Source organism: Oncorhynchus gorbuscha, linkage group LG02 (genome assembly GCF_021184085.1).
Source record: "Oncorhynchus gorbuscha isolate QuinsamMale2020 ecotype Even-year linkage group LG02, OgorEven_v1.0, whole genome shotgun sequence".
In the NCBI taxonomy this organism is placed as follows: Eukaryota; Metazoa; Chordata; class Actinopteri; order Salmoniformes; family Salmonidae; genus Oncorhynchus; species Oncorhynchus gorbuscha.
The window spans coordinates 35,890,559-36,467,274 of record NC_060174.1 but is presented as its reverse complement, the minus strand read 5'-3'; the positions used below and the strand labels follow the sequence as shown (position 1 = coordinate 36,467,274).

At 44.1% G+C, this 576,716-nt stretch overlaps 16 protein-coding genes, 1 long non-coding RNA gene and 1 pseudogene across 31 annotated transcripts in view; 4 read left to right on the top strand and 14 right to left on the bottom strand.

Moving 5' to 3' along the window:
- Positions 1-1,817, bottom strand: part of bend7 (BEN domain containing 7) — a 7,697-nt gene extending 5,880 nt beyond the window's left edge. For both annotated transcript variants that reach the window (XM_046294001.1, XM_046294010.1), the window contains exons 1-3: positions 1,512-1,817; positions 225-302; positions 1-135 (exon numbers count right to left, since the gene is read on the bottom strand). The exon at positions 1-135 is cut by the window's left edge and continues 210 nt beyond it. In XM_046294001.1, the coding sequence (XP_046149957.1) occupies positions 1-135; positions 225-302; positions 1,512-1,581 (283 nt within the window). In that variant the 5' untranslated portion in view covers positions 1,582-1,817. The remainder of the gene's footprint in view (positions 136-224; positions 303-1,511) is intronic.
- Positions 1,818-33,565: 31,748 nt separating this feature from the next.
- On the bottom strand, positions 33,566-43,563 carry zgc:77752 (uncharacterized protein LOC393862 homolog). 3 transcript variants are annotated; one of them, XM_046308782.1, is made up of 14 exons: positions 43,514-43,563; positions 41,693-42,445; positions 41,494-41,574; positions 41,276-41,394; positions 41,003-41,140; positions 40,788-40,852; positions 40,581-40,703; positions 37,266-37,568; positions 35,097-35,360; positions 34,881-34,997; positions 34,530-34,631; positions 34,357-34,437; positions 34,129-34,242; positions 33,566-34,048 (listed from the first exon to the last, which is right to left on the bottom strand). In XM_046308782.1, exons 2-14 carry the CDS (start codon positions 41,866-41,868, stop codon positions 33,908-33,910), a joined length of 1,824 nt encoding a protein of 607 aa, XP_046164738.1. In that variant the 5' UTR covers positions 41,869-42,445; positions 43,514-43,563; the 3' UTR covers positions 33,566-33,907. The 3 variants fall into 3 exon arrangements, with proteins under 3 accessions (XP_046164738.1, XP_046164721.1, XP_046164730.1); XM_046308765.1 differs by having other exon boundaries at positions 40,581-40,852; XM_046308774.1 differs by having other exon boundaries at positions 34,129-34,239; positions 40,581-40,852.
- A 20,142-nt stretch (positions 43,564-63,705) lies between these two features.
- On the bottom strand, positions 63,706-70,957 carry LOC124001726 (CD9 antigen-like). 2 transcript variants are annotated; one of them, XM_046308744.1, is made up of 8 exons: positions 70,446-70,957; positions 68,172-68,274; positions 67,566-67,663; positions 66,392-66,466; positions 66,170-66,271; positions 65,961-66,047; positions 65,187-65,270; positions 63,706-65,049 (listed from the first exon to the last, which is right to left on the bottom strand). In XM_046308744.1, exons 1-8 carry the CDS (start codon positions 70,512-70,514, stop codon positions 64,984-64,986), a joined length of 684 nt encoding a protein of 227 aa, XP_046164700.1. In that variant the 5' UTR covers positions 70,515-70,957; the 3' UTR covers positions 63,706-64,983. The 2 variants fall into 2 exon arrangements, with proteins under 2 accessions (XP_046164700.1, XP_046164709.1); XM_046308753.1 differs by lacking the exon at positions 70,446-70,957 and adding an exon at positions 68,819-69,043.
- Positions 70,958-83,724: 12,767 nt separating this feature from the next.
- Positions 83,725-99,047, bottom strand: LOC123992648 (cadherin-related family member 5-like). Of its 2 annotated transcripts, none has more exons than XM_046293978.1 (17): positions 98,869-99,047; positions 96,594-96,800; positions 93,401-93,478; positions 90,685-90,887; positions 90,056-90,112; positions 89,868-89,960; positions 89,565-89,651; positions 89,340-89,450; positions 88,995-89,165; positions 88,809-88,899; positions 88,616-88,722; positions 87,701-87,901; positions 87,473-87,604; positions 87,281-87,359; positions 85,635-85,828; positions 85,490-85,510; positions 83,725-85,231 (listed from the first exon to the last, which is right to left on the bottom strand). In XM_046293978.1, the coding sequence occupies exons 2-17, from the start codon at positions 96,679-96,681 to the stop codon at positions 84,068-84,070; spliced, it is 2,877 nt and encodes a 958-aa protein (XP_046149934.1). In that variant the 5' UTR covers positions 96,682-96,800; positions 98,869-99,047; the 3' UTR covers positions 83,725-84,067. The 2 variants fall into 2 exon arrangements, with proteins under 2 accessions (XP_046149934.1, XP_046149943.1); XM_046293987.1 differs by lacking the exon at positions 98,869-99,047 and adding an exon at positions 98,447-98,675.
- Positions 99,048-108,777: 9,730 nt separating this feature from the next.
- Positions 108,778-127,232, top strand: LOC124001679. Of its 2 annotated transcripts, none has more exons than XM_046308686.1 (18): positions 108,778-108,882; positions 108,984-109,133; positions 115,944-116,036; positions 116,172-116,428; positions 116,537-116,712; positions 117,394-117,532; positions 117,692-117,832; positions 117,967-118,086; positions 118,170-118,275; positions 118,387-118,507; positions 118,640-118,923; positions 119,058-119,310; positions 119,383-119,642; positions 125,473-125,691; positions 125,830-126,312; positions 126,522-126,626; positions 126,716-126,807; positions 126,919-127,232. In XM_046308686.1, the coding sequence occupies exons 1-18, from the start codon at positions 108,874-108,876 to the stop codon at positions 127,019-127,021; spliced, it is 3,111 nt and encodes a 1,036-aa protein (XP_046164642.1). In that variant the 5' UTR covers positions 108,778-108,873; the 3' UTR covers positions 127,022-127,232. The 2 variants fall into 2 exon arrangements, with proteins under 2 accessions (XP_046164642.1, XP_046164637.1); XM_046308681.1 differs by having other exon boundaries at positions 118,625-118,923.
- On the bottom strand, positions 127,223-138,855 carry LOC124001720 (dnaJ homolog subfamily A member 2-like). Its single transcript, XM_046308732.1, has 9 exons — positions 138,667-138,855; positions 137,962-138,021; positions 137,207-137,442; positions 137,032-137,112; positions 136,745-136,878; positions 136,445-136,641; positions 136,071-136,215; positions 135,861-135,988; positions 127,223-128,810 (listed from the first exon to the last, which is right to left on the bottom strand). The coding sequence occupies exons 1-9, from the start codon at positions 138,742-138,744 to the stop codon at positions 128,622-128,624; spliced, it is 1,248 nt and encodes a 415-aa protein (XP_046164688.1). The 5' UTR covers positions 138,745-138,855; the 3' UTR covers positions 127,223-128,621.
- A 59-nt stretch (positions 138,856-138,914) lies between these two features.
- Positions 138,915-164,059, top strand: LOC124001695 (serine/threonine-protein phosphatase 6 regulatory subunit 2-like). Of its 4 annotated transcripts, none has more exons than XM_046308696.1 (25): positions 138,919-139,489; positions 139,789-139,858; positions 140,217-140,352; positions 140,471-140,569; positions 140,982-141,168; positions 142,334-142,471; positions 142,553-142,618; positions 142,713-142,825; positions 143,009-143,122; positions 145,651-145,771; positions 146,037-146,228; positions 146,315-146,539; positions 146,636-146,700; positions 146,853-146,968; positions 147,069-147,154; positions 147,251-147,328; positions 147,442-147,539; positions 147,631-147,685; positions 147,827-147,951; positions 153,790-153,995; positions 154,172-154,529; positions 154,616-154,701; positions 154,781-155,003; positions 161,013-161,126; positions 161,201-164,059. In XM_046308696.1, the coding sequence occupies exons 3-25, from the start codon at positions 140,225-140,227 to the stop codon at positions 161,232-161,234; spliced, it is 3,027 nt and encodes a 1,008-aa protein (XP_046164652.1). In that variant the 5' UTR covers positions 138,919-139,489; positions 139,789-139,858; positions 140,217-140,224; the 3' UTR covers positions 161,235-164,059. The 4 variants fall into 4 exon arrangements, with proteins under 4 accessions (XP_046164675.1, XP_046164652.1, XP_046164661.1 ...); XM_046308705.1 differs by having other exon boundaries at positions 139,764-139,858; XM_046308711.1 differs by having other exon boundaries at positions 138,922-139,489; positions 153,790-153,971.
- A 4,135-nt stretch (positions 164,060-168,194) lies between these two features.
- On the top strand, positions 168,195-177,534 carry LOC124001672 (MOB kinase activator 2). The gene is made up of 6 exons (XM_046308674.1): positions 168,195-168,335; positions 168,436-168,566; positions 175,482-175,627; positions 176,148-176,244; positions 176,339-176,463; positions 176,732-177,534. The coding sequence occupies exons 2-6, from the start codon at positions 168,493-168,495 to the stop codon at positions 176,974-176,976; spliced, it is 687 nt and encodes a 228-aa protein (XP_046164630.1). The 5' UTR covers positions 168,195-168,335; positions 168,436-168,492; the 3' UTR covers positions 176,977-177,534.
- Positions 177,535-196,405: 18,871 nt separating this feature from the next.
- LOC124001617 (C2 domain-containing protein 5-like) lies at positions 196,406-238,131 on the bottom strand. The gene is given in 29 exon segments (XM_046308571.1): positions 196,406-197,415; positions 197,553-197,699; positions 197,876-198,072; positions 200,330-200,461; positions 200,742-200,777; positions 201,352-201,444; positions 203,146-203,218; positions 203,379-203,468; positions 203,591-203,689; positions 203,784-203,845; positions 203,922-203,985; positions 204,289-204,429; positions 205,645-205,809; positions 205,932-206,118; positions 207,561-207,752; positions 207,948-208,121; positions 208,287-208,401; positions 217,212-217,320; positions 219,865-219,953; positions 220,644-220,859; positions 221,300-221,436; positions 221,438-221,455; positions 230,080-230,329; positions 231,397-231,552; positions 231,653-231,748; positions 232,436-232,607; positions 232,761-232,847; positions 232,970-233,078; positions 237,829-238,131. Coding segments are annotated over 28 exon segments (3,513 nt in total). The 5' UTR covers positions 233,060-233,078; positions 237,829-238,131; the 3' UTR covers positions 196,406-197,289.
- Positions 238,132-258,206: 20,075 nt separating this feature from the next.
- On the bottom strand, positions 258,207-288,870 carry LOC124001623 (beta-1,4-N-acetylgalactosaminyltransferase 3-like). 3 transcript variants are annotated; one of them, XM_046308585.1, is made up of 20 exons: positions 288,328-288,870; positions 283,328-283,398; positions 283,111-283,185; positions 270,689-270,784; positions 270,505-270,595; positions 270,165-270,265; positions 269,953-270,020; positions 269,314-269,392; positions 269,170-269,236; positions 268,931-269,083; positions 268,753-268,862; positions 268,535-268,635; positions 262,869-262,936; positions 261,441-262,761; positions 261,105-261,358; positions 260,863-261,016; positions 260,293-260,365; positions 260,029-260,182; positions 259,639-259,765; positions 258,207-259,503 (listed from the first exon to the last, which is right to left on the bottom strand). In XM_046308585.1, the coding sequence occupies exons 1-20, from the start codon at positions 288,464-288,466 to the stop codon at positions 259,392-259,394; spliced, it is 3,414 nt and encodes a 1,137-aa protein (XP_046164541.1). In that variant the 5' UTR covers positions 288,467-288,870; the 3' UTR covers positions 258,207-259,391. The 3 variants fall into 3 exon arrangements, with proteins under 3 accessions (XP_046164541.1, XP_046164550.1, XP_046164559.1); XM_046308594.1 differs by having other exon boundaries at positions 283,343-283,398; XM_046308603.1 differs by lacking the exon at positions 288,328-288,870 and adding an exon at positions 276,932-276,993 and having other exon boundaries at positions 270,444-270,595; positions 283,343-283,381.
- Positions 288,871-296,807: 7,937 nt separating this feature from the next.
- Positions 296,808-303,688, bottom strand: LOC124001647 (peptidyl-prolyl cis-trans isomerase FKBP4-like). The gene is made up of 11 exons (XM_046308627.1): positions 303,251-303,688; positions 301,855-301,999; positions 301,630-301,772; positions 301,394-301,514; positions 301,132-301,288; positions 300,682-300,772; positions 300,440-300,523; positions 300,161-300,346; positions 299,904-300,047; positions 299,687-299,782; positions 296,808-297,926 (listed from the first exon to the last, which is right to left on the bottom strand). The coding sequence occupies exons 1-11, from the start codon at positions 303,341-303,343 to the stop codon at positions 297,858-297,860; spliced, it is 1,329 nt and encodes a 442-aa protein (XP_046164583.1). The 5' UTR covers positions 303,344-303,688; the 3' UTR covers positions 296,808-297,857.
- Positions 303,689-313,425: 9,737 nt separating this feature from the next.
- LOC124001660 (WASH complex subunit 1-like) lies at positions 313,426-338,411 on the bottom strand. Its single transcript, XM_046308654.1, is given in 12 exon segments — positions 313,426-314,309; positions 314,439-314,507; positions 315,172-315,327; positions 316,960-317,019; positions 317,022-317,102; positions 317,217-317,409; positions 317,576-317,711; positions 317,790-317,926; positions 324,856-325,002; positions 325,100-325,211; positions 332,482-332,622; positions 338,322-338,411. Coding segments are annotated over 12 exon segments (1,458 nt in total). The 5' UTR covers positions 338,399-338,411; the 3' UTR covers positions 313,426-314,160.
- Positions 338,412-357,562: 19,151 nt separating this feature from the next.
- LOC124001638 (IQ motif and SEC7 domain-containing protein 3-like) lies at positions 357,563-429,174 on the top strand. The gene is given in 16 exon segments (XM_046308615.1): positions 357,563-358,454; positions 386,916-386,981; positions 389,870-389,999; positions 390,664-391,008; positions 391,129-391,239; positions 391,241-391,878; positions 396,064-396,225; positions 401,908-402,030; positions 410,479-410,645; positions 413,143-413,282; positions 415,583-415,714; positions 422,922-423,021; positions 424,430-424,588; positions 424,879-424,974; positions 425,055-425,098; positions 426,862-429,174. Coding segments are annotated over 16 exon segments (3,387 nt in total). The 5' UTR covers positions 357,563-357,918; the 3' UTR covers positions 427,300-429,174.
- A 659-nt stretch (positions 429,175-429,833) lies between these two features.
- On the bottom strand, positions 429,834-490,414 carry LOC124001597 (phosphatidylinositol phosphatase PTPRQ-like). 4 transcript variants are annotated; one of them, XM_046308525.1, is made up of 49 exons: positions 490,322-490,414; positions 489,518-489,683; positions 488,861-489,021; positions 484,391-484,502; positions 483,366-483,474; positions 476,250-476,364; positions 469,206-469,275; positions 468,923-469,122; positions 468,236-468,464; positions 467,945-468,073; positions 467,686-467,832; positions 467,186-467,349; positions 458,180-458,711; positions 454,028-454,189; positions 453,758-453,937; positions 452,488-452,595; positions 452,089-452,370; positions 450,279-450,387; positions 450,021-450,193; positions 449,427-449,547; positions 449,092-449,246; positions 448,794-448,939; positions 448,475-448,643; positions 446,576-446,926; positions 446,218-446,493; positions 445,942-446,093; positions 445,680-445,821; positions 445,269-445,550; positions 444,973-445,190; positions 444,675-444,837; positions 442,584-442,702; positions 442,316-442,502; positions 441,947-442,188; positions 440,020-440,089; positions 439,700-439,858; positions 439,258-439,576; positions 439,095-439,168; positions 436,937-437,036; positions 434,386-434,514; positions 433,959-434,003; positions 433,329-433,355; positions 433,018-433,099; positions 432,833-432,923; positions 432,660-432,736; positions 432,367-432,501; positions 432,142-432,267; positions 430,851-431,132; positions 430,578-430,701; positions 429,834-430,487 (listed from the first exon to the last, which is right to left on the bottom strand). In XM_046308525.1, exons 1-49 carry the CDS (start codon positions 490,334-490,336, stop codon positions 430,450-430,452), a joined length of 7,764 nt encoding a protein of 2,587 aa, XP_046164481.1. In that variant the 5' UTR covers positions 490,337-490,414; the 3' UTR covers positions 429,834-430,449. The 4 variants fall into 4 exon arrangements, 3 of the variants coding, with proteins under 3 accessions (XP_046164481.1, XP_046164490.1, XP_046164499.1); XM_046308534.1 differs by lacking the exons at positions 488,861-489,021; positions 489,518-489,683; positions 490,322-490,414 and adding an exon at positions 484,725-485,156; XM_046308543.1 differs by lacking the exons at positions 448,475-448,643; positions 448,794-448,939; positions 449,092-449,246; positions 449,427-449,547.
- A 10,073-nt stretch (positions 490,415-500,487) lies between these two features.
- On the bottom strand, positions 500,488-501,954 carry LOC124001668. Its single transcript, XR_006832830.1, has 3 exons — positions 501,783-501,954; positions 501,074-501,615; positions 500,488-500,796 (listed from the first exon to the last, which is right to left on the bottom strand). It is a non-coding gene; the product is annotated as an uncharacterized LOC124001668 (long non-coding RNA).
- A 10,595-nt stretch (positions 501,955-512,549) lies between these two features.
- LOC123990106 (otogelin-like protein) lies at positions 512,550-565,662 on the bottom strand. The gene is made up of 56 exons (XM_046290751.1): positions 565,526-565,662; positions 564,934-564,976; positions 564,663-564,708; positions 564,379-564,457; positions 560,966-561,058; positions 558,774-559,050; positions 557,784-557,989; positions 557,166-557,560; positions 556,916-557,022; positions 556,609-556,715; positions 555,280-555,405; positions 555,084-555,192; positions 554,964-555,010; positions 554,695-554,840; positions 554,465-554,597; positions 554,130-554,307; positions 553,867-553,991; positions 553,525-553,734; positions 552,368-552,536; positions 551,768-551,842; positions 551,596-551,639; positions 551,125-551,308; positions 550,214-550,321; positions 548,918-549,056; positions 537,863-537,994; positions 537,412-537,558; positions 537,114-537,233; positions 536,469-536,585; positions 526,427-526,583; positions 526,053-526,079; positions 525,641-525,820; positions 525,275-525,553; positions 525,058-525,175; positions 524,846-524,925; positions 524,088-524,764; positions 523,919-524,056; positions 523,599-523,776; positions 523,338-523,480; positions 523,176-523,199; positions 522,992-523,084; positions 522,700-522,889; positions 521,961-522,320; positions 521,613-521,798; positions 521,237-521,449; positions 519,233-519,337; positions 519,032-519,139; positions 518,778-518,879; positions 518,492-518,596; positions 518,277-518,317; positions 518,112-518,175; positions 517,852-518,030; positions 516,896-517,000; positions 516,671-516,790; positions 516,549-516,594; positions 514,393-514,472; positions 512,550-514,316 (listed from the first exon to the last, which is right to left on the bottom strand). Exons 1-56 carry the CDS (start codon positions 565,608-565,610, stop codon positions 514,116-514,118), a joined length of 8,046 nt encoding a protein of 2,681 aa, XP_046146707.1. The 5' UTR covers positions 565,611-565,662; the 3' UTR covers positions 512,550-514,115.
- A 2,469-nt stretch (positions 565,663-568,131) lies between these two features.
- Positions 568,132-570,182, bottom strand: LOC123990090 (annotated as a pseudogene).
- A 536-nt stretch (positions 570,183-570,718) lies between these two features.
- Positions 570,719-574,436, bottom strand: calub (calumenin b). The gene is made up of 7 exons (XM_046308641.1): positions 574,310-574,436; positions 573,555-573,781; positions 573,267-573,460; positions 572,990-573,156; positions 572,845-572,905; positions 572,469-572,668; positions 570,719-572,375 (listed from the first exon to the last, which is right to left on the bottom strand). The coding sequence occupies exons 2-7, from the start codon at positions 573,776-573,778 to the stop codon at positions 572,271-572,273; spliced, it is 951 nt and encodes a 316-aa protein (XP_046164597.1). The 5' UTR covers positions 573,779-573,781; positions 574,310-574,436; the 3' UTR covers positions 570,719-572,270.
- Positions 574,437-576,716: the final 2,280 nt, after the last annotated feature.

Sequence of the window (576,716 nt, the reverse complement as noted above, 5' to 3'; positions counted from 1 at the left end):
CCTCCTGGGGCTCCTGTTTGAGGCTGTTTCCCTCTGCTCCCACACGCTGGTACATCCGGCCGGCCTTGTCACTCAGCAAACGCATCATGCCTGTGATCTGTCTTTTAATCTCCACACCCTCATCACCCAACCAGGCTGGGGAGGAAAGAGAGGAGTTAGAAAGAGAGGACGTGTGTGTGTGTGTGTATTTTTCCTGACTAAAATAAAGAGCATGAATATCATACCTTCTGGCATGGCAGTCTCTTTTGATGCTCCATTGACATGTATATTGACGGCATTGTCAAAACTCCTTGCGTCAAAATCTGTGAAAATAAAAACACCAGAGATCTGTAATATCTAGGGTACAATCAGGGTAGTTTGGTGTAAATCCAAAATAATGACATTAAAATAAATAAAATTATGTTTGTATGACTGATGATAATATACATATGAGGGTTGACATACAATGAATGTACAAAACATTAGGAACACCTTCCTAATATTGAGTTGCACCACCATTTTCCCTCAGAACAGCCTTAATTCATCGGGTCATGGACTACAAGGTGTTGAAAGTGTTCCACAGGGCTGCTGGCCCATGTTGACTCCAATGCTTCCCACAGTAGTCTCAAGTTGGCTGGATGTCCTTTGGGTGGTGGACCATTCTTGATACACACAGGAAACTGTTGATCGTGAAAAAGCCAGCTGCGTTGCAATTCTTGACACACTCAAACCGGTGTGCCTGGCATCTATACTCCTTTCAAAGACACTTCAATTTTTTTTCTTGCCCATTAACCCTCTGAATGGCATACATACAAAATCCATGTCTTAAATGTCTCAAGGATTAAACTTCCTTCTTTAACCTGTCTCCTCCCCTTCATCTACACTGAATGAAGTGGATTTAACAAGTAACATCAATAAGGAATCATAGATTTCACCTGGATTCCCCTGGTCAGTCTATCATGGAAAGAGCAGGTGTTCCTAATGTTTTGTACACTCCGTGTATGTATGAAAACATTGCATTCCTCTGTCTAGGCCCACATCATACACTATGATGTGGTAATTATGTGGGCTGTGATGTAAACCAATGATTCTCCACCCTCATCCCATTCAGCCCAGAATCCACCACCTGTGGGTGGTATTGTATGACGAAATCTTTCTCACTAAAAACACTCTCTCAGCTCTCAGAAATATTATTCTCACTAGTTCACAAAAAAAAGTGCTCTAAAGGCTAGACAAATACAAGATAAAATAATATTATAATCATATTCTGTACAAAATCACTGATCCACTGCCTAAATGCTCTCTGGGTTTTCTTAGTTCGTTGCGTTGGTTGAATTTCCTTTTTTAAATACTCACTCACCTATCTATTTTTTGAAAACCATGACGAGTGAGTTATACATGCATAACAGGTACATACCTATGTACTGACGTAGCCATCTCTATCCTATTGTTTACAGTGTAGCACTGACTTGCTCACAGCGCCAGACGTTCACAGACACACAGACAGACACGCAGTCTCCCGTATCCCCTACCTTGCTCCTGCTCATGGACCAGTTTGAAGCTCTGAGATTTCCTTCTTCTTTTCCTCTCGCTAAACTCCATCTTTACAGGATCTGTGTGTTGAAGAGCCGAGGATGCCTCATCAGAAAGCGAAGCGCGCAGTGCATCCGCACACAGAAGATCACTGACCGTCTGCCCTAATAATGCTCCGTTAAAATTCGCCTTCAAGATCTTTTATAGTTCCATCAAACATTCACTCTGTAAAAGCTCTTCAAATAATAACTGAGGAACTAATTATTGTTTTTCATCACAGTCATCTTTTAAATGGGTTGTCCTCAGAGGGCTGTCCGTTTTTTGGCTATGTAAATAAATAAATGACTTAATTCTTACAAATTCGTCACATCTATGCCTTTGCGCCACCTGATGGTCGCAACAATCCAGTTCTCTGCTATATTCTGGACTGGAGGGTCAACACTTAAATGATAATGCCCGAGACGCCGGCTTCGTCTCCGGCCTAACTACACCAGTGCCAATATATTCTTTAAACAGCGGCATCTCGGGGATTATCACTTAAATAACAATTGAACAAATTAATAGGATTGAGAAATTAGAATAGCTACATCAATATATTATATTCTATATTCTGTTGGCAATAGAGTATTGTTCTGTCTTGTGATGTAAATTATTTTATAAGACTTGATTATTCAGTCTTAATAACACATCATTCTTAATGTCATATTATCATTATTTTATTTTTCAACACTGTTGGCTCCTGCTACATTAGGTAAGAGTTTTGGTGAACGATGTGGCTGCGGCTTCGGATTTTCTGGAACCTGATTTGCAGTGGCTAATTATAAATACATTTCTGCACGTGTGTGATTCTTATGTAGCTACTGCCTAGCTAGAAACAAGTACTTGGCCCAATCGTGGCCCTATTCTGGCGAGCCAGAACTGATTTAATCAGTCGAATCCGGGTGCCATATTGAATGACTGCCCAGAATCGGGTTGATTCTGTCTACCATAACTTTGTTGTATTGTTTATTTACATAGGCAAGTCAGTTAAGAACAAATTTGTATTTACAATGACGGACAAACCCTAACCTTGAAGAAGCTAGGCCAATTGTGCGCTGCCGTATGGGACTCCCAATCAAGGCCGTTATGATACAGCCTGGAACCTGCAAAGTCATATTAATAAATTCATATTCATAATACCCATCCACCCCCTCAAAGTCGACATGGTGTTGGTCCAGTTGACGACACTCAATGCTGACTCTCAGCTGATCATGCCTTCACCCAACCGAGTGTGGCCTGAGTCCTGGTGCTAGCTGGGTGCCCAAGTAGGTGCTCAGTGCACCCACTACTCAGCTGTCTCTTCCACTTATTGACACGGAGGGGGAAACTTCATGTTGTACACTAAAGATATTGTCAACATGTTCGATATATGCATTCCATGGCTCAAGAGTGATTTTTTCTCATATTGTAGCCTACACAAAATACACGATAATGTTCGTACAAACTTTATTGTAACAGTATATTTAGGCAAGAATATCAAACACAAGCAAGACACATACAGGCAGTCAAAATAGCGATGATTTTCTATACGATTTTATTTCGGTATTACTGGGCTATATTGTTAAGCAATAAGACATATGACCTATTTACCACAGCTAAGGGAGTGCCTGGATACAGCCCTTAGCCGTGGTATATAGGCCATATACCATTAACAGGTACCTTTATAGACCGGTTGCCAACACAGTATGGCAAGGAACTACACATCTAAATTGAAAATGTTGCTTTAATAAATCAATTCCGCCAGAAAAAGTAGTCCGGACAAAAGTCTCATTACTACGCAACAACCACAGGCTAGCTAGCAAGCTTACATTAAATGTAGGCAAAAACCGAGCATTAGCGCCACTTCTAAAGTGACCAACACATTCAAATGATTTATTCATGTTGATCTGAATGTTGCTATTTATTGTGTACAAATGAAAAAAATTGTCATATGTTATCGTTTGTTGTTGGCTCCACGCTGCTGGAAATGGAAGCTGTTATTTTAGATGGGGGAGCTGCTGCTGTGCTGTCTGAGAATAATTCTTCCAGATTTGGCCTCCAGTATTTTTGAAGAGATTGCGAATCTGTGTCCTCTTGACAGAGTATTCCTCGCGCCTATAGTCAAGCAATCGCACAGGCGATTTTAGCATGTATATCTGGATGGCAAAGCCACTACACAACACATGAATTGCATTATAACGGTGACAAACGGAGCCTACAAACTGTTAGGGCCTACATAAAGCTGTCCCAACAGCAGAGTTCATTCCAACTGCTAAACCTGGCTTTCAGCTGAGCCTTGTCTGGCAGCGAAACAGTTCATTCAGCCTCATTTAATGCCTTTAAAAAATGCATAGCTGATATGGCAGACTTGCTGAAACAAATGTGGTTTCTACTGACAATTGAGATGTACAAATTATGGTATAAGACTACACACTGATGAGAAGCAACCCGTAATTTCGATTAAGACGTTCACTATTGTCTACTGCCAATCACACCACCACAGAAAGCACTGCTCTAGGCTGAAACGCCTGCATTTTCTTAGCTGCATTACGCAAGCAAGCAAGAGACCATGTTTGTATGCGGCTTTATTAACTCAATTACATTTTTTTGTTACATTGTTTGCAAACTGATATAACATATATTAATGCCAAAATAGCAAAACAGGCAAGCCCCGCACCCCCTAAAAAAAAGTGTGTCGCTCAAAACAGGTGGGGCTGCCCCACCTGTCCTGAATGACCGGTCGCCATTGATCATCCGACAGTTTCTTAACCACTGTGGTTCGGAGGCAGTGGTTTGTTTAAATCTGCGACGGGACAGGTATTTTGCAGTCAGTGAAGCAGGCAAGTGCCCATTTAGTTTGTTTCGGTTTCTATCAAGTTGATCGAAAGGCTTATTTTCTACATCGGCATGTCGAACTATTGTTGTTGCCATTTTATCGACGTGAAAAGGCGCAACGATATCAAGGAGACAAGCCTAAATAGTCATGGTATACCGTCTCACACACAGCTAAATGCTGTTTTAGCCAATCAGCATCCAGTATCCAAATATGCGTGATCAATATTTACTTCTAGGCAATGTAGTAAACTAAAGCCTAATCATATGTAGGAAGTAAATGTCCTAGGAAAGCTAACTGCCCCGTGCTAACGCATACAAAGCAGAAAGACGAACATTTTCAAATAATCTACGGGACAACAATATATTTGAATCGCAAAATTGCCCGCTTCCAACTGCAGCATGAAAAATGCCAACCATGCTGCAATGTTCTCTGTCGGGAACCGCAGGTACTACAGCCCTCTACTACCGTGGCCCTACAGTAGGCAAACAACATTTCAAAAATAATAGGCTGCTAAATTTGGTAAAAGGCTAAAAAATATTTTAAAGGCCTATGAAGTTTAGTAAAATGCTAGAACTTATTTCAGAGTCCTGCTAAATTTGGTAAAAGGCAGTAAAATATGTCGGCCTGCTAGTTTATTAAAATGCTGCATAATATTTCAAAGGCCTGCAAAATGCTTTAAGAAGCATTTGACAATGGTCTGAGTACATGTGTTTTGTTCATAAAGTCACTCTTGGGTCATCCCCAGAGAACAGTTTGAAAATCCACTTTCTCAGTGAGGCAAAAACGGCAACAATGACAAGCACTAAATGATTCCACAAAACCAAAACAGGCAATGTTTACCAAGATTATCTCCAGTTACTTGGACAATACTGCCATGTATATGACCACTGAAGAAGGGAACTTCAATACCCTCAGTCTCAATCACTTTCAAATCACTTACTATTGGCTTAAGAATGGAATCAAATCCATGCATTTGAAGGTCCTGATATGGAAGAGTGCACATAAGGGAATATTTACCAAAATGTAATTAAACTTTGGGGTAAAATTATTCAAAGTAAACTCAGAAAAAAAAGAAACATCCTCTCACTGTCAACTGCATTTATTTATGAACATAAGATTCAACAACTGAGACAATGAACAAGTTCCACAGACATGTGACTAACAGAAATGGAATGTGTCCCTGAACAAAGGGAGGGGGGGTCAAGATCAAAAATAACAGTCCGTTTCTGGTGTAGCCACCAGCTACATTGAGTACTGCAGTGCATCTCCTCCTCATGGACTGCACCGGATTTGACAGTTCTTGCTGTTAGATGTTACCCCACTCTTCCACCAAGGCACCTGCAAGTTCCCGGACATTTCTGGGGGGAATGGCCCTAGCCATCACCCTCCGATCCAACAGGTCCCAGACGTGCTCAATGGGATTGAGATCCGGGCTCTTCGCTGGACACGGTAGAACATTTCCTGTCTTGCAGGAAATCACGCACAGAACGAGCAGTATGGCTGATGGCATCGTCATGTTGGAGGGTCATGTCAGGATGAGCCTGCAGGAAGGGTACCACATGAGGGAGGAGGATGTCTTCTCTGTAACACACAGCGTTGAGATTGCCTGCAATGACAACAAGCTCAGTCTGATGTTGTGACACACCGCCCCAGACCATGACGGACCCGCCACCTCCGATCCCACTCCAGAGTACAGGCCTTGGAGCAACGCTCTGTCCTTCGACGATAATTGCGAATCCGACCATCACCCCTGGTGTGACATAACCGCGACACCGAAGAACACTTTTTGCCAGTCCTGTCTGGTCCAGCGACGGTGAGTTTGTGACCATAGGTGACGTTGTCGCCGGTATGTCTGGTGAGGACCTGCCTTATAACAGCCCTACAAGCCCTCAGTCCAGCCTCTCTCAGCCTATTGCGGACAGTCTGAGCACTGATGGAGGGATTGTGTGTTCCTGGTGTAACTCAGGCAGTTGTTGTTGCCATCCTGTACCTGTCCCGCAGGTGTGATGTTCGGATGTACCGAGCCTGTGCAGGTGTTGTTACACGTGGTCTGCCACTGCGAGGACGATCAGCTGTCCGTCCTGTCTCCATGTAGCGCTGTCTTAGGCGTCTCACAGTATGGACATTGCAATTTATTTCCCTGGCCACATCTGCAGTCCTCATGCGCCCTTGCAGCATGCCTAAGGCACTTTCACGCAGATGAGCAGGGACCCTGGGCATCTTTCTTTTGGTGTTTTTCAGAGTCAGCAGAAAGGCCTCTTTAGTGTCCTAAGTTTTCATAACTGTAACCTTAATTGCCTACCATCTCTAAGCTGTTAGTATCTTAACGACCATTCCACAGGTGCATGTTCATTAATTGTGCATGTTAATTAATTGTTCATTGAACATGCAATGGAAATGGTGTTTAAACCCTTTACAATGAAGATCTGTGAAGTTATTTGGATTTTTAGAAATTGTCTTTGAAAGACAGGGTGCTGAAAAGGGACATTTCTTTTTTTGCAGCGTTTATATACCTCCCAACTTGTGAATACCCTTTTGATCCCAATGGATTAGCAGTGTCAAAGTCATCATACAATAGTTGAATTTGCAATGCATTTCTCTCTTTAGGAAAGAGAGGATGTCTCTTCATATACATTTACATGTAAGAGCGGCCGCTTTAGCTTGACTCTCTCTCTTGAACTGTTTCTTCCATGGAAGTTACAAAACTATTTATAGTCGTCTGACCTACACCTGCAGTTGTGCAATAGCAGACGCACACATATCAAGTGTGTTCTTGTTAGATATTGGTACCACATGGTTACAACTAGAACTTGAAGGAAAATCAGCATGACTTGGCTGATTATCAACTGCTATATTAGCATCCAAGTTAGCGTAACAAAATTGGATAGTCTCTGGAATGTGCCAAATGTACCAAATACACAACATTAATCTGCTTGACCACATTTTAGTCTAAGAGTTCTAACAGGGAACATTCCATGCATCAACTTGAGATGCCTCACGAGCAAGTTGGTACTTCCATGACAAGCTTGGCAAACAAAACATATCATCATAACTTAAATTGGCATTAGTGCAGGAGTCTAGCTCTGAGCTCAGAAACCATTGGAGTCTCCTTAACCTTCCCAATGTCTATGTTGTACACAGTTGTCTGTATGAAGGTGTACATGTTGCACAGCATTGTACTGTAAGCAGTACCAAGAATAAAGTGAGTCTTAAAGCTCTTCGAAGGCACCAAGATGATGAGCAGCTTTCATGCTTACTTCTTCCTGGTCCCGACTGCAAGAAGATATGGTTGGTGGCTCTGGTCAATCGCGTCAAGGTGCTCCTGGATACTGGTTCCTGCCTAAAGACAACAAAAATGAACACCATCATTAGTTCATCATAACGGCTGCAGCACTGTCCATGAATAAGAATACCAATACAAACCTTTTGGATTATCACATGCAATGGCCACAGTATTTATCTATAAGCATCACCCACAAGTCGAAAATGCAGTTATAATTTGGCTAAATAAACAACTCACCCTAAATTCGATTAGTCCTCAATATTTTTGTAAGCAGCTGAAATAAAGAGAACAAACTAAGCATGAGGCTAAAAAAACCTGGTGCTGAAATGAGACACGCGCCCATGGAACCACCACGTGGAGCAGACTAACAGCACAGGACAGGGGAAAGCTAGTTAGCTAACGTTAGCATGCTAGCAAAGACGTGCAAAAAGTGAAACGCAAGTAACTCATTAGCTACACACACAATCAAAACTGTTACTTTTTATGTCACACGGCAGTCTGACAACCAAGTATAAAGTATTTAAATTAAAATAGCAAAATAATATCAGTGAATTAATTGTTTAAAACTCACTTGTCGTGGAACAAATTAGGATTTTGTTGATCCAACAATTGTGTCGAGAAAAGGACATTTGAACGCAGAAACTGAATTTATGGGTGGGATTGTGATGCTGTTTACACTTACTGAGTAAATGTCTATTCTAATAGAGTAAAATTGTATACCTTAGCAATTAACACCAGGTTATCAGCACTGACGCTAGGAGTCATTTGGCACTGCCAGTTGCTAAAACAATTATGGGAGTCATCACTTTTGTCACAGTGAATATAACACTGGTGATTTTACTGTGTATAGTAAGTACTCTACTGTACTTTTCTTTACTTTAGTGTTATGTACTATACTTTTCTTTACTCTACTGTTCTGTACTGTACAGTATATAGTGCTGGGAATTGCCAGGGACCTCACGATATGATATTATCGTAATACTTACAATGCCTTCAGAAAGTATTCATACCCCTTGACTTATTCCATATTTTGTTGTTACAGCCTAAATTCAAAATGGATTAAACTGATGTTTTTCTCACCCATCTACACACAATAACCCCATAATAATAAAGTGAAAACATATTTTTTGAAATTGTACAGAAATATCTCATTTACCTCATTATTAACAACCCTGGGTGAATACATGTTAGAATCATGTTTGGCAGCGATTACAGCTGTGAGTCTTTCTGGGTAAGCCTCTAAGGGCTTTGCACACCTGGATTGTACAATATTAGCACATTATTCTTGTAAAAATTATTCAAGATCTGTCACTGATCCAGGTTTTCCAGTGACCACCATGATTGAAAATACAATAATATAAGAGTGGTACTCAGTGATGTGTTGTGTTGGATTTGCCCCAAACATAACTTTGTATAAAAAAATTTAACACATTTTTTCCAATTTTATTTTAGTGCCTTATTGCGAACAGGATGCATGTTTTGGAATATTTGTATTCTCTACAGGCTTCATTCTTTTCACTTTGTTATTTAGATTAGTATTGTGGAGTAACTACAATGTTGTTGATCCATCCTCAGTTTTCTCTGCCATTAAAGGTATACTTCCAGATTTAGGCGATGAGGCCTTTTATCTACTTCCCCAATGTCAGATGAACTAGTGGGCACCCTTTTTATGTCTGTTTCCAGTAGAAAGGAAGTTAGTTTCGTGAGCCAATGCTAACTAGTGTTAGCGCAATGACTGGAAGTCTATACAGTAGGTACAGTGCATTTGAAAAGTATTCAGACCCCTTCCCCTTTTCCACAATTTTTGCAAATGTTTTTTTTATTTTTTTACTTACATCACATTTACATTAGTATTCGGACCCTTTATTCAGTACTTTGTTGAAGCACCTTTGGCAGCGATTATAGCCTCAAGTCTTCTTGGATATGACGCTACAAGCTTGGCACACCTGTATTTGGAGAGTTTTTACCATTCTTCTCTGCAGATCCTCTCAAGCTCTGTGAGGTTGGATGGGGCGCGTCGCTGCACAGCTATTTTCAGATCTCTCCAGAGATGTTCGATTTGGTTCAAGTCCAGGGTCTGGCTGGGCCACTCAAGGACATTCAGAGACTTGTCCCGAAGCCACTCATGTGTTGTCTTGGCTGTGTGCTTAGGGTCGTTGTCCTGTCAAAGCTGGGACCGAGAGACTGAAAAACAGCTTCTATCTCAAGGCCATCAGACTGTTAAATAGCCATCAATAGCACATTAGAGGCTGCTGCCCTATATAGACTTGAAATCATCACTAGTCACTTTAATAATGTTTACATATTTTCAATTACTCATCTCATATGTATATACTGTATTCTATCCTATTCTACTGTATCTTAGTCTATGCTGCTCTGACATTGCTCAGCCAAATATTTATATATTCTTTATTATTCCATTTCTTTACTTTAGATTTGTGTGTATTGTTGTGAAATTGTTAGATATTACTGCACTGTTGGAGCTAGAAACACAAGCATTTCGCTACACCCGCAATAACATCTGCTAAACACATGTATGTGACAAATACAATTTGATTTGATGTATGAGGAACTTGGTTTGTTATGGTACTTGACATCTGTGAATATTCCAGAAGAGGGCAGCAGTTACTCACAAGTCTGTCAGTTCATTCCAGTAGATCTGGGGTGTAATCATAGTTTCTAACATTCTACAATAGTTCCAAAGATTTGCCGGTCCTGGGCATAAGTGACAAGCGGTCACTTATGGCCCCAAACCGCTAGGGCACCCTAAAGCAAAATAAAGTATTAAAAAATATATTCCTACATTTGGTAGTGGAGCAGTTTTTCTCTTGTAATGTCAGTTACTGACAGTCACTCGATGTGCCCATGTCAGCTAATGTTTAGTCTAGCCAGTTACAGTATCTACACCTTGTAGTTATCCTAGCCCAATTACTGACCAGACATACAGGGCATGTGCCCAGGTGTCCTGACCTCCAGAGGGCCCCCAATGATTGTGTTAGTCACTCTCACTCATATAACATATGACCATAAGAAAATGTGTAAAAATTGTAGGAAATGTGATTTTAAACTGCAAATTGTTCTGTCTGCCTCATAGCACAATGAGTAGAAATACATGAAATTAGCTTTAAAGCCACAACATTTTCTTTACACCCCATGTCACAATGCGTAGAATTGCAGGTTACCAACTTTAATTTGTATACTTTAAACCTTAACATTTTTTCACCACCGTCAAGAGGAGACTACTAAAACTGTTTTACCCACAAGGTGTGGGGCCCCAAAACCAAATCTCACTTAGGGCCCCCAAAAAGCTAGGGCCGGCCCTGAGTAGGCCAGTGATGGTGTCTCATATTCAATAGTATCTAAAATAGAATTGAGGTAATCCAGTTGACCTTTTCAGTTGTATTTAAAATACACCAGTGATATGCCTGATTTATGTTATTCTATAAATAATCCTCACTGGTTATTAATCCTTCAAATTATATGACAAGCCTGTCTTGATGTGGTCTGAGCAGGAAGATGTGTAATATGGAACAGAAGCTGAACATCAGAAAGTGTCTATTATTAGCTCCTCAGTTCTCAGATCTCCTTTAGATCTGGTTGATAGTGTTTTCCTACAGTATGCTAAAAGAGTTTAGCAGACTATAGCACAGTCTAATCATAATTTGATACAAGTAGCTTTTGGTTTCAGGTAGTTGAACCAACAAGTTTTGTTGGATTTGTTTTATTTAACAACAGAAAGTAGTCCTGTTGTAACACAGTGTCGTAAGTATCATACATTCTGATATGTGTCAATATTAAGTGTGAAATTGCTTTCTGTTACTACACTACACAATTACAGGACAATAGGCCAACAATACTTTGCGATGATTTGTGAAAAATGTACACGGACTATGTACTGTATGTGTAACCATACAGCACTCATACGATACAACAATCTAATTACATGTATATGGAATTACCATGGTGTCTTCCTCTGTTCTTTTCTTTTATTAGTCTGTCCTCCAGCTGTCAGATTACACATCACTGTTGCATTGTATGCAGGGACGCAACTTTGGTTTTAGAAGTGTGGGGAACATAATTTGGTGGGGGGGGGTCTGGGGACCTCCCATTTTTGGTGGCATCTAAAGCTAATTTCTTACATTTCTAAACAATCTTAAATGACTCATGGTCCTTCTAGCCGTCTCTTTTCAGAACAACATAAAGTAAACAAATGCCCAGTCATGAAGATAGATAAGAGATCATTATTAAATATGTTTAAGTGATTGGTAAGACTGAGCTAAATCAATGATAATTCAATAATCAATATTGTGTTGCACCTTTAAGCAATAGCCTAACAAATAAACACCTCCCACAAATAAAGGAAATACTTTTAATTGTCTTTATTAAGACATCCTCTATATCAAATTTCAGCTAGACCGCCCAGCCAGTTCGAACCACCTAAACGCCCAACCCCCACCAGTCTAATCAAATAACTCAACTCTCTCAAACACAACTTCCTTCCCATATTTTTTGTTTATGACACAAGGAAAGGTTTGGAAAGCACACAGAAACAGTACACCCTCCATATAATTCATGTCATAGGCCTGTACAGTACTGTAGAGCTCTGTTTACTTGCACACAATATAGCTGGGTCACCCCGTCCTGTCCCTAGGGGTCCATGGCCCTGCAGCACTCTTAACTCAACACACCCCACTCAACTTTAGGATCTTAGTGTAACAATCATTATTGGTTTCAGGTGTATTAGGATAAGACCAGAGTGTCAACCAACAGTACAGCAGACCCCCAGGGCCAGGACTGACCATCCCAGCAGCTAGGAATTGCTTAAATAGGTATCTCCCCTGACGTAGGCATGCTTTCAATACAAACTCCTTTTGTCGTTGTCAAGGTGTGGGTGTATGGTGCATTGGAAGTCAGGCGCAGGAGAGCCGAGATGAGTGGACAAGGCACTTTACTGAGGCAATATGAGGCAGCACTAAGTACAAAAATAACAAGGTACAAAGTACAGGCTGTCAAAAAGCCCGGGTGTAAAATATAACCCGGTGAAAACCAGCCGGAAGAGTGCCAACCTGACAAATAAACAATACACACACAGACATGGGGGGAACAGAGGATTAAATACACGACATGTAATGAGGGAATGAATACCAGGTGTGTGGGAAAACAAGACAAAACAAATGGAAAATGAAAGGTGGATCGGCGATGGCTAGAAGACCGGTGACGTTGACCGCCAAACCCACGCCCGAACAAGGAGAGGGACCGACTTCGGCGGAAGTCGTGACAGTCGTACTATATTCCATATTTTTATTGTCTCAGCCTCCAGTATTTATGCTGCAATTGTATTGATTTATTTTATTTTTATTTCACCTTTATTTAACCAGGTAGGCCAGTTGAGAACAAGTTCTCATTTACAACTGCTACCTGGCCAAGATAAAGAGTTACACATAAACAAACGTACAGTCAATAACGCAATAGAAAAATCTATGTACAGTGTGTGCAAATGTAGAAGAGTAGGGAGGTAAGGCAATAAATAGGCCATAGCGGTGAAATAATTACAATTTAGCATTAACACTGGAGTGATAGATGTGCAGATGATGAAGTGCAAGTAGAGATACCGGAGTGCAAAAGAGCAAGACGATAAGTAACAATATGGGGATGAGGTAGTTGGGTGTGCCATTTACAGATTGGCTGTGTACAGGTACAGTGATCATTAAGCTGCTCTGACAGCTGATGCTTAACGTTAGAGGGAGATATATGACCGCAGCAGAGAACTGGAAGGAAAGGCGGCCAAAGGAAGTGTTGGCTTTGGGGAAGACCAGTGAAATATACCTGCTGGAGCACATACTATGGATGGGTATTGCTATGGTGACCAGTGAGCTGAGAAAAGGCGGGGCTTTACCTAGCAAAGACTTATAGATGACCTGGAGCCAGTGGGTTTGGCGACGAATATGTAGGAAGGGCCAGCCAACGAGAGCATACAGGTCGCAGTGGTGGGTAGTATATGGGGCTTTGGTGACAAAACGGATGGCACTGTGATAGACTACATCCAGTTTGCTGAGTAGAGTGTTGGAGGCTATTTTGTAAATGACATCGGCGAAGTCAAGGATTGGCAGGATAGTCTATGTATGTATGTTTGGCAGCATGAGTGAAGGAGGCTTTGTTGAGAAATAAGAAGCCAATTCTAGATTTAAATTTGGATTGGAGATACTTAATGTGAGCCTGGAAGGAGAGTTTACAGTCTAACCATACACCTAGGTATTTGTAGATGTCCACATATTCTAAGTCAGAACCGTCCAGAGTAGTGATGTTGGTCGGGCGGGCGGGTGTGGGCAGTAATTGGTTGAAGAGCATGCATTTAGTTTTACTTGCATTTAAAAGCAGGTCGGGACCAAGGAAGGAGTGTTGTATGGCATTGAAGCTCAGTTGGAGGTTTGTTAACACAGTGTCCAAAGAAGGGCCAGATGTGTAGAGAATGGTCTCGTCTGCGTAGAGGTGGATCAGAGAATAACCAGCAGCAAGAGCGACATCATTGATGTATACAGTCTGCCGATAAGAATGCTGTGATTGACAGAGTCGAAAGCCTTGGCCAGGTTGATGAAGATTGCTGCACAGTACTGTCTTTTATCAATGATGGTTATGATATTGTTTAGGATCTTGAGCGTGGCTGAGGTGCATCCATAACCAGCTCGGAAACCGGATTGCAAAGTTGAGAAGGAACGGTGGGATTCAAAATGGTTGGTGATCTGTTTGTTAATGTATGCCTTAATATATATATATATATAATATAAGGCATCCAGACTTTTGGAAGTTGCACAGACACAGTATACCCTTAATCTTGTAATAAATCAAATCTTAATCAAATCAAATCAAATGTATTTATATAGCCCTTCGTACATCAGCTGATATCTCAAAGTGCTGTACAGAAACCCAGCCTAAAACCCCAAACAGCAAGCAATACAGGTGTAGAAGCACGTGGCTAGGAAAAACTCCCTAGAAAGGCCAAAACCTAGGAAGAAACCTAGAGAGGAACCAGGCTATGTGGGGTGGCCAGTCCTCTTCTGGCTGTGCCGGGTGGAGATTATAACAGAACATGGCCAAGATGTTCAAATGTTCATAAATGACCAGCATGGTCCAATAATAATAAGGCAGAACAGTTGAAACTGGAGCAGCAGCACGGCCAGGTGGACTGGGGACAGCATGGAGTCATCATGTCAGGTAGTCCTGAGGCATGGTCCAAGGGCTCAGGTCCTCCGAGAGAGACAAAGAAAGAGAGAAAGAGAGAATTAGAGAGAGAACACTTCAATTCACACAGGACACCGAATAGGACAGGAGAAGTACTCCAGATATAACAAACTGACCCTAGCCCCCCGACACATAAACTACTGCAGCATTAATACTGGAGGCTGAGACAGGAGGGGTCAGGAGACACTGTGGCCCTATCCGAGGACACCCCCAAACAGGAAGGATATAACCCCACCCACTTTGCCAAAGCACAGCCCCCACACCACTAGAGGGATATCTTCAACCACCAACTTACCATCCTGAGACAAGGCTGAGTATAGCCCACAAAGATCTCCGCCACGGCACAACCCAAGGGGGGGGCGCCAACCCAGACAGGATGATCACATCAGTGACTCAACCCACTCAGGTGACGCACCCCTCCCAGGGACGGTATGAGAGAGCCCCAGTAAGCCAGTGACTCAGCCCCTGTAATAGGGTTAGAGGAAAGAGGGGAACCGGCCAGGCAGAGACAGCAAGGGCGGTTCGTTGCTCCAGAGCCTTTCCGTTCACCTTCCCACTCCTGGGCCAGACTACACTCAATCATATGACCCATTGAAGAGATGAGTCTTCAGTAAAGACTTAAAGGTTGAGACCGAGTTTGCGTCTCTGAAATGGGTAGGCAGACCGTTCCATAAAAATGGAGCTCTACAGGAGAAAGCCCTGCCTCCAGCTGTTTGCTTAGAAATTCTAGGGACAATTAGGAGGCCTGTATCTTGTGACCGTAGCGTACGTGTAGATATGTACGGCAGGACCAAATCAGAGCGATAGGTAGGAGCAAGCCCATGTAATGCTTTGTAGGTTAGCAGTAAAACATTGAAATCAGCCCTTGCTTTGACAGGAAGCCAGTGTAGGGAGGCTAGCACTGTAGTAATATGATCAAATGTTTGGTTCTAGTCAGGATTTTAGCAGCCGTATTTAGCACTAACTGAAGTTTATTTAGTGCTTTATCCGGGTAGCCGGAAAGTAGAGCATTGCAGTAGTGTAACCTAGAAGTGACAAAAGCATGGATTAATTTTTCTGCATCATTTTTGGACAGAAAGTTTCTGATTTTTGCAATGTTACGTAGATGGAAAAAAGCTGTCCTTGAAATGGTCTTGATATGTTCTGCAAACGAGAGATCAGGGTCTAGAGTAACTCCAAGGTCCTTCACAGTTTTATTTGAGATGACTGTACAACCATTAAGATTAATTGTCAGATTCAACAGAAGATCTCTTTGTTTCTTGGGACCTAGAACAAGCATCTCTTTTCTGTCCGAGTTTAAAAGTAGAAAGTTTGCAGCCATCCACTTCCTTATGTCTGAAACACATGCTTCCAGCGAGGTCAATTTTGGGGCTTCACCATGTTTCATTGAAATGTACAGCTGTGTGTCATCCGCATAGCAGTGAAAGTTAACATTATGTTTTCGAATGACATCCCCAAGAGGTAAAATATATAGTGAAAACAATAGTGGTCATAAAAAGGAACCTTGAGGAACATCGAAATTTACAGTTGATTTGTCAGAGGACAAACCATTCACAGAGACAAACTGATATCTTTCCGACAGATAAGATCTAAACCAAGCCAGAACTTGTCCGTGTAGACCAATTTGGGTTTCCAATCTCTCCAAAAGAATGTGGTGATCGATGGTATCAAAAGCAGCACTAAGGTCTAGGAGCACGAGGACAGATGCAGAGCCTCGGTCTGATGCCATTAAAAGGTCATTTACCACCTTCACAAGTGCAGTCTCAGTACTTTGATGGGGTCTAAAACCAGACTGAAGCATTTCGTATACATTGTTTGTCTTCAGGAAGGCAGTGAGTTGCTGCGCAACAGCCTTTTCTAAAATTTTTGAGAGGAATGGAAGATTCAATATAGGCCGATAGTTTTTTATATTTTCTGGGTCAAGGTTTGGCTTTTTCAAGGCTTTATTACTGCCACTTTTAGTAAGTTTGGTACACATCCGGTGGAGAGAGAGCCGTTTATTATGTTCAACATGGGAGGGCCAAGCACAGGAAGCAGCTCTTTCAGTAGTTTAGTTGGAATAGGGTCCAGTATGCAGCTTGAAGGTTTAGAGGCCATGATTATTTTCATCATTGTGTCAAGAGATATAGTACTAAAACACTTGAGCGTCTCTCTTGATCCTAGGTCCTGGCAGAGTTGTGCAGACTCAGGACAACTGAGCTTTGAAGGAATACGCAGATTTAGAGAGGAGTCCGTAATTTGCTTTCTAATAATCATGGTGGATAGAGAGCCGTTTATTATGTTCAACATAGGACGGCCAAGCACAGGAAGCAGCTCTTTCAGTAGTTTCAGTAGTTTAGTTGGAATAGGGTCCAGTATGCAGCTTGAAGGTTTAGTTCCTCAGTTAGGTGGTTAACTGATTTGTGTCCTCTGGCGTCTAGTGATACATATCTTGACATTTCAATAAGATGGCGCCGACAGATATGGCAGCTCTGCTTCTAGCTCTGAAGCAACTCTGCAGTATATACTTTTTTTTGTGTGTTATTTCTTATATTATTAGGCCAGAATTTTTTCGTGCTATTACATACAGCTGTAAATAACTTTTGATATCAGAGCGGCGGTAACTCATGTGTTAATTTCTTTACTATCAAATGAGGAGAGACAAACTTATCACACAAGTCAGAATTATACTTATTAAACTAAATCTTTATTCACCCTATTAATAAGGGAGCAGGTCAATACAACACATACATATATAGTGAATCGATTGAGTGCTCTACGTTAATGATGGCTGGTTGACAAATCACCCTCAGATAATTCGTTGAGAGCCCCGAGACAAAAGTACAAATGTCTTTTATAGCCAATATACACCCCCTTCAGGCTACATGACAAACAATAGATGTATGGAATTGGTCACAAGGTTAAGATTAGTATGAAAGATGCGTATATTTCACAGCAGACAGTATGTCATTCTCTCCCTGGTACCTTATAGAACAGATACATTAACTCATGCTCTGGAATGCGGTATCACCCAAAAACTTTGTAAATCTTCCAGAGGCTCATCCTCAGTAGAAAACACACAGATGAGCATTCTAACAGCCCCTTATTCTGTTGCACAAGACAACCATTCAATGCAATAATAGCGCTATAACATAATCTTGTTATATCTGTTTTGACACTCACCAGCATTACGACCAGGAATACGACTTTCCCGAATTGGATAATTTAACTTATTCCAGAAGCTGCTCCAAAACCATCAGTGGAGAAGAGGTATTCGAAGTGGACTTCTAGTCTGACTCAGGAGGCATGCACACCATCTACCTCTTCCGAGTATGTTACTCGCTAATGTTCAGTCTCTGGATAATAAAATAGAGGAGCTCAGGATGAATCAAACAGGCAAAATGTCAGTACAGAGACAAAGTGGAGTCGCAAATCTACGGCTCAGACATGAGACATATGTGGCAGGGTCTACAGACAATCACGGCTACAAAGGGAAAACTAGCCACGTCGTGGTCACGGACACTGACGTCTTGCTTCTGGACAAGCTAAACACCATCTTTAACCGCTTTGAGGATAACACAGTGCCACCGACGTGGCCCGCTACCAAGGACTGTGGGCTCTCCTTCTCCATGGCCGAGGTGAGTAAGACATTTAAGCATGTTAACCCTCGCATGTCTGCCGGCCCAGATGGCATCCCTAGCCACATCCTCAGAGCATGCGCAGAGTAGCTGGCTGTATTGTTTACAGACATATTCAATCTCTCCCTATCCCAGGCTGTGGTCCTGACTTGCTTCAAGATGTCCACCATTGTTACTGTACCCAAGAAAGCAAAGGTAAATGAAGTAAATGACTATAGCCCCGTAGCACTCACTTCTGTCATCATGAAGTGCATTGAGAGGATAGTTAGGGATCATATCACCTCTACCTTACTTGACCCCCTAGACCCACTTCAATTTGCTTACCGCCCTAATAGATCCACAGATGATGCAATCACAATCGCTCTGCACACTACCCTTTCCCATCTGGACAAGAGGAATAACTATGTAAGAATTATGTCAATTTACTCAGAATTCAACACCATAGTACCCTCCAAGCTCATCATTAAGCTTGGTGCCCTGGGTCTGAACTCCGCCCTGTGCAACTGGGTCCTGACGGGCTGCCCCCAGGTGGTGAAGGTAGGAAGCAACACCTCCACTTTGCTGATCCTCAACACTGGGGCCCCACAAGGGTCCATGCTCAGCACCTTCTTGTATTCCCTGTTCACCCATGACTACGTGGCCACAGTGCCTCTTCAAACTCAGGAGGCTAAAATAATTTGGCTTGGCCCCTAAGACCCTCAAAAACTTTTACAAATGCACAATTGAGAGCATCCTGTCAGGCTATATGACCACATGGTATGGAAACTGCACCGCCCGCAACTCGCAGGGCTCTCTAGAGTGTGGTGCGGTCTTCCCAACGCATCAACGGGACAAACTACCTTCCCTCCAGGACACCTACAGCACCCGACGTCGCAGGAAGGCCAAAAGATCATCAAGGACGTCAACCACCCGAGCCACGGCCTGTTCACCCCTCTATCATCCAGAAGGTGAGATTAGTACAGATGCATCAAAGCTGGGACCGAGAGACTGAAAAACAGCCATCACTAGCCAGCTTCCACCCAGTTACGCAACTCTGCACCCACATTGTGGGAGGATAATCAGCTATCCAATTAATGGCAATGCATTTCTTACCCGCTATAAATGCTAGGTTACACAGCTTCTTCTGATAACAGTCTCCAGTATCAACATTTCCAAGCAAAGAAAAACAGGGAGAAGGGGGGATCTGTAGACTTGCAGAGATAAAATAATATACTCTTTGCGAGTATTCAGACAGCCTTCACAAGACCATAACATTTGCAAATACAGTATGTCTCCTTTTGTTTTTTACACCTCCAGCAGAATAATTACATTTCTGTGTGCAGGAAATTCAGTTTCACTGACATATTGTGCATTCCATGAATGGTTTTAAACTGCATTAATTTATGTCTGAGATTAAATGAGCATGACTAGGCATTTTAACATATCTTTATCCATTCATCATCATCAATAGTGTCTCCCAAGTCTTCCTCACATTTTGGATTTACATTTTTTGTGTCACCGGGAAAAGCCTCTATCAACCCTTGATACAGTTTGGAAATCAACTTTAGAGGTTTGTCAGACTGCCTCAAAATAGTTTCAACCTTTGAAGCTTCTTGCTTGTCCAGTGTTTTATCTGCAAAAAATTACCTCAGCTACGTCACACACTGGTCTTCTCTGGCTGCCTGACCTACTCAGATGAGTCATGACAAAGAATTCAATTGGTGTACATTTATAAATTATATTATCCATATAATCAATGGTTTAACAGATCCCAGACTGTAGCTTACACATCAGCTCAAGATGGAACTTTGTATCCATTCACTGATTGTTATAATATACTGAAAAATTCACCTGAGCTCTGTAGGCTGGTCTTTCCTGGCTGTCTGACCCTGCTGGGACAACTGTCACCATCTAATCCTGCTAAGACATGATGAGCATAGTGTTGTGTACTAACTGTGAACCATGACAGTGAAGCCCGTAGAGCTGTTTATACCATGTCAGTGTGAAAAGTAGGGAATTAGTTAGGGAAACTGACAGATCAATAACATTACATTGCTATACTGACTAATAAAAACTCATATTTCGCTGAAAAAATATCAGAATATTGGTCTTGCTTGGATGCTGGTATCATGATTCGATTCAGGTCTAGTGTGATTGAGGCAAAAATAATAGCTAAAGTTAGTGAGCTAGCTAGTTAACATTAGCCAACTTTTGTCTATCTTTGCCAGCTAATGGTACAATGGTACCTCATCAAATTTACTTCTATTGAAATGGGACAAAACAAAGGCTACAAAACATTTACATACACACAACAGCTGGTAGATATTTCTACCTGATATTTCTACCACTGTAGATTACTGAGACACACCCTAAAACAGAGGACAGCAACAGGCGACCCATGGGATTTATTTTGGCCCACCAAAGTTTTTAGCCCAAAAACATTGTGATTAAAATGTTTGGTTAAAAATAAAAGAAAACCACCAATAATTCAGCAAAGAGTTTCATTTAGGAAATTGATTCCCCAAGTATTCCCACAAATAAAAAAAGAGACATGTGATTGTGTCTCAATGTAATCAAATACAACCTATTTTTGGGGCTTAGTTATGGTTAATTTGTAGAGTACAAATTGTTATAATTATTTTCCCGTCCCCCGACCATCCACTCTGACAAAAATCAGCCTGCGTCTGGATTTAGAACCCCTACCCTAAGATATCCCTGAAATAATACACTGACACATTGTCGTAGCAATTTCCTCTATTACCAAATGAGGAGAGTTACAAACCACACACCAGTCAGAGTTATACTTAAACTTCATCTTTAATAATATGAGCTTTACCATAGCCCTGTGACTTTCAACAATTCACTATCTATAATTAATTGTTGAGAGTCCCAACATAATGGCAACTGAGATCTTTTATAGCAAAGATACACCCCTCTCAACTTTCATGACGAACCACAGATCTTAGGAACAGTTCACATAGAAAGACTTTTACTTGAGAGAGGAGTAACCCATCTGGAATTCTCTTTAGGCTTTATTGGCCAAAGACATCGTAAATCTCCTCTGTCAGTGCTATCTCATAGAGGCCCATCCTCAGTTGAACACTGAACACACAATAGTCGACAGATTCTATTCTGTCGAATAAAACAACCATTCTTATGCAATACAATGATTATAGTATAATCTTACAAGCACTATAACATAATCTTGCAATTTTCCACGACAACGTGCACTTTGGTCCTCACCACACAACGTGCACAAAGGCTATAGAGCTTGTTCCCGGTCAGGGCTAAGCCCCAGTGGTCCCCTTATATATATCTTCTAAGTCTCCTTCCTTTCCTCATCTCCTTTCCCTGTCTTCTTCCCCACTGATTTGACCCGGCAGGGCAGGTGAAAGCCCTATGATGGGAGTCAGTCCAATCCATAGCCATTAGCATTTGCAAAGTCTCCATCAGCACAGTTTCACACACATCTCCAGCTGTCACTCAAACATGAGCCCCCATTAATTCATAGAGTTTCCTGGCCAGGTACTCCCTTCACTCGCACAGAACCCTCTTTGTGCTCCTGATCCATGGGACAACAATTGCAAAGCAACTTTTTTACATTTAGTGTGAAAGCCACATGTTTTATCCTTGCTGTGAGGTCAGTATCTATCAAACACACACTGCCGGTCAAAAGTTTTACAACACGTACTCATTCAAGGGTTTTTCTTTATTTTACTATTTTCTACATTGAAGAATAATAGTGATTACATAAAACCATGAAATAACATATGGAATCATGTAGTAAACAAAAAAAAGTGTTTAACAAATCAAAATATATTTTATATTTGAGATTCTTCAAATAGCCACCCTTTGCCTTGATGACAGCTTTGCACACTCTTGGCATTCTCTCAACCAGCTTCATGAGGTAGTCACCTGGAATGCATTTGAATTAACAGGTGTGCCATCATAAAAGTTCATTTGTGGAATTTCTTTCCTTCTTAATGTGTTTGAGCCAATCAGTTGTGTTGTGACAAGGTAGGGGGGTATACAGAAGATAGCCCTGTTTGGTAAAAGACCAAGTCCATACTATGGCAAGAACAGCTCAAATAAGCAAAGAGAAATGACAGTACATCATTATTTTAAGTCATGAAGGTCAGTCAATACGGAACTTTGAACATTTCTTCAAGTGCAGTCGCAAAAATCATCAAGCGCTATGATGAAACTGGCTCTCATGAGGACCACCACAGGAAAGGAAGATCAAGTTACCTCTGCTTTTCTACTTTTAAACTCGGACAAAACAGAGATTCTAGTTCTAGGTCCCAAGAAACAAAGAGATATTCTGTTGAATCTGACAATTAATCTTGATGGTTGTCCAGTCGTCTCAAATAAAACTGTGAAGCAGCTCAGTGTTACTCTGGACCCTGATCTCTCTTTTGACGGACAGCTTTTTTCCACCTATGTAACATTGCCAAAATCAGAGACTTTCTGTCCAAAAATGATGCCGAAAAATATATCCATGCTTTTGTCACTTCTGGGTTAGATTACTGCAATGCTCTACTTTCCGGCTACCTGGATAAAGCACTAAATAAACTTCAGTTAGTGCTAAACATGGCTGCTAGAATCTTGACTAAAACCCCAAAATGCGATCATATTACTCCAGTGCTAGCCTCCCTACACTGGCTTCCTGTTAAGGAAAGGGCTGATTTCAAGGTTTTACTGCTAACCTACAAAGCATTACATGGGCTTGCTCCTACCTATCTTTCGGATTTGGTCCTGCCATACATACCTACATGTACGCAGGCCTCCTTACTGTCCTTAGAATTCTTAATCAAACAGCCGGAGGCAGGACTTTCTCCTATAGAGCTCCATTTTTATGGAATGGTCTGCCTACCCATGTGGGAGACGCAGACTCGGTCTCGACCTTTAAGTCTTTATTGAAGACTCATCTCTTCAGTAGGTCCTATGATTGAGTGTAGTCTGTCCCATGAGTGTGAAGATGAATTGAAAGGCTCTTGAGCAACAAACCGCCCTTGCTGTCTCTGCCTGGCCGGTTCTCCTCTTTCCACTGGGATTCTCTGCCACCAGCACTGGCTTGCTGGTGCTCTTTCATTCATGCCGTCCCTAGGAGGGGTGCGTCACTTGAGTGGGTTGAGTCACTGACGTGATCTTCCTGTCCGGGTTGGCGCCCCCCTTGGGTTGTGCCGTGGCGGAGATCTTTGTGGGCTATACCCGGCCTTGTCTCAGGATGGTGAGTTGGTGGGTAAAGATATCCCTCTAGTGGAGTGGGGCTGTGCTTTGGCAAACTGGGTGTGGTTATATCCTGCCTGTTTGGTCCTGTCCGGGGGCATCGTCGGACGGGGCCACAGTGTCTCCCGACCCCTCCTGTCTCAGCTTCCAGTATTTATGCTGCAGTAGTTTATGTGTCGGGGGGCCAGGGTCAGTCTGTTATGTCTGGAGTATTTCTCCTGTCTTATTCGTTGTCCTGTCTGAATTTAAGAATGCGCTCTCTAGTTCTCTCTCTCTCTCTTTCTTGCTTTCTATCTCTCCCATGGACCATGCCTCAGGACTACCTGGCCTGATGACTCCTTGCTGTCCCACCTGGCCGTGCTGCTGCTCCAGTTTCAACTGTTCTGCCTGCAGCTATGGGACCCTGACCTGTTCACCGGACGTGCTACCTGTCCCAAACCTGCTGTTTTCTACTCTCTAGAGACAACAGGAGTGGTAGAGATACTCTGAAAGATTGGCTATGAAAAGCCAACTGACATTTACTCCTGAGGTGCTGACCTGTTGCACCCTCAACAACCACTGTGATGATTATTATTTGACCCTGCTGGTCATCTATGAATATTTGAACATCTTGGCCATGTTCTGTTATAATCTCCACCCAGCACAGCCAGAAGAGGACTGGACACCCCTCATAGCCTGGTTCCTCTCTAGGTTTCTTCCTAGGTTTTGGCCACCGTGCTTCTACACCTGCATTGCTTGCTGTTTGGGGTTTTAGGCTGGGTTACTGTACAGCACTTAGTGACATCAGCTGATGTAAGATGGGCTTTATAAATACATTTAATTGATTGATTGCAGAGGATAAATTCATTAGAGTTACCAGCCTCAGAATTTGCAGCCCAAATAAATGTTTCACAGAGTTCAAGTAACAGACATCTTAACATCAACTATTCAGAGGAGACTCAGGCCTTGGTGGTCGAATTGATGCAAAGGAACCACTGCATTTTGCAGTGATAGGCCATACCATCTGGTTTGGGCTTAGTGGGAATATCGTTTGTTTTTCAACAGGACAATGCCCAACACACCTCCAGGCTATGTAAGGGCTATTTTACCAAGAAGGAAAGTGATAGAGTGCATCAGATGACCTTGCATCCACAATCACCTGACCTCAACCCAAATGAGATGGTTTGGGATGAGTCGGTCCACAGAGTGAAGGAAAAGCAGCCAAAATGTGCTCAGCATAAGTGGGAACTACTTTAAGACTGTTAGAAAAGCATTCCAGGCGAAGCTAGTTGAGAGAATGCCAAGAGTGTGCAAAGCTGTCATCAAGGCAAAGGGTGGCTATTTGAAGAATCTCAAATATAAAATATATTTTGATTTGTTTAACACTTTTTTGTTTACTACATGATTCCATAATGTTGATGTCTTCACTATTATTCTACAATGTAGGAAAAGTTCAAATAATGAAAAACCCACCGGTAGTGTACATAGTAAAAAGAAGAATCTGAAATAATTAGGTCTTGGGAGAGATACAGTACGTTATAGTGTACTCTTATCAAATCAAAATGTTATTTGTCACGTGCGCCAAATACAACATGTAGACCTTACCGTGAAATGCTTACTTACTTACAAGCCGAATACGCTGATTCGGTGTGCGAGTTCAATAGAATGTGCATCGAAGATGTCGTTCCCATAGCAACGATAAAAACATTCCCTAACCAGAAACCGTGGATTGATGGCAGCATTCGTGTGAAACTGAAAGCGCGAACCACTGCTTTTAATCAGGGCAAGGTGTCTGGCAACATGTCTGAATACAAACAGTGCAGCTATTCCCTCCACAAGCTAAGCGTCAGTACAGAGACAAAGTGGAATCTCAATTCAATTGCTCAGACACAAGAGGCATGTGGCAGGGTCTACAGTCAATCACGGACTACAAGATGAAATCCAGCCCAGTCACGGACCAGGATGTCTTGCTCCCAGGCAGACTAAATAACTTTTTTGCCCGCTTTGAGGACAATACAGTGCCACTGACACGGCCTGCAACGGAAACATGCGGTCTCTCCTTCACTGCAGCCGAGGTGAGTAAGACATTTAAACGTGTTAACCCTCGCAAGGCTGCAGGCCCAGACGGCATCCCCAGCCGCGCCCTCAGAGCATGCGCAGACCAGCTGGCCGGTGTGTTTACGGACATATTCAATCAATCCCTATACCAGTCTGCTGTTCCCACATGCTTCAAGAGGGCCACCATTGTTCCTGTTCCCAAGAAAGCTAAGGTAACTGAGCTAAACGACTACCGCCCGTAGCACTCACTTCCGTCATCATGAAGTGCTTTGAGAGACTAGTCAAGGACCATATCACCTCCACCCTACCTGACACCCTAGACCCACTCCAATTTGCTTACCGCCCAAATAGATCCACAGACGATGCAATCTCAACCACACTGCACACTGCCCTAACCCACCTGGACAAGAGGAATACCTATGTGAGAATGCTGTTCATCGACTACAGCTCGGCATTCAACACCATAGTACCCTCCAAGCTCGTCATCAAGCTCGAGACCCTGGGTCTCGACCCCGCCCTGTGCAACTGGGTACTGGACTTCCTGATGGGCCGCCCCCAGGTGGTGAGGGTAGGCAACAACATCTCCTCCCCGCTGATCCTCAACACGGGGCCCCACAAGGGTGCGTTCTGAGCCCTCTCCTGTACTCCCTGTTCACCCACGACTGCGTGGCCACGCACGCCTCCAACTCAATCATCAAGTTTGCGGACGACACAACAGTGGTAGGCTTGATTACCAACAACGACGAGACGGCCTACAGGGAGGAGGTGAGGGCCCTCGGAGTGTGGTGTCAGGAAAATAACCTCACACTCAACGTCAACAAAACTAAGGAGATGATTGTGGACTTCAGGAAACAGCAGAGGGAACACCCCCTATCCACATCGATGGAACAGTAGTGGAGAGGGTAGCTAGTTTTAAGTTCCTCGGCATACACATCACAGACAAACTGAATTGGTCCACTCACACTGACAGCGTCGTGAAGAAGCGCAGCAGCGCCTATTCAACCTCAGGAGGCTGAAGAAATTCGGCTTGTCACCAAAAGCACTCACAAACTTCTACAGATGCACAATCGAGAGCATCCTGGCGGGCTGTATCACCGCCTGGTACGGCAACTGCTCCGCCCTCAACCGTAAGGCTCTCCAGAGGGTAGTGAGGACTGCACAACGCATCACCGGGGGCAAACTACCTGCCCTCCAGGACACCTACACCACCCGTTGTTACAGGAAGGCCATAAAGATCATCAAGGACATCAACCACCCGAACCACTGCCTGTTCACCCCGCTATCATCCAGAAGGCGAGGTCAGTACAGGTGCATCAAAGCTGGGACCGAGAGACTGAAAAACAGCTTCTATCTCAAGGCCATCAGACTGTTAAACAGCCACCACTAACATTGAGTGGCTGCTGCCAACACACTGTCATTGACACTGACCCAACTCCAGCCATTTTAATAATGGGAATTGATGGGAAATGATGTAAATATATCACTAGCCACTTTAAACAATGCTACCTTATATAATGTTACTTACCCTACATTATTCATCTCATATGCATATGTATATACTGTACTCTACATCATCGACTGCATCCTTATGTAACACATGTATCACTAGCCACTTTAACTATGCCACTTTAACTATGCCACTTTGTTTACTTTGCCTACACACTCATCTCATATGTATATACTGTACTCGATACCATCTACTGTATGCTGCTCTGTACCATCACTCATTCATATATCCTTATGTACATGTTCCTTATCCCCTTACACTGTGTATAAGACAGTAGTTTTGGAATTGTTAGTTAGATTACTTGTTGGTTATCACTGCATTGTCGGAACTAGAAGCACAAGCATTTCACTACACTCGCATTTAACATCTGCTAACCATGTGTATGTGACAAATAAAATTTGATTTGATTTGATTTGAAAAAAGAAAAAAAAGCCCTTAACCAGCAATGCAGTTCAAGAAATAGAGTGAATAATATATTTACTAAATAAACTAACTGAAATTATAAAACAAATAACACAAGACAAATACACAACAATAACGAGGCTATATACAGGGGGTACCGGTACAAAGTCAATGTGCAGGGGTACAGGTTAGTCGAGGTAATTCGTAAAGTGACTATGCATAGATAATAAACAGCAAGCAGCAGCAGTGTAAAAAAAAGGGGTGGGGATCAATGTAAATAGTCCGGGTGGCCATTTGATAAATTATTCAGCAGTCTTATGGCTTCGGGGTAGAAGCTGTTAAGTAGCCTTTTCATCTTAGACTTGGAGCTCCGGTACCGCTTGCCCTGTGGTAGCAGAGAGAAGAGTCCATGACTAGGGTGACTGGAGTCTTTGAAAATGTAGTATATATGTCGTGGATTTCAGGAAGCTTGGCCCCAGTAATGTACTGGGCTGTACGCACTACCCTCTGTAGCGCCTTATGGTAAGATGCCGAGCAGTTGCCATACCAGGCGGTGATGCAACCGGTCAGGATGCTCTCGATGGTGCAGCTGTAGAACCTTTTGAAGATCTGGGGACCCATGCCAAATTGTTTCATTCTCCTGAGGGGAAAAGGGTTTTGTCGTGCCCTCTTCACAACTGTCTTGGTGTGTTTGGACCATGATAGCTCGTTGGTGATGTGGACACCAAGGAACTTGAAACTCTTGACCCACTCCACTTCAGCCCTGTCGATGGTAATGGGGGCCTGTGCAGCCTTCCTTTTCCTATAGTCCAGGATCAGCTCCGTTGTCTTGCTCAAATTGAGGGAGAGGTTGTTTGCCTGGCACCACAATGCCAGGTCTCTGATGTCCCTATAGGCTGACTCATCGTTGTCAGTGATCAGGCCTACCACTATTGTGTCGTCAGCAAAGTTGTTCTTGGCTACTCAGTCGTGAGTGAACAGGGAGAACAGGAGGGATCTAAATGCACACCCCTGAGGGGCCCCAGTTTTGAGGATCAGAGTGGCAGATGTGTTGTTGCCAATCCAGTTGCTGAGGGAGGTGTTTAGTCCCAGGGTCCTTAGCTTAGTGATGAGCTTTGTGGGCAATATGGTGTTGAACGCTAAGCTGTCGTCAATGAGTAACATTCTCAGGTGTTCCTTTTGTCCAGGTGGGAAAGGGCAGTGTGGAGTGCGGATGAGATTGCCTCATCTATAGATCTGTTGGGGCGGTATGCACATTGGAGTGGGTCTATGGTTTCCAGCATGATGGTGTTTATGTGCGCCATGACCAGCCTTTCGATGCGCTTCATTTATACCGACGTGAGTGCTACTGGACAGTAATCATATAGGCAGGTTACCAATGATTTCTTGGGCACAGAGACTATGGTGGTCTGCTTGAAACATGTAGGTATTACAGACTTGGTCCGGGAGAGGTTGAAAATGTCAGTGAAGACACTTTCCAGTTGGTCTGCGCAGTCTTTGAGTACACATCCTGGCAATCAATCTGGCCCCGAGGCCTCATGAATGTTGACCTGTTTAAAGGTCTTGCTCACATCGGCTACGGAGAGAGTGATCACACAGTCGTCCTGAACAGCTGTTGTTCTCATGCATGCTTCAGTGTTGCTCGCCTTGAAGTGAGCATAAAAGGCATTCAGCTCATCTGGTAGACTTGCGTCACTGTGCAGCTCGTGGCAGGGTTTCCCTTTGTAGTCTGTAATATTTTTCAAGCCCTGCCACATCCGACGAGCGTCAGAGCAGTTGTAGGATTCAATCTTAGTCCTGTATTGACGCTTTGCCTGTTTGATGGTTTGTCTGAGGGCATAGCGGGATTTCTTACAACCATCCAGCTTAGTGTCCCGCTCCTTCAAAGCGGTAGCTCTAGCCTCTAGCTCGGTGCGGATGTTGCCTGTTATCCATGGCTTCTGGTTGGGAAATGTACGTGCAGTCACTGTGGTGACGCCGCCATCGATGCACTTAATGATGAAGCTGGTGACTGAGGTGGTATACTCCTTAATGCCATTGGATGAATCACAGAATTGCCTAGTTAAATAAAGGTTAAATATATTTTTTAATGAAGCCTGTAACATATTCCAGTCTGTGCTAGCAAAACAGTCCTGGTGTGTAGCATCCACTTACCTTCCGTCATCCAACCCATTCTGTAATTTCAGATAGATGGATGATGGAAAGGAAAAAGAGTATCAAGATGTTAAAGAGTATCAAGATGCAGTTTTGCTCTAAGTGTTCTGTGGGTTGAACTGAAACTTGAACCATATGATAGAGTTTCTTTGCTGTCTTGTGTATCTTTCTTTCTCCGATACTGTCACGAATTACTAAGGTGGGTGGAATCAGGCGCAGAGAGCAGGTTTCAGTTATTAGACAGTTTATTCTCCGGCGCACAAAACAACGGTCAACCCAACACACAGGACCAAAATAGTCCGGAGAATGCAGGACCAAAATAGTCCGGAGAATGCAGGACCAAAATAGTCCGGAGAATGCAGGACCAAAATAGTCCGGAGAATGCAGGACCAAAATAGTCCGGAGAATGCAGGACCAAAATAGTCCGGAGAATGCAGGACCAAAATAGTCCGGAGAATGCAGGACCAAAATAGTCCGGAGAATAAAACTCATGAACACCACCAAATAACAGGAATACAATAAACAATCCCGCACAAAACAAGGGCGGGACAACCTACTAAATATAAGGACGCTAATTAAACTAAAATACACACAGGTGAAACTAATAAGACAAAACCAACAGACAAACGAAAAAGGGATCGGTAGTGGCTAGTAGGACGGTGACGACGACCGCGAGCCAACTTCGGCGGAAGTCGTGACAGATACAAGCATCATGAAACCTCTTAACACAATAAATAATTTTGACTTGGTGAAAATCAGTGTTTTGGACCTAATACATTACTACTTTTTCCATGTGGTTTTTTCCTTTACAGACTCCATGAAATGATGACCTCATCCGAAATATTTGGTGAAATTATACATTTTGTGTATGGTTTCCTAGAAACAAGGGTGGCTCAAAATACCCATTTGGCTCAATTTACCCCACTCTCCATCACAGTATGTTCTATTCTGTGTTTTTGACACATTTAGAAGATGTTACTTACAGTATGTGCCTGGTGCATCGTAGAACTCATAAACCTTGGGCATTAACCCGAAACAAATGGTTTCTGTTGTAACAACACCTTTACTGCTAAATAATCTATGAATTGCTTTGAAGATTTAGAACTGAGAGACATAGAACTGCCTCTGATCAGGACTTGTAGTGTTGTTGAGTGGTCGGCAGCTGGATCTATCTCAAAAGTCTAAAGTAGCTCACTCTCCTCATCTTCCCTCCTCCATCTTTACTAGTGTCAGGTTTTACATGCACAAGTACATTGAACTGTAAAAAGACAGGATAGGTGAAAGTAATATGTGTAGATGAAGGGAAGGAGACAAGAAGAGAAAGCCAGTTCAGACTATTGGGATAATGCACCCATAGTAACAAAGGAAAATGTTGAGGGAGCTTATTGTGACCTTGGGGATGAAGAGGAGTGAGTAAGTAGTAGCACAGGTGGGAGAGGGTATATCATGTTGAAGTGCCATAATAAGTGGCTTACTCAATCATTACCATACTGAACTGATACAAATTAAGAATGTACTCATTCTATGTATATTGTTTGTTTAATAAAAAATATGGTCCGTCAAATAACAGGTTTCCATGTCTGTAGTTCATGGTTAGGTTATAGTGCCATCGAGTGATACAGTATGTTAGACAGGATATATTCTGTATCACAAGAGACACATACAGCTTTGTACTTTGAAAGGTGAGGTATTACTCCCTCCACCGACTGTATCTAGTCAAAAATAACTACACTAAACAAAAGTATGTGTCCTGTTGACATGAAGAGATTCGGAAGACAGGTGCAGGAATGCGTAAAAGTTTTTTTTATTAAGCCCCAAATTACGGCATGAAATTACGACCAAACAAACACGTAAGAAAAACACAGGGTTGAAACCCAAATCAAAGCGCGAGGAGTACCTCAAATAAATAACACTAGTGCACAATGATTATCACACAGGATAAGACCCGTAATCATCTGCCCAATCCACAATGGCATGAAAGCCAAAACACACAGCACAGGTACTCACACGCACCAACGGAGGAGGAGGGGGGGGGGTGTACTGTCACGGATCCCTTTGGAACATTCATTGCACTCATCTGGCCCCTATCCCCACTGATTGTATTTATATATATGAGCCCTTTGTTTACCATTGTTCCAATGTCCGTTGGTGCGTGTGATAATCATTGTGCGCTAGTGTTATTTATTCGAGGTGCTCCTCACTCTTTTGTTTGGGTTTCAACCCTGTGTTTTTGTTATGTGTTTGTTTGGTCTTTGTCCCCGTGCCTTTACACAGCACGCCGTAATAATACTATTACGCATTCCTGCGCCTGTCTCCCGAATCTCTTCATACCATCGTGACAATACATAACATGCAACAACTTCAAAGATTTTATTGAGTTATTGTTCATGTAAGGAAATCAATCAATTTAAATAAATGCATTAGGCCTTAATCGATGGATTTCACAGGAATACAGATATGTATCTGTTGGTTACAGATACCTTTAAAAAAAGAAGGTAGGGGCGTGGATCAGAAAACCACCCACAATATCTGGTGTGACCACCATTTACCTCATGCAGTGCGACACATCTCCTTCACATAAAGTCGATCAGGCTGTTGATTGTGGCCTGTGGGATGTTGTCCCACTCTTCTCCAATGGCTGTGCGAAGTTGCTGGATATTGGCAGGAACTGGAACACGCTGTCATACACGTCGATCCAGAGCATCCTAAACATGCTCAATAGTTGACATGTCTGGTGAGTATGCATGACATGGGAGAACTGGGACATTTCCAGCTTCCAGGAATTGTGTACAGATCCTTGCGACATGGGGCCGTGCATAATCATGCTAAAACATGAGAGGATGGCGGTGGATGAATGGAATGACAATGGGCCTCAGGATCTCATCAAAGTATCTCTGCATTCAAATTGCCATTGGGAAAATGCAATTGTTTTCTTTTTCTGTAGCCTATGCATGCCCATACCATAACCCCTACTGCACAATGGAGCACTCTGTTCACAATGTTGACATCAGCAAACCGCTCGCCCACACGAAGCCATACAAATTCTTCCATGAAGAGCACACTTGCCCAGCGTGCCAGTGGCCATTGAAGCTAAGCGTTTGCCCACTGAAGTCAATTATGATGCCGAACTGCAGTCAGGTCAAGACCCTGGACAACAAGCATGCAGATGAGCTTCCCTGAGACCAAAGTCGCTCTGGATAAGAGCGTCTGCTAAATGACTTAAATGTAAATGTAATTTCTGACAGTTTGTGCAGAAATTCTTCAGTTGTGCAAACCCACAGTTTTATCAGCTGTCCGAGTGGCTGGTATCAGACGATCCTGCAGATGAAGAGGCCGGATGTGGAAGTCCTGGGCTGGCATGATTACACATGGTCTGCAGTTGTGAGGTCTGGTTGGACGTACTGATTCTCTAAAACGACGTTGGAGGCGGCTTATAGTAGAGAAATGAACATTCAACTCTCTGGAAACAGCTCTGGTGGACATTCTTGCAGTCAGCATGCCAATTGCACACTCCCTAAAAACCGTTCAACATCTGTGGCATTGTGTTGTGTAACAAAACTGCAATTTTTTTGGATGGCCTTTTGTTGTCCCCAGCACAAGGTGCACCTGTGTAATGATCATGATATTTAATCAGCTTCTTGATACGCCACCTGTCATGTGGATGGATTATCTTGGCAAAGGAGAAATGCTCACTAACAGGAATGTAAACAAATGTGTGCACAAAATTTGAGAGAAACAAGCATATGGAACATTTCTATGATCTTTTATTTCAGCTCATGAAATATGGGACCAACACTTTACATTTATTTTGTTGTTCAGTGTGTATGTAAGATTTGAACAATAATACACGCCGGGATGAGGTCAATGGTACAAATATTTGTATTGTGTAATGTGCAGAGAGAATATACTCCAATATCAGGATCGTGGCCATGCTTCATAGAATCTACACCCATCCAAGCACCACTAAAACAGTAAAGAGCTTACTGCACCTAGTCATAGAAAAGAAAACACAGAAATTGAACAAATATTTGACCCTTCATACAAATGGTTATGAAGTAAAGTTTGTACAACCAATAAACCCATCAACCAATCAATCAATTGTTTCCTCTTCTTGAGCAGGTGTTTGTGTAGTCTGAGGTCTGTGTGAGGGAGTTATGGTTATGGAGTGTTTGTCTGTTGGTGGACTTGAGGATTCTCATCAGGACTTTATAGCTCTCCATCTCCTCCTGAGGGTGCTATTGAAAACAGAGAACAATAGTTAGACTATTTGAACTATGACTGCCACACACACTCACGCACACACCCACAGACTCACCCTGGTGAGTGCTTGTATCAGGCGTCGTAGCACGGCCTCCTCTCTCTGAGGACACAGACTGGTCACCTGACCCACACAACCCAGCAAACAGGACATGGTGTGGCGCTGGGGCTGCTGGGACAACATGCACACACACACATACACAATAGTTGCTGAGGAGGTTGAAGACCCCGAAGTAAGCCATGACACGATTAAACGTGTATCAATGGTCTGACTGGTGGGTCTCACCTTCGTTAGCACACTTAGATGGTTCACGTGTTGAGATACTGAGGTCAACCTCTCTACGTCATCTGCACTCAGAACAGGCTCCTGGAGAGAGATAAAAAGAGAGTATAAAAAGCAGGAGAGTGCAAGAGAGTGAGAGTATAAAGGGAGAGAGATCTTTATCTGAGCCCTCTGACCTTGAGTTTCTCCAGCCAGGTCCACAATAGACAGCTGAGTACGTGCGGATCAGACTCTGTGACCAGTAGGGCCCAGGCACACTCACTGCTGTTCAGCTCCTCCTGTCAGTCAACACAGACAAAACAGAGTGCAGTCAGGATTCCGGTTACTGGTAGGCAGCCCATGACAGATTAAGGTATCCCATTCCAATATGTTGTAATCATAGTTATGGTAAATTCCATTTCATTTAAGTCAATTCAGGAGGGCCCAAATCTTGAGATCCGCAGAATAAGCTTCAATGTAACTTAGTAACTTCCAGACAGTCTACACTACACCTCAACTTGTGATAACTTGCTGTAACAGTTTATTACCTGTAGCAGTGCTGTCCTCTGTAGAACTGTCTCTCCAGGGGGGTTTAGATCTGCCATCTCCTTGGCAACTGCCCGAGCCACTGAGGCCTGTCCGGACTTACGCTGGTTTTTACATACCTTCAGAGCACAGGAAATAGTGTATTAAGAAATGTGTTTTATATTTAAAAAATAGACACTTTTACTAGTATGCCCCCAGTAACACAGTCTGATACTCACCTCAATGTAGGAGTTGAATTTGTGAAACGCTGGCGCCCTCTTGGCAGTGCACTTTAAACTCTTCGAAGAACAGTTACTGTTGGTTGCCCCACTGCCTGCTGGGAGGTTGAGTCTTTGTGAGTCCTCAGGACTGGAACAGATGCCAGCTGTAGGGGTGGGCAGGACTGGACTCATGGGTCTCACGTCAGGTCTAATCTGCTCTAATCCAGACCAGTCTCTCTTACTCCTATCTAGTACAGTACAGTATGAGCCCAACTCAAGATCCTGGAAGAAAATAAAGCAATTTGGTTAATATCAAGGCTCTGAATGTTGCCAGTACCAATGCAGATTTCTCTAACCTAATGTTCAAGAATGTTCCACCTGTAACCAGTAATGCCGGGGATACACTACTCAATTTAGCCACAAATTTGCTTTTGCCAAAACAAATTGTATTGAAATCCTTTGAACTTGGGCTATGATCAGTACGTCAGGACTCACATAGTTTGAGTGGGTGACACGAGCCTCCCAGACAAGCTAAATTACTTACTTACTCGCTTCGAGGCAAGCAACACTGAACCATGCATGAGAGCATCAGCTGTTCCGGACGACTGTGTGATCACGCTCTCCATAGCCCAAGAACACTAAGGTAACCTGCCTATATGACTACCGGCCCATAGCACTTACGTCTGTAGCTATGAAGTGCTTTGAAAGGCTGGTCATGGCTCACATCAACACCATTATCCCAGAAACCCTAGACCCACTTTAATTTGCATTACCGCCCCAACATATCGTCCCTGTTCACTCATGACTGCATAGCCACGATTCCAACACCATCATTAAGTTTGCAGATGACACAACAGTGGTAGGCCCGACAACGATGAGACAGCCAATAGGGAGGAGACCTGGCCATGTGGTGCCAGGATAACAACCTCTCCTTCAATGTGATCAAGACAAAGGAGATGATTGTGGACTACAGGAAAAGGAGGACCAAGCACACCCCCATTCTAATTAATGGAGCTGTAGTGGAGCACGTTGAGAGCTTCAAGATCCTTGGTGTCCACATCACCAACAAACTATCATGGTCCAAACACACCAAGACAGTCGTGAAGAGGGCACAACTGATTTGGCATGGGTCCTCAGATCCTAAAATAGTTCTACAGCTGCAACATCGAGAGCATCCTGACTGGTTGCATCACTGCCTAGTATGGCAACTGCTCATCCTCTGACCGCAAGGCACAACAAAGGGTAGTGCGTACGGCCCAGTACACACTGGGACCAGCTTCCTGCCATCCAGGACCTCTATAACAGGTGGTATCAGAGGAAGGCTCTAAAAATCGCTGAAGACTCCAGTCATCCTAGTCATAGACTGTGCTCTCTTCTACCTCATGGCAAGAGGTACCGGAGCACCTAGTCTAGGTCCAAAAGGCTTCTTAACAGCTTCTACCCCCAAGCCATAAGACTCCTGAACAGGTAATCGAATGGCTACCCAGACTATTTGCATTGTCTACCCCCCCCCTCAATTTCTTCTGCTGCTGCTCTATGTTTATTACCTATGCAAAGTCACTTTAACTCTACCTATATCTACATATTACCTCAATTACCTCGACTAACCTATGCCCCCACAAATTGACTCTGTACCAGTACCCCCTGTATATCGCCTCGCTGTTGTTATTTTACTGCTGCTGTTTAATTATTATTATTATTATTTATTTATTTTACTTATCTATTTTTTACTTAATTAACACTTATTTTTCTCTTGGTTATTAAGGGCTTGTACACATGTTGTGTTCGGTATGTGTGACAAACACAATTTCATTTGATTTGACTGAGATGATGGACAGGTTTGTGGAGCTGTGGAGAGAACACAGCTGCCTTTTCAATATTAAATGGTTTATATTACCTCCAATTCCCTCTATAGAATAGAAAGTGCCCACAGCTGCCCAACCATTTGCGGGTCTATATTCTGCACATCCATCTCTTTAAAAAAAATGTTTCTTCACAAAATAAAGTGCACATTAATAAAGTAGCTTGCTGTTTGCATGTCTGTATTTTTTTCCTACGACAACCGAGAAACGTGGGCAGGGTGGACTAGGAAATCATCCTGTAATGTGAGCACCCTGGTCCAAGGGTTGCTCACATTAGATTTTAGAAGACGTGTATGCCCAGTCTAACCCTGATGTTAACCCTTACCTGTTTTACAGTGATCTTGCTGAGGTCTGAGTCACTGTAGCTGCGTTTATCCAGCAGTACCTGTCTCTTCCTCTCCAGAAAGCCCTCTGGTTCGTCCCAGGATGACACTGAACCTGACCCTCCCCAGGACCCCATATGGACCTCACGGTGCAGGGGCAGGTACTGCTTGGCCACCAGGGTCTCCCTCACAGCCCTGCCCAGGGCCCGCAGTTCTGCCCTTCTCTCCAGCTCAGCATGCACCTCCAGAGAGGCAGGCAGGCCCAACGCCAGGGCAGTAAGACGGCCACACAACAGGTACACCACCTAGATGATGATCATCATGAAAACAGATAGCTTTTAGAAACAGATACAGGAACCCATGGGATACTGGAGAGAGTGGAAGATGGAGAGAGAAAGAGCAGAGTGAATGGGTGTGATCTGTCTGTTGGACCCAAAGCCAGACCCTCCAGACAACCACAAAGGAGGTAGGGGAGAGTGGGGTAAGTTAAGTCATTTTCTTCATTCAGTATCACTCCGTCAAGGTACATATAGTATTCTTTCTAACAATGATGTCTACTAATATTTCAGGATATTGTGTATCCCTGAGGGGGGGGAATCAGAATTCATGTAAATATTACAGGTTTTGAAAATATAGCTTGTCCCCCCTAAAGAAATTGAGCCGCGGGATAGGCTAAATTAAGCCGCCTACACATTTCTGTACTGAATGAGATATTAACACTACCTTTTAATCTTTTTATTCAATACAATCACAAACACTTTTTGTCTTTTAAGAATTTTAAGATTTTTTTAGCACAGGCTTAATACCCAACAAACACTACTTTAGGCCAAGCTTTGCTGTTAACTCATATCCCGGCTATAATGCCTTGCATTATGCCTGGGAAGAAAACACTTACATTTGCCATTGGCTCATCTCACCCCAAGGCAAACATTTTGACTATATTAAACCCACACAGCTACAATGATGTACTTCCATGCTAGGTTTAGGACCTCATATCTGACTCTACATGGAACCCAGACCCTAGCAGTGGAGCAGGTCCCCACATGTCAAACCTCACTAGTATGGATGACTGTGGGAGTGCTCCTAACAGTAATGTCCCACCCACCAGCAGCCAGTGCCTAATGACAGTGACCATCGAAAGTGAAAAATAAAGGACATGCATGTGGATGACAAGGGCATTGAAAGTGTCTGTAATAATCATGGAGAGAAAGGTGATGTCAAAGCAGAGAATCAACCATGTCCCACTTTAAATGTAAGTGCAGGGATATTTGATATCAAAACACCTGCTGGAAGAGAGAATTGAAACATGCAATTTGCAATTTTAAAACACAAGAGCAGCAGACTTACTTTGGATGATAAGGTTGTACAGAACAATCTTTAAATTATATACTTTGGTTTAGATACAAGCATCATGTCTGTTACATTTATTGGGGGTCAATTAATGAAGACATCCTCTTCTACAAACCACTGGAAACCAGTACAACAGGAGAGGGTATTTTTAAAGTACTGGACCATTTTGTGACATCAAATGGACTTTGGTGGTCAAGATGTATTGGTATTGGTACTGATGGAGCAAAAGCCATGACAGGGGGACATAGTGGAGTGGTAACGCGCATGCAAGCAGTTGCTCCTGACGCCACATGGGTACACTGCAGCATCCACCAAGAGGCTCTTGCTGCCAAGGGAATGCCTGACCGCTTGAAGGATGTTTTGGACACTAGAGTGAAAATGGTTAGCTTTGTTAAAGCAACTTTTGTGTTTTTTCTGCATTATGCAATGATATTGGCAGTGACCATGTAACACTTCTACAACATACAGAAGTGCTCTGGTTATCAAGGGGGAGAGTATTGGCATGTTTTTTAAATTGAGATACAAAGTTTTCTTTACTGACCATAATTTTCACTTGTCTGACTGCTTGCATAAGTTTCTCACACGACTGGCTTATCTGGGTGATGTTTTTTTCTCTCCTGAATGATCTGAATCTAGGATTACAGGGACTCTCCCCAACTATATTCAATGTGCGGGACAAAATTGAGACTATGATTAAGAAGTTGGAGCTCTTCTCTGTCTGCATTAACAAGGACAACAGACAGGTCATTCCATCATTGTATTATTTTTTGTGTGCAAATTAACTCAAGCTTATGGACAATGTCAAATGTATATATAGCGATATAGCGAAGCACCTGAGTGAGCTGGGTGAGCAATTACACAGGTACTTTCTCAAAACGGATGACACAAACAACTGGATTCATTATCCCTTTCATGCCCTGCCTCCAGTCCACTTACCGATATCTGAACAAGAGAGCCTCATTGAAATTGCAACAAGCGGTTCTGTGAGAAACAAATGTAATCAGAATTTAATCTGGATAGGGCTGAGCTCAGAGTATCCTGCCTTGGCAAATCGTGCTGTTAAGACACTGATTCCCTTTGCAACCACGTACCTATGTGAGAGTGGATTCTCAGCCCTCACTAGCATGAAAAGTAAATACAGGCACAGACTGTGTGAAAAATTATTTAAAACTGAGACTCTCTCCAATACAACCAAACATGGCATCCTTTCAAGCACAAGCTTCTCATTAATCTGTGGTGAGTTATTCACAATTTTTGATGAACAAATAAGGCTAAATAAAGAGCAAAATTATTGATCATTATTATATTATTTGTGTTCTTTGTCATTTCCCACGAGCCGGGTTGTGACAAAAACTCACACTCATTCTTATGTTTAATAATAAATGTATCATATAGTGTGTGTGTTTGGCAGGCTTACAATGATGGTAAAAAACAACATTTGAGAGTGTGCTGACCCTGGTGCAGCAGGAGGTTGAATGTTTGAAGGGGTAATGGACGAAAAAAAGGTTTGGGAACCACTGCTCTAACACAATGAATTCATTTGACTTGGTGAAAATCCTTCTTTTTTTTTACCCAACTTGCTTTCCACTTTTTCCATGTGGTTTCTTCCTTCACAGACTCCATGAAATGATGACTTATTGCTCAATTTTGTAAAATGATTCATTTTGTATATGATTTCCTCAAAGCAAGGTTTTGCTCAACTTACCCCACTCTCCCTTACATGACACATTACCCCACTCTACCCTACTTGACAACTTACCCCACACTCCCCTACTTGACACCTTACCCCACTCTACCCTACTTGACAACTTACCCCACTCTACCCTAAATGACAACTTACCCCACTCTACCCTACATGGCACCTTACCCCACTCTACCCTACATGACAACTTACCCCACTCTACCCTACATTACTTATTACCTAAAAGAAAGATAGTGTTGCCAAAATAATTATACAAAACAGACACCTTGGGAGTGTGCCTGAGGGTGCGGGCCTCCTGGCCATGGAGGAGGAGGGCCTGACGGTGCAGGTACTGCAGCAGGGTGAACTGGGCCCCGTGGCGCAGGCTGAGGTCAGGGAACTGGGCCAGCTGAGGGCCCAGAAGACGAGCAAAGTCAAACACCAGGCTGATCTGGTCCCGGGTCTGGATGGAACAGGGACGTTTGATACGTACGTAGTGGACAGCCTCACTGGGGCTCACACGCAGAGTGTAGACCAGGTAGCAGGCTATCAGGACACCTGTCAACAATGACAGGAGGTGTGCCAATTTTTGCAGGATCGTTTATGGACAATGGGTTTCTGATTGCAGTCAATGTATATTCTAAATTAAGTGAACAATGAAGACAATTGATGTACTGAGAACCGGATTCTCCAAAAATATACACACACCTGTCCTCCCCAAGCCTGCGTGACAGTGCACCGCCACCTTCCCTTCTTTCACAGCGAAGGCTAACACCTTTACTCCATCCATCATCCCCACAAGAGACGACACACCGAAGTCCGGCATGCCAAAGTTGAAGAAGAAGACTGCACCACAAGCACACACACACACAGAAGGAAAGACAAGAACACATATTTCATTTACGAAAGGCCACAGAGACAATCCTAAAGTAAAGTGTGTGTTGTAGATATACTCTAGGTATAAATACAGTATAGTCTTACTATTATTCTCCATAAAGGTTTGTGGGGAGTAAGTAAATCCAGTGTCTGGCTCCAGTGGAGGGCCACAGTGAGCATGCTCCCCAGGCAACTGCATGTTGATGATGGACTTGATGTTCAGCCTGGTCAGAGAGAACCAGATCAATTAGAGGAGAAAGAGGGTGGACACGCGAACACACGTTGGCAGACATGCAGACATGGACATATACATGACTATTTACCGTTGGAACTGCTCTATGATGTTGTATTTCTTGATGAGGTGAGAGGAGGGTCGTGCCATGGCCACAATGTCATCTGTCACCCTGCGAACAGAACAGAAGTGAGCTTCCAATCATCACTCCCTTCCCATGCAGATCTCTCCCTCCCCACCTCTTTCTCTTCTGTATTTCTTTCCCTCCTTCCCTCCCCCCCCCTCCTCACCAGTGTGAGAAGAGTCCCTGTACAGCTTGTTGGCTGGGCCTCCAGCAGGCTGGTCCTTCATAGCGGCAGTCCCATCCTCCGCAGGCCAGTAGGCAAATGATCTTGGGTGGGATGGCCTTCACCAGATTTTCTCTGGCCTGGGAGTAGGCTGGACGAGGCACCGGCACCGTGGGCATAGTGGATAGTATGTACCGTAGTGGGGGTTGTTCACAGAGTCAGTTTAAACTTTAGAACTGAAGTCAATTGTTGAACCCTATGGAGGACAAGCTAGCTCCTTGGTCCAGTGGACAATATTATATGATGAAGTGCAGGGTTATAGTGTGTAGTGTACTGTGGTGGCTGGCCTTATGCAGACACCTGAAGTCATTTGTGACTAGAGGGACAAGATAGCCTCTTGGTCCAGTGGACAATATGATATGATGAAGTGCAGGGTTATAGTGTGTAGTGTACTGTGGTGGCTGGCCTTATGCAGACACCTGAAGTCATTTGTGACTAGAGGGACAAGATAGCCTCTTGGTCCAGTGGGAGGGGAGAAACAGGTGTGGTGCAAGTACCAGGAGTAGTTCACAGACTTAGCTCAGCCTCATGCAGAGATGTAAAGTCAATATGCCCTCAAGAACAACAAGTTGGTTAATTTGGAAGTATCCTACTGTATATACAGTATGCAGGTGGCTAGGTCTAAAGTTACTGACAGGGTTACAGAACTGGCAAACTTTACCTATGGGACTGTGTGGTAAATGAAGAGTCCAGTAGCTGGTACAATTGGAAAAGTAAAGAAAATATAGTCAATAAATGTTGCAGATATGTCTCTCTATCACAGTATTATAAACACTCTAGTGACTAGATTGACCAGCATCGTACCAAGATAGTTGATTGCTTAAAACCCTTTAACTGACTCTTGTTTAAAACATATTTAACCTTAAATTCCTATTACTAAAAACTCAAATAGGAACTTCTGATAGTTTTTTTTTTTACACTATGATTCTTGAAAATCCAATATCTTAAAAACTTGACTGCTGAAATTTAAAATATTTTGAGATTGTCAACAGGTAGACACATTTTTTTAAATCTAAAAGATAGTTTGAGTGGAGTGCCCCTTTAAGTCTGAATATTGATTAATTGACCCAATAGGTCATACAATGTGGTTTAACCTATTTATGTTGCCAATTCAATCATATTTTCACCAAAATAAATGCACCCTATTCTTAGTCCACCATACGTTTCCACTGACATATCAATCGCCTGGTTGAGCACATTTATTTTTTAAGTATTGCTTTTTAGCCTTTTTACATTTGAACTATTTATTTTCATATTCATACTTTTCAAGGTCTCTACTAACAAAATATTGCAATATAAATCTCTCAACAAATTAAATCCTGCCATTTATCCTATACCTTTGGTGACTGATTTTGAGTTTTCTTACAGCCATCTTAATGGGCAAAGTTAGAGTGCCACAACACTGAACTGCAGCAACCAAAAAGGATACAAATGATGTAAATTGATACAGGAGGGCTGGGGTAGTTGATCAATCAAGTTCAAGTGAAGATATTTTGTCCCCAAAAAATAAGTAATTGTCAAACATGCTCTACCAGCTGGTTGAGAATAAGGTTAAAGTAAGGTGCAATTATTTAATAAATCGAATTGGATGATAATAACAATATATTTTTGTGCAGCACCACACCATACAACTTTACTTGCATTAAAGTGCCATTAATGAATTGACTGATAATAATAATTAATTGACTGATAATAATCATCTCTTTCTGATTCATTTTATGTACAATAATGTAAAACAATACCCTTCTCTGTATCGTGTCTTACCTTTGTGGTGACATCTCGGAGAGAGGCGAGCTCCATTTCATACAAACACACACTGCTGTGTGCCGGCCCAGGATCTCTAAGCCTTATTAGCTGTCATAATAACATTAGAACAGACATTCACAAATCATAGTAATCTCTGTTATATAAGATCTATACTGTACTCCTGTCCATGCCTTGCCTACATGATCCTTATCCTTCTCAGCCATCTGGACATGTTTTGATTATGTCTTTAAGTGTTGCTGTGATTGTGATATTGCAACATACAGTATGTGCACAATTGGAAAGCTGAAGAAGATATTATTTCACTATTGTTGACTTGACATTAGCACAATAAAAATGATTTATTTCATCTTTCAATTAAAAGTGCATTACTATTCTATTCCTAAATACAAGACAATTGAATAGGTCAATTCTATTCCAATAGAGACATACATAAAGATGAGTGTATACATTTTATTGAGACCACATGCAGCATGAGGCAGTGTCCATGAGAGGTCAGTTATGTATCTGTTGTGAAAAGGGTTTTCAAAACAGCCTGAAGTCCAGTGGCGCAACTTTCACTGGGAACGGTGTGGACCATGCGGATGCCTCAGAGCGGTCAGGTAGGCTGTTTGGCAGTTTCAGCCAGCTGAATTTAGGACCGTGGGGACACCACAGAGTGTGCAGACAGTCTGTGTGAATGCAAAGCTTCTGAAAAGGCACAGTGTTGCTGTCTGCAGTTGCTGTCTGTGTGTGTGTTGCTCAGAAACTGGCTAATCTTTATTTGACTTGTGTAGCTGGCAATGTAAACGCTGTTTGACTTAACAAAAAAAAGTATTTATTTACAGCGCTGAGCTAGTTGTGTAACTGACATGTAACGTTAGCTACAGTACTGTTTCATCCCCTCTCGACTGAAGTTCTGTCTGAAGAGAATGAACTAATTTAGTGAGCTAATAGCTACCACAGCCAGTTCAGCTCTAGTCTCTAGCTATCTGTCACGTAGCTGTTTCTAACAGCTGTTGTGTGTATGAAATGTTTTGAAGCCTTTTAGTCCCATTTCAATGGAAGTAAATTAACTTGGATAGTTTTCGTCAGCTGTTGTACAATTATAGCTAGCCAGGATGGCTAACGTTAGCTAGCTAGCTCACTGATTTTAGCTATTAGTTTTGCCTCCATCACACTAGACCTGAATCAAACGATGAAACCAGCAGTCAAACGATTTGAAGACCGATATTCAGATGTTTTTTTTACAGCGCAATGTGAGTTTTTATTAGTCAGTATAGCAATTTAACATTATTGATCTGTCAGTTTCCTTAGCTTAAGTCCCTACTTTTCACACTGACATGGTATAAAGAGCTCAATAGGCTTCACTGTCATGGTTCACAGTACACAACACTATGCTCATCATGTTTTAGGAGGATTAGATGGTGACAGTTGTCCCAGCAGGGTCAGACAGCCAGGAAAGACCAGCCTACAGAGCTCAGGTGAATTTTGCAGTATATTATAACAATCAGTGAATGGACACAAGTTCCATATTCAGTTGATTGGTAGGGTACCGTCTGGAATCTGGGAATAATGATAATTTCAAATACTGAACCATTGATTCTAATCTTGGATAATATAATGTATATATGTACACTACGGTGATTCTTTGTCATGCTTCATCTGAGAAGGATCAGATTGTGACAGGGGTTTCAGCAGGGTAAGGTAACCAGGGAAGTCCAGTCTGACGGTGCTGAGGTGAACTTTTGTAGATACTTTATTCTCTCTGTGCAGAAAACACTTGACAAGCCAGAGGATTCAAAGATTGAAAGTATTTTTAGGCAGTCTGACAAACATCAAATTGATTTCCAAACTGTATCCAAGCTTGAGAGGCTTTTCCCGATGATACAAAACATGTCAAGAAAATTTTGAGGAAGACCTGGGAGACACTTTTGATGATGAGGAATGGATACAGACCCCTTGGAATTTTCCACATTTTGTTAGGTTACAGCCTTATTCTAAAATGGATTAAATTGTTTTTTTTTCCTTCAATATACACACAATAAATACCCTATAATGACAAGGCAAAAACGTTTTTTTTTTTTACAAATGAGTGCAATTTTATAAAATCAATTAAAAACTGAAATATTGCATTTACGTAAGTATTCAGACTCTTTACTCAGTACTTTGTTGAAGCACCTTTGTCAGCGATTACAGCCTTGCGTCTTCTTGGGTATAATGCTACAAGCTTGGCACATCTGTATTTGAGACATTTTTCCCACTCCCGCAGATCCTCTCAAGCTGTCAGGTTGGATGGGGAGCGTTGCTGCACAGCTATTTCCAGGTCTTTACAGAGATGTTGGATTGGGTTCAAGTCTGGGGCTCTGGCTGGTCCACTCAAGGACATTCAGAAACTTGTCCCGAAGCCACTCATGTGTTGTCTTGGCTGTGTGCTTAGGATTGTCCTGTTGGAAGGTGAACCTTCGCCCCAGTCTGAGGTCCTGAGCCCACAGGAGCAGGTTTTCATCAAGGACCTCTGTGTACTTTGCTCCTTTCATCTTTACCTCGATCCTGACGAGTCTCCCAGTTCCTGCCGCTGAATAACATCCCTGTGGCATGATGCTGCCAGCATTCAGGCCAGAGATTTCAATCTTGGTTTCATCAGAACAGAAAATCTTGTTTCTTAGTAACTGAGAGTATTCTATCAAAGAGTATCTTCTTTTATCTCAGAATGTCTACAGATTCAGTTTTTGTTTGCTTGGAAATGTTGATACTGGGGAATATTATCAGAAGAAACTGTGTAACCTAGCAATTACAGCGGCAAGAAAGGCATTGCCATTAATTGGAAGGGTGGTTATCCTCCTACAATGTCACAGTTGATGGCCGAAATGTGAATTTATGTATCACTAGATTTGATTTATTACAAGGTTAAGTTTATACTGTGCAACTTTTATAAGGTCTGTGTGCCTTATATGGAATACTGTATGACAAAAGGGTTCTGTATTGAAAACATTCAGGGTTTTTTGTCCAGCAGTCACAAATATATATATTTTTTCATGGCACACGAGACTCCTGTCTGATTTGCGCCTGTCTCAGTGGACTAATCCGAGGAGGCCGCAGGGATTTCACGATCCAAGAATATTGGGATTGTAGCTCAGATACACAAGACACGTCTCTCTCCAGAATGCGTTCTCTCCTGCCATTTCGTTGTTTTATAACTTTATTGTGTGCACTGTTTGCCGTGTCTATCAATTTCTAATCTGTTTGTTTGGTTATGGTCATTTCTGTTAATGCATTCATTATTACAGTTATTTACCGTTCTCGTTGTCAAATTGGACATGTGTGTTGCAGAACTCACAACCTATACTACACTTGTGAGAAACAAGTTTTTGTTTATTTCATGACCTTTATGAGTTATGGCAATTTTTTGATAGTCTTTTGTTTGAAATGCTCCTGTCAACATTGAGTAAGGATGCGCTCATGATTACGCATATAGAAGTAGGACTAGTCTACCTGGCCTGCGTGCAAATGTAGCCCTATAAATGTTCCCATTTGGGGATGTCTGATAGTATTTCTGATTGTCTTAACTCACCACCACCAATGAGCTGTGGAGCTTCTCAAAGTAATTTTTCTTCACCTCAAACAGCATGAAATGGAAAAATGTAGTTCCCTGATCCAGTGGAAATGTCATAAAATACCTGCTGACTTTTTATCCCTTGGACAAATAGTCTACAGCTGTCTGTCCCGAGCTCACTGGCCCGGGAAACTCTTGGGGACACAGAATATTTTATACAATGTTTCAAGTTTGCTAGCATGAGTTTTGGGCATCCCAGTTGATAGTTGATACAATGTTTCAAGTTCTTTGCAGACAGGCCATGCGTAGTCAATGGATATTTAATTTTATCAGGATATTTCCTACCAGGCTGCAATGTTTTTATGTGTTGGCTTTATATAGTCTATTCTTACATAGTTGGCAATGGCAATAAAAGTTACTTTTAGATTTGTATAATTTTCATTTAGATTTAGACAGATTGTAGATTAACCACAGACAATGCTTTTGAAATACAAGACTATTATAAATTAAATGAAACTTTTCCACGAATATGTGCCTATATAAATTATAACTGGCACGCAGGTTGGTAGAAATGGTAAGATAAATTGGCTCCAAATGGAAAAGGTTGCCGACTGCAGCTTTAGCCTATTACTGGCAACTTCAGGAGCTTAAAGGCAATCTGTTAAGGCCAGGAGGAGGGTCGGGAACAGGTTGTTTTTTCTAGTTAAGCTATCTTGATCTCTGGCTCCCTCTTGAGACATGTGTCTTAATTATTTAACCAAACAGCGTAGTAAAAGTATCAGACAAGTTCAGTACATATAGCCTAGTTGATTTTAATAAAACACATGGGGTATACACCTGTATATGAAAAAATACACGTGTAAAAATGTTGACCAATTGATTGGTCGAAAGAAAAAAACTACTCTTGGTCGACCAAGATAATTTTTTAGTCAAGGACAGCCCTAGTAGAAATGCAGGAAATTAGCTTTAAATGCCACAAAAAAATTGATGAAGGACCCTCAACACTTCTAAAACCAAAGTTGCTCCCCTGAGCTGAATTCACACATGATTAGGTGTGATTAGGACCATTTTTAGAGTAACTACTTTAAATACAATGTATAACCACTCTAGGGTTAGGGTAAGGGACACAACATGACCAAAAGTATGTGAACACTTGCTCATCGAACATCTCATTCCAAAATCATGGGCATTAATATGCAGTTGGTCCCACCTTTGCTGCCTTAACAGCCTCAACTCTTCTGGGAACGCTTTCCACTAGATGTTGCTGCGGGGACTTGCTTCAATTCAGCTACAAGAGCATTAGTGAGGTCGGGCAGTGATGTTGGGCGATTAGCCCTGACTCACAGTCGGTGTTCAAATCCAGCCCAAAGGTGTTCAATGGGGTTGAGGTCAGGGCTCTGTGCAGGCAGTCAAGTTCTTCCACACCGAAACCATTTATTTATGGAACTTGCTTTGTGCACGTGGGCATTGTCATGCTGAAACATGAAAGGGCCTACCCAGAACTGTTTTCACAAAGTTGGAAGCACAGAATTGTCTAGAATGTCCTTGTATGCTGTAGCGTTAAGATTTCCCTTCACTGGAACTAAGGGGGCCTAGACCTAACCATGAAAAACAGCCCCTTACCATTATTCCTCCACCACTAAACTTTACAGTTGGCACTATACATTGGGACAGGTAGTGATCTCCTGTCAACTGCCAAACCCAGATTTGTTCGTCGGACTGCCAGATGGTGAAAGGTGATTCCTCGCTCTAGAGACCGCATTTCACTGCACCAGAGTCCAATGGCGGCGAGCTTAAGACCACTCCAGCCAACGTTTGTCATTGCGCATTATGAGCGCCTGTACTGCTGCTCAGCCTTGGAACTGAGCTCTTCAGTAAGGCCGTTATACTGCCAATGTTTTTGTTTATGGAGATTGCATGGCTGTGTACTCAATCTTATACACCTGTCAGCAACGGGTGTGGCTGAAATAGCCAAATACATTAATTTGAAGGGGTGTCCACATACTTTTGTATATATAGAATAGTTTTATTTGTTATTATTTATTTATTTTTGATAGACAGTTTTATTCAGTACATTTATGTTGTTCAGTTCTCTGTGTAATAAACAGTGGGCAGAGAGCAATTCCAATTAGGCATACAAAAGTTAACACTTGGTCAATTTGAAATGAAACAAATCATTTTCTAAAGAGTACTCATAATAATAAGTGTTTTATGCCATTATAGGATGAGTATTGTTTTATATAAAGGTGTGATTGTTAGTATAGCATTTTTTTTTTACTAAAACAACAACAATACAATAAAAAAACAATACAAATGGCTGTTTAATACAAATGGCCGCTCCCATCAGTGGGTGCTCTCATCAGTGGGTGCACTCGCCCCAACTCACCCCGAAATCGTCATTCTACCACATCCCTCCATTCTACCATGGTGTCTCACTAGGAACTTGAACCTTCATCTGCAATATCTCTGCCGAAATTGCCCCCCCCCCCCGAAAAGCACAATGATATTTTCCTGTTGACAGACTGTGGTCCTTCAATTCCCCCAACAACACAATTTACAGGTCCAACCGAGCCCCAATATTATGCATTGATAGAAAGTACTTAAGTAAAAGTTGTTTTGGGGGGTATCTGTACTTTATTTGATTATTTATATTTTTTCACAACTTTTACTTTTACTTCATTGCATTCCTAAAGAAAATGCTGTATATTTTACTCTATACAGGATAAGGACTCTAAGCACACAGCCACTACTGTGTTTTCTTGGCTTCGGGACAAGTCTGACTGTTCTTGAGTGGCCCAGCCAGAGCCCAGACTTGAAACCGATCTAACAAACCCTGGAGAGACCTGAAAATAGCTGTGCAGAGACACTCCCCATCAAACCTGACAGAGCTTGAGAGGATCTGCAGAGAATAATTAGAGAAACTCCCCAAATACTGTACAGGTGTGCCAAGCTTGTAGCATCATAGCCAAGAAGACTCAAGGTTGAAATCTCTGCCAAAGGTGCTTCCAAAAAGTCCTGAGTAACGGGTCTGGATACTTATGTAAATGTGATATTTCTGTTTTTTTATACATTAGTAAAAATGTATAAAAAAATGTTTCTGCTTTGTCATTATGCGGTATTGTGTGTACATTGATGGGGATTATTTGTTTTTTTAATCCATTTTAGAATAAGGTTGTAATGTAACAAAATGTGGGGTTTGAAAAAGTCAAGGGGTTTGAATACTTTCCGAATGCGCTGTATATTGGTAATTTTAATTAAGACATTTATGATTTTTAATTGGTGGCAGACAAACAAATTCCTTTCTTTTTTTAAGTAATTGCCTCTTTCATTTTTTGTGGCAGAGTTGCATTGAGTTGGTTATAATTTTGTTTTGAGCATAGGCTTACATCTCCATACACCTTAATGAATTGCTAGTGTGATAATTTTACCATCGTTGTTTACAATGTCATTCATAAACATGATACCTTCATTATACATTGTCTCCAAGGAAAATTGGTTGATCCTCTATCAGTACATTAGAGTTTAGCCATATTATTTTCTGTAATATACAGTGGGGCAAAAAAGTATTTAGTCAGCCACTAATTGTGCAAGTTCTCCCACTTAAAAAGATGAGAGAGGCCTGTAATTTTCGTCATAGGTAGTACACTTCAACTATGACAGACAAAATGAGAGAGAAAAATCCAGAAAATCACATTAGGATTTTTTTATTTTTTTTATTTGCAAATTATGGTGGAAAATAAGTATTTGGTCACCTACAAACAAGCAAGATTTCTGGCTCTCACAGACCTGTAACTTCTTCTTTAAGAGGCTCCTCTGTCCTCCACTCGTTACCTGTATTAATGGCATCTGTTTGAACTTGTTATCAGTATAAAATACTTGAAAATAAAAGAGAGCCGCACACTCTAAAAATGTAATTACCAACGTTTCGACAGCCAAGCTGTCTTCATCAGGGTATAATCACAAACACGGGATGACTCGTTTATATAGTGTCAAAAGACACAGGTGTCTGTAATCATGGCCAAGAGTGGCCTAATATCATTGGTTAATTATCAAATATTAAAATATCATACAAAGAACAGCATACAAACAACAAATAGATAGCATAAAATCATAGACAAATATGACTACACAAGCTTACAAACAATTACAATGGCAAAGTCACCATAATCCCAACTCATGACGTTACTACCCTGCATGAATCTGCAGGTAGCTAACCAACCAGGTTCAATTAAACCAGTTTCTGTCAAAATTACAAATGTGTAATATCTGAAAATGTAGCTAGCTAGACTATCATGGTTGGACGCATCTCCTGTCGGATGCCATGCTTGCCCTTAGTTTGAAGATGTAATCCAGAGACAGGTGTTTTCTCCACCTCCTGAGCTAGCATACTCGAATTCCACTGATTTCAAAACTCGGTCTTCCAGAAAGTGGAGAGCGACACTTATGCAGTTTTACTACGCTATGCAGTTTTACTACGCTATACATTTTCTTTTAAAGCTGCATTAGACAGGATTACCTAGACATAGTGACCAGCTCAAATAGACAGAAAAGTGCTATATGGCAGATCAATCCAAACTCATCACCTCGCATGTCCAGCCCACTCATTACCTTAGCCAATCATGGCATGTGGGAAGGTAGCTCCCCTTTCTGTGGCTAAACCAACTAGGGTCGTAATTTAACAATTTTATTCGTATTTACAGACGGCATACTAGTTTGTTAATAAGGCACATGAAAGTTCAAGAAGGCATTTCTGCTCAAAAATACATTTTGATTTAAAAAAAGTTTATGTAGTGACCAGCGATATATGCCTAGTTTTCTGAAACAGGTCACATATTATGTCAAAAACAGCTCAAATAAGCAAAGAGAAACAACAGTCCTACTATAAGACATGAAGGTCAGTCAATAAGGAACATTTCAAGAACTTGAACGTATCTTCAAATGTAGTCGCAAAAACCATCAAGCGCTATGATGAAACTGGCTCTTTTGAGAACCGCAACAGGAAAGGAAGACACAGAGTTACCTCTGCTGCAGAGGATAAGTTCATTAGAGTTACCAGCCTCAGAAATTGCAGCCCCAAAAAATTATTCACGGTGTTCAAATAACAGACACATCATAACATCAACTCTTCAGAGGAGACTGCATGAATCAGGTCTTCATGGTCGAATTGCTGCAAAGAAACCACTACTAAAGAACACCAATAAGAAGAAGAGACTTTCTTTGGCCAAGGAACACGAGCAATGGACATTAGACCGGTGGAAATCTGTCCTTTGGTCTGATGAGTGTAAATTTGAGATTTTTGGTTCCAACTACCATGTCTTTGAGACACGCAGAATAGGTGAACGGATGATCTCCACATGTGTGGTTCCCATTGTGAAGCACGGAGGAGGAGGTGTGATGGTGTAGGGTTGCTTTTTTGTTGACATAGTCTGTGATTTATTTAGAATTGAAGACATACTTAATGAGCATGGCTACCTCAGCATTCTGCAGCGATACGCCATCCCATCTGGTTTGCGCTTAGTGGGACTATCATTTGTTTTTCAACAGGACAATGACCCAAAACACCTCCAGGCTGTGTAAGGGCTATATGACCAAGAAGGAGAGTGATGGAGTGCTGCATCAGATTACCAATTGAGATCGTTTGGAATGAGTTTGACCACAGAGTGAAGGGAAAGCAGCCAACAAGTGCTTAGCATATGTGGGAACTCCTTCAACTGCTGGAGAAGCATTCCAGGTGAAGCCGGTTGAGAGAATGCCAAGAATGTGCAAAGCTGTCATCAAGGCAAAGGGTGGCTAATTTGAAGAATCTAAAAAATAAAATATATTTTTATTTGTTAAATGTTTTTTGGTAACTATATGATTTCATATGTGTTGTTTCATAGTTTTGATGTCTTCACTATTATTCTATAATGTAGAAAATAGTAAAAATAAAGAAAAACCCTTGAATGAGTAGGTGTCTCCAAACTTTTGACTGGTACTGTATATTTTTGAATGATAACATATTCACTTAGGATTTCACTTGGTGAAGTTCACTGGAACAAAAATGGATGAATGCAGCAGCCATGTCTCTGTCACTAACAAATACAGTTATGGGCATTAACTCTGCAATTTACTCGAAAGGTACACTGGGAAATATTTGAATATGACTTTACACTAAGCAGTGTGTTAATTTAACACTCTTCCGGTGTCTATATGCAACACAATCTCACACTCAAATTGTGCAAATATGTACAAAATATTTCTGCATATTTCGTGTGTTTTTTTGTGTGGTTTAATTCATGTAAAAAGACTAAAACATTTGTGCGACTTCATTCATAGGAAAACATTTTAGGGCGGGGGGCTTCAGAACAATCTTTTGAAGTTATTAGAGCAAGGGGGGGGCAAAGTATTGCCCACGGGACGTATCCGGCCCGCCAGGCACTTAAATCTGGCCCGCGAGACAAAATTGGATACCAATTGGTAGTTATAGTTTTGTCCTATCACTGCAACTCCCGTACAGACTCGGGAGAGGCGAGGATCAAAACCCCTCCTCCGAAACACGACCCAGCCAAGCCGCACTGCTTCTTGACACAATGCCCGCTTAAACTGGAAGCCAGCCACACAACTGTGTCAGAGGAAACACCGTACACCTGGCGACCAGGTCAGCGAGCATGTGCTCGGCCCGCCACAGCAGTCGCTAGAGCGCTATGGGACAAGGAAATCTCGGCCTGCTAAACCCTCTCCTAACCTGGGCCAATTGTGCACCGCTGGATCTCCCAGTCACGGCAAGTTGTGACACAGCCTGGGATTGAACCCAGGTCTGTAGTGAAGCCTCAAGCACTGCAATGCATTAGACTGCTGTGCCACTAGGAAGGACCCCGCAAATTGATTTTAACAAACAATTGGTCCCCAGAAAAATGCCATCCTCCATTGAATTCCAAAATCCCAATGTGGCCCTCGAGCCAAAAAGTTTGCCCAAGTTTGTATTAGAGCAATGCATGATAAACAATGGTGTTCTAAACTGCCTTTTTTTGTGCCACATGTATTTATATAAAAAATCTAGCGTGTTAACCCAATATTGTTAACCAACCAGGTTGTCGCCAAAATAATTATGATAGAATAGTAGCTTTACGTTTTTACATTTTTATTAATGCCAATACTGTTTTCTATGCTAGTTTTCGCTTAATACTCTGGGATACTGGTGAAGTTGGGTCAGAAAAACCCTTATTTTGTGTAGGCATCAGTAGGACTACACAATTTTCTTCATAACACATTTCATATTTCATGGAGCCTACTTTACACAATTTTCTTTATAATACATGTAAAACAAACCTCCACTTTTTGTGTACATTATACCATTTATTTCATAAATGCATTTTATACAAGGCAATGTCAAATTTTATGACAAAATGCATTTTCCTACTAATTAAATTGCACAAAAATGTGTATTTTCACACAAATTATGCCACACAGAAACACACAAAAAGTGGTGCCAGGAAAATTATCTCCCACTCAACGTCAACAAAACAAAGGAACTGATCTTGGACTTCAGGAAACAGCACGCCCCAATCCACATCGATTGGACCTCAGTGGAGAAGGTGTAAAGCTTCAAGTTCTTCAGCGTACACGTCACTGACAATTTGAAATGGTCCACACACACAGACAGTGTGGTGAAGAAGGTGCAACAGTGCCTCTTCAACCTCAGGAGGCTGAAGAAATTTGGCTTGGCCCCTAAAACCCTCACAAACTTTTACAGATGCACAATTGAGAGCATCCTGTCAGGGCTCTCCAGGGGGTGGTGTGGTCTGCCCAACGCATCACCGGGGGCAAACTACCTGCCCTCCAGGATACCAACAGCACCTGGTGTCATAGGAAGGCCAAAAATAAATATCATGGACAACAACCACCTGAGCCACGGCCTGTTCACCCCGCTATCATCCAGAAGGTGAGGTCAGTACAGGTGCATCAATGCTGTGACCGAGAGACTGAAAAACAGCTTTTATCTCAAGGCCATCAGACTGAACCTGTTGTGACTAGGGGCAGTATTTTCATTTTTGGAAAAATAACGTTCCTATAGTAAACAGGATATTTTGTCAGGACAAGATGCTAGAATATGCATATAATTGACAGCTTAGGATAGAAAACACTCTAAAGTTTCCAAAACTGTAAAAATATTGTCTGTGAGTATAACCGAACTGATATTGCAGGCGAAAGCCTGAGAAAAATCCAATCCGGAAGTGCCTCGTGTTTTGAAAGCTCTGCGTTCCAATGCGTCCCTATTGAGCAGTGAATGGGTTATCAACCAGATTACTTTTTCTACATATTCCCCAAGGTGTCTACAGCATTGTGACGTAGTTTTACGCATTTATGTTGAAGAATACCCGTAAGCGGCTACATTGTGTAAGTGGTCACCTGATGACTCTCAGAGTGATTCTCGCATAAAATACAGAGGTAGCCATTTTTCCAATCGGTCCTACTGAAAAACCAATTGTCCCGGTGGATATATTATCAAATAGATATTTGAAAAACACCTTGAGGATTGATTATGAACAACGTTTACCATGTTTCTGTCGATATTATGGAGCTAATTTGGAATATTTTTCAGCGTTTTCGTGACTGCAATTTCCGGTCGATTTCTCAGCCAAACGTGAAGAACAAACGGAGCTATTTTGCCTACAAAAATAACATTTTTGGAAAAAAGGAACATTGGCTATCTAACTGGGAGTCTCGTGAGTGACAACATCCGAAGCTCATCAAAGGTAAACGATTTAATTTGATTGCTTTTCTGATTTCCGTGACTAAGTTACCTGCTGCTAGCTGGACAAAATGCTATGCTATGCTATCGATAAACTTACACAAATGCTTGTCTAGCTTTGGCTGTAAAGCATATTTTGAAAATCTGAGATGACAGGGTGATTAACAAAAGTCTCAATTTATTTCAGTTATGATTTTCATGAATAGGAATATTTTCTAGGAATATTTATGTCTGTTGCATTGTGCTAATTAGTGTCAGTCGATGATTACGCTCCCGGACCCGGGATGGGGAGTCCTTAGAGGATAGCTATCACTAGCCAGCATCCACCCGGTTATCTAACCCTGCACCTTAGAGGCTGCTGCCCTGTATACATAGACTTGGAATCACTGGCCACTTTAATAATGGCACACTAGTCACTTTAATAATGTTTATATAATTTCACATAATTTCACATACTCTATTTTAGTCAATGCCATTTCGACATCGCTCAATCTAATATTTATATATTTCTTAATTCCATTATTTTACTTTTAGATTTGTTTGTATTGTTGTGAATTGTTAGATACTACTGCACTGTAGGATATTGGCCATTTGCTCCCTGCTTCAATAGTAATGTAATCAGTCCCTCTCCTTATGTTGTTGATAGTTCCCCTTGTTCAAAGGAAAAATTAAAGCAGATGAGCAAAGGTTCTATGACTTTTGTAAAAAATACTCTGTACAGGTCAAAGCCGAGAGATTTACCAATTAGAAAATACTTAAATTCCATTATTCGTTCATCCTCAGCGATACACCCCGGGATGCTTTTTTGTATTTCTGTTACCTGGTTAAGATGTTACAGTCAAGTTCTGATAATAGCTGCTCATCAAAATAAAAATAGTTAAAAAGTAAAAAATAAAAAGTTATACTGAAATATTGTACTTGCTTCTGCAATATCTGGTGGAGTGATAATAAATTAAGCCCTTCAGAGAAAAGCAGTTTTGTGACATTTTTATTATGTTGATTCCTTTGGTTCAACCTAGGAAACACTTTTCCACTTTTTCCATTGAAGCTACCCTTGATTTATAAATAATATACCATCTGCATAAAGACTCTCAAACTCATGTTGTCTACTCTTGATCAGAAGAAGCATTTCAATCGGAGAGTCCACTCAATTTGTTTATGCTTGTCATTTAGCTCTTCAGTTAATTCATTTTCCCTTCTAAGATATAGCTCCGCCCCCCATGATGACCACTTGATTGAATGGCATCTGAATACACATTTGAAAGTGTCCCAGACAACCTGAGGATTAGCTAATCCCACATTATTTTGGCAAAATCATTAACAAATTCTTCCTATTTTAGCAGTGATCGATTGAGTTTCCAATAACCAGGTCCTCTAGGATATTCTACTGTAGTCAGAGACTAATAAATAAGTCCATGGTCTGACAATGAACGGTCAACAATAGTAGACTGTGATATCTTTGAGACCAGAGTGAAGGAGATAAGGAAGTAGGCAATGCCACTAGCTTGCCTATTTCTATGCCACGTCTATCTAGTCAGATCAGGGGTTCTTAATCTCCAAACATCTAGCAGATCTAAAGTGGACGTTCATTCAGAGATTGCAGAAAGTGCTTTTGGATGATAATTATACAAATGAATCCATATGGATTTCTATTCTGCACACTATTAAAATCACCAACAATTATGAATTGATCATTGTTTGTTACATTAATCATTACATAAATAAATACCTAGGTGTCTGGCTAGACTGTAAACTCTCCTTCCAGACTCATATCAAACATCTCCAATCTAAAATCAAATCTAGAGTCGGCTTTCTAATCCGCAACAAAGCTTCCTTCACTCACGCAGCCAAACTTACCCTATTAAAACTGACTATCCTACCGATCCTCGACTTCGGCGATGTCATCTACAAAATAGCTTCCAATACTCTACTCAGCAAACTGGATGCAGTTTATCACAGTGCCATCCGTTTTGTTACCAAAGCACCTTATACCACCCACCACTGCGACCTGTATGCTCTAGTCGACTGGCCCTCACTACATATTCGTCGCCAGACCCACTGGCTCCAGGTCATCTACAAGTCCATGCTAGGTAAAGCTCCGCCTTATCTCAGTTCACTGGTCACGATGGCAACACCCACCCGTAACACGCGCTCCAGCAGGTGTATCTCACTGATCATCCCTAAAGCCAACACCTCATTTGGCCGCCGTCCGTTCCAGTTCTCTGCTGCCTGTGACTGGAACGAATTGCAAAAATTGCTGAAGTTGGAGACTTTTATCTCCCTCACCAATTTCAAACATCTGCTATCCGAGCAGCTAACCGATCGCTGCAGCTGTACATAGTCCATCGGGAAATAGCCCACCCATTTTACCTACCGCATCCCCATACTGTTTATATTTATTTACTTTTCTGCTCTTTTGTACACCACTATCTCTACCTGCACATGACCATCTTATCATTTATCACTGCAGTGTTAATCTGCAAAATTGTAATTATTCACCTACCTCCTCATGCCTTTTGCACACAATGTATATAGACTATTTTTTTCTGTGCTATTGACTTGTTTATTGTTTACTCCATGTGTAACTCTGTGTTGTTGTCTGTTTACACTGCTATGCTTTATCTTGGCCAGGTCGCAGTTGTAAATGAGAACTTGTTCTCAACTAGCCTACCTGGTTAAATAAAGGTGAAATAAAAAATAAAATACAGAAATAAGCCACGTGAACAACTCTTCTTTTTTGCAGAATTTGCAAGACCATTACAATTATAATTGGCATTACCTTGGTCATTTCTTTTTTACCATAGAAGATGCTTTGGGGGCATCTTAGTTGAGAAAGCACAGTTTTTTTTCTATAGCTGGGATGTAACTTCATAGAAGGGGTAGCCATAAATAGTCTCATAGAAAGCTTGACAAGATATTTGGATGTCTGGTTGTCAATAACATACAGTGTCCTCCAGAATTATTGGGACAATTAAGCATTTTTTTCTTCTTTTGGCATAAATAATGATGAGTGAGAAAGTTACAGATGCACAAATATCATACCCCCAAGACAAGCTAACTTCTCACCATTACAATAACAGCGGAGGTTAGCATTTCTTGGGGGGGTATGATATTTGTGCGTCTGTACTTTTCTCAGTCGTCATTAGTCACAATTCATTCAAGATTATCCGTAATCATGGTAGCATCCACATTCCTTTTCAAAGTGTTAACAACAATATAGACACAGCCAGTTCATCTATTTTCCTTAAGCATTTTGGTTATTTATGATTTATTTTGGAAACTGGTCATTAAGCCCAAAGTTTGTCCATTATAATTCTCGACCCTTGGATTTACCCGGCACTTTTTCCTTGTAATGACCAATTTGGCCACGATGAAAAGAGGAGCACCAGGTCTTTTGACTCCCAAGCCTCCCATTCCGTGGACTCGGTCTCCAAAAATGTTTATGCCTCATCTGCTGGGATATGTAGTTTTGGTCATATGAAGTCTAACAATTTCCTTAGCATTTTCATCATTCTCAGAAAGACCTGTGAAAACCAGGTTCTCTCTCATCGAACGGGACTAATAATGTCTCTTTGAGCATTTTATTGTCACTTGACGATGAATTAATGGTAGTTGTGAATGTTTTGACGTTACCTTTGAGCTGTTGGCTGTCTTTGATCAAGTCTTTTATTTGGACCTGGCTGAATTCCAGACTCGCTTTTAGGTCAAAGACCTAACTTCTAGCATCAATCATTTCTTGTTGATGGACTGTAGTACATAAGTTTCAACTGGGTGTAATTCCAAGTCTGTAGATGAGTTTCATCATCTTGAGAAGCTTGTTCTATTAACATGGTACTGTCCATGGAGATATCGGTACCGGTTATGCTGTCCATTCCCCCCAATGACCCTGAAGAATGCATTTTCAATGAAAAGCTTGAGTTCGTCTAATTCAGTCTTGTGCTCCAGGATGAGAAGCTAAGATTTCGCCTAAAATAAATATCAATACATGTACCTTTGCATTTTAACCGTGATCGTAGGCTACATCATAGTAAGTAAGCTATTGTGCGTTTTCCTTTGCAAGGTGTGGAAAAACAATATTGGGTCAATCTACAAAAATGGTGGCTTTCACCAGGAAAAACACTGAAAAGTGTGAGATAATGAAACAACATTTATTTTTTGGGGGGGGGTTAATTTAAGTGTTTTAATATTAATAAAATCTTATGAAATCTGATATTATTTTTCATAAAAAATATTACAAATACATTGATAACTTTTTTTTTTTATCTTAATTTTGTCATCAGTTTCACATTGCCACTGGTGTTACCGTATGGCATATTGGTGTTCTGGCATCAGAGTTGGCTTTTGTATCTACCTAACTGTTACTACATTAATTAGTAAACATTTTAAGGATATGATCATTCAACAACAAAAAAACAATAGTATAAATGGAAAAATGTCAGACAATAGAACTTTACACATGCATGTTTAAAGTCAATTATTACTAATCCAAACAATTTATTAGAAATTGAATGAACCTTTTGTCTTTGATTTTATATGCAAATTCAAGTCTGAAATTACATTATAGAAAGCCTGAATAGTCGTCTAAAATATAGGTAACACCAGTGACAAGACGGCAGCGCAAGCATTTTTTATGTAACGTCATAAAAATATGTTAAGATGCCATTTATGTTGATTTATAATGTTAAGGGGTTAACTATTATCTGACTACAAGATTAGGTTTTGTATTTAATGTTTTCAGGAAATGGAGCAAGGTTTCAGAAATTGTGTTTTAGCAATTGAGAAAAACTGTAACATTCCCTAAAATACAGCTTAAATTTGCCCTTTATGACGATTTCAAGGTCTTTGCTGTGTCGAGGTAGAGAGAGAGAGAGTAGAGAGAGAGAGAGAGGTAGAGAGAGAGAGAGAGAGAGAGAGAGAGAGGTAGAGAGAGAGAGAGGTAGAGAGCGAGAGAGAGAGAGGGGTAGAGAGAGAGAGGGAGATGTAGAGAGAGGTAGAGAGAGAGAGAGAGATGTAGAGAGAGAGAGAGAGAGAGAGAGAGAGAGAGAGAGAGAGAGAGACAGAAATGTAGAGAGAGAGAGAGGTAGAGAGAGAGGTAGAGAGAGAGAGAGGTAGAGAGAGAGAGAGAGAGAGAGGTAGAGAGAGAGAGAGAGAGAGAGGTAGAGAGAGAGAGAGGTAGAGAGAGAGAGGTAGAGAGAGAGAGAGGTAGAGAGAGAGAGGTAGAGAGAGAAAGGTAGAGAGAGAAAGAGGTAGAGAGAGAAAGAGGTAGAGAGAGAAAGGGGTAGAGAGAGAAAGAGAGAGAGAGAAAGAGGTAGAGAGAGAGAGAGAGAGGTAGAGAGAGAGGTAGAGAGAGAGAGCGAGGTAGAGGGAGAGAGGGAGAGAGAGAGCGAGGTAGGGAGAGAGAGAGAGAGAGAGGTAGAGAGAGGTAGAGAGGTAGAGAGAGAGAGGTAGAGAGAGAAATAGGTAGAGAGAGAAAGAGGTAGAGAGAGAAAGAGGTAGAGAGAGAGAGAGAGAGAGAGAGAGAGAGGTAGAGAGAGAGCGAGGTAGAGGGAAAGAGGTAGAGAGAGAGAGGTAGAGAGGTAGAGAGAGAAAGAGGTAGAGAGAGAGGTAGAGAGAGAGGTAGAGAGAGAGAGAGAGAGAGAGAGAGAGGTAGAGAGAGAGGTAGAGAGAGAGAGGTAGAGAGAGAGAGGTAGAGAGAGAGGTAGAGAGAGGTAGAGAGAGAGGTAGAGGTAGAGAGAGAAAGAGGTAGAGAGAGAGAGGTGGAGAGAGAGGTGGAGAGAGGTAGAGAGAGAAAGAGGTAGAGAGAGAAAGAGGTAGAGAGAGAGGTAGAGAGAGAAAGAGGTAGAGAGAGAGAGGTAGAGAGATAGAGAGAGAGAGGTAGAGAGGTAGAGAGAGAGAGGTAGAGAGAGAGAGAGGTAGAGATAGAGAGAGAGAGGTAGAGAGGTAGAGATAGAGAGAGAGGTAGAGAGAGAGAGAGGTAGAGAGAGAGGTAGAGATAGAGAGAGAGAGAGGAGAGAGAGGAGAGAGAGAGAGAGAGAGAGAGAGGTAGAGAGAGAGAGAGGTAGAGAGAGAGAGGTGTAGAGAGAGAGAGGTATAGATAGATAGACAGAGAGAGAGAGAGAGAGAGAGAGAGAGAGAGAGAGGTAGAGATAGAGAGGTAGAGAGAGACAGAGAGAGAGAGAGAGAGGTAGAGAGGTAGAGAGGTAGAGAGAGAGAGGTAGAGGTAGAGAGAGAGAGAGAGAGGTAGAGAGGTAGAGAGAGAGAGGTATAGATAGATAGAGACAGAGAGAGAGAGAGGTCGAGAGAGAGAGAGACGTAGAGAGAGAGGTAGAGAGAGAGAGAGAGGTAGAGAGAGAGGTAGAGGTAGAGAGAGAGAGGTAGAGAGAGAGAGGTAGAGAGGTAGAGAGAGAGAGGTAGAGGTAGAGAGAGAGAGAGAGAGAGAGAGAGAGAGAGAGAGAGAGAGAGAGAGAGAGAGAGAGAGAGAGAGGTATAGATAGATAGAGACAGAGAGAGAGGTAGAGAGAGAGAGGTAGATAGATAGAGACAGAGAGAGAGGTATAGATAGATAGAGAGAGAGGTAGAGAGGTAGAGAGAGAGGTAGAGAGAGAGAGGTAGAGAGGTATAGAGAGAGAGAGAGAGAGAGGTATAGATAGATAGAGACAGAGAGAGAGAGGAGATATAGAGAGAGAGAGGTAGAGAGGTAGAGAGAGAGAGGTATAGATAGAGAGGTAGAGAGAGAGAGGTAGAGATAGATAGATAGAGAGAGAGGTAGAGAGGTAGAGAGAGAGAGAGAGAGGTAGAGAGAGAGAGGTAGAGAGAGAGAGGTAGAGAGAGAGAGATAGAGAGAGAGAGAGGTATAGATAGATAGAGACAGAGAGGTATAGATAGATAGAGACAGAGAGAGAGGTAGAGAGAGAGAGGTATAGATAGATAGAGACAGAGAGAGTAGATAGAGGTAGAGAGAGAGAGAGAGTAGAGAGAGAGAGGTATAGATAGATAGAGACAGAGAGAGAGGTATAGATAGATAGAGAGGTAGAGAGGTAGAGAGAGAGAGGTAGAGAGAGAGAGGTATAGATAGATAGAGACAGAGAGAGAGGTATAGATAGATAGAGACGTAGAGAGGTAGAGAGGTAGAGAGAGAGAGGTATAGATAGATAGAGAGAGAGAGAGGTATAGATAGATAGAGACAGAGAGAGAGTATAGATAGAGAGAGAGAGAGAGGTAGAGAGGTAGAGAGGTAGAGAGGTAGAGAGGTAGAGAGGTAGAGAGGTAGAGAGGTAGAGAGGTAGAGAGAGAGAGGTATAGATAGATAGAGAGGTAGAGAGGTAGAGAGGTAGAGAGGTATAGATAGATAGAGAGAGAGTATAGATAGATAGAGAGGTAGAGAGGTAGAGAGAGAGAGGTAGATAGATAGAGAGGTAGAGAGGTAGAGAGGTAGAGAGAGATAGATAGAGGTAGATAGATAGAGAGGTAGAGAGGTAGAGAGAGAGAGGTATAGATAGATAGAGAGGTAGAGAGGTAGAGAGAGAGAGGTAGAGAGAGAGAGAGAGGTATAGATAGATAGAGAGGTAGAGAGGTAGAGAGAGAGAGGTATAGATAGATAGAGAGGTAGAGAGGTAGAGAGAGAGAGGTATAGATAGATAGAGAGGTAGAGAGGTAGAGAGGTAGAGAGAGAGAGAGAGAGAGGTATAGATAGATAGAGAGGTAGAGAGGTAGAGAGGTAGAGAGAGAGAGAGAGAGAGGTATAGATAGATAGAGAGGTAGAGAGGTAGAGAGGTAGAGAGGTAGAGAGGTAGAGAGAGAGAGAGACAGATTTATTTTTCAGGTTGTTCTTTTCCACAGTGGCAGGAAGCTGTGGAGGCTGACAGACATGTTTTCCTCTCTTACTCATTACATACACACAGGATGAAGATCAGAATACACACAGAATGAAGATCAGATGTTACATTTTATTTGGCTAATTTGTTTTGTGTAAGATGGCAAGGGTGTTATAAAAGTTTCTTATCTAGAGGAGACCTAGATATGCTGTAAAACTGACTACAACTCACCTAGATAAAAACAGTCAGAGACTTCAAGGCATTTTCAAATTGGGTAGAGAAAGAGACGGAGAGGATGAGTGGTAGTCAACCAGGAAAGACTGGCATGCATGTTGTTGATGTTATCATCATGATGGTTTAGGAGGGTCAACCTGTGCACTGGGCAGATTCACTGTGTTCAAGAGGATCAGCCTGAGAAAAGCACTGTGCAGATTAGCTAATCTAGATCACTTCATGACATTAGATCTTTTTCAGAGCTGATCTGATTGGTCAAAAAACAAATGAGTGATAAAAATATCAGAATTGTGCAAACACAGCCAAGGTGATTTGTGAGGCGCTGAGATTAAATGCTGCCTAAACCGTTTCAACATTGATTTTGTCTATCCCTACCAGACGCGTTAAAATACCAAAACCAACTGTCGACCAACTATAGTAATTATGGGACATGTCGAAACACACATGAAACATTCATAGACATTAAGCTAGATTGCTGTTTCTGAAATGCATATGGTATTTTTATTAGCTGGATCTTTGTAGACTTTTTACCCATTTTGAGTCATACAAAGTCGTGTGTTCTCTACTTCGACAATTAATCCACTCATATAAAGGAAAACCTAGTTAGTTCTTAGTTAGTTTTCTTTGATTAATCTCTCCTCATTCATAGTCCTTCTTCCGTGGATTTTATATGGCGGTTGGCAACCAACTTCAATGTGCATTACTGCCACCAACTGGACTGGAGTGTGGACCTCATCTTTCAATCACCCACGTGGGTTAGTATGCTCGTAAAAACTAATGAATAGATGGGAGAGGCGGATCTTGCAGCATCAAGCATCTAAAATAGAACCAAGTTCTATTTTAGTGCCTGGATACACAGACGCCAGTTGATACGTGCAAGCAGTTTGTATGAAATTACTGAATAACATGCATGTTTATATTTATTTTGCAACGCTTGCGCACTTAATGCCAGGTGAACCAGGTGTAGCAGATCCTTGTTACAGAGGTTAGCGGCTCTAACTAAATGGCAGTTGGTTGGCCAGTGGACCTGAACGGCTGCTAGCGCTCAGGCCGACCGTTCTCAACACACAGCCTCTCTATTGGTTGACAGAATTCATGTGACTAGGAATGACATCATGCAACATTAATGGCCACCGTCATGGTAACGATGACATCCTCAGACAATCTCCCGTGACTTCCTGATGGCACAGCAGAGCAGCATGCTGAAGATCATCCCAAACATCTGTGGAATATAATGGGGAATGCAGAGTAAATTAAGAGTTCTTTACTGTAGGGAAGTATCTCTGTCAACCTATCTATCTGTAATGGAGCGTAGTTGGATAAAATGGTCTTCCGTTGTACTGTGTGTGTGTGTCTCACCATGATAACTCCAGTGGCGATGCCCATTCCTCCTATGATGTGCAGCTTGGATTCAAACAATTCATCTATAGCATCAGGACAGCTCTGCAACACACACACACATAATAAAGAGCGAATGCCCCTAAAAAGCAACTTTTCAGTTTGAAAATGTGGCATCTATGTGAGTCAAAAACATTTATTTGAGTGACAAAATTTACTACAAAGTTTAAAAGTAATAATTTTGGTCAGTCTTGTCCAAAACTGAAATGTGAAAGATGATAGGAAACATGCATTTACAAATATTGAAAGCATTTATTGAGACAACTAAAATACTGTCCCATTTACATTGTGTAATTTATTGACGGTCCCTAACTAGCCTCAGAGATAGGCTACCCAATGTCAAACCAACTTTACCACGGTCACACACCAACCGGCTGAAGCTAATTGGCGAAAGAACTTGGCTAGCACAAGCTACGGCGACTTCAAGATGCAAGAAATGTTAAGACTGCTTCAAGTTATCTAGAAGGGTGAGTGACTGTAACTGTGTACTGTTTTGGCAGAGTGACTGTACAAACACTTGCCACGTGTGATCACATACACAAGAGATGCCTGCATTAAACCACCCCCTCAAGACAACTCTCATTTTGCTTCAAAAATAGCCGCTGCATTTATTAATGGCCAAGCTCAAAAACGAGGCCAAATCAGGCGGGGCTGTAAAGATACAGAAGGAGGGACTGTAGAGATACAGAAAAAGGAACACCTGAACACAAACACAAAGACAGAGCAGGGGGTTACCTTGGTGATGAGGCTATCCAGCCCGTCTCTTGGGGGACAGGTGTCTTTGGCAGAGTCCACAACGGAACCTGTACCACAGCAGTCCAACTGTAACAAATAAGGTTGAATTGTAATTTAGTTGTCCATCTGTTTTTTATCTGGAAATATGTATATTGTCTCTGCTCCCAACCCCCCAAACATGGCTGCACACCAATTAAACACATGATTACCCCAGTCTGTATGAGACGGAGTGTCTCCCTCAGTGTGTCCTGTCGAGTGTTCTGGTAGTTCTGATATGTCTCCATGTAGAATTGAGTGATGTCATCAACCACCTGTAGGGGAAGGGTTGCAATGTGACACAAAGAAAGGAAAGTCATTTAATGCAACACAGATAATAGCAGGGGAAGGGCTTTAATGTAACACAGAAAAGGGGATGTAATGTGTTTTGGGACCTTGCTTTGGTTGGAAAAACACCAGATTCCAGCGGCGACCTCAATGGCAAATATGATGAGGAGGAAGAAGAAGAACTGCAAGAGACCAATATGCACATGAACCGCTGTGTATTTCATTTGACAAGTGCCCTTTGACACAAAGCACTCCCCGGTCAGAAGGGACTTAGGACACACACACATGAGAGAGAGAAATCGAGAGAGACAGAGAGATACAGAGAGAGAGGGACCAACCAGGTCTCAGTGCAGTTCATATTATCCTGTATGTAAATCAGAGACACTTCATTTAGTATGATATGTTGCGTATCGTATGTAATAATTTGTGGATGTCCATCCCCCACTTCATATGAAATGTTACAAATGACAATTCGTATTATATGTTACGAAATTGTAAAACGTACAATATGTTACGAATTTGCTAAACTTTTGAAATATTACAAATTCTAGCTAGGTTGCTAAAGTTAGCTAGTGGCTATCATTAGCTAAGCTAGGGGTTAGAGGTGAGGGTAAGGGTTAGCTAAAAATGATTACGGGTAGGGTTAGGGGAAGGGTTAGATAACATGCAGAGTAGTTGCAAAGTATCTAAAAATGTGTAAGTAGTTGAAAAGTTCCTCATTAGCTAAAATGCTAAAGTTGTCCATGAGGAGATTCAAACTCACAACCTTTGGGTTGCTAGACATTTGCTTTATACTGCCACCCATCCACCCCAACCAACAACCCTACTTCCTTAAGTAACCACCTGTCTTCTGTAACCATACCAACCGTAACGTATCATACTAATTTTAGTGTCCCGTTTTAAATGTACTATTTTACGAATAGTCTATGAAGACAGACAGACAGACAGTTAGACAGACAGACAGACAGACAGACAGACAGACAGACAGACAGACAGACAGACAGACAGACAGACAGACAGACAGACAGACAGACAGACAGACAGACAGACAGACAGACAGACAGACAGACAGACAGACAGACAGACAGACAGACAGACAGACAGACAGACAGACAGACAGACAGACAGACAGACAGACAGACACTGAGTTCTGGCCTTGAATCTGTTCTGTAAACAGTTTTATACTGAAACAAAGACTTACATAGTATCTGACTACCAGCCCCATAACAGACCAACTGAATACCAAAGGGAAAGAAAAAGAGGAGAGGAGGTATAACTCACCAGCCCCAGCATACAGGGAGACTCCTGAATCGCACCACAGCATCCCAGGAACCCCACCACCATCATCAACAACCCTGCTATTATCAGGATATACACACCTACACACGCACACGCAACCACCAACAACATCAGATACTCTGCAGAGATATTTGATTATGTACTGAGAAAAAATACATAAACAAAACATGTAAAGTGTTGGTCCCATGTTTCCTGAGCTGAAATAAAACAAATCCCATACATTTTCCATATGCACAAAAAGCTTATTCTCTCTATGTTTTTGCACAAATTTGTTTACATCCCTGTTAGTGCGCATTTTTCCTTTGCCATGATAATCTATCCACCTGACAGGTGTGGCATATCAAGAGGAGTATTTTTGTCTGAAATAAACTCATTCTGTTTGGCTGGGCCTGGGTAACCCATGGCTGCACCCCTGCCCAGTCATGTCAAATCCATAGATTCGGGCCTAATGAATTTATTTCAATTGACTAATTTCCTTATATGAACTGTATCTCATTAAAATCTTTCAAAATGTTGCATGTTGCGTTTATATTTGTGTTCAGTATATGTGTGAGTGCATGCGTGCTTGCATGTGAGTGTTTGCAGTACCTGTGAAGAAGACATAGGGAGATTCTGTTCCTTCAAACAGTCCTCTGGTCTTTGGGTCAAACCTCAACCACAACCCTATAGCCAGCACTCCTGTACCTGCAAGCTACCACATACAGACACAAAATATTAGATATCATACACACACACCTATCCCAGGGCATGGATAACCAGGTGAGAGAGCATGTTGAAAAACAGGGTTATGTCAGGTTATGCATGTGTGTGACTTGGGGGTAAGCTAACACACAGAGGAAAGAAGAAGAGGAGGTCATCGGCCTGATTCCTTCATACAGTATAAATTCTGCTACAGACTTACCACCAGAGCCGCAACCACAGACACAGACACACATTCCTCAAACTGCCTCCTCAGTCTAATTAATTATTCACTTTAGCAAAGAACCTTGATGTAGAATGGTGTTCTGCTCCATGGTGTGTGTGTGTGTGTGTGCGTGTTCTGCAGTGGGAACAACATGTCTGATCAGACCAAACCTAACGAGGCCAGATAAGCTCAGTGAGTCGGGGTAGATTACTCATGCCTTGTTCTCAGTTCGGGAAAAATGGCCTAGTTAAAGAGGAAGGGAACATTCACCACACACACACACACACAAACGCACTCACACACGCACACAATCTAACTAAAGTAGACCTACCCAGAAGACGAAGTTGAAGATAAACATGAGGTACTTCACACACCTGATCCTTCCAAACACTTCCATGTTGCTAACGTGCTCTCTGTGTGTAACAGAGCAATAACTAACTCATTAACACTTCTCTCCTATTTCCCTAGACAGTATCGCAGAGCGTGACAGGGATAAAGCAAGACGAGAGATGAAGAGAGCATAGAGTGATACAAAGAGAAAGCAGTAGGGAGTAACTGTCACGCCCTGGAGTCACCTGATCAGAAAGGTAGAGGAGGTGGGCTGGGGGAGGGAGGATAGCGCAGATCACCTGAATTCTACTCTGTGAATGATTGAATTGGTTTACTCTGTGAATGATTGAGTTGGTCTATTCTGTAAGTGATTGAGTTAATTTGTTTAATCTAATCATGCTGCTCGCACTACACAACTACACTACTGCTAATACACCCTCACCAGCTGCAGAATCTAACACACACACACCCATAGATACTGTAGCTACCTACAATCATGGACACATGTTCTGAATCATGCAACAAGGGGAGCTCTGTTCTTTCATCTGCATTGGGGCTATACGCGTCACACGCCGCCACACACCCCACCAAGACACAACACAAAATACAACACACAAACACACAATATCACACACACAGACATACAAACACGGAGTTATTGAAATGCTGTGCACACTGGGTCACTCGGCCACCAGGGATTATTTGGCCAGTGTGTGTTTGTGTGTGAGATTATTTCATTGTTCACCAACAAGAGGCCACTTCTTAGTCCAGTCATGGCCAGCTAAATCACTGTTCCACTTTCCCCAAGCAGATACTGACAACCCCCCTCAGACAGATACACACATGCACACACACACTAACTGAAAACGGTAAATTATATGTCATTTTTTTGTATTACCAACAGTGAAATACTCTGAAATGGTTTAAATAATGTAAATGATGGTGCATTGTGGGGAAAGTTTGTGGACAGGGAAAGAATTGCTGTATTTCGAATGGTACTGTAATTACACCCCACATAATACAGTACCGTATCATATTTTTTGGATTGCCCAAAACCTTTTTCCCACAAGTGGGAGCATGGTATTGTTGTATCTGGCGTATTAACACATTTGTAAACACTTTACCCAACCGCCAACCTGCTTGCACCAATCCCTTGTAATTACAGTAAAATACTGTGAAATACAAACTCCTCCCCTCAATGAATTTCATTAATTCATCCATTCATATATTAATTTATTCCGATTACGGTAGTATTTACTTTTACAGTATAATAGTTTCAGTACTTGCTTTGAAACCGTATTTATAATTACAGTAGGTGTACTGTAATATGAAATACAGAATTATACTTGCCACAAACTGCCTGTAAGCTACTGTCAAATTATCGCCAACCCCTTTACAATGCACATATAACTTTAATTGAAGATGAAAGAAACCTGGAGAGGAACCAGACAGATTCACTGGGGAATCTTCCTCCTCTGGCTCTACACTACCTCTACCCTACATGTGTGGAATAAACCCTTACAAAGAGGCTGTAATTTATATGAATCTAAACCTGCTGTTGTCTGCCAGCCAAAACAACACACACACACACACACAAAGTCCCTTTAATAGCATAAGTAGTGACTCACCCAGAAGATGAGGTTGAAAGCAAACATCAGGTATTTGACGCACATTTCTCCTCCTGATAGAGCGGCCATAGCGACTACAGTGGCACAGTTCTCCTCTACTCTCCCTATAGTTTAAACTGTTATTAATGACGAACCCACCAAACGACAATTGTAGGATTACTAGCCTACTAATAATAATTATGGAGTACACAAAGAGGAATCCGTTCTCGGCTCACTCTTTCTCTGCCGCTGCTCTGCCGCTTCTCGTGCACGTGTAGCGGTCGACCCCCAGAGCGAGACCAAACGGCTGTCGGTCTGTCGTGTCCTGTTCTTTCTCTGAATGTCTCTCACTCTATCGTTTCTTCATTTAACGTAACACCACAACCTGTATTTAAAAAAGCCACATAATATGACAGACGTAAACTATATTATGAACAGATTCGGCTATTAACAGAAGAAGTTAAAAACTCTATGCTTGAATGTATGAACATTCTGTAGCCTATTTAATATCAATCAGTATTGGGATTCCCCAGCCACCGTTGCATTACGTAATGTATAGGCAATGAAATCGCGTAATCTCTCTAGACAACGACAGAGCGCGTGATAGTAATGAAATAGATAATCTAGTTTTATAAATAAATAGATAACATAGGCTAAATTAACAAACGGATGAATGGACAGCGAGCACTGATACTGGTGGGCTGGCTGCTTTAACATCGTCCCGAAAGAGAATTCTCCATCACACATTATCACAAACAAACAAACATGTATGTGATAGCCTACTTCTTTGGTTGGTGTTAAAGGGCCAGCGTCCCCTTCTGTCGCTTTCTCTTGTAGCCTCAGTCAGAGGAGGAAGAGAAGGACCACCATACTCAGTGAATTTCAGAAATATTACGTCAAAATTTTATTTTTTAGATAAAACCATACTAAATATATTCAAGTCCCAAAATACCTGATTAAAACACACTGTTTTGCAATGAAGATCTACAGTATTCTCTACAGCATCCTCTAGCACCAAGGTGTAGCCAGAAGAGCTATTTTCTGTCCTCCTCTGGCTACATTGGCTTCAATACAAAACCAAGGAGATTCATGCTCCTTTCCCCTTCCATAGACCTACATGGTAATTAGGACGACTTCCAGAGGACATCCTCCAATCAATCAAAGCTTTTGCATTATGAAATAACATGTTGTCCATCCAATCAAAGGATCAGAGTATGAACCAAGTAGTACGCATGTGTTATTTAGAAGCTTGGTTGGTAACAATATTGGATAGATTGAGATTTTGATAGTGAATAGTGATAGTTGGCCATTTTTAGGATATTATTCCATTTAAATTAGTTGCTTCAAACTACAGGAGATGGAATGTTAGATGATATATTGTTTTCTTGGTTACAGAACTGCATTTTTGTGTAGAGTTTGTGTAATTTACTTCAATTTGCATTGCTAACTTCAGTAGCAAGTAGATAGCTAATTACCAGAGTGCAGTTTTCTAACAACGATGTAGCGGATTTTTTGTTGAAGAACCCCTTTCATTGCCCATATCAGAGTCACGCTTCTGGGAAAAAGCTGCATAGATCATGTAATGGACAAAAGTCTGAGTGTTCAAACTGTGCAACACAACAAAAAAGGAAATGGAAATGGATGTTCTCAAACAGCATAACAATACTACCACATTTTCGGGCATGCAAGAGTTGGCTTTTACCTAAGGGCACAATGAGAGGGAAAGTTTGGCTAGCAAGGGCAACTAGTTACATAGAGCTTGCAAAGGTAATTGCGCATTACGATGCTTTACTTGTTGAGCATATGGATGTTTCTACTGTCTTCTCTGGGATGTCAATTCAGAATGATTTGATAGCTTCCAGTCCTTCATCCATTAAAAGTTATATTGAATGAGAGGTTGATGCAATGCTTTTTTTGCACAGTGCGTGCTCAAGTGCGCTTTCCACTTTAATCCAGTATTTATTTAGGAAAGGTGATGATACTGTAACCAGGGTTGGTAGGTTACTTTCTAAATGTAATCCGTTACAGTTTCTGGTTACCTGTCCAAAATTGTAATCAGTAACGTTTCTTTTGGATTACCCAAACTCAGTAACGTAATCTGATTACATTCAGATGACTTTTCCCTTTAGAGGCATTGGAAGAAGACAACCATTTATGTTGCCAATAGAACGACATCTATTGCAGGATAAATCAATGTTAAAGTTTACATAGCTGGCCCTATATGGGTGTTACATTTTACTTTATGGGTTGGTTATGTAGGCTTCTTCCAACCAATCGCTGTGTACTACATACAGTAATATAACTAAATGATATCTTTACATTAATAACTAAATTATATCAGAATTTCAGTCATTCCAATAAATGTTATACCCCTTGATCTTCAAGAATAGGACTTGGAAATATGGAAGTATAGATTAGCCATATTGTTTTACCTGAGCAGGACCCTAAAATTAAGGACTTATTAGCCAACTCTACTCTGTTGTTTATGATTTTGTTGTTTGAGGGCTAATTGGGCTCTTTGATTCGTAAGCTTTGAGCACTTCTGTACATGTAATAGATTAATGCAAAATGCTACATTTGCTATAGGCCTATTGTTTATCTTTTTGTTGGTGACACTTTGATATCTTGATAATATGCAGCTGTTTAAAGGGCAAATCCACAGATGAAACTATAACAAAATGGCCGCCCCGCCTCTGTTTTGTTAAAAAGCTGAGGGATGGGCCTGGAGACATGTAACCGTTCTCAGATTAATAGACAGAGCTATGGACTGACCATCCCATGATGTAAAAAGGATTGTTTTAACCATGTTATGAGGCTATACAATGTTTGTTTACATTTATGATGTTTATAAACATTGGAGAAAAACAAGCTTATATTTTGGGTTTTCATGGAGTTGTGACAGTTGAGCTAAGCTAATGAGGCGTTTCTAATTATATTCTTCAAGAATCAATGGATATATATATATATATAGGCATTTATAAGTTATTTTCATCAAGGATCTCTCTGTGCTTTGCTCCGTTCATCTTTGCCTCGATCCTGACTAGTTTCCCAGTCCCTGAAAAACATTTCCACATTATGATGCTGCCACAATCATGCTTCACCGTAGGGATGGTGCCAGGTTTCCTCAAGACGTGACACTTGACATTGTCATGTTCGTCGTAAGGATCGAACCAAGGCGCAGCGTGAGTAGAGTTCCACATAATTTTAATAAATTGAAACTCACTGAACAAAACAACAAACAACCAAACGAAATGTGAAGCTACGGATGTGCACTAAGGCAACTATACATAGACATACAAAAACCCCTAGACATACAAAAACCCCTAGACATACAAAAACCCTAGACATACAAAAACTAGAGTACCCACCCTAGTCACACCCTGACCTAACCAAAATATATATTCTATTCTCATTATAGGGCTGTGAAACCCATAACCAAATGGCTTCAGAATGATAATTGCTCACCCTTTCTGTTTTATAACAGGTAGAGTCAATTTATTTACAGTAGTGCATTGATTAATTATTGTTTTCTTCAGTAGAAATACAGAATTGGAATAATAATAATAATAATAATATATGCCATTTTTTTATCTTCAGTGGAAATTCTACGTATGGGTGGTCCTACCCACTATGGCGTTAAAGCGCCATGCTCTACCAACTGAGCTACAGAAGGAAATGGCAAATATACCAAAAGCTATTTAAGACTATTTAACCATGTTATCATTACTGAAGCATGCAAAGTACAAACATTTAACAAGTTAAAGATAATGAATACATGACAACTAGATACAAATATTTGATTAAAAGTAATTCATACAAAAGTATTGAGTTTGCTATAACATGAGTACAAACAAAGTGAGTGGGTAAACGTGTGTGTGTGTGTGTGTGTGTGTGTGTGTGTGTGTGTGTGTGTGTGTGTGTGTGTGTGTGTGTGTGTGTGTGTGTGTGTGTGTGTGTGTGTGTGTGTGTGTGTGTGTGTGTGTGTGTGTGTGTGTGTGTGTGTGTGTATTATGGTGGGTATTAACATGTCCCATCATAAAAATGTATCCCTATTCCCCAATCAAACATCTTCATCAATACCACAATTATTGTTTGTTTTTTTAAATCAATATTGTCTCCAACATGGCAACCCTCATAGAATTCAACATTGCCTTCTATATGAAAAAAATAAAATAAAACTGGAGCCTTGCATTACATGCATTATGTCTACTCAAAAAAGAGCCTTTCAGACAAGTGCACCAGTATCCCAAAGTATTACGCATAAACAAGCATAGAAAATAGTATTGGAATTAATATACATATATATTTTAAACCTTAAGGCTACTATTATATTATAATTATTTTAGTGACGACTTGGTTGATGAATAATATTTGGTTGTTAACACATTTGTTTTTTATATAAATAAATGTGGGACACAAAAATAAGGCAGTGTAGAACACCATTGCCCATCATGCATTGCTTTAATAACTTTCAATAGATTGTTTAGAATTTTGCCCCCCAAAATGTTTTTTTTCTAACAAATTAAGTCGTACAAAAATGTGAATCTTTTCACATTATTTGAGCCAAAAAAACACACAAACTCTGCTGAAATGCTTTTTGTACATAATTGCACGACTTCAGTGTGAGCTTGTGCTGCTGATAGACATGAGCTTGCAGCTCTCATCTCTCCATCCTTGCACTTCATAATTGATTTCCTAATAGAATAATAGCCACATGAAGGGTTCTGGAGGTGCTGCCCCTGATCAATTGAAATACATTTGCCAAATTTATAGAATGATCAGAAATAAATGAAATAATTCTGAATACTACACCAGGAGTAGGCTTATAATTTAGCCACAGATGATAAAACATTGTCTAGATGTGGATTGTGTGTAGCCCAATCACGAGGCTTCCCTACAGTCGGGAATGCACGGCTAATCTGTCAGCGAACAGCGTTTAGCCAAAACAGGCTTTAGCAAATACAATTGCAGGTAAGTATGCCAGCAGCATACCACCCTGCATCCCACTGCTGGTTTGCTTCTGAAGCTAAGCAGGGTTAGTCCTGGTTAATTTATTGGGCGGCAGGTAGCCTTGTGGTTAGACTGTTGGGCCAGAAACGAGAGGTTACTAGATCGAATCCCCGAGCTGACAAAGTAAAAATCTGTCGTTCTGCAACTGAACAAGGCAGTTAACCCACTGTTCCTAGGCTGTTGTTGTAAATAAGAATTTGTTCTTAACTGACTTGCCAATCACGAAAAACAGTCCCTGTTGGAGGGCCAGTAGGAGGCACCTTTTCCCTAGGTCTAAAAAAATATCCCAATCACCCAGGGCAGTGATTGGGGACATTTCCCTGTGTAGGGTGCTTATTTTCAGATGGGATGTTAAACAGGTGTCCTGACTCTGTGGTCACTAAAGATCCCATGGCACTTATCATAAGAGCAGGGGTGTTAACCCCGGTGTCCCGGCTAATTTCCCAATCTGGCCTTCATGCCATAATGGCCACCTCAAGTGAGCCCAAGAGGGGGGTGACCCAGTGTGCTCTGAGGTAGCAGAAGGCATGATAAAAATATCCTTTATAATAAAGCATTGCATGTATTATCATTGTTTTTGCTTACTGGTATAGATCAGTAGAGTAGAGGTGATTGCAGAAGTTGCACACATGGGGATTTTTTTGTACTCTAGGGTTTGGGGGAAATGTGGCCATTGTAAATGCATTTCATCCAATTATACATCATTTTAGATGATGAGACTTTAGCTGAATATTTTTTTAAACTTCTCAAATGATCAAAATGACAGGTTACTTTGACACTGACAAACTGACAATGAGATAAATAATAGCAAACTTGTCTATAACTTATCAACAACCTAGACCTACTGTAGGTGTGTGGAGACATTCATATTGTACAATATGAGAAGGAAATTATAGTCCTACATTTTTTTCCTGTTTCACTGACTCACCCAATGACGCTCAGCTCACTCACTGGTGCCCCCTGATGCACTCATATCAAAAGCTATTCTCTCGCTTGGTAAAACAATGCTGTTCACTCAATAGGCCTATTTGGAAGTTGATAACTTGATAGTTTACAGATAGAATAGTCTTCTCTTTTCAGCAGGATCCATTTGCCTTCCAACCTGTAGTTTGACCTGTTTTGTTCATGTAATATTAAACATGTATCGCTGACTAACCCCATCAAATATGGTTAATAAAAATAGCTGCAACAACAGCAAAAACATAAGCAATGCAACACTTCTTCTTCTACCATTTCACTCCAGCCTGTGTGTGGTGTGTGTGTTTCTGTTCAACCAAACAAGATTTTCTGGTTTATCTTGTCAGAACAGAAATTAAAGGATTATGTTTTAATGCTGTTATTGCATCAAATGATTGTTTTATTCAACCGAATAAGGGGCGGTTAGAATGCTCATCTGTGTGTGTTGTACTGAGGATGGGCCTCTGGAAGATTTACGATGTCTTTTGGTGATACCGCGTTCCAGAGCATGAGTTAATGTTTCTGTTCTATAAGGTACCAGGGAGAGATGGCTCCAGGGACAGACCCTGGTCTCTACACAATGAGATGCTGTCTGCAGTGAATTATAAGTATCTTGCATACTAATCGTAACCTTGTAACCCATTCCATATATCTGATTCAACGTGCTGGCATCTTTCTGGGGTCCTGCAGCTCCACGGCTGTACTCTCGTATTTACTGAAGTACAAAAGACTGCTTCCCTCATCAGTGGCTCCATGTCTGTTGAGCAAAGTAACAGAGACACACTTGGGCCCATCTCACATTGAATTCAGGAAGACCTGTGCCAACTGTTATGCAACAGTAGTTGACTGCAAGTGTGCCTCAAGGTTGAGAAGGCACGACATCACATCAGACAGTGACTTGCTGTCCATTTGAAGTTGGTCAGTGTGAATTGTGAACGGTTCCAACAACTTCACAAGCTGCTCTAGCTTGGCCATGTTACAGGTCAGTAAATGGATTGCGAACGGTTCCAACAACTTCACAAGCTGCTCTATTTGTCATGTTACAGGTCAGTAAATGGATTGTGAACGGTTCCAACAACTTCACAAGCTGCTCTATGTTACAGGTCAGTAAATGAATTGCGAACGGTTCCAACAACTTCACAAGCTGCTCTAGCTTGGCCATGTTACAGGTCAGTAAATGAATTGTGAACGGTTCCAACAACTTCACAAGCTGCTCTAGCTGCTCTAGCTTGGCCATGTTACAGGTCAGTAAATGGATTGCAATCGGCTCCAGCAACTTCATAAGCTCCTCTAAGCTTGACCCAGTCACGCTCCATGCTCGTGCTCGGATTTCATCCTTATTAGCTAGTGATAGCTAGTGATAGTGATGCACCAGCTAGGCCTATTTGAAACATTGGCTTCTACTGGTAGCATTTACCCGCAATATTCAGAAGCTTGAAAACCCTATTTGAAAAAAATGTTTCAAAACCCCATTACATTTTTGCCCAAAGTTTAGAAGAAATATAAATATACGTTTTATCTCAATCTCTTCATTCAAAGAATCAATCATGGACACTGTCACTGACAGTTGTGTCTGCTTTGCATGATGTATTGTTGTCTCTACCTTCTAGCCCTTTGTGCTGTTGTCTGTGCCAAATAATGTTTGTACCCTGTTTTGTGCTACTACCATGTTGTGCTGCTGCCATGTTGTGTTGCTCCCATGTTGTTGTCATGTTGTGTTGCTACCATGCTGTGTTGTCATGTGTTGCTGTCATGCTATGTTGTTGTCTTAGATCTCTCTTTATGTAATGTGGTGTTGTCTCTCTTGTTGTGATGTGTGTTTTGTCCTATATTTTTATAAATGTATTTTTGTTTTTAATCCCAGCCCCTGTCCCTGCGGTAGGCCTTTTACCTTTTGGTAGGCTGTTATTGTAAATGAGAATTTGTTATTTTCTAGTTAAATAAAGGTAAAATATTTTCAGTTTTTTAAGTACTTTGTTGAAACACCCTTGGCAGTGATTACAGAATTGAGTCTTCTTGGGTATGACGCTACAAGCATGGCACACCTGTATTTGGGGAGTTTCTCCCATTCTTCTCTGCAGATCCTCTTTATTAACTTCTTATGGTTGCATGGGCAGTATTGAGTAGCTTGGATGAAAGGTGCCCAGAATAAACGGCCTACTCCTCAGTCCCAGTTACTAATATGTACATATTATTATTAGTATTGGATAGAACACACTCTGAAGTTTCTAAAACTGTTTGAATGATATCTGTGAATATAACAGAACTCATATGGCAGGCAAAAACCTGAGAAGAAATCCAAACAGGAAGTGAGAAATCTGAGGTTGGTCGATTTTCAACCCAGCCCCTATTAAATTCACAGTGGGATATGGATGAAGTTGCACTTCCTAGGGCTCCCACTAGATGTCAACCGTCTCTAGAAACTTGAATGAAGTTTCTACTGTGTTGTGGGGCTCAATAAGAGCTGAATGAGTCAGGTTACTGGCAGAGAGCCATTTCCTGGTCATGTGCATTTCACATGATGATCGACCTGCGTTCCATGGCTTCTCTATACACAAAGGAATTCTCCGGTTGGAACCTTATTGAAGATTTATGATAAAAACATCCTAAAGATTGATTCTATACTTTGTTTGAAATGTTTAATCGACTTGCAATATTACTTTTTGAAATGTTTGTCCGAAGTTATGTGGGACCTGCACGAGCGTTTGGATTTCTATACCTAAGCCCTAACAAAAGTTGCTACTTGGGCATAAATAATGGACATTATTCCTGGGAGTGCATTCTGATGAAGATCATCAAAGGTAAGGGAATATTTGTAATGTGATTTCTGGTTTCTGTTGACTCCATGGCGGATAATTTCATTATTTTTCTGAGTGCCGTCTCAGATTATTGCATGGTTTGCTTTTTCAGTAAAGTTTTTTTGAAATCTGATACAGCGGTTGCATTAAGGAGAGGGATATCTATAATTGAATGTGTATAACTTGTATTTTCATCTACATTTATGATGAGTATTTCTGTTGAATCGATGTGGCTATGCAAAATCACTGGATGTTTTTGGAACTAGTGAATGTAACGCGCCAATGTAAACTCCGATTTTTTATATAAATATGAACTTTATCAAACAAAACATACATGTATTGTGTAACATGAAGTCCTATGAGTATCATCTGATGAAGATCATCAAAGGCTAGTGAATAATTTTATCTCGATTTCTGATTTTTGTGACTCCTCTCTTTGGCTGGAAAAATGGCTGTGTTTTTCTGTGGCTTGGTGGTGACCTAACATAATCGTTTGTGGTGCATTCGCTGTAAAGCCTATTTGAAATCGGACATTGTGGTGGGATTAACAACAAGATGACCTTTAAAACGGTATAAGATAAATGTGTGTTTGAGGAATTTTATTTATGAGATTTCTGTTGTTTTGAATTCGGCGCCCTGCACTTTCACTGGCTGTTGTCATATCATCCCGTTAACGGGATTTCAGCCCTAAGAAGTTTTAAGCTCAGTCAGGTTGGATGGGGAGCGTCGCTGCACAGCTATTTTCAAGTCTCTCCAGAGATGTTCAATCGGGTTTAAGTCCGGACTCTAGCTGGGCCACTCAAGGACATTCAGAGACTTGTCCCGAAGCCACTCCTGTGTTGTCTTGGCTGTGTGCTTAGGGTCGTTATCCTGTTGGAAGGTGAACCTACGCCCCAGTCGGAGGGCCAGAGCGCTCTGGAGCAGGTTTTCATCAAGAATCACTCTATACTTTGCTCCGTTGATCTTTCCCTCGATCCTGACTAGTCTCCCAGTCCCTGCTGTTGAAAAACATCCCCACAGCATGATGCTGCCACCACTATGCTTCACCGTAGGGATCGTGCCAGGTTTCCTCCAGACGTGACGCTTAGCATTCAGGCCAAAGTGTTCAATCTTGGTTTTATCAGACTAGAGAATCTTTCTCATGGTCTGAGAGTTCTTTAGGTGCCTTTTGGCAAACTCCAAGTGGGCTGCCATGTGCCTTTTACTGAGGAGTGGATTCTGTCTGGCCACTCTAAAGGCCTGATTTGTGGAGTGCTGCAGAGATGGTTGTCCTTCTGGAAGGTTCTCCCATCTCCACAGACGGCCTCTGGAGCTCTGTCAGAGTGATCATCGGGTTCTTGGTAAGCTCCCTACCAAGGCCCTTCTCCCCCAATTGCTCAGTTTGGCCGGGCGGCCAGCTCTAGGAAGAGTCTTGGTGGTTTAAGAATGATGGAGGCCACTGTGTTCTTGGGGACCTTCAATACTGCACTATTTTTTGGGTACCCTTCCCCAGATCTGTGCCTCGACACAATCCTGTCCCGGAGCTCTACGGACAATTCCTTTGACCTCAAGGCTTAGTTTTTTTGTGACATACACTGTCAACTGTGGGACCTTATATAGACGGGTGTGTGCCTTTCCAAATCATGTCCAATCAATTGAATTTACCACGGGTGGACTCCAATCAAGTTGTAGAAAAAATGCAATTATGATTAATGGAAACAGGATGCACCTGATCTCAATTTGAAGTCTCAAATCAAAGCGTCGGAATAATTATGTAAATAAGGTATTTCTGTTTTTTATTTTTAGTACATGTTTAAAAATTTTCTAGAAACTTGTTTTCACTTTGTCATTATGGGGTATTGTGTGTAGATTGATTAGGAAAAAAATGTAATACATTTCAGCCTGAGGCTGTAACATAATAAAATGTGGAAAAAGTCAAGGGGTATGAATACTTTCCGAATGCACTGTATGTGTTCAGATAATGTGTCTTGCGTACAATTTAAAATGTTGCATCAAGAAGTAGGGGAGGGGTGCGTGGCAAAGACATGGTGCGTCTCTCTCCAGAATGCATGCATATGTACTAAAGTGCCCATTTGGCAATGTCGGATTGTCTTAACTCACCACATACACCACTAACTAGCCGAGCTCAGTCATTTTTCTTTGCCTCACACAAGTCAATGAAGCCTTTGCGAATGATAGTTACTCAGTATTTGAAAAATCTTTCCAACACTCACAGCCTCGATAATCACCAAGTCTCAGTGTGAAAGAACAAAATATCATGATCTGATGATCCCATATAGAGTGGGGCAAAAAAGTATTTAGTCAGCCACCAATTGTGCAAGTTCTCCCACTTAAAAAGATGAGAGAGGCCTGTAATTTTCATCATAGGTACACTTCAACTTTGACAGACAAAATGAAAAAATAAAATCCAGAAAATCACATTGTAGGATTCTTAATGAATTTATTTGCAAATTATGGTGGAAAATAAATATTTGGTCAATAACAAAAGTTTATCTCAATACTTTGTTATATACCCTTTGTTGGCAACGTTTTCTGTAAGTCTTTCTGTAAGGTTTTCACACAATGTTGCTGGGATTTTGTCCCATTCCTCCATGCAGATCTCCTCTAGAGCAGTGATGTTTTGGGGCTGTTGCTGGGCAACACGTACCTATGATGAAAATTACAGGCCTCTCTCGTCTTTTTAAGTGGGAGAACTTGCACAATTGGTGGCTGACTAAATACTTTTTTGCCCCACTGTATCCAGTGTAAATGTCCTAAAAAACAGCTGTCTGTCCCAAGCTTACTGGCACAAGAAACTCTGAGGGCCCGAAATTGGCTAGTTGATACAATGTTCCAAATTCGCTAGCAACAGTGCCCACCTATGGAAATAAAAGGTCCAACTGATTTGTCCTGCTGCTGGCCCTGACTATCCATCTTTAATTTCACCTGCCTCACAGTCTAACACTTTTTGTGCGCAAAGATGTTGTCACTGGGTGGAGAACATTGACAATAGGCTACTTTTGTTCGTAAGAACCAACTGATTAATTTGACCCCCCCCCCCCCTTCTCTAGGCTATCTTGAGATGGACTCATGGGTATGACTTTCACTTTTATGGCTTTATGGCTGCCCATATATGGTACTAAGTCATACCAAAGACTGTATGGTACGGCTGGATAGGAGACACCCTGTATTGACGGATACCTATTCAAATTTTAGATGACATTGAATAATGGGTGGACCTTAATTTTTAAGTGGTTAAAAATATAATTTGGTAGGCCATCCTAAAAAGATTCAACATTTCAACAACGTGGTAGGCTATTAAACATGGACCTACCTGATATGCTGCAGCTGTGTTAAAAAACTGATTTTTCTCTAATCTATTGATTATCAGATTCTTCAGTTGTAACTGTCTCTGTTGTGCTCACATTTTACAGTTGATAGACTCCTCTTTTCTTTAACAATAGTCTATATAGAAATCAAACGTCTCTGGGGCTTCTGCAGGCTGTGTGACCTATTTCTTGGTCGACTATCAACATCTCTGTGCATTAGTGGTGGGTGAGCTAAATAACAGAATAGGCCCAATTAAAATAACAGTGATGAAGGAAATGAAAAATGCTTGGCAGAGCAAGCCCAGAGCAGTACTGGAACAAAATCAGTCCGTCCAGCCATGTATGCTATTTTTATTTAACTCGAGTTGTGTTGAGATTATGAGGGGGTCCCTGATGATTTTTCTCAAGTTTGAGAACCCCTGGTTTAGGTACTCTCTTAGAAAAAAGGGTTCCAAAAGGGTTCTTTGGCTGTCCTCATAGGATGACCCTTTTTTGGTTCCATGTAGAACCCTTTTGGGTTCCATGTAGAACCCTCTGTAGAAAGGGTTCTCCTATAGGGATAGCCAACAAACCCTTTGATTAAGCTTCTAGATAGCACCCTTTTTTCTAAGAGTGTGGTCTGATTTGTTCTTTCTAACCCTTGTAGTCATTCTCATTGTGGGATTGTGGGAATCCACTCTGGATGAATTCCAATAGGAATTAAACATCACTTGGTAAACCATCATAATGTGACTTGATGTGACTTTAGTTTATGCTTGTCACCAGTGTCCAATACACAGTGATGCCTGGTCACCAGCAAAAAAAACACAACAAAATCTGGTCACCTGCAAAAATACAACAACAAGGGCTGGTCCCCAGGGAAAACACAACAAAGTGGTCACCAGCGAAAACACAACGATTGCTGGGCTGCCATCGAATACACAACAAGGGCTGGTCACCAGGGAAAACACAACAAAGGCTCGTCACCAGCGAAAACACAACGAAGGCTGGTTGCCCAGCAGAACCAACTAGACCAGACCAACCAGGTCAGACCAGCTTGACCAGCTGGATCATGCTGGTCATACCAGCTTGACCAAGATCCAACAAGCATTGACCAGTATAGACCGGAATGGTCTAGCATGGAACAGCTTGAAATGTATGCTGGTCTGAGCTGTTATTTTCCATCAAGGATCACAGGGGTGTTTTAGTTCCAACTAAATAAGAATGGTTATAGGGGTTGACAATAAACAGATGCACGATACATATTTATTTGTAAGTAGGCCTACACACAGTGTGCAGGAGTCCATTCAACACAATAAGAACAACAACACAGCAACACAACAAACTCAAGTCATAGGCCTATGTTACAAGTGAAGTGTAGCCTATATCTCAGACACATGGCCTGTTGTGTTGTGTTTCATTTACACTTGGTTGAGGCAAGTCTAGGATGTTCCTATGTCATCAGTGTACTGTATGTGTGTGTGTGTTTCTGTGTGTGTTTATATGGGTGTGTTTCAGAGCGTTCCGACATCTTTGGCCTCAGCAACTCACCAAAGATACTTTTAGTTAGAGAGTGTTGCTGGGTTACTGTCTATCTCTCCTCTGATTGGCCCACTGATACTTCCTGCTCGGTATTACAGGGTTGAGATGATTGATTCCCCTGTTTCAAGCTCTCTGCTTCGCTCTCCAAATGACCCCCCTTTCCTTCCATATAATCACTGCCTCTCTCTCCCTTGTCTCCCTCCATCAATTCCATCGCTCTCTCCACTCCTTCGCCATTTTCAGTCCCCTCGTCCTCTCCACTGCTAGGGGGGATCTCAGTAGTGATGTCATTGTCATAGTCTGTTATCAGGAATGTGGGCTGTACTCGAAAACAGAGTCTCACCAGCTCTTCATCCTCATCATCATCACTGGTCCTGATGGCCTCCTCATCCCCCAGGAAGCAGTCATCATCCCAAATGGAGGCTGTCTCAGGGCTGTGTGTGGAGAGTTTGCACTTCTCAGGGTACCCTGGTGGTCCTACCTGCTCTGGGGTGGGCGTGGTCAGTACAGGTATGTGTGCCTGCCCTGTAGTGGGTTTAGGTGGGGGTGTCCCAACGCTGTCCTGCTCTGGACAGGGTGGAGTAAGTAAAGGTGTGTGAGTATCTCCTGTACACTCTGGAGTGTGTATTGGGTCTGCAGCAGGTGAAAGAGGGAGAGGTGTGGTAATTGAGGTAGGTGGGGTGGCATGGGGGGGTGAGTTGATAGGAATGGGAGGAGGTAAAGGTGTGTGTACCTGCTGTTGGGTAGGTGAGGTAGGTGGGTGGGTGTCTTTAGGAGTCTCTTCTACCTGAGTGGGTGTACCTACCTCTTCTGCAATAGGGAAGGGGTGTGTATGTGAAAATCTGTCTGTAGATAAAGGTTCATCCATCAGATTCGGGGTAGGTGTGGGGAGTGTGGGTGTGTTAAAGCTAGAGTTGTCCAAGGGTTGAGTGGATGTTGTGAGTAGTTCAGGTGTGGTGGTTGTAGCAGGTGTATGGGAGGAGTTGGGTGAAGCAGGGCAATGACTGGGGTCTGTAGGAGTGGTGCTGGGTAGTATAGGCTGGATGTAGGTCGTTGAGGGTATAGCTACAGGTAAAACATTGAGTGGAGAAGAGTTGAAGTCTGCAGGACTGTAGATGCTCTGACTGCCCAGTAGCTTGGAGGTGGAGCTGCTCAGACCCTCTTTTTTAAATTTCACCTCATCCAGTACTGGCATGGGACTACTGTGACTCACCTGGGGAGAAAAAACACACACACAACAAGATGGCTACACTATGCCCTGTATGACACACACACAGGCGCACACACACACACACACACACACACACACACACACACACACACACACACACACACACACACACACACACACACACACACACACACACACACACACACACACACACACACACACACACACACACACACACACACACACACACACACACACACACACACACACACACAGGGGCTGAGAGGAGGAGAGACTCACCAGTTGGAAGCATTGTAATCTCTAAACCAGCAGGGGAGAGGAGACAGAGAGACACACAGGTCAGAGCACAGGACCAGAATGTGTAAATGTTAGAGCTTAAAAGTTAAAAGGTTAGGGGTCAGGGTGAGGTGTCAGTGTATCCCACCACGTTGGGGTGCTTCCCCTGGGCTATACAGCCCCTGTCCTCTGGGTCCTTCAGTCCTCTGTATGTCTGGAGTACATGCTGCAGTGCATACAGAGTGCAGCCTAACAGAGTCAGCCCCAGGATGACCATACCCATAGCCTTGCCCACTGCACAGCTACCAGGAAGAAGCCCATCCCCCAATTGGCCCTGAGGAACTGCACCCACACACACACACACACACACACACACACACACACACACACACACACACACACACACACACACACACACACACACACACACACACACACACACACACACACACACACACACACACACACACAAAGTGTACAAAACATTAGGAACACCATTTATACTGACTCGAGACACAGGCACACCCACTCACATATAGTCATATACGCTGCTGCTACTCTGTTTATCATACACTGAATGTACAAAACCTTAGAAAACATTACTAATATTGAGTTGCACCCCCTTTTTCCTTCAGAACAGACTCAATTAGTCTGAGCATGGACTTTACAAGGTATTGAAAGCATTCCACAGGGATGCTGGCCCATGTTGACTCCAATGCTTCCCACAGCTGTGTCAAGTTGGCTGGATGTCCTTTGGGTGGTGGACCATTCTTGATACACACAGGAAACTATTGAGCGTGAAAAACCCAGCAGAGCTGCAGTTCTTGACACACTCAAACTGGTGCGCCTGGCACCTAATGCCATACCCGTTCAAAAGCACTGAAATATTTAGTCTTGTCAGTTCACCCTCAGAATGGTACACATACACAATCCATGTCTCAATTGTGTAAAGGCTTAAAAATCCTTCTAAGGATAGAACCCTTTATTTAAATTTTCGCCTAAAATTACATACCCGAATCTAACTGCCTGTAGCTCAAGACCTGAAGCAAGGATATGCATATTCTTGATACCATTTCAAAGGAAACTCTTTGAAGTTTGTGGAAATGTGAAATGAATGTTGGAGAATATAACACATCAGTTCTGGTAAAAGATAATACAAAGAAAAAAACATGCATTTTTTTTTTTTTTGTACCATCATCTTTAAAATCGAAGAGAAAGGCCAAATTGTATTACTCCAGCTCAGGCACAATTTAGATTTTGGCCACTAGATGGCAGAAGTGTATGTGCAAAGTTTTAGACTGATCCAATGAAGCATTGCATTTCTGTTCAAATGTTGTATCAAGACTGCCCAAATGTGCCTAATTGGTTTATTAATACATTTTCAAGTTCATAATTGTGCACTCTCCTCAAACAATAGCACGGTATTATTTCACTGTAATAGCTACTGTAAATTGGACAGTGAAGTTAGATTAACAAGAATTTAAGTTAACTTTTCTTGTTTTCTGTAAACATTAGATATGTCTATGTCCTGGGAAATGTTCTTGTTTCTGACAACCTCATGCTAATCGCATTAGCCTATGTTAGCTCAACCATCCCACAGGGGTGTGTAAAAATGATCCTGTAGAGGTCCCTGTCATCCACACTTGTTGAAGTGGATTTAACAAGTGACATCAATAACAGGTCTTCACCTGGATACGACTGGTCAGTCTATGTCATGTTTTGTACATACAGACACTGATGATGAACTGCAGAGCAAGTATGACCACACAGATTCCCATTATGTGTGTGTGTTACCTGTTTGTCCTTCAAACAGCACCTCCACCTTTATGAGAGCCGTGTCCATTTCACCTGACTCCAAATCCACAGCCACTACCTGCAGGATATCATTGTCATCAACATCAGCTTCACCAATGCAGCTTGTCCATCCTCAATAGAGAGTAATTAGGTTGTTCTCTGGTACTACTCTTCTGTCCAATCAAAGCCCACCTTCAGACTGTGTGTCTGTGATGGCCATAGCTGATTGGTTCTGGCGATCAGAAGCCCCTCCTGTGTGATGTGGTAGAACTGTGTGTGATTGGACGAGGACCTCAGGGAGTAGTGCATATTGGGATTGATGCCCTACCGATTGAGAGAAGAGAGAGTTGAAGTTACAGAATATTATATTATGCATGTATAGCTGTGTGTATGTGTGTGTGTGTGTGCGTGTGTGCATACATCAGAGAAGTCCCTGTCCTGTGTCTGTATCAGCAGCACAGTGTTGCCGTAAGTGTTGACCAGTGAGGCAGGGCTGTCGCCTTCAATGACAAAGCCATGGTATTCAGGCCAACTGAACTGAGGAGGAAAGTGGTTGACAGCAACAACACAGACCACCACTGTGGTAACTGAATACTTCAAAGGGTCATTCCTCTGGTATGCCTGAGGAGGGGGAGAAAGTTTCCATTAATAATGGTTTTGTTCAGTAGCCATACTCGTTTATACACTCAGTGGACAGTTTATTAGGTAGACCCATGAAGTACCGGGTCGGACCCTCTTTTATCTCCAGAACATGCTGAATTCTTCAGGACATGGAAACATTGCTCAATTGGAATCAAAGGACCTAACATGTGCCAGGAAAACATTCCCCACACCATTACACCACCGCCACCAGCCTGTACCGTTGACACCAGGCAGGATGGGGCCATGGACTCTGCCATCAGCATGGCGCAACAGGAATCTGGATTCGTCGGACCAGGCAATGTTTTTCCACTCCTCAATTGTCCAGTGTTGGTGATTGCATGCCTACTGGAGCCGCTTCTTCTGGTGTGGTCGGCTGCTGCAATAGCCCATCCGTGACAAGGACCAATGAGTTGTGCGTTCCAAGATGCCGTTCTGTTCACCACCGTTTTACTGCGCTGTTATTTGCCTGTTTGTGGCCCACTTGTTAGCTTGAATGCTTCTTGCCATTCTCCTTCGACCTCTCATCAACGAGCTGTTTTCACCCACAGGACTACCACTAACTGGATACGGGATGTTTTTTGTTTGCCTCACAAGTCTTGGTAAACCCTAGACACTGTCATGCGTGAAAAGCCCAGGAGTACCTTATAAACTGTCCACTGAGTGTAAGTCTGCATAAGTGTGTGTGTGTCTCACCATGACTTGGAGGTGTAGTGTGGGTGTCTGTAGTCTGTTCTCTACTCCTCTTGTCAGACGCACCTCCCCTGTCAGCTCATCCATCACGAAATGCCCGCCATCAGCCCCTGACAACATGTAGCTATCTATGTTATCAGCTCCTAATATTATTCTGCATTTCATTGTAAAGTTAAACGATGTGTGTGTGTGTTACCTGACAGGATGCTGTAGCTGAGAGGTGTACTGAGGCCTCTGTCTCCATCCACAGCATTGATTGGCCCGGGAGAGAAGTCCAGAAGAATGTCCTATAACAGACAACATTAACACAATACATCAGTCCCTAACCGCTAACCACCGACACCTACCACCAACACCTACCACCCGAACCCTGGTCACTAACCTGTTCGCCTTCTGTGATGTTAACCATGTAGATGGGATTGGTGCAGACACGATTTGATTGGTTGTTGGAGATGGGCGTGCATGGCAGGAAATGTGGGTACTGGTCGTCTCTGTCCAAGATATTCACGATCAGGATGGCACTGGTGTTGAACTTCTCTGCAGTGTTAATCTCCTACACATACATAAATAGACACACACACACACAGACCGTATCAGACTGAAACAGACTGGTTGGTGGAACAGTTCCAGTCATGCAATCTGATTGGTGTGCATTATTCACAAAATATATCACGCAGATTGTAGGAGCAGCCAAACTCTTTCAGTAGCAGTAGGTCTATTAGTATACCAAAGCGGATATGGTAATCTCTAGTTGTGTTTTGGTCTCGTAGTCCAGAGGCTTGGCCAGTATCACCTCTCCACTGTTAGGAAGATCCACTCTGAAGTATGCAGCATCAGGCTGGAACAGATACCACCCACAAATACTGTACACACTCATTTAAATGCACAACATTATTGATGCAGTAAGGAGACCTGGTGTATATTTATGTATAAAACGTTATTAATACTGTACCGAGGTCTGGTCGATGGAGTACATGATGGTGTCATCATCTGCATCTGTGGCCTGGACTGTAAACACCACTGTATTCACCTCAGCCAGCTAGACAGCACGCAATAGTCTGTGTCAGTGTGTGTGTGTGTGTGTGTGTGTGTGTGTGTGTGTGTGTGTGTGTGTGTGTGTGTGTGTGTGTGTGTGTGTGTGTGTGTGTGTGTGTGTGTGTGTGTGTGTGTGTGTGTGTGTGTGTGTGTGTGTGTGTGTGTGTGTGTGTGTGTGTGTGTGTGTGTGCGCGCGCGCTTACATGTGTAGTCTACTTACCTCACTGATGCTGCGAGGCTGAATGGTGCTCTCCACAAACTCAGGAGTGTTATCATTCTCATTCAGAATCTCCACCATGATCCTGTACTCACTCTGAAACACACACACACATTTCAAAGTTTGGGATCCATAATAAAATCACTGTGGTAAAAGGGACATATATATTTCCAGAAATGAATAGTCTCTACCTGCACAATGTCCTCCTCAAAGCAGGTCAACGCTGCCATCAGGACTGGGCCCTGAACCTGAAACACACACACACAAATACACACAAAAATGGTTATTCCAACCATAGGAGCCTGCTCTCAATGTTCAAAAGAATATGCAAGGAAAATGCACCCCACACCATAACGTAATCTTCGCTTACTCAAGTGTTTCCTTTATTTCGTCAGTTACCAGTATGCCTACAGTCGGGAAGGCCGCAATTTGGGCAGCATGCACGCCAGATATACAGCTTGTTGCAATGTGGTCAAATAGACATACTATTACCCTGGCAATATGACTGTTACACTCATAGGTACACTCATGGGTACACTAACAATGGCTGTCAGTCCTGATTTAAATGGAAACTACCACCTATGATTTCTTAATCTGGCCCTGCTAATTTTAACTCTAACCTTAACCACACTGCTAATCCTAATGCTTAACCCTAACCTTAAATTAAGACCAAAAAGCTACTTTTTATTATCATTAATGTTAACAATTTTGACTTTGAAGCTGCCCTATCTGGCAGAAATCGCTCAGTTCTACCTGTTCCAAACCAAGACCAAATCCTATCATCATTGTAACAAAATTGCAATAACATTTTTAAGATTACCTCCCGGTCCAGAACTCTGTCCAATGGGGCCTTGAGTCTGATGCTCCGCCCTTCCAGGAAGAACCAATCAGCATCCTCCCCAGTTAGGTTCCAGACAACATCATTGGCTGTCAGCTCTGTGTTAAGCTCAATGATAAATTCTCCCATCATGCTGTTCTCTCTAACCGTGGAAAACACATCCTGGCCCTCCAGACATGGGTTCCCTGCCAGTCAGACAAGTCTATGATTAGCACAGTAGCCAATCAGACAAAGTGCTGAGCCTTTGGGATATAAGCCATGCAGGAAGGACAATTTCTGCTGACAACAAACACCTTTTCGGTAGATATTTAAAGGTTATTTCAGCTAATGGATTTAATCAATAAATACATGAATTCTGGCAAAGCAATAACAGAACAGCCTACAAGAAGGTGTACCAACCCTGCTGAAAAAAACAACACAGACTGCTTGTAAATTTCAAGCTGGTCCATGCTGGTCAAGCTGGTCTGACCAGCAGATGTGGAGTGGAGGGTATACCCAGTATACACCGTATACCCACTTTTCTTGTGGGTATTGCGGTTACTCACAATGCTTATCAAAGTAGTGTGGTGTAGTGGAGGTATACAGTGTATCAATTAATAAGGCTGATGGAACAGATCAGAATGTTTAGCTTAAAATGTTGATAAACTATAATTTCTTCACATTTTAAGTGCAGCAATATGTCCACAGTGGTAGGCATACTCGCAAATGTTCCAAAATGCAATTGGCTGCAAAACACTTCTAAAATGCGCACAGCTCATGCAAAAGGTTTCATGTACAGAGATAAAAATATCTTTAGAAATTTTGAAAGAGGGGAGTTGCAACATCTATCATTGGTTGCTAATATGACTAGGTTAATGCCTTTGGCTGCTAGACAATGAAAGAAAGTTGATTTGAAAACCAATAGGCATGCACACACATATATACAGTGCCTTCGGAAAGTATTCAGACCCCTTGACCTTTTCCACATTTACAGCCATTACATCCGTATTCTAAAATTGATTCACCTGTTTTTTCCCTAGAAAAACAACACACAATACTCCATTAGGACAAAGCAAAAACAGATTTTAGCAAATTTATATTAATTTATGAAATAATAAATGCTGAAATATCACAGCTATCTTCAAGTCTCTACAGAGATGTTCGATCGGGTTTAAGTCCGAGCTCTGGCTGGGCCGCTCAATGAAATTCAGAGACTTGTCCCCAAGTGTTGTCTTGGCTGTGTGCTCAGAGTTGTTGTCCTGTTGGAAGGTGAACCTTCGCCCCAGTCTGAGGTCTTGAGCGCGCTGGAGCAGGTTTTCATCAAGGATCTCTCTGTACTTTGGTCTGTTCATGTTACCCTCGATCCTGACTAGTCTCCCAGTCCCTACCGCCGAAAAACATCCCACAACATGATGCTGCGACCACCGTTCTTCAACGTAGGAATGGTGCCAGGTTTCCTCCAGATATGATGCTTGGCATTCAGGTCAAAAAGTTCAATCTTGGTTTCATCAGACTAGAGAATCTTGCTTCTCATTGTCTGAGATTCGTTTAAGTGCCTTTTGGCAAACTCCAAGCAGGCAGTCATGTGCCTTTTATTGAAGAGTGGCATCCGTCTGGCCACTCTACCATAAAGGCCTGATTGTTGGAGTGCTGCAGAGATGGTTGTCCTTCTGAAATGTTCTCCCATCTCCACAGAGGAACTTCCCTGACCAAGGCCCTTCTACCCCGACTGCTCAGTTTGGCCGGGCGGCCAGCTCTTGGAAGAGTCTTTGTGGTTCCAAACTTCTTCCATTTAGAAATGAAGGAGGCCACTGTGTTAATTTTTTAGTACCCTTCCCCAGATCTATGCCTCGACACAATCCTGTCTCAGAGTTTTACAGACAATTCCTTTGACCTCATGGCTTGGTTTTTGCTCTGACATACACTGTCAACTGTGGGAACTTATATAGACAGGTGTGTGCCTTTCCAAATCATGTCCAATCAATTTAAATTTACCACAGGTGGAATCCAATGAAGTTGAAGAAATGTTGTTGGGCCCTGACCTTAGAGAGCCGTTTTATTTCTCTATTTGGTTAGGTCATGGTGTGATTTGGGGTGGGCATTCTATGTTGTCTATTTCTTTGTTGTTTTTGCCTAGTGTGGTTCCCAATCAGAGGCAGCAGTCTATCGTTGTCTCTGATTGGGGATCATATATAAGTTGTAATTTTCCGTTTGGGTTTTGTGGGGTGTTGTTTTCCATTCAGTATCTGTGCCTGACAGAACTTTTCGCTTTCGTTTTTGTATTCGTTATTTTTGTTTGAGTGATTCTTGACAATATAGATCATGAACACTTTCCATGCTGCGCTTTGGTCCACTCTTCCTTACGACGACGAGCGTTACAAAACATCTCAAGGATGATCAATGGAAACAGGATGCACATGAGCTCAATTTAGACTCTCATAGCAAAGTATCTGAATTCCTATGTAAATCATTTCTGTCTTTTCTTTTTAATAAATATGAAGAAAAAATGTAAACCTGTTTTTGCTTTGTCCTTTTGCTTTGGCGTATTGTGTGTAGATTGACGAGGGAAAAAATTACTCATTGCCTTGGGCCCCTGGGGCCTGTGTGTGCATGTGTGTGTATTTTCAGTTTTTCTTCAGCAGGGAAGGAAGAAGCTTATGGAAACGTGGTGATGGGTGTATTTGCCATAAACATATACCGGTACACTACAATTACTTACAATTTTCTCGTCTCACAGTTTGGTCACCACTCCCGGCCTCCCAAGGCAAGCCCTCTTCTACAATTGTATAGGGATGCCCTGCATAAACCAAAACAGCTCACTTTTACACACAGCTTCATTGGAAACTCTGTCTAAATTAAATTAAAGTACTTACAAATTCGTAACATATTGCACGAATTGACATTTTTAACATATCATACGATATGAATGGTGTTGTCACGCCCTGGTCGAAGTATTTTGTGTTTATCTTTATGTATTGGGTCAGGCCAGGGTGTGGCATGGGGTTTTTGTATTGTGGTGTGTTTTGTCTTGGGGTTTTGGTATATAGTGGGATTGTAGCTAGTGGGGTGATCTATCAGAGTCTATGGCTGTCTGGAGTGGTTCTCAATCAGAGTCAGGTGTTTATCGTTGTCTCTGATTGGGAACCATATTTAGGCAGCCATATTCTTTGGTTGTTTTGTAGGTGATTGTATTCCGGCGCCGACAGAGATGGCCGCCTCGCTTCACGTTCCTAGGAAACTAAGCAGTTTTTTTTACGTGTTATTTCTTACATTAGAACCCCAGGTCATCTTAGGTTTCATTACATACAGTCGAGAAGAACTACTGAATATAAGATCAGCGTCAACTCACCATCAGTACGACCATGAATATGTTTTTCGCGATGCGGATCCTGTGTTCTGCCTTACAAACAGGACAACGGAATGGATCGCATGCAGCGACCCAAAAAAACGACTCAGAAAAAGAGGGAAACGAGGCGGTCTTCTGGTCAGACCCCGGAGACGGGCACACCGTGCACCACTCCCTAGCATTCTTCTTGCCAATGTCCAGTCTCTTGACAACAAGGTTGATGAAATCCGAGCAAGGGTAGCATTCCAGAGGGACATCAGAGACTGTAACGTTCTGTGCTTCACGGAAACATGGCTCACTGGAGAGACGGTATCCGAGGCGGTGCAGCCAACGGGTTTCTCCACGCATCGCGCCGACAGAAACAAACACCTTTCTGGTAAGAAGATGGGCGGGGGCATATGCCTTATGGCTAACGAGACATGGTGTGATGAAAGAAACATACAGGAACTCAAATCCTTCTGTTCACCTGATTTAGAATTCCTCACAATCAAATGTAGACCGCATTATCTACCAAGAGAATTCTCTTCGATTATAATCACAGCCGTATATATCCCCCCCAAGCAGACACATCGATGGCTCTGAACGAACTTTATTTAATTCTTTGCAAACTGGAAACCATTTATCCGGAGGCTGCATTCATTGTAGCTGGGGATTTTAACAAGGCTAATCTGAAAACAAGACTCCCTAAATTTTATCAGCATATCGATTGCGCAACCAGGGTTGGAAAAACCTTGGATCATTGTTACTCTAACTTCCGCGACGCATATAAGGCCCTGCCCTGCCCCTTTCGGAAAAGCTGACCACGACTCCACTTTGTTGATCCCTGCCTACAGACAGAAACTAAAACAAGAGGCTCCCACGCTGAGGTCTGTCCAACGCTGGTTCGACCAAGCTGACTCCACACTCCAAGACTGCTTCCATCACGTGGACTGGGATATGTTTCGTATTGCGTCAGATAACAACATTGACGAATACGCTGATTCGGTGTGCGAGTTCATTAGAACGTGCGTTGAAGATGTCGTTCCCATAGCAACGATTAAAACATTCCCTAACCAGAAACCGTGGATTGATGGCAGCATTCGCGTGAAACTGAAAGTGCGAACCACTGCTTTTAATCAGAGCAAGGTGTCTGACATCCAGTAACATGTTTTAATCAGAGCAAGGTGTCTGGTAACATGACCGAATACAAACAGTGCAGCTATTCCCTCCGCAAGGCTATCAAACAAGCTAAGCGTCAGTACAGAGACAAAGTAGAATCTCAATTCAACGGCTCAGACACAAGAGGCATGTGGCAATACAGTCAATCACGGACTACAGGAAGAAATCCAGCCCAGTCACGGACCAGGATGTCTTGCTCCCAGGCAGACTCCGCCCTCAACCGTAAGGCTCTCCAGAGGGTAGTGAGGTCTGCACAACGCATCACCGGGGGCAAACTACCTGCCCTCCAGGACACCTACACCACCGGATGTTACAGGAAGGCCATAAAGACCATCAAGGACATCAACCACCCGAGCCACTGCCTGTTCACCCCGCTATCATCCAGAAGGGGAGGTCAGTACAGGTGCATCAAAGCTGGGACCGAGAGACTGAAAAACAGCTTCTACCTCAAGGCCATCAGACTGTTAAACAGCCACCACTAACATTGAGTGGCTGCTGCCAACACACTGACACTGACTCAACTCCAGCCACTTTAATAATGGGAATTGATAGGAAATTATGTAAATATATCACTAGCCACTTTAAACAATGCTTCCTTATATACCCTACATTATTCATCTTATATGCATACGTATATACTGTACTCTATCATCAACTGCATCCTTATGTAATACATGTATCACTAGCCACTTTAACTATGCCACTTTGTTTACATACTCATCTCATATGTATATACTGTACTCGATACCATCTACTGTATCTTGCCTGTGCTGCTCTGTACCATCACTCATTCATATATCCTTATGTACATATTTTTATCCCCTTACACTGTGTATAAGACAGTAGTTTTGGAATTGTTAGTTAGATTACTTGTTGGTTATTACTGCATTGTCGGAACTAGAAGCACAAGCATTTCGCTACACTCACATTAACATCTGCTAACCATGTGTAAGTGACATACAATTTGATTTGATTGTTCTTAGTGTCCTTGTTCCTGTCTGTGTTAGTTTTCACTAGTATAGGCTGTTTTGGTTTTCGTTACGTTCTTTGTTTTGTAGTGTTTGTATTTTAGATTCGTGTTACGTTTTTTTTTGTTCATTAAACGTGGATCGCAATCTACACGCTGCGTTTTGGTCCGACTCTCCTTCACCACACCTAGAAAACCGTTACAGGTGTTGTACAAAATGTGCACAATATTCGGGACCCGTTTTGGCTTGTGGGTGCTACTTTCAGTACTAATAGCTAAAAAGTATATACAGAACCTCTGGAATGCATCTTTAGTTACAATGTGGAAACAAACACACACACACCATTCAACAGAACTGTCCTCCCTCCCTACTTGTGTTTTTTTCTTTTTCTATGAGACAGTCAGGGTAAGAATAATACAGTTGTGGTGATGGGTCTTTACCTGTGACTCTGAGGGGACTGAGGAGGAGTAGTGTGGACCAGAGCAGGACCCTCCACCTGGACAAACAAGGCCTCTGTGGCTGCATCATTACAGCCTCAATCCAACACTAGGTCTTAATCACAGCCCCTAGCCTTGGATCTAGAACCTTCCTTAGCACAGCTCCATGCTCCGGGCCCAGTCCCAGCCTCTCACACCACAACCCCTGGCCTGGAACAGAGAACGATAAGTGTGGTAACATAAGAGCCATTTTGTTGTTGAACAACAAATAGTTTTGCCACTGATCAATGCTAGACTATCTGTGGCTAGCTAGCAGTATTAACATGTCTGTCAATGAGCAATGCTAAGCTAACTACGACTAGACAGCTGTCTTTATTGTCATTGGTGTAACTTAAGTGAGTGATGCTAGGCTAACGATGGCAAGCTATATGTCTGTATTTACATAGGCAAGCTGTCATTGAGCAGTGCTAGGGAAGCTACAATTAATTGACACAGTGGCCACTGGGCAAAGCTAAGCTAACTATGGCTAGCCAGCTGTCTGTATTGACAAGGCTGTAACTGAATAATGCTTGGTTAACTATGGCTAGCTTGCTGTCTATCATGGTGGTCACTGTGACTAAACGATGCTAGGCTAACTATCTAGCTTTCTGTGTTGACATTGCTTGATTGACTGTGGGCTTGTGCCATCAGTATCCATCACCTTTGCACATTACACTTTATTCAGTGGCTAATGTTAGCATTGGGCACATTGTAATTCCTGGTCCTGCTTAACTGATCAAGTTAAGGTCTTTACTGAAGCTGTAATTAATGTTTAGTTGGCTGAAGATAAGCTCTAAGGGTCAGGACTTTAACACACTTATACACACTTGCATGCACGCACATACGACACAGACACACACACCAGTAAGTGTGATTTTGTTCAGCTTTCCCTGTCTGACAAACCACCTCACCTCTAACCCCTGCTCTCCCCACCTCAGTCCTCCCTGAACCCCTCCCCTGCTTGACTCTGAGACAGACAACCACCCTTCACCCTTCCTATAACCCTCCCTCTCTCTACTGACACAGCAGTACCTTCTAGATGTGAATGTGTTATTGCCCGGTAAGTGATTGAGAGTCACGTAAGGTGACAAATCAGGTCAGGCTAAACAACATTGTCAGATCTGTATAGTATTTAAAGACACATATCCATTCCTGGAGTCTAAATAATGAATTCTGTCTTTTTGCTGTGCTGCCAACAAACCTTCTTCCATGGGGCCTAGTTCTGGTTCCTGTTAGGGTTTAGGATCACTCCATTCTATTTCAATTCCAACAAATAAAGCATCCATGAGTAAATTTGAAATCACACACACACACACACACACACACACACACACACACACACACACACACACACACACACACACACACACACACACACACACACACACACACACACACACACACACACACACACACACACACACACACACACACACACACACACACACACACACACACACACACTCTATGCATAGTCACTTTACCCCTACCTACATGTACAAATTACCTTGACTAACCTGTACCGGTACCCACTGTATCATAAGTAACCATTTCACAGTAAGGTCTACTCTACACCTGTTGAATTCGGTGCATGTGACAAAACAAATTTGATTTGATTTTGATGAACTCAAAAGTATTACCCTGCACACACACAGACGCATGCACGCAAGCACACACACATAAATCATATTCCTTGCTTTACTATCCTTGTGGGGACTTTTGGGGTTTTCCGGTACCCACAAGGATAATAATACAAGCCCCTCCCACCACACACATATACACATACAGACACACCATCTTTACTTGTGCTGACTGACCTTTCGCTGTTAGATCATCTGTGCGTTATGTTCTTAATGCCTAGAGAATACAACATATCTGCTGGACGGACTGTAGGAACACATATACATACACAGCCTTCCAAGCTGACCCAGGGAGCGTGTCCTCACAGCAATAAGCACACACTAAGAAACATAAGCACAGATACACAAGCAGACACCGCCAAACGTACAGAAAGAAACACGGACGCAAACACACACAGTACTTGAACTCTCTCTCACACACCAGACAGACAGCAGCTTAAAAGGCATTTCCTGAGGATAACTGTCGGCTCAGGGGGAGGGATTTTCCTGGTGACAGTCCGATAAACAAAGAGGGTACTTCGAGAGCACTAGCCAATCGAGGTGCCTAGAAAGATCATACTAGAACAGCATGGAGGTTAAAGACAGGAGTCAAATCTCACCTTACTGTCCCTTTTGACTTCCTCCACACACACCTCTGGGATCCCTGGTGGTTGAATATGGTTTCCATCAGGCATTACAGGTCCGGGTTGTGGTGTGGATATAAAGATGTGGCTGATTAAGCCTATTGATGATCTAGTCACAGTGGAGGCAAGGGACACACGTCTTATAAGGGTGTTGTTTGAGCCAGTGTGCGAGTGCGTCAGATGTTCAAGCTTTAGAGAGAACATGCTCTTCGCTAATCAGGCTTGACAAGGGATTACCAATCAAACATAGGATTTTAAGCATGACACCCATGCCCCACTTCTCCACACACACACACACACACACACACACACACACACACACACACACACACACACACACACACACACACACACACACACACACACACACACACACACACACACACACACACACACACACACACACACACACACACACACACACACACACACACACCAGACCCAGAGAGAGAAAGGCAGAGAGTAAAGCCTCTTTCTATTTCTTTCTCTCTCAATTAAATTCAAAGGACTTTATTGGCATGGGAAACATACTGTATGTTTACATTGCCAAAGCAAGTAAAATAGATAATAAACAAAGTGAAATAAACAATAAGAATTTAACAGTAAACAAGTTTCAAAGGGATAGAGACCTTTCAAATGTCATATTAAGGCTATGCACAGTGTTGTAACGATGTGCAAATAGTACAAAAGGGAAAATAAATAAACATGCATATAGGTTGTATTTACAATGGTGTTTGTTCTTCACTGGTTGCCCTTTTCTTGTGGCAACAGGTCACAAATCTTGCTTCTGTGATGGCACACTGTGATATTTCATCTAATAGATATGGGAGTTTATCAACATTGGATTTGTGGGTCTGTGTAATCTGAGAGAAATATGTGTCCCTAGTATCGTAATACATTTGGCAGGAGGTTAGGAAGTGCAGCTCAGTTTCCACCTCATTTTGTGGGCAGATCCACATCAGAGCTGAAGACCGGCTTAAAGCTAGTTGGAGGTCTTGTCTAGTATGTGGTTGTGGCTGCCTGGTTGGTCAGGTAGACTCACAGCTTTCAGGTAGATCAGATGCTGGCCCTTTCAAGGGGTACAACTGATAACAGGACCTTTGTGTCTGCACAGCTAAATCAAGGGTGTACATTTAACTTTAAAGGTGTCAAGTGTACACTAATTTCAGTGAAGATATGAGTCCCACTGTACTGGGGTTAAAATAACAATTTTGAAAATGTTAAAGATTGAACTCTGTTGCAGTTTTGCCCATTTATCTCTTAAATGTAAGCATCTGCCTCTGGCGCTAAAGATTGCACATTCGAATCTACTGATAGAAAGTTATTTTTCCCCAAAAAATCTGAGCCTATCCCAAACCTTAACCCTTACCTTAACAATTCAGAGTTAATGCCTAAACCTTTCCTGAAACACTTTGAATGCCCCTGACCTCACTCCATCACACCCCTCCCAGGGACCTGTTGCCGAAACAACTGTAACAGTACACACACACATGCCACACACACGCACTCAGGAATATACACACATATATACAGCATACAATTCTCAGCAGATCCTCTCAAACTCTGTCATGTTGGATAGGGAGAGTTGCTGTATAGCTATTTTCAGGTCTCTCCAGAGATGTTCAAGTCCCCATCTGCAAAGGTACCACACACGCACAAGTGATTATTTTGCAACAATGATAACATTCTATACCTACAGAGATAAAGACAAGCTGCTCCAACTGTTCCTGTCTAAATGGAGCAGTGGTGTGTACACACACACACTGTCCCCCCACCGCCTGCACACCCCCACCAAGGTAAGGTTGGTGCTGTGCAGAGTGTGAGTGCTGTACCTTCAACCAGTGTGTCTATAGCAGACAAACCTTTACACACCAGACCAGCCTTGTCCTAACCTTCACTCCCAGGACAACACAGTGCAGTGTGTGAGGAGAGCCGGTCCCCCCCTGAACTGTTCCAACACACACACACTGCACAGAGAGTGCTGCCCTAAATGCATAAGTATAACACGTGTGTTTTTGCTAACACGTGTGTTTCTTCCAGACTGTTCCTTTGAGAACAAAGTGTTTGAGGATGGCGAGGTGTTCCCCTGCCCGGTGAGTGTGTGTGAGGGGTGTGTGTGTGTGTGTGTGTGTGTGTGTGTGTGTGTGTGTGTGTGTGTGTGTGTGTGTGTGTGTGTGTGTGTGTGTGTGTGTGTGTGTGTGTGTGTGTGTGTGTGTGTGTGTGTGTGTGTGTGTCAGGGAGGGTCGACTGACACGGCTCAGAATGCCCCTGGCTTCACTGCACCACACCCCTCCCAGGGACCTGTTTCCAGAACAACTGTAACGGTACACACACAAGCCACACACACGCACTCAGGCATACAAACACATATGTACAGCACATAATTCTCAGCAGATCCTCTCAAGCTCTGTCAGGTTGGATAGGGAGAGTTGCTGCATAGCTATTTTCAGGTCTCTCCAGAGATGTTCAAGTCCGGGCTCTTGCTGGGCCACTCAACGACATTCAGAGACTTATCCTGAAGCCACTCATGCATTGTCTTGGTTGTGTGCTTAGATTTTTTATTCTATTGGAAGGTAAACCTTCACCCCAGTCTGAGGTCCTGAGCGCTCGGGAGCAGGTTTTCATCAAGGATCTCTCTGTACTTTGCTCTGTTCATCTTTGCCTTGATCCTGACTAGAGAATCTTGTTTCTCACGGTCTGAGGGTAAGGCCCAATGCTGGAGATGAGAAGCAGGTACGAGGAGTTAAACATTTAATGAGGAACCCGGGCGGTGTGTTTGGGATCATTGTCATGCTGAAAGACCAAGCCGCGTTTCATCTTCAATGCCCTTGCTGATGGAAGGAGGTTTTCACTCAAAATCTCACGATACATGGCCCCATTCATTATTTCCTTTTCACGGATCAGTCGTCCTGGTCCCTTTGCAGAAAAACAGCCCCAAAGCATGATGTTTCCACCCCCATGCTTCTCAGTAGGTATGGTGTTCTTTGGATGCAACTCAGCATTCTTTGTCTTCCAAACACGACGAGTTGAGTTTTTACCGTGGAGCCCCAGATCGAGGGAGATTATCAGTGGTCTTGTATGTCTTTCATTTCCTAATAATTGCTCCCACAGTTGATTTCTTCAAACCAAGCTGCTTACCTATTGCAGATTCAGTCTTCCCAGCCTGGTGCAGGTCTACAATTTTGTTTCTGGTGTCCTTTGACAGCTCTTTGGTCTTGGCCATAGTGGAGTTTGGAGTGTGACTGTTTGAGGTTGTGGACAGGTGTCTTTTATACTGATAACAAGTTCAAACAGGTGCCATTAATACATGTAACGAGTGGAGGACAGAGGAGCCTCTTAAAGAAGTTACAGGTCTGTGAGAGCCAGAAATATTGCTTGTTTGCAGGTGACCAAATACGTATTTTCCACCATAACTTGCAAATAAATTCATTAAAAATCCTACAGTGTGATTTTCTGGATTTTTTTTTTTCATTTTGTCTGTCATAGTTGAAGTGTACCTATGATGAAACAGGCCTCTCTCATCTTTTTAAGTAGGAGAACTTGCACAATTGGTGGCTGACTAAATACTTTCTTGTCCCAATGTATATAGGCAGGTGTGTGCCTTTCCAAAATCATGTCCAATCAATTGAATTTACCACAGGTGGACTCCAATCAAGTTGTAGAAACAACTCAAGTATGAACAATAGAAACAGGATGCATCTGAGCTCAATTTCGACTCTCATAGCAAAGGGTCTGAATACCTATGTAAATAAGGTATTTCTGTTTTTAATTTTTAATAAATGTTTTTATTTTTATTCTAAAAACCTGTTTTTGCTTTGCCATTATGGGGTATTGTGTGTAGATCTCTGAGGAAATATTTTATCTAATGCATTTTAGAATAAGGCTGTAATGTAACATATTGTGGAAAAAGGAAAGGGGTCTGAATACTTTCCGAAGGCACTATATAGTGTCCATGCCTATGTAACCATGTCAATAAAATTGACATCCTACTGTAGCTCAAGGTATGTGTGACTCTCCCAAAGGCATACAGATGTCGGATCTTAATTTGAGTCATTTTACTACAGCAGGTAAATAATCCTACAGCAACAGGAAATGTGAATTATTATAAGGATTATAATTGATGGACATTTATGTAGAGGTTGATACATTTTTCATAAGGGAAAATCAAGTATGACATTTCTAAGTGGGAATTGCAAACTTCAGAACCATTTTTAAACCTCAAATGTGTGTGCACCTGTTTATTTACATGCGTGCATACATGGACCTGTGTGTCAAGATTTTGATTGTGTGACTTAATTTGTTTTCCTGCAACAGGATGATCAAATTAAGATCCTACATCTCTGAGTGTTTCAGGCTGTCCATATGGGGGTTGGGTGTGGGCCAACGGGGAATCTTGGGATGATGTGTCCGGCCCGTGTGAAGTGTATGCGTGTCGCGATGGGTTCAGTCCTCTGTGCGAGGAAATGCTGCCCTGCTGTCAGTTGTCCTTACCCAATACAGAGTGAGTGCTGCCTAGCATGTGATGGTGAGATGGTGTACTTGCCAAGTAGCACACACACAAAATGCACACACGTTATTCAGTACTTAATACAGTGTTTAATACCTGTTTGTACAATGGAAAGAAAGTATACCCAAACCTGCATCAGCCCAGGTTGAACAAAAAGGGATTCAGGTGTTCAACTGAGGTGATATAAAATCCCTCAAAAAAATCTCACTCAGGACACTTTTATGGGTGACTATCTAGGAAAAGAAAGACAAAGGAGTACTCTGTTTCTGGATAGATCTGATTATTTGTTGACGGAACATACAGTCACGCACACACAGATCCCCCAGTTTACACACCTACTGTACCTCAGTACACACACACCTACATAGGTAGTATATCAGTACACATACACTCTCTCTCACTTCAAGGCTTCCAGTAACGTGCATGTGTGTATAGCCACTCAGTAACTGCACAGCAACTCTGATGAACCCTGCTTCACCTGCCAGTGCAAGGTACCTTGACCACTGTTCAGTGTTCCGTCTGGTCTCTCAATATTCCGTCTGGTCTCTCTGTCTTCTGTCTGGTCTTTTAGTGTTCCGTCTGGTCTCTCAATATTCCGTCTGGTCTCTCAGTGTTCCGTTTCACTTGTGTGTGACAGGACAAGCCTTCCGCTGTGATCCCAGGTGTGTGTTGTCCCCACTGCATTCCACGGCCAGCCACCTGTGTAGCATTCGGGGATTCCCACTAAAGGACCATCGATGGCCGCATGCCAATCAGAGTGTGTGTATTAGAGGTAAGAGCCAATCCGAGGCGAGGTGTTTTTTTATTCCAGGTAATCACCCTGCCATTCCTCAAGGAACCATACATCTACCTGGAGCGCCGGACAAATGCCATCCTACTCAACATTATAGGAATAAAGGTACTGGAACTACTATCTATTTACTCTTAGCTGTCTTAACACTTACCGTGTTCACTCATACATGTCTGAACTCCCCTCCCCCTCAGGTGTTGTGGAGTGGGCGGTCCCACTTGGAGGGAGGTGTTCCGGGATCGTATAAAGGTCACACCTGTGGCCTGTCGTGTCTTTACTATCATTAAATGAAGACTTTTAGTTTTTATCAAAGATTCTCTGTAATTAGTATTACGCGATTAAACTGATTAATCATGTAACTGTAATTAACTAGGAAGTCGGGGCACCAAGGAACATATTCAGATTACCAAGTTATAATTTTCCTAATATAACTTTTCAGATATTTTCATATCTGATCAATAGTCTTCTGATTAATGAATTATTCTTATCCTCACGTTAGTCTCATTCCAAACGTCGTAAATTGTTGGTTATCTGCACGAACCCAGGATTCACTATGAGTCATCCATACATCAATTGTCTTAAATAATTTATTTACTAAATAAGTAATTCACAGAAATGCATAAACAAACAGCAGATAGTTACAATGAAATGTTAATGAATGTGCCCTAGTGGGCACATGAACGCTCACTCATTCGGGAACAATTGCAATCAATATATACATTTACGCCCAGTGTGTCGTCGGGGTCTGTTGCAGAGTTTGTCCACCCTCTCTGTCGTGGTTAGAATGGATAGTTCAGAGTGACATTCATTCACGTCGTTATGGATAGATGTTTCGGCGGTTGTCGGTCTTCGCGTTCAATGATACCGAATTTCTAGCTGCAGACTAGTAATTCATATCAAAGACTTGTTCTTATTCTGTCGGTATCGATAGTCTAAGAGTTTAACCATGTGAGATGGGGAAGATATTCAGCAGTCTGGTCTCAAACCTTGGCCCTCTCGTTATCGAGGTAAGCTGGTCTGCAACCTTTCTCCTCTCGTAATTGAGAGCAACATGGTCTGTTGAGAAATGATCAAGGTGGGGGTTATATACGGAATTGCACAAAAGGGCCTGTCCCCGGATGCCCGACCATAACTGTGCTCATGAGCGGTCCTCTGATTTAGTTAAACGCCAAAGGGAATCGGAGTTTCCTTCATTAAACAGTCCAAAATCACATTACATAATTTCACAAACAGTATCATCCTCACTCATTCATCTTATACAACAATTAGATGTAAGCCTCATATCTGAGGCTATTATATAAACAGCGTTATGGTAATGTGGCAGTATTGGCTCCCATGAGTTTCACAAAATTGTACCAAACGGACCAGTTCGTAGCTGGATTCTTCACCAATCTTTTATACCTTCTCCAGAACATAAATGTTGTTCGGACCTCAAGTTCTGTGAGGTGGAAGAAATTCCTTTGTTCTCTATGAAAATTCACTCTGTCTCTATACTGTGGCCATGTGGATATAATCTCCTCCAGGAATGTACGACCTCTCTCTGACCACAGCAGCCTGGGTGTAGGGGGGCTTGTTGTACCCAAAGAAGGCCACGTCATGACAGGTCTCTGTGGCAACTTCAACAACTACCTCCAGAGTGACCTGCGAACCCCTGCAGGAAAAGTCAGCCAATCAGAGGCCGCCTTCGGAAACAGCTGAAAGGTCTGTGTCTGTCTTGTAGTGTTAACCACAGCTCGTGTAGGCACAGGCAGGCAGGCAGGCAGGCAGGCAGGCAGGCAGGCAGGCAGGCAGGCAGGCAGGCAGGCAGGCAGGCAGGCAGGCAGGCAGGCAGGCAGGCAGGCAGGCAGGCAGGCAGGCAGGCAGGCAGGCAGGCAGGCAGGCAGACAGACAGACAGACAGACAGACAGACAGACAGACAGACAGACAGACAGACAGACAGACAGACAGACAGACAGACAGACAGACAGACAGACAGACAGACAGACAGACAGACAGACAGACAGACAGACAGACAGACAGACAGACAGACAGACAGACAGACAGACAGACAGACAGACAGACAGACAGACAGACAGACAGACAGAGAGGCAGGGGCTAGACCGTTTCCGAGGAGCTCCTCACTGTGTGGCAAATACACACACAAACAAAACCACATTATAACACATTGTTTTCCAACATTATTTTCCAACATCTGTCTGTGTTGACATAATCTCTCCCTCCATGTATACCCTCCACATCTCCCCCTTCCTCCCCCCCTTTAAACCCTGTGTACCCAGATGCCAATGTCCTGCTGGACTGGTACTACTCAACAACCCAACAACCACTGTGTACCGCCAAAGACATGCCTCAAGGTCATACACGGCAAATCCTAACGCACAGACATATACATACATTTCTAAGGACTGCATGGACCTCTCCCAGCTCTGACAGTGTGAATGAACTTTCTGAGGAGGAACCTCACTCACTCCCTTGTTGTTGATTTATTATGATTCTGTGAGGATGAATGAATTTTTATCAACCTTGTAATGAATGCTCTGTATTTTAGGATTGTTTGGTAAGTGTTTGTGATGTGACCACTGCCTGCCTCTGTAGCACTCAGGATGTTGACGGACATATTCAATCTCTCCCTATCCCAGTTTGCTGTCCCTACATGCTTCAAGTTGGCCACCATTGTTCCTGTACCCAAGAAAGCAAAGGTAACTGAACTAACTATCAACCCGTAGCACTCACTTCTGTCATCATGTGCTTTGAGAGACTAGTCAAGGATCATATCACCTCTCCCTTACCTGACACCCTAGACCCACTTCAATTTGCTTACAGCCCCAATAGATCCACATACGATGCTATAGCCATCACACTGCACACTGTCTTATCCCATCAGGACAAGAGGAATAACTATGTAAGAATGCTGTTCATTGACTATAGCTCAGCATTCAACACCATAGTACCCTCCAAGCTCATCATTAAGCTCGGGGCCCTGAGTCTGAACCCTGCCCTGCTGTACAACTGGGTCCTGGACTTCCTGACGGGCCAACCCCAGGTGGTGAAGGTAGGAAACAACACCTCCACTTCATTGATCCTCAACACTGGGGCCCCACAAGGGTGCGTGCTCAGCCCCCTCCTGTACTCCCTGTTCACCCATGACTGCAGCCACGCACGCCTCCAACTCAATCATCAAGTTTGTAGACGACACAACAATAGTAGGCTTGATTACCAATGACGAGACAGCCTATAAGGTGGAGGTGAGAGCTCTGGGAGTGTGGTGCCAGATAAATAACCTCTCACTCAACATCAACATAACAAAGGAGCTGATCGTGGACTTCAGGTAACAGCAAAGAGTGCACCCCCTATCCACATTGACGGGACCGCAGTGGAGAAGGTGGAAAGCTTCAAGTTTCTCGGCGTACACATCACTGACAGACTGAAATGGTCCACCCACATATACAGTGTGGTGAAGAAGGCGCAGCAGAGCCTCGTCAACCTCAGGAGGCTGAAGAAATTTGGCTTAGCACCTAAAACCCTCACAAACTTTTACAAATGCACAATTGAGAGCATCCTGTCGGGCTGTATCACCGCCTGGTATGGCAACTGCACCACCAGCAACCACAGGGCTCTCCAGAGGGTGGTTTGTTCTGCCCAACGCATCACCGGGGGCAAACTACCTGCCCACCAGGCCAAAAAGATAATCAAGGACAACAACCACCCGAGTCACTGCCTGTTCACCCCGTTATATTCCAGAAGGCGAGGTCAGTACAGGTGCATCAAAGCTGGGACCGAGAGACTAAAAAGCAGCTTATATTTCAAGGCCATTAGACTGTTAAATAGCCAACACAAGCATGTTAGAGGCTGCTGCCTATTTACAGTACATAGACTTGAAATCACTGGCCACTTTAAGAACACTAGTCACAATTATTTTATTTAAAAAAAAACATATTTTGCATTACTCATCTCATATGTACAGTATATACTATATTCTATTCTATTCTAGAGTTTCTTATTCTATGCCGCTCTGACATTGCTGGTCTATATATTTATATATTCTTAATTACATTCCTTTAATTAGATTTGTGTGTACTGTGTGTATTGTTGTGAAATTGTTAGATATTACTTGTTAGATATTACTGCACTGTTGGAGCTAGAAACAAGCATTTCGCAACACACACAATAACATCTGCTATTTGATTTGATTTGATAGGGCTGCTGGTACACTATGATGCTCTGCAGGGATGTAGTGGGAAAATAAAAAGGTGGATAAACACTGTTATTAACATGTTGTTACTCCACTACATCCCAGGAGCTTTTACTGTAGAAACCCTGTTGTATCCACAGGGAATTATTGGAATATGTTTGAACATATGATTTTTCTTCGTTACTTAATGTGTATGTAACATGTGTTATGCTGGACACAGACTGGCAATATTGGTCACATTCCCTCTGCCATTTCACAACAAAGAAAGATGACTGTTCAATGTGTGGTTTCTGTGCGTGTTTTAATACTTTATACAGGCCAGGGGAACTAATTGCTCCTAGGTGAGACCAGTAACATGGTCAGGTGTCACCTGTCTGACTTAGGCTGGCAGACAACTTTCGGTATTGTTGCCTGGAAACCTAATCCGACTGTTGTCGGGGCGACTGGCGTAATAATGGCGATAGTGTGTATAATTCATCAGTCTACAGCGTAAACATGGAGCAGGTAAGACACTATGGCTGATAATATTTATTTTCTTCAGTACTGTCTTATTAGTATTGTGTTTGTGTAATGTGTGAGGTGTACTGTGTGTGTGATCTCTCCAGGGTGTGATGGAGCAGTGTGTGGCTGGTCTGTACCAGTCTTTAGGTCGTTCTCTTGGAGGACAGCTTTCTCCTCAGGAAGTGTGTGTTCTGTTCCACAAGGTGTTCCATCTACACACCAGCTTGGAGGATGCACACACAGCTATAAAGAAGGTGACACACACAGACAAACACACAGCTATAATGAAGTTAGAAGTACACACAAACAAACACAGTTATAATGAAGTTAGAAGTACACACAAACAAACACAGTTATAATGAAGTTAGAAGTACACACAAACAGACACACAACTATAATGAAGTTAGGAGTAAAAACACAGACACACAGCTATAATGAAGTTAGAAGTACACACAAACAGACACACAGCTATAATGAAGTTAGAAGTACACACAAACAGACACACAGCTATAATGAAGTTAGAAGTACACACAAACAAACACACAGCTATAATGAAGTTAGAAGTACACACAAACAGACACACAGCTATAATGAAGTTAGAAGTACACACAAACAAACACACAGCTATAATGAAGTTAGAAGTACACACAAACAGACACACAGCTATAATGAAGTTAGAAGTACACACAAACAAACACACAGCTATAATGAAGTTAGAAGTACACACAAACAGACACACAGCTATAATGAAGTTAGAAGTACACACAGACACACAGCTATAATGAAGTTAGAAGTACACACAAACAGACACACAGCTATAATGAAGTTAGAAGTACACACAAACAAACACACAGCTATAATGAAGTTAGAAGTACACACAGACAAACAGCTATAATGAAGTTAGAAGTACACACAGACACACAGCTATAATGAAGTTAGAAGTACACACAAACAAACACACACAGCTATAATGAAGTTAGAAGTACACACAGACAAACAGCTATAATGAAGTTAGAAGTACACACAGACACACAGCTATAATGAAGTTAGAAGTACACACAGACACTCAGCTATAATGAAGTTAGAAGTACACACAGACACACAGCTATAATGAAGTTAGAAGTACACACAGACACACAGCTATAATGAAGTTAGAAGTACACACAGACACACAGCTATAATGAAGTTAGAAGTACACACAGACACACAGCTATAATGAAGTTAGAAGTACACACAGACACACAGCTATAATGAAGTTAGAAGTACACACAGACACACAGCTATAATGAAGTTAGAAGTACACACAGACACACAGCTATAATGAAGTTAGAAGTACACACAGACACACAGCTATAATGAAGTTAGAAGTACACACAGACACACAGCTATAATGAAGTTAGAAGTACACACAGACACACACACAGCTATAATGAAGTTAGAAGTACACACAGACACACAGCTATAATGAAGTTAGAAGTACACACACACAAACACACAGCTATAATGAAGTTAGAAGTACACACAAACACACAGCTATAATGAAGTTAGAGGTACACACAAGCAGACACACAGCTATAATGAAGTTAGAAGTACACACAAACAGACACACAGCTATAATGAAGTTAGAAGTACACACAAACAGACACACAGCTATAATGAAGTTAGAGGTACACAAATACACAGCTATAATGAAGTTAGAAGTACACACAAACAGACACACAACTATAATGAAGTTAGGAGTAAAAACACAGACACACAGCTATAATGAAGTTAGAAGTACACACAAACAGACACACAGCTATAATGAAGTTAGAAGTACACACAAACACACAGCTATAATGAAGTTAGAAGTACACACAGACACACAGCTATAATGAAGTTAGAAGTACACACAGACACACAGCTATAATGAAGTTAGAAGTACACACAGACACACAGCTATAATGAAGTTAGAAGTACACACAGACACACAGCTATAATGAAGTTAGAAGTACACACAGACACACAGCTATAATGAAGTTAGAAGTACACACAGACACACAGCTATAATGAAGTTAGAAGTAAACACACACAAACACACAGCTATAATGAAGTTAGAAGTACACACAAACAAACACACAGCTATAATGAAGTTAGAAGTACACACAAACAGACACACAGCTATAATGAAGTTAGAAGTACACACAAACAAACACAGTTATAATGAAGTTAGAAGTACACACAAACAAACACACAGCTATAATGAAGTTAGAAGTACACACAAACAGACACACAACTATAATGAAGTTAGGAGTAAAAACACAGACACACAGCTATAATGAAGTTAGAAGTACACACAAACAGACACACAGCTATAATGAAGTTAGAAGTACACACAAACAAACACACACAGCTATAATGAAACACACAGACACACAGCTATAATGAAGTTAGAAGTACACACAAACAAACACACAGCTATAATGAAGTTAGAAGTACACACAAACAAACACAGCTATAATGAAGTTAGAAGTACACACAAACAGACACACAGCTATAATGAAGTTAGAAGTACACACAACAAACACACAGCTATAATGAAGTTAGAAGTACACACAAACAGACACACAGCTATAATGAAGTTAGAAGTACACACAAACAGACACACAGCTATAATGAAGTTAGAAGTACACACAAACAGACACACAGCTATAATGAAGTTAGAAGTACACAGCTATAATGAAGTTAGAAGTACAAACACACAGCTATAATGAAGTTAGAAGTACACACAGACACACATAATGAAGTTAGAAGTACACACAGACACACAGCTATAATGAAGTTAGAAGTACACACAAACAGACACACAGCTATAATGAAGTTAGAAGTACACACACACAGCAGACACACAGCTATAATGAAGTTAGAAGTACACACAGACACACAGCTATAATGAAGTTAGAAGTACACACAGACACACAGCTATAATGAAGTTAGAAGTACACACAAACAAACACACAGCTATAATGAAGTTAGAAGTACACACAAACAGACACACAGCTATAATGAAGTTAGAAGTACACACAAACAGACACACAGCTATAATGAAGTTAGAAGTACACACAAACAAACACACAGCTATAATGAAGTTAGAAGTACACACAAACACAGACACACAGCTATAATGAAGTTAGAAGTACACACAAACAGACACACAGCTATAATGAAGTTAGAAGTACACAAAACAAACACACAGCTATAATGAAGTTAGAAGTACACACAAACAGACACACAACTATAATGCTATAATGAAGTTAGAAGTACACACAAACAGACACACAGCTATAATGAAGTTAGAAGTACACACAAACACACAGCTATAATGAAGTTAGAAGTACACACAAACAAACACACAGCTATAATGAAGTTAGAAGTAACACAAACAAACACACAGCTATAATGAAGTTAGAAGTACACACAAACAAACACACAGCTATAATGAAGTTAGAAGTACACACAAACAAACACAGCTATAATGAAGTTAGAAGTACACACAAACAAACACACAGCTATAATGAAGTTAGAAGTACACACAAACAGACACACAGCTATAATGAAGTTAGAAGTACACACAAACAAACACACAGCTACACACAGCTATAATGAAGTTAGAAGTACACACAAACAGACACACAGCTATAATGAAGTTAGAAGTACACACAAACAGACACACAGCTATAATGAAGTTAGAAGTACACACAAACAAACACACAGCTATAATGAAGTTAGAAGTACACACAAACAAACACACAGCTATAATGAAGTTAGAAGTACACACAAACAAACACACAGCTATAATGAAGTTAGAAGTACACACAAACAGACACACAGCTATAATGAAGTTAGAAGTACACACAAACAGACACACAGCTATAATGAAGTTAGAAGTACAAACAACACACAGCTATAATGAAGTTAGAAGTACACACAAACAGACACACAGCTATAATGAAGTTAGAAGTACACACAAACAGACACACAGCTATAATGAAGTTAGAAGTACACACAAACAGACACACAGCTATAATGAAGTTAGAAGTACACACACACAGCTAAAGAAGTAAACACACAGCATATAATGAAGTTAGAAGTACACACAGACACACAGCTATAATGAAGTTAGAAGTACACACAAACACACAGCTATAATGAAGTTAGAAGTACACACAAACACACTATAATGACAGCTACACAGCTATAATGAAGTTAGAAGTACACACAAACACAGCTATAATGAAGTTAGAAGTACACACACACAGCTATAATGAAGTTAGAAGTACACACAAACAGACACACAGCTATAATGAAGTTAGAAGTACACACAGACACACAGCTATAATGAAGTTAGAAGTACACACAGACACACAGCTATAATGAAGTTAGAAGTACACACAGACACACAGCTATAATGAAGTTAGAAGTACACACAGACACACAGCTATAATGAAGTTAGAAGTACACACAGACACACAGCTATAATGAAGTTAGAAGTACACACAGACACACAGCTATAATGAAGTTAGAAGTACACACAGACACACAGCTATAATGAAGTTAGAAGTACACACAGACAACACAGCTATAATGAAGTTAGAAGTACACACAACACACAGCTATAATGAAGTTAGAAGTACACACAGACACAGCTATAATGAAGTTAGAAGTACACACAAACAGACACACAGCTATAATGAAGTTAGAAGTACACACAAACACACAGCTATAATGAAGTTAGAGGTACACACAAACAGACACACAGCTATAATGAAGTTAGAAGTACACACAAACAGACACACAGCTATAATGAAGTTAGAAGTACACACAAACAGACACACAGCTATAATGAAGTTAGAAGTACACACAAACAGACACACAGCTATAATGAAGTTAGAAGTACACACAAACAGACACACACTATAATGCTATAATGAAGTTAGAAGTACACACAAACAGACACACAGCTATAATGAAGTTAGAAGTACACACAAACAAACACACAGCTATAATGAAGTTAGAAGTAAACACACAAAACACACAGCTATAATGAAGTTAGAAGTACACACAAACAAACACACAGCTATAATGAAGTGAAGTATAATGAAGTTAGAAGTACACAAAACACACAGCTATAATGAAGTTAGAAGTACACACAAACAAACACACAGCTATAATGAAGTTAGAAGTACACACAAACAAACACACAGCTATAATGAAGTTAGAAGTACACACAAACAAACACACAGCTATAATGAAGTTAGAAGTACACACAAACAAACACACAGCTATAATGAAGTTAGAAGTACACACAAACAAACACACAGCTATAATGAAGTTAGAAGTACACACAAACAAACACACAGCTATAATGAAGTTAGAAGTACACACAAACAAACACACAGCTATAATGAAGTTAGAAGTAATAATAATTATTAAGTTAGAAGTACACACAAACAAACACACAGCTATAATGAAGTTAGAAGTACACACAAACAAACACACAGCTATAATGAAGTTAGAAGTACACACAAACAGACACACAGCTATAATGAAGTTAGAAGTACACACAAACAAACACACAGCTATAATGAAGTTAGAAGTACACACAGACACACAGCTATAATGAAGTTAGAAGTACACACAAACAAACACACAGCTATAATGAAGTTAGAAGTACACACAGACACACAGCTATAATGAAGTTAGAAGTACACACAAACACACAGCTATAATGAAGTTAGAAGTACACACAGACACACAGCTATAATGAAGTTAGAAGTACACACAAACAGACACACAGCTATAATGAAGTTAGAAGTACACACAAACAGACACACAGCTATAATGAAGTTAGAAGTACACACAAACAGACACACAGCTATAATGAAGTTAGAAGTACACACAGACACACAGCTATAATGAAGTTAGAAGTACACACAGACACACAGCTATAATGAAGTTAGAAGTACACACAGACACACAGCTATAATGAAGTTAGAAGTACACACAGACACACAGCTATAATGAAGTTAGAAGTACACACAGACACACAGCTATAATGAAGTTAGAAGTACACACAGACACACAGCTATAATGAAGTTAGAAGTACACACAGACACACAGCTATAATGAAGTTAGAAGTACACACAGACACACAGCTATAATGAAGTTAGAAGTACACACACACAAACACACAGCTATAATGAAGCTAGAAGTACACACAAACACACAGCTATAATGAAGTTAGAGGTACACACAAGCAGACACACAGCTATAATGAAGTTAGAAGTACACACAAACAGACACACAGCTATAATGAAGTTAGAAGTACACACAAACAGACACACAGCTATAATGAAGTTAGAGGTACACAAACACACAGCTATAATGAAGTTAGAAGTACACACAGACACACAGCTATAATGAAGTTAGAAGTACACACAGACACACAGCTATAATGAAGTTAGAAGTACACACAGACACACAGCTATAATGAAGTTAGAAGTACACACAAACACACAGCTATAATGAAGTTAGAAGTACACACAAACACACAGCTATAATGAAGTTAGAAGTACACACAGACACACAGCTATAATGAAGTTAGAAGTACACACAGACACACAGCTATAATGAAGTTAGAAGTACACACAAACACACAGCTATAATGAAGTCAGAAGTACACAAACACTCTTTCTGTTTCTCCTCTCTAAATACAATTAGTCTGGTTGACGTCTCTGTTCAGCTATTACATTCCACTCCTTGCCACTCCTGTCTTTGGCAAATTAAAGAAGTGACAACCCACTGGGCACAGACCGTCAAAACAACATATTTTCTACGTTGGTTAATTGTCATTTCGTTGAAATTTCATGGAAACAACGTTGATTCAACCAGTATGTGACCAGTGGAAAGGAGTGGAATGTTAGCGAAAATGACTGGTACCCAGACAAAAATGATATAGGTTTGACAGGCTGTGTGCTACTATTGCCAAGGTGTATTGTTTAAACCTCTTCCCCTGCCTCACTTAGGTTGCAGGGGATGATGAGAGTTGGTCCAGCAGTGATGGAAAGGTTTTAGAAGTTCTCCTTGAGATGGAAAGAGAGAGAGAAAGGAGAGACGAGGTATAGTAGCTATCACAGCTCTGTGTGTATGTGTGTGTCTGTGTATTACACCTGTGTTCAAATATAATTCAAATTCTTAATGTTTGAGCTTAAAAAACTTTGAATGATGTTTGTTTCTGAACCCTGATTCTACAGATCTACTGGGACCTTCAGTTGCTCAACACAGGAAAACTCAGAGACTTGTACCACACAGACACACACACACACACCACAGACACACATACAAGAGACACGCACACCATACACCTCAACCAAGACCTGTACCACACCACCAGTCAAGCGCAGTACGACAGAGACACACAGCACATACCCACAGAGAAGGAAAAGGAGAGAAAAGAGGGAGGAGTGTGTGGGTGGAGACTGAGGAGAGCAGTTAGACAGCGCTGGGCCAGGTAAGCTGTTAGTTTGTAAGACTCTCTCTGTCTCCCTCCCGCTCTCTTTCTCTCCCCTTATCTGTCTGACCCCCTCTCATTTCTGTGTGTGTGTGTGTCTGTCCCCAGACTGGTGCAGGAGGGTGTGTGTGGAGCCCTGCCGTCTTTAAGTGGTGGTCGGGGGTCAGGGGTGAGAAGTCAGGCATTGGGGTGTGTCTCTCTGTCAGAGCTACTCCTACTGGTAGGAGTGAAGTATGATGCCGTCACACACATACTCTTCACAGAGATGCTGCAGGAACACCATGGTGAGACACACACACACATACTCTTCACAGAGATGCTGCAGGAACACCATGGTGAGACACACACACACATACTCTTCACAGAGATGCTGCAGGAACACCATGGTGAGACACACACACACATACTCTTCACAGAGATGCTGCAGGAACACCATGGTGAGACACACACACACATACTCTTCACAGAGATGCTGCAGGAACACCATGGTGAGACACACACACACACATACTCTTCACAGAGATGCTGCAGGAACACCATGGTGAGACACACACACACATACTCTTCACAGAGATGCTGCAGGAACACCATGGTGAGACACACACACACATACTCTTCACAGAGATGCTGCAGGAACACCATGGTGAGACACACACACACATACTCTTCACAGAGATGCTGCAGGAACACCATGGTGAGACACACACACACACATACTCTTCACAGAGATGCTGCAGGAACACCATGGTGAGACACACACACACACATACTCTTCACAGAGATGCTGCAGGAACACCATGGTGAGATACACACACACATACTCTTCACAGAGATGCTGCAGGAACACCATGGTGAGATACACACACACATACTCTTCACAGAGATGCTGCAGGAACACCATGGTGAGATACACACACACCACATTTGTATACTCAGTACATATCATCATGTTTATGATATTACAGGGCTGGTTGCCTGGAAGGCACTGTTGCCTTGGGAGCGTGAGGAGAAGGAGGCGGAGCTAGGTTTGCTATGGGAGGAGACTCAGGAGTCAGATGACATGCTGAGGCTGTCTGACCTACCTGGAGCCTTCAGGATATACAGGTAACACACACACTTAGGATAGTTTTAGGCTGTGCATAACAAAGATGCACACTGAGTTTATATTGAGGAGTGATCTAATTCATTGGCAAACCTGAGGATGAGCAGGTATATGTGCAGCAGATGGCTATGCCTCTGACCAGGTGATGATATGATTGACAGGTGCAGTGAGGGTGTGTCCTTGAGAGGCTGTCCTGATTGGGTGAAACCCAGGGAGCAGTCTTGGTCGGCCATCACTCTCCTCACTGAAATACACACCAGCCTTGAGCACGAGACAAACACTCTCACTGCCCTGGCCAAGAGGTACAAACACATACAGACACACACACCAATTCCACAATAACAGCCCTGACGAGAGGCAAGCACAACATTTTCCAGGTCCTGCAATAAGCCAATTACAACCTTGACTATCAGATCATGTCCTTCTGCCCCTGCAGACTGGACAGGGAAACCCTGCAGTTGATGGGTCTGTATGCCAGCCTGGCCACCATCAGAGCTCAGAGGGAGACACTGTCCCATGGTGCACTGCTGGCAGCCAGACAGGACTGGGAGACATGGTGAGGCCTTCATCACAACCACAATGGGAATAAGTCTCTGACTTTAATGTGTCAACGATTTCCTACATCCGCCTTGTTTTTAGGCCCAGGATTATAGGGTCCTGCAAGAGAGATCAGGCCCAGCTCTGGCTGCAGGAGAAGGAGGAGGAGGAGGAGGAAGAAGAGGAATCCTCTGTCTTTCAACAACAGGTTATGTCTAGTATCTGTCAGTAACACTGCTGTTGCCTCTTTGTTTTACTGTTATATGCCTCCCTCCTGCCCTTCTCTGCTACTGGAGTTTGACCTCTAGCCTCTGACCAGGTGGTGCTGAGGTGTCTGGTACTGAATCAGGAGCGGGAGAGAAAGTGTCTGCTGAGGCTGCTGCACGGGGACTCCCCAGACAAGCTACAGGGACCAGGAGAGCAGAAGTCACCTATAGAGGGTCAGTCTGCATATCAAATATAGCTAAATGACTGCTTGTATCTATCTGGATCTCTCCTATTATCTGTAATGTAATCAGTGATGTCCAGTAACCAGTTGTGTGACTGTGATCTGTGAGGTGTTGTGTTGGCAGAGTGGGTCCAGCAAAGGGAGGGGGCGCTGAGAGCGGGGTGTATGAGCAGGCTGAGACACACACACACCTTCCTGCTGACTCAGGCCCAAACACATGCCCAGCTCCAGTCCTGTCTTCAGCCCCAAACCCTGCCAGAACAGGGCCCTGCCCAGCCCCAGTCCCAAACCCAATCCTCCCTCCAGCACCAGTCCCAGTGGGGAGGCTGTGCTCTGGTCCTGCTGGTTGAGCTGATGGATCTCCAGGAGGCCCAGGTCTCTGCAGTGCTGTCAACTCTACTGGACAGGGTCAGTCACAACACTGTGTTAAAATCAAAGCAACTTTCCATTGTGGCTACACTGGCAGATCTATTTGGTCCACCATTTGAAGTGTGTGTGTGTGTGTGTGTGTGTGTGTCTGCGTGCATTGCGTCCGTGTCCAGGGTGAACAGTGCCTGCTGTCCCTGATAGAAGAGTATGAGTCTGAACTCAGAGAGCCTCGTCTCTCCTGCTTGCTCACACTGCTCACCTCTAACCCCTGCCTGGCCTCGGACCCCAACACACCACTGACTGTTGTTGACCCCTGCCTGGGGCCTTCTGACTCAATCTCAGTCCAGAACATCTCCTCAGCCTCCCCGCCCACAAACCTGACCAGAGGTGACCCAGAACACCAACACACAGGGGACCTCTGCACAGGTAATACACAGACACACAAACACACAAATCATGAAAAAAGACATCACATATTGTGTGCATGTGTGTCTCCAGGCTGTGGGACGGCCCTGGCCCCGGAGGACCTGCCCTATCTGGAGATCCTGTGTGTTTCAGACACCATCCACTCCCTCGACACACACCACACACCCTCTGCCTCCAATGAATTCTCTGCAGAGCGAGAGGTGTGTGAAGGACGAGAGGTGAGGGAGGGCAGCCACGGAAAGACTCCTCAGAGCTATGAGAAGCAGGGTTCTCTCATCACTCTGGCCTGGAGCAAACCACCGGATGGAGACACTGAGCAGCAGACAGGAACAGTAAGATATGCTACATTACCTCACATACAGATCTACGATCAGAAACACATCCTTGGCTCACACAGATCTAGGATCAGAAACACTACCTCACACAGATCTAGGATCAGAAACACTAACGCACACCAGACCTGGCATAGTTTTAACTATGCTTAATGGAAATGAACAATTTTTCCAGGGGAACAAATAGATCCCAAAAATGACTACTTTTCAAAATTATTTGAATACAGATCTGAGAAAGCAACAACATTTTCAAAATGTTAAAATAACAATGTTAAAATATCTGAATACAGATCTCAGGAAGTGACTACTTTTCTGAAACTATTGGGTTGATTTCCTTCAACTAATGGCAGGGCTGTATCTGGAACTGCATGTTGAAGATAAAAATATATGAAAGTCATATTTGATCTACACAATACATTTCTATCTGAACATTCTGTAACTGTCCATTCTCCTGAATGTCCACTGCCCCACGTGTACATAATCAAGTCAAATAGGTTGTGATGCTCAACTACTTTATGACTCTATCAACATGCCACTGAATCTGTCGAAAGCTGCAATTCATTTTATGATACCAAAAATACTTCAGAGTAATTCAAAGCCAATTGCAAACATTGCAAACAGCAAGTTGGATGCTTACAGAGTTAAATCAACACTGACAGTGTGGAGTCTGTGGACCCATATAGGCACTGAAACAGTGTTAAAATTAACACACTGTTTAGTGTAAAGTCTTATTGAAATATTTCCCAGAGTGCCTTGCCTTTCGAGTAAGTTGTAGAGTTACCACCCATGACTGTATTTGTTAGTGACAGAGACATGTTTCATAACACCTTGTTTTGAGGGGCTGGATTTACCCTAATACAGGGGCCAGAAACTATACACATCACATTGAACCAAAACCACACCCATCATTATTACATTGTTTCAATATCTATGTGTGTGCATGTACATTGATTGATTGATTAATCTTATGCGACACAAATACTTTTTTTCTAAACAAATCCAATGAAGTTAGATGTTTTTTTGCACCCCTTATTGAAATGTTTGTTCCAGTTTAAATGCCTTAGGTCATTCTAATCCATACATTTAGCTAGTGTGGCCATGAAGGTAGGGGTAAGATGGTGGACAGGGAAATAAATAGTCATCGGAAGCCGAGGCTTTCTGAGAGCTTCGGTGCTTTCACCAAATTGTGCTGAAAACCGGTTATTTTGTCGGTGCTTCGTTATCTATTCACAATGCACATTAGAGACATCTGCTGGTCAACAATAAATAGCAGTGTGTGATCATTTACAAAATATATATTTTTAATCCATTTCATTATAATACGGTGGCGCACCGGTAAATCGTTGCCTTTAGTAACCTATAATGGTTTGCATCTTACATTATGCTTCCCTTTTTCACCTACAAGTTGACTATATTTCAAAAACTGAATCTATGACATTATTTAGGATGCTTAAGACATGAGCTTATATACTACACTAAATACAAATAATACTTGAACAACAGTGCAGACAAAACCATTTCAAACTAGTGTGCCTTCAACGCCATTCAACCTTATACCTTTCACGTCCCTGTTCCACAGTCCCCTACTCTACCTGCTATGCTACTAGTCAGGTGAAACTTTATATACAAAATCCTAACTCTATTTGAAAGTACAGTGTCCAGTAGAGGACAGTGTCTGAAAGCAGCTTGGAATGGGAAAAAGCAGTGAAACCATGGCGAAATCAGTGGGATCTCACATTTTGCAACACACGGGATGCAGTCCAAACACTTAAAAGAAACATCCTCATCCACTTACCCACCTTATGCCCTCGGGGGAATCCCCGTCGGCCATCTTGGAGGGCGGTCCAAATGGTTAGCGCAGCAAGTTTGCAACGTAAGCCCCTCAGCGCTCGATTTTAGTCGGCTTTGCGAGTGTACAATTATGTTCACTCCGGGGCCTGAAACTCCCCATAATTCAATTTGCGACGATTGTACATCCGCTAAGAAAAGTCAGCGAAGTGTATACTCGTCAGACGTCATGATACATCATCAGAAGTGTCTTCTTAATTTGAGGGCTGAGGGGATAGGGTGTGTCTTTTAAGTGTTTGGACCGGTATGAAACAGCATGTGATCAAATTAAGCTTTGTATGTTATTGATGACGTACCTCTGATTAAGCGATTTCGACACATCCCTCATACTGTAGCTCCAGTATCAAATGTAACATCACTAGAAAAAAAAGAGAAAATAAGTAAATATGGAATGGGAGGATGAACAAGCCTTCTAGAAGATCTTATGAAGGAGAACATGGTGGATGGAAAAAAAAGTACAAAATTGGAACATGTTTTGAGTGAACATGGAGTGGTGGATCACACCGAACTTTTGGAAAAGCTACAGAAGGAAATTGAACGTGACGAGAGTGAGGATGAATCAATTGTGGTGGCAGGTGAAGACTGCCAAGTTTGAGCCTCGTCCTTATGATGACAAAGACGATTCTGGCCCAGTGGGAGTGAGATTGTCGGAGAGAAGGTATCATTGTCTTGTGGCCAAGGGTGATCCATTTAAAAAGGATTATTTTCTCACTCGCCCCTTGCCCTGCAAGTGTATTCTCGTCACACGTCATGATACTTCATCAGAAGTGTCCACTTAAATTTGAGCTTTTGGACCGCAACCTGTGACTTGCTTTCCTATCTGGAGCAGGACGCGGTTGAAAGTAGTGGTAAGTGGAGTGGCGTTAAGTGTTGAGGAGGATCAACTGAAGTTGAAAATTCCCGGTGTGTGACTTGCTGTTGGGTGCGATGCAGACCCAGTGGAGAGCGTGGTGAAACAGAGAAGACACTGTCTGTACTACTCAGTTTTTCCATTTCACATTACCGTGTTTTAGTTGTTAAATTTATGGTCATGTGGCAGTAGTGTGCAAGAGGGAGATTCCTATATGTTAGAAGTGTGCATGAGGACTTGAGACAATGGAATGTGTATTATCGGTGGAAAAAGATGTGTGTAAACTGTATGTAAACCATGCTTCTCTCTGTGTGTAAACATGGTGCTGGTTGTCAATTGTACCGCAGAAACTGAATATAAATCACAGAGGATAGATGTTGTGGTAGCAGCTGCAGAGAAGTACTTGGGTGTACGAGATTTTACTGCATTAAATTTATAAGTTTTGAACAATAGAGTCCCATTCTCCCAGGCTGCTGGCCTGGAGTAGGATCAGGTAGGACCAAAGTAGTTGAATAGTGGTGAGGTTTTAATGGGTGCAGGTTTAGTTGGTAGGGCAGTTTTTCTCAACACGTAATGAATTCATACTACAGAATAGTAGGCAGCCAATACAGTAGTTGGCGGCATGCACCTTTAATATTTGTTTGCAGACCACCATAATACAGAAGAGGAACAAGCCATACAATTTATGTAATAACCTCATTATTATGGAATTCTAAAGCAATTTTTTGTGTCATGATGTGGCCCTCTTTGGGTATAGCGTGCCTTCCCCCCCTCTCTCTCGTCTACACCCATGCTGCTGTTATCTCAGGTCGTAAATTCCTGGAGGAGACTCTCTTCCTCATGGCCAGACAGTATAGAGAGAGAAACGGTTTCACAGGAGAACAACGGAACCTCTTCTCCAGCATAGAACTTGAGGACTGAACAATGTACATGTTTGGAGAAGGTGTACACGGTCGGGGGAAGAATCCAGCTACGACCGATCCATTTCTTTTCATGTTTGTGAAACAATACAGCCACATTACCATAACTGTTTATACAAGAGTCTCAGTTAGGAGGCTTGCATCTAATTGTTGTATAAAATGAATGAGTAAAGATGAAACTATTTGTGAAATTTTGTAATTTAATTTTGAACTGTTTAATGAAGGAAACTCCAATTGCCTTTGGAGTTTAACTAAATCATTGGCCCGCCCCATGAGCACAGGCTTTAATCTGACGTCATGGGACAGCCCCTTTCTGCTCTCCCGCATATAACCCCCACCTTAGGAATTTATCTTCAGACCATGCTTCTCTCAATCATTAGAGGGCTAAGGTTTGAGTAGTGACCATGCTTCACTCAATTACGAGAGGGCTAAGGTCTGAGTAGAGACCAGCTTACCTCGATAACCACGAGAGGGCTAAGGTCTGAGTAGAGACCAGCTTACCTCGATAACCACGAGAGGGCTAAGGTCTGAGTAGAGACCAGCTTACCTCGATAACCACGAGAGGGCTAAGGTCTGAGTAGAGACCAGCTTACCTCGATAACCACGAGAGGGCTCAGGTTTCAGACGATTGCGGAATTCTTAACCATATCACGTGTTTCAACTCTGAGACTATCGAACCGACAGAATAAGAACAAATCTTGGATACTAATTACTTGTCTGCAGCTAGGAATTGTGTACCATTGAACGACAACCGCCGAAACATATATCCTATAACAACATTGCTGAATGTTACTCTGAACTATCCATTCTAACCACGGCAGAGAGAGAGAGAGAGAGAGAGAGAGAGAGAGAGAGAGAGAGAGAGAGAGAGAGAGAGAGAGAGAGAGAGAGAGAGAGACAAACTCTCCAAAAGAAACAAACTTTCCAACAGAGATTACAACGACACACTGAGCGTAAATGTATATATTGATTGCAATTATTCCCGATGAGTGAGTGTTCATGTGCAAAGGATTAGCATTTCAATTGTTATAATTATCAACTTTGTAGTGTCTTTTATCTTTCGCGCCCTCCTCAGTCCCTTTGTCTAACAAGCCGCCATGCCGGTTTAGCCCACTAGGGAACATTCCCCTATCATTTACTTGTAACCATATCTACTTATTTGTTTTGTGCATTTCTGTGATTATTTAGTTAGTTAGTAAATAAATGATTTAAGACAATTGATGTATGGATGATTCATAGTGAAGACTAGGTTCATGCAGATAACCAACAATTTACGACGTTTGGCATGAGACTAACGTGAGGTAAAGAAAAATGTATTCATTAGAAGACTAATTGATCAGATATTAAATGATCTGAAAGTTACATTAGAAAAATTATAACTTTGTAATCTGAATATTTTCCTTGGTGCCCCGACTTCCTAGTTAATTACAGTTACATGATTAATTTAGTTTAATCACGTAATAATAAGAACTTTTTATAAAAAATAAGTGTTCAGTTTAATGATGCCAAGGACGAGACACTAGCTAAGTCTTATGTAACAACAATGTTGCTATTGTTATGATCAAAAAGTTACTACAGATAAGAAATTGATGTCAAGTGTTACTGTATGTCTCACTTATTTTGAAAATATGTTGTCATTTTGATGCTGCAAACGTGGTCTTCTCTAATGTTGAGGCGATTCAATGTACTTCAAGTATGTCATTCTAGCTATAGTCTATATTCATATCTAAGAACCCTCCAAACCATATGCTTATGATAATATATTTAGACTAATTCAACTACAGTGCCTTGAGAAAGTATTCATGCCCCTTGACTTATTCCAAATATTGTGTTACAGCCTGAATTCAAAATGTATTACATTCATATTTTGACTCACTCATCTACGCACAATATCCCATAATGACAAAGTGAAAACATGTTTTTAGAAATCTTAGCAAATGTATTGAAAATGAGGGCGAAGGTTCACCTTCCAACAGGACAACAACCCTAAGCACACAGCAAAGACAACACAGGAGTGGCTTTGGGACAAGTATCTGAATGTCCTTGAGGGGCTCAGCCAGAGCCCAGACTTTAATAGTGAATCTGAATACTTTCCGAATGCACTGTATATAAACTATATTTGGCCCAGGTCCGTCTCACACACAGATCTAGGATCAGAAACACTGTCACACAGAGATCTGAACTGTGTATTCTTTGTGTTGTGGTTATGTAGGTCATGTCTACTGCAACAGAGCAACAAGAGGAAGTGGGTGAGGTGAGTGTGCTCTGTGACACACACAACACCCCTGGATACACACCTGGACACATACACTACAACGACACAACCAGAGACACAGACCAGGGGAAGGTGTTGGACTCGTCTCTGTTCCAGTACAGCTCTGAGGTTGAACAGCTCTTACCGCCTACAGACCAGCACCCCATCACGGGCCAGGTAGTCTGTTAGTCTCTCTAAGATTCCGTCTGGCTCTCAGATTCCATGTGGCACTCTTAAGATTCTGTTTGGCTCGCCAATGTTCCAGCTGGCTCACTAAGGTTCAGATTATAACTGTGATGACTGTGTGTGTTGCAGAAGGAGTTGGTGATGGAGCAGTCAGAGAAGACAGAAACACTTTCTAATGTGCCCACACACACCCCTATCATACAAACTGAGGAGCCTCCAACATGGGGCAGAGCCCAACAGGAGGCTAAGAAAAGGTGCGGAAGTCCAACTGTCGATGAGGAATACACTGATGACCTCACTGCTTTGGGAGCCAATGGAAGTGCTTACCCGCCCTCTTTGGGAGGGGAGAGGGAGGACATGACAGAGCTCTGGGCCCCGAGTAGACCTGCACCCCTTACATCAGCCCAGGAGACCCTCAACACCCCACACACTACTCTAGAGGGAGACAGATCAATGGAGGGAGAGAAAACAATGGGGAGTGTGATGGAGAGAGAGAGGACATTGGAGCCAGTCTCTATGATGGAGAGAGAGAAAACAATGCGCAGCTTGGTGGACCTGCAGAGGAAGGTGGAGCAGAAACAACAGCGAGACAGAGAGAGACAATTACTGAGGGTGAGACAACTACTGAGAGTGAGATGGAGGGGGGGGTGATCAAGAGAAGGGAGAGAGAAAGAAGGAATGGAATAGACAGGGACAACTAATGAGGGTGTGTGAGAGAGCGAGAGCGATGTACAGAGGGTGGGTTTTAGGAAGAAAGGCACAGAAGAAAGATTTTTTTTTATAGATGTCACTAAGGCATGCGACTACTTCCTGTGTGTCAGGTCCAGGAGCGGCTGTCAATCATTCAGAACAAGAAGTCCCAGGAAGACCTGATGGGCCTCAGACAGACTGACAGACTCCGACACCTCACACATAACCTGCCCCAGGTGACAAACACACACACAACCACATGTAATATACCCCATTGTCAGGCAATGGAGCGGGTGTGTGATTCTGGACTGTGTGTTTCTGTCAGGCGGATAAGAGTCAGCAGAAGACAGTGGTCAGAGAAAGACTGGAGCAGCTGAGGAGAGAACGCTCCTATGTCATGCAGTCCAAACGAGACAGGTAACACACACACACTATGTAAGAGATACAGGTAACAAACCAGACTGGTGTCAAGTTCCACCTTTCACTCGTTCTTTATTCCCCCTCTTTCACTTTTGCTCTCCCTCCCAGGAATACAGCAGGCTTCAAGGAGCTGCTGGGTCCAGTGAGACTCCACAGTGCAGAGACAGACGACACTGCTGACTCACTCAGGCTAGCCACCAGCGCAAGCTAATTATGCTATTCCTACACAGCTGTCTCACTAGAAATCTACTGGTATTTGCTGGTTAAAGTCCCACCCCAGCTGATCCCCCCTCAATCTGTCAGTCACTACACTACTACCCACCCTGTTTACAAGCCACATTAGCCATTTCTGGCTTCTTCTGTCATTGGCTTATACTGTAGCCTGATAAGTGGATGAACACAAAAACAGAGCTGATGGTGACAGTTTATTATACAGTTTAATTGTCATCCTAACAAACATGAGCATCAAACAATAATAACATCATTTACTAAATAAAGCCCCTGTCTGTAGCGTGTCCCTCCAGTGGCCTATATAGCATATATACAGTGACAGTCAGATGACTACATCTCTACAGTTTAAAGTAGCCTCCTATCCACTCCATCTGTACTGATCTGACAGAACGACATGAGAAAGGAAATCCATGTGTGGCCTAGTAAACCATGCTGCTTTCACCTGGATCATGTTCAATAGTGCACACTAATGCAAAATGTTCAAACAGTTTTTCCAGGTAGTGTTCCAAAACATTTGTACCAACTGACCATGACCATGCGGTCTTGTCCCATCAGTGCAGATGAAGAACAGGAATTTGGATAGGAGGGAAGGAGGCAACTGTAGAGTATTGAGATGTGACCGTGCACAGGGGCTGGGGTTGGTATTTACAGAGCTAAGGGAATGGAAGCTGAGATGGCATGTGTGACAGTTGTACTGGCATGGAAAGTTGTGTATAATGCACAGGTCAGAGGTTAGGGGCTAAATGTTACATGGTCAAGGTGGGAGAGAAGTTCAACACACTCAATTGTTTTTATCTTTAATTGAACATAAAACGAGGTCTCCATTCACATTGGCGATACACACAGAACACACACCGCTATGAGCAGAGAAGCCAGAACATTCTACAGCAGCTCACACACACCCAGCTCCTAAATCACACACGCGCACACACACTCAGTTTAGAGTATGCTACTCAAGACAAGCTCTGTGGTCACACGCACGCATGCGCAAAAGCACAATCCTTACACAGAAGAGAAACATGTTGTTTTCTGACAAAGGTAAATAAGCCTAAAGATTCAAGCTATTTTATTGGTGGAGAGAAATCTGACCAGGTAGTCCCGATGTGCCTCAGCGATGGGAGACGTTTGAGCTTACAGGAAGCAATACAATAGCTTTCTGTGTGGCTCAGCAGGCCGCCGTGTAGACCAGGGGCTATGGTAGGTTTGTGTTAAATGTGTTTTCAGCATGCGCTGGTGTGTGACTAAGACTAGACTACAACACTGAAGCCTGTTAGAAGATAAATTAATAATTTCACTAGACAATATTTTCATTTTGTACACTAGGTTCCCAAATGACAACGTTTCCAGACAGATGTAGAGCCTACAAACCTAAGATGTCAAATGGTCACTAAACATCCATCACAGCCTGCTGACCACACTCAAACACACACACTGATTGGCTGATGGAGGAATGAAGAGGAATGAAGAGGATTGAGGGTCCTGATGGGACCTGGGGGAGGGGCAGTGGAGGGGTGCCCTTCCCTCAGAGTACTCAACAGATGGGCACACAGACCAGTGAGAGAAGTGTGTATGTATTCAGTCTACTGGTGGGCACACTGTACCCCTGGGCCATGTGGTCCACCCTCCTCATCAGAGCTGTCGTTGTAGGCCTCTCTCCTGGCCCCCGCTGACCCCTGACCTCGGACCTCACAGTCCTGGAGGTCAACCTCTTCCGCCTCCGATGAGATAACTGGAACCTCCGCACGCCCAGGCAGCAGATCCTCCAACTCCTAAAGAAATACAGGCAAAACACACATTCTGCATATCTCAGTACCAGGTTAGCTAGTAATAGCGGTCTTTTGGATGATACAAAAATGTAATCAGCCTATAGGTTAATTTGCATAATTTAGTGTAATTAAATTGGCAGGTGTATTTTTGTTAGTTTCAAGATGATTATTTACACACGCACAGCATACAGATACAGAGCCAAGTTTATGCAGAAAATTGATCAGACTGTGCAAGAGCTGCAGCTACAGCTCCTGTTGCTGCTGGAGTGAAACACGCCCGATCATTGCATTAAAAATAGGTACTATTTTTATTTATCAACTGGTAATTGAAGTGCACTTCCCATTCAAATGCATATACAGTGCCTTCAGAAAGTACTCACATGCTAACTTTTTCCACATTTTGTTGTGTTATAGACTGAATCACCTTTGTCAAATAATCACTTAACAATCAGATGAAAACATCATGACTGGTTGTTTATGCCACATGTCCATAAGGCTAGAGGAAGCTAACAGGATGACTACACTGTGAGCGTTGCAAAATAAATGTAGAAATTTATGTTTTTCAATTATTGCACCCACACTGCTCCCGCGCGCCAACGAGCGTCTGCGTTGCCAAGGGCTAAAATAGAAGTCAGTTCTATTTCTGACGCAGATCGCGTTGCAAGTCCTGCCTCTCCCATCTCCTCATTGGTTTATAGAAGCAGGTACCCACGTGCCATCTCCTCATTGGTTATACCCACGTGGGTGACTGAAAGACGAACGAGGTCAGTGGCGGTAATGTACCTAATTTATGAAAGTAATCAATCGCAATATAAAGTCAAGAGAAGAAAAAGCATGGAAGGAAGAGCGATGACTAGAAAAGAGTCGGGTTGACCGTTTTATGTCGGAGTAGAGGACCTTGTGCACTTCAGGTAAAATAACAACTCAATGTTTATATCCCAGGACATATTAGCTAGCAACAGCAAGCCAGCTAAAATTGACAAATTAGCTAGCAAGTGCAAGCTAACTAGCCATAAATGTTTAATGCTTTTTGACCTAATTAATATAATTGGTTCAGTTTGTTTTGAAATTTTAACCTGCGTGTCGTGATCGCGTTTGGTGTGGGGGGACAAAATAAATATATAAGTATGCAAGATGGCGCACACGAGCAGCCAGTTTGGGTTCCGTGTAATTTTTTTTTTTTTTTTTTTTTTTAAGTGACCGTGCACTTGGGTGTCCCGTAGCAACACAATCTCACATGCAATTTGTGCATATTTCTCCAAAAAGTATTTCAGGAGATTGTGTGGCTTAATTCGTGTGAAGACACATTTTTGTGCGACTTCATTCAAAGGAAAATACATTTGAGGGCAAACTTCGGAACAATCTTTTGAAAATGATTGGAGCAATGCATATTGTGCAATGGTGTTTTACACTGACTTGTCCCACACTTGTTTGTATATGTATATATATATATATCTCACACGTTTACAAAACAATATTGTTAATCAACCAGGTTGTCATCGAAATACTTATAATAGCAGCCTTACGTTAATGCCAATGCTGTTTTCTTTGCACGTTTTAACTTAATACTTTGGGATACTGGTGCTGTGTCGGAGTTTATGAGGGTTGCCAGATTGGAGTAAAAAGCTGTATTTGTCAGATTGTAAAACAAATCTGTTTGGTTTAAATCCCCTGGTGAAACTGTGGTATTTGTAAATATGATCAATTAAACAGGTTAATGTAAAATAATGAATTATGTTGGCTTACACTTATGGCAGTTTCATGATGATTATTACAGTCGTGTCAATCATGTTATATACTTAGGCATTGTTGGCTAGACTTTCATGGCAATGGCCATTAGAGCTCACTTTTCCACTATGAGCCCTGGTTAGAGTCCCTATTGCAGCTTTCACTTTATTCCGCTATATTGGTGGCAGCGTTTGGATCACCTCCAGCTCACATCTAGTTATGTGATCTAGAGGTGGGAAGCATTCGGTTTTTCAACATTGTGTTAGGTGTAATCAAGCCTTACATCAAAGTTGCCCGAAGCTGAATGGAAAGTCCAATGCCCTGACCAGTTATTCAGAAGAATCTCCTCTGTGATCCACATCATATGGGCAGACAAATAACGTAAGATTGTTATGCAGCAAAACACAACTATCCTTTTTTAGGATGCAGACCAGTAATATGAATCACTGTTGATCCATCCTGTTCTGATCTAATGAGATGGATGTAGGATTTTCTACGGCCTAGAATCGAGGCCTTTCACAGTCATGGAGGACATTGCTACGCCCTTCTTGATTCTCATTGGCGAAGACTGAACTCAAGTTAGGGGTCAGACTCTTCTATACTACTTTGTCCAACATGTTATACCCCAGAGGTTGAAAATAAACCCTTTTAAAGGGGATATAACTTGTATCATTATTATAGGGCTAGGAAAGCCATAGCCTAAAGGCTTCAGACAGAATTTCTCACTATTTATTTACGGAGAGCAATTTCTGTTTTATAACAGGTAGTATCCATTTATTTACAGTAATGTGTCAATTAATTATTGCTTTCTTCCTTGGAAATACAGAATATGTATAAAATGCCAAATATACCAAAAGCTAAATCAAGCAGAGATTTACAACTATTTAACCATGTTAATCATTACTGAAACATGCAAACTAAAAACATTTAACCAAAGATAATGAATACATGACAACCATAGCATTGAAGGCAAGGAAGTCAGCCAGCATCTGGCCTCCCTTGATAAAAATTTAAAAAAGTATACAAAAACTTGCCAATCAGCGTTGAGCTAAACTGAGCAAGTTCAATTGTGAATGGTACAGGAGCACCCCAAAAAAAGTGTCAGGGGAAACTAGCTTAAATGTTGGCGTCACTCCTATCAAATCCCATTGAGAGCACACATCATTGACAGAAAAACTTGAGTTGCTGCATCTCCTTGTGTTGTTGCCCTCTGGTGGCTGGCTAGCTAGCTAAAATTGTCCCGTTCCTAAATTAGCCATACTGGAAATAGGGATTTGAACTTGTGGTTTTGCTGAAGTTTATGTACTGGCCAATGATTAAAACGGCTCTTCTGATCCAACCATTCATTCATACATTGTTGTGCCCCTGGCCTGAGAGGATGGAAGTTCAACATGTAGCTAGATGTAGAAGGCTAATGTAGCTAACATTGCCCAAGAATGGAAGTTAGGCTAGTGAGCAAGCATTTTAGCCAGGTAGCCAACAAAAAATAAAACTGTGTACTGTATGACAGAGTGATAGACTGTTTTGTCTAGGCATATGCAAGGCACACAGGTTAACAGGTTAGAGAACAAACAACGCAATTATCACAACACATGTTGTAATATGGATTTTTTTGGGAGGGGGTTATCACCTATAGACCTTCCAAGTGGCGCAGTGGTCTATGTGCTGATGCGTCACAACAGCTGTATCACAGCCGGCCGTGACCGGGAGACACATGAGGCGGCACACAATTGGCCCAGCATTGTCCGGGTTTGGACTGGGCTTTACTTGGCTCATCACACTCTAGCGACTCCTTGTGGTGGGCCGGACGCCTGCAGGCTGACTTCGGTTGTCAGTCCAAAAGTGTTTCCACTGACACATTGGTGCAGCTGGCTTCCGGGTTAAGCGGGCAAGTGTTAAAGAAGCGTGGTTCGGCTGATCATATTTCGCAGTGCGCATGACTTGACCGTTGCCTCTCCCGAGCCCGTTGGGGAGTTGCAGCAATGAAACAAGATCGTAATTGCATCACAATTGGATATAATGAAATTGGGAAGGAAAAGGGGGTACATTTTGTTTTGTTTTATTCATTGATATGACAGTTTCAATAAATTACTTAAATGGCAGCGTTTTTTTATTGACCGAATATGAGACAATTTAGCAATTAGGATTCGTTATCTATAATGGTAGCCAGAAGCTAGCCAGAAGCTGGCCAAAAGCTGGCCAGAAGCTTGTTAGCTTCTTTACTGGCTAATCGATAGTATTCAGCTAACCACGGTTTGTGGTCATCAGCTATCCTTTAGCTCGAAAATCTACGCCAGACCGGAATATACCGGACCCATTTTCTCTCCATGTCCCCGGATTTCAACCGCAAGCTCTGGACATTTACACCTGGATCTCGCAGCTAGCTAGCTGCTATCCGTGTGACTATCGGCTTACGTCGATCCCGGAGCAAACATAAATTATTCCGGAGCTAGCCAGCTGAAGAGTTCCATCAGCCACTCCTGGGCTACAATCACCTATCTGGACCCGTTTTACTGCCAACGCGGAACCCCACCGGGCCTTCACAACTGGACTACCGACGTTATCTGCCCGAGGGAGTTATCCAGCTGGCTCCTCCGTCGCGACGTTACCTGAACGCCCATCTGAGGCCCGCTTATCGTTAGCTGTCTTATCGGCTGCTATCTGAATAGATCTATCAGACATTTTTTCTTCTTATTGGGCCTCTATAACTATATCTATTTTTTTGCGAATTGGATTGATCACCTCTACCACACGGAACCCCACTAATCCTACCGACGGAAAAGCACAAGGTGGCTAAAAACAGACCTCCATCCTATGCTAGCTTGCTACCGATGGCCCGGCTAGCTGTCTGAATCGCCGTGACCCCAACCAACCTCACTACTCACTGGACCTTTTTGATCACTCGACTAAGCATGCCTCTCCTTAATGTCAATATGCCTTGTCCATTGCTGTTCTGGTTAGTGTTTATTGGCTTATTTCACTGTAGAGCCTCTAGTCCTGCTCACTATACCTTATCCAACCTATTAGTTCCACCACCCACACATGTGATGACATCTCCTGGTTTCAATGATGCTTCTAGAGACAATATCTCTCTCATCATCACTCAATACCTAGGTTTACCTCCACTGTATTCACATCCTACCATACATTATACCTCGTCCCCAGAAACCTCCTTTTACTCTCTGTTCCAGATGTTCTCGACAACCAATTCTCATTGCTTTTAGCCCTACTCCTCTTTTCCTCTGGTGATGTAGAGGTGAATCCAGGCCCTGCAGTGCCTAGCTCCACTCCTATTCCCCAGTTGCTCTCTTTTGATGACTTCGGTAACCGTAATAGCCTTGGTTTCATGCACGTTAACATTAGAAGCCTCCTCCCTAAGTTTTTTTATTCACTGCTGTAGCACACTCTGCCAACCCAGATGTTCTAGCTGTGTCTGAATCCTTGCTTAGGAAGACCAACAAAAATTCTGAAATTTTCATCCCTAACTACAACATTTTCAGACAAGATAGAACTGCCAAAGGGGGCGGTGTTGCAATCTACTGCAAAGATAGCCTGCAGAGTTCTGTCCTACTATCCAGGTCTGTACCCAAACAATTTGAACTTCCACTTTAAAAAAAATCCATCTCTCTAAAAACAAGTCTCTCACTGTTGCCACCTGCTATAGACCACCCTCTGCCCCCAGCTGTGCTCTGGACACCATATGTGAACCGATTGCCCCCCCATCTATCTTCAGAGCGTGCTGCGAGGCGACCTAAACTGGAACATGCTTAACACCCCAGCCATCCTACAATCTAAGCTTGATGCCCTCAATCTCACACAAATTATCAATGAACCTACCAGGTACCTCCCCAAAGCCGTAAACACGGGTACCCTCATAGATCTCATCCTAACCAACTTGCCCTCTAAATACACCTCTGCTGTCTTCAAACAAGATCTCAGCGATCACTGACTGCATCCGTAAAGGATCAGCGGTCAAACGATCTCCACTCATCACTGTCAAACACTCCCTGAAGCACTGCACCCCCCCACAGCAACTCGCCAAAGTCTTCCCCATTTCTCCTTCTCCCAAATCCAGTCAGCTGATGTTCTGAAAGAGCTGCAAAATCTGGACCCCTACAAATCAACCGGGGTAGACAATCTGGACCCTTTCTTTCTAAAATTATCTGCACAAAATTGTTGCCACCCCTATTACTAGCCTGTTCAACCTCTCTTTCGTGTCATCTGAGATTCCCAAAGATTGGAAAACAGCTGCGGTCATCCCACTCTTCAAAGGGGGGGGGGGGGGACTCTTGACCCAAACTGCTACAGACCTATATCTATCCTACCCTGCCTTTCTAAGGTCTTCGAAAGCAAAGTCAACAAACAGATTACCGACCATTTCGAATCTCACTATACCCTCTCAGCTATGCAATCTGGTTTCAGAGCTGGTCATGGGGGCACCTCAGCCACACTCAAGGTACTAAACAATATCTTAACCACCATCGATAAGAAACATTACTGTGCAGCCGTATTCATTGATCTGGCCAAGGCTTTCAACTCTGTCAATCACCACATCCTCATCGGCAGACTCGACAGCCTTGGTTTCTCAAATGATTGCCTCGCCTGGTTCACCAACTACTTCTCTGATAGAGTTCAGTGTGTCAAATCGGAGGGTCTGTTGTCCGGACCTCTGGCAGTCTCTATGGCGGTACCACAGGGTTCAATTCTTGGACCGACTCTCTTCTCTGTATACATCAATGATGTTGCTCTCGCTGCTGGTGAGTCTCTGATCCACCGCTACGCAGACGACACCATTCTGTATACTTCTGGTCCTTCTTTGGACACGGTGTTAACAACCCTCCAGGCAAGCTTCAATGCCATACAACTCTCCTTCCATGGCCTCCAATTGCTCTTAAATACAAGTAAAACTAAATGCATGCTCTTCAACCGATCACTGCCTATACCTGCCCAACATCACTACTCTGGACGGCTCTGACCTAGAATTCGTGGACAACTACAAATACCTAGGTGTCTGGTTAGACTGTAAACTCTCCTACCAGACTCAGATTAAGCATCACAATCCAAAATTAAATCTAGAATTGGCTTCCTATTTCGCAACAAAGCACCCTTCACTCATGCTGCCAAACATACCCTTGTAAAACTGACCAGCCTACCAATCCTCAACTTCGGCGATGTAATTTACAAAATAGCCTCCAATACCCTACTCAACAAATTGGATGCAGTCTATCAGTGCCATCCGTTTTGTCACCAAAGCCCCATGTCCTGGACTGTGAACTAAGTGGTTGGACACCTTAGGCAGGCCAGTTGGTTCTTAGAGGTACTTACAGAGAGTTTCTCAGGACTGATCCAGTTGTTTTCAGGGAACTGGACGTCAAACTTGATGAACAGATCTCCCTTCTCAAATGGGTTCCTGTACTGAGGCATCCCCTCTCCCTTCACCACCCGGATACAACCTGACAAAAACACACAATCATCAATTTAATGATACAGGTTGGACCAAATTGATATATACTTGAGGTGATGTGTGTGTTTTACCTGGCTCTATAACCTTGCCGGGGGGATATTTGACAGCGAGCTGGCGTCCGTCGAGGTGTGTGACTGCCAGTTGGAAGCCACACAGAGCCTCCACCAGGCCGATACGCTGCGTCATGTGAAGGTCATGGCCGTCACGACGGAACCCCTTCAGAACAGACACAACACTTTCTCAGCACTTTGACCCAACTGCTCTGAATGACAAGTGGGCGAGAGTTTCAGGAATGTCTCAAAACTCAGAAGATGTGAATTGAGGGCCATCTTCATGGAGGAATCTAAGGAATTTCCAAACACTTCACTTGAAGAGGTTTCCAGTAGTTTGTTTAAGTCTTCAAGTACTCTCTGCTACAATGTGTGTGTGAGAGTGTGTATATTACCTCATGCTCCTTTTCCTGTAGGACAAGTAGTATGTCTCCAGGCTCAGTGCCTGGGGCCTGGTCAGCCTCTCCTGTGAAGCTGATCTTCTGGCCGTGTTTCATGCCTTTATCAACATGGACCTCCAACAGCTTTGTCTCCTTGTTCACCTTACGACCCTCACACTTCTTACAACGGTCCTTCTCACTGATCACCTCCCCTATACAAAAACATCAAACGGATTAGTTTCCTATAAAAAATGTGTTTCAAAAGTGTATTCATAAAATTGCAGACTATGTGAATGTGTGTTTGTGTTTTCCTACCCTCTCCGTTGCAGTCTGTGCAGACTGACTGCATCTGTTGGACCATGCCAGGAGCCAGCTGTCTGATCATGATCCTCATGCCTCTCCCTCTGCAGGCCACACACTTCTGCACCGCCCCTGCCTTACCCCCCGCACTGGAGACAGACCAAAGTGAGGAGAGTAAAGTATCACATTAAACAATATAGCTCATGTTAAAGATGTGATTTATTTCAAAAAGTGGAGTAGCTCAGCAACTACTAACATTGATTTTCACATGAAATACATTCTTTAAAAGTGTGTAAACTCACCCATTGCAGGAAGCACACAGGACATTCTTGCTGAGCTGTAGTTTGGTTGTTTTACCATTGTAGAGGTCTTCCAGTGATACTCTGTGTTAGAAAGGTAGGCAGGGATAGGTAAGGCATAACCAACAATGTCTGGATGGAAGACTAGAGAAGTGAAGGGAGAGTAACTGTTACTCACTTGAGGGGGTGCACCATATCCTCTCCTCTCCTGCGTCCCCCGTTGCGTCCTCCCCCTCCACGTCCCTGCCCCCCCATAAAGCCAAACAGCCCCCCTCCAAAGATGTGGGAGAAGATGTCGTCCATGCCAGCCCCTCCACCACCTCCCTCCCGCAGCCCCTGCTCTCCATAGCGATCATACAGCTCCTTCTTCTCTGGATTGGTCAGCACCTCATAAGCAAAACTGATCTCCTTAAACTGGGATAAAAGGGGTGAACTATTAGGGACCTTTATCATAACTACCTCCCACAGACATTCTACAACTTCAGGTGACATTTCCCACTGTTTACTTTAAATCTGCATGAACAATCACCACATGCAGTTCTCACACAGATAGATACTCATCTCCCAACGCAATAGTCTAATGTGGTTTACTTTCCTCTCCTCCATCTGCACTGATGTTACACAGGTCAGTTGAGAGATGCAGAACATGCTGGTTGGGAATTAGCTTTCACCTGCCAGTTATCTCAAGTCAGTGCTGTATATGAAGCAGATGAGACCAAGAGAGAGAAGGAGCCTCTATAGACTAGCCAGGTGCACTCCTGCTCTCGAGAGGAGGCCATTTGACTAATACCAAAGTCAATTAATACACATCTTAGTTACTGCTCAATACAGATAGGCCTGTGTAATGGTACTAACATGGCTGGTGATCGTGATGTGGCGCGATTAGCGTGTTGTGTGCTGTGTCACATGTGTGTATAACCACCTGTCTCTTACCTTGTCCCCGGCATCTGGGTTCTTATCAGGGTGGTACTCTTTGGCCAACTTGCGGTATGCCTACACACAAAAGAGACAACTACATCAGTTACTGTCTCTGGGCCAACATTTTTCTAACTGCGTAGCTTTACACTGCTGCTGCCGCAAGACCAACACTTTGTGAACCTGAAAATCTTCCAGCTAGCTAATAGTCTATAACCAGAAATTCTGATCGTATGTACTAACCGGCTAGCTAACACATAGCCTAACTAGTACCTCTATGGTTCTACACTGACAGATTTGTTTCCTCACACTAACGTTAAGCCAGCTAGCAACTGCAGCTAACTTCGAGAAGCAATCTGCAGCGCATCGTCTAGCAACGATCTGACTGTCTGGGATAACGAATGTTACTTTTCTATGCATTAAGTAAGGCCTAACGTTAGTTTCCCATATATAAAATATATCTAACCAAATTCCTAACAGCTAACTAACTGTCTAGCTACATTAGATCGAGTTGTCAATCAGAGAAAGACATAGCTAGATTTTCATTATATAAGTTATTTTCTCCAGAAATATCCGCTGTCTAACTCGCAAGGCTAGTTAGCTTAGCATCCGAACAGTGTTGGCAAGGCCACACCAACCCAGTTTTGCCGTCTAATTATTCACCAAAATGTCTGTGTAGGCACTGTGGTGTTCTTTTTTAAAACAATAACACCTGTCACGTACCTTCTTTAGCTCGTTTTCGGAAGCGGAGGGTGAGACTCCGAGGATGTCGTATAGCTTGGTATCCACAACGTTGGCCATTATGCTATCTATCTAGGGCTACACACAGAGAAAGACCTGCGGATGAAAGGAAACGAGAGAAGACAAGCCGGGTGGAAACGTCATACGCAATGCGTCAATTTGGGTCAGCGCGCTGTCAGTCAGCTGATATGCTCCAGAGAGATAGCAGAGATGATGAGGACATACATATGTATCTGTATAGCATGATCTCTAGGCTAACAGTTACAGCTTTGGATAACGTCTGCTTGTCAATTTTGGAAGTATCCTCCTGACTGTGTGACCCAGTTATCATGTTTACTAATCTCCTATTGCCAATAATCTGTTAGGGCGGGGGCAAACATATAGCAGTGCGAAAGCTATGGTTTAATAGTGCCACCCATATTTTGGGGAATTGTAATATTCAGGACAATCTCTACTCTTTACCACAACGATAAACCACAAGTGCCCGTAGCTACCTTTTAATTTTGCGCGTTCCCGTAACAGTGTCCGCCATTTTGATTAAAAAATATGACAGCATCCTTGTCTGTCTTGCTGCAATCTTGAGGGTAAAAGCGACAATCAATTTACTGGCGCTGGGATTGATTGTACTATACACGGGTGGAAGGGTCAGGCAGCCTCTGGTGAGCTGTCAAAGAAACACTCGCCAGATTACTGACAGATTTGGTTGATGGGGCGTGCAGCTCCAGTTGACTGGCTTGGAATATAAACAAACTGCTCAACCAGCTACTTTAGCAGACTGACACACGCCCTGGAGCTAAATGACAAGGTAGGTGCTTGTCGTAGTTGTGCCATGGCAAGATTGCAATAATCAGCCTGGCTAGCTATATACGCAGTCTAATTAGCTATCTAGCTAACAACATCCTACTAGCTAATATGGTCAGACATATTTGACAGTCATTGGCAGCTAGCTAGCCACCTTGCTACGCAGCACAGTGTCCTAATCTTGAAGATTAGGAGAGTCAGAGATGTGTGTATGTGCTGGAACCCACTGATTCTTTCTCCATTTCTATCACCTTTTCGGTTTGCATACCGTTTATCAGTGTGTGTGTGTAATCGTCCATCCAGATGACCATTCCTTCCTGGGTCTATGAGACAAATGACTGAAGAGGTCTGACCAAGGACACACATTAATTAGGTAAATACTCACACACATTCTCACTTAAAGGTGCAATCTAACCTATATCTGTTTCACTATAGGTTTAATGTGCTTCCTCTGTAAACTGGGTGGGGGGGGTATCTGGCTGTGTGTAGTCGTCCATGCAGATGACCATTCCTTCCTGGGTCTTTGAGACAAATGACTGAAGAGGTCTGACCAAGGACACACATTACTTTGGTAACCCCCCCATTTCAAGCCCTCTCCACGCATCCTTCTTGAGTAAGACCGTGGGGAACGAACCTCACCACACTCCAGACCAAGCAGGAAATGTAAAGTTGCAAAACCTTTGATACACATTTGGTGAGGATGACTTTCTATTCACTCTTTCTCCTTGCAGCTGCAGCCATGTTCTGGAAGTTTGACCTGCACATGTCGTCCCAGCTGGAGGCCCTGCTGGAGAAGGATGATGTCACACTCACTGAGCTCATGGAGGAGGAGGACGTACTACAGGAGTGCAAGGCCCAGAACCACAGGTTATCCTTCAGCATTAACATCTGCCATAGAAACCGTTTATTAGCATTAGTTTGAGCATTTCAAATAGGAAATTGTGTCATGCTAATGAGTGTCTCTTCACTCCTCTCTGGGCCCAAGGCTGCTTGTCTTCCTGTCCCAGGACACCTGCATGCAGGAGCTGCTGCACCTCATCACCACAGAGCCCCCTGCTGGCCTGGAAGAAACAAGACGTTTTAAGTGAGTGGATTTGGGATCATCAACTAGATTAAGCCGCGGGCTGAATTGTTTCTCAAGCGGGTGGTTGGGGGGCTGGAACATAATTACAAATAATTTATAGATGGCAAGAAGCCCAAACAGAGATAATATTTGACTTAAACATAATCATTTCAAACCTTGCTTACTTTTGTAAATGATCACATCTCTCTATTATGCGTGGGAATACTTGAGAACTGATTTCCAAAATTAAATCACTTTGAGCTAGATTTCCTGGTGTTTTTAGTCTTTTATGTACAACAATTAAAATTATATTTATTTGTATTTATTTATTATTGCTCAGAAAACTTGAGGCCAAGAGGAGTAGAGAGACACACACACTGTCTATCAGTCAGTCAGTCAGTGCTATACTTTGCTGAGTGTGTGTGTTTTCCAGGCACCCTAACATAGCGTGTGAGCTGCTGACGAGTGATGTGGGGGTGATAAATGATAAGCTGGGTGGAGAGAAGCTCCTGCTGGATACCCTGTACTCTTTCCTGGAGCAGCCCCCTCCCCTCAACCCCCTTCTTGCGTCCTTCTTCAGCAAGACCATCGGAAACCTCATCACACGCAAGACCGAACAGGTACAGTAACACCAACTCTCTCACACAGTTGATCATTTTATTCTGGTTGTGTTGTAGTTTCATTGTGGCGGTGATTCATTTTCTGCAGAAGAAGGAAGGTTTCCTCTCTTTAGTGTAGAGCCCTAAAAAATCTGTGTTGTGGAAAATGCGCATGGAATCCAGACATTAAAATAGAATCCAACAATATTCAAAATGTATTGCACTTAGTAGGAAATCAACTAAATGTATTGATCTAATTAGAAAATGCATCAGTTATTCGTATTTTCCTGCAACTTTCTGAAACGGCGTGTGTGTGTGCACGCACCAGGACTACCGCTGGCCATAAAAATTTTTTTTACAAATGTATTTGATAAGCCGATAAATAGAATTGGTACCGTCCAATTGCCTGGGAGAAGAAAAAATCATATTGCGAAATAATGCTTATTCATCATTGCTTAAGGTTTTTTATATCTATATAGTACCAGTCAAAAGTTTGGACGACTCATTCCAGTGTTTTTCTTTATTTGTATTATTTTCTACATTGTAGATTAATAGTGAAGACATCAAAACTATGAAAAAACACAAATGGAATCATGTAGTAACCAAAAAAGTGTTAAACAAAGCAAATTATATTTTATATTTGAATTCTTCAAAGTAGCCACCCTTTGCCTTGATGACAGCTTTGCACACTCTTGGCAAAGTTGTCATCAAAGCAAGGGTGGCTATCTGAAAATATATTTTGATTTGTTTAATACTTTTCTGGTTACTACATGATTCCATTTGTGTTATTTCATAGTTTTGTCTTCACTATTATTCTACAATGTAAAAATAAAGAAAAACCCTTGAATGAGTAATCGTGTCCAAACTTTTGACTGGTACTGTATATGTAAGCTAGTCCTATAGGTTATATGATTTTGGGAACTATTGTCCTACAATGTGTTTTAAGCATTGTTATAGACTTATAACATCCAATTTTGTTGTTTTTCTATAAAAAGGTTGATTTTTAGAGTGAAAAATGGAAACCTGGGAAAAACTAAACTGAATGATTTTTATAGGGCCCTACTTGGGTAGATAATATTGGTTGTAATAATTTTGTTGTATGATGTTGTTGTAGCCTACATTGTTGTTTGGTTATTTATTTAGGTCTTTAGATGATCTGGTTGACAGGTGGTTGTGGTCTCTGTAGGTGATCTCCTTTCTGCGGGGAAAGGAGGGTTTCCTGGGTCTGGTCCTGAATCACATCAACACATCAGCCATGATGGACCTCCTGCTACGCCTCATCAGCTGTGTAGAGCCTGCTCCTCTCAGACAGGACACACTCAACGTACGACACACACACACACATCCACACACCCTCAGTGTGTGGTAAAGTATGTAAGAGTGTGCGTTTGTGTTCCCTCTGCAGTGGTTAAATGAAGAGCAGCTGGCCCAGAGGCTTATAGAGCTCATCCACCCTGGGAAAGATGAGGAGGTAAGGCCGACACACACACACACACACACCCACTCTACTGATGACTAGAGAGTGCTGTCAGAGGGGTAACGACAGTCGTGTGTGTGTGTTTCAGAAACAGTCAAATGCATCCCAGACTGTGTGTGACATCATCCGTCTCAGCAGAGACCAGGCCAATCAGCTCCAAGAGAACTCTGAGGCTGACCCTCTGCTTGCCGTGCTGGAGTCGTAAGTCACACACACACACACACACACACACACACACACACACACACACACACACACACACACACACACACACACACACACACACACACACACACACACACACACACACACACACACACACACACACACACACACACACACACACACACACACACGTAATATCCTATGCCCTGTGTGCTCCAGGCAGGAGTGTGTCGGTCAGCTGCTGGACAACATGTTTGTGGGAGAGAGGACAGAGAGCTGTATCATCTGTGGAACTCAAATCCTTCTAACCTTACTGGAAATCAGGAGGCCAGGGTGGGTGTTCTATTCTTGCATACTTAAAAAGCCTAGTGCTTGCCAGCTTGCAGTACTAAAAAAGGGAAATGAGTTAGCATCTTCTACTTCTGTTTCTGGTTCATTCCTATGGGGGAAATTAATGGGGTTTTGGGATATATGCAGAAAGTAAGGTCTGAGTTAATCCAGGCTTAGGAAATCTTATACGTTTTGTTCTATGAGATAATATCAGTCAGTTAATGAATTATGAAGCCTTTACGTACTTGTTTTGATTACATAAATGCTTCAAAATTCACAAAAAAATGATCATAATTCCGAAGTCATGACGGAAAATGTTTTCTGGGGATGTGATGTATTACACGGAACCCAAATCGGCTGCGTGCGTACGCCATCGTGCATAAATATATTTTGTCCCCCCACACCAAAAGTGATCACAACACAAAGGTTAAAATATCAAAACAAACTGAACCAATTACATTAATTTGGGGACAGGTCAAAAAGCATTAAACATATATGGCAATTTAGCTAGGAATTTAGGAATATAAACATTGAGTTGTGCATTTCAGGTAAAATAACAAGGTCCTTTACTTCGACAATTAATCCACACATAAAACAGTCAACCAAATCGGTTCTTGTCATCTCTCCTCCTTCTAGGCTTTTTCTTCTCTTGACATTATATTACGATTGGCAACTTTCATATATTAGGTGCATTACCGCCACTGACCTCGTTCGTCTTTCAGTCACCCACGTGGGTATAACCAATGAGGAGATGGCACGTTGGGTACCTGCTTCTATAAACCAATGGGAGAGGCAGGACTAGCAGCCGCAATCTGTGTCACAAATAGAATTGACTTCTATTTTAGCCCTTGGTAACGCAGACGCTCGTTGGCGAGCGCGAGCAGTGTGGGTGCAGTAATTGAATAATATAGATTTCTAAATGTATTTTTGCACCGCTCGCGCACGCAACGTGAGTGGTGTAGTCAGCCTGTTATGGAGGACCCGGCAAGCCAGCCTATTCCCTATAATGTAAACTGCAACAGAAATAACTTCAAATGTATAACTTCAAATTGAACCAAAGAATTTGCACTCATGACTACTGGATTGAATGTAATTTTCTGCCAATTTACAAGCAAATACTTAAATAATTAATTGTTACCAATCAACTTGCTAGCCAACTAGCCTGCTAACTTTAGCCCTACCAGCCTGCTATCATTACATTAGCACTGCAATAGTCAGCCTGTTGTTATCAATACCTAGCGTACAGCTACATTAAAGTAAATTTAAGTTTTGGAAATGAATAAAGCCATCTAACCAGTTTTCAAAGAATGTTAGCTATATGCAGTTATCTTAGCGAGCAAGCTAGCCAGCCAGCTAATGTTAGCTATTTAGCCAACTAGCATAGCCAACCACAACTAACACAACTTAAACATAACCGCAGATTAAAAGCAAAGAGCGAGCAGAGACCTTCAGATTGAAGTGTTGGGCCCATCCGATGGTAAAACTTAAGAGTGCAAGCTGAGTTGGCTACCAAAGCGAGTGGTAGGCGGGCGTTTCGCTGGGCCGAAGGAGAGTCAGGGAAATCCAATAGATATATAGTGAGAAAAATATAAAATAGATAGATTCTAGGAGTCCGTTAACTAGCGTGATAGCACGAAGCCAAGGTGGGAAAAGTTACAAAACTCTCGAAACCTACTTCACAGAGAACATGCTGAAAAGTTGACAAAACAAACAGGAGAACAGATTAAAGAACGGGTACTACACAATTAGAGCAAGCCGGTATGATTTCTCTATTTTGCTTTGAGCCTACGGCAAGAAGGCACCAGAGCCTGCCATGCTAATGGGTTCCCACTAGGTAACGGCCACAAAGTTCGTAAAGAACACGGAGATGCCCCATTTGTACATCACACCTCCTCTTGATCAGTGGATTGTTGCTCACCCCCGCCAACACTTGGTCTGGAATGTAATTACATGCTAGCATAGCTAGTGGCTAACGTTAGCCAGCTTGAGCAAGCTGCCGAGCTAGCATACGAACTAGGCAGCACAGAGTAGATGTTCCATGTGATATTGAGAAATAGTGCATTGTGGGTTGTTTAGAAGATATCCAGAAATAATGTATTAAATATGTAATGACCCAAAAACAAAAACATGTTTGTACTTGTAGTCACGATCTGGTTACCTATAACTAAGTTACTAAGTCTTTGACCACACCGTGTTGTTACATTTGTGAGCAAAAACTCATGCTTCCTACCCTTTTAACCCTTTCCTACCCCATTCATTTCCCAATAGGCTTTGGCCAACGAGCCATGGCGGAGTTAGCCTCCGTTATTGCCTTCAAGAATAGTAAATTAATATTGCTCTCTATTAGTTGGGATGTATAGGAATGAGGTCACAGCCTCTTTTTGGTTTCACTGCACGCACACATTTCCTCTTATGACAGGAAGACATTTCTCAGTAGCTACTGCCCATGGGTAGGGGGTGTAAATGGAAAAGTTGTGACTGATCTAGATGCTTATCTAAAGATACCTACCTTACCTGTGTGTGTGTTCCAGGGTGGAGGGTATGTTGGATGTGTGTGTTCAGGGACATGAGAGGTGTGTCAACAGTAGCATCCTGCAGGCCATCCAACCCCACCTCACACACTACCACCAACTACTGCTGGATCCGCCCAGGGTAAACTTGCACACGCACGCAAACACACACCTTCAACAGACACACATCCTGTATTCTCTGACTTAGTCACCCCATACAGTCTTGCACTGTTATGCCATGTATAGTTTCAGAGTTTTAATGTCAACTATTCAACACATCATAAAACTCGTGTGTGTGTGTGTGTGTGTGTGTGTGTGTGTGTGTGTGTGTGTGTGTGTGTGTGTGTGTGTGTGTGTGTGTGTGTGTGTGTGTGTGTGTGTGTGTGTGTGTGTGTGTGTGTGTGTAGGTGACCCCCATGCTTACCAGTCTAGGTGTGTTGGAGGTGCCACTGGGTAACTGTCGTCTCCATGTGGCCAGACTGATGGCCTCTCTGCTACAGACCACTAACACCAGTTATTACATTTGTTGTAACAACACCATTTATAACAACACTGTCACACTGGAGCTCTGCAGACTCAACACCATAAACATTCTACTGGTCAGTACACACACACACACCATGTCCTGGTTTGTATACACCTTTACCCCTTTTATCCGTTAAGCTGTTTTTGTTGTGTGTTGCAGGACCTGTTCTTTAAGTACACCTGGAACAACTTCCTGCACTTCCAAGTGGAGCTGTGTGTGGCAGCCATCCTTAGCCACTCTGCCCAGGTGCAGACACCCCTGGTTACCCAGGAAAATCCCAGGCTTCAGCAGGAGCCCCAGGAGAAGCAGGCCTCGCCTGGCCCTACACTCCCACTGCCCTCTGTTCCTCCCGACATCTCCACACACAACCCACTGGTGACCCATGTACGTGTCTGTCTGTCTCTCTCTCTCTCTCTCTGTCTCTGCCTGCCTGTGTGTCTCAGTAACTCTCCCCCCCCCCCCCCCCCCCCCAATCTGCAGTTGTTTCAGGACTGTCGTCTGGTTCTGAGGATATTGGAGGCTTGGGAGGAGAATGATAAGATGCAGTAAGATATTTTAAACTGTTAAACAGATAGCAAATCAGCTGTTTTTGAACCTGTTTTGTCATCTGTGATTGGTGTATCACTAGTATAGTGTGTTAACGTTCATAAATATAATTGTGTGTGTTACATATTGGCACGAACGTGTGTGTTCTCAGGGCGGAGGGGGGCATGAGGAGAGGCTACATGGGTCATCTGACTAGGATCGCCAACACTGTAGTCTGTAGCATGGAGAAAGGACCAGTACACAGCCAGATCAGCAGCCTTATTACAGGTAGGGCTGTGTGGGTTACTTAGGGTTACGGACATAACAAACCAATTGTAGAATAACTGTCTGTGTGTGAAGCTGTCTCTACTGTGACTGTGTGTTGCAGAGCTGCTTGTGGATTGCAAGGGGCGCTGGGAGACCTTTGTAGACCAGGCCCTGACAGAGATCAACAGGAAGAACACTGTAGACCTGGTATTCATACATACATACACACACACATACACACACACACACACACACACTCACACACATTCATACATGTAAAACCCCTGGCCTTGTGTGTTCCAGGTGTCTCACAACCTGCGCTCCTCCAGTGAAGATGATGATCGACAGAGTCCCTTCCCCAAAGAGCTGTCACTGCAACAAGTACACACACACACATGCATTTACATGTATTTCCAGATAGTCATCTACTGCTCCTACTCTGTCATGGTAGTTACCATAATCCAGTTCTGTTTTCTATGTGTGCTGTCTTTCAGACATTCTCAGACTACCAGATCCAGCAGATCACTGCTAACTTTGTGGATCAGTTTGGCTTCAATGACGACGAGTTCTCAGAACACGGCGACAACATCAAGTAAGACACACACACACACACACACAGCATCAAGTAAGTCCTCTAAGTGGTTCTGACTTGATTGTGATTGTGCGTATGTTGTGTGCGGCAGTGCCACCTTTGACCGGATTGCAGAGATTAACTTCAACGTGGACACAGAGGACACTGTGAGTGACAGAGTCCATAGCCTCTCTCCTAAGAGCATCCATTTGAAATCCACTGTCTGAGTCATTACTAGACTGGTCAACAGGTACAGTTATGCAGGTATCTATACGCATACGTTGTGGTGTGTGTGCATGCATGTGCAGGCTAAGACTGCAGCATTTGAGGCCTGCACCAAGGAGAAGATCCAGTCGTTTGATGACAACGAAGAGGAAGATATCTGGGAGGAGAGAGCGATCAACTATACTACACACACTAAGTCTAGGACCAGGTATACAAACACACACACACATTCACACACTTCGATTAACAATATGACACACCAGGACCAGAATACGACACACCAGGTCCAGGACCAGAATACGACACACCAGGTCCAGGACCAGAATACGACACACCAGGTCCAGGACCAGAATACGACACACCAGGTCCAGGACCAGAATACGACACACCAGGTCCAGGACCAGAATACGACACACCAGGTCCAGGACTAGAATCACTAGAATACCAGGTCCAGGACTAGAATAGAACACCAGGTCCAGGACTAGAATACGACACACCAGGTCCAGGACTAGAATACGACACACCAGGTCCAGGACTAGAATACGACACACCAGGTCCAGGACTAGAATACGACACACCAGGTCCAGGACTAGAATACGACACACCAGGTCCAGGACTAGAATACGACACACCAGGTCCAGGACTAGAATACGACACACCAGGTCCAGGACTAGAATACGACACACCAGGTCCAGGACTAGAATACGACACACCAGGTCCAGGACTAGAATACGACACACCAGGTCCAGGACTAGAATACGACACACCAGGTCCAGAATACGACACACCAGGTCCAGAATATGACACACCAGGTCCAGAATACGACACACCAGGTCCAGGTCCAGAATACGACACACCAGGTCCAGGACTAGAATACGACACACCAGGTCCAGGACTAGAATATGACACACCAGGACCAGAATACGACACACCAGGTCCAGGTCCAGAATACGACACACCAGGTCCAGGACCAGAATACGACACACCAGGTCCAGGACTAGAATACGACACACCAGGTCCAGGACTAGAATACGACACATCAGGACTAGAATACGACACACCAGGACCAGAATACGACACACCAGGACCAGAATACGACACACCAGGACCAGAATACGACACACCAGGACCAGAATACGACACACCAGGACCAGAATACGACACACCAGGTCCAGGACCAGAATACGACACACCAGGTCCAGGACCAGAATACGACACACCAGGTCCAGGACCAGAATACGACACACCAGGTCCAGGACCAGAATACGACACACCAGGTCCAGGACCAGAATACGACACACCAGGTCCAGGACCAGAATACGACACACCAGGTCCAGGACCAGAATACGACACACCAGGTCCAGGACCAGAATACGACACACCAGGTCCAGGACCAGAATACGACACACCAGGTCCAGGACCAGAATACGACAGTCCAGGACCAGAATACGACACACCAGGACCAGAATACGACACACCAGGACCAGAATACGACACACCAGGACCAGCATACGACACACCAGGACCAGAATACGACACACCAGGACCAGAATACGACACACCAGGACCAGAATACGACACACCAGGACCAGAATACGACACACCAGGACCAGAATACGACACACCAGGACCAGAATACGACACACCAGGACCAGAATACGACACACCAGGACCAGCATACGACACACCAGGACCAGCATACGACACACCAGGACCAGAATACGACACACCAGGACCAGGACCAGAATACGACACACCAGGTCCAGGACCAGAATACGACACACCAGGTCCAGGACCAGAATACGACACACCAGGTCCAGGACCAGAATACGACACACCAGGTCCAGGACCAGAATACGACACACCAGGTCCAGGACCAGAATACGACACACCAGGTCCAGGACCAGAATACGACACACCAGGTCCAGGACCAGAATACGACACACCAGGTCCAGGACCAGAATACGACACACCAGGTCCAGGACCAGAATACGACACACCAGGTCCAGGACCAGAATACGACACACCAGGTCCAGGACCAGAATACGACACACCAGGTCCAGGACCAGAATACGACACACCAGGTCCAGGACCAGAATACGACACACCAGGTCCAGGACCAGAATACGACAGTCCAGGACCAGAATACGGGACCAGAATACGACACACCAGGACCAGAATACGACACACCAGGACCAGAATACGACACACCAGGACCAGAATACGACACACCAGGACCAGAATACGACACACCAGGACCAGAATACGACACACCAGGACCAGAATACGACACACCAGGACCAGGACCACCAGGACCAGAATACGACACACCAGGACCAGCATACGACACACCAGGACCAGCATACGACACACCAGGACCAGAATACGACACACCAGGACCAGAATACGACACACCTGGTCCAGGACCAGCATACGACACACCAGGACCAGCATACGACACACCAGGACCAGCATACGACACACCAGGACCAGCATACGACACACCAGGACCAGAATACGACACACCTGGTCCAGGACCAGAATACGACACACCTGGTCCAGGACCAGCATACGACACACCAGGACCAGAATACGACACATCAGGACTAGAATACGACACACCAGGACCAGAATACGACACACCAGGACCAGAATACGACACACCAGGACCAGAATACGACACACCAGGACCAGAATACGACACACCAGGACCAGAATACGACACACCAGGTCCAGGACCAGAATACACACACCAGGTCCAGGACCAGAATACACACACCAGGTCCAGGACCAGAATACACACACCAGGTCCAGGACCAGAATACACACACCAGGTCCAGGACCAGAATACGACACACCAGGTCCAGGACCAGAATACGACACACCAGGTCCAGGACCAGAATACGACACACCAGGTCCAGGACCAGAATACCAGGAGGACCAGAATACTCCAGGACCAGAATACGACACACCAGGACCAGAATACGACACACCAGGACCAGAATACGACACACCAGGACCAGCATACGACACACCAGGACCAGAATACGACACACCAGGACCAGAATACGACACACCAGGACCAGAATACGACACACCAGGACCAGAATACGACACACCAGGACCAGAATACGACACACCAGGACCAGAATACGACACACCAGGACCAGAATACGACACACCAGGACCAGCATACGACACACCAGGACCAGCATACGGGACCAGAATCCACACCAGGACCAGAAGAATACGACACACCAGGTCCAGGACCAGAATACGGGTCCAGGACCAGAATACGACACACCAGGTCCAGGACCAGAATACGGGTCCAGGACCAGAATACGACACACCAGGTCCAGGACCAGAATACACCTGGGTCCAGGACCAGAATCAGGTCCAGGACCAGAATACGACACACCAGGTCCAGGACCAGAATACGACACACCAGGTCCAGGACCAGAATACGACACACCAGGTCCAGGACCAGAATACGACACACCAGGTCCAGGACCAGAATACGACACACCAGGTCCAGGACCAGAATACGACACACCAGGTCCAGGACCAGAATACGACACACCAGGTCCAGGACCAGAATTCCAGGACCAGAATACGACACACCAGGACCAGAATACGACACACCAGGACCAGAATACGACACACCAGGACCAGAATACGACACACCAGGACCAGAATACGACACACCAGGACCAGAATACGACACACCAGGACCAGAATACGACACACCAGGACCAGAATACGACACACCAGGACCAGAATACGACACACCAGGACCAGCATACGACACACCAGGACCAGCATACGACAGGACCAGAATACGACACACCAGGACCAGAATGGTCCAGGACCAGCATACGACACACCAGGACCAGCATACGACACACCAGGACCAGCATACGACACACCAGGACCAGCATCCGACACACCAGGACCAGAATACGACACACCTGGTCCAGGACCAGCATACGACACACCAGGACAAGCATACGACACACCAGGACCAGAATACGACACACCAGGACCAGAATACGACACACCTGGACCAGCATACGACACACCAGGACCAGAATACGACACACCTGGTCCAGGACCAGCATACGACACACCAGGACAAGCATACGACACACCAGGACCAGAATACGACACACCAGGACCAGAATACGACACACCTGGTCCAGGACCTGAATACGACACACCAGGACCAGAATACGACACACCAGGACCAGAATACGACACACCAGGACCAGAATACGACACACCTGGTCCAGAATACGACACACCAGGACCAGAATACGACACACCTGGTCCAGGACCAGAATACGACACACCTGGTCCAGGACCAGAATACGACACACCTGGTCCAGGACCAGAATACGACACACCTGGTTCAGGACCAGAATACGACACACCTGGTTCAGGACCAGAATACGACACACCTGGTTCAGGACCAGAATACGACACACCTGGTTCAGGACCAGAATACGACACACCAGGACCAGAATACGACACACCAGGACCAGAATACGACACACCAGGACCAGAATACGACACACCAGGACCAGAATACGACACACCAGGACCAGAATACGACACACCAGGACCAGAATACGACACACCAGGACCAGAATACGACACACCTGGTCCAGGACCAGAATACGACACACCTGGTCCAGGACCAGAATACGACACACCTGGTTCAGGACCAGAATACGACACACCTGGTTCAGGACCAGAATACGACACACCTGGTTCAGGACCAGAATACGACACACCTGGTTCAGGACCAGAATACGACACACCTGGTTCAGGACCAGAATACGACACACCAGGACCAGAATACGACACACCAGGACCAGAATACGACACACCAGGACCAGAATACGACACACCAGGACCAGAATACGACACACCAGGACCAGAATACGACACACCAGGACCAGAATACGACACACCAGGTCCAGGACCAGAATACGACACACCTGGTCCAGGACCAGAATACGACACACCTGGTCCAGGACCAGAATACGACACACCTGGTCCAGGACCAGAATACGACACACCTGGTTCAGGACCAGAATACGACACACCTGGTTCAGGACCAGAATACGACACACCTGGTTCAGGACCAGAATACGACACACCTGGTTCAGGACCAGAATACGACACACCAGGACCAGAATACGACACACCAGGACCAGAATACCACACACCTGGACCAGAATACGACACACCTGGTCCAGGACCAGAATACGACACACCTGGTTCAGGACCAGAATACGACACACCTGGTTCAGGACCAGAATACGACACACCAGGACCAGAATACGACACACCAGGACCAGAATACGACACACCAGGACCAGAATACGACACACCTGGTCCAGGACCAGAATACGACACACCTGGTCCAGGACCAGAATACGACACACCTGGTCCAGGACCAGAATACGACACACCTGGTCCAGGACCAGAATACGACACACCTGGTCCAGGACCAGAATACGACACACCTGGTTCAGGACCAGAATACGACACACCAGGACCAGAATACGACACACCAGGACCAGAATACGACACACCAGGTCCAGGACCAGAATACGACACACCAGGACCAGAATACGACACACCAGGACCAGAATACGACACACCTGGTCCAGGACCAGAATACGACACACCTGGTTCAGGACCAGAATACGACACACCTGGTTCAGGACAAGAATACGACACACCTGGTTCAGGACCAGAATACGACACACCTGGTTCAGGACCAGAATACGACACACCTGGTTCAGGACCAGAATACGACACACCAGGTCCAGGACCAGAATACGACACACCAGGTCCAGGACCAGAATACGACACACCAGGACCAGAATACGACACACCAGGACCAGAATACGACACACCAGGACCAGAATACGACACACCTGGTTCAGGACCAGAATACGACACACCTGGTCCAGGACCAGAATACGACACACCAGGACTAGGTACACATACAATGCTCTCTGTCTTGCTCTCTCAGGTTTGGGGGGTCACGGACGTCTGTTGGAGCGGCTCAGAGTGATGGGGTGAGCGATACTGCTGGTAGCTCAACAGGTTCTGAAACGGAGGAGTGGGAGGTGCCTGTTGAGGTCACAGGTCAGACAGAACACAGCAAGAACATCACCCAGACTGAGAACATCAGCCAGACTGAGACTGCACAGAGTAAGGATGACTATTTGAACACAGGTCTGCTTGTGCGTGGGTATATAATGTGTTTTTGTTCATTGGGTGTTTTTGTGGTTGTATGTGTTTATCATTTTCTTTGGTTGTGTGTTGCTGTGGTAGTCGATGCGTATATTTCTGGTTCTTCTTGTTTTGTTTGTGTGTCTGGTCCTCCGCTCTGAGTTGTATTTATTCCTCAGGCCCTGGCTGGGCGGCTAGTTTCGGGGAGGTGAACTCTAACGTCCCCTCTCCTGGAGTGGGCATGGATCCATGGGCTAACCCCACCCCCAAGTCTGGAGTGGGCGTAAACCTATGGGGTAGCCCTGCCCCTACACCTGGAGTGGGCTTAGACCCGTGGGGTAGCCCCGCCTCTAAATCAGGAGTGGGCGTAGACCCATGGGGTAGCCCCACCCCCAAGTCCGAAGTGGGTGTCGACTCATGGGACAGCCCTGCCCCCAAGTCAGAAGTGGGCGTGGATGCATGGGGCAGCCCCGCCCCCCAACCCATAACTGCAGAGAAGGGCTGGGCCAAGTTCACTGACTTTCAGCCCTTCTGCTGGTGAGTATAGCCACATTTCAGTCCATTTTTATGAACATTCTGCTGCTCATGTATAGGTTTATATTCGTGTGTGTGTGTGTATTCAGTTCAGAGACAGGTCCGAGGTGCACTTCTCCAGTAGACTCCGAGATCTGTGGGTCAGACAAAACAAAACCCAGCCAAGACAAGAACTGTAAGTCTTTGTGTTCTCCCTGCATGGCGTGTGTAACCGTGTGTGTTCAATTTGCAAAGTGTGTGTGTTTTCTCTGCAGCTTGTGTGTGGAGTGTGTGTGTGGCGAGGAAGGCTCCCCTGGTAGCATCAGACAGCTCTTCATCAGGAGGCTCAGAAAGTGATGAAGAGGACAAGACTGAATCTGTTACTATGGAGACGGTATCCAAGGAAATGGTCACTACAGAGACCGTTGTTACAACCGCCGGACGGGAGACCATCAGACTTAGGATGGACGCCAACAACGAGAGAGCTGTCTTCACCAGGTACACACACATACACATTCTCTTCTCAGTCGTGCAGTATATTACTCTCCCTGCCTTACTGTCCAGTGTCCACACCACTCCTCATCTTACCTTCTCTCTTTTCCTCTCTCCTTTTCCCCTCTCACTTTCCAAATCTGTCCTTCCTCCTCCTCTTACTCATCTTCTCCTAATTTCTTGTCTTGCCCTCTTCCACTCCTCTTCTCTTCCCTCCACTCCCACATTCCCTTCCATCTTCTCTCCTCTACTTCTGAATTTCCTCTCCTCAGAGTGTTTCATCCTGCAGTCAGAGGGTATGTAGTGTATGAGGTCTCTAGCCATTGAGTGTGTTGCCTGTGGAGTTGTATTGCCATGGGAGTGTATAACACTTTGCAGAGCAAAACCCAATGGAAACATAGCCAAAGATGACATCTGCTAACAAAAAATACTTTATTTGAGTTTTTATTGTCTCATATATTGTCTCTGGGATATGAGGGACGCTAGCGTCCAACATCCAGTGAAAATGCTGAGCGCCAAATTCAAATAAATTCTGATTAAAAATTAAACTTTCATGAAATCACACATGCAATACACCAAATTAACGCTACACTTGTTGTGAATCCAGCCAATGTGTCAGATTTCAAAAAGGATTTAACCTCTTGGTCCTACCTGACACGCAGGCGTCCCATCTAGAGCTCTGGAAATGCAAATGCGCTACACTAAATGCTAATAGTATTAGTTAAAACTCAAACGTTCATTAAAATACACATGCAGGGTATTGAATTAAAGCTACACTCGTTGTGAATCCAGGCAACAAGTCAGATTTTTAAAATGCTTTTCGGCGAAAGCATGAGAAGCTATTATCTGATAGCATGTAACACCCCAAAAGACCCGCAGGGGACGTAAACAAAATAATTAGCATAGTCGTCGCTACACAAACCGCACAAATAAAATATAAAACATTCATTACCTTTGACCATCTTCTTTGTTGGCACTCCTAGATGTCCCATAATCACTATTGGGTCTTTTTTTCGATTAAATCGGTCCATATATAGCCTAGATATCGATCTATGAAGACTGTGTGATAAATGGAAAAAAATAGCTAGTAAAAAATAATAGTTTCATAACGTAACGTCATTTTTTAAAATTCAAAAAGTCGACGATAAACTTTCACAAAACACTTCGAAATACTTTTGTACTGCAACTTTAGGTATTAGTACACGTTAATAAGCGATAAAATTCATCAGGAGGCGATGTCAATTCTATAGGTGTCTGTTTCGAAAAAATGTCTTTGAGAGAGCTCGACCAAAACATCCGTTCGGAGACCGGATGGAATCGATTCCCTTGATTCGGTTAGACCAAGAATCAATTGCGAATCAAATGACAAGACTCTAGACAACGTGTGGAAGCTGTAGGCACTGAAACCTCGGTCTCATGTAATTCGATTCACTTTGAACAATTCCTTGAAGTCGCGGATGGATATTTATTTCCATTTTCAGTAATCAGATATTCCTGCACTTTTCGATGAAACGCACCTTCTGTTATAGTCACAGCCGTGATTTAACCAGTTTTATAAACGTCTGGGTGTTTTCAATCCACACATACTAATCATATGCATATACTATATTCCTGGCCTGAGTAGCAGAGCGCTGAAATGTTGCGCGATTTTTAACAGAATGTTCGAAAAAAGTAGAGGGTCGACTTAACAGGTTAAGAAAGCACACCAAACGATTATGTTAGGTCAGTACATAGCCACGGATTAACACCAGCCAAAGAGAGGAGTCACAAAAAGCATAAATAGAGATAAAAATTAATCACTAACCTTTGATGATCTTCATCAGATGACACTCATAGGACTTCATGTTACACAATACATGTATGTTTTGTTCAAAAAGTTCATATTTGTATCCAAAAATCTCAGTTTACATTGGCGCGTTACGTTCAGTAATGTTTTGCTTCCAAAACATCCGGTGATTTTGCAGAGAGCCACTTCAATTTACAGAAATACTCATTATAAATGTTGATGAAAATACATGTGTTATGCTTGGAAATTTAGATAAACGTTTCAAAAAAGCTTTACCGAAAAAGCACACCATACAATAATCTGAGTACAGCGCTCAGAGCCCAATCAACCCAAAGAGATATCCGTCATGCTGTGGAGTCAACAGAAATCAGAAATAGCATTATAAATATTCACTTACCTTGGATGATCTTCATCAGAATGCACTCCCAGGAATCCCAGTTTCACAAAACATTTTTTATTTGTTCCATAAAGTCCATAATTTATGTCCAAACACCTCCTTTTGTTCGCTCGTTTAGTACACAATCCAAACTGACGACGTGCTGGCAGGTCCATGCGAAAGTTCAGACGAAAAGTCATATTACAGTCAGTAGAAACATGTTAAACTAAGTAGAGAATCAATCTTTAAGATGTTTTTATCATAAATCTTCAATAATATTCCAACTGGAGAAATTCCTTTGTCTTCAGAAATGCTATGAAATGTAAGCTACCTCCCATGTAAATGCGCGTGACCAGCTCGTGACCTCTGACTCAATCCCCTCTCACCCCCCCCCCTTTATCGTAGAAGCATCAAACAAGGTTCTATAGACTGTTAACATCTATTGGAAGCCTTAGGAAGTGACCCCATTTCCACTGTATCTTGGATAGGCAAAGAGTTGAAACACTACAAACCTCAGATTTCCCACTTCCTGGTTGGATTTCTTTCTCAGGTTTTTGCCTGCCACATGAGTTCTGTTATACTCAGACGTCATTCAAACAGTTTTAGAAACTTCAGTGTTTTCCTATCAAAATCTACTAATTATATGCATATTCTAGCTTTTAGGACAGAGTAGCAGGCAGTTTACACTGGGCACCTTTTTATCCAAGCTACTCAATATTGCCCCCCTGTCCCAAAGAAGTTCAGGGAACATTAACAGATTTTCACCTTGTTGGCTCATGTATTCGAGCCAGCGACCTTTCGGTTACTGGCCCAACGCTCAAATCGCTAGGCTACCTGCCACCCTATTAGCAGTGAATGGACTGAAGTTCTGCTGTTGATAACGTAGATCTATCGGCTGCCTTCGATACTGTGAACCATCAGATCCTCCTCTCCACCCTCTCCGAGTTGGGCATCTCCGGCGCGGCCCACGCTTGGATTGCGTCCTACCTGACAGGTCGCTCCTACCAGGTGGCGTGGCGAGAATCTGTCTCCTCACCACGCGCTCTCACCACTGGTGTCCCCCAGGGCTCTGTTCTTGGCCCTCTCCTAGTCTCGCTATACACCAAGTCACTTGGCTCTGTCATAACCTCACATGGTCTCTCTTATCATTGCTATGCAGACGACACACAATTAATCTTCTCCTTTCCCCCTTCTGATGACCAGGTGGCGAATCGCATCTCTGCATGTCTGGCAGACATATCAGTGTGGATGACGGATCACCACCTCAAGCTGAACCTCGGCAAGACGGAGCTGCTCTTCCTCCCGGGGAAGGACTGCCCGTTCCATGATCTCGCCATCACGGTTGACAACTCCATTGTGTCCTCCTCCCAGAGCGCCAAGAACCTTGGCGTGATCCTGGACAACACCCTGTCGTTCTCAACCAACATGAAGGCGGTGGCCCGTTCCTGTAGGTTCATGCTCTACAACATCCGCAGAGTACGACCCTGCCTCACACAGGAAGCGGCGCAGGTCCTAATCCAGGCACTTGTCATCTCCCATCTGGATTACTGCAACTCGCTGTTGGCTGGGCTCCCTGCCTGTGCCATTAAGCCCCTTCAACTCATCCAGAACGCCGCAGCCCGTCTGGTGTTCAACCTTCCCAAGTTCTCTCACGTCACCCCGCTCCTCCGTTCTCTCCACTGGCTTCCAGTTGAAGCTCGCATCCGCTACAAGACCATGGTGCTTGCCTACGGAGCTGTGAGGGGAACGGCACCTCAGTACCTCCAGGCTCTGATCAGGCCCTACACCCAAACAAGGGCACTGCGTTCATCCACCTCTGGCCTGCTCGCCTCCCTACCACTGAGGAAGTACAGCTCCCGCTCAGCCCAGTCAAAACTGTTCGCTGCCCTGGCCCCCCAATGGTGGAACAAACTCCCTCACGACGCCAGGACAGCGGAGTCAATCACCACCTTCCGGAGACACCTGAAACCCCACCTCTTTAAGGAATACCTAGGATAGGATAAGTAATCCCTCTCACCCCCCCCCTTAAGTTTTAGATGCACTATTGTAAAGTGACTGTTCCACTGGATGTCATAAGGTGAATGCACCAATTTGTAAGTCGCTCTGGATAAGAGCGTCTGCTAAATGACTTAAATGTAAATGTAATGTAATGCAATGAGCTTTGTGTTCAGCTGCATGAAAACTAACTGTATGTTTTTACCTGTTACCTTTGGCTGGGCATCCCTATAGTCCTCTTTGATCCTATGACTATGCCTCTCTACTCTAGGTCTATGCTGAGTTCTAATGGGTCTACTAGAGGCAAATCCAAAAGCGCTCAAATCCTAGAGTGCACTACTTTTGGTCAGAACCACATAGGGCTACAACATACAGTGCATTCGGAAGTATCCAGACCCCTTCACTTTCCACATTTTGTTACATTACAGCCTTATTCTAAAATGGATGAAATTGTTTATATAATAATATAATAATATATGCCATTTAGCAGACGCTTTTATCCAAAGCGACTTACAGTCATGTGTGCATACATTTTATGTTTATTTAATCCATCTACACACAATACCCCGTAATAACAAGACGAATACAGGTTTTTAGAAATACCTTATTTACATTAATATTCAGACCCTTTGCTATGAGACTCGAAATTGGGCTCCGGTGCATCCTGTTTCCTTTGATCATCCTTGATGTTTCTACAACTTGATTGGAATCCAACTATGGTAAATTCAATTGATTGGACATGATTTTGGAAAGGCACACATCTGTCTATATACGGTCCCACAGTTGACAGTGCATGTCACAGCAAAAACCAAGCCATGAAGTCGAAGGAATTGTCCGTAGAGCTCAGATAAAGGATTGTGTTGAGGCACAGATCTGGGAAAGTGTACCAAAAATATTTCTGCAGCATTGAAGGTCCTCAAGTACACAGTGGCCTCCATCATTCCTAAATGGAAGAAGATTGGAACCAACAAGACTCTTCCTAGAGCTGGGTGCCTGGCCAAACTGAGCAATCGGGGGAGAAGGGCCTTGGTCAGGGAGGTGACCAAGAACCCGATGGTCTCTCTGACAGAGCTCCGGAGTTCCTCTGTGGAGATGGGAGAACTTTCCAGAAGGACAACCATCTCTGCAGCACTCCACCATTCAGGCCTTTATGGTAGAGTGGCCAGACGGAAGCCACACCTCAGTAAAAGGCACATGACAACCTGCTTGTGTTTGCTAAAAGGCACCTATAGACTCTCAGACCATGAGAAACAAGATTATTTTTTCAGCTGCAAAGATGAACGGAGCAAAGTACAGAGAGATCCTTGATGAAAACCTGCTCCAGAGCTTTCAGCAACTCAGACTGGGGCGACGGTTCGCCTTCCAACAGGACAACGACACTAAGCACACAGCAAAGACAATGCAGTAGGGGCTTCGGGACAAGTCTCTGAATGTCCTTGAGTGGCCCAGCCAGAGTCCGGACTTGAACCCGATCAAACATCTCTGGAGAGACCTGAAAATAGCTGTGCAGCGACGCTCCCCTTCCAACCTGACAGAGCTTGAGATGATCTGCAGAGAATGGGAGAAACTCCCCAAATACAGGTGTGCCAAGCTTGTAGCGTTATACCCAAGATTTTTATAAATTTGCAAAAATGTTTTTTTATTTTTTTTAATACGTTTTTCCTCTGTCATAATAGGATATTGTGTGTACATTGAGGGGATAAAACAATTGAAACAATTTTAGAACAAGGCTGTATCGTAACAATACTTTCAGAATGCACTGTAGAGTTCTGGCCAATAATAGTGCCCTATACAGGGAAGAGGGTGTGATTTGAGACACTGCCAATATGTTCTTACCTATGTCTTTCTACTCTTACAGTGAGGCTGACATGAGAGAGAAAGAGAAGATGAAGGAGAAGGAGATGATGGGTGGAGGAGACCCTCTCAATGCCACCGCTGCTCCCCTCAAAATTCGGCCTGCCACCGTCACAAAGTAAGTGTGTATCTGTGTCTCTGTCTTGTGTACCTGCTTCTTCGCTGAAACCACCCCCTCCACTCTCCCCACAGAGACACACCATCCTTGGCAAACGGACCGGCCTAGTACTACGGTACCACGACACACACACACACTCCACTTTCCAACAACACTCCATGCCATGCAACGTCGTGTATCGTGAGCAGTGCTGCCCTGTCATAGGTCTGTGTCTAGGACATCTACGGTGGCTGAGAGAGTCAAAAAGCAGAAGAGAAAAGCCATTCCGGAAGCCAAACAGCTCCTAAACACAACAGTTTATAAACAGATTCATGTGATGTTTGTCCCTGGCCTACTGCTGTAGTCTCTCCGAGACACCTATCACCACACTGCGACGAGTGTGTGTGTGTGTGTGTGTGTGTGTGTGTGTGTGTGTGTGTGTGTGTGTGTGTGTGTGTGTGTGTGTGTGTGTGTGTGTGTGTGTGTGTGTGTGTGTGTGTGTGTGTGTGTGTGTGTGTGTGTGTGTGTGTGTGTGTGTGTGTGTGTGTGTGTGTGTGTGTGTGTGTGTGTGTGTGTGTGTGTGTGTGTGTGAGAGATCCAGCATTATGTAGTCTTGTTGTTAGTTCTTGGCTCAGCCAGTAGAGAAGACGCTCCATTCCCGCTGTAGTCACATCATCAGCGCAGAGTAGTCTGAGGAGGGGAATGAGTAGTCAGTACTGACTGTAAGATCTTCAAAGACAAAGTGTGTTCCTATTTTTTTTTTTTACTCAATCATTTCAGCATAGAAAATCCAAGCCTGATTATGAAAATTCTCCACTCTTTCTCCCTCTCTGTGTGGACTATTCTGTCTGTTCTCCCTTTCTGTGTGGACTATTACAGGTAGTGAAAATATTGATTCTGTCTGTTCTTTCTCTTTGTGTGGGAGATTTGGAATATATATTCTCAGGTTAAAAGAGCAGTTCTGTGGATGTGATGAAAGCACACCTGTGTGATGTCACACACAGCATGAGTACACACACATACAGTGTGATTATTCACACACACACACACAAAGCTTGAGGCATACACACTCCACTGTATGAGTGTATACACACAAACAGAGTTTGCGCAGACAAGCACTCACACCCTTCCATATCACCCCTCCACAGAGCTGTGTAAATGTAATATTGTGACCTTTGAACCTTTTATTAGGTTGTGGTAAAATGTAAACGTATTATAATGTAAACAGTATATATATATATATATATATATATAAACACGTATCTATTTTTGGTATCAATTCAGATGTATCGGAAAGCGGATGTTTAGCAGGTTGCTGTGTGTGTGTGGTGTGTGTGTGTGTGTGTGTGTGTGTGTGTGTGTGTGTGTGTGTGTGTGTTTATAATGGTGAAATGAGGCAATAATGACATCTGCGTTGTTATGGTTTTTACCCCAGCATCAGACCCTGATACCCTGCTACATGCTTCCTCCTGGGTGTGTGTGTGGGTACATGTATGTATATGTTTAATGTATTGGAAATGTCTTCCATATCCAAATCCTCATGCTATATCATCTTATCAGTATCTAAAGTGGTCTCTCTCCCTTCTCTCATTTAGAGCATGTCATTCAGGTATGACTTAGTGAAGTTAGTTTCTGTTGTTGTATGGTTTTATGTTTAAAGCACTTTGTGATGGTGGTCAGAACCATCAAGGTATTTTACTCACAGCTGAGGAAGAGGTTTGACTTAAAGGAATCAGTGAGTTATTACAACATCTTAATAATATGTGTATGTGATATGATGATTTGATCCACCTATTGTGATGCCAAAGTGGGCTAGAGACTAATGAAATTGGCTAGATTTGGGACAGGGAGAGGGATCCACCCTGATAAAGCTAACCAGAGTTGTGTACAGAGTTACGTCATACCTTCACCCCAACACTACACACTGCATCTGACCCACACCACGCACTGCATCTGACCCATACCACACCACGTACTGCATCTGACCCATACCACACCACGCACTGCATCTGACCCATACCACACCACGCACTGCATCTGACCCATACCACACCACGCACTGCATCTGACCCATACCACACCACGCACTGCATCTGACCCACACCACGCACTGCATCTGACCCATACCACACCACGCACTGCATCTGACCCATACCACACCACGCACTGCATCTGACCCATACCACACCACGCACTGCATCTGACCCATACCACAACACGCACTGCATCTGACCCATACCACAACACGCACTGCATCTGACCCATCCACACCACGCACTGATCCCATACCACACCACGCACTGCATCTGACCCATACCACACCACGCACTGCATCTGACCCATACCACACCACGCACTGCATCTGACCCATACCACACCACGCACTGCATCTGACCCATACCACACCACGCACTGCATCTGACCCATACCACACCACGCACTGCACCTGACCCATACCACACCACACACTGCATCTGACCCACACCACGCACTGCATCTGACCCATACAACACACTGCATCTGACCATACCACACACTGCATCTGACCCACACTGCATCTGACCCACACCACGCACTGCACCTGACCCATACAACACCACACACTGCACCTGACCCATACAACACCACATACTGCATCTGACCCACACCACACCACACACTGCACCTGACCCATACCACACTGCATCTGACCCATACCACACCACACTGCATCTGACCCATACCACACCACACACTGCATCTGACCCATACCACACCACACACTGCATCTGACCCATACAACACCACACACTGCATCTGACCCATATGTGTGTGTGCTCTCTGTAGTCAGAGGCCTTTTATAAAGGGTTCTGATGCTGGCGGTTCATTTTCTGTATATGTAATTGTGTGTGTTACTGTTGTCAAACCTAGCCTGTAAAGTCAGATATCAAACTAATAAATATGTCAACCATCAACACTGGGCTCTCAATGTCATTGAGTCATGTGCTGAAATGACACACACAGCAGCCAACACAAATACAGTATGTTTACCTTTAGGTCAGGTGAGTAGAGGGGTTGGGTTCAATTTGCAGTCACACACACACACACACACACACCATCTATAATACCCCCCCCCCCTCTCTCTTGTTACAGAAACACCTACTTTGTAGTTACTGGTTGGAGGGAGAGTTATTATTTAGGTTAGAAAGGGTAAATATAACCTAACTACTTCCACACAGTCATTCACAAAAAAACAAACTCCTGTATTCTTTCTGATAGGTCTCCCTTGTCCCTCAGTCTCTCTCTGTAATATGTGACACACGGTACAGACACTGCTACTCTCAAATCTTTGTTCCTGATGAGACTGAGGCTAAACACACACCATCTCACAACTACACACTGTCTAAAACAGACAAATAGCCTGTCTATCTTTCTGTTACTCCTCTCTGTTTCTCACACTCAGCTTTGTTCTGCTCTGTTGTGTGCGACTGGTCTTTAGTGAGCACGCATATGTAGCCCTGAGTGTGTGGAGAGGTGAGGGGGACTAAAGAGGAATGGGTATGATGTAGAGAAGGTAGTGATGGAGTAGAGATGGAGGGAGGGGGTTGGAGATGGAGGGAGGGGGAGAGAGATGATGGATGGAGGGAGGGAGGGGTTGATGGGATGGAGGGAGGGAGGGGTGGAGTAGAGATGGAGGGGTGGAGTAGAGATGGAGGGGGTGGAGTAGAGATGGAGGGAGGGGAGGGAGTCGATGGAGGGAGGGGAGGGAGTCTAGATGGAGGGGTTGGAGTAGAGGGAGGGAGGAGGGAGGGGGTGGAGTAGAGATGGATGGAGGGGAGGGAGTCGAGATGGAGGGAGTCGATGGAGGGAGGGGAGGGAGTCGAGATGGAGGAGTCGATGGAGGGAGGGGAGGGAGTCTAGATGGAGGGGTAGGGAGGGAGGAGGGAGGGGGTGGAGTAGAGATGGATGGAGGGGAGGGAGTTGAGATGGAGGGAGGGGAGGGAGTCGAGATGGAGGGGTTGGAGAGAGGGAGGGGGTGGAGAGGGGAGGAAAGGAGGGAGGGGTAGAGATGGAGGAAAGGAGGGAGGGGGTAGAGATGGAGGGAGTGGAGGGAGGGGGTAGAGATGGAGGGGTGGGAGGGGTGGAGTAGAGGGATGGATGGAGGGAGTAGGGATGGAGAGAGGGAAGGGTTGGAGTAGAGGGATGGATGGATGGAGGGAGTAGAGGGGGATGGAGGGGAGGGAGTCGAGATGGAGGGAGGGGAGGGAGTCGAGATGGAGGGAGGGGAGGGAGTCGAGATGGAGGGGTTGGAGAGGAGGGAGGGAGGGGTGGAGTAGAGAGGGAGGAAAGGAGGTAGGGGGTAGAGATGGAGGGAGGGATGGATGGAGGGAGGGAGGGGTGGAGTAGAGGGATGGATGGAGGGAGTAGGGATGGAGAGAGGGAAGGGGTGGAGTAGAGAGGGATGGATGGATGGATGGATGGATGGAGGGAGTAGAGGGGATGGAGGGGAGGGAGTCGAGATGGAGGGAGGGGAGGGAGTCGAGATGGAGGGGTCGATGGAGGGAGGGGGGAGGGAGTCGAGATGGAGGGGTTGGAGTAGAGGGGGATGGAGGGGAGGGAGGGAGGGGTCTGATGGAGGGAGGGGGTGGAGTAAAGATGGAGAGGGGTGGAGTAGAGATGGAGGGAGAGGGGGTGGAGTAGAGGGGAGTGAGGGGGTGGAGTAGAGAGGGAGGAGGGGTGGAGTAGAGAGGGAGTGAGGGGTGGAGTAGAGAGGGAGTGAGGGGTGGAGTAGATATGGAGGGGGTGGAGTGAGGGGTTGGAGTAGAGATGGAGGGAGGGGATGGAGTAGAGATGGAGGGAGGGGTGGAGTAGAGATGGAGGGAGGGGTGGAGTAGAGATGGAGGGAGGGGGATTGGAGTAGAGATGAAGGAGGGAGGGGTGGAGTAGAGATGAGGGCGTGGAGGGAGGGGTTGGAGTAGAGGGAGGGAGGGGTGGAGGGGAGGGAGGGGTTGGAGGAGGGAGGGAGGGGTTGGAGTAGAGGGAGGGAGGGGTGGAGTAGAGATGGAGGGAGTGGAGGGAGGGGGTTGGAGTAGAGATGGTGGGAGTGGGTGGAGTAGAGATGGTGGGAGGGGTGGGGTAGAGATTGAGAGAGATGGTGGGAGGGGTGGAATAGAGATGGAGGGGGTGGAGGGAGGGTTTGGAGTAGAGATGGAGGAAAGGAGGGAGGGGTGGAGTAGAGATTGAGGGGGTGGAGTAGAGAGGGAGGGGTGGAGTAGAGGGAGGGAGTGAGGGGGTGGAGTAGAGATGGAGCGGGGGTGGAGTAGAGATGGAGCGAGGGGTGGAGTAGAGATGGAGGGCGTGGAGGGAGGGGTTGGAGTAGGGGAGGGAGGGGTGGAGTAGAGATGGAGGGGAGGGGGAGGGGTTGGAGTAGAGGGAGGGAGGGAGGGGGGAGTAGAGATGGAGGGAGTGGGTGGAGTAGAGATGGAGGGAGGGGGTTGGAGTAGAGGAGGAGGGAGGGAGGAGGGGTTGGAGTAGAGGGAGGGGTGGAGGGAGATGGAGGGAGGGGATGGAGTAGAGATGGATGGGATGGAGTAGAGATGGGGGGAGAGTGGAGTAGAGATGGAGGGTGTGGAGGGAGGGGTTGGAGTAGAGATGGAGGGGGGGAGTAGAGATGGAGGGAGGGGGGGAGTAGAGATGGAGGGAGGGAGGGGGGTAGAGATGGAGGGAGGGAGGGGGTGGAGTAGAGATGGAGGGAGGGAGGGGTGGAGTAGAGATGGAGGGAGGGAGGGGTGGAGTAGAGATGGATGGGATGGAGTAGAGATGGGGGGAGAGTGGAGTAGAGATGGAGGGTGTGGAGGGAGGGGTTGGAGTAGAGATGGAGGGAGGGGAGGGGTTGGAGTAGAGATGGAGGGAGGGGGAGTAGAGATGGAGGGAGGGAGGGGGGTAGAGATGGAGGGAGGGAGGGGTGGAGTAGAGATGGAGGGAGGGAGGGGGGGGTGGAGTAGAGATGGAGGGGGTGGAGGAGGGTTTGGAGTAGAGGGAGGGAGGGGATGGAGTAGAGATGGGGGAGGGAGGGTTGGAGTAGAGATGGTGGGAGTGGGTGGAGTATAGATTGGGGGGTGGAGTAGAGATGGGGGGAGGGAGGGAGGGGTGGAGTAGAGATGGAGGGAGTGGAGGGGGTTTGGAATGGAGGGAGTGGAGGGCGGGGTTGGAGTAGAGGGAGGGAGGGAGGGAGGGGATGGAGTAGAGATGGATGGGGGTGGAGTAGAGATGGATGGGGGTAGAGTAGAGATGGGGGAGTAGAGAGGGAGGGAGTGGAGTAGAGATGGAGGGAGGGGCTGGAGTAGAGATGGAGGGAGTGGAGTGAGGGGTTGGAGTAGAGATGGAGGGAGGGGGTGGAGTAGAGATGGATGGGGTAGAGTAGAGATGGAGGGGATGGAGTAGAGATGGGGGGTGGAGTAGAGATGGAGCGAGGGGTTGGAGTAGAGATGGAGGGAGTGGAGTGAGGGGGTGGAGTAGAGATGGAGGGAGGGGGTGGAGTAGAGTGGAGTAGAGATGGAGCGAGGGGGTGGAGTAGAGTGGAGTAGAGATGGAGCGAGGGGGTGGAGTAGAGATGGAGGGAGTGGAGGGGGGGTGGAGTAGAGATGGAGGGAGGGAGGGGGTGGAGTAGAGATGGAGGGAGGGAGGGGGTGGAGTAGAGATGGAAGGGGTGGAGAGGAATATAGATGAAGGGGCAGGGAGGGGGTGGATTAAAGATGGAGAGAGAAGGGGGGTGGAGTAGAGATTTTTACATTTTTAAATTGAATCTTTATTTAACTAGGCATGTGAGTTAAGAACAAATTATTATTTACAATGACGGCCTACCGGGGAACAGTGGGTTAACTGCCTTGTTCAGGGTGCAGAATGACAGATTTTTATCTTGTCAGCTCAGGGATTTGATCCAGCAACCTTTCGGTTTCTGGCCCAACGCTCTAACCACTAGGCTACCTAGTGCAGGGAGATGGAGGGAGGGGTGGAGTAGAGATGGAGGGAGGGGTGGAGTAGAGGGGGAGGAGTAGAGAGCTCTTGGCTCAGTAAATATGTTTGTGGAGAAACCTGCCTGTCCACCTCACAGAGGAGGAGTCTAGGGGCGTGGGACACAGACAAAGAACAGACACACACTAACACGAGGAGGGAGAAGAGGACTTTTCTGTACACAGTGGATTTTACACTTGTGGAATATAATTCATATTTGGAACTTTGCTGGGGGAGGTCTGTGTGTTAGTGTGTAGTATAGTGTGCCTACGTTAGTGTGTTTTGTATGAGTGACTGTGAGAGCATGTGTGAGTGTGTTATGTTGTGTGTGTAACAGCCCGGCCCCGGATGGAAAGGGTTGTCGCTGGCTACTCCGAGGTCTTAGCTCGCAGCCATGGGGGGCTGCCAGAGTCACCCCTCTGCTGCGGATACACAAATAGTACCCCAGCCCTCTGACGTCAACAAACTGTAAGTATCTCTCCACTTCCTCTCTCTCAATCTATCCATTCCCCCCCTTCCCTCTCATTGTTCTATGCTAGTTCAGATTAGACTGGGTTTGTGAGTAGGGCTGGCAGTAGGTTGTACAGTTAGTTAGAACTCAAAAGATCTGAACTGAGGTGGAGAGAGAAAATTGGGGATAGAGCGAGAGACGTAGGGACTGGGAAAAAGAGAGACGGCTGCTGGACATGGTAAACTGAGGAATGTTCTCTTTATAAGGACGTGTGTGTGTGTGTGTGTGTGTGTGTGTGTGTGTGTGTGTGTGTGTGTGTGTGTGTGTGTGTGTGTGTGTGTGTGTGTGTGTGTGTGTGTGTGTGTGTGTGTGTGTGTGTGTGTGTGTGTGTGTGTGTGTGTGTGTGTGGCACATATTTGTCTGATAACATCAACGGGGATATAGATTCTTTTTCTGAGGCAAAATGCAGGAATGATGGGATTGTGGTTCAAAAAGTGTTTAAGAAGAGATGGTGTGTGCTTAAAAAATTTCATGTATATAAAGATTGCTTGTGTGGCTTTTTGAACAGAGACAGTTATGCTTGGTTTACTGTTTGCTTCGTCCACAGAGTGCAGTGAAACGTTAACACACACACACACACACACACACACACACACACACACACACACACACACACACACACACACACACACACACACACACACACACACACACACACACACACACACACACACACACACACACACACACACACACACACAGTGAGAGAGCAGGCTCACAGTGGATTCTGTTTACCTATAAACACACCACCTACTTTGTGTGTGTGTGTGTGTGTGTGTGTGTGTGTGTGTGTGTGTGTGTGTGTGTGTGTGTGTGTGTGTGTGTGTGTGTGTGTGTGTGTGTGTGTGTGTGTGTGTGTGTGTGTGTGTGTGTACGTACGTGCGTGTGTGTGTACAGGTGGTTGGTTGAGAGGGTAGTCTAAATAAAGGGGCAATTGTGTAGAGTAGAATAGGGAGGAAGTTTAGTTGACAGTTCCCTCAGCGTGGTAAAACCAGCCTGATCGCTGTGTTCACCAGTATTTTACTATATTGATTCCCAATGTGACCTTCCTTCTGTCTGCACCATCCCCAGATGCTGTTTAAAAGCAATTCTGAAGATTCCTACATACTTTATCCTGACCTTACCCTTTAACCCCAACCTCCCTCTGTCATCGTTCACTTGCTCTCTGTCTCTCTCTTTCTCTTGTGGACAAAGGCCATGCTGTTTTGCCAATAGGACACACACACCAAGGCAACCCCAGCAGGGACTGAAACTCCTCATAGAGAACAGAATGTGTCTGTTATCAGTGTAACAAGGTCACACACACACACACACATTCTCAAATACACACACAGATATCAAGGTTGAAAGTATTTTCGTTGCTTTCACTTCACTGACTGTGTGTTGATATAGTCAGTGGAAAACATTGACAGTGTAGTGTAGTACAGTGGAAAACGTGGACCTGCTTTGCATGAAGTCAAATCCCTCTGGCTCCAGTCCCTGGTTTAGACTCTCTAGGACAGAGACATTGACCAATATCACAATACATGTAATGTGTCTGTGGTTATAATGCATTATAACAAAGTATTACCCCTCTTACTTTATCATCTCCTCAGCCCGCCCCTCCTCATCTCTGATTTGTTAAGCTGAACAGATGCTTCCGTAACGACCAGACACACAGCTCTTTAACCTCATTACACAGGTGCATAATTAAATCGCTTTAGCACCCATGAGCACCGGAGATAACCAAGCGAGCACATTTACACTGAACCAAAATATAAAGGCAGCATGCACCTATTTCAAAGGTTTTACTGAGTTACAGTTCATTTGAGGAAAACAGTCAATTTACATGTATTGATTAGGCCCTAATCTATGCATTTCACATGACTGGGAATACAGATCTGCATCTGTTGGTCACAGATACAGTGCCTTGCGAAAGTATTCGCCCCCCTTGAACTTTGCGACCTTTTGCCACATTTCAGGCTTCAAACATAAAGATATAAACTGTATTTTTTTTGTGAAGAATCAACAACAAGTGGGACACAATCATGAAGTGGAATGACATTTATTTGATATTTCAAACTTTTTTAACAAATCAAAAGCTGAAAAATTGGGCGTGCAAAATTATTCAGCCCCTTTACTTTCAGTGCAGCAAACTCTCTCCAGAAGTTCAGTGAGGATCTCTGAATGATCCAATGTTGACCTAAATGACTAATGATGACAAATACAATCCACCTGTGTGTAATCAAGTCTCCGTATAAATGCACCTGCACTGTGGTAGTCTCAGAGGTCCGTTAAAAGCGCAGAGAGCATCATGAAGAACAAGGAACACACCAGGCATGTCCGAGATACTGTTGTGAAGAAGTCTAAAGCCGGATTTGGATACAAAAAGATTTCCCAAGCTTTAAACATCCCAAGGAGCACTGTGCAAGCAATAATATTGAAATGGGAGGAGTATCAGACCACTGCAAATCTACCAAGACCTGGCCGTCCCTCTAAACTTTCAGCTCATACAAGGAGAAGACTGATCAGAGATGCAGCCAAGAGGCCCATGATCACTCTGGATGAACTGCAGAGATCTACAGCTGAGGTGGGAAACTCTGTCCATAGGACAACAATCAGTCGTATATTGCACAAATCTGGCATTTATGGAAGAGTGGCAAGAAGAAAGCCATTTCTTAAAGATATACATAAAAAGTGTTGTTTAAAGTTTGCCACAAGCCACCTGGGAGACACACCAAACATGTGGAAGAAGGTGCTCTGGTCAGATGAAGCCAAAATTGACATTTTTGGCAACAATGCAAAATGTTATGTTTGGCGTAAAAGCAACACAGCTCATCACCCTGAACACACCATCCCCACTGTCAAACATGGTGGTGGCAGCATCATGGTTTGGGCCTGCTTTTCTTCAGCAGGGACAGGGAAGATGGTTAAAAAGACCTGCAAAAGACCTGAGACTGGGACGGAGATTTGTCTTCCAACAAGACAATGATCCAAAACATAAAGCAAAATCTACAATGGAATGGTTAAAAAATAAACATATCCAGGTGTTAGAATGGCCAAGTCAAAGTCCAGACCTGAATCCAATCGAGAATCTGTGGAAAGAACTGAAAACTGCTGTTCACAAATGCTCTCCATCCAACCTCACTGAGCTCGAGCTGTTTTGCAAGGAGGAATGGGAAAAAAATTCAGTCTCTCGATGTGCAAAACTGATAGAGACATACCCCAAGCAACTTACAGCTGTAATCGCAGCAAAAGGTGGCGCTACAAAGTATTAACTTAAGGGGGCTGAATCATTTTGCACGCCCAATTTTTCTGTTTTTGATTTGTTAAAAAAGTTTGAAATATCCAATAAATGTCGTTCCACTTCATGATTGTGTCCCACTTGTTGTTGATTCTTCACAAAACAATACAGTTTTATATCTTTATGTTTTAAGCCTGACATGTGGCAAAAGGTCGCAAAGTTCAAGGGGGTATGGGTGTGGATCAGAAACCCAGTCAGTATCTGCCTCATGCAGCGCGACACATCTCCTTCGCATAGAGTTGATCAGGCTTGTGGAATGTTGGACTGGATATTGGCAGGAACACACTGTCGTATACGTTGATCAAGAGCATCCTAAACATGCTCAATGGGTGACATGTCTGAACTGGGGCATTTTCAGCTTCCAGGAATTGTGTCCAGATCCTTGCGACATGAGGCACTGTATTATGCTGAAACATGAGGTGATGGCGGCAGATGAATGGCACGACAATGGGCCTCAGGATCTCATCACGGTTTCTCTGTTCATTGAAATTGCTATCGATAAAATACAATTGTGTTCGTTGTCCGTAGCTTATGCCTGTCCATACCATAACACCCCCGCCACCATGGGGCACTGTTCACAATGTTGACATCAGCAGACCGCTCACCTACATAACGCCATGACGTCTGCCATCTGCCCGGTGCAGTTGAAACCGGGATTCATCTGTGAAAGAGCACACTCCTCCAGCATGCCAGTGGCCATCGAAGGTGAGCATTTAACCTAAGCTAGCAGTGTAATTAAAAGTATCATTTAAATCTTTAGTGAAAGTAAAGGAAGTTATTTAAAAACCTTCAAATAAACAATCATTTCCATTCTCTGAAGTCGGTTATGATGCCGAACTGCAATCGGCTCAAAAGCCTGGTGAGGACGACAAGCATGCAAATGAGATTCCCTGAGACGGTTTCTGACAGTTTGTACAGAAATTCTTCGGTTGTGCAAAACAACAGATTCATCAGCTGTCTGGGTGACAGCTCTCAGATGATCCCGAAGTGGGGAAAGTCAGATGTGAAAGTCCTGGGCTGGCGTGGTTACACGTGGTCTGCAGTTGTGAGGCCGGTTGGACATACTGCCAAATTCTCTAAAAGGACGTTGGAGGTGGCTTATGGTAGAGAAATGAACATTAAATTGTCTGCCAACAGTTCTGGTGGACATTCCTGCAGTCAGCATGCCAATTGCACCCTCCCTCAAAACTTGAGACATCTATGGGCATTGTGTTGTGATAAAACTACACATTTTAGAGTGGCCTTGTATTGTCCCCAGCACAAGGTGCATCTGTTTAATCAGTTTCTTGATATGCCACACCTGTCAGGTGGATGGATTATTGTGGAAAAGGAGAAAAGCTCACTAACGGGTGTAAACAAATTTGTGCACAACATTTGAGAGAAATAAGGTTTTTGTGTGTATGGAACCTTTCTGAGATCTTCTATTTCAGCTCAGCGTTTATATTTTTGGTCACTGTAGGTCCTTGGAAGTTGTAACAGAGAACGTTTTTGGTTTCCCACTGGTCTGGTAACGAATCTTCCTGACCGGTAAAACAATGTTTTTTTTTTTACTTTTTAAGAATGGGAGTGAAAATGTTGCTTGTTCTGGGAGTACATTTTTTAGTTTGCTGGGAGGTTCTAAGATTGTTTTATGAACATTCTGAGAATGGAAATGATTGGTTATTTTAACATTTTTAAATTACTTTTAATAACACTGCTAGCTCAGGTTAACTGTTTTGAACACAGATAGGTGGACATTGAAATTAATTTGCTTAGGCATTTCATTGTGGCACGGTGTCAGTGAGATTCACACTTATGATCTTCTATTCTCTATCCTTTGAACTAGTCCACTGCACCACCGGGATGGCGCTAATGTGTTTATTTAACATTTTTATATTCATTCAAAGCTTTCTTTATTCATTTTAGTCTATTCAAACAGACCCCATTTCAAAGTGCGGCCAATACACTCAACAAGATAGAGAATAGACAAAGTTTTGTTGACGCTGAGAACGGAATGTATATATTTTTTAATAATGTTCTATAGAACATTCTTTGAACGTTACTAATGTTTTGTGGGTTTTATGTAACAATAACAAATATAACTATGAGGAAACCTGTAGGAAACGTTATGCTGAAGTACTGAAATTCCCACAGAAGAAAGTTGTTTCTTAATGTTCTCTGAACTATTGGAGAACATTCCCCAATGTCAAACCAGTTGGAGAACGTTCCTTGAACATTACCAAAATTGACAAATCGAACCATCTTTAAACTTTAAGCTTAAAGTAATGAAATAACCACAAAAATAATGATTTTTTTGTCAAATTCTTTAAATGTGCTGAGAATGTTCCCAACCAAGTGATTATCCTGCACCATTCCCAGAACGTTGTGGGAAGGTTGTATGCAAAATAACCATAGGATAACCATGCTCTCACCAAGCTCTAAGAAACATTGTACTACAACATGCATGAATATATACCGAATGTGTATTGCAGTATGTATATATTCACACTCACTGACACACACTGGCTGAGATAGAATATGCCCAAAGTTCTATATGATATATCTCACCTCAAAACCTCCAGTTTACAGTGTGGACTCCCTTGTCCTCCAGAGAGCAGCTGTACTCCTAAATCCTGCAGTTCATTGTTACTCAGATCCAGCTCTATCAGGTGTGAGAGATTTGACCTCAGAGCCGAAGCCAGAGAAGCAAAGCCTTCCGCTGTGACTTTATAACTCTCAGCCTGGAATGGGAGAAAAACATTTCCATCTCAGCTCTACATGAAGGATCAATTTATATTTTCTAACAAATTAGTTTTAATGGCATATTTGAGCGATGTCATTACTTCAGTGTCTTCGGTTTACAGTGTGGATTCCCCAGTTGAGCAGAGAGCAGCTCCAGTCCTGCATCCTGCGGTTTAGTATCACTCAGGTCCAGCTCTCTCCTAGATTAGAGGAGTTTGAGCGGAGAACTGAAGCCAACACATCACAGCATTTCTCTGTGAGATTACACCCTTTCTGCCTGACTAAGGAACAAAGAAGTGACAGAATGGGGTCAAAAATCTATTATTACCAATGAAATGGGAGAGTGCAACCAAATATGAATCATATAAATCAGTATAGCTTGGTCACTCCTAAATATTGTGGATTTTTCTGAAACAGTTAATTGTATTAACAAATGAGTTAATACATACTGTAAGGTAGTGTGTACACTTATTACTTTGAAATGATTAGCAGGGCACCAGTCTAGTTATTGGACCAACTGGTTTTCTAAGAAGACCTGATTTATGAGTTATTTTAGTAATAACTCTATAAGACTACAATTAGAATAATATAGTGGTAAATGTATTAACCTGAAGGTATGAATTAGTTGAGAGTCAATTGGAGTTATTTTCCAGAATAACAAGACAAACACAATTGGTTTTCAGAATGTTATGTGCTACCTGGGAAGAGACTAGGAAGAGACTGCAGCAACAGCTGTGTGTGTGAGCATATAGTAAACCATATAGTCCAGACTGCAAACGATGCAATCTGATGACTGCAGCTGGAGCATTGAAACATGGACACTTAAATACTGACAGACACACTCACACTTTAACTGTTAATTGTTTAGGGGAGATAATAACAATGAGCTGGTGTTGGAGGAGCGTCCCTATCTGCAGCAGCAGTATGTCTCTGAGAGGATCACACACACCGACATAACCGCCCTCACCGCCCTGCCACCCGGACTGGACCAGGCTGAGTGGCTCGCCAGCAACAGTCAGTATATATACACACACACACACACACACAAATTGGGAATTCAGAAATGGGAGCCCTATTTGGGAGTGTTAGGGTTAAACCAGGGTTAAACATAAAGTGAGTTAGGGTTATGCCAAGATTAGAGTTGTGGTTAGGGTTGAACCAGGGTTAAACATAAAGTGAGTTAGGGTTATGCCAAGATTAGAGTTGTGGTTAGGGTTGAACCAGGGTTAAACATAAAGTGAGTTAGGGTTATGCCAAGATTAGAGTTGTGGTTAGGGTTGAACCAGGGTTAAACATAAAGTGAGTTAGGGTTATGCCAAGATTAGAGTTGTGGTTAAGGTTGAACCAGGGTTAAACATAAAGTGAGTTAGGGTTATGCCAAGATTAGAGTTGTGGTTAGGGTTAAACCAGGATGTGGACATGAAGATACGGTTACTTTAGGGTTATGCCAAAAGAGTTAGGGTTCATTTTGTATATCCCTAATCCCAATATTGCATTACTATAACCTAAACTGTTTCTTTCTCCCCCTCTCCAGCGGTAGCCTTCTTTAAGCATATTAACCTGTTCTCCAGTACCCTTTCTGAGTTATGTACTCCTACCACCTGTCCTACAGCCTGCGGACCAAATAACATGTAAGTCACACTCAAACACACACACAGGTACGTACGTTAATATTCACACTCATGCAGACATACCCTTCTGCTCCCTGAATGTGTCTGTGTGTAGTGTGTATACATGGACAGACGATCAGGGGAAGAAGTTGAGGTGTTCCGCTCCTCTCTACTTTGACTATACCATGTCCTACATCCAAGACCTACTGACAGATGAAGACGTCTTCCCCACCAGAGCAGGTACGTATGCACGCACACACGCATACACACACGCACAGTATAGTAAATGAACACAAGGGCTGCAGACATTCACTGCCCTACTGATCATCAACCAATGACTACAACATAACAAACCAACTGATCTATCAGTCAATAAAATACTCAACCCTTCTCCCCTTTCATTCCCACTCCCCCACTACCTTACACATCATCCTCTGCCTCCTCACTATTTCCCTTCCCTGTCTTATCCCCAACACCTCTCTACATCCTATCCATCTCATTTCACCAGGGTCAGTGTTCCCAGCAGGCTTTGTTTTCTTGGTCAAGAAGGTGTTTCTGCTGTTGTTCCGTGTTCTGGCTCATATCTACTGGAGTCACTACAGAGAGGCCCTGGTTCTGGGACTACATCCCCACCTCAACACGTTGTTCATACACCTCACACACTTCAGCCTTCAACACGACCTGCTGGAAGCAGAACACACACAACCTCTACAGGACCTGATCATTGCTCTGGGACAGTACAGCCTCACCTGACACACACACAAATGTAACTTCCCAGATGTACACGCACGCACGCATGTATGTATGTATGTACACATACACACAGCTTCAATGAATTTAGAGAGACAGACTCAGCGACTCTGTTGTATAAACTGTGAGATAACCTTTAAATGCAGTGGGTTAAATCAGGGTCACTTGGTAGTCTTAAGAACATTTACTTTGAAACAAAAGTATACAACTCACACATGGGCTTAAAAAAAAAGAAGACACCTGTACCATGTCAGATATAGAGTTGAAATGTATTACATTTTGAATTTACATCCCAATAGACTTTATATACTGTACATCACATAAGACTGAAATATAACGAAATTGTTTGACATAGATTATCTGCATTTAAAAAAAAAACATGTTTATTAATAATAAAAAAAATATGAATAACATTCTACCAACCAGGCCAGGAAAGGGTTATGTAAGAAGAGGATGTGTATTGCTCTTTATGCTTTTGCATGTGATATGTATAATAGATAATATATGTTATGAAGATGATCTTGTATGTTATTAAACTGAGGTCGTATGATTTTCAACGGTCAAGAATACTGTAGGTCAACTATTATGCTCTCCTTCAAATCAAATTTTATTAGTCACTTGCACCTTACAGTGAAATGCTTACTTATGAACCCCTAACTAACAATGCAGTTTTTTAAATATTTAAAAAATGGAAAAGAATAAGAAATCAAATTAACAAGAAATTAAAGAGCAGCAGTAAAATAACAATAGTGAGACTTAATACAGGAAACTACACACAAGTTATGTTCCAGGTTAATAGAGTAGGTACAATCACAGAAAGCACAGTTTCCCTTAAATGTTGCTGAGAATGTCTTCTTTCAGATGCTCTTTTCCCTGGGTGAATAGCCCCAACCTTTCAATAGAGCCAAATGTTTGATGCATGTCAAAGTCATAAATCCGTCAGATCGTCCGCGATCCAACGTTTTAAGTCAACATTTGTCAAAACTCAGTTTTAGCTGAAATTCAGATCAGTGTTGCTCAGCCTCTGAACATCATAAGGAAATCATTTTCATATCTATGTGGTCGGCGTGGTTGCACCATTCCTGTGCAGCTTGTTTCTAGGACACTCCAGTCAAAAGTTATATAGACTAAGGTCAAATTGTGGGTGTCAAATTGACCCAGAACATCATGGATGTCAGTTTTCTTGTACTATGTAGTGATTTCTTTTATTTATTTTTATTATGTGTTTTACAGAATGTTCAAGAGTCAAATTGCAGGTCAATTTGACTCCAGATCAGTGTTGTTCAGCGTCTGAGTATCATAGGGATATCATTCCTGTGCAGAAAGCTTATTTCTAAGACACACCATTCCAAAGTTATATAGACTACGGTCAAATTGACCCAGAACATCACTTTTCTTGTACCGTGTGTTTTACAAGTTTGAGACCAGTAGCTAAGAGAGTATATGAAGGGTCATGGTGAAAAAATTAAGTAAAACTGTAGGCCTATTTTAGAGATAAAAAAGTTATGAACATACACGTCTTTAAAAGTTACATGGACATACACGTCTTTAAAAATTACATGGACATACACGTCTTTAAAAGTTATATGAACATACACGTCTTTAAAAGTTATATGAACATACACGTCTTTAAAAGTTATATGAACATACACGTCTTTAAAAGTTATATGAACATACACGTCTTTAAAAGTTATATGAACATACACGTCTTTAAAAGTTATATGAACATACATCTTTAAAAGTTACATGAACATACATCTTTAAAAGTTACATGAACATACATCTTTTAAAAGTTATATGAACATACATCTTTAAAGGTTACATGAACATACATCTTTAAAAGTTACATGAACATACATCTTTAAAAGTTACATGAACATACATCTTTAAAAGTTACATGAACATACATCTTTAAAAGGAACATACATCTTTAAAAGTTATATGAACATACATCTTTAAAAGTTACATGAACACATCTTTAAAAGTTACATGAACATACATCTTTAAAAGTCTGAACATACATCTTTAAAAGTTACATGAACATTCTGACCTATGAACTTCAGCATGGTGCGATTCTGAAACTTCAGGAAATGGATGTACCAGCCAGCTATTCGTTTGGGTTGGAGATGGCAGAAGTGTCTGCGGATATGCGTATTCTGACCCTGACTTAATTCCACCAGCTTTATGTACGAGAAAACCATTAATAAGGTTGAGCAACCTGTCAGGTTCCAAGTGGAAAAATATCTACTTCATTTTTTCCTTTTTATTACCAAACTGATGACTGCCGTTTTAATTATGTGCCCGACTTTCACTATTTTCCATTTGTAGCCTATCATGTAAAATATTATCCACTGTCTACCGTCAATAATACAAGTTCAGAGTTTTAATACCCACATACATTTATAACTCACTTTAGTATTAGTACCCTTCAATTTGTAGCCTACATTTTGAGGGAGGGAGGGAGGGAGGGAGAAAGTAGGAGAGAGGATGCAAGGAATCAAGGGAAGAATGCACCTCATGTCTTAATAGGACACTCTGGTTTGAACAGAAGTAAAACATTGATCTCCAACAACCTCCAGCTGTATTGCGGTTTAACGGAACCATCTACGGGAAAAGGTGCAGAGATCTTAGACCTCCTTACAGAGAGCTGAGACGCCCAACCCGGGTGTGAACATGGCAGAGAGATGGTTCCAGAGGAGAACAGAGAGGACGACACAGTGGACCTGTGAGGAGGAAAAGAGAGCTGAGACGCCCAACCCGGGTGTGAACATGGCAGAGAGATGGTTCCAGAGGAGAACAGAGAGGACGACACAGTGGACCTGTGAGGAGGAAAAGAGAGCTGAGACGCCCAACCCGGGTGTGAACATGGCAGAGAGATGGTTCCAGAGGAGAACAGAGAGGACGACACAGTAGACCTGTGAGGAGGAAAAGAGAGCTGAGACGCCCAACCCGGGTGTGAACATGGCAGAGAGATGGTTCCAGAGGAGAACAGAGAGGATGACACAGTGGACCTGTGAGGAGGAAAAGAGAGCTGTTTGAAAGTGAGGCTTCATGCTGATATCATACTGTTCTGCTCTGTTAAACAAACATTCCAAATCAGCTTGGCTTTGAAACAATCCATTCTGATATAAGTCTAAAATGTTTAATGTTTTTCTAATTCAGCAAAAAAATATCCAGACATTATTAGAACAACTGCAGAAGAAGCTGGAGAAATCGAACGACCTAGATTTGTCTGTTTCTTTTCCGGATTCTTCTGGATTCTCAGTGAAACACATTGTGTATAGCTAGTATACCATAACTGTTACAAACATTATGGTACTACAATGCATTTTTAAACAGAGAAGGCGGACCGTCTGCTCATCCATACGTTACAGCTTCACACATGGTCCTCATACTGTCCTGATATTATGAGCACTTTTTGTACAAATTTCAAGGTGAGAAAATAATACTAAAATCACAGTAGCATGCTATATTAGCACTATAGTAGAATGGATAGGTCCTTTATCCTAACACTGTTATAGCTAAGTGGCACAGGGTCAGTGAAAGAGCCAAACCCTGGGTATAGGGGCTCAGTGAATGAGTGGAATGTGAACAGGTTAACCCTGGGTATAGGGGCTCAGTGAATGAGTGGAATGTGAACAGGTTGGTCAGTGCGCCAAAGGAGATGCTGTAGAAGTATAGAGTTCCGGCCGGCCAGTCCAGATAACATTTACATTTACATTTAAGTCATTTAGCAGACGCTCTTATCCAGAGCGACTTACAAATTGGTGCATTCACCTTATGACATCCAGTGGAACAGCCACTTTACAATAGTGCATCTAAATATTTTAAGGGGGGGGGGGGTGAGAAGGATTACTTTATCCTATCCTAGGTATTCCTTAAAGAGGTGGGGTTTCAGGTGTCTCCGGAAGGTGGTGATTGACTCCGCTGTCCTGGCGTCGTGAGGGAGTTTGTTCCACCATTGGGGAGCCAGAGCAGCGAACAGTTTTGACTGGGCTGAGCGGGAACTGTACTTCCTCAGTGGTAGGGAGGCGAGCAGGCCAGAGGTGGATGAACGCAGTGCCCTTATTTGGGTGTAGGGCCTGATCAGAGCCTGGAGGTACTGAGGTGCCGTTCCCCCCACAGCTCCGTAGGCAAGCACCATGGTCTTGTAGCGGATGCGAGCTTCAACTGGAAGCCAGTGGAGAGAGCGGAGGAGCGGGGTGACGTGAGAGAACTTGGGAAGGTTGAACACTAGACGGGCTGCGGCGTTCTGGATGAGTTGTAGGGGTTTAATGGCACAGGCAGGGAGCCCAGCCAACAGCGAGTTGCAGTAATCCAGACGGGAGATGACAAGTGCCTGGATTAGGACCTGCGCCGCTTCCTGTGTGAGGCAGGGTCGTACTCTGCGGATGTTGTAGAGCATGAACCTACAGGAATGGGCCACCGCCTTGATGTTAGTTGAGAACGACAGGGTGTTGTCCAGGATCACGCCAAGGTTCTTAGCGCTCTGGGAGGAGGACACAATGGAGTTGTCAACCGTGATGGCGAGATCATGGAACGGGCAGTCCTTCCCCGGGAGGAAGAGCAGCTCCGTCTTGCCGAAGTTCAGCTTGAGGTGGTGATCCGTCATCCACACTGATATGTCTGCCAGACATGCAGAGATGCAATTCGCCACCTGGTCATCAGAAGGGGGAAAGGAGAAGATTAATTGTGTGTCGTCTGCATAGCAATGATAGGAGAGACCATGTGAGGTTATGACAGAGCCAAGTGACTTGGTGTATAGCGAGAATAGGAGAGGGCCTAGAACAGAGCCCTGGGGGACACCAGTGGTGAGAGCGCGTGGTGAGGAGACAGATTCTCGCCACGCCACCTGGTAGGAGCGACCTGTCAGGTAGGACGCAATCCAAGCGTGGGCCGCGCCGGAGATACCCAACTCGGAGAGGGTGGAGAGGAGGATCTGATGGTTCACAGTATCGAAGGCAGCCGATAGGTCTAGAAGGATGAGAGCAGAGGAGAGCGAGTTAGCTAAACACCTACTCTGTTGGTGCGGGATGAGTGGACAGGTATGACGGTTTTATGATAATTGTGCCAGAAAGTATCTGTCATCAGAGCACTCCAGACTCTAGGACTTTTTGTTGAGTCCAATCACTAGCTTCCCCCGTCCTGCCTGTTGTTCTACATGCCACCCCTATATCAACCCTCTTCCCCCTCCACTCTACCTCCCAGTAACAGTGTTCAGTTAGACCCTCTCTACACAGCACTTGTGACCATTCCTCAAACTTCTCTGGGTGATCAGGATACAGCTGTTCCTTTCATTTCCCCATGTCACGTTTCCGTTCTCCTTAGACCGAATCAGATACCTGTATGCTGTGTTTTGGTCCAATGTGAGCTTGCAGGCATATGTTGGACAGGATGAAATCAATTGTAAAAACCATTGCAAACCATTAATATTGCATTCTTGACCATTTCATTTTACAGTCGTGACTTACATTTCAAGTGCCCAGCTTTGATCTGTCATTTTCTATTGTGGTCCACACTATATAAATAAGAGGACATGATTAGTGATATTTTCTTCATAAAACAAAAATCACACACAAGCTAGGTTTCCATCCAATTGGTTACAGATTTTCATGCAAATATATATATTTAAATTACATAAAAACAAAATGTTCATTTTCCCACCTGAGATGTATTTCCATCAAATTGACTTGTTGGAGATAAAAGGCTGTGTGAGATGATATCATTCAAATAAAAATATATTTTGCATTTAAATTCCCATGTACCGAATAAAAAATACAAGGTAAATGGGTTTCCATCTCATTTTCAACTCTACTGATCGTTTTCTCACAACCAAATGCTGCGTTATATAGTGAGTGTGCCCACTCTGGCATTGGCACGTGCACTCTAGCCAGCAGCTTGCAGATACAGTGCGAGCAGGGTGCGAATTACGGGGGAGCCAGAGGGCGCTCAGCTCCCCTGAATGAGACCTTAGCTCCCTTAAATGCAGCTGAAGTCTAACCTTGGAGGGGTTTCTAAATAATGCTAATTTAACCATTCTCCTATTTGTTTAAAATGCAATGGTAAAATGTTTCACAGTGGTAAATATTTCTATAAAAGCTACCAAATGAAACAAACACCCACACCTCTTTGTCTTAATCAAATTATTTATGTATTTCTGCATGACGGCACAAACAATCTCCCCGTCCATCACTGTCCACTCAGGTTCGCTGAATTTCATTGGTGTTCTCTGTGCTGTCTGTGGCCAGAAGTAGACCATTTATTTTCTATTTGTATGCCCATGAGAACTGTTTTTATGGCGAAATACAGTGCATTTGATGAGATCTCCAAGATCCAGAAATTGTACAGGGTTTAAGTTCAATGTTCTAATTAAATTGGTAAATGCCTAATATAGACAAATAACGCTGTCATTATTGTCAGGAAAAAAAGGTAGTGTTTAATGTCACACGATCTGTGAAGACTCCAAGCATTCAACTCATGAATTATGGACAACTCATGAACTAGGGTGTAAACATGTTTTGATTCAACTCCTACCTGTGTATTAGTGGAGGCTGCTGAGGGGAGGACGGCTCATAATAATGGCTGGAATGGAGTCAATGGAATGATATGAACCATGTGTTTGATGCAATTCCATTGACTCCATTCTCCATTCTATGAGCCGTCCTCCCCTCAGCAGCCTCCACTGCTGTGTATTATATTGAATGTAGGCTACCTGTTCTGCATGTGTTCATGTGTGTAAAATTGCCTCGGTTGAGAGGGTAGGCTACAGGCAGTGGTGTAGGCCTTGTGGAGGGTAAACAACTAAACGCAGTTTACCCACCTTTTTCAGAAAAATGCATTGAAAGAATAGGGAGTGTTTATTTTTTCCCTGCGACCAGCAATCAGTTTAGCCACCGATTTTCTTACCTCTACATAACTGGCTACGGTAGGCCTATTTGAAGTTTGTGGTAATAGGCATACACATTGTAGCCTAATCTAGTAAATGGCTGTTTTTCCCACGACAGTTTCAGCCCTATTTCAGGTGTCCCGACATTTCAGGCTACAAAAAAGGTACATTTGTAAGCAAGAGACATCAAGTAACGTAGGCCTAATCAATGGAAATCGCTGAATGACATTAGGCACACTGTCTGATGTTTTGTCAACAGATTTATATTTCCATTCATCAAATGGCATGAGTATACATGCATTGCACTACTTGGATTATTTTGGAGTGGACGAACATGCACCGGTTGCCTACTTTTTGAAGTGATTTGTTTGAAAATCACAGGAAGGCATCATGACTGGTTGTGTTCATGCCACACTAAGTGTAATGTTTTGTGTGGATAGTGGATATTTATTTATAGAACATGATAACACTCAACAGTGAACCTTTATATATTCTTACAGGACCACAAGGCCAGTAGGCCTACTGCGGCATATTGTACTTTACTGAAGAAACAACGCCTGAATTGGAAAGAAATTTGATAGGGAGAGTAATTATTTGGAAGTCGCTATCTTAAAGGGATACATTAGGGATTTTGGCAAAGAAGCTCTTTATCTACAGTACTTCCCCAGAGTCAGATAAACTCGTGGTTACCATTTTTATGTCTGGGTGCAGTTTGAAGGAAGTTGCTAACTACCGCAATGTTTAACTAGCGTTAGCATGCTAGCAGATATCTACAGACTCCCAGTCATTGCACTGAAGCTAGTTAGCATTGGCTCACAAAACTAACTAACATCCTTCATACTGGACGCAGAGACATAAAAACAGTATCCATCTGACTCTGGGAAAGTAGATAAAGGGCCTCATTGCCAAAATCCCAAAGTATCCCTTTAACCAAATCAACCAATGCAAGGTGCTTTGTTTTATAATGATGCATCTTTGCATCTTTGCGTGAAGAAAAGATGCCCGAAAAGAGGACGCAGATCGGGGATCCTTCTGAGAATCCGGAGGCGAGCGAATGAACTCCCAATGCCTTCCATTCTCCTTGCTAACGTGCAATCGTTGGAAAATAAAATTGATGACCTACTACAAGATTATCCTACCAACGGGACATTTAAAACTGTAACATCTTATGTTTCACCGAGACGTGGCTGAACAAAGAAACGGACAATATGGAGCTTACGGGATTTTCCGTGGACCGGCAGAACAGAGACGCTACCTCTGGTAAAACGAGGGTTGGGAGGGTGTGTATTTTTGTCAATAACAGCTGGTGCGCGATGGCTAATATTAAAGAAGTCTCGAGGTATTGCTCTCCTGAGGTAGAGTACCTTAAACACAAGCTGTCGCCCGCACCAAGAGAGTTCCCATCTGTATTATTCGTAGCCGTCTATTTACCACCACAAAGCGAAGCTGGCACTAACACCGGTCTCAACCAACTCTATAAGGCCATAACCCATAATGTCAAAGGGGAATTATGTGTTTTGAAATATCTATAAATTAAGAAAAAATGAAAAGCTGAAATGTCTTGGAGTCAATAAGTATTCAACCCCTTTGTTATGGCAAAACTAAGTTCAAGAGTAAAAATATGTCAAACAAGTAACATACGTTGCATGGACTCACTCTGTGTGCACTAATAGTGTTTAACATGATTTTTGAATGATTACCTCATCTCTGAACCCCACACATACAAAATGATATGTAAGGTCCCTCAGACAAGCAGTGAATTACAAACACAGACTCAACCACAAAAACCAGGGAGGTTTAACAAAAAAAGAGAAGTGCACCTATTGGTAGATGGGGAAAAAAAGCAGACATTGAATAAATTATTAAAAAGAAGTTATTACTTACACTTTGGATGGTGTATTAATACACCCAGATACAGGCGTCCTTCCTAACTCAGTTGCCGGATCGGAAGGAAACTGCTCATGGATTTCACCATGAGGCCAATGGTAACTTTAGAGTTGAATGGCTGTGATAGGAGAAAACTGAGGATGGATCAACAACATTGTAGTTACTCGACAATACTAACCTAATTGACAGAGTGAAAAGAAGGAAACCTGTACAGAATACAAATATTCCACAACCTGCATTTTGCACCAAAGTAATACTGCAAAAAATGTGCCACTTTTTGTCCTGAATACAAAGTGTTATGTTTGGGGCGAATCCAGTACAACATATTACCGAGTACCACTCTCCATATTATCAAGTACTGTGGTAGCTGCATCATGTTATGGGTATCCTTGTAATTGTTAAGGACTGGGGATTTTTTCAGGATAAAGAAAATAAACGGATTGGCGCTAAGCACATGCGAAATCCTAGAGGAAAACCTGGTTCAATCTGCTTCCCACCAGAGACTGGAAGATGAATCATCTTTCAACAGGACAATAACATAAAACACAAGGCCAAATCTACACGTGAGTTTCTTACCAAAGAAGACAGTAAATGTTCCTTACAGTTCTGACTTAAATCTACTTAAACATCTATGACAAGACAAGAATTGGCTGTCTAGCAATGATCAACAATCAATTGGGGAGCTTGAACAATTTGAAAATAATAAAATGGGCAAATGTCGCACAATGTAGGTGTGGAAAGCTCTTAAAGACTCTTAAAAGTAGCATTGCCTTTAAATTGTTTAACTTAGGTCCAACGTTTTGGGTAGCCTTCCACAAACTTCCCACAATAAGTTGGGTGAATTTTGGCCCATTCCTCCTGACAGAGCTAGTGTAACTGAGTCAGGTTTGTAGGCCTCATTTCTCGAACACACTTTTTTCTGCCCACACATTTGATATAGGATTGAGGTCAGGGCTTTTTAATGGCCACTCCAATACCTTGACTTTGTTGTCCTTAAGCCATTTTGCCACAACGTTGGAAGTATGCTTGAGGTCATTGTTCATTTGGGACCAAGCTTTAACTTCCTGACTGATGTCTTGAGATGTTGCTTCAATATATCCACATCATTTTCCACCCTCATGATGCCATCTATTTTGTGAAGTGCACCAATCCCTCCTGCAGCAAAGCACCCCCACAACATGATGCTGCCACCCCCGTGCTTCACGGTTGGGATGGTATTCTTTGGCTTGCAAGCATCCCCCTTTTTCCTCCAAACATAACGATAGTCATTATGGCCAAACAGTTCTATTTTTGTTTCATCAGACCAGAGGACATTTCTCCAAGTACGATCTTTGTCCCCATGTGCAGTTGAAAACCTTAGTCTGGCTTTTTTTATGGCGGCTTTGAAGCAGTGGCTTCTTGCTTGCTTCTTCCTATCTTACCTAATTTTCACATGCTGTATATAGATCTTTCTACTGTATGTTTGTTTATTCCATGTGTAACTCTGTGTTGTTGTATGCGTTGAACTGCTTTGTTTTATCTTGGCCAGGTCGCAGTTGCAAATGAGAACTAGCCTACCTGGTTAAATTAAGGTGACAGAAATTAAATAAATAAAAATTGCTGAGCGACCTTTCAGGTTATGTCGATATAGCACTCGTTTTACTGTGGGTATAGGTACTTTTGTACCTGTTTCCTCCAGCATCTTCACAAGATCCTTTGCTGTTGTTCTGGGATTAATTTGCACTTCTCGCACCAAAGTATGTTCATCTCTAGGAGACACAACGCGTCTTCTTCCTGAGCGGTATGATGGCTGCGTGGTCCCATGGTGTTTATACTTGCGTACTATTGTTTGTACAGATGAACATGGTACATTCAGGCATTTGGAAATTGCTCCCAAGGATGAACCAGACTTGTGGAGGTCAACAATTTTTTGTCTGAGGTCTTGGCTGATTTCTTTTGACTTTCCCATGATGTCAAGCAAAGAGGTACTGAGTTTGAAGGTAGGCCTTGAAATACATCCACAGGTACACCACCAATTGACTCAAATCATGTCAATTAGCCTATCAGAAGCTTCTAAAGGCATGACATCATTTTCTGGAATTTTCCAAGCTGTTTAAAGGCACAGTCAATTTATTGTATGTAAACTTCTGACCCACTGGAGTAGTGATACAGTGAATAAGTGAAATAATCTGTCTGTAAACAATTGTTGGAAAAATTACTTGTTGCTTATGCACAAAGTAGATGTCCTAACCTACTTGCCAAAACTATAGTTAGTTAACAAGAAATCTGTGGAGTGGTTGATAAACAAGTTTTAATGACTCCAACCTAAGTGTATGTAAACTTCCAACTTCAACTGTAGATTAGGCTAAATTTAAGAGTACAGCCATTATGATAGATGTGTGGCAGAAGAGGTGGGACAGCGAGCCCAAGTGCCGGGATTTATATGCCCTCCAAATAAAGTTTGGTTGACCAAGATTCAAAGGTCAGATTAGGAAGGAAGAGGTGGTGTTTGCTCGGTTGTGCCTATGATATTGTACATTGAACTCATCTGGTTGGCGTGCAGAGTGTATGGTTGATGGCAGTACCGGTATGTGGAAGAGGGAAAAAGATTGATATGTAGGGTTTAGTGCTGGGCTCCTTTAAAAAAAAATCTTATTTGTGCAGGGTTCGGTAGGAGGGTTTAGTTTTTCTTAATGTTCGTTTTTTTTTTAAAGTCCAAACTGAATTAGCTAACTATCCTTACCTTAACATAACAGCTAGTTAGATAAATGTTGGTGAGTAAATGACTGGGATGATTACCATGGAAGTAATGGTTGAGTCCAACTAAATGGATGGCAAATTCGACACTCTGTTATATCAACTTTGGAAAGAGTAATAGCTACCCAGTCTGTTTGTTGAGAACACTCTAACACAGTTAACATTTTCAATTCTAATTTCTTTAATTGTGATTTGTTCAACCAAAATGAATAAATCCTTTGGTGGCATCTCATATAATCTGGCAGTCAGACAGTTTTTAATGATCGTTATGAATTATTATAATGCAAGATGGGTTGCTTCCACACAGAAGGTTTCAGACACTTGTAGAATCTATGCCAAGGCGCATTGAAGCTGTTCTGGTGGCTTAACGCCATATTAAGATGCTTTATGTTGGTGTTTCCTTTATTTTGACAGTTACATGCAGCAGCAGGCTACATGGAAAATGGAACAGACAATGGAACAGGCGGATAGGGGAAACATGACATTGATGTGAATGGCATGTTACAGAAGGGCCCAGTCCCTTGTGTGTGATTTCACATTTTTGAGAAACTGGATTGTGGTTGTTTTATTAGATTTGTCCTGCATGTACAAAATCACATGAATGTCTGTCCCAATAACCAGATGGAATTCTGTTAATTATAATAATATTCTGTTCAGGAGGTGTTATTTCTTGGCCCAAGAAGTCTCTTATTATTATTGGTGTCCTTTAGTAGTTTCTTTGCAGCAATTCGGCCATGAAGGCCTGATTCACACAGTCTCCTCTGAACAGTTGATGTTGAGATGTGTCTGTTACTTGAACTCTGTGAATAATTCATTTGGGCTGCAATCTGAGGTGCAGTTAACTCTAATGAACTTATCTTATGCAGCGGGGCTAACTCTGGGTCTTCCATTCCTATGGCGGTCCTCATGAGAGACAGTTTCAGCATAGCGCTTGATGGTTTTTGCGACTGCACTTGAAGAAACTTTCTAAGTCCTTGACATTTTCCATATTGAGTGACCTTCATATCTTAAAGTAATGATAGACTTTCATTTCTCTTTGCTTATTTGAGCTGTTCTTGCCATAATATGGACTTGGACTTTTACCAAACAGGGCTATCATCTGTCCCCTACCATGTCACAACACAACTGATTGGCTCAAATGCATTAAGAAGGAAAGAAATTCCACAAATTAACAAGGCACACCTGTTAACTGAAATGCATTCCAGGTGACTACCTCATCAAGCTGGTTGAGAGAATGCCAAGAGTGTATAAAGCTGTCATCAAGGCAAAGGGTGGCTATTTGAAGAATCTCAAATATATCATATATTTTGATTTGTTTAACACAACCTTGTGTTATTTCATTGATTTGATGTCTTCACTATTATTGTACAATGTAGAAAATAGTCCAAATAAAGAAAAACCCTTGACTGAGTATGTGTTCTAAAAATTTACATTACATTTACATTCTTTTGACCGGTAGTGTACATCAGGGATAGAGCGATAAATACATACAAACACATTAGAGACACGTACACAGGCCAGGGGCATAGCGATACAGTGAGTCTTAGGAGTACATCAGGGATAGAGAGAGATCTGTACACTGCTACCGGTGAGGCCCCACCAGGTAGGGCAGTGTGATGTGAGTTTGAGGACTCCGGAGGCAAACATCATTCTGAAAAGCAGCTAGGGGATCAACCTGACGGTCACATGGTTATGCTCTCTGCCCCACAGCCACCCTGGCACAGACTTCAATGGGGCGATGAGCACATACAGGAACCCTGTCTCCAGGAGAAGAAACACCCTGGATACCGTTGGCGGGAAGGGGAGGAGAGTGGAAAACAGAAAGAGCAAGGTGGAGAGTGTTAGTCTGAGCATGCCCAGGTTGTTGTCGTGATGTTTTCATCATGGTGTTAATATTACATTTTATTTAACCTTTATTTAACTAGGCAAGTCAGTTAAGAACAAATTCGCATTTACAATGACGGCCTACCGGGGAACAGTTGGTTAGCTGCCTTGTTCAGGGGCAGAACTGCAGACTTTTACCTTGTCAGCTCAGGGATTCGATCAAGCGACTTTGCGGTTACTGGCCAAACACTCTAACCACTAGGCTACCCGCCGCCCTATGTGGATGTTATCAATGTTATACATTTTATACATTTTTCTGGAAAAAAATATTGTTAACATGACCAGAAAATGTTTACCTTTTGATGGGTAGGTGCCAGCCATCTCTGGCTACGTGGGTTACCACAAAGTGTAGGCAGATGAATAGTGATCTCTCAATAAGAAGCCGTAACCTTGTTAATTACCTGCGGTAAATCAAAAATCATTTGAGGAGATGGAAACTCCACTTAAATCGTATTAATGCCAGTTATGTCTGTTGCCCATGCATTGTCAATGAGCCGCGCGTTGTATTTTGGGCTATTTTGGGGCAGGGGGAGCTCTCCTTCAAGGAGTGAATGGGAGTCAATTGGGCGCTAGCTCAAAAACCCAACATTAGCATGAATTTAGTGAACAAGAAGTACATCACAAATATTTTCAGAGATGTAAGATGACTAACTTCTCTGTAATGTCATATAGCTTTGGAATCGTGACATTACGTACTTTTGAGGACGTGGATTTCTCAACTCATACTCTGATTTTGAGAGGGGATTGCGTGAAAATCAGTTTAGCAACCGTGTGATGCAGCATTACAACGCAAACTTAATTGGTCGACAGTCTGCTGGGTGGGGTGTTATACAGTCCCCCAGTCATTGCCCAATTGGATTCTTCTCTTATTTTCTCTAATATCTTTGGGTAAGCACACAAGCTTTACATGGGTACCCATACAGCCAGAAGAGTTCAAGAAGTGATTAGGGAAGTTGAGCAGTGTTCCCTCAGGTGGGGCTTCAAGTTTTCAATTGAGAAACCGTTTTTTTTCTTCTTCAAGAAGGAAGGTTGGGGAGGAAATATACATATACTTGGAAGTTGTATGGATGGAATCTGGAGAAAGTGGGAGGGTTTAGGATCCTGGGGCTCTGGTTTGACACATGGGCGGAGCATATTAACAGGGTAATTCTCAAATGAGAAAAAAAATGAATGTGATGCGTTGCTTGTCAGGAATGGATTAGGGTGCAGATAGAATGGCAGTGATAATGATATATATAGCGCTGTTAAGGTCATCACTGGATTATGGAGGTATAGCATTTGGAGCAGCAGCTCAGACATTTTTTAAACAGCTAGATTTAATGCAGGCCCAAGCCCTAAGAATATGTTGTGGAGTACTCAGGACCTCCCTGGTGGCAGCGATGCAGGTAGAGTTGGGAGAGCTAGCCTTGACATATTGGGTAAATCTACAAGGGCATAAGGCTATACAGCCTACAACAAAAGGTAATCCTAGAGTGCAGGGAACATGAATGAAATCTGAATACAATCTATGGGAGGATAGGCAATGGCATGGCGAGAGATTGGGTTATTTGGGAGTTTAGCCCCTCTGTGGTTCTTCCTGCTATCCCACCTTGGTTTCTCCCTCAGCCAGTGATATATCTACGGTTGCTTGAGAGGGTAAGATATGTTAAGGAAGGAGTAGATTCAGTTGTAAGTGAACATTTAAAGCTACAATACTATGCTTTCTTGAATATATTCACAGATGGACTCAAACAGGGAGGACAGGTGCAGCTTTTAATGTTCCCGAGTTTAAGGTGGCAGTGACAAAAAGAGCAATGGATAAATTTATCTGTTTAATCAATGGAGTTGCTGGCCTTACTATTGGTTGCAGAGTGAGTGGAGGAGGTGAGGCCAGACAGAGTAGTCATCTGCTCGGACTCCTGTGCAGCACTGAGGAGCTTAAGTTAGTGTCTCAGAGCGACATGATGTACTGTATGAGGTTTTGCAGTGCTTGTATAGGGTGAAGGAAATTGGGGTATTTGTGATGTTCCTTTGGATACCAGCTCATGTGGGAGTAGAGGGGAATGAGGACGTGGATGTTGTCACCAAGCAGGCTCTTAAAACATCCTAATGTTGAGATGGAAATGGCAAATCAGTAAAGCAGAAGCCAAGGGGTTAATAAGAACAGTGGTTAAAAATAAATGGCAAGAGTTGTGGAACAGGGAGAGAAAGGGAAGACACCTGTACAAGATCCAGGAAAAGGTGGGGGCAGGGAGGTCCTCAGGCCGAGATAGTAGGAAAGTATAGTCACAAGACTGGGACACAGGGCTCAATAGTACATTGAAATTGGTGGGGAAACAGACTGGGAGGTGTTATTATTTTCAGGAGGTAGACAGTGGAACATTTCCTATTTCAGTGCCAGAAATATGAGGGAAAGGGAGCGATTGTTATTAGATTTGAGGAGTAATGAGGTTGAAGACCCAGGATTAAGTGCTGGGGAAATATTCAGGGAATGTAGTATTTATGCATTTTGTTTCCTTAAGGAGACTAATATTGGGTAGCATTTAGATCTTCACTGTCTTTGGTCCACACTCAAGTCCAGTTGGTGGCGATAATGCACCTTAAAATTGGTTGCCAAACGCCATATTAAATCCACAGAAGTAGCTTTACGTGGGTAGAACTCATTGCCAACAGTGACAATAGCATTGTGATGCAGAACAGTGGGCTGAGAATAGAACGTTCGGAAGGCATGTTGGTACCATGGTGCTCAATAGGAGCTGGCAGGGTGAAAAATAATTTTTCAGGATTTTATGTACAGTAATTTTACGAAACTGTGCTCCGTGGTGGATGTAATGTCATGTGTCCAGTCTACTTGGCTTGGTATCCACTATATTCCACAGCCCAAATTGGCTAGAACATAAAAAATTATAATAACAAATTAGATTACTGCAGGGTTTATGACCGTGGCTATGGAAGCTAGTGATGACCCTCCATCTCATCCCTTGGCAGTAGTGCTGTAGATTAATTTATTACTGACCTCAACCCAGAGTCTCGCAGAGCGTTCAAAATCAGCCCACTGACACCCCTATGAGATCACAGCAAAACAGAGCAATACTTAAATCATGAGGCATCAAAGCCTGCATAATAATAAGAAATGCTATAGATGGAAAGTGGTGTAGAAACCTACCAAAAAAACAATTAGGCAACAACAAATTCATTTCCTTCTAGACAACTTCCTGGACAAAACATTTCACTGTAATAGTGAAGGCGTAAACTTGGCAGTAGAAAACCTAAACAGTATATTTGACCTCTCAGCTTCCCTATCAAATCCCAAAAATTAAAGCAGACAACCTAAGAAAATTAAAAATGACAAAAGGTTTGATGACAAACAAAAATAAATAAAGTAATTGAGAAACCCTTCCAACCAAAAACACATTATAGACCCAGAAAATCTGAGCCTTCAATATGGTGAATCACTAAAATACAGAAATACACTATGGAAAAAGGAGGAACAGCACGTCAGAAATCAGCTCAATGTAATTGAAGAATCCATAGATTCAAACCACTTCTGCGAAAATTGGAGCACACTGAACAAACAAAGAGTTATCTATCCAAAATGGTGATGCATGGATAAACCACTTCTCCTATTTATTTGGCTCTATAACAAAGAACAAACCGCAAAAACATATACATGATCGAAAACAAATCTTGAATCAACTATTAAAAGACTACCAGAACCATCTGAATTCTCCAATTACATTGAATGAACTACAGGACAAAATTACAAACCCCCCAACCCAAAAAGTCCTGTGCTGTTGATGGTATCCTAAATGAAATTATATAATATACAGACCACAAAATCCAATTGGCTTTACTTAAACCTTTTAACATCCTCAGCTCTGGCATTTTCCCCAATATTTGGTATCAAGGACTGACCACAATTACTACTGTGGGATATGTCTCAACAGCAACCGTGGGAAAATCCTCTGAATTATTATTAACAGCATACTCGTACATTTCCTCAGTGAAAACAATTTACTGAGCAAATATCAAATTGGCTTTTTACCAAATTATTGTATGACAGAGCATGTATTAACCATGCACACCCTAATTGACAAAAAAAACAAAGGCAAAGTCTTCTCATGCTTTGTTGATTTAAAAAAAGCTTGACTCAATTTGGCATCAGGGTCTGCGATACAAATTAATAGAAAGTGGTGTTGGGGGAAAAACATACACCGTTATAAAATCCATGTACACAAACAACAAGTGTGCGGTTAAAATTGGCAAAACAAAACAAACATTTCTTTCCAAGGGTTGTGGGGTAAGACAAGGATGCAGCTTGAGCCCCACTCTCTTCAACAACAACATACTGTATATATATATCAACGAATTGGCGATAATGAACTTCCCAGTATGGATTTACTGCCATACAATAACTCTACAGTCTGCAGCATCTGACTAGAATCTGAAGTCAAATGTCGACTGTTTGCTGATGATCTGGTGCTTCTGTCTCCAACCAAGGAAGGCCTACAGCAGCACCTAGATCTTCTGCAAAGATACTGCCAGACCTGGGCCGTGACAGTAAATCGCAGTAAGACAAAAATAATGGTGTTCCAAAAAAGGTAGTTGCCAGGACCACAAATACAAATTCCATCTACACACCGTTGCCCTGAAGCACACAAAAACTATACAGTTGAAGTCAGAAGTTTACATACACTTAGGTTGGAGTTATTAAAACTCGTTTTTCAACCACTCCACAAATTTCTTGTTAAATAACTATAGTTTTTAGGACAAGTCGGTAGGATATCTACTTTGTGCATGGCACAAGTAATTTTCCAACAATTGTTTACAGACAGATTTTTTTCACTCATAATTCACTGTATCACAATTCCAGTGGGTCAGAAGTTAACATACACTAAGTTGACTGTGCCTTAAAACAGCTTGGAAAATTCCAGAAAATGATGTCATGGCTTTAGAAGCTTCTGATAGGCTAATTGACATAATTTGAGTCAATTTGAGGTGTACCTGTGGATGTATTTCAAGGCCTACCTTCAAACTAAGTGCCTCTTTGCTTGACATCATGGGAAAATCAAAAGAAATCAGGCAAAACCTTGGGAAAAAAATTGTTGACCTCCACAAGTCTGGTTCATACTTAGGAGCAATTTCCAAACGCCTGAAGGTACCACGTTCATCTGTACAAACAATAGTACGTAAGTATAAACATCATGGGACCACACAGCCGTCATACCGCTCAGGAAGGAGACACGTTGTCTCCTAGAGATGAACGTACGTTGGTGCAAAAAGTAAAAATCAATCCCAGAACAGCAGCAAAAGGACCTTGTGAAGATGCTGGAGGAAACGGGCTGGGGTCTGGGGTTAGAGAAGTCAACGAGATAAGTGAAACTTTCTTCTCATCTAAAGGCACAACCTAGATTGGAGCCAATGTCTTCAGTAGTTGAACATGTTATCACGCCTACCCCGTGAAAGTGACACACTGACAAGTTTCATTTTAGTCAAAAACTATACATCGAAGGCGTCTGATTTGACAACCTGCCCATGCGCAGTTCGAACTGGGCATAGGCATGAGCTTAGCTAGCCAACGTCCCCGTGACATCGCCTACAACTTGATCAGGGATTTATATTGGAGAAGCAGTTTCTGCCCATCTTCATACTGCACTGTCTTAGCCCTAAATCATGTAGCTCTGGTACTGAGCTTGACATTATACGTGCGGCCTCAAACACCAAACTTGTCATTTCTCATTTACAAATGAATGATTTCAAAGCAATGTTATCTGCTTTGACATTGAGGCAGGAACAGGCACTGGCAAGCTGTTTTTCACTGTATCAAATGACATTTTATTCATCACATGCCTCGTAAACAACAGGTGTAGACTAACAGTAAAATAGTTACGGGCCCTTCCCAACAATGCAGAGGGAAAGAAAACAGAAATAATAGAAAAGTAGTAACACGTAATAATAAATACACAATGAGTAGCGATAACGTGTCTATATACATGGGGTACCAGCACCGAGTCGATGTGCAGAGACATGAGGCAATTGAGGCAGATATGTACGTATAACTAGGAATAAAGTGACTAGTCAACAGGACTAGCTTAGTTTATTGTGCAGGCCGGATCATCAGGCAACGAGCAGACAGACAGTCATGGCAATAACAGATACATGCAGACACTAAGCAACACAGTCTATGTATGTATGTACGTACATTCAAGTCCTACAGCGAAAGAGAGACAGGTTATATTCATTAACAGTAGAACAGATCACTGTACCCTTACTTCTCTTACACCATATAAATCAAACTTCCAGAATTTCATTAGACTTGACAAATATAATTTTACATTATAAAAATACACAAATCTGATTGTAGCGCACATTTACACAAACAAAAGTGGCATCTAAACAATTAACAAAAATGTGTCATTGCAATTAGTTTGTTTTCCAGCATTTACATGATCGTTAAAGACAGGAGAGTTCAGTAGTATGGAGCCAGGAAGATGGCAGGAGGCTGTCCACAGGGCGTGTGTGTTAGCCCAAATATCGCCTGACAGACAATTAAAACACTTATTTCTACAATTTAGTTCTCTCTACCATGGCCATCTATAACCCTGTACGGAGCTGTCTATTAATGAATACCTTGTCCGCTCTAGCATGGCCGGCTAGTGACTGATGAGACTGGATGGAGAGGGATAGGTCTATTAGCTGCATAAAGCTTCACCATGTTTTGGAATGTCTATTATATCAACAACAGAGAGAGAAATGACAGACTGCCTCTCTAAATGGCTTCTGTAGAGTATCTCAATGGACAATGAGAGACAATTTCTCCAACTTGTCAACTGCATGTTTGTTTGCATATGTAATTTGTGGGGTCCTACCTAACCTTAAGACGTTCCATCTGTTTAAGGCAGACACAAATCACGATTATTTGGATGGCTAGACTCAATTGTGTGTCAAGTGGTCCCATCAGCCCCAGTGCTGCTGGTCTGTCTGCTGGTCAACAGAGGGGGTATGGCCTCTTGGTCTGATTCTCTGATGAAGATAACAGCATCACCACTAACATTAATCAGACACTGAGCCTGGAGGGAGAATGAGAGGGGGAGAAAGGACAGACATGAGGTTCTTTAACCTGTTGGTTCTTTGAGAAAATCTTGTAATGCTTTAGGCCTCCAGTTCTTTAACTAACAAAGCAAATTAACAGTGTGTGTTACTGTACCTGGTTCTTGTTGGGGTTTTCCATGAAGACACACTCCTTCATGCTGTATGACACTAAGGCATTTCCCCCCAGAGCTGCTACATGGGCACGGACCATGGCAAACACCTCCGCTATGAAGGAATGGAGGAAGCCACTTACACCCCCCTCCTAACACACACACACAAACACACACACACACATGAAATATGCTAACCATTGAGATATCACTGCTATGAGCGAGCAGAGGAACAGACTACGCACACCACAGAAAAATGTAAAAATGTCCTATTCATCTCTGATGACATCTTCAGGAATCGATCACACAAACATGTGTATACGTGTACCTCTCGTAGTGACGTGGTCTCCCTAATGAAGAACATGTTGATGATTCCCAAGTATTTCACAATGCGCGTCCCGGGAAGGAAGGACAGAGGAGTCATCTTCACCACAGTAACAGGGGCACTGCACGGCAACGACCTGGTGGAGCGTAGCGACCGGGACCGCCCCTCTGGGAGAGGACTGCAGCGCTCTGAAGACGAGACTGGAGGAGGGGTGGTGGGGGGAGAGAAAGGGAGTGAGAGAAAAAAACAGGAATGGATGGCAATAACAGACTCAGCCTTTAGATGGCGACACATAGAATAGCATACATGATGGGCTATGAGCTGGAAGAAAATGGATGCAGAGTGTGTGAAATTTGAATGTGAACTATAAGCTGTGTGTATGTGAGCATGTAGGGCAGCATGGTGACAGAATAATCACAATGATGAAAAGGTAAGCTGCCAGGCAGTGACAGACAAACAGCCATACAGCCTCAACACTGGCCAGGCCTCAGCCACGTGTGTATGTATTTACAGTGCCTTCAGAAAATGTTCATATCACTTAACTTATTCCACATTTTGTTGTTATAGCCGGATTCAAAACTGATTAAATATAACAACAACAAAAAAAAATCACCCATCGACACACAATACCGCATAATTTGCAAATTTATTGAAAATGATATACAGAAATCTCATTTGCATAAGTATTCACATCCCTTTGCTATGACACTCCAAATTGAGCTCAAGTGCATCCTTGAGATTTCACTACAACTTGATTGGAGTCCACCTGTGGCCAATTCAATTGTTTAGACATGATTTAGAAACAAACACTATATAAGGTTCCACAGTTGACAGGGCATGACAGAGCAGAAACTATACCATGAAGTCCAAGGAACTGTCTGTAGATCTCCCAGATATATGCCTCATCACAAATCTATCTGGGGAAAGGTATAAAATGATTTCTAGAGTGTTGAAAGTTTCCAAAAGCACAGTGGTCTCCATCCTTGAGAAATGGAAAAGCAGGAACAACGAATGGAGCCAAATACAGGCAAATCCTTGGGAACCTGCTTCAGAGTGCAAATGACCTTGGAATGTAAATCTTCGCCCCAGTCTAACAGGACAGTGACCCCAAGAATACAGCCAAAGCAATGCTGCAATGGCTTCAGAACAAGAATGTGAAAGTCGTTGAGTGGCTCAGCCAAAGCCCAAACTTGAATCCCATTGAAAATCTGTGGAGACTTGAAGATAGATGGAGAGCGGCGGTGAACAGCTAACTTATGAGCGCTTGAAATCTGTAAGGAAGAATGGGATAAAATTCCCAAATTCAGATGTGCAAAGCTGATCCAGACACACCCAAGGCTACCCAAAGCTGATCCAGACACACCCAAGGCTACCCAAAGCTGATCCAGACACACCCAAGACGACTCAAAGCTGATCCAGACACACCCAAGACGACCCAAAGCTGATCCAGACACACCCAAGACGACTCAAAGCTGATCCAGACACACCCAAGACGACCCAAAGCTGATCCAGACACACCCAAGACGACTCAAAGCTGTAATCGCCACCAAAGGTGCTTCTACAATGTATTGACTCAGGGGTGTGAATACTTATGTAAATTAGATATTTCTGTATTTTATTTTCAATACATTTGCTAAAATTTCTGAAAACACGTTTTCACCATGTCATTATGGGGCATTGTGTGTAGATGAATGAGGGGGGGGGGAGAATACATTTAATACATTTTTGAATTCAGGCTGTAACAAAATTTGAAATAAGTCAAGGGGTATGACTACTTTCTGAAGGCACTGTACCCGTGTGTGGGTGTGAGAGAGTTCCTATGTGCGTTTGTTTGAATTAGCCTGTGTGTGTGTATGATCGATACAGAACAGAAGGCAGTCTGTTAAGCAGAATGATTGAAACAAGCCAGAGTGTGAAAGATGTTCCATCTTGTAACATAGTGAATGATGCTTCAATCAGACCAGGAACCTTCACAGACAATTTGAACAACATTAAGTCTACATCTCAAATCACTCCCCAGTTAGTGCATTACACAGGGATCTGCCATATGGCTCTGATCCGAAGTAGTGCATTATAAAGGGGATACCGTGTGATTTGAAATGTGTTGTGACATTTAAACCCAGTTAATTATGCTCAGTTATTATCACAGTTTATGAAACTGTTTATTTACATAGTGCAGAAATATCAAAATGCATTTCCCCCAGTCACCAGCTTTAGTGAGACATTTTAAGTGCGTTTTAAGCATGTTTTAAGATACTCCTTGATGTTTACTTCCTCCATGTCAGTCACTATTGCGACAGAGTCAGAGGTTATACACTGGCTGTTGGTTGGCTATCCCTCTGAGGGGCGGGGCTTCAACTTTCACACTCTAGCTAATCAGCTGGTGCATGATCTGAGACGCTCCACCCCACAGCGGCATGCGGGGAGGGATGTGTATATTTGTGTGTGTGTGTGTACCAGAGTGTGCTAGCAACTGTGTCCTCCTACTTGTCTTAACTGATCCTCGTCTTATGGTGTGAGCTTTCAGCCTAAGCAGCTCTAGCCAGGTGCTGCATCTGTCTGCAAAGGAACCGTAATCAACCGAGGGAGCTGGAGAAAAATACACGCACACACACACACACACACACAACACACCACACGTAGACATGCACAGAGAGAACATCCACACCGCATACATGCGTGCGTGCGCACACACACACACACACACACCGTACACACGTACCGAAAACCGCATACACACATGACATAATACAGACACACATAAAGAAAAGAACACGGGACAAAATAAAAAATGTAAGGATGAGAACTTAAAACAGGACCGTGGTAGCCATGGCAGCAGGTAGGGGGTGGGGTGTGGGGGGGAGCCTACCTCGAGACGAGTGGACCATGGCACTCTCAGGAACACCTGTCGACACACACACACACACAACATGATCCACTGCCACGTGTGTTGACTCTTCAGTCCTCAGCAACACACAGTATCTCAATACCTTAGACAGACGCTTCCTTTCCTACGTTCTATTCCCTAGTCCTATACCCACATCTTGTTCCCTAGTCCTAAATCCCATCTCCTTGTCTTGGTTGAAGTGGAGGTGGTGGTGGAGGGCAGCCATTTTAGTTTAACCCCTCCTCTCTCTCCAGACCAATGACGAACAGGATTGTTTCTCTCCTAGAAATACAGACAGGCCTGCAGGTCTAAAATACCTGAAAGAAGATTTACCTGGGCATACTGTTACAGTATTTACCTGGTGATGCAGTCTCCGGTGGTAAATTCAAGTTTAACACAACCATCACAGAACACATTTAAAAATACAGAATAGAACACTATGGATTAAGGGAGCTTCAAGGGTGAGAGGTTACAGGCAGTTAGGGGATTTCTGATGTTTTGTCTGCTAAGGGATGGTTATTGGAGGTTAAAGGTTAGGCAGTTGTTAGTGGTTAAGATTAGAGGTTATAAGGGGTAAGGTGTGGTGGTGTACCTGAAGGTTTGGCTGTAGGCTGGTTGTTGGAGATGGTTGACTCTCCACACAGCTCCATAGAAAACTGGAGCTGTTCCTCATTCTCACCACTCCCTGGAAAACAAACAAACCCCTCAACCCACCTGAATATACCAACTCAAGTAGAGGGTCTTATCTCTCCAGCTCGCCCTAACTCCAGAACCTCATCTCTAAGCCTTGACATACAGTGGGACAGAAAAGTATTTAGTCAGCCAGCAATTGTGCAAGTTCTCCCACTTAAAAAGATGAGGCCTGTAATTTTCATCATAGGTACACTTCAACTATGACAGACAAAATGATAATTTTTTTCTCTCCAGAAAATCACATTGTAGGATTTTTAATGAATTTATTTGCAAATTATGGTGGACAATAAGTATTTGGTCACCTACAAACAAGCAAGATTTCTGGCTCTCACAGACCTGTAACTTCTTCTTTAAGAGGCTCCTCTGTCCTCCACTCGTTACCTGTATTAATGGCACCTGTTTGAACTTGTCATCAGTATAAAAGACACCTGTCCACAACCTCAAACAGTCACACTCCAAACTCCACTATGACCAAGACCAAAGAGCTGTCAAAGGACACCAGAAACAAAAATTGTAGACCTGCACCAGGCTGGGAAGACTGAATCTGCAATAGGTAAGCAGCTTGGTTTGAAGAAATCAACTGTGGAAGCAATTATTAGGAAATGGAAGACATACAAGACCACTGATAATCTCCCTCGATCTGGGGCTCCACGCAAGATCTCACACCGTGGGGTCAAAATGATCACAAGAACGGTGAGCAAAAATCCCAGAACCACACGGGGGGACCTAGTGAATGACCTATAGAGAGCTGGGACCAAAGTAACAAAGCCTACCATCAGTAACACACTACGACGCCAGGGACTCAAATCCTGCAGTGCCAGACGTGTCCCCCTGCTTAAGCCAGTACATGTCCAGGCCCGTCTGAAGTTTGCTAGAGAGCATTTGGATGATCCAGAAGAAGATTGGGAGAATGTCATATGGTCAGATGAAACCAAAATAGAACTATATGGTAAAAACTCAACTCGTCGTGTTTGGAGGACAAAGAATGCTGGGTTGCATCCAAAGAACACCATACCTACTGTGAAGCATGGGGGTGGAAACATCATGCTTTGGGGCTGTTTTTCTGCAACGGGACCAGGACGACTGATCCGTGTAAAGGAAAGAATGAATGGGGCCATGTATCGTGAGATTTAGAGTGAAAACCTCCTTCCATCAGCAAGGGCATTGAAGATGAAACGTGGCTGGGTCTTTCAGCATGACAATGATCCCAAACACACCGCCCAGGCAACGAAGGAGTGGCTTCGTAAGAAGTATTTCAAGGTCCTGGAGTGGCCTAGCCAGTCTCCAGATCTCAACCCCATAGAAAATCTTTGGAGGGAGGAGGGAGTTGAAAATCCGTGTTGCCCAGCAACAGCCCCAAAACATCACTACTCTAGAGGAGATCTGCATGGAGGAATGGGCCAAAATACCAACAACAGTGTGTGAAAACCTTGTGAAGACTTACAGAAAACATTTGACCTCTGTCATTGCCAACAAAATATTGAGATAAGTATTTGGTCAATAACAAAAGTTTATTTTCCACCATAATTTGCAAATAAATTCAATGTGATTTTCTCATTTTGTCTGTCAAAGTTGAAGTGTACCTATGATGAAAAGTACAGGCCTCTCTCATCTTTTAAGTGGGAGAACTTGCACAATTGGTGGCTGACTAAATACTTTTTTGCCCCACTGTATAGGCTTTCAGAATACTGACCCCTGGTGAGAGCCTTGTCTGCTGCCTGCTGAGTCTCCTTATCAAAACTCATGGCTACGGCTGTCACCGCCACCTGGAGGGGAGAGGGGATGTGAGAAAATAAGAGAGAATGAAACTCTTTTTACCTTGTTGCTCTCTTTTAATGACACAAATGTAAGATAAAGATACTGACCAAAACCGAGTTAAGATGGACAAGATAGGAGAGGTGTGCTCAGGTATGTATGTCCTCTCACCTGTATGAGTTCTTCTTCTGGTACGGCTACAGTGAAGTTGAGATGGCAAAGACAGCATGGGATCATGGAACGCAGCTTAAAGTATAGACTCTACACACACAGACAAATAAAAAGCAGACAGTTCAACTTAATATGGAAGTTATATATTAAGTAGAATAAGTAAGAGGAACACCAACGCTTAACCCGCGCTTCGCTCTTGTGTATGGTCTTACTTTGAGCAAGTTCTCACAGAGGTCAGTAAAGATCTTGTTCAGGCCCTGGTTGGTCAGATTGGCATTACTGAGTCTGTAGACCCGGACAGATGTAAACATCTTGGGAGGAATGGAAGAGAATGAGTAAGATATTATAAATCGCAAAATAAGTAGTAGTAGTCGTCGTTGTAGTGTTTCAGTGTGCGAGCCTGACCTGTAGTCCTGAAGTCCAGTTGTGAATCCCAGGCATGACCTCCGTGTTACAGCTGTAGAACCCTGGAGAGAGACAGACATGGTGAAAGAGCAGAGTTGAATAGAAAATATCATTTCTAGTAGAACAGTGTGTATATACCTGCAGGTATGGGGGCATCAGTAAGTAGGGATTGGATGTCCTCTACTGCATCAGTGTCATCAATCTGAAGACAGGAGAAGAAATACATTAACACACCACATCCTATACTATGCCCACACACTACAATTTACACATCCAACATAACACACCCACCCTACAGTACACACACACACACACACACACACCCACCCTACAGTACACACACACACACACACACACACACACACACACACACACACACACACACACACACACACACACACACACACACACACACACACACACACACACACACACACACACACACACACACACACACACACACACACACACACACTACAGTTAGAGGACACCCAGCCAGCCATACCTCCAGTACAAAGGCATCCTTCTTGCCATGGGACAGGTCTAGTTCGGACAGCTCATCTGAACTCTCAGAGGTAGACCTGAACAGTCTGCTGGACCGCTGTCTGTCAGGGATAGGAGACCCCACCACCTCCTCCATACACTCCTACAACAAGAGCAATAAAAACAACAATAGGTGTGTGTGGCTCCGACCAACCCTGTCCAGGTTGTGAGCCGCTGAGTTAGTCACAGTCCCATAGCAACAGCATCAGTCCAAACCACACAATAAGTAGCTACATCCAATTCACCCACACCCAAGAAGGCGCTATCAAAGTACGTTTTTATATTAGTTAATAGCACACACAACAATTTAGTGGAGGGAGGAAAAGTGAGAAGACTCTTCAGGGGTTGGGTTAACGCAGCATTTATCTTTTTTTCTACTCAGAAAAGTTCAGATAAAATATCTTGCTGCGTTTTTTAAATGAAGATCTAAAATGCTTCTTATTGTCAATTCTGCTTCAGTCATGGTTCGCATCAAAGGAAAAGGACAAATTTCATGCTTTAGTTTCACTTCTCCACTTGAATGAAATATCTTTGCTCTAGTCATTGGATCACCAGACAGAGCTCTGACAGGTGTAGGTTACTTTTCCCAAGTACTTTCCTCCGGTGTAGTTTTTCTCCAGTAATAAGATAAAATGCAAACATTAGAAAATGTAGCTGGCTACATTCTTTCTGTGATAAACATTAGAAATATGATGGCCATGCATCGTTTTTGCTAAAGGAAAATAGCTTGCTTTTGAATTGTAAGCTAATTTACATGTGTTAATGCTAGCCAAGTAGCATTGCACTGCTGTTGTCATCTGATAAACTATTTTCTGCCATATCTGTTGCACTAATGTATTTTGTGTTAAGAAAAACTATAGCCCCTTAAATGCATGAGCATACTAGCTGTGTTCTTGAGTGGACTATCATAGAGCTCTGATTCTAGACTGTACTTAGAGTTGTGATTTTAGAGTGTATGCATTTCCGTAGATCTGTGATTCTGGACTGTCCTCGTACAGCTGTAATTGTAGGACTAGTCATATTGTGATTCTAGAGTATTGTACTCGTATAGAGGTTTAATTCTTTAAAGGCTGTAGTTCTCATACAGAGCTGTGATTCTAGAGGGTGTTGTACTCATACAGAGTTGATTAATAGAGAGGGTAGTGTGGCATGCATCACTAATTGGGCATGCTCAGTACCGTATTCAGGCCGGTGAATGCCTCAGGGTCCAACGTAAATAACTTCTTAACAACCAGAGAAAGACAGGAGATAACTATCACTTTCATATTTACACAGAATTACACCTACACACATATGGCTGTGTGTGCGTGCCTCTCACCGGGGGGTGTATGTTGTAGAGCTCCTTGTTCTTGGCGATGGTGTCATCGATGCGTTTCTGCATGGTGGAGATGTGTTGGTCGTAGCTCAGGTCACTGGGGTTCTTTCCAGCTATCTGGATACCACTTGGAGCTGGCAGCGCTGACAGGTACACACCCGTTGCAGACTGGACACACACACGCCAAAGAGAGGGATATACACGACACACACACAGACCCATCAGATACACAACTCGTAGAAGACTGGAGGAGAGGTAGGCACGCACGCACACCACACACACAGACTTACAGCTAGTCCCAGGAGCATGTTTTCTCCCACACTGATCTGAATGCGGAGTCCAAACAGAGCATTCATGGAGCGCAGTTTGAGTTTGTTCATCAGCTGTGTGTGGAGCTCATACTCCATGAAGGGGAGGAGGTTAGAGATGGATGTAGCATTCACCTCCCCTTGGGCCTTCTTCTTCGTTCGACACAACCTGCAATATAACATCATTTTACATACCTCTCTGGGCCACCTTCCTCATAAGAAAAAACATAATAAGCTCAGAAAAAAAAGAAACGTCCCCTTTTCAGGACCCTGTCTTTCAAAGATAATTCGGAAAAATCCAAATAACTTCACAGATCTTCATTGTAAAAGGTTTAAACACTGTTTCCCATGCTTTCCAAACAATTAATGAACATGCACCTCTAGAACGGTCGTTAAGACATTAACTGCTTACAGACGGTAGGCAATTAAGGTCATAGTTATGAAAACTTAGGACACTAAAGATCCCTTTCTACGGACTCTGAAAAACACAAAAAGAAAGATCCCCATGGTCCCTGCTCAGCTGTGTGAATGTGCCTTAGGCATGCTGCAAGGAGGCATGAGGACTGCAGATGTGACCAGGGCAATAAATTGCAATGTCCGTACTGTGAGACGCCTAAGACAGCGCTAACAGGGACAGCTGATCATCCTCACAGTGGAAGACCACGTGTAACAATATCTGCGCAGGATCTATACATCCGAACATCACACCTGCAGGATGGCAACAACAACTGCCCGAGTTACACCAGGAACGTACAATCCCTCCATCAGTGCTCAGACTGTCCGCAATAGGTTGAGAGAGGCTGGACTGAGGGCTTTTAAGGCAGGTCCTCACCAGACATCACCGGCAACAACATTGCCTATTGGCACAAACCCACCGTCGCTGGACCAGATAGGACTGGCAAAAAGTGCTCTTCACTGACGAGTCGCGGTTTTGTCTCACCGGGGGTGATGGTCAGATATGCGTTTATCGCCGAAGGAATGAGTGTTGCACCGAGGCCTGTACTCTGGAGCGTGATCGTTTTGGAGGTGGAGGATCCATCATGGTCTGGGACGGTGTGTGACAGCATCATCGGACTGAGCTTGTTGTCATTGCAGGCAATCTCAACGCTGTGCGTTACAGGGAAGATATCCTCCTCCCTCATGTGGTACCCTTCCTGCAAGACAGGAATGTCAGTATTCTGCCATGGCCAGTGAAGAGCCCGGATCTCAATCCCATTGAGCAAGTCTGGAACCTGTTGGATTGGAGGGTGAGGGCTAGGGCCATTCCCCCCAGAAATGTCCGGGAACTTGCAGATGCCTTGGTGGAAGTGGGGTAACATCTCACAGTGAGATGGTAAATCTGGTGCAGTACTTAATGCAGCTGGTGGCCACACCAGATACTGACTGTTACATTTTGACCCCCCCCTTTGTTCTCGGACACATTATTGAATTTCTGTTAGTCACATGTCTGTGAAACCTGTTCAGTTTTTGACTCAGTTGTTGAATCTTGTTATGTTCATACAAACATTTACACGTTAAGTTTGCTGAATATAAACACAGTTGACGTTTCTCTTTTTGCTGAGTTTATTACCCACACAGACAGGAAATATGGTGGTAGTGTGTGTATGTTACCTGGCCTGTATGAGGCAGCCCTTCCCAGTAACCTCAGCTTCAGCAGGTAGGTCTATGGTAGTAAAGAGCACATCAGGGACCTTCTGTCTCCTACAGTGGTAGCAGTATGTAAGCTGAGCTGGGAACGGCATGTTGAACTCATCATACGGGATGTGAACAAACCCGCAGCTAGGGGGCGACGCATCCTCAAACCTGAAATACACACACACACAGCTCAGAACAAAATGCTAGAACACCATTTTTAAATTCAATTAATCCAATTAATTCAGAACACCCCTCTCCATTTAGAAGCAATCAATGACTAGGTTAGTCCAAAACCTCCTGGCCACTCAAATCTTTTCACACCTACACTAACACCCATCCAGCAGTGTGTGTGTGTGTTCCTACCCCAGCCAGGTTGAGCTAACTTCCCCCTCGCCCCTCTCCGACCCCACCATGCCGGGGTGTGGTTGTCGTGATAACCTGTGGTCGCTGCCGCCGGTGTCCAGACAGCCCTCACGCATGAATCTGGGATTCAACATGGCCGCTGTGCCAGATGCAGACAGGATACACACCTCCTCACTGTGGGAACAGGAGGGAGGGGAGAGGGAGAAGAGAGGGTGGAGAGAGAGAGATGGTGGATAACTTTAGGTCCACATAACTTTAGATAACTTTCTGTGCCTATAATGCTCTAACAGACTTTGAAATACAACTGTGGTCTTTGTATTGTGTGTGTGTGCAGCGTACCAGATGCTGGTGCTTTCGCTGTATCCCACCACAGCGTGGCAACCCAGGGCTTTTGCATGAGACTTGATCTCCTGACGAATCTCCTCCCACCACGCGTCCCTCGTCTCCGGCTCGTCTGCAACACAAACACACATAATGTCATACACAGACACACATACATAGCGACACAGACACACACACACTGGCTGGATACCTGACTGACTCTACCAGAAACTAGCGACAATCAGAAATTAGGTGACTGTCAGAAACTAAAACCTATTAGAAACTAGCTACTTTTAGAAACTTACTGACCATCAGAAACTAGAAGTATCGATACTAGCGAATACCATTAAATAAGAAGCAACAGAGAATCAACTGACCCTTTTTTTTGCTGATTGTTGTTAAAATGGTGCATCATAGCAAGCAGGTACCACTTAACCAACTGTCAGTTCTTAACACAGTGAACATGATGTTGATGATGAACATAATGAAGGTGTTTAGTTAGTGTCTGGGCTGTTCTCATCTCATAGCATCATCTCCAGGCCAGCCAATCACAGGAAGACAGGAATGTAGGGTGGCGTCCCAACCCCCTACATCTTCTTAACTTCATTCCCATAAAGTATTGTGTTCAGTAGTTCACACCAAAGCTAAAACAATATATATGTAAAAAAAACTGAAATTAATAGGAGTATTCTTATTGGACAAGTGCCTTCCTGTTTCAAAACATTATAAACAGTTTTTGAGGCTCCTGAACAAGACCCTGGCCTCACATAAGGCCAGGCAAGGAGGAGAAGAGGCCCTTCTCAGAGCCTTCATCATAATCAAATGAGGGACACCTGGTGGAGGTTGAACCATGGTCCTTAATAATAACCATGGGTCCACTCTGTACCTCCTGGGAGAGGCCACATGCTCAAAGAGAGATAGAGACGATAGAGAGGGAAGAAGGGAGAGAGAAAGAGAAAAATTGAGACACGGGGAAGAAGGAAGGATGCGAGATGGATGGATAAATGGCTCAGGCATAACAGACCCAGAGCAGAGCCCTCTCTAAAAGAAGCAGCATGTCTCACAGGTACGCTCACATCCACACGCATGGGCAGAGGAGGGCCATATTCATTCATCACAGATCTTGAACCAACACATACCCGTCTAACTACACTACCCTGTGTCTCACACTCCATTCCTGTACCCCCCTCCATCCTCTTGTCTCTTCCCCCCTCCCAGCATGAATACGGCCCAGTGAATCCAGGGATGATGCACATACCCAGTCTGTCTCAGTCTTAACCTGGACAGGCTTCTTAGAGGAGCATTACTGAAGCGCAGGGAGAACTTTAGGGATGCAAGTGTCACACACTGCTGTAGCAGCTTGGGATGGTGGGCTAGCCAAGGGGGAAGGACTGGGAGGGGGGGGGGCTTAGCGCATGCTCAGCACACACACATACACAGACTAGGAGAGAGGAGGATGGCAGCTCAGTGAAAGAAACAGAGCTTTAGTTTAGAGCTGTAACTAGATGCTTGCAGACACCCATATTTGTGTGCCTGGTTGGGTGCGTTTCAGTGAGCTGCCATGTCTCCAGTGTGTGAGACCAGTAGGAGGAGGGAGGTACCTGCAGCGACACTATTCCAGTCTAGCAGTTTGTAAGAGCGCGTGTTACCCAACACTGGGCCAGAACAACACACACCATTAGTACAGAAGAGAGGAAAAAGAGAAGACAAACTACAACACAACAGCACCAAAGTAATTGCAAAGACACAGACCCTGAGTCAATACCAGAGTCTAGCAGAGAGAGAGAGAAAGAAAGAAGTGAGAACAAGGTAGAGAGAAAAGCAGATATGGTGAGAAGTATGATCAAAGATATGCTGTGGAATTAGACAAGCAGGGAGAGAGGTAAAGGCTAAAGAGAGGAGAGAAAGAGAAGAGGCATTCACTAGCAGATCTCTACAGTCTAAGGCAGGGGTATCAAACATACGGAGGGGGAACAATCCGGCCCGCCGGTAGTTTGAGTAATAAAACATTAATACACACACACGGAGTAAACAAAAAATTAAGAACACCTGCTCTTTCCATGCCATAAGTCCAGGTGAAGGCTATGATCCTTACTGATGTCCCTTAATAATGTTCCCTTAAAGGGTAGAGCGAATCCCTGGTACACTCCGGAAATATCAGAAGTCATTCATAAAATAAATTATGACTGGAACACAGGCTTTAGGCCTGGACTGGCAAGTTATTACACCGAGGAATCATTGTGTAAGACAAATCAGAAAGGCTACACATGATTATTATGTCACAGCCCTTTCGAATTGTAATTGGAACACGGCTAAATTGTGGAAAACTGTCAAATCCCTGAAGGGTTCCACTTCCTCCTCTCTGCCACAACAAATTAATTTACTTTTAAAAAATGCCATCATTTTATTTCAGCGGGCTCTCTTTTGGAAAGAACCTCTAAGCCTATTCATAATTATATTGGGCTGAATGTTGATAGGGGAAACGTGCTGAATGATCAGAGAAATTATAGTCAAAGCTTTTCTTTTAGGCTATTTACCAAAAAATTTGTCCTGGAGCTTTGCTAGCAATAGAGAAGACATCCACAGGGCCCGACTAACCGGATCCTGGTCTACTTAAGTGTGCAGCATCCATCATTGTTGGCTTAATAAACGCAATTTAACACTGGTATCAGGAAATATTCCAAAAGCATGGAAATCAGCTCGTGCTGCCATTCCTTAAGGGCAGGGATAGTAGTGATTGTAATAATGATCACCCCATTTCAAGGCATCCTTGTCTAGCTACGATTCTTGAATCATTGGTAAATGTACAAATTTGATCTTTTTTATCTGACAAATGTATTGTGAATGTAAATAAAACAGACTTTAGGCCTGGGCATAGCACTATTACGGTTACCATTTTAGTTATTAATGATCTTGTCCATGCTTTTGACACAGAAATTAAATGTGCTGCTTTGTTTGTGGACCTGTCAAAAGCTTTTCATACTGTTGATACTGCTATTTCATTGTTGTCCTCAATAGGCCTGAGCTCTGACGCCTGTTCATGGTTAGCTAGCTAGCTAACTTTACGGATGTAACCCATTTGCATTCTCAGAAACCCTACCTGTGGGTTAGCTTCAGCTACCTGCAGAGTCATACTACAGCTATGACAATGTTTGTATTGGATGGTGGTAGTATGGGTTGGGATTATGCCGGTTCATTGTTAGCTAGCTAGCTAGCTATAGTACATGTCTAAACAAAACACTTAGCCAGATGATTACATGGCCCATCAAGTTAGCCAGATGTATCTGGGGGTGATTAAGGCCATCTATTGTATTTCATGAACGTGTACACGTCTAGACAGTAGTGACCCATCCACTTAACTAGATGTGGCTGAGGTTGGTTACAACATTTCCTTCACATGACCCATCAATTTAGACAAGCTTGTCAGGTAACCCTCATGTAAAAATGATAAAATAGTTTTATCTGGACACTATTTTTGATATTGCTACTATGTAAGTAACCATTTCAATGTACTGTTTACACCTTCTGTATCCTGTGCATATGACAAATCAACTTTTTGTTTGATATAGTGTGTGTTTACCAGAGACTAATTTGAAGAACAACATGACCTGCACCAAAGTCAGATTAGGATATAGGCCAAGGACTAGATACTGTATTTTTACCAGGAGTTTTTCCTTTTTGTTGGTTACTACTTTCACCGCTTTTAGTTTTGAAATCTTTGGTTGTTTACTAAACTAAACACTATGTTTAGCAAATGGCCTCACATGTAAATCTTTAAAGAGATCGGAGGGCCTAAGGCTTAAGAGGGTGTGAACAATGCTGAATGTAGACAAAGAAAATCTTCGCAAAAATGGGGTTACAAGTTTATCAACTTTCAAAGCAGAATTACTTTTCCATTGTTCTTCAACTGCAGTGTATAAAATACCATTTTCTAGCTGAGTCTCTACTTTAATCCAATTAGAAAAACACATTTTCAAATTTTACAACATAAGACCGAATCGAGGCGGTCAGTCACATACGCAGATGATACTACTATGTATGTCCAAACTGTGGCCACAAAGTTCGAAGCTAAGTTCAAAACTAAGGGGCCTAGCCAACACCATGAAAAAGAGCCCCAGAGTATTATTCCTCCTCCACCAAACATTACAGTTGGCACTATGCATAGGGGCAGGTAGCGTTCTCCTGGCATCTGCCAAACCCAGATATGTCCGTCAGATGGTGAAGCATGATTCATCACTCCAGAGAAGCCGTTTCCACTGCTTCAGAGTCCAATGGCGGCGAGTTTTACACCACTCCAACCGAAGCTTGGCATTGCGGATGGTGATCTTAGGCTTGTGTGCGTGCGGCCAAGGAAACCCATTTCACGAAGCTCCTGACGAACAGTTCTTGTGCCGACGTTGCTTCCAGAGGCAGTTTGGAACTCGCTAGTGAGTGTTGCAACTAGAGTTGCATATTTTAGGTAATATTCAAAACTTACCGTGGGAATATATGGGAATTAACAGGAATATATGGGAATGAATATTAATACCATTTAAGATGTTTTTTTGCATTGGATATATTTACCATATCATATGGAGACATAAACCTTTCACCTTATCATAAGTAGACATAATTGCAAATGATTAAATCCTTCCAATAGAAATCTTTAACAATTTAGTTATGAATTGAACTTCAATTAAATGATTTGACTCTTCACATGGGATGGTTTTATTTAAAATATATATATTTTACCTTGAAATAGGCAAGTCCGTTAAGAACAAATTCTTATTTTCAATGACGGCCTAGGGATGGGTAGGATCATTTTCGTCAGCAACCGCTGAATAGCATAGCGCAACAGTCAAATAATATTACAAACAAATATTCATATTCATGAAATCACAAGTGCAATATTGCAAAACACAGTTTAGCCTTTTGTTAATTCACCTGTCGTCTCAGATTTTGAAATTATGCTTTACAGCGAAAGCAATCCAAGCGTTTGTGTAAGTTTATCAATAGCATAACATAACATTATGTACACTAAGCATTAAGTAGCTAGGTCACGAAAATCAGAAAAGCAATCAAATTAATCGTTTACCTTTGATGATCTTCGGATGTTTTCACTCACGAGACTCCAAGTTACACAACAAATGTTCCTTTTGTTCCATAAAGATTATTTTTATACCCAAAATACCTCCGTTTGTTTGTTGCGTTATGTTCAGAAATCCACAGGAAAGAGCGGTCACGACAACGCAGACGTATATTCCAAATAATATCCATAATGTCCACAGAAACATGTCAAACATTTTTTATAATCAATCCTCAGGTTGTTTTTAAATTATATAGTCGATAATATCAAAACGGGTATGTAGGTTTTTCAAAAACACTGGGAGAAACAATGGCCGCCTTACTCTGTAGCGCAAAACTCACTCTGAGAGCCCCCACCTATCCACTTATGCAATGTGATCTTTCACGCTCATTTTTTCAAAATAAAAGCCTGAAACTATGTCTAAAGACTGTTGACATTTTAGGGAAGCCATAGAAAAAGGAATCTGGTTGATAACCATATAAAATGGAGGATAGGCATGCATAGGAACAGAGCGGTTTCAAAATAAGAGGCACTTCCTGATTGGATTTTCCTCAGGTTTTCACCTGCAATATCAGTTCTGTTATACTCAGACAATATTTTGACAGTTTTGAAAACTTTAGAGTGTTTTCTATCCTAATATGACAATTATATGCATATTATAGTTTCTGTGGCTGAGAAAGTCAGTTTCAAATGGGTACATTTGAGCCAAAAACAAAAATACTGCCCCCTACACGCAAAAGGTTAACCAACACCTCTTTATTTTGATACTTTGTGGATGGACCCATATGTAATTATTGGCGGCAACATGAGTCTCACTAGTGTTGAGTAATGTGCTGTTAAAAGCGGTGTAGGTCTTATTTATTTAAAGAGCATATTGAAGCAATAGGATTTGACGCAATAGTCAATAGTCACTACGGTCAACTATTTTAGCAAGCATGGGGACTGGTCTTGAAAAATCCATTCGATTTTTATTTTCACTGAATCTGTTTAGGTATTGGTTAGACTACAATTATACAATTAGGGTGAGGAAATGTTATGCTCTTAGTACTGTAGCCTACTCCCGACCATCACGTTGTATAGTGCCATATTTTCCGTTCCATCTAAAAACTCAACGGACACTGAAAGCTTAACGAAATGTATTCTTCCCAGAGGGTCAATACAGCTGCACTCAGACAAAGACATTTTCACACAAGCACTGATATTTAACTGTTCCTCATAGGCCGAGTCTTCTCCTACACATATGTACAAACACCATTCTTTACTGCTAGGCAGGACACTAAGTGATACAGGCCTCCTAAAGCCCAAAATACAACACACAACACAGCCAAGCCACAGCACACAGCCATGCACTACCAAACCTCAACACCAGGGACAGCAAACACCACAGCGTAAGCTTCCACACACACACACAACTATCAGCTCTCGGTTTAAGTCCTCTCTAACCACATATCTAGCAGTGTTTCCCCTGTATGACAGACTGAGACACACCCATAAAAGGATATTGTATGATTTTGAAAATTAAAACGCAGTGTAGCACCTATTTCTCAATGCCAGGAACCCATATAATAGTAACTTAGAGCACCCCAAGAAAACATTCCCAAATTTCAAACTCCTAAATAAATTAGAATATTTTAACGTTATTCTAAAAGTTGGGTTTAAGGTTCTCTCCAAATCAGCTCTAACTTCGGAAACAATCCCACAACGCCCTGCGGTCAGAGTCATACGGTGAATGAAAAACTTCTTAAAAGTGGGATAAATGTGTAAATGAGGTGGGCGCATTGGGAGTCTACTCATCAATCTGTTGGGCACATTTCTTCCCTGAGAACTTCCACGACTATCAACAATGGAAAGAGGACTTCAGAAAGAAGTTGCTTCTCAAACTGGATGCTATCCCTACAATTAACATGACTTCTAACGCATTTTAAACAGTCAGCAGAGACTGCAAGCAGATACTGCAAGCATTATCACTGGCATGGAAGTGAACCAGGTAAATGAAAAAGCTAGCTAGCTTGCTACCTCTATGCTAACGTTAACTAGTTATAGAGCTACTGCATTTAGCTCATGTCTTCCATCTAAATAACACTTATAAAACAATCCAAATGTAAATGTCTGCCAGCTGTTGGTAGCCAACTGCTGATGCTGTCATATATTTTTATTCTAACCTTTATTTAACTAGGCAAGTCAGTTAAGAACAAATTCTTATTTACAGGGGACAGTGGGTTAACTGCCTTTTTCAAGGGCGGAATGACAAATTTTTTCCTTGCCAGCTCATGGATTCGATCCAGCAACCTTTCGGTTACTGGCCCAACGCTCTAACCACTAGGCTACCTGCCGCCCCATAGATAGTACAAGCCTATGGGAAAGAGTAGTTTTCAAGGTGTTTCTGGGGGCTGCGAGATGCGGTAATTTGGTCGTTCTGTGGCAGTTTTTTTTATATAGCCTGCCAAGTGCGGGCTAAACTGAAATGTGACTCTTCGGCCATGAATCCGTTTGCGGATCGGGTGGCATTTCGGGTGAAGCCACAGAGCCATGTTTTCTTTGGCAGGGTGAATTGTGGATTTTGGTCTGTGGAAAGTGTCTTTTTGAATCTTACGATCAATGTGGTCACAGTTGCTTTTTGTTGAAAAGGCAGCAGATAACTTTCTCTTGCTATAGCTAGCTATCCTCCACCATTTCTGAATACATTCATGGATATTTTTTTCTAGCTGGCAAAATAAGCGAGCTAGATTTTGTTTGTATACTGCCATATGTTGATAACATAGCTAAGTTTGACACTGGTATGGGCTAGTAAATATCCTAAATCTCGCTAGTTAAGACGCAAGCTGAAACTGCGGAGAGAGAATTCACTTTGTCACTTTCAGGGGTGTGAATATTTATATAAAGTAGATAATACATTTATTGAAAATTAAATAGAACTAACATTTCTTAAAACATGTTTTCACTTTGTCATTATGGGGTATTGTACTTAATGGGTGAGGAAAAATAAATTAATTAATTCTGAATTAAGGCTATAACACAAAATGTGGAATAAGTCAAGGAGAATGAATACTTTCTGAAGACACTGTAAATATCAGATGAAGTCCATTATTTGCTACCTGGACTTTAAGCCCTTTTTCTACTTACGCATGTCCCCAAATCCCCACCAGAGAGGATACCTGACGTGACACTTTCCTGACGTGACGATCCACTGTCGTGCAGAGTAAGAGATGTGATCAAGTTACACTTGAAATTCACTATTGTTTGCCAGAGAAATATCTTATAACTTTAACTATCTTCAGCTCAGGGCTCCAGCTATACATTTGCTCACTTGCTAGCTAAAAGAGCAAAATCTCTCTTCAATTTTAGCCCAGAATTTCAAGTTGAACTTGATCACTTGTTGGTAACAGTAAAGACAACCAATCCCCACCTGGTTCAAGAGCCCTGCTGTCTAATATTTGTTTCTGCAGCAAACCATTTGTGATAGTTGTAAAACTTTATGAGCTGGGGTGTCTGTCCTTGCATTAGTTTATGTTCGCTTGCGCTTCTTAGCATTTAGCTAGCATCCGCTATGGGAATTCGCTTGTACTTTGTTAGCGTTACTATTATTATTTATTTTTACTTTTGAAAAAAAGCACCCCCTTCTGTACACTGCCAGCAATACCGTAAAACCCGGTTTGGTACAGTAATAGTATATAGGTATGAAAACCTGGATACCTCCCAATCCTAATTAACTCTAGCTGACTAACACACTGATCCCACGATGTGTGACACACCCCTCACCCACTGGGTGAGCGAGTCATGTAATAAACATGATCGAACTAGCCTGGAAACTACAGTGCAACATGTAATATAACATGTATTTTCTTATAGCCAGGACGGTGCGTTCTTGTGGAACTCACCGGGGTTGTGTATGCGGTCAAGCAGCTTGACCGAGCGGGTGCTGACCACGCCCCCGACGTGAACCAAGAAGCCAGGGGGGAAACAGGTCAACGTGAAGATGGGGAACTCCTGAAAAGATACAAATAGGGTCAGTTACAGTAAAAGTCAGGAGTCAGGGTTCAAACCTGTCTCCAGGACATCTGTTTCCTTGGGAGACAGTAGAATTAAGGATTGGCATGCTCAACCTGGTCTTCTTCAAACAATAACATGCAGGGTTGTAAGGGCATAAGATAGAAGAGAAAAACCCATACTGACTTGGTCTCTGTCCACACATATACACAGTGCCTTCGGAAAGTATTCTGACCCCTTGACATTCTCACGTTGTTAGGTTACAGCCTTATTCTAAAATGAATTTGTTTTTTACTAATCAATCTACGCACAATAACCCATAATGACAAACCAAAAACAGGTTTTTAGATATTTTAGCAAATGTAAAAAGACTGAAATATCACATTTAAATAAGTATTCAGACCCTTTACTCAGTACTTTGCTGAAGCACCTTTGGCAGCGATTTCCACCTTGAGTCTTCTTGGGTATGACACTACAAGCTTGGCACAACTGTATTTGGGGAGTTTCTCCCATTCTTCTCTGCAGATCTTCTCATGTTCTGTCAGATTGGATGGGTAGCATTGCTGCACAGCTATTTTCAGGTTTCTCCAAAGATGTTAGATCGGGTTCAAGTCCGGGTTTTGGCTGGGCCACTCGTACTTTTCCCGAAGTCACTCCTGCGTTGTCTTGGCTGTGTGCTCAGGGTTGTTGTCCTGTTGGAAGGTGAACCTTCGCCCCAGTCTGAGGTCCTGAGCGCTCTGGAGCATGTTTTCATCAAGGATCTCTGTATTTTGCTATGTTCATCTTTCCCTCGATCCTGACTAGTCTCCCAGTCCCTGCCGACGTCCCCACCGCATGATACTCCCATCACCATGTTCCACCGTAGAGATGATGCCAGGTTTCCTCCAGACGTGATGCTTGGAATTCAGGCCAAATAATTCAATCTTGGTTTCATCAGACCAGCGAATCTTGTTTCTCATGGTCTGAGAATCTTTAGATGCCTTTTGGCAAACTCCAAGTGAGATGTCATGTGCCTTTTACTGAAGAGTGTCTTCCATCTGGCCATTCTACCATAAAGGCCTGATTTGGTGGAGTGCTGCAGAGATGGTTGTCCTGAAAGATTTTTCCATCTCCCTCGAGGAACGCCAGAACTCTTTCAGAGTGACTTTCGCATTCTTGGTCATCTCCCTGACCAAGGCCCTCCTCCCCCGATTGCTCTGTTTGGCCGGGCGGCCAGCTCTAGGAAGAGTCTTCGTTGTTCCAAGCTTCTTACACTTAAGAATTATGGTGGCCCCTGTCTTCTTGGAGACCTTCAATGCTGCAGAAATGTTTTGGTACCCTTCACCAGATCTGTGCAGACACAATCCTGTCTCGGGCTCTATAGACAATTCCTACAACCTCATGGCTTGGTTTTTGCTCTGACATGCACTGTCAACTGTGGGACCTTATATAGACAGATATGTGCCTTTACAAATCATGTCCAATCAATTGATTGGGGGAGGTAAACAAGAACCGGATGGTCACTCTGACAGAGCTCCAGAGTTCCTCTGTGGAGATGGGAGAACCTTCCAGAAGGACAACCATCGATGCTGCACTCCACCAAACAGGAATTTATGGTAGAGTGGCCAGACGGAAGCCACTCCTCAGTAAAAGGCACTACAGCCTGCTTGGACTTTGCCAAAAGACATCTAAAGACATCCCTCACGACGCCAGGACAGCGGAGTCAATCACCACCTTCCGGAGACACCTGAAACCCCACCTCTTTAAGGAATACCTAGGATAGGAGAAGTAATCCTTCTCACCCCCCCCCTTTAAGATGTAGATGCACTATTGTAAAGTGACTGTTCCACTGGATGTCATAAGGTGAATGCACCAATTTGTAAGTCGCTCTGGATAAGAGCGTCTGCTAAATGACTTAAATGCAAAATGCAAATGCAAATCTAAAGGACTCTCAATGGGAGAAACTCCCAAATAGAGGTGTGCCAAGCTTGTAGTGTCATACCCAAGAAGACTTGAAGCTACAATCACTGCCAAAGGTGCTTCAACAAAGTACTGAGTAAAGGTTCTGAATACTTATGTAAATATAAATATTTGTTCATATGTTTGCAAAAAAAATCTAAAAAACTGTTTTTGCTTTATCATTATGGGGTAAATGTGTGTAGATTGATTAAGTAAAAAAGAATACATTTCAGAATCAGGCTGTAACGTAACAAAATGTGGAAAAAGTCAAGGTGTCTGAATAGTTTCCGAATGCACTGTAAGGAGAGGAAACCACTGTAAACTGTTGAGAAGCAGCCCAACTAAAGACTAAAACCCCTGAGCAGAACTCAGGCAGGAAAGAGGTTTGATAGAAGCATCCAGAACAAACACTGTGTGTGTGTCATACCCTGGTGTTTACAAATATACCAGAGGGTGAGGCTCCCTGAGAGGAAGGAGTGGTCAAGAAGATGGAGAGACGGAACATTATTCACGAACATAATCATACTTCACCCTCACAAACTCTTCACAATTCACCCTTTCACAAAGCAAAATGCAGTGCGGTGTGTGTCCGGTGTGTGTGCTTACCCTCTGCTCCAGAGCTGATTGGGTATGTTGTCTGAGGAGGGTCTTCAGAGGCCCAGCCTCTTTTCCAACGCTGCCCCCACTCCCCATCCCTGATAGGACGAGAGAACACCACTTCACCAATCACATCGCTTCATCACAGAAAGCTGGCATTCGTCGACAACCACAAGTATGTAAGTAGCCTTGCAAGAGCCTTAGCTTGTGCGAGCTGGAACACCTCGACAACCATGCAAATTCCAGATGAAGTGTCCCTTAGAATACTAAGCTAATATCTACATAGCATTTATCATACACCTTTGCTAATGACAACATTCCCATAAATCTACCTGTGACGATAGAGAACATTCACATAGCTGCTTTATTATCCCCTCTGTACACTACTGCATACTACACCACCATAGAGACTTGCAAAAGGGGGTGATTGTGGGGGGGCTGGACATGCCTTAAACCACACATTGGGGTATAAAAACATGGGCAGGGGGTCACTCCAGGGCAGTTAGTATCAGGGCCAGAGACCAGCAAGGATGGACATTTCACCCAAGGTTAAGTGGGGTAAAGTTCGAGAGGAGCACATTTATGGCTGTTAGAGGTTGTAGATGCAGTTTGTAAAAGGTGTTTTAGTGCTTCATGACTTCTGAACTTTGTGCCCTACCAGAGACTATAATAAAGGCTATTTAACTATTTAAGTGTAACAAGTGTTATAAGGGGTGTTGTTGGGCTTTATGACTCCTGCAGGGTGTTATAGTGTTAAAGACAGTTATAGACCTTCATGACCGTCCTACCGGAGGCCGCCAGCATCAGCTCTTCACTGAATGATACAGTCTTTCTCAACACAGACCCCTCTGATTGGACAGAGGGGAGAGGGGGTGGGGTGTAGGCTCTGAGGGCAGACCCAATGCTGCACAGGATTAGCCCAGAGGAAGGAAGGGACGGGGAATCGAAGGAGAGGGTGGGGGAACTGGGACAGAGGAAGACCCCAGGACTAGACACAAACCTCTCTGCAGAGAAAGAGGTGAAGAGAGAGAGAGAGGCAGGAGGTAGGGAGACAGAAAACAAAGAGAAAACAAGAAGACAGCAAGAAAAGCAGAAAAGAAAGACAGTGGAGGAGAGTCACATGATTTGAAATCTGACAGGGGGAAAAAAGGGAAATACAACTCCTTTAGGAAGAAGGGAGTTGGGGAAGAGAGGAAGTGAGGGGGATCAAAGGGTGTATTTCCACCAGTAAGGGGAGCCATGTCCTGTCCTAGGGGAAGTGTGGGTTATTATAGAACTATGGTCAACAGCTGCTGTCAGTGTGATTCTAACAAAATTACTTGAAATAAATCAATAAAAACAATGAACTGGGATAGCAAAATAAACAACTCAGTGAGTTTCTGAGTGGGGATGAGGAAAGGTGCAGAGAGGGGAGGAGAGGGTGAGGAGGCTGGTGAGGTCTTACCAATCCTGGGCGTCAGACTGAGGTCTGTGTCTGAGGAGGAGGACTGGCGACTGCATGGCTTGGATGGAGAGAAGGGAGGAGGAGAGGAGGAAGGAAGGGTTCTGAGAGGCGTGGGGGGCCGGAGAGGGAATGGGGGGGTCCTCACTGAACACGGGCCTGCCAGGAGAACACACACACCCATCAGTCAGTGTGGGTGTGGTGTAGAGAGATGCTTTGCTGATAGATGTATGTGAAGTGTGTGGAATGCAAATTACTTGGCCGCGGAACAGAAAGCCAAGCACATGAAGCGTAAGCACAGCGTTTCCCTTAGATTAATTTAGCAGTGGGGGGGGGGGGCACTGCTGCAAAAACATTGCCACCACTCCAAAACATCTGACTAAAATAGGTGCTTCAACAAAGTACTTAGTACGTAGAATGTATGCACACATGACTGTAAGTCGCTTTGGATAAAAGCGTCTGCTAAATGGCATATATTATTATATTATTATATTAAAGGATCTGAATTAATTGTCATCATTACAAATATATATATTTAAAAAATAAATTTTAACAAAAATAAATAAAAATTAAAATACTTTTTTAAAATTGAATTTTAAAATGTAAAAAAATATATATATTTAAAAAAAATCAGTATCAGCTTTGTTTGGTCCTCGAAATATCGGTTGTTTTTTTATTAAAAAATACATTTAAAAAACAGTTTTTGCTCAGCCATTATGGAGTATGTGTAGATTGATGGGGGAGGGAACTATTTAATCTATTTTAAAATAAGGCTGTAACGTAACAAAAATGTGGAAAGAGTCAAGGGGTCTTAATAGTTAACTAACCTAAATGCACTGTATATTTTGTACCAGTCCAAAGTTTGGACACACCTACTTAATTAAGGGTTTTTCTAAATTTTGACTATTTCTACATTGTAGAACACTAATGAAGACATCAAAACCATGAAATAACACATATGGAATCATGTAGTACCAAAAATGTGTTAAACAAAACAAAATCTATTTTGAATTTGAGATTCTTCAAAGTAGCCACCCTTTGCCTTGTCAGCTTTGAACACTTGGCATTCTCTCAAGCAGCCTCATGAGGTAGTCAACTGGAATGCATGGATTTTTACAAATTATCTTTGAAAGACAGGGTCTTGAAAGAGATGTTTCTTTTCATGCTGAGATTACTAAAAGGACACCAATAATAAGAAGAGACTGGGTTGGGCCAAGAAACACGAGCAATATGGACATGAGATCAGTGGAAATCTGTCCTCTGGTCCGAAAATCTCAAATTTGGACTTTGGGTTCCAACCGCCGTGTCTTGGTGAGACAGGGTAGGTGAACGGAAGATCTATGCATGTGTGTATCCCACTGTAATGCATGGGGGGGGGGAAGGAGGTGTGATGGTGCTTTGCTGGTGACACTGTCTGTGATTCATTTAGAATTCAAGGCACACTTAACCAGCATGGCTACCACAGCATTCTGCAGCGATACGCCATCCCATCTGGTATGTGCTTAGTGGGACTACCATTTGTTTTCAACAAGACAATGACCCAACACACCTACAGGCTGTGTAAGGGAAATTTGACCAAGAAGGAGAGTAATGAGTGCTGCATCAGATGACCTGGCCTCCACAATCATCCGATCTCAACCCAATTGAGATGGTTTGGAATGAGTGACAAGGGAAAACGTATGTGGGAACTCCTTCAAGACTGTGGGAAAAACATTCCAGGTGAAGCTGGTTGAAAGAATGCCAAGTGTGTGAATATTTTTGTTATTTTTTAAATTTAACCTAGACAAGTCAATCCTTATTTACAATGATGGCCTACCCCGGCCAAACCCAGACGACGCTGGGCCAATTCTGCACCCCCATAAGGGGCTCCCAATCCCAGCCGGTGGTGATACAGCCTGGATCAAGGCAAAGGGTGGCTACTTTGAAGAATCTAAAATATATTTTGATTTGTTTATTTCACTGTTTTGATGTCTCCACTATTATTCTACAATATCGAAAACAGTTTAAAAAATAAAAGGAAAACCCTTGAATGGGTAGGTGTGTACAAACTTTTGAATCTGTTTATATATATATATATATATATATATATAATTTATTTTAAAATGGGGGTGTAAAATTTTCAGTGTAAACTTAAATTATTAAAACCAGATAAGGCAAAATAGAAAGCCGAAATGGCTGATGTTGAGAGATAGATGGGAGGTGTTGAATGGAGCTAAAGGATGGGACTAATAACAAGATTAACATTGTAAAACATACAGGATCTGTAAAATGTATATAGGTTAGGAACTTTTGTGAAATAGCACAGTTACAAATAGAAATCAAACTGGATGGAAATAGAGGAAGGACTAAGAACAAACAAAAGAGAACTATTATCAAGTAGACTGTCCGTAAAATGTGTATAAGATGTATAAATTGAAGGTAAAAGCAGAAGTGTTTATTAGTTTACTCCAATTGGGGGATCGGTGGTAGGGTTTGCGGGTAATAAAGGTGGTCTTTAAAAAGTATGTATGTCTATATAGGTATGTGTATGTATATACAGTGCCTTGCGAAAGTATTCGGCCCCCTTGAACTTTGCGACCTTTTGCCACATTTCAGGCTTCAAACAAAGATATAAAACTGTATTTTTTTGTGAAGAATCAACAAGTGGGACACAATCATGAAGCGGAACGACATTTATTGGATATTTCAAAATTTAACAAATCAAAAAATGAAACATTGGGCGTGCAAAATTATTCAGCCCCCTTAAGTTAATACTTTGTAGCGCCACCTTTTGCTGCGATTACAGCTGTAAGTCGCTTGGGGTATGTCTATCAGTTTTGCACATCGAGAGACTGAAATTTTTTCCCATTCCTCCTTGCAAAACAGCTCGAGCTCAGTGAGGTTGGATGGAGAGCATTTGTGAACAGCAGTTTTCAGTTCTTTCCACAGATTCTCGATTGGATTCAGGTCTGGACTTTGACTTGGCCATTCTAACACCTGGATATGTTTATTTTTTAACCATTCCATTGTAGATTTTGCTTCATATTTGGATCATTGTCTTGTTGGAAGACAAATCTCCGTCCCAGTCTCAGGTCTTTTGCAGACTCCATCAGGTTTTCTTCCAGAATGGTCCTGTATTTTGCTCCATCCATCTTCCCATCAATTTTAACCATCTTCCCTTTCCCTGCTGAAGAAAAGCAGGCCCAAACCATGATGCTGCCACCACCATGTTTGACAGTGGGGATGGTGTGTTCAGGGTGATGAGTTGTGTTGCTTTTACGCCAAACATAACGTTTTGCATTGTTGCCAAAAAGCTCAATTTTGGTTTCATCTGACCAGAGCACCTTCTTCCACATGTTTGTTGTGTCTCCCATGTGGCTTGTGGCAAACTTTAAACAACACTTTTTATGGATATCTTTAAGAAATGGCTTTCTTCTTGCCACTCTTGCATAAAGGCCAGATTTGTGCAATATACGACTGATTGTTGTCCTATGGACAGAGTCTCCCACCTCAGCTGTAGATCTCTGCAGTTCATCCAGAGTGATCATGGGCCTCTTGGCTGCATCTCTGATCAGTCTTCTCCTTGTATGAGCTGAAAGTTTAGAGGGACGGCCAGGTCTTGGTAGATTTGCAGTGGTCTGATACTCCTTCCATTTCAATATTATCGCTTGCACAGTGCTCCTTGGGATGTTTAAAGCTTGGGAAATCTTTTTGTATCTAAATCCGGCTTTAAACTTCTTCACAACAGTATCTCGGACCTGCCTGGTGTGTTCCTTGTTCTTCATGATGCTCTCTGCGCTTTTAACGGACCTCTGAGACTATCACAGTGCAGGTGTATTTATACGGAGACTTGATTACACACAGGTGGATTGTATTTATCATCATTAGTCATTTAGGTCAACATTGGATCATTCAGAGATCCTCACTGAACTTCTGGAGAGAGTTTGCTGCACTGAAAGTAAAGGGGCTGAATAATTTTGCACGCCCAATTTTTCAGTTTTTGATTTGTTAAAAAAGTTTGAAATATCCAATAAATGTCGTTCCACTTCATGATTGTGTCCCACTTGTTGATTCTTCACAAAAAAAATACAGTTTTATATCTTTATGTTTGAAGCCTGAAATGTGGCAAAACGTCGCAAAGTTCAAGGGGCCGAATACTTTCGCAAGGCACTGTATGTGTATATGTATGCATGTGTGTATGGATATATATATATATTTACCATTAAAATATATGGGGAATTGGAAATGATGCAGACAATTACATTGATGGAAGCAACATTCTTTCTGCAATATTAAGCTAATCCACCCCTTAGAAAAAAAGAAGAAAAAAACATCTGCTAACCTATGTGTATGAAACCAATCACATTTGATGACTGGGAATATATATATACCCTGATGAAGACAGCTTGGCTGTCGAAATGTTGGTAATTCAATTTTTGCATCTGAGCTCCTAGAGTGTGCGGCTCTCTTTTATTTTCAAGTTTTCTATTCCGCTAGCCAGCACCATCTTAATAGGTTTGTGTTTCTTCTAGATGGGAATATAGATATACCTGTTGGTGAAAAAATTAAATTAAACGTAGGGCGTGGATCAGATAACCAGTCAGTATCTGGTTTGATCACCATTTGCCTAATGCAGTACGACACATCTCCTTCACATGGAGTTGATCAGGTTGTTGATTGTGGCCTGTGGAATGTTGTCCCACTTCTCTTCAATGGCTGTGCAAAGTTGCTGTATAGTGACGGGAACTGGAACAAGCCATCGTTCGAGTCGATCCAGAGCATCCCAAACATGCTCAATGCCTGCCCATACCATAACCCCACCGCCACCATGGGGCATTCTGTTCACATCAGCAAACCGTTCACCCACACAACGGTTGAAACCGGGATTCAGTTGCCAGTTGCCATTGAAGCATTTGCCCGCTGAAGTCTGTTACAAAGCCGAACTGCAGTTGGGTCAAGACCATGGTGAGGAGGAAAAGCATGCAGATTAGCTTCCCCGAGACTGTTTTTGACCGTTTGTGCAGAAATTCTTTAGTTGTACAAATCCACAATTTCATCAACTGTCCAGGTGGCTGGTCTCAGACGATCCCACAGGTGAAGAAGCAGGATGTAGAGGTCCTGGGCTAGTTACACTTGGTCTACGGAGGCCAGTTGGATGTACTGCCAAATTCTCTAAAACGAACATCCAATTCTCTGGCAACAGCTCTGGTGGACATCCCTGCAGTGAACATGCCATAATACGCTCCCTCAAAACTTCAGACATCTGTGGCATTGTGTTGTGTGACAAAACTAAACATTTTAGAGTTGCCTTTTATTGTCCCCAGCTCAAGGTTCACCTGTGTAATGAGCATGCCGTTTAATCAGTTTCTTGATATTCCACACCTTTCAGGTGGATGGATTATCTTGGCAAAGGAGAATTGCTCACTAACAGGGATGTATACAAATTGGTGCACAAAATGTGAGAGAAATAAGCTTTTTGTGCATATGGAACATTTTTGTGATGTTTTATTTCAGCTGATGAAACACGGGACCAACACTTATGCAGCGTTGATATTTTTTTACCTCTTTTTCCCCCCAAATTTTTTGTTGCCCTTTTTCTCCCCAACTGTGTGGTATCCAATTGGTAGTTACAGTCTTGTCTCATCGCTGCAACTTCCGTACGGACTCAGGAGAGGCGAGAGCCGTGAGTCTTCCGAAACACAACCCAACCAAGCCGCACTGCTTCTTGACAACGCCCACTTAACCTGGAAGCCAGCCGCACCAATGTGTCGGAGGAAACACTGTGCACATGGCGACCGTGTCAGCGAGATCTGCGCCCAGTCCGCCACAGGAGTCGCTAGTACGCGATGGGACAAGGACATCCCTGCCGGCCAATCCCTCCCCTAGTCCATTATGCACTGGCCCATGGGTCTCCCGGTCACGGCCGGCTGCGACAGAGCCTGGATTCGAACCCAGAATCTCTAGTGGCACAGCTAGCATTGTGATGCAGTGCCTTAGACCACTGCACCACTCGGGAGGCCTCGTTGATATTTTTGTTCAGTATATTTTTTTATATATAAGATTATCTTTCAGAACTAACAGTCAGGGAGAAACTACATTTCCAAATTTACATGGCATGGGGGCCCCCATTGATTTAGTTATAATGTTTATGTGACTCAGCATAAGAACACTGCATAAGCCATGGCAAAATGTGTAGAATTGCAGGAAATCTGCTTTAAAACAGCAACAGTTTGTCTCTGCGGCCAAGAGGGCTTCTAAAATCTTGGGTCGGAGACCGCACCATTGGCCACACCCACTAAAACACTTTCACAACACCCACAATTTAAGCACCATTTTGATCCAGAAAAAAACTTTACCACCACTGCTGAAAAAAATCCTAAGGGAAACACTGGTAAACAGAAACACAGATACTGTATATCCAACTGAGGAGGAAAGCACGGCAGAAACACACACACACACACACACAAACATGGGCCATACCAAAACAACACCAAAGGAATGAGCAGTTTCTTGTAGTGGAATTTAAAATTCAACTGAATTGAAATGGAATTGAGCACAACAGGTTTCTGAGTGACTGCGCCTTGGAGACAAATAAAGTTGACTAAACTAAAACTGGACTAAGACGGGTGCTGAGGACAGGTGGAAGGGATGGATCTGCTTGGGTGGGTATCTAATGTACAACAGTGTGTGTGGCTCTGCCTGTAGGGGCTCTATGATTGGCTGAGGGCGACAAAGGAAGAGTTTGGGGCTGTGGATGCCACCATCTTCTCATCTAATGGCAAGGAAGGGGTTCTCCTTGTTACTTTTGTTTTTTTAGGAAGGGGGAGGTAATTATCTCTCGTTTCTCTGTCCCTTGCTCTGGCTTTCCCTTTCCACCCCCCTTCACCTCAGTCTCCTAACCTCTCTTTAATAATCTCTCCCCCCCTCTCTATGTACCAGTGAAGACCCATGTAGGAACACAGAAGTTCTGGGACAATATTTCTCTCCCTCAATCCCCTTCTCTCTCGCTCTCTCACTCTGAACCAGTAACGATCAGCCTTCCTCTTTCCCTCCCTCCTTCACTCTCCCTCTTTTTCTCTGTCCGTACCAGTGAAGACCAGAGTAGGGACAGAGACAGAGAAGTTCTGGGAGTGGGACAGTCTCTGAGAGCTGCAGGTTGAGTGGACAGGGCTGTTGTGGGTGGAGCGACATCCGTGGGCCAGGGGAGACCTGAACCATTCACCACGCAGAGACGGACAGAGTGGACGAATCCAAACGCACACAGCAAGAGAAGAGCCAATCCGTGTGCAGCAAAGGTAGAGAAGAAGAGAAACACAACACACCACAACATTGCAGCAAAGAAAAATAGAGTACAACAAAAGACAAGACAAAATATGAGGTTCTCTACCCCCTCCTTTTACATTTTAACATGCACCTACATGCTGTAGCTAAAGAAAATGCTTGCATCGGGCACCCACCCTACCTCCTTTCATCCCTCCCTCCCCTCCATCCATTCCTCTCTGACCGTGCACTAGCAGTAACAAGCTCATGCACAGCCCTCAGACATATAACTCATCTAGAACTCACTAGAGAGAGAGAGGGGAGGCTGTACAGGGAGGGGGGCTGTGTGTATGTCCCAGATAAGGAATGTAGCCATGTCACATGATTATAATACACAAACACTAGGGCTGGGCAATACAGCCAAAATATCATATCACAATATTCTTTACAATTTATTTTATGGTATGACTGTATTTTATGTTTTTGAATAATAAAATAACTCTATATGCTTGATGAGTGGTTAATGACATTAGGGTGGCAACACAAATGAAGTGATTTCAATGGGGCTTTCTCCACTCTGTTTTATACTGTTAAATCCAACTTCAAACTAAAAAAACATTTCATTTCAGCATTTCCACACTGTGCCATGCAAGGCAGCATGATACGGGCAAAGAATCTAGGCCTAGTTAATTGGTGAACTGTTGGAATCATGGAAATATAATTATTATTCTAATTAAATAGTTGGAATATAGTGGGAAGCACAATGAGTACATAGTTGTTTGAACGAATGAATAAGGCAGGGAGGAATTATTGACAGATGACCATAATTGTAATGTTACATTACATCGTTTCTTACCTCATGTAGCAAGCTAGCTAACATATTTATACTTTGCCTATACTTCTTTAATTTAGAATACACCGTTGCACAAACAACATGCTTGCTCTTGAGTACATTTAGCAAGCTAGCTAGCCAACTAGCTTGTGATTAGCATTAGCGGCTAACTTCCTACGAAATTACAAACTAGCAGACAGTAAGATACACAAACTAATAGTTTACTTATAGAACGCTTGTGGAAAGTAGCATGTCACCAACATCTTGTTGCATCTATCTGACCATGCAGACTGAACAGAAAAAATGTGCTTTTGACTCAGTGGTCAAGCAACCGCTCTTTCCTTGTGTGACAGGGGTCAGGGCTTGGTTTGGAAAGCGGCACGCAGCTGGACAATAGGAGAAAGACAACAAGTAGCAAACAGAGCAAACTATAAAAACTGACATTTACAAGCCCCAGATTTCCCTATCACATTTAACAACACAAGTATTGAAATACCATTATAGGAGGGTAAAGAAAAAATCCAAACCGGCCCGTGCATCAATACCGGTATATAGTAAAATACAGTATACAGCCCAGCCCTAAAATAGACCAAAAATGTTGAGAGCCCCAAAAACAAACAGGAGTCAGTACAATGGCAGGAGACAGATACTCTCTCTCCCTCTCTCGCATGCACACACAGGCTCCATGTTCATGCGATTACTCAATACTCACTCTTTGCTGTCCTTGGAAGGAGAGTTGCAGGCATTGGATGTGGGGGCGGTGTTGGGGAGTGTGTGTGTGTTGGTGTGTGTGGTAGTGTTGGGAGCCGTCCCAGGGCTGAGTTTGTCCAGAGTGCAGGCGGTGCCGATGGCTCGGACCACCAGACCTGACTCTCCCTCCAGATCAAAGCACTGCAGGTACCCCACCACCGCATTACCACCCATCTCCAACACTTTCAGACCTATCTTCCTCTGCAGCTCACCTACACACAAACACAGAAGAAGAGAAGGTTTAATTTAATGGAGTGGCTGAGGTTCTGGATTTTCTGGAAACCTGATTTGCCGTGGCTAAAGATACAGAGATTTCTGTTCTTGCACAGGATTTTTTTTAAACGTAGCTGTTGCTCAGTGCTCCGCTGCCGCTTCCCTGTCCTTGACCGGCAGTGAACGCCTTTGTCTGGTGTAGCCCGTCAAACTTCCATGCTTCAGTAGGCTATTAAGCATAAGTGCAATTCCATGGTCCTTTTTCAAGAGGGGAGTTGGGCTACATGTTGTACACAAAAAATATGAACATGTTCGTACAAACTCGCAGATTGTTTTTTGCCTCAATGCTAAACTCAAGTGGGGAGTTACATGCAGCTATCTAGACAGCATATCAAACACAAGAAAGACAGACGCGCAGTGCCAGGTTGGGATGGTGCCAGGTTTCCTCCAGACGTAACGCTTGGCATTCAGGCCAAAGAGTTCAACCTTTGTTTCATCAGACCAGAGAATCGTTTAGGTGCCTTTTGGCAAACTCCAAGCAGGACGTAATGTGCATGAGGAGTGGCTTCCATCTGGCCACTCTACCACAAAGGCCTGATCGGTGGAGTGCTGCAGAGATGGTTGTCCTTCTGGAAGATGTGTGCCTTTCCAAATCATGTCCAATCAATTGAATTTACCACAAGTGGACTCCAAGTTGTAGGATAATCAAGGATGATCAATGGAAACAGGATTTTAAATAAATTAGCAAAGTTCTAAAAACATGTTTTCACTTGGGCATTGTGGGGTATTATGTGTAGATGGATGAGAAAATATAAATGTAATCTATTTTGGATTCAGGCTGTAACAACAAAATGTGGAATAAGCCAAGGGGTATGAAAACTTTCTGAAGACACAAAAATATCCTCAAATATAAAGGGTGACACTCCTGTACTGACACCTCATAAAACATTTGATCTCATTTCCAAAATGCTGGACTATAGAGAACAATTAAACATTTTCACTTCACTGAACAAATAAAAACATAGGGGAGTGTATATATATAGTGTTTGATAGTGGTGTTATGTACCAGACATGAGAGAGATGAGTCGCTGTCGGGCCTCGTTTGAAGCTCTGGGGGTTCTGATGCGGTCAATCCACTGGTACTCTGGGTCCTCGTTCACCACCAGCTCCTCAACAAAGCCATGGACCAGCGCCACGCGGTAACACCTTGGGATGGACGTTGCTAATACACAGAGACGTGCATAAACACACACATTATCGTAATTTCTTGTGATTAGACCTCATCTCTACTATAGTACAGCCACATAGCGAACCAGACTCACTGCAGAAGAATTTGACACCACAAGAGGACTGTCTGAAGCGGTTCAGGTCATTGAAGAGGTCCACCTTCACCAGAACATTAATCTCCCCTCTGATACCTGCAAGAGAGGAGATCAACAGAAACATTACTACCAGTCAGAATCAGCACCTAACCCTAGAAACCCCAACTCTTCAATAACTCGTTACTGTCCCCTCTGACACCAGGAAGACAGGAACTTTATCATCATGACCCAACAGACACAGTTAAAGAACAGCTTTTAGTAAGGCAGCAGAGAGCAACAAAATGCATTTACAGGCTGTTACACAGAGAACACTGTGTGTTCCTTTAGAGGCCTGGCTCTATATCTAACAAGTCCCACTGTAGCCATGCACCTTTTGATGGGGAAGTATATGACTGACATCATTAGTGTCAGATGGGGTACTATATAACAGACTCCGTGTATAGCATGGTAGATAGTCAAATGGAATGATCTTGTAGAATTCTCTGTGATGACTTTTTAACTTTTGATTTAAATGAAACTTTCCATACAATCTTTTTTTAAATTATTTTATGTATAAGCTTTTAAATTATATCAAACTCATCTGTAAAAATGTTCCAGTGATGAAGAACTGGATGTCTAATGGTATGGTGGGGTGTGCAAAAGGGTCAACTTACAGCACCTCCATCTTCTGAATGTTTTGGCAATGAGGTGAAAAAATTCACTTTGTGACCATGGACAACTACATCAAAAAGTGATAGTCAAAAGGTGATTGAAATCAAATAGAAAGACCCTATAAAAATGCACCGTGTATCGTGTCGTAGATGGGTAACCATCCAGAAATGACAGTAGCAGCCTCGCAGGAGAGCAGAGGGTCGATGTCAATGTAGACCTTCCCTATTGCATCGTTGGCACTGTAAGTGTCATGGTCCAGCACTGTGATTTGTAACGGCTCATCCTGCAAGTCCTCATCATCCACCTACAGGAAGGGTGACAAAGTTGAGGAAATAAGGATACAGGACTATCATGTTGACTGTAGCATATTTACACTGTAATCCAATGCCATTCACAAATACATCCTGCAACTAATTTCACAGAGAATAAGTCAAAAAGCCATATCCAGACATTTTACCTCAAATTTGAACCACTCCGAGTTCCACTGTGGGTTAAGTGACTTGGGGAAGACGTCCGTTTTGAAAGTTGTGTTGCCAAACTTGACCTGTTAGAACATCAATGAAGAACACCACAAGGCTAGGACTGCAGCACTGGAACACAGTGTATACTGAACGTGTTGAAATGGTTGTAGGATTACATTGACCTGATGTTTTTCAGGATGCTCACCTCTACAAAGGCATCAGTGAGGTCGCTGGCTCTGTCCATGACAGGTAAGTGGCGCCCTGCCACAATCTTAGCTTTCAGCTTCCCCGGCATGATTCAGCTTGGTCTTAACCTGCAGATGCAATAATTAAAAGGTAAATAATTTCAATATTATAATGCCTAAATAAGAGGTCGTCTGCACTCTTAAGATCCTTATTACTGAAGTGTCTGTTCCAGGTGCGTAGGAGTCAAAATAAGAATACTGGAAGAGATGGAGACTTGCACACTGTCGAAGAAATGTTTAAATCTTTTAATTTATGCACCGATTTGATGGGCACCAAGATGTTTTAATATCTTTATTTTGCATTCAAGCCTCAGTTTAAAATGAAAAAAATAATAAGACAGTGCACGGGTCTCCATCTTTTCCATTATTACAATGCCAACACGTGTACTGTTTACCTGTATTCGTCAGACCATGATAAAAGATGAATTCATTAATGAGCTAACAAACCTAAGATCACACTGCAGGTGTGCTGCTAAGAATGCTGACAGTTCTGTTTGGCCCTGACATGGGCACGTGGTCAGGTGACATAGGTTGCTGACATTTAAAGAGTAGGAATAACTCGAAAAATAGAAAAGTGAGGAGTAAAGAAGTCTTGAGGTATTGCACACCTGAGGTAGAGGTATTGCACACCTGAGGTAGAGTACCTTACAATAAGGTGTAGACCACACCATCTACACTGCTCAAAAAAATTAAGAGAACACTAAAATAACACATCCTAGATCTGAATGAATTAAATATTATTTCTTATTAAATATTTTTTTCTTTACATAGTTGAATGTGCTGACAAAATCACACACAAATTATCAAAATTAAAGTGGAAAACCACACTACAGGCTGATCAAACTTGTGTAATGTCCTTAAAACAAGTCAAAATGAGGCTCAGTAGTGTCTGCGGCCTCCACGTGCCTGTATGACCTCCCTACAACGCCTGGGCATGCTCCCGATGAGGTCTCCTGAGGGATCTCCTCCCAGACCTGGACTAAAGCATCCACCAACTCCTGGACAGTCTGTGGTGCAACGTTCTCCACGGCGTCTCCAGACTCTGTCACGTCTGTCACATGTGCTCAGTGTGAACCTGCTTTCATCTGTGAAGAGCACAGGGCGCCAGTGGCGAATTTACCAATCTTGGTGTTCTCTGGTAAATGCCAAACGTCCTGCACGGTGTTGAGCTGTAAGCACAACCCCCACCTGTGGACGTCGGGCCCTCGTACCACCCTCATGGAGTCTGTTTCTGCACATGCACATTTGTGGCCTGCTGGAGGTCATTTTGCAGGGCTCTGGCAGTGCTCCTCCTTGCAAAGGCGGAGGTAGCGGTCCTGCTGCTGGGTTGTTGCCCTTCAACGGCCTCCTCCACAACTCCTGATGTACTGGCCTGTCTCCTGCTAGCGCCTCCATGCTCTGGACACTACGCTGACAGACACAGCAAACCTTCTTGCCACAGCTGCATTGATGTGCCATCCTGGATGAGCTGCACTACCTGAGCCACTTGTGTGGGTTGTAGACTCCATCTCATGCTACCACTAGAATGAAAGCACAGCCAGCATTCAAAAGTGACCAAAACATCAGCCAGGAAGCATAGGAACTGAGAAGTGGTCTGTGGATACCACCTGCAGAACCATTCCTTTATTGGGGGCGTCTTACTAATTGGCTATAATTTCCACCTGTTGTCTATTCCATTTGCACAACAGCATGTGAAATTTATTGTCAATCAGTGTTGCTTCCTAAGTGGACAGTTTGATTTCACAGAAGTGTGATTGACTTGGAGTTACATTGTGTTGTTTATTTTTTAGAACAGTGTATATTATTCGTAGCCGTCTATTTACCCCCACAGACCGATGCTGGCACTAAGACCACACTCAACCAACTCTATAAGGCCATAAGCAAACAAGAAAATGCTCATCCAGAAGTGGCGCTCCTAGTGGCCGGGGACTGTAATGCAGGCAAATTTAAATCAGTCTTACCAGCATGTCACATGTACAACCAGAGGGGAAAAAAACTCTAGACCATCTTTACTCCACACATAGATATGCATACAAAGCTCTCCCCCGCTCTCCATTTGGAAAATCTAACCATACTTCTATCCTCCTGATTCCTGTTCACAAGCTAAAACAGGAAATACCAGTGACTCTCACAATACGGAAGTGGTCAGATGACGTGGATGCTATGCTACAGGACTGTTTTGCTAGCACAGACTGGAATATGTTCCCGGGATTCATCCAATGGCATTGATGAGTATACCACCTCAGTCATCGGCTTCATCAATAAGTGCAACGACGACGTCGTCCCCTCAGTGACCTTATGTACATATCCCAAACAGAAGCCATGGATTACAGGCAACATCTGCAACGAGCTAAAGGCTAGAGCTGTCACTTTCAAGGAGCGAGACACCTATCTGGAAGCTTATAAGAAATCCTCAGACGAACCATAAAACAAGCAAAGTGTCAATACAGTATTAAGATTGAATCCTACTACACCAGCTCTGACGTTCATCAGGTCAACATTCACAAAGCCACATGGCCAGACAGATTACCAGGACGTGTACTCCGAGCATGTGCTGACCAACTGGCAAGTGTATTGACTGAAATGTTTTACCTCTCCCTGAACGAGTCTGTAATGCCTACTTCTTTCAAGCAGCCCACCATAGTCCCTGTGCCCAAGGAAGTGAAGGTAATCTGCCTAAATGGTTACCACCCTGTAGCACTCACGTAGGTAGCCTTGAAGTGCTTTGAAAGGCTGGTCATAAATTACATCAACAGCACCCTCTCTGATAGGCTAGACCCACACCAATTCTCATTCCACCCCAACAGATCCACAGATGACGTAATCTCAATTGCACTCCACACTGCCCTTTCCCACCTGGACAAAAAGGAACACCTATAGGAGAATGCTGTTAATTGACTACAGCTCAGCATTCAACACCATAGTGCCCAGGAAGCGCATCACTATAATAAGGACCCTGCAACTCATATACATACATGCATACATACATATATATACATACATACCATATATTTTTTATAATGACAATTACAACAGTACTGAATTAACACTTATTTTAACTTACGGTAATAGAATACATAAATAAAATCAATTTAGTCTCAAATAAATAATGGAACATGTTCAATTTGGTTAAAATAAATGCAAAAACACAGTGTTGGAGAAGAAAGTAAAAGTGCATATCTGCCATGTAAAACAGCTAACGTTTAAGTTCCTTGCTCAGAACATATGAAAGCTGGTGGTTCCTTTTAACATGAGTCTTCAATATTCCAGTTAAGAAGTTTTAGGTTGTAGTTACTAGAGGTCGACCGATTAATCGGAATGGCCGATTAATTAGGGCCGATTTCAAGTTTTCAGAACAATCAGATTTTTTTTTTTACACCTTTATTTAATCTTTATTTAACTAGGCAAGTCAGTTAAGAACACATTCTTATTTTCAATGACGGCCTAGGAACGAGGCAGAATGACAAATTTTTACATCGTCAGCTGTTTTTTAAATTTTATTATAAATCGGACAATTAACCGGTATGTGCCTTTTTTGTCCTCCAATAATCGGTACCGGTGTTGAAAAATCATAATCGGTCGACCTCTAGTAGTTACTATAGGAATTATGACCGACTATTTCTCTATACCATTTGTATTTCATATAGCTTTGACAATTGGATGTTCGTATAGCATTGCTAGCCTAATCTCAGGAGTTGATAGGCTTGAAGTCAAACAGCGCTGTGCTTCAAGCATTGCGAAGAGCTGCTGGCAAACGCAGGAAAGTGCTGTTTGAACGAATGCTTACGAGCCTGCTCCTGCTATCACCGCTCAGTCAGACTGCTCTCTCAAATATCAAATCATAGACTTAATTATAATATAATAAAACGGACAGAAATATGAGCCTTATGTCATTAATTTGGTCAAATCCGGGGAAACTATCATTTTTCGAAAACCAAACGTTTATTTTTTCAGTGAAATATGGAACCGTTCCATATTGAATCGAACGAGCGGCAACCCTAAGTCTAAATAATGCTGTTACATTGCACAACCTTCAATGTTATGTCATAATTATGTAAACTTCAGGGAAATTAATTATGGTCTTTGTTAGGAGGAAATGGTCTTCACACAGTTCGAAACGAGCCATGCGGCCCAAAGTGCTGCATATACCCTGACTCTGCATGCACTGAACGCAAGAGAAGTGACACAATTTTGGCATGAGTCCCCAGATCTTCAGAAAATGTCTACAGCTGCACCATCAACAGCATCCTGACCGCATCACTGCCTGGTATGGCAACTGCAGTGAAGTAAAGTAGTGTCCCCATTGAGTGACAGAACACTGAGCCAATCAAGGAGCAACTATTAAAAAAATGACCAACCCCTTCACTCAGTATTTTCCGCTGGCTCCCCCACAGAAATCACCTGCCTGACTCAAGAAAGCAAAAAAAGTGACCATGTTTGTATGCAGCTTTTTTAAGTCAATGCCCTAAATAGGGTGAAAAATTCCCTAAATAATGCACATTTTTCAATGATTACTTCAAACTATGGCAAGCAGCTGGGACATATGGTAATATTATGACACTGGGCTCCATGGTGGATGCAATGAACTAGTTTTTATCAGGAAAAAAACGCACACATTTTCATGTGTCCAGCCCACCAGTAGCTAGCTACAAGTTAGCTAGCGTTACGGCATTGCAGTTGACAGTGACATGCGTAGATAGCCATTTCTGTGCGACCGGGTCGCCCCACAAAATTGACGTCTGTAAAAAAACAGCATAGGTAGCTAACATATTAAGCTATGTCATTAGACGTCAGTGTCGTTACCAGGACTATGACTTACGAGAAAGTTGGAGACCCAGTAGCGTTTTTTCAGCTGGACATTGTTGACAGCCCGCGCGCCTGACCTCCGCCTCTCTCCCAAACATGACAGGAAGGTTATCCTCTCAAAGACCGGGTAGATGTAGCTAATATTCACTATTCGACGCTATATGACAATTCACTGCTACAACTGGGTTACTTCTGTTAAATTGATAATTAGCTAAGCTAATAAAAAAATACACATTGCTGTTAGCGTCCGGACTGTACGAATGGAAAATGCTAACGTCTCGTCATTAACACCAAAAAGTAGTTCCGGGGCACGTCGTTTCGGAATTTTCCACAATAAAAGTCCACTATTCATATTGCCAAAGTAAAGGTGGAGTTGGGATTACTCACTAGGGCAGGGGTATTCAACTCTTACCCTCGAGATCCGGAGCCTACTGGTTGTCTGTTCTACCTGATAATGAATTGTACACACAGGGGCGCATTTAGTGATTTGGAGGCCCCAATCAGAGGCAAATCTGTAACAGTGTTTGAGGATTATTTTAATCAATGTTGAGGATGGCAGGGAAATCGTAGATTAAACCCCCATCGATTTTGTCTGTAGAGCACACTTCTGACAAAACAGAATTACGTTTTTTTTCTGCAATGTTGCAAACTAGCATAAGGTAACGTGTGTCCTTCCTGGTCTGAAAACAGTGATGGACATAGCAACAACATACATCATTATTCTTCTTTGGAATTTAACCCCCCAATTTGACTATTATATATATATCGATAATACTTTGTGACACAAAATGGGAAAAGGTGAGAAAAAAATGAATAGAAAAAAACTTCCAACTAACCTTACACTCCAACTTCCAACTAACCTAAAACCCACTACCCCATCCCACTACTTTGACGCATCTGCTCCTGCACCATCCAATCAAAATCTTGCTGCTGGGAGCCAGCGGACCATTCAAACCGGTTTTGCCATTCAAGAGAGGAGTGACAGCAATGTGACTACTACTAAACGAACATATGGAATTGTTTTAAGATGGCCATACCAAGAAAAATTTAGCTTTTTGATTTTGAATTTGAGGACCCCTGGTAGGTATAAAATAAATATATTTTAGAATAAAATTAAAAAACGATTTGATGCAACATTGAATTTGGCCTTGGGCCTATTGGCCCATAGAAATGCATTGAATAACTGTTTCATGCATGGAAAAACTGAGAATACATTTTTTTATCAAAAAGAAGCATGTCTTGAAATGTCTGTCCTATATCTGAGAAGTATAAAAAAGCTCAGAATATTTTATTTTTTTTTTACCATGGAACTACCTGTATACCTTTGACAAAGAAATGCCCTATTCAGTTTCATACATTTTTCAGCCCGGTACCAGGTTACCTTCAGACGATTTCCGTGACACATTTTGGGGTCATAGACAACATTTTTCCATAGAGGAGATGCTATGGACGTTTTCATGACCAGGCCGATTTTCGAGATGTCTCCAGGTTTGACATACATTGCTGTAGCTCTGTCATCTTCCATCGCAGATGCAGAAGGCTGACATCGGAGGATGCAGTGGATTGAGACCGAGATATTCTAAATAAATCACCAGCAAAGCACACCCACACATCACACCTCCTCCTCCATGCTTCACGGTGTGAATCACACATGTGGAGATTATCCGTTCACCTACTCTGCATCTCACAAAGACACGGCAGACAGACCAAAGGACAGATTTCCACAGATCCAATGTCCATTGCTCAGAGGAGACTGTGTGAATCAGGCCTTCATGGTGGAATTGCTGCAAAGAAACCACTACTAAAGGACACAAATTAGGAGAAGAGTCTTGCTTGAGCCAAGAAACACGAGCAATGGACATTAGACCGGTGGAAATCTGTCCTTTGATCTGTGGAGTCCAAATTTTAGATTTTTGCCGTGTCTTTGTGAGATGCAGAGTAGGTGAATGGATGATCTCCACATTTGTGGTTCCCACCGTGCAGCATGGAGGAGGTGTGATGGTGTAGGGGTGCTTTGCTGGTGACACTGTCAGTGATTTATTTAGAATTAAAGGCACACTTAACCAGCATGGCTACCACAGCATTCTGCAGTGATACACCACCCCATCTGGTATGCGCTTAGTGGGACTATCGTATGTTTTTCAACAGGACAATGACCCAAAAGACACCTCCAGGTTGTGTAAGCGCTATTTGACCAAGAAGGAGAGTGATGGAGTGTTGCATCAGATGACCTGGCCTCCACATTCACCCGTTTGCTCAGGGTATGTGGGATCTCCTTCAAGACTGTTGGAAAAGCATTCCTCAAGAAGCTGGTTGAGAGAATGCCAAGAGTGTGCAAAGCTGTCATCAAGGGAAAGGGCGGCTACTTTGAAGAATCTAAAAGATTAAATATATTTTGATTTTTTGACACTTTTTTGGTTACTACACGATTCCATTTGTGTTATTTCATAGTTTTGATGTCTTCACTGTTATTGTACAATGTGGGGCAAAAAAATAATTGAATGAGTAGGTGTTTCCAAACTTTTGACTGGTACTATATGTATACAGTGTCCTCTGAAAGTATTGACCCCTTCCCTTTTTCCACATTTTGTTACGTTACAGCCTTATTCTAAAATTGATTAAATAAATAAAAATCCTCCATCTACACATAACACCCCATAACGACGAAGTAAAAACAGTTTTTTGACATTTTAGCAAATGCATTAAAAATAGAAAACAGAAATACCTTATTTACGTAAGTATTCTGACCCATTGCCATGAGACTTGAAATTGAGCAAAGGTGCATTCTGTTTCCATTGATCATCCTTGAGATGTTTCGACAACTTGATTGGAGTCCACCTGTGCTAAAATTCAATTGATTGGACATGATTTGGAAAGGCACACACCTGTCTATATAAGGTCCCACAGTTGACAGTGCATGTCAGAGCAAAAACCAAGCCATGAGCTCCGAGACAGGATTGTGTCAAAGCACAGATCTGGGAAGGGTACCAACAAATGTCTGTAGCATTTAAGGTCCCCACGAACACAGTGGCTTCCATCATTCTTAAATAGAAGAAGAATGGAACCACCAAGACTCTTCTTAGAGCTGGCTGCCCAGCCAAACTGAGCAATCGGGGGAAAAGGGTCTTGGTCAAAGAGGTGACCAAGAACCCAATGGTCACTCTGACAGAGCTCTAGATTTCCTCTGAATATGGGAGAACCAGAAGAAAACCATCTCTACAGCACTCCACCAATCAGGCCTTTATGGTAGAGTGGCCAGATGGAAGCCACTCCTCAGTAAAAGGCACATGACCGCTTGGAGTTTGCCAGACCATGAGAAACAAGATTCTCTGGTCTGATGAAACCAAGATTGAAATCTGACCTATTGCCAGGCGTCACATCTGGAGGAAACCGGGCACCATCCCTACGGTGAAGCATGATGGTGGCAGTATCATGCTGTAGGGATGTTTTTCAGCGGCAGGGACTGGGAGAATAGGATTGAGGCAAAGATGAACGGAGCAAAGTACACAGAGATCGTTGATGAAAACCGTACACAGAGCACTCAGGACCTCAGACTGGGGCGATGGTTCACCTTCCAACAGGACAACGACCCTAAGCACACAGCCAAGACAATGCAGGAGTGGCTTCGGGACAAGTCTCTGAATGGCCCAGCCAGAGCCCGGACTTGAACCCGATTGAACATCTTTGGAGAGACCTGAAAATAGCTGTGCAGCAACACTCCCCATCCAACCTGACAAAGCTTGAGAGGATCTGCAGAGAAGAATGGGAGAAACTCCCCAAATACAGGTATGCCAAGCTTGTAGTGTCATACCTAAGAAAACTCAAGGCTGTAATCGCTGCCAAAGGTGCTTCAACAAAGTACTTAGTAAAGGGTCTGAATACTTATGTAAATGTAATATTTCAGTTTTTGCTTTGTCATTATGGGGTGTTGTGTGTAGATTGATCAGGGGAAAAAACGATTTAATCAATTTCAGAATAAGGCTGTAACCTAACAAAAATGTGGGCAAAGACAAGGGGTCTGAATACTTTCCAAAGGCACTGCATATATATATATATATATATATAACAAAAATTATCTTCTGCCTAAATGGTAAATCTGCCATTGTGCACATGCCTGGTGTTCCAGATCTAAATCAGTCCCTGATTAGAGGTGAACAATCTAAAAACACAGTGGAACTGGCTTCGAAGACCAGAGTGGAGTTTGAGGGCACTAGAGTCTGTAAAATCTACACTGAACAAAAATATAAATGCAACATGCAACAATTTCAAAGATTTTACTGAGTTATAGTTCATATAAGAAAATCAGTCAATTGAAATAAATTCATTAAGCCCGCATCTGTAGCTCAGTTGGTAGAGCATGGCGCTTGTAACGCCAGGGTAGTGGGTTCGATTCCCGGGACCACCCATACGTAGAATGTATGCACACATGACTGTAAGTCGCTTTGGATAAAAGCGTCCGCTAAATGGCATATATTATTATATATTATGGATTTTACATGACTGGGAATACAGCTATGTATCTGTTGGTCAGAGATACCCTTAAAAAAATGGTAGGGAAAATTAAGATTAAAGGAATGGGGGGATAGGAGGGACGCCATGTGCGACTGACGTGTTTTCCGTTTGCTCCCGTGGTATTCTTAAAGTTTATGTGAATTTTGCAGCAGAACCGTATTTATTTTCAAATATTAATTTGGTGATCCCTTTCCGTAAAAACCAAGACTACTTTACTTCCGAATGTCAGCATGTCGACCAAACATAAGGCCAAAAGCATGACTTTGAGAAAACCCGGCCTACAAGACCCGCTCTCATCACCGCCCTCTCCTGAGTCTGAGGGCCCGGGGACACACACTTTACCCGGGGGTGCGGCTTGGCCTGGCGGCGCTGAAATGAACATTCGAGGCCATCAAAGCTCTGAGATAGTTGAAATGAAAACACAGGTGGTTGCTACGATTGAGGCTAGAATACAGGACGTTTCTGATACTTTAAAAGCAGATTTAACCATCCTGCGGAATGAGACTGTGCCAGCAATCACATTACTCAAAACAACAACTGCGTCACACACTACAACGATTGCAGCACTGGAGACCTTCGCTACTAATGTCTCCGATTTAACTACATCCCTGGAGGCTGATGTTAAACGCCTAGCTGCGGATTTGAAAAAGGTGAAGGAGAGCTGTGTGAGTTTAGAGGGATTCTCTCGCCGCAATAATCTGAGACTTGTATCGGTCCCAGAGTCAGCGGAAATGCATCGAGCCACGGATTTAGTTTCAGGGCTGCTGAAGGATGTTCTTGCCTTAGATGAAAAGCCCCTGATTGATCGAGCCCACCGGTCGCTGCGCCCAAAGCCCCGGGATGGGGAGAGGCCCCGTGACATAATTCTTTGAGTGCACTTTTTTCATGAGAAGATGTAGATCCTCCGACGAGCCCGCAATACCACTCTGAGCTTTCAAGGACAGAGCTTCTCCATCTACCAGGACCACTCCCCCACTGTTTCCAGGCAGCGCGCAGCTTTCGGACAGGCCAAACGAGTACTTCGGGACCATCCAAGTGTGAAGTATGGACTGCGATTCCCGGCCCGGTAAAGACTACACATTTGAATCTCCGGATGAGGCTATGGCTCACATTCAACGTCACATCAAGAAGTCTTGAACATGCTCACAGTTCAGCAACTGTTGCTTGCGAACTGTGGATAGTAAGTAACCCACCTGTGGTACAATTATGTTTAGATATAACAGGCTAGTCTTGTATAGTTGGCGAAACCATTCAGGCTTATTTGATGTGATCTAATGTTTTGATCATCTAGTGTGCGTGCCTTACAAGCATTCAGTCATTTTAATTTAATTGTATTAAGGTTTTACTTAACTCCTGTGTTTCTAGGCTGTCTCGCTCACCTATTTAGTTTGTTTACACATTGTCTCAGTGACTCAAAATATTTTTGGTTATTTGTTTACTGCATCCGTTTGCATTGACCCAGTAAACAGTAAATGTCTCCCGAGGTTACACAGTATTTGGGGTCTCACTTTAATTTTAAAAGTTTTGAGCGTCATTTATGCCCAGCAAACGTTCAATGTTGCGCACACAGTTTTTTGGTATTGGTTGTAAGCTGTCTCAGCGTCAACTAGACTACTATTATAATTACTCTTATTTTTGATTGTCTTACTACGATTTCCTTACTTCAAATTAGATTTTTGGCTGAGAGCCTTTATACATTTTATTTATTTTCTCTCAATGCCTGTTATAAGACTGGGAATAGAATTATATACATCTACAAGTGGTGCTTTTGTCATTCCATTTGCACAATGGATTCGCCTTTTTTTTTTATTTGAAAAAAATACATACAAATCTATCTTTTTGCTGCTTGATCCACTAACAAAACACAACTTTAAAGAGCGGGACTGTGGGTTTAGGTTTAAGACCGCACTCTCACAGACATACTGTGCGAAGAGAACATGTTCTATTTAGGCTTGTACCTCGTTTGGGGAGGTATTGTCTGGGATGGGGGGAGGGGGTGGGGGGTCAGGTTGAATTGTTCAGTTCTAATGTTGTCATTCTGTCTTTTTAGTTTTTCTGTTTATTTTTCTGTACTTTTTCCAAACATTTACCACCGTACATTATCACTCTGAGACAAGTTATTCTGGGGGTTTTGGGCGCTCATTGCTTTTCCATTCTATGCTCTAATGACAGGGTTGAATAACGGGAATGCCCAGAGGGGCCAAAATAATGCGATCAAGTACATTTCATGGAACACCAAAGGGATTAACAACCCGGTGAAGCGTAAGAGGGTGTTGACACACTTAAAGGGTTTGAATGCAAATATTGCATTTCTGCAAGAGACTCACTTGAGGACTGGTGAGCATTTTAGGATGCGTAAGGACTGGGTTGGTCAAGTGTTCCACTCAAACTTTCATAGTAAATCAAGAGGTGCTGCTATTCTGGTTGATAAAGCTACTCCCTTTGTAGCTTCTGAGGTTATTGCTGATCCTAAGGGACGATACGTCATAGTAACCGGTGAACTGTTTTCTACCCCTCTTGTTTTGGCTAGTGTTTATGCTCCCAATTGGGCTGACACAAGTTTCATTTCTTCCTTTATGTCTGCTATTCCCAATTTAGATTCTCATTTGTTGATTTTAGGGGGGGATTTCAACTGTAAAATGTCCCCAGTTCTTGACAAGTCTTCACAAACAAATACAGGCCCATCTAAATGTGCCCTACTTATTCAATCCTTTCTTCAGAAATATGCTATGTTTGAGGCCTGGCGTTTCCTACATCCTACAGATAGACAGTATTCCTTTTATTCTCGTGTTCATCAAACATACTTCCGGATTGATTACTTCTTTTTGGACAAAAAACTTCTGCCTAACCTTCGGCAGTGTACTTACGAGAGTATTGTTATCTCTGACCATTCACCATTAGTGCTTGAACTAGAGTTTCCCCAGCGACCTCCTATGTGTTATCAATGGCGTCTCAACCCCATTTTACTCTCAGATAAGGAGTTTGTCAATTGAATTTCTTCTGAAATCACCTTATTCCTAGAAACTAATTCAACACCAGGTATGTCCTGCTCTACCATATGGGAGTCTCTCAAAGCATACCTACGTGGCCAAATTATTTCTTATACAGCCAACCAAAACAGAGTTCGCTCCCAGCGACTTCGGGACCTGAGCGTGTCCATAGCCACATTGGATGAGAAATATGCTACGGATCTTTCCTCTGATCTGCATAAAGAGCGCCAACTACTCCAATCTGAATTTGATGAGCTTTCTACCAGGCAAGCTGAACAGTTACTCTTGCGAGCTCGATACAAAGTCTATGAACATGGAGACAAGGCCAGTAAACTCCTTGCGCATCAGATCCGTAAATCTGAGGCCTCACGTTTAATCCCACAAATAAGGACCCCATCTGGTGCCACCACAGTTATACATAAAGAGATCAATGATCAATTTAAACAATTTTACTCTGCGCTATACACCTCTGAATCCCCTCAAGACCCTTTACTGATTGACTCTTTCTTTAATGGCTTGAATATGCCTTCAATTGATACAGACTCCCATGACTGTCTAGAAGAAGAATTTATGCTTGAGGAGATTGCAACAGCAGTGTCCGCAATGAAAAGTGGTAAATCACTGGGTCCAGACGGTTTTCCAACCAAATTTTACAGGACATTTTCTGGTCTGCTTTGCCCATTCTTGTCTCGACTATTTGCAGAGTGCCTTAATACTTCAAAGCTACCGCCTAGTCTTTATCAGGCTTCAATTTCATTACTACTAAAGAAAAACAAAGACCTCCTGGAATGTGGATCCTATCGCCTATAATATACTGTACTCCCCAGCGTCGGAGGACCCGGAGGTGGTGGTCTCACTTGATGCCGAAAAAGTGTTTGACCGTGTTGAGTGGGACTACCTAACAGCTGCCCTTTATAGATTTGGCTTTGGCCCCAAATTAATTGCGTGGATAAAGATTCTTTATTTTTCCCCCATGGCTTCAGTACGGACTAATAACTTGTCCTCTGACTATTTTCCCTTGCACCGCGGATCCAGACAGGGTTGTCCACTCTCCCCCTTGTTGTTTGCTTTGGCAATCGAGCCTCTCGCCATTGCACTATGCTCTAATGATGCCATTCAAGGTATAATCAGGGTGGGCTGGGAGCAGAAAGTCTCGCTATATGCTGACGACCTCCTTTTGTTTATCTCCAACCCCGATACCTCATTGCCACGTGCCCTATCTGTTCTTAAAAAGTTTGGATCAATCTCAGGGTACAAGCTGAATCTAGGCAAGAGTGGGCTTTTTCCGGTAAACAAGGCTGCTTTAAAGTGCTCTTTTACAAGTTCTCAGTTTAGGATTGTCCGGGATCAATTCACCTACTTGGGAGTAAAAGTGACAAGGAAATATTCAAATTTGTTTCAGGAAAACTTTGTTGCTCTAGCAGACAGCTTGAAACAATCATTTACTTTTTGGAATTCGCTACCCCTTTCTCTTATCGGAGGGATTCATGTCATTAAAATTCATGTGTTGCCCACATTTTTATATTTATTTCAATGTTTACCCATTTTTGTTACAAAATCTTTTTTATTTCACTGGATCAAACATTCATGCATTTTATTTGGGATGGCAAGGTACCACGGATTGGTAGAAAACATTTACAGAAGCCTAGGTCATTGGGGGGTTTAGCTCTACCAAATTTTGAGACATACTACTGGGCTGCAAATTTCAGAGCCGTTCATAAGACCTCTAAATAGCCAGACTGCTACATAATTTGGTTACTATTAATTGACTATCTGCACTGACTCTCTCTCATTGACCTTACGCACACTCACTAGACTATATACACACTCACTCACACACACTACATTAACACTCCCACACAAAACCCTCAGACATTCACATACACACACGCATAACAGATATGTATAACGCACACGTATACCGACACAACACAAACACACATTACACACACACTCACAGACTTTTACACTCATCATTTGCTGCTGCTACTCTGTTCTTTATTTTACTCTTATTTTTATCTATCCTGATACCTAGTCACTTTATCCTGCCTTCATATACATTACATATCTACCTCAAAAACCTTGTACTTCTGCATATTGATCTGGTACTGGTGCTCCCTGCATATATCTCCGTTCTTGTGTATTTCATTTTATTACTCTTGTGTTACTATTTTGTTGATATTGTTCATTAGAAACTACACCAGTTGTATTCGGCACGTGACAAATACAATTTGATTTGAAATTACCAAACCAGACTGTGATGCCGTATCTCAGGATAGTCTGTAACTGCATGGTTTGGGGCATTTTTTTCTGTTCAACTCTATGTAGGAAGTAGAGGTGTTGTAGGACCCTGGAGCAGACACTCTCTACTTGGACCTTCCAGCTAAATATATTGTCCATACATGTATGTACACCTAGGTACTTGTACGAACTAACCTGTGCTATGTTGGCATTGCGGACAACCACAAGCACATGGTCACCAACAGATTTGAGGTCAAACGCCATCTCTTCCATTTTCTTTACATTAACGAGGAGATGGTGCTCATCACAACACTTGACAAACTTTTGGATCTTTGACCTGTACACAGTAGTATCAGCATCTTGATACATCTGACCAAGAACGTCGGTATCTTCTGAAAGCTTGACATTGTAATTATCACCGGTGCATTACTTTGTGTACAGTGTGAAAAAGACGGGAGAACTCACACAACCCTTCGGGGCCCCAGTGCTAATGTCTCAAGACTCAGAGAGTGTACCTTTAACTCTAACCTGGGTCCAGCTAGTCAGGAATGAGTGTTATCACCTAATGGTGTAGGGTTTAACACCCATCTGCTTCAACTGGCCCTCTGGTTACAGACTTGACTGCCATTGCATGCCATTTGTGGAGACTGCCTTTATTTATGACCGTAAACAGTAAACACTGTGGATGCTGGAAAAAGCATAAATCACCAGGGAGGCTACATCATGATAGTATCAGAGAAGTCAAAACATTGTGTTGAGAGAATGAATTACTGTAACCAGAGATATGCTTCTCTGTTTCCAGAGATATGCATGTCAGTCTAAGCACTGGAGATTAGACAGGGTTAGACTGTGGCTTGGTAGTAGGGGCTGGGATGTGACTGGGTTAGTTTGGGCTGGGATACAGGACTTTGAGAGAAGGCTGGGGCTGTGTTAGGTTGGGGTATAAGGAGACTGTAGCACTGAGGCTAGGTAAATCACAGGGTTGTGTTGAGTCTGTCATGTGAATGACCTATGGTGTAGCAGCGGCTGGGGGGGGGGACATGGAGAGGAACAGGCAGCAGCATTGTGTTGAGAACCGGCATAGTAGCAGAAAGGTTACTGAATAAATAGAACACAGTGGAACATCTGCTGTTGACCAAACATACACCAGGCACTTCACAGTAGACTACATTCTCACTCACACAAAAACGTAGTCCCTCACTCACTCATCCTATAACACACAATACACTCCTTAATCAATCAATCAATCAATCAATCAATCAATCAATCAAATGTATTTATAAAGCCCTTTTTACATCAACCGAAGTCATAAAGTGCTATACAGAAGCTCAGCCTAAAACCGCTAACAGCAAGCAATGCAGATGTAGAAGCACGGTGGCTAGGAAAAACTCTCTAGAAAGGCAGGAACTTAGGAAGAAACCTAGAGAGGAACCAGGCTATGAGGGGTGGCCAGTCCTCTTCTGGCTGTGCCGGGTGGAGATTATAACAGTACATTGCCAAGATGTTTAAACGTTCATAGATGACCAGCAGGGTCAAATAATAATAATCACAGTGGTTCTAGAGGGTGCCACAGGTCAGCACCTCATGAGTAAATGTCAGTTGGCTTTTCATATTCGATCATTCAGAGAGAGACAGCAGGTGCGGTAGAAAGAGAGCGAGTCGAAAACAGCAGATCCGGGACAAGGTAGCACATCTGGTGAACAGGTACGGCGCCCTTAACCACTGCGCCATCCGAGAGGCCCCGAAAAATGCCTTTTAAGACTATGACCAACAATGTTCTACGAATCTTAATGGATCAAATGCTTCCACTGTTGGGTTTGTGGTGATAGCTATGTGAACCATTCCAAACAATCGGAAGGATCTGAAGGCTCTGTTTAATAAGAGACTACGCACCTCCTGTCTCTAGCTGACATTACTCACACTCAGGCACCTGCCTCCAGGTTCTTTAGTGTGTTTTTCCCTGGGTATGGAGTTTCTGTGCCCTAGACCAAATCTCTAGACACTAGTTGTTTCTCGAAATGCCTTGAAACAATTGAATGAGGAATTAAAAGATTTGCGTAAATTGGCTCTGCAAAACAGAGAGGCTCTTGACTATCTTTTGGCAGGTCAAGGGGACACTCGTGCAATCATTGCCGATGAATGTTGAACTTTTGTCCCAGATCACTCTTCTAATATGACTGATCTTGCCAAATACATTGCCACTGATGCTAAGAATAATTCCCCACAACTAGAGTGGGCAGCTGTAACTTGGTTGGAATCCCTGTTTGGAAGTTGGGGATCCCAAATTGCCAAATGGGCTGCAGCGTGTGTTTTTTGCTTAGTTTGAATAATTTTGTTAATAACATGCTGTGTATTTTTTATGAATTCACTCCCGTTTAATAGAAGTATAACCTGTATTATGATAGTATTACCATACTAATTAGATTGTATAACCTAGAATGAAGGATTTCAAAGTGTCTATCTCATAAAAATGTTAACAATTATTATCATAGTGATAAATGTAGGGAAAGTGGATGAAAAAGTGGATGAAAAATGTATAGTCAATAAAAAAAAGTGGTCAGATGAAGCAGATGCTAAGCTACAGGACTGTTTTGCTAGCACAGACTTGAATATGTTCCGGGATGCTTCCGAATACGCTCATCGGATGGGGCAGGGCTTGCAAACTGTTACAGACTACAAAGGGAAGCACAGCCAAGAGCTGCCTAGTGACACGAGCCTACCAGATGAGCTAAATTACTTCTATGCTCGCTTCGAGATAAGTAATACTGAAACATGCATGAGAGCATCAGCTGTCCCAGACCACTTTGTGATCACACTCTCCTCAGCCGATATGAGTAAGACCTTTAAACAGGTCAACATTCACAAGGCCGCAGGGCCAGACGGATTACCAGGACATGTACTCCGAGCACGCGCTGACCAACTGGCTAGTGTCTTCACTGACATTTTCAACCCCTCCTTGTATGAGTCTGTAATACCAACATGTTTCAAGCAGACCCCATAGTCCCTGTGCTCAAGAACACTAAGGTAACCTGCCTAAATTACTACCAACCCGTAGCACTCACGTCTGTAGCCATGAAGTGCTTTGAAAGGCTGGTCATGGCTCACATCAACACCATTATCCCAGAAACCCAAGACCCACTCCAATTTGCATACCGTCCTAACAGATCCACAGATTATGCAATCTATATTGCACTCCACACTGCCCTTTCCCACCTGGACAAAAGGAACACCTAGTATGTGAGAATGCTATTAATTGACGACAGCTCAGCGTTCAACACCATAGAGCCCTCAAAGCTCATCACTAAGCTAAGAACCCTGGGACTAAACACCTCCCTCTGCAACTGGATCCTGGATTTCCTGACGGGCCATCCCCAGGTGGTAAGGGTAGGTAATAACACATCCGCCACTCTGATCCTCAAGACAGGAGCCCCTCAGGGGTGAGTGCTCAGTCCCCCCCTCTATTTTCTGTTCACTCATGCCTGCATGGCAAGGCACGACTCCAACACTATCATTAAGTTTGCCGATGACACAACAGTGATAGGCCTGATCAACGACAAGACAGCCTATAGGGTGGAGGTCAAAGACCTGTGCCAGGACAACAACCTCTCCCTCAACGTGATCAAGACAAAGGAGATGATTGTGGACTACAGGAACAGGAGGACCTGGCACACCCTCATTCTCATTGACAGGGCTGTAGTGGAACAGGTTGAGCGCTTTAAGTTCCTTGGTGTCCACATCACCAACAAACTAACATGGTCCAAACACACCAAGACAGTCGTGAAGAGGGCACGACAAAACCTATTCCACCTTCGGAGACTGAAAAGATTGGGCAAGGGTCCTCAGATCCTCAAAAGGTTCTACAGCTTCACCATCGAGAGCATCCTGACTGGTTGCATCACTGCTTGGTATGGCAACTGCTAGGCCTCTGACTGCAAGGCGTTATAGAGTGTTGTGCGTATGGCCCAGTAAATGTATTTAATTTATTTTGGAGATTATTTCCTTTTCAAACAACCAAAAGTGAGCAGGTGTAATCTGAATAAAGGGGAAAAGGCCAATCTTGAACATAGGATGAGACATTCCTATTATTAACTATTAAAGCATTTGACCTCTCACTAAACATTAGACCTCTCATGTTAACATTAGAAGCCTACTCCCTAAGTTTGTTTTACTCACTGCTTTCGCACACTCTGCCAACCCAGATGTCTTAGCCGTGTCTGAATCCTGGCTTAGGAAAACCACCAAAAACCTTGATTTCCATTCCTAACTATAACGTTTTCCAACAAGATAGAACTGCCAAAGGGGAGGTGTTGTAATCTACTGCAAAGACAGCCTGCAGAGTTCTGTATTACTATCCAAGTCTGTACCCAAACAATTTGAGCTCCTACTTCTAAAAATTCACCTTTCCAGAAACAAGTCCCTCACTGTTGCCGCTTGCTATAGACCTCCCTCTGCCACCAGCTGTGCCCTCGATACCATATGTGAATTGATTTCCCCCCCATCTATCTTCGGACCTCGTGCTACTAGGTGACCTAAACTGGGACATGCTTAACACCCCGGCCATCCTACAAACTAAGCTTGATGCCCTCAATCTCACACAAATTATCAATGAATTTACCAGGCACAACCCCAAATCAGTAAACACAGGCACCCTCATAGATGTCATCCTAACTAATTCGCCCTAGAAATACACCTCTGCTGTTTTCAATCAAGATCTCAGCGATCACTGCCTCAATGTCTGCATCCGTAATGGGTCTGCGACCAAACGACCACCCCTCATCACTGTCAAACGCTCCCTGAAACACTTCTGTGAGCAGGCCTGTCTAATCGACCTGGCCGGGGTATCCTGGAATGACATTGACCTCATCCCGTCAGTAGATGATGCCTGGCTATTCTTTAAAAGTGCCTTCCTCACCATCTTAAATAAGCATGCCACTCTCAAAAAAATGTAGAACTAGGAATAGATATAGTCCTTGGTTCACTCCAGACCTGTCTGCCCTTGACCAGCACAAAAGCATCCTGTGGCATTCTGCATTAGCATCAAATAGCCCCCGTGACATGCAACTTTTCGGGAAAGTTAGAAACAAATATACACAGGCAGTTAGAAAAGTTAAGGCAAGCTTTTTCAGACAGAAATTTACATCCTATAGTACTAACTCAAAAAAGTTCTGGGACACTGTAAAGTCCATGGAGAATAAGAGCACTGTCATCATCACCGATAAATCCACTATAATTGAGAATTTCAATAAGCATTTCTCTTCGGCTGGCCATGCTTTCCACTTGTCTACCCCTACCCCGGTCAACTGCCCGGCACCCGCCGCAGCAACCCGCCAAAGCCCTCACCATTTCTCCTTTACCCAAATCCAGATAGCTGATGTTCTGAAAGAGCTGCAAAATCTGGACCCCTACAAATCAGCCGGGCTAGACAATCTGGACCCTCTCTTTCTAAAATTATCTGCTGAAATTGTTGCAACCCCTATTACGAGCCTGTTCAACCTCTCTTTCGTATCGTCTGAGATTAGAAAAGATTGGAAAGCAGCTGCAGTCATCCCCCACTTCAAAGGGGGTGACACTCTAGACCCAAACTGCTACATACCTATATCTATCCTACCCTGTCTTTCTAAGGTCTTTGAAAGCCAAGTTAATAAACAGATTATTGGCCATTTCGAATCCCACCATACCTTCTCCGCTATGCAATCTGGTTTCAGAGCTGGTCATGGGTGCACCTCAGCCACGCTCAAGGTTCTAAACGACATCATAACCGCCATCGATAAGAGACATTACTGTGCAGCTGTATTCATCGACCTGGCCAAGGCTTTCGACTCTGTCAATCACAACATTCTTATTAACAGACTCGACAGCCTTGGTTTTTGTTTTATTTTGTTTTACTGTATTATTGACTGTTTTGTTTATACTCTGATGTTGTATGTGTCGAATTGCTACGCTTTACCTTGGCCAGGTCACAGTTGCAAATGAGAACTTGTTCTCAACTAGCCTACCTGGTTAAATAAAGGTGAAATTTAAATTTAAAAAAATAACAAGACCTCTCACTAAACAAAAGTTATACTTAAATCTGGGGGGGGTGAGAAGTAATCCTTCTCACCCCCTTCTCACCCCCCCCCTTAAAATATTTAGATGCACTATTGTAAAGTGGTTGTTCCACTGGATGTCATAAGGTGAATGCACCAATTTGTAAGTCGCTCTGGATAAGAGCGTCTGCTAAATGACTTAAATGTAATGTAAATGTAAATGTAGTAAATTTAAATATAACTTTTGTATGACTAATGCATTTAGTGAGAGGTCTAATGCTTTAATATTTAATAATTTCTGCCCTCTGAATTCATATTCGTTATATAAATAGCCCCTTTTAATTTTGTCTGGCTTGCCATTCCAAATTAAATTGAATATGTTTTGCTCATATTTAAAAATAAGGTCACTACGTGTAGGCAAAACCATAAGAAAATAGGTCAACTGTGATATGACTAAAGAGTTCATCAGGGTGATTTATCTACAAATAGACAGGTAGTTTCCTTTCCATGGTGGCAAGATCTTATCTATTTTTGCTAACTTTCTATAAAAATGTATTGGAGTGAGATCATTTCTTTATTTTGGGATTTGTATACCGACTATGTCCACATCTCCGTCAGCCCATTTAATTGGTAAACTACACAGTAATGTAAAATGTGAATTTTCTTTAGTGATCAATACATAATATAATAAATACACTAATCATAATTTGGTTTTATCCAGAGAGGATAGCAAAAGTATCTAGATCCTCTGAGGCCGTGGAGATTCTAATTGTGGTTTTAAAAGAAAACATGGATCATCAGCATACAATGATGAAACACCTTAGTTTTTAAGCCACGGATTTCTAATCCCTTAATATTATTGTTTGATCTAATTTTAACAGCTAACATTTCGATGGCAATAATAAATATAGTGGACAACCTTGTTTTACTCCTCTAGATAGTTTAAAACTTTCTGAGATGTAGCTATTATTTACTATTTTACACCTAGGGTTACTATACATAACTTTAACCCATTTTATAAGAGATTCCCCAAAATTGGAATATTCTAGGCATTTATATAAACTCCAGTTGTACTTTATCAAAAGCCTTTTCAAAATCAGCTATGAAAACCAGGCCTGGTGTCCCCGATATTTCATAGTATTCTATTGTTTCCAGTACTTGTCTTATATTATCTCCAATGTATCGTCCATGTAAAAAACCTGTCTGACTAGGATGAATCATATCTGACAATACTTTTTTAATTCTATGCGCCAAGCATTTTGCTAGAATTTCTGTACAGATGTTAATTTTACATTGTTATTAGGAAAAAAATCCATACAATTAGTTTCCATTAGTGGAAATGGACTGAAACAAAAACATATTCTTAAAGTACTTTACTTTACTTCCTCTTTCAAAATATCATTCGGTGAATCATGCGTGACTCCATCATTTGTAACAACTTTCAATAAAACATTTTTGGTGGCATTTCTATGTTGAAGATTGAAAAAGAATTTGGTGTGTTTTCCCCATATTTCATCCAGTTCACTTTATTTTTATAATATATTACACTGGATCTTTCTTGAATAAGTTCTTCCATTTGTTTTTGTTTTTCCTCCAACTTATTCTGTGCCTCTAAGGTACAGTTTTTATTGCTATCTAACTATACTGTTAGTCCTTCAATTTCCTTTGTTAATATGGACTCTTTTCATCTAAATTGCTTTTGTTTTATAGAGGAGTACTGAATTACATGGCCTCTAAAGGCACATTTAAAAGTGTCCCATACAATAAGGGGATCTGCTGTACCTATGTTATGTCTGAAAAAGTCTTATAAATTCTTCTGTTGTAGTCCTAAACAAGTTATCATCTAGTTGGCTTAGATTCCATTTCCAACATCCTCGCCCACGTGGAAATTATGTAAGAGTAATATATATGCCCATTATGTGATGATCTGACCGCATTCTGTCCCCTATCAACACTTTTGAAACTTTTGGTGCCAGAGAGAATGGCATAAGAAAGTAGTCAAGACGACTACCTTGATTAAGCCTCCGCCATGTATATCTCACTAGGTCAGGGTATTTAAGTCTCCATATATCCACTAATTTCAATATATCCATGACATTCATTACTTCCTTAAGTGCCTGAGGGTGATAGTTTGCAGTGTGATTTCCTTTCCGGTCCATAGAGGTATTTAAGACCGTAATAAAATCTCCCACCATAATAGTCTAGATGCTAAACTACAGGACAGTTTTGCTATCACAGACTGAAACATGTTCCGGTATTCTTCCGATGGCATTGAGGAGTACACCACATCAGTCACTGGCTTCATCAATAATACATTTATAATTTATTTTAAAACAGTACAACCATGATAGGACAATAAACAAGACGTATAATTCATTATTAAAAGTATATCCATCATCTGAACAACATTGAAAGCTCACAGCAATACATTGGCTCTGGGATATGCAACCATTTCCCAAACATAATAATAAATAAACACATGCCACACCATCCACACATACTGTGTCTTCTGTTTACTTAGTGTTTATCTTCACCATGTTGAATTAGTGCTTGTGTGTTCCAATTAGTTATATTTGAAGATGTATAGAAATGCTAATTTTTTATTGTATTGTTACAATCCATAACCGGGCTAGAATTGTTTAATTATTTTCCTCGTCTATAAGAACTTTGTCATTTTTAAAATAACCATGGAGTAGTCTTTGTGTTTCTGAACAACTGGTTATCAATATATAGTTTATCGACGATGAGAGCTACTTGTTTCCCTTTTAATCTATTTTCCTTGAATATTGGATACAGAACTTTACGCCGTTCTGCAATTTCCTTCCGGAACTGATCATTCATGCAAATTTTGGTCCAAGCAAGTCTTAAACCCAGGCTTTTAACCATTATTTTATCCTTAAAGGAAGCAAATTTGGCAATGATTGGGCGTTCATACCTTTGCCCTCTCTGTCCAAAGCGGTGTACATGTTTTGAGTTGGATTTTGTCGATAGCGCCGCGTGGAATCTGAAGCACTGTAAGGAGGAACTTTCTCTTGGATACCTGTAAGTACCAGATTCTCTCTCATGGATCTAGTCTGTATGTTAAGCAAGGTTTCTATCAGAACAATGCTCTCCTTTTTAAGTTCATTCACATTGACTGTCCCTTTTAGCTTCTTTGTTTACTTCTCCAATGTCACAGATTTTTCGTCACTCATCTCGAGGCTTGCCTTCAACTCTTTTATATCCTTACTGTCGAATTCAAGTATACCCAGTTTGTCATTTATTGATTTTAACAGATCGGTTTCGACCTTTACCATTCCCGGTGGTGAAAATATTAAATCGTCTGTGTCTGTAGAAGAGTCACGTTTTCGTTTTGAAATCGGTTCCCCTGTTTTACTCTCCATCATGTTTGGGTGTTGCTTGTTTATATAATATTTGTCGATAAACGTCCCTTGTCTTAAGCTTTGTTTTGTGTTATGATCCAGATTGAAGGATATCCCCCAACAGATTGTGTAGTGCTAATATTTAGTCTATCTTGCCGATATTGAATATTATGTTTTTGTCTTGAGGTGCTCGACATAACGTTCAGTCCGCCATTACCTGTCTCAGTCCCGCCCTCTCAGTGTGTTCTTTGTCACGTTGCCGAGTGTGTGTAGGCCCTGTTGTGTAGGCCCTGTTGCAATCAGACAGACATTAACACCATAGAGAATTATTTATTTCAGCTTTTATTTCTTTCATCACATTCCCAGTGGGTCAGAAGTTTACATACACTCAATTAGTATTTGGTAGCATTCCCTTTAACTGTTTAACTTGGGTCAAACGTTTCAGGTAGGGTTGGGATGGTGTTCTCCGGCTTGCAAGCATCCTCCTTTTCCCTCCAAACATAACGATGATCATTATGGCCGACAGTTCTATTTTTGTTTCATCAGACCAGTGGACATTTCTCCAAAAAGTACGATCTTTGTCCCCATGTGCAGTTGCAAACTATAGTCTGGCTTTTTTTATTGCGGTTTTGGAGCAGTGACTTATTACTTGCTGAGTGGCCTTTCAGGTTATGTTGACACAGGACTTGTTTTACTATGGATATAGATACTTTTGTACCTGTTTCCTCCAGCATCTTCACAAGGTCCTTTGCTGTTGTTCTGGGATTAATTTGCACTTCTCGCACCAAAGTGTGTTTATCTCTAGGAGACGCGTCTCCTTCCTGAGCGGTATGACGGCTGTGGTTCCATGGTGTTTATACTTGCGTACTATTGTTTGTACAGATGAACGTGGTACCTTCAGGCGTTTGGAAATTTCTCCCAAGGATGAACCATACTGGTGGAGGTCTTTTCTGAGGTATTTGCTGATTTCTTTTGATTTTCCCATGATGTCAAGCAAAGAGGCACTGAGTTTGAAGGCAGGCCTTGAAATACATCCACAGGAACACCTCCAATTAACTCAAATGATGTCAATTAGCCTATCAGAAGCTTCTAAACCATGACATCCTTTTCTGGAATTTTCCAAGCTGTTTAAAGGCACAGTTAACTTAGTGTATGTAAACTTCTGACCCACTGGAATTGTGATACAGTGAATTATAAGGGAAATAATATGTCTGTAAACAATTGTTGGAAAAATGACTTGTGTCATGCACAAAGTAGATGTCCTCACCGACTTGCTAAAACTATAGTTCGTTAACAAGAAATTTGTGGAGTGGTTGAAAAACTAGTTTTAATGACTCCAACCTAAGTGCATGTAAACTTCCGACTTCAACTGTATATACAAGGTCCTGTGATACCCCTAATCCTATTGTGAAATAGAAAACAACATTTTGCATTTAACTGACATGTTCAGGTTGTACTTCCCAATTCCAAAAGTTCTCATTTTAGAGGAGCTGTAGAGAAGGCGCAGTGTTGCATAAAACATTGTTAACTTGCTTCAAATATCTCCAAACGCCTTTGGATGCGGGATCCTCTGAAGTATAATCCAAAGAAAATGAAATGGACAGCGCTTTGAAGGACACATTCAATAGGCACAATGTCACATCCAAGAGTCAGTAGTAGAGCTCTGAGGTAGTAGAGCTATACAGCAAGCACTCGGGTGAATTCGGGGCTTCATGATGCACATTGCTTTAAGGGAAATATCCCCATCCAGTACAGTAAGCCCCCCATGCCTCAATTAATAGTCTCTTCTATCAGAAGTCATCCCCCTCCCCCCATCTTAATTAATTATATTAATAAAACCATGTTTTAACCTGAAATAAAGTATTACACTCTTAGAATAAAGTGTAACATTGGTGCATCCTGTCATTGTCAATAAATAAGCACAGTCCTGATTACATACAAATACTGTATGATCACTGATATTTAACAAGGTGTGTGTGTGTGTGTGTGTGTGTGTGTGTGTGTGTGTGTGTGTGTGTGTGTGTGTGTGTGTGTGTGTGTGTGTGTGTGTGTGTGTGTGTGTGTACTGATTCAGACTTGGGAGAGTGGACTCTCTGGCTAACCAGTCGTACTGTGGACCATGTTAAGATTTAAGTACCTCTGCACTAGCTCAGGAGTGTCTTCTTCCAGGACAGTTCGTACTATGTTCTGTATTTCATAATCACCACACCCTCAAACAGTTTGAATGACAGGAGATATCACCCAATGGTATGTCAGGAATCTCCTCTGTCCTGCCCTCTCGTTAACCAGTCGACAGCTGTAAATGGCTGATGCGAGGAGTGCGGAAATTAAAGTGCGCCAGTTTCCTTGATTTCCTTGTGGCCACGGATGTGTCGTCGTGAGTTACAGCTGTGTTGTAGTGGGTTATGGCTGCATCATTGTACAATTTGGCTGTGTGGTTGTGGGTTACGTGCCACTGCGTTGAGTGCGCCGGTTCCACATGCCACGTTTAGAATGGTAGTGATGCAGGAAGTTCCTCAGGTAGATACGCTCCACCTCCAGACCCGACTGCAGAATCCTGACACAGAGCAGGGGAGAGCAACAAAATACTATTAAAGATCAAATTGTTAGAGCAGGCATGAGCAATAAAACACACACAGACATGCACCAAACAACCCAACACAGACAAAAAAACAAACACACACACACACACCTGTCCAGCAGCTCCCAGTCCTCTCCTCCCCAGCGGTCAGTGAAGTCGTGTGTGTTCATGCCTCCTGCTGCATCCAGGTCAGACTTATAGATCCCCAGCAGACCAAACCCATTCACCTCCCAGTAACCTGGAACACAGCGAGAGACGAGAGAGAAATAAAGAGAGGTGGAGGTGTGTGTGTATATCAGTGGAGGCTGGTGAGAGAATCTATTGGAGGACGGCCTCATTGCAATGGCTAGAATATAATATATCGAATGGAGTCTATCATGTGGTTTCCATATGTTTGATGTGTTTAATAACCATTACTTTTATTCCATACCAGCCATTAAAATGAGCCTGTCCTCCTATAGCTTCTCCCACCAGCCTCCTCTGATGTGTGTGTGCGTGTACCTCTGGGCTCCTTGGGCGTAGCTCCACAGTCCAGTCTCATGACGATGGGGGCGAAGGCCATGTGTCCCTCCACACAGTGTTTCCTGACTGAGTCGACGATGGATGGGGGGAAGTGGATGTGAAGGTCACACAGAAACACTATACTGTGCTCATCCTGAGGAGGAAGAGAGAATATTCATGCCCATTTCATGAAACTAAGGACACAAAACAGGACACATCCAGTCGATCACATAGTGATGGTGTCACTGAGGATGTCATACTCACATTGATGAGGTCGATGCCAGCCTGTAGACCAGCGGAACGCTCAAAGTTTCCACTCAGCTTCACGTACTGGTACCTGGTACACAGAGGCATGAATCAGGGGTGAAAGTAAGCCATACGATTAAAACATTAGCCTATCACAATAAATAAAATAAAGATGCCAACAAAACTGTAGGCTATAACACCATCATTTACCATTACCGCATCTCAGCCACTTGAAAAATGTGTAAATTGAGTTGAAAACGGGTAGTACGTGCTACAAAATCTGGTGTGGTTTCGTCTCTGCGATGAGAATGTTGTGACATTTTGCCAAGGCATAGATGAATGTCCGAGACAGAGACAACAGTGGAATGCATCAACCTAAACTCAATCTAGGCTCCATGTGTCTCAATTCCAAAATGTCATTCCACTTTTTTGTGATTTGTAACAGATGTCTTTCCATCACTGTTTGGATGCTGAAGTTATTTTAGAGTGGAGGAATGTGCCCAGGTCGTCTACGGGAGCCTTTGAGGTGATTTGTTTGACAATGTTATTAACATTTGATTACTTGTGCTTATGGCACACTCTGCGTACCTGTGCAGCGTGGATGCCTTTAGTGCTGCCTCTATATCCATGTCAGTGCTGTTGTAGTCAGTGATGATGAGGTTGAAGTAGGGATCTCCAGTGGTCTGGTACAGACCCTCCATGTCATCTATCAGCTGCTGCACCCAGCGGGCCTGGTTCTTTACTGAAACATACAAGCACGTACACACAGAGCAATACATCCTTATGTCACCATACAACATTAGGAGAGTAACAGTGTGTGTGTGTGGTACCTGGTACTATGAAGTGTACAGTGGCAGTCGGGTTCCAGTGGAAGCCTAGAGGCTTGCATAGCAACGTCTCAGGGGCACGGCGAAGGACTCCCCTGGGGCGAGATCGATTATGGCGAATCAGAGCATAGATGTAGTGTGACAAACGAAGGTGTTGGCCAGTCATGTCCCTTAGCTCCAGCTCCAGGAAGTACCTGCTGCCCTGAACACCATCCACTTTCCTCTCAACATTCAGCACACGCACCAGGGAGAAATGCCTAGGGAGGGACAGAGGGACAGGGTTAACACAAACTTCCACACACACATGTACTGTACACACACGCGCACACACACACTGACCTGTTGTGTCTGTGGTTTAGTTTGTCCATGAAGGCCTTGACAACAGGCAGAGCATCACTAGGGCGGAGCAGCAGGTTACCAGACACGTTACAGCTTAGGTCTATCCAATCAGAACGCATCGCCTGGAGGTTAACAGGGGTCACCTGGAATGTCTGAGCCCAGTTCACCTCAGGGTCAAACACCGGTGGAGGCGTGGAGTCATAAGCCAGCCCCTCCTCCTCTTCAGAGTCTCCCCCCAGACTCCATAAAGGCTCACTCACACCCATCTCCTCCCCCTTTCTCTCACCCTCCTCCCCTCTGTCAATCCCTTCAACCAGATGGTTCCTTCCTCTGACCTCGCCAGGGGGCAGAGCCCTGTGGACTGTGTTGTCATAGTCAGGTTGCGGTCGTGACTTTATATGTGTTTGTGCTCGGAGGATGATATCTGTATCTAGGTCCTGGACTCTCTTCCTAGTCACAGTTGCTTTGTGGTACAACTTCACTAGAGGTGATTTAATCTTAGTCCCACCCCTCTGACCAGGCTGTTGAATGCGCCGGCGCCTCCCTTGCAGCTGGGGTAGCCGAACTTGTGGTCTGTCTCTGTCTGCTGATCTGTCTGCTAGTCCGTCTCTGTCTGCTGGTCCGCCTGCCGGTCTGTATCTCTCTGCTGGTCTGTATCTGTCTGTTGGCATGTTCTGGTCTAGTTTTTGTGGTGAAGGTAAAATCTTTATCCCAGTTGAGTTCTGTTCTGCTGGTCCCTCTCTTGGTCTGGGTTGACTTTGGTCTGCTGGACCCAGATCTTCTCTGTCTGCTGGACCCAGATCTTCTCTGTCTGCTGGACCCAGATCTTCTCTGTCTGCTGGACCCAGATCTTCTCTGTCTGCTGGATTCCCTCCTGGTTTCTGTTCCCCTGTTCGGGACTTTTTTTTTTGTGCTGGTCTGAGCTGTTCAACTGCTCTATCTGTTGGTCTGTCTGCTGGTCTCAGCTTTTCTTCTGGTGTAGTCTGTATAGGTTTATGTGACCCAGGACCATGAGGGATCTCTAACCCATCCATTTCTGTTACTCTGGTCTGGACTACAGCTGCTGCATTAGATCCTCTCCTCTTCTTCCTCCTCCTCTTCTTGTATGTGAGAGTATCAGACATGTTTCTATGTGTAGGTGCCCTGTCGGCCTGTGGCAGGGAGAAGAGTTTGCGTCGTCGTCTCTTGGCGTAATCGTCATAGTAGTCTCCATAGTCAGGAGGGGTGTGGTCTGTCTCACTAGCCCCTCCCACATTTGGAGGAGCCTCGCCATCTAACCCCTCCTCTGGGACCGCCTTTCTCCTCATCGAGATGCCAATATCTACCAGTCAACACACAGATGGAGAAGAGTGTTCATATAAAACGAACGCTGACCGATGACATTTCATATACTTTTTAACAGAAGAAAAATGTATGTGTCTCCCCTACCTCTGGCTCTGTTCTCTCCCTCCTGCCCCTCTGGCTCATCCAGCCGCATGTACCTGGAAAAGCCATACCTAGAGAGTGGAGATAAGGAAGGGAGTAGAAAGGGAGAGAATTTCATCATTGCACTCTGTCTCTCTCTGACGCCATTATCCATAACATCAGTGATAGCACCCTGCCCTCTGCTGGATGGTAATGGTAATGACCTCTGCTCAGGATAAGCCTCTGCTCAGACCGGGGCCCGGTTTCCCAATAGCGATGGAATTTAAGCTAACGAGCATTTTAAAGATGCATCTTTCCTACAACGGCCAGATATGTAACATTCGTTTCCCAAAGAACCACGTAGCGAGAATGTTAAGTTCGTCGTTAAGGCATAGTGTTGATACTGATAGGATCGAAAGAAAGGCTGCGCTGCTAAATGTGTATTTGAACCCAATAATGGTTGAATTCAAGAAGTTTAAGCTGCCTATCAATCATTGTTTTTGAAACCAGTGGAGAGTCAGTGAAAAACGTGCTCTTGCAACAGGTGCATAGTGTGGATCCCAGCATATGGAATAAAAGTGGGGCTTTTATTGATCAATCTGATTCATGCTGATCAAAAAATATATCCGTAGGCCTAATGGACACATGCTCAAGCTCGCACACTTTTGATAGACTTAAAAGGGGCAATCTGTAGTTGCTACATCCATCTTTTGACTTATAAGTTATATACAGTTGAAGTTGGAAGTTTAGATACTCTTAGGTTGGAATCATTAAAACACGTTTTTCAACCACTCCACAAATTTCGTGTTGACAAACTATAGTTTTGGCAAGTCGGTTAGGACATCTACTTTGTGCATGACACAAGTCACTTTTCCAACAATTGTTTACAGACAGATTATTTCCCTTATAATTATCTGTATCACAATTCCAGTGGGTCAAAAGTTAACATACACTAAATTGACTGTGCCTTTAAACAGCTTGGAAAATTCCAGAAAATGATGTCATGGGTTTAGAAGCTTCTGATTAGGCTAATTGACGTCAATTGGATGTGGATGTATTTCAAGGCCTACCTTCAAACTCAGTGCCTCTTTGCTTGACATCATGGGGAAATCGAAAGAAATCAACCAAGACCTCAGAGAAACATTTTTAGACCTGAAGGTACCACGTTCATTTTTACAAACAATAGTACTCAAGTATAAACACCATGGGACAGCGCAGCCGTCATACCGCTCAGGAGGGAGACGAGTTCTGTCTCCTAAACTTCTGACCCACTGGGAATGTGATGAAAGAAATAAATAATTTTCTCCACTATTATTCTGACATTTAACATTCTTAAAATAAAGTGGTGATCCTATCTGACAGGGAATTTTTACTAGGATTAAATGTCAGGAATTGTGAAAAACTGAGTTTAAATGTATTTGGCTGAGTCAGACTTCAACTGTGTGTATATATATATATCTCCATTGATTATTGAAGAATATAACTGCCTCATGAGCTTAGTTCAACTGTCACACTCCATGGGAACCCAAAATATAAGCTTGTTTTACTCCAATGTTTGTGAACATTGTGAATGTAAACAAACACTGTACAGCCTCATAACATGGTTAAAACAATAACTTTCATATCATGGATGGTCAGTCCTTGCATCCATAGCTCTGTCTATTCATCTGAGAGTGGTTACATTTCTCCAGGGGGGCAGCAATCGGTTGAAGAGCATGCATTTCGTTTTACTAGCATTTAAGAGCCGTTGGGAGGCCACGAAAGGAGTGTTGTATGGTGTTGAAGCTCGTTTGGAGGTTTGATAACACCGTGTCCAATATATCCTCCAAACACTGGCTTCGATGGCATTATCAGTTTTATACAAAGTGTTACCGACATATTTTCATTAAAAGTTTATTTTGATGATTGTATTCATACTATTTCATCCTTCCAGAAGATATAGTCCGGAACAAACTAGCTGCACTTCGTTTCGTTTGACCTTTTTCAATGGACATTTCTTTGTATGTATATCCATAAAAAATGATGCCAGCTGATTCATGACTTCGACTGGCTGAAAACGCTGCCTGCCTTTCTCTCGTTCCGACTCCCGACCCCAACACGTTCATTACTATGGGACAGTTGGAGATCGAATTTGAATATTGAAACAATGTTGCAAATGTCGGACAGACAGCAAAAAGTAATGTGAGAAGTTTTTTATAGTGGAGATCAAGTTTATAACTTCCCTGCCTGGGCTGATGAGACAGTGGATTGTGCTGTCAGATGGTATAGAGTAATAGGCATTTTATATGTCATAGATTTAGCCGGTGGTAACTTGTGGAATAGACACCAGCTGGAATGCGTTTTCAACCAATCAGCATTCTGGATTAGACCCACCCGTTGTGTAAACGGCTACGGGCTGTGTCCTGGCACTCCGCATGTTGTTGTGCTAAGAACAGCCCTTTTAGTCATGGTATATCTGCCGTATACAACACCCACCCGGGCCTTATTGTTTATTAAGTATACAGTACATTCGGAAAGTATTCAGACCCCTTGATTTCTTTCACATTTAGTTATGTTACAGCCTTATTCTAAAAATGATTTTAAAATATATTTTTTAAACAATCAACACAAAATACCCCATATGACAACTGCTTTTCAGAAATGTTTGCATATAAAAAAAGCACAAAAAAATGAAAACTTATTTACAAAAGTATTCAAACCCTTTGCTATGAGACTCGAAAATGAGCTGCATCCTGTTTCCATTTATCCTCCTTGATGTTTCTACAACTTGATTGGAGTCCACCTGTGGTAAATTCAATTGATTGGACATGATTTGGAAAGGCACACACCTGTCTATATAAGGTCTCACAGTTGACAGTGCATGTCAGAGGAAAATCCAAGCCATGAGGTCAAAAGGAATTGTCCTTAGAGCTCTGAGACAGGATTGAGTCGAGGCACAGATGTGGGGAAGGATACCAAAAATGTCTACAGCATTGAAGGTCCCCAAGAACACAGTGGCTTCCATCATTCTTAAATGGAAGAAGATTGGAACCACCCAGACTCTTCCTAGAGCTGGCCACCCGGCCAAGCTGAGCAATCGGGGAAAACAGTTATTGACCAAAGAGGTGACCAAGAACCCAATGGTCACTCTGACAGAGCTCCAGAGCACCTCTTTGGAGATGAGAGAACCTTCCAGAAGAACAACCATCTCTGCAGCACTCCACCAATTAAGCCTTTATGGTAGTGGCCAGACAGAAGTCACTCTTCAATAAAAGACACATGACAGCCTGCTTGGAGTTTTCCAAAACAACAAGATTCTCTGGTCTGATGAAACCAAGATTGAACACTTTGGCCTGACTTCCAAGTGTCACATCTGGAGGAAACCTGCCACCATCCCTACGATGAAGCATGGTGGTGGCAGCATCATGCTGTGGGGATGTTTTTCAGTGGCAGGGACTGGGAGACTAGTCAGGATCGAGGGAAAGATGAACAGAGGAAATTACAGAGAGAACATTGATGAAAGCCTGCTCCAGAGCGCTCAGGACCTCAGACTGGGGCGAAGGTTCACCTTTCAACAGGACAACGACGCTAAGCACACAGCCAAGACAATGCAGGAGTGGCTTCGGGACAAGTCTCTGAATGTCCTTGAGTGGCCCAGCCAGAGCCCGGACTTGAACCCGATTGAACATCTTTGGAGAGACCTGAAAATAGCTGTGCAGTGACGCTCCCCATCCAACCTGACAGAGCTTGAGAGGATCTGCAGAGAAGAATGGGAGAAACTCCCCTAAAAACAGGTGTGCCAAGCTTGTAGCATCATACCCAAGAAGATTCGAGGCTGATATCACTCCCAAAAGGTGCTTCAACAATGTACTGAGTAAAAGGTCTGAATACTTATTTAAATGTGATATTTCAGTTTATTTTTACATTTGCTAAAATATCTAAAAACCTGTTTTTGGTTTGTCATTATGGGGTATTGTGTGTAGATTGAGGGGTATTTTTTTTAACCACTTTAGAATAAGATTGTAAAGTAACAAAGTGGAAAAAGTCAAGGGGTCTGAATACTTTCAAATGGACTGTGAACAAAATCCTATTGATTGACTTTCAGACAAGTCACAGGTAGGGAGTAGGACAAGCTACTACGTGAGTATAACATGCTAGCAAAATGATCAGCTAATATATGAGCAAACTAGAATAAAGATGATCACTAGCACTCATCTCAATTTAGTTAACATTTCATCAGCCTAATCAGCCTGCTACCAATTATCCTAACAGAGATTCAGTGAAAACAAAGATCTGACATTGATTGATTTATCTAGACGAGTCCCCCACGCTTGTCTCAAAGCAGTGCGATGGCACTGTCCCAATCATAACGGTGTTGAAATGATAATCTAGGTGACCACACACAACTATTGCTTTAAATTAGTTTAGAGGTTATATATGACTTTGGGAGTTTCAGTATAAGAGAGAATTTGATATGCCTTTAATTGCATTAGCCTACTTTATTCCAATATTTTCAACATTCAGTTGATCATAGCTAAGGTGAGGTTTCCTCTCTCTGGGCTTTTTCTAGGCCGAATGGCTGTTTCCTCATCTCCTCACTCCATCGCTGCCCACATCCGCAGCGTTGTTCTCAACACCCGTTTTAAATCAATTTAGCTTACTGCTTTCTAGATAAATGCGGGTTTGGGCTCATTTAATTTCTGTGATGTCGGACCAGGCCTGGGCTCTAGATCACCGGGCTTGGGTTGGACAGGGGTCTAATTTTCTGATGAGAACTCTATACTGCATTCGGGTCTCGTGTGCAGTCCAGTAGTGCCAATTAGGTGTCTGCTTTGAATTTATGGCAACTTGTTAGGCTAAAGGCTTTCATGCCACAACCTATTTGGCAAAAAATGTAATAGCACATTATCCAATCTGTGCTCCACATGTTGTGTATTTTGTTGAATTGCATTAGTGTGACATTGGGGGGAAATGTTTAGGGAAATGTGAAGTGATCCCTGGACAGTCCAGGGATCTCTGTTACCCGTGTTAATCCCTAATACTGTGTAGGCTATTCATCTTTTTCTGCAGTCACCTCTGTTTTCATTGGAAGCATCTTTTAATCCTTCACTTGTTTGTAACAATTGCAAAGACATTGACAACATTGTATTTGTAAGTCAACTTCATTGTGAAGCTATCGGTAGTCACAGCGAGACAGATAAACATCTTGATTCTATGTCTAGCAGAGATCTTCTGTGTATAAAGTCACATGGTAGGGAAAAAACACATCTAAAGACACACTTAGCTGTTCTAAGACTGGTCTGAAGCAGTTGGTAAATAACAAGCGTTTTCTAGTGCAACTTTAGTAACGGTGGTTTTGGCAAACAGCTCACAGATTTAAAGATGCCCCTACGAAGGTTCTTATGATAAATTTAGCCTTAAAATGCTTTTGGGAAACTGTCCTCAGAGCCATAGGGAAAATCTCAATTGCATACAATTCACTTCCTCTCTCCTCGCCTGATTCTCAAAACCCCTTGGATGAGTAAGCCAGAGGTCCCACCCCTCTGACCTTCTCCTCCAATGGGTTTTAAGGAGGTGAGGAGAGAGGACGCAAGGAGTATGCAATTGAGATTCTCCCATAGAGGTTATACATTTCACTGTCGGCTCTATTTCAGTAAAAAAAAAAAAAAAAAAAAAATCACTCTCCCTTTCCCTCTCCCTCCCCTTCTAACCTGTCCAGGTCTAGGGGACTGTTGTGGTAGAAGCAGGTGTTTTCTGTCTCCATCTGTGTGAGCCGTGTGTAGTCATTGGGGTAGATGTAGGACATGTGGACCTGGAGACACACAAACAACATGGTAAAGACCCACTCATAGCCAGCTAACAACACATCAACCCACTAAACAAACTCATTTCTGTAAGCTATAGGGATTGTAGTAGTTACAGTACTTACAAACTGCAGACCCTGGTATCGCAGCAGAGGGAAGCCTTTGATGATGTAGCTTGGTTTATAGGAGCAGTCAGGTAACACACCACGGAGGTACCTACTGTCTAGGGCAGGGACTACACACACAGTTGTTGTTTTTTCTATCTAACGACTGTAGTGTGTGAGTGAGAGTGTGAGGTCTTACTCTGGTAGAGGGTGTCCCGTGGGTCAACTCTCCGCATGTCGGCCACAGGCTGGCTGCTCAGCTGGTTGTCAGGCTGGTTGCTAGGCGTGCGGGTGTGACTGGCGGCCGTTTGGGGTATGTGAGTGGTGTCACTCATCCTCAGAGTGGACTCATCTGTACACACACACACATACACACGTCTGAGATAACGGTTAGGTAGTTCAAATAAATTAGAAGTGTGTGTGCGTGTGTGTACTCACTGGTATAGAGGGATATGTACTTGGAGCTGATGACTGTAAAGCTTAGACCCTCCTGGTTCAGCTGCCACTGTATCAAAACAATTACACACACTTAATACTACCGCCTGCATGCACACACAGAGAAGAAAGAGTAGAGAAACTTACCGCCACCTCCATGTGGTCTGTTCCTCTGTCGTTCTGTTTATGGACGATCTCAAAGAAGTACATCCTCTGAACTGACAGCCTGCAGAACACACACACACACACACACACACACACACACACACACACACACACACACACACACACACACACACACACACACACACACACACACACACACACACACACACACACACACACACACACACACTTGCTAGTTTCTGATAGGTGGTGGTAGATGCCTGCCATCTCATGACTATCACCTCCTCCCCTCTATCACCTCATTTAACCTCTCTCCCTGTTCCCCTCCCTCTTTCATTTTTAGCTCTCTCTAGCCTGCGGTCCATGCTTGATTATGGTTTTTGTGACAGCGTCCTTTGTCAGGATCAAACCCACATCTCCCTGCACCATCCATCATCGTACACACACACACACACAGGTACACACACACACACTTCACCTCAGAGGTAGGTCTGTGTGTGCATCCTGGCTCAGTGCCATAGCTCCAATACACCACAAAAAACGAAAAAACAACCTGTGCTTAAAATAGCTCTCAGCCCTGTGTTTAGACATAGATTCATTCCCCCCGGCAATCATAGCCTTCACTAATACAAAATCACCTACAGTGTTTAGCCGACTCACCTAACCGGTCTGGATGTCTGACTGGCGTACTTCCCAAACTCACCAGGTGCCGTCCACTCCATGCCAGTCTGAAAAACACCCCACACTTGACAGCTCATCGTACTTAAAGACAGGAAGAGAGCTGCCATAATCCCAAATAAACACACTCATGCCTGTCACTGTAGCTATCTCAGGTATGCAGGTACACACCAACACACACACACAGAGCCCACCTTGCCGATCCAGGTCAGTAGCTGCAGGTTGAGTGGAGAGTCATCCCGGCTCAGCCAGAACTCAGAGTTATCATCAGAGCTCACCGCGAACACAAACTCACCTGGAGCACACACACAGATGACAAATATTTGTCAGAGCATTCTTTGAATTGAATTAGTTGTTCCTCTGGGTTCAGTGTTTGGACATCTGTGGGTTAGTCGCCTTGTGGCATGTAAAGTTGAATGGCTGTCTTACTGCACCAAACACAGTTGTTAAAAACCTTGGTGTTTACCACCCACCGAACTGTCTCGATGCCCTACATGAATTTCAACTTGTACTCCAGGATGGATGGAAGGGTACCGTCAGTATAGGGGTGGAGATAGCCAAAGATCCTGAGGCCATAGTTGGTCCATCTAGGAGAAACAGCCAGCTTCTTTACAGTGGTTCTAGACTAAAGAGAGAGAGAGAGACAGAGGTATGGCATGTCGTGTATATGTTGCTGGGGGAATCACATGGGCGTGTAGTGTGTGTGTGAGTGACTCACGTGTGGGTAGAGTGGGTAGTGCAGGTTCTTGCGGAGCTGAGCTGTAGAGCTGCCACACCAGTCCTCAAAGATATGGAGATTAACCTGTCCCTTATACTGGAGAGAGGACATGACAGTGAAACAATGACAACATAAACCATGCTCTCTTTGTGTCTCCTGACCCCTCCGGTCTCAACCTCCAGTATTTATGTTGCAGTAGTTTGTCGGGGGGCTAGGGTCAGTCTGTTATATCTGGAGTATTTCTCCTGTCTTATCCGGTGTCCTGTGTGACTTTAAGTATGCTTTCTCCAATTCTCTTTTTCTCTCTCTCTCGGAGGACCATGCCTCAGGACTACCTCGCATGATGACTCCTTGCTCACCCCAGTCCACCTGGCCGTGACGCTGCTCCAGTTTAAACTGTTCTGCCTGCGGCTATGGAATCCTGACCTGTTCACCGGACGTGCTACCTGTCCCAGACCTATTATTTGACCATGCTGGTCATTTATGAACATTTGAACATCTTGGCCATGTTCTGTTATAATCTCCACCCGGCACAGCCAGAAGAGGACTGGCCACCCCTCAGCCTTTTTCCTCTCTAGGTTTCTTCCTAGGTTTTGGCCTTTCTAGGGAGTTTTTCCTAGCCAACGTTCTTCAACACCTGCATTGCTTGCTGTTTGGGGTTTCTGTACAGCACTTTGAGATATCAGCTGATGTACGAAGGGCTATTTAAATCAATTTTATTTGATTGTCATAGGCTACCTGGCTAAAATGTTTGCTTGCTAGCCTAACTTCCTTTCATGGGCAACGTTAGCTGGTTAACATTAGCCTTCTACATCTAGCTATTGAACTCCTCTTCTCAATCCATGAGCACAATCTATTAATTTATGATTGGATCAGAATCACCTTTATAATCATTGGCCTGCATGGAGAATAAAGTCCAAATTTTATCTAGCCACCGGAGGACAACAAAACGAGATGCCACAATTCAAGTTGTTTCTGTCAATTAGTTATTTATCTTGAAGCGATGTGATGGGAGTGAAGTCAAATTCAAGATGGCTTACCTTGACACTTTTTTTGGTGCGCCAGGACCATTTAACAGTTGAGCTCAGTCAGTTTAGCTCAACTCTGATTGGCAAAATAATTATTTTGTTAATTTTTTGGCGAAGCCAGTACCCCATTTATTTTTTACCTTTATTTTACTAGGCAAGTCAGTTAAGAACAAATTCTTATTTTTAATGACTGCCTAGGGACAGTGGGTTAACTGCCTGTTCAGGGGCAGAACGACAGATTTCGTACCTTGTCAGCTCGGGGATTTGAACTTACAACCTTTTGGTTACTAGTCCAATGCTCTAACCACTAGGCTACCCTGCCTCCCGACAAAGTAATGACAAAGTAAAAACAGCTTTTAGAAATGTATGCAAATTTATTGAAAAATGAGTCAATACTTTGTAGAAGCACCTTCGGAAGCAATTACAGCTGTCTTTGCGGGTAAGTCTAAGAGCTTTCCACACCTGGATTGTGCAACATTTTCCCATTATTCTTTTCAAAATGATTCAAGCTCTGTCAAATTGGTTGTTGATCATTGCTAGATAACCATTTTCAGGCCTTGCCCTAGATTTTCAAGCAGATTCAAGCCCTAGATTTTCAAGCAGATTTCAAGCAGATTGTGTTTTAGATTATTTTTCTGCTGAAAGGTGAATTAATCTAATGTTTAGTGGAAAGCAGACTGAACCAGTCCTTAACAATTCAAGCATACCCATAACATGACAGACACCACTATGTTTGAAAATATGGAGTGGTACTCAGTAATATGTTGTATTGGATTTGCCCCAAACATAACATTTTTGTATTCAGGCCAAAAAGTGAATTGCTTTGATACATTTTTTTGCAGTATTACATTAGTGCCTTGTTGCAAACAGGATGCATGTTTTGGAACCATGCTCAAAGGGATATTCAATGTCTGCTTTTCCTTTGCAAACCTCCCTGGTCTTTCTGGTTGAAATGTACTGCTCGAATGAGAGACCTTACAGAGATGAGGTAGCGATAAAAATTAAATACATGTGAAACACTATTATTGCACAATGAGTCCATGCAACTTGTCAAGCTAAGTTTTACTCCTGAACTTATTTAGGCTTGCCATAATAATGGGGTTGAATACTTAGTGACTCAAGACATTTCAGCTCTTAATTTTGTATGAATTTGTGAACATTTACATTTCTCAAATTGCTCTCTCATGTCTTGGCACCTTTAGGTTTGGATTTCAGGGAGATGGGGACGGGTGTGTGTCTAGAAATCTTAGATTGGTAAATTTCACTGGAGTGAAGGAAGAACTAACAAATTCCTGCCATTGGCCAGTCCAGTGTTGTGATTGGCTATTGCAAGCCGCCTGTTTAGCGGTTTGAGCCAGAAACCCAGCAGCTTGACAACCAAATTAATTGGGAAATTAATTATAATATGTATACTATACCTTGAGTTGAGTAGACTTTACACTGAACAAAAAAATACACGCAACATGTAGTGTTGGTCCCATGTTTCCAGAGTAAAAAAAAAAAATCTCAACATTTTCCATATGCAGTGTATTTTTCTCAAATTTTGGCACAAATGTGTTAATATCCTTAATGGTGAGCATTTCTCCTTTGCCAAGATAATCCATCCACTTGACAGGTAATAAAGCCCCTTTTGTGGGGGAAAATGCATTTGATTGGCTGTACCTGGTTGCCAAGCAGGTGGGCCTATGCCCTCCCATGGCTGCACCCTTGCCCAGTCATGTGAAATCCATAGATTAGGGCCTAAGGAATTTGTTTAAATTGACTGATTTCCTTATATGAACTGTAACTAAGTAAAATCTTTGTGGCATGATGCGTTTATATTTTTGTTCAGTATACTTGCTAAAGTTATCTAGCTTATTTGTTAGCCAGCAACTTTTGTATGTAAAACAAAAAGCAGACAGTTCTAGCAGACACCATAAAGAGTCCACTAATTGCAGGAAAGAGACCATATTTAGGGTATTAAGCCCAAGGACACACACAGGGGATTTTTTATTATATGAAGACAAAGGGTATAATCTGTTACCTGCTACAGTACATAACCAGTCCCAAATAATATACTGTAAACTCCAACTGACATGATAAACCAACTAAACTCAGGTTAACATGTCAGAATACATTTGCATGTAGAGGAATTTGACTGTGAAATGGTGCTGCCACAAACAGAATATACAGAACAAAATATTTACATTTACATTTAAGTCATTTAGCAGACATTTAAGTCATTTAGCGACTTACAAATTGGTGCATTCACCTTATGACATCCAGTGGAACATTTTAAGGGGGGGGGGGGGTGAGAAGGATTACTTTATCCTATCCTAAGTATTCCTTAAAGAGGTGGGGTTTCAGGTGTCTCCAGAAGGTGGTGATTGACTCCGCTGTCCTGGCGTCGTGAGGGAGTTTGTTCCACCATTGGGGAGCCAGAGCAGCGAACAGTTTTGACTGGGCTGAGCGGGAACTGTACTTCCTCAGTGGTAGGGAGACGAGCAGGCCAGAGGTGGATGAACGCAGTGCCCTTATTTGGGTGTAGGGCCTGATCAGAGCCTGGAGGTACTGAGGTGCCGTTCCCCTCACAGCTCCGTAGGCAAGCACCATGGTCTTGTAGCGGATGCGAGCTTCAACTGGAAGCCAGTGGAGAGAGCGGAGGAGCGGGGTGATGTGAGAGAACTTGGGAAGGTTGAACACTAGACGGGCTGCGGCGTTCTGGATGAGTTGTAGGGGTTTAATGGCACAGGCAGGGAGCCCAGCCAACAGCGAGTTGCAGTAATCCAGACGGGAGATGACAAGTGCCTGGATTAGGACCTGCGCCGCTTCCTGTGTGAGGCAGGGTCGTAATCTGCGGATGTTGTAGAGCATGAACCTACAGGAACGGGCCACCGCCTTGATGTTAGTTGAGAACGACAGGGTGTTGTCCAGGATCACGCCAAGGTTCTTAGCGCTCTGGGAGGAGGACACAATGGAGTTGTCAACCGTGATGGCGAGATCATGGAACGGGCAGTCCTTCCCCGGGAGGAAGAGCAGCTCCGTCTTGCCAAAGTTCAGCTTGAGGTGGTGATCCGTCATCCACACTGATATGTCTGTCAGACATGCAGAGATGTGATTCGCCACCTGGTCATCAGAAGGGGGAAAGGAGAAGATTAATTGTGTGTCGTCTGCATAGCAATGATAGGAGACCATGTGAGGTTATGACAGAGCCAAGTGACTTGGTGTATAGCGAGAATAGGAGAGGGCCTAGAACAGAGCCCTGGGGGACACCAGTGGTGAGAGCGCGTGGTGAGGAGACAGATTCTCGCCACGCCACCTGGTAGGAGCGACCTGTCAGGTAGGACGCAATCCAAGCGTGGGTCGCGCCAGAGATGCCCAACTCGGAGAGGGTGGAGAGGAGGATCTGATGGTTCACAGTATCGAAGGCAGCCGATAGGTCTAGAAGGATGAGCGCAGAGGAGAGAGAGTTAGCTTTAGCGGTGCGGAGCGCCTCCGTGATACAGAGGAGAGCAGTCTCAGTTGAATGACTAGTCTTGAAACCTGACTGATTTGGATCAAGAAGGTCATTCTGAGAGAGATAGCGGGAGAGCTGACCAAGGACGGCACGTTCAAGAGTTTGAGAGAAAAGAAAGAAGGGATACTGGTCTGTAGTTGTTAACATCGGAGGGATCGAGTGTAGGTTTTTTCAGAAGGGGTGCAACTCTCGCTCTCTTGAAGACGGAAGGGACGTAGCCAGCGGTCAGGGATAAGTTGATGAGCGAGGAAAATATATATAGATGCAGAATTTACAAAGATCCACATACAGTATGTACACTATGAACACTATGCTACATTATAAATTATGCATGTAAGAAATGTGCAGAGTACAAAGAGCAATGTGGGACTGAGCCGAGCTGTAGGGCAGCTCACTTTAATGTATGTCAAACAAAAACAAATGATTTCAAAGTGAAACAAACCACACAACTCTATGCACAAGGACTACTTTGAGCAACTTGCAATCACTGGTTTGTATGACATACATTTTAAAGTAATTAATCTGAGTCTCATCGTCACTCTTAATAATGTGGAATTGCCCTGTACCAATCCACACTTGTCAGACCCTATGACAGCCTGCTGTCATGTCAAACACACCTCGAGGAGAGCTATTTTTATTTTTGTTATTTTATTACCTTTATTTTACTAGTCTAATGCTCTAACCACTAGGCTACCCTGCCGCCCCCTATTAGGTTTTCAATTCACCCCTTACCTACACTTCTCATACTGTTTAGCAGTAGCTTGGTTTCCATCCAATTGGCAAAAGAGTTATGAGAATCTAGAAAATATGGGCATTTTTCCAACCAACTGACTTGTTGCAGATAAAGATCCGTGCGTGATGACATACTGCACACACAGTGCATACTTTTTCGATAAAGTTTTTCATGTACCGAATAAAAATCTAAAGTTCAATGTGTTTCCATCCCATTTTCAACTCTACTGATAGTTTTGTCACAAGCTGTTTCGTTAAATAGCCCACTCTGGTCTTGACACATGAACTCTAGCCAACAGCTGGCAGATAGGCCTACTCTGCGGGTATGTTAGTCTACATAATGATATCATTATGGATAAGAACAAGAATATTTTTTATTTGTTGAACGGCAGTCAAGCATCAATCATCATGTCATCAGAATAAGCCCCTTGACATTTATTGGAAGGGAGCGTCAAGCTCATACCGTGCACTTTCCCCACCTTGTGAAGTTACTCATCATTTATTTCATTGGTATTCTAACAAACTGCATGGTTTCCCAAGTCCTAGTGAGAGGACCACACACCAGGTCATTGCGTGACTCCAAGTTTACTTCAATATGATGGTTATTATATCAATATTTGCGCATACTGGTGTTTCCACAGCCATTTCTCGCATAATTAATTTTACAGACACAAAAAGATCCCAACATGTTGAACAAACAAATTATCAATTTTTTTATGACTTTACTCAACACTAAAAACTGTGGATGGAAACAAGGTTAATGACTGTCACATTCATTCAGTGTAGAAAAATATTTCTAACCAATAGAAAGCAGCTGGTCATCATACTCTGTACCTGACAAATGTCCTATGCACAATGCCTTCATACAGCAAATTAGAGGAACTCAGTACCACTAATGATTAAGTTGTGGGTGATTGGTGGATGTCATGGTTAACCTGCAGGTAGTCCCCAGAGTGCTGTGCATAGAGGAGAGCCAAGGTAACCTACTTGGAACCGAATGGATCCTGTATCTTGTCAGCTGAGCAGAGAACACATTCGTGACAGTGGACCTGGATGGAAAGAGCAATGAGAGAAACGGTTTGAGGTCCTTCTCATTTATTGTAACTGCGCAAAAACTGACAAGAGTAAAAGTTCAATCTTTTTTAATCAGAATGTATTTCAAAGTATGCAGTTAGCGGTTTACTATATTGGCTATTATTTGGTTCAAAGTCTGACATCTCTTGGCTCCCTCTCCTCAATCACTGACCTCTTCCCCAGTGAAGGTCGTCCCTGTCTGTTCTCACCCTGCCTCTCCTCCCTCTTCTGCCACCCATGCTGGTCTTCCAAGTCTTCTAAATCCCTCCTTGACTTAGCCAGAGATGGTATAGAAAACAAAACCACCTTGGCTTTAGTTAAACCACGTTTAAATGTTAGCTAGCTAGATAACTTTGGTTAGTTAGCTTCCTAGCTAGCTGACGTTAACCTAGCTTGCCTCGTCAATAGCCTGCTTTTATAAGATAATAATTAACTACTTACTATTTCAATTTTGAAATCATAGTCGATTAGCGAGCTAGTTGATAAGCTAATTCTCTACTGAAAAACTATCATACTTACCTTTTCATAATGGTCAGCCTTCGTGTCATCTCTATGGTAAAACATCTGGTTAAAGCGCAGTCAAGCCGTGATTTGTCCAAAAACCAGACCAATTGCGTTTCAGTAGACTGCTACAGGCTATGTTCATTGGCTAGAATTTCCACTGGTTATAAAATTATAGTAAACAGTTGCGAGAGCAAAATGGATTTTGGAGCACAAACTGAAAAATTGGTGTGAGACTAGGGCTGGACGAAATGGCCAAAATATTATATAACGATATTTTTTATTAATTTTTAAATAAGACGGTATTTTTGAGTTTTGAATAATAAGTGTTCTACATTTGCTTAATGAGTAGTGAGTGGTCCTAGGGTGGCAACACATACCAAATTATCATACTCAAGTAAAAGTGAGTCACCCAGTAAAATACTACTTGAGTAGAAGTATAAAAGTATTTGGTTTTAAATATACTTAAGTGTCAAAAGTAAATGTAATTGATAAAATGTACTTAAGTATCAAAATTAAAACGTCAAATTCCTTAAATTAAGAAAACCAGAGGGCACCTATTTTTTTTTTTAGTTTCCGGATAGCCAGGGGCACACTCCAACACTCACACATAATTTACAAACAAAGAATGTGTTTAGTGAGTCCTCCAGATCAGAGGCAGTAGATGACCAGGGATGTTCTCTTGACAAGTACGTGAATTGGACCATTTTCCTGTCCTGCTAAGCATTCAAAATGTAATGAGTACTTTTATGTGTCAGGGAAAATGTATGGAGTAAAAAGTACATTATTTTCTTTAATGTAGAAGTAAAAGTGGCAAAAGTAAAACAGTAAAAGACGTACGTAGTACTTGAAAGTATTTTTACTTAAATACACCACTTGCTCAATTGAGATCATTTCCACGATGCCACGTAGGGCTGCACGATATGGGCAAATCATCTAAGACTTATTTTTAACCAAATGTTGCAATTGCGATTTGACTTGCGAATTAGAGCAAAAATGTTGGAATCATGGAAATAGAATGACTATTCTAATTATATAGTTAGAGTATAATAGTGGGCAATTTGAATACAGTGTTGTTTGAGATGACAACAAATTAAAATGCCAGGAAGGAGTTATTGTGACAGGGTAAGAACTAAAGTGTTAAGTGTTTCCTAGGGGACCCTATAAGCTTTGGCTACATTGCATGTTCTCTCTTAGCTACTTCATGTAGCTAACATATTCTTGCTTGCATATCCCTCTTTGATTTAGAAGATACTGTTGCACAAACAACATGCTGATTTAGGTCTACACCATCACTGGTATTATCAGGCTGTATTAGCTAGCTAGGTTTGCTCTTACATGTATTAGCAGCTAACAAGATTTAGGACAACTTGCTAAGAAAAGACAAACTAGCTGTTTGCTGATGTAAGAAACAAACTAATAGTGTAATTATAGAACGCTAGTGGATTTATATTAAGAAGCAAAGTGAAAACAGCATTGTTGTCATCAACATTGTTGCATGGGGGGGGGGCATATTTAATTTCTGAGTCTTGGCATATAGTAAGTATTTCTTCAGGTGAACAAAAGTCTCCGCTCTCGATTTAAATGCAGTTCTGCTCGCTCAAAGTCACACTCGCAAGTACTCAAGTTTCATTTGCGCACACCACGCTGGCCTGCACTCGCGGGGCCTGTCCTCTGCTCGTTTGACCACATTTATTCTCTCTCTTGACTCAAGTGTTTGCTCGCGCAATAATGTTTCATCTTGCTCGCGAGCGCCATCTTGCACCCGTTCAACATAGAACCATACATGAGAGCACCAGCTGTTCCAGATAACTGTGATCACGCTCTCCATAGCCGATGTGAGTAAGACCTGTAAACAACTTAACATTCACAAGGCCGTAGCGCCAGACGGATTTACCAGGACGCATACTCAGAGCATGCACTGACCTGCTGGCAAGTATCTTCACTGACATTTTCAACCTCTCATTGACCTAGTCTAAAATACCTAAGTTTCAAGCAGCATGCCCACATTCACATCAACAAGGCTGTAATGGTGCGGGTCAAGACCTTCAAGTTCCTCTGTGTTCACATTACTAAACGATCTATCAAGTCCAAACACACCAACACAGTCGTGATGAGGGCATGGCAATGCTTCTTCGCCCTCAGGAAGCTCCTCAAAAAGGTTTACAGTTGCACCATTGAGTGCATCTTGACTGGCTGCATCGCCGCTTGGTATGGCAACTGCTTGGCATCCGACCGCAAGGCGCTACAGAGGGTAGTGTGTATTAATTAGGGCCGATTTCAAGTTTTCATAACAAATCGGTAATCTGCCTTATTGGACGCCGATTACATTGCAATCCACGAGGAAACTGCATGGCAGGCTGACCACCTGTTACACGAGTGCAGCAGCAAAAGGACCTTGTGGCTGCAAGGAGCCAAGGTAAGTTGCTATCTTATAAAAACCAATCAATCTTCATATAATCACTAGTTAACTACACATGGTTGATGATATTACTAGGTTAACTAGCTTGTCCTGCGTTGCATATAATCAATGCGGTGCCTGTTAATTTATCATTGAATCACAGCCTACTTCTACTTCGCCAAACGGGTGATGATTTAACAAAAGCGCATTTGCAAAAAATGCACAATCGTTGCAATGTACCCAACCAAAAACATCAATCCCTTTCTCAAAATCAATACACAGAAGTATATATTTTTTAACCTGCATATTTAGTTCAAATAAATGCATGTTAGCAGGCAATATTAACTAAGGAAATTGTGTCACTTCTCTTGCGTTCTGTGCAAGCAGAGTCAGGGTATATGCAACAGTTTGGGCCTCCTGGCTCGTTGCAACCTGTGTGAAGACAATTTCTTACGAACAAAGACCGTAATTAATTTGCCAGAATTTTACATAATTATGACGTGACATTGAAGGATGTGACAGCAATATTTAGACTTAGGGTTCCCGCCCGTTCGATAAAATACGGAATGGTTCCGTATTTCACTGAAAGAATAAACATTTTGTTTTCGAAATTATAGTTTCTGGATTTGACCATATTAATTACCTTCTTACACCACTTGACAAAATTCCACTGAAAAGGCAGCAAGCAAATATATATTTTTTTAAATATGTAACTTTATAACATTAACAAGTGCAATACACCAAATGAAAGAAACTTCTTGTTAATCTACCCATCGTGTCCGATTTCAAAAAGGCTTTACAGTGAAAGCACAAAATATGATTATGTTAGGTCAGAGCCAAGCAACAAAAACAGCCATTTTTCCAGCCAAAGTTAGGAGTCACAAAAAGCAGAAATATAGATAAAATGAATCACTAACCTTTGATGATCTTCATCAGATAACACTCATAGGACATCATGTTACACAATACATGTGTTGTTCGATAAAGTGCATTTTTATATCCAAAAATCTCAGTTTACATTGGCGCGTTATGTTCAGTAATGTTTTGCTTCCAAAACATCCGGAGATTTTGCAGAGAGACACATCAATTTACAGAAATACTCTAAATAAACATTGATAAAAGATACAAGTGTTATTCACAGAATTAAAGATGGACTTCTCCTTAATGCAACCAATGTGTCAGATTTCAAAACTTTATGGAAAAAGCACACCATGCAATAAGCTGAGTACGGCGCTCAGAGGACAAAACAAGCCAAAGAGATATCCGCCATGTTGGAGTCAACAAAAGTCAGAAATAGCATTATAAATAATCACTTACCTTTGATGCACTCCCAGGAATCCCAGTTCCACAATAAATGTTTGATTTGTTTGATAAAGTTCATAATTTATGTCCAAATTCCTCCTTGTTGTTAGCGCGTTCAGCCCAGTAATCCAACTTCATGACGCATGAGCAGACGAAAAGTCCAAAAGTTCCGTTACAGTCCGTAGCAACATGTCAAACGAAGTATAGAATCAATCTTTAGGATGTTTTTAACATAAATCTTCAATAATTTGTAAGTCGCTCTGGATAAGAGCGTCTGCTAAATGACTTAAATGTAAATGTAAATGTAAATAATGTTCCAACCGGAGAATTCCTTTGTCTTCAGAAATGCAATGGAACGCGAGCTAACTCTCACGTGAACGAGCGTCACGAGCGCGTGGCACTCTTCGAGAACACTGACTCAAAGAGCCTTTATGAGCCCCCACTTCCCAGTAGAAGTATCAAACAAGGTTCTAAAGACTGTTGACATCTAGTGGAAGCCTTAGGAAGTACAATTTGACCCAATAGACAGTGTTTTCGATAGGCCAAGAGTTGAAAAACTACAAACCTCAGATTTCCCACTTCCTGGTTAGATTTTTCTCAGGTTTTCGCCTGTTCTGTTACTCACAGACATCATTCAAACAGTTTTAGAAACTTCAGAGTGTTTTCTATCCAAATCTACTAATAATATGCATATATTAGCAACTGGGACTGAGTAGCAGGCAGTTTACTCTGGGCACGCTTTTCATCCAAATGTGAAAATGCTGACCCCTATCCCAAACAGGTTTTAATAACCAAAGGCTCATATTTCTGTGTTTATTATATTATAATTTAGATTATGATTTGATAGAGCAGTCTGACTGATCGGTGGTAGGCAGCAGCAGGCTCGTAAGCATTCATTCAAACAGGACTTTACTGCATTTGCCAGCAGCTCTTAGCAATGCTTGAAGCACAGTGCTGTTTATGACTTCAAGCCTATCAGCTCTCGAGATTAGGTTGGCAATACTAAAGTGCCAATAGTCAAAGGTATATGAAATACAAACCGTATAGAGAGAAATAGTCGACGTGTCATAATTCCTATAATAAATACAACCTAAAACTTATTAACTGGGAATATTGAAGAACTGGGACTACTGAACCACCAGCTTTCATATATTCTCATTTACTGAGCAAGGAACTTAAACGTTAGCTTTTTTACATGGCACATATTGCACTTTTACTTTCTTCAACACTGGGTTTTTGCATTATTTAAACCAAATTGAACATGTTTCATTATTTATTTGAGTCTAAATAGATGTTATGTATTATATTAAGTTAAAATAAAAGTGTTCATTGAGCATTGTTGTAATTGTCATTACTACAAATATATATATAAAAATCATCCCATTAATCAGTATCGGCTTTTTTTGGTCATCCAATAATCGGTATCGGCGTTGTAAAGTCATAATCGGTCGAACTCTAGTAGTGTGTACAGCCGAGTACATCACTGGGGCCCAACTCTGGGCCCAACTCCCTGCCATCCAGGACCTCTATACCAGGAGGTGTCAGAGGAAGGTCCTAAAAAGGGTCAGACTCTAGCCACCTAAATCATAGAATGTTCTCTCTGCTACCACATGGTAAGCGGTACCGGAGCGCCAAGTCTGGGACCAAAAGGTTCCTAAACTACTTCTACCCACAAGCCATTAGACTGCTGAACATTTAATCAAATGGCCCCCAGACTATTTGCACCGATCCCCTTTTTTGTTGTTGTTGCATTGACTCTCTTCCACTGGCTCTATGCACACTTACCGGGCTCTACCCACAAACTCACACATACTACACTGACACACCAACACACTTTTTGGGCAAGCCTGTGCAGGTTGTGGAAGGTTCCTGTTGGTGAATAATGTACCTCTGGCCTCCAGGGCTGTGGGGTGTAGCTGGAACACCAGGCTTCTGAATAATCCTCCCCCACATCACCTCCAACCTGGAACACACAGATGAGGTAACTACTTTTCTGGGTTTTGTGATAGGTGTGTATGGAAAAACTGGTATGTGACATTTATTCTCTCTCTCTCTCTCTCTCTCTCTCTCTCTCTCTCTCTTATCCTTAACTCTCCTATCCTTACCACTCCTATCCTTACCACTCTTTCTTGGGTAGGTCTTCTCCTGGGACTGCCCTCACTGGTAGGACTGAAACCTGTAGCAGAGAGAGAGAGGGAGAAATTTTAAGAAAGAAAAACAAACTGCCACTCTAAAATTAGGAGTATTTACAAGAAACAAACAAACACACACACTACAGTGCTACAGGGTTAGCGTGTGTGTGTTTGGGGGGTTGCAATGGGGAGAAAGAACTTTAAGTACTGGTAGTTTGGAAGTCTGTAATTATCACCAGGGTGGAGACACACACAGGGTAATTTTAGAGTGGTAGTTGAGGACAGAAAAAGAATGATATTTTTAACTCAAGGAATAAAATATTCTATCCCCTTCCTATCTCCCTTCTCATGTTTGTATGTATTTCTCTCCTCTCCCTGTTCCTCCCAACTTCTCTGCACTCTCCTCTCCTCTGGCTAATTGTGTGGGCACATAAACAAATCTACAACATCTGTCCTAACACAATGCACACAAAAACCTGCACAAATATACATATGTTAAGAGGGTGATGTCCTCGCTCCTGAGAATAGCCCCATCTGAGGAGGGGCCTCAGGAATGCACTGTGTGTGTTTGTCCAGAGGGAGGTGTATTATTAATTTTATATTCTTCACAAACACACACCCGTGTGTGTGTATTGACAGCAGGGTTCCAAAGCCCTGTTCCCTCCAGCCCCAGGTATGAGGCTACCACTGCAACAAACGAATATGTGTGTGTGTGTGTGTGTGTGTGTGTGTGTGTGTGTGTGTGTGTGTGTGTGTGTGTGTGTGTGTGTGTGTGTGTGTGTGTGTGTGTGTGTGTGTGTGTGTGTGTGTGTGTGTACAGCAGGAGAAAAAGGACGGTGGGAAAAAAAAGCCATCCACAAAGAATAATATCTACATGTAAAGGAAGTCACACCGCTTGATTAGTAAGTACCACTTCCTTCTGATTAGGCTCACACAGAGGCTCGAACCGAGGCCCTCTGCCTTGCTAGAACCTTAGGGTTGTTGGCACTGAAAAATTCCCCCAAAAATTTGTTGCAAGAACCCCAAAGGAGCTGGGGTTCATCGAGGATCCTCTTTAGTTCTTGGGGGTTCTTGCAGGAACCTAACTGCTTAACAGAAACATTTTGATTTGAATTTGAGACAACGGCTGGTGCAGGTACTTAATAAAACTGCTTAGGGATAGGCATCCCGTCAACGGGACAGTTGTAAATCATAAAAAGGTCCATATAGCATGCACGATTGATTTTGTATTGCAAAGATTGGAATCTGTGAAAATCTAACCCTAAACGTTGTTTCAACCAGTCATATCCCATCCGTATTTATTCCTCAGAGATCCTAGAGCGTAACTAGACTTCACTATATCATTAGGGTGTAGTATGTCCTATATGACACCAAATTTGGTCAGAGAGCGATGCCTTCATTTCACGCCGATGACGCTGGGGGCGGTCTTCACTTGATCGACTGTAACTTTGTCAAATAAGCACCAATCAGGGTCAAACAAAGCTAGCTAGATAGCCAATGAGCTGGGCTTTATGGGAGTAAAGCCCATTCTGCGACAGAAACCCTGTATCAGTCGCATAATGTAGCTGCTAACCTTGTGCGACAGCAAGACTTTTCCTTTTGGACAAAAATTATAAGAATATGGAGAGTTATAAAGTTATGAAAACTGGTTGTTTTGCAAATGTTGAACTTATAATACGAATACTAATACTGGAAAAACTAAATCAAAAGTCCAAGTATACACATTTGACAATATTCTTGCAAAAAAATGTAATGTTAATGCAAATGTCTCCTTCACGATTTGCCCAAATGTACCTGGGTGACTTCACACTAATGTCTATGTCATGTAGTTTGCTCATATACTTCAAGTTATCCGTCTGAAACTTTGCACATCCACTGCTGCCATCTTGTGGACACTATCAGAATTACAACTAGAGTGAAGGCTAGACGTGGGACCTTTGCTGCATTTCAAAGATGGTGGTAGAATTTTTATTTTTATTTGTATTTTCTTCTACCAGATCTATTGTGTTATATTCTCCTACATTTCCACAAACTTCAAAGTTTCCTTTCAAATGGTATCAAGAATATGCATATCCTTGCTTCAGGGCCTGAGCTACAGGCAGTTCGATTTGGGTACGTCATTTAGGCGAAAATTGGAAGGAAAAAAGGGGGCCTATCCATTAACTGAAGAATTGAAAGATCTCAATTTAAGGTCACGTTTCTCCCTTGTATGACATACATTTATATTGTTTATGATGATACCATCTAACTTTTCATATTTGTGAAAATGGATGTGTTGTTTGACACTTATCTCCCTTATAAAATCCTTTCTGAAACAGAATGGGCACAATTCAATGGATATCAATCAACAAAGAGGTAAGAATATCCTAAAGGCTATAGATGCATAGGGCGCAGGTGACTGCTCCCTTTTGTGTGTGTGTGTGTCAGCAAGTATACTGATGAGGATGCACATAAAGGTACTGTGTGTACAATTGATATCGGTTTGCCTCATAATGTTATGCAGATCACATGTATCATCTACAGTTAATGTTAATTAATGGTTTCTCTAAAACCTTACAGGAATCAGTCTCATCAGCCATTTTCCTCCTCCCTTACCTCTTCAATGAACATCCAAGAGGCCTCTACATTATGGACAAGGAAGGCTATGTGTATGAAAACCATTTTTAAAAGTTATGTTTTTTTTCATTCACATTTATCACAAAAACCAAGGTATGAATACGGTTGTGCACCTTTTGTTAATAAAAACACATTTTATTTGTAACATGCACCGAATACATGTGAAATGAACCTTGGTGTGATCCTGGACAACACCCTGTCGTTCTCAACTAACATCAAGACGGTGGCACGTTCCTGTAGGTTCATGCTCTACAACATCCGCAGAGTACGACCCTGCCTCACACAGGAAGCGGCGCAGGTCCTAATCCAGGCACTTGTCATCTCCCGTCTGGATTACTGCAACTCGCTGTTGGCTGGGCTCCCTGCCTGTGCCATTAAACCCCTACAACTCATCCAGAACGCCGCAGCCCGTCTAGTGTTCAACCTTCCCAAGTTCTCTCACGTCACCCCGCTCCTCCGCTCTCTCCACTGGCTTCCAGTTGAAGCTCGCATCCGCTACAAGACCATGGTGCTTGCCTACGGAGCTGTGAGGGGAACGGCACCTCAGTACCTCCAGGCTCTGATCAGGCCCTACACCCAAATAAGGGCACTGCGTTCATCCACCTCTGGCCTGCTCGTCTCCCTACCACTGAGGAAGTACAGTTCCCGCTCAGCCCAGTCAAAACTGTTCGCTGCTCTGGCTCCCCAATGGTGGAACAAACTCCCTCACGACGCCAGGACAGCGGAGTCAATCACCACCTTCCGGAGACACCTGAAACCCCACCTCTTTAAGGAATACTTAGGATAGGATAAAGTAATCCTTCTCACCCCCTCCCCCCCTTAAAATATTTAGATGCACTATTGTAAAGTGGCTGTTCCACTGGATGTCATAAGGTGAATGCACCAATTTGTAAGTCGCTCTGGATAAGAGCGTCTGCTAAATGACTTAAATGTAAATGTAAATGTAAATGCTTACTTACAAGTCCTTAACCAACAATCATCTGTATAATTGTAATTGTTAGTATTCAGACTTCACCCTCCCTACACCTCGAATGAAAATCTGTTTGATCACTATGCACTGCAAAATCATTCTGGCTATGGATAGCCAACAGAGGACATCAACATGCCAGAGGATGTACCCATTGGACTTGGGGCTCTGCTCATATATATATATATATATATATATATAATCTGCTTTTCCATTAAAATCATAATAAACACTGGCAACTAAAATATTGTGATGCTGATTATTATTATTAACAATAATAACAACAATAATAATGCTAAAATATAAAACTTCTTCGAGGAAACATTAATGGGGGTTCTTTGCAGAACCACCGTTCTTCTTCGAAGAACTTATAGGGGTTCCCCCGCAGTTTCAACTTGAAGAACCCCTAAAATATTATCCAGAAACGTTTTCACTTTAGAGTGTAAGGAACAAAACTACCAGTACACCTACACAGGGCCGGTTCAGGGCATAAGCGGTCACTTAGGGCCCCCGACCCAATTTTTTTATTTTTTTTAGTAAGTATGGAAGAATTAATCATTGCTGAATAACAGCTGGGCATGCAGGGCATGTGCCTAGGAGCCCAGGCCTCCAGGGGGCCCCTATTGATTTTGTTATTCATTCTCATTCAAATGTCATATTAATATATACTGCGGCGGCAGGTAGCCTCGTGGTTAGGGCGTTGGACTAGTAACCGGAAGGTTGCAAGATCGAATCCCCAGGCTAAAAGTCTTAACCCACTGTTCCTAGGCCGTCATTGAAAATAAGAATTTGTTCTTAACTGACTTGCCTAGTTAAATAAAGGTTTTAAAAAATGCATTCTTCATTACGAAATGTGCAGAATTGCAGGAAAGTAGCTGTAAAAATGCTAGTTTTATCCCAGCCCAATGGCAAAATGACTAGAAGTGCATGAAATGTGTTATACAATTGCAATGTTTTCTCAATGCCATGGCAAAATGTGTAGAATTGCAGATAATTTTCTTTAAAACGTACATTTCTCCCCAACGACAAGAGGGGGGAACACTAAAATGTTTTACCCAAAGGTAGGGGCCCCAAAAGGCTAGAGCCGGCCCTGCACACACATGCACAGTGCATTCGGAGTATTCAGACTGCTGGACTTTTTCCCCATTTTGTTACGGTAGAGCCTTATTCTAAAATTGATCATTACATTTTTTTTCTTCATTTCTTCAATTTCTTTCTTCCGAATGCGCACGAACACACACACACACACACACACACACACACACACACACACACACACACACACACACACACACACACACACACACACACACACACACACACACACACACACACACACACACGATTATCATCATAGCAACGGTTCAGATGGCCAATATAGCCTACTCACGGCTATTGGTGATCCTCCACACACTAGGAGCTACAAACTCTTGGTAAACAGCGAAAGCTCCCAGCATCAGCAAGGCTAAGAACAGCAGATGTTTCCGACTCCGTCTCAGCTTCTTCAGCGGGAAGACCGATTTGAACATGTTGATTGATCTCCCTGCTGCTTGCTCCAGAGTACTCAGTCAGTCATTGATTCTGCCACCGTGAATTTAACGGCTTTGTTCGGCAAAGTTGGACCAGACTGACCACTCGTTAGTCTCGCGACCCTGTTCGTGACACACCTGCGGCGCCCCCAACACTCCCACCTAGCGATGGTCCCGAAACAGTTTTTATTTCATCCAGTAAAAAAACCGTGATGGCTTCGGTTGCTCTGACTCGAGTGCTATCTTGGATTTAACCGAATCGACACTGGCACGTGGGTTGTCTGACTAGGCTGCAGAACGAATTAAACAAAATGCCTACCAACCCACTGCACATGCACACAGAACACGGACAAACAGATTGCGCACCCGGCCAGCGAGAGAGATTTAGGGGTGTGGTTACGTTGCCCACATCTAATTCGCAGCCAGTGGCACAGGTAGTTTCGGGAATCCTTGGGACTAGTTTTAAAATGGTAAGGTTAGGTTCAAGGTTCAGGAATGTTCAAGGATAGGATATGGACGTAAAAAAGGATGACCCCATATAGATAGATTATATGTGTGTGTGTGTGTGTGTGTGTTCGTGCGCATATTATAGATTACCTGGGAGACATAGGCCTGTCACATGATTCCACATGACCTTGATTCTAATCTGTTCATTGTCAAAACTTTTGTTACGCAGTCTAGCAGATAGTGTACTGTATATTTGTGAGAGTGTACAAAAGACTCACCCCCCTTTACATCTGAATATTTTCAATACCAGTGGATGACTTATATGGTTTTAAATGAGGTCAAGTCAATATATGAGGCAGCAGCACCACACCTGTTAAGTGTTTTTGTAATACAGTGTTTTGTTGTCATAGTCAAAATAACTACACATCAGGATAACAGCCCTATCGCTGGGGATTGAGTAATCTATGTCAGTGTGTTTGTGTGTGGCAGCATGTGTGTGTTTTATCAGATGAGAGAGTACCCTTAAAATGTCACGCCTTGGTGCCCAGTGTGTGTTTTACCCAGCAGTAACCCTCAGTGGTGTAAAGTACTTAAGTTAAAATACTTCTTTAAGTAGTTTTTTTTTGTGTGTATCTGTACTTTTTGACAACTTTTACTCAGTGGTGTAAATTACTTAATTAAGTAGTTATTTTGGGTATCTGTACTTTACTATCCTATTCATATTTTTGACTACTTTTACTTTTACTTCACTACATTCCTAAAGAAAATAATGTACTTTTTACTCCATATATTTTCCTTGACACCCAAAAGTACTTCTTCCATTTTGAATGCTTAGCAGGACAGGAAAACAGTCCAATTCACACACTTATCAAGATAACACGTGGTCATCCCTACTGCCTCTAATCTGGCGGACTCACTAAACACAAATACATCGATTGTAAATTATATCTGAGTGTTGGAGTGTGCCCCTGACTATCTGTCAATTTTCAAAACAATCAAATGGTCCCATCTGGTTTGCTTGATATAAAGAATTTGAAATGATTTATACTTTTACTTTTACTCTTGTATAGTATATTTTAGCAATTACATGAACTTTTGATACATAAGTTTATTTAGAACTAAATACTTTTAGACTTTTGCTCAAGTAGTATTTTACTGGGTGACTTTCACTTTTAATTGAGTAACTTTCTATTAAGGTATCTATACTTTTAATCAAGTATGACAATTGGGTACTTTTTCCACCACTGCTTTTACTTCACTACATTCCTAAATAAAATGATGTACGTTTTACTCCATACATTTTCCCTGACACCCAAAAATACTTGTTACATTTTGAATGCTTAGCAGGACAGGAAAATGGTCCAATTCACACACTTATCAAGAAAACATCCCTGGCCAGCCCTACTGCCTCTGATCTAGAGGACTCACTAAATTCAAATGCTTCGTTTTTAAATTATGTCTGAGTGTTGGAGTGTGCCCCTGGCTATCCATACATTTTTTACTGTCTGGTTTGCTTAATATAAGGATTGGAAAATTATTCATATTTTTACTTTTGATACTTAAGTACATTTAAAACCAAATACTTTTAGACTTTTACTTAAGTAGTATTTTACTGGGTGACTTTTAAGTTTACTTTCTATTCATTTTCTATTAAGGTATCTTTACTTTTACTAAAGTATGACAATTGGCTACTTTTTCCACCCTTTGTGACCCTGGAGAGGCAGATTGTGTTAATGCCGTAACAGGTTAGCGTCAATTCTTCAATCTTCATACATAATTATTATTATGCTAGGTTGTAAGGGCATATGTTAGAAAATAAGAACCCTAACTCATGTAGCTCAATATTCAATTCATTCAGCAGGAATCTCTATTCCGTTAGATTAATTTCAAAGAGCAGGTGAAAGCTAATATCTGGGCTCGGCCTCCATCATGTTGCTTTAACCTGCTTTCCCCTTCTTTCTCTCCATCCATAGCATGTGATCTGTTTACTTATTATTTGAGATGGAAACTAGGACACAAGTGTGTGTGTGACCGAAACAGGAAGTAGAGACACCTGATAATGTCATGGCCTACCATTTTCCATATGCACAAAAAGATTATTTCTCTCAAATTTTGTGCACAAATTTGTTTTAATCCCTGTTAGTGAGCATTTCTCCTTTACCAAAAGAATCCATCCACCTGACAGGTGTGGCATAACAAGAAGCTGATTAAATAGCATGATCATTACACATTTTCCACAAAGTGCCGGGGACAATAAAAGGCCACTCTAAAATGTGCAGTTTTGTTACACAACACAATGCTACTGATGTCTCAACTTTTTAGGGAGCGTGCAATTGGCATGCTGACTGCAGGAATGTCCACCAGAGCAGTTGCCAGACAATTGAATGTTCATTTCTCTACTATAAGCCACCCCAATGACGTTTTATAGAATTTGGCAGTACGTCCAACCGGCCTCACAATCACAAACCATGTGTATGGCGTTGTGTGGGTGAGCAGTTTGCTGATGTCAACATTGTGAACAGAGTGCCCCATGGTGCTGGTGGGGTTATGGTTTGAGCAGGCAAAAGCTACGGACAACAAAGACATTTGTATTTTATCTATGGAATTTTGAATGCACAGCAATACCGTGACGAGATCCTGAGGCCTAATGTCATGCCATTCATCTGCTGACATCACCTCATGCGACAGCATGATAATGCACGGTTCCATGTCGCAAGGATCTGTACACAATTCCTGAAAGCTGAAAATGTCCCAGTTCTTCCATGGTCTGCATACTCACTAGACATGTCACCCATTGAGCATGTTTAGGATGCTCTGAAATGGCGTGTACCACAGCGTAATCCTGTTCCCGCCAATAATCCAGCAACTTCGCAAAGCCATTGAAGAGGATTGGGACAACATTCCAGAGGCCACAATCAACAGCCTGACCAACTCTATGCGAAGGCGAAGGAGATGTGTTGCACTGCACACCAGATAGACTGGTTTTCTGACCACGCCTCTACCTTCTTTTTTTAACAGTATTTGTGACCAACAGATGCATATATGTATTCCCAGTCATGTGAAATCCATAGATTAGGGCCTAATTAATTTATTTAAATGGACTGATTTCCTTATATGGGAAAGGAAAGGGGGGATACCTAGTCAGTTGTACAACTGAATGCCTTCAACTGAAATGTGTCTTCCGCATTTAACCCTCTGAATCAGAGAGGTGCGGGGGGCTGCCTTAATCGACATCCACGGAACAGTGGGTTAACTGCCTTGCTCAGGGGCAGAACGACTGATTTTTACCTTGTCAACTCAGGGATTCGATCCAGCAACCTTTCAGTTACTGGCCCAACACTAACCACTAGGCTACTATTTTAATTTTAAATGTGGCAAATAGTACTTAAATAAAACAATTATGCAAACTGGATTTTTGCATTACAGTTTGTCTGATTATAAATGGTCAAATAAATTGCGAATGAGATGAGAAATCTGCTCCTTTTATTCTCTGTTCCCAACGCTCTAGGCGACCAGTTTTGATAGCCTTTAGCCGCACCCTCATTCTACTCCTCCTCTGTTCCGCGGGTGATGTGGAGGTAAACCCAGGCCCTGCATGTCCCCAGGCACCCTCACTTCTGTGATCGAAAAAGCCTTGGTTTCATGCATGTCAACATCAGAAGCCTCCTCCCTAAGTTTGTTTTACTCACTGCTTTATCACACTCTGCTAACCCTGATGTCCTTGCCGTGTCTGAATCCTGGCTCAGGAAGGCCAACAAAAATTCTGAGATTTCCATACCCAACTATAACATTTTCCGTCAAGATAGAACTGCCAAAGGGGGAGGAGTTGCAGTCTACTGCAGAGATAGCCTGCAAAGTAATGTCATACTTTCCAGGTCCATACCCAAACAGTTCGAACTACTAATTTTGAAAATTACTCTCTCCAGAAATAAGTCTCTCACTGTTGCCACCTGCTACCGACCCCCCTCAGCTCCCAGCTGTGCACTGGACACCATTTGTGAATTGATCGCCCCCCATCTAGCTTCAGTTTGTTCTGTTAGGTGACCTAAACTGGGATATGCTTAACACCCTGGCAGTCCTACAATCTAAGCTAGATGCCCTCAATCTCACACAAATCATCAAGGAACCCACCAGGTACAACCCTAAATCTGTAAACAAGGGCACCCTCATAGACCTCATCCTGACCAACTGGCCCTCCAAATACACCTCCGCTGTCTTCAACCAGGATCTCAGCGATCACTGCCTCATTGCCTGTATCCGCTACGGAGCCTCAGTCAAACGACCACCCCTCATCACTGTCAAACGCTCCCGAAAACACTTCTGTGAGCAGGCCTTTCTCATCGACCTGGCCCGGATATCCTGGAAGGACATTGACCTCATCCCGTCAGTTGAGGATGCCTGGTCATTCTTTAAAAGTAACTTCTTCACCATTTTAGATAAGCATGCTCCGTTCAAAAAATGCAGAACTAAGAACAGATATAGCCCTTGGTTCAATCCAGACCTGACTGCCCTCGACCAGCACAGAAACATCCTGTGGCGGACTGCAATAGCATCGAAAATTCCCCGCGATATGCAACTGTTCAGGGAAGTCAGGAACCAAAACACGCAGTCAGTCAGGAATACTAAGGCCAGCTTCTTCAGGCAGACATTTGCATCCTGTAGCTCCAACTCCAAAAAGTTCTGGGACACTGAAATCCATGGAGAACAAGAGCACCTCCTCCCAGCGGCCCACTGCACAGAGGTTAGGTAACACGGTCACCACCGATAAATCCATGATTATCGAAACTTCAAAAAGCATTTCTCAACGGCTGTCCATGCCTTCCGCCTGGCTACTCCAACCTCGGCCAACAGCTCCGCCCCCCCACCCCCCCCCGCAGCAACTCGCCCAAGCCTCTCCAGGTTCTCCTTTACCCAAATCCAGATAGCAGTTGTTCTGAAAGAGCTGCAAAACCTGGACACGTACAAATCAGCTGGGCTTGACAATCTGGACCCTCTATTTCTGAAACTATCCGCCGCCACAACCCCTATTACCAGCCTGTTCAACCTCTCTTTCATATCGTCTGAGATCCCCAAGGATTGGAAAGCTGCCGCAGTCATCCCCCTCTTCAAAGGGGGGAGTCACCCTGGACCCAAACTGTTACAGACCTATATCCATCCTGCCCTGCCTATCTAAGGTCTTCGAAAGCAAAGTCAACAAACAGGTCACTGACCATCTCGAATCCCACCGTACCTTCTCCGCTGTGCAATCTGGTTTCCGAGCCGGTCACGGGTGCACCTCAGCCACGCTCAAGGTACTAAACGATATCATAACCGCCATCGATAAAAGACAGTACTGTGCAGCCCTCTTCATCGACCTTGCCAAGGCTTTCGACTCTGTCAATCATCATATTATTATCGGCAGACTCAGTAGCCTCGGTTTTTCGGATGACTGCCTTGCCTGGTTCACCAACTACTTTGCAGACAGAGTTCAGTGTGTCAAATCGGAGGGCATGCTGTCCGTTCCTCTGGCAGTCTCTACGGGGGTGCCACAGGGTTCAATCCTCGGGCCGACTCTTTTCTCTGTATATATCAATGATGTTGCTCTTGCTGCGGGCGATTCCCTGATCCACCTCTACGCAGACGACACCATTCTATATACATCCGGCCCGTCCTTGGACACTGTGCTATCTAACCTCCAAACGAGCTTCAATGCCATACAACACTCCTTCCGTGGCCTCCAACTGCTCTTAAACGCTAGTAAAACCAAATGCATGCTTTTCAACCGTTCGCTGCCTGCACCCGCACGCCTGACCAGCATCACCACCCTGGATGGTTCCGACCTTGAATATGTGGACATCTATAAGTACCTAGGTGTCTGGCTAGACTGTAAACTCTCCTTCCAGACTCATATCAAACATCTCCAATCGAAAATCAAATCTAGAGTCGGCTTTCTATTCCGCAACAAAGCCTCCTTCACTCACGCCGCCAAACGTACCCTAGTAAAACTGACTATCCTACCGATCCTCGACTTCATCTACAAAATTGCCTCCAACACTCTACTCAGCAAACTGGATGCAGTTTATCACAGTGCCATCCGTTTTGTCACTAAAGCACCTTATACCACCCACCACTGCGACCTGTATGCTCTAGTCGGCTGGCCCTCGCTACATATTTGTCGCCAGACCCACTTGCTCCAGGTCATCTACAAGTTCATGCTCGGTAAAGCTCCGCCTTATCTCAGTTCACTGGTCACGATGGCAACACCCATCCGTGGCACGCATTCCAGCAGGTGTATCTCACTGATCATCCCTAAAGCCTTTCGTTCCAGTTCTCTGCTGCCTGTGACTGGAACGAATTGCAAAAATCTCTGAAGTTGGAGACTTATCTCCCTCACCAACTTCAAACATCTGCTATCTGAGCAGCTAACCGATCGCTGCAGCTGTACATAGTCTATCGGTAAATAGCCCACCCATTTTTACCTACCTCATCCCCATACTGTTTTTATTTATTTACTTTTCTGCTCTTCTGCACACCAATATCTCTACCTGTACATGACCATCTGATCATTTATCACTCCAGTGTTAATCTGCAAAATCGTAATTATTCGCCTACCTCCTCATGCCTTTTGCACACAATGTATATAGACTCCCCTTTTCTTTCTTTTTTTCTGTGTTATTCACTTGTTAATTGTTCACTCCATGTGTAACTCTGTGTTGTCTGTCCACACTGCTATGCTTTATCTTGGCCAGGTCGCAGTTGCAAATGAGAACTTGTTCTCAACTAGCCTACCTGGTTAAATAAAGGTGAAGGTGAAGGTAATTTCAAGTTTAAATGCAATGATCGTGAAAATGGCTTCTTTTGATTTTTACATGCATTCTGGGTACTCTGATCAGGTTGTAGATATACTGTACTATACAAGGCCTCGCAGACTGCTAACTGATGTCTATTTCCATTAAGGAAGCCTTATGAAGACAGTTTAGAGTTGTGAGTGCAATTATATTTTTGTGGAAATGTATTATTTATCTAAAACAAGCACTTTTCTACCTAGATACTCTGGCTAGGCTGTAGATATAACATACATACTCAGATATGGTGAAAATGGATTATTCATAAAGATACATATTTTCCTCTAATGCGCTTGTATGGTATATACAAAGCATTAGGAACACATGCTCTCTCCTTGACAGACTGACCAGGAGAATCCAGGTGAAAGCTATGATCCATTATTGAGGTCACACACTTCAAATCAGTGTAGGGGAGATAGGGGGAAGAGAAGCAGTGGCATAAAGTATTTAAGTACAAATATTTTAGAGTACTACTTAAGTTATTTGGGGTATCTGTACTTCACTATATATATATATATATAACAACATTTACTTAACTACATTCCTAAGAAATAATGTACTTTTTACTCCATACATTTTCCATGACACCCAAAAGTACTGATTATATTTCAAATGCTTAGGACAGGGAAATGGTTTAATTCACACACTTCAAGAGAACATCCCAGGTCATCCCTACTGCCTCTCATCTGGTGGACTCACTAAACAAAAATGCTTTGTTTGTAAATAACGTCCGAGTGTTGGTGTGCCCCTGGCTATCCGTAAAAAAATAAAAAATAAATAAGGGGAAAAAAATGGTGCCATCTGGTTCTCTTAATATAAAGGAATGTACATTTTACTTAATACTTAAGTATATTTAAATCCAAATACTTTAGACTTTTACTCAAGTAGTACTTTACTGGGTGACTTTTACATTAGTTATTTTCAATTAAGGTATCTTTACTTTTACTCAAGTATGACAATTGGGTACTTTTTTCACCACTGGGGAGATGCATTTCGGGGGGGCAGAAGATGCATTTCTGATTTAACAGTTGGCCAAAGAAAGTTGTATTGTACAAAACATGTGGATACACAAAAACAAAAGTTTGAGTCATTTCTGTTTATTAGATACTACAGAGAACCAACCGTAATGCTCCAATCAGAAAGACCCCCCCCCATCAACACAAGAATTTGACACCCCAAACCCCACCAACTGACCAATCTCACTCCCTAGCTGCTCCGTCCTGTTCCAACACTTGATTCTACAAACCAACTGCTATACAGAACTGTGATTAGCTGAATCAGGTATTATTCTAGAGCCAGGTCCGCTGGATCTGGATGCTGTAAGTCTGCATCTCAAATGACACCCATTATCTATATAGTGCACTACTTTATAGCAGCCTCCTCAGGTTAGACACAGGGCACTGGTCAAAAAGTTGGACATATGTCATCGACAGGGTATCGAGTGGGATTTGGGATGCAGCCATAGACTATAATAAGACTATATATGTAATCTGACTGAGCTTTATACTGGCTGAGTTTGAGCAGGAGAAGCTGCTAGTTCATATCAGCTACTACACATACACACACACACACTTTCCAGTCGTGAAGTAAATCATCCCATTAAGAAAAGTTAAAGAGAGAAATCATAAACCCAGGGTAAGAACATACAGTGTTTGAGAAGCAGAGAGCAATTGTTTAGTGAGCATGACTTCTGCTAGAGAGGGTGCTGCTACGGTCAGCAGACAGCCGCACACACACAGGGAGCAGTCCCCAGGAATTGATTAGTTGGCCTTGGAAGGGGGGGGGGGGTGAATACACACATCTAGTACTGAGCTTCCAGCTCCATTAAGCAAAGAAGTCTGAGTAGGGGTGTGCAGGGAGGGGGCAGCCTGCTTACATGCTAACCAGAGGGAGGGGAGGGGGAATCCTTTTAGCCACACCTCTGGAGTGCAGTCAGCTACAGAAGGCCCACCCAGCCAGCTAGCTGCCATGATGATAGCACACAGACACACAGGAGATACAGTCGAGCCATGGACACACATGCACTTCTCTCAAACACACTAACACTTTCTCTCTTTAGAAACACAAATGTCTGAAGTTAAGTCTTCATGACAGACTACCACATCTGTCTCCAGCAGTCATTACTCCTGTCCTCCATTCTCCTCCACCTCCATCCCTCCTCCGTTCTCCATCCCCTTGTCAGCCTCCTCCTGATCATCACAGCAGAGAGAGAGAGTAAGAGATATTTTAATACAGTTTAGTTCAATGTTCAGAGGTGATGTAGCTTCATAGACAGGTTGGCTGACAATGTCATGAAAATTATGAGTCTGTGGCCAGGAGGCGTGTGTGGTTATAATTCTGAATGGTCAGATAGCTAGCAACAACAGCAACAACAACAAGCTGCTACCATGTAGGGAATTGTAGGTGGCTCGTTAATGATACCATGTCTTGTTTTTAGGTGTTTTGACTGATGTCATGTCTATGCTAATATGGTTCAAATAACAATGTATTTGAGAGACATGTGCTCATAATGCAAATGTATTTATGTTTTCAACAAACATTTGGAGACTAATTATAGTTTGCATGTTGTCAGTCTAAGCCAACCCAGTATATTTTGCCCCATAGTTGCGCAGTGTTGTCATGGTACCAGAATTGACTTCAATACCAGGTTTAGTATCACAATACTCAGCACCACATAAACAAGACATATTAACCAAAGTCACAGAATGGCACTTGATCCAGACAGAAACTCAGCTACTGCTCTGTTCAATCGTTGGGCACCTTTCGAGTTCAATATCATTACATGTTACACATTTTTTTTTTTTTTTTTAAACATCAACCTTGTTCAGACACAGCCATGTGCAGTGCATTTGGAAAGTATTCAGACCACTTGACTTTTTCTACATTTTCTTACGTTACAATCTAAAATACATTTTTTTTTCTTCAATAAATTGGCAAAAAATTCAAAAACCTGTTTTTGCTTTGTCATTATGTGGTATTGTGTGTATATTGAGGGGGAAAAAAATATATTTTATCCAATTTAGAATAAGGATGTAGAAAAAGCCAATGGGTCTGAATGCTTTCCAAATGAATCAGGCTAGGCCAATTGTGCGTCGCCCCATGGACCTCCCGGTCGTGGCCGGCTGCGACGGGGCCTGGCCTCGAACCCAGTCTCTGGTGGCACAGCTTAGACCACTGCGCCACCCGGGAGGCCCATAATTATACCATCAATTTGACTTTTTTACCAATTACACAATGGTAATCATTTATTTGAATGGTAAATCTTGATTTACCCAGTTTATCAATAGAGATGTAGCCTAGGCCTATCCACAATACAGGTGAAGGCATTTTCAATAAGAGTGTGTACACGCATTGAGTTATTGAGCTTGTGTTGGCTGATTTCATGGGGCTAAGATAACAAACAACCTGCTTTCCTTCCATTTTGGACTTATTATACTGATCAACATTTGCATAGAAGTATCTTAATTTATAAATGGCTAAGTGGATCGTGCCTGATCCACTTAGTCATTTATAAATTAAGATACTTTTATGCAAATGTTGTTGATCAGTATAATAAGTCCCAAATGGAAGGAAAGCAGGTTGTTTGTTATAATAAGCTATAATAAGGGGTCGACTGTGCTGATAGACAAACTTGATCCGTGAGACACATGAGAATAACCGAAATTAACACATTCTGATACCAAAATGTTTTTCATTTTCATGTTCTAATATCGAAAAAGTACCAAAGTTTTGGTATACCGTCAGTTTTGTTGATTAACAACCAACCTGTCTATAGGATGCTACGTGTGAGTTAGTCTGCCCTCTGGTGGTTAATTTAGAGAACTACAGCCTTGTTCTGTGTTTTCTTCAGTATTCCATCACCACTTACATTGGGGCAAGGGGAATTGTGTGGTGTGGAAGGACTAGGAAAAGTGTGTAGTGTGTAGAGGCTAAGGGCTGTTTGTCTCACCTTAGCATCTCTCTCAGCAAACTTCTGGAACATGTTGGCATAGAGCCTCTTGTCCTTCTCATGCTGCTCCTTAATCTGTTTCTGGCACAGAGCCACCTGGAAGGGCAGAAAAACAGAGAGACCCTGATCAGACAGACAGCAGGGCATGAGATGGGGCATCCAGAAGAGGAGAGGAAAGTTTCGACTGAGGCACACAAAGATCATTCTAGTACAGTACCTGGCTTTTGGCGGCCTTGTTGCTAGGATACAGTTGTATGACACGCTGGAAGTCTGCTCTCGCCCTATCAAACTCCTTCATGGCAAACAGCGCCTCCCCCCTCCGGAATAGAGCCTTTTCATTAGTATCGTCCAGCTCCAGGGCCTACACACAAGAATGAGAGAGACCAGGAACCATAGGTGAATAAGTGTGGTGTGGAATATTCAGGTAGTCAGATATGTTCAGATACAGTCAGGTGTGTGTCTGAGTGAGTGTACCTTGTCACAGTTGTCAAAAGTAGAGCTTGGTTCCTGTAGCTTGAGGAAGCACATGGCCAGGTTGAGGTGAGCAGCCAACCGCAGGGAATGAGCCTTCTGCTCCTCCCCCTCAGGTAAACTTGATTCATTCTCCAGCCAGGACACAATCCTCTTATACTGGACAGACGCTTGGCGATACTTTCCCTCCTACACACAAACACATATCATATCCTGTGTAAATCTGCACCAATGTTTGAAGCTACTTCCCTTCACACAACAGAAACGTTAATACACACCCACCTTGAAGTACTGTGTTCCCTTCTCCTTGACAATGATGCTCTGCTCTAGTTTCTCTGCGGAGTTCATTTCCCAGGATTCCTTGGCCTGTGGAACAGGAAGCATATCACTTCTCAGAACACCAGACACATCTAGGGAACGTTCAGTACGTTCAGTAGGCAAAATGTGTGGAAATGCCATGAACAAAATGCAGAAGGGATGTTTCTGGACAGGGCCGTCTAGTTGATATGGCTAAATGGTCATACCTTCTCGAAGGTGGTCAGTTTGACTTTGTACTGCAGAGTGGCTTCACCAGGAATATTGTACTTGCTGTTGCCTGTGTTTCCATAGCCATACCTTCACACAACCACACACACACACACACACACACACACACACACACACACACACACACACACACACACACACACACACACACACACACACACACACACACACAGTTATACAGAGCACAGAGGGCTGCTGAGGGGAGAACAGCTCATAATGGCACAAATGGAATGGCAATTAAACACATGGAAACCATGTGTTTAATACCATTCCGCTCCAGTCATTAACACGAGCCCGTTCTCCCCAATTAAGGTGCCACCAACGTCCTGTGATATAGAGTGCAGACAACTCGGCTAATATGCCCAGAAAACACACAATTACACATTTCTCAAAACAACATAGTACACTAGGTTTGTAGTGGGTATTACTTGGGTTTGATGATGAAGAGGGACTCCTCTCCCTGCTCCATGGCCATCAGGGCTTTTTCCACTCCGCTTGGCAGACCCAGGCTCTCTCCATCTCCCAACTCAAACTTCAGCTCCCTCTTGTCAAACACCTTGCCCTCACAGCTGCCCTCCAAACACACTGCAGGGGAAAGAGAAAGATAGGTGTGTGAGAGCTGGTAGGTCTTAGTTTGGTTTGGCGTATCCCTGTTCCTTATTGATGATACGTTTGTGTGCGCGCTCGTACCTTCTACGGCAGCTCCTTCATTAGGCTTGGTGTATCCCTCTCCCTTAGTGATGATGCGACGGATGATTCCTCCATCCTCTCCCTCAGTGATGTCCTCCCCCCGAAACTCAAACAACTCCACCTAACACACACAAAACATTCAATTTGAGCACTCTTACAAAGTCACACGTCAATGTTGGCACAGAATGTGTATCTCAAAATCACAACTTCTAAATCCCTGACAGACAGAGGGTTACCTGGAAGACAAGTGTAGCGTTGGGGGGTATCTTCGGGGGGCTGCCAGCACTGCCGTAGGCATACTCTGGTTTACAGATCAGCTGGCTGATCTCTCCTACTTTCATAGTAGCCACTCCCAGGTCCCACGCCTTGATGACCTGGCCTACACACACACACACACAGTTATAGTAGCCACATCAAGGTCCAACACCTTGATCACCTGGCCTACACTAACAGACACACACCTTTGCCCAGCTCAAAGGAAAACTTCTCTCCTCGTTCACGACTGGAGTCAAACGGGGTTCCATCCAGCAGGGTGCCAACATAGTGAACAAACACCTTGTCCCCAGTCATAGGCAGCTCTGTCCCTGTGCCTTCCTGCTTCACCAACTAGAGATGGAGGTGAGGTAGAGACTGAAGATTAGTGGTGCTGTAGCAATGTATGTGGTCTAGTACACTGAACAAAAATTCAACCTAACATGTAAAGTTTCATGAAAAAGATCCCAGAAATGGTTCAATACAGACAAAAAGCTTATTTTTCTCTAATTTGTTTTACATTCCTGTTCTTGCACCTTTATCCTTTGTCAAGAGAATCCATCCACCTGACAAGTGTGGCATATCAAGAAGCTGATTAAACAGTATGATCATTACACAGGTGCACCTTGTGCCGGGGGCAATAAAAGGCCACTAAAATGTGCAGTTTTGTCAAACAAGGCCACAGATGCTTCAAGTTGAGGGATCGTACAATTGGCATGCGGGCAGCAGGAATGTCCACCAGAGCTGTTGCGAGAGAATTGAATGTTCATTTCTCTACCATAAAATGTAATTTGAGAATTTGGCAGTATGTCCAAAAGGCATTATAGAAATTGGCAGTACCATGTTCGGGATGCCCTGGATCGACATTGTGTTCCAGTTTCAGCCAATATCCAGCAACGTTGCACAGCCTTTGAAGAGGAGCGGGCCAACATTTCACACCACAATCAACAGCCTGATCAACTCTATGTGAAGGAAATGTGTAGCGCTACATGAGGCAAATAATGGTCACACCAGATACTGACTGGTTTTCTGATCCACGCCCCTACCCCCCTTTAAGGTATCTGTTTTCCTAGTCATGTGAAATCCATATATTAGAGCATAATGCGTTTATTTCATAACTCAGTAAAGTCTGAAATTGTTGGATGTTGCGTGTATTGGTCTCAAATGGAATGCTGCACGGTTGTTACCAGAGGCAGTTGCAGCACCTTCTGTGTGTGGTGCATACCTTAGATATATTATTGTCTCGGCCGTAGGCCAACATCATGGTGGAAAGACATATGAACTTAAAGGTTATAGATCTGCTGGCTATCGAATATGTGGGTAGCTAGCCAGTTAGCTTGCTAACCATGTAAGAACTAACATGTTTATCGTTGGCTAACGTTAGCAAACGGCAAAACCCAAATGTTGCAAATTCAGTCGTTGTACTACGCAAAACCATCTAAGTAGTATTAAGTTAACCTAGCTAACCAAATGACGAAAATAAAATGTTAGAATTAGTTTAGGCTACCGTAGTTCTGGTAATATCATTCATTGCATTGGCTAGGTAAGCGAGCAAGCCCACGTTAGCTAAGCTAGCTGACGAACTAACGTAGCTTTCTCAGTTACCTTTAAAACCCCTCCATCTTTCTTCTGCGTGATATCCTCTCCCTCCATCGGGATGTTGTTCTGTTCTTCGTTGGTCACCTCTTCAGCAGTCATAGCCCTGGAGCCCCTGGCCTGAAACAATGTCTGCTGACGTTAGCTAGCTAACAATACGGCTGGCTAGCAGGGCGCAAGCTAGGTAGATAACTATGGTTTGGAAAGGAGAGCTGCGCCACAAATCAGCTAGATCAAGAATCCGTTTGTCTTAATAGCTATATTTCGCACATTTAGCGCCAAATTATGCCGGATATCGACCGTTGTGCACCAGTCTCCAAACTGAATGTTTGCTATTGAGCTGCTTGGCTAATAAGTCAAGGGGTCCACGTTGCTGTGTTGTTTGCTTAGTTCTAGCATCTGGAGGAAAAGCCGAGAACTTTCCAGATACGCAGCGAGGAAAGGGGGGTGGCGGAATTGTCATCGTCGTTTGAAGCAAGTGACTCAATTGCCGTCTAACGAAACACATATAATGTCCATTAGCTCACACATTGTTTTATGGTGTGATAAACACATGTATTGGGATCTTTTTTAAACAATGTTTTATTTGGGGGAAAGCTGGCGTATTCAGGACAACTCGGAAACGTAACATTTCGACTTGTAAACACGTTGTAGAAAGATGAGGCCCGAGTTTCCCAATTGGAAATGGTCAGAATCAACTAATATGAGCTCTACGCAAAAACTTGCTTTAATTTTAACTCGGAGTTTTCGACTTGTCATGAATAAACTCTCTCTTAAATAATACATTTTTCTTCAAATAAAAGCCCAGTCATAATAATGTTCATTATAATTTAGAACTCGGAAATGTCCGACTTGGAAACTAGTTGTAGAAAGATGACGTTTGGAAACGATCAGAATCAACCAATAGGAGGCTCTATGCTCTTTTTAACTCAGAGGTTCCGAATTTCAGAGTAGTCTTGAACACGCATGAGGTCTGAGCATAGATGACAGAGAAAGAGACATCTATCACTGGCAAAAAAAATCTAGTCAGGGTGGGTGAACAGGGAAGGGAAAATTGAGCACGTTCTCGAGTGGATCACTTTGTCAAGACCAGGGGGAGAATGACTGCCCCCTTTCATTGAAGACACTAAAGTTTAAGGCCGACCGCAGTACTGCAGGCATGTTTCTAAGACAATACTGGTACCAATAATTGCTTCTAATACACCGCATGTATCTCCTTGAATTTATTATTTAAAAAATGCACACAGGGACACTTAAAGTCTAGGTAACATGGTCACCACCGATAAATCCATGATTATCGAAAACTTCAACAAGCATTTCTCAACGGCTGGCCATGCCTTCCGCCTGGCTACTCCAACCTCGGCCAACAGGCCCCCCCCCCCGCAGCTACTCGCCCAAGCCTCTCCAGGTTCTCCTTTACCCAAATCCCGATAGCAGATGTTCTGAAAGAGCTGCAAAACCTGGACCCGTACAAATCAGCTGGGCTTGACAATCTGGACCCTCTATTTCTGAAACTATCCGCCGCCATTGTCGCAACCCCTATTACCAGCCTGTTCAACCTCTCTTTCATATCGTCTGAGATCCCCAAGGATTGGAAAGCTGCCACAGTCATCCCCCTCTTCAAAGGGGGAGACACCCTGGACCCAAACTGTTACAGAGCTATATCCATCCTGCCCTGCCTATCTAAGGTCTTCGAAAGCAAAGTCAACAAACAGGTCACTGACCATCTCGAATCCCACTGTACCTTCTCCGCTGTGCAATCTGATTTCCGAGCCGGTCACGGGTGCACCTCAGCCACGCTCAAGGTACTAAACGATATCATAACCGCCATCGATAAAAGACAGTACTATGCAGCCGTCTTCATCGACCTTGCCAAGGCTTTCGACTCTGTCAATCATCATATTATTATCGGCAGACTCAGTAGCCTCGGTTTTTCGGATGACTGCCTTGCCTGGTTCACCAACTACTTTGCAGACAGAGTTCAGTGTGTCGAATCGGAGGGCATGCTATCCGTTCCTCTGGCAGTCTCTACGGGGGTGGCAGAGGGTTCAATCCTCGGGCCGACTCTTTTCTCTGTATATATCAATGATGTTGCTGTTGCTGCGGGCGATTCCCTGATCCACCTCTACGCAAACAACACCATTCTATATACATCCGGCCCGTCCTTGGACACTGTGCTATCTAACCTCCAAACGAGCTTCAATGCCATACAACACTCCTTCCGTGGCCTCCAACTGCTCTTAAACGCTAGTAAAACTAAATGCATGCTTTTCAACCATTCGCTGCCTTCACACGCCGCCAAACTTACCCTAGTAAAACTGACTATCCTACCGATCCTCGACTTCGGCGATGTCATCTAAAAAATTGCCTCCAACACTCTACTCACTAAACTGGATGCAGTTTATCACAGTGCCATCCGTTTTGTCACTAAAGCACCTTATACCACCCACCACTGCGACCTGTGTGCTCTAGTCGGCTGGCCCTATCTACCTATTCGTCGCCAGACCCACTGGCTCCAGGTCATCTACAAGTCCATGCTAGGTAAAGCTCCGCCTTATCTCAGTTCACTGGTCACGATGGCAACACCCATCCGTAGCACGCGCTCCAGCAGGTGTATCTCACTGATCATCCCTAAAGCCACACATCATCCCTAAAGCCATCATTTGGCCACCTTTCGTTCCAGTTCTCTGCTGCCTGTGACTGGAACGAATTGCAAAAATCGCTGAATTTGGAGACTCTTATCTCCCTCACCAACTTCAAACATCTGCTATCTGAGCAGCTAACCGATCGCTGCAGCTGTACATAGTCTAAATAGCCCACCCATTTTTACCTACCTCATCCCCATACTGTTTTTATTTATTTACTTTTCTGCTCTTTTGCACACCAATATCTCTACCTGTACATGACCATCTGATCATTTATCACTCCAGTGTTAATCTGCAAAATTGTAATTATTCGCCTACCTCCTCATGCCTTTTGCACACATTGTATATAGACTCCCGTTTTTTTCTACTGTGTTATTGACTTGTTAATTGTTTACTCCATGTGTAACTCTGTGTTGTCTGTTCACACTGCTATGATTTATCTTGGCCAGGTCGCAGTTGCAAATGAGAACTTGTTCTCAACTAGCCTACCTGGTTAGAAAAAGGTGAAATAAAAAATCAATCTTAAATGGATCATTGTTTATTATCAGTTAACTGGAGAAGTTCCAACAAACTTGATGCACCATAGTGAACGTCTGTCAGGAGCTCTAACGGGGCAGTCCCATTAGATTGCTTATATATAGACAAGTTATATTTGCATGATTTAGCTTATTCATAATTCATTCATCATTAATGTTTGCTTAATTCATGTGACAGACAAATACTGGGTCATGTATATGACAGACCAACACCTCACAAGGCCTTTTCCTTGCTGAGACCTTGACACTGGGATATCTTTCATTCTCAAAACAAGGGTCTGGGCGTACTGCCAAATTGCAGATACTGATAGTGAGGATATGCTTAGTGAGTCACTTGCATGAACACAGGAAACAGTTATTAGTAAAGCACATGAATAGAGCACGGAAATGGATTTTTAGAAAAGCACAAAAACAAAAATGTCCATGGTGCTGGAGATCAGAGGTGTCCGGTGTGATCATGGCAGATTGAGTAGTGCAGAAGGTGTCGTATGCTGAGGCAGTGAAGAGAGTAGTAGAGGAAGATGGGTTCAGGGTGAGGGACCCTAAGAGGATCCCAATGAGTAGGCTGAGGCCAACAGAGAGTGATAGGAATAACATGCTACTCCATCTGACTATGTTTTTTTTCTTCATCTGACTATGTTTTTTCTCATGGTCCGAGAGCATCTGGTGGTGGCACACTGCTACTCATTTCTCCAAAGTGGAGATTTTCTCTTTTCTCCCTCTCTCACCTGTCCATCTCCTCATTTGAATCCCATGCTGTCACTGTCAATTGTCCACTCAAGCTTAACATTGTTGTCATCTGCCCACCAGGTGTCCTTAGAGAGCTCCTCAATGAGCTTGACACCTTGGTAAGCTAAATTCCTGACGATGGCTCACTGCTCTTCGTACTTGGCGACTTCAACTTCCCAACATCTGCCAGTTGGCACTATGCATTCAGGCAGGTAGCGTTCCCCTGGCATCCGCTAAACCCAGATTCGTCCGTCGGACTGCCAGATGGTGAAGCGTGACTCATCACTCCAGAGAACGCGTTTCCACTGCTCCAGAGTCCAATGGAGGCCAGCGTTACACCACTCCAGCTGACACTTGGCATTGCACATGGTGATCTTGGGCTTGTATGTGGCTGCTCGGCCATGGAAACCCATTTTATGAAGTTCCTGACGAACAGTTTATGTTCTGATGTTGCTTCCAGAGGCAGTTTGGAATTCAGTAGTGACAGTTGCAACCTAGGACAGACCATTTTTATGCGCTACGTGCTTCAGCATCGGCGGTTCCTTTCTGTGAGCTTGTGTGGCCTACCACTTCGCTACTGAGCCATTGTTGTTCCCAGATGTTTCCAATTCACAATAACATCACTTGCAGTTGAGCGGGGCAGCTCTAGCAGGGCAGACATTTGACAAATTGACTTGTTTGAAAGGTGGTATCCTATGATGGTGCCACGTTGAATGTTCCTGAGCTCTTCAGTAAGGCCATTCTACTGCCAATATTTGTCTATGGAGATTGCATGGCTGTGTGCTCTATTTTATACACCTGTGAACAACGCGTGTGACTGCAATAGCCAAATCCACTAATTTGAAGGGGTGTTCACATACTGTTGTATATACTGTATAGTGTATATTAAATATTCCCACAGCACCCCCCCTCGCACCACCTCCCAAAATAAAAAATAATTTTGTCAACACTCACATGTTACTTTCCCCCCCCTTACAGCTCTGACTTGGCTGATAGTAAGTACATTTTTCCTCAATAAAGTAACTATAACTGTGATATGTGGTTGCCCCAACTAGCCATCTTAAGATGAATGCACGAACTGTAAGTCTCTCTGGCTAAGAGGGTCTGCTAAATGACACATTTTTTTTATTTCATACTACAGAATAGTAGGCTGCATGCACCTATAATATTTGTTGCGGCCCACCATAATACAGAAGAATATATATATTTTTAAGTTGGCTGTTATCTTTGCATCAGGTGACAGAAATCTAAATTCACTACCAGCACTTTGAAAAGTTTATTTAATTGTACTTTCTTTTGGATATATTATCTCACATTCCTACTGCCAAAAGGACCAACCACACGGACAACCAGTAAAGTATGTTAAAATACTTTTATTCAACATTCTGGCTTGTAAGTGGACATTTTCCAAAGAAATGTATGGCATTAATCTCAGACTGTGAACCAGAGGTATCACAGTCTATTTGTCAGGCAACCTATACTAGATGTGCATTTCCCTTTCTAAAAAGTTTTTACAGTACTGATAATTACAACTATTGTATACCTGAGGCAGCAGGAGCATTATTATCAGTTATGAAGTAGGCTGGTGCTCCCCATTTCCCCTACCAGCCATACCCCATCCAGGAGCAGTTCATGCAGAGGAGTGACAGACTCCATCCTAGCTGGAGGGGTGCTCTCATCTTATCTACCAACATAGACAGAGCTCTAACTCCCCTAGCTCCACAATGAAATAGCCAGCCTGCCAGCTTTGCAGCCTACTCAATCACTTTTTATAGCTACTGTTTACAGGCCTCCTGGGCCATATACAGCGTTCCTCACTGAGTTCCCTGAATTCATATCGGACCTTGTAGTCATAGCAGATAATATTCACATTTTTGGTGACTTTAATATTTACATGGAAAAGTCCACAGACCCACCCCAAAAGGCTTTCGGAGCCATCATCGACTCAATGGGTTTTGTCCAACATGTCTCTGGACCTACTCACTGTCACAGTCATACTATGGACCTAGTTTTGTTCCATGGAATAAATGTTGTGGATCTTAATGTTTTTCCTCATAATCCTGGACTATCGGACCACCATTTTATTACGTTTGCAATCGCAACAAATAATCTGCTCAGACCCCAACCAAGGAGCATCAAAAGTCGTGCTATAAATTCTCAGACAACCCAAAGATTCCTTGATGCCCTTCCAGACTCCCTCTGCCTACCCAAGGACGTCAGAGGACACAAATCAGTTAACCACCTAACTGAGGAACTCAATTTAACCTTGCGCAATACCCTAGATGCAGTTGCATCCCTAAAAACATATCATAAGAAACTAGCTCCCTGGTATACAGAAAATACCCGAGCTCTGAAGCAAGCTTCCAGAAAATTGGAACGGTAATGGAGCCACACCAAACTGGAAGTCTTCCGACTAGCTTGGAAAGACAGTACCGTGCAGTATCGAAGAGCCCTCAATGCTGCTCGATCATCCTATTTTAATTGAGGAAAATAAACACAATCCGAAATGTATTTTTGATACAGTCGCAAAGCTAACTAAAAAGCAGCATTCCCCAAGATAGGATGGCTTTCACTTCAGCAGTAATACATTCATGAACTTCTTTGAGGAAAAGATCATGATCATTAGAATACAAATTACAGCCTCCTCTTTAAATCTGAGTATTCCTCCAAAGCTCAGTTGTCCTGAGTCTGCACAACTCTGCCAGGACCTAGGATCAAGAGAGACACTCAAGTGTTTTAGTACTATATCTCTTGACACAATGATGAAAATAATCATGGCCTCTAAACCGTCAAGCTGCATACTGGACCCTATTCCAAGTAAACTACTGAAAGAGCTGTTTCCTGTGCTTGGCCCTCCTATGTTGCACATAATAAATGTCTTTCTATCCACCGGATTTGTACCAAACTCACTAAAAGTGGCAGTAATAAAGCCTCTCTTGAAAAAGCCAAAACTTGACCCAGAAAACATTTTAAAAATGATCGGCCTATCTTCCATTCCTCTCAAAAATGTTAGAAAAAGCTGTTGCACAGCAACTCACTGCCTTCCTGAAGACAAACAATGTATACGAAATGATTCAGTCTGGTTTTAGACCTCATCATAGCACTGAGACTGAACTCGTGAAGGGGGTAAATTACCTTTTAATGGCATCAGACTGAGGATCTGCATCTGTCCTCGTGCTCCTAGACATTAGTGCTGCTTTGATACCATCGATCACCACATTCTTTTGGAGAGATTGGAAACCCAAATTGGTCTACATGGACAAGTTCTGGCCTGGTTTAGAGCTTATCTGTCGGAAAGATATCAGTTTGTCTCTGTGAATGGTTTGACATCTGACAAATCAACTGTAAATTTCGGTGTTCCTCAAGGTTCCGTTTTAGGACCACTATTGTTTTCACTATATATTTTACCTCTTGGGGATGTCATTTAAAAACATAATACTGTTAACTTTCACTGCTATGCGGATGACACACAGCTGTACATTTCAATGAAACGTGGTGAAGCCCCAAAATTGCCCTCACTAGAAACCTGTGTTTCAGACATACGGAAGTGGATGGCTGCAAACTTTCTACTTTTAAACTCGGACAAATCAGAGATGCTTGTTCTAGGTCCCAAGAAACAAAGAGATCTTCTGTTGAATCTGACAATTAATCTTGATGGTTGTATAGTCGTCTCAAATAAAACGGTGAAGGACCTCAGCGCTACTCTGGACCCTGATCTCTCTTTTGACGAACATATCAAGACTGTTTCAAGGACAGCTTTTTTCCATCTACGTAACATTGCAAAAATCAGAACCTTTGTCCAAAAATGATGCAGAAAAATGTATCCATGCTTTTGTTACTTCTAGGTTAGACTACTGCAATGCTCTACTTTCCGGCTACCCGGATAAAGCACTAAATAAACTTCAGTTAGTGCTAAATATGGCTGCTAGAATTCTGACTAGAACCAAAAAATTTGATCATATTACTCCAGTGCTAGCCTCCCTACACTGGCTTCCTGTCAAGGCAAGGGCTGATTTTAAGGTTTTACTGCTAACCTACAAAGAATTACATGGGCTTGCTCCTACCTCTCTCTCTGATTTGATCCTGCCGTACATACCTACACGTACGCTACGGTCACAAGACGAAGGCCTCCTAATTGTCCCTAGAATTTCTAAGCAAACAGCTGGAGGCAGGGCTTTCTCCTATAGAGCTCCATTTTTATGGAATGGTCTGCTTACCCATGTGAGACGCAAACTCGGTCTCAACCTTTAAGTCTTTAGTGAAGATTCATCTCTTCAGTGGGTCATATGATTGAGTGTAGTCTGGCCCAGGAGTGTGAAGGTGAACGGAAAGGCTCTGGAGCAACAAACCACCCTTGCTGTCTCTGCCTGGCCGGTTCCCCTCTCTCCACTGGGATTCTCTTCCTCTAACCCTATTACAGCGGCTGAGTCACTGGCTTACTGGTGCTCTTCCATACCGTCCCTAGGAGGGGTGCGTCATTTGAGTGGGTTGAGTCACTGATGTGATCTTCCTGTCTAGGTTGGCGCCACCCCTTGGGTTGTGCTGTGGCGGAGATCTTTGTGGGCTATACTCGGCCTTGTCTCAGGATGGTAAGTTGGCGGTTTAAGATATCCCTCTAGTGGTGTGAGGGCTGTGCTTTGGCAAAGTGGGTGGGGTTATATCCTGCCTGTTTGGCCCTGTCTGGGGGTGTCATCGGATGGGGCCACAGTGTCTCTTGACTCCTCTTGTCTCAGCCTCCACTATTTATGCTGTAGAAGTTTGTGTCGGGGGGCTAGGGTCAATCTGTTATATCTGGAGTACTTCTCCCGTCTTATCCTGTGTCCTGTGTGAATTTAAGTATGCTAATTCTCTCTTTCTTTCTCTCTCTCGGAGGACCTAAGCCCTAGGACCATGCCTCAGGACTACCTGGCATGATGACTCCTTGCTGTCCCCAGTCCACCTGGCCGTGCTGCTGCTCCAGTTTCAACTGTTCTGCCTGCGGCTATGGAACCCTGACCTGTTCACCGGACGTGCTACCTGTCCCAGACCTGCTGTTTTCAACTCTCTAGAGACAGCAGGAGCGGTAGAGACACTCTGAATGATCTGCTATGAAAAGCCAACTGACATTTACTCCTGAGGTGCTGACTTGTTGCAACCTCGACAACTACTGTGATTATTATTATTATCTGACCATGCTGGTCATTTATGAACATTTGAACAGCTTGGCCATGGTCTGTTATAATCTCTTCCCGGCACAGCCAGAAGAGGACTGGCGACCCCTCATTGCCTGGTTCCACTCAAGGTTTCTTCCTATGTTTTGGCCTTTCTATGGAGTTATTCCTAGCCACCGTGCTTCTACACCTGCATTGCTTGCTGTTTGGGGCTTTAGGCTGGGTGTCTGTACAGCACCTTTGAGATATAAGCTGATGTAAGAAGGGCTATATAAATATATTTGATTTCATTTTAATAAAACTATTCCAAAACATGCATCCTGCTTGCAATAAGGCACAAAAGTAAAACTGCAATAAATTTGGCAAAACAAAATAACTTTTTGTCCAGAATACAAAGCGTTATGTTTGGGGCAAATCAAACAAGTAAAGACCAAGAAGCTCCGTTTTAGATCATATCGTTGTCAATAAAACTGAATTGCGAGCTTCAACAGTGTGCAGGCCTTGTTCTGTACTAGTATTATTTGTTAGCCCAGCACCTATGTTTTTAAGGATGTGCATATGACCACAAACTTTTCTACAAATCCAACATCACTATTCACATTTTCAAGCATGGTGTTAGCTGCATCATGTTATGGGTATGCTTGTCATCAGCAAGGACAAGGGAGTTTTTTAGGATAAAAAGAAACGGGATAGAGCTCAGCACAGGTAAAATCCTAGAGGAAAACCTTGTTCAGTCTGCTTTCCACCAGACACTTGTTAGACAAATTCACCTTTCAGCAGGACAATACCTAAAACACAAGGCCAAATATACACCGGAGTTGCTTACCAAGATGACATTGAATGTTCCGGAGTGGCCAAGTTATGATTTAAAATGGTTTGAAAATACTTACTGTACATGACTGTCTAGCAATGATCAACAACCATAGCTTGAAGAATTTTTTAAAGAATAATGCGAAAATATTGTACAATCCAGGTGTGCAAAGCTCTTAAGACGTACCCAGAAAGACTCACAGCTGTAATCGCTGCCAAAGGTGATTCTAACATGTATTGACTTAGGGGGTTGAATACTTAAATATTTAAGATGTTTTATTTTTTGTATTTTGTGTAGATCATTCACAACAAAATGACAATTAAATCAATTTTAATCCCACTTTGTAACAACAGGTGGGAAAAGTCAAGGGATGTGAATACTTTCTGAAGGCACTGTAGGTTTAGGCTCTGTCTGTCTCACACACACACCTCTCCAGCAGTACAGATCAGTCAACTCTCCACTGACAGTTTTATTTTAAATGCAAAAAGCCATTTATTGAATGAAATGTGTTAACATTTTGATTGAAATATTCTGCTACTTTAGTGTGGTGTTACACATGATGTAATATTTACATGTTACTTTATTAAACATCTTTACAATGCTGAGATGAGGTCTGACTTTTCTCCTGTAGTTGTTTGTCCTTTCATTTTCTCAGTAAAGATCAGTCCTTGATGGTTCCTGTGTGTTGATCAAAACTACAGAAAACCAGCAGAGGGAGTCACTGAACTATATAACACACCTGGGTCAAATACATGGCAGGCACTGGAATTGCGGCTGATTGCATACGTAGGGACCATGTCACTATCGTCAAATAACCATATAATCTGCAAAGAAACCAGTGGCATTCCCGGTCTTTATTGAAGTTATGCTACGACCTGGAATTCCACCATTGTCTATCATCTGGAAGAAACTCAACCCACTGACCCCACCCTCTCCTCAACAAGCGTTAGCTTCATCCCTCAGAATCGCCTCAATATTCTGTTCTCTGATTGGCTTAGAGCTAGATGTGCTCAGAGTTCCATTGGTTCTGACTGGCAAGTCTCAGTTGTTAGGCCTCCCAGTCGTCCTCGTCTTCAGCGGTTGGCTGATGGGGGGCAGGAAGAGGCGGGATTACATCGGACATCCTAGCGAATGCGCTGCCAGAACCAGCTGAGCCCTCCCCAGAGTCCCCGCCTCCAGGACCCTTACCAGAGATACCTAGGAAACACACACACCACGATCACCGACACAGAAATACTTATACACCATTATCAGAGCCTTTACGACAATAACCCAGGGGAGATGAGTAAAGGAGGGAGGGACAGGCAGGGAGAGGGATGTGCTCACCTTTCCTTCGCATGGCCAACTTATTGAAGAGATCTGACATGAAGTCTCCTCCACTGGCTGCTGCTACCACTGAGAGAGAGGGAGGGAGAACACAGTAAGAAAGCAGTGAAGCAGAGATGATGGATTCCATTTCTATGTCCTTTTTAGTACAGTGGAGAGAGACCAGAGAAGTTACATTACTGTAGCTACATACTACATAAATAGTATAGCTGGTGAACAACTGTAGTAGTTTTCATGACTTGCTCAAATGAACCCAACTGTTAAATGTTGATGGCCCGGCAGCAACTGAACCAGCAATGATGACGGGACTTACTCTCACACATATTCTCACTCCCTCACATGCGCTCATAGCAAATGTCATAGAGACTAAAACACCATGTAGTTAAATCAGTGCTTAATGAAGGTGATGTTTATACATCTAAAAGGTCATGCAGCCCTGAGCTGTTCTCTATGACTAGTTAGGTAACCCTGTGGTGTGTCTTTACACACACTAACACTATGTCCCAAATATGCTCTGTAAGTTAAAGAACTGGAGGTGGGTAGCATTGCTCTGTTGGTGCTACATGTTCTCAAAGAGTCACCAGATTCAAGACTGATTTGTTGCTTGTTATTCAAGTGGAGAACCAAGACACTCAACCAACGGCAATCTGTTTATTTCTCTCTCCCTCTATTCTTCTTCTTCCTCTCTCTCCCCACACCTCTCCCCTCTCTCACTCCCCTCTTTTTCTCTTACCTTGTTCCTGTTCCTTCTGTTTCTTCTTTTCCATCTTGCGTTCTTTGATGTTGCGTAGTTTGGCCTTGCCGATGCCTCCAGCGTTGCGGATGGACTCTAGTAGACTGGCCCGGCTGTTTGATTCAACCACCTCGCTGGGAGCCCCCGCTATAGGAGCTGGATGTAAACCCACAGTTGTAGAGGAGTGTGTGTGTGTGTGTGTGTGTATATATATATACTTACATACAGTGCATTCTGAAAGTATTCAGACCCCTTCCCCTTTTCCACACTTTGTTACGTTACAGGACTTATTTACATGACTTATTACGTGACTTATTTTAAAATGTATTAAATTATTTCCCCTCCCCCTCGTCAATCTACACACAATACCCCATAATGAGAAAGCTAAAACAGGTTTTTAGAAATTATAGCAAATTGATTAAAAACAGAAATAAGTATTCAGACCCTTTGCTTTGAGACTCGAAATTGAGATCAGGTGCATCCTGTTTCCATTGATCATCCTTGAGATGTTTCTACAACTTGGAGTCCACCTGTGGTAAATTCAATTCATTGGACATGATTTGGAAAGGCACACACCTGTCTATACAAGGTCCCACAGTTAACAGTGCATGTCAGAGCAAAAACCATGCCATGATGTCAAAAGAATTGTCCGTAGAGGTCCGAGACAGGATTGTGTCGAGGCACAGATCTGGGGAAGGGTTAAAAAAACATTTATACAGCATTGAAGTCCCCAAGAACACACTTGCATCCATAATTCTTAAATGGAAGAAGTTTGGAACCACCAAGAGTCTTCCTAGAGCTGGCTGCCCGGCCAAACTGAGCAATCGGAAGAGAAGGGCCTTGGTCAGAGAGGTGACCAAGAACCCAATGGTCACTCTGACAGAGCTCCAGAGTTCCTGTGGAGATGGGAAATCCTTCCACATGACAGCCACCTTGGAGTTTGCAAAAAGGCCCCCAAAGGACTCTCAGACAATGAAAAACAAGATTATCTGCTCTGATGAAACCAAGTTAAACTCTTTGGCCTGAATGCCAAGCGTCATGTCTGGAGGAAACATGTCACCATCCCTACCGTGAAGCATGGTGGTGGCAGCATCATGCTTTGGGGATGTTTTTTAGTGGCAGGGACTGGGAGACAATTCAGGATCAAGGGAAAGATGAATGGAGCAAAGTAAAGACAGACCCTTGATGAAAACCTGCTCCAGAGTGCTCAGGACCCCAGATATGGGCAAAGGTTCACCTTCCAACAGGACAATGATACTAAGTACACAGCCAAGACAACACAGGAGTGGCTTGGGGACAAGTCTCTGAATGTCCTTGAGTGACCCAGCAAGGGCCCAGACTTGAACCCGATCGAACATCTCTGGAGAGACCTGAATATAGCTGTGCAGCGACGCTCCCCTTTCAACCTGATAGAGCTTGAGAGGATCTGCAGAGAAGAATGGGAGAAACTACCCAAATACAGGTGAGCCAAGCTTGTTGTGTCATACCCAAGAAGACTTGAGGCTGTAATCACTGCCAAAGTTGCTTCAACAAAGTACTGAGTAAAGGGTCTGAATACTTATGTAAATGTAATATGTTTTTTAAATTTTAAATACATTTGCAAAAATGTCTAAAAACCTGTTTTTACTTTGTAGAGTAGGGTATTGCATGTAGATTGATGAAGAATATATATTTTTTACACATTTTCAAATAAGGCTGTAACGTAACAAAATGTGGAAAGTGAAGGGGTCTGAATACTTTCCGAATGCACTGTATGTAGTGTGTGCGTGGTACCTGTGCTCCGAGTGCGGTTGGGTTCAGCAGGGCTGTCTGCAGGTGGAGGTGGGGGAGGAGGTGGAGGAGGGGGAGACCAGGGGGAGGGGCGGGGGTGTGTGTGGGCTCTGGTGGGGGAGGAGGGGGAGGAGGCGGGACTGCAACTTGGAACTGAGAACCTGTAACACAAACAAACAACAAAACATCAACCAATAGAAACAGTTCCGTAAGTTGACATGACCAATTTCCAGGAAAACTTTATTTAATCCACACAATAGAAACAGCGTGTGTACCAGACATGTCCTCCCCAGTGAAGGTCGGTAGTTCAGGGAAGGTGTGTGTTGGTCCAGAGGGTGCGATGCCTGGCCCCAGGTCTTGGCTGTAGGACAAGTCGTCAGCAATGCCTGGCAAGTCTGGTAGGTAGGAGGGAACGTCTATCTCTGGGACCTGACCTAGGTCTGGAACATAGAAGTAGCTCTCTGCTGTCTACAGGGGGACAGATGGAGAGGGAATGAGAGAAGGGAGAGAGAAAGTGTCCTAATTCAAAAGGTACACTTTAACCTGTTTGCAAGGCCCTTTGAAATAATCTTTCAGGCCTCCAGTTCTTTAGTGAACACATGTAAGGGAGTGCGTGTGTACGGTGTGTGTGTACCTGTCTCTCCAGCTGTTCTCTCTTGGTTATGGATAGCGGAGCGTCAAATGGTTTCTCTTCCTTCTCTGTCTCCAGAGTGGTGTGTGTTTTAATCACCGCCCCCGCCAGGGGGTCCAGGAACACATACTTCTTATACCTAAACACATACACAAACAGTTAGAGGAGTGTGTGTGTGTGTGTGTGTGTGTGTGTGTGTGTGTGTGTGTGTACTAACAGGTTCTCTGTAGTATTAAACAGCAGCAGGGAGCTGACAGAGGAGATGTTTCGAGGCAGACCGCCCAGCCCCTCTTCGGTCTCATCCTCTGAACGCTTCTTACTGCTCACACACACCGGGTAATAACACAACTTCTCCTAGAGGGGGATATAGAGACAGGGGGTGTAAAACAAGAGAAGACCGATATTAAATGAGTCTGGTAAGAACCTACTTTTCTTTAAAAAACACAAATGGCCACCAGACATAAACATGCATCAGCATTGCTTTCCACCCCTGTTTTGAACAAAGAAAGAGTTTTTTATTTTACCTTTATTTAACCAGGTAGGCTAGTTGAGAACAAGTTCTCATTTACAACTATGACCTGGCTAGGATAAAGCAAAGCAGTGTGACACAAACAACAGAGTTACACATGGAATAAACAAACATACATTCAATAATACAATAGAAAACAATCTAAATACAATAATATTAAATTTAAAAAACGAATAAAACATAGTTACAGTAGTAGCTTTCGGTAGAGACAGCCTTGCAGGCAAAAGAGAGAGATGCAGATTCAAAGACTGATTCAAATACCCTGTGGTTTGGTGTCTGCAGACAACCAGACTCCAAACCACATGAATAACTCCCACTCTTTCCCTTTTCGTCATCAGCCTCTGTCTATTTCTCTCTCCCTCAATCGCTCCCTCTCTCCGCAGCGCATGAGGCTTCATAAATAATACATCTCTGAACCAGGTAAGCACACAGGAAATATTGTTTTCCACATCTCCCCCCTCTCTCAAACAGCACAAAATACTACTGTTCCTGGAAGTTTTCGATTCCAGCAGCGAGGGAGATCTCATGGGTGTTCACTATCAATAAACACACATCTTCACTGCTGAGCTAAGGTGCAAACACACACACAACTGTGGTGTAAAGTAACTAAGTAAAAATACCCTGACACCCAAAAGTACTCAATATATTTCAAATGCTCAGGCAGGAGAGTAATACGGTCCAATTTATTCAGTAATACGGTCAATATAACATGTTGTCATCCCTACTGCCTCTGATCTGGTGGACACTCACTAAAGAACAAATACTGCATTTGTAAATTATGTCTGAGTGTTTTAGTGGGACCCCTGGCTGTCTGTAAATACAAAAACAAGAACATTGTGCCTTCTGGTTTGCCTAATATAAAGGAATTTCATGTGTAGAATTTATTTTTACTTAAGTATGAGTATTTTTTTCCCACCACTCTACTTAAGTATTTAAAACAAGATACTTTAAAACTTTTACTCAAGAAGTATCTTAAAGGGTGACTTTCACTTTTACTTGAGTCATTTTCTACTTAAAGGTATCTTTACTTTTACTCAAGTATGACAATTGAGTACTTTTTCCACCACTACACGCACACAGTAGTTTCCTGAGGGTAGTTTTAGTCAGGGCTTCTCATGTCATGTCCCCAGGTCAGAACAGGTCTGTCCTCAGGCAGGTCAAGTCAGGTCAGAGCCTAATCTAGCGGTAGGTGTCTCACAGCCAGGTCAAAACCCATCACCTCAGTCCCCAGGTTTGTCTGTTAAATACCTGTGGACTCAGCTGTACGGTTGAGTGGAGCAGAATGTACACTACCGTTCAAAAGCTTGGGGTCACTTGTTTAAAAAAAAAATTAAAGCACATTTTAAGTCCATTAAAATAACATGAAATTGATCAGAAATACAGTGTAGACATTGATAATGTTGTAAATGACTATTGTAGCTGGAAATGGCTGATTTTGTATGGAATATCTACAGTGGCGTACAGAGGCCCATTATCAGCAACCATCACTCCTGTTCCAATGGAAAATTGTGTAGGCTAATCCAAGTTTATCATTTTAAAAGGCTACTTGATCATTAGAAAACCCTTTTGCAATTATGTTAGCACATCTGAAAACTCTAGTGCTGATTAAAGAAGCAATAAAACTGGCCTTCTTTAGACTAGTTGAGTATCTGGAGGATCAGCATTTGTGGGTTTGATTACAGGCTCAAAATGGCTAGAAACAAATAACTTTCTTCTGAAACTCATCAGTCTATTCTTGTTCTGAGAAATGAAGGCTATTCCATGTGAGAAATTGCCAAGAAATTGAAGATCTCGTACAACACTGTGTACTACTCCCTTCACAGAACAGCACAAACTGGCTATAACCAGAATAGAAAGAGTGGGAGACCCCGGTGCACAACTGAGCAAGAGGACAACTACATTAGTGTCTAGTTTGAGAAACAGACGCCTCACAAGTCCTAAACTGGCAGCTTCATGAAATAGTACCCGCAAAACACCAGTCTCAACGTCAACAATGAATATGCGACTCCGGGATGCTGGCCTTCTAAGGCAGAGTTCCTCTGTTCAGTGTCTGTGTTCTTTTGCCCATCTTAATATTTTATTTGTCAGTCTGAGATATGGCTTTTTCTTTGCAACTCTGCCTAGACAATGGGCCTCTGTACACCTATGTAGATATTCCATAAAAAATATCCAGCTATAACAGTTATTTACAACACAAACAATGTCTACACTGCATTTCTGAGCAATTTAATGTTATTTTAAGGGACAAAAAAATTGTTTTTCTTTCAAAAACAAGGACATTTCTTAATGTTTTTTATTTTACATTTTTTAAATTTTACCCCTTTTTCTCCCCAATTTCGTGGTATCCCATTGTTGTAGTAGCTACTATCTTGTCTCATCGCTACAACTCCCGTACGGGCTCAGGAGAGACGAAGGTTGAAAGTCATGCGTTCTCCGATACACAACCCAACCAAGCAGCACTGCTTCTTAACACAGCGCGCATCCAACGCGGAAGCCAGCCGCACCAATGTGTCACTTGGTTGGGTCTTGCTGTCCCCAGTCCACCTGGCCATGCTGCTGCTCCAGTTTCAACTGTTCTGCCTTACTATTATTCGACCATGCTTGTCATTTACACAGTGCGCATCCAACCCGGAAGCCAGCCGCACCAATGAGCCCGGAGGAAACACCGTGCACCTGGCCACCTTGGCTAGCGCACACGGCGCCACAGGAGTCGCTGGTGCGCGATGAGACAAGGACGCCCCTACCGACCAAGCCCTCCCTAACCCGGGCGACGCTAGGCCAATTGTGCGCCGCCCCACGGACCTCCCGGTCACGGCTGGTTACGACAGAGCCTGGGCTCGAACCCAGGGACTCTGATGGCACAGCTGGCGCTGCAGTACAGCGCCCTTAACCACTGCGCCACCCGGGAGGCCTACAAGGACATTTCTAAGTGACCCCAAACTTTTGAACAGTCGTGTATCTTGAGTTAAATTAAATATGACCATGCCTTTTAATTTATCTAAACAGCTAGGACTATACTGCTATAAAGCTGTGCATTTAAACTATACATATATCAGCTTTAGCTGCGGAGGAGACAGTGCTTTCTGTGTCCAAAATCCAGCAATCTGTATGCTTATAAGAAATCCTGCTATGCCCTCAGACGAACCATCAAACAAGAAAAGCATCAATACAGGATTAAGATTGATTCCTACTACACCGGCTCTGACGCTCGTCGGATTTGGCAGGGCATGAAAACTATTATGGACTACAAAGGGAAAACAAGACGCGAGCTGCCCAGTGATGTGAGCCTACCAGACGAGCTAAATGCCTTTTATGCTCACTTCGAGGCAAGCAACATTGAAGCATGCATGAGAGCACCAGCTGTTCTAGATGACTGTTTGATAATGCTCTCGGTAGCCGATGTGAGCAAGACCTTTAAATAGGTCAACATTCACAAAGCCGCGGGACCAGACAGATTACCAGGACGTGTACTAAAAGCATGTGCGGACCAACTGGCAAGTGTCTTCACTGACATTTTCAACCTTTCCCTGACCGAGTCTGTAATACCTATATGTTTCAAGCAAGACCACCATAGTCCGTGTCCCCAAGGAAGCGAAGGTAACCTGCCTAAATTATTCCTGCCCCATAACACTCACATCGGTAGCCATGAAGTGCTTTGAAAGGCTGGTCAAGGCTCACATCAATAGCATCCTCCAGGATACCCAAGACCAGGTATTCCCAAACTGGGTGCAATGCCAAATGTGATTCACATTTTTTTTTAAATGCCTGGCAGGTCTGGTAGGTAGGAGGGGACATCTATCTTCACACTTTCAAACAGTCCTGAGTAGCCGAGTTTCACTGCCAAAAATAAAATTTAACCATTTAGTGTTGAACAACACAATGTCAAATACAGGTAGCCTAGTCAAATAATTAACATCCAATCACATTAACCGTTACTCTGTCCTGGGAATTCCACTAACGATCCGTATGTATCCAAACGTAGCTGCTGCTCATGTTGGTATCTGTACTGATGGCACAAAAGCCATGACAGGGAGACATAGTGGAGTGGTAACACACGTGCAAGCAGTTGCTCCCAATGCTACTTGGGTACCCTGCAGCATCCAACGAGAGGCTCTTGCTGCCAAGGGAACGCCTGACAGCTTGAAAGACATTTTGGACACTACAGTGAAAATGGTTAACTTTGTTAAAGCAAGACCCCTGAACTCCCATGTATTTTCTGCACTATGCAATGATACGGGCAGCGATCATGTAACGCTTTTACAACAAACAGAAGTGCGCTGGTTATCAAGGGGCAAAGTATTGACACATTTTTTTTTTAATTGAGAGATGAGCGCAAAGTTCTTTACTGACCATAATTTTCACTCGTCTGACCACTTGCATGATAACAAGTTTCTCACACGACTGGCCATCTGGGTGATGTTGTTTCTCAACTGAATTATCTGAATCTAGGATTACAGGGACTCTCCTCAACTATATTCAATGTGCGGGACAGAATTGAGGCTATGATTAAGAAGTTGGAGTTCTTCTCTGTCTGCATTAACAAGGACAACACACAGGTCTTTCCATCATTGTATGATTTTTTGTGTGCAAATTAACTCAAGCTTATGGTCAATGTCATATGTGATATAGCGAAGCACCTGAGTGAGTTGGGTGCGCAATTACGCAGGTACTTTCCCGAAATGGATGACACAAACAACTAGATTCATTATCCCTTTCATGCCCTGCCTCCAGCCCACTTACCGATATCTGAACAAGAGAGCCTCATCAAATTGCAACAAGCGGTTCTGTGAAAATTTTATTGAATCAGAAGCCTGTGCCAGACTTCTGGATTGGGTTGTGCTCAGAGTATCCTGCCTTGGCAAATCGCGCTGTTAAGACACTGTTGTCCTTTGCAACCACGTACCTATGTGAGAGTGGATTCTCAGCTCTCACTAGCATGAAAAGTAAATAGAGGCACAGACTGTGTGTGGAAAATGATTAAAGGCAGACTCTCTCCAATACAACCCAACATTGCAGAGTTCAAGCATACCCTTCTCATTAACCTGTGATGAGTTATTCACAATTTTCGATGAACAAAAGGTTTTATATGTAAAATGGTTATAAAAAGAGCAAAATTATTGATTATCATTATATTATTATTTGTGCCCTGGTCCTATAAGAGCTCTTTGTCACATCCCATGACCCGTGTTGTGACAAAAACTCACTTATTCTTATGTTTAATAAATGTATCATATAGTGTGTGTGGCAGGCTTATAAACGATGGCAAAAAACAACGTTTGAGAGCACGCTGACCCTGGTGCTAGAGGGGGTATGCAGCTGGAGGCTAAATGTTTGAAGGGGTACTGGACTATAAAAAGTTTGGGAACCACTGCCCTAAACCCACTCTAATTCACATACCGCACCAACAGATCCACAGATGACGCAATCTCAATCGCACTCCACACTGCCCTATCTCGCCTGGACAAAAGGAACACATATGTGAGAATGCTGTTCATTGACTACAGCTCAGCGTTCAACACCATAGTGCCCGCAAAGCTCATCACTAAGCAAAGGATCCTGGGATAAAACACCTCCCTCTGCAACTGGATCCTGGCCTTCCTCACGGACCGCCCCCAGGTGGTAAGGGTAGGCAACAACACGTCTGCCACGCTGATTCTCAACATTTGGGCCCCTCCGGGGTGTGTACTTAGTCCCCTCCTGTACTCCCTGTTCACCCACGACTGCGTGGCCAAACACAATTCTAACACCATCATTGTGGACTACAGGAAAAGTCGGGCCGAACAAGCCCCCATTAACATCAACGGGGCTGTAGTGGAGCAGGTTGAGAGTTATGTTCCTTGGTGTCCACATCACCAACAAACTATCATGGTCCAAAGACACCAAGGCAGTTGTGAAGAGGGCACGACGACAACTTTTCCCCCTCAGGAGACTGAAAAGATTTCGCTTGAGTCCCCAGATCCTCAAAAGGTCCTACAGCTGCACCATCGAGAGCATCCTTACCAGTTGAATCACCACCTGGTATGGCAACCAACTGCTCGGCATCTGACAGTAAGGTGATACAGACGGTAGTGCATACGGCCCAGTACATTACTGGGGCCAATATTCCTGCCGTCCAGGACCTATATACTAAGTGGTATCAAAGGAAAGCCAATAAATTTATCAGAGACTCCAGCCACCCTAGTCATAGACTGTATTCTCTGCTACCGCACGGCAAGCGGTACCGGAGAACCAAGTCTAGGAACAAAAGGCTCCTTAACAGCTTCTACCCCCAAGCCATAAGACTGCTGAACAATTAATCACATGGCCATCGGACTATTTACATTGACCCCCCCCATTTGTTTTGTACAATGTTGCTACTCGCTGTTTATTACCTAAGCATAGTCACTTCACCCCTACCTACATGTAAAAATTACCTCAACAATTTGTAAGTCGCTCTGGATAAGAGCGTCTGCTAAATGACTTAAATGTAATGTAAATGTAACTAACCTGTACCCCCACACACTGACTCAGTATCGGTACCCCCTGTATATAGCCTCATTATTGTTATTTTATTGTGTTACTTTTTATTATTTTCAGCTAGAGTTTATTTGGTCAATAGGGCTTGGTTAAGGGCTTGTAAGTAAGCATTTCACAGTACGGTCTACACTTGCTGTATTCGGGGTGCATGTGACAAACAAAGTTTGATTTGACCTCTTTGTATTGCAATGTTTTGGAGATGATCAAATAAAGTATTGTATTTGTGTGTTTGTGTTACCTGCAGGTCCTTGTCGTCAAGGGGTCGTAGTTTGGCCTGTATGTGGTATCTGGGGCGTGTTTGGGAGGCGGGGTCTGTGGCTCCACTGAAGATGGAGGAGTAATCCTGGAGACGATCTGGAGCTGGATACTTAGCACTGGAGAACACCTACACATTGTCACACATCAAAATCTCGTAGTACTCGAAAGTATTGTAAGTAATCTGTTTTGCAGATATCTGCAACTCTGTGTGTGAAGCGTGTTACCTTGGTGGCCTTCTTGCTGCCTTTGATCTTGTCGACGCGGGCCTGGGCCAGCCTAATCCGATCTGTCACACTCTGCAGCTGACAGCGATTCCGCTCTACACTCTCAGACACCCTACACACACACACACACACCAGGGGAAACTCAAAGTGTAAATGTATGTTCTGCTGATCAATTTCATTTGTTTTTTTTGATCAAATGTTTATTCAGCAAAAAGAATAAATACAGTACCAGTCAAAAGTTTAGACACACCTATCTCATTAAAGGGTTTTTCTTTATTTTTACTATTTTCTACATTGTAGAATAATAGTGAAGACATCAAAACTATGACATAACACATATGGAATCATGTCGTAACCAAAGAAGTGCTAAACAAATCAAAATATATTTTAGATTGTAGATTCTTCAAAGTAGCCCCCCTTTGCCTTGATGACAGCTTTGCAAACTCTTGGCATTCTCTCGACCAACTTCACGAGGTTGTCACCTGGAATGAGTAGGTGTGTCCAAACTTTTGACTGGTACTGTACATACAAAATGAAGTGACACCCCCCTCCCCCATCACAATCCCACCCCAGTCGAGGACCTTAGGGACAAAATTAAATAAAAATAGTTGGTTCAAATGAACAAATAAAAAAACAAATCAAAGCAACACATCAAAGTGTTTCAGTGGCATTAAGACATTGGTTCAAAGGGTCTTTTTTAGCTCTATGAATGCAAGCAGTAAAATGCTCCATATCAATTACATCCAAGAAAGTGAGGAACCATTGACGGATAGAAAGTGTGTAGAGGCTTCCATCGTACTGCAATATTCTTTTGCAGCAGTTTGGCCAGCAAGAAGAATGCGCTTCTGACGAAGAGATACATGAAGTACAGAGAAATCATATCAAAGTCAAACAAAAGGAGATACAGGAATATTTTCTGACAACAGAGTGGATAAGTTCGAAGCTACTTCATCCCAGAATACAGACACCAGAGAGCATTCCCAAACCATGTGTATAAAGGTACCAGGTTCATTTAAGAGGGCACAATGTACAGGAAACATTGCTGATGAAGTATGTGTGTGTGTGTGTGTGTGTGTGTGTGTGTGTGTGTGTGTGTGTGTGTGTGTGTGTGTGTGTGTGTGTGTGTGTGTGTGTGTGTGTGACTGTCAATCCAATCAAAATCAACTCAAATGTACTTGTCACATGTGCCGAATACAACAACCACCTTACCGTGAAATTCTTACTTTCAAGTCCTTAACCAGTTAAGAAAATATTAAGAAATAAACTAAAGTGAAAAAGGAACACAATAACGAGGCCATCTTCAGGGGGTACCCGGAACAGAGTCATTGTGCAGGGGTACAGGTTAGTCAAGGTAATTGAGGTAACATGTACATGTAGGTAGTGGTAAAGTGACTATACATAGATAGCTGATAAACAGCAAGTAACAGCAGTGTGTAAAAAAAAATGCAAATAGTCCAGGTATAATTGTTTTATTAATTGTTCAGCATTCTTATGGATTGGGGGTAGAATCTGTTATGGAGCCTTTTGGACCGAGATTAGACATTCTGGTACCGCTTGACATGCAGTAGCAGAGAGAACATTCTTTGACTAGTGTGGATAGAGTCTTTGACCATTTTTTGGGCCTTCCTTTGACACCGCCTGGTATAGGGGTCCTGGATGGCAGGAAGCTTGCCCCCAGTGATATACTGGGCCATACGCACTACCCTCTGTATTGCTTTACGGTCGAATGCGGAGCAGTTGCCATACCAGGCGTTGATGCAACCGGTCAGGATGCTCTCGATGGTGCAGCTGTAGAAGCTTTTGAGGATCTGGCTACCCATGCCAAATCTTTTCAGTTTCCCAATTGGGAATAGGTGTTGTCGTCTCCTCTTCACGACTGTCTTGGTGTGTTTGGACCATTCTAGTTTGTTAGTGATATGGACACCAAGGAACTTGAAGGTCTCGACCCGCTCTACTATAACCCTGTCGATGTGAATGGGGGTGTGTTCTGCCCTTCTTTTCCCGTAGTACCCGATCAGCTTCTTTGTCTTGCACACGTTGAGGGAAGAGGTTGTTGTCCTGGCACCATACCTGCCAGGTCTCTGACCTCCTCCCGATAGTCTGTCTCATCATTGTCCGTGATCAGCCCTACCACCGTTGTGTCATCAGCAATTTTAGTGTTGGAGTTGTGCTTGGCCACGCAGTGGTGAGTGAACAAGTACAGGAGGGGACTAAACACGCACCTCTGAGGGGCTCCCGTTTGAGGATCAGATGTGTTATTGCCCAACTTTACCACTTGAGGGTGGCCAGTCAGTAAGTCCAGGATCCAGTTGCAGAGGGAGGTGTTCAGTCCCAGGGTTCTTAGCTTAGTGATGAGCGTTGAGGGCACTATGGTGTTGAACGCTGAGCTGTAGTCAATGAACATCATTCTCACGTGTTCCTTTTTTCCAGGTGGGAAAGGGCACTGTTGAGTGCAATTGAGATTGCGTCATCTGTGGATCTGTTGGGGCGGTATGCAAATTGGAGTGGGTCCAGCGTTTCTGGGATGATGGTATTGATGTGAGCTATGACCAGCCTTTCAAAGCAATTCATGGCTACAGATGTGAGTGCTACAGGGCGGTAGTCATTTAGGCAGGTTACCTTTGCGTAATTGGTCAGGGAGAAGTTGAAAATGTCAGTGAAGGCACTTGTCTGTTGTCACATAGAAACTTAAATTAGAAGGAAGGATGTTTTTGATACTTTATACATTTGTATGACAAACTATTTTTGAGAAAATCATGAAAGTGGCCATTCTGGCCCTTTTTAGATTGATACATGCCTTCTGTTAGACCCTATCATCTGTAAACTGTACATACTACAGACAACATCTGTCATTATACTCCTTATAGTGAGTTCTAAAATAGAGTATCTTAATTCTGAAAAACACATTTTAACATTCATTTATTCTACATATAAAAATGACATTTTTGATGTTCATTTTGTTGTTCATTTTAAGACATTTTGTTTTGAACAATATACTCTTCAAGTACATACTATTTCCAGAGTGGGCTTTCTGCTAATTCTGATGTTCTGATCAAATTTCATGAGCACCAATAACACATTGAATGGTAAATGGATTCAAAGTGAACTCCCCCTGCTGGTGATTTACTGAATGTGCAATCCTAAAGGAGGGCTGTGATTTGTTAATGACCTATAATGTACAGTGGTTGCTCAACGAAAAGTTTTGTGATTATGCTGCGGGACTTACGAGGTTATTTGTGGTTTAGTACAGTACCCTGTGTCACTACTTCATTTCTTCAGACCAGTGCAAGGGGGAGTTAGAGCATGGATTTTGCTATTGGGTCCCAAGGCGCTACTGTGTCTCTAACTGACAATAAGTTGGCGGCATAAGCCAAAATAGAAACTGATAATTGTGCACAACTTCAGTATTACTTACTAAAACTGTTGTTACACTAAGGTTTTTATTCTAAGAGAGACTTAGACTACAATTAGGGTGTGGAAATGTTAGGACTATTTTGCTCTTACTGTGGTACTGTAGCCTACTCCCGCCCGGTCACATTGCACCTGAGTGGCACAGCGGTCTAAGACATTGCATCGCAGTGAAAACTGCATTGCTACAGATGCTGGTTCAATACCCGTGCCGGCCGCAACAGGGAGACCCATGGTAGGCTTTTGGTTTCTCTCCCTCTAAAAACAGAAATAAATCATTCTAAATAACAAACTGGATTTATTTACAAATTAGTAACAATGTCTCACCAATGTCTCACAAATGACTAACAACGTCTCAAGCAAACCTGAGGTCACCGAGAAAGTCTGGACATGGCCTGCTCTCCCTTATGTAAGGAATTAGGCACTTTAACATGTTTACTACAGTAGGTACTGTAGGCTGTTTACTTGTCAGACTTCACAGTAGCCTAAAACAAATGCAGGTGGCTTCTATCTTCAAAATGTTTTAAATGCTTTATTATACAAATGTTTAACGTGCATGTGGGCATCCTCATGCAACAGCTAAATGTCAGATAAAGCATATAGTGTAAAGTACTGTATTTCTTCATCAGTATCTTTATGCTTTCATTAATAAAATAATTATAAAAATACTCTTTCAAACACACAAGGTCACGTTGAAAAGCGCCAATTATGGCTATTAGCAGGATAATAAAATCTTGCCTTGGAGGGTAGGGGGAGAATTGTATCATAAAATTACTTTCTTAGTTAGATTGGCTGTATCACAACCGGCCGTGAATGGTTGCAATTTCAATTCAATCCACCAGAAAAGACAGAACAAATAATACAACAAATATTGTGGTCAAACTCAAATATACTAATTGATAAAAACTTTATCAATTGGACCTTTGAACATGTGGAAGGGGAAAAAGTAATTATTATTATTAACCCCTGTTTTTCACAAGCGTAGCAGGCTATGAATTCTGCAAACGTTTCTAGGATGGGCTATTAGCAGGACAATATAAACTCAGCTAAAAAAGAAACATCCCCTTTTCAGGACCCTGTCATTCAAAGATAATTAATAAAAATCTGTCTTCACAGATCTTCATTGTATAGTGTTTAAATACCGTCTCCCATGCTTGCTCAATGAACCATAAACAATTAATGAACATGCACCTAGGGAACGGTCATTAAGACACTAACAGCTTACAGACGGTAGGCAATTAAGGTCACAGTTAGGAAAACTTAGGACACTTAAGAGGCCTTTCTACTGACTCTGAAAAACACCAAAAGAAAACTGCCCAGGGTCCCTGCTCATCTGTGTGAACGTCCCTTAGGCATGCTGCAAGGAGGCATGAGGACTGCAGATGTGGCCAGGGCAGTACATCTGAACATCACACCTACAGGGCAGGTACAGGATGGCAACAACAACTACCCGAGTTACACCAGGAACGCACAATCCCTCCATCAGTGCTCAGACTGTCCGCAATAGGCTGAGAGAGGCTGGACTGAGGGCTTGTAGGCCTGTTGTAAGGCAGTTCCTCACCAGATATCACCGGCAACAACATTGCCTATGGGCACAAACCCTCCGTTGCTGGACCAGACTGGACTGGCAAAAAGCGCTATTCACTGATGAGTTGTGGTGTTGTCTCACCCCTGATGGTCGGACTTGCGTTTATTTTAGAAGGAATGAGTGTTACACAGAGGCCTGTACTCTGGAGCGGGATCAATTTGGAGGTGGAGGGTCAGTCATGGTCTGGGCGGTGTGTCACAGCATCATCGGACTGAGCTTGTTGTCATTGCAGGCAATCTCAATGCTGTGTGTTACAGTGAAGACATCCTCCTCCCTCATGTGGTACCCTTCCTGACATGACCCTCCAGCATGACAATGCAATCAGCCATACTGCTCGTTCAGTGTGTGATTTCCTGCAAGACAGGAATGTCAGTGTTCTGCCATGCCCAGTGAAGAGCCCGGATCTCAATCCCATTGAGCATGTCTGGAACCTGTAGGATCGGAGGGTGAGGACTTGGGCCATTCCCCCCCAGAAATGTCCGGGAACTTGCAGGTGCCTTGGTGGAAGAGTGGGGTAACATCTCACAGCAAGAACTGGCAAATCTGGTGCAGTCCATGAGGAGGATATGCAATGCATTACTTAATGCAGCTGGTGGCCACACCGGATACAGACTGTTACTTGTACATTTTGACCCCCCCTCTGTTCAGGGACACATTATTCCATTTCTGTTAGGCACGTCTGTGGAACTTGTTCAGTTTATGTCTCAGTTGTTGCATCTTGTTATGTACATACAAATATTTACACGTGAAGTTTGCTGAAAATAAACGCAGTTGACAGTGAGAGGACGTTTCTTTTTTTGCTGAGTATATATAGCCTACCAGCTATGGTCAACAATTTCAGCATAATTTCAGCGCTGCTCTGAAACTAGCATGGAGAAACTAAAATGTTCAATTATATTCCATGATATTCTTAAGATATATGTGTTGACTGAATATAAGCAAGGCATGTCTGCTAAAGGCACAGTCATATAGCCTTGGCACCTACATAAAGCTGAGTGACTCACTCATTCATGGCTTTGGATTAAAATAATTAAGTACCAACATTCTTAGTCTTTAATAAAGAAATGTTTTGGTTATCCTGACCTGGTCATCATGTACTGTATTATAATAGCCCATTACAGGTTATTAGCAGGACAATAGACTCTTACCAACACCTCTCTGTATGTTGATACCTTGTGCAAGACAATTGATCAGCATTAAAAACTGTGGATTATTATTATTACTATTAATTCATTTAGAATTTTATAAAAGCCCCTCAGATATTCTCACAGATCAGATTTGTCGTAATGAAAAATGCCCCTTAGATATTAATTTAGAATCCTCTAAATGTAATTATTGGCAGAGAGTCACATCATTGAAAATAATATTTTTCAATATACTGTAGGCCTACCGTAGGCGACATGACTCTCACTAGTGTTGAGTAATGTGCTGTTAAAAGTGGTGTAGATCTTATTTATTTAAAAAGTATATTGAAGTTAGAATGCTATGCTCTTACTACTGTAGCCTACTCCCAACCGTCACGTTGGACAGCGCCATATTTTCCTTTCAATCCTAACGAAAACCCTGAGGGGTTTGTTTTTTGTTTTACTTGGAAATAGAAACACCATAATATTAAATCAAATTAATTAAGCTAAATTTCTTAAAATCAATCCCATATATGACGTTCTTACAAAAAAGCTTTAGAATTCTCTAGTACAGCCACTATTGAAGGCTATCAAATGCTTCTCGAAGATGCCCTCTGGTGGTCAAACTAGCACTAACTAGCATTAATGGTAACACTGGCTGACAATTAAATAACGTGCCATTGAACTCTGTGGCAGTCCGCAAGATGTGCTGCAGTATGATGCAACCATTAAAGGAGGAACCACTGTTTCATTTCTATGTAGAAGATGGGTCATATCATTATAAGTACCAGAGAGCCCACTATGGAAATTTGATGTGTTTGAAGAGTATATTGTTCCAAGCAATATGTCTAAAAATAAGCAAAATCAAAAAGGGTTGAGATATTCCTATTAATATTTTTTATGTTGAATAACTCAATGTAAGAAAACATATTTCAGAATCTAGACATAGTTCATATTTGAAAGCGCATTGTATAATGACACCAATATATTGTCTTTATCGTGTACAGTTCACAGCCTAAAACGGCCACTTTCATCATGATTTTCTTTAAAATGATTTGTGATACAAATGTAAAAATCATGTTGAACATCCTTCCTGCCAATGAAGTCTCTGTGTGAGAATTCCCAGAACAATCTGAGATACCAAAATATTTTCCACTCCCGCTGGCATGGAATAAATCAGGAGGATCTTTGCTACCAAACAACACATATAGCACATGCTCTTATTGGACAACTTATACTCCTCGATCTCAGTGTGTGCGTACCTGGTAAAGATGTCAGTAGAGATGGTCTCTAGGTAGAGCAGGGCATCTGCTATCTGGTGAACAGCCTCCTCCCTCCTCAGGTCTGACTGGATCAGAGGCACAGAGTACACCTGACCCTCGAGACACTGCTTCACACTCATCCTACAAACACACACGAAACAATGAGTGACTGATGAATGAATGAATGAGAGAGAGAAAATCCTCTGCATTATCATTGGCAGCAGACTCCTACATTTCCTCAAATGTCAAATTGGCTTCTTACCAAATTACTGTATGACAGACCACGTATTCACCCTGCACACCCTTATTGACAAACAAACAAAACAAAAGCCTTTTCATGCTTTGTTGATTTCAAAACAGCTTGACTCAATTTAGCATGAGGGTCTGCATTATAAATTGATGGAAAGCGGTGTTGGGGGGGAAACATCCAACATTATCAAATCCATGAACGCAACAAATGTGAGGTTAAAATTGGCAAAAAAAAACACAAACATTTCTTTCCTCAGGGCTGGGGGGGTGAGACAGGGATGCAGCTTGAGCCCCACCCTCTTCAACATTTATAGTGAACAAAAATATAAAACGCAACAGACAACAATTTCAAAGACTTTACTGAGTTACAGTTCTTATAAGGAAATCAGTCAATTGAAATAAATGAATTAGGTCCTAATCTATATATTTTAAATGACTGGGAATACAGCTATACATAGGTTGGTCACAGATACCTTTAAAAGAAATTGAGGCGTGGATCAGAAAACCAGTCAGTAGGGCCTCCCGGGTGGTGCAATGGTCTAGGGCACTAGCTGCAACTCCCGTACGGACTCGGGAGAGATATCACGAAATTGGGGAGGACGCATGCTTTCGACCTTCATCTCTCCCGAGCCCGTACAGGAGTTGTAGCGATGAGACAAGATGAGTATCTACCAACAATTGGATACCACGAAATTGTGGAGAAAAGGGGGTAAAATTCAACAACAAAAAGTCAGTATCTGGTGTGGCAATAATTTGCCTCATGTAGCGCGAAACATCTCCTTTACATAGAGTTGATCAGGCTGTTGATTGTGGCCTGTGAAATGTTGTCCCACTCCTCTCCCAATTGCTGTGCGAAGATGCTGGAACAGGTGGCTTATGGTAGAGAAATTAACATTAAATTCTCTGGCAACAGCTCTGGTGGACATTCCTGCATGCAACTTGCATGCTCCCTCAAAACATGAGGTGGCATTGTGTTGTTTGAAAAAACTGCAGATTTTAGAGTGGCTTTTTATTGTGTAATGACCATGCTGTTTAAATCAGCTTCTTGATATGCCACACATCAGGTGGATGGATTATCTTCCCAAAGGAGAAATTCTCCCTAACAGGGATGTAAACAAATTTGTGGACAACATTTTAGAGAAAACGTTTTTTGTGCATATGGAACATTTCTGGGATCTTTTATTTCAGCTCATGAAACATGGGAACAACACTTTTCATTGCGTTTATATTTTTGTTCAGCGTATATCAACGAATTGGCGAGGGCACTAGAACAGTCTGCAGCACCTGGCCTCACCCTACTAGACTCCGTAGTCAAATGTTTACTATTTGCAGATGATCTGGTGCTTCTGTCCCCAAACTAGAAGGGCCTATCGCAGCACCTAGATCTTCTGAATAGATTCTCTCAGACTTGGGCTCTGACAGTCAATAACAGTGTTCCAAAAAAGGTCCAGTTGCCAGGACCAGCACCACATTTAACTTCCACAAAGATGTGAACAATCTGAGAGACAAGGCAAGAAGGGCCTTCAACACCATCAAAATAAAGATCAAATTTGACACACGTGTGTGGCTCAGTTGGTAGAGCCTGGCACTTGTAATGCCAGAGTTGTGGGTTCGATTGCCACGTGGGAACAGTAACAAAAATATATGCACTCACTACTGTAAATCAATCTAAATAAGAGTGTCTGCTAAATGACAAAAATGTAAAACATACCAATTAGGATCTGAGTGCAATCAGTTATATAACACATTGCCCAATATGGTTGTGAGGTCTGGGGTCCACTAACCAAGAATTCATTTAAAAAATGGGACAAACACCCAATTGAGACTGCATGCAGAATTCTGCAAAAACATCCTCTGTATAAAACACCAAATAATGAATGCAGAGCAGAATTATGATGATTCCCGCTAATTATCAAAATCCAGAAAAGAGCATTAAATTCTACAACTACCTAAAAAGTAGCGATTCTCAAACCTCCACCAACTACTCCAGCATCACTACTCTGGACGGTTCTGACTTAGAATATGCGGACAACTACCTAGTAGAGGTCGACCGATTATGGTTTTTCAACGCTGATACCGATTATTGGATGCCCAAAAGGGCCGATACCGATTAATTGGACGATTTTTTTACATTTATTTGTAATAATGACAATTACAACAATACAGAATGAACACTTATTTTAACTTAATATAATACATCAATAAAATCAATTTAGCCTCAAGTAAATAATGAAACATGTTCAATTTGGTTTAAAATAATGCAAAAACAAAGTGTTGGAGAAGAAACTAAAAGTGCAATATGTGCTATGTAAGAAAGCTAACGTTTCAGTTCCTTGCTCAGAACATGAGTACATATGAAAGCTGGTGGTTCCTTTTAACATGAGTCTTCAATATTCCCAGGTAAGAAGTTTTAGGTTGTAGTTTTATAGGAATTATAGGACTATTTCCCTCTATACCATGGCAAAACGCACAAAAGTGCTGTTTGAATGAATGTTTACACGCCTGCTTCTGCCTACCACCGCTCAGTCAGATACTTAGATACTATGTATGCTCAGTCAGATTATATGCAACGCAGGACACGCTAGATAATATCTAGTAATATCATCAACCATGTGTAGTTAACTAGTGATTATGATTGATTGTTTTTTATAAGATAAGTTTAATGCTAGCTAGCAACGTACCTTGGCTTACTGCATTCGCGCAACAGACAGTCTCCTTGTGGAGTGCAAGGAGAGAGAGGCAGGTCGTTATTGCATTGGACTAATTAACTTTAGAGTTGCAAGATAGTATCCCCCGAGTTGACAAGGTGAAAATCTGTCATTCTGCCCGAACAAAGCAGTTAACCCACCGTTCCTAGGCAGTCATTGAAAATAAGAATGTGTTCTTAACTGACTTGCCTAGTTAAATAAAGGTATAAAATAATAATAATAATAAAATACATTTTTAAAAATCGTCAAATCGGCGCCCAAAAATACCGATTTCCGATAGTTATGAAAACTTGAAATCGGCCCTAATTAATCGGCCATTCCGATTAATCGGTCAACCTCTAATACCTAGGTGTCTGGTTAGACTGTAAACTCTCCTTCCAGACTCACATTAAGCATCTCCAATCCAAAGTCATATTCGTTGCCAAACCCACTGGCTCCAGGTCATCGATAAGTCTTTGCTAGGTAAAGCCCCGCCTTATCTCAGCTCACTGGTCACCATAGCAGCACCCACCCGTAACACGCGCTCCAGCAGGTATTTCTCACTGGTCACCCCCAAAGCCAATTCCTCCTTCAGACGCCTTTCCTGCCAGTTCTCTGCTGCCAATGACTGGAACGAACTGCAAAAATCTCAGAAGCTGGAGACTTACCTCCCTCACTAGCATTAATTAAGCACCAGCTGTCAGAGCATCTCACAGATCACTGCACCTGTACATAGCTCATCTGTAAATAGCCCATCAAACTACCTCCCCATACTGTTATTTATTTAGCTCCTTTACACCCCAGTATCTCTACTTGCACACTCATCTTCTGCACATCAATCACTCCAGTGTTTAATTGCTATATTTGTAATTATTTCTCCACCATGGCCTAGTTATTGCCTTACCTCCCTTATCCTACCTCATTTGCAGACATTGTATATTGACTTTTTCTATTGAATTATTGACTGTATGTTTGTTTACTCCATGTGTAACTCCATGTGTAACTCTGTGTTGTTGTTTGTGTCCCACTGCTTTGCTTTATCTTGGCCAGGTCGCAGTTGTAGATGTAAATGAGAACTTGTTCTCAACTAGCCTACCTTGTTAAAAAAGAGAGTATATAGCCATAATATAACATTTGAAATGTGTCTATTCTTTTGAAACTTGTGAGTGTAATGTTTACTGTTCATTTATGATTGGTTATTTCACTTTTGTTTATTATCCATTTCACTTGCTTTGGCAACATAAATATATGACTCCCATACCAATAAAGCTCTTTGAATTAAAATGTGAGAGACAGATGGCGCAGGGACAAAGGGATATTGCTAATGGAACTCTCTCTCTCTCTGACAGCAGAATGCAGAAACAAACCGCTTTACCCGTTCTGTCTTTTCACCATCTGTCAGCAAAGATGGGTAGCGAACGTCATAGCTGCTTCTGAGCTTTCTTCTTTGTGGAGTTTAACGACGGTTGGCATCCAATATGTTGCATTACCGCCTCCAGATCAACTATAGTATTAATCCATTACACTCTCTAATACAAAATGGGAAAAGGGGAAATGGGAGAAAATTTTACAAAAAAAATACTAATATAATGTTTTATTACCATACCAACTAACTCTACACTCATTAATACCCACCACCTTATTCCACTACCTGAACCCTATCTGATCTTATCCCAGGCCAAAGACAGAGGACGGGACACTACCACTCAACACACCCTGTAACTCTTCTGTAGTCAAATCTTGTACCCCCAAGTACTTCTCTGCAGCTGCCACCACAACATCTATTTTCTGTTGATAATCATTGCTATGAACGCTAAGAAGCCAACCTTACTGAAACATATATCACTCATTGGCCTATCCCTCTATTCTGGGCCAGATGTACTATTCACAGGGATCCTATCAGAATTCCTCACCCATGATCCACTCTCCTCTACCTTCTTCACTGCCTCAAAATAGGACATCTTCTGCACTACTCTGACCCTGGCCACCTCAACCTGCCTCTTTAACACAGGACACCGTTGATCCCCTGCAACATGGGCACCCCTACACAACTTTCCCCGCCGAAACTACACATTCTTCTGTCCCATGTCCTCCGGCACACTTCCCACATCTTGGAATCTCCCTCCTACACACTTCCGCAACATGCCCATTAACGTAACTCTGTAACTCTGCAGTGTATTCGGCATAAAAGCTTTAACAGTATAACTCATATATCCTAACATTACTGGTCAGGTAAAGACTCCGAATCAAATCTCAAAAGAACAGACTGTCACCTCTGTTTCATCAAGCTCCCCATCGCACAAACACCAGGAATCTTCAACTTTTCCAAACCGAAATATCCTTTCAGCCTCCTCGAGAGTCATACTAAACCTGCGTTACAACTCAACCAGTTAGTCTGACATTTCCGAGGTTCCTAGTTCCGACCTGTCCATGAACGCGGCATCTGTGTCGGTCTCGGCTGACTGTCATGTGACGGGGTTTACCACTTCCCACCCTCAGATCCAGGAAGGCATGTTCTGTCAGCTGTCCTTCACAGATAATCAATAACTGTGTGTGAAGCAACAGCCTTGACAGCTCATCTTTATGTTGATGTCTCATATTATATGACAACGTTAGCATTCTTAGTAAGCTAGCTAGGTCACGTTAGCATTGTCCAGTTAACTGATGAGTAATGTGCAGCGAGACCATGTAAATCCTGTCTACATGAATTTCTCTACTACGAAAATAGGAAACACCAGAGAGCTTCTCATATCATGCCCGCTCTGGGCAGAGACGCTACCGGCTACATCCCCAGGGCCGTGGACCCATATATCGGCACTGACACTCACAAATTATTAAAATAATCACTAAGCTTTCTTATGATCGATAATATAATTAAGTTAATGTATGTTTCATTGGTCTTACCTGACCACTGACAGCATATAGTGTGTACACGGCCGCTGAGAGTTCTTTCTTCGATGAGGCTTAACGTCGGTTGGCATCCAATATGTTACATTACCGCCACCTACTAGACTGGAGTACAACTCGCTTATACTTTGCTTGAAAAAAATAAATATATAAACAAATAACCTACAATCTAATACTACACTCGCAAATATTCAAAATAAAAATAACACCATCATACTCCACTATTTTAAAAATATTTAGCCCTGCCTCATGCCAACAACCTGAAAGGATGGGACACCACCACTAAACACACCCTGTAACTCTTCTGATGTCAAGTCTCGCACACCCAAATATCACTCTGCATCTGCCACCATAACCTCCATTTTCTGCAACTTGCTATAAATACTAAAAATCCAATCTTACTGAAACATATATCACTTGTTGCCCTATCTGATAGTTGCTTGTTTATTATTCTCAGCTAAAACACAACGACCCTCTGTGTCTCAGCATGAAACTACAGCCACAATAACGATAAGCCATAATAGTGGAATACATGTCACCCGTTGAAACTTATTCATTTGGATACAAAGAGGATTAATGCCGTTTTTAGACTAGATAATGTTAAACTAGGTTGGAATGTTCTGTAGGTTAGGCTTAACAGTCCAATATATGTATTCAATACCCACAATAGACTGAGTGTGGAAGTGATTCCCACAGTCAAGTTCTGCAATAAGAGCTATGACGCTAATATTTGTGGGTGTCACTGAGTAGGCTGATACCACATGGGTAAGGCTGCACACCGCTAAAACACTGTGGACAAAATATTAAGAACACCTGCTCTTTCCATGACATAGACAATTCAGGTGAAAGCTATGAAATCTTATAAACTCAGCAAAAAAATAAACATCCTCTCATTGTCAACTGCGTGTATCTTCAGTAAACTTAACATGTGTAAATATTTGTATGAACATAACACGATTCAACAACTGAGACATAAACTGATCAAGTTCCACACACATGTGACTAACAGAAACGGAATAATGTGTCCCTGAACAAAGTGGGGGGGGGGGGGGGGGGGGGTCAAAATCAAAAGCAAGAATCAGTATCTGGTGTGGCCAGCAGCTGCATTAAGTACTGCAGTGCATCTCGTCCTCATGGTCTGCACCAGATTTACCCATTCTTGCTGTGAGATGTTACCCCACTCTTCCACCAAGGCACCTGCAAGTTCCCGGACATTTCTGAGAGGACTGGCCCTAGCCCTCACCCTCCAATCCAACAGGTTCCAGATGTGCTCAATGGGATTGAGATCCGGGCTCTTTTCTGGCCATGGCAGAACACTGACATTCCTGTCTTGCAGGAAATCACACACAGAACGAGCAGTATGGCTGATTGCATTGTCATGCTGGAGGGTCATGTCAGGAAGGGTTCCACATGAGGGAGGAGGAGGTCTTCCCTGTAACACACAGTATTGAGATTGCCTGCAATGACAACAAGCTCAGTCCGATGATGCTGTGACACACCACCCAGACCATGACTGACCCTCCACCTCCAAATTGATCCCGCTCCAGAGTACAGGCCTCTGTGTAACACCCATTCCTTCTAAAATAAACGCAAGTCCGACCATAGGGGGTGAGACAACACCACAACTCATCAGTGAAGAGCGCTTTTATAAACAGTAGTTTATGTGTCGGGGGGCTAGGGTCAGTTTGTTATATCTGGAGTACCTCTCCTGTCCTATTCGGTGTACTGTGTGAATCTAAGTGTGCGTTCTCTAATTCTCTCCTTCTCTCTTTCTTTCTCTCTCTCGGAGGACCTGAGCCCTAGGACCATGCCCCAGGACTACCTGACATGATGACTCCTTGCTGTCCCCAGTCCACCTGGCCATGCTGCTGCTCCAGTTTCAACTGACCTGAGCCCTAGGACCATGTCCCAGGACTACTTGACATGATGACTCCTTGCTGTCCCCAGTCCACCTGGCCATGCTGCTGCTCCAGTTTCAACTGTTCTGCCTTACTATTATTCGACCATGCTGGTCATTTATGAACATTTGAACATCTTGGCCATGTTCTGTTATAATCTCCACCCGGCACAGCCAGAAGAGGACTGGCCACCCCACATAGCCTGGTTCCTCTCTAGGTTTCTTCCTAGGTTTTGGCCTTTCTAGGGAGTTTTTCCTAGCCACCGTGCTTCTACACCCGCATTGCTTGCTGTTTGGATTTTTAGGCTGAGTTTCTATACAGCACTTTGAGATATCAGCTGATGTACGAAGGGCTATATAAATAATTTGATTTGATTTTTGCCAGTCCAGTCTGGTCCAGCGACGGAGGGTTTGTGCCCATAGGCGATGTTGTTGCCGGTGATGTCTGGTGAGGAACTGCCTTAAACAGGCCTACAAGCCCTCAGTCCAGCCTCTCTCAGCCTATTTCGGACAGTCTGAGCACTGATGGAGGGATTGTGCATTCCTGGTGTAACTTGGGCAGTTGTTGTTGCCATCCTGTACCTGTCCCGCAGGTGTGATGTTTGGATGTACTGATCCTGTGCAGGTGTTGTTACACGTGGTCTGCCACTGTGAGGATGATCAACTGTCCGTCCTGTCTCCCTGTAGCGCTGTCTTAGGTGTCTCACAGTACGTTCATGGCAATTTATTGCCCTGGCCACATCTGCAGTCCTCATGCCTCCTTGCAGCATGCCTAAGGCATGGTCACGCAGATGAGCAGGGACCCTGGGCAGTTTTCTTTTGGTGTTTTTCAGAGTCAGTAGAAAGGCCTCTTTGGTGTCCTAAGTTTTCCTAACTGTGACCTTAAAATGAATTGCCTACCTTCTGTAAGCTGTTAGTGTCTTAGCGACCTTCCCACAGGTGCATGTTCATTAATTGTTTATTGTTTATTGAACAAGCATGGGAAACAGTGTTTAAACCCTTTACAATAAAGATCTGTGAAGTTATTTGGATTTTTACTAATTATCTTTGAAAGACAGGGTCATGAAAAAGGGACGTTTCTTTTTTAGCTGTTTAGATGTCACTTGTTACATCCACTTTAATCAGTGTAGATGAAGGGGATGAGACAGGTTAAAGAAGGATTTTTAAGCCTTGAGACAAAATATATAAGGCCCATTGAATGGGGTATGATAGTTCTGACTTGTATTTAACTAGGCAAATCAGTTCAGAACAAATGATGTTTTACAGCTGGATGTGATTATAACTGGATTTGAACCAGAGACTGTAGTGACACGTCTTACACTGAGATGCTGTGCTTTAGACCAACACACCACTCAGGAGCCCAGGATCACCAGTTTGTGTCAAGAACTGCACCGCTGCTTGGTTTTTAATGCTCAGCAGTTTCCTGTGGGTGCAACTCAATATTAGGAAGGTGTTTTTAACGTTTTGTACACTCAGTGTATGCATGCCCCCAATGCAATTATGCAGTCTAATATATCCACACTGGAATTTGAAACTTTAAAACAAACATTTTATTGCCTAATTAATTAATAATTGTATTTATTTTGAAGTTATATAACAACATTCCAAACTTGTTTAGCACTATCTACACCAAATATGGCATTATTCCACTATTTGTGTCCCTTTGGATCAGTTTCAATGGGGGACTTGTATTTTGAAAGCATACCGCAAATTCCACTTTTGTGGATAATCCTTATTCTGGCTAGTTTCTCACAGGGGTCTGTCTACTTCCACGTAGTCTTACCGCGTGATAGGTTCTGGTACTTAAAGTGACAGAAAGCCATGGATTTTAACGTTAGAGTCATTCCACCTCAAAAAAGCACAAGAAGGAGGATTTTGACACCCACCATCTCAGATTGTTATGAAATCGTTTCTGTATTTACAAACAGATGTATTCTGTATTTACCTCCAATGTATTCACATCCTACCGTACCTTTGTCTGTACATTATGCCTTGAATCTATTCTACCGTGCCCATAAACCTGCTCCTTTTACTCTCTGTTCCGAACAAACTAGACGACCAGTTCTTATAGCCTTTAGCAGTAACCGATTCCTACTCTGTTCCTCAGGGGATGTAGAGGTTAATCCAGGCCCTGCAGTGCCTAGCTCCACTCCTATTCCCCAGGCGCTCTCATTTGTTGGCTTCTGTAACCGTAAAAGCCTTGGTTTCATGCATGTTAACATTAGAAGCCTCCTCCCTAAGTTTGTTTTATTCACTGCCTTAGCACACTCTGCCAACCCGGATGTCCTAGCCGTGTCTGAATCCTGGCTTAGGAAAACCACCAAAACCCGTGAAATTTCCACCCCTAACTATAACATTTTCAGAGAAGATAGAACTGCCAAAGGGGGCGGAGTTACAATTCTGAGTTCTGTCTTTACTATCAACTTCTGTACCCAAACAATTTGAGCTTCTACTTTTAAAAATCCACCTCTCCAGAAACAAGTATCTCAACGTTGCCGCTTGCTATAGACCACCTTCTGACCCCTGCTGTGCCCTGGACACCCTATGTGAATTGATTGCCCCCCACATATCTTCAGAACTTGTGCTGCTAGGTGACCTTAACTGGGACATGCTTAACACCCCAGCCATCCTACAATCTAAGCTTGATGCCCTCAATCTCACACAAATTATCAATGAACCTACCAGGTACCCCTCATCACTGTCAAACACTCCCTTGAACACTTCAGCGAGCAGGCATTTCTAATCCACCTGGACCGGGTATCCTGGAAGGATATTGACCCCATCCCGTCAGTAGAGTGTGCCTGGTTATTCTTTAAAAGTACCTTCCGGGCGGCGCAGTGGTTAAGGGCGCTGTACTGCAGTGCCAGCTGTGCCATCAGAGTCCCTGGGTTCGCGCAATGGCTCTGTCGTAATCGGCCGTGACCGGGAGGTCCGTGGGGCGACGCACAATTGGCCTAGGATAGGGAGGGCTTGGTCGGTAGGGGTGTCCTTGTCTCATCGCACACCAGCGACTCCTGTGGCGGGCTGTGCGCTAACCAAGGTTGCCAGGTGCACGGTGTACCCTCTGACACATTGGTGCGGCTGGCTTCCAGGTTGGATGCGCACTGTGTTAAGAAGCAGTGCGGCTTGGTTGGGTTGTGTATCGGAGGACGCATGACTTTCAACCTTCGTCTCTCCCGAGCCCGTATGGGAGTTGTAGCGATGAGACAAGATAGTAGCTACTACAACAATTGGATACCACGAAATTGGGGAGAAAAAGGGGTAAAAATTCGACAAAAAGAGCCAGAGCCAGAGCCCGAACTTGAACCCGATCGAACATCTCTTATCTCTTGTGCAGTGACGCTCCCCATCCAACCTGAAAGAGCTTCAGAAGATTTTTATACATTTGCAAATATGGCTAAATGCTCAACCATTAAAGGTTAGAAACTTGCTGACACTCTTATCTGTCCCCTATATACATGTAATTATTAGGGAACTACTACCACATGTCACTTAAATTGGTACAGCACTCTCATTAACAGGTGCAGCAAGTATAGCCTCTTACAAGGCACGCCTCTAAATTTGTTCATAAGCCACAGCAATACCATGCACCCACAAAAGTTTTTTTATGCTCTAAAATTACAGTATGGAATTGTATTCTGTGGGGGTGGTAATTACAGTCAATAACTTGCGGCACAGTAGCCAGTAAATTACTGTTGATATCCAGGAAAAGGTTTTTAGATTCCAAAAATAGTGGAAGGTGGTAGGTGTCCAAATTCTGTGGGATGGTACTGTTTTACAATAAATTACTGGGAGCCAGTAAATTACTGTAGATTTACAGAACAAATATAAACAAAATATGGTATGTACTGTATTCTGTGGGGTACAGTATTCTCACTCATGGGTGTAACAAATATATTTAACAAATAAACAGTATATTGTCACTAGAGGTCAACCGATGATTTTTCAACAAACGATACAGATACCAATAATTGGAGGATCAAAAAAAGCCGATACTGATTAATCTGCCAATTTTTTAAATGTTTTTGTAATAATGTCAATTACAACAATACTGAATGAACACATATGAACTTAATATAATACATCAATAAAATCAATGTAGCCTCAAATAAATAATGAAACCTGTTCAATTTGGTTTAAATAATGCAAAAACAAAGTGTTGGAGAAGAAAGTACAAGTGCCATGTAAGAAAGCTAACGTTTAAGTTCCTTGCTCAGAACATGAGAACATATGAAAGCTGGTGGTTCCTTTTAACATGATTCGTCAATATTCCCAGGTAAGAAGATTTAGGTTGTAGTTATTATTGGAATTATACAACTATTTCTCTCTATACGATTTGTATTTCATATACCTTTGAAAATTGGATGTTCTTATAGGCACTTTAGTATTGCCAGTGTAACAGTATAGCTTCCATCCCTCTCCTCGCCGCTACCTGGGCTCGAACCAGGAACACATTGACAACAGCCACCCTCGATGTCATGGCTGATTTCCTCCTCTTCCTCTGAAGAGGTGTATCAAGGATCGGACCAATACGCAGCGTGGTAGGTGTCCATGTTTTTAATAGGGAAAAAACTGAACACACTTTACAAAATAACAAACGTGGCAAAACCGAAACAGTCCTATCTGGTGCAGAGAACACAAACACAGGAAACAATCACCCACAAAATACCCAAAGAACATGACTGCCTAAATATGGTTCCCAATCAGAGATAACGATAAACACCTGCCTCTGATTGAGAACCAATCTAGGCAACCATAGACTTACATAAACACCTAGAATGATCACAACCCCATAAATCTACAAAAACCCCTAGACAGTACAAACACCCGAGATGAGACAAAAACCATACATCACCCATGTCACACCCTGGCCTAACCAAAATAATAAAGAAAACAAAGATAACTAAGGTCAGGGCGTGACAGTATCCCCCCAAAGGTGCGGACTCCCGGCCGCACACCTAAACCCCTAGGGGAGGGTCTGCCGGCTCTGGCGGCTCCTTGCAGACTGGCGGCTCTGACGGCTCCTTGCAGACTGGCGGCTCTGGCGCCTCCTTGCAGACTGGCGGCTCCTTGCAGACTGGCGGCTCTGGTGGCTCCTTGCAGACTGGCGGCTCTGGCGGGTCCTTGCAGACTGGCGGCTCTGGCGGCTCTAGCAGCTCTGGACAGGCGGGAGACTCTAGCTGCTCTGGACAGGCGGGAGACTCTAGCTGCTCTGGACAGGCGGGAGACTCTAGCAGCTCTGGACAGGCGGGAGACTCTAGCAGCGCTGGACAGGCGAGGCGCACTGTAGGCCTGATGCGTGGTGCCGATGCTGGTGGCACTGGGCTGAGGACACGCACCTCAGGGCGAGTGCGGGGAGGAGGAACAGGGAGTACTGGGCTCTGGACACGCACAGGAAGCCTGGTGCGGGGGGCTGCCACTGGAGGGCTGGTGCGTGTAGGTGGCACTGGATAAACCGGACCAAGCAGGCGCACTAGAGCTCTTGAGCACCGAGCCTGCCCAACCTTACCTGGTTGAATGCTCCCGGTCGCCCTGCCAGTGCGGCGAGGTACATCAACCATACATCACCCATGTCACACCCTGGCCTAACCAAAATAATAAAGAATACAAAGATAACTAAGGCCAGGGCGTGACACCCAAAGCAGCGTTACCCATGCAGAGCAAGGGGAACAACTACTCCAAATCTCAGAGCGAGTGACGTTTGAAACGCTATTAGCGCGCACCCCGCTAACTAGCTAGCCATTTCACATCGGTTACACAAGCCTAATCTCGGAGTTGATAGGCTTGAAGTCATAAACAGCTGGCAAAGAGCTGCTGGCAAAACGCACAAAAGTGCTGTTTGAATGAATGCTTACGAGCCTGCTGGTGCCTACCATCGCTCAGTCAGACTGCTCTATCAAGTCATAGACTTAATTATAACACAATAACACACGGAAATATGAGCCTTAGGTCATTAATATGGTCGAATCCGGAAACTATCATTTCGAAAACAACACGTTTATTCTTTCAGTGAAATACGGGACCGGATGGCATCCATAAGTCTAAATATTGCTGTTACATTGCACAACCTTCAATGTTATGTCATAATTATGTAAAATTCTGGCAAATTAGTTCGCAATTAGCCAGGCGGCCCAAACTGTTGCATGTACCCTGACTCTGCGTGCAACGTGACACAATTTCACCTGGTTAATATTACCTGCTAACCTTTCTTTTAGCTAAATATGTAGGTTTAAAAATATATACTTCTGTGTATTGATTTTAAGAAAGGCATTGATGTGAGCTACAAGGGTTGGAGCGAGTGGTCGCATCTGCACTTCGCTCCCGCGGGTAGTATAACTTTTTCATTATATTTCATTATAGCACAACGGTTTGATTTGTCTAATCTTAGCAATTTCTTCTCAGCTAGCTACATAGCCGTCTTTGTATCAAAGATAATTGCGTAATTATCGTATTTCGCCGTCCTAACGTAGTCTTCACTAGCCAGCTAGCTAACGTCCACTGATTAGCTGCACTGGAGAAACTATTACACTCAACTGAACGACTTGATTAGTGTAGTGTTAGCTAGCTACATAGCTGTCTTTGCTGTCTTCGTATCATCGTATCCAAGATAATTGTGTTGTTTAGGTTTAGAGTGTGTAGTCTTAGAGTGATTATCTTAATTTACCGAGGTTAGCTAGCCAGCTATTTGTCGTCCTTAACGTAGGTGACTCTGCTAGCTAGCCAATGCTAGCCAACGTCTTCTGTATAGAACTCAACAACCCGGTCGCATTCACAGGTAGTATCACATTTTCACTTCATTTCATTACAGTACAACGGTTTGATTTGTTTGATCGTAGCTAGCTACATAGCTAGCTACATAGCCGTCTTTGTATCAAAGATAATTGTGTAGTCTAGAGCGATTTTCTAGGTTAGCTAGCCAGCTATTGTCGTTCTTTTAACGCAACGTAACGTAAACAACACTGCTAGCTAGCCAGCTAGCCCCCGAATAGCAACACTGCAGAAACTATTACACTCAACGGAACGACTTGATTAGTGTAGTGTCAACAACGCACCCACTGCCAGCTGGCCTACTTCAGCAGTACTGTATCATTTTAATCATTTTAGTCAATAAGATTCTTGCTACGTAGCTTAACTTTCTGAACATTCGAGACGTGTAGTCCACTTGTCATTCAATCTCCTTTGCATTAGCGTAGCCTCTTCTGTAGCCTGTCAACTATGTGTCTGTTTATCCCTGTTCTCTCCTCTCTGCACAGACCATACAAACGCTCCACACCGCATGGCCGCGGCCACCCTACTCTGGTGGTCCCAGCGCGCACGACCCACGTGGAGTTCCAGGTCTCCGGTAGCCTCTGGAACTGCCAATCTGCGGTCAACAAGGCAGAGTTCATCTCAGCCTATGCCTCCCTCCAGTCCCTCGACTTCTTGGCACTGACGGAAACATGGATCACCACAGACAACACTGCTACTCCTACTGCTCTCTCTTCGTCCGCCCACGTGTTCTCGCACACCCGAGAGTGTCTGGTCAGCGGGGTGGTGGCACCGGGATCCTCATCTCTCCCAAGTGGTCATTCTCTCTTTCTCCCCTTACCCATCTGTCTATCGCCTCCTTTGAATTCCATGCTGTCACAGTTACTAGCCCTTTCAAGCTTAACATCCTTATCATTTATCGCCCTCCAGGTTCCCTCGGAGAGTTCATCAATGAGCTTGATGCCTTGATAAGCTCCTTTCCTGAGGACGGCTCACCTCTCACAGTTCTGGGCGACTTTAACCTCCCCACGTCTACCTTTGACTCTTTCCTCTCTGCCTCCTTCTTTCCACTCCTCTCCTCTTTTGACCTCACCCTCTCACCTTCCCCCCTACTCACAAGGCAGGCAATACGCTCGACCTCATCTTTACTAGATGCTGTTCTTCCACTAACCTCATTGCAACTCCCCTCCAAGTCTCCGACCACTGCCTTGTATCCTTTTCCCTCTCGCTCTCATCCAACACCTCCCACACTGCCCCTACTCGGATGGTATCGCGCCGTCCCAACCTTCGCTCTCTCTCCCCCGCTACTCTCTCCTCTTCCATCCTATCATCTCTTCCCTCCGCTCAAACCTTCTCCCACCTATCTCCTGATTCTGCCTCCTCAACCCTCCTCTCCTCCCTCTCTGCATCCCTTGACTCTCTATGTCCCCTATCCTCCAGGCCGGCTCGGTCCTCCACTCCCGCTCCGTGGCTCGATGACTCATTGCGAGCTCACAGAACAGGGCTCCGGGCAGCCGAGCGGAAATGGAGGAAAACTCGCCTCCCTGCGGACCTGGCATCCTTTCACTCCCTCCTCTCTACATTTTCCTCCTCTGTCTCTGCTGCTAAAGCCACTTTCTACCATGCTAAATTCCAAGCATCTGCCTCTAACCCTAGGAAGCTCTTTGCCACCTTCTCCTCCCTCCTGAATCCTCCTCCCCCTCCCCCTCCCTCCTCCCTCTCTGCAGATGACTTCGTCAACCATTTTGAAAAGAAGGTCGACGACATCCGATCCTCGTTTGCTAAGTCAAACGACACCGCTGGTTCTGCTCACACTGCCCTACCCTGTGCTCTGACCTCTTTCTCCCCTCTCTCTCCAGATGAAATCTCGCGTCTTGTGACGGCCGGCCGCCCAACAACCTGCCCGCTTGACCCTATCCCCTCCTCTCTTCTCCAGACTATTTCCGGAGACCTTCTCCCTTACCTCACCTCGCTCATCAACTCATCCCTGACCGCTGGCTACGTCCCTTCCGTCTTCAAGAGAGCGAGAGTTGCACCCCTTCTGAAAAAACCTACACTCGATCCCTCCGACGTCAACAATTACAGACCAGTATCCCTTCTTTCTTTTCTCTCCAAAACTCTTGAACGTGCCGTCCTTGGCCAGCTCTCCCGCTATCTCTCTCTGAATGACCTTCTTGATCCAAATCAGTCAGGTTTCAAGACTAGTCATTCAACTGAGACTGCTCTCCTCTGTATCACGGAGGCGCTCCGCACTGCTAAAGCTAACTCTCTCTCCTCTGCTCTCATCCTTCTAGATCTATCGGCTGCCTTCGATACTGTGAACCATCAGATCCTCCTCTCCACCCTCTCTGAGTTGGGCATCTCCGGCGCGGCCCACGCTTGGATTGCGTCCTACCTGACAGGTCGCTCCTACCAGGTGGCGTGGCGAGAATCTGTCTCCTCACCACGCGCTCTCACCACTATTCTCGCTATACACCAAGTCACTTGGCTCTGTCATAACCTCACATGGTCTCTCTTATCATTGCTATGCAGACGACACACAATTAATCTTCTCCTTTCCCCCTTCTGATGACCAGGTGGCGAATCGCATCTCTGCATGTCTGGCAGACATATCAGTGTGGATGACGGATCACCACCTCAAGCTGAACCTCGGCAAGACGGAGCTGCTCTTCCTCCCGGGGAAGGACTGCCCGTTCCATGATCTCGCCATCACGGTTGACAACTCCATTGTGTCCTCCTCCCAGAGCGCCAAGAACCTTGGCGTGATCCTGGACAACACCCTGTCATTCTCAACCAACATCAAGGCGGTGGCCCGTTCCTGTAGGTTCATGCTCTACAACATCCGCAGAGTACGACCCTGCCTCACACAGGAAGCGGCGCAGGTCCTAATCCAGGCACTTGTCATCTCCCGTCTGGATTACTGCAACTCGCTGTTGGCTGGGCTCCCTGCCTGTGCCATTAAACCCCTTCAACTCATCCAGAACGCCGCAGCCCGTCTGGTGTTCAACCTTCCCAAGTTCTCTCACGTCACCCCGCTCCTCCGTTCTCTCCACTGGCTTCCAGTTGAAGCTCGCATCCGCTACAAGACCATGGTGCTTGCCTACGGAGCTGTGAGGGGAACGGCACCTCAGTACCTCCAGGCTCTGATCAGGCCCTACACCCAAACAAGGGCACTGTGTTCATCCACCTCTGGCCTGCTCGCCTCCCTACCACTGAGGAAGTACAGCTCCCGCTCAGCCCAGTCAAAACTGTTCGCTGCCCTGGCCCCCCAATGGTGGAACAAACTCCCTCACGACGCCAGGACAGCGGAGTCAATCACCACCTTCCGGAGACACCTGAAACCCCACCTCTTTAAGGAATTCCTAGGATAGGATAAGTGATCCCTCTCACCCCCCCCCTTAAGTTTTAGATGCACTATTGTAAAGTGACTGTTCCACTGGATGTCATAAGGTGAATGCACCAATTTGTAAGTCGCTCTGGATAAGAGCGTCTGCTAAATGACTTAAATGTAATGTAAATGTAATGTAAATGATGTTTATGGTTAGGTTGTCATGCTGGTAAAAGAGGACCCAAAAGCGACTTAACAGAAGCAGAGTTTAATAATGTTCAAAACGGAATAACTGACATCCTCTAGATTTGTAGAGGGGGAAAACAACTGGAGAAGCGGCCACAGACTGCAGGTCGCTTCGGGTAGGCGCAGGCCGTAGTCGACTGAGACACCTGCTCACACGCAGCGTCTGATGAAGGCACAAAACACGACAGAACAGGGTGATACACAATCACGGCAAAAAACACGACAGGACAGGGCGAAACGCAATCACAGCATGGAATATACAATATAAGGAACTGACGGCACAGGAACGGAACACAAAGGAATAAATAGGGACTCTAATCAGGGGAAAGGATCGGGAACAGGTGTGGGAAGACTAAATGATGATTAGGGGAATAGGAACAGCTGGGAGCAGGAACGGAACGATAGAGAGAAGAGAGAGCGAGAGAGTGAGAGAGGGAGGGGGAGAGAGAGGGCTAGAAGGAGGGAAAGAACCAAATAAGACCAGCAGAGGGAAACGAATAGAATGGGAAGCACAGGGACAAGACAAGATAATAAATGACAAACATGACAGTACCCCCCCCACTCACCGAGCGCCTCCTGGCGCTCTCGAGGAGGAACACTGGCGGCAACGGAGGAAATCATAAATCAAACGGTCCAGCACGTCCCGAGAAAGAACCCAACTCCTCTCCTCAGGACCGTAACGAAAAACGATAAAAAGGGAAACTAGGGTACTACTCTAAAAAAAAAATGAGAACTAGGGACAGACTGAGACACAGCAAGGGCAGGGACAAGAACAGGAGAGATGCGATGGCAGGGAACAGACTGAGACCCAGCAAGACCAGGAGCAGAAGCAGAAAAAAATTACCAGACTTCTTCTGCGCGCAGTCTGAACACGCAGCCACGAAACGGCGCGTGTCACGCTCCTGAGTCGGCCACCAAAAGCGCTGGCGAATAGACGCAAGAGTGCCTCGAACACCGGGATGACCAGCTAACTTGGCAGAGTGAGCCCACTGAAGAACAACCAGACGAGTGGAAACAGGAACGAAAAGGAGGTTACTAGGACAAGCGCGCGGCGACGCAGTGTGCGTGAGTGCTTGCTTAACCTGTCTTTCAATTCCCCAGACTGTCAACCCGACAACACGCCCATAAGGAAGAATCCCCTCGGGATCAGTAGAAGCCACAGAAGAACTAAACAGACGGGATAAGGCATCAGGCTTGGTGTTCTTGCTACCCGGACGGTAAGAAATCACAAACTCGAAACGAGCGAAAAACAACGCCCAACGAGCTTGACGGGCATTAAGTCGTTTGGCAGAACGGATGTACTCAAGGTTCTTATGGTCTGTCCAAACGACAAAAGGAACGGTCGCCCCCTCCAACCACTGTCGCCATTCGCCTAGGGCTAAGCGGATGGCGAGCAGTTCACGGTTACCCACATCATAGTTGCGCTCAGATGGCGACAGGCGATGAGAAAAATAAGCGCACGGATGAACCTTATCGTCAGACTGGAAGCGCTGGGATAGAATGGCTCCCACGCCTACCTCTGAAGCGTCAACCTCGACAATGAATTGTCTAGTGACGTCAGGAGTAACGAGGATAGGAGCGGACGTAAAACGTTCTTTTAGAAGATCAAAAGCTCCCTGGGCGGAACCGGACCACTTAAAACACGTCTTGACAGAAGTAAGAGCTGTGAGAGGGGCAGCAACTTGACCGAAATTACGAATGAAACGCCGATAGAAATTAGCGAAACCTAAAAAGCGCTGCAACTCGACACGTGACCTTGGAACGGGCCAATCACTGACAGCTTGGACCTTAGCGGAATCCATCTGAATGCCTTCAGCGGAAATAACGGAACCGAGAAAAGTAACGGAGGAGACATGAAAAGAGCACTTCTCAGCCTTTACGTAGAGACAATTCTCTAAAAGGCGCTGTAGAACACGTCGAACGTGCTGAACATGAATCTCGAGTGACGGAGAAAAAATCAGGATATCGTCAAGATAGACAAAAACAAAAATGTTCAGCATGTCTCTCAGAACATCATTAACTAATGCCTGAAAAACAGCTGGCGCATTGGCGAGACCGAACGGCAGAACCCGGTACTCAAAATGCCCTAACGGAGTGTTAAACGCCGTTTTCCACTCGTCCCCCTCTCTGATGCGCACGAGATGGTAAGCGTTACGAAGGTCCAACTTAGTAAAGCACCTGGCTCCCTGCAGAATCTCGAAGGCTGATGACATAAGGGGAAGCGGATAACGATTCTTAACCGTTATGTCATTCAGCCCTCGATAATCCACGCAGGGGCGCAGAGTACCGTCCTTCTTCTTAACAAAAAGAACCCCGCCCCGGCCGGAGAAGAAGAAGGCACTATGGTACCGGCGTCAAGAGACACAGACAAATAATCCTCGAGAGCCTTACGTTCGGGAGCCGACAGAGAGTATAGTCTACCTCGAGGAGGCGTGGTCCCTGGAAGGAGATCAATACTACAATCATACGACCGGTGAGGAGGAAGGGAGTTGGCTCGGGACCGACTGAAGACCGTGCGCAGATCATGATATTCCTCCGGCACTCCTGTCAAATCGCCAGGTTCCTCCTGAGAAGTAGGGAGAGAAGAAACGGGAGGGATGGCAGACATTAAACACTTCACATGACAAGAAACGTTCCAGGATAGGATAGAATTACTAGACCAATTAATAGAAGGATTATGACATACTAGCCAGGGATGACCCAAAACAACAGGTGTAAACGGTGAACGGAAAATCAAAAAGAAATAGTCTCACTGTGGTTACCAGATACTGTGAGAGTTAAAGGTAGTGTCTCAAATTTGATACTGGGAAGATGACTACCATCTAAGGCAAACATGGGCGTAGGCTTGTCTAACGGTCTGAAAGGAATGTTATGTTTCCGAACCCATGCTTCGTCCATGAAACAACCCTCAGCCCCAGAGTCAATCAAGGCACTGCATGTAGCACCCGAACCGGTCCAGCGTAGATGGACCGACATAGTAGTACAAGATCTAGATGAAGGGACCTGAGTAGTAGCGCTCACCAGTAGCCCTCCGCTTACTGATGGGCTCTGGCCTCTTACTGGACATGAATTAACAAAATGTCCAGCAACTCCGCAATAGAGGCACAGGCGGTTGGTGATCCTCCGTTCCCTCTCCTTAGTCGAGATGCGAATCCCTCCCAGCTGCATGGGCTCAGTCTCAAAGCCAGAGGAGGGAGATGGTTGCGATGCGGAGCAGGGAAACACCGTTGATGCGAGCTCTCTTCCACGAGCCCGGTGACGAAGATCTACCCGTCGTTCTATGCGGATGGCGAGAGCAATCAAAGAGTCCACATCTGAAGGAACCTCCCGGGAGAGAATCTCATCCTTAACCACTGCGTGGAGTCCCTCCAGAAAACGAGCGAGCAGCGCCGGCTCGTTCCACTCACTAGAGGCAGCAAGAGTGCGAAACTCAATGGAATAATCCGTTATGGACCGTTCACCTTGGCATAAGGAAGCCAGGGCCCTAGAAGCCTCCCCACCAAAAACTGAACGGTCAAAAACCCGAATCATCTCCTCTTTAAAGTTCTGGAATTTGTTAGAGCAATCAGCCCTTGCCTCCCAGATAGCTGTGCCCCATTCTCGAGCCCGGCCAGTAAGGAGTGAAATGACGTAAGCAACTCGAGCTCTCTCTCTAGAGTATGTGTTGGGTTGGAGAGAGAACACAATCTCACACTGCGTGAGAAAGGAGCGGCACTCAGTGGGCTGCCCGGAGTAGCAAGGTGGGTTATTAACCCTAGGTTCTGGAGGCTCGGCAGGCCAGGAAGTAACAGGTGGCACGAGACGTAGACTCTGGAACTGTCCAGAGAGGTCGGAAACCTGAGCGGCCAGGTTCTCCACGGCATGGCGAGCAGCAGACAATTCCTGCTCGTGTCTGCCGAGCATGGCTCCTTGGATCTTGACGGCAGTGTAAACAGCGTCTGAAGTCGCTGGGTCCATTCCTTGGTCAGTTCCTTCTGTCATGCTGGTAAAAGAGGACCCAAAAGCGACTTAACAGAAGCAGAGTTTAATAATGTTCAAAACGGAATAACTGACATCCTCTAGATTTGTAGAGGGGAAAACAACTGGAGAAGCGGCCACAGACTGCAGGTCGCTTCGGGTAGGCGCAGGCCGTAGTCGACTGAGACACCTGCTCACACGCAGCGTCTGATGAAGGCACAAAACACGACAGAACAGGGTGATACACAATCACGGCAAAAAACACGACAGGACAGGGCGAAACGCAATCACAGCATGGAATATACAATATAAGGAACTGACGGCACAGGAACGGAACACAAAGGAATAAATAGGGACTCTAATCAGGGGAAAGGATCGGGAACAGGTGTGGGAAGACTAAATGATGATTAGGGGAATAGGAACAGCTGGGAGCAGGAACGGAACGATAGAGAGAAGAGAGAGCGAGAGAGTGAGAGAGGGAGGGGGAGAGAGAGGGCTAGAAGGAGGGAAAGAACCAAATAAGACCAGCAGAGGGAAACGAATAGAATGGGAAGCACAGGGACAAGACAAGATAATAAATGACAAACATGACATAGGTACACGTTGGAGCAATGACAGTCCTTTTTCGCGAAAGCGCACCGCATCGATTATATTCAATGCAGGACACGCTAGATAAACTAGTAATATCATCAACCATGTGTAGTTATAACTAGTGATTGTGATTGATTGTTTTGTATAAGATAAGTTTAATGCTAGCTAGCAACTTACCTTGGCTTCTTACTGCATTCGCGTAACAGGCAGGCTCCTCATGAGGCAGGTGGTTAGAGCGCTGGACTAGTTAACTGTAAGGTTGCAAGGTGGAGTCCCTGAGCTGACAAGGTAAGGTCATTCTGCCCCTGAACAAGACAGTTAACCCACTGTTCCGAGGCCATCATTGAAAATAAGAACGTGTTCTTTACTGACTAGCCTCGTTAAATACAGTTGTAAAAATAAATAAATAAAAAATCGGCAAAATCGGCACCCAAAAATACCGATTTCCAAATGTTACGAAAACTTGAAATCGGCCCTAATCGGCCATTGATCGGCCATAACACTGACAGAGGAGATTTACGATGTCTTTGGGTGATAAAACCTAAAGTTTTATTAGATGGTTCTAGTTTGGAGTCTTAACCTTGTGACACATTCTAAGTATCTGTTGTTCGTCATGTAGGTTGAAAGGGGTGTATCTTGGCTATAAAAGACCTTTGTACTTTTGTCTTGACACTCAACGGATCATTAGAAATGGTGAATCGTTGACAAGTCATTGCTATTGCAAACCTCTTATTATAAAATATTTAGTTTAAGTATGACTCTGACTTGCGTGATAAGTTTATCTCTCCTCATTTGATAGTAAAGAAATGAACCACCACACTCTCCTTGTGTTTGTCTCAACCCCCTCCAGGTATCACCCATCTTCCCCGTGTGCTTATACCTGTGTTTTCTGTCTGTCTGGGCCAGTTCATTTTGTTCTTTCAAACCTACCAGCATTTCCCTTGCTCCTGTCTTTGCTATAGTCTCTGTTTTCTAGTTTCCCAGTTTAGACCATTCCTGCCTGCCCTGACCCTGCCTGTCGTCTTGTACCTTTGCCTCTTCTCTGGATTACCAACCTCTGCCTGACCTGACCCTGAGCCCGCCTGCTGTTCCGGTGCTTTACATCCTCTCTGGATTATTGACCACTGCTCGCCTTGTTTAAATAATAAACTTTAGTTTTTCAACACTGTCTGCATCTGGGTCATACCTGAAACATGATAGTATATAGTGGTTGAGTGTTTAGCCATGTCCTTTTGATTTGTTTTGTCCTGTAGTCACTGCCAGTTTAGTAGCCTTTGTTAAGGCCTCTACAAATGCAATTGATATAAAATACAAAATACTAATTGGTATGCTGTAATACATAATTACTTATTCACTGTTAGCAATTGCTGTAATTTTATTACAATACAATTTAGCAGAATGCCATTGAGTTCCTATAAAGCGTTGCTCTTTACAGTACTGTACTGTAATATAGAATCACAGTAGCTAACTGTTCAAGGTTTGCTGTAAATTTACAGCAATTTGTTAGTGTACTACATTGGTGCCAGAAATGGGATGTGTGTGGGTTGATAGTGACTGGGTCACAGATAATTATTGCATGGCAGATTGGCAAGGGAATAGGCACGTGGGTAAGTGTGTGTTATATCACAGAGAGGTGCTCCTTTCATCTTTCATCTTGTCTGCTGCTGCACCATGGAAACTGTCAGGGATACAGGATTTTCTTTCGCTTTCGCAACTCCCCATCACACACATACCTGAAATATTATTATCATGAGCAAACGGATAGGAGACAGGTCAAACACACACATACATGACTGTAATCAAGCAGCCGCATGGCAACAGCGCAGTCAGTAGGGGGTAACCATGGCAACAGTCAGTTCTTGGCTACCATAGCAACAACATAGCACTGGATTACAAACACCAGCTTGATTTCATTCAACTTTGTCCAGGTGACCTATTTGAACCATTAGGCCTTCCAATGATGACCTAGAGACAGACACAACTACAAACAACCACATACAGATCTTTCTCTCTCTCTCGCTCTCTCTCAATTCAATGTTTACATTGCCAAATCAAGTGAAATAGATAATAAACAAAAGTGAAATAAACAATCAAGAATGAATAGTAAACATTACACTTACACGTTTCACAGGAATAGACACATTTGAAATTTCATATTAAGGCTATGTACAGTGTTATAATGATGTACAAATAGTTCAAGTACAAAAGGGAAAATAAATAAACATAAATATGGGTTCTCTCTCTGTGTGTATGTGTGTGTGTGTGTGTGGGGGGGGGGTACGTGAGTGCTTGCGTATGTGAAGGGCTATAGTGCACAGACAGAGCATGTGTTGCATAATTCTGAAATACAGTAAATAACTCATAGAGGCGTGTTAAACACGCTGGGCTGAGTGTGTGCGCGTGCGCATTCATGTGTGATGACGCCACACTCCCCCGCCCAACTCGCTTTGCGTCGCATCTGGATCTGAAAACTGTCCTCAGCAGCAGCAATCAGCAGCACAGCCGTATCGGTGGCCGCAAGGGAGAAGAGGAGAATCTCATCACGGGAAGACGGGAAGGTGTACCTCTACATCTGATCATATCTCTTTTTTTCCTGTCTCTCTCTTGCTTTTTTCCGTTTGAACGGAATAGTCTCTTCTCTTACACCTGATCATCTCTCACAGAAACAGAATAGGTTTAAAAACAGAAGAGAAGAGTAACGTTACAACGAAGGGAGGGACTAATGGAGGCATAAAAAGCAAAGGAGAAGAGAGGAGAAATTTACCTCTCCCATAGACTACACTCGATAATCTCAATATCGCTCTCCTTTGCGCTATCTCTCTCTGGTCATGGCGTTGCAGGGGACCAGCCTGCTAGAGAACCCGGTCCAGGCAATTCTGTACCTTAGAGAACTGACCACTATAGTTCAGAACCAGCAGAGCCTCATCCAGACACAGCGCCTGCGCATTGATGAACTGGACCGGCGCGTGGACGAGCTGCTCGGGGAGAACAGGAATCTGCGCGAGGCAAGAGTACAACATCATCATTATCATCATCACCCGGACTCCAACAGGAACCTTCATCATCCTCAGCACCAACATCCAGACACACAACCCCATGACACCGGGTCTCTGCCTGCCCAGCCTCCGCCTGAAATCCACCCGGACCAAGAAAAGCCGCCTCCACAACCCGCTTATCCGGAGGACATGCAGTTGGTACCGGCCCAGCCGCAGTCAACGAGCCCTCCGCCAAGCGAGGCCGGCCCAGGCTCAGGGGAGGACGGCAGGACCAGCCCGGGCTGCCGCACACTGAATCCCCTGGTTCCCCTAGCTCCCCTCACTCCTACCACTCTCTGCCGCTCGGTGGGTCTTGCCAATCAATCAGAGTGAGTCCATTTACTATCTTTTATCAACGCGAATGTGATAAAGTGTGTGTGTACTGTAAAAAGCAAACCAAAAACAAGTTGTTTCAACTAATTACTATTAAGTAACCGGTTCCACAGACTTTTGTTTTGTTTACGTAAAACTTCAATTAAGCACTGAGTCTCAAATAGCCACCTGTCCCTTTTAATAGCCAGGCAATATTACACATTACAGCAAATAAACACCGTTTCAATTAAACGCGGGGTCTAAATGAATGGTTTAGGAGGTTACCATGAATTGTTTTAGGTTTAATGTTTGACTTGTTACATAAAAAAATTCAGTAATGACTCGAAAAAAATCATGGTAATCATCCGTTTTTATTGTTAGCAAGAAACTGCTAGCCATCTGTTAACAGCTGAAAACGGCTTATTTTTAAAAATATTTTTCTTTACATGATGGCAGACTACACCTGTTGGTGTATTGCCGCCACCTACTATACAGGGTTTTGAAACAAAAAAAGATTACATTTGGGGAAGAAGGGGGGACCCGAAATACTGTATTACAAAAATAAATCAAACAACCATCCCACTCCTTCAGTCACCTCTCTAAATAGGCTCAGGTGCCTGGGAGGACGGAGCATTCATCAACATAATTCCTTGTAATGCCTCTGCAGAAAAATCTCTTAGTCCCAAAAAACGCTCAGCGGCACTCACAATGATACCTATTTTCTTCGATTTCCTCTCTGTTTGCACTGTGCAGTTGATAACCAAAGTAATAAACGCTTGATAACCAAAGTAATAAACGCTACAATGTCCACCTTCTTAATATGGAACATGTCGGGATTCCTCTGTTGACAAGGAACATGATCTTGTGTCTCAACTCCTACTACCATTACTTCTTCAACTTCACTCCTTTCTTCCACGTTTCTCAACGTCTATGGAAAGGAGACATTCTGGACAGCCCTTATTCTTGTCACTTCCTTCTGCTTAGAACTCCTAGCTAACTGGCAAGCACAAGAACAATCAACAACTTGGTGAGTACAGACCCCCAGAAATCGGCCGATCGCCTTCTGGTGGCGAAAGTAAAAACAGCAAAAAATGCATAGTCAAAGAGGAGAATAACTATTCTGTCTAATAGGCGCCTGTTGTGTTCAGTGATAAACCTTTTTGGGATAGGGGGCAGCATTTTCACTTTTGGATGAATATTGTGCCCAGAGTGAACTGCCTCCTACTCTGTTCCAGATGCTAATATATGCATGTTATTATTAGTTTTGGATAGAAAACACTCTGAAGTTTCTAAAACTGCTTGAGTGATGTCTGTGAGTATAACATAACTCATATGGCAGGCGAAAACCTGCAAAAAATCCAACCAGGAAGTGGGAAATCTGAAGTTTGTAGTTTTTCAAAGCTTGGTCTGCCGAGTACACAGTGTCTATGGAGTCAAGTTGCACTTCCTACGGCTTCCACTAGATGTCAACCGTCTTTAGAAACATGTTTCAGTCTTCTGCTATAAAGGAGGGGGGAATGGGAGTTGAATGAGTCATGGGTCTGGCAGAGTGTCATGCAGGTAAAAGAGGACCCAAAAGCGACTTAACAGAAACAGAGTTTAATAATGTTCAAAACGGAATAACTGACATCCTCTAGATTTGTAGAGGGGAAAACAACTGGAGAAGCGGCCACAGACTGCAGGTCGCTTCGGGTAGGCGCAGGCCGTAGTCGACTGAGACACCTGCTCACACGCAGCGTCTGATGAAGGCACAAAACACGACAGGACAGGGTGATACACAATCACGGCAAAAAACACGACAGGACAGGGCGAAACGCAATCACAGCATGGTGAATACAATACAAGGAACCGACGGAACAGGAACGGATCACAAAGGAATAAATAGGGAGTCTAATCAGGGGAAAGGATCGGGAACAGGTGTGGGAAGACTAAATGATGATTAGGGGAATAGGAACAGCTGGGAGCAGGAACGGAACGACAGAGAGAAGAGAGAGCGAGAGAGTGAGAGAGGGAGGGGGAGAGAGAAGGATAGAACCAAACAAGACCAGCAGAGGGAAACGAATAGCATGGGGAGCACAGGGACAAGACATGACAATAAATGACAAACATGACAGTACCCCCCACTCACCGAGCGCCTCCTGGCGCACTCGAGGAGGAATCCTGGCGGCAACGGAGGAAATCATCGATGAGCGAACGGTCCAGCACGTCCCGAGACGGAACCCAACTCCTCTCCTCAGGACCGTAACCCTCCCAATCCACTAGGTATTGGTGACCCCGTCCCCGAGAACGCATGTCCATAATTTTATGTACCTTGTAAATAGGTGCGCTCTCGACAAGGACGGGAGGGGGAGGGAAGACGAACGGGGTGCGAAGAAAGGGCTTAACACAGGAGACATGGAAGACAGGATGGACGCGACGAAGATGTCGCGGAAGAAGCAGTCGCACAGCGACAGGATTGACGACCTGGGAGACACGGAACGGACCAATGAACCGCGGAGTCAACTTACGAGAAGCTGTCGTAAGAGGAAGGTTGCGAGTGGAAAGCCACACTCTCTGGCCGCAACAATACCTTGGACTCTTAATCCTGCGTTTATTGGCGGCTCTCACCGTCTGTGCCCTGTAACGGCAAAGTGCAGACCTCACCCTCCTCCAGGTGCGCTCACAACGTTGGACAAACGCTTGAGCGGAGGGAACGCTGGACTCGGCAAGCTGGGATGAGAACAGAGGAGGCTGGTAACCCAGACTACTCTGAAACGGAGATAACCCGGTAGCAGACGAAGGAAGCGAATTGTGAGCGTATTCTGCCCAGGGGAGCTGTTCTGCCCAAGACGCAGGGTTTCTGAAAGAAAGGCTGCGTAGTATGCGACCAATCGTCTGATTGGCCCTCTCTGCTTGACCGTTAGACTGGGGATGAAACCCGGAAGAGAGACTGACGGACGCACCAATCAAACGACAGAACTCCCTCCAAAACTGTGACGTGAATTGCGGACCTCTGTCTGAAACGGCGTCTAACGGGAGGCCATGAATTCTGAATACATTCTCAATAATGATTTGTGCCGTCTCCTTAGCGGAAGGAAGTTTAGCGAGGGAATGAAATGTGCCGCCTTAGAGAACCTATCGACAACCGTCAGAATCACAGTCTTCCCCGCAGACAAAGGCAGACCGGTAATGAAGTCTAAGGCAATGTGAGACCATGGTCGAGAAGGAATGGGGAGCGGTCTGAGACGACCGGCAGGAGGAGAGTTACCCGACTTAGTCTGCGCGCAGTCCGAACAGGCAGCCACGAAACGGCGCGTGTCACGCTCCTGAGTCGGCCACCAAAAGCGCTGGCGAATAGACGCAAGAGTGCCTCGAACACCGGGATGACCCGCTAACTTGGCAGAGTGAGCCCACTGAAGAACAGCCAGACGAGTGGAAACAGGAACGAAAAGGAGGTTACTAGGACAAGCGCGCGGCGACGCAGTGTGCGTGAGTGCTTGCTTAACCTGTCTTTCAATTCCCCAGACTGTTAACCCGACAACACGCCCATAAGGAAGAATCCCCTCGGGATCAGTAGAAGCCACAGAAGAACTAAACAGACGGGATAAGGCATCAGGCTTGGTGTTCTTGCTACCCGGACGGTAAGAAATCACAAACTCGAAACGAGCGAAAAACAACGCCCAACGAGCTTGACGGGCATTAAGTCGTTTGGCAGAACGGATGTACTCAAGGTTCTTATGGTCTGTCCAAACGACAAAAGGAACGGTCGCCCCCTCCAACCACTGTCGCCATTCGCCTAGGGCTAAGCGGATGGCGAGCAGTTCACGGTTACCCACATCATAGTTGCGCTCAGATGGCGACAGGCGATGAGAAAAATAAGCGCAAGGATGAACCTTATCGTCAGACTGGAAGCGCTGGGATAGAATGGCTCCCACGCCTACCTCTGAAGCGTCAACCTCGACAATGAATTGTCTAGTGACGTCAGGAGTAACGAGGATAGGAGCGGACGTAAAACGTTCTTTTAGAAGATCAAAAGCTCCCTGGGCGGAACCGGACCACTTAAAACACGTCTTGACAGAAGTAAGAGCTGTGAGAGGGGCAGCAACTTGACCGAAATTACGAATGAAACGCCGATAGAAATTAGCGAAACCTAAAAAGCGCTGCAACTCGACACGTGACCTTGGAACGGGCCAATCACTGACAGCTTGGACCTTAGCGGAATCCATCTGAATGCCTTCAGCGGAAATAACGGAACCGAGAAAAGTAACGGAGGAGACATGAAAAGAGCACTTCTCAGCCTTTACGTAGAGACAATTCTCTAAAAGGCGCTGTAGAACACGTCGAACGTGCTGAACATGAATCTCGAGTGACGGAGAAAAAATCAGGATATCGTCAAGATAGACAAAAACAAAAATGTTCAGCATGTCTCTCAGAACATCATTAACTAATGCCTGAAAAACAGCTGGCGCATTGGCGAGACCGAACGGCAGAACCCGGTACTCAAAATGCCCTAACGGAGTATTAAACGCCGTTTTCCACTCGTCCCCCTCTCTGATGCGCACGAGATGGTAAGCGTTACGAAGGTCCAACTTAGTAAAGCACCTGGCTCCCTGCAGAATCTCGAAGGCTGATGACATAAGGGGAAGCGGATAACGATTCTTAACCGTTATGTCATTCAGCCCTCGATAATCCACGCAGGGGCGCAGAGTACCGTCCTTCTTCTTAACAAAAAGAACCCCGCCCCGGCCGGAGAGGAAGAAGGCACTATGGTACCGGCGTCAAGAGACACAGACAAATAATCCTCGAGAGCCTTACGTTCGGGAGCCGACAGAGAGTATAGTCTACCTCGAGGAGGAGTGGTCCCCGGAAGGAGATCAATACTACAATCATACGACCGGTGAGGAGGAAGGGAGTTGGCTCGGGACCGACTGAAGACCGTGCGCAGATCATGATATTCCTCCGGCACTCCTGTCAAATCGCCAGGTTCCTCCTGAGAAGTAGGGACAGAAGAAATGGGAGGGATGGCAGACATTAAACACTTCACATGACAAGAAACGTTCCAGGATAGGATAGAATTACTAGACCAATTAATAGAAGGATTATGACATACAAGCCAGGGGTGACCCAAAACAACAGGTGTAAACGGTGAACGGAAAATCAAAAAAGACATAGTCTCACTGTGGTTACCAGATACTGTGAGAGTTAAAGGTAGTGTCTCAAATTTGATACTGGGAAGATGACTACCATCTAAGGCAAACATGGGCGTAGGCCTGTCTAACGGTCTGAAAGGAATGTTATGTTTCCGAGCCCATGCTTCGTCCATGAAACAACCCTCAGCCCCAGAGTCAATCAAAGCACTGCATGTAGCACCCGAACCGGTCCAGCGTAGATGGACCGACATAGTAGTACAAGATCTAGATGAAGGGACCTGAGTAGTAGCGCTCACCAGTAGCCCTCCGCTTACTGATGGGCTCTGGCCTCTTACTGGACATGAAATAACAAAATGTCCAGCAACTCCGCAATAGAGGCACAGGCGGTTGGTGATCCTCTGTTCCCTCTCCTTATTCGAGATGCGAATCCCTCCCAGCTGCATGGGCTCAGTCTCAAAGCCAGAGGAGGGAGATGGTTGCGATGCGGAGCAGGGAAACACCGTTGATGCGAGCTCTCTTCCACGAGCCCGGTGACGAAGATCTACCCGTCGTTCTATGCGGATGGCGAGAGCAATCAAAGAGTCCACATCTGAAGGAACCTCCCGGGAGAGAATCTCATCCTTAACCGCTGCGTGGAGTCCCTCCAGAAAACGAGCGAGCAGCGCCGGCTCGTTCCACTCACTAGAGGCAGCAAGAGTGCGAAACTCAATGGAATAATCCGTTATGGACCGTTCACCTTGGCATAAGGAAGCCAGGGCCCTAGAAGCCTCCTCACCAAAAACTGAACGGTCAAAAACCCGAATCATCTCCTCTTTAAAGTTCTGGAATCTGTTAGAGCAATCAGCCCTTGCCTCCCAGATAGCTGTGCCCCATTCTCGAGCCCGGCCAGTAAGGAGTGAAATGACGTAAGCAACCCGAGCTCTCTCTCTAGAGTATGTGTGGGGTTGGAGAGAGAACACAATCTCACACTGCGTGAGAAAGGAGCGGCACTCAGTGGGCTGCCCGGAGTAGCAAGGTGGGTTATTAACCCTGGGTTCTGGAGGCTCGGCAGGCCAGGGAGTAACAGGTGGCACGAGACGTAGACTCTGGAACTGTCCAGAGAGGTCGGAAACCTGAGCGGCCAGGTTCTCCACGGCATGGCGAGCAGCAGACAATTCCTGCTCGTGTCTGCCGAGCATGGCTCCTTGGAACTCGACGGCAGTGTAACGAGCGTCTGAAGTCGCTGGGTCCATTCCTTGGTCGGTTCCTTCTGTCATGCAGGTAAAAGAGGACCCAAAAGCGACTTAACAGAAACAGAGTTTAATAATGTTCAAAACGGAATAACTGACATCCTCTAGATTTGTAGAGGAAAACAACTGGAGAAGCGGCCACAGACTGCAGGTCGCTTCGGGTAGGCGCAGGCCGTAGTCGACTGAGACACCTGCTCACACGCAGCGTCTGATGAAGGCACAAAACACGACAGGACAGGGTGATACACAATCACGGCAAAAAACACGACAGGACAGGGCGAAACGCAATCACAGCATGGTGAATACAATACAAGGAACCGACGGAACAGGAACGGATCACAAAGGAATAAATAGGGAGTCTAATCAGGGGAAAGGATCGGGAACAGGTGTGGGAAGACTAAATGATGATTAGGGGAATAGGAACAGCTGGGAGCAGGAACGGAACGACAGAGAGAAGAGAGAGCGAGAGAGTGAGAGAGGGAGGGGGAGAGAGAAGGATAGAACCAAACAAGACCAGCAGAGGGAAACGAATAGCATGGGGAGCACAGGGACAAGACATGACAATAAATGACAAACATGACACAGAGTGTCTCAGGCTCGTGACGTGTGCTCCCAACAGAGTTAGCTCTCGTTCCAGCGTTTTTCTTCAGCCAATGAAATTCTCAGGTTGGAAACTTATTGATGATTTATGTTAAAACATCCTAAAGATTGATTCCATACATCGTTTGATTTGTTTCTACGACCTGTAACGGAACTTTTCAAGTTTTTGTTTGGACGAAGTGCTCGCGCCTCATGAAGATGGATTACTGGGCTGAACACGCTAACAACAAGTGGCTATTTGGACATAAATTATGGACTTTATAGAACAAATCAGTAATTTGTCAAACTGGGATTCCTGGGAGTGCCTTCTGATGAAGATCATCAAAGGTAAGTGAATATTTATAGTGTTATTTCTAACTTCTGTTGACTCCAACATGGCGGATATTTCTTTGGCTGGATTGGGCTCTGAGCGCCGTTCTCAGATTATGCTTTTTCCGTAAAGTTAAGAAAAATCTGACAGAGCGGTTGTATAAGCCTACACCTTACTTTTTCGAAAATTCTGTTAAAAATCGTGCAACATTTCAGCGTCCTGCTACTCATGCCAGGAATATAGTATATGCATATGATTAGTATGTGTGGATAGAAAACACTCTGACATTTCTAAAACTGGTTAAATCACAGCTGTGACTACACATTTACATTTAAGTCATTTAGCAGACACTCTTATCCAGAGCGACTTACAAATTGGTGCATTCACCTTATGACATCCAGTGGAACAGCCACTTTACAATAGTGCATCTAAATCTTTTAAGGGGGGGGGGGTAGAAGGATTACTTTATCCTATCCTAGGTATTCCTTAAAGAGGTGGGGTTTCAGGTGTCTCCGGAAGGTGGTGATTGACTCCGCTGTCCTGGCGTCGTGAGGGAGTTTGTTCCACCATTGGGGGGCCAGAGCAGCGAACAGTTTTGACTGGGCTGAGCGGGAACTGTACTTCCTCAGTGGTAGGGAGGCGAGCAGGCCAGAGGTGGTTGAACGCAGTGCCCTTGTTTGGGTGTAGGGCCTGATCAGAGCCTGGAGGTACTGAGGTGCCGTTCCCCTCACAGCTCCGTAGGCAAGCACCATGGTCTTGTAGCGGATGCGAGCTTCAACTGGAAGCCAGTGGAGAGAGCGGAGGAGCGGGGTGACGTGAGAGAACTTGGGAAGGTTGAACACCAGACGGGCTGCGGCGTTCTGGAGGAGTTGTAGGGGTTTAATGGCACAGGCAGGGAGCCCTGCCAACAGCGAGTTGCAGTAATCCAGACGGGAGATGACAAGTGCCTGGATTAGGACCTGCGCCGCTTCCTGTGTGAGGCAGGGTCGTACTCTGCGGATGTTGAAGAGCATGAACCTACAGGAACGGGCCACCGCCTTGATGTTAGTTGAGAACGACAGGGTGTTGTCCAGGATCACGCCAAGGTTCTGAGCGCTCTGGGAGGAGGACACAATGGAGTTGTCAACCGTGATGGCGAGATCATGGAATGGGTAGTCCTTCCCCCGGGAGGAAGAGCAGCTCCGTCTTGCCGAGGTTCAGCTTGAGGTGGTGATCCGTCATCCACACTGATATGTCTGCCAGACATGCAGAGATGCGATTTCGCCACCTGGTCATCAGAAGGGGGAAAGGAGAAGATTAATTGTGTGTCGTCTGCATAGCAATGATAGGAGAGACCATGTGAGGTTATGACAGAGCCAAGTGACTTGGTGTATAGCGAGAATAGGAGAGGGCCTAGAACAGAGCCCTGGGGGACACCAGTGGTGAGAGCGCGTGGTGAGGAGACAGATTCTCGCCACGCCACCTGGTAGGAGCGACCTGTCAGGTAGGACGCAATCCAAGCGTGGGCCGCGCCGGAGATGCCCAACTCGGAGAGGGTGGAGAGGAGGATCTGATGGTTCACAGGATCAAAGGCAGCTGATAGGTCTAGAAGGATGAGAGCAGAGGAGAGAGAGTTAGCTTTAGCAGTGCGGAGCGCCTCCGTGATACAGAGAAGAGCAGTCTCAGTTGAATGACTAGTCTTGAAACCTGACTGATTTGGATCAAGAAGGTCATTCTGAGAGAGATAGCGGGAGAGCTGGCCAAGGACGGCACGTTCAAGAGTTTTGGAGAGAAAAGAAAGAAGGGATACTGGTCTGTAGTTGTTGACATCGGAGGGATCGAGTGTAGGTTTTTTCAGAAGGGGTGCAACTCTCGCTCTCTTGAAGACGGAAGGGACGTAGCCAGCGGTCAGGGATGAGTTGATGAGCGAGGTGAGGTAAGGGAGAAGGTCTCCGGAAATGGTCTGGAGAAGAGAGGAGGGGATAGGGTCAAGCGGGCAGGTTGTTGGGCGGCCGGCCGTCACAAGACGCAAGATTTCATCTGGAGAGAGAGGGGAGAAAGAGGTCAGAGCACAGGGTAGGGCAGTGTGAGCAGAACCAGCGGTGTCGTTTGACTTAGCAAACGAGGATCGGATGTCGTCGACCTTCTTTTCAAATTGGTTGACGAAGTCATCTGCAGAGAGGGAGGAGGGGGGAGGAGGATTCAGGAGGGAGGAGAAGGTGGCAAAGAGCTTCCTAGGGTTAGAGGCAGATGCTTGGAATTTAGAGTGGTAGAAAGTGGCTTTAGCAGCAGAGACAGAGGAGGAAAATGTAGAGAGGAGGGAGTGAAAGGATGCCAGGTCCGCAGGGAGGCGAGTTTTCCTCCATTTCCGCTCGGCTGCCCGGAGCCCTGTTCTGTGAGCTCGCAATGAGTCGTCGAGCCACGGAGCGGGAGGGGAGGACCGAGCCGGCCTGGAGGATAGGGGACATAGAGAGTCAAAGGATGCAGAAAGGGAGGAGAGGAGGGTTGAGGAGGCAGAATCAGGAGATAGGTTGGAGAAGGTTTGAGCAGAGGGAAGAGATGATAGGATGGAAGAGGAGAGAGTAGCGGGGAGAGAGAGCGAAGGTTGGGACGGCGCGATACCATCCGAGTAGGGGCAGTGTGGGAGGTGTTGGATGAGAGCGAGAGGGAAAAGGATACAAGGTAGTGGTCGGAGACTTGGAGGGGAGTTGCAATGAGGTTAGTGGAAGAACAGCATCTAGTAAAGATGAGGTCGAGCGTATTGCCTGCCTTGTGAGTAGGGGGAAGGTGAGAGGGTGAGGTCAAAAGAGGAGAGGAGTGGAAAGAAGGAGGCAGAGAGGAATGAGTCAAAGGTAGACGTGGGGAGGTTAAAGTCGCCCAGAACTGTGAGAGGTGAGCCGTCCTCAGGAAAGGAGCTTATCAAGGCATCAAGCTCATTGATGAACTCTCCGAGGGAACCTGGAGGGCGATAAATGATAAGGATGTTAAGCTTGAAAGGGCTGGTAACGGTGACAGCATGGAATTCAAAGGAGGCGATAGACAGATGGGTAAGGGGAGAAAGAGAGAATGACCACTTGGGAGAGATGAGGATCCCGGTGCCACCACCCCGCTGACCAGAAGCTCTCGGGGTGTGCGAGAACACGTGGGCGGACGAAGAGAGAGCAGTAGGAGTAGCAGTGTTGTCTGTGGTGATCCATGTTTCCGTCCGTGCCAAGAAGTCGAGGGACTGGAGGGAGGCATAGGCTGAGATGAACGCTGCCTTGTTGGCCGCAGATCGGCAGTTCCAGAGGCTACCGGAGACCTGGAACTCCACGTGGGTTGTGCGTGCTGGGACCACCAGATTAGGGTGGCCGCGGCCACGCGGTGTGGAGCGTTTGTATGGTCTGCACGGTCTGAGATTTTCGGATATAAATATGCACTTTATCGAACAAAACATACATGTATTGTGTAACATGATGTCCTATGAGTGTCATCTGATGAAGGTCATCAAAGGTTAGTGATTCATTTTATCTATATTTCTGCTTTTTGTGACTCCTATCTTTGGCTGGAAAAATGTCTGTGTGTTTTTCTGACTTGGTGGTGACCTAACAATCATATGTTGTGCTTTCGCTGTAAAGCATTAACAGAACTTGTGTTTCATCGAAAAGAGCAAGAAAAACTGATCACCGAATACTGGGAAAAATATAAATGCGCCACTTGCATGTATTGTCTATGAGAAATCAAATTACATGGGGCTGAGATTGCAAGTCCTACAGCTTCCACACGATGTCGCCAGTCTTGTCAATTGCCTGGGCTTTGTTTCTTGGTCAAACGAGTAAGAGAGAGCCCATTCATTCCGGTCTCCGACAGGATGTTTTGGAGGGGAAATTTCCGACCATGATTTCAAGACGTGGAGCTATTGAATACACATCGCCCCGTGATCAATTTGATAGATTATTAACGTTTACTAATACCAAGTTGGCTTACAAAAGTATTTCGAAGTGTTTTGTGAAAGTTTATTGTCAACTTTTTAAATTTTAAATAATGACGTTGCGTTTTAAAACAGTGTTTTTTCCTGGATCACACACTTTTCATAGATCGATATTTAGGGTATATATGGACCGATTTAATCGAAAAAAAGACCCAATAGTGATGTTTATGGGACATCTAGGAGTGCCAACAAAGAATCTCGTCAAAGATAAAGAATGTTTTATATTTTATTTCTGCGTTTTGTGTAGCGCCGGCTATGCTAATTATTTTGTTTACGTCCCCTTCAGTTATTTTGGGGTGTTGCATGCTATCAGATAATAACTTCTCATGCTTTCGCCGAAAAGCATTTTAAAAATCTGACTTGTTGGCTGGATTCACAACGAGTGTAGCTTTAATTCAGTACCCTGCATGTGTGTTTTAATGAACGTTTGAGTTTTAACGAGTGCTATTAGCATTTAGCGTAGCACATTTGCATTTCCAGATGGCTAGATGGCACGCCTGTGTGTTGGGGGGGCTTAAGAGGTTAAGGAGAAGTCTATCTTTAATTCTGTGAATAACACTTGTATCTTTTAATGTTTATGAGTATTTCTGCAAAATTACCAGATGTTTTGGAATCAAAACATTACTGCACGAAACTGAGATTTTCGGATATAAATATGCACTTTATCGAACAAAACATACATGTATTGTGTAACATGATGTCCTATGAGTGTCATCTGATGAAGATCATCAAAGGTTAGTGATTCATTTTATCTATATTTCTGCTTTTTGTGACTCCTATCTTTGGCTGGAAAAATGTCTGTGTGTTTTTCTGACTTGGTGGTGACCTAACAATCATATGTTGTGCTTTCGCTGTAAAGCATTTTTGAAATCGGACAGGATGAGTAGATTAATAAGATGTTTATAGTTCATTTGCTGTATTAGACTTTTTAATGTGTGAAAGTTACATATTTAAAAAAAAATATCGCTCTCTGCCTTTTCAGCGGAATGTTGTCGAGGGGTTCCGCTAGCGGAACGCCTGCCCTAGAAAGGTTCATAAAATAAACGGCACGGTATTAATTGAAGTTTTAAAATAAATGAGTTAGCCCAAATATAGCTAAAACTTGAGAAAACGTAGGCAAAAATTCAGTTAACTTAAAATTATTTTTCTCATATTTATTCAACTTGAAATTATTATTTGGCCATCTTACCTAAAAAAAAGCAGTGGAACTAGTTACAACAGGGGAGAACGACCGACCCCTCACATTGAAGCCACGGCAGTTGAAGGCCAACCGCGGTTCGGCAGGAATTTCCATGGCTTCAATGAGAGTTGGCATTGTTTCTCCCCTGATTTGAACCTCTTGTTTCATGGCATTCTGAGCTTCCTGCTACTCCACCGTGTCTGTTTCAATTTTCAGTTAATCTAATAACACGATGTCACGGTCGTTGGAATAACTGGACCAAGGCGCAGCGGCCGTAAGAGTTCCACATGTTTATTTAAATTAAACTCACAGAAAACAAAGCGCAAAACGAAATGTGAACCTATGCAGTGCTCACAAGCAATAATACATAAACAAGATCCCACAAAAACCCAGTGGGACAAGGCTGCCTAAATATGATCCCCAATCAGAGACAACGATAGATTGCTGCCTCTGATTGGCAACCATACCAGGCCAACATAACTAGAGTACCCACCCTAGTCATACCCTGACCTAACCAAAATAGGGAATAAAACGGCTCTCTAAATTCAGGGCGTGACACATGAGGAATAAATACATAATGATTAACGATAACTTGGCTATTAAGTGCCTTCAGAAACTATTCACACCCTTTCACTTTTTCCACATTTTGTTGTGTTACAAAGTGGGATTCAAATCGACTGAACCAGGTTTTCTAGGATTTTGCCAGTGCTTTAGATCTATTCTGTTAATTTTTACCATAAAAAAACTCCATAGTCCTTGCCGAAGATAAGCATACTGTAAGGGTTTTCCTCTGGTGAAAGAGAGGCGGACCAAAATGCAGCGTGGTGGTTATTCATGTTCTTTAATAAAGGAACTATACATGAGATAACTAACAAAACAATACATGTGTGAAAACCTAAACAGTTCTATCTGGTGCAAACACAGAGACAGGAACATTCACCCACAAAACCTAACACAAAACAGGCTACCTAAATATGGTTCCCAATCAGAGACAATGACGAACACCTGCCTCTGATTGAGAACCATATCAGGCCAAACATAGAAATAGACAAACTAGACATGTCATAGAATGCCCACTCAGCTCACACCCTGACCAACCAAAACATAGAAACATACAAAGCAAACTATGGTCAGGGTGTGACACATACCCATAACATGATATGAAAAGTTGGATATGTGTTGTTGGATTTTCCCCAAACATAACGGTTTAGGACCTAAAGTCAATTTCTTTGCCAATTTTTTACAGTTTTACTTTAGTGCCATGTGAACAGGATGCATGTTTTGGAATATTTTTTAAATTCTGTACAAGCTTTCTTCTTTTCACTCTGTCATTAGTATTATGGAGTATTATGGAGTAACTACAATGTTGTTTTCTCCCACCACAACCATTAAACCCCTTTTAAAGTCATCATGGGCCTCATGGTGAAATCCCTGAGTGGTTTCCTTCCTCTCCGTCAACTGAGTTAGGAAGGACGCCTGTATCTTTGTAGTGACTGGGTGAATTGATACACCATCCAAAGTGTAATTAATAACTTCACCATGCTCAAGGAGATATTCAATGTTTGCTTTTTTTTACCCATCTACCAATAGTTGCTCTTCTTTGCGAGGCATTGGAAAAACTCCCTAGTCTTTTTAGTTGAATGTTAAACACTATTATTGCACACAGAGTGAGGCCATGCAACATATTATGTGACTTGTTAAGGAAAACTTTACTTCAAAACTTATTTAAGCTTGCCATAACAAAGGGGTTAAACACTTATTGACTCAAGACATTTCAGCTTTACATTTTTTATTAATTTGTAAAAATGTCAAAAACATAATTCCACTGACATTATGGGGTATTGTGTGTAGGCCAGTGACACAAAATCTCAATGTAATCCATTTTAAATTCAGTCTGTAACACAACAAAATGTGGAAGAAGTCAAAGGGTGTGAATACTTTTATAGGCAATGTATTATCCAACCACTGGACGCAGATGTCAATTCAACATCTATTCTACATTGGTTCAATGTAATTTTCTTGAAATGACGTGGAAACAACGTTGATTCAAACAGTGTGTGCCTAGTCGGCAGGACCTTGTTCAGCCACCACTTTGAGAAACATAGGACATAACAGTTCTTCAAGTCCCGTTGGTAGGATAGTCTCGAACGGTGCTCGTCCAGTTTGTTCTCTAGTTATTATACATTCGCCAATAGAACGGAGGGTAGAGGCAGTTTATTTACTCGCCGTCATAATCTCATCACGGACACCGCTCTTTTTTCTCTTTTGCACCGTCTCTTCCTCTTTCGAGTCACAGGGATTTGGGCCTGGTCTGGAATGCGCAGTACATCCAGAACTGCTGACTCGTTGAAGTAGAAATCTTCATCCAAATCGAGGTTCGTGATTGCTTGCTGTTCTGACGTCCAGAAGCGTTTTTTGGTCAAACGTTTATTTCTTTTTTGCAACACTTGGACCAAAAAGTTGAGTAAACTAAAAAAAGGCAATGGAATCAGTTACTTAATAATAATTAGTTGAAAACACCAGATCATTTTTTATAGTGTGTGTGTGTGTGCCAACTTCAATTTCAACTCGAGTAGACCCATAGGGTACCAGGTTGTAAGATGTAGGCCTGCCTGCTTTCCTGATGATTTTGGCTGGTACAATGGTAGGATCATCATGAGTGTGACGTGGATAATTTAAAGTAGCGGATTATTTGCAGAGAGGGACCAAAACATAGGAGATTATATAACACACAGCTGTGTGTGTGTGTTTGGGTCTGTGTATGTGTTTGTTTGGAGGGATATTGCTCAAATGCATGCTACACCCTTGGCAAAGAAACACTGCTTTAAAACCTGGTTGAGGGGTGAGTTTTAAATATCAGACTGTAGTTGGATTGAATACAACTCTGCTGTTGTAGCTGTGTAGGTTACTGTTACAGCTGTTGTAGACCTACTGTAGTTGGTTTAGCTGCAGCTCAGCTCTACTGTCCTAGCTTTAGTGGCCATGTCCATGGTTCTGAATCCATTTGAATGTGTGTGTGTGTGTGTGTGTGTGTGTGTGTGTGTGTGTGTGTGTGTGTGTGTGTGTGTGTGTGTGTGTGTGTGTGTGTGTGTGTGTGTGTGTGTGTGTGTGTGTGTGTGTGTGTGTGTGTGTGTGTGTGTGTGTGTGTGTGTGTGTGATCTGATTATGAGTGAAATCCCAACAGGACTGCTGATTATGCTCTCTGGGACTCCTCTCCCACTGAGGACAAGATCAGAGTAGAAGAGATAAAGAGGGAAGAGAGAAGGGGAGATTGATGATGTTTAACTGTGAGGAAGAACCAGGGTTCCATGAGGCTGTTGGACCTGTGGACTGTATTGAGGAAATGGCACACGGGATATACAGGAACTACAGTAGAAAATATCCAATTAGGTTAAGTCAAACATTTTTATTCTTGCAATACATAAACCATAGAAAATAAAGGCTTTAAAATGTTTCCACTACATTCATTATTTCTGGAAGTTTTTTGCACAAAGGCTTTTTTGTGATTGTTCATTATCCAGCTTCAACTTATCAACTTATTTTTGTTCTATCAACATTTGCTATACTGTGAATATTCAAGAACAATAATATTAGCTTTTAAGTCTTCATTTGAGGTTAAGATTAGGTTAAAAGTTTTAAAATACATTTCACAACTGTTTCCCCCCGATGATGACAACCATGTCTAGGGGTTAGTGTTCAGAGCTCTCTCCTACTCCTTCTCTCATTTTCTCTCCCTTCAACCACTACGTCTCTCCATATGATTGACAATACTCTCACATTACACAGTGCACAAACTGCAAATGTGGGGGGATGACGTGGAAGATGACGTGGAATCGGCACACTATATAACCTACAGTACACACTAAAATAGGGTGCGTGTGTGTGTGGGGGGGGTACGTGGGTCTGCTTATTTCTCCCCCCGCCTCCTTCCAGCTGGTCCACATGTATCTGGCCCGCTTAGCCCTTAGAGCAAACTGTAATCAGTTACTCTCAGGACAGAGAGAGAAATAGAGATGAGAGGGGGAAAGAGAGAGTAACTGTCCGCTCTGACCCCCGCTCCTGGATAATTTATAACATGTTAGAGTGTCTAGGCTAGGGCTAGGGGCAGAGAGAGACTGAGTGAGAGAGCAGAGAGAAGGAGAGAGAGAAGAGGGAGATGTGTAGTGTTAAAATATTAACCTGCTCTCTGTGTTAGAGATGTTACAGCATTTGTGTGTGTTGTACAGACAGAGAGGTGACCTTGCTATGGCCAACACAGACAGAAAGAGTACTCCACTGTTACCTGAGATAAAGCTTTGGGTTTGTCCTATGAGCGTTTTGAACCAGCTGGGTTTGAATTCTTCCTGTAACGGAGTTCCTACCTTGACGTTGTTTTGACAATATTTGGCATGACAACAAACATGATTTGCCACTGGTCTTATAAAAGCTAGAATGACTTTGTATGCGGATGATTCCACACTCTACATGTCAGTACCCAAAGCCAGCGAGCTCACTGAAATTCTAAATAAGGAGTTATATTCAGTATTACAAACGGGTGAATAATAATAAACTGGTCTTAAATACATCAAACTAAAAACACCTCAACTGGAGTTATGTATAAATGATGTGACCATTGAGGAAGTTGAGGAAGCTAAACTCCTATGTATAACATTAGATGATAAATTATCCTGTTCAAGTCATATTGACAGAGTTGTTGTGAAAATGGGGAGGGGGTATGTCTGTTCTAAAAATATGATCAGTGGTTTTGACACAAAAATCATCTGTACTAGTTGTTCAGGTTCTGGTCTTGTCCCATCTTGATTACTGTAATATGGTCAGGTGCAGCAAAGAAAGACCTAGCAAAGCTACAGCTGGCTCAAAACAGAGCAGTACACATTGTCCTTAACTGCACCTTGTTGGTGATTTTTTGTTGTATGTATTGGTGCTTTGTATGTTATGGTGTGCGATGGGTTTTGTACCCACTTTCTTTATTTTATATATGTTGGTTTTCAGAGTTTGTGAGCATTTATTTAAATACTCTGTTTATACCAAGTTCCTTCTCCTGCGCCTGACTTCCCTGCCACTAGCACGCACCCTATTACAGAATCACTGACCCTTCTATGGAGTCAGCAGGAGAAGGTACCCCGGCCATAGAGGTAGAGGAGCGCGTCCAGGAGCATGCAGTAATACTTTACCCTCTTGGTGCTGCCATGGACCGCGTTGTCCAGACAATGGACCTCTGGGTGAGACAGGGAGTGCTTCCAGCGCCTCCACCAGCACATTTACATTTACATTTAAGTCATTTAGCAGACGCTCTTATCCAGAGCGACTTACAAATTGGTGCATTCACCTTATGACATCCAGTGGAACAGTCACTTTACAATAGTGCATCTAAATCTTAAAGGGGGGGTGAGAGGGATTACTTATCCTATCCTAGGTATTCCTTAAAGAGGTGGGGTTTCAGGTGTCTCCGGAAGGTGGTGATTGACTCCGCTGTCCTGGCGTCGTGAGGGAGTTTGTTCCACCATTGGGGGGCCAGAGCAGCGAACAGTTTTGACTGGGCTGAGCGGGAGCTGTACTTCCTCAGTGGTAGGGAGGCGAGCAGGCCAGAGGTGGATGAACGCAGTGCCCTTGTTTGGGTGTAGGGCCTGATCAGAGCCTGGAGGTACTGAGGTGCCGTTCCCCTCACAGCTCCGTAGGCAAGCACCATGGTCTTGTAGCGGATGCGAGCTTCAACTGGAAGCCAGTGGAGAGAACGGAGGAGCGGGGTGACGTGAGAGAACTTGGGAAGGTTGAACACCAGACGGGCTGCGGCGTTCTGGATGAGTTGAAGGGGTTTAATGGCACAGGCAGGGAGCCCAGCCAACAGCGAGTTGCAGTAATCCAGACGGGAGATGACAAGTGCCTGGATTAGGACCTGCGCCGCTTCCTGTGTGAGGCAGGGTCGTACTCTGCGGATGTTGTAGAGCATGAACCTACAGGAACGGGCCACCGCCTTGATGTTGGTTGAGAACGACAGGGTGTTGTCCAGGATCACGCCAAGGTTCTTAGCGCTCTGGGAGGAGGACACAATGGAGTTGTCAACCGTGATGGCGAGATCATGGAACGGGCAGTCCTTCCCCGGGAGGAAGAGCAGCTCCGTCTTGCCGAGGTTCAGCTTGAGGTGGTGATCCGTCATCCACACTGATATGTCTGCCAGACATGCAGAGATGCGATTCGCCACCTGGTCATCAGAAACCGGGGTCTCCCCTGAGCGCCCCTTTCCCGCCTGAACCCAGTGGGATCCGTCTCTCCTTGCCACAGGAGTACGACGGGAGTGCTGCCAACTGCCAGGGTTTCCTCCTTCAATTAAACCTCTATCTAGCCACGGTACATCCAGTTCCATCGGACCGTGAGAGGGTGTCCACCCTCGTCTCGAGCCTCACCGGGAAAGCCATGGAGTGGGCCAACACCGTATGGAGAGAAGGAGATGCGGCGTTGGACCAGTTTGAGGAGTTCACCCGCTGTTTCCGGGCAGTCTTTGACCACCCACCCGAGGGTAGAGCAGGCGGGTGAGCACCTCTACCATCTGAGGCAGGAGACAAGGAGCACCCATGTTTTCGCCCTGGAGTTTAGGACCCTGGCTAACGGCACGGGTTGGAACAACAGGGCCCTGATCGGTCATTACCGCTGCAGTCTACGCGAGGACGACCGTCGGGAGCTGGCCTGCAGAGACACCACCCTCTCGTTTGACCAGCTGGTGGACCCGCATTCCCAGCATAAGGCGCTCGTCGATTCAGGAGCGGCTGGGAATTTCATTGATAAAGCTTTAGCCCATAGTTTTGGGGATCCCCATTATTCCCGTGGATGTGCCTTTCCCCGTTCATGCCTTAGATTGTCAACCATTTAGGGTCAGGGTTGATTAGGGAGGTCACCGCTCCTTTGGGCATGGTGACGCAGGGGGGTCACACGGAAATAATTAGTCTTTTCCTTACTGACTCTCCTGCGTTTCCCAAGGTGCTGGGCCTACCCTGGTTTGCTTGTCACAACCCTACTGTTTCTTGGCCACAGAGGGCTATCACGGAGTGGTTGCGAGAGTGCTCAGGTAGGTGTTTAGGGGTTTCCGGGTTGTGCTACTATGGTGGAAAGTCCAGACCAGGTCTCCACCGTGCTCATTCCCCCTGAATATGCCGATTTGGCTGTCACCTTCTCTAAAAAGGCGACTCAATTACCACCTCATCGACGGGGCGATTGTGCAATAGATCTCCTGGTAGACGCTGCACTTCCCAGGAGTCACGTGTATCTCCTTTCACAGGCGGAGACAGAGGCTATGGAGGGGGGTCTGGTGCACTTGCAGTGGACAGCTGAGGCGGAGAGCATCAGCTGAGGCAGATGCTGGCCCATCCGGATCCCTATTTGGCGTTCATAGTAGAGGTGGACGCGTCTGAGGCTGGGATAGGAGCTGTGCTCTCTCAACGCTCGGGTACACCAGCGAAGCTCCGCCCTTGTGCCTACTTCTCGAAGAAGCTCAGCCTGGCGGAGCGAAACTATGATGTGGGGGACAAGGAGTTGTTGGCTGTCGTCAAGGCCTTGAAGGCGTGGCGACATTGGCTTGAGGGGGCTGAACACCCTTTTCTCATCTGGACTGACCACCGCAATCTGTAGCACATCCGGGCGGCGAGGAGACTGAACCCTCGCCAGGCAAGGTGGGCCATGTTTTTCACGCATTTTGTGTTTACCCTTTCTTACAGACCAGGCTCCCAGAACTTTAAGGCAGTCTCATTGTCCCGGCTGTATGACACAGAGGAGCGGCCCATGGATCCCACTACCCACCTCTTGTTTGGGAGCTGGACGTGGACATTGAGCGGGCGTCACGTGCAGAGCCCGCTCCCCCCCAGTGTCCAGCTTCACAGGGTAACACCACTATCCTGGTCGTAGTGGATCATCAGTCAGACCGAGGCTCCTGCGGTGGATGACTGGTTTCGGCGCACGGAGGAGACATGGGACGCCGCCCATGTCCACCTTCAGCGCGTTGTGCTGCGCCAGAAAGTTGGGGCAGACCGTCACCTCAGTGAGGCCCCTGTGTTCGCCCCGGGTATCGGGTCTGGCTCTCGACCCGAAACCTGCTCCTCCGCCTGCCCTGTCAGAATCTGGGTCTGCGGTTAGTGGGGCCATTTAAAGTCCTGAGGAGAGTGAACGAGGTATGTTATAGGTTACAGCTTCCCCCCGATTACTGCATTAACCCCTCGTTCCATGTGTCTCTCCTCAGGCCGGTGGTGGCTGGCCCACTCCAGGAGTCTGAGGTGCGGGAGGTTCCTCCACCCCCTCTGGACATCGAGGGGCCCCGGCGTACTCTATTCATTCCATACTGGATTTGAGACGTTGGGCGAGGGGCCTTCATTACCTCGTGGACTGGGAGGGGTATGGTACGAAGGAGAGATGCTGGGTTCCGGGGGAGGATGTGTTGGATCCTTCAACGCTGCGAGAGTTCCTGATCGCCCTCCGGGTCGTCCCCGAGGTCGGTGTTGACGTGCTTCTGGAGCCGCGCGTCGGGAGGGGGTACTGTCATGACTTCCACTGAAGTCTGCCCCTGTCCTTGTTCGAGCGGTGTTCGGCGGTCGACGTCACCGATCTTCTAGCCATCACCGATCCATTTTCCATTGGTTTTGTCTTGTCATATATCACCCCTGGTTCCAATCCCATCAATTACATGTTTTGTATTTAACCCTCATGTCCTTGTCGGTGATTGTTCGTTGCATGTATTGGTGCTTTGTATGTTTTGTTGTGCGATGAGTTTTGTACCCACTTTCTTTATTTTATTATTATTATTTATTTTTTCCCCCTCTGTTCCGTGAACTGCGGAGCCACACACACAAACAAGCATACATACAGACACACTCTAACACGTCATGACAACGCCTCTTCCCATTCAGATCCTCAAAAAGTTATACAGCTGCACCAGCGAGAGCATCTTGACTGGCTGCATCACCACTTAGTATGGCAATTGGTTGGCCTCCGACCGCAAGGTGCTACAAAGGGTAGTGGGTACGGTCCAGTACATCACTGTGACCGAGCTCCCTGCCATCCAGGACCTCTATACCAGGTGGTTTCAGAGGAAGGCCCAACAGACTCTAACCACCCAAACCACAGACTGTTCTCTCTGATAACATATGGCAAGCGTTACCAATGCACCAAGTCTGGAACCAACAGGACCCTGAACCCTTCTACCCCCCAAGTCATAAGAATTCTTAATAACACTTCTAAATAGCTGATCAAATGGCACCCGGACTACCTGCATTGACCCTTTTATGCCTAAACTCTCTTGTACTGACTCTTTGCACACACACTGGGCTTTACCCTAACATTCACACATACTTACACTGACACCCCAACACACACACACACTACATATGCACACACATACACACACACCCTAACCTTAACCCTTAGTGTTATGCAGGTGAATGAGGACCCAAAAGCGACTTAACGAAAACAGAGTCTTTATTCCAGTTATAGACAAAGGTGATAATCCTGGATATATCTAGATGAAAGCAAAACAGGAAAACTGAAATCCACTCGTCAGTAGAGAGGAAAGACTGGAGACTCGACCACAGACTGCAGGTCGCTTCGGGAAGGCACCGGCCGTAGCTGACACTGACACCTGCTCCCGCGCAGCATCTGAAGAAGGTAAATCACGACAGGGCGAAACAAGGACACAGAACAGCGAACATCATACAAGGATCCGACAAGGACAGAAGCGGAAAACAGAGGGAGAAATAGGGGCTCTAATCAGAGGGCAAAATAGGGGACAGGTGTGAAAAGAGTAAATGAGGTAGTTAGGAGAATGAGGAACAGCTGGGAGCAGGAACGGAACGATAGAGAGAGAGAGAGCGAGAGAGGGAGAGAGGGAGGGGGAGAGGGGATAGAAAGAGGGAAAGAACCTAATAAGACCAGCAGAGGGAAACGAATAGAAGGGAAGCACAGAGACAAGACATGATAACCAATGACAAAACATGACAGTACCCCCCACTCACCGAGCGCCTCCTGGCGCACTCGAGGAGGAACCCTGGCGGCAACGGAGGAAATCATCAATCAACGAACGGTCCAGCACGTCCCGAGATGGAACCCAACTCCTCTCCTCAGGACCGTAACCCTCCCAATCCACTAAGTACTGGTGACCACGTCCCGAGAACGCATGTCCATGATCTTCCGTACCTTGTAAATAGGTGCGCCCTCGACAAGGACGGGGGGGGAGGGAAGACGAACGGGGGCGCGAAGAAAAGGCTTGACACAGGAGACATGGAAGACAGGGTGGACGCGACGAAGATGTCGCGGAAGAAGCAGTCGCACAGCGACAGGATTGACGACCTGAGAGACACGGAACGGACCAATGAACCGCGGAGTCAACTTGCGAGAAGCTGTCGTAAGGGGAAGGTTACGAGTGGAAAGCCACACTCTCTGACCGCGACAATACCTAGGACTCTTAATCCTACGTTTATTGGCGGCTCTCACAGTCTGCGCCCTGTAACGGCAAAGTGCAGACCTGACCCTCCTCCAGGTGCGCTCACAACGTTGGACAAAAGCCTGAGCGGAGGGAACACTGGACTCGGCGAGCTGGGACGAGAACAGAGGAGGCTGGTACCCAAGACTACTCTGAACCGGAGATAGCCCGGTAGCAGACGAAGGAAGCGAGTTGTGAGCGTATTCTGCCCAGGGGAGCTGTTCTGCCCAAGACGCAGGGTTTCTAAAAGAAAGGCTGCGTAATATGCGACCAATCGTCTGATTGGCCCTTTCTGCTTGACCGTTAGACTGGGGATGAAAACCGGAAGAGAGACTGACGGAAGCACCAATCAAACGACAGAACTCCCTCCAAAACTGTGACGTGAATTGCGGACCTCTGTCTGAAACGGCGTCTAACGGGAGGCCATAAATTCTGAACACATTCTCAATGATGATTTGTGCCGTCTCCTTAGCGGAAGGAAGCTTAGCGAGGGGAATGAAATGTGCCGCCTTAGAGAACCTATCGACAACCGTAAGAATCACAGTCTTCCCCGCAGACGAAGGCAGACCGGTAATAAAGTCTAAGGCGATGTGAGACCATGGTCGAGAAGGAATGGGAAGCGGTCTGAGACGACCTGCAGGAGGAGAGTTACCTGACTTAGTCTGCGCGCAGTCCGAACAAGCAGCCACGAAACGGCGCGTGTCACGCTCCTGAGTAGGCCACCAAAACCGCTGCCGAATAGAAGCAAGCGTACCCCGAACGCCGGGGTGGCCAGCTAACTTGGCAGAGTGAGCCCACTGAAGAACAGCCAGACGAGTAGAGACAGGAACGAAAAGAAGGTTACTAGGACAAGCGCGCGGCGACGCAGTGTGAGTGAGTGCTTGCTTTACCTGTCTCTCAATTCCCCAGACAGTCAACTCGACAACACGCCCTTCAGGAAGAATCCCCTCGGGGTCGGTAGAAGCCACAGAAGAACTAAAGAGACGGGATAAGGCATCAGGCTTGGTGTTCTTATTACCCGGGCGATAAGAAATCACGAACTCGAAACGAGCGAAAAACAACGCCCAACGAGCTTGACGTGCATTAAGTCGTTTGGCAGAACGGATGTACTCAAGGTTCTTATGGTCAGTCCAAACGACAAAAGGAACGGTCGCCCCCTCCAACCACTGTCGCCATTCGCATAGGGCTAAGCGGATGGCGAGCAGTTCGCGGTTACCCACATCATAGTTGCGTTCCGATGGCGACAGGCGATGAGAAAAATAAGCGCAAGGATGGACCTTATCGTCAGAATGGAAGCGCTGGGATAGAATGGCTCCCACGCCCACCTCTGAAGCGTCAACTTCGACAATTAATTGTTTAGTGACGTCAGGAGTAACAAGGATAGGAGCGGATGTAAAACGCTTCTTGAGGAGATCAAAAGCTCCCTGGGCGGAACCGGACCACTTAAAGCACGTCTTGACAGAAGTAAGAGCTGTGAGAGGGGCAGCAACTTGACCGAAATTACGAATGAAACGCCGATAGAAATTAGCGAAACCTAGAAAGCGCTGCAACTCGACACGTGACCTTGGAACGGGCCAATCACTGACAGCCTGGACCTTAGCGGGATCCATCTGAATGCCTTCAGCGGAAATAACAGAACCGAGAAATGTGACAGAGGAGACATGAAAGGCGCACTTCTCAGCCTTCACGTAGAGACAATTCTCTAAAAGGCGCTGGAGTACACATCGAACGTGCTGAACATGAATCTCGAGTGACGGTGAAAAAATCAGGATATCGTCAAGGTAGACGAAAACAAAAATGTTCAGCATGTCTCTCAGTACATCATTAACTAATGCCTGAAAAACAGCTGGAGCATTAGCGAGACCGAACAGCAGAACCCGGTACTCAAAATGCCCTAACGGAGTGTTAAACGCCGTTTTCCACTCGTCCCCCTCTCTGATGCGCATGAGATGGTAAGCGTTACGAAGGTCCAACTTAGTAAAGAACCTGGCTCCCTGCAGAATTTCGAAGGCTGACGACATAAGGGGAAGCGGATAACGATTCTTAACCGTTATGTCATTCAGCCCTCGATAATCCACGCAGGGGCGCAGAGTACCGTCCTTCTTCTTAACAAAAAAAACCCCGCTCCGGCGGGAGAGGAAGAAGGCACCACGGTACCGGCGTCGAGAGAAACAGACAAATAATCCTCGAGTGTTATGCAGGTGAATGAGGACCCAAAAGCGACTTGGCGAAAACAGAGTTTTTAATCCAGTAAAGTTACTTTACAAACAAAAGGCATAATACTACTCGTAATGACGAGAACAGACTGGAGACTTGATCAAGAACTGCAGGTTGCCTCGGGAAGGCACTTGAACGTAGCAGACTCAGACACCTGCTCACCACGCAGCATCTGAGGGAAACACGACATGACAGGGCAATACATAGACACAGCACGGTGAATAATAGACAAGGATCCGACAGGACAGGAACGGAAAACAAGGGAAGAAATAGGGACTCTAATCAGGGGAAAAGATAAGGAACAGGTGTGGGAAGACTAAATGATGATTAGGGGAATAGGAACAGCTGGGAGCAGGAACGGAACGATAGAGAGAGGAGAGAGAGGGAGGGGGAGAGAGAGGGATAGAAAAAGGGAACGAACCTAATAAGACCAGCAGGGGGAAACGAACAGAAGGGAAAGCATAATGACAAGACAATCTAAGACAAAACATGACATCGAGAGCCTTACGTTCGGGAGCCGACAGAGAGTACAGTCTACCCCGAGGGGGAGTGGTCCCCGGAAGGAGATCAATACAACAATCATACGAACGGTGAGGAGGAAGGGAGTTGGCTCTGGACCGACTGAAGACCGTGCGCAGATCATGATATTCCTCCGGCACTCCTGTCAAATCACCAGGTTCCTCCTGAGAAGAGGGGACAGAAGAAACAGGAGGGATAGCAGACATTAAACACTTCACATGACAAGAAACGTTCCAGGATAGGATAGAATTACTAGACCAATTAATAGAAGGATTATGACATACTAGCCAGGGATGACCCAAAACAACAGGTGTAAAAGGTGAACGAAAATCAAATCAAGGAAATGGTCTCACTGTGGTTACCAGATACTGTGAGGGTTAAAGGTAGTGTCTCACATCTGATACTGGGGAGAAGACTACCATCTAAGGCGAACATGGGCGTGGGCTTCCCTAACTGTCTGAGAGGAATGTCATGTTTCCGAGCCCATGCTTCGTCCATAAAACAACCCTCAGCCCCAGAGTCTATCAAGGCACTGCAAGAAGCAGCCGAACCGGTCCAGCGTAGATGGACCGACAAGGTAGTACAGGATCTTGATGGAGAGACCTGAGTAGTAGCGCTCACCAGTAGCCCTCCGCTTACTGATGAGCTCTGGCTTTTACTGGACATGAAATGACAAAATGTCCAGCAGAACCGCAATAGAGGCAAAGGCGGTTGGTGATCCTCCGTTCCCTCTCCTTAGTCGAGATGCGAATACCTCCCAGCTGCATGGGCTCAGTCTCTGAGCCGGAGGGAGGAGATGGTTGAGATGCGGAGAGGGGGAACACCGTTAACGCGAGCTCTCTTCCACGAGCTCGGTGACGAAGATCTACCCGTCGTTCTATGCGGATGGCGAGTGCAAACAAAGAGTCCACGCTGGAAGGAACCTCCCGGGAGAGAATCTCATCTTTAACCTCAGCGTGGAGTCCCTCCAGAAAACAAGCGAGCAACGCCGGCTCGTTCCAGTCACTAGAGGCAGCAAGAGTGCGAAACTCTATAGAGTAATCCGTTATGGATCGATCACCTTGACATAGGGAAGCCAGGGCCCTAGAAGCCTCCTTACCAAAAACTGAACGATCAAAAACCCGTATCATCTCCTCTTTAAAGTTCAGATAATTGTTAGAACAATCAGCCCTTGCCTCCCAGATAACTGTGCCCCACTCCCGAGCCCGACCAGTAAGGAGTGAAATGACGTAAGCAATCCGAGCTCTCTCTCTTGAGTATGTGTTGGGTTGGAGAGAGAACACAATATCACACTGGGTGAGAAAGGAGCGGCACTCAGTGGGCTGCCCAGAGTAACATGGTGGGTTATTAACCCTAGGTTCCGGAGACTCGGAAGACCAGGAAGTAGCTGGTGGCACGAGACGAAGACTCTGAAACTGTCCTGAGAGGTCGGAAACCTGAGCGGCCAGGGTCTCAACGGCATGACTAGCAGCAGACAATTCCTGCTCGTGTCTGCCGAGCATTGCTCCCTGGATCTCGACGGCAGTGTTGCGAGAATCCGTAGGTGCTGGGTCCATACTTGGTCGGATCCTTCTGTTATGCAGGTGAATGAGGACCCAAAAGCGACTTAACGAAAACAGAGTCTTTATTCCAGTTATAGACAAAGGTGATAATCCTGGATATATCTAGATGAAAGCAAAACAGGAAAACTGAAATCCACTCGTCAGTAGAGAGGAAAGACTGGAGACTCGACCACAGACTGCAGGTCGCTTCGGGAAGGCACCGGCCGTAGCTGACACTGACACCTGCTCCCGCGCAGCATCTGAAGAAGGTAAATCACGACAGGGCGAAACAAGGACACAGAACAGCGAACATCATACAAGGATCCGACAAGGACAGAAGAGGAAAACAGAGGGAGAAATAGGGGCTCTAATCAGAGGGCAAAATAGGGGACAGGTGTGAATAGAGTGAATGAGGTAGTTAGGAGAATGAGGAACAGCTGGGAGCAGGAACAGAACGATAGAGAGAGAGAGAGCGAGAGAGGGAGAGAGGGAGGGGGAGAGAGGGATAGAAAGAGGGAAAGAACCTAATAAGACCAGCAGAGGGAAACGAATAGAAGGGAAGCACAGAGACAAGACATGATAACCAATGACAAAACATGACACTTAGGCTAAACTTAACCCCAAATCCCTAACCCTAAGCCTAAAACTATACCTAACCTTAACTCCTAACTCTAAACGTAATCGTAACCCCTAACCCTAACCTTAATTGTAACTCTAATTGTAACCCTAAACATAAAAATATCATTAAGTCTGCATTGTTGGAAAATAACCCTTAAGTAAGCATTTCACTGTTGTTCTACACCTGTCGTCTACGAAGCATGTGATACTTAAAAATTACAAATATTATTTTTAGTTGTATTGTTTGTACTGTATATCGTATAATTGTTTATTGTGTGACTGTCCTGGTCTATCAGTGTATCAATGTTTTGTTACTTGTCACTGCACATGTGTGCATATGAATGAGTGTGTGTGTGTGTGTGTGTGTGTGTGTGTGTGTGTGTGTGTGTGTGTGTGTGTGTGTGTGTGTGTGTGTGTGTGTGTGTGTGTGTGTGTGTGTGTGTGTGTGTGTGTGTGTGTGTGTGTGTGTGTGTGTGTGTGTGTGTGTGTGTAAGAGGGAGCGAGAGAGATAGAGAGAGAGTAGCCATCTGAGTAACCATCTGTACTTGTTAAATCTTACTAAAACAACAGATATGTCTGATGTCTCAATTATTTTGATGGAGATAATAAGGTTTGTGTGTGTTGAGAGTTTAGTTCTGATTAAACTCTGCTCTAATACCATAAGAGTAAAATAACTCTTTCCAACTCTCTGCCCCCTCTCCTCTCCTCCACCTCTCTTCCTCTACAGGAGTCAGACAATACTACATCAGTTCTGCTGTCCTGCCCCAGAGGCTGCTCCCACTGGCTCCTCCAGGTAAGGTTGAAATCTGAACTCTGAAATCACTCTATCGCAATCTCTTTTTCTCTGCCTCTTCCTCTGTGACTTTCTCAGTCTATTAGCTGTTCTTCTTTTTTTTCTTCTGCCCACCTTTCTCTCTCTCTCTTTCTTTCTTTTTTTCTTTCTTTCTCATTTCATCGTCCCTCTCTCCAGTCTACCCTGCAGTGCCATTACTGATTCTCTCAGAGGGGCTATCTAATGGCTCTGTGATTGTGCCCCTGTGGAACTCCCTTTAGTTTGTCTGTATGTGTCTGTGTGTGCTGCTCAAGCCATGTCCACACACTACACAAATGCCATCAGACTCCTTCTCTGTCTGTGTGTGGGTGCGTAGTAGTGAAAGTGCTGCCAGTGACTGATTCAACCTATCTAGCCCTAAAGAGGTTGGAGGGAGCAGAGCAATGTTGTCATTACATTTTATGTCTATGAACTGGGAGTAGAGAAGTCAAGACCAAAACCGGGGGGAGGGGAGATACTGAGTTAAGACAGAGACTGCGAGTGGGGCGAGAGGTCCAAGACTGAGTCAAGGCGATAATAAATAAATGTGTCATGAAATGAGTGTGGATATTTGGCCTGGCGAAGTGGTTTAATGCAGGGAGATCGTTCAAGATTGACGTCGAAATTGGACGTTTATCCATGTCCTGATGAGGTTGGGAAATGTCTTCAAAACCAGCCACTAAGGGTAACTATGATCGCTATTACCATCAAGTAGACTTGGATTTTGATAGCGTGTTGATGAGTGTCTAACCTTAATGTTTTAACCCTGTCCCAAACCTTAACCATTACCATAACCATTCAGAACGAGTGCATAAACTTAACCCTTAACTTCGAAATTTGAAGTTTGGATAAATGGAACAATACAGTGCAGCAGGAGGAACGATACAGAGCAGCAGGAGGAACGATACAGAGCAGCAGGAGGAACGATACAGAGCAGCAGGAGGAACGATACAGAGCAGCAGGAGGAACGATACAGTGCAGCAGGAGGAACGATACAGTGCAGCAGGAGGAACGATACAGAGCAGCAGGAGGAACGATACAGAGCAGCAGGAGGAACGATACAGAGCAGCAGGAGGAACGATACAGAACAGCAGGAGGAACGATACAAAGCAGCAGGAACGATACAAAGCAGCAGGAGGAACGAAACAAAGCAGCAGGAGGAACGATATCGAGCAGCAGGAGAAACGATATCGAGCAGCAGGAGGAACGATACAGAGCAGCAGGAGGAACGATACAGAGCAGCAGGAGGAACGATACAGAGCAGCAGGAGGAACAATACAGAACAGCAGGAGGAACGATACAAAGCAGCAGGAACGATACAAAGCAGCAGGAGGAACGATACAAAGCAGCAGGAGGAACGATATCGAGCAGCAGGAGAAACGATATCGAGCAGCAGGAGGAACGATATAGAGAAGCAGGAGGAACGATGTAGAGAAGCAGGAGGAACTATACAGAGCAGCAGGAGGAACTATACAGAGCAGCTGTTGTTATGCAGTGAGACTGTGAGAGCTTGTTGGCTTTATGCTCTGACTGAATTTGATTTGATTTGAATGTGAGCTGATAGTTATGGTCTCGGCTAGTCTCAGGAAGAAATTACGAGTCCTCATTGTCCGAGACTGAGTCAAGGCAGAGTAAAAATATACCCGACACCGAGACAAGACCGAGACACTAAATATGTGGTCTCAAGACCGGACTCTAGACGGCCTACTACAATACCGTTGCATATTATCTATCTAAAATAAGATTGGGGTCATCGCTCTATCGTATTTTAGATATAATTGTGCGTGTCTGTTTGTGTATGTACAGGTGTGTTTGTGTGTCCTCTGGCTGTAGGTCTCTGTGCGGCTCTTGAGTGATGTGAGATGACAGATGTTAATTTCTCTTTCACTGTGACAGAGGAGGAGGCGGAAACACCAGTGTGTGTGTGTGTGTGTGTGTGTGTGTGTGTGTGTGTGTGTGTGTGTGTGTGTGTGTGTGTGTGTGTGTGTGTGTGTGTGTGTGTGTGTGTGTGTGTGTGTGTGTGTGTGAAGCAGGAGTACTATTAAATAGCCATTACTGTCCATATCCACTTGTCTGTTAAAGCCTTAAATACATTTGAATGTACTTTGTTGTATTCTGATGCAGTGCTGAGGCATGATGGTGTTTTTAATAGAGTCTTACTAAAATGCAGCCTCCAGCATGCACCAAACACACACACACACACACACACACACACACACACACACACACACACACACACACACACACACACACACACACACACACACACACACACACACACACACACACACACACACACACACACACACACACACACACACACACACACACAGTGTGTCAGGCTGTGTTAGCTGAATAGCAGAACCAGAGAAGAACATTATTGATGTAGTCATTATTTAAGCATGAGCAGTCTTTGCTTTTATACAGTAGCTGTGGTGTTAGAGCTGGCTTATATAACAACTGAAAGACTAAGAAAGATAAGTAAAGGACACACACATACACACACATACATACGTACGTTCAAAAGTTTGGGGTCACTTAGAAATGTCCTTGTTTTTGAAAGAAAAGCTATTTTTTTGGTCCATTAAAATAACATCAAATTGATCAGAAATACAGTGTAGACATTGTTCATGTTGTAAATGACTATTGTAGCTGGAAACGGCAGATTTTTTATGGAATATCTACATAGGCGTACAGAGGCCCGTTATCAGCAACCATCACTCCTCAAATCAAATTGTATTTGTCACATACACATGGTTAGCAGATGTTAATGCGAGTGTAGCGAAATGCAGTGACCCCAAACATTTGAACGGTAGTGTACATACACACGTTTTCCCAGGGGTTGAAGGTGAGTGTTGTTGTTTCCATAGTGATGGGCAGCTGCTGAGTCTGGAGGGCGGGAATTCCTCCAGCGGACAGGAAAGAGAGGGGTCGGGGGGTGTGGCTCGGAGAGAAGGACCCAGCGACTACGAACTTGCCCTGGAGAACAAGACCAAACAGGTGTGTGTGCAGCGGGATACAGGCCGGCAGAAACGGACCAGGCTGCTGCCTGTGTGTTTCTTTCTCTCTCTCTCCCCCCCTTCTCTGCATCTCCTTCCCACTCCCCCTCTCTCTGAGTCTCAGAGAAAGTAAAAGGGGATTGCTTGCTGAATAGAGATGTCGGATCTTAATTTGTGAAATGTTAAGTATTATGTGGATTGTAATTATTGGGCATTTTTGTAGGGGTGGATCCATTTTTCGTACGGGAAAATCTAGTCTGAAATTTTTAAGTGGAAATGGCAAACTTAAAAAGCCTTTTAAAACCTTTTAAATCTCCTGCATTGCAGGAAAGTTGTCCTGCAACAGGGTGATCAAATTAAGATCCTACATCTGTATGTGAAACAGAAGAATGTCTTAATAAAATAGCTTTCTTTTTGTCTTCTGTTTCCCTGAAACACAGTGATGTAGTGATTGGTGTCTGTGATGAAGAGGGATTGGAGTCTGTTGTACTGTTTTAGGAGAGGAGAGCTTGTCCTGCTATCCTTTTATTTTGGAGAAATATCCAGTTTAACAAATGGAGGCTTGTAGCATTGCTCTGTGACTACAATATCCCTCCCCCCCAAAACCTTACTAACAATATTTTTCTCTGTTCTTCTCTTTCCTCTCTCTCCCTCTCTGTTTGTAGATAGAGGAGTTGGAACAGAGGTACGGTGGCCACCTGGTGTCGCGGCGCGCTGCGTGTTGTATTCAGATGGCGTTCCGTCAGTACCAGCTCAGTAAGAACTTCCAGAAGATCCGTAACTCTCTGTCAGAGAGCAAGTTGCCACGCCGCATCTCCCTGCGCCGGCCCAACCCCAGCCGGAACCAAAAATCCACCCAGCGACACAGCTTCCTTTTAGAGACCGGGAGACCCCCCCTGCGCCCCAAAACACCCCCACCACCCCCTTCACGCTCCACCTCCCTGCCCCCCTCCCCCGCCACGGGCCCCGGGCCCTCACTCACACAGCTGGAGGACTGCTTCTCAGAGCAGGTGAGCTTTATATGTAGCACTTTAGCCTAGCGTAGTCTAGCATCAGTAAACAGTAAGCCTAGCGTAGCATCATAAAACTTACAGGTGTTCCAATGACTCGTATTATGATTCTTATTCCAGGTACGCTCACTGGCCCATTCGATAGACGAGGCCCTGCGTGGGTGGAGCCTGTCGGAAGGGGTTGAGGGGGGGACAGCGGGGCTGCTGATGGACCCCGGGGGCGTTTCGGATGGCTGCACAGAGTGCCTGCATGCCTCGCAGTGCCAGCTCCCTGCTCATGGCCTTCAGAGACGTCACCGTTCACATCGACACCAACAACTACACTGTCTCCACGACTACCACCTCCACAACCACTGCTACCCACGGCAACACAGGGGCAGGAGCGGGAGGGAGCAGGCAAGTCTCAGTGGATGGGGGAGAGAGGGGAGGAGGGGTGAGGACTCAATCAACAACCTCCCAGCTAAGGGGTGAGGCGGAGTTTCCTGCCCCCCCTCCCAGTGAGTTGTTGGAGGGAGGAGGGTCGAGAAGGGGGTCAACTGTGACAGAGCAGGGTGGAGAGATGTTGAGGCAGTGTGGCTCAGAGAGACTCAGTTCCACCTCCACCTCTACCTCAGCCCAGTCTAACCAGTATACCACTCAGTCATCCTATTCCCAGTACCCCCAGTACTCCACATACCCCAAGGCTCATCACCCCCAGTCCCAGCCAGGGTCCCAGTCAACCAGGGACCCCACCTCTGAGGCTCTCCAGGCCCTGGTCCTCTCTCTGCCTAGAGACCGCTGCCAGGACCCTACCTCCTGCCGATCCCCCACACTCTCCACTGATACGCATCGCAAACGACTCTATCGCATTGGACTCAACCTCTTCAACGTGTGAGTGCACACACACACACACATATGCATGCAAATACAAATACGCAAATACTTTATATACCTAATACCAGGGTTGTGTTCAATTACGAATTTTGGAATTGACTCCCATTCAACTCATGATTTGAAATTTTAATTGAATTGGCCACAACCCACAGGATGTAGAATTTGAATTTGAGTGACAGGAAGTAGAATTTAATTCAGTACAATTCAAAGAAATTCCTTTCAGTCATAGAACATGAGAGTTTCATTTAATCTGAAAGGTCAACCTTCCAGGTACCAAAGAATATGTAATTCTCTGGAAACAATCAAATCAAATCAAATTTTATTTGTCACATACACATGGTTAGCAGATGTTAATGCGAGTGTAGCGAAATGCTTGTGCTTCTAGTTCCGACAATGCAGTGATAACCAACAAGTAATCTAACTAACAATTCCAAAACTACTGTCTTATACACAGTGTAAGGGGATAAGGAACATGTACATAAGGATATATGAATGAGTGATGGTACAGAGCAGCATACAGTAGATGGTATCGAGTACAGTATATACATATGAGATGAGTGTGTAGACAAAGTAAACAAAGTGGCATAGTTAAAGTGGCTAGTGATACATGTGTTACATAAGGATGCAGTCGATGTTGTAGAGTACAGTATATACATATGCATATGAGATGAATAATGTAGGGTAAGTAACATTATATAAGGTAGCATTGTTTAAAGTGGCTAGTGATATATTTACATCATTTCCATCAATTCCCATTATTAAAATGGCTGGAGTTGGGTCAGTGTCAGTGTCAGTGTGTTGGCTGCAGCCACTCAATGTTAGTGGTGGCTATTTAACAGTCTGATGGCCTTGAGATAGAAGCTGTTTTTCAGTCTCTCGGTCCCAGCTTTGATGCACCTGTACTGACCTCGCCTTCTGGATGATAGCGGGGTGAACAGGCAGTGGTTCGGGTGGTTGATGTCCTTGATGATCTTTATGGCCTTCCTGTAACAACGGGTGGTGTAGGTGTCCTGGAGGGCAGGTAGTTTGCCCCCGGTGATGCGTTGTGCAGTCCTCACTACCCTCTGGAGAGCCTTACGGTTGAGGGCGGAGCAGTTGCCGTACCAGGCGGTGATACAGCCCGCCAGGATGCTCTCGATTGTGCATCTGTAGAAGTTTGTGAGTGCTTTTGGTGACAAGCCGAATTTTTCAGCCTCCTGAGGTTGAATAGGCGCTGCGCCTTCTTCACGACGCTGTCAGTGTGAGTGGACCAATTCAGTTTGTCTGTGATGTGTATGCCGAGGAACTTAAAACTAGCTACCCTCTCCACTACTGTTCCATCGATGTGGATAGGGGGTGTTCCCTCTGCTGTTTCCTGAAGTCCACAATCATCTCCTTAGTTTTGTTGACGTTGAGTGTGAGGTTATTTTCCTGACACCACACTCCAAGGGCCCTCACCTCCTCCCTGTAGGCCGTCTCGTCGTTGTTGGTAATCAAGCCTACCACTGTTGTGTCGTCCGCAAACTTGATGATTGAGTTGGAGGCGTGCGTGGCCACGCAGTCGTGGGTGAACAGGGAGTACAGGAGAGGGCTCAGAACGCACCCTTGTGGGGCCCCGTGTTGAGGATCAGCGGGGAGGAGATGTTGTTGCCTACCCTCACCACCTGGGGGCGGCCCGTCAGGAAGTCCAGTACCCAGTTGCACAGGGCGGGTCGAGACCCAGGGTCTCGAGCTTGATGACGAGCTTGGAGGGTACTATGGTGTTGAATGCCGAGCTGTAGTCGATGAACAGCATTCTCACATAGGTATTCCTCTTGTCCAGGTGGGTTAGGGCAGTGTGCAGTGTGGTTGAGATTGCATCGTCTGTGGACCTATTTGGGCGGTAAGCAAATTGGAGTGGGTCTAGGGTGTCAGGTAGGGTGGAGGTGATATGGTCCTTGACTAGTCTCTCAAAGCACTTCATGATGACGGAAGTGAGTGCTACGGGGCGGTAGTCGTTTAGCTCAGTTACCTTAGCTTTCTTGGGAACAGGAACAATGGTGGCCCTCTTGAAGCATGTGGGAACAGCAGACTGGTATAGGGATTGATTGAATATGTCCGTAAACACACCGGCCAGCTGGTCTGCGCATGCTCGGAGGCGCGGCTGGGGATGCCGTCTGGGCCTGCAGCCTTGCGAGGGTTAACACGTTTAAATGTCTTACTCACCTCGGCTGCAGTGAAGGAGAGACTGCATGTTTCCGTTGCAGGCCGTGTCAGTGGCACTGTATTGTCCTCAAAGCGGGCAAAAGTTATTTAGTCTGCCTGGGAGCAAGACATCCTGGTCCGTGACTGGGCTGGATTTCATCTTGTAGTCCGTGATTGACTGTAGACCCTGCCACATGCCTCTTGTGTCTGAGCCATTGAATTGAGATTCCACTTTGTCTCTGTACTGACGCTTAGCTTGTTTGATAGCCTTACGGAGGGAATAGCTGCACTGTTTGTATTCAGTCATGTTGCCAGACACCTTGCCCTGATTAAAAGCAGTGGTTCGCGCTTTCAGTTTCACGCGAATGCTGCCATCAATCCACGTTTCTGGTTAGGGAATGTTTTTATCGTTGCTATGGGAACGACATCTTCGACGCACGTTCTAATGAACTCACACCGAATCAGCGTATTCGTCAATATTCCCATCTGGCGCAATACGAAACATGTCCCAGTCCACGTGATGGAAGCAGTCTTGGAGTGTAGAGTCAGCTTGTTCTGACCAGCGTTGGACAGACCTCAGCGTGGGAGCCTCTTGTTTTAATTTCTGTCTGTAGGCAGGGATCAGCAAAATGGAGTCGTGGTCAGCTTTTCCGAAAGGGGGCGGGGCAGGGCCTTATATGCGTCGCGGAAGTTAGAGTAACAATGATCCAAGGTTTTACCACCCCTGGTTGCGCAATCGATATGCTGATAAAATTTAGGGAGTCTTGTTTTCAGATTGGCTTTGTTAAAATCCCCAGCTACAATGAATGCAGCCTCCGGATAAATGTTTTCCAGTTTGCAAAGAGTTAAATAAAGTTCGTTCAGAGCCATCGATGTGTCTGCTTGGGGGGGGGATATATACGGCTGTGATTATAATCGAAGAGAATTCTCTTGGAAGATAATGCGGTCTACATTTGATTGTGAGGAATTCTAAATCAGGTGAACAGAAGGATTTGAGTTCCTGTATGTTTTCTTCATCACACCATGTCCCGTTAGTCATGAGGCATACGCCCCCTCCACTCTTCTTACCAGAGAGATGTTTGTTTCTGTCGGCGCGATGCGTGGAGAAAAAAAATTCGGCTTGTCACCAAAAACAATGTACTCTTGTTCATGTACTCTTTAACCTTAGTGCTTAGAATAGCCAATTATATTTCAACCAACCATTTCATTTGTTTGGCTTGTTTTTAAGGGTCAACTTGATGGTCAAACTAATGCATTCTGGGAAAAGTAGTATTTCCCCCATATTAAAACAAATGTAAGGGATTAATGAAATATGATAACCTATAATATTTGCATACAGGTTTCCCATGGGCACACAATGGTTGAATCAACGTTGTTTCCACGTCATTTAAATGAAATTACGTTGAACCAACGTGGAGTAGACGTTGAATTGATGTCTGTGCCCAGTGGGTTTGTTTTCCTTGATCATTCCTTTTAAGAGTTAGTCCTGAAAATCAATTGCTTCAACAATATTTTATATGCATGTATATAACGACATGTTTGGTGTTTTATAATAATATATGCCATTTAGCAGACGCTTTTATCCAAAGCGACTTACAGTCATGTGTGCATACATTCTACGTTTATGTACAAGATGCATATTTGTATAGACTATACCTAAAATTTCCTTTAATTAAAATAAAAATTGCAATTCTGCATCCTGTTTACTACTTCAATTGAAATTCAATAATTTAATTGGAATTTATGAGGCATCCTCAATTCAATTCCCTGACACACACAGGGTCGAATTGTCCTTTAGCTACTCACAGAATTATTCACAGAACAGGTATCTGGTCTAGAAAAGGGAGAGAGAGGTGTTCTCTATATATAGTGGTACATACTGTTGGCCTGCAACCTGTAGTTAATGTAAATTAGCTAAAGTGCTTCACTGATAGAGTTGCCTGTTACTTTACGGTCCTATCCACATCCACCCACACACACATGCATATGCCAATATTGTGCTGTCTATCTCTGCTGTAGGAACCCAGAGCGAGGCATCCACTTCCTGATCACCCGTGGTTTTGTCCCAGACACGCCCATGGGCGTGGCCCACTTCCTGCTACAGAGGAAGGGCCTGAGCCGACAGATGATTGGAGAGTTCCTGGGGAACAGTAAGCTACTCTTCAACAGAGATGTCCTGGAGTGAGTCCACACACAAAATATAGCACACACACATGCACAGACAACCACACATACACACTTGAATGCATGCATACGGCATATACAATATGTTTTACACATACAGTAGGGTCTGGAATGATTGGATCCCTTAATAAAGATGGGCATAAAAGACTGTACAAATACTTAGCTACTGTATATTGTATGCTGTGGTGGAAAAAGTACCCGATCGTCATACTTGAGTATAAGTAAAGATAACTTAATAGAGGATGAAAAAGTAAAAATTGAAAGTTACCCAGTAAAATTCTACTTGAATAAAAGTCTAAAAGTATTTGATTTTAAATATACTTAAGTATCAAAAGTAAAAGTATGAATCATTTAAAATTCCTTATATTAAGTAAACCAGACAGCGCCATTTTCTTGTTTTATTTATTTATTTATTTATGGATAGCCAGGGGCACACTCCAACACTCAGACATAATTAACAAACAAAGCATGTGTGCTATGAGTCCGCCAGATCAGAGGCACAAGGGTTGACCAGGGAGGTTCTCTTGATAAGTGCGTGAATTTGACCATTTTCCTATCCTGTTAAGAAATCAAAATGTAAAGAGTACTTTTGGGTGTCAGGGAAAATGTATGGAGTAAAAAGTACATTATTTTCTTTAGGGATGTAGTGAAGTAAAAGTAAAAGTAGTCAAAATTACAGATACCCCCAAAAACGACTTAACTTCAGTCGTGGCCAAAAGTTTTGAGAATGACACAAATATAAATTTTCACAAAGTCTGCTGTCTCAGTTTGTATGATGGCAATTTGCATATACTCCAGAATGTGATGAAGAGTGATCAGATGAAATGCAATTAATTGCAAAGTTCCTCTTTGCCATGCAAATGAACTGAATCCCCAAAAGACATTTCCACTGCATTTCAGCCCTGCCACAAAAGGACCAGTTGACATCATGTCAGTGATTCTCTCGTTAACACAGGTGTGAGTGTTGACGAGGACAAGGCTGGAGATCACTCTGTCATGCTGATTGAGTTAGAATAACAGATTGGAAGCTTCAAAAGGAGGGTGGTGTTTGGAATCATTGTTTTTCCTCAGTCAATCATGGTTAACTGCAAGGAAACACGTGCCGTCATCATTGATTTGCACAAAAAGGGCTTCACAGACAAGGATATTGCCCGTAAGATTGCACCTAAATCAAAAATGTATCGGATCATCAAGAACTTCAAGGAGAGCAGTTCAATTGTTGTGAAAAAGGCTTCAGGGCACCCAAGAAAGTCCAGCAAGCTCCAGGACCGTCTCCTTAAGTTGATTCAGCTGCGGGATCGGCGCACCACCAGTACAGAACTTGCTAAGGAATGGCAGCAGGCAGGTGTGAGTTCATCTGCACGCACAGTGAGGTGAAGACTTTTGAAGGGTGGCCTGGTGTCAAGAAGGGCAGCAAAGAAGCCACTTCTCTCCAGGAAAAACATCAGGGACAGACTGATATTCTGCAAAAGGTACAGGGATTGGACTGCTGAGGACTGGGGTAAAGTCATTTTCTCTGATGAATCCCATTTCCGATTGTTTGGGGCATCTGGAAAAAAGCGTGTCCAGAGAAGACAAGGTGAGCGCTACCATCAGTCCTGTGTCATGCCAACAGTAAAGCATCCTGAGACCATTCATGTGTGGGGTTTCTTCTCAGCCAAGGGAGTGGGCTCACTCACAATTGTGCCTAAGAACACAGCCATGAATAAAGAATGGTACCAACACATCCTCCAAGAGCAACTTCTCCCAACCATCCAGGAACAGTTTGGTGACGAACAATGCCTTTTCCAGCATGATGGAGCACCTTGCCATAAGGCAAAAGTGATAACTAAGTGGCTCGGGGAACAAAACATTGATATTTTGGTTCCATGGCCAGGAAACTCCCCAGACCTTAATCCCATTGAGAACTTGTGGTCCATCCTCAAGAGGAGGGTGGACAACCAAAATCCCACAAATTCTGACAAACTCCAAACATTGATTATGCAAGAATGGGCTGCCATCAGTCAGGATGTGGCCCATAAGTTAATTGACAGCATGCCAGGGCGGATTGTAGCAGTCTGGAAAAGGAAAGGTCAACACTGCAAATATTGACTCTTTGTATCAACTTCATGTAATTGTCAATAAAATCATTTGACACTTATGAAATGCTTGTAATTATACTTCAGTATTCCATAGTAACATCTGAGAAAAATATCTAAAGACACTGAAGCAGCAAACTTTGTGGAAATTAATATTTGTGTCATTGTCACGCCTTGGTCTTAGTATTTTGTGTTTTCTTTAATTATTTGTTCAGGCCAGGGTGTGACATGGGTTTATTGTATTTTCGTATTGGGGTTGTATTTCGTGGGTGATTGTTCCTGTCTCTGTGTAGTGTTCACCAGACAGGCTGTAATAGGTTTCACGTTCCGTTTGTTGTTTTTGTATTTATTAGTTATTTCATGTATCGTTCCGTTTTTCTTCATTAAAGACATGAGTAACCACCACGCTGCATTTCGGTCCGACTCTCTTTCAACAAACGAAGAACGGCGTTACAGAATCACCCACCACACACGGACCGAGCAGCGTGTTAACAGGCAGCGACAGCATGAGCAGCGAAGGGAAGACGTTATGGACAGCAGAGGTATGGAGTATACTACGTGGGAAGAAATAGACAGGAGGGCGGTCGACCCAGAGAGAGTGCCGGAGCCCGCCTGGGATTCGCTGGAGCAGTGTGAAGAGGGCTATAGGAGAATGGAGTCGAAGAGAAAGACACGGCGACGCGGAAGGAAGCCCGAAAAGCAGGCCCAATAATTTATTGGGGGGGGGGGGGCTCAGAGGGAGAGTGGCTGAGTCAGGAGTCAGACCTGAGCCAACTCTCCCTGTTAATCGTGAGGAGCAGCGATATAAGGACTTCTGGACTTTGGAGGAGATATTAGACTGAAAAGGACCCTGGGCGCAGCCTGGAGAATATCGCCGTCCCAAGGAAGAACTGGAGGCGGAAAAAAAAAGAGAGGCGCTGGTATGAGGAGGCAGCACGGCGACGCGGATGGAAGCCCGAAAAGCAGCCCAAAAAAATTATTGGGGGGAGGCTTACAGGGAGTATGGCTACGCCAGGTAGGAGACCTGCGCAAACTCGGGCAGAGAGACCGGGCAGGCACGGTGTTTCCAGTGCGGGTGCATAGCCCGGTGCGGTTCATACCAGCCCTTCGTATTGGCCGGGCTAGAGTGGGCATCGAGCCAGGTAAGGTTGGGCAGGCTCGGTGCTCAAGAGCTCCAGTGCGCCTGCACGGTCCGGTCTATCCAGAGCCACCTCCACACACCAGTCCTCCGGTAGCAGCTCCCTGCACCAGGCTTCCTGTGCGTGTCCTCGGCCCAGTACCACCAGTGCCAGCACCACGCACCAGGCCTTCAGTGCACCTCGCCTGTTCAGCACAGCCAGAGCCTTCCTTCCCTCCTGCGCTGTTGGAGTCTCCCGCCTGTTCAGCGCTATCAGAGCCTTCCTTCCCTCCTGCGCTGTCGGAGTCTCCCGCCTGTTCAGCGCTATCAGAGCCTCCCTCCTCTACAGCGCTGCCGGAGCCTCCTGCCTGTTCGGAGCAGCCTGAGCTGTCAGTCTGCATGAAGCAGCTAGAGCTGTCAGCCTGCATGAAGCAGCCAGAGCTGTCAGTCTGCAAGGAGCTGTCAGTCTGCAAGGAGCTGTCAGTCTGCAAGGAGCTGCCAGTCTGCAGGGTGCTGTCAGCCTGCATGGAGCAGTCAGAGCTGTCAGTCTGTATGAAGCAGCCAGAGCTGTCAGTCTGCATAAAGCAGCCAGAGCTGTCAGTCTGTATGAAGCAGTCAGAGTTGTCAGCCTGCATGGAGCAGTCAGAGTTGTCAGCCTGCATGGAGCAGTCAGAGCTGTCAGTCTGTATGAAGCAGCCAGAGCTGCCAGTCTGCATAGAGCAGCTAGATCTGCCAGTCAGCCATGATCTTCTAGATCTGCCAGTCAACCAGAATCTTCCAGATCCGCCAGCCAGCCAGGATCTACCGGAGCCGGCTACCTACCTGAGCTTCATCTCAGTACTGGGCTTCCTCTCAGTACTGGGCCTTCTCTCAGTACTGGGCTTCATCTCAGTTCCGGGCTGCCCCTCAGTCCCGGCTGCCCCTCAGTTCCGGGCTGCCCCTCAGTCTCGAGCTGCCCCTCAGTCCTGAGCTGCCCCTTAGTCCCGAGCTGCCCCTCAGTCCCGAGCTGCCTCAGTCCCGAGCTGCCCCTCAGTCCCGAGCTGCCCCTCAGTTCAGTGGGGTTCTGGGTGAGAACTATTAGGCCATGGTCGGCGGCGAGGGTGGATTATCCCAGGACGCGAAGGGGAGGAACTATGACTTTAATGGAGTGGGGTCCACGTCCCGAGCCGGAACCGCCACCATGGACAGACGCCCACCCGGACCCTCCCTATGGTTTTGAGGTGCGTCCGGGAGTCCACACCTTAGAGGGGAGGGGGGGGGGGGGTTCTGTCACGCCTTGGTCTTAGTATTTTGTGTTTTCTTTAATTATTTGTTCAGGCCAGGGTGTGACATGGGTTTATTGTATTTTCGTATTGGGGTTTGTAGTATTTGGGATTTCGGCTGAGTAGGGGTGTTGTATGGGCTTTGCTGCCTGAGGCGGTTCTCAATCAGAGTCAGGTGATTCTCGTTGTCTCTGATTGGGAACCGTATTTAGGTAGCCTGGGTTTTGCTTTGTATTTCGTGGGTGATTGTTCCTGTCTCTGTGTAGTGTTCACCAGATAGGCTGTAACAGGCTTCATGTTCCGTTTGTTGTTTTTGTATTTATTAGTTATTTCATGTATCGTTCCGTTTTTCTTCATTAAAGACATGAGTAACCACCACGCTGCATTTCGGTCCGACTCTCTTTCAACAAATGAAGAACGCCGTTACAGTCATTCTCAAAACTTTTGGCCACGACTGTAGTACTTTGAAGTAATTTTACTTAAGTATTTTACAACACTGATTGTATGCTCCAAAAATATTGTATGCTAAACTTAAAATCACCAGATCTTACAGTAGGGATGAGGTATTGTCTGCATATGCATTGTTCTTTCGAAGGCCAAACCCACTGCTGGTGTGCACGGCCACTTTGATGTGTGCTTGGGGTTATTGCTTTAGTACAATATATGTAATTTGAGCATACAATATAGCATAGCATAGTATTTGTATTATTTATTTTATACAGTCTTTTTCCTGATCTTTATCAAGGGATCCAATATTTCCAGACCCCACTGTAAATGCGCACACACACACACATGGATGCATGCTCTCATACTGCAGAGAAAGAGAGAGCCAGGAGAGAGTGTGTTTTGCTTTGAGAAAAAATAGGTCACAGCACTCAGCACAATGTTTTTCTCTACATCTCTCGCCCTTCTCTCTCTTCTTTTCTCTCTACTCCCCCTCTATCTCTCTCTCTGTCTCACACAGCTTTCTTTGCCCTTATCCATTGGACAGAATATGTACTGTATATTTGCATTTGTCAAGTGTGTAAGCATATTTGTGTGTGTGTGTGTATATGTGTTCCAGGTCAGTGGCTCTGTAATGAAACTATGACTAAAAAAGGAAGAAAAAAACACCAAGAGCAGTTGTACACTCACCCTCGTACACAAACACACACCAATGACGTCAACAGTGACATGAGCGAGACATACGCAACTAACCTCTCCTCCCCCTCTGTCTCTCTAGCTGTGTGGTGGATGAGATGGACTTCTCTGGGATGGAGCTGGATGAGGCTCTGAGGAAGTTCCAGTCTCACATCAGAGTCCAGGGAGAGGCCCAGAAGGTGGAGAGACTCATTGAAGCTTTCAGGTCAGACCCATCAACCAATCACATCACACCCTTAAACTGATCAGTCAATCAAGGTTACTCCAGGGTTAGGCACTCTAGTTCTGGAGTGCCATGAACAGCAGGTTCCAACGTAGCACCACATTTGCCCTAACTGCTAATAACCTCAGCAGCTGAGATAATCTATCAATATCAGAGATGAGCTCAATTCCACCTACCGAGTGTTCTCTCAGGTCTAAAACAAGAAGTGTCCTACATCCTGGATTAGGGTCTTTAGTATTTGGTATTGGTATTTTACTAGGATCCCCATTCAGCAGCTACTCTTCCTGGGGTCCACACAAAACATGAAACATAATACAGAATGACATAATACAGAACATCATTAGACAAGAACAGCTTAAGGATGACATAATACAGAGTTGGGAGGGGGTAGTAGTGTAGACATGCTATTACAGGTCTGTTAGGTAACGGATGTTATGTCATCTGTCATAAGGGTGACATAAGAAGTAATTTTAACGGAGTTATTCCTTTACGGATAAACACATTAATTTCGCAAGTGATCATGTGAGCATGTGATCTTGTGAGATTTCATTTAATGTGAAGTTAATGTGACAACCATGTGAAGCAATATGTGACAACATGTGAAGCAGTGGCACCCGTTATTTTGGCATTAATACATATCACATATCAGTTTGCAAACAAGGTAAAAAATGTATTTTATTTTTTATCATTGATTAATAAAGCCACATTTTGTAAGGCATCTCCAAATGCAGGTGTTTCAGCCTAGCTCAGTGCATTCTGTGGTTGTGGGGCAGCCAGCGGAAAATATGGAACGTAGGGGTTGGTAATGTTTTCTAGTTGCGCCATGATTGGTTCAATGTTCTTTCACTCGTGGGGAAACTACGCCTTGAAAAATCTAAGGGTAGAGCTCAAGAATTCGAATCCCTTAGGTGCTGCCAAAGAGTTACATTAGAAGTGCCCATCCAAGAAGGCTCAAGGTCATTAGCCACAGATAAAATTGAGTCAAATTACATATATACAGTAGCTTTGATGACAAGTCGACAATCTACTGGCAAATCCTTTTCAATCCTTGTCATATGAAGATAAATAATGAGGATAAATTATAGATAAAATGTATCGGTGCTCATCGGCCATTGGACATAAACATTACACAACAAGTTGGAAATCGCAAATTCAACAATGAGCTGTTTGGAAGGAATCAGTGTCTAACTGCAAGCAATCGCTAGCCTGCTATTCAGTGGAGTGGGTGTGTGGTCCCAAATCTGGGTTTAAGGGTGTCTTTTCCAAGATTAAAAGGATTAACATACAACATTGACAATGCTGTCAATCCAGCATGATTTATGCCGTGCTCAAAACAACTGGAAACTCAGAACTGGGAAATCTGACATCAGTGCATTTAAGACAATTGGGAACTTGGAAGAAACGAGCTCCGACTGGGAAAATGAATGGTCATCCAACTTGGAATTGCAAGTCACCTCTTTCTAGAGCTCCAACCTGAAGATCACTGATGTCATCATGATGCAACCTTGTTTTTTTAAGTGTTCCCAGTTGTCTTGAAAGCACCATAAATCCTGAGAATGACAGACTTTAACGATATAGTTTGATGACAAAATTTGCCCACCAAGGACCGCCGCGCCACCTTCCTCTGTTCAAGTGTGCACAGCACTAAAAGGTGAGTCCAACAATGTCTTGTATGCTGCTGCATAAATGATGTAATATGCCAGGGATATATGTATACTGTAGCTAAGAAAGTACTACTAGCTGTATGTTGTGTAGTAAACTGTTTAGCTGTTGGTGGTGCACATGTAGCCTATAGCCTGTTTTAGAGAAATGTCATCTTCAAATATTGTAAGAGCTTTCATTGTATGCTTATATGCCCCCTTTATTTATCCACGGTGACTTGGGAGAATACTGTAAGACCGGCCCATGTTCTGTATTCTGTCACTGTACATTTCAAAAGTGCTAAACAAATAGTTATATTGACCACGTCCGTCCTAGTTCGCTCATTAAAGTCTCAATCGAAATAACAGATTGCCTCTTATCCGCTCGTAATCCCCTTATGACAGTTTGTACATCTAAATTGTCAGCAGAAACCACATTTTTTCAAGCAAGTAAGCCATATTAGCTCAGTTTTTTTATGCACACTTAGAATCTAGCCCTATCAGATCTGCACTAACAAACACCTGCATAGCGGTTGTTTTGGTGGTGGATGTCACGTTGGCATGAAGGATCAGGAGAATGCGTAATAGTTTTTTTTATTAAGCCCAAATTACGGCATGCTGTGTAAAGGCACGGGGATGAAGACCAAACAAACAAGTAACAAAACACAGGGTAGAAACCCAAAACAAAAGAGCGATGAGTACCTTGAATAAATAATACACGCGCACAATGATTAACTCACAGGATGAGACCCATAATCATCTGCGCAATCCACAATGGCACGAAAGCCATTGTAACAATAAACGACAGCCCAATGGAAACCAAAGGGCACACTTATACAAGTACTAATAATTGGGAACAGGGTACAGGTGTGCGTAATAAATGTTCTGGAGGGATCCGTGACTGGAACTGCATTAGAGCTGTCAAATCCACAAGTGGCTCCTGGAATTATACCAGGACTTGCATGTTTACTAGTTGGAACACCGGGATATGATATGTAATCTACACCTCAATTAGGCTGATAGAAATCCTCACTATTTTGATTTTAAATTTGAGTGTCATTATTTCTATATAGAGTAGCCTACACTTTCTCGTTCTGAAATACGAACTTGAGTAGGACTGGTGTGGCTTCGTGACAATGATTACACTCACCGATTTGACAGGTCTAATGCAGTTACAACTCCAACACCGCCAAAAAAGGTGTCGGCAGTCACGTGTTTATGCTTGATCTGATTGAATCTAGGTCTTAATTTCAAGTGTCCCAGAGAGTGCAAATTATTGGTGGTAAAAAAATTATACACTGCTCAAAAAAATTAAGGGAACACTAAAATAACACATTCTAGATCTGAATGAATTAAATATTCTTATTAAATACTTTTTTCGTTACATAGTTGAATGTGCAGACAACAAAATCACACAAAAATTATCAATGGAAATCCAATTTATCAACCCATGGAGGTCTGGATTTGGAGTCACACTCAAAATTAAAGTGGAAAACCACACTACAGGCTGATCCAACTTTGATGTAATGTCCTTAAAACAAGTCAAAATGAGGCTCAGTAGTGTGTGTGGCCTCCACGTGCCTGTATGACCTCCCTACAACGCCTGGGCATTCTCCTGATGAGGTGGCGGATGGTCTCCCGAGGGATCTCCTCCCAGACCTGGACTAAAGCATCCACCAACTCCTGGACAGTCTGTGGTGCAATGTGGTGTTGGTGGATGGAGCAAGACATGATGTCCCAGATGTGCTTAATTGGATTCAGGTCTGAGGAACGGGCGGGCCAGTCCATAGCATCAATGCCTTCCTCTTGAAGGAACTGCTGACACACTCCAGCCACATGAGGGCTAGCATTGTCTTGCATTAGGAGGAACTCAGGGCCAACCGCACCAGCATATGGTCTCACAAGGGATCTGAGAATCTCATCTCGGTACCTAATGGCAGTCAGGCTAGCTCTGGCGAGCACATGGAGGTCTGTGCGGCCCCCCAAATAAATGCCACCCCACACCATGACTGACCCACCGCCAAACCGGTCATGCTGGAGGATGTTGCAGGCAGCAGAACGTTCCCCGCGGCGTCTCCAGACTCTGTCACGTCTGTTACATGTGCTCAGTGTGAACCTGCTTTCATCTGTGAAGAGCACAGGGCGCCAGTGGCGAATTTGCCAATCTTGGTGTTCTCTGGCAAATGCCAAACGTCCTGCACGGTGTGGGGCTGTAAGCACAACCCCCACCTGTGGACGTCGGGGCCTCATACCACCCTCATGGAGTCTGTTTCTGACCGTTTGAGTAGACACATGCACATTTGTGGCCTGCTTGGAGGTCATTTTGCAGGGCTCTGGCAGTGCTCCTCCTGCTCCTCCTTGCACAAATGCGGCAGTAGCTGTCCTGTTGCTAGGTTGTTGCCCTCCTCCACAGCTCCTGATGTACTGGCCTGTCTCCTGGTAGCGCCTCCATGCTCTGGACACTACGCTGACAGACACAGCAAACCTGAATAAGTATTTACACTAAGCAGTGTGTAAATTGAACACTTTTCCAGTGTCTATATTGGTCCACAGACTCCACACTTTCAGTGACAGATTTACCACTCTCAGTGTTAATTATTATTATTAATTATATATTTTTGTACATAACAATGTGTCTATCCTATGTCCATGTCCTAGGCCATTTGTGTCGAACCAAAAACACTGAGTTTACCAAACATTAGGAACACCTTCCTAATATTGAGTTGAACCCTTTTGCCCTCAGAGTGGCTTAAGTTTGAGACCTTGATGTTCATCAAATGCAATTTCCATCTTAAATGATTAACTAAGATCTAAAATTACCGTTAAAGAATCATAGGCTATGACAATGATGTAAAGAGTAATGAAATGCAGGATGTATAAAGCAATTCTGAAAAATGTCTGTTAAACACTTCTTTGGCAGTCAAATAACTTGCATATATTCAAATACCTTCAAATATGATTTGTTTTTCTGAGACCTGTATTTGAATATCAGAGGAAATAGATGCCAATAAGATGCCTTTAGTTGAATCTCTATATTCGACTACCTCGAGTATTGAAAAGTTGGTATTTTCAAATAAATGACAAAATACAAGTATTTTCTTTAGCTGTGAGTAGAAGGTCTGTTTAGGAAGCCTTGAGTTGCTCATCCTCATGAGGTGACCTGCCCATCGGAGTTGGTCTCATTACGATGGCTTCTATATTGGAGGAGTTGGTTCACCCCAGGTGACTGATGTTGGTTTGTCTGTCTTCCCAGCTGAAGAAGTATTTTCCTGAGGCAGCATGGTGGAATCTTTCAAGGGGTTTGATGTGTTTTCAAAATACGGTCCAAGCTTCTGCACCGTATAGCAGGGTCGGGGTGATCACAGCTTGTACACGTCCACTTTGTTCCTGGTGGTAGTGTTGCAATCCTTGAAGACTCTGTTTTTGAGTTTGCCAAAGGCAGCACTTGTTCGAGCAATCCAATGTTGGATTTCATCATCAAATAAAATGTTATTTGTCACGTGCCGAATACAACAGGTGTAGACCTAACAGGGAAATGCTTACATACAAGCCCTTAACCAACAATGCAGTTTTAAGAAAAATGAGTGTTGGGCCTCCCGTGTGGCGCAGTAGTTAAGGGCGCTGTACTGTAGCGCCAGCTGTGCCACCAGAGACTCTGGTTTCGCACCCAGGCTCTCTCGTACCTGGCCGCGACCGGGAGGTCTGTGGGGCGACGTACAATTGGCCTAGCGTCGTCCGGGTTAGGGAGGGTTTGGCTGGTAGGGATATCCTTGTCTCACCGTGCACCAGCGACTCCTGTGGCGGGCGCACATTGGTGCGGCTGGCTTCCGCGTTGGATGCGCGCTGTGTTAAGAAGCAGTGCTGCTTGGTTGGGTTGTGTATCGGAGGACGAATGACTTTCAACGTTCGTCTCTCCCGGGCCCGTACGGGAGTTGTAGCGATGAGACAAGATAGTAGCTACTAACAATTGGATACCACAAAATTGGGGAGAAAAAGGGGTAAAAATTGATGCAAATAGTCTGGGTAGCCATTAGATTAGCTGTTCAGGAGTCTTATGGCTTGGGGTTAGAAGCTGTTAAGAAGCCTTTTGGACCTAGACTTGGCATTCCAGTATCGCTTGCCATGCGGTAGCAGAGACAAAAGTCTATGACTAGGGTGGATGGAGTCTTTGACAATTCTTAGGGGCTTCCTCTGACACTGCCTGGTATAGAGGTCCTGGATGGCAGGAAGCTTGGCCTCAGTGATATACTGGGCAATACCCTCTGTAGTGCCTTGTGGTCAGAGGCCGAGCAGTTGTCATACCAGGCAGTGATGCAACCAGTCAGGATGCTCTCGATGGAACCTTTTGAGGATCAGAGGACCCATGCCAAATATTTTCACTTCCCTGAGGGAGAATAGGTTTTGTCATACCCTCTTCATGACTGTCTTGGTGTGTTTGGATAGTATGTTGGTGATGTGGACACCAAGGAACTTGAAGCTCTCAACCTGCTCCACTACAGCCCCGTCGATGAGAATGGGGGTGTGCTCGGTCTTCTTTTTCCTGTAGTCCACAATAATCTCCTTTGTCTTCATCATGTTAAGGGAGAGGTTCTTATCCTGGCCCCACACGGCCAGGTCACCGACCTCCCTATAAGCTGTCTCATTGTTATTGGTGATCAGGCCTACCACTGTTGTGTTGTCTGCAAACTTAATAATGGTGTTGAAGTCGTGCTTGGCCATGCAGTCATGGGTGAACAGGGAGTGCAGCAGGGGACTGAGCACGCACCCCTAATGGCCCCCGTGTTGAGGATCAGCATGGCAGATGTGTTGTTACATACCCTTCCCACCTGGGGGCGGCCCGTCAGGAAGTCCAGGATCCAGTTGCATTGGGAGCTGCTCAGTCCCAGCGTCCTTAGCTGAGTGATGAGCTTTGAGGGCTCTATGGTGCTGAGCTGTAGTCAATAAATAGCATTCTCACGTATGTGTTCCTTTTGTCCAGGTGGGAAAGGGCAGTGTGGGCTGCAATAGAGATTGCATCATCTGTGGATCTTTTTTGGGCGGTATGCAAATTGGAGTAGGTCTAGGGTTTCTGGGATAATGGTGTTGTTGTGAGCCATGACCAGCCTTTCAAAGCACTTCATGGCTATGGACATGAATGCTACGGGTCGGTAGTCATTTAGGCAGGTTAACTTAGTGTTCTTGGGCACAGGAACTATGGTGGACTGCTTGAAACATGTTGGTATTACAGACTCAGTCAGGGACAGGTTGAAAATGTCAGTGAAGACGCTTGCCAGTTGGCCAGCATGCTTCTGTGTTGCTAGCCTCGAAGTGAGCATAGAAGTAATTTAGCTCGTCTGGTCGGCTCTTGTCACTGGGCAGCTCACGGCAGTGCTTCCCTTTGTAGTCTGTAATAGTTTGCAAGCCCTGCCACATAAGACGAGCGTTGGAGCTGGTGTAGTACAATTCAATCTTAAGTCTTGTATTGATGCTTTGCCCGTTTCATGGTTCGTTGGAGGGCATAGCACGATTTCTTATAAGCTTCCAGGTTAGAGTCCCGCTCCTTGAAAGTGGCAGCTCTACCCTTTAGCTCAGTGCGGATGTTGCCTGTAAACCATGGCTTCTGGTTGGGGTATGTACATACGGTCACTGTGGGGACAACGTCGTCGATGCACTTTTTGATGAAGCCAGTGACTGATGTGGTGTACTCCTCAATGCCATCGGAAGAATCCCGGAACATATTCTAGTCAGTGCTAGCAAAACAGTCCTGCAGCTTAGCATCTGCGTCGTCTGACCACTTCTTTATTGAGTGAGTCACTGGTGCTTCCTGCTTTAGTTTTTGCTTGTAAGCAGGAATCAGGAGGATAAAATTATGGTCAGATTTGCCAAATTGAGTGCGAGGGAGAGCTTTGTACATTTTCCCTCTGGTTGCACATTTAACATGCTGGTAGAAATTAGGTAAAACAGATTTAAGTTTCCTGCATTAAAGCCCCCGGCCACTAGGAGCGCCGCCGCTAGATGAGTGTTTTCCTGTTTGCTTATGGCCTCATACAGCTCATTGAGTGCGGTCTTAGGATATTATCCATTCGGATATTGGTGGAGAGGTGGCTACCTAGGTATGTGAAACTAGGAATGTTTTCAAGTATTGTATTGTTGGCAGTGACCTTGGGGGATGGCAGGTTGCTTTCCACACTGGGGTTGAGTGCTGTATGCTTTTGTGAATACGTTAGCAGTGACCTGGAAATCAGCTTCTGAACTCACACAAACACTGCTCCTTCCCAGTATCAAGAGTATTTGATGTGCAGCAGGACTCTCAAGAAACTGAAAACTCAGGAAGCTTGTATGTGTGTATCTCTTCTCAGGATGTAAGAACCCACAAATAAACAGTATTACATAATGTCTGAAGTTAAGAAAGAAAAATTAAATAGTTACTAACTAATGACACGAATGGACAAGCAGTTTGTCTCTGAGGCCATTACAACAGAATGGCTTTCTGTCTTGGCATATAGCCTAGTATTTAGTATTGGGCCAGAGACAAAGTGGAAAATCTGTTGATGTGCCTTTGAGCAAGGCACTTAACCCTAATTAAGTCAGGGTTGCTGTTAAGAACTCTCACTCTCAGGGGGAGTTGGTATATGCAAAAAACACTTCCAATTCATGTCCAGTGCACAGAAATAGGACACATTGTCTCTCTCTTTGATCTCTTTGATCTCCTTCTTTGTCTCTTTTTCAATATCTCCCTCTACCCCCCTGTTAGAGGTACTGTATTTGTAACAACAACTCTCTTTACATCTCTCTCTCTCCATCTCTCCAGTCAGAGGTATTGTATGTGTAATCCCGAGGTGGTGCAGCAATTCCATAACCCAGACACCATTTTCATCCTGGCCTTTGCTGTGGTCCTCCTCAACACTGATATGTATTCCCCTAACATCAAACCTCAACGCAAGATGGGCCTTGACGACTTCATACGTAACCTACGAGGTGACTGGCTGTCTTTGTATATGTGTGTCTGTGTTTGTCTGTCTGTGTATTGTTTGTGTGTGAAACACAACTCTATAAACGGTACCTAGCTTATTAAACGGTACCTAGCTTGTTAAACGGTACCTAGCTTGTTAAACGGTACCTAGCTTGTTAAACGGTACCTAGCTTATTAAACGGTACCTAGCTTATTAAACGGTACCTAGCTTGTTAAACGGTACCTAGCTTATTAAACGGTACCTGTCTTATTAAACGGTACCTAGCTTGTTAAACGGTACCTAGCTTGTTAAATGGTACCTAGCTTATTAAATGGTACCTAGCTTATTAAATGGTACCTTGCTTGTTAAACGGTACCTAGCTTATTAAACGGTACCTAGCTTATTAAACGGTACCTAGCTTGTTAAACGGTACCTAGCTTGTTAAACGGTACCTAGCTTATTAAACAGTACCTAGCTTGTTAAACGGTACCTAGCTTATTAAACGGCACCTAGCTTGTTAAACGGTACCTAGCTTTTTAAACGGTACCTAGCTTATTAAACAGTACCTAGCTTGTTAAACGGTACCTAGCTTGTTAAACGGTACCTAGCTTTTTAAACGGTTCCTAGCTTGTTAGTGGGGTTACGTCTTTGTTTTTGCCTTTTTTGCTTTTCTTTTGAGCCTACTGATAGAAGAAAGAATAAAAAATAATCTGAAGTCCACGGTGGTAATTTATGGACAGTGTGTGCCTGTGTGTGTTTGACTCAGTATAATAAGCTGCAGAAGTCTTGCAACATTTATGACAGTGTTTCTGAGCCTGGTGTTAGAGACTAGAGACACTGGAGCGGTTATTTATAGAACAGGTGCACAGACAATGCTTTGTACACTTAGTATACTAAACATTAGGAACACCTTCCTAATATTTAGTTGCACCCCCTTTCGCCCTCAGAACAGCCTCTATTTGTCGGGGCATGGACTCTACAAGGTGTCAAAAGCATTCCACAGGGATGCTGGCCCATGTTGACTCCCACAGTTGTGTCAAGTTACACACGGGAAACACAAAGGAAACTGGAGCGTGAAAAAAACAGCAGTGTTGCAGTTTTCGACACAAACCGGTGGGCCGGGCACATACCACCATGCCCTGTTCAAAGGCACTTAAATATTTCTCTTGCCCCTTTACACTCTGAATGGCACACATACACAATCCATGTCTCAATTGTCTCAAGGTTCAAAAATCCTAATCTAACCTGTCTCCTCCCTTTAATCTACACTGATTGAAGTGGATTTAACAAGTGACATCAATAAGGGATCATAGCTCTCACTTGGATTCACCTGGTCAGTTTATGTCATATTTTGTATACTCAGCGTGTATTTTAATACAACACAGGACCAATTTCATATGGAATGATTGACAGCTGGTTGAAGGAGACAGATTGAATTGTGGGGGATCAGAGATGGTGAATCTAGAGAACACACCAAATCGGGGGGTGAGAGAGGATGGACTGGGAGCTGAACATCATTAACTCCTGTCCGCTCCCGTGTGGCGCAGCAGTCTAAGGCACTGCATCTCAGTGCTAGAGGCATCACTACAGACCCTGATTTGATTCCAGGCTGATTCACCATCCCTGATCCCCCCACAATTCAATCTGTCTCCTTCAACCAGCTGTCAATCATTCAATATGAAATTGGTCTTGTGTTGTATTAAAATATACGCTGAGTATACAAAACATGACATAAACTGACCAGGTGAATCCAAGTGAGAGCCCTTATTGATGTCACTTGTTAATTCCAGGACAACAAACTGGCTGTGACTGGGAGTCCCATAGGGCTGTGGACAATTGGCCCAGCGCTGTCCGGGTTTGGCCGGTGTAGGCTGTCATTGTAAATAAGAATTTGTTCTTAACTGACTTGCCTAGTTAAATAAAATAAATAACTCAGTAAAATGTTCTACTGGGGATGAGGCTTCTGTTGAGTCTCTCTTGACTGAAACACAGCACAATATCTCCTTCTAGTGTTGAGATACAGCCACAGCAGGGTATTTGATTTCATTTTTATTTTGTCACATGCACAGGGTCGCAGATGAAGTTGCAGTGTACAGTGAAATACTTAAGCTCAGTGCATGTGTGAATGAAACAATAATCTTAATAATAATGATTTGGTAGGAATAGTGGTGGCTATTCAGTATGATAAATGTCCATCGGGCTGGGGGCAGGGTAGATGTCCAGTGGGGAAGCAGAAAAGGGTGGCTGACTAGTGGTGGCTATTCAGTAGCCCGATGGTCTGGGGGTAGAAGCTATTGGCCAGTATGTTCGTTTTTAGCCATGATGCTCCTGTACTGCCCGCATCTGAGTGATGGAAGTGGGGAGAACAGGCCGTGGCTCAAATGGCTGAGGTCCCTGATGATCCTAACATCAGCCACTCCTGCCCTGTCCTGCAACGAGACTGAACCAGGGGTGGGGTCAATTCAGTTTGCGATTCATTTTCGGAATTCCCTCTAGTTCCTTGTGTGTCCCTGTTCCCTCAGGAGTGGACGACGGGGCAGACATCCCCAGGGAGATGGTGACAGGGATCTATGAGAGGACCCAGCAGAGAGAGCTACGCTCCAACGAAGACCACGTCACCTACGTCAGCCGTGTGGAACAGTCCATACTGGGCATGAAGACTGTGAGTGTGTTGTGTGACTGAGCGAGAGCCAGAAAGAGATTGGTGTATGTGTGTGTGTGAGAGAGAGTGGAGTCTGTGTGTGTGTTTACCCCATGGTTTACAGTTGAAGTCAGAAATGTACATACACCTGTCAGGACCCGGTTACGAACCCGGGTCTCCAGAGTGAGAAACAGTCACTTAACCAACTGAGCCACGAATAGTCGGCAGAACACAGAAGATGAGGCAGACACAGCAGTACTTGAGACGGTGTATTTAATGAAGTAAAAAGTGAAGTCCTTCGGGAAAACATGTAACTCCACAACCTCAAAAGGAATTCCACAAGAACAAAGGTAATCCTCCAAGACAAAAAGGTAAATCCACAAGGTGGTAGGTATAGCATAAAAAGCCTCAAAAGATACTCAAAAATAAATAAACAAGAACAAAAACAGAATTCCACAAGAGAGTCCACCGGGATCAACAAGAGTTCACAGAATACTAGGGCTGGGTGCTAACATACAAACACAGAGCAAAGAACTGAGGAAAACTAAGGGTTTAAATACAATCAGGGGAAACGAGGCACAGGTGCAAATAATAATGGGGATCAAGAGAAAACAAAAGGTCAAAAAGCACAATGGGGGCATCTAGTGACCAAAAACCGGAACAACCCTGGCCAAATCCTGACAACACCTTAACCAAATACATTTAAACTCAGTTTTTTCACAATTCCTAACATTTAATCCTAGTAAAGAATCCCTGTCTTAGGTCAGTTAGGATCACCACTTTATTTTAAAAATGTGAAATGGCAGGATAATAGTAGAGAGAATGGTTTATTTAAACTTTTATTTCTTCCATCACATTCCCAGTGGGTCAGAAGTTTACATCCATTAAATTAGTATTTGGTAGCATTGCCTTCAAATTGTTTAACTTGGGTGAAACGTTTCAGGTAGCCTTCCACAAGCTTCCCACAATAATTTGTGTGAATTTTGGCCCATTCCTCCTGACAGAGCTGGTGTAACTGAGTCAGGTGTGTAGGCCTCCTTGCTCGCATGCACTTTTTTAGTTCTGCCCACAAATGTTCTATAGGATTGAAGTCAGGGCTTTGTGATGACCACTCCAATACCTTGACTTTGTTGTCCTTAAGCCATTTTGCCACAACTTTGGAAGTATACTTGGGATCATTGTCCATTTGGAAGACTCATTTGCGACCAAGCTTTAACTTCCTGACTGATGTCTTTTGCTTCAATATATCCACATAATTTTCCCACCTCATGATGCCATCTATTTTGTGAAGTGCACCAGTCCCTCCTGCAGCAAAGCACCCCCACAACATGATGCTGCCGCCCCCGTTCTTTACGGTTGGGATTGTGTTCTTTGGCTTGCAAGCCTCCCCCTTTTTCCTCCAAACATAACGATGGTCATTATGGCCAAACAGTTCTATTTTTGTTTCATCAGACCAGAGGACATTTCTTCAAAAAGTACGATATTTGTCCCCATGTGCAGTTGCAAACCGTAGTCTGTCTTTTTTGGGGCGGTTTTGGAGCACTTGCTTCTTCCTTGCTGAGCCGTCTTATAGGTTATGTCGATAAAGGACTCGTTTTACTGTGGATATAGATACTTCTGTACCTGTTTCCTCCAGCATCTTCACAAGTTTCTTTGCTGTTGTTCTGGGATTGATTTGCACGTTTTGCACCAAAGTACGGTAATCTCTAGGAGACTGAACGCGTCTCCTTCCTGAGTGGTATGACGGCTGCGTGGTCCCATGGTGTTTATACTTGCGTACTATTGTTTGTACAGGTGAACGTGGTACCTTCAGGTGTTTGGAAATTGCTCCCAAGGAAGAACCAGACTTGTGGAGGTCTAAAAATGTTTCTCTGAGGTCTTGGTTGATTTCTTTTGATTTCCCCATGTCAAGCAAAGAGGCACTGAGTTTGAAGGTAGGCCTTGAAATACATCCACAGGTACACCTTCAATCGACTCAAATGATGTCAATTAGCCTATCAGCAGCTTCTAAATCCATGACATTATTTTCTGGAATTTTAAAAGCTGATTAAAGGCAGTCAACTTAGTGTATGTAAACTTCTGACCATTGGAATTGTGATACAGTGAATTATAAATGAAATAATATGTCTGTAAACAATTGTTGGAAAAAATACTTGTGTCATGCACAAAGTAGGTGTCCTAACAGACTTGACAAAACAAGACATTTGTTAACAAGACATTTGTGGAGTGGTTGAAAAATGAGTTTTAATGACTCCAACCTAAGTGTATGTAAACTTCCAACTTCAACTGTATGTGTGTGTGTGTGTGTGTTTTTTCTGTAGATCCTGTCTGTGCCCCACCGTAGGCTGGTCTGCTGTTGTCGTTTGTTTGAGGTGGCAGACTTCAACAAACCTCTGAAACAGAAACTGGCGAACACCCAAAGAGAGGTGTTCCTTTTCAACGACCTCATACTGGTGAGAACACACACACAAGCACACACACGCACGCATGGACACATGCACACACACACCCACACGTTAAAGCATGACTAGTGTTTATTTAAGTGTTAATGCCCGAGAAGCTGGTGTTTGGAGGATATATTGGCAATGGTGTTGTTAGGCCTGGAAAACCGTGCCAATATATCCTCCAAACACTGGCTTCTCGGGCATTATCACTTTTATGCAATGGTACCAACATAATCAAATAATGATTTTCATTAAAAACATTATTCTGATGAATTTATTCATACTTTTCTTCCTTTTACAAGATCTAGTCCCAAAACAAATCTAGGGTTGCTACCCAAGCCGGCTGGTCGTTCGTTCTATTGGTTCGGTTGCCAGATATGCGACCCAGTTGTTCAGTCTTTTTGTTCTGTTTCTATGGACGCGACCCAGTTGTTCAGTCTTTTTGTTCTGTATCTATGGACACGACCCAGTTGTTCAGTCTTTTTGTTCTGTATCTATGGACACGACCCAGTCTTTCGTTCTAAATCAGTGGTCATCAACCGTTTCTGAGTCAAGATCACTTTCTGAGTCAAAATGCATGCTGAGATCTACCGCTCTGATTTTTTTATTAACATAAGCCTATGCAACATTAACCAATTAAAAACAGTACTGTAGCAATGAGGTTTGTGCAGTAAGCTATAGGCCCAATACATTATCACCACATACTGGCTTTGCTTGAATTTACCTGCCAATGCATTGTTGTTCAGGACATTTAAAAAATATATATATTATTTCAAATCTTGAGGTAGGCTATATGATCACACCGGTAATAGATCCATTGTTATATTACTTGTGAGGCACAGCTGAGTGAAAATACATTTAAATAATTAGCTTTTTATTTTACTGGGCTGATGGTGGCTGCATCTGAAGTCTGTCTCAGGGATAGAGCAGCAGACTGAGGCTCTGTCTCTCAACTTCCCCCCGCTCTCCCTTTCCTCCACTGACCAAAAAGGGACACTGTCTTCCAGCTGATGGCGAAACTCGAGTCGCACCGCATTATTTCTGCCTCATGCACAAATTCATGTTGTTACTCCTATGAACAGAGAAATTGAAATATTCCTTGATATTAAAAATTATCCAAGCCGCTAATAACAACACGCCTATAGATACACTTTCCTACTCATTCATTACTGCTACAATGCTTGTTGTAGCGCTGAGTGGAAATAGGAAGAACGCACATTTTATGGGTTATAAAAGTGCTGAATACAAAGTGTTGACAGTGCTGAGTGAGAACTTAAATATGAACTCACTCATAAAAACAGCAGCTCTTTGCTGTATTCGTTGACAGTCTCTCTCTAGTCATGGTTTTAAACGTTTTGAAATTTCACAGTATCAATTTTGCCGTAGCTTTCTTTTACGCCTTCTACGTTACTACAGATTTGGTCATCTGAGCAATCTGATTGGCCAGCGGTACGCATAGTGTACTTGATTTCCTCTCCAGGCCCACCGGGAAGGCAGAGTTTGTACCTTCAGACACATGAAATGGTAACAGTTTTCCTACCCAGCGCCCAGGGCTGCACCAACCACCAACAGCCCGAGACTAATAAAACAAATTAGGAACACAAAGGCTGTAACGGTTTTCTAGGTGTGAAGGAGAGTCGGACCAAAATGCAGCGTGTAGATTGCGATCCATGTTTTAATAAACAAACGTAACACGAATCTAAATACAAACACTACAAAAAAACAAACGTAATGAAAACCGAAACAGCCTAATACAGGTGCACATACACACAGAACAAGGAACAAAGACACTAAGGACAATCACAAACTCAAAGAATATGGCTGCCTAAATATGGTTCCCAATCAGAGACAACGATAAACACCTGCCTCTGATTGAGAACCACTTCAGACAGCCATAGACTTAACCAGAACACCCCACTAGCTACAATCCCAATACATACACACCACATACACAAACCCATGCCACACCCTGGCCTGACCAAATAAATAAAGATAAACACAAAATACTTCTACCAGGGCGTGACAAAGGCTTTATCTTTGAGTTTATGTCACGTTCTGACCCTAGTTCTTGTGTTATTTCTTTGTTTTAGTTGGTCAGGACGTGAGTTAGGTGGGTATTCTATGATTTGGGTTTCTAGGTTGGGTTTCTTGTTTGGCATGATATGTAAAAAAAATATTTTTTTTAAATATTTTTTTTCACCTTTATTTAACCAGGTAGGCAAGTTGAGAACAAGTTCTCATTTACAATTGCGACCTGGCCAAGATAAAGCAAAGCAGTTCGACAGATACAACGACACAGAGTTACACATGGAGTAAAACAAACATACAGTCAATAATACAGTATAAACAAGTATATATACAATGTGAGCAAATGAGGTGAGAAGGGAGGTAAAGGCAAAAAAGGCCATGGTGGCATAGTAAATACAATATAGCAAGTAAAACACTGGAATGGTAGTTTTGCAATGGAAGAATGTGCAAAGTAGAAATAAAAATAATGGGGTGCAAAGGAGCAAAATAAATAAATAAATTAAATACAGTTGGGAAAGAGGTAGTTGTTTGGGCTAAATTATAGGTGGGCTATGTACAGGTGCAGTAATCTGTGAGCTGCTCTGACAGTTGGTACTTAAAGCTAGTGAGGGAGATAAGTGTTTCCAGTTTCAGAGATTTTTGTAGTTCGTTCCAGTCATTGGCAGCAGAGAACTGGAAGGAGAGGCGGCCAAAGAAAGAATTGGTTTTGGGGGCAACTAGAGAGATATACCTGCTGGAGCGTGTGCTACAGGTGTGAGATGCTATGGTGACCAGCGAGCTGAGATAAGGGGGGAATTTACCTAGCAGCGTCATGTAGATGACATGGAGCCAGTGGGTTTGGCGACGAGTATGAAGCGAGGGCCAGCCAACGAGAGCGCACAGGTCGCAATGGTGGGTAGTGGTTCTCAATCAGAGGCAGGTGTTAGTCATTGTCTCTGATTGGGAACCATATTTAGGTAACCTGTTTTCTGTAGGGGTTTGTGGCTGGTTGTTTTCAGTCTTTGTGTGTCTGCACCAGATAGAACTGTTTCGGTTGTCACTTTGTTGTTTTGTATTTTTGAAGTGTTCAGTTGTTTATTAAAAAGATGAACACTAACCACGCTGCGCTTTGGTCCTCTCTATCTCCAGACGACAACCGTTACAGTTTATTACAGAATTGTTTGGCGATCGACAAGTCGACTGGTTGGTGACTGCTGTTTTAAATGTTCCATTGCCATACTGGCTGGCAACGTTCTTACCCCTTGCTTGCCAGCTAGCTAACTACGGCTAACTTACAGTCACGTCAAACAGTGCAAACAGAATAACAACAGTAGCTGCATTTGTTTAAGCTGTTTTCTAGTGATATTTATTTGGATAATTCCATAATAATGAGCTAATGAGGCACGATTTCGCCTGGCATAGAAAATGTACTCTCTGTTAGGTAAGGTGACCAGATGTCTGAAATGAAAACCGGGGACATTTCCAGTTCGGTGGTCAATGTATAATTAAAAGAGCCAATGTTATATTATCTATGAAATAAAAAAGGGGGAAAATTCCGGTTTCATGTATTTAGTCTAACAGGCACACTGTGATAGAGAAAACAACTATACTACAGAAACACTATAGACAAGACAGAACTGTCCGATCTGAACAGCCATTCAGTGGTCCTGGTAGTCTGGGTAGAATAAGAGCAGAAGAGAACATGAGCAAAATTGAAAAAACAGACAATAGTATATGTGAAATACTTAACATAAAGAAATAAGATGCTGATGAGATTGGTAACTACATAATATACTTATACCATCCTAAAAATGTATATTTCTCAGAAGAATGTATCTTCATCAGGATTGCTCAGTCTTTGGCCAGCTTCTCCATGAACTCCTGGCAGGGGAGGTTGAAGTTTATCTCCACAATAAGCATGGCCTTGATGGCAGTAACAGTGAACCTATTTATTGCTGCTGTCCATAGATCATTAATTTGGGAGAACACTCTCTCGACTGGTGCATTACTTCCAGGTAAGCACATGACAACAGACGCTAACCTAGCCAGGTTAGTGTGTGAGATGTCATTCTCTTTGAAGTGGGTAACCACCGTGCTCCATCTCTGACTAAGCGGTGTCTCAGATGTTTTCCATTCTTCAAGCGATCCCCCTTTAGGAACTCTTGCATGCCAGTAACCTCTTCACACAGTGCATCCTCATTGATGGTCACATTGGGGCATTTTTCCTGCAGTGTGCCTGTTGACTTCTGGATCTCTTCACGCAGAGGTTGCCTTTTAAAAGGAGACCATGTAAATCTTTTAGATTACCTGTGTGCTTTCCCCATGCTCGCAAGTAGTTCACAGCCGTAGTGAAGAATGATTGTGATGTTTTGAGAAAGCTCTCTTTAGACATGGCTCCATTGTCCTCTAGTTCTCTCAGAAGTCCTCTGACCAAAACTGGAATGAAGTTGTCATCATCTCTTGCAGAGAATTTTGCCTCAACGTTTCTCAGAATTGCAGCTGACTCTACAGCACAGTGGTCCTGGCCTCCAAGCATCTTGATCGTGTCACTGAATACAGTCAAGTTTCCATGTTGGTTTCCAAGTTCAGTCAGTGGACCTTCGAACATTGTTCACAGGACAACAGGGCATTTCTCTTCAGAAATAAAAAAGGATTTCAATGGCACATATATTTTCAGCACTCTTTCTAGAGCAGGGACCATGGACATCCAGTGAACATTGCTGTGTCCTAAAATGTTATGGTACTCCTGGGCAACAAACTCACAAAAGCCCTTCAGTCTTTCTACTCTGACGGTGAAAATATGAACATATCCAAATATCTTTGTGAGCAGGTTCTCAACATCATATCCAAAGCTGTTCTGGCCGTGTTATGAATGATGTGGGCAGGACAACCGAAGCCAATCACCTCCCGCTGCAGAGCATTTTAAACTTTGGTATGGACATTGACCCTCCCAAGCCTAGATCCGTCCATAGATCCATAGATCTGTAACTATGATTGTGTCACATAGTGTGGTATGCAAAGACACCCTCCTGCACAGCTAAACCATATTCTTCTTGGGAAGGCTCTACCTTCTTGCAGAATGTGGTGACAGAGGGCAAACCAACACGGGCAATCAGAGGCTTTATGCTTTTTGGTCTGTTGATTTTCTACCACTGCCGTTCTTCTCCAGCTGCCAATTGAAAAAGAGGAATTACAAAGGGTGCAGTGAACAATTCTATCGTCTTGACCTGAGCGTATAAATGGAAATTCTCTCATCATGTTTTTCATAAAAAGTGCATTTCCGTTTCTTGGAAAGAGTCATTGTATCTCCTCTGTCTGTTCTTCTTCACTCTCCTTGTGTCACTCTCTTCTTACTCTCAACTTTTTCTTCTCCTCCTCTTTTCTTCACTCGTCTTCCTTTCATTCTCTTCACCTTTCCACCTCACACTTCTACACTCTCCTTGCTTCACTCGTTTTACTCCCTTAATTTTTCCTTCTCCTTTCTCTCCAATCTGTATTAATAAACAGCATACTATTAGATATAATACTTTGGTTAACAGATTCCCATTGCTTGCCTTATTTTTGTATTTATCTCAAAAACATTGTTTGGAATAATAAATTGGCAGGCTCTGTAACCACATCTTTACCTTTCCTCCTCTGTCTCCTTCACTCTTCTTCCTCTCCACTACTAATGTTATTCATGAACATTTATAAATATATCGTAACGACCCTGGGTTTATAAGCGCGGACCCTGCCGTTTGAGCATGCTTTTGCGGCACAGTCGATAGCGCGCCGGACCCCGGGCTCGAAGGTCGATGGTTCGAGACCTGCTCCCTGCTGTTTCATTACAATATTTTCACACTACTTATTCTAATGCCAAACCATTAAAATTGTCATCTACAAAAATATTCTCAGAATTAATTGTGCATTCATTTAATATAATCATATTTTCAAAATATCCCGTCCACTGCATGTTTCAATGTGAACGTTTTTTAACCTAGCTACCTTGTGGTCCTTCTGTAGCTCAGCATGGCGCTTTAACAATGTGAACCCCGTTTTTGCAACCTAGCTATAAAAGCGTCTGCTAAATGTCATATATATTAACAGTAGCTAGCTAACTTAACGTTAGTCTACATAGCTAACGTTAGCTAGCATAACCTATTTAAAACCTTATAGAGCAGATCATCTATCTATATAATAAATTGTTACATAACATCACTAGCTAGTATCTCAAACGATTTTAACTTACCTGGCTTTTAAAGACGTTTCTGGTGATGTTGTGGATTCACTTGACACTTGCTAGCTTCTGGCTGAGTTTTCCACAGCAGTTTTCTCCAAAACTATCGCGAGCAAGTAGTTAGTAGAAGAAGAGTGAATGAAGCTGCTATAGCGAGCAGCCCCCTCTGCTGGACAAAACAAGCACAACGCGATTGAGACGTCAACCGGTAGGCTGTGCTGCCCGTTCTTTCTTGCCAAGTAAAATATTTCACTTTGCGGTCTGTTTTCAACGGTTAAAAACGGGGACATTTCCGGGGACAGGCCACCAAAAACGGGGTCTGTCCCCGGAAAACGGGGACGTCTGGTCACCCTACTGTTAGGACACTAACGTTATTCAGAGGAGCTAACCAACAGCACAATTAACACAATACCTTCAAACTGAAGATGGAAAGACTGCAAACTAGCTGCACTTCGTTTCGTTGTACCTTTTTCAATTGACATTTCTTTGTATATATACATAAAAATGATGCCAGGTGATTCATGACTTCGACTGGCTGAAAACGCTGCCTGCCTCTCGTTCCGACTCCCGACCCCAACACGTTCATTTCCATGGGACAGTTGGAGATCGAATTTGAATATTGAAACAATGTTCCAAATGTCGGAGAGACAGACAGTAAGGTTTATACATATACATACATTCTCGCTGTTGAAAACTAAATGTTAGTCTAAAAGAAATGTGAGATGAGGTCTAGATGCTTTTTATAGTGGAGATCAAGTTCATTTAATTGTCTGGCTGGGCCGATGAGACACTGGATGGCGCAGTCAGATCGAACAGTCATAGATTTAGCCAGTGGTAATTTGTGGAATAGACACCGGCTGGAATGCGCTTTTAACCAATCAGCATTCAGGATTAGACCCACCTGTTTTATAAGTGTGTGCGTATGTGTGTGCGCACGTATGCGTGTGTGCTCAACTGTATGGCTTATGTCCATTCTGTTTTCTCCTCACACAGATCCTGAAGCTGTGTCCAAAGAAGAAGACTTCTGCTTCCTACACCTTCTGTAAAGCCATGGGTCTACTGGGCATGCAGTTTCACCTCTTCAGCAATGAATGTAACTACGACAACTACTACAACTTGCTACTACTCTACTACCTCTACTACTACTACTACTACCACTACTCTGCCACTACTACTACTACTACTACTTCTACTCTACTATTATTATTACTACTAAGACTACTTTACCACTATTACTACTACTGCTTCTACTATTACTATTACTACTACTCTACTATTATTATCACTACTACTACTCTACTACTACCACTACTATGCTACTACACTTACTACTACTACTACTACTACTACAACTACACATCTACTACTACTACTACTACTACTCTACTACTACTACTACTACTACTACTACTCTACTATTATTATTATTACTACTACTACTACCACTACTCTGCTACTACTACTTCTACTGCTACTACTACTACTACTACTACTCTACTACACCTACTACTACTACTACGACTCTATTATTATTGCTACGACTGCTACTATTGCTACTCTACTACTGCTACTACAATTGCTGCTACTACTACTACTATTACTACTCTACTACTGCTACTACTATTGCTACTACTACTACTATTACTACTACTACTATTGCTACTACTACTACTATTACTGCTACTACTATTGCTGCTACTACCACTACTATTGCTGCTACTACCACTACTATTGCTACTATTACTACTACTATTACTACTATCTAATCTACTCAACTACTTCTACACTACTATTACTACTACTACTACTACTATTACTACCACTACTATTGCTACTATTACTACTACTATTACTACTCTACTACTGCTACTACTATTGCTACTACTACTACTGCCACTACTATTGCTTCTACTACTACTACTACTACTACTACTACTACTACTCCTCCTACTACTACTCTACTACTACTACTTTACTATTATTATTACTACTACTACTACTACTACTACTACTACTCTACTACTACTACTTTACTATTATTATTATTACTACTACTACTACTACTACTACTACTACTACTACTACTACGACTCTATTATTATTACTACTAATACTACTACTACTCTACTACTGCTATTACTATTATTACTACTACTAGTACGACTACTATACTACTACTAGTACTACTACTAGTACCACTACTACTCTACTATTATTATTACTACTACTACTCTACTACTACTCTGCTACTACTACAGCTCTACTATTATTATTACTACTACTACTCTAAAAGTACTACTACTAGTACTACTACTATACTACTACTACACTACTGCTACTACTCTACTACTACTACTACTGCTATACTATGCTATTACACTGTACTGCTCCATACATAGCTAACTATGAGCGGTGACATTATCTATCCAGTCCTACTATACCCAGGGCATTGCCATTCTATTTACATAGCCAACTGTTTTTGTGTGTGTGTGTGTGTTCAGACTATGCTCATGGCATCACCATGTTGAGTCCGTTCTCTTCAGAGAAGAAGCAGCTGGTGAGTTTTTGCTCCCCCAGCGGAGAGGAGCTCAGGAATTTCACAGAGGAGCTACGTGAGTCCATCACTGAGGTCAACGAGATGGAGCAGATACACATCCAATGTGAGCACACACGTATACGCACGCACGCACGCACGCACACACACGCATATGCACGCACAACACACACACGCACGCACACCACACACGCATTCGCAGGCACACCACACACACACACGCGCACGCTCGCACACCTCACACCCCCACACACGCATTCACACGCACACCACACACACACGCATACGCACGCACACCACACGCACACACACGCATTCACACGCACACCACATGCACACACGCACACACAAGCAGGCTCTTTATGTAATTATATGGTAATATCTCGCTGTCTGTAGGGGAGCTGGAGAGAGAACAGGGGGTGCAGACTCACACTCCCCACACCAATGGAGGACAGATGGACACACTCAGTCGACACACAGGATCACCCACTGGTAACAAACACGAAGTTAGCGACTAACATCCACACATCATACTGTGTCTCTGAGTGTCACTTGTGTGTTTCTCCCCTCAGCCCAGCAAGACCTGTATGACAAGACTGGCAACAACACTGTGGAGGTGAGTCACATACACACTCTGCCTCAGGTAAGTTTCCCCCTTCTGATGACCAGGTGGCGAATCGCATCTCTGCATGTCTGGCAGACATATCAGTGTGGATGACGGATCACCACCTCAAGCTGAACTTCGGCAAGACGGAGCTGCTCTTCCTCCCGGGGAAGGACTGCCCGTTCCATGATCTCGCCATCACGGTTGACAACTCCATTGTGTCCTCCTCCCAGAGCGCTAAGAACCTTGGTGTGATCCTGGACAACACCCTGTCGTTCTCAACTAACATCAAGACGGTGGCACGTTCCTGTAGGTTCATGCTCTACAACATCCGCAGAGTACGACCCTGCCTCACACAGGAAGCGGCGCAGGTCCTAATCCAGGCACTTGTCATCTCCCGTCTGGATTACTGCAACTCGCTGTTGGCTGGGCTCCCTGCCTGTGCCATTAAACCCCTACAACTCATCCAGAACGCCGCAGCCCGTCTAGTGTTCAACCTTCCCAAGTTCTCTCACGTCACCCCGCTCCTCCGCTCTCTCCACTGGCTTCCAGTTGAAGCTCGCATCCGCTACAAGACCATGGTGCTTGCCTACGGAGCTGTGAGGGGAACGGCACCTCAGTACCTCCAGGCTCTGATCAGGCCCTACACCCAAATAAGGGCACTGCGTTCATCCACCTCTGGCCTGCTCGTCTCCCTACCACTGAGGAAGTACAGTTCCCGCTCAGCCCAGTCAAAACTGTTCGCTGCTCTGGCTCCCCAATGGTGGAACAAACTCCCTCACGACGCCAGGACAGCGGAGTCAATCACCACCTTCCGGAGACACCTGAAACCCCACCTCTTTAAGGAATACTTAGGATAGGATAAAGTAATCCTTCTCACCCCCCCCCCCCTTAAAATATTTAGATGCACTATTGTAAAGTGGCTGTTCCACTGGATGTCATAAGGTGAATGCACCAATTTGTAAGTCGCTCTGGATAAGAGCGTCTGCTAAATGACTTAAATGTAAATGTAAATGTAAGTGTATGTGTGTTAGCAAAGATGCACACAGGCGAGGAGTAGGGAGACCCTCTTCAGCTCCCTCCAGCTCTGTGTGCCTCATAGCAACACAGCTGCAACTGGAGGGATAGCTTTAGCCATCAGCCTTCTGCTAACAGAGACCAGTAATTAGCTATTAGCCACATGCCAATGCATGGTTATCTATTAGCTATTAGTTTCTTGCTAGTAGGGAGTTAGCTATTAGCCTCCTGCTAACACAACATCTGCCTCCCAGCCATCATAAGCTTTTCTAAGCCCTGCTGGCTTGCTAGAAAACCATCTCCATGGCAAGACTCAGAGTTAATGTATGTGTGTGTCTGTGTATGCATGCACATGTATGACTCAAGCCCAGTTCCTCCACTCTAAATACCCTCTCTACAGACCTAGCAGCCCCAACCCCTAACTCTTAGTCAGTCCTTTAGCATTGCATATCTCTGTGTTGGGGAGACACCATGCCCTCGGTGTCATCTCCCCCCACACACTCATCCCTCTCCACACACAATCCTCCTCCTCCACACACGCACGCAAACTCACACCCACCCACTGGAGCCCAAATGTTGACCCTGAAACGCCCTTCCACCCAAACACAGGTGTGTCTCTGGGCTGGTGTGTGTGTTAGCATGCGTTCACTCCCTGCATGCCTGCATGCTGCCAGTGTATCTAACCCACCAGAGGGCTGCTGTAGGCTGCATTCAGGCTGGTAACTCCTCATGCCATTCTCTGGCTGTTTCTAAACTAGGTGTCAATTCACAATAGGCTGCTGCAGACCTACCACATGACCCAGCCCAGCCCTGATAAGCTGCTCCAGACCTACCATGTGACCAGTCCTGACTCCACCCAACTGGCTCTGGCAGCACCAGCCATGCTAAGTGCCACCCACCCCGGAGAGTTCCGCCCAGACACCCTCATTCAATGCCAGCAGATCGTCAAGGTGATCGTCAGGGACCAGAGCGGCCGCGGGAGAATGGAAGCTTTCCTAAACCAAGGAAGCCCCGCCTCCCACCACCGCCTCATCCAATCAGCGATGTCCACGCCAGTACGGGTCAGAGAGGGATCTGAGCCCCCTCTGCCTCCCCCTCCTCCCCCCCTACAACCACCCCCACCAGTACTGTCCCCCCGACTCCCCCTGCCCTCTCTCACACACCCTGCCTCACCCCCTCCGCAGACGCAACTCTAGTGGCTCCCGCAGCCTCGTCTGACATATGACCCCCTCACCCCTGACCCTACCACACCTTATCATGCGCCCTATGACCTTTTGTTAAATAGTCATGTACCGTATTGGTGAAACACACACAACACAAACACTCATAGACAAAGATAGAGAAAAGGTGAGACGAGGAAGGGAGGAAGAGAAAGAGGGCGGGAAGGAAGTCGTCTGAGAGAAAGGGAATAAGCCGATAAAGCGAGTGGGAGATAATAGAGAGGATTCAAATCAATATGAAATCAAAGTCATCTAATGATTTCATGTGTATTTTTGAATAGGATGTCATTTTGAAAAATTTCTAAACAGAGATTTTCTAATCGTACAGCTCTTGTGACACAGTGTCGTCTGTACATATCTATATCTGTTCTTGACTTTAGAAAGAACAATTTAGGATACAACCTCTCACCACCTGATCCCCGACTCTAACCCTGCCCTGATGTCACACAGCTGATGGAACACACAGATCTCCTCCATGTGTGGAGCTGTCTGGACATGGAGACATGTCACCTCAATGACATCATCAACATCATCTAGGGTTTTAGCCCTCCTCTTTAGCACACAGTGTTTTGGTGATGTGTGGTAAAATATGATAATCAGATGCTAATAATACTTTTGATCGTGAAGAAGTGAGAATGTCTGAGTAGCAGGGAGGGAAGACTGTTTCTCCTGACTCCTGGCTTACAGATGATTACAATCTGTATTTCTATTCGTAATGTCGGACTTCTACCCTGATTAACATATCTGCGTGTGCATGTGTGTTTGAGAGTATAAGGGTCTGCCAGTGTATGTGCGAGTGAAAGGGTGTGTCTGTGTGTGCTTGTTTGCGTGTGCGAATGTGTGTGCGAATACCATTGTTCTATTCTCTGAGGTTTTGCTACACTGGTCCAAGCCTCACACTCAGGAAAATACCAGTACTGACGACAAACTGTTCAACATTCTAACTTATTGTTTGATCAGTAATAACATGAACATTGTATGTTATAAACTGGTAATGTTCTAACGTTCTATCTAATTTGTCCTTTTGAATATTCAATCTCACTTGCTGAATCCCTAAAGGGTTAACTATTCTCAACCCATTCTCAAATGATTAACCTGTTCTCCACTGGAATGCATGTCACATAGTAATGTATATACACACACAGTACACACACAGAATTACTTAAGTATGTTTATTTATCAGAATATTGAACATGTTTCATTATTATTATAATAGTGTTGTTACATCTCTTCTTTCCCTTTCCCTCTCTCTGAGGACTGTGACACGTGGTGACCCACTGAGGCTGATCTTCTTCGTGTTGCACCATATTATTAGAGTATATCGGAATACTGAACATGTGCACAGTATATAGGTGGTATATATATATATATATATAATATAATGTAAAAGGAATGGATGGACTGCCGATGTGTGTATTTATGTATTTGTACAGAGAGGTGGAAATCTATTTGTTTTTCAGATTATGGGGGCAACAGCACCCCACTGTTACCACGAGAGACACACACAGATGACACATTATCATAATTAGAGCTCTGTGTAAAGGGCTATACTGTAGCTGTGATCACACTAGCGTTAGCATTAGCTAGATGGTTTAGTGGAAAACAAGCAGGAGTCAGTAGACATTTTAGCATGTTCTAAAGCCCTAACATATCACCTTAACACTGAGTCTGGCTTGCCTGTCTTGCATCCATCTTGGAGATGTCTTACACTGTTGACGAGAGCACCTGTGCACCGTCACATTAAGTATTTACTAAGATATCATGTTTATAACAATTACAGTGTTTACTAATGGAATATTTCTAAAAATTTATGTTTGAAGAGAATTACATAATAAAGTAGTTTGTACTCTGCCTTGAGTCCTGGGTCCTGTCTGTCTGTTTGTGTGTGCGAAAGGTTTGCCTGCCGACAGTACTTAGCACCTCTGAACAGTGTCGGCAGTCAATCTCTTTTGTGTTCACACAGCAAAGACTTTGGAAGTCGTCAGCCACTCAGCCTTGTTACAATACTCCAAACCAGAAGGGGGCAGTAACGTTGTTTGGCAATGCATATCCATGCATATTGCTTATGGTCATGATTCTATTTTGTAGAAAGCCCCTATATTTTTCTTTTTTTTTGTTGGCTCCCCCACATGGAGGTTTGTGTTTCTGATTGGCTCCAAGTCAACCTGTTGGCCACTGACAAGCATTGTGTAGGTTCTTCGCCACCGGGTCGGCACGCAACAGGTACCGCTTTTGTACTAGCAAGAGAAGGAACGGCCTCCCACTGTGATAAGTACCTACAGTATCAGCAGTCAGTGAGATTCTCAGTGTATTTCATGCTTCACTCTTTTGGGGTGTAATTTTTATATAACAGCTCACTGAGACAGACAGACAGACAGACAGACAGACAGACAGACAGACAGACAGACAGACAGACAGACAGACAGACAGACAGACAGACAGACAGACAGACAGACAGACAGACAGACAGACAGACAGACAGACAGACAGACAGACAGACAGACAGTAGGTGAGTAGTGGAGTTGATTTTAATTCTGGTCCAAAACACAGATGTGGAACAAAATACATCAAATACACAAGAACACCCCACAAATATATTATACCTCAAACCTCCCAATTACAATGACAAACATAGCAACACGTGATATAAACGTAGTAACACAGCGAAGCAAACATGAACACCGTGACAACACTATTTGGCTGAAAAACCTAATATACAAAAACATGATACAAGAATCCAATGAAATACACAGTGGAATGACTATTGCAAGATACCTGTAAACCTCCATGTGTGATATATATCCCTCTCTTTTCTGCCTGTGAACTTATACAAAAGATGCAGGACTCCACGAGGATGTAATTGTGTGATGATTCAGGTCAGGTAAACAACTAAGTTTCGTTGTGTTGTTTTGACCCTCCTGCCAGAAAAGGGCAACTTGTGTTCCCAAAGAAGCTAGAGGAAACATTACTCTGTTTGGACTACACAATTCTCTCTCCCTCCTCTTTCTCTATCTCTGGTGGAGCAATCCATCTGACAAACAGTCAGTGTGTCCAGGATTTGGCCCCATGACCCAGGAATAGATGCGTGTTCATCAGGTGTGAAGTTGACTGATAAGTTCTCAGCCTTTACATCGTAGTCTCCTCCCATTCCAGCTCGACATCACCTGCAAGAGCACAAAAAAGTAGATATGTGAAATGTGCGTTTATGACGTATGTGTATGCTCGTGTGTGTTCTTGTATATGTGTGAGCTCACCCTCCATAGCTTCCAGTGAGTCCATCTTCTCCAGAGCAGAGTAGTTGATGAACCAGATGGACTGGCTGTTTCCTTTACTGTTCAGCAGATCCAGAGTACTCTGGTGTAGGAACATATACTGGGCCTGGGGATATGCGTGAACAGACTCTCTAAGATTCTGTCTGGCAGGTTTGAATGCACCAGGAAAACTAGATCATACTATGAAGTATCATATCCATATTAGAGTAAGAATATTATATTATGATACATGTTGTATGAATGCATATTTCTCACCAGGTTCTGCACCATACACATCCTCTCACTGCGTAGTTCAGCCACCAGACCGTAGATGTCCACAAAGTCGTGATCACTGACGTGTTGGATCAGGTGATCCAGCGTTATAAACACTCCTGTCCTGCCCACACCAGCACTGCAGTGCACCACTATAGTAGTGTTCTCATGCCTGTTGGCTCTGATGGCTCGAACAAACTGTATGAGTGTGGTGCTGGAATCTGGTACACCATGCTCTGGCCAGGAGGTGTAGTTGAAGTGGTGAACCACCATGTAGTCCCCATGCTAGGGGGAGAAAGGGAGACAGACAGAGAGAGGGGGGGAGGAGTGTCAGAGGGAGAGAGAGCGAGGGAGTTAGAGAAGGAGAGAGAGAATAATGATTTTATTGTCAAGAGGATAACTCTGAACTTGTTTACTCTGGGGTACTCAAATATACACTGATTGTACAAAACATTAGGAACACCTGCTCTTTCCATGACAGACTGACCGGGTGAATCCAGGTGAAAGCTATGATCCCTTAATGATGTAACTTGTTAAATCCATTTCAATTAGTGCAGTTGAAGGGGGAGGAGACAACTGAAAGTAGGATTTTTAAGCCTTGAGAAAATTGAGACATGGATTGTGTATGTGTGCTATTCAGAGGCTTTATCGGCAAGACAAAATATTGAATTGCCTTTGAATGGAGTATGGCAGCAGGTGCCAGGTACACCGGTTTGATTGTGTCAAGAACTGTAGTGCTGCTAGATTTTTCACACTCAATAGTTTCCTGAGTGTATCAACCAACAATGGTCCACAACCCAAAGAACATCCAGCCAACTTGACACAACTGTGGGAAGCATTGGAGTCAACATGGGCCAGCGTCCCTCTGGAACGCTTTTGACACCTTGTAGAGTCCATGTCCCGATGAGTATTCAGACCCCTTGACTTTTTCCAAATGTTGTTACGTTACAGCCTTATTCTAAAATGGATAAACTTGTTTTTTTCCCCTCATCAATCTACACACAATACCCCATAATGACAAAGCCAAAACAGTTGACATTTTTACTCATTTATAAAAAAAAATATTATATATATATCTTATTTAAATTCTAAAAATCTCGTTGCTTAAATTTTAAAAATCTCTTTGCTTTGTCATTATGGGGTATTGTGTGTAGATTGATGAGGAAAATATACAATTTAATCCATTTTAGAATAAGGCTGTAATTTAACAAAAAGGTGAAAAAAAGTCAAGAGGTCTGAATACTTTCCGAATGCACTGTATGTATATATATATATGTGTGTGTGTGTGTGTTACCCGCTCCACTTTGAGAGCTCTGACGGTCCAGTCAGGATAAACGTCCTCTGTCAGCTTGGTGATGATGATGTCCCCAAACACTGTCACCGGCTTATTGTCCTCTGGCCAGTACTGGTGACACCGGATCTAAACACACCCACACACAGCACACACACACAAAATTGGTGACCGGATCTAAACAGACATACGAACCTGACACTACTAAAACCTTGGTCCGGTTCTTACCCTTCCTTTCTCATAGCACTGTGTGAGCATAGCGATGGTTCGTGTGCGAGTCTCCCAGATCATCCTCCAAAAGTCAGCCACAGTGCCGGGGAGGGGACCCTGGGTCGCTATGAACTCACTAGGACACAGGTAACCCTGAGCGGGAGAGGAAGAATGTTATAGTCAGAACAGAGTAGGTCACAGGTCTCCAGTTTTGTAACACAAACGTTGGGGTGTTTAGAAATGTGAGCTTCTCTGAAAGCATGAGTGTTCTCTTTTCTGTGTCTGTGTCTGTGACTGTGTGTGTGTCTCACTGAGATGAAGCTAGCGTTAATGTAGTCAGATCCAGGCATGCCAGGCTCAGACAAGAGCTTCACACGGTTGTTGTTGTCTGTAGAGGAGAGAATGTGTTAGGTTGTGTGTGTTACGCTCACTGTGTGTGTGTGTGCGTGCATACAGGTGTGTGTGCGTGTGTGTGTGTGCATACAGGGTTTGATGTTAGTGAAGCGGTTCTTGGATCTGTTCCAGGGAAGGTCAGCGTCTGAAGTAGCCAGATCCTGCAGCAGTTTGGGCAACTCCTAGAGAAGACAGGGTTAACGCTGTCAATCCACGTACACTCACACACACACACACACAGGTTTTCACATGGGGTCAGAGGTTAGAGTTACATACTGCAAACTCTTCCTGGAACTTGGTGTTTTCGTTGGCACACAGATCCTCTACATGCTGCAGGAAAGACTTCTTATTGACGGGCCTGAGAGACAGAGATAATCAGAATCATGTTTTTGTCCTACAAGAGCAAAATCTTGGCACAGCTCACACATAAATGCATAAACCTTATATGAATATCAAAAATCAAACAAACAGGAGGTGGGGATAAGAGAAATCCTTCACAGGGCAGCAATCCAAATCCAACTATTATTGCCCAACAAACTCACATAATGTACACATAGAACAACATACACACTCATTAGATGACTTACTTGAGAGACTTTCTGTAGCTGAGAAGTCTAAAACAGAGTTGACAGAACAATATTAGTCACACCACTACACTGTGAGTACAGCAGACTTTATTTTCCAGTCACACCAGTACACTGTGAGTACAGAAGACTTTATTTTCCAGTCACACCAGTACACTGTGAGTACAGAAGACTTTATTTTCCAGTCACACCAGTACACTGTGAGTACAGAATACTTTATTTTCCAGTCACACCAGTACACTGTGAGTACAGAATACTTTATTTTCCAGTCACACCAGTACACTGTGAGTCCAGAAGACTTTATTTTGCAGTCACACCAGTACACTGAGTACAGAAGACTTTATTTTCCAGTCACACCAGTACACTGTGAGTACAGCAGACTTTATTTTCCAGTCACACCAGTACACTGTGAGTACAGAAGACTTTATTTTCCAGTCACACCAGTACACTGTGAGTACAGCAGACTTTACTTTCCATTACTGTACAGTTGCAGACAGACTGAACAGCACTTCAGTAGACTAAAGCCATGAGACAACAATACACACTTCCAACTGTAGCAATGCAACACAACAACACACACACACATGGAGTGCTATATAACAAGGGCTAAACACACTGCCCACTACAACTTACTGGATGACAAATATCTCCTTCCGTCTAAAGAAGAAGGAGGAATACCTGGAGAGAGAGTTGGAGCAAAGCTTTGATGATTAGTTGATCATTTGAATCAGCTGTGTAGTGCTGGGGCAAAACCCAAAACGGGCACCCGTGGGGTCCCAGGGACCGAGTTTGTAAAACCCTGGGTTAGAGTGAGAGTGGAGAGCACAGACAGCCTTTGTGTGATTGTGTGTGTGTTTATGTGTGTACTGTAATGTGTGTGCGTGTGTATGTGCATGTGTTAGCAGCAGCCATGCACATTCTGTAGGCATGCAGGTAGAGTAATAGAGGCAGAGTGAGCATAATGTTACAGTGGGTAAACCTTTGTGAAGTTGTGTGCGAATGAGAGAGAGGGAGTGTGTATGTGTGAGAAAAAGACACACACAGGCATACACACACTGACCGATGTAGTTTCTCTTCCTTCAGCTCCAGGTCAGCCACAGCAATCAGTTGATCCAGTTTAAACTTGGTCTCTATAATCTCCGCCTCCCGGGGAGAGTAGGTCCCGCCCTCCTTCTGCCGCTGACGGATCCTGTCATTGGATGTCAATCTCTCTGACACAACTGACTATGGCTGGCTGGGTTTAAACTAGAAAACTTAAGGTTATAGATTTCAAAACTCTAATTAATACTTTTAAAATAAATTGGATTCTGAAGTATGTTAAGAACCAGAACAGTATTTAGAATGTCTTCCCTAAGTATTTATTTGACTCTGTTGGTGGTTTAGAATGTTTGCTTTGATGTAATTTTGATGTTGATAAAATCCCAGTAAAGTTGGCCAAATTCCATAAGCAGGCAATTTTAGCTTGGATGTTAGTGTATAAACAGATACAGATACAGATACTTTATATGGAACAACAAAGATATACGATTGAAAAATAAGTCTATTTTTTTTCGTAACTGGTTTGAGAATAAAATTATTTTGGTTGGTCAGTTACTGAATGAGGATGGATATCTACTCTCATAAGGGGAATTTCTTGATACATTTAAAATTCCAATAACACTGAAAGAATATGCAATTGTTTTTTATTTCATTTCCAATGGGGGTTGTATCTCTTTTAAATTCCTCTGTGGTTGATGTAAGTAACATAGATTTACATGAAAATATATTAATTGGCAATATTGGATGGGTGTCCCTGTGCAGGAACCAAATCAGGGGAAATTTTAGAGCGCCACCTATAGTTTTTGATAAAACTCAAACGTTCATTAAAACACATATGCAAGGTACTTAATTAAAGCTACACTTGTTGTGAATCTAGCCACCAAGTCAGATTTGTAAAATGCTTTTCGGCGAAAGCATGAGAAGCTATTATCTGATAGCATGCACCCCCCAAAATACCTGAACGTCACCTAAACAACAGATTTTGCGGTAGCCGGCGCTACACAAAACACAGGAATAAAATATAAAACATTCATTACCTTTGACGAGCTTCTTTGTTGGCACTCCTATATATCCCATAAACATCACAATTGGATCTTTTTCCCGATTAAATCCGGCATTGTATAGGCAAAAGGTAATTTTATGAAGGCCGGTCTGATCCAGGAAAATTCCCCTTTACAAGACGCAACTTCACTTTTTAAAATGACAAAAGTTGCCTATAAACTTTTACAAATCACTTCAAACTACTTTTCTAAACCAACTTTAGGTATTAATAAACGTTAATAATCTATCAAATTGATCATGGGGCGATCTGTATTCGATAGCAGCAAGTCTTGAAATCATCGTCCATGTTTTCACTTTCATAACATCCTGCGGTGCGTCCCAAGACAGGAAGTGCCTATACGTCATCTAACCAAGGATAAAGCAGCCATGAAATGCCAGTACTGGCGACATCGTGTGGAAGCTGTAGGCATTGTAATGGGAGCCTCATTTATTTTCTGTCGCCTTAGACAATACATTGACTGGCGGATTAATATTTTCTTTGTGTTTTAGGTGAACAGTTTTCCCAGGGATTTTTACTCCTAAACACGTTCTGTTATAGCCACAGGCACGATTTAACCAGTTTTAGAGACTTCAGAGTGTTTTCTATACACACATACTTATCATATGCATATACTATATTCCTGGCATGAGTAGCAGGACTTTGAAATGTTGTGCGATTTTTAACAAAAAGCTGCGAAAAGCTGCGAGAATTCGCATCATCCCTAACAGGTTTAATTAACATCAAAGATAAATGTAGTAAAAACAGATTAGGAATATTGTTTGTGACACTACAATTCCCTCAGCAAGATTATTTTGATCAAATATCTATGGTGATATATAATGGGGGAAAGCATGGAAAATTACTAACAAATATTGTATCAGTAACAAGGTAAAGGGAGTTTCATTTAAAATGTTACATAGAATCTATCCTGTGAAACATTTTTTGAAAAGATTCAAGCTGAATATTGACTATAAATGTGATTTCTGTGGAATGGAGAAGGAGACCATTTTGCATTTGTTTTTTGCCTGTATTTATCGTAGAATGTTTTGGATTGACATACAGAATTTTGTTACAAAAAAAATAGGACTGGTTGTACTATTTAATGGTTTTGATATAATGATTTATTTAATCAATTCTGACAGATAAAGATGTAGTATATTTAATTCAACTGCTAATAATACTAGGTAAATTTCATATTCACAAATGCAAATGGTCTAATTCAAAACCTAACTTTTTTCACTTTATAAATTAATTTAAGCAATATGGCACTACTTTAACTCAAATTAAAAACAAAAAGGCAATTAAAACTTGTATTATTAATGAATATGATTTGTTTGTTTAAGATTCCTGGCAATGTAAATCCTTTGTATGTATGCTTGTTTGTATGTGACTATTTATCTTTTGTTTGTTGATATTTGTTAATAATAATGTTAAAAAAAAAAAAATATATATATATATATATATATATATATATATAGAAAAATAAAATAAAAAACTACAAAACTAGAGGCATCAGCTGGAAACAGTTTACCTGACAGAGGCGTAGATGACGAGGATGAGCAGCAGGGCCAGGAAGAAGGAGAGGAGTACTCCCAGAATGATCTGTTCATCTCTGGTCAACAACCCATCCACTGACAGACAGGAGGGGTTGAGGGAAAGAGAAAAAAAGAAGCCTTTCGTGAACTAACACTTGCACTTACATCGACGGGCTGCAATGGATCGGGTCGAGAGCTTCAAGTTCTTCGATGTCCAAATCACTATGGACTTAAAATGGTCCACTCAACCACGCACAGTCGTAAAGATGGTGCCTGAAGAGCTTCTATTCCTAAACCACAAGACATAGCTAACAGAATGGCTACACGGACTATGTGGGTTGACCCTTGCATTTTGTTTTTATTTTTGCACTGTGTATATGTATACTCACAGGACTCTACACACTCACGCACACTGACACTCCAACACACGCATATCATGCACACACATTTATACTAACGCTACCGTACACACACGTCCACACACTCACATACAATCATCATTTAATCTGCTTGAGCTCCTGTTCCTCTTCTCGCATATTAGCTCAAAAGTATCGTGGAGCTCCTGCACCTAAATATAAACAAACAGCACCGGCACCCAAAATGAGAACAGGTGTTGTACCGAAAATCTCCCCCATGCCAGAATTCTCCCCCTCTTCGCGTTCTTCATTGCTGCGACTTGCTTGCTAGTTAAGATTTCTGCTCTTCACTCCGTTGTCAGTTTAGCCTACATTTCACTGACATAGTAGAAGAAAGCAATTTTGTCTGCAGTTTTCGGTTTGGCTATGTTTCAAGTGTATGTGGCGGTTCTAGCTTGTATGGCGCCCTGGGCGAACCCCTCTTCAGCGGCCGAACTGGGGGCGGCAAGATGCAGCCCTGGGCGGCTGGCCATGTCGCCCGTACCTAAATCCCCTACTGATTTTGTATTAATCTATAAATAAATCTCCTTGACAAAATTCGGCATCTCTCCCATGTCTTATTCGACTAGTATGTTTCAAAGTGTAAGTGTCACGAATATTACCGAAGGTGACTCCCCTTCTTGTTCGCGTGGTGCTCGGCGGTCGTCGTCGCCGGTCTACTAGCTATCGCCGATCCGTTGTTCTGTGTTCGTTTAGTTTTGTCTAATTGGTAGCACCTGTTTCTTGTTTGGTTGTTAGGATAGGGTTATATATAGTCTGTTCAGCCCGCTTCTGTTTCGTGCGGGCTTGTTCTCCTGTTTCCTTGTTTGAGTGTATTTTTGTTGGCATTTGGGTTTCACGCTGTCCGTTTATATTTCTGTTCATTTGTGTTTCCACTTTTGTTCATGTTATGTTTCCAAGGACATTAAAGCGTGTTGTTTTTCCCACATCCTTTGCTCTCTGTGCTTGACACCTCTTCACTCATTTACTCTTAACAGTAAGGATAATAATTCAGCCATAGTTGTTCTGAAATGTTCATTGCTTGCCAACATTTGACTTCCTCGTCTATGTTTAATATAACATACATACATTAATTATTTATTTTGATTGCCTAACCTGACGTGAAGTTTGTTCTATAGGAAGTATTTGACTCTGATGTTTGTCACAGAAAGTATTTTATCTAGACACAAAATTAAGAAGATTAGAAAGGGGGGGGGGGTTCTGGCAGGGGGAGATTTTCTGCACGACACAGGAACCTATTTCAGTCAAAGTCAAGCACTCACTATACATATCTACCTCCATGAGTCCAGTATTATCTGAAAATAATATTATATTGAAACTGGCCCTGTATTTAGATTCTAATTTTCACGTGTTCTTCTTCTTCTTTTTTTTCTTGTGTGTTTTTGTTCTACCTTATGATACTTTTAGTATTGCATTACTATTGATTCCTGCATTGTTGGGTTTAGAGCAAGAAAGGCGTTTCATGTACTTGTGCATGTGACATTAACTTGAAACTTACTAGCTCTGAGTTTGCAGATAGCTACTTTATTTAGGAAAAATGTACTTACTATGACTGAGAGATGTGGTTGACCCGCCTAGTAATCTTAAGATGAATGCACTAACAGTATGTTGCTCTGGATAAGAGCCTCTGCTAAATGACTAAAATGTAAAAAATTCAAATGAAGGAGTGAGAGTGGTGTTGTTTAATCAGTTTGCATCAGAGAGGAAAGATGTTTGTGGAGAGAAGAGGAGTGCTTACCTGCTGTTCTGATATGCTCAGAGTAGTCAGAGTCTGTGTACTGGCCCCGGATGTTGGTGGCTCGGAACTTAAACCTGCCACACAGACAAAGACATGCACTGTATTAAACTTTGTACGTATGTGCACGTGTATGTGTTTACATGTTTGTGTTGTGTATACTCACACGTAGACAGTGTTTGGTTTGAGGGGTCCGTTACAGAGTGTGTTACTGTACTCTTCAGTAAGACAGTTGTCCTTCTCTCCGATGACATAGTGATCATCCTGGTGGTCTATGCGCTCCCCCCCTGAGTCTCTATGTCCCAGAACCCTGTCCCTCACAATACTGTGTCTAATGAGTGAGAAAGTGAGTCTCCTGGTTTGTGTGTCCCTGCTCATACGGTCCCTCACGCAGAGTGGATTGGGGAAGCCATTGTCTGTTAGGTAGGGGGCGGGACGAGAGAGAAATGCTGTCTTCCAGTTGGTCAGGTTCATGCTGTCCATCACTGAGACAGAGAGACAGACAGATGTCAGACTAGACCTATAGCAGTGGCTCCTACATACTTTAGTTCAGGATATATTTTCTGTGTGATTGATGTGTGTTTATGTGTGTGTGTGTGATGTCGTACCCCCAGATTCGGACATGATGACCTGGATGCTGCTGATTGGTCCGTTGTCATTGCTGTAGAAACAGGCTGGCATGCGAACAATGATGCTTCTGGAGGTTACCATGGCAACTCCTCCTCGGTCCAACATCACCTGGGGTCTCTGGGTGGGCTTGGCAGGAGCTACCCACACACACATTTCTGTATCATGAAGTGTTCGTAGTGCACACACATATATGCACAATATGACACCCCCTACAACTAAGTTTCTAAGGATGTTGGGGTTATAAAGGGGTTATGTAGGGATTATGAATGGGTTATGTAGTGTTTATGTAGCACTGTACCTTTGATCCCTGTAGTGATCTGAACCTCTGAGCTGGGGGGGCTTAAACCTGCTCCATTTACCGCTGCAATCTGTGTGTCAGAGAGAGTTGGTCGGAGTGTTTCAAATGGTGAGAATCACTTTTCAGAAAGCACAATTGTTATGTGACATTGTGTGTGTTCCTCACCCCTATATTATATTTGTGAACCATGTGTTTGTATAGTTGTGCCTGTGTGTGTGTTCCTCACCCGTATATTATAGTTGTGAACCATGTGTTTGTGTAGTTGTGCCTGTGTGTGTGTTCCTCACCTGTATATTATAGTTGTGAACCATGTGTTTGTATAGTTGTGCCTGTGTGTGTGTTCCTCACCCGTATATTATATTTGTGAACCATGTGTTTGTGTAGTTGTGCCTGTGTGTGTGTTCCTCACCCGTATATTATAGTTGTGAACCATGTGTTTGTATAGTTGTGCCTGTGTGTGTGTTCCTCACCCGTATATTATAGTTGTGAACCATGTGTTTGTGTAGTTGTGCCTGTGTGTGTGTTCCTCACCCGTATATTATATTTGTGAACCATGTGTTTGTGTAGTTGTGCCTGTGTGTGTGTTCCTCACCCGTATATTATAGTTGTGAACCATGTGTTTTGTATAGTTGTGCCTGTGTGTGTGTTCCTCACCCGTATATTATAGTTGTGAACCATGTGTTTGTATAGTTGTGCCTGTGTGTGTGTTCCTCACCCGTATATTATAGTTGTGAACCATGTGTTTGTGTAGTTGTGCCTGTGTGTGTGTTCCTCACCCGTATATTATAGTTGTGAACCATGTGTTTGTATAGTTGTGCCTGTGTGTGTGTTCCTCACCCGTATATTATAGTTGTGAACCATGTGTTTTGTATAGTTGTGCCTGTGTGTGTGTTCCTCACCCGTATATTATAGTTGTGAACCATGTGTTTTGTATAGTTGTGCCTGTGTGTGTTTCCTCACCCGTATATTATAGTTGTGAACATGTGTTTGTATAGTTGTGCCTGTGTGTGTGTTCCTCACCCGTATATTATAGTTGTGAACCATGTGTTTGTATAGTTGTGCCTGTGTGTGTGTTCCTCACCCGTATATTATAGTTGTGAACCATGTGTTTTGTATAGTTGTGCCTGTGTGTGTGTTCCTCACCCGTATATTATAGTTGTGAACCATGTGTTTGTATAGTTGTGCCTGTGTGTGTGTTCCTCACCCGTATATTATAGTTGTGAACCATGTGTTTGTATAGTTGTGCCTGTGTGTGTGTTCCTCACCCGTATATTATAGTTGTGAACCATGTGTTTTGTATAGTTGTGCCTGTGTGTGTGTTCCTCACCCGTATATTATAGTTGTGAACCATGTGTTTGTATAGTTGTGCCTGTGTGTGTGTTCCTCACCCGTATATTATAGTTGTGAACCATGTGTTTGTATAGTTGTGCCTGTGTGTGTGTTCCTCACCCGTATATTATAGTTGTGAACCATGTGTTTGTATAGTTGTGCCTGTGTGTGTGTTCCTCATTATTATAGTTGTGAACCATGTGTTTGTATAGTTGTGCCTGTGTGTGTGTTCCTCATTATTATAGTTGTGAACCATGTGTTTGTATAGTTGTGCCTGTGTGTGTGTTCCTCACCCGTATATTATAGTTGTGAACCATGTGTTTGTATAGTTGTGCCTGTGTGTGTGTTCCTCACCCGTATATTATAGTTGTGAACCATGTGTTTGTATAGTTGTGCCTGTGTGTGTGTTCCTCACCCGTATATTATAGTTGTGAACCATGTGTTTGTATAGTTGTGCCTGTGTGTGTGTTCCTCACCCGTATATTATATTTGTGAACCATGTGTTTGTGTAGTTGTGCCTGTGTGTGTGTTCCTCACCCGTATATTATAGTTGTGAACCATGTGTTTGTATAGTTGTGCCTTTGTGTGAGATCCTCACCCGTATACTATAGTTGTAGCCTCCCTTCAGCCCGTCGATGACTGCGGTCAGGGTGCGGTTCTCGTTTTGGACCACGGTGAGGCGGTCGATGGTCATCTCTAGCTGGCCCTGGCGGTAGACCAGCACCGTATAGGAACTGATGTTCCCATTAGGCTCCTCCGGGGGGGCAAAGGTCACAAACACACGGGTCACTTCCTCTGGAATTACCTGGAGGGTCACGTTCTTAGGAGGATCCCTGGGCTCTGGAGGGAGCAGGGGAGAGGGATGGAGGGAGGATGAGGAGCAGGATGAGAGAGAGAGTGCTTAACTACCTTCTAGCAGTTGAATAAAGTAGCTACTAGTGTATTACTGTATGTGTTGGTTCCTCACCCTCCTCCATTGTTCTGATGACAGTGGGCTCAGTGGCTTGTCCGTCCCGCCGTGCGTTCTCCAGTCGTCCAGTGAAGGCGGTCACGGTCACAGAGTAGCGAGTGAACGCAGTCAGGTTTGACACAACTACGGTCCTCAGCTCCTCTGGGCCGCGTACTACAGACTGGTTTAACCCCTCGCTATCCAGCTGAACAACAACACAACATACAGATGCAAGAAACTCCTTTTTCTCATTATTCTTTGAGTGTGTGTGTGCATGTGTACTCACAGAGATTATGTCTATGAGGTAGGAAGTGGGGCCGGTAATCACATCTGGGAGTTGCCATTCGATACGGAGGCCATTGGAGGACATGGTCATTGAGAGGTTGCTGGGAGGGGCATCAGGGTCTGAGGGGAGAGACAGGTATGAATATACGCATACTGCCTGGGTGTGTAGGTACTTGTATTTCCAGTCACATCCAGAATTATTGCTACCCTTGATAAAGATGTATTGTATGCTAATTTTAAAAAAATATATATACAGTACCAGTCAAACGTTTGAACACAACTACTCATTCAAGGACTTTTCTTTATTTGTACTATTTTCTACATTGTAGAATACATTTAGGCAGCGGGTAGGTAGCCTAGCGGTTAGAGCGTTGGGCCAGTAACCAAAAGATTGCTAGATCGAATCCCTGAGCTGACAAGGAAAACTTCTGTTGTTCTGCCCCTGAACATGGCAGTTAATCCACTATTCCTAGGCCATCATTGTAAATAAGAATTTGTTCTCAACTGACTCCTGAGGGGGAAAAGGTTTTGTTGTGCCCTCTTCACGACTGTTTTGGTATGTTTGGACCATGATAGTGTCACGCCCTGACCATAGAGAGCTGTTTATTCTCTATGTTGGTTGGGGTGTGATAGTGACTAGTGTTATATAAATATATGTAAACATTCATATACATAGTTCATATATTATACAGCGCCAAGCCAAACCGCCTGACTCAAGTCATCTACGTTCCCCTGCTAAAACCGGAACTAGCTCACACAGCCAGCAATAAAACTACCCCCTAACACTATCCCCTCAGCTTTGTTGTCTTACGACCCCAGGAAACAAAGACATTCCATCGCAAGAACACATACACCCAGCCATAGTAAACTGCCCCTCTACCTCACGAACCCCTGACACAAAACATCTCCTAGAATAAACAGTCTTCACCTCTTCTACTGGTCGGGTGCCCAGAACAGAAGACTGCTGTGCACCAATGGGGGCTTCTACTCTGGCTAGAGCAGGTCCGCCTACAACCCTATGGGACCATTCAGAAGGCGTCACGACAAGACTCTACCTACCTTATTCTATGTATAAAAATGAATGTAACCTTTGTATAAGTTCTCTTTTTCACCCGACTCCTTACCGAGTTATATGAACTAGATCCGTGCACGTAAAACTGCAGGACAAGATATCTTTTGACCATTAAAACTGCCTTTTGTTACAACTGAAATCCACTCTGTCCAGCGCCCGTGATTTGGTCTCGATTCTCCAGTATTTAAACACTAACACTAGGGTGGGTCATCTAGGTTATTAATGGTTTATGTTGGCCTGATATGGTTCCCAATCAGAGACAGCTGTTTATCGTTGTCTCTGATTGGGGATCATATTTAGGAAGCCATTTCCTCATTGTGCTTTGTGGGATCTAGTCTACAGATAGTTGCCTGTGTGCACACCAGTAGCGGCATGTTTCATTTTTGCTTGTTTATTTTGTTTTGGTTAGTTTCTATGAATTACAATTATGTGGAACTCTACGCACGCTGTGCCTTGGTTCAATCATTTCGACAAGCGTGACAGATATTTTGTTGGTGATGTGGACACCAAGGAACTTGAAACTCTAGACCCGCTCCACTACTGATTGTTTTGCTTTTCATGTATTGTTGTGTATAATGATGTGTTTTAATGCGTAGTTTAATGTGTTTATTGTATTTTGATGTGTATTGTGGTGCTATACAGGGCTCAACTGGTCTCAACATTTAATCATTTTTTGTATCGTCATTAGCACAATATTCATTATCCTAATTCTAGCTCCAAGACTCCGGCAATTAGAAAAAAACAACAATGTAGATTGTGCTGATTTATTGGCTTATTGAACCAGGTCGCGCACTGTAGTCTAAAACAATTATGTAATATCTGAATTATGTCATCTTTATACACATTCACCATTGTATTAGTATAAAATAATAGATTTTTCTCATTTTTTGGAACTTACAATATAGCTCGGTATTTGTATTATTTATTTTAAACAGTCTTTTTTGCTCATATTTGTCAAGGGTTCCAATCCTATTGGATGTGACTGTATGTGTATGTGCGTGCGTGGGTGGGCGTACTTACTCCCAGCCAATGTGTGTGTGTATCTCCAGGGTGTGTGTTCTCCTGGCCCAGCATTAGTAAGGGCTGTGATTCTGAAGCGGTAGTGGCGGTACTTGACCAGAGACTGCAGAGTGATGCTCCTATTGCCCTCACCACCATCAGAACCATTCACTGACACCAACACCTGACCAGGATGATCATGAACATGAATATGATGTTGAGTTCAATGTTAGGAAGTTTATTCTGCAGATATACATGTAGAAAGATGACGACACAGCAGCTTAACAACATTTACATTCAGATATCCAGGTAAACGTACCTCCTGATCCACGCAGCCTGGAGCCAGGGAAGGGCTCGGCTCTGGGAGGGGTGTGGCTTCAGAAAGGGGTGTGTTGGACAGGCAGTCAGGTGACAGCAGCTGCACAGTGATGCGGTACTCAGTGAGCATGCCCAGAGCAGAGAGGGGAGCAGCCCATTGGAGCATCACGCTGGTGGACGTGGCCTCTGACACACTCAGGAATCGAGGGACACCAGGAACTGCAGGAGGATATAAAAGTGGGTTGAGTGGGTACAGTTCATCTGGTCTCCTGGTGTAGTGTACGTGTGTACGTGTACCTGACTCGGGGTGTGTGTAGGCAGTACAGTTGACCTGGTCTCCTGGGCCAGCAGAGTTGACAGCTGTTACGGTGAGTGTGAATTCTGCGTCCGGTGCCAGCCCGCTGACCGTATACTGGTTTGTGTCAGCCTGGTGTATGTATAACTGTGAGTCTGAGTGTCTGTCCACCTGGACCTGGTAGTACAGGATGAGTCCATTGGGGTTGGCTGGAGGCTCCCAGTGTAGAAACACAGAGTCCCAGCCCAGACCAGAGCAGGACAGGTTACCCACCACTTCAGACACTGGAGCCAGGAGACACAGGGGTTATGCAAAAGGATTAATAGCCAATTCCACACGCATATGGCACTTGATTTCTAGTTCCACAACCATACATACCCACACACACATACCACCTACACCCACATACATACCGGACTCATTGGTTGTGAAGGACACAGGAGTGCTATACTGGTCTCCATGACCCACTCTGGTGTAGCTAAGCACACTGATCTCATAGGAGCTGTGAGGCCTGAACCCACTCAGCTGTCCTTCTGTCCATGGACCTGTAGAGTTCTGAGAGTGAGAGAGAAAAATGTGGAAATCTTCTAGTCAGAACATAGCAAAGTTGCAGCACTCCAGTTTAAAAATGTTAATGTTTCTTTGTGAGTGTTTGTGTTTGTGTGTGTGCAGTACCTGATATCTGATTGTGTTTGTGTTAATCTCCCAGATCCTGAAGCCGTAGTTTGTGACCACACCATTGGGTTCCAGAGAGGGTTCCCAGGTCAGCCACACAGAAAAGGCTGTGTGGTTATACAGAGACAGGTTCCTGGGAGGAGACATCGGACCTGGTGGAACACAATGTTAGAGTACATTACTGACCTTCGTCTGTATGCAGCAGCAGTTGGAGGGTTTATGGTAGGGTAGAGGTTAGAGGTTAGTAGGGGTTAAAGGTGAGAGGTTAAAGATGACCTGCTTCATCTGTGTGCAGCATCAGTAGTAGCGGGGGTCCGGAGCCCTTGCGGGTGGCTGCGGTGATGGAGAGGTTGTAGGCTGTGTAGGGCAGGAGCTGTGTGAGTGTGAGTATGGTGTTGGGGGTGTGTGTGGTGTTGGAGCCGCCAGGGCCGAACATGGTGAGGGAATACTCTGTTATCTCTCCATTGGCCTCCAGGGGGCGGTGCCACACCACAGACACAGAGGAGGACGACAGGTTTCTACAGGACACCAGCACTGGAGCTGAACTGGGAACTGGAGGGAGAGAGTGGGTTAATAGTATGTATGTGTATGCACATGTGTGCATTTGTGTGTGTGTGTGTGTCTATAGACTCACTATCATCATCAGTCCTCACGTGCAGCAGGCTGGTATGGTTGTGAGCCGGGCCGGCGCTGGTTGCCGGGGTAACAGTGAAGACGTAGGGATAGTACTTCCTGAGTTTGGTAAACAGGAAGACGTTATCGTTGGTTGTCTTGGTGATGGTATTGTTGACAGCAGGCGGTCCGGGGGGGTTGGTGTTAGGGTAAGAGGGGTTCAGAGGTTTAGGGGGTTGGGGGTGTCCTGCTTCCTGCAGGGTGAGCAAGTAGAAGGGGCGTCCATTGGGTTCCATAGGGGGGTCCCAGCTTACTATGATGGCTGTAGAACTGAAGATCTGAGCACTGAGATTGTGGACCGGATCACTGGGCACTGTGGAGAGAGAGGGGGAATTAGTATCACTGACTGAACTACATAATTCTTCAGACTCAGTCCTAGCACTAGAAGAACACTACAGGTTATTTATGCTGTATATACACATAATTGTACATCTATACCCAAACCAGCAACATCAACCAATCAAACACCGGCACCACCCCAGGGAGAGAAACACACCAACAAACATAAAACAGCACTTTGTCATCATCATCATTAACAACATCGTCATCATTAACATCATCATCACCCCATGAGTCATATGGAGAGAATAACCTCAGTGTGGAATAAAACAAGAACACTTTGACCAGAGATACTTCAAATCGAGAAACAAAAAACAGAGACATTTTGAATAGCAGATACTCATCCTGGCCACACCCACTTCCGGTGTCCATCCTCTAAGTTCCGGTCACTGAGTCTGACCATATGGAGAGAGCAAACTGAGCATGTGCACCAGGGGAAACAGGGATGGAAAGAAGGAGAGACGCAGAGATGGAAGATATAAGGAGGGAGGGGAGACCTCAGTGAAGGCAGATTGAGAGGCTGGTGAAGTGGATGGATGGGTGGAGGAGAGAGGGCGGTGTGTGGGTGTCTGAGCCCAGGGCAGTGAGCCCTGCTGGGCTTGGCAGGGCAGGAGAGGCAGGGTGAGCTGGAGGTCCCGTGGCTGGAGCACAGAGGCAGAGACACACAGTCAGTATTAGAGATATCTTCAGACCGAAACAAGAGGCAGTCACTATTATACGTCAGATGGAGGCAGCAGTCTGTCTACACAATTTTTCCCAAAATCACATAAAAACAAAGAGATCATCGTCAAATAGGAACAATAACTACATTTCTTTTGAATAACACAAAAGCTACTATTTTTATCTACATAATTTATTTGACAGGAACATTGCTACTTCTTGTGATCATCCAGATACTGCCATTTGAAAAGGATTCATCTGCATCTTAAGCTACAGACTAAACTACTAACACTAATACGATAATGACCTACTCACAAAACTACATGATGAAACGTCTCTACTGGATGTATGTTGATAGCATTATGACATTGCTGATAGCCAATGTGTTTACAAAAGAACTGGATGCCTGTATCATTGCTCTGTTGGGAATATAAGACATCAGATATCCAACAGGTCAAAGAGTAAGCTTCCACAGGGTTCAGTGAAAGGAGATACAAACTGGTTGTCTGAGGTACGGAGGCCTCGGAGGGACAAAAAGGGCCAGTTTGTCAGACTGACAGACTTACCTCCTTTTACCAGCCAGCTGAAAGTTACACTTCAATCGCAGAATTTTTACGTGATTTTAGCAAGTTCAACAAGAGGTTTGAAAAAACAGTGCAGACTCTCTCTGTGTGTGTGTGTGTGTGTGTGTGTGTGTGTGTGTGTGTGTGTGTGTGTGTGTGTGTGTGTGTGTGTGTGTGTGTGTGTGTGTGTGTGTGTGTGTGTGTGTGTGTGTGTGTGTGTGTGTGTGTGTGTGTGTGTGTGTGTGTGTGTGTGTGTGTGTGTGTGTGTGTGTGTGTGTGTGTGTGTGTGAGAAACTGACCGCCATCTGGGGTGAGTAGGTCTAAAGGATCAGTACGGACCCTTCCGTCCCCCTGCATCGTGCTGGAGGTCAGCCAGAGGCTATAGTTCTGTCCTCCTCTCAGGCCAGACAGACAGTAGGACAGGTCCTCCCCCAGAGAGACAGGGTCCAGCTCTGACACTGGGATACGCTGATGGAGAGGAGAGAGAGAAACGATGCCTTTACAGTAGAAAATAACTCACTTTTACACACAAGCATACAGTGTGTGTGTGTGTTACTCACCTGCTTTATAACAGTTTTATTGTCTGTGTAGTATAGAGTGTAATGCTGTATAACTCACCTGCTCTGTGACAGTGGTATTGTCTGAGTAGTACAGAGTATAGTGAAGGAGGATTCCATTTGGCTGAGTGGGGGGTTGCCAGAGGACAGTCACTGAAGAAAAGGTCAGGTTCACCAACGACACATTCTGGGGTGGGTCAAATGGCACTGGAAGAGAATTGCAGGATGAATTGGTGCAAGTTGCATGTCACTTGTGTTTACTAAAAATGAACTGGAGGCATGTTCAGTTGGGACTACAAGATTTTCTCAAAGGGTTGTGAGTGTGAGTGCATGCGTGCTTGCCAAATGTGTGTGTGTACCTGCGTCAATAATACTGAAGCTGATGTATATGAGGACTCCCCCGTCCCCCAGGCGCGTCCAGCTGGAGACAGAGGCGTTGAAGCGACTTTCTGAGTCAACGCTGATCACCACCGCTGTACCTGTTACATTCTGCCACACCTCATATGACTCATTCCTACAGGAGAGGGAAGGAGGAAGAAGAAGAAGAGGCCATGTTGGAGCTGTGTTGGAGCTGGACATGTTGCAGCTGTAATTCATGCTTCAATCAGAATGACTCATCCCTCAACATCTCCTTTTTCAACATCACATCAGCAGTAGGTTTCAAAATAACGATCAATATTGAAATCAAACTCACCAGACTCTGACTATGTAGTAGAGGATCTCAGAGTTGGCCTCTTTCGGCGGTTCCCATGACAATTCTACCTCGTAGTCTGACAACTTCCTGGCTAACAGGAACTGAGGGGGAGTGTCTGGGTCTGAAACACACTTCCTATTATTTAAGACCAACCAGGTCCCTAGGGGAAATGAACTGGAAGGAGGAGAGAACGTTAGCTAAACGCTCCTTGATCATTGGAAATAGCGGCTGCATGCTGGCTCATCTGTAAGCACAGCCCTGTGAAGTAAAGCTGGTTGGTTAGAAGTGATGGTGTTGATGTTGTTAAATAACGCTGTGGTAGCCCCTGACCTTTGACTTGTATTGTCAGAGGATCAGGAAGACTTGAGACAGAGAGGAAGTGAGAGGAGGTGATGATGAACATTCTGTGGTCCAGGATCTCTGGTCTTGTTAACGCCATAGTCCACTACGCGGCCACCTGAAACACAATGACCCTAACCATGGCCTCCCTCTACCTCCCCCCTCTTACCCCAGATCCCTCACTCCATTGGGGTGATGTATAGTGGTTTACTGCGGTGGTTCTGGGGTGTGTTTGTGTGTTAGGGAGGCTCTCACCATCCTCCAGTGTGGTGATGTTGAGTGGGTCACTGCTGTGGTTTCCAGGGCCCATTCGTGTGTGTCCCTTCACCACCAGAGTGTATTGCGCAAACTTCCTTAGGTGAGTGATCTGGACGTGGCTAATGGGTGTGGTCAGGTTGAGGAAGTGGGAAGAGTTTCGCAGCTCAAGGCTGTAAATCAAATCAAATCAAACATAATTTAAAGTGCCTTTTCATCATGAGACAGTACAAATCCAAAATCCATGCAGAAATGTACCTGTAGTGCGTGATAACTCCATTGGGCACTAGTGGGGGTTCCCAGGTCACATTCACCTCATTGGGACTGACGGACTCATAGGACAGGCCGTAGGGAGGACTTCCCGGTACTAGAGGGTACACACACACTTCAACAAATCAAATCAAATCAAATCGTATTTGTCACATACACATGGTTAGCAGATGTTAATGCAAGTGTAGCGAAATGCTTGTGCTTCTAGTTCCGACAATGCAGTAATAACCAACAAGTAATCTAGCTAACAATTCTAAAACTACTAATAATAATAATAATATATGCCATTTAGCAGACGCTTTTATCCAAAGCGACTTACAGTCATGTGTGCATACATTCTACGTATGGGTGGTCCCGGGGATCGAACCCACTACCCTGGCGTTACAAGCGCCATGCTCTACCAACTGAGCTACAGAAGGACCACCTTATAGACACAAGTGTAAGGGGATAAAGAATATGTACATAAAGATATATGAATGAGTGATGGTACAGAGTGGCATGGGCAAGATACAGTAGATGGTATTGAGTACAGTATATACATATGAGATGAGTATGTAAACAAAGTGGCATAGTTAAAGTGGCTACATGTATTACATGAAGATGCAGTAGATGATATAGAGTACTGTATATACATATACATATGAGATGAATAATGTAGGGTATGTAAACATTATATTAGGTAGCATTGGCTAGTGATATATTTTACATAATTTCCCATCAATTCCCATTATTAAAGTGGCTGGAGTTGAGTCAGTGTGTTGGCAGCAGCCACTCAATGTTAGTGGTGGCTGTTTAACAGTCTGATGGCCTTGAGATAGAAGCTGTTTTTCAGTCTCTCGGTCCCAGCTTTGATGCACCTGTACTGACCTCGCCTTCTGGATGATAGCGGGGTGAATAGGCAGTGGCTCGGGTGGTTGTTGTCCTTGATGATCTTTATGGCCTTCCTGTGACATCGGGTGGTGTAGGTGTCCTGGAGGGCAGGTAGTTTGCCCCTGGTGATGCGTTGTGCAGACCTCACTACCCTCTGGAGAGCCTTACGGTTGTGGACAGAGCAGTTGCCGTACCAGACGGTGATACAGCCCGACAGGATGCTCTCGATTGTGCATCAGTAGAAGTTTGTGAGTGCTTTTGGTGACAAGCTGAATTTCCTCAGCCTCCTGAGGTTGAAGAGGCGCTGCTGCGCCTTCTTCACGATGCTGTCTGTGTGGGTGGACCAATTCAGTTTGTCTGTGATGTGTACGCCGAGGAACTTAAAACTTACTACCCTCTCCACTACTGTTCCATCGATGTGGATAGGGGGGTGTTCCCTCTGCTGTTTCCTGAAGTCCACAATCATCTCCTTAGTTTTGTTGACGTTGAGTGTGAGGTTATTTTCCTGACACCACACTCCGAGGGCCATCACCTCCTCCCTGTAGGCCGTCTCGTCTTTGTTGGTAATCAAGCCTACCACATTTGTGTCGTACGCAAACTTGATGATTGAGTTGGAGGCGTGCGTGGCCACGCAGTCGTGGGTGAACAGGGAGTACAGGAGAGGGCTCAGAACGCACCCTTGTGGGGCCCCAGTGTTGAGGATCAGCGGGGTGGATATGTTGTTGCCTACCCTCACCACCTGTGGCGTTAGTGTGTGAATGTGCCTAATTTGTGTGTTTGTGAAATAAAAGTTAAAATAGGGGTGCTTATATTTGTCTTGTTTCACTGCATGTACAAGTGGGTAACCACCCGGAGAGTGGTGTGTGTGTGTGTGTGTTTGTATGTACTGTATGTGTGTGTGTGTATGTTTGTGTGTGTGTAGACTCACCGTCCTCCCCAGACAGCATAGTGAGTGTGTCTGAGGTGTGGTTCCCGTGTCCGAGGCGTGTGTATGCTCTGACAGACACGTCATAGTAGGAGAACGGCATCAGCCCTGTCAAAGTCACTCTGGGGACAGAGCTGTTCAACACTGCCACAAATGATTGGTTCTTGTACAGGACCTCATACTGTTGGATCACTCCATTGGCTCTCTCCGGGGGCGACCAAGAGAGGGTGGTGGTGGAAGGAGAGGTGTCTACCACTGTTAATCCTATGGGTGGGGAGTCAGGTTCTGAGGGAGAGAGAGAGGGATAACATTGGACTCTCTGTCATGAAACCCACATAATGAGAGAGGTGGGGGTGGGGGTGTGTGTATGTATGTGTATGTATGTGTGTGTGTGCCAGGTACCATCCTCGGGTGTGACAGCGAAGATATCGTCTCGGTCAGACAGAGAGCTCTCTCCTACAGCAGTAGATGCAGCCACTCGCAGCTTATAACCTGTATACTTCTCCAGCCCTGAAACACACAGCAAGCAGCTTATAACCTGTATACTTCCCCAGCCCTGAAACACACAGCAAGCAGCTTATAACCTGTATACTTCCCCAGCCCTGAAACACACAGCAAGCAGTTTATAACCTGTATACTTCCCCAGCCCTGAAACACACAGCAAGCAGCTTATAACCTGTATACTTCCCCAGCCCTGAAACACACAGCAAGCAGCTTATAACCTGTATACTTCCCCAGCCCTGAAACACACAGCAAGCAGCTTATAACCTGTATACTTCCCCAGCCCTGAAACACACAGCAAGCAGCTTATAACCTGTATACTTCCCCAGCCCTGAAACACACAGCAAGCAGCTTATAACCTGTATACTTCCCCAGCCCTGAAACACACAGCAATCAGCTTATAACCTGTATACTTCCCCAGCCCTGAAACACACAGCAAGCATATTATAACCTGTATACTTCCCCAGCCCTGAAACACACAGCAAGCAGCCTATAACCTGTATACTTCCCCAGCCCTGAAACACACAGCAAGCAGCTTATAACCTGTATACTTCCCCAGCCCTGAAACACACAGCAAGCAGCCTATAACCTGTATACTTCCCCAGCCCTGAAACACACAGCAAGCAGCTTATAACCTGTATACTTCCCCAGCCCTGAAACACACAGCAAGCAGCTTATAACCTGTATACTTCCCCAGCCCTGAAACACACAGCAATCAGCTTATAACCTGTATACTTCCCCAGCCCTGAAACACACAGCAAGCAGCTTATAACCTGTATACTTCCCCAGCCCTGAAACACACAGCAAGCAGCTTATAACCTGTATACTTCCCCAGCCCTGAAACACACAGCAAGCAGCTTATAACCTGTATACTTCCCCAGCCCTGAAACACACAGCAAGCAGCTTATAACCTGTATACTTCCCCAGCCCTGAAACACACAGCAAGCAGCTTATAACCTGTATACTTCCCCAGCCCTGAAACACACAGCAAGCAGCCTATAACCTGTATACTTCCCCAGCCCTGAAACACACAGCAAGCAGCTTATAACCTGTATACTTCCCCAGCCCTGAAACACACAGCAAGCAACTTAACACCAATACAACTTCACAGGCTTGAACCATGCCTGTACCATGTGTGTATATGTGTACATACAGCATGTGTGTGAGTTACCTGTGAGCAGTATGCTGGTGTTGTTTGTAACTCTCTGCAGGGCCTGGTTGCTGTGCAGGTTGAGTCCGTAAACGGTGTAATGTATGATTCGTCCGTTGGGGTAGAGGGGCGGAGTCCAGCTGACCAGGATGGAAGTGGAGCTAACATTCTGATAGGACACAGCCACCACTGAGCTAGGAACTATAACAAAAACAACACACAACAATAAAAACAATAATAAACAACAATGACACTATTAAAAAACAATGTATATACAGTATCTATGTGTACCCTGCTCGCGGGTCTTCTCAGAGACGTGTGAGGCAGGACCCTCTCCAATAGCGGTAGCCGCGGTAACAGTGAAGGTGTATTCAGTGAAGGGACTAAGACCAGAGACAAGGTAAGACAGCTCCTCAGACTTCATGTCTATCACCTCCTCTCTCACATACAGTCCTGGAAGACACACACAGTATAGAGGACAGACTGTAGTGCATGGTAACACACCTCACTCTACTCCTCAACTCTATAGTCTTCAATCAAGTTTCTAGTTGTAATGTCACATGCACAGGTACAGTGAAATGCATTTCTTGCTCTAAACCCAACAATGCAGGAATCAATAGTAATGTAATACTAAAAGTATCATAAGGTAGAACAAAGAAAATATGATAAATAAAAATAAGAGAACACAAGTAAGTAAGCAAGCATACAAAAAGTTACAAAAAATGGCAGCAATTTTACAGGGGCCCAACCAATTGTGCTATTATGTGTTTTTTTTCATGTTATTTGTAACTTATTTTGTACATAATGTTTCTGCAACCGTATCTTACGGCAAAAAGCAGCTTCTGGACATCAGGACAGCGATCACTCACCTCGGATTAGACAAGACATTCTCCAAACACCCCACAGGGCCGACATCCCCGTTATTTGCAAGAGGAAGTGACACAGGTACAGAGGACAAAGAGCCGGATGCCTGGTCAGGTCCCGGAGAAGGCGAGTGGGAAAGCTGCCGTTACTGTCAATACTTCTCGCCAACGTGCAATCATTGGACAATAAACTAGACGAGGTACGATCACGAATATCCTACCAACGGGACATCAAAAACTGTAATATCCTATGTTTCACGGAATCGTGGCTGAATGACGACATGGATATTCAGCTAGTGGGATATATGCTGCACCGGCAAGATAGAACAGCACACTCTCCGGTAAGATGAGGGGGGGGGGGGGGGGGGTCTGTGCATATTTGTAAATAACAGCTGGTGCACGAAATCTAAGGAAGTCTCTAGATTTTGCTCGCCTGAAGTAGAGTATATTGTGATAAATTGCAGTCCACACCACCTGCCTAGAGAGTTTTCAGCTATACTTTTCATGGCTGTTTATTTACCACCACAGACAGATGCTGGCACTAAGACCGCATTCAGTCAGCTGTATAAGGAAATAAGAAAACAGGAAACCACTCACCCAGAGGCGGTGCTCCAAGTGGCCAGAGACATTAATGCAGGGAAACTTAAATCAGTTCTAACAAATTTCTATCAACGTGTTAAATGTGCAACCAGAGGGAAAATAATTCTAGATCACCTGTACTCCACTCACAGAGACGCGTAAAAAGCTCTCCCTCGCCTTCCATTTGGTAAATCCGACCACAACTCTATCCTCCTGATTCCTGCTTACAAGCTAAAATTAAAGCAGGAAGCACCAGTGACTCGGTCTATTAAAAAGGTGGTCAGATGACGATGTCCCCACAGTGACCGTATGTACATACCCCAACCAGAAGCCATGGATTACAGGCAACATTCGCACTGAGCTAAAGGGTAGAGCTGCCACCTTTCAAGGTGCAGGACTCTAACCCGGAAGCTTACAAGAAATCCTGCTGTGCCCTGCGACGAACCATCAAACAGGCAAAGTGTCAATACAGAGCTAAGATTGAATCATACTACACCGGCTTTGATGCTTGTCTTATGTAGCAGGGCTTGCAAACTATTGCAGACTACAAAGGGAAGCACATCCGCGAGCTGCCCAGTGACACAAGCCTACCAGATGAGCTAAATCACTTCTATGCTCGCTTCGAGGCAAGCAACATTGAGACAGCATCAGCTGTTCCGTAGCCGACGTGAGTAGGACCTTTAAACAGGTCAACATACTCAAGGCTGCGGGGCCAGACGGATAACCAGGACGTGTGCTCCGGGCATGTGCTGACCAACTGGCAGGTGTCTTCACTGACATTTTCAACATGTCCCTGATTGAGTCTGTAATACCAACATGTTTCAAGCAGACCACCATAGTCCCTGTGCCCAAGAACATAAAGGCAACCTGCCTAAATTACTACAGACTGGTAGCACTCACGTCCGTAGCCATGAAGTGCTTTGAAAGGTTGGTAATGGCTCACATTAACACCATTATCCCAGAAACCCTAGACCCACTCCAATTTGCATACCGCTCAAACAGATCTATAGATGATGCAATCTCTATTGCACTCCACACTGCCCTTTCCCACCTGGACAAAAGGAACACTAATGTGAGAATGCTATTCATTGACTACAGCTCAGCGTTTAACAGCGTTGTGGGTGAACAGGGATTACAGGAGGGGACTGAGCACTAACTGAGCACAAAGCTTATCACTGAGCTAGATAGCAGATAGATAGCAACACATCTGCCACGATGATTCTCAAAACTGGAGCTCCCCAGGGGTACGTGCTCAGTCCCCTCTTGTACTCCCTGTTCACCCACGACTGCATGGCCAGGCACAACTCCAACACCATCATTAAGTTTGCAGACGACACAACAGTGGTAGGCCTGATCACCGACAACGACGAGACAGCCTATAGGGAGGAGGTCAGAGACCTGGCCGGGTGGTGCCAGAATAACAACCTATCCCTCAGCGTAACCAAGACTAAGGAGATGATTGTGGACTACAGGATAAAGAGGACCGAGCACGCCCCCATTCTCATCGATGGGGCTGTAGTGGTGCAGGTTGAGATCTTCAAGTTCCTCGGTGTCCACATCAACAACAAATTAGAATGGTCCAAACACACCAAGACAGTCGTGAAGAGGGCACGACAAAGCCTATTCCACCTCAGGAAACAAAACAAAAAAATGGCATGGGTGCTGAGATCCTCAAAAGGTTCTACAGCTGCAACATCGAGAGCATCACTGCCTGGTACAGCAATTGCTCGGCCTCTGACCACAAGGCACTACAGAGGGTAGTGCGTAAGGCCCAGTACTTCACTGGGGCTAAGCTGCCTGCCATCCAGGACCTCTACACCAGGCGGTGTCAGAGGAAGGCCCTAAAAATAGTCAAAGACCCCAGCCACCTCAGTCAAAGACTGTTCTCTCTACTACCGCATGACAAGCGGTACCGGAGTGCCAAGTCTAGGACAAAAGGCTTCTCAATAGATTTGACCCCCAAGCCATAAGACTCCTGAACAGGTAATCAAATGGCTACCCAGACTATTTGCATTGTGTGCCCCCCCCAACCCCTCTTTTACGCTGTTGCTACTCTCTGTTTATCATATATGTATAGTCACTTTAACTATACATTGATGTACATAGTACCTCATTTGGGCCGACCAACCAGTGCTTGCGCACATTGGCTAACCGGGCTATCTGTATTGTGTCCCACCACCCGCCAACCCCTCTTTTACCCTACTGCTACTCTCTGTTCATCATATATGCATAGTCACTTTAACCATATCTACATGTACATACTACCTCTAACAGCCTATGTAGCCTGTAGCCTTACACTACAGTATGTAGCCTCGCTAATTTTATAGCCTTGCTACTGTATTTGGCCTGTCTTTTTACTGTTGTTTTATTTCTTTACTTACCTATTGTTCCCCTAATACCTTTTTTGCACTATTGGTTAGAGCCTGTAAGTAAGCATTTCAAAGTAAAGTCCACACCTGTTGTATTTGCCGCACATGACAAATAATTTGATTTGATTTATATATAGGGTTAGTCAGTTCCAGTACCATATTTACAATGTGCAGGGATACTGGAGTGATGGAGGTAGATATGTATAGTGTTAAAGCTGCAATATGTAACTTTTCCGGCGACCCAACGAAATTCACATAATAATGTTTGTTATAGATCTGTCATTGGTATTGAAAGCAAGTCTAAGACGCGTTGGATCTGTTCTATGCGCGATATTTCTATGCTTCCCGTTCTTAAGTTTCGCGTTTGTGTCTTGTGTTCGGTTTTGTACACCAGCTTCAAACAACTGTAAATACTAGATTTCTGGTTATTTAAAATATATTTTACAGTGGTATAGATTGTACAATGATTCTCTACTCTTTGAGTGCTTGTTTGGTCATGTAAACTGAAATTAGGAGAAATATTAGAATTTTAGCAACCAGGAAAGGGCAGAGCCATTTCTGCATATTGCACCTTTAAAATGGTTTAGAGGTTAAAAGGTGAAATGGTTATAGGTTAGTGGTGAGTGCAGTACCTCCCGGGGTGCTGGAGGCTGCAGCCCTGGTGGAGGGGAGTGTCTGGAGGTGTCCTGTGACTGCAGGTGCAGAACGGGTGGAGAGGCGTGGCTGGCCAGAGGTGAGCTGGCCGAGATGTGAGTTGGCAGTGAGCCAGGGGAGGGGTGTGGCCGGGGTTGAAGAGGTCAGGGAGAGGACAGAAGTCCCTGAAGTTACAGCATCAAAGGTCATAGGGGAGGAGTCTGGAAAGTCAGAGGTCTGGTCAGTCCCAGGGCCCATACTGGTCAGACTGGGGCTCTCAGTGACTGTGGGGACAGTGTAATTGTTGTGGTCAAGGTTAGGATTATGGTCAGGGGGGGTTGAAGCGCTGTGTGTGCGGCTGGTTGTGGTCATGGTCATGCCAGTGATGACTGTGTGGTCGGACAGGGTGACCGTGAATGGAAGTGGAGAGGTGGTCAGGCTGAGGTCAGCTGATCTCTTACGCCGCAGAGAGTCACCAGGGATACCTGGCACTAATGTTCCATCACCATGGAGATCAGTGTCATTTAGGTTCTGAAGATAAGAGGAAAACATCAGGCACAAACACACACACACACAATCGTTTGTTTTACAATCGTTTGTTTTGCTTCAAAACCTACCCCTAAGCATTACCTTAAACCCTAACCCTAACACCTTGGTCCTAACCCCTAACCCTAATTCTAACCCTAACCCTAAACCAGGTATGGGCAACTTTGAACCCATCATGAGGGGCCGCAGTTGCTCGGGGGTCAGGGGTACCCCCTGAGTTCCTAAATAAAAAAATATATATACAGTACCAGTCAAAAGTTTGGACACACCTTCTCACTCAATGATTTTTCTTTATTTTTACTATATTCTACATTGTAGAATAATAGTGAAGACATCGAAGACATCAAAACTATGAAATAACACATATGGAATCATGTAGGAACCAAAAAACTGTTAAACAAATCAACATATATTTTATATTTCAGGTTCATCAAAGTAGCCACCATTTGCCTTGATGACAGCTTTGCACACTCTTGGCATTCTCTCAACCAGCTTCATCTGGAATGCTTTTCTAACAGTCTTGAAAAAGTTCCAACATATGCTGAGCACTGCTTTTCCTTCACTCCGTGGTCCTACTCATCCCAAACCATCTCACTTGGGTTGAGGTTGGGTGATTGTGGAGGCCAGGTCATCTGATGGACCACTCCATCATTCTCCTTCTTGGTAAAATAGCTCTTACGGTTGCCGACAGATAAGGCAGCTCTGCTTCTAGCTCCTAAGTAACTAAGTATTTATTTTTTTGCGTGTTATTTCTTACATTATTAGCCCAGGAAATGTTTTGTGCTATTACATACAGCCGGAAATAACTTTTGGATATCAGAGCGGCGGTAACTCACCAGCATTACGACCTGGAATATGACTTTTCAGAATTGGATCCTTTGTTCGTACCTCCCAGGGCAATTGAACTGATTCCAGAGGCTTATCCAAAACACAGCTGGGGGAGCAGAGGTATTCGGAGTGGACTTCTAGTCCGACTCAGGAGGCACGCATCCACCACTTCCGAGTATATTACTCGCTAATGTTCCGACTTTGGATAATAAAATAGACGAGTTCAGGGCGAGAATCTCCTTCCGGAGAGACATAAGGGATTGTAACATACTCTGTTACACGGAAACAAGGCTCTCTCGGGATATACTGTCTTTGTCCATACAGCCAGCTGAGGTCTCAGTATATTTTGCAGACATGAATAAAGAACTCTCCGGGAAGAAGAAAGGCAGAGGTGTATGTTTCATGATTAACCACTCATGGTGTGATTGTGATAACATACAGAAACTCAAGTCATTTTGTTCACCCGACCTACAATACCTCACAATGAAATGTAGACTGTATTACCTCCCAAGAGAATTCTCTTCGGTTATAGTCACAGCCGTGTATATTCCCATTCAAGCCGATACCACGACAGCCCTCAAAGAACTTCACTGGATTTATGCAAACTGGAAACCACATATCCTGAGGCTGCATTTATTGTAACTGGGGATTTTAACAAAGCAAATTTGAGGAAAAAGCTACAGAAGTTCTATCAACACATTGACTGTACCACTCGTGCTGCTAAAACACTCAACCACTGCTACTTCAACGACCAGGATGCCTGCAAGGCCCTCCCCTGCCCTCCCTTTGGCAAATCCAAATAGGCAGAAACTCAAACAGGAAGTAGCCGTGCTATGGACTATTCAACGCTGGTCTGACCAATCGGAATCCACGCTTCAAGATTGTTTTGATCATGCGGACTGGGATATGTTCCGGGTAGCCTCTGAGAATAACATTGACGAATACACGGATATGGTGACTGAGTTGATCAAGAAGTGTATAGGAGATGTTGTGCCCACTGTGACTATTAAAACCTACCATAACCAGAAACCGTGGCTCGATGGCAGCATTTGCGCAAAACTGAAAACGCGAACCACCGCATTTAACCATGGCAAGGTGACTGGGAATATGGCCGAATACAAACAGTGTAGTTATTCCCTCTGTAAGGCAATCAAACAGGCAAAACGTCAGTATAGAGACAAAGTGGAGACGCAATTCAACGGCTCAGAAACGAGACGCATGTGGCAAGCCACGTCGCGGACACTGACGCCTTCCGGCCCAGATGGCATCCCTAGCCAAGTCCTTAGAGCATACACAGACCATCTGGCTGGAGTGTTTAGGACATATTCAATCTGTTCCTATCCCAGTCTGCTGTCCCCACTTGCTTCAAGATGTCCGCCACTGTTCCTGTACCCAAGAAAGCAATGGTAACTGAACTAAATGACTATAGCACTCACTTCTGTCATCATGAAATGCTTTGAGAGGATAGTTAAGGACCGTATCACCCGTACCTTACCGGACTCCCTAGACCCACCTCAATTTGCTGACCGCCGCAATAGATCCACAGACGATGCAATTGTCATCGCACTGCACACTGCCCTATCCCATCTGGACAAGAGGAATACCTATATAAGAATGCTGTTGATTTACTATAGATCAACATTCAACACTATAGTACCATCCAAGCTCCTCAATAAGCTTGGAGACCTGGGTCTGAACCTCGCCCTGTGCGACTGGGTCCTGGATTTGTTGACGGGCCGACCCCAAGGTGGTGAAGGCAGGAAACAACAACTCCACTTCACTGATCCTCAACACAGGGGCCCCACAAGGCTGCGTGCTTAACCCCCTCCTGTACTCCCTGTTCATCCACGACTGCGTGGCCAAACACAGCTCCAACACCATCATGAAGTTTGCTGACGACACAACAGTGGTAGGCCTGATCATCGACAACGATGAGATGGCCTATAGGGAGGAGGTCAGAGATCTGGCAGTGTGGTGCCAGGACAACAACCTCTCCCTCAATGTGAGCAAGATAAAGGAGATGATCGTGGACTACAGGAAAAGGTGGCCCGAACAGATCCCATTAACATCAACGGGGCCGTAGTCGAGCGGGTCGAGACCTTCAAGTTCCTTGGTGTCCACATCACCAACAAACTATCATGGTCCAAACATACCAAGACAGTTGTGAAGAGGGCACGACAAAACCTTCTCCCCCTCAGGAGACTGAAAAGATTTGGCATGGGTCCCCAGATCCTCAAAAGGTTCTACAGCTGCACCATCTTAGAGCATCCTGACGTGTTGCATCACCGCCTGGTATGGCAAATGCTTGGCATCTGACCGTAAGGCGCTACAGAGGGTTGTGCGAACGGCCCAGTACATCACTGGGGCCAAGCGTCCTGCCATCCAGGACCTACATAACAGGTGGTGTCAGAGGGAAGCCCATAAAATTGTCAGAGACTCGCGTCACCCAAGTTATAGACTGTTTTCTCTGCTACTGCATGGCAACCAGTACCGGAGCGCCAAGCCTAGGACCAAAAGGCTGCTCAACACCTGAAGAATTCATAAAAATCCCCACCGGACAATTTACTTTGATTAAACTCCCCCTCTCCCTTTTGTACACTGCTGCTACTCACTGTTTGTTTGTTACCTATGCATAGCCACTTCGCCCCCACCTACATGTACAGATTACCTCAACTAGCCTGTACCTCTTCACTGACTCGGTACCGGTGCCCCCTGTATATAGCCTCGTTATTGTTTTTCTTATTGTGTTACTTTTTATTATTAACCTACTTGGTAAATATTTTCTTCTTCTTGAACTGCACTGTTGGTTAAGGGCTTGTAAGTAAGCATTTCACGGTAATGTCTACACATGTTGTGTGTATGGCACATGTGGAAAATAAAGTTTGATTTGATTTCACGCACACCTCCAACTCAATCACCAAGTTTTCAGATGACACAACAGTAGTAGGCCTGATTACCAACAATTACGAGACAGCATACAGAGATGAAGTGAGGGCCCTGGGAGTGTGGTGCCAGGAAAATAACCTCTCACTCAATGTCGACAAAACAAAGGAGCTGATCGTGGACTTCAGGAAACCGTAGAGGGAGCACGCCCCTATCCACATCGATGGGATCGAAGTAGAGCAGGTGGAAAGCTTCACGTTCCTCGGCATACATATCACTGACGATCTGAAATGGTCCACCCTCTGCAGCAGAGGTAACTCCAGGTCTTCCTTTCCTGTGGCAGTCCTCATGAGAGCCAGTTTCATCATAGCGCTTGATGGTTTTTAAGATTGCCCTTGAAGAAAGTCCTTGAAATCTTCCGTACTGACTGACCTTCATGTCTTAAAGTAATGGTGGACTGTATAATTTTCTTTGCTTATTTGAGCTGTTCTTGCCATAATATGGACTTGGTCTTTTACCAAATAGGGCTATCTTCTGTAAACCACCCTACCTTGTCAAAACACATCTGATTGGCTCTAACGCATTAAGAAGGAAAGAAATTGCAGAAATTAAATATTAACAAGGCACACCTGTTAATTGAAATGCATTCCAGGTGACTACCTCATGTGTCATGTTTTGTCTTATATTGTCTTGTCATTTTGCTTTCCCTTCTGTTCGTTTTCCCCCTGCTGGTCTTATTAGGTTCGTTCCCTTTTTTTCTCTCTCCCTCCGTCTCTCTCCTCTCTCTATCGTTCCGTTCCTGCTCCCAGCTGTTCCTCATTCTCCTACTCACTCATTTAGTCTTTCCACACCTGTTCCCTATCTTGTCCTCTGATTAGAGTCCCTATTTCTCCCCTTGTTTTCCGTTTCTGTCCTGTCGGATCCTTGTATATTGTTCACCGTGCTGTGTCTTTGTCTCGCCCTGTCGTGTCGTGTTTCCCTCAGATGCTGCGTGGTGAGCAGGTGTCTGAGTCTGCTACGGTCAGTGCCTTCCCGAGGCAATCTACAGTTTATGGTCGAGTCTCCAGTCTGTCCTCGTCATTACGAGTGGAATTGTTTTTTTATGCTTTGTTTACCGCTCCGATTTGTCTAGGAGTATTGCATATTTCCGTTACTGGAATAAAGACTCTGTTTTCGCCAAGTCGCTTTTGAGTCCTCATTCACCTGCATAACAGAAGGATCCGACCAAGAATGGACCCAGCGACTATGGATTCTCTCTACTCTACTCTCGAGTTCCAGGGAGCGATGCTCGGCAGACACGAGCAGGAATTGTCTGCTGCTCGGCATGCCGTTGAGACCCTGGCCGCTCAGGTCTCCGACCTCTCAGGACAGTATCAGAGTCTTCGTCTCGTGCCACCAGCTACTTCCTGGTCTTCCGAGTCTCCGGAACCTAGGGTTAATAACCCACCATGTTACTCTGGGCAGCCCACTGAGTGCCGCTCCTTTCTCACCCAGTGTGATATTGTGTTCTCTCTCCAACCCAACACATACTCAAGAGAGAGAGCTCGGATTGCCTACGTCATATCACTCCTTACTGGTCGGGCTCGGCAGTGGGGCACAGCTATCTGGGAGGCAAGCGCTGAGTGTACTAACGATTATCTGAACTTTAAAGAGGAGATGATAAGGGTTTTTGATCGTTCAGTTTTTGGGAAAGAAGCTTCCTGGTCCCTGTCTTCCCTATGTCAAGGTAATCGATCCATAACGGATTACTCTATAGAGTTTCGCACCCTTGCTGCCTCCAGTAACTGGAACGAGCAGGCGTTGCTCGCTCGTTTTCTGGAGGGACTCCACGCTAAGGTTAAGGATGAGATTCTCTCTCGGGAGGTTCCATCCAGCGTGGATTCTTTGATTGAACTCGCTATTCGCATTGAACGACGGGTAGATCTTCGTCACCGAGCTCATAGAAGAGAGCTCGCGTTAACTGTGTCTCCCCTCTCTCCGACACTACCATCTTTCCCCACTGACTCTGGCGTTGAGCCCATGCAGCTGGGGGGTATTCGCATTTCGACTAAGGAGAGGGAACGGAGAATCACCAACCGCCTCTGTCTCTATTGCGGTTCCGCTGGTCATTTTGTCATTTCATGTCCAGTTAAAGGCCAGAGCTCATCAGTAAGCGGAGGGCGACTGATAAGCGCTACTAGACGGTCCTCTCCATCAAGTACCTGTACTACCTTACCGGTCCATCTACGCTGGACCGGATCGGCAGCTTCCTGCAGTGCATTAATAGACTCTGGGGCGGAGGGCTGTTTTATGGACGAAGCCTGGGCTCGGGAACATGACATTCCTCTCAGACAGTTAGGGAGCCCACGGTCATGTTCGCCTTGGATGGTAGTCCTCTCCCCAGTATATTATGTGAAACACTACCTTTAACCCTCACTGTATCTGGTAACCATAGTGAGACCATTTCTTTTTTGATTTTTTGTTCACCTTTTACACCTGTTGTTTTGGGTCATCCCTGGCTAGTGTGTCATAATCCTTCTTTTGATTGGTTTAGTAATTCTATCCTTTCCTGGAACGTTTCTTGTCATGTGAAGTGTTTAATGTCTGCTATTCCTCCTGTTTGTTCTGTCCCCTCTTCTCAGGAGGAACCTGGTGATTTGACAGGAGTGCCGGAGGAATATCATGATCTGCGCTCGGTCTTCAGTCGGTCCAGAGCCAACTCCCTTCCTCCTCACCGGTCGTATGATAGTTGTTCTGATCTCCTCAAGAAGCGTTTTGCATCCGCTCCTATCCTTGTTGCACCTGACGTCACTAAACAGTTTATTGTCGAGGTTGACGCGTCGGGGGTGGGCGTGGGAGCCATTCTGTCCCAGCGCTCCGATACTGACGATGGGGTCCACCCTTGCGCGTATTTTTCTCATCGCCTGTCACCGTCGGAACATAACTATGATGTGGCTAACCGTGAACTGCTCGCCATCCGTTTAGCCCTAGGCAAATGGCGACAGTGGTTGGAGGGGCGACCGTTCCTTTGTCGTTTGGACTGACCAAAGGAACCTTGAGTACATCCGTTCTGCCAAACGACTGAATGCGCGTCATGCTCGTTGGGCGTTGTTTTTCGCTCGTTTCGAGTTCGTTATTTCTTATTGCCCGGGTACTAAGAACACCAAGCCTCATGCTTTATCCCGTCTCTTTAGTTCTTCTGTGGCTTCTACCGATCCCGAGGGGATCCTTCCTGTTGGGCGTGTTGTCGGGTTGACAGTCTGGGGAATTGAAAGACAGGTTAAGCAAGCACTCACGCACACTGCGTCGCCGCGCGCTTGTCCTAGTAACCTTCTTTTCGTTCCTGTTTCTACTCGTCTGGCTGTTCTTCAGTGGGCTCACTCTGCCAAGTTAGCTGGCCATCCCGGCGTTCGAGGTACTCTTGCTTCTATTCGCCAGCGCTTTTGGTGGCCTACTCAGGAGCGTGACACGCGCCGTTTCGTGGCTGCGTGTTCGGACTGCGCGCAGAATAAGTCTGGTAATTTTTTTCTGCTTCTGCTCCTGGTCTTGCTGGGTCTCAGTCTGTTCCCTGCCACCGCATCTCTCCTGTTCTTGTTCCTGCCCTTGCTGTGTCTCAGTCTGTCCCTAGTTGTTACTCTCCTGGCCTGTTTGGTCCCGTTTGCTCTAAAGCTTTCAGTTCTCTACCCGTGTCTCATTTTTTTTTTAGAGTAGTACCCTAGTTTCCCTTTTTATCGTTTTCCGTTACGGTCCTGAGGAGAGGAGTTGGGTTCTTTCTCGGGACGTGCTGGACCGTTTGTGATTTATGATTTCCTCCGTTGCCGCCAGTGTTCCTCCTCGAGTGTGCCAGGAGGCGCTCGGTGAGTGGGGGGGTACTGTCATGTTTTGTCTTATATTGTCTTGTCATTTTGCTTTCCCTTCTGTTCGTTTTCCCCCTGCTGGTCTTATTAGGTTCGTTCCCTTTTTTTCTCTCTCCCTCCGTCTCTCTCCTCTCTCTATCGTTCCGTTCCTGCTCCCAGCTGTTCCTCATTCTCCTACTCACTCATTTAGTCTTTCCACACCTGTTCCCTATCTTGTCCTCTGATTAGAGTCCCTATTTCTCCCCTTGTTTTCCGTTTCTGTCCTGTCGGATCCTTGTATATTGTTCACCGTGCTGTGTCTTTGTCTCGCCCTGTCGTGTCGTGTTTCCCTCAGATGCTGCGTGGTGAGCAGGTGTCTGAGTCTGCTACGGTCAGTGCCTTCCCGAGGCAATCTACAGTTTATGGTCGAGTCTCCAGTCTGTCCTCGTCATTACGAGTGGAATTGTTTTTTTATGCTTTGTTTACCGCTCCGATTTGTCTAGGAGTATTGCATATTTCCGTTACTGGAATAAAGACTCTGTTTTCGCCAAGTCGCTTTTGAGTCCTCATTCACCTGCATAACATCATGAAGCTGGTTGAGAGAATGCCAAGAGTGTGCAAAGCTGTCATCAAGGCAAAGGGTGGCTACCTCGAAGAATCTCAAACATAAATATATTTTGATTTGTTATCACTTTTTTGGTTACTACATGATTCCATGTGTTATTTCATAGTTTTGATGTCTTCACTACTATTCAACAATGTAGAAAATAGTAAAAATAAAGAAAAACCCTGGAATGAGTAGATGTGTCCAAACCATTAACTGGTACTGTATACATTTTGTTCTCCACTTGTCTGAATTGTACTTGTTTTGTTATCCTTGTGAGGACTTCTGGTCCTCACAAGGATAGTAAAACCAGATCCACAGAGTGGTACCAGTGTTCCGGTGAGAGTGATGTCCTGCAGCAGTGTGTTGTCAGACAGAACCAGGAGTCTGTACTGTGTGATCAGACCATTGGGTTGGGCAGGGCTTCTCCAACTCACACCCACCGACACAGAGTCTAGTGCTACTGCCTGCAGAGCCTGCACCGCACTGGGAGCTACACGCGCGCGCACACACACACACACACACACACACACACACACACACACACACACACACACACACACACACACACACACACACACACACACACACACACACACACACACACACACACACACACACACACACACACACACACACACACACACACACACACACACACACACGGAGAGAGTACCAGACAGTCTTAGAGACAATGTTAGAGAACCAGGCAGAATGTTTAGATATTCAAGGTAGGAAAATACTTCTGCACTCACCTCGTTGACCAATAGGGAAAGGAAAACTACTGCACTGGTAGAGCACATCACTCAAGACATGTGTCTGTTCTTACCCTCAGCATTTGTCAGTACTGCAGAAAAGGCCTCAGGCCCCAGCAGGCCAGCAGACTTGGCCCGGACCTCTACTCTGTAGTGTGTGTAGGGAGTCAGACCAGAGTATGCAAACTTCAGGTCCCCTGTGCTGTTCTCATAGATAAACCCTGACACACACAGTGTTAGGGTTAGATCTGCCACCTTCAGTGTTTTTACTTCAGCAACTATTTTAAATGTACTGTATATGTGTGTGTCTGCAATGTGGGCGTGTGTGTGTACCTGTGGGGCCGTAGAGATGGGTGATGTAGCTGAAGCGTCCGGTAACAATGGTTGGCGGATCCCAGGAGACAGAGACTGACTTAGACGTCACATTCCATACCAACAGGTTGTAGGGAGGGTCCTCTGGGGCTGCAGCACACAAATGCATATTCACATGGTGAGAGAGAGAGATGAAGCGAGGAATAGATAGTGAGACACGGAGGGATTGAGATGTTGACGGTTATAGAAAGAAATATGGAGAGATGGGAAGAGATATGTAGATGTAGAGAGGTGGAGTGTGTGTCTGTGTACCTGACTCAGGCATGCGGACCATGGTGGAGGCTACCTGTCCCTCTCCGTCGGAGGTGAAAGCAGACACTTCGAAGACGTATGCTGTGTAGGGACGCAGCTGGTCCACCCCTACGGATATTGGCACAGCCCATGTGGCAGCAGGTGGGACGGCTGACAGGGTGACAGGAGGAGAGGACGCTGTCACCTCTGATGGACTTGCGGTCCCACGAGACAGGATTTCTACTGCATCCTACAAACACAGACACACACTGTGTATTTAAGTACACAAAGACAGAGCTTACATTTTTTAACTGCTAATAATATCAGATTTTAAAAGCTGTCTAATGTTTACTGTTAATGTCTGATTGTTTTTGTCTTCATTTTGTTTTAATTCGCTTTGTTGGTTTTTGTCGATGTTGTTTTGTTTTTTCACTTGCTTTGGCACTGTAAACACATGTTTTTTTCCATGCCAATAAATCCACTTTGAATTTAGTTGAATAGAGAGAGAGAGAGTGAAAGAAAGAGAGGGAGAAAAAAAAACTGGAGGCCTGTAAGCATTGCTCTGTTTGGACTGCAATATATTTTCTGAAAGTTGAAAAACCAGTTGAAAAAGCTCATCTCACATCCGTCACAGAGGACCAAAGTAACAGAAGACTATCTCTAGACAGACAGAGAAAGAATGAGAAAGACAAAGACAGACATACGTACGTTGCAGTGTGGTAGCGCTACGGTCATGATTTCCTCAGCATCCAGCTCCAGCATGCGGACGGTCTGACCGGTACGAGCGTGTTTGGCTTTGACCGCAAACTTGTTGATCAGACCGTTGATGCGGAGCGGCAGGAACCACGTGACCACTACGAACGTGTGGTTCTGAGCAAATGCTGTCAGATTAGTCACCAGGCCGGGGGCTTGAGAAAGGGATAGACAAACTGATGTCATTGTCTGTGTGTATAACTGTGTCTGTGTTTGTATGTTATTGTTGGATACCTACGGGCCTCAGCAGTTTTGATGTACATAGACTTGCTATAGGGACCAATGCCAGCAGAGTTTTCTGCTGCAACCTAGATTATATATATATATATATATATATATATATATATATATATATATATATATATATATATATATATATATATATATAGAGAGAGATAGAGAGAGAGAGAGAGAGAGAGAAAGAGAGAGAGAGAGGGAAAGAGAGAGAGAGAGAGAGAGAGAGAGAGAGAGAGAGAGAGAGAGAGAGAGAGAGAGAGAGAGAGAGAGAGGGAAGAGAGAGAGAGAGAGAGAGAGAGAGAGAGAGAGAGAGAGAGAGAGAGAGAGAGAGAGAGAGAGAGGGAAAGAGAGAGAGAGAGAGAGAGAGGGAAAGAGAGAGAGAGTCATTATTACTAATTCAAGATTCAGAACTTTTACTGATGCAACAGCCGCACAACACCAGGCAGGCAGGTACACACACACATAGCCATAGCATCCCACTGCTAGTTTGTCTTTGAAGCTAAGCAGGTTGGGCCTGGTCAATCCCTGGATGGTCCATGCTATCCGGAATCCTTTGGAAGTCCCTACCCCATTGAAGTAGAAATGTAAATGGTAAAGGTATGGGTTAATATTAGGGTTTAGGGTAGGGACATCCCAAGGATCCCAGATAACACTAATCATCCCTGGAAGGGAGACACAGATGATGCTGGCTGTGGTGTTGGGGAGGCCAGATGGGGTCAATATTAAAGGAAATATTAGTCTTAAGGAAATATTCACCCATTTTTAATGTATATAATTTGTGTGCATCTCTGAGCGATTCCCGGGGTCATTTTCATGTGCATCTGAAGTATTCCCCGTTCAATCAGGCATACATTTAGGGGGCGTCCTGGTGGCGCAGCTGTCTAAGACACTGCATCTCAGTGATAGAGGTGTCACTACAGAACCTTGTTCAATTCCAGACTATATCACAACCACCCATGACTGGGAGTCCGAAAGGGCGGCGCACAATTGGCCCAGCGTTGTTAAGGTTTGGCCAGGGTAGGCCGTCCTTGTAAAGAAGAATTTGTTCTTAACGGACTTGCCTAGTTAAATAAATATACAGCCAGTATGACAAGATTTGCATCATATAATGGGTAACTACCGTGTACAGCAGTAGGGCCACAGATTATTTTTGTACCAATCTTTTTGTCAAAATCAATTTCACGGGCCAGAAAAAGGGCAGGTATTTTAAAATATATGAATCCATTATAATTTCTACATCCTCTCTATCTAGTTTTAGACATTCGTGAGTGGCCTGGAGTGTTTTTTAAACCCCAAATAATCATTTCCCCTTTTAAAAAAATGACATAAGGGGTTTTACTCAAACCTCCTGCACAGTGGATTGAATGGGCTCGCGGGCCATAGTTTGCCCAACCCTGCTGTAGATGAGATGTTAAAGTGAGGTTCTGACTCTAATAAGATAATGAAATGGCTACATAGCTTTGAAAATAGAACAGAGAATATTAATAGAAGACCAGGAAGAGAAAAGGAAACAACGGATAGAGATTATTGAATGAGGAGCAGGACAAAGCAGCACATAGCTCGCTCAGTACTGCTGGGTGTGCTTATACAGTACACATAAGTAACGTCTGGTAATGTGACACACACACACACACACACACACACACACACACACACACACACACACACACACACACACACACACACACACACACACACACACACACACACACACACACACACACACACACACACACACACACACACACACACACACACACACACACACAGCCATTCGGGTAATAGCTAGGCCTCAAAACACTGCCCCTACTCGGATGGTATCGCGCCGTCCCAACCTTCGCTCTCTCTCCCCCGCTACTCTCTCCTCTTCCATCCTATCATCTCTTCCCTCTGCTCAAACCTTCTTCAACCTATCTCCTGATTCTGCCTCCTCAACCCTCCTCTCCTCCCTTTCTGCATCCTTTGACTCTCTATGTCCCCTATCTTCCAGGCCGGCTCGGTCCTCCCCTCCCGCTCCGTGGCTTGACGACTCAATGCGAGCTCACAGAACAGGGCTCCGGAAGGCCGAGCGGAAATGGAGGAAAACTCGCCTCCCTGCGGACCTGGCATCCTTTCACTCCCTCCTCTCTACATTTTCCTCCTCTGTCTCTGCTGCTAAAGCCACTTTCTACCACTCTAAATTCCAAGCATCTGCCTCTAACCCTAGGAAGCTCTTTGCCACATTCTCCTCCCTCCTGAATCCTCCTCCCCCTCCCCCCTCCTCCCTCTCTGCAGATGACTTCGTCAACCATTTTGAAAAGAAGATCGACGACATCCGATCCTCGTTTGCTAAGTCAAACAACACCGCTGGTTCTGCTCACACTGCCCTACCCTGTGCTCTGACCTCTTTCTCCCTCTCTCTCCAGATGAAATCTCGCGTCTTGTGACGGCCGGCCGCCCAACAACCTGCCCGCTCGACCCTATCCCCTCCTCTCTTCTCCAGACCATTTCCGGAGACCTTCTCCCTTACCTCACCTCGCTCATCAACTTATCCCTGACCGCTGGCTACGTCCCTTCCGTCTTCAAGAGAGCGAGAGTTGCACCCCTTCTGAAAAAACCTACACTCGATCCCTCCGATGTCAACAACTACAGACCAGTATCCCTTCTTTCTTTTCTCTCCAAAACTCTTGAACGTGCCGTCCTTGGTCAGCTCTCCCGCTATCTCTCTCAGAATGACCTTCTTGATCCAAATCAGTCAGGTTTCAAGACTAGTCATTCAACTGAGACTGCTCTTCTCTGTATCACGGAGGCGCTCCGCACCGCTAAAGCTAACTCTCTCTCCTCTGCTCTCATCCTTCTAGACCTATCGGCTGCCTTCGATACTGTGAACCATCAGATCCTCCTCTCCACCCTCTCCGAGTTGGGCATCTCCGGCGCGGCCCACGCTTGGATTGCGTCCTACCTGACAGGTCGCTCCTACCAGGTGGCGTGGCGAGAATCTGTCTCCTCACCACGCGCTCTCACCACTGGTGTCCCCCAGGGCTCTGTTCTAGGCCCTCTCCTATTCTCGCTATACACCAAGTCACTTGGCTCTGTCATAACCTCACATGGTCTCTCCTATCATTGCTATGCAGACGACACACAATTAATCTTCTCCTTTCCCCTTCTGATGACCAGGTGGCGAATCGCATCTCTGCATGTCTGGCAGACATATCAGTGTGGATGACGGATCACCACCTCAAGCTGAACTTCGGCAAGACGGAGCTGCTCTTCCTCCCGGGGAAGGACTGCCCGTTCCATGATCTCGCCATCACGGTTGACAACTCCATTGTGTCCTCCTCCCAGAGCGCTAAGAACCTTGGCGTGATCCTGGACAACAAACTGTCGTTCTCAACTAACATCAAGGCGGTGGCCCGTTCCTGTAGGTTCATGCTCTACAACATCCGCAGAGTACGACCCTGCCTCACACAGGAAGCGGCGCAGGTCCTAATCCAGGCACTTGTCATCTCCCGTCTGGATTACTGCAACTCGCTGTTGGCTGGGCTCCCTGCCTGTGCCATTAAACCCCTACAACTCATCCAGAACGCCGCAGCCCATCTAGTGTTCAACCTTCCCAAGTTCTCTCACGTCACCCCGCTCCTCCGCTCTCTCCACTGGCTTCCAGTTGAAGCTCGCATCCGCTACAAGACCATGGTGCTTGCCTACGGAGCTGTGAGGGGAACGGCACCTCAGTACCTCCAGGCTCTGATCAGGCCCTACACCCAAATAAGGGCACTGCGTTCATCCACCTCTGGCCTGCTCGCCTCCCTACCACTGAGGAAGTACAGTTCCCGCTCAGCTCAGTCAAAACTGTTCGCTGCTCTGGCTCCCCAATGGTGGAACAAACTCCCTCACGACGCCAGGACAGCGGAGTCAATCACCACCTTCCGGAGACACCTGAAACCCCACCTCTTTAAGGAATACCTAGGATAGGATAAAGTAATCCTTCTCACCCCCCTTAAAATACTTAGATGCACTATTGTAAAGTGGTTGTTCCACTGGATGTCATAAGGTGAATGCACCAATTTGTAAGTCGCTCTGGATAAGAGCGTCTGCTAAATGACTTAAATGTAAATGTAAATGTAAAACAAGGCCTCATGAGATATGTTTATTGCCATAAAGTTTTAATTAAGCAATAAGGCCAGACGACGTGTGGTATATGGCCATTATACCACGGCTAATGGTTGTTCTTATGCACGACGCAACGCGGAGTGGTATTTCGGCCATATATCACAAACCCCCTAGGTGCCTTATTGATATTATATAAACTGGTTGCCAATGTAATTAGAGCAGTTAAAATAAATGTTTTGTCATACCCGTGGTATACGGTCTGATATACCACGGCTGTCAGCCAATCAGCATTCAGGGCTCGAAAACACCCAGTTTATAATCATTTTTAGCTTGACTGTTTTGCATGTTATTTTGGCATTAATATGTGTCACATATCAGTTTGCAAACAATGTAAAAAAAATATATCATTGAGTTAATAAGGTGGCATACAAACATTGTCTCTTTTTTGTTTTCTTGAGTAAGGCAGTTTCAGCCTAGCTCAGTGCTTTCTGTGGTGGTGGGGCAAGACAGCAGAAAATACGGAGTGTTGCACCGTGCTTGGCTCAGTGTTTTGTCACTCATGGGGACACTACGTCACCGCCAAGTCCAAGGGTTAGACCTAAAAAATTGTAGCCCTTTGGGTTCTGCCATCGAGTTACATTAGAAGTGCCCATCCAAGAAGGCCCAAGGTCATTGGCCACAGATAAAATTAAGTAAAATCACGTTATATCTACAGTAACTTATCTAGCAAGCTAGCAGTCATCATCATGAATCAAGTCAACGATCTACTGGCAAATGCTTTTCAATCCTTGTCATATGAAGAGAAATAATGAAGAGAAATTCAGTGCAGTGGTTGTGTGGTCCCAATTCTAGGTTTAATGGTCTCTTTTCCAAGCTTAAAATTATAAACATTCAACATTGGCCATGCTGTCAATCCAGTATGATTTCTGCCGAGCTCAAAACAACTGTTAACTCGGAACTGGGAAATCTGATTTCAGTGAGTTCAAGACTGGGAACTGGGGGAAAAAACGATCTCCGACTGGGAAAATACGTTTTGAACGGTCATCCAACTCTGGCCTCTTTCTAGAGCTACGACCTGAAGATCACAGACGTCATCATGATTTGACTTTTTTTTCAGAGTTCCCAGTTGTTTTGAAAGCGCCATAAATCCAGAGAGTGCCAGACTTTGATGACAAAGTTCAATCACAAAATATACCCACAAAGGACCGCCGAGCCACATTCCTGTTCAAGTGAGCACAGCACAACAAGGTGACATACTGACCAGACCGCACGCGCGCATTTGTCCGCGTGCGCCATTGCATGTAAGTTGATTTTGTCTACGCGATCAGGATACGTAGGTTGAAATATCAAAACAAACTCGGAACCAATTATATTAATTTGGGGATAGGTTGAAAAGCATTAAACATTTATGGTAAATGTTAGCTCATTTGTCCTTGGACATAAACATTGGGTTGTTATTTTACTTGAAATGCACAAGGTTCTTTACTCCGATAATTAATCCACAGATAAAATGGTGAACTGAGTTCATTTCTAGTAATCTCTCCTCCTTCAGGCTTCTTCTTCTTTGGACTTTATATGGCGGTTGTTAACAAACTTTAAGGTGTATTACCACAACCAACTGGACTGGAGTTGGTACCTCAGTTCATCTTTCAATCACCTAAGTGGGTATATGCTCCTAAAAAACATTGAGGAGATGGGAGAGGCAGGACTTGCAGCACGTTGAGTATCACAAATAGAACCAAGTTCTATTTTAGCGCCTGGCTACGCAGATGCTCACTGACGCGCACGAGCAGTGTTGGTGCAATGATAGAATAACATGTATGTGTAAATATACTGTATTTTGCAACGCTCCCGTACGCAATGCGTCCAGTCTGGTCAGCATGTGACTCCAGAAATGTCTTGTATGGTGCTGAATAAATGAAGTAATATGCCACAGAGATATGTATACTGTAGCTATGAAAGTAATACTAAGTGTATGCTGTATAGTAAGCTGTTCATAGCCTATGTGCCTCATCCTTATAATTTGGTATATTTTCCCTTCTTCATTTCATCTACTGTTCTGACTTGGTGGTGCACATGTAGCCTATAACATGTTTTAGAGAAATGTAAACATTGAATATTGTAAGAGCTTTCATCGTCTGCTTATATGCCTCCTTTATTTATCCTACGTTTCAGACTTGGTGAACAGGGAGAACGGCCCATGTTCTGAATTCTGTCGCTGTACATTTCCAAAGTGCTAATCAAATAGTTATATTGACTACGTCCATCGTGGCTTGCTTATTAATGTCTTAATCGAAATTACAGATTGCGTCTTATCCGCTTGTCGTCCCCTTATGCCTTAGTTTGTACATCTCAATTGTCAGTAGAAACCACATTTGTTTAAGCAAATCAGCCATATCAGCAATGTTTTTTTAAAGTCAGTAAATGAGGCTGAATTAACTGTTTCGCTGCCAGACAAGGCTCTGTTGATAACCAAGTGTCGTAGTGGTAAGGTGTTGGGACTGCTGTCCTAACAGTTTGTGGGCACCGTTTGTCACCATTACAGGGCAACTAATGTATTGTTTAGTGTTGTGTTGTGTAGTGCCTTTGCTGGCATGCATCTGCCCACATTTTTGGGGGTTTGCCCCACCAAGAATTACATGCTAAAATCACCACTGCACCTACTGTCAACAGCACGAAACAAGAAATAAAAATAAGAACGCAAAGCTTTATCGTTTGATTTTATATAGAAATGTTTTGTAATCGACTACAAAAGGCTTGGAGATCGCGATCGACCGGTTGGTGACTACTACCCTACAGGGTCACAGTGAATCTATTGGTTTGAGTAATGACTACAAAATGACTTAGAGTAACTGTACTCAAGATATTTGAAGTGCAACAGGTTTCCTCAAGAGTTTTGAGTAATGACAACACATTGGGATTTACAGTGTACTTATGTGTACTGATTGAGTGTTACCTTAATGTTATAGGTAGATCCTGGTAAAAAGAGGTTGAGGAGGGTCTCAGGGACATCTAGGTGCTTGGTCACCTCTTTGAAGGTGGTATCTGGATATGGACACATCTCCTTGTACCTGAAATAGATACACATATATTTTTATTTTTAGTTAGGCAAGTCAGTTAAGAACAAATTATTATTTACAATGACGGCCTACACTGGCCAAACCCGGACAACGCTGGGCCAATTGTGTGCCACCTTATGGGACTCCCAATCACAGCCGGTTGTGATACAGCTTGGAATTGAACCAGGGTCTATAGAGACGCCTCTAGCACTGTGATACAGTACCTTAGAATGCTGCGCCACTTGGGAGACCAAAATTGAAACACCAGATGATATAAAAACAACTTTATTTAAATTTGATTTAGAAGTAAATAATAGTGGAATATCAACAACCGATTCCCCTTATAGTGTTATTCCTGACCCAGATTAAGCCTGCACTGTAAACTCCAATTTGCTGCCATTACTAAAAACCTTTGAGGAAACCCATTGCACTTCATATACATTTTCCCCATTAGCTGACGCCCATATGTAGTGTGAGTGTGGTCACATGGGGGAGAGGCGTTGTGCTGTGAGGTGTTGCTTTATTTGTTTTTTGAAACCAGGTTTGCTGTTCACTTGCGCACTCATGAGTCTGTATGATACTGTATGTTTCCTTGAATTATTTCTGGACCTGGGGACTGTGAAAAGACCCCTGGTGGCATGTTAAATGTCGCATGCACAAGTACAGTGAAATGCCTTTCTTGCAAACACAAAACCCAACAATGCAATAACTAATAACAATGTATTACTAGAAAGACAAAAAACACAATAAAGTAACTAAGTAAGCATACTATATATTGGAAATATTTCAAAAGTACCATATTTACATGTACATGGATACTGGAGTGATAGAGGTAGATATGTATAGGGGTAAGGTGACTAGGCAACAGGATGTAAGATAAACAGAGTAGCAACAGCTTGTATGTGAGTGGGTGTGGGGGTGTATAGTCAGTATAAATGTATGTGCATTATGTGTGAGTGAGCAAATTATGGAGTGTGTGTGTGTGTGTGTGTGTTGGAGTGGCTGTGTGACTGTGTAAGGCCCTGTGTGCATAGAGACAGTGTCATGCAGGTGAAAGAGGACCCAAAAGCGACTTAACAGAAACAGAGTTTATTAAAGTCCAAAACGGAATAACAGAAATCCTCTAGACTTGTAGAGGGGAAACAACTGGAGAAGCGGCCACAGACTGCAGGTCGCTTCGGGTAGGCGCAGGCCGTAGTCGACTGAGACACCTGCTCACACGCAGCATCTGATGAAGGCACAAAATACGACAGGACAGGGTGATACACAATCACGGCAAAAACACGACAGGACAGGGCGAAACGCAATCACAGCATGGTGAATACAATACAAGGAACCGACGGGACAGGAACGGATCACAAAGGAATAAATAGGGACTCTAATCAGGGGAAAGGATCGGGAACAGGTGTGGGAAGACTAAATGATGATTAGGGGAATAGGAACAGCTGGGAGCAGGAACGGAACGACAGAGAGAAGAGAGAGCGAGAGAGTGAGAGAGGGAGGGGGAGAGAGAGGGATAGAAGGAGGGAAAGAACCAAACAAGACCAGCAGAGGGAAACGAATAGCATGGGGAGCACAGGGACAAGACATGACAATAAATGACAAACATGACAGTACCCCCCACTCACCGAGCGCCTCCTGGCGCACTCGAGGAGGAATCCTGGCGGCAACGGAGGAAATCATCGATGAGCGAACGGTCCAGCACGTCCCGAGACGGAACCCAACTCCTCTCCTCAGGACCGTAACCCTCCCAATCCACTAGGTATTGGTGACCCCGTCCCGAGAACGCATGTCCATAATCTTATGTACCTTGTAAATAGGTGCGCTCTCGACAAGGACGGGAGGGGGGAGGGAAGACGAACGGGGGTGCGAAGAAAGGGCTTAACACAGGAGACATGGAAGACAGGATGGACGCGACGAAGATGTCGCGGAAGAAGCAGTCGTACAGCGACAGGATTGACGACCTGGGAGACACGGAACGGACCAATGAACCGCGGAGTCAACTTACGAGAAGCTGTCGTAAGAGGAAGGTTGCGAGTGGAAAGCCACACTCTCTGGCCGCAACAATACCTTGGACTCTTAATCCTGCGTTTATTGGCGGCTCTCACCGTCTGTGCCCTGTAACGGCAAAGTGCAGACCTCACCCTCCTCCAGGTGCGCTCACAACGTTGGACAAACGCTTGAGCGGAGGGAACGCTGGACTCGGCAAGCTGGGATGAGAACAGAGGAGGCTGGTAACCCAGACTACTCTGAAACGGAGATAACCCGGTAGCAGACGAAGGAAGCGAATTGTGAGCGTATTCTGCCCAGGGAGCTGTTCTGCCCAAGACGCAGGGTTTCTGAAAGAAAGGCTGCGTAGTATGCGACCAATCGTCTGATTGGCCCTCTCTGCTTGACCGTTAGACTGGGGATGAAACCCGGAAGAGAGACTGACGGACGCACCAATCAAACGACAGAACTCCCTCCAAAACTGTGACGTGAATTGCGGGCCTCTGTCTGAAACGGCGTCTAACGGGAGGCCATGAATTCTGAATACATTCTCAATAATGATTTGTGCCGTCTCCTTAGCGGAAGGAAGTTTAGCGAGGGGAATGAAATGTGCCGCCTTAGAGAACCTATCGACAACCGTCAGAATCACAGTCTTCCCCGCAGACAAAGGCAGACCGGTAATGAAGTCTAAGGCAATGTGAGACCATGGTCGAGAAGGAATGGGGAGCGGTCTGAGACGACCGGCAGGAGGAGAGTTACCCGACTTAGTCTGCGCGCAGTCCGAACAAGCAGCCACGAAACGGCGCGTGTCACGCTCCTGAGTCGGCCACCAAAAGCGCTGGCGAATAGACGCAAGAGTGCCTCGAACACCGGGATGACCAGCTAACTTGGCAGAGTGAGCCCACTGAAGAACAGCCAGACGAGTGGAAACAGGAACGAAAAGGAGGTTACAAGGACAAGCGCGCGGCGACGCAGTGTGCGTGAGTGCTTGCTTAACCTGTCTTTCAATTCCCCAGACTGTTAACCCGACAACACGCCCATAAGGAAGAATCCCCTCGGGATCAGTAGAAGCCACAGAAGAACTAAACAGACGGGATAAGGCATCAGGCTTGGTGTTCTTGCTACCCGGACGGTAAGAAATCACAAACTCGAAACGAGCGAAAAACAACGCCCAACGAGCTTGACGGGCATTAAGTCGTTTGGCAGAACGGATGTACTCAAGGTTCTTATGGTCTGTCCAAACGACAAAAGGAACGGTCGCCCTCCAACCACTGTCGCCATTCGCCTAGGGCTAAGCGGATGGCGAGCAGTTCACGGTTACCCACATCATAGTTGCGCTCAGATGGCGACAGGCGATGAGAAAAATAAGCGCAAGGATGAACCTTATCGTCAGACTGGAAGCGCTGGGATAGGATGGCTCCCACGCCTACCTCTGAAGCGTCAACCTCGACAATGAATTGTCTAGTGACGTCAGGAGTAACGAGGATAGGAGCGGACGTAAAACGTTCTTTTAGAAGATCAAAAGCTCCCTGGGCGGAACCGGACCACTTAAAACACGTCTTGACAGAAGTAAGAGCTGTGAGAGGGGCAGCAACTTGACCGAAATTACGAATGAAACGCCGATAGAAATTAGCGAAACCTAAAAAGCGCTGCAACTCGACACGTGACCTTGGAACGGGCCAATCACTGACAGCTTGGACCTTAGCGGAATCCATCTGAATGCCTTCAGCGGAAATAACGGAACCGAGAAAAGTAACGGAGGAGACATGAAAAGAGCACTTCTCAGCCTTTACGTAGAGACAATTCTCTAAAAGGCGCTGTAGAACACGTCGAACGTGCTGAACATGAATCTCGAGTGACGGAGAAAAAATCAGGATATCGTCAAGATAGACAAAAACAAAAATGTTCAGCATGTCTCTCAGAACATCATTAACTAATGCCTGAAAAACAGCTGGCGCATTGGCGAGACCGAACGGCAGAACCCGGTACTCAAAATGCCCTAACGGAGTGTTAAACGCCGTTTTCCACTCGTCCCCTCTCTGATGCGCACGAGATGGTAAGCGTTACGAAGGTCCAACTTAGTAAAGCACCTGGCTCCCTGCAGAATCTCGAAGGCTGATGACATAAGGGGAAGCGGATAACGATTCTTAACCGTTATGTCATTCAGCCCTCGATAATCCACGCAGGGGCGCAGAGTACCGTCCTTCTTTTTAACAAAAAGAACCCCGCCCCGGCCGGAGAAGAAGAAGGCACTATGGTACCGGCGTCAAGAGACACAGACAAATAATCCTCGAGAGCCTTACGTTCGGGAGCCGACAGAGAGTATAGTCTACCTCGAGGAGGAGTGGTCCCCGGAAGGAGATCAATACTACAATCATACGACCGGTGAGGAGGAAGGGAGTTGGCTCGGGACCGACTGAAGACCGTGCGCAGATCATGATATTCCTCCGGCACTCCTGTCAAATCGCCAGGTTCCTCCTGAGAAGTAGGGACAGAAGAAATGGGAGGGATGGCAGACATTAAACACTTCACATGACAAGAAACGTTCCAGGATAGGATAGAATTACTAGACCAATTAATAGAAGGATTATGACATACAAGCCAGGGATGACCCAAAACAACAGGTGTAAACGGTGAACGGAAAATCAAAAAAGAAATAGTCTCACTGTGGTTACCAGATACTGTGAGAGTTAAAGGTAGTGTCTCAAATTTGATACTGGGAAGATGACTACCATCTAAGGCAAACATGGGCGTAGGCCTGTCTAACGGTCTGAAAGGAATGTTATGTTTCCGAGCCCATGCTTCGTCCATGAAACAACCCTCAGCCCCAGAGTCAATCAAAGCACTGCATGTAGCACCCGAACCGGTCCAGCGTAGATGGACCGACATAGTAGTACAAGATCTAGATGAAGGGACCTGAGTAGTAGCGCTCACCAGTAGCCCTCCGCTTACTGATGGGCTCTGGCCTCTTACTGGACATGAATTAACAAAATGTCCAGCTACTCCGCAATAGAGGCACAGGCGGTTGGTGATCCTCCGTTCCCTCTCCTTATTCGAGATGCGAATCCCTCCCAGCTGCATGGGCTCAGTCTCAAAGCCAGAGGAGGGAGATGGTTGCGATGCGGAGCAGGGAAACACCGTTGATGCGAGCTCTCCTCCACGAGCCCGGTGACGAAGATCTACCCGTCGTTCTATGCGGATGGCGAGAGCAATCAAAGAGTCCACATCTGAAGGAACCTCCCGGGAGAGAATCTCATCCTTAACCACTGCGTGGAGTCCCTCCAGAAAACGAGCGAGCAGCGCCGGCTCGTTCCACTCACTAGAGGCAGCAAGAGTGCGAAACTCAATGGAATAATCCGTTATGGACCGTTCACCTTGGCATAAGGAAGCCAGGGCCCTAGAAGCCTCCCCACCAAAAACTGAACGGTCAAAAACCCGAATCATCTCCTCTTTAAAGTTCTGGAATTCGTTAGAGCAATCAGCCCTTGCCTCCCAAATAGCTGTGCCCCATTCTCGAGCCCGGCCAGTAAGGAGTGATATGACGTAAGCAACCCGAGCTCTCTCTAGAGTATGTGTTGGGTTGGAGAGAGAACACAATCTCACACTGCGTGAGAAAGGAGCGGCACTCAGTGGGCTGCCCGGAGTAGCAAGGTGGGTTATTAACCCTAGGTTCTGGAGGCTCGGCAGGCCAGGAAGTAACAGGTGGCACGAGACGTAGACTCTGGAACTGTCCAGAGAGGTCGGAAACCTGAGCAGCCAGGTTCTCCACGGCATGGCGAGCAGCAGACAATTCCTGCTCGTGTCTGCCGAGCGTGGCTCCTTGGATCTCGACGGCAGTGTAACGAGCGTCTGAAGTCGCTGGGTCCATTCCTCGGTCGGTTCCTTCCGTCATGCAGGTGAAAGAGGACCCAAAAGCGACTTAACAGAAACAGAGTTTATTAAAGTCCAAAACGGAATAACAGAAATCCTCTAGACTTGTAGAGGGGAAACAACTGGAGAAGCGGCCACAGACTGCAGGTCGCTTCGGGTAGGCGCAGGCCGTAGTCGACTGAGACACCTGCTCACACGCAGCATCTGATGAAGGCACAAAACACGACAGGACAGGGTGATACACAATCACGGCAAAAACACGACAGGACAGGGCGAAACGCAATCACAGCATGGTGAATACAATACAAGGAACCGACGGGACAGGAACGGATCACAAAGGAATAAATAGGGACTCTAATCAGGGGAAAGGATCGGGAACAGGTGTGGGAAGACTAAATGATGATTAGGGGAATAGGAACAGCTGGGAGCAGGAACGGAACGACAGAGAGAAGAGAGAGCGAGAGAGTGAGAGAGGGAGGGGGAGAGAGAGGGATAGAAGGAGGGAAAGAACCAAACAAGACCAGCAGAGGGAAACGAATAGCATGGGGAGCACAGGGACAAGACATGACAATAAATGACAAACATGACAGACAGTGCAAAGATTGAAATAAAAGGTCAATAAAGATACAAGGTAAACTCGGTCGATGTAGCTATTTTGTTAGCTATTTATCAGTCGTATTGCTTGGGGATAGAAGCCCTTCAAAAGCCTGTTGGTGTCAGAATTGATGCACCGGTACCTCTTGCTGTGCGGCAGTAGAGAAAATAGTCTATGGCTTGGGTGGTTGGGGTCTTTGACGACTTTCCGGGCCTTCTTTTCACAACTCCTGATATATAGGTCCTGGTGGAGTAAGTGTGTATGTCATGTGTGGTGGCGCACAATTGGCCCAGCGTCATCCGGGTTAGGGGAGGGTTTGGCCGGTAGGGATGTTATTGTCCCATCGTGCATTAGCTATTCCTGTGGTGGGCCAGGTGAAATGCATGCTGACATGGTCGCCAGGTCTATGGTGTTTCCTCTGACACATTGGTGCGGTTGGCATCCGTGCTAAGTGGGCATTGTGTCAAGAAGCAGTGCGGCTTAGCTGGGTTGTGTTTTAGAGGACCCACAGCTTAGTCCACCTTAATCTGGGGTTACATCATACAGTATGTCTCTTTACCTGATCACATAACCGTCGATGGGAGAGTCAGAGGGCATGGTCCAAGACAGAAGGATCCCATTGGAGCCTACCCTCTCTCCCTCTAGATTGGTAGGTGGGGATGTTGGGGCTAGAGGAGGAGGAGGAGGAAGAAGAAGTAGTTCAAGCCATATTCAGCTAAATTCAGCATTTTATGCTGTAAGAATAATATATGACATTTTGTGTAAATGTGAGTGTACAGTATTTACAGTATGCGTGTGTTACAGTATGCGTGTGTGGGTGTGACAGAAAATGCATAGGCTTGAAATATATCTCCCCTGTTTCTCTTTTCTACAAACCATAATTGTTCATGGATACTCACATAATTCAAACATTTCCAAAGAAAATTCCAAGATTATTTTTTTTTAACTTTCACCTATGAAAAACATAGATTCACACACCTCAAGTATTTATCATGAGTGTGAGTTGACCAGTTGGATGAGTTCTTTAAAATAAAATCATTTGAACCTTAAAAATATTACACAGGTCCATTTAGATTGGGAATAATTCAAACTATGATAACTAACCCTTGAGACAACCAGCCCTGGTCTCCCCTACTCTTGTTGCAGATACTGCAGATACTGTTGTTGTTTGGTATGTTTGGTCAACCAACTGGGTGTGTGTGACCAGCTTGCTCTATTCTGGTGAGAGCTCTGTGAGAGCTCTGGCATTTCACTGACATTCACTACAGCATCATTCATCCTGCTTAGCACGACTACAGTTACCACACACACACACACACACACACACACACACACACACACACACACACACACACACACACACACACACACACACACACACACACACACACACACACACACACACACACACACACACACACACACACACACACACACACACACACACACACACAGTGTGGGAGATAATAAAGCAGAGGGCAGCAGCAGAACAGACCCAACGATTCCTCAGAGCACTATCAGTTTGGCTGTCATACATTAAAGTGTTTGTGTATGCGTGTGCATGTGTGTGTGTTTGTGACTCACCGGTTTCGTTGGTGTTGATAATGCGGCTGACCGGAGGGCTGAGGTTGGAGGAGGACGCGGCAGTCACCATGACTGTAAACGCTGTTCGAGAACTCATACTGGATACATCAGCCTGATGAGAGACCGCATGGTCAGAACATGACCACAACACAACTATGCGGTTGCAGACGTGTGTGTGTGTGTGTGTGTGTGTGTGTGTGTGTGTGTGTGTGTGTGTGTGTGTGTGTGTGTGTGTGTGTGTGTGTGTGTGTGTGTGTGTGTGTGTGTGTGTGTGTGTGTGTGTGTGTGTGTGTGTGTGTGTGTGTGTGTGTGTGTGTGTGTTCGCCAGTCTAACCTGTGAGTGTGTGTATCCCAGGTAGGTGATGAGCAGCAGGAGAGTGAGGCTCATGATGGAGTTAGCACAGTTAGCTGGTCAGAGGCAGCAGGTTAGAGAGGAAGAGGCCGTGTTAGCGTCTAGTGCTAGCCATTATCGAAAGATTCTAGATTAGAGGGCTTAGTCCAGAGTTAGCAGTTAGCGTGAAGTTCTAGTTGGCAGTTCTTCAGTCCAGTGTTGTCAACAGTTTAGCTACAGCAGGTCAGTGTTACAGCAGGTTACAGCAGCTTAGTTCTTAGTGCAGTAGTCCAGGCCTAAAGTAGTAACCCAGTCCACAGTTAAGAACAGTTAGCCACGGTTAGTCGGTTAGAGTTGAAGAGTTTCAGGGCGGTGCATACCACCATAAAGTAGAAACAGTTAGAGCAGGTAAGTTACAGTAGTAGTACTAGTCCAGGGTAGCAACTGGTTAGCTTCAGCAGTAGTAGTTATAGTCCAGCTCTGGTAGTAACCCAGTCACCAGCAAGTTAGGGTAAGAGAGAGTCAGAACAATGTGTCCACCATAACTCCATGCATCTCTCTCTCTATCTCTCTCTTTCTGGGGAGAGCAGCTTCACTGAATAAATGATCCAGGGTTTAGCTCAGGAGGTCTACCTAATAAATAATGAGCTCTATTACTCAACCTGTGTGTGTGTGTTAGGTTACATTGGGGGTTATCTGACACCTGGCTGCTGAGCAGGGCTGGGAATGGTTTGGGTCTGGGGGAGCTTCAGTGCCTTGCAAAAGTATTCATCCCCCCTTGGTGTTTTTCCTATTTTGTTGCATTACAACTTGTATTTGTATTTCATGTAATAGACATACACAAAATAGTCCAAATTGGTGAAGTGAAATTAAAAAATAACTTGTTTAAAAATAATAATAATAATAATAAAAAAATGTAAAAGTGGTACACTGCTCAAAAAAATAAAGGGAACACTAAAATAACACATCCTAGATCTGAATGAATCAAATATTCTTAATAAATACTTTTTTCTTTACATAGTTGAATGTGCTGACAACAAAATCACACAAAAATGATCAATGGAAATCAAATGTATCAACGCATGGAGGCCTGGATTTGGAGTCACTCAAAATTAAAGTGGAAAACCACATTACAGGCTGATCCAACTTTGATGTAATGTCCTTAAAACAAGTCAAAATGAGGCTCAGTAGTGTGTGTGGCCTCCACGTGCCTGTATGATCTCCCTACAATGCCTGGGCATGCTCCTGATGAGGTGGCGGATGGTCTCCTGAGGGATCTCCTCCCAGACCTGGATTAAAGCATCCGCCAACTCCTGGACAGTCTGTGGTGCAACGTCTGTGGATGGAGCGAGACATGATGTCCCAGATGTGCTCAATTGGATTCAGGTCTGGAGAACGGGCGGGCCAGTCCATAGCATCAATGCCTTCCTCTTGCAGGAACTGCGGACACACTCCAGTCACATGAGGTCTAGCATTGTCTTGCTTTAGGAGGAACCCAGGGCCAACCGCACCAGCATATGGTCTCACAAGGGGTCTGAGGATCTCATCTCGGTACCTAATGGCAGTCAGGCTACCTCTGGTGAGCACGTCTCCTGATGTACTGGCCTGTCTCCTGGTAGCACCTCCATGCTCTGGACACTACACTGACAGACACAGCAAACCTTCTTGCCACAGCTCGCATTGATGTGCCATCCTGGATGAGCTGCACTACCTGAGCCACGTGTGTGGGTTGTAGACTCCGTCTCATGCTACCACTAGAGTGAAAGCACCGCCAGCATTCAAAAGGGACCAAAACATCAGCCAGGAAGCATAGGAACTGAGAAGTGTCTGTGGTCACCACCTGCAGAACCACTCCTTTATTGGGGGTGTCTTGCTAATTGCCTAATCCACCTGTTGTCTATTCCATTTGCACAACAGCATGTAAAATGTATTGTCAATCAGTGTTGCTTCCTAAGTGGACAGTTTGATTTCACAGAAGTGTGATTGACTTGGAGTTACATTGTGTTGTGTTCCCTTTATTTTTTTTGAGCAGTGTATTCACCCACTTTGCTACGAAGCCCCTAAATAAGATCTGGTGCAACCAATTACCTTCAGAAGTCACATAAGTAGTTAAATAAAGTCCATTTGTGTGCATTCTAAGTGTAACATGATCTGACACATGATCCCAGAATATATACACCTGTTCTGAAAGGCCCCAGAGTCAGCAACACCACTAAGCAAGGGGCACCACCAAGGAAGTGGCACCATAAAGACCAAAGAGCTCTCCAAACAGGTTAGGGACACAGTTGTGGAGAAGTACAGATCAGGGTTGGGTTATAAAAAAAATACCAGAAACTTTGAACATCCCACGGAGCACCATTACATCCATTATTAAAAAATTAAAAGAATATGGCACCAGAACAATCCTGCCAAGAGAGGGCTGCCCACAAAAACTCACAGACCAGGCAAGGAGGGCATTAATCAGGGAGGCAACAAAGAGACCAAAGATAACCCTGAAGGAGCTTCAAAGCTCCACAGCGGAGATTGGAGAATCTATCCATAGGACCACTTTAAGCTGTACACTCCACAGAGCTGGGCTTTATAGAAGATTGGCCACAAAAAAGCCATTGCTTATAGAGAAAATAAGCAAACACGTTTGGTGTTCGCCAAAAGGCATGTGGGAGACTCCTCAAACATCCTCCAACATATGGAAGAAGGTACTGGTCAAATGAGACTAAATTTGAGCTTTTTGGCCATCAAGGAAAAAACTATATCTGGTGCAAATCCAACACCTGGCATCACCCTGAGAACACCAACCCCACAGTGAAGCATGGTGGTGGCAGCATCAAGCTGTGGGGATGTTTTTCATCGGCAGGGACTGAGAAACTGGTCAGAATTGAAGGAATGATGGCTCTGTCGCAGCCGGCCGCGACCGGAAGGTCCATGGGGCGTCGCACAATTGGCCTAGCGTCGTCCGGGTTAGGGAGGATTTGGCCGGTAGGGATATCCTTGTCTCATCGCGCACTAGCGACTCCTGTGGCGGGCCGGGCACAGTGCACGCTAACCAGGTCACCAGGTGTATGGTGTTTCCTCTGACACATTGGTGCGGCTGGCTTCCAGGTTGGATGCGCGCTGTGTTAAGAAGCAGTGCGGCTTGGTTGGGTTGTGTTTCAGAGGACGCATCGACCTTTGTCTCTCCCGAGCCCGTACGGGAGTTGTAGCAATGAGACAAGATAGTAACTACTAACAATTGGATACCACGAAATTGGGGAGAAAAGGGGGTCAATTTCAACAACAACAAAAAAATCAAAAATAATAATTGAAGCAATGATGGATGCTGCTAAATACAGGAAAAGTCTTGAGGGAAACCTGTTTCAGTCTTCCAGAGATTTGAGACTGAGACAGAGGTTCACCTTCCAGCAGGACAATGACCCTAAGGATACTGCTAAAGCAACACTTGAGTGGTTTAAGGGGAAACATTTAAATGTCTTGGAATGGCCAAAGCCCAGAACTCAATCCAATTGAGAATATGTGGTATGGCTTAAAGATTGCTGTACACCAGCAGAACCCATCCAACTTGAAGGAAATTGAGCAGTTTTGCCATGAAGAATGTGCAAAAGTCCCAGTGGCTAGATGTGCCAAGCTTATAGAAACATACCCCAAGAGACTTGCAGAAGGTGGCTCTACAAAGTATTGACTTTGGGGGTGAATAGTTATGCACGCTCAAGTTTTCTGGGGTTTTTTTCACAATAAAAAATATTTTGAATCTTCAAAGTGGTAGGCATGTTGTGTAAATCAAAAGATACAAACCCCACAAAAATCGATTTTAATTCCAGGTTGTAAGGCAACAAAATATGAAAAATGCCAAGGGGGGTAAATACTTTCGCAAGCCACTGTATGTGCTAGTATGTTCGTGTGTGTGTGTTTCGTGTGTGTGATGTTAATAGAAGCAGGTTAACTTCTCATCTCCACTGCTGCTGATAACATCTACTGTGTAATTGCTTTCTTGTGTGTGTGTGTGTGTGTGTGTGTGTGTGTGTGTGTGTGTGTGTGTGTGTGTGTGTGTGTGTGTGTGTGTGTGTGTGTGTGTGTGTGTGTGTGTGTGTGTGTGTGTGTGTGTGTGTGTGTGTGTGTGTGTGTGTGTGTGTGTGTGTGTGTACCTGTACGTGTCCATTGTGTCTGTGGTAGACAGAGACAGTTCCTTGGATGGGCAGCAGGCTGACAAGGTACTGGTCCACACACCCCTCTGACTGCTCCCAACGCAGAGAGAAGTTCTGAGCAGACACACTCACCATACACACACCCTGCACACGGCCCGGTACTGAGAGAGAAAGAGAGGGAGGGAGAGAGATGAAGGGAGGGACAGATAGAGATATGTATTTTTGTGGAGAAAAACTCATTCTGACTGGCTGGGCCTGGCACAGGAAGAGTTAACATGGAGGAGAGCGAGGGACACACACCAGCCGGACCTGCAGCACACACACACACACACACACACACACACACACACACACACACACACACACACACACACACACACACACACACACACACACACACACACACACACACACACACACACACACACACACACACACACACACACACACACACACACACACACACACACACACACACACACACACACTAGTATAACGTCTCATCTGGCTTATCTCACACTCAGCTCTGTCTCAGTCTCTCCACATATCTGAGGTTCAAAGGTTACAACTAGGAACTCTGATACGGCCCTGATATGGCCAGTTACATTTAGAGTTGCCACAAAGAGGTTGATTTGTGTGTGTGTGTTTGTGTCTTACGTATGGAGAACTGTGTAATGACAGGTTGCCTGGTGTCTGATCCCAGCAGGCTAAGGATGGTAATGTCATAATCTGATCTTGGGGTCAAACCTCCAACTTGGAGACTGTTGCTATGGACCACCATCTCACGACATGACGGCTTATCCCCTGATGGACACAACAGTAGCTAAGAAGAACACACACAATCAGACAAAACATTAGAGGACCAAATCAAATGTGGGATGTTGTTTGGGCAAAATCAAATGTTGTTTTGGCAGTGACAAACCCCAAATCAATGACATAGAGCAAACAGCATTTCTGTTTATCTGGACAGAATAAAGCAGTAAGTCTGTCTGTATGTGTGTTTGTGTGTGTACGTGCGTGTGTGTATTGTGCTTGGTCATTCTCCCTGGCAGTGGCTGTGGGGGGTCATACATCTTTAAATGGCCGGTAACCAGAGCCAATCTGCGCTGACGACGATCACTAGGCAACCACCAGGTGAGTGTGTTCTCTTGAGTGTTACTTGACCCATCTGTCCTGCTTCCTCTGACGAAGAACTCATTCTATGTGTGTGTGTGCGTTAGTGTGTGAGAGAGAGCGAGTGATGACTGTGTGTTTGAGCATTTGTGTATGTAAAGGGCTTATTATGAATGGGTAAACCTAGACTGTTGTTGCTAATGATTTGCCATTGTTAATGATTTGTCAGGGGATGTAAATTATAAATTATGGAGAAAAGAGGAAATGAAAGGAAAGGAGAGGAGAAGAAAATAGGGGAGAGAGAGAGAGAAAGGAGAAAGTAAGGGAGAGGACAGGACGGTGTACTACCTTGTACCCCTCCATCCCCCTGCGGCAGCTCCCCAGCTCACAAACACTGATGAGGTCACATCCTCTTCCACCAGCAGCACTTCCTGTGGGGCTCCTTTGACTAGAGAGAAACACCAATCAGAACATCTTTTGTCATATCAGTCAATCAACATTCCCCTCGTCGCTCTCAACCAATCTTAATTAATCGTACTGGGTTCGTTGTATGTGATTAATATGTAGTGTGTGTAGGTATGTGTATGTGTATGTGTATGTGCATGTGCATGTGCGTGTGCGTGTGTGTGTGTGTGTGTGTGTGTGTGTGTGTGTGTGTGTGTGTGTGTGTGTGTGTGTGTGTGTGTGTGTGTGTGTGTGTGTGTGTGTGTGTGTGTGTGTGTGTGTGTGTGTGTGTGTGTGTGTGTGTGTGTGCAGGGGGGCTGTCTGGAAAGAAGTGGTACAGCCTGCCTGGTAGCAAACCAGAGAACACTGCCCTCTGAACACATACCTTCTGGACCTAACACACACATATTAACATATTCTATAGATATGCGGCCAAATATCTATATAATGTGTGCCAACTCACATGAGATGGCGCTGCAGAGATGGATAGCTGCCTGACCAATTCTGTTTTGTGTGTGTGTTTTTTTACGCTGGTCTGGACTTTTTTTGGTACATAATATTTCCACCATAATTTCGTATGACCAAAAACAGCTTCTGGACATCAGAACAGCAATCACTAACCTCAATTTAGATGAAGACATATTTTTCAAGGCAGCAGCTGTGGATGTACTGCTCATCCCAAACCAGGCCCTAATCTCTTTCAAGTCCTGGAGATTCTCCCTGATGAGACTACGACGGTTGAGTAAATAAACCACCTCTACCCTCAGAAACATATAATAACTAGAGAACAAACTGGACGAGCTCCGTTCGAGACTATCCTATCAACGGGACCTGAAGAACTGTTATATCCTATGTTTCCCGGATTCATGGCTGAACAAGGACATAGACTGAACAGAAATAGAAACGCAACATGCAACAATTTCAAAGATTTGACTGAGTTACAGATAATATAAGGAAATCAGTCAATTGAAATACATTCATTAGGCCTTAATCTATGGATTTCACATGACTGGGAATACAGATATGCATATGTTGGTCACAGATATCTTAAAAAATGATAGGGGCATGAAAAACACCAGAAAACCAGTCAGTATCTGGTGTGACCACCATTTGACTCATGCAGCGCAACACATCTCCTTCGCATAGAGTTAATCAGGCTGTTGATTGTGGCCTGTGGAATGTTGTCCCACTCCTCTTCAATGGCTGTGTGCGAAGATGCTGTATATTGGCGGGAACTGGAACACGCTGTTGAACACGTCGATCCAGAGCATCCCAAACAGGCTCAATGAGTGACATGGCTTGTGAGTATGCAGGCCGCCAATAACCGCATCAACAACATCGTTCCCACAGTAACAGTACTTATATATTCCAACCAGAAGCCATGGATATATTTTCCACCCAGAAGCCATGGATTACAGGCAACATCCACACTGAGCTAAAGGCTAGAGCTGCTGCTATCAAGGAGCAGGACACTAATCCAGACACTTATAAGAAATCCCGCTATGAACTCTGATGAGCCATCAAACAGTCAAAACGTCAATAAAGGTAGATTGAATCCTCTGATGCTCATGGTATGTGGCAGGGCTTGAAAACAATTGTAGATTACAAAGGGAAACCCAGCCACGAGCTGCCCAGTGACGCAAGCCTACCAGACAAGCTACATTCCTTCTATGCTTGCTTAGAGGCAAGCAACACTGAACCATGCATGAGAGCACCAGCTGTTCCGAATGACTGTGTGATCTCACTCTATGTACCCAATGTAAGTAAGAATTTTAAACAGTTTAGCATTCACAAGGTCGCAGGGCCAGACGAATTACCAGGACATGTATTCAGAGCATGCACTCACCAGCTGGCAAGTGTCTTCACTGACATTTTTAAACTCTCCCTGACACAGTTTGTAATACCTACATGTTTCAAGAAGACCACCATAGTCCTTGTGCCCAGGAACGCCAAGGTAACATGTCTAAATGACTATCACCCCGTAGTACTCACATCTATAGACATGAAATGCTTTGAAAGACTGCTCCTGGATCACACCATCATTCGAGACACCCTGGACCCATTCCGATTTGCATACCACACCAACGGATCCATAGATGACGCAATCTCTATTGTACTCCACACCACCCTCTCCCACCTGGACAAGAGGAACACCTATGTGAGAATGTTGTTCATTGACTATAGCTCAGCGCTCAACACCATAATGGACTCCAAGCTCATCACTAAGCTCAGGACGCTGAGACTGAACACCCCCCTGCGCAACTGGATCCTGGACTTCCTGACGGGGCACCCCCAGGTGGTGAGGGTCGGCAGCAACACATCCGCTACGCTGCGCTTCAAAATGGGGGTGTGTGCTTACGTCCCTCCTGTACTGCTTACGTCCCTCCTGCTTACCCACGACTGTGCTGAAGACACAACAGTGGTTGGCCTGATCACCAACGACGATGAGACAGCTTATAGGGAGGAGGTCAGTGACCTGGCAATTATCATGGCCAACTCCACACACACCAACACAGCCATGAAGAAGGCACAGCAATGTTTCTTCCCCCTCAGGAGGCTGAAAACATTGGACATGGGCCCTCAGATCCTCAAAAAGTTCTACAGCTGCACCATAGAGAGCATCTTGACTGGCTGTATCACCACTTGATATGGCAACTGCTTGGCATCCAATCTAAGGGCGCTACAGAGGGTAGTACATACGGCCCAGTACATCACTGGGGCCGAGCTCCCTTGCTATCCTGGACCTCCATACTAGGCGGTACCGATACAGCAAGTCTGGAACCAACAGGACTCTGAACAGCTTCTACACCAAGCCATAAGACTGCTAAATAGTTAGCTATTGGTTAACTATTTAACTATCTGCATGGAACCTTTTTGCACTAACTATTTTGACTCACATATGCTGCTGCTACTGTTTATTATCTATCCTGTTGACTATTCACTATCCCTACCTACAGATGAAGTCAGAAGTTTACATACACCTTAGCCAAATACATTTAAACTCAGTTTTTCACAATTCCTGACATTAATCCTAGTACAATTCCCTGTCTTAGGTCAGGTAGGATCACCACTTTATTTTAAGAATGTGAAATGTCAGAATAATAGTAGAGAGAATGAATTATTTCAGCTTTTATTTCTTTCATCACATTCACAGTGGGTCAGAAGTTTACAAACACTCAATTAGTATTTGGTAGCATTGCCTTGAAATTGTTTAACTTGGGTCAAATGTTTGGGGTAGCCTTCCACAAGAAGTTGGGTGAATTTTGGCCCATTCCTCCTGACAGAGCTGGTGTAACTGAGTCAGGTGTGTAGGCCTCCTTGCTCGCATACGCCTTTTCAGGTCTGCCCACAAATTTTCTATAGGATTGAGGTCAGGGCTTTGTGATGGACACTCCAATACCTTGACTTTGTTGTCCTTAAGCCATTTTGCCACAACTTTGGAAGTATGCTTGGGGTCATTGTCCATTTGGAAGACCCATTTGCGACCAAGCTTTAACTTCCTGACTGATGTCTTGAGATGTTGCTTAAATATATCCAGATAATTTTCCATCCTCATGATGCCATCTATTTTGTGAAGTGCACCAGTTCCTCTTGCAGCAAAGCACCCCCACAACATGATGCTGCCACCCCTGTGCTTCACGGTTGGGATGGTGTACTTCGTTTTGCAATCCTCCCCCTTTATCCTCCAAACATATCATTATGGCCAAACAGTTCTATTTTTGTTTCATCAGACCAGAGGACATTCCTCCAAAAAGTACAATCGTTGCCCCCATGTGAAGTTGCAAACTGTAGTCTGGCTTTTTTATGACGGTTTTGGAGCAGTGACTTCTTCCTTGTTGAGCGGCCTTTCAGGTTATGTCGATATAGGACTCGTTTTACGATGGAAATAGATACTTTTGTACCTGTTTCCTCCATCATCTTCACAAGGTCCTTTGCTGTTGTTCTGGGATTGATTTGCACTTTTCGCACCAAAGCATGTTCATCTCTAGGAGACAGAATGCGTCTCCTTCCTGATCGGTATGACTGCTGTGTGGTTCCATGGTGTTTATACTTGCGCACTATTTGTACAGATGAACGTGGTACCTTCAGGCGTTTGGAAATTGCTCCCAAGGATGAACCAGACTTGTGGAGGTCTACAATTTTTCTTCTGAGGTCTTGCTTGATTTCTTTTGATTTTCCCATGATGTCAAGCAAAGAGGCACTGAGTTTGAAGGTAGGCCTTGAAATACATCCACAGGTACACCTCCAATTGACTCAATTGATGTCAATTAGCCTATCAGAAGTTTCTAAAGCCATGACATAATTTTCTGGAATTTTCCAAGCTGTGAAAGGCACAGTCAACTTAGTGTATGTTAACTTCTGACCCACTGGAATTGTGATACAGTGAATTATAAGTGAAATAATCTGTCTGTAAACAATTGTTGGAAAAATGGCTTGTGCCATGCACAAAGTAGATGTCCTCACCGACTTGCCAAAACTATAGTTCATTAACAAGAAATGCGTGAAGTGGTTGAAAACCTAAGTTGTATGTAAACCTCTGACTTCAACTGTATCTACCTCAAACAACTCGTACCCCTGCACATTGACTTGGTCCTCGTACCTCGTGTAAATAGCCAAGTTATCGTTACCCATTGGATATTTATTCCTGGTGTTATTATTTTTCTATTATTTCTCTTGTTTTCTCTTTGCAATGTTAGGAAGGGCCCAAAAAATGTGTCATGCAGGTGATAGAGGACCCAAAAGCGACTTAACAGAAACAGAGTTTATTCAAGTCCAAACAGGGAATAACAGAAATCCTCTAGTCTGTAGAGGGGAATGACAAGAGAAGCGGCCACAGACTGCAGGTCGCTTCGGGTAGGCGCAGGCCGTAGTAGACAGAGACACCTGCTCACACGCAGCATCTGATGAAGGCAAAAAACACGACAGGACAGGGCGAAACACAATCACAGCATGGTGAATACAAAACAAGGAACCGACGGGACAGGAACGGAACACAAAGGAATAAATAGGGACTCTAATCAGGGGAAAGGATCGGGAACAGGTGTGGGAAGACTAAATGATGATTAGGGAATAGGAACAGCTGGGAGCAGGAACGGAACGATAGAGAGAAGAGAGAGCGAGAGAGTGAGAGAGGGAGGGGGAGAGAGAGGGATAGAAGGAGGGAAAGAACCAAATAAGACCAGCAGAGGGAAACGAATAGCATGGGGAGCACAGGGACAAGACATGATAATAAATGACAAACATGACAGTACCCCCCACTCACCGAGCGCCTCCTGGCGCACTCGAGGAGGAATCCTGGCGGCAACGGAGGAAATCATCGATGAGTGAACGGTCCAGCACGTCCCGAGACGGAACCCAACTCCTCTCCTCAGGACCGTAACCCTCCCAATCCACTAGGTATTGGTGACCCCGTCCCGAGAACGCATGTCCATGATCTTATGTACCTTGTAAATAGGTGCGCTCTCGACAAGGACGGGAGGGGGGAGGGAAGACGAACGGGGGTGCGAAGAAAGGGCTTAACACAGGAGACATGGAAGACAGGATGGACGCGACGAAGATGTCGCGGAAGAAGCAGTCGCACAGCGACAGGATTGACGACCTGGGAGACACGGAACGGACCAATGAACCGCGGAGTCAACTTACGAGAAGCTGTCGTAAGAGGAAGGTTGCGAGTGGAAAGCCACACTCTCTGGCCGCAACAATACCTTGGACTCTTAATCCTGCGTTTATTGGCGGCTCTCACCGTCTGTGCCCTGTAACGGCAAAGTGCAGACCTCACCCTCCTCCAGGTGCGCTCACAACGTTGGACAAACGCTTGAGCGGAGGGAACGCTGGACTCGGCAAGCTGGGATGAGAACAGAGGAGGCTGGTAACCCAGACTACTCTGAAACGGAGATAACCCGGTAGCAGACGAAGGAAGCGAATTGTGAGCGTATTCTGCCCAGGGGAGCTGTTCTGCCCAAGACGCAGGGTTTCTGAAAGAAAGGCTGCGTAGTATGCGACCAATCGTCTGATTGGCCCTCTCTGCTTGACCGTTAGACTGGGGATGAAACCCGGAAGAGAGACTGACGGACGCACCAATCAAACGACAGAACTCCCTCCAAAACTGTGACGTGAATTGCGGGCCTCTGTCTGAAACGGCGTCTAACGGGAGGCCATGAATTCTGAATACATTCTCAATAATGATTTGTGCCGTCTCCTTAGCGGAAGGAAGTTTAGCGAGGGGAATGAAATGTGCCGCCTTAGAGAACCTATCGACAACCGTCAGAATCACAGTCTTCCCCGCAGACAAAGGCAGACCGGTAATGAAGTCTAAGGCAATGTGAGACCATGGTCGAGAAGGAATGGGGAGCGGTCTGAGACGACCGGCAGGAGGAGAGTTACCCGACTTAGTCTGCGCGCAGTCCGAACAAGCAGCCACGAAACGGCGCGTGTCACGCTCCTGAGTCGGCCACCAAAAGCGCTGGCGAATAGACGCAAGAGTGCCTCGAACACCGGGATGACCAGCTAACTTGGCAGAGTGAGCCCACTGAAGAACAGCCAGACGAGTGGAAACAGGAACGAAAAGGAGGTTACTAGGACAAGCGCGCGGCGACGCAGTGTGCGTGAGTGCTTGCTTAACCTGTCTTTCAATTCCCCAGACTGTTAACCCGACAACACGCCCATAAGGAAGAATCCCCTCGGGATCAGTAGAAGCCACAGAAGAACTAAACAGACGGGATAAGGCATCAGGCTTGGTGTTCTTGCTACCCGGACGGTAAGAAATCACAAACTCGAAACGAGCGAAAAACAACGCCCAACGAGCTTGACGGGCATTAAGTCGTTTGGCAGAACGGATGTACTCAAGGTTCTTATGGTCTGTCCAAACGACAAAAGGAACGGTCGCCCCCTCCAACCACTGTCGCCATTCGCCTAGGGCTAAGCGGATGGCGAGCAGTTCACGGTTACCCACATCATAGTTGCGCTCAGATGGCGACAGGCGATGAGAAAAATAAGCGCAAGGATGAACCTTATCGTCAGACTGGAAGCGCTGGGATAGAATGGCTCCCACGCCTACCTCTGAAGCGTCAACCTCGACAATGAATTGTCTAGTGACGTCAGGAGTAACGAGGATAGGAGCGGACGTAAAACGTTCTTTTAGAAGATCAAAAGCTCCCTGGGCGGAACCGGACCACTTAAAACACGTCTTGACAGAAGTAAGAGCTGTGAGAGGGGCAGCAACTTGACCGAAATTACGAATGAAACGCCGATAGAAATTAGCGAAACCTAAAAAGCGCTGCAACTCGACACGTGACCTTGGAACGGGCCAATCACTGACAGCTTGGACCTTAGCGGAATCCATCTGAATGCCTTCAGCGGAAATAACGGAACCGAGAAAAGTAACGGAGGAGACATGAAAGAGCACTTCTCAGCCTTTACGTAGAGACAATTCTCTAAAAGGCGCTGTAGAACACGTCGAACGTGCTGAACATGAATCTCGAGTGACGGAGAAAAAATCAGGATATCGTCAAGATAGACAAAAACAAAAATGTTCAGCATGTCTCTCAGAACATCATTAACTAATGCCTGAAAAACAGCTGGCGCATTGGCGAGACCGAACGGCAGAACCCGGTACTCAAAATGCCCTAACGGAGTGTTAAACGCCGTTTTCCACTCGTCCCCCTCTCTGATGCGCACGAGATGGTAAGCGTTACGAAGGTCCAACTTAGTAAAGCACCTGGCTCCCTGCAGAATCTCGAAGGCTGATGACATAAGGGGAAGCGGATAACGATTCTTAACCGTTATGTCATTCAGCCCTCGATAATCCACGCAGGGGCGCAGAGTACCGTCCTTCTTCTTAACAAAAAAGAACCCCGCCCCGGCCGGAGAAGAAGAAGGCACTATGGTACCGGCGTCAAGAGACACAGACAAATAATCCTCGAGAGCCTTACGTTCGGGAGCCGACAGAGAGTATAGTCTACCTCGAGGAGGAGTGGTCCCCGGAAGGAGATCAATACTACAATCATACGACCGGTGAGGAGGAAGGGAGTTGGCTCGGGACCGACTGAAGACCGTGCGCAGATCATGATATTCCTCCGGCACTCCTGTCAAATCGCCAGGTTCCTCCTGAGAAGTAGGGACAGAAGAAACGGGAGGGATGGCAGACATTAAACACTTCACATGACAAGAAACGTTCCAGGATAGGATAGAATTACTAGACCAATTAATAGAAGGATTATGACATACTAGCCAGGGATGACCCAAAACAACAGGTGTAAACGGTGAACGGAAAATCAAAAAAGAAATAGTCTCACTGTGGTTACCAGATACTGTGAGAGTTAAAGGTAGTGTCTCAAATTTGATACTGGGAAGATGACTACCATCTAAGGCAAACATGGGCGTAGGCCTGTCTAACGGTCTGAAAGGAATGTTATGTTTCCGAACCCATGCTTCGTCCATGAAACAACCCTCAGCCCCAGAGTCAATCAAGGCACTGCATGTAGCACCCGAACCGGTCCAGCGTAGATGGACCGACATAGTAGTACAAGATCTAGATGAAGGGACCTGAGTAGTAGCGCTCACCAGTAGCCCTCCGCTTACTGATGGGCTCTGGCCTCTTACTGGACATGAATTAACAAAATGTCCAGCAACTCCGCAATAGAGGCACAGGCGGTTGGTGATCCTCCGTTCCCTCTCCTTAGTCGAGATGCGAATCCCTCCCAGCTGCATGGGCTCAGTCTCAAAGCCAGAGGAGGGAGATGGTTGCGATGCGGAGCAGGGAAACACCGTTGATGCGAGCTCTCTTCCACGAGCCCGGTGACGAAGATCTACCCGTCGTTCTATGCGGATGGCGAGAGCAATCAAAGAGTCCACATCTGATGGAACCTCCCGGGAGAGAATCTCATCCTTAACCACTGCGTGGAGTCCCTCCAGAAAACGAGCGAGCAGCGCCGGCTCGTTCCACTCACTAGAGGCAGCAAGAGTGCGAAACTCAATAGAATAATCCGTTATGGACCGTTCACCTTGGCATAAGGAAGCCAGGGCCCTAGAAGCCTCCCTACCAAAAACTGAACGGTCAAAAACCCGAATCATCTCCTCTTTAAAGTTCTGGAACTTGTTAGAGCAATCAGCCCTTGCCTCCCAGATAGCTGTGCCCCATTCTCGAGCCCGGCCAGTAAGGAGTGAAATGACGTAAGCAACCCGAGCTCTCTCTCTAGAGTATGTGTTGGGTTGGAGAGAGAACACAATCTCACACTGCGTGAGAAAGGAGCGGCACTCAGTGGGCTGCCCGGAGTAGCAAGGTGGGTTATTAACCCTAGGTTCTGGAGACTCGGCAGGCCAGGAAGTAACAGGTGGCACGAGACGTAGACTCTGGAACTGTCCAGAGAGGTCGGAAACCTGAGCGGCCAGGTTCTCCACGGCATGGCGAGCAGCAGACAATTCCTGCTCGTGTCTGCCGAGCATGGCTCCTTGGATCTCGACGGCAGTGTAACGAGCGTCTGAAGTCGCTGGGTCCATTCCTTGGTCGGTTCCTTCTGTCATGCAGGTGATAGAGGACCCAAAAGCGACTTAACAGAAACAGAGTTTATTCAAGTCCAAACAGGGAATAACAGAAATCCTCTAGTCTGTAGAGGGGAATGACAAGAGAAGCGGCCACAGACTGCAGGTCGCCGGGTAGGCGCAGGCCGTAGTAGACAGAGACACCTGCTCACACGCAGCATCTGATGAAGGCAAAAACACGACAGGACAGGGCGAAACACAATCACAGCATGGTGAATACAAAACAAGGAACCGACGGGACAGGAACGGAACACAAAGGAATAAATAGGGACTCTAATCAGGGGAAAGGATCGGGAACAGGTGTGGGAAGACTAAATGATGATTAGGGGAATAGGAACAGCTGGGAGCAGGAACGGAACGATAGAGAGAAGAGAGAGCGAGAGAGTGAGAGAGGGAGGGGGAGAGAGAGGGATAGAAGGAGGGAAAGAACCAAATAAGACCAGCAGAGGGAAACGAATAGCATGGGGAGCACAGGGACAAGACATGATAATAAATGACAAACATGACAAAATGCTGCTTAACTTGTAAGCATTTCACTCTTAGTCTACATGGCACTTGATTTGATACTCGACCACACACAGTATACATGCACACACACTTTATAAACACACACACACACTCTACAGAAGTACCATAAGCGTGTGGTGACAGTCGAGACAGATGACTTCATAGTTGTGTCCATGTCCAGGGGCTGGATCCCAAAGCATCTCTAATGACGACTCTGTTACTGAGCCCTCTCTCACACTGCTGGGTGACGGCAGAAGTACACACACACACACCTGACAGGGTCGGCCAACACGTTGTCAGATTCTCCCCTCTGCTAGAAACATACACACCACCTGGGGTGCTCAGCGCCACACACACACACACACACACACACACACACACACACACACACACACACACACACACACACACACACACACACACACACACACACACACACACACACACACACACACACACACACACACACACACACACACACACACACACACACACACACACAGTCAATATACTGTACAGAACCACATAAGCACACACTCAATATATTTGTAACACACACAACCACGCAGAAGCACACCTAAAGAATTACACGAACACAGAGTTTCATACCAGTGTGTATGGTCAGTTCCTCCACTACTTGCCACATCATGTTCTGTGACGGAGTTAACTCTGACCCTGTACTTCCTGAACCCCTCCAGTCCACCAATCACAGTCGACCTGGAACTGCTGGCCACACCCCTTCTCCTCTCCTGGCCTAAGGCTACATCCCCCCAGCAAACCAGGAACAGCACAGCATGCTGGGAGTCTGGGGCCGTCCAGCTTACTGTGATCTGACTGGCTGTCACATAGCAAATGGTGATGTTCCAAGGGGGAAGGGGCCGTGTGTGAGTGATGTGCGTGTTCCCAAGGCTTCAAGCGGCCCCAGCGAGGTTAGAGGCTCTGAGGGACAGAGAGTAGATCTTCCCTGGGGACAGACCTGGCACCTTCAGCCCTCTGGACAATAGGGACACTGGGACACGACTTGCACTTCTCTTCTCCCTTTCTTTCTCCTCTTCCCCATTTTCTTCCCCTTCCTCCTGATCTTTGTATTGGACATAGAGCTGGAGGGGGGGGGGGGGTGACGTCACTCCAGTGGATATCTGCTTTTCTCTCTGTTACATCCAGCAGTTCAAAGGTGAACAAACGAGGGAAGAGAGGGAATGAGAGCGACAGAGAGAGAGAAAGAGAGACAGAGAGAGATAGGGTTAATGTGTGTCTGGCAGTGGTAAAGAGGTATTGGTTGTATATTTACTTGGGTATTGACTGTATTAATGCATACTTTCCCAGTGACGGATAAAGGGTAAAAGGATGTGGCAGAAGAACGGCGTAAGAAAGTAGCCGGGTCCAGTAGAGTTCTTCTGCAGGGCAAAACAGTCCGTCTGATTGGCTAGCAGCGATAATGATAGCACTAGCCATGTTGTAGGAGGAGCCATCGGACGAATGGGGCCACCTCTTATCCTGTGAAGAAAAACAACAACAACAAAAACATTTTGTGTGTAACGGTTGTCAACTTCCTCCTCTGAGGAGGAGTAGTAGGAAGAATCGGAGAACCAAAATGCAGCGTGGTATGTATCCATAATGTAATTTAATGAATACAAAATACAAAAGAATAAGATAATCAAAATGAAAATCGAAACAGTCCTGAATGGTGCAAACACTGAAACGGAAAAATAATCACCCACCAATCAAGGGTGAAAACAGGCTGCCTAAGTATGGTTCTCAATCAGGGACAACGATTGACAGCCTCCTCTGATTGAGAACCATACCAGGCCAAATACAGAAATACCAACTCATAGAAAAACAAACATAGACAATCCACCCAACTCACACCCTGACCATACTAAAACAAAGACATAACAAAAGAACTAAGGTCAGAACGTGACATTGTGTGTGTTTGTGTCAGACAGACACGCTGAGAATGTCCCAATCATCAGTTTTAAATCACAGACTAACACGCTCCTCTGTAAGAAGGAAACTAATGTGTCTGCCTGTTTAGAAAAGCAAACACCATTCATGCTAACACAGCCCGTTTCTCTCACTCACACGCTTATGTGTGTGTGTTACCTTTCTGTTATTGAGAGCGGTCCAGAGCAGTAGGTGAGAGGAGAGGAGGAGGAGGTCTGTCTGTTTTAACGTCTACCAGGTGACCTCCTTAAGCCACACCCATACAGGTTTGCTGGGTGTCGCCCCATGACAGGCTCTGCCTACTCACACTATAGTAGCTCCTTCCGCTCGCCAGCCAACCAATAGGACATTGGGCAGAGGAGAGACAATAGTCAACTCAGACATATAGCAGTCAACGTTAATTACATCTACATTTGTAAGTCGCTCTGGATAAGAGCGTCTGCTAAATGACTTAAATGTAAATGTAATCTACGTGTGTTATTTTTTTTCATAGATCTTGCCTCTTGCCTAAATAGCAGGAAGAAGATTATACAGTCAACTCCCCTGTTCTTGACTATGGTCACACCATTTACCAGATTGCAGCAGACACTACAGTCATGGCCAAAAGTTTTGAGAATGACACAAATATTAATTTTCATATGATGGCAATTTGCATATACTCCAGAATGTTATGAAGAGTGATCAGATGAATTGCAAAGTCCCTCTTTGCCATGCAAATTAACTGAATCCCCAAAAACATTTCCACTGCATTTCAGCCCTGCCACAAAAGGACCAGCTGACATCATGTCAGTGATTCTCTCGTTAACACAGGTGTGAGTGTTGACAAGGACAAGGCTGGAGATCACTCTGTCATGCTGATTGAGTTCGAATAACAGACTGGAATCTTCAAAAGGAGGATGGTGCTTGGAATCATTGTCCTTCCTCTGTCAACCAAGGTTACCTGCAAGGAAACATGTGCCGTCATCATTGCATTGCACAAAAAGGGCTTCACAGGCAAGGATTTTGCTGCCAGTAAGAATGCACCTAAATCAACCATTTATCGGATCATCAAGAACTTCAAGGAGAGCGGTTCAATTGTTGCGAAGAAGGTTTCAGGGCGCCCAAGAAAGTCCAGCAAGCACCAGGATCGTCTCCTGAAGTTGATTCAGCTGCAGGATCGGGGCACCACCAGTACAGAGCTTGCTCAGGAATGGCAGCAGGCAGGTGTGAGTGAATCTGCATGCACAGTGAGGTGAAGACTTTTGGGGGATGGCCTGGTGTCAAGAAGGGCAGCAAAGAAGCAACTTCTCTCCAGGAAAAACAGACTGATATTCTGCAAAAGGTACAGGGATTGGACTGTTGAGGACTGAGGTAAAGTAATTTTCTCTGATGAATCCCCTTTCCGATTGTTTGGGGCATCCGGAAAAAAGCTTGTCCGGAGAAGACAAGGTGAGCGCTACAATCAGTCCTGTATCATGACCAAATGAGTTTCCCCCTGGTGGGATAATACAGTTGATGTGAATCTGAATCTGGTTAGCTGGTCCTCATTAAAGTCCTGTAGATCACTTCATTATTCCCATTTTGTTTACAAAGCTCTACTACACAACATTCCAACTCACCTAACTTCACTATTAAAATATGATATACCAAACCCGTTAACAAGGTTGGTTAACTCTTGAGGTTCCTCGGGTCTCCACCGAACTAGGTAAATCTGCTTTTAGTTTTAAAGCACCTCATTGCTGGCACCAACTACAAAATATATTACGACTGGATGTTCTGGTGTTGCTCGAGCAATTTCAAACACTGATTGGGAACCTTCTTATTGAGCAATGCAATTGTTTTTCTTGAATATTTATGTTGTATTTTACTTGTTTTATATTGTATTAGATTTGTGATTTTGTCTCATGACATTGTATATGCAGGGCTCCCTTATGAAAGAGTCCTGGTCTCAATGTTGACTCCTAGGTTAAATAAAGGGAAAAAATCTAAAAATATACCTGTCTCCATGGTGGTGTGTAGTCTCTGGGTGAGGCTGATGTTGAGGTGTGTGAAGGGCGTGTCAACTCTGCTGTGATGCTGTAGTGTGCTCCAGGCTGCAGACTTCTCACTGCGTACGAGGAGTTGTGTGTGTGTGTGTTTGGTGTGCATGGTTGTGAAGAGTGTGGGCAGTGAGAGTCTGTTGGTTCTGTAGGGTGCAGGACAGCAAAGCACTGGTGGTGGTCACCTCGACACGGAGAGAGGAGAGGGGGACAGGAGCTACACAGTGCACACATAAACAAACACAAATGCACGCACACACGCACGCACGCACACACACATACACACACACGAACCTGTTACAACTGCACAAGTCTAATTGTGAAACAGTAAACCATTCATTTTCATCCATTATCTGTTAAAATCTGTTGTATAACGGGACTATAGAGGTCAGGGGTCAAGGTTAGGCTCACCAATATGAAAGGTCTTAGTCTCCAGTATGGCGTTTCTTTTTTATAGCGTTCCATGTGATGTCACTTCCTACTGGCTCCTCAGCCAATTGCAGCAGCAGCTTGCAGTCAGGTGAACACTCAGAGCGGCCAATAGGATCAAGCCACACCTGAAGGGGCGAGGACAGAGAGTGGTTTAGTGGTTGCGATATGTTTGTGGTTGTCCAGTGGATGTGTGGTCAGACCGTGAGGTTGGGTGATGGTTGTACGGTGGGTGGGTTCTGACCATGAGGTTGTGTGCCGTTCTGTAGGAGATAGTGTAGCAGTTTCGACCAGATGGGAAGCGGCCAAACATAACCTCAACAACCTGTCATGCAGGTGAAAGAGGACCCAAATGCGACTTAACAGAAACAGAGTTTATTTAAGTCCAAACAGGGAATAACAGAAATCCTCTAGACTTGTAGAGGGGAAATAACTGGAGAAGCGGCCACAGACTGCAGGTCGCTTCGGGTAGGCGCAGGCCGTAGTCGACAGAGACACCTGCTCACACGCAGCATCTGATGAAGGCAAAAAAAACACGACAGGACAGGGCGATACACAATCACAGCAAAAACACGACAGGACAGGGCGAAACGCAATCACAGCATGGTGAATACAATACAAGGAACCGACGGGACAGGAACGGATCACAAAGGAATAAATAGGGACTCTAATCAGGGGAAAGGATCGGGAACAGGTGTGGGAAGACTAAATGATGATTAGGGGAATAGGAACAGCTGGGAGCAGGAACGGAACGATAGAGAGAAGAGAGAGCGAGAGAGTGAGAGAGGGAGGGGGAGAGAGAGGGATAGAAGGAGGGAAAGAACCAAATAAGACCAGCAGAGGGAAACGAATAGCATGGGGAGCACAGGGACAAGACATGATAATAAATGACAAACATGACAGTACCCCCCACTCACCGAGCGCCTCCTGGCGCACTCGAGGAGGAATCCTGGCGGCAACGGAGGAAATCATCGATGAGTGAACGGTCCAGCACGTCCCGAGACGGAACCCAACTCCTCTCCTCAGGACCGTAACCCTCCCAATCCACTAGGTATTGGTGACCCCGTCCCCGAGAACGCATGTCCATGATCTTATGTACCTTGTAAATAGGTGCGCTCTCGACAAGGACGGGAGGGGGGAGGGAAGACGAACGGGGTGCGAAGAAAGGGCTTAACACAGGAGACATGGAAGACAGGATGGACGCGACGAAGATGTCGCGGAAGAAGCAGTCGCACAGCGACAGGATTGACGACCTGGGAGACACGGAACGGACCAATGAACCGCGGAGTCAACTTACGAGAAGCTGTCGTAAGAGGAAGGTTGCGAGTGGAAAGCCACACTCTCTGGCCGCAACAATACCTTGGACTCTTAATCCTGCGTTTATTGGCGGCTCTCACCGTCTGTGCCCTGTAACGGCAAAGTGCAGACCTCACCCTCCTCCAGGTGCGCTCACAACGTTGGACAAACGCTTGAGCGGAGGGAACGCTGGACTCGGCAAGCTGGGATGAGAACAGAGGAGGCTGGTAACCCAGACTACTCTGAAACGGAGATAACCCGGTAGCAGACGAAGGAAGCGAATTGTGAGCGTATTCTGCCCAGGGAGCTGTTCTGCCCAAGACGCAGGGTTTCTGAAAGAAAGGCTGCGTAGTATGCGACCAATCGTCTGATTGGCCCTCTCTGCTTGACCGTTAGACTGGGGATGAAACCCGGAAGAGAGACTGACGGACGCACCAATCAAACGACAGAACTCCCTCCAAAACTGTGACGTGAATTGCGGGCCTCTGTCTGAAACGGCGTCTAACGGGAGGCCATGAATTCTGAATACATTCTCAATAATGATTTGTGCCGTCTCCTTAGCGGAAGGAAGTTTAGCGAGGGGAATGAAATGTGCCGCCTTAGAGAACCTATCGACAACCGTCAGAATCACAGTCTTCCCCGCAGACAAAGGCAGACCGGTAATGAAGTCTAAGGCAATGTGAGACCATGGTCGAGAAGGAATGGGGAGCGGTCTGAGACGACCGGCAGGAGGAGAGTTACCCGACTTAGTCTGCGCGCAGTCCGAACAAGCAGCCACGAAACGGCGCGTGTCACGCTCCTGAGTCGGCCACCAAAAGCGCTGGCGAATAGACGCAAGAGTGCCTCGAACACCGGGATGACCAGCTAACTTGGCAGAGTGAGCCCACTGAAGAACAGCCAGACGAGTGGAAACAGGAACGAAAAGGAGGTTACTAGGACAAGCGCGGCGACGCAGTGTGCGTGAGTGCTTGCTTAACCTGTCTTTCAATTCCCCAGACTGTTAACCCGACAACACGCCCATAAGGAAGAATCCCCTCGGGATCAGTAGAAGCCACAGAAGAACTAAACAGACGGGATAAGGCATCAGGCTTGGTGTTCTTGCTACCCGGACGGTAAGAAATCACAAACTCGAAACGAGCGAAAAACAACGCCCAACGAGCTTGACGGGCATTAAGTCGTTTGGCAGAACGGATGTACTCAAGGTTCTTATGGTCTGTCCAAACGACAAAAGCAACGGTCGCCCCCTCCAACCACTGTCGCCATTCGCCTAGGGCTAAGCGGATGGCGAGCAGTTCACGGTTACCCACATCATAGTTGCGCTCAGATGGCGACAGGCGATGAGAAAAATAAGCGCAAGGATGAACCTTATCGTCAGACTGGAAGCGCTGGGATAGAATGGCTCCCACGCCTACCTCTGAAGCGTCAACCTCGACAATGAATTGTCTAGTGACGTCAGGAGTAACGAGGATAGGAGCGGACGTAAACGTTCTTTTAGAAGATCAAAAGCTCCCTGGGCGGAACCGGACCACTTAAAACACGTCTTGACAGAAGTAAGAGCTGTGAGAGGGGCAGCAACTTGACCGAAATTACGAATGAAACGCCGATAGAAATTAGCGAAACCTAAAAAGCGCTGCAACTCGACACGTGACCTTGGAACGGGCCAATCACTGACAGCTTGGACCTTAGCGGAATCCATCTGAATGCCTTCAGCGGAAATAACGGAACCGAGAAAAGTAACGGAGGAGACATGAAAAGAGCACTTCTCAGCCTTTACGTAGAGACAATTCTCTAAAAGGCGCTGTAGAACACGTCAAACGTGCTGAACATGAATCTCGAGTGACGGAGAAAAAATCAGGATATCGTCAAGATAGACAAAAACAAAAATGTTCAGCATGTCTCTCAGAACATCATTAACTAATGCCTGAAAAACAGCTGGCGCATTGGCGAGACCGAACGGCAGAACCCGGTACTCAAAATGCCCTAACGGAGTGTTAAACGCCGTTTTCCACTCGTCCCCTCTCTGATGCGCACGAGATGGTAAGCGTTACGAAGGTCCAACTTAGTAAAGCACCTGGCTCCCTGCAGAATCTCGAAGGCTGATGACATAAGGGGAAGCGGATAACGATTCTTAACCGTTATGTCATTCAGCCCTCGATAATCCACGCAGGGGCGCAGAGTACCGTCCTTCTTCTTAACAAAAAGAACCCCGCCCCGGCCGGAGAAGAAGAAGGCACTATGGTACCGGCGTCAAGAGACACAGACAAATAATCCTCGAGAGCCTTACGTTCGGGAGCCGACAGAGAGTATAGTCTACCTCGAGGAGGAGTGGTCCCCGGAAGGAGATCAATACTACAATCATACGACCGGTGAGGAGGAAGGGAGTTGGCTCGGGACCGACTGAAGACCGTGCGCAGATCATGATATTCCTCCGGCACTCCTGTCAAATCGCCAGGTTCCTCCTGAGAAGTAGGGACAGAAGAAACGGGAGGGATGGCAGACATTAAACACTTCACATGACAAGAAACGTTCCAGGATAGGATAGAATTACTAGACCAATTAATAGAAGGATTATGACATACTAGCCAGGGATGACCCAAAACAACAGGTGTAAACGGTGAACGGAAAATCAAAAAGAAATAGTCTCACTGTGGTTACCAGATACTGTGAGGGTTAAAGGTAGTGTCTCAAATCTGATACTGGGAAGATGACTACCATCTAAGGCGAACATGGGCGTAGGCTTATCTAACTCTCTGAAAGGAATGTCATGTTTCCGAACCCATGCTTCGTCCATGAAACAACCCTCAGCCCCAGAGTCTATCAAGGCACTACATGTAGCACCCGAACCGGTCCAGCGTAGGTGGACCGACAAAGTAGTACAGGACCTTGATGGAGAGACTTGAGTAGTTGCGCTCACCTGTAGCCCTCCGCTTACAGATGAGCTCTGGCTTTTACTGGACATGAATTAACAAAATGTCCAGCAACTCCGCAATAGAGGCACAGGCGGTTGGTGATCCTCCGTTCCCTCTCCTTATTCGAGATGCGAATCCCTCCCAGCTGCATGGGCTCAGTCTCAAAGCCAGAGGAGGGAGATGGTTGCGATGTGGAGCAGGGAAACACCGTTGATGCGAGCTCTCTTCCACGAGCCCGGTGACGAAGATCTACCCGTCGTTCTATGCGGATGGCGAGAGCAATCAAAGAGTCCACATCTGAAGGAACCTCCCGGGAGAGAATCTCATCCTTAACCACTGCGTGGAGTCCCTCCAGAAAACGAGCGAGCAGCGCCGGCTCGTTCCACTCACTAGAGGCAGCAAGAGTGCGAAACTCAATGGAATAATCCGTTATGGACCGTTCACCTTGGCATAAGGAAGCCAGGGCCCTAGAAGCCTCCCACCAAAAACTGAACGGTCAAAAACCTGAATCATCTCCTCTTTAAAGTTCTGGAATTTGTTAGAGCAATCAGCCCTTGCCTCCCAGATAGCTGTGCCCCATTCTCGAGCCCGGCCAGTAAGGAGTGAAATGACGTAAGCAACCCGAGCTCTCTCTCTAGAGTATGTGTTGGGTTGGAGAGAGAACACAATCTCACACTGCGTGAGAAAGGAGCGGCACTCAGTGGGCTGCCCGGAGTAGCAAGGTGGGTTATTAACCCTAGGTTCTGGAGGCTCGGCAGGCCAGGAAGTAACAGGTGGCACGAGACGTAGACTCTGGAACTGTCCAGAGAGGTCGGAAACCTGAGCGGCCAGGTTCTCCACGGCATGGCGAGCAGCGGACAATTCCTGCTCGTGTCTGCCGAGCATGGCTCCTTGGATCTCGACGGCAGTGTAACGAGCGTCTGAAGTCGCTGGGTCCATTCCTTGGTCGGTTCCTTCTGTCATGCAGGTGAAAGAGGACCCAAATGCGACTTAACAGAAACAGAGTTTATTTAAGTCCAAACAGGGAATAACAGAAATCCTCTAGACTTGTAGAGGGGAAATAACTGGAGAAGCGGCCACAGACTGCAGGTCGCTTCGGGTAGGCGCAGGCCGTAGTCGACAGAGACACCTGCTCACACGCAGCATCTGATGAAGGCAAAAAAACACGACAGGACAGGGCGATACACAATCACAGCAAAAACACGACAGGACAGGGCGAAACGCAATCACAGCATGGTGAATACAATACAAGGAACCGACGGGACAGGAACGGATCACAAAGGAATAAATAGGGACTCTAATCAGGGGAAAGGATCGGGAACAGGTGTGGGAAGACTAAATGATGATTAGGGGAATAGGAACAGCTGGGAGCAGGAACGGAACGATAGAGAGAAGAGAGAGCGAGAGAGTGAGAGAGGGAGGGGGAGAGAGAGGGATAGAAGGAGGGAAAGAACCAAATAAGACCAGCAGAGGGAAACGAATAGCATGGGGAGCACAGGGACAAGACATGATAATAAATGACAAACATGACACAACCACGACCGCCAACTCGGCGCACTGGACACAAGAGAAACTGATCACCTGGAAAGAGAGGGAGTGAGAGTGAGAGTGAGAGGGGAAAGAGAGAGACGTTCTATACATATACATTCTATAAATAGCTCAGACTATAGGTGTCAAATTTGAAACTTTGACACAGACTGTTAAACGAGAGCTGTGATAGATAACTGTTTCACCTAAAACTAATAGCTAGAAACTGTGTGTGTGTGTCTTACCTGGATGAACCCTATCAGTAGCCACACATGCACCATTCCATCCATTGGGAAGCCTGGTCCTCTCATCAGTGCACAACAGGAGTGACATGCACTATCCTCTAAAGGTAGTACCACAACATGCATACATCCAATATCAATATGGCTTTGGAATCAGAAAACCTGTCTGTTTGGATATCTCATCTATGTACTGAAGAGCGAGGTAATGTCCAGTGGCTTCAGTGAGGACTGAGGTTGTCAGTGTTCTGTGTAAGAGGAGTGTAATCACAGCTGAACTGTACCGAGGAGTCCTCCCCAGTGATGCAACACAACTTTGAATTTAGCGCTCCGCAGCAGCATACCGAGAAGCAGAGCCTCGTGTGAAGACACGCACAGTCCAATTCAATCAGTCTGTGTGTCGTTCAGCCCAATTTTTTCTGCCCTGCCACACTTTCCTCTTTGTTGCGATATGAGCCGGTTACTATGACAACCAGGCTTGCAGCCACACAGAGAGCAACTCCTGGGGAGAGAGGGAGAAAGAAAGAGAGGGAGAGAGAAGGATAGGGAGAAAGAACGGGGTGAAAGTAAAGAACTTAAAGTAGACCAGATAGACAACATTCCATATACCTCAGCCTCTTTGCAGATTCATTCTCTAGTGCATTTAGGACCACTCTCTCTTTCTCACACAGACACACACACCCACTGCTCAGTCGATTAATTTCTGGGCTGTATTGATGCAGTGATTTGCTAACCAACTCCACTGCTGTGTGTTCCACACGGCAGATCAAAACAGTCGGTGTGTGTATGAGAGAGAGTGAGTGTAGAGAGAGCTGAATAGCGAGTAGTTGAATGTGAGCTAGTGGTCTGTGCGAATGATAAAAAAATGAATAATTTACTGATCAATCACTAATCAATGACGGATCAATGTGGTTTCCTGCCTCTTCAATACTTCACTTCTTCCTGGTGGAGGTCACTGGTATTTTACTGATGACGAAGTGTCATTAACATGTTTTATTTAGATGGTAATTATATACTGAGTGTACAAAACATTAGGAACACCTGCTCTTTCCATGACATAGACTGACCAGGTGAATCAAGGTGAAAACTACGATCCCTTATTTATGTCACTTGTTAAATCCACTTCAATAAGTGTAGATGAAGGGTAGGAGACAGTTTAAAGAATCATTTTTAAGCATTGACACTATTGAGACATGGATTGTGTATGTGTGCCATTCAGAGGGTGAATGGGCAAGACAAAGATTTAAGTGCCTTTGAACGGGGTATGGCATTAGGTGCCAGGTGGTTTGAGTGTGTCAAGAACTGCAACACTGCTGGGTTTTTCACAATCAACAGTTTCCTGTGTGTATCAACAATGGTCTACCACCCAAGGGACATCCAGCCAACTTGACAAAACTGTGGGAAGCTTTGGAGTCAACATGGGCCAGCATCCCTGTGGAACACTTTCAACACCTTGTAAAGTCCATGAATTGAGGCTGTTCTGAGGGCAAAGGGGGGCGCAACTCAATATTAGAAAGGTGTTTCTAATGTTTTGTACACTCAGTGTATATACACACACATTGTTACACAGACCCTCACACAATAATTACACACTACTAGGCCAGAGAAACACAAACACACATCAGCACTGAACACACTGAGTCAGCAGGGGAGTGTGTGTGTGGAGGAGGATGGAAAGTTTTTCATTCATGCAAAAAAAACACCAACCAGTCAGACACTGTTGAGTATTTTATTGTTCTATTCTGAGTGGTAACATCAGTGTGATGGCAACAGCACATACTGTATGATTACTGGCACAATGCTTCACAATAAACAACACAGCACATACTGTATGATTACTGGCACAATGCTTCATAATAAACAACACAGCACATACTGTATGATTACTGGCACAATGCTTCACAATAAACAACACAGCACATACTGTATGATTACTGGCACAATGCTTCATAATAAACAACACAGCACATACTGTATGATTACTGGCACAATGCTTCACAATAAACAACACAGCAGATACTGTATGATTACTGGCACAATGCTTCACAATAAACAACACAGCACATACTGTATGATTACTGGCACAATGCTTCATAATAAACAACACAGCACATACTGTATGATTACTGGCACAATGATTCACAATAAACAACACAGCACATACTGTATGATTACTGGCACAATGCTTCATAATAAACAACACAGCAGATACTGTATGATTACTGGCACAATGCTTCACAATAAACAACACAGCACATACAGCCTTCTGTAGAATTACAGATCATCTACTTCCAGATGCTTAGGTGGATTAATAATGCATTGATTTAAATCCAAATACTTTTGTATAAAAGCTTTACATTTGTAATGAATGTTTTTTGTTCTAAGACAAATATTAGCGGCATATTAAACATGTCATCAGGAGAGAACTAGATCACTGACATACTAAATCAGCAGTACTTCTGTCAGCTGGGACCAACTGATCTGAACATTATAAAGCCAGAGAGGACTAGCTAGTGTTACACACGAGGAGGAGCAGGCTACAGCAGTACAGATAGGACTAGTGTTATCATAGTACAGGAGGAACTGGTTACAGCCCTACATGTCTGCTAAATGACTTAAATGTAAATGTAAATGTACACATCTGTAATGACAGGGTCACTACAACAGGCCAGCATACACCCTTCAACAACAGACTGAAGGAAGACTAAAGAACTCGCCTACCTGGACGCTTCACCTGTCTGACGTCTAACCTTCCATCCTCCGTCCAACATACTGTTTGCCATACTGGAGCTCACATTGACTAGATCAGGGTAGATAGACTTTAGTTTTACGTTAAAAAAGACTGTATAAAATCACCAGGAATTCAGCTAAAATGAGTTTAGTTTAGGAAATGTTTCCAAGTATTCCCATAAAAAAAAGACGTGTCTCAATGTATGAAATGATTATTATTTTCAAATAGCATTTATTTTTCGGCTTAGTTGTGGTCAATTTGTAGTGTAACTAATCAAAAGAGAACTATCACGCTCTCCAGAAGCTTGGCTGGTGCATAAAACCTGTGAATTCAGACAAACAAAGAGGTGCAAAATATGTTGCATAAAGCTTAGTTCATTATTCAATATGTTACATTTTTCTACTGCATCAGGGATAGCGTACACAGATGTTTCGTCTTTACAGCCTTCTTCAGTGTGTAGGTACCTGCGTACAGTGTACAAATTATTAAAATTATTTTCCATGCCCCTGACCATCCTCCTGAATCTAGTTGCCTACCCCTGGATTACAGTAGATCTCATTAGTTCCATAGGCAGGAGCAGTCTAGAGGTTCCTGGAAGCTGTAGTCCACCAGGGTAGCATTGCGTGAGCAGTAGAGGGTGACGGAGCGGGATTGTAGTCCACTCTCTCTGCAGCACTTACAGAAGCGGGCGTGGCTGTTGATGTTGAAGTTAAAGATGGTGGCAGACGGACACTTCCCATCACACGAATACACTGTCAACTGAGAGAGAGAGAGAGGGGTGGTAAGATTTTATACTCCATAAAAAAACATCTTATTGATACTGTCTCTCTCTTACCGGTGCGTTGCTCCTGCAGTCGTCTTTCCTGATGGTGGTTCGGATTGCTACACGCTTACACATCTTACCGTCCTCCTTACCTAAACACACACGCACACAGAGGAAACGCTGAGGTACACGCAAGCACACACACAGCTTTCAGCCCCAGAGTCCTGTCATTCAACACAGTAAAAGGCCTATTGAGCAGGACTCTTTTGCCTAGCAGCGGTGGCTCAGTTTAATTGACAGCCAGCTGACTGGGGGCAGTTCTCATGCCAGAGACCCAGCTCCCATTGGGCACTGGCCTGAACTTAAACTCACTCTAGCCAATCGGGGATAAGACACAGGGGGCAGAGGGGTGGGGGATGATGGAATGTTGAGAGGTAGCAACATGGCATCCAGCTCTACACTTGGCCAAACTCTCTGTATATGTGAAGGAATGGGGATGATTCTTACTCACATAGAGGATTCAGCACAGCAATAACATGTTGACACATTGGAATGGGGTTTTGTCCTGAGGAATGTTAGGTGAACCTTGACCTGTAGTTTATATGTATGGTGTGGTAGGGTTAGGACTAGACAAACACACACTGTGATAGGTGAAGGATGAGAGGTCGTGGTACCTGTGTCACAATTAGTACTACCAGTGAGGGTTATGGGGTGAGAGGTTAAAGATGAAAGGTGAGAGGTCGTGGTACCTTTGTCACAGTTAGTACTACCAGTGGGGGTTACGGGGTTAACGGTAAACGGTATAACACCGACTCCAGAACCTGGGAGCAGCGGCAGGAACAACAACGTCAGGAGAACGATAGGAGAACACACAGGTTAACGTTGGTTTAGAACACATTGAAAACACACAGAGGAATCAGCGCAGTGGCATGCACAGCCATGGGAGCCAGACAATGTTCTCTGAGACTGGGGAAGGCAGCCAGATGGCCAAACACTCAGGATTACTACACGCTGATGCACCAAGGCTCATTCTCATTGGCCAAACTAAACACCAAGCATCACCATTGGCCAAAATGTAACAAAAACAAGCATTCCCATTGGCCAAACTGGTAAAGCAGGCAAGCGGACAAGGATGCAGAGCTGCTGTATTACTGGGAGAGCAGACTGGGTCTGTGTTCTTCACCTTTACATGCACAATTTGTGTTTAATGGGACAGTTCACCAGTGGTGTAAAGTACTTAAGTAAAAAATATTTTAAAGTACTACTTAAGTAGTAATAATGTAGTTTTATTCCATACATTTTACCTGACATCCAAAAGTACTTCATTTTGACCGCTTAGCAGGACAGGAAAATGGTCCAATTCAAGCACTTATCAAGACAACACATGGTCATCCCTTCTGCCTCTGATCTGGCAGACTCACTAAACACAAATGCATCTTTTATAAATGATGTCTCAGTGTTGGAGTATGCCTCTGGCTATCCATACACTTTAAAAACAAGAAAAGGGTACCATATGCTTTGCTTAAAAGAAGGAATTGGAAATGATTTATACTTCTGATACTTTAGTATATTTGAGCAATTACATTTACTTTTGATACTTAAGTATATTTAGAACCAAATACTTTTAAACTTTTACTCGAGTAGTATTTTACTGAGTGACTTTTACTTTTACTTGAGTAACTTTCTATTAAGGTATCTATACTTTTACTCAAGTATGACAAATGGATACTTTTCCCAACACTGCAGTTCACTTAAAATACAAACTGCCTTCCTCTTATGGACATCTAAGTATTTTATGGATTTACAGAGTCTGTTTAGCTACAGTTTATCATTAGCATCATTGAGTTTAAAAGAAAATTGGAGTGGTAGGACGGACCACTGTTTGCATGCTGTTAATCTCCAGATAACTGTGAATTATGATCATTTATCCGCTAAATTAAGTATTTTCCAATCAACAGTAAAATCCTTCTTCAATATTATCATAACAGTGTATCAGGACCATCAGGCAGATCAAGGACCACCCCTACAGCAGAGGCTGCCGGGTTGTGTAGTGATTCATGCTGGTTGTTGCCAGCCAACCACAAGCTTTTACTCTGCTTTAAACTGCTACAGGCCACACCCCCCCAACCAGTCAGCCAATAAGCCCAACCGTTGCCAGGCAATGCCCTGCCCACCCCTGTGATTGACAGCTGAAAGCATATGAGAAGCAAATGTGATCGGTCACTTACACGTTCTGCAACAGCCGTCCACATAGCTCTGGACCACGCCCCCATTCTGCAATGATTGAAAAAAGGTTACAGACAGACCTCATTGTGTGTGAATGTTAGTGTGTGTGTGTGTGTGTGTTTACCTGAGTGCACTCTGTGTCATTGAAGGGGGGGCAGACCACCCCTGAGGCCAGCACCACGGTTCCCCCTGCCGTCTCCACACAGTCGTACCGTGTACAGTTATCTACCCAGGAGCTCCCCGCCTGTTCACACACACACCGTCAAAGTTATTCATCCAGGATTTTCCTGTGTGTTAGGTAGATTATTTGTGTCTGTTTGGCAGTATTAGGTTGTGTGTGTGTTCTCACAGTGAAGACCTCAGTGGTTCTGTTGTGGCTGTTGAAGGAACAGGAGACGTTCTTACAGGAGCCACAGCACACCTGAGGATCTGACGATGCTGCGTAAAGCTGGTGCTGAGAGGTGGGAGGGAGGTCAGAAGGGGGAAGAAATCAGAAGGAGGGGGGAAATCAGAAGGAGTGGGAGAAATCAGAGGAGGGGAGAAGTCAGAAGGAGGGGGAGAAGTCAGAAGGGGGGAGAAATCAGAAGGGGGGTTAGAAGGGGAGAGGAGTCAGAAAGGGGGAGAAGTCAGAAGGGGGAGAGAAATCAGAAGGGGGAGAAGTCAGAGGAGGGAAAAAGTCAGAAGGAGGGGGAGTCAGAAGGGGGGTTAGAAGGGGAGAGGAGTCAAAAAGGGGGGAGAAGTCAAAAGAGAGGGGAAAAGTCAGAAGGAGGGGTTGAAGTCAGAGGAGGGGTTGAAGTCAGAAGGAGGGGTTGAAGTCAGAGGAGGGGTTGAAGTTAGAAGGGAGGAGAAGTCAGAGGGAAGAAGTCAGAAGGAGAATTCAGGGGAGGAGACAAGTCAGAAAGAGGGGAGAAGTCAGAAGGAGAGGGAGAAGTGAGAGCAGGGGACAAGTCAGAAAGAGGGGGAGAAGTCAGAGGAGGGGACAAGTCGGAAAAAGGGGGAGAAGTCAGAAAGAGGTGATCAGTCAGAAGGAGGGGAGAGGTCAGAAAGAGGGGAGAAGTCAGAAGGGGGTGAGGAAGAAGGGGGGATCAGAAGGGGGAGTCAGAAGGGGTGAGGAGTCAGAAAGGGGGGAGAGGTCAGAAAGAGGGGAGAGGTCAGAAAGCGGGGAGAAGTCAGAATGGGGGAGTCAGAAGGGGGGTCAAAAGGGGGAGAGGAGTCAGAAAGGGGGGGAGAAGTCAGAAGGGTTTACGTAACTCTGATCAGGATGGAAGTTTGGAGTGTGTGTGAGAGAGAGAGAGAGAGACATACCGGGCCACACTTCTGAGAGCAATTGACAGCGGACACGTCCATGGCGTAGTATCCGGTGTGTGTGTCACGGTGTGTCAGACAGTGTACGGTGTAACACAGCTCTCCTTCATAGTACTGAATCAGGCTCTGCCCTGGCCCCAGCACTGTGACTCCCTGGAACACACACACCTCTGCCTTCTCTACACACAGAGATCAGGGGTCGGGGGTTAGTAGCCTAGGGTGTGTTTGTGCATAGTGTGTGTGTATGTGTGTGTACTTACCGCAGGTGTAGCGGGGGCAGCCACAGATGCTTCTGCTTTCTGGAACCTCCACCTGTACCTCCCCCTGAGAGACCAGAGACGTTACTATGACACACACAAACACACACACACACACATGCACATTGCACACACAAACAGGAATATTCCTGAAGTTGACTGACTCACCACCTGACAGACTGGGAGAGAGCTGTCCTCACACTGGCATTCTGAGAGAAGAAGAGAGACTTTGTTTACTACAGAACTGGAGGCCTAGAACCATGCTCTGTTTGGACTACAATATTTTTCAAAGACACAGTTCTGGGCATGATGGTATGTGTGTGCATTTAGATGTGTGTGTGCAACTATTGCATGTGCAAAAATGTGTGTTTGTGTGTGTGTACCACAGCGGTGGTCGGGGCAGCAGTGTCCAGGGTGGGTGGTTTGGACCAAAGACAGGCCAGGAGAGCAGGTCAGAGACGACTCAGGACACAGGTTCACATCACACACTGCACACAGGAGAACACTGCTGTAAACATCAACCCTGTGTGTGTGTGTGTGTGTGTGTGTGTGTGTGTGTGTGTGTGTGTGTGTGTGTGTGTGTGTGTGTGTGTGTGTGTGTGTGTGTGTGTGTGTACATGAATGTGTGTTGTCTGTACAAATTGTATAGTGTGTAGAGTATAATGTTACCACAGTGGTATTGAGGGCAGCAGCTGTTAGTGGTGTTTAGATTCACAGCTAATATCTCGCCATCGGAACAGGCCGGGACGGGCTCGATACATGACTCACACACTGCAGAGAGAAGACACACACACCGTTGGTCATTGACTGTTTTTGGGCGATCGTCGGTCCTCTACTTAAGGGCAACATCTACCCAAAGTTCAGCTACAGTAATGTTGGACGGAGACGGTCGACCCAGGAAGCAGTAGAAGGTCTGACCTTACCACACAGGAAGGAGTAACAGCAGGAGTTGTCCTCACGGACCTCCACGAGGAACTGATCTTCTCTGCAGTCAGGGGCGGTGACGGGGGGACAGGCATGGGGGTCGCACTCTGAGACAGACCAATCACAGGACTCAGTTATTAAACCACACCTAACAATACCAGTGAATGATTAAAGCTATTATCTTTTGGTTCAGTACCTACCACAACGGTACTCTGGGCAGCAGGACAAGGCACTGTAACCAATCACCAGCCGGTTCCCATTTTCACAGGGCGGAGCCTCACTCTCACAGATGGTCAGATTACACTCTGAGAGAGAGAGAGAGAGAGAGAGAGAGAGAGAGAGAGAGAGAGAGAGAGAGAGAGAGAGAGAGAGAGAGAGAGAGAGAGAGAGAGAGCAGCTTAAGCCTCACCCTCTTCAACATACATATCAACAAATTGGCGAGGGCACTAGAACAGTCTACAGTACCAGTACATCTACTGTTTGCTGATGATCTGGTGCTTCTGTCCCCAACCAAGAAGGGCCTACAGCAGCACCTAGATCTTATGCATAGATTCTGTCAGTAAATCTCAGTAAGATAAAAATAATGGTGTTCCAAAAAAGGTTAAGTTGCCAGGACCACAAATACAAATTCCATCTTGACACAGTTGCCCTAGAGCACACAAAAAACTATACATACCTCTGCCTAAACATCAGCGCTGCAGGTAACTTCCACAAAGCTGTGAATGATCTAAGAGACAAGGCAAGGGGCTCCCGAGTGGCGCAGCGGTCTAAGGCACTGCATCTCAGCGCTAGAGGCGTCACTACAGACACCCTGGTTTGAATCCAGGCTGTATCAGAACTGGCCGTGATTGGGAGTCCCATAGGGCGGCGCACAATTGGCCAGCATCGTCCGGGTTTGGCCGGTGTAGGCCGTCATTGTAAATAATAATTTATTCTTAACTGACTTGCCTGGTTAAATAAAGGTTAAATAAAAAAAGAAGAGCCTTCTATGCCATCAAAAGGAACATAACATTTGACATACCAATTAGAATCTGTCTAAAAATACTAGAATCAGTTATGGAAACCATTGCCCCTTATGGTTCTGGGGTCCAGTCACCAACCAAGAATTCACAACATGGGACAAATACCAAAAATATCCTCCGTGTACAACGTAAAACACCAAATAATGCATGTAGAGCAGAATTAGTCCGATACCCGCTAATGATCAAAATCCAGAAAAGAGACGTTAAATTCTACAACCACCTAAAAAGAAGCAATTGCCAAACCTTCCATAACAAAACCATCACCTACAGAGAAATAAACCTGGAGAAGAGTCCCCTAAGCAAGCTAGTCCTGGGGCTCTGTTCACAAACAGACCCCACAGAGCCCCAGGACAGCAACACATTTAGACCCAACCAAATTATGAGAAAACAAAAAGAGAATTACTTGACACATTGGAAAGAATTAACAAAATAACAGAGCAAACTAGAATGCTATTTGGTCCTAAACAGAGAGTACACAGTGGCAGAATACCTGACCATTGTGACTGACCCAAAATGAAGGAAAGCTTTGACTATGTACAGACTCAGTGAGCATAGCCTTGCTATTGAAAAAGGTCGCCATAGGCAGACCTGGCTCCCAAGAGAAGACAGGCTATGTGCACACTGCCCACAAATTGAGGTGGAAACTGTGCTGCACTTCCTAACCTCCTGCCAAATGTATAACCATATTAGAGACATGTTTCACTCAGATTACACAGACCCACCGAGAATTTTAAAACATATTCAATTTTGATAAACTCCCATATCTATTGGGTGAAATACCACAGTGTGCAATCACAGTAGCAAGATTTGTGACCTGTTGCCACAAGAAAAGGGCAACCAGTGAAGAACAAACACCATTGTAAATACAACCTCTATTTAAGTGTATTTATTTGAGCGTTTTGCACAACGTTACAACACTGTATATAGACATAATAACACTGTATATAGATCATAATATGATGTCTTTATTCTTTGGGAACCTGTGTGAGTGTAATACTGTTCACTTTTTATTGTTTATTTAAATTTTGTTAATCCATTTCACTTGCTTTGGCAATGTAAGCATATGTTTCCCATGCCTCTTGAATTGAATTGAGAGAGAGAGAGAGAGAGTCGATGGTATATGTAGGTGTCTAAGCATGCATGTGTGTGTGTGTCCTCATGCATGTGTGTGTGTGTCCTCACCACAGATCTTCTTGGGACAGCAGGCCCCCTCTTCCAGGACATCCAGTACATACTCTCCCTCCCTCTCACACAGCGGAGTGGGACTAAAGCTGCAGTCAGGTTCTACTGCCACCACAGAACCGTTCTCCAGGCAGCGGAACAGACAGCAGCCACGCAATGACCCGTTCCACACCTCCCCAGGGGCCCGCGGAGACCCCTCGTTATCCGTACACACTACAAACACACACAGACACACGTATCAGTACACTCTAAAAAACACAGAAGCAGAACCCTAACAAGAGTCATACAGAGCACAAGCTCATAGAACTGACATACTAGAGAAGACGTACACTGACATAGAGATGAAATACAGCTGACATAGAGCTGACATACTCACCACACTGCTCCTCTGTGACGCAGTAAGTGGAGTCTGCTCGGTGCAGGATGGTTCCAGAGCGACACACACACTCCTCTCTGATGTGGGAGCAGGTGGTCTCCTCATAGAACTCTCTGTTCTGACAGGTCCGGGTGGTACAGGTCGACACACACGCCTGGTACTCCCTACCTGAAGGACACCTCAACGCTACACACACACACACACACACACGTACACACAAGCATGCACAGACACGCAAACACACACACACACAGACACACCGCTGTTGAGGTGACATCACCAGCTAATACAGACCTGATGTGTGTGTGTATTAGTGTGTATTGGTGCGTGTGTGTACGAGGTCCTTACGGCAGAAGTTGTGTCGTCTCCAGTTGATGCAGACTTGGTAAGTGTAGCAGACAGCTACGTAGGCTGCCAGGAAGTCACACTGGTGGGCCTTATAGTGGAGGTCTCCTGCCCACATCACATCACAGAACTGCTCTGGAGACACCTTGCTGTGGCAGGGAGTGAAAGGTCTCTGTCTGAGCATGGAGAGACAGGTGGAGCAGTCTCCAGTGGTACAGTTGTCTCCGATGCGTCGTGTGTGTTCCGTGTCCTCTGAGGTGTGGACCCTCCAGGCCTGCAGGAACAGACCCAGGTCTGCCACCTCCCTCACCACCGTACCGTTAGGCAGCTTCAGGTCATCAGCCGGGTTCCCGTCACAACACCCTGGGAGATACACCAGCAGGGAGTAAAAGGTGCTTAACCAACGTGAGACAAGGTGCAACCAAATAATAGTATGAGCATTGAGAAGGAAGAGGCGCAACTCTCGATCACAATTTAAAAACAACTTGATACTTTATTTACAAAACTGTTACGGATAGACTTATATTCATCACATGTACAGATGAACCAATGCACGCCCACACGTGCACACCCTGCAGAAATAGACCAGAAATAGCGCAAGGTCTGAGAGAAACGTTCTCTCTTCTCCAGGTTCATTAAATCGTGCTAGAGGACATCTTCAAAACAAACCCACATCCCTGATCTGACAATGAAGTATGGAAGCGTTAGAGTAAATGCCAAATCTAGCTCATGGATGTCTTACCACAGAGGCCTCTAGTAGGAGCAGATGTGTTGGAGGGGGCAGTGTATTGCAGCACCATGATGCCAGTGCTGTGGTACCACTGTATGTTGACTCCTCCAGGAGTGGTGATCAGGTACATACTGCCTGTGTCCTCTACTGACAGAGCCTGGCGGGAGAAAGGCAGCCGCGCCTTGATGTGGTTCACTGACACCTGTATACCCACACACATACAGATATAGCATGAGCTGTGTTCTACAGTGTATGCGATCAGTAATGGTTCAGTGGTCAGTCGGTTGCGGTCAGTGATGGTCACCTTGCGGTCAAGACGGTTGATGATGATCCTGTAGGAGGGAGTGGTGATGTTCAAGTTCTTGAAACACAGACCTGACGTTCCACCACTAGGGCTCTGAGAGAAAGATGTCCAAGTAACACAGTGTAATAATGACCATACAATTACTATGATAATGATCATGATTAGATGTTAAAAGGAAACTCACAGGTCGTCTGATGGAGTTGACGCTCTAAATATGAAACAAGAAAAAGTAAACCAATCAGAATCAGGTGCTTATAGCATCCTATGACAGTTTGTAATAGCGAGTGTATTTAAAACAGAGAGCGTTTGTGTGTGTGTTTTAGCTTGTGTGTGTGTTTGTGTGTACCTGGCTGGTAGGGCATTTGTTCACTGTTCCTATGATGTTCTCTGAGGGCAGGTAGACCAGGATGTAGGAGCCGTTATCATACAGCGCCACGTTGTTACCGTCAAACGTTATCACACGCAGGTCTGACATCACAGAGCAGCGACCTAACACATACACACACATGCACGGATAGGCAAATACACACAAGCACAGTATGTTTGTAAAATGTGTGTGTGTTGGTATGTATGTAGTGTGTGTTACCACAGTAGTGTGTGTTCTTACAGGGGCACTGCCAGAGCGGGCAGCAGGGGTCGGTGTTGGTGAGGACAGCCATGCCCAGCAGAGAGCAGCGAGGAGGAGTGGTGTTGTACCGACAGTGGAGGGAGGAGTTATGGAGGAGCAGCTCCCCATTAAAACAAATCAGCTCTGCACATTCATCAACACGGTAGGAATACGGGGGCTGGAGAGAACAGAGAGAGACGAGAGAGAGGGAGATCAGAGAGATCAAAATTTCAGCTACTGGCAAAGGGAGTTCTCCAGGGCTGCATGCTTGGCCCTCTTATCATGTCCATACAAAATGTCTCTCACAGATAGGCTCTTACTGTGCAGGGGGTGGTGGGCAGGAGGAAGGGGGACAGCCCTGTCGGCATGCTGACTGCCTCAGGTGTATGAGAGGAGTCTGGGCTAGTGGCTGTTTCCGTTGTTATGGACTCCGTCGTCTCGGGTGGTGATGTCAACATGGTAACGGAGGTGTCATAAATGACTGGGAATACAGAGGTAGTCTCCGTGGGCGTAGCAACAGGACGGTGTGTTTCTGTGGTGGTCAGGGTGGGGGTGGAGGAGGAGAGAGGGGGAGCAAGGGAAAAGGAAGTGGGGGAGGAGATAGGGGGAGCTGAGGGGGAGCTGGAAGGCTGGGTGGAAGGCTGGGGAGGGGTAGCAGGAGGGGGGAGGGGGAGAGCGAGAATCAGGAGAGAGAAGAGGAGTGGTGGATTCGGTCACTACCAGGCTGGGGGAAGTAGGGGATGGCATTTCCATAGTTACTCTAGTGACCACTGCAGGGGTCAAGGTCGGGGTCGTGACCCCAGTGGTGCTGCTAGTAATGGTGGGGGAGGGAGAGGGGGAGATGGAGGGAGAGACTGCAGGTAAAGGGGTGTCCTCAGTCACAGTGGGGGTGGAGGGTGTGGGCAGAGAAGGGGGAGGAGGAGAGGGGGAGTGAGGAGGGGTGAGGGTGGGAGTGAAACTCTCTGTTAGGTGGCCTGTACTGGGCATAGTGGGGGCTCTGGTGCCAGTAACAGTTGTAGAGGCAGCACTGGTTGTAGTTCTGGTACTACTAGTAGTGGTCCTAGATGTAGTAATAGTACTAGTAGACCTAACAGTAGTAGTAGTTGGGATGGTGGTCGTTCGGTTTACGAAGGCGTAGGGTGTAGGAGTGGGAGGTAGGGACACACCTGAGGAAAGACACACAGACATACATTACTCTAAAAACGATGTAACTTTACCGATCCTGGTGTGATGCACACTCTACTCACAGTCCTCTGTGTAGACACATCTCCTGGTGACCTCATCAAGAACCATGTTTTTGGGGCAGCGAGGGAAACAGCCCTCCACCCTGCCAGACACACATATAGACATGGACAAATGTTCAAAGCGCGTATTAATCATGCCCTTACGGTGTATAACCATGTTGTAAGTGTGTGTTTGTAAGTGTGCATGTCTAACTGTGTGTTAGGCGTGTTCTTACGGGGGCAGGAAGTGGCAGCGTGTGGCAGAGGGGTCGCTGCATGTACGGACACACGGACTGGCACATGCATGGTAGCGCCACTCACACATCATGCGGTACGGAATCACAAAACTGCTCTCTGTAATACAAACATACACATTGTGAACATACACATAAGAACTACAGTAAAAGAAACTGTGTGTGTGCTGCGTATTATGAATTTGTATTTCTATCTAACCTTCCAGGGTAAAGGAGCTGCTGGTCTTGAAGTTGTCAGAGTTGTCATATTTCTGAGCTCGTGCAGACGTGCGTGTCAGAGTCAGGAACACTCCTGGCTGGCCAATCAGCTCAAAAGAGGTGTGGCCAGGCAGGAACACCCCCTGGTGCTGCAGGAAGGAAGCCCTGTGGCCAAACTCCTCCCCTCGGGTCCAATGCTCCAACCGCAGCCCAGTACGCTCAGACACAACCAGGAAGTAGTTAGGACGCTCTGCTGACTCCAGGGAGACCACCGGGAGACCTGTAATACAGAGTTTAACATATGGGTGAAGCTCATGTGAGTTGAGTTTGTGTGTGTTTTGTCTGTGTAGGTGTGTGTGAGACTCACGTGATGTGCGGTCCTTCTGTAGTCCTGCTGTGATCATGAAGTTGAAGAGTAGCCCAGGGGGAGGCAGCCCGCCTACGAACTCCCTAACTAGAGGAAACACTGACCCACTGGTTCTGTTCACACCGAAGACTGTAGCGTTATATACAGCACTGACCACCGAAAACGGTCCTTCACCTAACTCTACAGAGAGAGAGAGAGAGAGAGAGAGAGAGAGAGTGAGAGAGAGAGAGAGAGAGAGAGAGAGAGAGAGAGAGAGAGAGAGAGAGAGAGAGAGAGAGAGATAGGGGTGGAGGATATTCTCAATGTTGAGTGACTATATTAGGTAGCTCAGTTTGTATATGTGTATTTGTATTTTTGTGTGATTTTGAATGGTGTTCCTTTGTGAGTCATTTTGGTTAGCGTTCAAACAGACCTTGGTTGTAGTATTCACAATCATAGGCTGAAAGAAAAAACAAGTACAAACATTTAGAAACATACAACATCACATATGTACAGTATGTGATAGTACTGTAGTCATTCATAGCCAAGACATACTGTGTAGATCAAGCAGGGATAGAGAGACCATGGTATTGTGTGTGTGTGTGTACGTGTATCTGTGGTCATTTGATAACAGATATAAATATTTTATTGTCAGAGGGGGTACTCTATAGTTCTGTGTACTGGCATGTGTGTGTGTGTGCATGCGGGCGTGTAGGAGCATTGACTGACCCAGCACCTATGCTGACAGACAGAGAGAAAGTCAGAGGAACAGACACACATTGCGTGTGTATATGTGTCTGTACTCACGGCAGACAGAGGGGTTTCTCCAGACCACAGTGACACCGTTTTGACAGCAGGTGTGTGCATAGGCAGCAATGGATGTACACAGACACTCACAGTCTCCGCCTCGGTTACAGTTACACGTGTCTGTCAAGCAGTTCCTATAGAACCATGATACATCCACCTACAAACACACAAAAAAACACACACATGAAAACACACACGCAGGTCATATATCTACCTGGGGGGTGAGTGAGGGTTTAGAGTGGGAGACAGGTCATTGGGGTTAGATGTGGGTTAGGAGTGTGTGTGAATAATGTAGGTAGGAATGAGTGACATGTTTGTGTGTGTTGAAGAGGAGTGAATAGGAGTGATGGGACATCAGAACAATGAGATGTGGGTTAAACTCTGGAACACAGGGATCAAATCACATTTGATTTGTCATATGCTTCGTAAACAGGTGTAGACTAACAGTTAAATGCTTACTTATGGGCTCTTCCCAACTATGCAGAGACAAAATAGAAAAATAATAGAAAAAGAATAACACGAGGAAGAAATACACAATGAGGAACATTATATACATGGGGTACCAGTACTGAGTTGATGTGCAGGGGAACAATGTAATTGAGGTAGATATGTACACATAGGTAGCGGTAAAGTGACTGGGAAACAGGATAGATGATAAACAGTTGCAGCAGCATATGTGATGAGTCAAAGAGTTAGTTCATAAAGGGTCAATGGAGATGGTCTGGGTAGCTATTTTGTTAACTATTTAGCATACTTATGGCTTGGGGGTGGAAGCTGTTCAAGGTCCTGTTGGTTCCAGACTTAGTGCATCGGTACCACTTGCCGTGCGGTAGCAGAGAGAACAGTCTATGGGTGGCTGGAGTCATTGACAGTTTTTAGGGCCTTCCCCTGACACCACCTGGTATAGAGGTCCAGGATGGCAGGGTGCTCGACCCCAGTAATGTACTAGGCCATATGCACTGCCCTCTGTAGCACCTTGTGGTCAGATGCCAAGCACTTACCATATGAAGAAGTGAAGCAACCGGTCAAGATACTCTCGATGGTATAGCTCAGGGCCCATGCCAAATCTTTTCAGCCTCCTGAGGGGTAAGAGGCCATCTTGTGCTTTCTTCACGACTGTGTTGGTGTGTATGGACCATATTAATTCTTTACTGACGTGAACAGCGAAGAGCTTGAAGCTCTCAACCCGTTGATGAGGGCATGCTCGGCCCTCCTTTTTTTGTAGCCCACGATCAGCTTCTTTGTCTTGCTGCCGTTGAGGTTGTCACTGACCTCCTCCCTATAGGCTGTCTTATTGTCGTTGGTGATCAGGCCTACCATCATCGTGTTGTCAGTAAAACTTTTGATGGTTTTGGAGTCGTAGGTTGAGATGCAATCATGGTTGAACAGGGAGTAGAGTACGGGACAAACACACACACCCCTGAAAGCCCCCATATTGAAGGTCAGCATGGCGGATGTGTTGTTGCCTACCCTCACAATATGGGGGTGGCCTGTCAGGAAGTCCAGGAACCAATTGCAGAGGGAAGTGTTCAGTCCTAGGGTCATGAGCTTCAGTAGTGGTGAGTGGGTAAAATCAACGGGGAAGAAATGCCAGGAAAAAACGCCATATTACACCCTATGTGTTGTGATAATTGCATTGTTTGTTCTATAACCTGTTAGTTCATATGCCTTGACACCGTGATTTATAGGTCTACAGCTGAGACAATAAGACACAGTGTCAGAATAAATTCAACCACATCTTTGTTTCATCTATCCGATGAAGTCCACAAACCATATTGCATGTCACAAACCCTTACATGACCTACAGCATGGTCAAGCAAGTGAATGTTTCCCACATTTTCGGACTACTAAACAACTATTGATTTAGAACCATGGAGAGTTACCGCAAGTCGCAAAGAAAACAGGCGTTGTCTCCACTACTCCACTATTCCAGCACCATTTCAACATCAACTAAAATGCACCAACAACGATTTAGTCCAATCAACGTAAGATAAATATGGCTGTCTATGGTACTTCCGGCGCCGACAGAGATGGCCGCCTCGCTTCGCGTTCCTAGGATTTGTGTGTGTGTGTGTGTGTGTACGTGCAAGTAGAAAAAACATGTTAACTCACCTTACTTGTAGAGAAACGCCAATGCCATTCTCCTATTTCATGTTGCCTAAACTGTGTATGACTCTGTCATACACGCTTTTAGTTTTTGTGGTCCTTGGCTACCTGGATAAAATGCTTACTCGCTTCCCTAACTTCCTTTCACGGGCAACGATGCGCCAGGCCAGCTAGTTAACATTAGCCTACATTACAGTGCATTCAGAAATTATTCAGACCTCTTGACTTTTTCCACATTTTGTTACGTTAAAGCTTTGTTCTAAAATTGATTAAATGGGGGTTTCCCCCTCACAATCTACACAAAATACCCCATAAGGACAAAGCAAAAACAGGTTTTTAGCAATGTTTGCAAATGTACATATGCAAATGTAAGTATTCAGACACTTTAATCAGTACTTTGTTGAAGCACCTTTGGCAGCGATTACAGCCTCTAGTCTTCTTAGGTATGAGGCTACATGCTTGGCACACTTGTATTTGTGGTGTTTCTCCCATTCTTCTCTGCAGATCCTCTCAAGCTCTGTCAGGTTGGATGGGGAGCGTCGCTGCACATCTATTTTCAGGTCTCTCCAGAGGAACTCTGGAGCTCTGTCAGGGAGACCATCAGGTTCTTGGTCACCTCCCTGACCAAGGCCCTTCTCCCCCGATTGCTCAGTTTGGCCGGGCAGCTAGCTCTTGGAAGAGTCTTGGTGGTTCCACAATTCTTCCATTTAAGAATGATGGAAGCCACTGTGTTCTTGTGGACCATCAATGCTGCAGAAATGTTTTGGTACCCTTCCCCAGATCTGTGCCTTGACACAATCTTGTCTCAGAGCTCTACGTACAATTCCTTTGAACTCATGGCTTGGTTTTTGCTCTGACATGCACTGTCAACTGTGCGACCTTATATAGACAGGTGTGTGCCTTTCCAAATCATGTCCAATCAATTGACTTAACCACAGGTGGACTCCAAACAAGTTGTTGAAACATCTTAAGGATGATCAATGGAAACAGGATGTGCCTCTCATAGTGAAGGGTCTGAAAACTTATGTAAATAAGGTATTTCGGATTTAAATGTTTTATAAATTTACAAACATTTCCAAAACCTGTTTTCGCTTTGTCATTATGGGGTATTGTGTGTAGATTGATGAGGAATTTTTGGGGGGGTTTTAGAATAATTTTAGAATAAGGTTATAATGTAAAAAAATGTGGAAAAAGTTAAGTGGTCTGAATACTTTCCGAATGCACTGTATGCTTGGATCAGAATCACAATTATAATACTTGGCCAGTACTGTCACGCCCTGGTAGAAATATATTATGTTTGTCTTCATTTAGTTGGTCAGGCCAGGGTGTGACATGGGTTATTGTGGTGCGTTTTTGTCTTGGGGTTTTGTGGGGTGTCTAGCATAGTCTATGGCTGCCTGAGGCGGTTCTCAATCAGAGTCAGGTGATTATCGTTGTCTCTGATTGGGAACCATATTTAGGCAGCCATATTCTTTGAGTATTTCGTGGGTGATTGTTGCTGTCTCTGTGTTAGTTGTCACCAGATAGGCTGTATAGGTTTTCACATTCCGTTTGTTGTTTTTGTATTGTTCGTGTTTCATCATTATTAAACATGTATCAAAAATACCACGCTGCATTTTGGTCCGACTCTCCTTCGACGGAAGAAACCCGTACCAAGTACGGAGAATAAAGTAAAACCACAAGTCCAAATCCCTATCTCCATCCATGCCTAATAAGGAAAGGGACGATTTTAAATATACAACAATTCAAGTTTTCTGTCAATGACGTTTGTCTTCTGATGTGATTGATCTGAAACCAATCCAGTGAGACTTTTCTTTGGTGAGCCAGGACCATTCACAGCTGAGCTTACTCAGTTTAGCTCAATGCTGATTGGCTATTATTTTATAATGTTTTTATCAAGGGACGCCAAATGCTCGCTGGCTTCACTTGCATTCAAAGCTACGGGCGGCAACAATGTCATACGCTTTTTGACCAGACACCATAGATGGGCTACATATACAGAGACAGAGGGGTGGAGTTTCTTTCAATTGGATGCTTTCTCCGGTGAGACATTTAACCTCTTGTGAATAAAGGAAGGAAGTTTATGAAACACAGAAAGACAAAAGGTAATTATTTGTATGTTTCTTTCTTGGTCATTTCTTGGGGGAAGCCTGGCTTCCCTTGGCATCCATGAACACACGCCATGCTGAGCATAGTAATGAGCTTGGAGGGCACTATGGTGTTGAACGCTGAGCTGTAGTCAATGAACAACATTCTCACATAGGTGTTCCTCTTGTCCAGGTGCGAGAGGGCAGTGTGGAGGGCAATTGAGATTGTGTCATCTGTGGAACTGTTGGGTGGTATGCGAATTGGAGTGGGTCGAGAGGTTCTGGAATGATGATGTTGATGTAAAACATGACCAGCCTTTCAAAGCATTTCATGGCTACACTCCTAGAAAAAAAACTAAAAGGGTTCCTAAAAGGGTTCTTCAGTAGTCCCCACAGGAAAACCCTTTGAAGAACAATTTTTTGTTCCAGGTAGAACCATTTTGGGTGGATGCGAAAGAAAGGCATACCTGTTTAGGCGAAGTGCTGGCTAGCGGAGTAGAACACTTAGAAAAGAAAAGGACAGCCGCACACTCTAGGAGCCCAGATGCAATAATTGAATAACCTAATAACCAACATTTCAACAGACAAGCTGTCATCATCAGGGTATAATGATAAACACTGTGGGTCACAGAAGGTTCTACATGGAACCCCAAAAGTTTCTACCTGGAACCAAAAAAGGGTTCTCCTATGGGGACAGCCAAATAACCCTTTTGGAACCCTTTTTCAAAGAGTGTACAGATGTGAGTGCTACGGGGCGATAGTCATTTACACAGGTTAACTTGGTGTTCTTGGGCACAGCGTCTGCTTGAAACATGTACTGTAGGTAGTACAGACTGGGTCAGGGAATGTTTGAAAGCTACATACATAAACAACACCACTAATTGGCTCCAAGTGAGTGTCAGGGGAGATGTGATTGGCTGCCGATGTGTTGATACTGATGATTTGTCTCCACAGATGGTTTGTTTATAAAGCAAGTTAGGAGAACTAACACAGCAGGTTAGGTGAATTAACGTAGGCTTATAATTAGCTACTATTGCCCCTGACACAACGACCAGATAGAGCTGTTGAAGGCCTAGCTACTCCATCTAGCCACAACAGTAGAAACATAAAACAAACTACCTGTGGCGATCAGTATCATTACACCGGCAAGAGCCACTTGTATACATAATTCATATGTTTTCAAGTAATGGTGACAAATCGTGCATTCTGATTCCTGCATAGATTTGAATGGACACGTATGATGTGTGTAAAATTATTTTTTGAAGGCTATACTGAGTATGATGAGCTAATGCTAAGATATTTGCAGGCTATGTGTGGAGCAATGTTTGTTCACATCATTCAATACATTCTGGTTGTCACGTAAATGTCTGTCAAATCAAAGATATTATAGAAAATGAGGTGAAGGGATGGTTCACTCGTCTTTCGAGTCAACTTCAGGAAGAGAATGATGGTAGATGACACAGCCCCTTTCGCCTTTGAAATGCATACCGCAAACAGACCCAACTCATCTTGTCATCTCTTCTTATCTTTGGTTGACACATCAAAACAAACATGGCGGTGCGCACAAACTCTGCCCACCGTCGGATTACATTAGTATTTTAGAAAGTGTTTTACTCAACTACTTCAATCACTGGTGAGCTCACCCGTGATTTGATTAATTGTAAATAGTAACTGCTATTAGCTAATTCATATTATGGTTTCGATCAGCTGAGAGTTAGCTAAATATGACAGTTTGCGTTAGCTCCCTCTTTATTCAGTTAGCACTAGGACTAACGTAGCCTACATTTCTCTGATATGGATGAGAATTGTGTTACACTATTGCTACTTCTGTGCACATTGCATCCAAAAATAAACTGCTCACATTGAGGACATAGCGTTATTGTAAGGGATCTCGTCCTCCTCTTCTGAGGAGGAGAAGCGAGAAGGATCAGAGGACCAAAACGCAGCGTGGTAAGTGTCCATAATGTTTATTTTAAAACATAAACTGAACACTACGAAATACAAAACAATAAACGTGAAATGAACGAAACAGTCCATGTGGCGACAAACACTGACACGGAAGACAAACACCCACAACCCAAAACTGAAACCCAGGCTACCTAAGTATGATTCTCAATCAGGGACAACAATTGACAGCTGCCTCTGATTGAGAACCATACTAGGCCGACATAAAACCAACATTGAAAAACAAACATAGACTGCCCACCCAACTCACGCCCTAACCATACTAAAACAAAGATAAAATAACAGAACTATGGTCAGAACGTGACAGTACCCCCCCAAAGGTGCGGACTCCGGCCGCAAAACCTGAACCTATAGAGGAGGGTCTGGGTGGGCGTCTGTCCGCGGTGGCGGCTCTGGCGCGGGACGTAGACCTCACTTCACCATAGTTTTTTTGCGCCTCTTAGCCCGCCTCCGTGACCTGTTTAGAGAGGCGACCCTTGCCGCCGACCTTGGACTGGGGACCCACGCCACGGGTCTCGAATGGACAGGAGATTCCGGCAGCGCCGGACAGGCGGGAGACTGCAGCAGCGCCGGACAGGCGGGAGACTCCGGCAGCGCTGGAGTGAAGGGTGATTCTGGCATCGCCGGCGTGACAGGCAGCTCTGGCAGTTCCTGGCTGACTGACGGCTCTGGCAGGTCCTGGCTGACTGACGGCTCTGGCAGGTCCTGGCTGACTGACGGCTCTGGCAGGTCCTGGCTGACTGATGGCTCTGGCAGGTCCTGGCTGACTGACGGCTCTGGAAGCTCCTGGCTGACTGACGGCTCAGGACAGACTGACGGCTCTGGCAGCTCAGGACAGACAGGCGGCTCTGGCAGCTCAGGACAGATGGGAGACTCTGGCAGCGCTGGAGAGGAGGAAGGCTCTGGCAGCGCTGGACAGGCGGGAGCACCTGTAGGGAGAAGCCAGAGAGACAGCCTGGTGCGGGGGGCTGCCACCGGAGGGCAGGTACGTGGAGGTGGCACCGGACAGACCGGACCGTGAAGGCGCACTGGAGCTCTTGAGCACCGAGCCTGCCTAACCTTACCTGGTTGAATGCTCCCCGTAGCCAGGCCAGTGCGGCGAGGTGGAATAGCCCGCACTGGGCTGGGCTGGCGAACCGGGGACACCATGCGTAAGGCTGGTGCCATGTGCACCGGCCCGAGGAGACGCACTGGACACCAGATGCGCTGAGCCGGCTTCATGGCACCTGGCTCGATGCCCACTCTAGCCTGGCCGATACGAGGTGCTGCAATGTACCGCACCGGGCAATGCACATGCACCGGGGACACTGTGCGCTCCACCGCATAACACGGTGCCTGCCTGGTCCCTCTCTCTCTCCGGTAAGCACGGGAAGTTGGTGCAGGTCTCCTACCTGACTTCGCCCCACTCCCGTGTGCCTCCCCAGAGAAATTTTTGGGGCTGCCTCTCGGGCTTCCAGCCGAGCTGCCGTGCTGCCTCCTCATACCAGCGCCTCTCAACTTTCACTGCCTCCAGCTCTGCTTTGGGGCGGCGATATTCCCCTGGCTGTGCCCATGGTCCCTTGCCGTCCAGAATCTCCTCCCATGTCCAGGAGTCCTGTGTTTTTAGACGCTGCTGCCCGTTACCACGCTACTTGGTCCTTGGTTGGTGGGTGTTTCTGTAAGGGATTTCGTCCTCCTCTTCTGAGGAGGAGAAGCGAGAAGGATCAGAGGACCAAAACGCAGCGTGGTAAGTGTCCATAATGTTTCTTTTAAAACATAAAAGGAACACTACGAAATACAAAACTATAAACGTGAAATGAACAAAACAGTCCCGTGTGGCGACAAACACTGACACGGGAGACAAACACCCACAACCCAAAACTGAAACCCAGACTAGGCTACCTAAGTATGATTCTCAATAAGGGACAACAATTGACAGCTGCCTCTGATTGAGAACCATACTAGGCCGAACTCAAAAACCAACATTGAAAAACAAACATAAGACTGCCCACCCAACACACGCAATGACCATACTAAAACAAAGATAAAATAACAGAACTATGGTCAGAACGTGACAGTTATAAAGACTGTGTTTGTGAAAAAAATGTATGTGAAAAAATGGTATGGCCAGCTCAAATGCTAGATGTTCTAATCAAGTGTTCTAATCACACCGGTTTGAGCGTATGCTGCAGGGACCACTGTAGAATGATCACACCTGTGTGTTTGTACGCGTCAAAGGGTTAAAGGTCTTATTCACATTGGCTACGGAGAGCGAGATCACAGTTGTCCGGAACAGCTGGTGCTCTCATGCTTGGTTCAGTGTTGCTTGTCTCAAAGCCAGCATAGAAGGCATTTAGGTCATCTGGTAGGCTTATGTCACTGAGCTGCTCGCAGTTGGGTTTCCCTTTGTAATCCGTGATTGTTTGCAAGTCTTGCCACATCCAACGATTGTCAGAGCTGGCCTAGTAGGATTCAATCTTAGTCCTGTATTGATGCTTTGCCTGTTTGATGGGTCGTCAGAGGTCATAGCAGGATTTCTTATAAGTGTCCGTATTAGTGTCCTGCTCCTTGAAAGCAACAGTTCTAGCCTTTAGCTCAGTAAGGATGTTGCCTGTAATTCATGGCTTCTGGTTGGGCTATGTACTGTATGTACAGTCAATGTGGGGACGTCGTCGTCGATCCACTTACTAATGAAGCCGGTGCCTGATGTGGTAAACTCCTCAATGTTATTGGATGAATCCTGTAACATATTCCAGTCTTTGCTAGTGAAACAGTGATGTAGCTTAGCATCTGCTTCATTGGGCCACTTCCATATTAAGCGTGTCTCTTGTACTTCATGTTTGAGTTTTGGCTTGTAAGCAGGAATAAGGAGGATAGAGTTATGGTCAGATTTGCCAGGGAGGGCGAGGGAAAGCCTTGTATGCATTTATGTGTGTGGAGTAAAGGTGATCTAGAGTTTTGTCGCATCTAGTTGCACAGGTGACATTCTGGTAAAAATGAGGTAAAACAGATTCCAGGTTCCCTGCATTAAAATCACCGGCAATGAGTAGCGTTGCCTCTGCATGTGCATTTTCTTGTTTGCTTATGGCCCCTATGCATGTGCATGTGTGCAGTCTTTGTCATGACAACAAATTACACCCAATAAACAATAATATTTTTTAAAATAAACCTTCACATACATTATCTTACTAAAACTGTCAGCTTAATAAGGGTCACTCTTGTTATTGTTTTATTATTCAATTTGTAAGCAGATGGTGTCATTCAGCACCATCTGTTGGCCGCTTAGAGAATAAGAGCACACAACCTCCAATATCCACCTCACGCACACATTTAATAATAATTTGGTGGGTGCTTATATTTGTTTTTTGCATATCCCAACTCCCCCTGAGATACCCTTGGAGAGTGGGGCCATGGCCAGGGTCTGCCATTATCTTGGTGACACTGGAGCAATTAGGGTTAAGTGCCTTGCTCAAGGGCACATCAACAGATTTTTCACCTTGCCGGTTCAGAGATTCCAACCAGCAACCTTTTGGTTACTGGCCTAATGCTCTAATGGTTACGCTTAGAAAAAAAGGTGCTATCTAGAACCTTAAAGGGTTCTTTGGCTGTCCCCATAGGAAAACCCTTTGAAGAACCTTTTTTGGTTGCAGGTAGAACCCATTTGGTTCCAGGTAGAATCCCTAGAACCCTGGAACCAAAAAGAGTTATCCTATGTGGACAGCCGAAGAACGCTTTTGGAACCCTTTTTTTCTAGGACTGTAGGCTACCTGCTGCCCACATTTCACCTGAACCCTGTATGTGTGTGTCCATTAGTGTATATCTCCTGAGAGTAGAGCATGTTTACTGAGAGCAGATAAGAATCGTTCCCATGACCCACTCCCCAGTGTGGGTGTGTGTGTACTCACCACGTTGTGACAGGGGATAAAGATGTCACTGTAGAGTAGTGCACACTCTCTCTTGGCGTACGGCTGTCTACCCAGGTCTCCTTCACACGCTCTCTTCACCACATAGTCACTCTCACACTGACACATGCACGCATGCACGCGCACACACACACGCACACGCACACAAACACACACACACACACACACACACACACACACACACACACACACACACACACACACACACACACACACACACACACACACACACACACACACACACACACACACACACACACACACACACACACACACACACACACATGCACAGAGTGAGTGGGTGTCTGATTTCTCTTAAATATCACAGGTAGACCTTAGAGACGCAGGAGACTAGGTTGAAGGGTGGAAGCGGGGGGGGGGTGTTGAATAAGGGTAGGGGCGGGGAAATAGACCTCTTTCACTTTCCCAACTAAAGACCAAGAACGTGAAATGGAAATGTTCCTCCTTTTAGCCAGCTGCTATTCATTACTCTAGGCATCATTTTTATCATTAGAAAGAAATAAAAAAATCGCTGTGAATCTGTTTAGTTCAGTTGTTATTGTTCCAAGTGGTAGTTAGAGCAGATGGTTCGGAGTTTAAAATTCCACTTTGCGTGTGTGTGTGTACCTGTCCCAGAGCCCAGCTGTTTCCAAAGCCCTGAGCATTGCTGACCTCCATGTGACTGGACGTGGTCATGTCATTCACCGTCACACTGTCAAAGTTCCCACACAGACCACTCAGGAGACCCTAGAGACAGACAGGGGGAGAAAGAGGGAGATGCGAGAAAGAAAAAGATGGAATAGGGGTGGGGGTGGGTGGGTGTGAGTGTTCCAACTCAGTTCTGGTGAGAGAGAGAGAGAGAGAGAGAGAGAGAGAGAGAGAGAGAGAGAGAGAGAGAGAGCGTGGGCGGTAAAAGTATCCTGACCTTCCACTGTGGTCCAGCTCTGATGTGCACGGTTGTCTTGCGGTCCCAGAGAACGGTCAGGTCCTGTTTGGGGAAGTGAATGGCTGTGTAGTAGCCTGCTGACCACAGCTCAAACTCTGACCCCTTACCTACCACACTGGAGGGGCTCTGGATGAAGAGAAGAGATCACACACACACACACACACACACACACACACACACACACACACACACACACACACACACACACACACACACACACACACACACACACACACACACACACACACACACACACACACACACACATAAACTCAAATAATATGTTTTTTATAGCGGCTATCAGATCAGTAAGTGTTTCTAGCTAGTCCTAAATGAGGGTTAGTGCTGCCCACCACGGAACGCTCATGGACTTTCAGGTTTTAGAGTGAGAAGAGAAAGGTTGGTGTGCGTGTATGTGTGTGATGCGCACAGGCTGGCCTGAGTTGTCGTTGAAGTAAATCTTGGTGAATCCAACATGGATGACCAGCATCTTCATACAGACGATCCCACTCTGATAACAATCCTTATTCTGGGCCACGATGGACACCTCACCATCTATACTCTGGAGAGAGAGAGAGAGAGATAGGAGAGAGAGAGCGAGCAAGAGAGAGAGCAGTCCTTATCCCGGGCTACTATGGACTGCACTTCATCTATACTCTGGGGAAAGAGTACTGTGTGCGTTGTGCAGGTCTGTCCCCAGGGCGTATAGAGTGCATTCCTGGCGCTCACTGTTCCTCCTCTGGGGGACTCTGACATTTACAGTAGCAACATCACATTCAGGGTAGGGAACGTACTAAACGATGCAGATGGCAAAGTCATGAAAAGAGTTGACATACACTATATAATTACAAAAGTATGTGGACACCCCTTCAAATTAGTGGATTCGGCTATTTAAGCCATACCCATTGCTGACAGGTGTATAAAATCGAGCACACCACCATGCAATCTCCATAGACAAGCATTGGTAGTAGAATGGCATGTACTGAAGAGCTCAATGACTTTCAACATGGCACCATCATAGAGCTGCCCCGGTCAAGTACTGTTGTTGTGAAGTGGAAACGTCTCGGAACAAGAACGACTCAGCCGCGAAGTGGTAAGCCACACAAGCTCACAGAACGGGTTAACCGAGTGCTGAAGTGCGTAACGCGTTAAAATCGTCTGTCCTCAGTTGCAACACTGACTACTGAGTTCCAAACTGCCTCTGGAAGCAACATCAGCACACAAACCTACGATCACCATGTGCAATGTCAAGCATCGGCTGGAGTGGTGTAAAGCTTGCCGTCATTGGACTCTGGAGCAGTTGAAACAAGTTATCTGAATCACGCTTCACCATCTGGCAGTCCGACTGAAGAATCTGGGTTTGGCAGATGCCAGGAGAACGCTACCTGCGTTCATGGATAGGTCCCTTAACTCTAGTGAAGGGAAATCTTAATGCTACAGGATACAATGACATTCTAGACAATTCTGTGCTTCCATCTTTGTAGCAAAGGCCCTTTCCTGTTTCAGCATGATAATGCCCCCGTGCACAAAGCGAGGTCCATACAGAAATGTTTTGTCGAGATCGGTGTGGAAGTACTTCAACCCCATCGAACACCTTTGGGATGAATTGGAACGCCGACTGCGAGCCAGGCCTAATCGCCCAACATCAGTGTCCAACCTCACTAATGCTCTTGTGGCTGAATGGAAGCAAGCCTCCGCAGCAAAGTTCTACCATCTAGTGGAAAGCCTTCCCAGAAGAGTGGAGGCTGTTGTAGCAGAAAAAGGGAGACCAACTCCATATTAATGCCCATGATTTTGGAATGAGATGTTCGACAAGCTTTTGGCCATGTAGTGTATCTTAGTGTACCTGTCAGTTAAAAGGCATATATGTTTCCGGAAGGATCGGGTGACTTAATGCTTACCCCAGCTCATAGCCCTGAGTAAAATAATAGACAACAGAACAGGGAAATGTGATGTGATCAGCATTAGATGGAACACCTAATATGGCTGCCAGTCCAGCCACCACAGAACCTTGATTAGAACTGGAATGTCCCAACGTCCTGCTCATTCTAATTTTATATCCCTGGGAGTCTGCCGCGAACAGGCCTCTCTTTGTGTTACTCAGGTGTGTGTGTGTGTGTGTGTGTGTTGCTACAGCTTTGCTTACCTCAGTCGCTCTAATTAAAAATCGTTCCCAGATTAAAGAAACTCCTTGGATCCCCTTTCCCTGATCCCAATCTGCCTACACACACACACACACACACACGCACACGCACACGCACACGCACACGCACACACAAATGGCCGAGGAGCACAGCGGCTCTCTTCAAACATTGCACAGTCGCTAACCCAGTGACTCTCTGACAGCCCAAGCCCCTAGATAATTCCCATTATTCCTACTCAGTCCCGTGTACGGTCTGTTAGAAATTCTCTCAGTTCTTGGGCTGCTAAAATCAGTAATCTTGTTGAGCTATTTCCTCCCATTAGTACTGTTAGCTCTGCTAGTCTCCAACTGTACACTCTCCAGCAGACTTTAAAACGAGGCTTTGGCTAATGCAAATGAATGTACAAATGAAGTTTTATCTCCAAGATGAACATGTTGGACATTTGGGTCCGGGAAACAAATCCCAACATTTTAGTGTGATCTGAAACATGGTTAAAAAGCTCTGTTGATGATAATTCCATTGCACTTCATTTTTAAAAAGTTTACAGATGTGATAGGACAAGAAGGGTGGTGGTATAGCAATTTATGTGAAAAACAACTTTAAGGTGACCTACTAGTTGAGCTACTAGTTATAAATGTTATTTCTCAGAATATTCATTTCTATGTTGCTGGGATCTATCGACCTCCCTACACCACAGCGGCAGCAACTAGCTCCATGAAAAGCCTCTGAAATAGTGCTATCGGGGGGTCTGAATCTCGATTAGCTTACTCCCTCGTCTGATTGTCTTAAATCAGCATGTACTGATCCGAACTTAGTCCAACTGATTTCAGAGCCCATTTGTTTGAATGTAGAGAATCCTGCTAAATCAACTCTGATTGATTTCATACTTAGAAATAACCCTCCTAAATACTTAACTAGTGGTGTCTTTACTATGGGACCTCAGTGACCACTGTCCCAAAGTCTGTGTCAGAAACACAAAGTTGCCTAAAACTCAACCACGCCTTACTGCTAAGAGAAACTTTAAACACTTCCGTGAGTAGGGTTCTGACATGACCTTAAACATTGAGTCTTACTTAGTGTTAATGACACTCACAAGCAGAACTTGACCTTGAACAATTCTTTAGTATGTTTATCTCTTCATCTGATAAACATGCTCCAATGAAGAGATTAAGAATGAAAGATAGAGCCAATCCATGGTTCACGCCTGAACTTGATGAGTTCATTCAGCTAAGGAACAAAGCTTGGTCTGAAGCCAGACACAATGGTATCTCTGCTGACTGGCTCACCTTCAGATAACTTAGAAATATATTTACTGCTTCCGTAAAAAGGGCTAAATCTAACTATTTCATTAATTCCATATCTGACCCTCGTGGCAATCCAGCTAAGTTTTGGAAGGCTATTAAATCAATAAAAATAAGCAGCCACACCTTTCAGCCCAATGAGGTTCTATTGAACTCCCAATACTATAGCAGACAAAACTGAAATAACTGATGAGTTAACCAACATTTTATTGCAGCAGGATATTTTTTTGAAAGGGGAAATAGCAGCAATAAGGACAACTCTGAAAATACTGTTCATGAACATAATACAAGTTAATCTCTGATGCAACCCTGTTTAATCAGACTTGCCTGCTACTGTAAATGGTGACCCACTGTTCTCTCTTCGGCAAGTCACTAGTAGGGATGTTCTGGACACTCTCTTAGCTATTAATGTTACTATTACTAAGGCGTGGAAGGCAGCCCTTGTTCTCCCACTTCATAAAGGTGGTGATCCCTGCAATCTTAATAATTATTTCCCAATTTCAAAGCTTTCATGTCTAGTGAAAATATCTGAACTCTTGGTAAGCTGCAGTCCATTTCAAATAGAACATTTATCCTGAATACTCATCAGTCAGGCTTTAGGCCAGGACACAGCACCATCTTGGCTGCTTCTCTAGTCATACATGACATAGTTAATGCACAGGGTAGGAAACAGCACTGCGCTGCCCTAACTGGGGCTTACATCTCTATGTGTCATGTTTGTCATTTATTATCATGTCTTGTCCCTGTGCTCCCCATTCTATTCGTTTCCCTCTGCTGGTCTTATTAGGTTCTTTCCCTCCTTCTATCCCTCTCTCTCCCCCTCCCTCTCTCACTCTCTCGCTCTCTCTTCTCTCTATCGTTCCGTTCCTGCTCCCAGCTGTTCCTATTCCCCTAATCATCATTTAGTCTTCCCACACCTGTTCCCGATCCTTTCCCCTGATTAGAGTCCCTATTTATTCCTTTGTGTTCCGTTCCTGTCCCGTCGGTTCCTTGTTTAGTATTCACCATGCTGTGATTTCGTTTCGCCCTGTCCTGTCGTGTTTTTGCTGTGATTGTGTATCGCCCTGTCCTGTCGTGTTTTTTGCCTTCATCAGATGCTGCGTGTGAGCAGGTGTCTCTGTCTACTACGGCCTGCGCCTACCCGAAGCGACCTGCAGTCTGTGGCCGCTTCTCCAGTTATTCCCCTCTACAGACTAGAGGATTTCAGTTATTCCCTGTTTGGACTTAAATAAACTCTGTTTCTGTTAAGTCGCATTTGGGTCCTCTATCACCTGCATGACAGAAGGAACCGACCAAGGAATGGACCCAGCGACTTCAGACGCTCGTTACACTGCCGTCAAGATCCAAGGAGCTATGCTCGGCAGACACGAGCAGGAATTGTCTGCTGCTCGCCATGCCGTGGAGAACCTGGCCGCTCAGGTTTCCGACCTCTCTGGACAGTTCCAGAGTCTACGTCTCGTGCCACCTGTTACTTCCTGGCCTGCCGAGCCTCCAGAACCTAGGGTTAATAACCCACCTTGCTACTCCGGGCAGCCCACTGAGTGCCGCTCCTTTCTCACGCAGTGTGAGATTGTGTTCTCTCTCCAACCCAACACATACTCTAGAGAGAGAGCTCGGGTTGCTTACGTCATTTCACTCCTTACTGGCCGGGCTCGAGAATGGGGCACAGCTATCTGGGAGGCAAGGGCTGATTGCTCTAACAAGTTCCAGAACTTTAAAGAGGAGATGATTCGGGTTTTTGACCGTTCAGTTTTTGGTAGGGAGGCTTCTAGGGCCCTGGCTTCATTATGCCAAGGTGAACGGTCCATAACGGATTATTCTATTGAGTTCCGCACTCTTGCTGCCTCTAGTGAGTGGAACGAGCCGGCGCTGCTCGCTCGTTTTCTGGAGGGACTCCACGCAGTGGTTAAGGATGAGATTCTCTCCCGGGAGGTTCCTTCAGATGTGGACTCTTTGATTGCTCTCGCCATCCGCATAGAACGACGGGTAGATCTTCGTCACCGGGCTCGTGGAAGAGAGCTCGCATCAACGGTGTTTCCCTGCTCCGCATCACAACCATCTCCCTCCTCTGGCTTTGAGACTGAGCCCATGCAGCTGGGAGGGATTCGCATCTCGACTAAGGAGAGGGAACGGAGGATCACCAACCGCCTGTGCCTCTATTGCGGAGTTGCTGGACATTTTGTTAATTCATGTCCAGTAAGAGGCCAGAGCCCATCAGTAAGCGGAGGGCTACTGGTGAGCGCTACTACTCAGGTCTCTTCATCTAGATCTTGTACTACTATGTCGGTCCATCTACGCTGGACCGGTTCGGGTGCTACATGCAGTGCCTTGATTGACTCTGGGGCTGAGGGTTGTTTCATGGACGAAGCATGGGTTCGGAAACATAACATTCCTTTCAGACCGTTAGACAAGCCTACGCCCATGTTTGCCTTAGATGGTAGTCATCTTCCCAGTATCAAATTTGAGACACTACATTTAACTCTCACAGTATCTGGTAACCACAGTGAGACTATTTCTTTTTTGATTTTCCGTTCACCGTTTACACCTGTTGTTTTGGGTCATCCCTGGCTAGTATGTCATAATCCTTCTATTAATTGGTCTAGTAATTCTATCCTATCCTGGAACGTTTCTTGTCATGTGAAGTGTTTAATGTCTGCCATCCCTCCCGTTTCTTCTGTCCCTACTTCTCAGGAGGAACCTGGCGATTTGACAGGAGTGCCGGAGGAATATCATGATCTGCGCACGGTCTTCAGTCGGTCCCGAGCCAACTCCCTTCCTCCTCACCGGTCGTATGATTGTAGTATTGATCTCCTTCCGGGGACCACTCCTCCTCGAGGTAGACTATACTCTCTGTCGGCTCCCGAACGTAAGGCTCTCGAGGATTATTTGTCTGTGTCTCTTGACGCCGGTACCATAGTGCCTTCTTCTTCTCCGGCCGGGGCGGGGTTCTTTTTGTTAAGAAGAAGGACGGTACTCTGCGCCCCTGCGTGGATTATCGAGGGCTGAATGACATAACGGTTAAGAATCGTTATCCGCTTCCCCTTATGTCATCAGCCTTCGAGATTCTGCAGGGAGCCAGGTGCTTTACTAAGTTGGACCTTCGTAACGCTTACCATCTCGTGCGCATCAGAGAGGGGGACGAGTGGAAAACGGCGTTTAACACTCCGTTAGGGCATTTTGAGTACCGGGTTCTGCCGTTCGGTCTCGCCAATGCGCCAGCTGTTTTTCAGGCATTTAGTTAATGATGTTCTGAGAGACATGCTGAACATCTTTGTTTTTGTCTATCTTGACGATATCCTGATTTTTTCTCCGTCACTCGAGATTCATGTTCAGCACGTTCGACGTGTTCTACAGCGCCTTTTAGAGAATTGTCTCTACGTAAAGGCTGAGAAGTGCTCTTTTCATGTCTCCTCCGTTACTTTTCTCGGTTCCGTTATTTCCGCTGAAGGCATTCAGATGGATTCCGCTAAGGTCCAAGCTGTCAGTGATTGGCCCGTTCCAAGGTCACGTGTCGAGTTGCAGCGCTTTTTAGGTTTCGCTAATTTCTATCGGCGTTTCATTCGTAATTTCGGTCAAGTTGCTGCCCCTCTCACAGCTCTTACTTCTGTCAAGACGTGTTTTAAGTGGTCCGGTTCCGCCCAGGGAGCTTTTGATCTTCTAAAAGAACGTTTTACGTCCGCTCCTATCCTCGTTACTCCTGACGTCACTAGACAATTCATTGTCGAGGTTGACGCTTCAGAGGTAGGCGTGGGAGCCATTCTATCCCAGCGCTTCCAGTCTGACGATAAGGTTCATCCTTGCGCTTATTTTTCTCATCGCCTGTCGCCATCTGAGCGCAACTATGATGTGGGTAACCGTGAACTGCTCGCCATCCGCTTAGCCCTAGGCGAATGGCGACAGTGGTTGGAGGGGGCGACCGTTCCTTTTGTCGTTTGGACAGACCATAAGAACCTTGAGTACATCCGTTCTGCCAAACGACTTAATGCCCGTCAAGCTCGTTGGGCGTTGTTTTTCGCTCGTTTCGAGTTTGTGATTTCTTACCGTCCGGGTAGCAAGAACACCAAGCCTGATGCCTTATCCCGTCTGTTTAGTTCTTCTGTGGCTTCTACTGATCCCGAGGGGATTCTTCCTTATGGGCGTGTTGTCGGGTTAACAGTCTGGGGAATTGAAAGACAGGTTAAGCAAGCACTCACGCACACTGCGTCGCCGCGCGCTTGTCCTAGTAACCTCCTTTTCGTTCCTGTTTCCACTCGTCTGGCTGTTCTTCAGTGGGCTCACTCTGCCAAGTTAGCTGGTCATCCCGGTGTTCGAGGCACTCTTGCGTCTATTCGCCAGCGCTTTTGGTGGCCGACTCAGGAGCGTGACACGCGCCGTTTCGTGGCTGCTTGTTCGGACTGCGCGCAGACTAAGTCGGGTAACTCTCCTCCTGCCGGTCGTCTCAGACCGCTCCCCATTCCTTCTCGACCATGGTCTCACATCGCCTTAGACTTCATTACCGGTCTGCCTTTGTCTGCGGGGAAGACTGTGAGAGCCGCCAATAAACGCAGGATTAAGAGTCCAAGGTATTGTTGCGGCCAGAGAGTGTGGCTTTCCACTCGCAACCTTCCTCTTACGACAGCTTCTCGTAAGTTGACTCCGCGGTTCATTGGTCCGTTCCGTGTCTCCCAGGTCGTCAATCCTGTCGCTGTGCGACTGCTTCTTCCGCGACATCTTCGTCGCGTCCATCCTGTCTTCCATGTCTCCTGTGTTAAGCCCTTTCTTCGCACCCCCGTTCGTCTTCCCTCCCCCCTCCCGTCCTTGTCGAGAGCGCACCTATTTACAAGGTACATAAGATCATGGACATGCGTTCTCGGGGACGGGGTCACCAATACTTAGTGGATTGGGAGGGTTACGGTCCTGAGGAGAGGAGTTGGGTTCCGTCTCGGGACGTGCTGGACCGTTCACTCATCGATGATTTCCTCCGTTGCCGCCAGGATTCCTCCTCGAGTGCGCCAGGAGGCGCTCGGTGAGTGGGGGGGTACTGTCATGTTTGTCATTTATTATCATGTCTTGTCCCTGTGCTCCCCATTCTATTCGTTTCCCTCTGCTGGTCTTATTAGGTTCTTTCCCTCCTTCTATCCCTCTCTCTCCCCCTCCCTCTCTCACTCTCTCGCTCTCTCTTCTCTCTATCGTTCCGTTCCTGCTCCCAGCTGTTCCTATTCCCCTAATCATCATTTAGTCTTCCCACACCTGTTCCCGATCCTTTCCCCTGATTAGAGTCCCTATTTATTCCTTTGTGTTCCGTTCCTGTCCCGTCGGTTCCTTGTTTAGTATTCACCATGCTGTGATTTCGTTTCGCCCTGTCCTGTCGTGTTTTTGCTGTGATTGTGTATCGCCCTGTCCTGTCGTGTTTTTTGCCTTCATCAGATGCTGCGTGTGAGCAGGTGTCTCTGTCTACTACGGCCTGCGCCTACCCGAAGCGACCTGCAGTCTGTGGCCGCTTCTCCAGTTATTCCCCTCTACAGACTAGAGGATTTCAGTTATTCCCTGTTTGGACTTAAATAAACTCTGTTTCTGTTAAGTCGCATTTGGGTCCTCTATCACCTGCATGACACTATGTGGATGACACATATATTTATTCCCGTGCCCCCTCAGTGCATCAAGACATTCATTCTGCTTGGCTTTAATTCAATTCAAGAATCGCTCACGGATCTTATATTAGTGTTAAATGTTGATAAAACCAAGTTTATGTCTCCAGCTCCTGTCAAATTGATCCTAAAGACCTGTATCTGTACCTTGACAGGAGCCCAAAATGAGCTAGACCTGCATTATAAGTATGTAGGTATTTGAATAAGTTGTACATTAAAACACACATTGATAAGCTGACAAAAAGTTGTGAGTAAAGATTGGTTTCATGTAAATAAATAAATCTTGTCTCACTTTTGAAAATAGGAGGACAATTGATCAAGCAACACTGTGTTAAAACCTCTAGATTCAGTCTATCACTCAGCTTTACGTTTCACCACTGGTGATAATTTCTGTACGCATCATTGTTTCTTATAGTTATGTTGGCTGGGAGGCTCTGACTACCAGTAGGGCCCAACATTAGCTATTATTCATATACACTGCTCAAAAAATAAAGGGAACACTTAAACAAAACAATGTAACTCCAAGTCAATCACACTTCTGTGAAATCAAACTGTCCACTTAGGAAGCAACACTGATTGACAATAAATTTCACATGCTGTTGTGCAAATGGAATAGACAACAGGTGGAAATTATAGGCAATTAGCAAGACACCCCCAATAAAGGAGTGGTTCTGCAGGTGGTGACCACAGACCACTTCTCAGTTCCTATGCTTCCTGGCTGATGTTTTGGTCACTTTTGAATGCTGGCTGTGCTTTCACTCTAGTGGTAGCATGAGACGGAGTCTACAACCCACACAAGTGGCTCAGGTAGTGCAGCTCATCCAGGATGGCACATCAATGCGAGCTGTGGCAAGAAGGTTTGCTGTGTATGTCAGTGTAGTGTCCAGAGCATGGAGGCGCTACCAGGAGACAGGCCAGTACATCAGGAGACGTGGAGGAGGCCGTAGGACGGTAACAACCCAGCAGCAGGACCTCTACCTCCGCCTTTGTGCAAGGAGGAGCAGGAGGAGCACTGCCAGAGCCCTGCAAAATGACCTCCAGCAGGCCACAAATGTGCATGTGTCTGCTCAAACGGTCAGAAACAGACTCCATGAGGGTGGTATGAGGGCCCGACGTCCACAGGTGGGGGTTGTGCTTACAGCCCAACACCGTGCAGGACGTTTGGCATTTGCCAGAGAACACCAAGACTGTGCTCTTCACAGATGAAAGCAGGTTCACACTGAGCACATGTGACAGACGTGACAGAGTCTGGAGACGCCGTGGAGAACGTTCTGCTGCCTGCAACATCCTCCAGCATGACCGGTTTGGCGGTGGGTCAGTCATGGTGTGGGGTGGCATTTCTTTGGGGGGCCGCACAGCCCTCCATGTGCTCGCCAGAGGTAGCCTGACTGTCATTAGGTACCGAGATGAGATCCTCAGACCCCTTGTGAGACCATATGCTGGTGCGGTTGGCCCTGGGTTCATCCTAATACAAGACAATGCTAGACCTCATGTGGCTGGAGTGTGTCAGCAGTTCCTGCAAGAGGAAGGAATTGATGCTATGGACTGGCCCGCCCGTTCCCCAGACCTGAATCCAATTGAGCACATCTGGGACATCATGTCTCGCTCCATTCACCAACGCCACGTTGCACCATAGACTGTCATCAGGAGCATGCCCAGGCATTGTAGGGAGGTCATACAGGCACGTGAAGGCCACACACACTACTGAGCCTAATTTTGACTTGTTTTAAGGACATTACATCAAAGTTGGATCAGCCTGTAGTGTGGTTTTCCACTTTAATTTAGAGTGTGACTCCAAATGCCGACCTCCATGGGTTGATACATTTGATTTCCTTTGATAATTTTTGTGTGATTTTGTTGTCAGCACATTCAACTATGTAAAGAAAAAAGTATTTAATAAGATTATTTCATTCATTCAGATCTAGGATGTGTTATTTTAGTGTTCCCTTTATTTTTTTGAGCAGTGTATGCTCCCATACTATTTCACCTCACTTCTAAATTAGAAATCTAGTAACAAATAGACTCCGTTTCTAGACTGGTTGGTACAAGAGGTTCTACGGGTCTCCTCTGAGTTAGGGAAGACTGCTTTCAGTTACTATGCCCTGCCGTCCTGGAATAACCTACAGTTCACTCTAAAACTTTATTCTTTGGTCCCAAAAGGTGAATTTAGGGAAGAACAAAAAATAGATTATGAAAAGTGTACTTGTTTTGATTGATTGTATGTATTTGTTTGTAATTACTGCCCCTTTGAATGTAACATAATTTATTTGAAATGATGTAACTGTAATTGTTTTGTGATCATGCTCACATTGCATTAACTGCTGTTCTCAGGGCACCATTGGAAATGAAACTTTGGGCTCAGTGGGTTTCCCTGGTTCAATAAAGGTTCATAAAAAAACACACACACACAGACCTTGAGTAAGTAGACCTGACAGTCTGAGTGATAGTCATACTCCAGGCCGTCGAAGGTGTGGTAGTGTCTGTCACTGTAGACCGTACATACTGCCGGACACGGAGAGTAATTACAGTTAAAATACCCCCGGTGACACACACTGGAGAGAGACAGAGACAGGGAGAGATAGATAGATAGACAGAGGGGGAGAATAACATACAGACAAAAATAAAGACAAAGAGAAGACAGTAAATGAAACACAATTGAGCATTTGAGCAATATTTAGGATACTAGTGCTCTATTTTTTCATGTTAACAGCATTTAACAATCCTTAATGGAAACACACCAAAAAACAATATTTTGGTATTTGTTTCATTAGTCCATTGTTGATATAGTCCCTAAATGTTTGCGTGTCAGCAATCAAGTTTTCCAGATATATACAGTGCCTATCCAGGTGTTAGAATGGACAAGTCAAAGTCCAGACCTGAATCCAATCGAGAATCTGTGGAAAGAACTGAAAACTGCTGTTCACAAATGCTCTCCATCCAACCTCACTGAGCTTGAGCTGTTTTTGCAAGGAGGAATGGGAAAAAATGTCAGTCTCTCGATGTGCAAAACTGATAGAGACATACCCCAAGCGACTTACAGCTGTAATCGCAGCAAAAGGTGGCGCTACAAAGTATTAACTTAAGGGGGCTGAATAATTTTGCACGCCCAATTTTTCAGTTTTTGATTTGTTAAAAAAGTTTGAAATATCCAATAAATGTCGTTCCACTTCATGATTGTGTCCCACTTGTTGTTGATTCTTCACAAAAGAATACAGTTTTATATCTTTATGTTTGAAGCCTGAAATGTGGTAAAAGGTCGCAAAGTTCAAGGGGGCCGAATACTTTCGCAAGGCACTGTAACTTTCAAAATACAGAAATACAGCCGGCATCAAATTAAATCAAATTGTATTGGTCCCATACACCGAATACAACATGTGAAGATTTTACAGTGAAATGCTTACTTACGAGCCCATTCCCAACAATACAGAGTTAAAAAGTATGACAAATATTTTCTAAATAAAAAAAGGAAATAGTAACACAATAAAATAACAATAACGAGGCTATAGAATGTACAAGAATGTACAAGGAGTACCAGTACTGAATCAATGTGCATCGTACCGGCTGTATTTCTGTATTATGAAAGTTATATCTTGAAAACGTTATCAATAATCAACGTTATCAACGTTCATCAATAATGGACTAATGAAACAAATACCAAAATATTGTTTTTGGGTATAGAGTTTTCCTTTAAGGGATGGGAGGGTCTTACCATCTGTAACAGGGGGTGTCGACGGTCTCTCCTGGCAGATACTCCAGGCCCAGCCAGGCACAGGGACAGTTCTCTGGGTAGTAACACTCCCCACGGTGCAGAACCAGCCTACACACACATATACACACAGTCGGGTAGAACCATTACAACAATCAGGGCTCAAGCATGTGTGTGCTAATAAAGTACTTTTTTCTGTGTTAAAAATCTAAGCCCCGGGGGGGTAATATTAAGCTAACATATGGAATTGTTTTAAGATGGTCATACCATGGATCATTTAGCTATTTTATTTGGACTTTTAGGACCCCTGCAGGTATAAAAAATGATCTAAAAATATTATTTGATAAAATATTGAATTTGGCCTTTACTGCCATAGCTCATAGAAAATGCATTGAATAACACATTCTTTGTGGCACAAAACGACTTCCATACTACTTCCAAAACTACTTTTTCAACCGGTACTGGATTACCTTTGGACGAGTCCTGTGACACTTGTGGGGGTCATAGAATGAGTCTCCCCTCCCCTGGTATTAGTTTGTACCCTAAACGGTTTGGATGTTACAAAACGGACAACACCATCATCTTCGTGAGCCTTATCTTTCCTTAGTTTGTAGGCCAAACCATTCGGACGCTACAGATGTTTTTTCATGAGAAGACTGATTTTCAGGATGTCTCCAGGTCTGACGAACAGCGCTGTAGCTCTGCCACTTTCCACAGCAGATGCGGAAGGCCGACATTGGAGGATGTGTTGGATTGAGACGCAGCCCAAACAAAAAAACTGATATTTCTAACTTATACAGATGGATTTTGATGGGGATTTTTAAAAATCATGTTAATTAGTTTGACGCAAGTGTGTGCCAATCGACTCCAGTTTTTAAAAAATAGTTAAACTAACACACAGACACACACCCTACCCAGGTGGGCAGACACAGCCAGGTATGCAGGGTGTGGTGGGAGGACAGGTGAGGTTCAACATCAGGTTCCGACAGGTGAGCTCACAGGCCACACCTCCTCGCCAAGCCACCACCCCCTGGACCCCCTGGGGCTCAGAACAGCTGTGGAACACCTTTCCCTCCGGACACTGGCCTCGCTCTGGCTCTAAAACACAAAGACAGAAGTCATTCAGAAACAGAGCTTTGTTGATGGATAGATAGATGGATGGATGGGATGGATGGATGATGAAAAACTTTATTTAACTAGGCAAGTTAGTTAAGAACAAATGATGGCCTAGGAACAGTGGGTCAACTGCCTTGTTCATGGGCAGAGAGACAGATTTTTAACTTGTCAGCTCAGGGATTTGATCTAGCAACATTTCAGTTACTGGCCCACTGCTCTAACCACTAGGCTACCTGACACCCTGAATAAGAGACGGATGGTGGGTTTACCTCTTTCTTCTGGTACACACTCCATCCTTCCATTCCTGCAAAGGCTGTTGATGGGAGACAGAGCGGGAGAAGAGAATAAACATTTCAATTAGGGAGAAGGGCATTATGTCTGTGAAGTGAACTCTCTATTACCTCTCTATGTACCATGGCTAGTGTGTGTGTGGCTGCTTACCAAGGGCCGGCGGCGCTGAAGGACACCTCCCCTGGCTGGGACACTCCACCAATAGAGTAACAATGACACTGAGACCTGAGAGAGAAAAGAGGAGAGGATGATGGGAGGGTCAAGTCCTATGTGTTTGACGATGATGATGATGATGATAATGTGCTTTTGATCAAGATTATGGTGCATACTTGCCTGACTACTCAGAATTCTTCCGCTGCTCTATGTTTGCTACATATTTCAGTCTGAGACTGCCATCACTGAAATCGTTTGTGGTGATGTCGAAATTTGGGTTGTTGTACAAAACAAAGTCAACAGCGATTTAATAATTTCTAAGCAATCGGGTATCAAAGCCTATGATGCATTTTCTAAATGCTGCTTTACAAACGTGGGTTCTGGCTCTGGCCCCACCCATCAGTTTCTGGGACCAATCAGAACAGTTAGAATGGGTTTGCGTTCCAGAAATCGTCGCGGAGATACTAAGATCCAGACTCATTGCGGACAAGAAACTAACGTCCATGGACGTGTCGTAGGGTTTTACCGAAGCAAGGGGTTTGGGTAGCCAGGCAAGATGCATGTTAGATGATAATGTGTAAGGGGGCGAAGTCTTACGGCTGAACACAACGTTGTCGTACGTCATCGTAGTAACTGCCCTCTGAGCAGCCACACCCCTCAGCACAGTCATCATGGTTACAGGTTTCTCCACTGGAGAGGGAGCGGCACGAGCGGCCACAGGATGACACACAGGAATGGAACAGCATCCCACCCATACACACCACCCCTACACACACACACACCTGAGTTAAACACCTCCGTCACACCACCTACACTGTAACAAATTGCTGTAACTTTACAGTTAGCTACTGTAATTCTATATTACAGTGCAGTACTGTAAAGAGCAATGCATTATGGGAGCTCAATGTCATTCCGCTACACTGCTGTAAAATTGTGCTGTATATTTTGCTGTATATTTACAGTAGCATACTGTGAATTATGGTGCATTGTGGGAAAATGTTGTGGACGGAGAAAGAATGTCTGACTCATTAACATATTTGGAGGTGTGCCTTGTAAGAAGCTATATTTGTTGCACTCGTAATGGAGAAAGCTGTACAACACAGAACACAGAACCATACCGTATTTTTGTGCCGCCAAAAACCTTTTGAACAGTAGTGGATGCATGGTATTGTTGTTTCTGGCTCATTAAAATATTTTGAGGCATGCCTTGTAAGAGGCTATATTTGTTGCACCTGTCAGTGCTGTACCAATTTAACTGAAATGTGGCAGTAGTTTCCTAACAACGATAGACAGCTGTCCCTGATTGAGAACCATACTCGGCCAAAACATAGAAACAGAAAACATAGAATGCCCACTCCACATCACACCCTGACCTAACCAAATAGAAAAATAAAACATCTCTCTAAAGTCAGGGCGTGACAGTCATTGCCAGTTTAGACGCCTTTGTTAAGGGCATTACAAGTGAAAGTGATATATTACAATACAATTTAACAATAAAGTATTTTATTGCGGTTTTGTTGTATATGTAGTACAGCATTCTGGAAATTATGTTGCATTATGGGAGGGGTAAAATTTGCTGGATTATTAACATATTTTGAAGCGTGCCTTGTAATGAGTAAAGGTCCTGTTATTTACTGATGTCTATATTGCAAGTATTTTACTGTAAATGTACAGTAACCTACTTTTTACAGTGTAGACACACCACCACTACACACAGACATATCATTCTCCAGCTCTCCACTGCCCAGACTCACCACACTCTGAGACGTGGGCCCTGTAGTTGACTGCAACATGGTGTTTGGAGCAGAGGTAAGTGTAGTGGGCCAGGGCCGTACACAGACAGGTGTTTCCACAGCGACATGCCTGGTAGCGACACTGTTGCTGGTACACACTGGGACTGACGTAACCATGGCAGGGAGAAAACACACTCCCCAACAAAACCTCACATAGAGAGGCATAGAACACTGTAACACACACACACACACACACACACTTCTCAGCTTTTTAGAGGATATGGCTGCAGCAAAACATGAAGATATATCAAGCAGTCAATGGAGGTCAGGGTTAGAGTTTTGAGGTCAGGGGTGAGAGGTTACCGTTGTGCTGGTTCATCTCACAGGGGTCGATGATTGGCTGGTTGATGGGGGCGGAGCAAGCAGATGAGACCCTCCAGGAGTTAGCATGGAGCTGGGGAGTCCCCTCTATCATCCCTGCTGGGGAACTATACACACACAGGCCAAAATGTCATGAATATACTTACTGTAATACTCTTTTACTCAACTGCCTCAGATATAAATGCCCTAAACCTTTTCTCCAAAGAATATTTAGGGGTCAATATGAGAGGAAGTAGTTTCCTTACAGGAAGTCGTCCCGAAGATTTCCGTTGAAGGTTCCACAAAGGCCTAGCGTGTTCCCACGCCATTGGCTGTCCAGTTGTAGGTAGACGCGCCCACCACGGCCGTCATACTGCAGACGCAGTCCAAGCAAGGTCCTCAGCTGGACGAACACCGACGTTAGCCTCTGCACCTCCACTACATCTACTCACATAAACACATATTAAATCTGAAATAAGGTGTTCCACAAGGCTGTGTTGGGACCATTACTGTTCTCTCTATACCTGATGTTATCCGTATCATACTGCATATTATACGAAGTAATGATAGGAGTATCAATTCTAAGTTGATTGTATCGTACCATTGGTGTAGGGCAAGGTGGGAGCGGGGTTGACCCCTATAAGCACCTCCCCCTCTCGGGTCAGAGTCACCTGGTGACTAACATTTTCATCCAGTACCACTGTCACCGACTGGATACACGCCTGCTGCTGGGCCTGTACACACACACACACACACACACGATTGTTTCAGATTGTGTGCGTGTTACCTATGTGAAGGTGGTATACTGCAATATGTGTTTGTGTGTGTTACCTCTGTGCAGGTGGTGTACTGAACGGTAACAGTAAATCTGTTGCCAATCCGGCTCTTAACCAAGACGTACTGACACGCCCCCGGCTGCAGGAACATCCTCCCATCGAACGACGTCACAAACACATCACCGACTACTGAACACTCCGCTGAGAGAGAGAGAGATAGAGAGAGAAAGAAGAAGGTAGGCAGGCAGGCAGGAAGTGAAAGATGTGACATTGGATCATTTAGCATATGAGTTTCTGATCATATGACTTGAGAGGTTAGCTCACCTGTACAGTTGTTCTCTGTGCAGTTCCACACTCCCCCCATACACACACTGTAAATACACCACAGGTTAGCAACTCACACACACACATGAACACACACACAAGTCACACACACACACTCACCAGACGCTGCAGCCCTGCTCCAGAGTGTGTCCCTGTGTGTATGAGGTGCCGTGATAGACACAAGGACACTGAGACACTGCTATACACGTCCCATTCTGTAGAATCAACCCTAAAATAGTTGGACACAGAGGGTGAGATGGAGTGTGTGTGTGCGTGTGTGCATGCGACGTGTGTGTATAAATGTGTTTGTGTGTACCATCAGGGCAGTAGCATCCATCCAGACAGTGCAAGTTGGTTCCCAGACATTCCTTGTCAAAGGTACAGGTGGGAGGGCAGCAGCTAATACAGTCTCTATGGACAAAACTCTCCTCACAACCATCATCTACGGAACAGTCAAATTAAGAACTTACTGCAGTAATAAGTTAGCTCACTGTCAATTAAAGGTTGGGGTTAATGTTTTGCTCCAGAACTTTTAGAACATTTCAGCCAAAACGGGTCCCCGTTTACATCATCAAGTTGTGTACTCCCTCATCCATTTCGTATGATATGTTTCGTCATGCAAAAGATGATTCTCATAATTTTTCGGGCAATTTGTATGATATGCAACAAATCCAATTCGTACAATATGTTGCGAATTAGTTGTGCTGAATGGGAAATAGATGATTTTTTCCTACTTAATAGTCATCCCCAGCACCACTGCAACATCAACATATGTGAAAATTGCACGTATCCATGTTTTGTAATAAGAAAGATAGAGGAAGATAAGTGTTTTCAATGACATCATCAACCAATTAGTAGGCAATTAGTAGGCGATTAGTAGGCAAAGCATACTTATAATTGGTTAAAATCACATGATGCACACTGATGATGTCATTGGAAACACTTATCTTCATATATATTTTTTTCCACAAAACATACAGAAAGTCGACAGCGTTGTACCAGATCTTCAGTTTCTCGGCAATTTCTCGCATGGAATAGCATTCATTTCTCAGAACAATAATAGACTGACGAGTTTCAGAAGAAAGTATTTTCTTCTAGCATTTTGAGCCTGTAATCGAACCCACAAATGCTGATGGTCCAGATACTCAACTAGTCTAAAGAAGGCCAGTTTTATTGCTTCTTTAATCAGAACAACAGTTTTCAGCTGTGCTAACATAATTGCAAAAGGGTTTTCTAGTGATCAATTAGCTTTTTAAAATAATAAACTTGGATTAGCTAACACAGCGTGCCATTGGAACACAGGAGTGATGGTTGCTGATAATGGGTCTCTGTACGCCTATGTAGATATTCCATAAATAGCAGCCGTTTCCAGCTACAATAGTCATTTACAACATTAACAATGTCTACAATGTATTTCTGGTCAATTTAATGCTGTTTTAATAGACAAAACGTGCTTTTCTTTCAAAACAAGGACATTTCTAAGTGACACCAAACTTTTGAACGGCAGTGTAGAAACGCGCCATTTTCACATATGTTGATGTTGGGGTGGTGCTGGAGAAGAAGAATATGAACTAGAACATTTTTTAAATTTCCCTTTAAGATCCTGGACTGCATGTTTAAGTTAGGTTAGTATAATGTTACTGACTGCAGGAAGGGAAGCTGTCTCGCCACTCTCGTACAGGGTATCCTACATGGCTGCAGGCTCGTGTGTACTCCACCAACGCACGACAAAACGTCTCCTCATCATCAGACCTGGATCACAGAAGACAACAGTCAGAAATACTCAAACAACAGTCAGACAACACTCAGACAACAGCCAGAAAACATTCAGACAAAACACACACACACAACATTCAGAAAATAGTGAGACAACACTTAAGACAATAGTCAGCCAGAAGACAGACAGGCAACTCACTCACGCACGCACACACACACACTGGGGTGTGACTTACACACAGAGGTCAGCGACACAGCTGGCCACGTAGGGGTTTGGATCAATGTTATCATGACAGGACAGGAAGGGGAAGAACAGGAGAGCACTGCACTTCTCTATGGCATCCTACACACACACATACACAAACATCAACATAATACAACAAAACACAGAATATCATTGTACAGTCTTATGGCACACTGACAACCTAGGTTCAAGTAATATGTTCCAAACAGACAGACAGACACACACAGACAGACAACTCTTACGTCCATATCAGACTCAGAGTGGCAGGGTCCAGTGAAGTCTATGTCCACCAGAGGACAACCTCTCTCATGGGGCAGATCTACTGACCAGCTGTTAGCAAACACTGCTGGCTCCTCTGTCTGCACACCTACACACAGACACACACACACACACACGAAACACGCACACACACAGTTAGGGGTCCTTCCTCTAGATGCCTGAAAATAATCCAATATAATATAATAACTGTATAATGACTGTATATTAAAATAACTTCTCTCCTCTGCTCTACTTTCCTCTCTTCTGTTTCCCTCGTCTCCCTTCCTCCCTCTCTTCTCCTCTCTGCACTCCTGTCCCCTTTGTACTCTTTTCCCTCTCTCCTCTCTTCTCCTCTTCGTTTCCCACTCTCCTCTGCTGTCTAGGTCATGTTACAGGACTACGGCCTCCACCTCAGTAATAATAACTATAATGGTTCCCTGTGGTGCTGAGAGGAGAAAGGTTGTGATGGAAGGATGATTGGGTGCTGAGACAGAGGATAAGAGATGGGTGGAGGAAGGAGGATAAGAGGCTGGTCGGACCCACCTGTCCAGTCTTACAGTAGGCTTTGATGAGGTGTGAGTGAGTGAGTGTGTGTCTCTCACCGCGGGCAGTGGTGAGGTCATCGTTGGGCAGGTTGTTATAGTTCCCACAGAGGCCACAGGGGGTGCCGTGGTGCTGTTCAGACATCTTCAGATATACTCCGCTCTCTCCGTCCCACGCCAGAGAGAAGCCAAACACACTCTTCACCAGAAGGTAGTCAGCCAGACGCTCTATAAACACACCTCCTATTGTTTGGGGCAGGCTCAGCCTATGCACATATGCAGGGATAGGCAAACATTTCAAAATACAATTACAAAATACTATAAAGATCAATGTATCAAAATAAACAACAAAATACATGTGTTGTTTTGTGTTTTTTTTACATTTTAAATGTATACATTTGCATTTAGCTGGCCGAACAGGAACAACATATTTGTACTGGCTATGACTGTGTTATGTTGTTGCTTAACTACCTTGAGCAAGTCACTCTGGATACATGTCTGCTCATTGACCAATATGTACATTTATATGTGAAAATGAACATACCAAAAAGAACTGCAAAGCACACTGTGTATTGTTTCGGCCGGAGCTCATTAGAATAATACTGAGCATGCTTTGCAATTGTTCATTTTTACATATACAGTTATATTTACATTTACATTTACATTTAAGTCATTTAGCAGACGCTCTTATCCAGAGCGACTTACTTAGTTGATTTAGCACACGCTTTTATCACACCATAGTGCTATCAGACTTCTGATACCAGTGCAAGGTGAAAGGGTGGACATAAAATATGAGCTTCTATTTAAAAAAATGGTAAAATACTCAGAAGTAATTCAAATATATATTTCAAAAACTGCCCATCTCTGCACACACACACACAGGCGCACACACACACACACACACACACACACACACACACACACACACACACACACACACACACACACACACACACACACACACACACACACACACACACACACACACACACACACACACACACACACATTACAACAGAAAACATACACATTCCTCCATATCCCACCCACCTGCGGCCCCCCTGGTGGACTTGGTATCCAGAGATGTGGATTTCCTCCTCGTTGGGGAAGAAGAGACTGAGAGCCCTGGGACAGGAGTACACACTGCCCTCACACACACGGCTGTTATGGACCCACACTGTGTACTGTGGTGTGGCTGAGCGGCAGTCCTGGGCCAGTATGTAGGAGCAGGTTCCAGGGTAGTAGAAGTAGCTGCCATCGAACGTCTCATAGTGGTGCTGACCCCAAGACCTGCAGATCCCATCTCTGTCTTGGCCCTGGTTAGGAACTACATGCACACACAAACTCTGAGTTGTGCACGCTTATCTCAACTCTGAATTGGCATGATAGTGCGCTGGTGTGTTTGTTTGTGTGTGGGGGTGCCCACAATGCTAGCTCACTAAAAGCCGCTCAGTTACAGGAAAACCCGTCTCTGTGCCATACACAGCCAACTACACCCACTGTCTAACAGTGTTGTTGCTCTGGTGGTACTTTAGCCAGGTTGGTACATGGTTGACAGGAACAGTGTGTATCAGAGTTCATCTGCCACACCCAGCATGATAAACGAACAGCAACACTTCATATTCCTGACGCTAGGGTGCTTACCATTGCGCCAACAAAACCATTGTGGTTGGGTGAGGGAAACACTACTTTAGGTCTCAGGCAATGTATCACTATAGAGCAATGGTTGCCAACCGGTCGACCGTGATTCCTAGTCGATCACCAAATATTTCTGTAGAAAAGCCAACAAACAATAAAGGCTTGCACTCCTTTTTTAGAATCATGTTGTGCTGTTGCCGGTAGGTGCACTTGATTCATGAGAAGTAGGCGGCCTACCGGGCGGACCGGCAAATCTGTGACTAAATCGAGTGCACCTACTGCGCTGCCCAATCGAATGGCTTAAATCGCCGTGGCTGCAGAGCTTCCGGGACCCTGGCCACAGCCAAGTTGAATAGGCTACTAGCTTAAGTAAGATTAAATAACTTTTAAAATCATGACCATAGAGAGACTGTCAAAGAATACAGCAAAGAGCTGCTGTTTTTATGAGTGAGTTCATGTTTAAGTTTAAATTCAGCACTGTCACTGTTTTTATTCAACACTATTATAAAACGCGCTTCTCCATATTCCGTACAGCTGTCATGAATGAGTAGCCAAGTATCGATAGCCCTGCATTTTATTATTATTATCAGCTCATCGTGTCGATTTTAATATGAAATAATATTTAACTTTCTCTGGTCATAGGAACAACATTAATTTGTGCATGAGGCAGATGCGGTGCACTCAAGTTTCGTTATCAGGTGGAAGACAATGTCCCCACTCTCTGGTCAGTCTCACCAGAGGAAAGGACGGAGAGAGCAGGGACCGTGAGAAGCAGTTGAGAAAAATAGTTTTGAAAGGTCATCCAACTCGGGAATTCCAAGTCGGAAACTCAGGCATCTTTCTAGAGCTCCAATTTTTCGACCTGAAGCCCACTGACGTCATGATTTGACCTCGTTGACCATCAGATGCAGGTACCATCAGTCCAGTAAAAATAAAAAAGTGCTAAACCAACTGATCTATTTTGTTATCAAAGCTTCAGTTTTGAAATATAATATGGTCTCTTTAACAATATTGGCAGGCCAATCATATAGCCAATATGTTGTGATAATCTATTAGGCCTACTGTCCAAACCTCATTCCTACAAAACTGTTTGTGTGAGGTTAATGTAAAAAACAAAATCTGAGCGTAGATCTCAACTTGCTTTTTGACTGCGAAAGTGATCTTGACTCAAAAAAGGTTGGTGACTACTGCTATAGAGGCTCTACTAGAGACGCATCTCTGATGTATAGAGACCCTGTGTAGTCTACAGAAACTCAACCCTAATCCTCCAGACTTAATCATACACACTATGGACTGGTGTGTGTGTGTGTGTGTGTGTGTGTGTGTGTGTGTGTGTGTGTGTGTGTGTGTGTGTGTGTGTGTGTGTGTGTGTGTGTGTGTGTGTGTGTGTGTGTGTGTGTGTGTGTGTGTGTGTGTGTGTGTGTGTGTGTGTGTGTGTGTGTGTGTGTGTGTGTGTGTGTGTGTGTGGTTATTTATGACAGTGTGGACAGCTTATTAATGGTTGCTGATGGATGTGTCAGTCTGACTCTCATGCAGGCACACACACACCAAAATGAAACATACATTGTGGTTCTAGGTTCAAGATGTGTGTGTGTGTTACTCACTGATCTGGCAGCGGTCTCCGAGGGCCTGGAACTGTGCACAGTCACACACACCTCCCTCCTGACACCAGCCCCCATTTAGACAGCCACAGTACTCTGGTGAAACACAGACACAATCTTTCCTCAATTCCTTAGAACTCCTCTGGAAATACTTTGAGATTCACCAATTGATGAATAACTTATTCTTTACGAGAGAAATTGCTTTAACCCTTTACACTTGTGATAATTGGCCTATATGGATAGAGACAGATTAAAATGTTTCTAACAGAAGAAATATGAGTAGCATATGCATACCCATGGTAGCAATTGAAAGGGAACACTTTGGAGATTATGGTGAAATGATCAGACCAAAGATAAGGACCAAACAGTTCACCTGACACAAGACTGAATCAAAACATTACACTGTTGATTTTACATTAACTGAACTTTTCATATTATTTGTCAACATCGAAATCAGAAAATACTATGGATATTTAGTAACATAAGAATATTCGTGGAAGTTTTGGGGTCAGTGCAGCATTTTGTAAAATGACAAGGGTCCACACACCTCTCCAAAGTGTGCACAGTTCCTAAGTCATTTCAATTCTCAAGGAAAGAGCCTTCAAGTATTAGGTGCTTTTTTGAGCTCTGTTAGCTGTGTTTTTGAGGAACTGAAGCAAGCAAACGTGTTGTTTTTTGTTTGGAACACATCCCTGCATCCCCCATCGCACAATTACTGTTGTTTTTACGGAATCCAAAAACGGTCCATTATGAACCATGAAATGGGTCAGGTGGGCATAATTTGAAAGCTTATTCAAATTGCCAACATGACCAGCTAAGTTATAAAATACGGTCTTACAGTGTTTGGCTTTCACAAGGAGAAACCGATAGTAATTGTGGTGCTCATAGAATGGAGTCATGAGTACAGTTGAAGTCGGAAGTTTACATACACTTAGGTTGGAGTAATTAAAACTAGTTTTTCAACAACTCCACAAATGTCTTGTTAACAAACTATAGTTTTAGCAATTTGGTTAGGACATCTACTAAGTCCTTTTTCCATGAATTGTTTACAGACAGATTATTTCACTTATAATTCACTGTATCACAATTCCAGTGGGTCAGAAGTTAACATACAGTAAGTTGACTGTGCCTTTAAACAGCTTGGAAAATTCCAGAAAATGATGTCATGGCTTAACAAGCTTCTGATAGGCTAATTGACATCAACTGAGTCAACTGGAGGCGTACCCGTGAATGTATTTCAAGGTCTACCTTCAAACTCAGTGCCTCTTTGCTTGACATCATGGGAAAATCAAAAGAAATCAGCCAAGACATCAGGAAAAAAAATTGTAGACCTCCACAAGTCTGGTTCATCCTTAGGAGTAATTTCCAAATGCCTGAAGGTACCACGTTCATCTGTACAAACAATAGTATGCAAGTATAAACACCATTGGACCACGCAGCCATCATACTGATCAGGAAGGAGACGCGTTCTGTCTCTTAGAGATGAATGTACTTTTGTGTCGAAAAGTGCAAATCAATCCCAGAACAACAGCAAAGGACCTTGTGAAGATGCTGGAGGAAACAGGAACAAATGTTTCTATATCCACAGTAAAACAAGTCCTATATCAACCTAACCTGAAAGGCCACTCAACAAGGAAGAAGCCACTGCTCCAAAACCGTCATAAAAAAGCCAGACTACGGTTTGCAACTGTACATGGGGACGAAGATTGTACTTTTTTGAGAAATGTCCTCTGGTCTGATGAAACAAAAATAGAACTGTTTGGCCATAATGACCATCGTTATATTTGCAGGAAAAGGAAGAGGCTTGCAGGCCAAAGAACACCATCCCAACCGTGAAGGACGGGGGTGGAAGCATCATGTTGTGGGGCTGCTTTGCTGCAGGAGGGACTGGTGCACTTCACAAAATAGATGGCATCATGAGTGAGGAAAAGTATGTGGATATATTGAAGCAACATCTCAAGACATCAGTTAAAGCTTGGTTGCAAATTGCTTGGTTGCAAATTGGTATTCCAAATGGACAATGACCCCAAGCATACTTCCAAAGTTGTGGCAAAATCTAGGTATTGGAGTGGCCATCACAAAGCCTTGACCACAATCCTATAGAATATTTGTGGGCAGAACTGAAAAAGTGTGTATGATCAAGAAGGCCGACAAACCTGACTCAGTTACACCAGCTCTGTCAGGAGGAATGGGCCAAAATTCACCCAACTTATTGTGGGAAGTTTGTAGAAGGCTACCCCAAACATTTGACCCAAGTTAAACAATTTCAAGGCAATGCTACCAAATACTTATTGAGTGTATGTAAACTTCTGACCCACTGGGAATGTCATGAAATAAATAAAAGCTGAAATAAATCATTCTCTGTACTATTATTCTGACATTTCCCATTCTGAACAATGCAGTTCACGAAATAGAATTCAGAAAATGTAAAACGAAATAAATTAAACTTTAAAAAATAAATAAAGTAACACAATAAAATAACAATAACGAGGCTACAAACAGGGGGTACCAGTACCTAGTCAATGTGCGGGGGTACAGGTTAGTCGAGGTCATTTGTACATGTAGGTAGTGGTAAAGTGACTATCCATAGATAATAAACAGCGAGTAGCAGCAGTGTAAAAATAAGGGGGTGTCAACGTAAATAGTCCAGGTGGCCATTTGATTAATTGTTCAGCAGTCTTATGGCTTGGGGGTAGAAGCTGTTAAGGGGCATTTTGGTCCTAGACTTGGCGCTCCGGTACCGCTTTCCATGCGGTAGCAGAGAGAACAGTCTATGACTAGGGTGGATGGAGTCTTAGGCAAATTTTTGTCCCTTCCTTTGACACCACCTAGTATATATGTCCTGGATGGCAGGAAGCTTAGCCCCAGTGACGTACTGGGCCGTGCACACTACCCTCTGTAGCACCTTAAGTTGACGAGCCGTTGCCACACGAGCAGTTGCCACACCAGGTGGTGATGCAACCGGTCAGGATGCTCTCGATGGTGCAGTGCTGTATAACTTTTTGAGGATCTGGGGACCCCGTGTCAAATATTTTCAGTCTCCGAAGAGGGAAAAGGTGTTGTCGTGCCCTCTTCCCGACTGTTTTGGTGTGTTTGGACCATGATAGTTCGTATGGAAATGTCCTTGTTACTTACAACCTCATGCTAATAGCATTAGCATACGTTAGCTCAACAATCCCAAAGAAGCACATTTTTACTCCTGAACTTATTTAAGCTTGCCATAATAAAGGGATAGAATACTTATTGACTCAAGACATTTCAAGACATTGTGTGTGTGTGTGTGTGTGTGTGTGTGTGTGTGTGTGTGTGTGTGTGTGTGTGTGTGTGTGTGTGTGTGTGTGTGTGTGTGTGTGTGTGTGTGTGTGTGTGTGTGTGTGTGTGTGTGTGTGTGTGTGTGTGTGTGTGTGTGTGTGTACCTGATGAGGCATCGCGGGCAGTGTAATTGTGTAGAACACTGCGAGGGAGAGTTGCTTCAGAGAGAAGTGGACTGAATGTCTGGTGAGAAGAGAACACTGATGATCACACACACATGCACAAACATGTGTAGTAAATGTGTATCTCTACCCCTGTGTGTAGTTGCACCAGTGTATGTATGTGTATGTGTGCGTGTCCTACAAAGGTGTCTTTGTGCTATTCAGGGTGTTTTTGTGTGTGTGTATGCCCTGACCTCATCTGCTTCTCTTAGGTGTAGTGTGCCTACCTCCTCCCCTAGGAGATCCCGTTTCCTCCGCAGTGCATTAGCCCTCCTGCACGTACGCACGCACGTACACATGCACACACACACACAGACACACACGGCACATGGAGATATACATTCATTATGAGGAGAAACATGCAAACTGAAGTTAAGTGCACTTTTGACCACTTGAATACATCCAAACCAAACACACACATGCATCAGTTTAGCCATGACATTGAATTAATGAATCCCCTGAGATTATGAATGTTTCTCGCTTCCTCTCCTCTCTTACCTCTGTAATCTACTGTCTGTCTCTGTCAGTTGGCTCTGAGCTGCTGAACACAACAAAAAAACATCAGTAAAACCTCACACACCATCAAAAGTATGACTTCATTGCTCTATCACAACACATAAAATATCATCACATATATACCACAAGTCGACAAAACATATCAAATGTATTAATTTAAACGTTCGAATTTAGGGTCGCTGGAGCACATTATTGAACAGCAACAATTTAGGCTACACCTCTGAATGATTTAAAAGACAGTATCAGCTCTAATGTATTCCTATCCAAAGGAAAACATTTGTCAATCATAATTCCCCAAGGCCATAACGATGTCACTGCGGGGTTTGAACCCCACATTTCAAACGTGAACAGTACAATTTGCCTATCATCCGATATTTCCTAAGGTTAAAACAGCAAAATATTAACTTTTCAAAAATGTCTCGCGCATACAACACTGGTGCTAGTTTTCTCTCTCTTTGATATTTTTGGAATCACTCTTAGAACGTCAAAAGTTTATGTTGAAACAGTAAAGGTTATAGTACTCATCTAAGTTATACATTTTGATATGATGCGCGTGTGTCGCTGGGAGACTCACGGTGTGCTGTCAGCAGCTGGAGAACTGAACACCAGGAAAGAAGGACCAGTATTACTCTACGTGGACCGTTCATCTCAGAGCTCATCCACCCGGAGGTTAACGGAACATTTCACAGGACAGACCGGAGAGTAGAGGAGGGTCTCTGTTCGTTACCGGACTTCCCGCGGTTCACGTCCACGCGCACATAGTTGAGCGTGCAACTCGGATGAATGACGAGGTCACGAGTTCACCTTCGCGCAGGTGCGGGGGGCATGATTTTTGTGTAAAACTGGTGACATCAAACCGACTGAAAGTGGTGTAAAGTACTTAAGTAAAAATACTTTAAAGATTTGCTTAAGTAGTTTTGGGGGAAATCTGTACTTTACTATTTATATTTTTGACAACTTTTACTTTTACTTCACTACATTCCTAAATAGAATTATGTACTTTTTACTCCATACATTTTTCTTCACACCCAAAAGCACTCTTTACATTTTGAATGCTTAGAATGACAGGAAACTGGTCCAATTCACACACTTCAAAATCAAAATAACATCCATGGTCCATCCACCTGGTCCATCCACCTCTTTAAGGAATACCTAGGATAGGATAAGTAATCCTTCTCACCCCCCCCCCCCCCCCCCTTTAAGATTTAGATGCACTATTGTAAAGTGACTGTTCCACTGGATGTCATAAGGTGAATGCACCAATTTGTAAGTCGCTCTGGATAAGAGTGTCTGCTAAATGACTTAAATGTTAAATGTAAATGTAATCCTTATTGCATCTGACCTGGCAGACTCACTAAACACAAGTACTTAATTTCTAAATGATGTCTGAGTGGTGGAGTATGCTGCTGGATATCTGCTATACTTTCACTTCTGATAGGTAAGTATATTTTTTCTTAATTGCATCTACTGTTGATACTTAAGTCACTAAACAGTACATATACAGTACCAGTCAAAACGTTGGACACACCTACTCATTCAAAGGTTTTTATTTATTTTACTATTTTCTACATTGAAGAATAATAGTGAAGACATCAACACTATGAAATAACACATAAGGAATCATGTAGTAACCAAAAAAGTGTTAAACAAATCAAAATATATTAAAGCCAGGTGAAGCTGGTTGAGAGAATGCCAAGAGTGGGAAAAGCTGTCATCAAGGTAAAGGGTCACTACTTTGAAGAATCTCAAATATACACTTTTTTTGGGTACTACATGATTCCGTATGTGTTATTTCATAGTTTTGATGTCTTCACTATTATTCAACCATGTAGAAAAAGGTAAAAAAAATAAAGAAAACCCCTGGAATGAGTATGTGTGTCAAAACTTTTGACTGGTACTGTATTTAAAAACAAATATTTTTAGACTTTTGCTCAAGTAGTATTTCACTGGGTGACTGACTTTTAAGTCATTTTCTATGAAGGTAACTTTACTTTAACTCAAGTATGACAATTTGATACCTTTTCAACCACTGTCCCTACCCCATTGAAGTTGACATTTAAAATGGTTAAAGTAAGGTTATGGTTAGGTAAGGGTTATGGTTAAGGTTAAAGGTAGGGTAGGGTAGAGGTTAAGGTTAGAGTATGGGTATGGATGTTCCAAGGATCCCTGATTGCAGTATCCACAGGAGAATAGTGGGCTACCTGCAAGTTAGAGAGATTCTCTGAGTTCAGAACACAAACGCAACAAATTAATTCACTGTAGGGCCTACTTATGATTACAAATATAGTCTTACTTTAGAGACAGTAATTTAACTTTAATAAAATTATAAATTAGATTGTATATATATATATGTGTGTGTGTGTGTGCATGTGTGCGTGTGTGCGTGCGTGCGTGTGTGCGTGTGTGCGTGTGTGTGTGTGTGCGTGCGTGTGTGCGTGTGTGCGTGTGTGTGTGTGTGTGTGTGTGTGTGTGTGTGTGTGTGTGTGTGTGTGTGTGTGTGTGTGTGTGTGTGTGTGTGTGTGTGTGTGTGTGTGTGTGTGTGTGTGCGTGTGTGTGTGTGTGTGTGTGTGTGTGTGTGTGTGTGTGTGTGTAAGACTTGGACTCCCTCTGCTGGCCATTGATGTATGCCTATCTGATATGAGTGAAAATGGACACGAGCAAAAATCTCTGAATGTTTAATAACATAGTATAATGTACATGTTTAATAGTATTATCATGATATACATGTTAATGTCCTGGATACATAATGCGTCTTAAATTCTTTAAACAGTAGAGGAGGGGGTTTGGGGTGGCACGAGTGGTGGTATTGTTAGAAAGTTAGTGGGGGTTGAGTAAGGCTTGATGGGGTTGCATACCAGTGAAGTATTGGGGGGTTAAGGAGTAGGATTGCTGATGAGGGTTCATGAGTGGTGGATGGGTATCAGGTATTTTGGAGTGGGTAAGTGGGCAGCAGTAGAGGCTGCTGAGGGGAGGACAGCTCATAATAATGGTCTGAAGGGAGCGAATGGAATGGCATCTAACACCTGGAAACCATTTGTTTGATGTGTTTGATACCATTCCACTGATTCTGCATTAGCCGTTAGCACGAGCCCGCCCTCCCCAATTTGGTGCCACAAACCTCCTGTGGTGGGTAGGAGGGCAAAGTCAGTCTGCTACAGAGAGCTGCCTAGTAATGTGACATCACTTCCTGGCAGCCAGTTCAGCGTTGACTTGATCCTCAGTTTTGAGGCCGTGCCATTGTGCGATGGGCCTGCGGGGGTTGGCCAGCATGTCTGACCAATGACGGAGCTCGGTGCCGCTGCTGGCTCCACCCAGAAACACCTTCCCGATGGCATCATTCTTCCCAATCTTATCATAGTCCAACACTGTCACTTCTACCTGCACCTTCTACACACGGAGAAACACAGACCTCTGCTCGAAGGGTTGATCAATTATAAAGGAATTCATTGTAAGGGATAAGTGAGAGAGAGAGAGAGAGAGAGAGAGAGAGAGAGAGAGAGAGAGAGAGAGAGAGAGAGAGAGAGAGAGAGAGAGAGAGAGAGAGAGAGAGAGAGAGTGTGTGTGTGTGTGTGTGTGGGGGGGGGGTGTACCTTTATCTGTTCGAAGGGCACCTCAAAGCTGAAGGACTCATTGTAGTAAGGGTTGAGAGTGTTCTCTTCTTGTCTGGTAGAGTTTAACATACGGGTCTGAACTTCCCCCCACATCCATGGCTGGGAGATCACAAGCCTGCAGGACACCTACTACCATCTATAAACGGGAAAGGGGGGCAGAGGGTATGGAGAAGACCCACAGCTATAGCATGTGTCTGATGGAATAATATTTGGTACTCAGAGAACACGGTGAGAACTCCTTGTTCCTGCTCCGAAGGACATTGGTTAGGAGAATCAGATGTGTTAGAGCAGGGATCGAACAAGGAGTTCTCACCGTGTTCTCTGTGAAGTTGCAGTCCAATGAGAACTCCAGTCTGCCCAACTTCACTTCCTCTTTCGGCTCCTCCTCCCTGCCAGTCAATCCAGTCTCTGTGTCACCCTCATCATTTAGGGGCTACAGGACACACACACAAACACACAGAAAACCTGATACATACTAAGCAGCAGACCTACACAGGTTAAAAAACGTATTCAGGATCGGTGGGACCCCTACGGGACGGTTGACCTAACGTAGGCTAATGCGATTAGCATGAGGTTGTAAGTAACAAGAACATTTCCCAGGAAATAGACATATCTAATATCGGCAGAAAGCTTAAATTCTTCTTAATCTAGCTGCACTGTCCAATTTACAGTAGCTATTACAGTGAAATAATACCATGCTATTGTTTGAGGAGAGTGCACAGCTTTGAACATGAAAAGTTATTGATAAGCAAATTAGGCACATTTGGGCAGTCTTGAGACACAATTTTGAACAGAAATGCAATGGTTCATTGGATCAGTCTAAATCTTTGCACATACACTACTGTCATCTAGTGGCCAAAATCTAAATTCTACCTGGGCTGGAATAATACATTATGCCCTTTCTCTTGCATTTCAAAGACGATGGTAGAAAAAAATACAAAATAAGGGTTTTGTTTTTTCTTTGTATTATCTTTTATCAGATCTATTGTGCTATTTATTAAAAGTTTGTGTGTAGCCCTCCACAGAAAGTTGATATTACACAATGTGTGTGTGTGTGTGTGTGTGTGTGTGTGTGTGTGTGTGTGTGTGTGTGTGTGTGTGTGTGTGTGTGTGTGTGTGTGTGTGTGTGCCTCAGAGTTGTCTCCCTTCAGCTCAGTGTCTGTGTTCAAGCCGTTCTTTCCCTTCTTCTCCTATGTTAGCAGACTGAGACTTCAGCAGGAGACATCTACATTCCAACTGGATGACTGGTATTAATGTATACATGTCCCTGTGTAACTGCGCATGCATTTATGACATAGGCATTACTGTATGTGTGATTGTGCGTGCATATCCTGAAAACCGGTATGCATTATGTTTCCGGTGGTTGATACTGTTTTGTCTCATATTGACTCTATGTATAGATGCTGCTGCCTGAATTAGAACTGTAGGATGCGGTTTCTGCAGCAACGCCGGTATCAAGTTCCGGCCCCACCCAGAGATAGAGATGCAGATTCACACACATACTGTACACACACACACAGAGCTTAGACCTCTGTGGAGCGTTGTGACTTCAACTCTGTTGTTTACCTTGCTGATAATTCGGTGGACAGGGACGTTGTATTGATCTGTGTGTTGATTCATGTTTTATAGGGAATTGTAAACTGGGTGGTTTGAGCCCTGAATGCTGATTGGCTGACAGCCGTGGTTTATCAGACCGTATACCACAGGTATGGCAAAAACATTTTTTTACTGCTCTAATTACGTTGCTAGCCAGTTTATAATAGCAATTAAGCACCTCAGGGGTTTGTGATACATGGCCAATATACCACGGCTAAGAGCTGTGTCCAGGCACTCCGTGATGCATTGTGCATAAGAACAGCCCTTAGATGTGGTATATTGGCCATATACCACACACCCTCGTGCCTTATTGCTTAAATGTACTCTGTGATTGGAGGCACTATAAGAGGGTCATTCATTTAGATACACCCACAGCATTCTATTCCAGTTTCATTTAGAAGAAACTGAATAATAATTTAATGTAACGTCTTGGTTGATCCGATGGTTCTAAAATATGTGGAAACATATTTTATTTAGATTGGTCTAAAACTTTTCACCCTATATAATACATAACACCCAATGGTTCATTATATTTCTATTAAAGCAACCCCACACATCGGTACTCCACAAAATCCTTTTAATAAAAAAAAAAACACTTCTCCATATGATTGGTAACAGCACACACACCGTCGACAAACAGGTGACAATGTATGTACAGGGCAGTCACCAGTGACAGGCATGGCACTGCATTGTGTAAAAAAAAAAAAACAGCTATATCATATACATTATAAGACAACGCAAACACTTTACTAGAACCCTCTGTCATAAGGACTACCTAACATGTCATAAACAATCATACTGTGTCAATTTAGCACAACTGATTTTACACCAACAATCATGACTGTTTATGACATTGTTATGGCAGTGTTACATAGCCCTTATAGAGGGTTTAAGTCAAGTTGAACCAGACCAATAACAGTGGTTATAGATGGTCATACAGTGAGGGGCATTATACAGTTATGACAACAATAACTAATGAAGCCTGAGGGTAAATCTGACTTTAATAATCCTCCAAAACATAGTGTAGTATGTGTATGATTGTGTAGTGTGGCACAGCATAGAATTCAGCAAATTCCAAAATAAAACAGGATGTTTCATACTCATAGCACAGGGCTATGAATATGTTGTGCTAATACAGGGACTAGATCAGAAATGTATGACCCAGGAGGTTCTCGGACTAAAGTTGAGAAACACTGATCTAACCCCTAATTAAGCATCACCAAGGGACTAAAAACTGCACACAGGGGTCACCGAGGACCGCTATTGGCCAATGCATGAAGATTTTCAGGCACACTCCTTGGATTACAACAACAAACCCTAGCAGGATTGGCCACATTGCTGGTCTGCGTATCAACTCAAAAGAGCAGTTTGTGGTGGTAACCCATAGAGTGCCCCCCCCCTTCATAGTCCAGTGCTTGGCAGAATACACACTGCTATTTTTATTTTACCTTTATTTAACTAGGCAAGTCAGTTAAGAACATATTCTTAGTTTCAATGACGGCCTAGGAACAGTGGGTTAACTGCCTGTTCAGGGGCAGAACGACAGATTGTACCTTGCCAGCTCGGGGATTTGAACTTGCAACCTCCGGTTACTAGTCCAACACTAACCACTAGGCTAACCTGCCGCCCCTATACACACACCAGGGTTGAAATCAATTCAATTTGTTTCTTATTACATTTGATTTCCCTTCCTAAATTGAACACTGAATTGACCCCAACACACAGTTCGGCACATAATTGCATGCACGATATTGTTTTTGTAACCTTGTTTGAACAAACACTTACTGTCTTCTATAAATCTTTAAATTTTTATAACAAAGTTGCTCTGCAAACAAAAAGACAAGCCAAAGGAAATATCCTTTCCATTGTCCGAGAGGGTGGTGGAGTCAGAGCTGGAACAAGGTGTCCTGATTGTGTACTACTTAGTACAAAGTAATGCATTCACTAGTGTATAATAGGCCAGGAAATCAAATAAATTGTCCTTGGCATCAGAGTGAAAAAGTCCATCTCAAATGTCACTCCATATAGTGCGCTACTTTAAAATTGAGATTTTAAATTCCATGACTGAGTTGAATTGGAATTGAGCCCAACCCAGCATGGGAAGTGGAAGGGTTAGAATTCATCGTGTCTTGCCAAGGCTTCTCCAAAATCAGTAGCCTGGCTACCAACGAAGAGGTCATACTTCTCAACGATCTCTGCCTTAGTCAGTTTGCCATCCTACAAAGGGAGAATAAATAAGTGTTTCAGTATTTGCTTAAATGCACACACACAATGCAGGCAACTAGCTCAAACATCAATATGTGTGTGTACCTTGTCATTATCTGACTCGTAGACCAAGTGTTTGGCTTCTGCCTCTGCGTGGTCATAGTCTGAAGGCAGGATCCAGTCTTTGGTCTCCTCCTTGTCCATGCGGCCATCTTTGTTTGTGTCTCTGAACTCAGTAAACTGTTCTCTCTCTGTCCTCACCCACTCTGGCTCTGACGGATCCCCCTCTTGGTTATACATGTCACCTTGAGGATGGGAGAGAAGGGAAAGGAAGCGAGAGAGAAAGAAATGTTAATGAACCGCTCTGCTGATGCTATAAATCACACCCATGTCCTCCTCCAGCTGTAATAACATTTAAGAACACCATGTATTATAGCAGGCATTGAATAACCGATGTACTTCTCCAGATGTTATAACTTACCTATGTACTCCTCCAGGTCTATAAAGCCGTCTCCGTTCTTATCAATGTCCTCCATGGTCTCCTACAGGAGGGTAATGTCACAAAGATGTTACTGCCTGGCTACCTTCAAACAACTTAAATGTTTTATTTATTGTCTATAACCTACCAGTACAACTATATCCTTCATATGGTCGTACTCCTCAGGATGGAGGAAGGCTGTAAACTCCTCTTTATTGGCCTTCAGGTCAGCATCCAGGTCAGACATTTTGAATCTCCTCTCATCGCGAGAAATCATCTGTCTGTAGCTGAAGCCATCCTCTGGGTCTGGATCATCTAAAAGGTCACACACACACCAATAAGAAAAATCAGACCTTCCAATAAAAAGGCACTGGTCAGGTGTCATAGATTACATTCTTATATTCCTTTCAGAGTGTCCCCCGTACCCAGTATGTATCCATATGTAGCATTCTTGTACTCCTCCCAGGACACAAGTCCATCTCCATTATGGTCATGACCTTTCCACTGGCGGTCCACGTCGTCATAGATCCACCTCTTCTGACTGTGTTTGATCCACTTTCTCATCTCCTCTACTGACACATACCCATCCTTGTCCTCATCTATATGCTCTACCAACATACTGTAGGGAGAGAGAGATGGCGTGTTAAACCATCTTTTCTATACAAATCCATTTCTCACTTCTATACAAATGTAGCTGCTAGAGTGTGTGTTACCCAAGTCTCTCCTTGCTCTCCTCTGGTGTGAGCTGATCGAAGGTCTTGGCCTCGTCCTGTCCTAGAAACGCCTCGTGGTCGTAATCAAAGTTCTCTGCATCTTCATGGTCGCGGTTGCTAAGCGGGTCGTCATGGTGGACGCGGTCCTTTTTCTCGATGGTGGGTTTACTAGAGGCATAGACCACGCACAGCGCAAAGCACATGACCAACGGCCGCAGCTCCATAATCTGGCACACATACACACAGGAGCGAAAGCATAGTTAACTAACTTGGTTTACTACACGACAATATCGTTTGTGACAGTGCGTTTAGTTGACAGGAATTCGTCATGACTTTCCTGAGTTTAACTAATTCAGGGTTTCCCCTACTCATCTGTGGGTTCACCGGTTATGCTTAAAATAAACAGGGTAGCTAGCAAATTTGTGAGTGCTAGGACGTATTCATTACGGAAACCGTTTAAGAACCTAACAGAGTAAAACGAGAATTTATATCGAACAAATTCAGGTACGTCACTCCACGTTTCGTTCCGTTTGTTTCCGTTTAAGAAGCGTTTTGCAACAGAATCGGCGTAATGAATAAACCCTTGGTACCGGTGCAGTTTGCAAGCAAGCTAGCCAGTTGTTGTACTAAATGCGAGATGTCATTTGCACTCCCTACTTCTGTGTGTAACGTTAATGTCACAATAACTAAGCAGGGAGGAAAAAACATAGATTAACTGTGCATTTACGTAAGTCTGAAATAGATACTTTACTCACCACCAGTCTTTCTGAAAAGTCTTTCGATTTTGAATATCTAGCTACTCCGGATACACACCCATCGTTTCCGGTCCTAAAAACTCAACCAGCCAACAGCGTTACATATGCGTTTGTGCCATGCCTCTTGTCCATTGGTCCACTTCAGGACAGCTTCGGCCTTGTGATTGGTCAATAACCGCCACGTCCTCAAGCTATGAGCAATGGAACGCGGTTTGGGTCTTTGCTGTCAAAAACGATACACGTCAAATAACACTATTTGACATATCAAATAAGATTGTTGACCAATCAATCAGGACACGAATATGACTGCACGTCACATAATAATTTAACGCCTACATACATTTATTAAAAGGTTGTTTTTTACGTAGATATTGTACATTGATTACACATTCACATTTCATGTCACAACAATTCATCAATACGTATGCTATGACACTGGTAAAGTTGTTTCGCGCTCCTACGGTGCTGGTCATTTAAAAGAAAGTTAGCTAGTTCATGGATGCAAACAATGTTATTCCCCAAAACATAGAAAACGACATCTGTTTCAGTAGCTATATAGTTAGCTAGCTAACTAACTAACTATATAGCTAGGTGTCATCATCTAAAATAACCCTAATTTCTAAGATAGTTCTTATTTATTTAATGGTGGTCGGGTCCATATATGTGAAGCTAGCCACAATAAGGAATAGCTACAGTAGTGTATTTTGCGGTTAGCCTTCAAAATAAATGTATGTCATTGACAGTGATGCAAATCATTACATTACATTTAAGTCATTTAGCAGACGCTCTTATCCAGAGCGACTTACAAATGAATACAAATAGTATAATTATGCCATAATTGAATAGATCATGCTAAACGAGGTTAGAATGTTATAGAAAATAAACAAACGACAATAATTTGATAATTTGACAAAAATCTGTTTGAAATCCCACTGGAGTATTATACTTTAGAATTGCATAGGGGGCATACTTATTTCACTGTACAGCCTTACCTATGGATTGTGGATCAATGACATGGGGTATCAGTCTACTCAGTGACACGCAGAGAACATTAGCGTCGAAGCTCTAATTGTGGGACTCTGAAACAACTGAATTGAGACATTTGTCAACCTGTGTGTATTGAACACTATTCCAAAGGAAAAACAATACTGGGTTGATGTTTTGGAGTCTAATAACTCAGAGGATGTTGGTAAAAAATATATTGGGTTGAGTAGACTTCTACCCCATTTCATTGATCCCCAATCCATAGGTAAAGCTGTACAGTGCAATATGAATGTCTATACACACACTAGGCTGACTGCGGTTTGCTTCACGTGGCTAATGACGCTCGACCTGACCTGGTTATGGGTTGTGAAGCTAGCCACAAGGATTAGGCATAATAATGGAATTTGCCGTTTGCCTTCAAAATAAAGGTACCTATTTGAAAGTGATGCTGAAGGTTACAATTGGCTGGAATCATGACATATTTAGATTAGATAATGTTAAACAAGGTTGGAATGTGAAACAATGGAATGAAGTACCAGTCTACTCAGTGGCACCGACAGAACACAACTGTGAAGAGTTTACGCAAATATTAGCATTGTAGATCTTATCGCGGGACTGTGACTGTGTGAAATCACCTTATAAGGTGAGCTTTGGGCAACATCGTTAAGGAGCTGGCTATCTACTTCAATAGTCGAACAAGTGGCTATCTAGCTAATACTTACTCACAAGGATTCCTAAATCATTCCTAAGAATAATGAAAATGACTGCAGTTTCTAGTGGTCATTGTTTTCAGGCTGATTGTATTGGTGCAAGCTCGGTACCCCAGAAGTTGCGGTCAAACAAATAATGCCTTATTACGTGGTATTGTAAACACATCGTTCGTGGCCGGTGTTTGCTTATTTGCAGACATTTTGTACAACTTTGACAGTTCTACTGATAGTAGTGGTGGCGCTTGCCTTGCACGTACAAATTCAGAACACAACATTCTATCATATCAATTTTATTTTACGTGTCAAAGTCAAATAGTGTTATTTTGAAGTGTATATTTTGACACGCAAAGACCCAAACGCGTTCCACAATGAGCGTGTTAAACAAATTCATCTTCCCCATTCATGCAAATCAGCAGCACTTCAGGCAGTGAGCGATGAATTATCAAACACAACATTTATAGGTATTACGTATTTATTTTCACAACAAACTTTAATTTGTTTAAAACTGCACCACACAACCACGTTTAATAGTAAGTCCTACATTAGTGCATCCCCACTCAAACTGTATACCCATCTCATCCTCAATCACTGACATTTTGACTGAGTGGGGATGAAATTAAAGAAGACCATTTCAGAGGTCACCATAATCAAAATATATACTGTAGGATAGAGATGTAAGCAATGCCAGGCTTCTCAATTCCAGGTTAATCAGG

What these genes read in the sequence shown, in the direction of transcription:
- LOC124001597 (XM_046308525.1), bottom strand. An exon ending in GCTACAACTATAGTATACGG is followed by an intron (nt 440,090 to 441,946) that starts GTGAGGATCTCA and finishes TCTGACACACAG; the next exon opens with ATTGCAGCGGTAAATGGAGC. An exon ending in GAGCTCTCAAAGTGGAGCGG is followed by an intron (nt 431,133 to 432,141) that starts GTAACACACACA and finishes TTCTCCCCCTAG; the next exon opens with CATGGGGACTACATGGTGGT.
- calub (XM_046308641.1), bottom strand. Translation starts at nt 573,778, where the DNA reads ATGGAGCTGCGGCCGTTGGTCATGTGCTTTGCGCTGTGCGTGGTCTAT. An exon ending in GAGAGCAAGGAGAGACTTGG is followed by an intron (nt 573,461 to 573,554) that starts GTAACACACACT and finishes CTCTCCCTACAG; the next exon opens with TATGTTGGTAGAGCATATAG. An exon ending in AGACCTGGAGGAGTACATAG is followed by an intron (nt 572,669 to 572,844) that starts GTAAGTTATAAC and finishes CCCATCCTCAAG; the next exon opens with GTGACATGTATAACCAAGAG.
- LOC123990106 (XM_046290751.1), bottom strand. Translation starts at nt 565,610, where the DNA reads ATGAGCTCTGAGATGAACGGTCCACGTAGAGTAATACTGGTCCTTCTT. An exon ending in TGCCCGCGATGCCTCATCAG is followed by an intron (nt 561,059 to 564,378) that starts GTACACACACAC and finishes GTGTTTCACCAG; the next exon opens with AGTACTGTGGCTGTCTAAAT. An exon ending in GAGCAGGGCTGCAGCGTCTG is followed by an intron (nt 555,011 to 555,083) that starts GTGAGTGTGTGT and finishes GTGTATTTACAG; the next exon opens with TGTGTGTATGGGGGGAGTGT.
- LOC124001726 (XM_046308744.1), bottom strand. Translation starts at nt 70,514, where the DNA reads ATGGCCGCTCTATCAGGAGGAGAAATGTGCGTCAAATACCTGATGTTT. An exon ending in GTTTTTCCAACCAAAGCAAG is followed by an intron (nt 66,272 to 66,391) that starts GTCCCAAAACAC and finishes CTTCCCCTACAG; the next exon opens with GTGGTTGATGACATCACTCA. An exon ending in TGGATAGCCTCATCACCAAG is followed by an intron (nt 65,271 to 65,960) that starts GTAACCCCCTGC and finishes TGTGTGTTGCAG; the next exon opens with AGCTGTCCTGATGCTATAGA.
- LOC123992648 (XM_046293978.1), bottom strand. Translation starts at nt 96,681, where the DNA reads ATGATGCAGCCACAGAGGCCTTGTTTGTCCAGGTGGAGGGTCCTGCTC. An exon ending in ACTCCATCGACCAGACCTCG is followed by an intron (nt 89,451 to 89,564) that starts GTACAGTATTAA and finishes TATCTGTTCCAG; the next exon opens with CCTGATGCTGCATACTTCAG. An exon ending in ACATCACAGAAGGCGAACAG is followed by an intron (nt 88,900 to 88,994) that starts GTTAGTGACCAG and finishes TGTCTGTTATAG; the next exon opens with GACATTCTTCTGGACTTCTC.
- zgc:77752 (XM_046308765.1), bottom strand. Translation starts at nt 41,868, where the DNA reads ATGCCCACGGTGCCGGTGCCTCGTCCAGCCTACTCCCAGGCCAGAGAA. An exon ending in GCAAGATCACTGTAAAACAG is followed by an intron (nt 35,361 to 37,265) that starts GTAAGGGTTAAC and finishes ATTTTCTTCCAG; the next exon opens with GATCTTGAGTTGGGCTCATA. An exon ending in CCTGGCTGGAGAAACTCAAG is followed by an intron (nt 34,438 to 34,529) that starts GTCAGAGGGCTC and finishes ATCTCTCTCCAG; the next exon opens with GAGCCTGTTCTGAGTGCAGA.
- LOC124001679 (XM_046308681.1), top strand. An exon ending in GATGCTGCAGGAACACCATG is followed by an intron (nt 116,713 to 117,393) that starts GTGAGACACACA and finishes ATGATATTACAG; the next exon opens with GGCTGGTTGCCTGGAAGGCA. An exon ending in AGACAGGACTGGGAGACATG is followed by an intron (nt 118,087 to 118,169) that starts GTGAGGCCTTCA and finishes CCTTGTTTTTAG; the next exon opens with GCCCAGGATTATAGGGTCCT.
- LOC124001695 (XM_046308696.1), top strand. Translation starts at nt 140,225, where the DNA reads ATGTTCTGGAAGTTTGACCTGCACATGTCGTCCCAGCTGGAGGCCCTG. An exon ending in GAGGAGAATGATAAGATGCA is followed by an intron (nt 146,701 to 146,852) that starts GTAAGATATTTT and finishes GTGTGTTCTCAG; the next exon opens with GGCGGAGGGGGGCATGAGGA. An exon ending in CGGCCTGCCACCGTCACAAA is followed by an intron (nt 161,127 to 161,200) that starts GTAAGTGTGTAT and finishes CTCTCCCCACAG; the next exon opens with AGACACACCATCCTTGGCAA.
- LOC124001672 (XM_046308674.1), top strand. Translation starts at nt 168,493, where the DNA reads ATGGGGGGCTGCCAGAGTCACCCCTCTGCTGCGGATACACAAATAGTA. An exon ending in GCCTGCGGACCAAATAACAT is followed by an intron (nt 176,245 to 176,338) that starts GTAAGTCACACT and finishes GTCTGTGTGTAG; the next exon opens with TGTGTATACATGGACAGACG. An exon ending in CGTCTTCCCCACCAGAGCAG is followed by an intron (nt 176,464 to 176,731) that starts GTACGTATGCAC and finishes TCATTTCACCAG; the next exon opens with GGTCAGTGTTCCCAGCAGGC.
- LOC124001720 (XM_046308732.1), bottom strand. Translation starts at nt 138,744, where the DNA reads ATGGCCAACGTTGTGGATACCAAGCTATACGACATCCTCGGAGTCTCA. An exon ending in TACAGGAAAAGGAGCATGAG is followed by an intron (nt 136,216 to 136,444) that starts GTAATATACACA and finishes TCTGTTCTGAAG; the next exon opens with GGGTTCCGTCGTGACGGCCA. An exon ending in TCAGTCCTGAGAAACTCTCT is followed by an intron (nt 128,811 to 135,860) that starts GTAAGTACCTCT and finishes GTATTTCTTTAG; the next exon opens with GAGTTGGAGGATCTGCTGCC.
- LOC124001623 (XM_046308585.1), bottom strand. Translation starts at nt 288,466, where the DNA reads ATGTTCAAATCGGTCTTCCCGCTGAAGAAGCTGAGACGGAGTCGGAAA. An exon ending in ACGGGACACCCTCTACCAGA is followed by an intron (nt 268,863 to 268,930) that starts GTAAGACCTCAC and finishes CTGTGTGTGTAG; the next exon opens with TCCCTGCCCTAGACAGTAGG. An exon ending in CTGGCATCGACCTCATCAAT is followed by an intron (nt 260,183 to 260,292) that starts GTGAGTATGACA and finishes CTTCCTCCTCAG; the next exon opens with GATGAGCACAGTATAGTGTT.
- LOC124001647 (XM_046308627.1), bottom strand. Translation starts at nt 303,343, where the DNA reads ATGACTGCTGAAGAGGTGACCAACGAAGAACAGAACAACATCCCGATG. An exon ending in TTCCTTTGAGCTGGGCAAAG is followed by an intron (nt 301,773 to 301,854) that starts GTGTGTGTCTGT and finishes GTGTGTGTGTAG; the next exon opens with GCCAGGTCATCAAGGCGTGG. An exon ending in CTTTTGACAACTGTGACAAG is followed by an intron (nt 300,048 to 300,160) that starts GTACACTCACTC and finishes TCTTGTGTGTAG; the next exon opens with GCCCTGGAGCTGGACGATAC.